This window comes from Oreochromis aureus, linkage group 6, assembly GCF_013358895.1.
Source record: "Oreochromis aureus strain Israel breed Guangdong linkage group 6, ZZ_aureus, whole genome shotgun sequence".
NCBI classification, from domain to species: Eukaryota; Metazoa; Chordata; class Actinopteri; order Cichliformes; family Cichlidae; genus Oreochromis; species Oreochromis aureus.
Genome location: NC_052947.1, coordinates 38,053,439 through 38,493,284, shown reverse-complemented (window position 1 = coordinate 38,493,284; position 439,846 = coordinate 38,053,439). Strand labels below are relative to the sequence as shown.

The following is a 439,846-nucleotide window of genomic DNA, read 5'->3' as shown; positions in this document are numbered from 1 at the left end:
GACCGTGACAGAAAACTGGAGACTGGTTTTACCCGTTATTTAACGTTATGTCATTCTGAAGGTTTGTTAGCAGTAGACTGAAGACAGTTATTCCACAAGTGATTGAGACTTCACGTGAAGCATTTTACATCCCCTCCTCTTCTTCTTCCAAGCTCTCATCTCACTATGTGGTGTACACGCACTCTGCCACTGTAAGTGGCAGGAAACAGTGAGTACGACCTTAAATAAGGGGCTGGACTCTGTGGGCTTGGCAGAACCCGCTGCCTCCCCTCAGTGATGCAGTGAATCTGCGCTGCGTTTGTCCGCTATATAAGCCGCACACAGCAGCACGAGTCTCACAGCTTCAGTGGACAGCTCCGTGGTGCTGAAATCTCGGAGACACCACTCTCTCTCACACTCAATCTCTGACACATGACTGGAACCATGGAGGGATTCTCGTGGAAACTTTTTCTACTTTCCTGCCTGGTTGTTGTGGAGAGCCTCGGGCAAGACTTCGGACAGACGCAGTTTATTTGCACGTCAGTGCCCAAGGATATGGACTTGTGCACAGCTACCATGCAAAACAGCGGCCCGGCGGAAGACCTGAAGAGCACTATCATACAGCTGCGGGAGACGGTGCTGCAGCAAAAGGAGACCATTGTGAACCAAAAGGAGACAATCAGGGAACTAACGTCCAAGTTGAGCCGCTGCGAGAGCCAGAGCCTCCCTGCGGCCGCAGGACCTGGCGGTCGGCGGCCGGGGTCGAAGAACACGATGGGGGATGTATCTCGGGGCACTACGGATACTCTGGCCCAGCTGGGACAGACTTTACAGACGCTCAAACAGAGACTGGAGAATCTAGAGGTAGGAGAGCAGAGCGAGTGAAGCGCTGACAAGGTCAAAAGTTAATTAAATAGCCTCCACAGTTAATTAGATTAAAGGATAATACTCTTTAACTCGTTGATTGTGTGTTGCTGTGGCTTTCTGCAGCTTGTACTTGGAGCCACATGTGTTTTCTAACATATTTATCTGTTTGTTGGAGAGAAGCTCCGTGTAAAGTGAAATGTTCCGCAGTCTATAAAATCAAGCGAATAGCACGGTTAAGATAAAGCTTTGCGCTTGGCAGTGAGTAAACAGCTTCTAGGGACTTTAAAGAAAAATAAGTCTTCCCTGTCACTTCTTTAACCCCCTCTCTGTCTCATTCTGTCCGATGCAGCAGTACAGCCGAGGGAATAACACCGTGCAAGCAAACAGCCTGAAAGACCTGCTGCAAAACAAGATAGATGACATGGAGAAGCAAGTTCTGTCCCGAGTCAACACGTTAGAGGAGACAAAAGCCGGATCGAGGAATGACACCGAGCAGCGGAACAGAGTGGAGTCCACGCTCACCTCTCTGCACCACCGGATAACAGACCTGGAGAAAGGTGCGTTTGGATTTCAACGGGCACGGGACTTTAAAACTGTTCGACCCCGTGTTGCTTTCACGGCATTAAAACGAACCACGGAAATTTAAAAGATGATTAGATGCAATTTAATTGTGTTTCACGCTCAAGGACGTAACATCCCTTAGACCCCCCCCCCCAAACAGGTAGCAGCGGCAATCTGAAACCTTTTTACCGCAACCATCACAGTGCGCACGGATATATGAGGGTGGTGAGGGGAGCTGCATTGCTTTGCATATCTCAGGCTCTGTTTGCACTTTTGCTTTGCTGAGTTTTTGTTTTTCAAATTCAGAATCTGAATATCCAGTTTGTATATGAGCCTCTGCAAAGGGGATTAGTGAAACTTTGCGTCGCGCGCCTCGCACCGGCGCGTTTTGGAGCAAATATCCAAGGTCGGTTCAAATTCCAACACGTGCAAACGCGCGTGCGTATGTTAGACCGAAGGAGGAGGAGACAGAGCCATCTTACACGAAATATCACGGGATCGCAATGGTGCAAAGAACCATGATGAAAAAGATTGTATGAAACTACTGTCAGCCTTCAGCTTCCTTTTGCTTTTCAAAGACACTCTCCTCATAAAGAAACAGACTCATGTACCATAGTTTTACAAAATGTATGTAGGCGTATGGATGTTCAGCTTTCCTGTAATTTATCTCTTGACATATGAATAAAATGCTCACTATTAGTGCTTTAACTAACAGTAATCTCATCAACAGGCAAAGACACCCGGCCAACAGATAAGTTCCAGATCACTTTCCCTCTGAGAACCAACTATATGTACGCCAAAGCAAAGAAGAGCCTTCCTGAGATGTACTCCTTCACCGTGTGTCTGTGGATCAAGTCCAATGCTTCGCCTGGGGTGGGCACCCCCTTCTCCTATGCAGTTCCAGGACAGGCCAATGAACTCGTGCTGATTGAGTGGGGGAACAACCCCATGGAGATTCTCATCAATGACAAGGTAATGAAAAAGCTATTATCCTGGAAGCAAAGTGAATTCACACGTTTCTCACCTTTGCAGGAAGTGCATGTAACACATCAAAATAGTAATTTACAGTTGGGGAAAGCTGCAATACTTTCTGCTTGGATGAGTCAGGGTAATCTGACAGCTTCTCTGTAACACAACAGGAGGTTGAGTTAAAATAGGTGCTGTTTGAAACAGAAGCAACCTTTTTATAGAAGAGGAGAAGATATGTGATATGGGGGAAGTGATTCAGCAGGAAGGCAACACGATGTGCCGAGTCTGTCTTACCAAAGTGTGGAAGACATATTGAACAATAGAACTTACGAAATGTCTTTGCTCCAGGTTGCAAAACTGCCGTTCCTCATCAACGATGGAAAATGGCATCACCTCTGCATCACGTGGACCACCCGTGACGGGATGTGGGAAGCCTTCCAGGATGGAGTGAAGCGGGGCAGCGGGGAAAATCTGGCGCCATACCACCCTATCAAACCAGAGGGTGTGCTGGTCCTGGGACAAGAGCAGGTGGATATTCATTTTTAGACATTTAATCCCACACCTATTTGGAAATAATTCTCAACCAATTATGTGATTAAATTTGGACAAAGATTAAAAGTGGCGATATTTATGAAATGAGACCATGGGGGCACTGCAGAGGTGGTCAATTAATGCTTTCCAGTGTGTGCAAGGCCTGAATTTTGATAGAGAAGCATCATTTGAGACCTATTTTACAGAGTAAACTAAGCAAGATGTATCCTCCATATTGCAATCATATTCTTAAATGAAATCCAGCTAAATCTTAAAGAAAACACAGTTTTTTCAAAGTGATTGTTGGCTTTCTACCTGGATCAAGTGTTTGCAGGAGTATGGAAGATAAAAAATGTCAAGAATTTGTAGAATAGGAGGCATTATTTAATTCCTAAAATGGGACAAAATGATATTTCTATTTTAATTGTTTTAATTTTCTCTTTAGCTTGAATTAATTCCTTTTTTAAACTTTGTTTCCCATTTTCCCCATTTTATTCATTAATGTTACTGTAATTTTCTCTTGTGTGTGAGCCTGCCAGTGATCAACTACATGGCAAAACTTGCCAAGCCCTCAGCCTCTTATTTGCATAATTTGACATAAGTGACAGAAATAAACTGAAACAAACTTATATAATTAATTATAAAAAAGTTAAAAACATTTATTTATTTTTAAGATTACATTTGATCAAGTTTCTCTTTTTCTTTTTGGATCCTGGCACTTTTTGTCCTCCACAAAGAGGATCCCACTTTAAACCAGAGTGTGATCCTTGTACAAATTAAAGGCCCGAGTTTTTCATCTTGTAAACCTGACCTTGTCTGGATAACCTTGCAACTGTCCTGTGAAAACCCCCAAGTGAAATGCTTAACACTCCCTTTGTTTCACAGGACACGCTGGGAGGAGGCTTTGATGCCACACAAGCCTTTGTTGGTGAGCTGGCAAACTTAAATATCTGGAATAGGAAACTTTCTATCACCGAGATCTATAACTTGGCAACCTGCAATAGCAAAGCATCGACTGGCGATGTGTTCTCCTGGACAGAGAGCAACATTGAAGTGTTTGGCGGAGCGACCAAATGGACCTTCGAGCCTTGCCGTTCAGCCAACTGAACTGCATCTCACCGCTGAAGAAAGGCCTATCTGTATTTCTGAGCTTTTGTCGTTCTTGTCTTCATTTGACGTTTGTTAGAGACTCTCTGAGTTATTGGTAAGCTTAAATCTGGGATTTCCACCATTCTTAGGTATCCATGTTGCAAAACAACGCTTTTCATCTTGAGGAAAAAAAAAAGAATCTATTTCATCTTGGAAACCTCAGTGAGAAAGTATTGCTGTTATCCTTTTTCTTTCTTGGACATTCAGTTGAAAGCACATCTAAGCTTTTCGTTTGGCTTATTTCGTCTTGGACTGGCAGCTGGCAATCTGCGCCTTATGTTTGGACAATTCACAATCCAAGTGAGGAATTACATAACCACTCTCTCCCCCCCCTTCCTTCAGGAGAGTGGGAGATTACGCTGTCCGTCCAATTCTTGTCAGTGTTTGGCGCTGTAAAGTGATGTCTGATGCGGTACAGCTCCCCGTGACCCCTCCCTTCCTCCCATGCCTCCCCGCCGCCCTCCCTCCTCCTCCACTTTGCCCCGCCCCTCCGGAACTTGCACTGTGACTGATGAAGAGGAATGCCAGGAGAGGAGGGTACGTTGAAGGACACTGCAAAGTCAAACTGTGGTACAAGTCGATTTGTAATCATCGTTCGCTTCAAGTGTTTCTGTAAGAATGTCGTTAACTTGCCAACATTGCTAGAAGCCTGGGTGCCTTGGGCTGGTACAAATATTCAGCACATTCGGTATGTTTTCAGTTGCAAATTCAATGTTTACTGGTTTCTGTTTTTCTTTTTTCCCCTCTGAGCTGGGTTGAGTTTCTTGTTCTTCTGGTAAACGTGATTTAATTACAGTTTGTTATCTGACATGACGTGTTTTGGCAGGTGTTTGTACTACTCTGTATTAGGAATGTTACAGTAACTGTATAGTAACAGCATGAATGACAGAGTGCTGTGAAAGCATTGTTGAAATCTGCTTTACTATCTTCTCCGGGTCTGGGTTTTTTACTGTATTGTTATATGCTCCAAGCATGGCAAAACTGAGAGATGAAGAATTTAATTTTTGTAATAAAATTGTGATACTTAATGTCAGAGTGCATTCCTGGCTTTATGTGAACATTTCTATAGTAACAAACAGCAGTAAGTGGAGTTTTTTTAACCAGATAGGTGAAAAGGAAGCGATAGTGACGGTCACAAAGCAGAAAACAAAAAGAAACTGCATGGAGTGCAGTGCAGATCTTAAGGTGACTGGATAAGAAAATAAGCCCTTATTGCCACGTTTATTGTTTGTGGTGTGAGGTGCGGCGCCTGCACTACGGCAGTCAGAGGGGGGAAAAAGTGCCTTGTCATAACAGCCTTTTGGTGTCCCAGTTCAAATAAATTCAGCCTGAACTCAAACTTCAACACTTTAAACGTTCTTTGTCAGTTCACTCACATTACCTGTTATTATAGCACCAAGTGTTTCCACTGACAGTGTGTCGCCGTTAATGCTTCCTGAATTTAAATCAGACACTTAGTCTGAGGCTCAAGCATCAAATGGTGAAAGCAATTTGTTCAACCACAGGTAGACCATCCTGGGAAATTTTACCCAAAGACATTTGAGAAATATTCTTCAGTGTGGGCAGCTGTTGTATTTGTTTCTCACCAAGCATTTTCTTCATTAAGAAATCTTATCAGGGCCTTAAATATTCATCATGCCATGTGGTGCTGAATAATTTCTGCTGGGGTACAATTTGTTGATTAATTAAACTGCATTTTAATCTAAACAAGCTAAAAAGAATAAACCAAAACTTGACTAAAACATTATTGGAGGAAAAAACAAAACAGCTTTAGGCTTTTTGTTCTGTTTTCCACAATAATTATTCATTACATCTTTGGCTTGACCTTGGAGTGAATGTTCTTCAGACCACTCTGAGTGGTCATCAGCTGCTTACATTACTCACATTAAAGTGGAGTCTTTTAAAACTCCCATGAGGACATCAGCTTAGCTAAATAATGGAACAGTATTTTTTTTAAATTGACATTTTAATATTTTTCATTTTAAAGTGAAAACCAGAATAAAAGACACATAAAGGAAAGAAATCCCTAGTCTCAATCAAGATCAGCATTAAATAGTTTAAAGCACAAAGTACAACCTGCATTAAAAATTCTTCTGTCACAGGATTTTCACACTTCCTGAGTGTGAAGGATTCAAGTGAAATTGTTTGTCTCATTCAGTCTGTAACATTTGGTTTGTGAGGTTTGCCTCCTAAAATAAAGCTAACAGCTTTTGGGGTTTAAACAGAAAGGTTTCATTAGGAGCATTTGTATTACGATTGTGTTCTCCTATAACACAGGCAGGAATAGTTACAACCACTTGATAACTTTGGATTTCTAATGGGATTTCACTTCAAAAATATTTCCACATATTCTCAAATTTTTCCACGAGACACAACCAGTCAGTGTTACTTTAGCCTATGTTTGGTTGCTTTTCATTATTATTTGACAGAATGTACATATGTTCACATGTAAGTAACCACTCTGTTAATCTGGGGCTTGAGTGGCAACACAAGCTCATTTCCAGTTTCGGCTTTCGGCTGAATCTTTGTTCCACACATTTAGCTAATGATGTAAACTCTGATAACCAGGCTGCAAATAGACATGATTAAACAATCCTCTCTCGGTGCTTTAATTATATTTAAATAATTCTTTGGCATTTTAGGCCTTTATTGACAGCAATAAACTGGTGCTTGTGGGGATTTCAACTCATTTTTGCAGTGAAATGTCACTTACCTGTCAGATGCTTTGAGCATTTGACAGTTCAGCTAAAGCGCACTAAAAATTCATCTGGCTCTGCCGCACATTCAAACAAAAATGTAAAGTTCAGCTGCAGGCACAGGAAAATAGACCTATAATCTTTAGAACATTTGCATTTGTTCCCTCCAGTAAAAACATAAAAAAGGTACAGGTCTTATTATTTTTCTATCATCACTCAGGGAGCAATGCTGCCAACACCGGTGTGTGTTTTTTCTTCAGTGATGGTTCATTTTTACTCCTAAAATATAAAATGAGTTAGTATAAAACTGACTTTTAGGGTAGACATTAATAAGTTGAGTTAGCATCTGTATTGTCTTTTCTCTGGCACAGCAGAACCAGAAGGACTAAAGACGATCTGACATTTAATGAACCAACAGAATTTAAAAAGAAATCTAAACGGGAGGCCAAAGCAATATGGGGAACATGAGAGAGACTTGACATACAATAGAAATCACAACAGACAAAGACAGCAGGGAAAACGGGGCTGGGTATACACAAGGGAACTGATTAGGAACGAGAAACAGTTGGTTAACAAGACACAGGTGAAAGTGCTTAGCATCAGGGGAAGGTAATGAGGGTGGGGAAGGAAATCACAAACCAGTGCAACACAAGCATGAAGTAAAACCCCAAAATGAGAAAACTAATCTTCACAGTAAAGAAAGGAAAAAAGTTCTGTCACCGCGGGATGAACACTACACACATTATAAAGACATGAGGACACACGAAGGAAAAGAACCTAAGAGGAAAACAAGACTAACCAATACAAAACAACAATAATTAGTGAACGGAGAGATATGTGATGTTTTTAATGTGGAGAGAGTTTTGAGTACGAGCAGATCTTGCTGAAATGCATCTGAGCTTCAGACACAAAAGTAGCCTGATGTCATACAGATCAAGACCCATGGAAGCGTGGACGTGGACACATTTGGGGGACCGTAAATGCTTCTTAAAGCTGGTTTTGCTCGCTGTCCGCTCCAGTCCAGCGACTGCCCGTCTGCCTGCATGGAGCTCTGTTGCCAGATGGAGGCGGTGCACAACATATGTGATCCAACTGATCGCTGGGGCACTCTTGCTTTTGTTGGTCCTTCAGTTGTGGAGGAGAGTGAAACAGACTGCTGCTGTCACTGCAGCCGCTGTCTTTGCTTTTGATACTGTGTTTTTTGACCTTTAAATTTCCTTTGCTGTTCTCCCTGCTCTGTTCCAGCTCACATGGATCAGGATCTTGGGGAACTGTACAGGAACTTGTTAAAAACATGGAATCGTGGAATCATTTACGCATTTGCAGGACTATAAAACCAGCTCAGTGATTCCTTCAAGTTCCTTTCACACCGATCTTACTCTTAGATTCATTCAACTGCTGTCACATTTTAGATACACAACTGACTGATATTTCAACACTTACAGTGAACACACTTCAAAATTCTTTATTTCTTTTTATATATAGCTCACCTGACATCTCTGCTGCTTTAATCCTCTTTGAATGACAGTTACTCTACTTTCATCACTCATTGGAATTTCTTTATTCTTCACACATAAACTGACATTTCACCTGCTGGCACTGGCTCACACACTGAAGCTAAACTTTTAAAAGTCAAGTTTTAGAGCTGGATTCATATTCAGCTAACATTTCAATGATGTCTGCCGCCTGAAGTACAACTGACACTGCAGCTCCTTTCATTGTCTGCACAAACTGACAAATCACCTACAGATATATCAACACTGTTCACTTTTTTAAACAGTTCAAGCATTTCTGAGCTTCAAATTCAACCAGCACCTGAACTCCTTTCATTTTTTTTCACTGTAAACATGAAATTTTTAAAGAATTTTAATCATTTTCTTGCACTTGAACGTGTGTTTTTAATTTAAAAGTGTTTCTTTTTCTAGTTGACACACTGTGTTTTGTTTCACTCCTCTATTAGCTTATGAATAAATTCATCAGGCCTTGACTTAAACATCATTTGGCAAAAACAAAGTTGTCCTAACAGGCATTTCTGCTAAGTAGATTTTTGTGAAAAACTTTGAACTTGCAATGGATTTTTTTTTCTTTTTAGCAAAGAGAAATTTTGTGGCTAACTTTAATCTCCCATGATGCTCAGCAGACAGCAGCCAGGGTCAAGAGCCTTTGATAAGAATGACAAGGCACTAATACAAAGCAAATTCCTGTAAGAGTGTTGGGTGCCCACACACACACACACACACACACACACACACACACACACACACACACACACACACACACACACACACACACACTCATTTTGATATCTTAGTGAGGACATCTAATTGACATAATGCTTTTCCTAGCCGCTACCCTAACCCTAACCATCAAAAGTGAATGCCTAACTCTAACCCTTAGCCTAAACCTAACCAGAACCTAATTGTAACCCTGACACTAAAATCACAGCCTCAAAAATGCCTTCAAACTGCTGGATGGGCATTTTGTCCCCATAAGTGACTGTTGGTCCCCACAAGTATAGTAACATTCCAATTTTTAGTCCCCACAAAGATGTCTAAACAGGAACACACATAAACACATAAAGGGCAGGAAAATATTTCCTCTACCACTCCGTAGATGGATCCCAAACTACTCATCAAATTATACTTTTGTACATTAGGATACCTGAAGTTAAGAGAATTCAGCCCTTCTACAATATAAAACAATCCCCCTATTATGATATAAATAACAGGGGGGACCACAAATTATCCTACAGCTATCTGAGGAAATACTGGCTCTCACAGAGCCACAAAAGCCCACTTCACATTTTGACGCCACCACACACCCATCAAAGAGCACATAGTCATAATCACTAGGTCTGCTTACTACACACACCTAATACCCTGCCGGGGTAATGCTGATAAGCCTTTACTGAATATATTGCTGCAGTGCAATAGCATTTTGTGCTTTGTGCAGAATTTAAAGCGGACAGACGAAAATAGATCAGCGCAGACTAAAGGGTGATGTTGCACTTTGTATACATAAGACACAAAGCCACCTCTTACGTGAGCAATCTCGACTGATAACTCGACATGACGTAACAGCGGGAGTTACACTCGCCTTTGCGTCAATTGATTATAATGAAATTGCTCTGTAAAGCCTTGACATAAGCAGCTACAGGCTGAAGGACAATAAGTACACAGATACTTTTGGAAGGTCGTTAGCAATTTTCTGCTTCTAAGGTACAAGATATTACATGATGTTATGCTTGCAAAGCACATATTCTAGGGCACCTCCTCAGCTGGCAATGCAAACCAATGTAAGATGCTTTTTTTAAAGATGTTTGTACTTTATGTAAGGAGAAGATGTCCTACTTGTTTTCAGACATCACATGCTATTTATTTAGGCAAAGTTTTTATCAAGACTTTTAGCCACGTAGCAGCATTTTAGCCGAACAGCTAATTGTGTTACTTTTTAAGTGATGCTGTACTTTTTTTTTTTTTAACCTTTTCTACCTATTTTGCATTAAAAGCAACCTACAACATTTTCTCTATCCATTTATTTACTTAAGGTCCCACATACACAGGCCTAGAAACTGGTCAGTGACTCTCTGGCAACCACCAGTCACTGGGAAAAAAAATGGTGAGTTGATGCTAGAGGTTACTGACTTCGCTGTGTGAAACTGGTAGCAAAGAAGGAGCTGTACCAAAAAACCCCATTGTGATTGCTGTGGTCATTAGCACATTAGGTCACTGTTGGGGTTGCCGGTAGATTGCATGGAAGACATCGACTTTTCTGCAAACACAAAAATGAACTTTTCTCTTGCCAACTACTCACCGTCAGAAAAACCTGAAAATGTGCTGCACAATGACTGCACAATTCAGCAATGACTGGTGAAAATGGTGTTTGCAAAAAAAATCTCCACTGCAAGCACCTGCATGGATCAGCTATGATTCCCTAGTGTGCTGCAACAATCTAGACCTGCATGCATGAGGCCCCAGATCCAAAGAGTGGCACATAGGTGGTTTCCAAAGTGTGCAGCATATCCCCTAGGGGGGGCGCAGAGCTTTGCAGGGGGCGCGCATGAAAAGGAAAAAAACTTTGCAACCTCCACCTGCAAGCAAACCAACTGCTTCCAAGCTGGACTAGAAAATATGGTGATGCATTATTCCCTAGTGTGCAGTCTCCCTGCAGAATTAGTTTTCCATCGGGACCCATTTTGTAGGGGTTTTTTTGAAAATGTATTGCCAATCTTGAACATTATTACACAGAAAAAAACAACTGCATGCATGAGGCCTCTGCCTTTCTAAATGCAGGGACAGTAATGGCCTACCTGATCCTGAAGATAGTCAGATTAAGTATTTTGTCTGCCATCTGCAATCATCTCATGTAAACAATAACGTGGCGCACAGTGTGACGTGAAAAAGGCACATCCTATATTGCAAGACTAGTAAATCAGGTTTTCAACCTACATAAAAAATGCGGCTTGTGCCGAAACGGCTGCGCGTTCAAAAATACCCGTGTAGGTGCGGACGGAGCTGTTAATAAAGCCAATTGAATGAAACCTTAATTGTTTAATAAATGTTTGATGTGAAATATGAAAATCAAAAATCAAATGTATTTGTGCGTGTGCGTGCGCGCGTGCACGCGCGCGGGGTTTATAATTCTGACAAACCAAGACTAGTAAAATAATAAAGCCAAGAATCCAAACTTTCAAATATATTTTACCCCAAACTGTCATAACAAAACAGAAGTATTATTAAGGTGAAGCCCCCCCAGAGTCAAGACAGACAAGATTCATGAGCCTAGGTTATATTAATTCCTCTGGGTTTTTGTTTTTTTGTTGGTGGAGAGAGAGATTGAGTGGATAAAGACGTGACATCTTTGCTGACATCTCATTAATTCATAAGCAGTCCCTGGTGGCAGAGGGAAGACAGGAATAATGCTTCAGTTCAGAGCTGCAGCATTTACTGTTGTTAACTTTGGGCGACAAAGCAGCACCATGTAATGAGACTTATGGTTGTGCCATGCTCAACAAATAACACTGAGAAGAATGTCTGCTGAGAGAGTGTCAAATATCAGCACATAATGAGGCCTTGGACTATTGACAACCTGTTTATTTCTGCCAGTGGATCCGTTTCATGTCGAGCTAAAGGACTTGAAACGGTCAAAGAGATTTAACTCAGAGCAGATGCTTGAAAGTGAACTGCCAACATCAATCTTTCCTCTTAAAAAAGACAGAGAAAGAGAGCTTCATCTTCCTCCTCTGCTCTCTTTTTCCCTTCTCCCTTCTCCTCCCATGGTGAGAGCTCCAGGTGACAGCGGGGAGTGAAACTTGTGGCATTTACTGATCAGCAGAGGCTTCCAGGAAGGATGGCGGGAGGATAATGAGGCTTCCTGGGCAGCCTGGGATCAAGGTGGATCCATGCCTCCCTTTCTTAGCCAGTCATTTCGGACAAGTGAGGCGTAATCCCTCTTTATATAAAATCTGATTATCACACAAATCTCACCGGGCTTCTTTGGCCCAGAACAGCAGCTGTGAAATAAGCTGAGCACTGGACTGAAGAGGAGCTGAAGGTGGTAACGGGTATACAGTGATATACCTTTATGTATTCTAGCTTTGCACAATAACATTTACAGCATTTTTAAAATTGCAGTAAAGTATTTTCTGCCTACAGTATCGACACATTAGCATCTCTTAAGTTGAGCAAACAGCTCCCTGTTGATATGTCAAGCAGCTATGGCACAATATTATTCTTCCCTTTGAAGTTGTGCTGTGAGTTATGCTGGATTTGATTTCAAGACTCTATTTGCTGCAAGATAATTAGCCTGAGTTGCATCAGTAGACTTCATTAATGCATTCTCATGCATTATCGTTGAAGGAGAGACTGCATCGCGTAACAGTGCTACACTTATTATTTCCTTAAACCTCTCATCACAATCTTTGAAGTGTAATGCTAATGCTAACAAACAGATTGTGTAGAAGTGGGGCGAAAGAGCCAGATTTAGGAGCTCCTAAAAGTCAGAGATTTATCTGAAATTGCTTATTCATTGCACAAAGAATTACATCACCTGAGAGTTTGTGCATTATTACCTAACTTTGTGACCTAGATTTATAGAGAAACTATGTGCAAATTGAATTCTTCACAGTGCATTTTCATAAATAAAATTATGCCGATCAGCTAAATGAACCTGACTTATTAATAATGCACAGAGGAACTCAGAGTCAGGACCCAAATTGAACTTTTTTTCTCAGGACCCACTTCAAATGTATCTGAAATGAAGTATGCATTAAAATATTAAAAACACAATTAAGGGATTAATAACAAAAATCAAATGAAATAAAGTAAACACAGTTAAAAGTTTTAGCATAGTTATAACACTAACAGCAGAAAGGTTTGAGGGGAGCCTGGCATCACACAAAGAGCTGAGCCCTCTCATGTTTACAATGACAGATGAGCTCAGGTAGGAGTCTGTGGACTATAATGTTTATTTAAAAAAAGGGTCCCCTAGGAGCAGGTTGAAGAGAACCTGTAGAGGTAGAGGTATGCTTTGGAAGGAAGGAATGAAATTCAGCAGGAGAAAGAAAGACAGTGGACTTGTTAAAGATATTCACATTTAGAAACAGGGGGAGAAAGAGAAACGAAGACGAGAGCGCGCCGGCAAATGGCGAAGACCCGAAAAAACAGCAGCGCTTACTGCATACACATTCGGCAGAAGCCATACAAGCAATAACACTGAGCTTTCTGTCAACACACGGAAGTCAGTATTAAAATAAATTTACACAATGGAGAAAATAACTTTTTAGCTGACACTGGAAAATCTGCAATTCCAAGAAAAATGGTTATAGGAGTGGGACGGCTAAGGCAGCTACAGTAAGGGAGCACAGGAGGAGAAGACAAAGTGAGTATTTGGGTGATAGATATAAAGACAGAGCTGCCAGGCAAAAGAGGAGCTGAAGAGGAAGGCCAAAGAGTAATAAAAGAAGAAAAGTATATAAAGACAGAAGGGCTGAGCAGAGGAAACCATTCAAAAGCACATGAAAAGAAATGTTCAGTTTAGGTTTAAATGTGGTGCAACATGAGGCACGCTCAGGACCATCAGGACGATCAGTCTGTGTGCGGGATGGAAGCTGCACACAGACTCAGTGAGTTTGCTTTTAGGCTGCAACTGTAATTTGTAATTGATCTAATCTCACAGCTTTAGTTGAACCCTTTTCTATCATCAAACTGACTAAGTATTTGCACATTAACACTGATCCAGCTGCCTGGGGGGTAGCTTTCTCTCTCACTTAATAATACAAAAGCAATTTCTGAAAGTGAAACAAAACCTTCTTTGAGATTCAGAATCTCTGCGAGCTTGTCTGCATCCCAAACGAGTCTGGACAGTCCTGACAATTCAGGCTTCTTCTCCAAGATGCAGAAGCTTTTTGAAGTGTGCGTTTGATGTGAAACCCTGCTGAGTTATAACCCACCTCTCTGCAGATGGAGGCTCTCACCTCCAGCTTGGAGCTCTAAGGTATTTCCTCTCTCTGTTCATGAAGGGTTTTCTCCAGGTGATTCCCGGGCACTTCCTGGTTACTGGGCCTTTATGTTGCATGTATTTTCAAGAACTCATTATCAATTTCATTAAATTATTCAGAAATGTAAATATGTTTTTTTTAACTACAATTTAAAATAAAGGTTATTAACTGTGGTGTAAAGTTTCACTTCAGGCAAAGAGAAAAGCAAAAACAAAAGCCGCTGCAGTAACTTCCTGCGATGCTTCAAATCTTCTATGATTTATTAATGCGCTTGGCCCTAACCTATTGCCACTTACCCCTCACTGAATCCTCAATGAAATATGTATGGGTGACGCACAACAACAGGATGTGAGAGAGGAAGATGAAGGAATACTGGGGAAGGTGAAGGGGAGGAGTCATTGTCACCAGGAGTCCTGATCTCATTTAAAAAGCCGGCTTTTGTGTCTCCACAGTGGAAATGAGGGAGACGAGGAGGAGATGAGATAACAAGAAAATCACAGTTCTCCCAAATCAGAGAAAATTACATCATGAGAAACTTAAGAACTGCGCCACACAGCAGCGAGTAAATGTAAAGTAAATTAAAAAAACTGGACATATGCTGATCATTTCAAGCTCTATATTTTTATTCTTGAACAGGTAAGTTTATACCTTTTAGCCAACTTGCTTCTTATTGGTTACCCTTCACAAACAAAAGGTTTCAGCAGCAGGTGGGAGGGGCTACCTGAGAAGTTTTATTAATAAATTTCATAACGATGGCTATTTAAAAGTGTTTAAAGTGAGTTTAGTACTAAAAATATGATACTCTGAACATTGATTGTTAATCACAGAATGGATGACGTTCGTACATTTTTTTGTATGATTGACTATCAATAAATGCCTTCAGATTTATATATTCATTTTACTTTACTGTTCTTTATTTAGAAATGAATATTTCATGTTAGAAAAACAATTTTCCCAGAGGTTTTAAAAGCTTATAATTGACCTTTAAATGATTAATTAATCCATACTAAAGCAATTAGTTTCAACCTATAAAGCATTCATGAGTGCTGGTCATACAGGAACTCCTTATAAGAAAATGACATAATCGAACAACACGATGCTTTGGGTTTCTCCAAATGATCCTCGCCACTGTGTTCTGTGTTGTCAGATTTCATAAGCCCTCCTCCCATCTTTATTTTCTCCCTCCATTCTGCTCCTCCTCCTCCCCTCCTTCATTCCTCACAAATCCTTTTTACTCCCTCTTATGTTCCCTCTCTGTCGTCCTCTCTGGGGAGGCAGGGTGGGCGACTCACATTGGTCAGCTACATTTAGAGAATCTACAAGAAGAAAAAGGGTGTGAAAAGAAGATTACCAACGAGAGGATAAAAAAAGACAAGACACGAAGAAAAAAAAGGCACCTGCTGAAGACAAGCAGGTCAAAAGGTTTGAGATGACAATATGGGCCAAATATAAGTCTGGGATTTGTATTTCAGTCCCTCTCCTCAGTACTCACAGGAGCTACTGAAGTGCAGGGTGAACTGTAAATGGGATGATGTAACCTCCATGGGGGTTAAGTACACGAAGTAGCTCAAGGTCAGGCAGGACGAAGGCTATGAAGTGTCCTCGGATTTAGCTTGGTCAAGACAAACGCCTGGTTTTCCCCTGAGTTTTGAGGGCTCTAATGGCAGGACTCTCCCTGTAAGGAGTGGACAGAGTACATAAAACATGGATGTAGTGGCCTTGACTTCACCCACTGGTTAATGAAGTCCTGCTGTGAAGCCTCGAGCTGTCAAAATCTGACTGTAAAACTGGGGCCTGCTCTATGTGCTCTTCTTCATGTGCTTTCCAAGTCGGAATATGAAACCAAAAAGATGTTACAAAGACGATGCACTGCAGCAATTGTTTGGCTGCTGGCTTTTTGACTTTTTAACTGAAAGAGAAAGCCAATGAGAAAGTGCCAAAACCTGCAGTCCCTCTAATGGCCACTTGACTCTAAAAACAAGTCAGTCCCATTAGACACTTGTGCAGCCGCTTAACTTTTCATAAGTCATCGTGAAGTTATATTAGTAAGGCTTATAGATACATGCTACCATTCAGTGTGCTCTGTATTCTGGACCCAATATGCAGGAAATGGGAGACAGGAGTCAAACTTGAATGTAGCTTTATCGCTGCTTCACAAGAACCACAATACAGAATACAAAGGCACTTAAGCTGGACAGAAAGTAGGAACTTATTAACTTGAAAATTATATCAGAAACATGAAACTCACAGGGTGAGTAAGAAAGGAAGAGGAAACAGGTGGGGAAACAGCTAATGCTAATCACAGGGGAGGAGACAAGGGAATTTAAGCTGAATATAACACACACGAGACAAGGGACTATCAAAGTAAAACAGGAAACTAACACTGTGAAAGAGACATGACCGACTGAGGAGATGAGATGAACTACAGAGACCGGACATGGACCAGACAGACACAACTGAGCAACCCTCAACTTAGAGGAGAAGACAGGGGGAACATGGGAAGACAAAAGGGCAAAAGGAAACGAGACTGAGACGACAAGGAACACAGCCGGGAACAAATCAGAAATGATGAGACAATGGGAGTAAAACTAGATACAAATGCACAGGAGACATAATACCGCTAAAGTACAAGTGGAAGTAACGAAACATGGACTCACAAACAGACAGAAACTTGACAAAGCAAGAGGCTAAACACTGAGTAATCAACACTAAACTGACACAAAGGGATGTGAGACAAAGCACAGAAATGGGATTAGACCCGACACAGGAACATAAGGGAGACAAGAATACAGAACGGACTCGAGGGAGACAAAATAAACAAAAACCCAGAGCAGGACTGAGAAACAAAACCTCAGAATATGAATATACAGAAAATAACAGGAAAGTAAACAAAACTGAACACACTGAGTCCTAAAGCCAGTTACCGAACACAGTGTTTATTATTGTGGTTCTTTTTTGAGCCTTTTAATTAATTTAATGAATAACATAATGATTTACTTAATTTACTGACATATAACCAGTTTGTGCTTCAGTGTTGGTGAGTGAAATTATTTTGTTTTGGTTTCTTAATTAGCATTAATTAGTGGCTGTGTCTGCATAAACCAAAACTTTGAAATCTGGATTCATCACTCAGACAAACCTATTCTCATTACCTCATCATTTTATACTTGTTTCCTTTCCTTAGGAGTGGCTTCTTGACAGCCAGCCTTCCTCCATTTCTGATAAGACTTGAGTGAGCAGTAGATGGATCAGTGTCTCAGGTCCTGTGTCACGTCTTTGCTGCATTTTTCATGATTCTTAAGGGTGCAACTTTCTGATACAGTGGCTATAGGTTAGTATTTTAAGCCTGCCACTTATTTTGTTCTCCATTTGTCAAATTTCCTAAAATGTTTGGAAATCACAAATGAAGAGTGGCTCAAGACATTTGCATACAGTCTACATCTGCAACTGGAAGAGTTGCCCCATGCTTGGCCTTACAAAGTAATGTCACTTTTACATTGGCTTCACTTTTGAAGCCAGAAACTATGTCCATGTAGTGAAATTGGTCTATAGGACAAAGCTATGGCATCATACAATCAGAGAGGGTGAAAAGAGGGACCGGTATGTAAAGTAAACAGAGAGCAGCAGCAGCAGAGAAGAGGAAAAATTAGAAGGTATGAAGGAGAAAGATCAAATGTAGCAACAAAAAGGCTGACAAAAGACAGAGGGACAGAAATTCAGAAGCAGAAACAAAGAGATGGTTGAGTTTCTGAGAGGCAGGCGCAGCAGGGCAGGGCTGACGACAGTGAAACCGTGGAGATGCTGCCACTGGCTACATACATATTCCATCTGTAATGCCGCGTGTCTTAGAAAACTCCGTCCTCTTTCTCCACTCTCTCTCTTTCTGCCTCTCCTCTATCGCTGCTTCTTCCATCCCTCCCTCTCTTTCTCTCACTCTCTGTGCCAGAGCACCGCAATAGCAGTATGAATAATTGAACAAGCCTGAAACGGGATTGAGCATTTCTGTTGCGGTTGTGTCTTCTGGTGAGGCGGAGAGGCTGGCATTCATGACAAAAACAAAATAAAAACACACAAACACATTTCCTGACTGCCCCGTCTGCATCACTATAAATGTGAGAGTAACCTTGAATGCGCATTAACACACACACAGATACACACAGATGCACTTCCATGGCTTGCAGAGTAAGTCGCCTGTGTTACATTCTCACTGTTGGGATTTGAGTAAAGGAGAATATTCGGCTACACATGTACTGGAGCCTTTAGCAGCTTTGTATGACATTGAGCTCATGTTCAGAGTCAAGGTCTGAGAGGGAGAACAGGCAATGTTTGATTTGAATATTCCCAAGCAGATTGCCACAGGAGGGGAATCTGCAGGATCGGATCAATCAGCTTTCCCTGTGGAAAAGAGGGGGGAGGGAACATATAAAGGGCACAAGTTGGAAGTGTACTGCAGCAAATATGTGTGTTGCAAGAGGAAAGAAGAGACAAGATTACTGCAGTGTGTGTGTGTGTGTGACGGAGGGAGGGACAAAAGTGTGCAGTATCTATGTGTGTGTGTTTATGTGGATAAAACAGGCTGAGTACCTGCTTAAGTGCCTGTGAGATGTGGAACAGAAGGGAAATGTGTTTGTGTGTGTGCACGGACAGACAGGAGGGTGTATCCCCAGGGTGTTGTCAGGCCAGGCCAGGCCTGTGCTCCAGCTACAGCTGCAGCGTGTGTGTGTGAGAATTTGTGTATGCATGCTCCAGTTCCGGCTTAATTGGCCCAAATCTGCCATTCAGCGAGGCCGGTTCCTCGCCCCGCCATGTGGCCTCCTGGGAACGAGAGAGCATAAGTGACACATTAAACTAGCACTCTCTCCCTTACACACCTGCCCACTTGCCTTTCCTCTATCTGGGAACAGAGCCAAGGGATGTGCAAAGTAATTAGGTCAACTGTGAATTGACGATTGCATATTAACAGGTATACAGTACACACACACACACACACACACACACACACACACACACACACACACACACACACACACACACACACACACACACACAGAAACAAGCTTAAAACAGAACATAAACCACAAACTTCTTGCTGGCAAACATTTGGCTTATGCCACTAATCTCTAACCTCAGACTTCATCACACTATAAAACAGGACAGTTGACTGTGGGTGTCCAATTTTGCGATGTTTGGGGTGTAAAATATCAACTCTAAGACTTTTTGGGAACCCTGTGATAAGAATATTAGGGTCATATCACATCACAGCCAAGCAGTAAAAACGAGTTTCATACAGTAAAGGTGAAACAGGCCGGCTGAGCAGCCGGTTTAAAGCACAGCTTGGTGCACCAGTGTGGTGTTTGGCAACCTACTTTGCTGTCATGTCCCTCCTCATCAATCTTGAAGGATGGCAGAAGTTTATAGAAATGTTACAAGATTTACAGTTATCCTGCCATAAATACCGGAAAAGGACAAATGACAAGTTTGAGGCTCACAGAGACCTTTAGGATTCATACTCTGGGATTTATGAATGTCTCTTAAATTCTTTCTTTATTGAATTATTTTATTGAACTGTTGATTCCTTTTAGGCCCAATACATTCTCCTCTAAGGGCAAAAAAATAAAAAATAAAAAAATACTGCTGCTCCGTGAGGTGCTGCTGGCATTGCAGAGATAGGCGAATGGTGTCCTCTGGCATCCCCGCTGGCTTTGGCAATACTTTACTGGGATTGTTGGGAGTTAATGGTCCCGTCATAAATTTGTCAGCCAGGAGATGGGTTTGTGTGCAGTTTGGGACCTTTGTTTTGTTTTGTTGGGTTTTGAGTTGAGATGAGTTGAGCTGGTGACCAGTTTAGTTTTCAAAGTTTTACTTTGTCTTTTATTTCTGGTTAGGTTTAGGCACCAAATATGTCTTAATTAGTTTAAGGTAATAGAAATTCCTTGATTAGATTTAGGAACAGACTGTGATTTTGGTCAAAATATGTGTATTCACAAGCGTACATGTGTGATGAACTGGACCTGTGTTTCTTTGCACCGGTGCCAGAGTACAGCTTACATGAACCTGCGAGATGCCGGCAGCTATTAGATGTCCTGGGAAAGAGAAAAGTTGTGAACTGAGAAAACTGATCACACACTGCAAACTTCAAAGCCACAATGTAACTAAAACAATGGTGCAAAATAATAAATAAACACTCAAGCAGTACACTGCACAGTATGGTTGCATATTTTCATGCTGTTTCCCATGTTGTTGGCTTGTATCCGTAGTTTGTAGAAGCAGTTACATTTTCAATCAGTCCTGTCACTGAAGTAATTTTGTCTCCGATGCAACAGAGAGGACAACTTTTACGTTTTCAAACCTGATGTTTCGCAAAATGGCTTCTTTTAGCTGGGACCTCCTTGCACACTTTGGAGAATAACTTTTGAAATGAGTTTCCCTGGATTTGAAAGCAGACCTCCTGTTTTCTTCCCTGAAGCACAAGCTAAGATATCTTGATAACACCACAAGGGTTATTTTTCTACTTATTCATGTAGAAGTGAGCTTCTAAAGGGAATCCAGTTGAATCATATGGCTCCAGGTGTAAATCTAAATGAGACATCTGTTCTGTGTAAATAGGAAGATCCAAGAATTATGGGACATAAAAGTAACATTTCTACAACTGAATGAAGTTTGGTAATTTGCTCAGTGTATGTTAGCAAGTGAAACCAAGTTCACAAAGACAGTTAGAGTGTATTGCTTAATGAATGCGTCATGGTAATAACACCGTTGTTCACTAGTCGTGACGACTGCTCGATTCAGTGTGATTCATTTCTGCATAAAGCTTCACTGGCACGGATATTGTTCTGAGTGTTGCTGCTGCAGCAAAAATAAAAAAAAATATTACATAATATAACATATAAATAAGTTGGAATTACATAAGCAAGTGCAGAGAAGCAGCAACTTTTTCTTGGATCAGCGGCTGGGGATTGAGAGCTGGCAGATGATGGAGGGAAACAGTCAGAAAGAACCGAATCAAAGCGATGATTCAGCAGTGGAGTGAAAGCCAAACAGAAGGCATGTGGCCGCAAAGTTCGCAGTGACACAGGACTGAGAGAGAGAAGACACTTCAAATGCAACCCGGAGGAAAGGAGCTCTCCTCAGAAAGACGAGAGAACGCAGCGTGGAACAATCTCTTCTGATGTGTTTCTAATAAGCGCGTTCACCTCGGCATGCATACTACTGTACTGTGTAAACACGTTAATGTAGCTGTGACATGGGTGATAAGTTGATTTAAGCTAAGAGAGGTGCCATGAGAACTTTCAGTGCTGTGATGGCGAGGGGAATAGTTAAAGGATTATATACAGAGTTCTCTGAATTCCCTTTATGTCACTGTAGCGACAGCATTGTTTTTGGGTTGTGTCCATCAGTTATATACTCAATGCTATTCCTGCATCTTCCAAACATTTCAGAGAAATGTTGATATCTCCCACTGTCCTCAGAGTAAATAAAGCAGCAGCACTTTTAAACTGAATGTGAACATCACGTTTGATTTCCTGCTTATTGTCTAGAATCCCACAAGACGACCAGGATAACAGTAAATATATCCTGCTAATAAAAAACAGAGGGATATTACAGAGCAGTAGTCTGGTGACGAGGTAAATCATGTCCTGCCTGCCTTATGGGACCATAATTTATTTCCAGTAAGACATGAAAGTTGTGGCTGAAGTTATAAGCTCATCAGAGAAGTGTTTACTAAGGTCACAGACAAATGAGCCAGGGGGCATTTTATGATAGACTGATGGCGTGCTGTCTTTCTCTGTCTTTCTCTTGCTCTCAGGTGTGATAGAGTATGCCGGAGGTTTTATATTTCTCTGTTAAATCTAAGCTGTACAACTTCTGAAACCCTATGATGTAGCCTACACTGTCACCTGATGTGCACCTCCCTAGAATTGTAACTAAATGTTGCGTCTATGCAGCCTGCAACTATTATGAGTTGCCTATTATTTAGCAGCACTTCCTCCTGTGCATTTTAGCTGCTTATTTTTTGAAGTTTTTCAATAGATGAGTGCAAGAACAACAAAAATCGCCTCGATATAAGGACTCGCAGATATCAGCAAACTCTCCCTTGGTTCCCTGTATCCTGTCTTCTGAACTCTACCTGACTTCACAATAAGGAAACTGTGTTGGACCAGCGGATTCCCTACACTCCTGCCCAATTCCCCATTTACCTTGCAGTATATATTTTTGAGATGTCACTGTTCATTAAACTGTAAACCCGTCCTTGCATTATGCATTGGAGTCTTTTAGAGGAATCTTAAGAAAGTATAGCTTTCTAGCCCACTCAGAGAAACCATGCTCCACTGGTGCCTTTGTAGTGTGGTGGGAAAAGTGTCCATGTGGTCACAACTAATTCCAGAGGACACCTGAACACAGCCTTGTGTACACCCTCCTACCACCGCCTACTACTGTAAGAACCAACCGGAATAGAAATGTGTCACTGTAGGATAAAGGTGATGTCTTGGAACAACTAAAGCATTGGTTCTCAAACTCTTTGTTGGTTGTATTTATTTATTTTTTTGTAGTTCAATCCTCAGATCCTGTAGTCTGCACGTCAGAGTGTGCTTGGGAAAGATACTGAACCCCAAAGTGCATCTGTGCAAGTGTGTGCAGGATAGTTTGAATATAGTGTGAACAGATTGTGGGGATTAGAGTGCTCAGTTAGAAAAAAGTAGGACATTAGTTTCACTTCATACTGTTTGCATGGCCTGCAGTGGCTTTGTGCCCACAGTTTGAGAACCACTTCTCTAAGTTGACACTAAGGTGGAATAAAAAATCTCCTGCAGTATAACAAACACTGTCACTTTCAACTCATCCCAGCCTAACACATTACCTGGAACCTCACCTTGTCATATTTTAATGTTAAGGCTGTCTTCTCTGGGGTAATATTCTGATGAGGAAAAAGAAAACCTCCCGCTCTCCAGTTTAGAAGATGAAGGGCGTGTGTTACAGTCTGTCAGACCTCCCTGCATGGTGAAAAATGCGAGATTTAACGCAGGGTTTGGCTAATGCTTTTTCAATGTGACGTCAACAGGTCCTGATCAAATCTTACTCTGTTACTACTCAGGAGAGAGAATGGGGTGAATGGTTGTTCTGGTATTGAAAATCCATAATCTCAAATACTATGCAGTTTAATAATATACCTTACTATTTTTATATAGACTATCCCAGAAGTCTGTGCACCTGTTTTGGTGAGTGAAATTCTAGCCCTTTATAGTCTGTAATTTCACCTTATTTAGCAGGTATACAGTATTTGTTTGTTCATTGCACTAATATAGTTTATAGTCCAAGCATGCTAGCTACCGTTAACTGATAACTAAACCCTTTTCATCCAAAAACTGTCACATTTTACTTTGGACAAACAGCATAGTGGTGGGCAAAACAAAACAACCACAGCCACTGTGGAACACTAGCTATCTGGTAAGTGTCACCAGTTTGAGTCACTGAACAGAGGCCTGTACTACAAAGCAAGTTCACCATGTCCAGCATATTTTTCCTTTGGCTGACTTCATTTACGCTAACAAGGTGTTTATTAAGTGTATAAGTTAACTCAGGGTTTATCAGTCTAGTTATGAGCAGCTTACATGAACAGCAGGGTGCATCTGCATGTGACCATAGACAGGCCCACTGGCAGGAGAGCAGCTGATGTTGGAAAGGAAGCTAAAACTACAATGTTAGAAAAATGTGAAGAGGTTAAACACAAAATACAGGTTGAGACCAACAAAGCTGCTGCGTACAAATCAGCAGTTTAAAAAGAAATCTAAAGAAGGATGTCGGGGCGTCGCGGTGTGGGTAGAAGGAAGAGAGGACCCAAACGCAGGACTCGTGGGTTGGTGAAGGATGAGGATGGTGTTTATTATATAGGCAGGATGAACAGAACATAACAGAATGACTGACGCTGACTGACTGAATGGCTGGCTAACCGAACTGAAAAACACATTCGTGGAATTGACGATGAGAAGACCCTGAACTGAGGGAAACTGAGGGATTAAATGATGACAGGAAACCTGTGAGTACACAGCTGAAGTTAAGCTAACTAGTCACACACAGGAAGTGGAACAGAACAAAATGCACACACATCGATGTAAACATAATAAAACAGGAAACATGAACATGTGGAAAATAAACAAAACACGAACAAACTGAAAACACTGGATCAGCGACCCAGGAACCCTGACAAAGGAATGCCATAGACAGGGCAGAGAAGTCTAAAAAAGGCAATCTAATTGGTCGGTTTTACTTTTTTATGGGATTTGCTGAAATGAAAAAAAAAAATTAGAAATGTTAATTTCATTAAACACAGTTTGGGTTGTTCTACGTTTGGACACCAAAATGCAATCAACAATCTCGGTTACTTAAGTGCATCACATCATTTAATTAAACCCACTTCTGGTAATACTTTATGCACAACCAAAAGCACTATGCTCTATAAAATGAAAACCACAATGGCCTTACAGTAACTTAGCTTCTTTATGATCTTAGTTCATCCTATGTAGCACGAAGCACAGTATTTAATAAAGTCATGTTAAATCTACTTACAATGATGTAAATGGATCATGGAGTTTCCATAACTCAGTTTTATCCCCAGTCTTGAGTGACATAAGCAAACATACATATTTGCAAAGAACATCTGCTTTTGGATGAAAACTGTTTGAGGGAATCTGATGGTCTCCTAAGGCCATCACAGGAAGAGGTCCTGATAAACAACCCCAAAAACATTTCTTCAGTCAAAGGCGCAGAGTCTAATATTAATGTTCTGCTGCAACTTTACCCCAAACAACTGTCAGCATCTTCTCCACAGCAACATACTGTACTAACATTTGTTAGTAACGCATGGATTGAATTTAGATTAAAATCAAAGAGGATAGAATCATAAAAATGAACATAAGTTTCTGCTTATGTAGCAATCATGCTAAATGAAATGTTTTTGATGCTGTGCATCTTCATATGACTAGAGGCAGCTGAACATAAGGCCAGCCAGCTTTTCCAATCCTCCCTCATCAATGACTTCACTGCTGACCCAAAGACAGCTTAAATCCTGTGCCTGTTTCTCCTGTTAGCTACATACAGGTAGCTCAAAGACTCATTAAAAATCTTTCTCCTGGTCTTGTGTTGTACCCAAATCCCAAAGGAATGTCTGGAAATCTCTTGCGATTCCACTTAACTGTCTCAGACTGACCTTCACACAGAAAAACAAGCAAATAAGCCTCCATGTATGAATAACATTATTTATTTTAACCTAAACCATCCATCTTTTTTCCTAACGATGGGATTTTTTGTCTGTACTCCTAACCCAGCAGTACGTTAAGTACATAAACTGAAAAGTAAGTGAAAACAAACAAAACTAAACGGAAAACACAAACCTCCCAAATACAGAATGAGAAATGTGGTCCACTGGTTGACACGCTTGTAATTTAGGTCACCATAACTCACCCCTACAGCCTCTTTATGCAGACTTTGTCACTCTTGCAAACAGGACTTGTTTTCTCCCAGTTCCTAATACAGCTGTTACACCAACAAAGTTTGTCTGCTACTGGCCTTGGCAGCGAAAAGATTTTTGACAGCTGAGTGCACTCATTTGGAGAAATGAGTCGAGCTTTGGCTGAAACTTATTACACTCATCACCGAGAAAGAGTTATAGTATTAAAAAGTAATGCATCAAGTAAGGGAGGAATGAAATAACTGAAGGGAGGTTTTTAAATATTAAACCTGGACAAAAATAATTTGAATCAAACTGTAATATGTCAGTAAAATCCTGCCCTGCTCTTTGCTTCTGCCCAAAAAGCATCTGTTACACAGCTTATAAACATTTTGCCATGTCAAAGCAGGAAAATCCAATTTGTCATCAATAAAACTAATGAGTACTGCTTTAAATTTAGGTGAGTCAATATCCAGAATCCTGGTATTGTCCATGCTCACTTAATGAAGAGACATGTTGCTGAGACATGGGTGGTTAAGCGTTTTCTTTTTCTGCTGGTAGACAAAATAGAGAAGAGCTCTACAGGTCACAAATTTACTTTCGGATCCACTTTCACAACTGAAACCTCTACAGCCAAACCAGGCTGCTATGAACAAACCCACAGTGTAAACACAACACAATAAACATCACAGATAGAGGGAGTAAAGCAGAAGGAGTCAGATGTTTCCCATCTGAGTTGATGGGGCTGAAAACAAAGTAAAAAACAGAGAGTGGAAAATACAATATGTCAGAAATGTGCTTTTACATTCATTAATAGTGTTAAATTGTGCAGTTTTTGCAACATGTTTAACTGATCATCTTAAAAGGAATTCAGGCGATCAACATCTCGTTTTTGTTGGTTTGTTTTGGGTTCTTTTGGGAGCCGATAGTGACCATTTTTAGGTGAAAAGGTTGAGTACTAAGTTACCAGCTAATTCAAGCAAAGTGGATCCATATACTGTAGTGGTGAAACCTTAGTTTCCCGGATGTTTACTGGGGTACATCACAGCGTAATCATCAGTTTTCTTGAAAACATCACCAGCATTCCTTGAAGATCCCTCGGACCTCGAGTGGATGGACTATAGAAGGATTTAAGGTCTAACGGTGTGTTAAGTCTTTATACTTCTGGGTCTTATCTCAAATTTTCATGTAGACCAAGTGTCTGTTTGAACTGTATTTTGATATTTATTATTTACTTGCTCTCAGAGTGTTAAACACCATCAGTAAGTGCAACTGACAGCATAAAAACTACAACTGTCTTTGCAGATCTAAATCAGATTCCCCCGACTCTAAATGAGTGTTATACTCTGTTGCTGACCTTTCTGCTTTCAAACAGGCTAAACTTTATTAATAAAGGAGTTCTTTTCCTGTCTTACAGTGCACACACATTCATGTAGTGCTTTTAAAACTGAACTACTGTACCCTGTTTTCCTGTTACTGCTGATTTGTTACACTCAGCCTGTATTGTGTGTTTAACCTCTTGACATTTTTCTAACATTGCAATTTTATTATCCTTCGCAAAATCAGCTGCTCGACTGCCAGTAGGCCTCTCTTCAGTGACTTAAGCTGATGACACTTTTTGTGGCAGTTTTTGGCATTTTCTGACATTTTCTTTAGCCCTGGAAGTCAGACAGGACTTCACAAACCAGTGGATGATACCGCAGTGACCATTAGAGAAACTGCAGGCTCTGGTATTTAGGAGTCGGCTTCATTGTTCAACCTCAGAGGTTGCCACTTGGTTCAGATTCATTACAAGGATACTGCTTCCCTTACACATGTTTATATCCTGTAGTAGATATAAACATTCGTGTAATTGGAGGTAGCTGGAAAAATGTTGACTGCAGCGTTGGATTAGAAAATGCTCAAAAGACTCACGATGTGTTGTGACAAGTGATGCATTTTGGTGTTTTGATATCCAAGCTAGTGTTGGGATTTATACCTGTTAATGTCACATCAGACGGAGGTAAGCAGACTCAGAGGCAGTGCTCGCTGTAGATGTTTAGAATGTTTATTTACAGGCAAGAGATAACCACAGGGCACACAGATGAACAGGGTTAATCTGGGGGAAGATCCAGGTTACAGCGAGTCCAAACATCCAATCCTCAAGATCCACTCACACCCTCACGGTTTGAGGGGAAACTCTCTCTCTCACCACACTCCAGGGACACAACGAAGGGGACACCTGCACACAAGGAAAAACGAACAGTCACTGAGGGAAGCCGCAAGGAAAAGCAGGAGAAGTCAACTAGAGAGGAGCCAGGGTTTCACTAACGATGTAGGTCAACGTTCCAGCGATGAATGGTTGTCCACCCCGGCCTTAAAAAGGGCCGTGATTGTTCATCTGCTGCAGGTGGGTGATGAGCCACATGTGAGTAGACTCAGGAAGAGTCTAGCCCACGATCAACACTTCACACATCAACATTGGGTGGAGAAACAAGAAGAATCCACGGGGAGATCCAGGGCCATGACAATTAAGAAAAGATCTCCCTCCTCTTCTGGAAATTAGATATAATTTCAGCACATTGATTTCTGATTCTGGATTGTCCTTGAAAACTTTGAGGATATTTTTCTTTGACTCACAGATTGAACCCTCACATTACACTTAAAGAGGTTAACAGTGGGACAGTTCTGCAGAGAGGACACAGAGAGGACACAGAGCTGGACGAATGTAGATAGAGCTCTTTAGTTTCCAGTAAAGAATTCCTGCACATCACTCTAATGCAGACACATTCTCATCTGCTTGAACACACGGTGTTTCCCTCAACCAGGAAGGCGCAGGAGGTGTGTTCTTTATGTTCATCTTTTGTGCAGCTCTGTATATGATTTCTGTCTTGGCCTCTTTTATCTCCATCCAGCTGAAAAGCACCACAAGGTGCAGGTATACAGTAGCTGCTCCAGGAGGGAGACATAGACAGTTAATATTTAATGGCTGTAGACTTTCAGCTCATGAAGAGCTGGGGACCACATGAAACACCGTTTGATGGTTAAACCGAGTAGTGAGAAATCAGCTGGGTGAAACCCTCGGGATAAAAGCGACTGGAAGCAATTCATCTCTTCCTTCTGTTGGAAGTCGTTCATCTGAAGGAATTAAATATTGTTTTGGATCACAAAAATAGTTGTTTCCCATTTCTGTGATTCTGCACAAAGTATCAGTGACAGTGTGATGCTTACACAGACACCAGCATATCAAGGAATACCTCTCAGTGAAACAAAGGAAAACAAGGGAGTCTTATTCATCTACACATGATAAAAGGTCTGGATGTTAAGCCTTGTACTACACAGAGGTGACTGTGTGAGACTCGGATTTCAGTCGCTGATGATCAGCTGTATAAAACTTCTGTTGATACACTTGTGCTGGTGTTCGAATTGGCCAATAGTGGCTAGATTAAAGCAGGAGGCTTGAGGCAAAGAGGTGCACACCAACCAAATGTTTTGTTGCCAACATGAACATGAAATGAAAAACTAGAAAATCTCACCCACTGATGGCACCCGGCAGCCTTTAACAGACGAGCACTGATTGACCTACAAGTGATTCATTTGTGAAGAGCAGGCTGATCAATAAGAATAACCAGATTACATATATTAGACTAAATTTTAGCAAAATCCTTTATAAATCAGTCACCTAATTTAAATAAGATAAACACGCAGCCTATTATTTCAGCAGAAATTTCAAACACATGTTTACATCTCCATCTTCATTTGGTGCATTAATACTTTGTGTACAATTATTCCTGTGCTATCCTAATACTTTGTTATCATAATATTTCCAAAATTGCCAGTGTGTGAATCTATGATTTGCTTCATTGAGAGAAAAATGAAGAGGACCTTCACATTATTTTGAAATTTTTCTAATGATTTCACAAACAAGGCTATTTCTATGAAAAATGAAACAAATGACAGAGGCATTTATTAAAAACTCGTTATAAAAACAAAACGCAGAAACAAAGACAAGTTTCAGTTCTGGCAGTTTTACAGTTTAAAAAAAGACACAAACAGTCAGACATGACCTCGATTTTGACAATAAAAGGCCATTCTGCATTCATAAAAGCAGCATTCACCCTGAAATAATGAGGCACTGTTATATAAGACTTTTTGAAGGATGTTACCTCTCTCTGTTGATTTGTTGTTCTAACTAGCTGCATGTACAGTATTTTTTAAGAGATTGTTCTAGGAAATGTTTAAAGAAACACACATGTAGTCACTGAAATGAATATCTGTGAAAAAGAAAATGTCATTAAATGCAATATACCGTCTGTATTTCACATTCTGGTGGATTTTATTTTCTTCACAGCTGTAAAGAAACTCATCAGCCTGCTGCAGACTTCACCGCAGACACTCGCTTTCTATCTCAGACGACTCCACACAAAGGAGAGCTGAACTTTTCTCTTTCAGAAGACCACAGCCTTCACCTCCATCTCATTTTTGTTTGGCTTTGCTGCAGTTCTGCTGAAATGCTGCAGCAAAGCCTGTACTCATTTATCCTGGTCGTGCCTTCAACAGTTTGACTCTTTAGGACTTCCTTTTATTCTTGTTCCAGGCTTTTAAAGACAGTTTCTCCTTTTGCTGTGTAGGCTTGAAAAAGAGAGGAACTCCTCTCTCCACTGATGATTATGGTCCATTGCTTTATCGCCTGTATTTTCTCCTGACCTCAGTGGTTGGAAAATGAAACCAGTGTGGATGTACCAAAACCTCCAGTTCCTCTAATGGCCACTTGAGTCTGCCTGCAAAAAAGAGGGTCAAATCCCGTAGACTCCTAAAATGAAACATGTTTACAGCCTGTTACGAAAATAGGTTTAGTCTGTATGCATCAGTGGTATTCACTCCTTCCTCGCTGAAAAATTATAAAATATGATTACTTCTTTATTAATCATAAAAATACCATTAGCTGACAACGATGAGTGTAGACGATTTTCTCTTTGAATTATTCCTTAGTAAAAGTATTAAAACACCTCACCAAACTTAAAACATTATTATTATTATTATAGTATCAAGTATAAAAGTAAAAGTTAAACAGAAAATTGTTCCCCTCCAGTGTTATATGGGTCAATGTTGATGCTGTAGATGGTTCAGGTTTGATACACAGTAATGCATCATGTTTGATAAAATCATGGTTGTAGTGTGTCTTTCCTGATAACTATGTATTTCTAAAAAAAAAAATGCTTTTAATGAAAAATACCTAAATATCAAAGTATGTTTAATAATGTAAGTATGTATTAGCAAAAATGCAGGTGACCTCTTAAATCTTCTGCATCACTCATGATGGCCAAGATGGTCAGTCAAAGAAAAATTATTGGTTAATAGAATAAATCAGAGAAACTGATTTACTTGCTAATGCTAGGCATATAATTTGGACATATAAGGCTTCAGGAAGGGGTGATTCAGACTGACTGAGTAGAGTGCCATCACATTTTACAGGGAGTGCAGAATTATTAGGCAAATGAGTATTTTGTCCACATCATCCTCTTCATGCATGTTGTCTTACTCCAAGCTGTATAGGCTCGAAAGCCTACTACCAATTAAGCATATTAGGTGATGTGCATCTCTGTAATGAGAAGGGTGTGGTCTAATGACATCAACACCCTATATCAGGTGTGCATAATTATTAGGCAACTTCCTTTCCTTTGGCAAAATGGGTCAAAAGAAGGACTTGACAGGCTCAGAAAAGTCAAAAATAGTGAGATATCTTGCAGAGGGATGCAGCAGTCTTAAAATTGCAAAGCTTCTGAAGCGTGATCATCGAACAATCAAGCGTTTCATTCAAAATAATCAACAGGGTCGCAAGAAGCGTGTGGAAAAACCAAGGCGCAAAATAACTGCCCATGAACTGAGAAAAGTCAAGCGTGCAGCTGCCAAGATGCCACTTGCCACCAGTTTGGCCATATTTCAGAGCTGCAACATCACTGGAGTGCCCAAAAGCACAAGGTGTGCAATACTCAGAGACATGGCCAAGGTAAGAAAGGCTGAAAGACGACCACCACTGAACAAGACACACAAGCTGAAACGTCAAGACTGGGCCAAGAAATATCTCAAGACTGATTTTTCTAAGGTTTTATGGACTGATGAAATGAGAGTGAGTCTTGATGGGCCAGATGGATGGGCCAGATGGATGGGCCCGTGGCTGGATTGGTAAAGGGCAGAGAGCTCCAGTCCGACTCAGACACCAGCAAGGTGGAGGTGGAGTACTGGTTTGGGCTGGTATCATCAAAGATGAGCTTGTGGGACCTTTTCGGGTTGAGGATGGAGTCAAGCTCAACTCCCAGTCCTACTGCCAGTTTCTGGAAGACACCTTCAAGCAGTGGTACAGGAAGAAGTCTGCATCCTTCAAGAAAAACATGATTTTCATGCAGGACAATGCTCCATCACACGCGTCCAAGTACTCCACAGCGTGGCTGGCAAGAAAGGGTATAAAAGAAGAAAAACTAATGACATGGCCTCCTTGTTCACCTGATCTGAACCCCATTGAGAACCTGTGGTCCATCATCAAATGTGAGATTTACAAGGAGGGAAAACAGTACACCTCTCTGAACAGTGTCTGGGAGGCTGTGGTTGCTGCTGCACGCAATGTTGATGGTGAACAGATCAAAACACTGACAGAATCCATGGATGGCAGGCTTTTGAGTGTCCTTGCAAAGAAAGGTGGCTATATTGGTCGCTGATTTGTTTTTGTTTTGTTTTTGAATGTCAGAAATGTATATTTGTGAATGTGGAGATGTTATATTGGTTTCACTGGTAAAATAAATAATTGAAATGGGTATATATTTGTTTTTGTTAAGTTGCCTAATAATTATGCACAGTAATAGTCACCTGCACACACAGATATCCCCCTAAATAGCTAAAACTAAAAACAAACTAAAAACTACTTCCAAAAACATTCAGCTTTGATATTGATGAGTTTTTTGGGTTCATTGAGAACATGGTTGTTGTTCAATAATAAAATTATTCCTCAAAAATACAACTTGCCTAATAATTCTGCACTCCCTGTAGTCTTCATTGTCTGCTCCTCTCTGCTGTGTTTGAGCTGCTTTTCAGAACATTTTCAATTTAATTATATAAATAATAATATGGCTGTCTGTGTAGTACATCCAGTTTTGTGCTTTTTGTGAAAAGCTTGTATTTTATTCATCTGCTTAGCACTGAATAGCAGGTATGTATATATATATGTGCATTGTAACCATAGAACCATATGAATAAAGTCTATTTTTTCTTTGAAATTTGATCAAATCTTGCTTCAAAAAATCAAAAAATGCCATACAATTTTATTTATGTAGCACTAAATGACAACAACAGTTGCATCAAGGTGCTTTATGTTGTAAGTTAAATGTCCTACAATAAGAAAACCAGAGAAAACCCCAACAATCAGACGACCCCTTGGCAACAGTGGAAAGGAAAAACTCCCTTTCAACAGGAAGCTCCCAGCAGACCAGGCCGATTGTGGCGTAACATTCTACTTTAAAATGTCCTTGGAATCAAAAGTACAGATTCCTCCCAGCGTTACTCGAATCCAGAGTAATGCCATTGAGAGTAAGCATCTAGCTAGATACCGCACAGGTACTAAGACTTTTAGGGCCAAGTTCAATAACTTCAGTTTAATCTATTTAAAAGCAGGAAATTACAGGTCACCCAAGTTCTTTATGTCTTTAAGACATTCCTGCATTACGGCAAGTAAAATCTGCATTTAAAAAGCAGTGTGTGACATCATGTTGGTGACGTACGGCATATCAAATAATGGTTAAGACTGAGCTTAAAAACTAAGTGTAATAAATTAACCCATTGCATTTTACTGTTATAAAAAACAACATAGAAGTGAGAAAGTCATATGGAGCAAGATATGCAACGCTGGAGAAGAGGCCAATACGAGAACTGTATAAAGATGGGAAAAAAACAAGCCAAAAAAATTCATAGTTTATGCTCAGCCGAACAACTTGTTTCTTTAAAAACAACAGGGAAAATGGAGAAGACAGAAATGCTGCAGAGAGAACAATAGCAGAGCTGTCAGAACAGGACTGCAGGATCACTGTCCTCTGTCAGAGTCCTCGGGCGCTAAATAACGAAAAAGCAAAGATGCCCGCCTGCTCAGTGCCTCTGAAACACAGCGACCGAGAGGGGAGATGGAGGAGAAGATGGAGTGATTGCAGATGGGAAAACTGTGAAGCAAACAAAGAACTGCAGAAGAAGCTGTCAGATTCTGTCTCTGAGTGTCAGCTCCTCCCTGACCAGTGAAGCTGAATGATCCAGTAACAACAATTTACTAAAGACAAAATATATCGCAAAGAAAAATCCAGTAGCATTTACACCGCTAAAGCCTTACCTTCACACAATTTATGGAAGATTGTATTCACACATTAAAATATGACCAGGTGAGGGGCACAAGTAGGAATTTATGTGTTAAAGGTAATGCTCAGGTGCCTCAAACCACCATTTTTGTAAAGTTCAGGATGAACTTTGGTTGAAATTTCTATCGAAGTTTAAGAGAATATTAATCTACTTCCTAAGCACACATTTTCCTGATGGATTTAATTGCTAGTTGAGCAGCTGAGCTATCAACTAGATCCCCTGTACCCAAGCATTTAGTTAGGGTGTGCTGGGAACTTCTGTCAGACACTCTAGTCCACAAGAACTCCAATTCCTTCCTCCAGCACAGCTTCAGTTGTATTCATGAGGGAGGTTAGGGACTTTGAGTTGAAGAACGAGTCCTGTAAAGGGTTGGTTAGCCTGTGAGACACCAGAGGCTCCGGAGGCAGAGTGTTTTAGGCATGTCCTACTACAACGTGGCCCTAGAGCAGACCCAGGACTTGCTGGAGAGATTGTGTCTCTCAGTTGGCTCGGGAACGCCCTGGTTAATTTGGAAGAGATGACTGAAACTCGCACCTGGATAAGCAGCAGAAAATGGTTGGATGTTTACATGTACAGAAACCTTTTAGTAGCAGCAAAACACCTTTCAGACCTCCTAGTTTCTCTGTTTTAAAAAGTTCACGATGAGAATGCAATTTCAATGTATTTTTTTATAGACAGGGCTTTTGAATTCCCTGAGATCCCTGATCTCATCAGCGATCACTCCGGCAATTTTTAAGCAATATCAATGAGAGCAAACATTGTTAGTTTGTAATCAGTCATCAAGGATATCATATCGCAATCTGTTCACTGTGTATCTACAGTATAGTATTTGTCCAGTGTTATAAGATACATACTTCACTCTGTCCAGTCTGCGGTTTTCATCAGCTGATCTTCCGACCCCTCCTGCTGATCAATACTGCCCCATCTGACCACTTCTATTCCTGGCCACATCCCTGCAGAGTCAGCCCCCTTCCCCCCCCCGCCCTTTTCCGCTTGCCTCGCTGGGACCAGGCTGGCACAGCGGTGCAGGTTGCCAAGTCCAACTCATTTAAAGAGAGCCACTCAGCGACAACACGTACAGGATATGGCCAAAGTGATGTTTGTGTGCGGTTACCACATGCAGCCATTATAGCTCACCACATAATTCAACATGAATATTACACACATATTAACAGCTGACAAGCACTCTGCAGATCAAGGACATTTATGATTTATTTACAAGGTTCCCAGAGTAAAAAACTGAGTGACCCAAAAACGTAATGAGAACAGTACATAAAAAGAGCCATGCTGACCCATATCCAATTTAAATATGGGGCAAGTACATAAAAAGATACAATTAATCTGACAGTGTCTTTTTGGCAGAGAGTAAAACAGCTTCGCTTTTAAAAATTACTGCGCGCACACACACACACACACACGCACACGCACACGCACACGCACACGCACACGCACACGCACACGCACACACACACACACTGATGGACTTTTAAGGTGTCTTCTGTACTTGCTGGCTTTTATCGCTGACATCCTTCTCTGCATCATTTGCAACCTGGCACAAGAGAAAGAAAGACAAAGAGCAAACCATTTAACCAAAGACACGTAATACAAAATCTATTTTACTGAGTCAACAGTATTAAAGACCAAAAAAGAACAATGTTAAAAAACCTGTAAGTCAGCGTAACTGATGGTCACATTAAAATAAAAGTCATTTAGCATTCAGTAGCTGCTGTCACCTCAGACTGCTAAAAAACACTTGAGCTTTTGTCTATTAAGCATTTCAGAATCACTCGTATTGAAAATTAACCTCAAACTTAAAAACACTCATACTAAGTGGGATGTGAGAAGTATTCATTATGTGTCGTACTCAGCTGGAAGACTGCGTAACATTGCTCTTTTACGCTGCACAGGAGTAGAGACTTTGATCACATGTTGGTTTCTCTTACAGCTCTGGCTTTAAATATTAGTAGTAAAATGTGACATGCAGAAAATATTAGCACTTTATTATGTGTAAATTTTATATATATATCAGTTAATATGCAAAAACAGGTATGAACCGATTTATCAACCAAACACTGACGGTTGAGATTCACCTTTTTGAACATATTACAGTGGCTGGTGTTAGTTTGTGGCTCTTGCATCCAGGATTCACTTTCATAAACTTTTTTTCATGATTCAGTGATTTGTGACTGAATGCTTTTGGCAATATAGTGCATGTTCTTCTTCTTTGGCACCAAGTGTGAACAAGAAAAACAAAGAAATGAGCTAACATCATTGAAACAAACTGTTACTGTAAACAGTATCTGCCCTGAAATTCTTAACTGGTGCATCCCAGGACTGTAAGCTAGTAGACGATAATAATATGATGATATTAACATATGCAAACAGAAGCGCTCTGCTGTCTTAGGAAAATGTCAACTATTGAGTAAATGTATTACATGACTGTTTTTAATTAAGTTGTAGAGTGCTCATACCGAGATGCCCAGCTGTGTGAACAGTTTGATTTATGAATCATCCACTTGAACAGTCATCACTTTTTTAAAAGCTTCTCTATTTTACCTTTATTAGACGGGCACGTAAACAGGAAGAGAGGAAACATGGAGATGGACCATTTTTTTAACCTCTAGAGTGAATCTGCATAGCTGTCCTCCTCTACTCCTCAATAATGTTTTGCCACCATTGTCTTACAATAAACTTATAATTGCAGAGATACATTTGGAGTGATTTGGGTTTTTTTTGTTTGTTTGTTTGTTTGTTTTTTTTACATTTAGTCAAAATTCGGACTGAAGGTGGACCAACAAAGACAAAAACATCTAAAACTGAAGTAAAAGTGAATTTTATTAAAAAGCTGATAAAGTCCAACAAACAATGGCAAGAAAAGTGAAAACCACAAACTGGTAAACTGGTATCAGAACCAGAATCAGCTTTATTGACCAAATGTGCACACATGTCACAGTCTGGCTGCAAAGCTGTGTGGAGTGAGGAGGTGGACCCATGAGCAACACGTGAAGAGACAAAACAAAACTTGAGCGTGACAAAAACGAGCCGTTTATTAAGGCTGGCAAACAAAAGTACAAAACGAAAGGCAAAGATGAAACTAAACAATAACCTAAACTGGGTGAACTAAGATTAAAACATGAAAAAAACCTTGAATGTGGGACTTGGCATGGATACATGGAAAAACCTGGAAACATGACGTGAACTTAGCAGACGACCTGACGACAAATGACTGGAAACACACAGACTAAATGCACACATGAGGTGATCAGGTGAAGTGGAAACGCAGGGGAAAAACAGCTGATATGAATGAAAATAACGACGTCACAGGGGGAGAGTAAAACTAAACACACCGAACATAGAACCACAAGACCTCTTCAAAATAAAACAGGAAACATAATGAGACACAGACATGACAACAAGAACTTGACAACAGAAGACATGCAGACATGAAACACATGAAGGGCAAAGGAGACTTAACACAAGTCAAATCTAATAAACTAAGAACTATAACGGCAACCTAGGCCTGGTAGAAATGAACTTAGAAAACCTTAGAAAAGGACTTAAACATCAAAATAAACTAAAACTCAAAACGCCGGGTCAAAAGACCCAGGATTGTGACAACACATAAAAGGAACTGGACTCCAAATCCAGAATCAGAATCAGAATCAGAAAGACTTAACTTATCCCCAAGGGGCAATTAAGAGATGAGGTAGAAGGCACCGGAGACTCATGGGAGGGAAAACAGATAATCTGACAAAGTGAAAGTCAAGTCTATACACACACACACACACACACACACACACACACACACACACACGTATATATATATATATAGATATAGATATTCATACATAAAGAGCTGACTATAAAATGCGACACAGATGGAAACAATCAGACAAAGCTAAAATAAATGATTGTGGAGCAAACAAAATTAGGAAGTAAAACCAAAACAAGTGAGAAAAACCTTAAAGCAGAGGTCCCCAACTCCAGGCCTTGAGGGCCGGTGTCCTGCAGGTTTTAGATCGCACCCTGGGTCTACACACCAGAATCCAATGATTAGTTCATTACCAGGCCTCTGGAGAACTGGAAGACATGTTGAGGAGGTCATTTAGCCATTTGAATCAGCTGTGTTGGATCACGGACACATCTAAAAACTGCAGGAGGCCTCGAGGCCTGGAGTTGGGGACCCCTGCCTTAAAGTAAAACAGGAAGCAACCACAAGAAGCCAAAGGCTCTCATGAAAAGCAGCAGTAAACCTTATGACAGACAGAGTAATACAGAAGGCATGGGAAGAAAATAACAGAACAACTTAAAACTAAACCCGTATAGAAACCATACTAACCATAACTTAGCTATGTCACAACGAGAATTTTCAACCACAGTAATCTCCCGCTGATCAATACGAACCCCAATCTCTTCCTGGGAAAGTATCCTGATGGTGGAGAAGTGATTTTACTTAAAGGGCAGTTTTCCGCCAGGGGGATTCATCATATATTACTGCTCATATTATAGCATCCTACCACAGCTCTGTGCTGCAGCAGCAAAAACTGGAACCTAACAACGAGGCCCATTAGCAGCCCGTGTCATTATTTTTCCCCCTCACTGCAGAGGCCGAGCTTGCAACTCAAGTCCAGTTAGTTTGGGCCCTATAGCAACACTACACAAAGCAATTTGCTCCCAATGGCCACCCAGGATATTTCCAGTGCATTACAGAGTCAATCAGTATCAGCAAGTTAACTGGAAGGAGAGCAACACAGAGACAAAAGCGAGAGCCAGATGGAGAAGGAGATGGAGAACTGTCATCGCTCTACAGGTGACTACCGTGCTGGTCAAGGTGCTGAATGGGTAATAAAAGGGCATCGTAATGGAGTGGTAATGGCAATGTGGTCATTACACGAGGCTGAACCAGGGTCTCAGTTGGAGGAAAGAAGATGAGCCCACGCTGTGTCTGCATCAGTGAGTGACGGCCCCCACTGGAAGTGATGTTAATATACTACCGGATATATTAGCTATTAGATATGGACACATTATGTCATGGCTGGTAATTATGGAGAGGTATTATTAGTTCTGTTGGTGGTCATATTGCTTCCTGGAAAATTACCTCTGTAGGTGGAGCTCTGTTAAATTAACATAGCACCCTTGAGTCTGTCCTGGGAGAATAGCACAACATCAACTATAAGAAATTATTTTTCTCTCTTATTTTAAATTGTAACTTTATAGACAAAAGTATTCCAGTTCACTGAAAACTGGTCTGTCACAGCTGAGCCATTTTTAGCCTGCTTTATTAATCAAATGTTTTATAACTTGACCTGTTTAGCTGACTTACTTATGTCTACTGATTATGGACTTGGGTGGGCTAGATCATTCTTACTGTATATGAATGTTAACTGTGATGAGGTGACACATTAAACACATTGACATTAAACTGCTCCATCCCTCCCTCCCTCTGAGCTGCTAAGTGGACGGGGTTAACACTTTTTCTAGCAGAAGCCTTTAATTTACTTTATTACTGGCACTTTTTCCATGCAATCCTACTTTCAGTATCAGGATTAAATGATATTTCCAGTGTAGTGCAACTTGTCCATAATTTCTGTCAGTAACAAAGATAGTGTACCTATCAAGAGATACCACACGGAAGGCAGATGGGCAACAAATACAAGCTGCCAAATATTAGACATACCCATGATAGTATGGCATTATTTCTGTATTATGAGTTTTAGGTACCTGTGGATCCCTCTGGGATAGCTTTGTGTGTAATGAGCTGCAGGTGAGCTTCTCTAATTGGCTGACTGAATAACTGTGTTAATGAATATATTCATAATTTTCCATCTTGTGACCAAAGCCCTGTAGACGAGCAAAAATGGGTAACAGTTTCAAGCCAAAAATTGTACAGTCCATTTTTTTATGTTTCAAATTACAAGTATATAGATTATTATTCAAAAGAAAAAAAGCACAACACTGCAGAATTCATGTCATCACTCTACGTGTCTTTCTGAAAGTGCTGTAACTAAGTTTAAGGATATAATTCTGCCACTGTTATATTCTTCAATGCAATGTCCCAAAACAATGCAGAGCAGCTACCTAAACTCTAGTTTTACATCTTCGCTGCGTACGACTCTGGATACTGTGGCTCCTCTGAAAAAGAAAGCCTCATATCAGAACTACCTGACTCCCTGGTATAACTCAACTGCGTTGCGATTTGGCGCTGTATAAATAAAATTGAACTGAATAGCACCAAATTACAACAACAGTCATCTCACAGCACTTTATATTGTAGGGTAAAGATCTACAATAATTGAGATAAAATTTCAGAACCCCTTATGAGCAAGCACCTGGTGACAGTGGGAAGGAGAAACTTCCTTCTAACAGGACAGAATCTGTAGCAGACTAGAGTCAGGGAGACGCAGCCGTCTGACACGACTGGTTTGGCATGAGGAAACTGCGTCAATAATATTTTAAAGAGGTTAACACAAATAGTTATGAAAATATAAAATTGTTTGTTCTATAATTATTTACTATTATTATTTTACATCTGTGCCACATTCTATAATCTTGAATGACCCACCATAGCTAACCTTAAGTGCGCTGGAGAAGACGGGTTTGGTGCATTATGGCCACTGTGCTTGAACACCTTTCTAGCAGCTGTGAAAAAGTATCTAGTAGAAAGTCTTCCAATTTAACAGTAGTGATTACCTATGCTGACAGGCCACTGTTAGTCTGTCACGTACTGGTGTGTGGTGAATGGAACAGAGGACCCAAATGCAGGACTGCTGAGAAAGTGCCCGACTTTATTGACTAAACTGAGAGGCTAAACATAAATGACTGAATGACAGGAAACACGAGAGGAGTTGACGACACCGAGACAAGGAAGTGAGAGAAACTGAGTGCTTAAATAACTGGATAATGAAGAGGACTGGAAACAACCGAATCTAATTAATGGAGCTGAGGAAGTAAAATTAAACATAATGTACACTGACAAGAGGCTAACACAATAAAACAGGAAACAGGTATGGGGTCACTAAACAATGGCAAAAGGTCCAAAACTGAAAACACTGAGTGAACAACCCAGGAAGCCTGACACAGACAAATATAAGTTTAGCTTCCTAACCTAAATGCTGACAGCTTAGTAAAGTTTGTTTTCAATATTGTAGAAAACAGCACAAGATTTGAGACAAAGACTTGATGGGCTTTGACAAAGAGTTTAATTGCTTTCAAAAGCTTATTAATAAGTAATGAGATGGATTACTGTTTGCAGTTTTCATTTGCACTTTCAAGACAGTGTGACTGATCTGTATCACACGAAAAGGTGTCATTTTCTGCTTTTTTATTGTTATTTTTTCTGTTTTTTAAACTGTTTATAGCATCTCCATTAAGTTCCACAACCCCAAAATTTGTATGAATGATTAACAACAATAAAAAAAATCCAAGCTGATTTTAAAAAACTGAACAGCTTGATAACATCTGCAACTCCAGCTTAATTTAGTTTAATTTCCCTTCATAAATCAGAAGATTAATTTGAATTCACCTGGATTTTTCACATGTCTCAAAGCACTGGCTCTGTCTCTCACAGTTTGAGGAACAATTTCATGTTTTGTCTTGCTTTTCACGTGTGGCTTTTACCTATAAAAATGTAAAAATGTAAAATAAAAACACAGACAATGTCAGACTGACATAGAATAGTTGAAAAGAGCAAGGTGACCTATTCCCATTTCGTCCTGTATTTCTCTACTGTTTGCTATTATAGACACTAATTAAAGTAAAAATATCCTCGCTGTTGAGTGTGGCCTCAATCTTTTTTTAAACACATGCTTTCAGCAACACATTTTGACATTGCATGTGTTGTCTATTAAAAGGTGATTGTTAATTAAAGACAGTTAATGAGTGTTGGAACTGACAAAGTAGAACTTTGATGGCTGATGGCTCAGATAATTAGTGTTGGAGAGCATTACTCTAATAGGCTATAATGGATCTTTTCTAAATAGATATAAGACATGATAATACATGAGAGGATACTGTAGGGATGCACCACTAATTATGAGTAGGGGCCACTTTAATTGTTTTAAATACACCCAGACTTGATGCATTTACAAACAGAAAACATGAAGTTAGTACTTTTTTTTACTCCTGTGCTGTCTGCATGCAGGTGTCTGGCTGTGTTCAGGTTTAGCCAATAGCCTTGGGTTTCTTTGCTTCAGTCCTCCTTGCTGTGCTGTCAGACACCCCATGAGCTGTGTGTCAAGCAATATTGTACCATTTTTCAAAAAGGAAACCCTGAGGTTCTTTGAAGGATGAAGGAAGAGGAAATCTACTGAGTCCCAAATTATTGATATTGTAGCTACAGGTAACTTTTGAAATAAAATAGAGACTCTGAGTAAACAAAGCTGCTAGGCCTGATTTTCCAGGAAGAGTTGAAATCAATCACAAGTGCCAATGACAAGCAGGGAAAAGTTCTTTCAAATACTGGTTTAACTCAATTTAATGATCAAACTCGGTCACTATTATTCTAATAACGCAGTGTCATTTTAAGTGGGATGCCACAGGGATCCAGATTGGGACCACTTTTGTGCAACCTAACCAATAAATGTATACAAAAAAACCCCAATTTCTTTTTTTAAATGAGACTTTCAGGTGATGTTACGGTGTTCGACATTTGCTGTTACAAGTTACATACCAGAATCATTGTCAGTCGACACTCTGAGCATTTTTTAAACAAAAACCTAAATGTTATTATATTCAGAGATAACAAGGTTCAGATAACAAGTCAGTATAATAATCAACCCATCTACAATGTATTTATATCTCATAACCCTTGGCTACACAAAGTTATATATATTGCTGATGACATAAAATTGTTCATTTCCGTGTCCCTAATGATAAAATTCCACAGACTCTCTTTAGAGGCTGTGTAAGGCTTGTTATAGATGGTAAGCTGCACTTTCATAATCACATTTCTAATTTGTTAATGAAGAAATATCAGAAGCTTCTTAGCCCTAATGTGATTCACAGTGCATTTTACACATAGTTCTTTACTCCATTTCTCTCTTTTTGATTTAAACTAAAAAGCATTCATTGACTGAAGCTAATTGTCCACAGAAATCTGCTCTCTGCTTGTTTCAGTTTTCTGTATTCAAATCAATTAAGCCTCTCCGAGTGTCCAAGACCCTTAATGGCTCTAAACAACATATCAGACCCACTTTCAGCCTAAACCTCTAAGGTCTCAAGGCACTCATATCCTTCAGCATCCTAAAGCTTTAAGCCAAGGGTGTCAAACGTACGGCTTGTGGGCCACATCCGGCCAGGGATAATTTCATATGTCACTTATTAATGGCCCCGTCAGTATGTGGGAGCTGAATCTTCAGCCCTGCTGAGAATCCATGCAGGTGGTGGGACTTTATTTTGATGGGCACACCATGCAGCCAATCACATGCAAAGGCAGACTGGGATGATTATGTGAAAGAAGGAAGGGGGGCAGACGTTCTGAGACAGCAAGTGTAGTGGTACAGGCCAGGTACACAGAGAGACGGGGAAGCTGGATTTAATTGCAAGCATGTCGGAAAAAAGTGACAAAAGGAGCACAAATGCTAAATGAGCAGCATCTGGCTGCACTTTAATGATAGTGGAGACTGCAAAGTGGAGGAAAGAATTTATAAAATTAGGAGCTGGATAAAGGATAAAGTAATACCTGTGAAGGACAAAAACTTTCATACTCATCCAGGCCTTAAATCTCATGTGTGTTCTCCCTCTTACTATTAAGTCCATTTTATGAAAACTAAACAAAATTAAAAAAAAATTCCTTCCTTGAAAAAGATTGAAGTTATAGTTCAGCATTGAATATTACATCCAATAAACTATATAGAAAGTGTCTTTGAATGGCAGAGGTGCAGAAAAGTGTGCATGTAGCACACAGCTCAGTGTCTGCGTCGCTAAATGAGTCTCACAGGCCTCAGCGTGTGCTTGAAGCCATTTAGAATTCTTAAGTTGTCTCATCTGCTGCTCACCACAAACAAGCACAAGCAGAAATTTTGGACTTTTAACTATATTTTCACAAGTTTTACAGCTTCTCATTCTGATAAAAATCTCAGTTATGGCCATTCATACTACACAAAGTAATTAAGCAATAAACAATTAACCTGTTGAACCCCAATATCCCCGCTAACGGGGGTGAGAAGGAGAACATCTGGTTTAACGTGATGTAGCGTCTGATCTGTTATTTAAATACAGACGTGTGGTATCCATAGAAACGTCAGAATCTCAGCTGAAAGCTCACAAACCATTTCAACAACCACCAAACAGCTAATGAAGCAAACGATTAAAGACAGATTCCTCAAAAAGATGTAAACACAAAGCACGGATCTACCCGTTCACCTGACGGCACAGACAAGCCCTCAGGTGCTGAAAGCAGTTTTCGTCTTGCTCTGACCAAAATTCACTGAACCTGCCAAAAAAGGACCTCTGGCAACAAAGCCTCATTTCTGCTATTCAGTACCAAAAAAATTTCAACATTCACAAACATGCCAAATTACAAGAGGCATGCCTCTAATAAAACCCCCAAAACTTCTGCTTTACAGTTTAAAACAAAACAACAACAAAAAACTGGACTGAACTACAGAACCATGTAAAATGAGTTTGAGACCTCTGCTTCAAGCAAATCAGGTTAAAAGATTTTATAAAAATTCTTCAAAAAAACAGCTGATCTGAAACTTGCACAAGACCATATGTCAGTTTGTAACATCCTTTTTGACTGTTTATGGCTTTTAGGATTTAAAGTATAGTATACATGGTTGCTGAATTTGAAGTTTTCTTCAATTAAAACCAACCTATTTATTCATTTTGTTCTCCTTTTCAATATTTTTTTAATATACTTGGAGTAAAAACTCCTGGTCGATTCAATATTGAAGGGCAGTGTTAAACCTGTATAAGAGTGTTTCAGCTGAACTTTAGAGCTATCTTTCACTAAGTGGTTTTACAGAAGGAAGGAAAGAGATAAAAAGGTTGACCTTTGACATTAGCAGCCAGGTGCCATCTCTGCTAACCCGTCCGACCCGTGTGTTTAGTGATCCGCCTGAGTCGGATCTGGTTTCACTGCCCAACCACAGTCTAATTGTATGTCAGACTCACAAGAGTGGACACATAACAGAGAATGAGAGCAGATCAGAGGAAATGAGACAGGATCTCTTAGTGTGTGCCAGTGAAAACTAATGGCAACGGAGCCAAAATGTCTCTGTTGCCATTAGAAAAGCCTGCCGCACATGTCTATGGCAGGTTTTCTTTCACTTTAAACACGTCTACTTTTTATATTTAGTTTTATAATAAATACTGCAACATCACCATTTTAAAAGCATTTTTCTCCCACATTATTTGTCTATGCAAGATAAAAGTATTTTTATAGAACATTTTTTCCAGTCAGCATATTTAAACAAAAACTGCATCCCTATTTTCATAACCTTTAGTGGACAAGTAACAAGAGGAAAACCCATTAACTGCAATCACATTCTACAAAGTTGCACGTTTACATTGTTATCAGCCTTGACAGACAATGCATATCTAAAGGCCGTGACATTTTGTGATAGTTATACCTGCTAAACACCAGTATGTTAGCTTTGCTATTAAATAAGATGCACATGCTTTGCCTCACAGAGCAGCTATTTCAGCTGACAAGTAACACATTGTGATTACTTGTTACAAATCTGATAAATCATACTCCTTTAAAATTTATTGGCAAAATTCAAAGTTATCTGCTCATTATGAGGGGATGCAATTCTGTAGTTGAAAACTATTTCAAACAGAAAGAGGTTAAAAAAAGGAATCGGGCCTCTGCACATCCTTCTTTTGTATGACGTGCATGCAAAAACTGCAAATAACAGCAAGATTATGTAAACGTTAAAGAACAAATACAAGACATTATTAACTCATAGAGATTTTTGAACTGAATGTAGTTGTGTGATATACACTTGAGGCTGGCTTCAAAAGCAAGCCAAACTCCACAGGCCCAATCTTACAGTAAAAAATAAATATGTTTGCAGCATAGTACAAAAATGATTTTGCTCTCTATGCATAATTCTTCCTTCTTAACAGCTTTATGGTGGGTGAATATTTATATAACATCCATCTGGATACTGGAGATAGGGGTATGGCTGACAGACAGGTGTCCTGACACAAGGAGCTGCAGCCAGTTGCTGTTTGTCTCCTTTCCACTAATTTGAGAAACTCAACTGGAACTAAAAGCTCATGTTTGTATTGTTGGTGCCTTTGAGAATCTCTATTAAACATTATGGCATATTGTGAGGTACCAACTGTCCAAGAAGTTTGTGCTTCAGCTTTGCTGAGTAATTAGTCTGCTACTTAATTGGTAACTAAGTAACGGTGATTAGCAGATATGTGTGTCTGTGCATTGCACCCATATAGTTTATAGATGCAGCTTGCTAATTATGCTCACTAGGGTTAGTTGATGACTTAGTACCTCACCCTTTCATCCAAGTACGGTCACTTCTGGCACCAAAAACTCAACATAACCGGAGCCAAATGCTGACATTGAGACTTCAAACTGTGGAGTCCAGAAACAAACAGGAGGATGGTGGTTACATCTTTTATATGTGTTCATAAGGAAGTAATGACACTGACCTTTAATTTACATAACATGAACAAATGGGCATTGATTTATTGTGGAACATTAGTCAGCTTCCCTTTCACTGCCCACCAAGATGAAAATGCAATATAGATTAAAAAAGAAAGAGGAGGAAGAAGAGAAGCACTGCTTATGAAACATACTGTACAGCAGTCAACAACAGCCGGTCTCTGGGTGTTTTTTAATGTACAACAATACATTTACATTTGATAACCCATGGTCTCACACACACACACACACACACACACCCACACCCACATACACCCACACACACACACACACACACACACATACACACACACACACACACACAGTTCTGAAAATGCATCCGTGTGTGTAGAAACATTTGCACATAAAACTCTCTGAAGTCAGCACATTTGTAGATGGTAAACAAGCCTCCGAGCTTCTTTGCCATGCTGGTCAGGCTTCAGGCATTACTAGCGCACACAAGATTTCCTCCACCCACCAACACACACACAAACAACCACACGGCTGTAAACATTAGCAATATTTTCCCATTTCCTCTGCAAGGCAGGCAGGAGAGCAGTAGATCTTCAGCCCTTCACCGGTAATAATCTCCTTTACACTTCACCGTGCCAGGGAGATGAATCGTGGTGGATGGGGTCACAGTGTGTGTGTGTGTGTGTGTGTGAGAGAGAGAGAGAGAGAGAGAGAGAGAGAGAGAGAGAGAGTGCAAGAGAGAGAGAGAGAGAGAGTAAGAAGGGGGCTCTGATGTACCATGCGAAGGCTGCCCTTTATGGTCTTTGCATGTGGGGTGCAGACAGAGGCCAAGGGTCTTACAGATACAGCCTGTGGAGGTGCTGAGCTGTTTTCACTGATGCATATGAGGTCACTGTTTTGTGTAAAGACCTCTAATTTTCCAAACAGCTTTAGGTCACCTTTTATGGCTGATATACATATTGTACTTTCAGTTGATATAGTAGCAATAATGAGCTTCGATTATGCTATGTTTTGCTGTCATAATGTGTTTTCTCGTATCAACAACACACACACCCTTCCTTCCTGTGGACATGCCACAGAAATATCCATCCATCCAAAGAGGCTGATGCCTTCCCGGCTGTGATGGGGGAGAGGCTACAAACAGAGTGGTACCTCTGAGGCTCAATTACTAACATTAACATTACTTCTATAAAATCTCCATACAGTATGCAAAGTATAAGTTGCAGTCTTACACGCCTCTCTGCAGCTTCTCTCCTCCTGCTACCCCCCCAAAAACCCATCTCCATTGAGACTGTGTCAGCTCCCAAACAGACAAAAAACAAACCAAAAACCAGCAAGAAACAACTTAAACATAAAAAATCACAAAGAAAGAACAATACAGTATCCACATCTGAACCAAAGAGTAAAACAGTGAAATGTGGATCATTAAATATTAGGTCTCTCTCCTCCAAGTCTCTGCTAGTACATGACTTAATAGTTGATCAACAAATCGATTTACTCTGCCTTACAGAAACCTGGTTGCAGCAGGATGAGTATGTTAGTTTAAATGAATCAACACCCCCGAGTCATTCTAACTACCAGAAACCTCGAAGCACAGGCCGAGGGGGCGGTGTGGCAGCAATTTTTCACACCAGCCTATTAATTAACGAAAGACCAAGACAGACTTTTAATTCATTTGAAAGCCTGATGCTTAGCCCTGTCCACCCCAGCTGTAAAACTCAGAAACCAGTCTTACTTGTTATCATCTATCGTCCACCTGGGCCTTACACAGAGTTTCTCTCTGATTTCTCAGACTTTTTATCTGATTTAGTGCTCGGCTCAGATAAAATAATTATTGTGGGTGATTTTAACATCCATGTAGATGCTAAAAATGACAGCCTCAACATGGCATTTAATCTGTTATTAGACTCAATTGGCTTCTCTCAAAATGTAAACGAACCCACCCACCACTTTAATCACACTCTAGATCAGGGGTGGGCACCGAGGACCGGTGTCCCTGCAGGTTTTACATGTGTCCTTGAACCAACACAGCTGATTTAAATGGCTAAATTATCTCCTCAACATGTCCTGATGTTCTCCAGAGGCCTGGTAACGAACTAATCATTTGATTCAGGTGTGTTGACCCAAGGTGAGATCTAAAACCTGCAGGGACACCGGTCCTCGGGGCCTGGAATTGCCCACCCCTGCTCTAGATCTTGTTTTAACATATGGCATAGAAACTGAACATTTAACAGTGTTTCTGTTAGGATGCCTGGGTCGTTGACCCAGGGTTTTGAGGTTATTATGTTATTTATCATTTCTAGTCTTTGGTTTCTTAGTTGGAGTTCTGTCTTATGGTTTATGTCTCTGTGTTATGTTTCCTGTTTTACTTTGAAAGTCCGTGTTTCATGTTAGTGTATCTGGTTTTGCTTTCCTTGTCTCGTTAGTTCTGATTTCTCCCAGCTGTGCCCTCCTTCTGTGTCTCATTCCCCTCGTTACTTCCCAGTGTACTTAAAACCTGTGTTTCTTTGAGTCAGTGTCGTGTCGTCCCTCATGCTGTGTGGATCTCCCTGTGTTTCCCGTGAGTTTATGTTGTTTCCCAGTTTGGTTTAGTTTGCTTTGCTTTGTATGCTCGTTTTTCCCCGTGCCAGCAAATAAAGCTGAGTATTTTGAGTTCATCCCTTGAGTCTGAGTCCTGCATTTTGGGTCCACCACTCCTCTTTGCCTGCCTGCCACACAGCCAACCTTAACAGTTTCTTGAAAACCCTCTGCTGTCTGATCATTTCCTGATAACATTCACATTTACAATAATTGATTACACAGCAGTGGAGATTAGACTTTATCACAGTAGATGTCTTTCTGAAAGTGCTGTAACTAAGTTTAAGAATATAATCCACCCACTGTTATCATCTTCATTGCCCTGTACCAACATAGAGCAGAGCAGCTACCTGAACGCTACTCCAACAGAGGTCGATTATCTTGTTAATAATTTTACCTCCTCACTACGTGCGACTCTGGATACTGTAGCTCCTGTGAAAACTAAGGCCTCAAATCCAAGTACCTGACTCCGTGGTATAATTCTCAAACACGTAGCCTAAAGCAGATAACTCGTAAGCTGGAGAGGAAATGGCGTGTCACAAATTTAGAGGATCATCATTTAGCCTGGAGAAATAGTTTGCTGCTTTATAAGAAAGCCCTCCATAAAGCCAGAACATCTTACTATTCATCACTGATTGAAGAAAATAAGAACAACCCCAGGTTTCTCTTCAGCACTGTAGCCAGGCTGACAAACAGTCAGAGCTCTACTGAGCCAACAATCCCTTTAACGTTAACTAGTAATGACTTCATGAACTTCTTCACAAATAAAATTTTTATCATTAGAGAAAAATTACCAATAATCATCCCACAGATGTAATATCATCTACAGCTACCTTTAGTACCATCAATGTTAAGTTAGACTCTTTTTCTCCAATTGATCTTTCTGAGTTAACTTCAATAATTACTTCCTCCAAACCATCAACGTGTCTTTTAGACCCCATTCCTACAAAACTGCTCAAAGAAGTCCTGCCATTAATTAATTCTTCGATCTTAAGTATGATCAACCTATCTCTAATAATCGGCTATGTACCACAGGCCTTCAAGCTGGCTGTAGTTAAACTTACTTAAAAAGCATCTCTAGACCCAGCTGTCTTAGCTAATTATAGGCCAATCTCCAACCTTCCTTTCATATCAAACATCCTTGAAAGAGTAGTTGTCAAACAGCTAACAGATCATCTGCAGAGGAATGGCTTATTTGAAGAGTTTCAGTCAGGTTTCAGAGCTCATCACAGCACAGAAACAGCTTTAGTGAAGGTTACAAATGATCTTCTTATGGCCTCTGACAGTGGACTCATCTCTGTGCTTGTCCTGCTAGACCTCAGTGCTGCGTTCGATACTGTTGACCATAATATCCTATTAGAGCGATTAGAACATGCTGTAGGTATTACAGGTACTGCACTGCAGTGGTTTGTATCATATCTATCTAATAGACTCCAATTTGTACATGTAAATGGAGAGTCCTCTTCACACACTAAGGTCAATTATGGTGTTCCACAGGGTTCAGTGCTAGGACCAATTCTGTTTACATTATACATGCTTCCTTAGGCAACATCATTAGAAGACATAGCATAAATTTTCACTGCTATGCAGATGACACGCAGCTCTATCTATCCATGAAGCCAGGTAACACACACCAATTAGTTAAACTGCAGGAATGTCTTAAAGACATAAAGACCTGGATGGCCGCTAACTTTCTGCTTCTTAATTCAGATAAAACTGAGGTTATTGTACTCGGCCCTGAAAATCTTAGAAATATGGTATCTAAGCAGATTCTTACTCTGGATGGCATTACCTTGGCCTCCAGTAATGCTGTGAGGAACCTTGGAGTCATTTTTGACCAGGACATGTCCTTCAACGCACATATTAAACAAATATGTAAGACTGCTTTCTTCCATTTGCGCAACATCTCTAAAATTAGAAATATCCTGTCTCAGAGTGATGCTGAAAAACTAGTTCATGCATTCATTACTTCCAGGCTGGACTACTGTAATTCTTTATTATCAGGATGTCCTAAAACTCACTGAAAAGCCTTCAGCTGATCCAAAATGCTGCAGCAAGAGTCCTGACAGGGACTAGAAAGAGAGAGCAGATTTCTCCTGTTTTGGCTTCCTTCATTGGCTTCCTGTTAAATCCAGAATTGAATTCAAAATCCTGCTCCTCACATACAAGGTCTTAAATAATCAGGCCCCATCTTATCTTAATGACCTTGTAGTACCATATCACCCCATTAGAGCACTTCGCTCTCACACTGCAGGCCTACTTGTTGTTCCTAGAGTATTTAAAAGTAGAATGGGAGGCAGAGCCTTCAGTTTTCAGGCCCCTCTTCTGTGGAACCAGCTTCCAGTTTGGATTCGGAGACAGACACTATCTCTACTTTCAAGATTAGGCTTAAAACTTTCCTTTTGCTAAAGCATATAGTTAGGGCTGGACCAGGTGACCCTGAATCCTCCCTTAGTTATGCTGCAATAGACATAGGCTGCGGGATTCCCATGATGCATTGAGTTTTACCTTTCCAGTCACCTTTCTCACTCACTATGTGTTAACAGACCTCTCTGCATCGAATCATATCTGTTATTAATCTCTGTCTCTCTTCCACAGCATGTCTTTATCCTGTTTTCCTTCTTTCACCCCAACCGGTCGGAGCAGATGGCCCCGCCCTCCCTGAGCCTGGTTCTGCCGGAGGTTTCTTCCTGTTAAAGGGAGTTTTCCTTCCCACTGTCGCCAAAGTGCTTGCTCATAGGGGCTCATATGATTGTTGGGTTTTTCTCTGTATTTATTATTGTGCTATCTACTGTACAATATAAAGCGCCTTGAGGCGACTTTTGTTGTGATTTGGCGCTATATAAATAAAATTGAATTGAATTGAATTATAAACGTCTTGGTGGATATGGTTACTTCATGCATTTCTCAATATTCTGTGTATTTTTCAATTAATAAAACAAAAATATAAAACAAGTATTTCTTTAATGAGCTGCTGGCTGTAGTTTCCTATTTATTATTTATTTCATACCACGGGCACACTTTCAAACTATTACTTTAAAAAAGTACCAAGAAACCAAAATTATTGATGCATGTGATCAAATGTGTCTCATAAATTAATGAAATAGTCAATTTGCATTGTTGCTACACTGAGAGTTGAATTACTGTTTTTTTTCCTCTTGTTGTATTTTACTATGATTATTTTCAGCTGCGTGGGACAATCATAATGTTAAGTTAGTAAACCAGACATTTGCTTGCTGTATATCAGAGAGAGAAGCTAGACTCACACATAAGATCTTCACCTTGAGCCCTAATCACTAATGCATAAAGGCATCAGACACTTAACCCACGTCATCTGTGTGGGTGTCTGCAGTGTTTGGGTGGTTGAGTTCACAAAGGGCTCTAAAGGCAATAAGAATGAGCGATGTTGACCCACCATCACGACATAAAAAAGCCCCACTTCCAGTGTTTTATTTTGCATCTATTCTGACAGTTTTTACTTTGTTTGGACTTTTCTTGTTAAACCTTTCGCTGGCCTTTCCAAGTAAACATTCTGCTAGGAAAAACAGAACTGAGCAGTTTGATACCACAAATAATTTTTATTTACTCAGAATTCACAAAAGTCCTGCGACAGACAATAAATAACTAAACTGTTTTTTTAACTGAGGAATTTATGTCCTATTTGTTTTGTCTGTGTAACCAGTGTGTTCCTGTGTTGTGTCTGACGATGAAAGGTAAAAAGAAAGAAAGTCCTCCAAGTAATTAACTCACTCCAGCTCCTACAACCAAATACAAACAGTCGGGAAGAGGGTTAGCTCAGTCCAACAAGCTAGCAAGAATTATCCATTCATGCTAGCACTGACGGTGCCTACAACACATATGTGGCACACAAGTACTACACATTTATAGCATGTAGCAAAGACAGGCATACTGATGACAATAACTGAACTAAAAACACACAATCAGAAACATCAGGGTGGCTAAATATACAGTATATGTGTGTTGTACAGTGTTGGAAAAAACCGACACCAACCTCTCCCACAGGGGGGAGGGGAGAGGCCAAAGGGGTACCCCGAATTTATAGGGGTGCACCAAAGAGGAAGAGGAAAAGGATGAGGAGGGGCTCTAACTGATAATGAACATAACTACAGGCTTGGAGGTCCTAAAAGTCAGGTATAAAAGGAACGGTTTGGGGTCTAGAACACATTTTGTGTAATTATAACAATATGTAATTTATGGCCCAGTTACATTTGTACCGTAATGAATTTACAAACCATGAACAATATGAGTGTGTTAAAAATGTTGCTGGATTCATTACATGGACACAGTGTCAGTTTTGTGACTGAAATGTGTACACAGGTTTAGGGGAAGAGAGTAAGCAAATTAATTATACGAAGTGATTTACTAAAATTCATAGCATGCAATTTACTGCAGATTGCATGTGTCTTATACTGGAACTTTCTTGCTTTGCATAAAAATGGCAGTAATTCCTACACAGCTGTGCAGTGTTGTTGTTAAAGGTCTTAAATTAAAGCTCAGTCTGCACCTCATTTACATTCTGATTGTTTTAATTCAATCCATCCAAGGCAAGATTACCCAAGAAAGTGTTACTATCCCAAAACCTCTCCATAACTGTGCCATACCAAAATATGCTTTCTGTATGGTGAAAATGTATTTTCAGTTTTATGAGTAATTTATGACTAAACTAAATTTTGTATCTGTGTTGTTTTAATGAATCCTGAGCTGTCCCTTAAGCAGTATACATGACCTTGGATATGATTCTTGATTATTTTATCTCATGTATCTTTATTCATTCAAGCACATTATGCAAGTGTAAATATTAATATCCCAGTCCAGAGGACATATATGAATGTAGAGCTGTTCAGTTTGTTGATCGCTCCGTCTTTGTGACATTTCAGTGTTTACACATTTAGAAAACATCACAAGAATATGTAAATCTCATGCTCACATTTCATTAAAATGCAAACAGCTTCACAAAAGTGCAATAAATAACTACAAAAGCTGTCATTTACCACATGACAGCGTCTAGCTTGAGCTTTTTTCCCTACACTATCCTATGTTTTGTTTTGTTTTTTGGGGAGTGGCAGTATGACCACATTCACGTGTCACTGACGGGCAAGTCTCTCAGGAAAGTTGGCACATACGGTGAATTACAGAAAGTGTGCGTAGGTATTAAGCACTCCTGCCTATGAATCCTTCACTGTGAAAGCTGAGATTGTGCGATTGAAGTGCAGCAAGGTTGATTTTCATCTGAAGTTTGAATGAGATCAATGTGCACTGTAAAAGTGTTTATGTGCAGATACATGAGTCATGTGTGGAGACATATATTCCATTTAAAACCTTTAAAAATAAAAACATCAAGGTTCAGCCTTTTAGTTTAGGCTCTTTCACTTTAAGAAAAGTCAAGATTTTTTACAGCTTTTCACCTTTGTCAATAGAAAATTGTACTTAGTAGTCAGTATAATCTTTTAATAATATAAGTTTGCATATGATAGAATACTGCATGATGACCTCTTTATAACTCAGACTGTTTTTAATTCACTGTGACCCGTTATCATGCAGGGAAGGAGCAGTACCTGCTAGATAAGAGCTTAATAAGCAGTTTCACTTTGTACCAGGTAGAGGAGCCTCTCCTGACACACGCGCACACACACACACACACACACACACACACACACACACACACACACACACACACACACACACACACACACACACACACACACACACACATATCCGCACATGCTCGTGCATCAATATTCCACTGAACAAACGTAATCACTGTTGTATTACTCTTCTTGTATATAAATAAAGACCAGGGCAGTGGCAGAGTGCGAGTCTCGGAGCCCTCACTCCAAGTGCGGGTGCTCTGTGGTTGCCCTTGCATGCAAGTAAAACTGTGTGTTTCTCCTCTCTGATTCTCAGCTGAAGAAGTGTCTTAGAGTACATCTCTTGACAACCTTTAACTGCTCAGACCTCTTGTATCTATAGTCAGCCTCCCATTCTTAGGGTCAGTGGTTCCCAAGTCAGCCAAGAGTCATAGGGCCAGATCTGGGGATTGTGGGTAATCTCCAAAATAGTGCTGACAGGTGTGATTAGTTTTACAGGTGATTTACAGTTGTACTCTTTACAAACACAGGTGCAGTCAGTTCATTTCAATATCAAGTGCGAAAAATAAGACATGCCTTTTTTTCTGTATGACATTCTGATTCAGTAAAAGGACTAGATGTTACAATCCCTGACCATGCATTGCTTTAAATGGAGAAAATCTTGAGGGATGGCTGTTATGAGGAAAGGCAGCCCAGAAACTTTACCAGGGGGACACATCGTTGTGTGCCTCAACTTTCGGTCTTTTACCCAGGCTAATCTGCCATTTTTTTCCTTTCTTGGTTAGGTTTAGGGATTAGAGATCTGATCTAGATTATCATGTTAAAATTTGGGACACATCGTCAGTAGTGGACCTTGGATTCATCGGGTGTTTCGGCCATTATCAATAGACACCCTCATCTAAGCAGGCCCTGCCAGGGTTGATCAGGCCCTGGAGTGTGTCACTGGTTTATGTTAAATTATTATTTCTCTTCTACTTTCTTCTGTTTAGTTTCTACAGTTTATTTTCTTCTATCTATTCACTGCAACTGAGAAGTAATACTTACCTCTTTAATATTTATGGAGCCTTTATGGAGGTGATAGAGAGAAGTAAGACAAAAGGGACAAGATAGGAGAGAGCAGAGAGGAGAGCCGGAAGGGGGCACCCGATCTGGCATCCCCCACCTCCCTCACACCTCACAAATGTTTATAACTCAGGTTGTGCGCTTGATTTAATTATTCTCTTCACTATATTTTGCATCTTGAGAAACGAAATCCCAGAGTTCCTACATTTTACATGCAATCGTGTCACAGCTTTCTCTTAAGCCAATCTAGCCCATAATCTCCCCAGCATGTCCTGGGTCTGCCCCGGAAGCCTAGACCCCCTCAGCTGGCTCCTGTCAATGTGGAGGAGCAGCTCTTCTCTGAGCTCTTCTCTCTGCCTCCAAGGCTTAGACCTTGAACCCTTTGGAGTGTCAGCTGTCTCTTTATTACAGAGATTTGGTAAAGTGTACTCTCCCCCAATCATGAACAACATCCTGACAAATTCCTCGTCTTGGGGCAGCACCTCTTCTCCAGCACTGTACTCTTTTCTGGCTGCTGGAAAGAGTGCAAGAGTTTTCAGTTTTTTATCTCATATTTATAAAATCATTGGAATAGTCTTACTCTCACTAGTCTGAAATAGGTTCTGTGAAGAAGAAGTCAATTAAAACAAGTATTTACTGGTCACACCCTTGAAGTATCTAGATGAAAGAGAGGAGAGGATGATTGACAGGTATCCCGTGATAATATAGAACTTGGAGTATGTGAGATGATGCACTTTCAGGCCTCAGATCAACACTGTGACGTTAGCAGTAACCTGACTGATAAGGACATGGCAGTGTAACAGAGAATGGGACACCTGGCACTGAGCCGGTCCCCAGGAGATGCTTGCTACCTACGCACAACGCTGACCGACTTATGGAGGGGGGAAGAAAAAATGTAGAAGCACCAAAATTTATGGCTGACATCTGTGGTGTGGTGACAGGCCACAAGTCAAGATCAGAGGCTGAGTTTGTAAGAACTCATGCCTTCATGATTCAAAATGACATCAACAGCACATTAGGAGCTGACACTTTTACCAAATATTTATGACAGAAACTTAGAGCAGCAGACTTTGCACACTGCAAATGCATCAGCTGTGCATAAAACATAATGTTGCAGATTAAACTTCTCATATATAAGTTTATGGTTATCATTAATTGGATTATGTTATACAGAAATAAGTTTTTAATGAAGACGTTTTTACGTGGGGCGATAAAAAGGAGGCTGCACCTACTCCCGGGATAAATAAGGACGCACTGGCCAAGGCAGTAAGATATAAATATAGATATAAATGAGCATGCAGATGATGCAATTCGAATTTCAGCCAATGGTTTAAAGCTAGAATACTGATGCAGTGGTGGAGGCAATGCACAAGGATCCACAGAAATGTGCCGGTGAAAAGCAGCAAAGATGGAGCTCAGAGTGTGAGAGAAACACAGCCTGTGCAGAACACATTTAACTTAATGTCCAAACTGAAACACTGAATCTTTTTGGACTGTTTAACTTGTGGCATTTTTTACCAAATGTGTTTCGTGTCAGTCACAACCATGAGAGAAAAGTAGTTAATGTCACCATTTGATCTCTTTTAGCATTTGTACTTTTTGCACCTAATGTATTTCATGCTTTGAATTTAGTAACACAAAAGTGATTTTGTTACAAATTATTCTCTGGTGCTTTTTCTTCTCTGTGCTCTCGCCTGGTTTTTGTTTATCTTTGCAGTCGATAATGAAACACTGTCAGGATTCCTTTGAAAACAACAGATCCTAATGAGATTATCCTGTACACAATGAAATCGGCTCAACAGTAGTATTAGTAATAGTACAATAGGTGTTATGTTGGTCTACTGCTATTAGCAACATGCAAAGGCATTGTTAGCAGCAGAGACCACAGACTGCTTTTGGCAGTGTTAACATCAACAGCTTGCCTGCTGAAGCCCACTGGCTCCTTTCCAAAAAGAAATTATTTACAAAAAAAAGGAATATTCCCTCCTTTTCAGCCAGTGGAAGAGAGCGAACAGGAACAGAGTACTACTGTGACGGCTAATAAATGCTGACAGTGTGTTTAAATTCTGCTCAGGATTCAATAACTTACATTACATCTCCATACCTAGCCTGACTCATTTGGCTGAACTGTCCCTAGCACATGTGCAGCTTCTTGACTAATCAGTCAAAGAGAATCAGTGAACAGCGAGAAGTTCAGTCACAGTCCTTCATTTGCTGTCCATCTGTCTCTATGGTTTCTGCTCTACAGCAGCTGCTTGCCAATAGCTGACAATCGCTTTGAAGAGATGCTCCTTCATTCTGAATTCTGATTGGGCCGGTGCGATATGATTCACTGCCTTGCCTGACAGCTGTGTACCAGAGTGAGAAGGTGATGGACAGGAGGCAGAGTCATAGAGACGGCTGAAGCTGGAGAAATGAAGAAGAGGAAGGAAAAGATGATAAGGAAAAAAGGAACAAGTCATCTGAACGGTGGACAAAATTGGATGTGGAGAAAAAAGGAGGGAGAAAGAAAAAAATAAGGTAGAAAGGCAGAAGAGGAAAACAAAGTTAGAAAGAAAACGGAGCAATGTTCAGTAGAAAGATAAAGAGACAGAATGTGCAGAGGTGCAGGTGTCACATTAAAAGTCAGGTTTTACCTGCTGAGCCTTGACACTGAATCTAAGATAAGAAGGGGGAGAAAAGATGAAGTATCCATCTGTTACACCCTGTCAGTGAAGAGAACTGACATAACATAACATGCATACTGTGCACCTATAACAATCAGCCCTACTGCCACATAGCTACATGTTCTGTAGCTATGTGGCACAATGTGGCAATCAGACAGCTACAAAATATTATCAGAATGCTGCTGCTTGAAGTTTAACAAACGCTAAAACGATCAAGCACATTACTCCTATTCTCAAACCTCTCTGTGTCCCAAATGATAGATTATAAAATATTTCTACTAGTTTACAAATCACTAAAAGCGCCTAGCTACATTTCAAATCTTCTTTGGCCTTACGAAACATCCTGAACTCTCAGGTCCACAGGAACAGACCCTCTGTGTGTTGCCAGAATTAGAACAAAAGAAAGTGAAGCAGCTTCTAGTTTTGATGGTCCTCACCTGTGGAACAAGCTCCCTGAGATCAGCTAAAACTAAATCTTTATTAGGCTTATCAATAAACCATGCCTGCTCTTAACCTTATATTAATTTCTAATGGGTGTTTTTCTGTGTTCACACACGGTATAAAGATTATTCACTGCCAGAGTAAACAGCTGTCTTTAGAGGACTGGATCCTCCTATAGTTTTACTGCTGTTTTGAAATTGCTTTCACAAAAGTTTTAGTAGTAAAACCAGAGGCCTGTACTACACAACAGGATTCCATCTTAACCAACTTCAGGGTTAACCAAGGTTTTCAATACTACAAAGGAACAAAGGATCACTTCTTTCTAGGGTAAATCACCATGTAATGTAACCTGAACATGACAGTATGTTTATCAATACTTTTATCCATAATTGTGATTGGTTAGAAGCTACCAACGGCACCCTTTCATGAGAGCGTGCAGGAGAAACTTAGGATTTGATAACCAGCTCTGCGTGACCGTTTATCCAGATTGCCAATGTTAAGGTAAATAGATCCTGGGTACAGTATGCTAAACTTGCATGCTGTCTACAGTAGACATTAGAGCACCAGATAAATAGAGATCTGTGAACACTTCTAATTGTTGCTGTTACATTTCTGTCATCATTGCTTGTGCATGCTTTACTTGCATGCACAGTTATACGGTTTATACGGTGTAAATGTCTCTTTGCATTCCTCTTTCTAGCCCTCTGCATTACCCTGTGTCTAAATGATGCTATTCAGATAAATTTGACTTGATTTGACTGTGACAAGCTGTCTTTCATAAATTCATGACCGTAGAGTAGATGATGCTTGCATGCATGTGTGTGACATTTGACTTTGAAATCAAATACCAACATAGCTGATTCACTGCTCATCTCGTCAACAAATCACACTCTTGCCTCTTGCCTGGAGTAAAACACCATATTACTCTGATGCAAATCGGCTGCAGTGGGCGTGATGCATGGAACAGGATCTCTTTAGGAAACTTGCAGGCAATACAAGCCGCCACTACTCATGTTGATCTACTCTGCACCAACAAGCACATTCTGGCTTATGAATGGCCTGTGAGACGGAGCATTACAGTGGGCTGCAGTGAAAGAGGCTGCGGGTTCTTTATAGTGACTAATGTGTGTGTGACTGAGCGAGCGGGGTTAGTGCGTGTGTGTGCATATAAGCTGAAGCTTTTTCCCACGGTGAAGTGTGAGCATGACGGCATATTGCAAAATAAATAAATAGGAAAGCCCATACTCATGAGCTCAAACACATACCTGCAGCGAGAACCTGAGGGGAAATGTGAGCGAAGAGCCACACGTGGGCGAGAGGGGATAATGGCACCATAGCTACCGATGGGATGTCAATATGAGAGGCTGATGCTGCAGATCAGAATCTGATTATTTCAGGGGCTTCAACCTATATTTCCTCAGAGGTTATAATTAGTGTACATGGGCATAAGTGTGTGCTTATGTTATAAGAAGAGTTTAAAGTCAAGTGTGCGTGTATGTGGGCAAATATGACAGAAAGAGTGAAAGGGGACAGAAACACCGGCCTGAAGTCCTACCACTGCAGCACCTCATCATAATGATGACTCACCAACAAAAAGTTTAGTTTTAATACACCTGATTTTCAGCTGTATTTTTATAATAATCGCTTTTTTTTATCTGTAAATATAAAATATAATCTTTGTACTTTTCCGGTGCCTATAATGAGTCAAATTTATACATATAATTACCCTCCTACACTTCATGCCTCCTCACAGGTTAAATAATTTGCTCCATATCACACATATGGACCAATTTTAAGTATATTTATGACAAATTGATGACACAAATTGTACAAATCTGTCCCATCTTACTACATTAAAGAATCATTTAAAAAATAGTGTTAATCCCAATCTGGATTCAGATGAATGTCAAACAATGTATCAACAACAGCTATACACCTGCTAACAGCCCCTAGTGACTTCGAAGTTCTTTATGAACCACAACACTAAATTACTTTTCAATCAATTTATTTATACAGCACAGTTCATATAATGAAAGTTAACAAACTCAATAAAAATCCAAGAATTAAAAGAAAAACACAAAATAGAAGAACTAAACACTTCATTAAAAAATAGAAAAAAAAATTTTATTAGTCCAAAAGAAACTAATAAAGCGAAATAAAAAACTGGTGCACTCATTAAAAGCTAAATTAAAAAGCAAAGGTTTTATGACTTAAATCTGTTTAAATCATCCAAAACTATTTAAAGCTTGAAAAAAACCAAACAAGCCTCAAAGTTTATGCTAAAATGTTGTCATACCCAGGAAACGATGGGTTAAATGGTGTCTCAGCTACTCATTTTTGACCCAACACTGCCTGGAAGGTTTAATTAAGCTACTGTTCTCTGAACGAAAGCACTGAACAGTTGAACTTAAATGGCTGGACTGTTAATTTAACATCCTTATCATGGACCAGCAGACACCTACTGAACACACAACTCAATAGTTTAACACAACAGTTCAATGTTACGCAACAAAGCTAAGGTGGGAATCTCATTAATGCCCAAAACGTCCACGTCGGTGGGAAAGGCTTCTGAGAGAATTAATCCCACTCTTGACGAAGCCGACCATCACTGCTGACTAAAGCACCTTACAAGTGGGAGCGCAGCGGTCTGCCGCCAGCAACGATGGAGCCACTAAGCAGGGGTGGACTTCACATAATAGCCACTCAATGAAAACAAAAGCCTTGGCCCTGTCAGCTGAGCCTCTCTTCCCCTCGCAGGAAAATCAAATAACCGCCGCCCCCAGAATCTCCTCTGCCTCGTCCAAGGCTGATACGTCCTTATTACAATGGATCGTCCTCAATTGATTTGTCTTTAGAAGCTTCAGGGAAAAAAAGGCCCAATTGATTTTATGGTTTACAGGGAGGCCATGTGAGAAGTTTGAACTCATGGTGAAGACACCTGCTTGGGGTAAAAACACACAGGTGTGATGCTGGTGTTGATGGCTGTGTTGGCGCCGAGGCTTCTATTGGATATAAACAAGGCAATTTGTCCGATGCTGCAGCAGAGCACTTGTCGTTATAAGTCAAGAACCAGGCGGTGTCAGCCCCACCGTCTATCAATCACTCACATGTCAGGTTGCCACAACAGAGCAGGAGGCTGCAGATAAAGGTGGAGACACGGTGTGAGGTCAAAGAGACACTGTTTTTCATTTCTGGGAGAATGAATACAAAACAGAACAAAACCCAGACAGTGTTTCTTTTTGGGTTTAGCCTTTCAGAAAGAGAAAAAAAGTGTCATTAAAGGCCGTGTCAAACACACTCTCTGGACATTCATCTTTTACATTTAGATGCTGTGAAAATTCAATTGAAGCCCCTCATCATTAGCCTCTAACACGGCATTGAACATAGGAACGGCATATCCGCATGAAAGGGAGAATAATTTACTGCACAATAAGAACCAAGCAGTTAATCATGGCTAGATTGTTCAGGCTAAAGGCACAGTGATTTATCACTTTGACTCATATGTCTTCAGGAACTAAAATATTCTACAGTTCTCGAACTTACAAAGTTTACTCTAATGATTCAGTAGTATTTGTATATCCAGAGTAAGGAGGAATTTTCCAAGAAAACTTAAAAAAAAAATACCCTTTGGATTATTCGTCTCAGTGCATTTAGAAATTGTCAGGGCTCTGTGTGCAGGCGGATGGAGAGGTGGATCCAATCGCAGGACTCAGACACTGAATTGTAACTTAAACCTCAGCTTTATTGCTGGCACGAAAACAAAACATAAACTGAGCAATGGTAGCGAATACTGAAACACTAACATGGAAACACACAGGCGTAGTCTGATGGTACGACGCGACACCGGGTTGAGGAAAACACAGGGCTTAAATACACAGGGTAGTAATGAGGGAATGGGCAACGGAAGGGAGACACAGCTGGGAGAGATCAGGGCTAACGAGACGGGGGAACCAAGCTGCACACACTAACATAAGACAAAGACTTTCACAATAAAACGGGAAACATGAATTACTGAACAAGCACGCAGACTTAACACTGAGAGACAGAAAATACTACATGGAACTCAAACAATACATGAAACCACAAATCCTAAAGCACGGAATAAACAGAAACATGAACTCTAATAATAACCATCATCACCACCACCACAAGAGAATGAGAAAACAATCCAAAACACCAAGATAACTGAAACACAAAGTACCAGAGAAACATAAAGAATAATCCATGATGCAAAAGTAAACCAAAACATAATAAACTCAAAATACTGGGTCCGACGGACCCAGAACCGTGACAGAAATGTTCCTCAGACATTTTCTACCTGAAGAAAGATTAGTCATTTCTCATAGTTTCAGACTATGGAGCCCAAAGGTAAACTGACCTTACTGTGTTAAATTGTTGGAATTCATCTTTGAGAGAAATAACATTAAATTTCTAACCTTGTATTAAATTTAACTCAAACGCAAATCAGTCAAAACGTGGCAAAATTCAACCCAAATTTAGATCAAATCCACTTCAAGGTTATCTTATTGTGCACCTTTGAGCTTCTATTTCCAGTCTATGGTCTTTTTCACATTTTTCTGGATGTCCTGACAACATGTGACCAGATACTACATTTTCGACATGGACTTATAATAAAGCATATTACAAATAACTCCAGAATGTAACTGACTGTCTTTAATTTGAAGGATCATCACTGATGATGAGAGCTGGGAGTCCGGTTTTGTGAAAAAAAGTCCACACACAGTGCGACAGATCAGGAATGTTGGCAGAAAGCTTGTTGGTTTTTTCTGTTTTATTAAACACTGACAGGGCTGCGCACCTTGGCTTCATCCCTCAGGGTGAGACTGTCAGCACTCTCCTCTCCTGTAACATCATCACACATCTGAGGGAGAACTTTCAGTGCAAACAACCTAAAGTGTGGCTTCCTGCCTCCCTGAAGATAAGTCTTCTCATAACTATATCCTCTTTCCCAAAATGAAATTCCAGTTGACAGATGACTAGATTCAGCACACACCACCGACACAATGAAAATGGAGGATGAGCTGGAAGTGGTGCAGAGATGCACTTGATCTTGCAAGTTGCAGGTCGAGTTGTAAAACTTTATCGCACCTCATGCAAATCAAAAACTTTATTTTAACATCACTGTTAACAAATATTATACCAGAATTAATGGGAATTAATTTATCCATTTAGTAAAACTGTCTCTAGTTATTTGTCCCATAAAACTAACCACAAGTTTAGCAAAAGCACAGCAGTAGTCTTATACAAGTCTTGTTCCCCAATAATCCCTCTCGGTTCCTCTAATTTCTCCAAGTCATAGTTCTTCCTGCATATGGAGAGACAGAGGGGGTGTGATGTATCCCCACATTTTACTCAGAAACAGACAAACAAGATCTTTCCACCCAGTGATTTGTTGGAGCGGTTCATCAGTGCATGAACCTCGATATCAGGCATGACTCCCTCTCACTGACATTATTCACCAGCAGAAAAGGTCAAAGCATGATGGCAGCAGAGAGAAATTGATTAACTTGTCTATGTGTCTTTCCACATCTTTGAGTCACCCAAAGACCTTTCTCCTGCCGAACCGGTGTCCTGCGAACAGAGCAGTATGCGGCAGGAACCTGCGGTGTGACTCAAACCTTCCAACACGACTGCCTGGGTGAATTTTTTTACCGTGACGTGGCTGGAATTGATGGCACTGTTGGGATACGGAAGCAGGCAACAAATATTTATCTTGTCGTGCAGTGACACAGCTTAAATTCACAACTCATCAGCAGCTGAAAAAAAGACCTTAATCCTCTTGTGCCACAGTTTGAAACCTCAACGTCAATGAAATCCTCCTGTAGGTGAAACATTGTGTCATGTGGGGACAGTAGAGCTATTCACATGACCATGTGTGTATATAAAACTGTCTTTTACCTTTAATTTACTAAAAACTACACAAAGAAATTCTGCCATAACATGACGACCATGTTTACCCACAGCATGCGCTGTCAGCCAAAACAGTGCTGTAATGCATACAAATGATACTGTCCTGCATTGTAATGCTGAACAACATGTAAGTATGGAGACCTGATTATACATCAGGATTTGATCATCATTTAAAACTCTCATTGAAAAGTTTGCACACCCTGAAACTTACATGTGTTTTAAATTAATACACCCTGTTTTTTTTTTTAAACACTTGATTTCTGCAACTTTTTCACCTTTATTGGATCATAGTGATCAGCTCCTTAAAAATGCACCTGACCACCACCTCAAGAGGTCAGACACCGTCTACCATTGTGCTTTATATACATTTTATTACTGGCGGTGGATCCCATACATCACTGTTCTCTATTCTGCTATTAAATGTCAGTCTCTGCATATTTTCTGACTTATCTTTGTACATAGATGTGTAAAAATCAGTATGGTCTTTAAACTAACAATATATCACATTTGTCCCCAGGGTCAGAAAAGAGCTAAGCAATAAAAAAATAAATATATGTCACCATTCTTTCCTGAAATAAGCAACGGAAAGATGTAAAATCAGAACTGGCAACTGTGGGGGAGATTAAGTCCAGTTTAAAGGACGGAGGAAAGATTTATCTTGGTCAGTGTCTTGAAGTTGTTTTTCATATGTTTTTGCAAATGATTAGTTAGACTTTAGAGATGGACTCAAATGCAGGAGGCAAAAGAAAAAAAAGGGGGCAAGGAAAAAAAACAAGCAGTTGATTGCACATCAAGAAAATCCACAGAAGTTCCACACCTTCACAGAGTAGGGAGGACCGGACTATATGCTAACTGAGGGCTGATTGGGGATTAGACTCAGCTGTAGAACGAGGTGCATGTGCAGGTAACTGACACAGGTGAAGACCATCAGACGAGGAGGACGCAAAACCCAAAGCAGCAAACAAGAGGAAACATGTAAACCAGGACATGAATAATCACCATACTGAAACAAGGAGACCCTCAAAAATCAAAGATTAATAATAATCAGAAATGAACTCATTCATGAGGGAACACAGAACATTAAGGAAGTAAAACTAACACAGGACTTCAAAACAAAAGAGGAAATGACTTAAAGGCTACCAACATAGACATAAAAATGGAGGCTTAACAAACACAGGGAGAACTAAGGCATTATTACAGAGATGAGACAAAATGAGAAACAAACAGGGAAAAGCCGAGGGAACTAAAAACACGAGAGATAAACTCAGAAAAGGAACTGAAGCTAAATAGAGAACAAGAACTCTAAACGAACACGAGAACAGTAAAAACATATTCAAATATTACAGTCAAACTAAAGCTTACGGTAAAGATGTCAAAACAGGAATCCAGTATATCCAATATATATTCAATGTAAAAATCAGAACTCCAAACACAAAGTTGTTACAATTTGCTGACAAATGTGTTTCACACATGAAAAATGATGCCCAAAGCATGTTAAACTAAAACTAAATTAATGTTTGCAGCTGTGTTTTCATTTCTCTGCCCCCTTCCTAGAACACACCTACTTATCCACCTCTCCTTTTGTCCTTCCCCTCTATCTCCTCATCTCTGATTCCTGGGGTTCAGCGATTGTTCTTGTTATTGCTGAGGAGCATACAGGGGTTTTGTGTCAGTGTGTTTGACGATGAGACGGCTGCGGTGAAAAATGAGGTGGGTGGTGGCAATTTATCAACACTTGAGCGGCATCCTGGCAGAGGTAGGCAAGGCGGCACAAAATGCGATGCCGAGGGTTTTACTGTGTGCGGCCATGGTGGAATTAATGCAGTTTCTCCTCCAATGCATCAGACAGACGGGAGGGAGGATAAATAAAAAGAAGAAAAAGACAGAGAGGGGAGGGTCGTTTCTCTATCTGCAGAATTCCACATAAAGCATCGGCTTTTCTCCTTTAGAAACTCCCTCGACATCTTACTCCTCTCCTCTTTCTCCTCCTCCTCTGCTTATCCCAGGGAGTCAGTCTTTAAGTGCAACGTGTCCTTTTTACTTTCCCCTCTCTTCTGTTTTCTATGCAATTTGTATCTCTGCTGACGTGGAAACTGATGACAGAATGCCGATAGAAACGGGAAATATACAAGGAGAGAAACTCTTTCACAGTCCAATGATGCCAACTCTTCCTCTCGCCTCCTCCCAGCTTTTAGGTTTCAAATCATCTCGTTATTCGTCTCCTTCCCCATCATCTCTGCTCACAACCTCCTAAATCTGATCACGCAAACCCCTGGCCATCCTTGCACTGCCCGACCCTTTTGCAATTTGTCTTCTTACTTATCACCCCATCAATGCATAAACACAGAAATGCACACTCATCGTATACACACTCTTCACTGTTACTGTACTATGTCAGCCTCAGGCTAGCTGTGCAACTCTCTCCACTGGGAAGGGTGCAGGAAGGGAAACACACATCAAGGCAACCCAGAGTCAAGCACTAACAAGTAGAGAAGAAAAGGAAAGAAAACATGGATTTAAAAAAATCTTGGCTGAAGGTTGCCCTTCACTAATTCAAAATTACTAATGACTCCATCTGCTAATATCTCAACACAGAGTAGAATGTGCCAGTGATTGCATCTGACTGCCAGATAAAGGAGGAGTCACAGAGCGGATTAGAGGGAGCTAAATATATACAAAGCACAAATAAATTTTGATGAAGCTGAGCCAGTGAAACTTGAACAAGTGAGTGGGGACTGTGAAATGAGGCCTAATAAGAAAAGGAAACGGGAGAAGTACCGAAGGGAGTCCTCGGGGATTCAGACAAAAATGGCCTCGTCATAATTCCAGCTTCAATTTCAACATTAAATTCAACAGGGAGCATTTTCTGTTTTTTGTTGCATGCACACACAAAAAACAGAGACAAAGAAAAAGTACAAAGCAGAAACAGAGAAAGAAACAGCCCAACAAACAGTAATAATGCGGTGACATTACTCTGCACTCCGCGCCGACAGGATGTGATAAAGCATATTTGGATTTGGGGATGTTAGAGATAAAGAGAGATTGTAAATACACGCTGGGCTGCTTGAATGCAGTTCATCGGGCACTTAAAAACAGGGATTCCATATATTTGATTATGAACAGAAGAAATATGAAAACTCTGACACTACTGATGGCCAAATGTTTGGATTTGCAGTTATTGTGAACGCCTACAAAAAAAACAAGCTTCGAGAACACACTGCACGCTTTAAAATGCAGGTTTAAGGCAGCATTAATCAGTGTTTTTTGCTGCTTGGGGCAGAATCACACAGAGGAGGCTGTAACCCAACCCTACTGCAGCGTTAACAGATGACACTGGTTTTTGTTATTTGTGTGTGTTATGTACTCATCAAAGTAACACATCTGAGAAAGCATCGAGAACAAAGCAATGAAATCTCACCCAACAGAAGTGAGCAGAGAATCAGACCGGCTGTTAAAAAGCCAATTGTTCAGCTAGACTATCTATGTCACTTTAGTTGGAGCTAGAAAATGAGCACAGCCAAAATGTCAATAGATTTTATTGCACGGGAAAAACCGTGTTTATGTTTCCATTTTCTCTTTCCAATTTGTATGTTTAGCCTTTTGGTTTACTGTTTAACCCTCTATCTGCTCGTGTAAATCAATGGCTCACAAATGATATTGGCGTACTCACTAACAATCATCTCTAACTGTACTCCTTCACATTAACTTAAATTGTGAATTGATGGTGTATGCGTGCAGCAAAGAGAATGAAAATGAGGAACAAATGAACACAGAGAGTAATAGGAAAAAACTATCATTACAGCTTTGTGCCCCTTATTCACCTGAACATGTTTTATTTACTGTCCCTCAGAAGCAGAGTTGGCGTAAGAAGTGTTTGTTCCACAGTCTGGGTCAGTCTGGGCCGAGCGCCCTCCACACACAGCCGGAGGCTACAGTCCTGCAGGACACACTGAGCCGCGGCGCCCTCCACACACAATGATGAAGCAAACTTTGGGATATTGTGTCGGGCCGAAATCTAACAATGATACTCAATTTGAACTTAAGGCAAGACTTTTGATCTAAAATAATCTCTCTGTCACAAATGACATGTTTCATAACTAATAAAATCCCTGCTTGATTCAATGGACTCGAGGTTTTTGATGCTACAGTTCAAAGTAACTGAAGTTAGCTAACACTAGGAAACTCCTCTACCTGTGCTACTGTTTCTCAGCCCCTTTAACTTATTGGTAAATTTGGAGTTTATGTACTTCTAGTGAGTTATCTGTAGTTTTTGTCCACATACAGAGCAGTTTAACTCTGCATATTGTTTCATTTCATAATTTTCATTGCGTTTTCTAGGGCTTGTGTAGCCAACAGTAGTGTTTAGCAAGATTTAGTTATTAATAGGCCACCTTAATTGAGACTAGAAACAGAGGAGAGGTTTCTGACACAACTTCAGCCACCCCACGGTCCACAGAGAAGATGATAAGCTGTGATGGGACATGATGATGTGAAGTGGTTAAAGTTCCAGTAAAGCTTACAGGATCAATGTGAAAAACAAGCAGTTGCATGAACATATACATCTGCCACCGCAGCACCAACAAGGATGGGCTGGTCATGTAAACACATGGTTTAGAGTCAGGCAATGGGGAGTGTCCAGTGAAACAAATCTGGGTGGTTACAGCGCCATAAGGTGTTAAGATGCATCTGAGCAATGGCGCTTTAAGTTTTGCCAAAGTCATACAAATCCACTTAACTCATTTACTTATGTTCTTTAAAATGTTGTACAGGTATTCTTAGCTTTCTAAGACAAACATTTCGGCCATTTACACTAATATTTTCTTACTTTAATTTGCTAAAGAGAAATTAGAGCTAATTTACTTTGCTAAAGTATTAAGTTCATGTAATGTATCTTTTTTAAGTACGGCACATTAAAAATTAGTATATTTCTACAAACATATTTGTGTGAAGAAGCATAAAAAATCTCTCCTCATACGTGCCAGACTCAAAAAAAGATGTTAGCTTAACTCCAATATAACGCAGCCTGGGCACAAACACACATCTTCGCTCATGACGGCCCAATTAATCAGTCCAAAGTGAGCTGAGACTGAGTGATTGTGTTTAAAAAATGTCAGACTGACAGCCGGTGATAGACGGTGGTACCTGTGTTTCTGAGATGGAAGAATAGAAACACCAAATGCCTCTGCAGCTCCGTCCTCCAGCTAATACTCATGCTGAATACTACTTCCAGCAACAAGCTGTGTCCTTGTACTGCTATAAGTTTTTAATGAGTGCGGCTGCTCCCAACAGAGCTCATCGGCCCAACCTTGGGCCCGACTTGTTCTCCAACATTTTCCTTGACATTTTAGAAATGTTTTTGTAAAGGGCAGTAAAATTTGTATAACAGCAGGATGTAGATTGAACTGATCTCAATAACTCAAACTGAATAGTTTGCAGATGGCTTATTGAAAGTTTGTGACAATGCTACAACGGGGCTATTAGGATATGAAACAACAGAACCTGGACATACTGTAACTCACAAATACTAGCACTCAACCTGTTCAGCCTGTGGCTCATCAGCTTCTTCCCTCTGTCATTTTCTCTCCTATGGAGATGCACATCCTTTCCAGCTCAATCTTCCTTCCTAGCCAAAAGTCCTTTTCTCCTTCCTTAGTGTCCAGCCTCACATGCTTCTCCCTCTGTCCAGAGGATACAACAAACACATTCATTGCAGTTTCTTTCACCACATCAGCTGTACTTTCACAGCTATCTGGTAACTCCTTCCTACCACTCAGAGCTTGTCTCAAGTCCTTCCTGGACTCTGCACAACATTCTTCCTTCTTCAGCTTCCACCATTTAATCCTTAACATCTGCCTTCACTTGCTTCCTCTTCTTGATTTCCGAAGCCATCCTACAGACTATCATTAAATGTTGCCTAGCTACAGTCTTCCCTTTACACCACTGTGGAGTCTCCTTTTTCAGAATGCACCTTCTGCATAAGCTGTAGCCCACCTGTGTGCACCTCCCTCCTCACTTATATGTCACCCTATGTTCCTCCCGCTTCTTGAACTAATCAAAAGATCAAACTAATCTATATTAATCTTATACTGGGACTTGGGGAATCCATATAGTTCATCATTTTTCTGAAACAAGCTATGCTTTCCCTGCTCCCTTAAACCTTACTTACTAAACTTTGTAGTTTTCTCTCTGTCTTGTTTTAATCGACAACTTTGTCATGGAGAATAAAAAATATATGCTCACCAGAAACTTTATTAGCAGGGGTGCACATAAGTGGTCCGCAGGTGCGCATTCGTTGTCAAAATAAAAGACGCGCACCAGATAAGAAGTTGCAACACGCGTTTGCGAACATAAGATTTTCTGGAGGAGGACAGACATTTGTTTAGGACTCTTAAAGATGTTGAAGAAGCAAGCTCCTTTAAACAATTACTTTGGTGTTCCTCCACCTCCAAAGAAATGTCAGAAGGAGTCAGAACCACAAAAAAAGTGCGTATTCTCAGAAAAGTGGTTGCAGGAGGTGAGCTGGCTTCAAACAAATGATGAACGCACAGAGATTTGGTGCAGAATATGCCATGAAAATCCCACCCTAGAGGACAAAAACAGTGCCTTTTATATGTACGCAAACGCGCGTTGCAACTTCTTATGTGCACTTATGTGCACCCCTGCTTATTAGCTATAGTCTAACCTAATTTTCTGGGTGATCCAAAGACATGCATGGGGTTAGGTTATCTGGTGATTCTAAATTGGCCATAGGCATGAATGTGAGTGTTAATGGCTGTCTGTCTCTGTATTAGCCCTGTGACAGACTGGTAACCTGTCCAGAGTGTACTCTGCCTCTCGCCCTATGGCAGCTGGAATAGACTAAATCCAGACTTGGATTTTTACAGTAATTCCCATGTAAAATACACAGCACCAAGTAGACCACTGAGCCCATTCAGCCCATAGACGAAGGGTTACATCAAAGCAAACTGTCATGCAGAGTAAATCACAACAGGTAAGCACATCCAGCATATCTCTCCATCACTCACATTACTGATAAGCTTTTATCGTCTTGCCTTGACTCCTTTCCTTTTCTGTCTTACACAGCCATTGATTTGTTTTTCCACACTCTTGCTCTGTCTCTCTCCTTCTGCAGCTCCTGTTGTATCCATCCTTTATTGGATCTCCTCATCTCCTCTCCTGCTGCTCCGTCTTTCATGTGTCTCTCCTCTTTCTGACAGACACAGAGACTATTTCTCTTCCTCTGCCACCCAGGGACAGAGTCTTCACAAGGTTAGATATTTTAAATCAGGTAGACTAGCACTGCCGGAGTAGTAAGTGTCCAAAACGTGTCAAAATTAGAGACCTCTTTTAAATGATGTTGAACAGAACTACCTCACATTTCTAAAAGTCTAAAGCTTCAAACACACTTGGGAAAGTAGCTCATAAATCATTGGAGTCACGCAAAAATAAAAAATAATAAGAATAAAAAACAAAATTGGATGATGAAATATTTTAGGCTTATGTTATGTTCACATTACGTCTAATCCACCACAAATAGAAAGAGAAGAGAAACAAAACAAAAACAAAACAGAAGAAAATGCATGGATGGATGAGCAAACAGTACAAAGCATTTAGTTAATTAAAAACTGGTATCAAAAAGAACCTATTATGCTCTTGAAAAATATGTATTATTAGCTTTAAATTTTAAATCAGCACTCTTTCAATTGGCTGGCCCTAAAAAACAAAGCGATGGAAACCTGCAGATCCTGGAGTAAAAAAGTTGTCAGAAATCGAGCACTGAAGTCAGTCTGATGCTCAGACAGACAATCAGGAAAGCATAGTGGATCCACTTAAGTGTTGTGGTAGTGGGGTGTGGTTTGTGGCTCAGCTGTGGGAGGAGAGAGGGGGCGGGTGATTCAGGGTGTAGTGCTAGGGGAGGCTCCGTGGAACACCTGTTACATAACGTCCAATCAGCCTCCCCTATTCATGCAGTAGCATGTTGGGACCGGGTGGAGGAGCTACAGTGTGGAGGAGAGTTGACGGCAGCTGAAAATTCAGTATCGAGGTGCACAACGCCCAATCCGAGCACGGTGCAACAAATAAAGAGCACAGCAACTATTGTGTCCGTGTGTGGCGTTGGGAAGGTGGTTCTCACCTGTTCCTATGCAGCATCCCTTTTTTCTGATAGAAAAACATTTCAAAGTAGCAATTTCCTACAAAACGGTCAGCACGCATACAAATCATATAGTCTTGCTATTCTTTAAATGAAGCAATTACCTGCCTAAAGTGTGTACTTCAGCTCAAACCACTAAGGTACAGTGCATCTGATCAAATGTGCCTGCAGTGAGTGAGAGAGTGAGAGGGTAAAGCTGGGTTAAGGCCTGGAGGAACCCGCTGTAGCCCTGCCTACTCAGCACAAAGCCTCTCTCGCTGTCTCAGTCTCTTTGTAGAGAGGGTGATCAAAGTGTGGAGCGCGCTCAGAGGATTCACAAAGTCAGGGAGCTTCTGAGCGGATGAACACGGACGTCCCATTATGTTTCCAAGTAGGGTATCAAGGGACGTGAGGGTGCACACATCCTCAAGCGCGTGAGTGTGAGCTCGCTCGAGCATCTGCACTCCGGACCCAAAGGTTTGATTCTGTGCACGATTAAAAATACTCGGGAAAATGAAAGATGATTGCGTTTTCGAAGCATCTGAGTGTGCTAACTGTCTGCAGCTTTGATCAGTAATGAGGAAGGTAGGGTAAGATTCGGCAGCGCTGCCTGTTATTTCAGATGAGAATCAGAGGATCAAAGGCTTTTTCTCTCCTCATCCTTCCCTCTCTCTGACTGCCTGTGTGTCTCTGCTTAACCTGAAGTGTCCTTGGTTCACCTCTGGCCTGTCCACACCCCCCTGAAAATGCAGAGAACCCGTCAAAGGCTCTTCAACATAAACTTTTCCACTCTTCTGTGGCAGGATGGAGTTGTTTACTGTCACAGAAGACAAGCTGTAGGACTGCTGCTTCACAAATACTGTAGATGACCTCTGACCTCCCTGAGGATGAAGGATAAAGCTCAAATATCTTCTTACAGACATCGGCATTTGTGCCGTGGAGTCCATAAATATTTGGAGCAGTTTTACGGGTTCTTTCCTGCCGCTCTCCCTTCAATGCTTGAACTAATAAGCAGTAAGAAAACTGACTCTGAGACAATTTCAGTTTTCTGAACACAACGCTATCTTCTGTTTATTCATCTACATAATAGATTTGCTTAATTCCGGCAGCAAATTAGATGAGAATGATGAGGCTTTGTACCAACAATCTGGGCTTTACTTTTGGATTTGGGGAATTTCCTTTGAGTCACTGGCTTTAAAGCTTTTTTTAAGACTGTAAATTACTTTAGCGATGAAGTCACTACACATACTTCGGAGTGTGTATGTGTGAGCGTGTACACCGAAGTGTGAGACCCACACGTGTAAGATTTTGACGCTTACCTCATTCTCTGAATCACGTATCTGCAGCTGGGAAGTGTATGCGAAGGTATTCTCTGGAGCGACAGTCGGCCTGCGGAGGAGGAGGGGGAGGGGGAGGTGGGGGAGGGGGAGGATGAGGATGAAGTGAGAAAAAATGAGATTCCACATTTAACACATTGTCCCAAAATGTGTTCAGCAGCGGAGCTGCGATCCGAGGTGAGCAGGAACGCCCTTACACCCCGAAGTCATTCCTCAGAAGTTTGAAGTTAAAATTAAGTGCCTTGATGCTGACTTTGTACAAATCTCTTCTGTTTGCTACCAAATCTGACAAACAAACTAAATGATACAGCAACTGTTTGCACATACGTTTCTGAGGCAGCATTCTCAAACATCATTAGATTTCAGAAATTTAGCTTTGGGTGAATTAAAATCTCCAATTCTTAAATTGCAGCTCTGACTAATCTAACAGAAGAGACAACACGTGCAATATGATCAAGGGGCCAAAAACTTCCCCAGTTTGTTACTTTGTTACAATTTTTCTAATCTGATAGCTTATATTTAAATATGTAAATGAGACATGATCTACTATCTCACACCACAAAAGCTTTTCTTCATTGTCCTTCAAAGTGCTTCCTTCCTTCCTTTCCTTTGGAATCAGCTCAGAGTTTGGGTTTAGGATACAAACACTACCTACTTGGAAAACCAGGCTTGGTTAACGCTTCTATTTTCTGTCATTTACTTGTGTCTACTCTCCTGTACGGTCTGTTTTTTATTCATGGCCTTTCTTTGCTCCTCTTTTCTGTCTTCTCTTTCCTCTCCCTGCGCCTGGTTCTGCCAGAGGTCTCTTCCTTTTAAACGGGAGTTCTTCCTCGCTTTCATGACCAAGTGCTTGCTCAGATGGGATCAGGAGATCGTTGGGTTTTTCTCTTTAATATTGTAGATTCTTTACTGCTTACATTATAGAATACCTTGAGATGACTGGTAAGGGGGAACTGGTGCTACAAATCTACACAAACATGTCCTTGACACATTTTTCTCTAATAGTCTGCAGGAAAACATGTTATTTAAGAACAGCCACAGTCTCAATGTGAGACAATACCAAAACAAAATATGTAACAGGTGAAAATGAGTTTTTTTAAACCTGTATATTTCTTGCATCTTGGTATATTCATCTGATTATTGGTTTATTGCATACATTTCTGTCTAAAAACTGACTTGAACATACCTTTTTTAAATTTGTGTGTTTTGTGGATATACAAATAAATCAATCCCACACTGGAAGAATGGCACTGTCACCTGACATAACAGCAAAAACTACAAAAATAAATAAATAAAAGATTAAAAAAAATAAACCTCAGTTTGATCGTTTTTGGTTAATTTGTGTCTTCTTTCCAACACATCAAACAGAAGTTACATTCACCAGCGTTTGATCAACGCTTTGATTCAGTGAGGCTGTTTCAGTTCATTACGCCACACTGATGTGAAATACTTGCAAGAAAGCAGTGGAGTGTGGGTGTGTTGAGGGAGACGAGCACTTTTAAATCAATAAAAGTGAAGCTGCAGTGTGAGACAAACGAAATAAAAAATAAAATAAATACACTTGACAAAAAGTAAATCATTATGTTTCTCCCAGTGCAACATGCTTACCATAAAGCTGGGATTTTCTTAAGACTGGAAAACTAATAATTGAATCACCTCTATCACTCTGCTGAATACTTCTCATGCTGCCTAAGGCTACACTTAAAGGCATTTTAGCCATCGGCACTCTCATCTAATCTGAATGTGGCGACGTCACATTTCCAAGCTGAACTGTGGATCTGTTGCTTCCCTTTTATGGTGCTCGTTGTGCTGAGACGAAAAAAGTTCTCACAAAGTCATCCAGCCACTCTGACGGAGCCAGGTAGCTGTGTGTTCAGACTGTGGTTGGAAAAGAAGGAGCTGATCACATTGGTGGACCGGTAGCACTACTGAGCCACTACTTCTGCACTACTGGGCTCCAGTTTCATCTGCTAGGTTCCTGTAGGACACTCCCACAAAAGACATTCTTTTTCTCAAGTGTTAGATAAAGATAACCCTTTGTATGTGAACAGACACCGAGTGCAGCTCATGTTAACAGCTCACAGATGGTTTATTAGCATGGATGTACGCAGCTTCCAGCTGTGAAAAGTGAAGCCAATGAGGAAGCGCTTTAAACCTGCAACTTAGAACTTTATTTATTGTCATTGTACAGTTGCCTGCACAACAAAATTAGGTAGCAAAACCACAAAGGTGCAAGAAAGTGACAAATTTCAAAACAACAATATAAAAACACTATATACACAATATACAATATATATACATTTTATACAATGTATAAGTTACAAAAAAAATGTATAAGTTACCAAAGAAAAATGGGATTATTGCACATTTGCCAAGATATTGCACAGAATGACTGTATGAGAGAGGTCTGCTCACACGTGCACACCCACATCCACCCACGCTGACATACACACACTCAGGTTACCATAAGTTCAAAGGGGAAGACTGCAGGTTTGTCAGTGTTCTGGTGCATTGAGAGTTCTGACAGCCCAAAGGTAGAAGCTGTTTTTAGTCTGTTGGTTGGATCTGTCACTGGTGGCACCCTCATTTGAGAGACATGATAAAGGAGAAAGCCAGAACGTGTCTAATCTGCGGGGCACACAATCCAAAGCCAGCGGTGAAGCCAGAAGCAGGTAAGTTCCTCATGCCAGAGAGGCCAGGAGAAGAAATTGTGATTGACTTCACCGACATGATCAATCCAGGACCGGGAGGAGTCAGGTATTTGTTGGTGTGTGTGGATGCTCTGACCGGCTGGCCAGAGGCATGGGCGACCAAACGAGAGGACACGAAAAGTGTTATTAAGTGTCTGATCAACCACTACAAACCAAGGCATGGGTTTCCCAAGAGAATTCGATCAGATAATGGAACCCATTTCAGGAATCAAGACCTGGCAGAGGTGGAGAAAATGTTGGGAGTCCAGCATAAGTTCGGGACAATGTATCATCCTCAGTCCCAAGGGAAAGTAGAAAGAATGAACCTAAATTTGAAGAACAAATTGGCCAAAATCTGCGCGCAGACGGGGTTAAATTGGCTTGCAGCCCTGCCAATTGCTTTAATGACCATAAGAAGTTCTGTTAACCAGTCCACAGGTTTCACCCCCTACGAGCTGCTGACAGGGAGACCGTTTCCGGCACCCTGGACAGTGGTTCCGGTGGAGCAGCCCAGGCCGGCTGTTGTGCAACCAGCGTACCACATGGAGATGGCGTGCACCAGCACATTGTGGCTCAATAGAAGAACAGTAGTAGGTCAGTCTGCAGCCTGTGCCATCTCAGAACCCTCAAACAAAGAAGGTGCTGCTGGGCGTTCTTCACTAAGGCGGTTTGTAGTGTTTGTAGTCCAAGATAGGTCCTAGGAAATGTGGGTCCTGAAGAACTTAGAACTTAAAGGAAGACACCCTCTCCACATAGGTCCATGACCACTTGTTTGGTTTTCCTGGTGTTGAGGGTTAGGTTATTGTAGTCAAGCCACATCTCTGTAGGCGGTGTCATCATCGTTAGTGATGAGCCTTATCAGAGTGGTATCTGTGAATTTGATGATAATGTTGCAGGGATGCATGGGGATGCAGTCGCTGGTGTAGATGGTGTACACGAGAGGACTGTGCTGAGTGACAGGGTGGATGATCTTTGGTTGCCAACCTTGACAGATTGTGATCAATCAGTAAGAAAGTTTTTGATCCATGCACATGTAGCAGAGGGGGGAGTCCAAGTTAACCAGCTTGGCTATGAGGATGTCTGGGATAATGGTATTAAATGGTGATGATGCTACTGATAACCAGCAGGGGTCGACTCCTTGGGTTGCACAAAGACGTGTGGTTGTATAGAAGTTTGTGGAATAACAGCCTTTTGCACTGTTGATCTATGTGCCACGTCATGGTTGGCTACACCAAAAACTCAGCTAAAGGCTACAGAAGGACACTACACTGAAGAATGGGTAACATCGTGATGGCATTACTTGCTGTATATGATTAGCAGCAAAATGCTAGTTACACTGAGAAAAAGTCACCTGAAACAAATGCGCAATGTTATACAGTTTTGGTCGTGTGATTAACAATTTTCAATGGCTTTTAAATATATATTCAATATTTAATCATTTAACCTTGACTATTAAATACACTTCGGAAAGTTTTCTCAGAGTCTTCTTACTTTCACAGCATTTGAGCCCTCTGATTTTTTTTCTCTCATGCAATCAGCAAGCAAATGTGTTTCAAGGAGCATCCCTAACTTTTATAAACCCAGCATTTCCTGCTCTACGTATGATTATCACAGTGCACCTGTTTGATCAACAGAAAACGGCAGTAAAAATGCAGAGAAGACTTTGTTTAAAACCAGTTTGCTCTGGCCACAGCTCTGCCAAGGTGGGAGCTCAAGAGGTGAACAGATGTGCACCGTTGGCTCTCTACAGGGGCTTTCGATACATTCAGGCCACACATATACAAACACTCACACAAGAAGAGCAAAGGCTCTGGTCCAGTGGCCCAGGGCAGGTCTTTATCCTCCAACTCCCCCAAAGGCCCTTAAGCCCTGCAGCTCTGCCTGCATGCTCTGCTCTGTCTTCCCTTGAAATCCATCCTTCTTTTACCAATTCATTCTCCCTCTACCTGGAATTCACCTCTCATCACTTTCTTTTTTCAAGCCAAATCCTTTTTATCACTCTACTCAAACTTTTTCCTCCAAACCTCAACCTTTCTCCCCCACGCCTCTCTCATGTCCACCCCAGGGCTTCCTCTTATGCTTCTTTCCAACTCTCCTCCAGTTTCTGTCTATGAAGGTCCACAGTCCAGTGACTGCAGCACCAGAATGTCAGACAGCCATATATTAACATTTAGACAGCCTCGGGGCCTGAAGGGGAGCTCCAGTTTAAAACAGTCACATCCTCTCAGCACATTCAGAAAAGTTGCACAGTCCGACTGCTACAGCTGGCACCGGTGGAGCTCTGCTGTCAATCTTCACCAATGTTTTATCCTGTCAGCTGTTCGACGTGACTGTTTTACGGCTGTGTAGCCTTCTCGTTCGCTGAGTTTCTCCTCACAGGCATGTCTCTTTTCTCTTCAAATTCCACTAAAGACATCGTGCTGTGATGCTATCATTATCAAGTCAATGAGATGCTGCTCCACAGAGAATCTGGTTTTTAAAGCAGAACAAATGAGGAGATTCATGCTTGGACTATGAAGTTATTTACTTCGATTAATCTGTCAGGTTGTGTTATTTTTTTTAAATTGAGCCATAAAGTGTCTAAACAAAAAATACACAACCCATTATAAACTGGCAGAGCAAACTGAAATATGTTCAATTTTCAAAGAAAGGAAGGAAGATTAACCATCTGAGTCTAAGTCACTGTCAGACTGCCAAACAGCTGGTTTACCATCTTAGTCCAGACTAAACTATCGTGAATTGTATGCTTGAAAAACTGTGTTGATCTCCTAATTGAGCTAAATGGAAATAATGAACAGATGAACTAAAAAAGTATTATGTCTGCTATCTACCACAAACCCTGCCTGAGAATAGTTTAATGTTTGCACAAAACTTAAGCTTTACCGTGCACGACAGCCCTTCAGATACACGTGCAGAGACACGCTGTGTGGTAGAAAACATACTTTCTAACCAGGAGCGTGGGTTTCACGATGAATCACATTTGTCTGCATTTTTGTTAAACATTTGCATCTTCTAGAATCATTTGATCACACACGCTTAAAGCACCTAAACACTAAACAATACCACAACATGTGTAATGGTAAAGCAGCGGTCATAGTGTGCGTCATGTCAATTACAGACTGTATATAAAAGATGGACTTAGCTATCGCTGGACATTGCCACCACAACGCCACCCACTGCCTTCTGGATTCTGCATTTTGAAGAGTCGTCTTTATCATTTTTGTAGTGGTTAACACATTTGCCTCATATGCATAAGATCAAAACCAGAAAGAGACAAAAACCCAGTTGCAGGATAAACGGGAGGTTGTGTCAGGAAGGGCATCCCCAAAATCTGTGCCAAATTAAGCATGTGGATCAATCTGTTGTGGAGTATCCAAAAAGTATCTTTTTATCATTGTTGGTCACTGTCGTGTTTTTGTTTGTTTGTCTGGTTTTTTGGGGAGGTGTTTGGAGCGGGAAGTGCCCATATTTAATGTGCAGTGAAAAAGCATCATTACTTGCATAAATACACTTTGTAAGTGAAATGCAGAGGCAAGTGTATCTGCTAATTAGTTGTAAGTAACAAACTAATAAAATACTAGAATTTCATTTACTAAACTTGAGCGCCACCAAACACCAAACAAACAGTTTTATTTGTTAGATAATTCGATAAAAAATGTTCCAAAAGGTCAAGTTTAGTGACGTGATTTAGGGAAGGTGAGGCGTCGCGAACAGCGATTGGCTGAGGTAGCCTGTGCAGCACACCTGTCAATCAAAGCAGCCACGCCCCTAACAACAAGACCTAGCAGCATCCAAAGAGATTGTTTTTGATTTTAAATGCACCCCCCGGACACGTTTGTCTGTGTAATGCTTTCCTGAATAAGATGTAATAAACTTCTTGGTATACAGTTAGTTTGTTAGGAAGTGACTAACTGCTGGATGATTTCTTGATTTGAGAGTTATGTATTTTTCCGTGAAGTTCGTGGAAAACATTTTGGATACTGGACCCTTACTCCATGAATACTTTCACTATTACAGCATTATCATGTGAGGTCTATGTTGCCCCTTCAGGATGTGCTGAAAAGAAAACCGGTGATTGAAACTTTAGATGAATCCCTCGATGATTCCTGACATCCACAGGATGCAGTGAAGTCTGGGGCATTTTATGTGCTCAAATATTTTAGTGTTGCCTACAAATTCAAAACTGGCCTTTAAATAATATGTAAATGTGTTGCTTTATTCAGCAGATTTTACACTTAGCTTAATGATAGATTCTTGATCTCAATGGGACTAATGAAGACAAATAATGATTACATTTATAAAACCAAAGCCTGGCTTGTAATGACTTCTAAATTTATTCCAGAAACTGCCTAAAACCCAAAAGTCAGCACATGCACGAAAACAAGTAGAAGTAAAGGGAAATCCATGTGAGCAAAAGCAGGCACTGAAAGTTTCAGAGTTTTTCCTTTCCCCACAAATTACTCAACACTCCAACTTTCTGTAACTTTCGAAGACAGAGAAAAGTGAGACATATTATTATTCAGCGCTGGGACAGCAGGGCAGAGACGGGGTGGAGCACGGTGATGATGTGAAATCCCTGTAAGTACGACTCTTCTTAGTTAGCGAGTCTCAGCGGTCTTACAGAGTCTGGTTCTTTGCTGTCTGCATCGTTTGTGAGGATTGGCACGCACGGGTGTGCTGGCATAGTCATGTGTGTACGTGCATGCACGCGTACGGGTGTATTTGTGTTACTGTTGAGGTGACAACAACCAAAAATACACTAGCTCTGCAGGCCTGAATTATTCAGAGAGTGGAGACAGAGCTGCGGGTGGCGGGGGGTGGAGGTAGATGGATGGATGAGAGATGGTGGCGGGAGAAGAAAAAAAACAAGTACAGCAAAGACGAACAAAGTCAAGAAGAGCAAGAAGCGAGAAAGCTGAGAAAGTGGGCACTCGTCAAAAGCAAAAAACACACATGCCATGTACAGAAAAACAGATTTTGTTACAGTCGGCAGAGGGTGTAGAATAAATTCATGCATCTGTAGTCTTAAAAAAACAAAATATAAAGCTATATATCTGTACTTCTTGCACAAAATGTTTCTGGGTTTCAATAACTGCACACAAACCATGCATCAGCAATATCTCTCAAGCACATGCATACCTCCTCCTTCTCTTCCTCTATCTCTTTTATTCTATGCATGCAGGCTCCCATTGCCAATCACTCACATTGAAATTCCATCTGTTTTTGCAATCTGGGAGCACAGCTGTCAAACATTTCTGTCTCCCTGCCCGACACCGGGGGATATATCGAACCCAAAAGGGAAACTGGAGCGTGGAGTCACATATATCGCCTCTTAGCATGGGAAACGTGTGCATCTTACATCCAAAGAGGAGTATAGGACTGCCAGGGAAGATGTTATTAGCATGGCTGACTTTGCAGGAAGGTTGTTCAGATGTAGTGTAAATAAATTTATATTGTATGAGGAAAAGAAAAAATAATCCAAACTTTATGGTGCCTTTTAAGAATGTTATATGTGTTAACTAATTTTTATAGAAGCACACAGCAAGTCAGATGTTTACAGGTAACATCTGTAGGAGGAGCAGGAACATAATTAGCTACTTGTGTTTTGTAAAGCATCCAGGAAAGGAGAGGTCTGGAAACCCGCTGTTACCGTACATCTCAGCCAAATCCACAGAGTCCTGTTACCAGTGGATGTCTTCCCGTTAGTGTGTGGAGGAGGAAAGTCTGCATAATAATGGATTTCAATCCCTCAAGTAGGCTTTGTTTTTCTTTTTTTTTTAAATTTCTGCCTAAAAATTATCCTCCAAATCTGTCAGTTATGGCTACACAACCATACGGCCAAAATGAAAGATACGGGGCTGGATAACCTTGGATAATGTTGGAAGTCTCGCCATAGTGGGATTTGAAGTAGTCCAACAATTACTTAGCAAAAAATTCAAGAAAACAACATATACCATTGCTTCAGTGATGTGCTTGAAAAATTCAGTTGCAGCTCCACCAAATTAGATGCAATAGAGGCAAAGCACCACCATCACCACCAGCTGAAGTGATGACAGCTTTATATCTTACAGTACTTGATCTATTCTCTCCGTGAATACTTGAATAGGTGATAAGATTAAGATTTCAAACATCACAATGTTCATTTACAATTTCAGAATAAGGCAAAGTTTGCTCATTGGCTAACAGCTTGTGATTAACAAATTTTGTAGTTGTAATACTACTAGTCTGTACTACTGACAGTAGTACAAAAAGTAGTAACAGTTGTACCAAAATAAGAAGGAAGCATCAGAGAGGCCAGTTACATCCGAGTGAAGCAGTCTGACAGGATATAAGTATGTTTGTCAAGGAGCATTAGCACAATTAGGTTTCACTGTTGTCCATTAGCGCTTTTAACTGACTGCTGAAGAAAAGGGTGGAGGCGGAGGAGATCGACTTGTTGTGCATGCGTATGTGCACTGGATGTGTGTGTCCATGTATGTTTAGTGTCTGTATACAGTACGTCTGAGCGAAGACATCAGCAGTGTGAGCGTCTAACCAGAAGACAGATGCATTAGGAAAAAGTCGCTCTTGTTGTTGTATTTTTTATTAATGGATTTCCTAATAGATTTTTATATGATATTTCAGTTTGATTTTAACTGGAACATACTTAGTGAAGCTAAATACTAAAGCTACTTATATTATTTTGGATGCAAACACAATTGCTGGTTCACAGAGAAATGTCCTTACAGTTATATTCTCTCTGGGGAGCATGACTTGAATAAAAGTCAAAAGAAAATATTAGAAGTGGTAATTATTTATCAAGCTCAACTGGTGAATGAAGCATCATAAAAGATGAAAGATAAAAGAGCATGAAAAGGTATATTTTCTTAAAACATAATATATGACACTAAAAAGAGTGAAAAAGCACAAAACATCACCTCAGACAAGAATATTCATAAAATGAAGTCTGCCAAAACTCACAGTTTCAGAAATCATTAGGTCGGTGGTAATTAATGTTTCTCATTTATCATTTAATAAATGCAATCCATTATTGCACCTCCCAGTTATTGTCTCCATTCATCATTTCATCCATAACATGTCAAAAAATCTGAAAAAAGGTCCACTATAGCACCCAGGCTCTACATTATGGTATTTTTGGTCTAGCTTTCTTAAAACAGCAGTCCAAAACTGAAACATATTCAGCTTTAATTATATAAAAGAAGCAAACAAAGCTGCAACTAATTAGAGAAACAGGAACTAAATCACTTGGCGGGTAGAGGTGGCTGTGGCTCAGGAGTAGAGCAGGTCATCTACTAATCGGAAGGTTAGCCGTTTCATCCGTGCTCCGGTCTGCATGCCAAAGTATCCTTGGGCAAGAACTGAACCCAGAGTTGCTCCCGATGTGTTCACTGGAGTGTGAATACGTGTAAACAGAAAAACACTTTGATATGTTTGGGAAGTGCACAAAGTTACCGTCGAGATTGTTTTGGTTGGTTAAAGAAAGTCTTTTAAATGGGCTTTGTTCCAAAACGTGATGCAAATGCCACAGCTGAGGTTCCTGTTGAATGTTCTCCCTCATTGTGTTACAGTAAAACTCAGCCTGTCTTGTCTGGTAGCTTTTGCAATCAGAATTCGAGTCTTAATCCAGTGTTGTGCCACACACGTGCTGTAGGGTCTTGCCCGAACACAAAGAAGCACATGGAGTGGCCTAGCCAGTCTCTAGACCTCAATCCTATAGAAAATATGTGAAGGAAGCTGAAGCTTCGAGTTGCCAAGCGTCAGCCAAGAAACCTAAGACCAAAACCCTCCTTAGATGTGTGAAAACCTGGTGACCAACTACAAGAAACGTCTTACCCCTGTGCTTGCCGAGGGTTTCTCCACCAAGTATTAGGTCATGTTTTGCTTCAGAATCAAACACTTACTTCACTGACACGCACGTTAATTGATGACTTTTATGTACTGGATTTTTCCTGGATTTTTGGTATTTCTGATATGATATGATAGATGATATATGATTTTTGATATTCTGTCTCTCGACTAAAATGAAACTACCATAAAAATTATAGACTGTTCATGTCTTTGTAAGTGAGCAGAAATCAAATTGAGCCGGGGATAAAATAATTATTTCCCCCGCTGTATATGAAGCTATACATCTTAACAATGCTGCAATCTCTGCGAATTAGAGTGAGCTGCACCTCAGATGACGACAATGAAATCTCTAGAGATCCACGAGATACAGTGAAGTTCTCTACGAGACAACAAACGAAACCCAGAAAAGCTTTTACACGGATTAGATTTATGTTTTTTGATCTGCAACATCCCTCTGATGTGTTAGCCTCCTTTATCTGCCCTCTGCTTGCTATGCTCTTGATGTCATGGGGACCGCAGGGGATAAGCTGAGGCAGGTGTCTGCTGGTCTTTTACCTCCATCACATGTTGAGGCGTGGGATACCAAAGGACTGTGAGAATTTAATGGAGTGAGGGAGCACAACTGAGCTGAGGCGTGAATTAGCTCTGTGTGTGTGCGTGTTTAAGGCTTTCCACGCTAACATTCTGCTGCAGTGCATTCACACATGAGCCTTCACTGCAGAATCCAACCATGATGTCATCTTTCCCTTTCAACTTTTTTCTTTGTGAATCTCTAAAGCTGCTGAAGGCGGGGTTTATTTCAGTCGTGATGCAAGGTGAGAGGATTTTTGTCAGGCGCGGGAGAGAAGAACAGAGAAGAACACAAGAATTATAGAACACAGGATTCAGATGCACTTGTGTTTAGTTTGAAGACGTAAAAAAATCCAAGGTCATTTTACAGACTTATAACCAACGTAATGGGGAAAAAGCCCCACAGATATTAAAATCGTCTCTCCTTTAGTTTCAGAAATAAGAACATTTGCTGCCTCTTTCCATCACTGTATGCTAAAAAAATAAATAAAAATAAAATCCAGCTCCCAAAAGAAAAGTTCAGTTTAACGTTTTTAAAAATAAAGGGCCATTTTTGTCATGATGGAGTTTATCAGTCTTTCAGTTTGATATTATTCATGTTAAAGTTTGGTTCTTGTTTCCTTTTATTTGTAAGCCTTCCTGTGTGTCCTCTGTATATCTTACTCTATCACCTGAATTTTTACTTTAGAATATCTTTATGTTTAGTTCTCTCTGTTTTTCCTGGTATTAGTTTAGTATTTCAGTTGTCGGCATTCTCCCTCTGTTAAGTTCTCATTTCTCTGTTGATATTGAACACTTCCTGTTTTACATCGATAATGAGTTTCTTCTGTTTAACTCTGTTTAATCTGACTTTCTCCTGTCTCAGTGTTTTGTTTGTCATCACCTGTTTCTTGCTCCCCAACTGTTTCCATTTTCCTTGTCAGCCCTCAGTAGTTCTTGTATAAGTAGCCATATCTTTCAGTGGCTCATTGTCCAGTCGTACCGTTCGTACCGTTCCCCCAGGTGCTTGTTTCCCTGTTTCCCTTATTAAAGGCTTTGGATTCTTATCAGACAAAATAAATGGTTTGTCCTTCAAAATTCTACCTCAGTTCTTGCATTCAGGTCCTAAACCTCCACATTGCATGACTTCATAGTCAGAAGTGCAAAACTTTCTTTTTTTTTGGTTTAGTTTTACATAACTTGAGTTCTGAATTAAATGATTCGATGTGAAAATAAAAATCAGTTGATCATCTAATTCAGAGAAAACAGAAAAAACCAGACTGAATCACATTATTTCAAAATGGGAATAATAGTAATAGAGTTATTTTTAAAAGGTACACAAATAAGATAAAAATATGAAAGAAAATTTCAATGTTGTTAGGCACAATTTCAGCTAAGACATGATTATAAAAAAATACGATTCAAATAATAGGAGCATAAATGAATTACATTTTTAATGGGAGCATGATAAATTATATCAACATCTATGGATCATTAATGATTAAATAGCACAAAATCTGTGATATTTAGAATATTGAATAGCACAAAATAATATATCAGTGATTAAACAAAATATGCAGAGCAACTATTCAAACCATTAATTGCCAGACATGCCAACAAGAATTTAATTAAAGTAAAGAAACTAGTTAGATTCAGGTTAACAATATTAGAAAAAACAGCAGCTATGTGGTGACAATCTTAATAATGGCTTTTTTTTTCTTTTTTCTGCAACATGTTTGTGGATAGACTGATCAGCGCCTGTATGTGGCTTTATGAATTACAAATACACAACAGTGCCTTAACAGATTTACACTTTGGGCCTCTGCAAATGGAAATTGGAAATCCGAGTTGAGGGTTACGTTCCACATGTAACTATATATGTTTTTTTTTTAATATATGTTTGTTTACACATATATGCACTGATGAGCACAACTTGCCAAATGGTTGTCAACAGGTTATAGTCCGATTAAAAAAAATAAATAAGATGATTCATTAAATAAGACATTTTTTGCAGTTAAATCACCATTCTGCAGCAACTATATCACTATTTGTGAACGTATTTCTAAATTTTTGCTTCAAGTTAATGAAGCTGTAACTAGATTCTGAATTTAAGTGACTAATATGAATTTCTGTGCACGTAGACAGCAACTGATTTGTAACAGACAACAAGTTTGCACTTTATTACTGTTTGTCACAAACAAATTTGATGTAATTGCTGTTTTCCCTAGCATGACTTTAACATAAAGGCTGTGCTCTCTGATTACTGATTTGTAAGCAATTAAATAACTGGTTATTTGTATAGAACAATCAACACATTACTTTTTCCATTGCAACAAAAAAACAATTTGAATACTCTAATGTGGTTCTTTGTAATCACTTACATTGGAGGGAAAAAACTGAAGTCTGACAGTGAAGATAGAGTTGCTAAACTGGGGACACAAAATGAAAGAAATATGTAGGACCAGCCCTTCTTCCTGAAGCCAAGGAGCACATCCTCTTAACCTCTAAATCATGAATTATCTCACATTTCTAGTTTTCATGGATCAGACTGAAATCAGTAATTAGGTTTCTCATTTGTCTCTCCATGCCTCTTTGGCACTGTACAACACCATCTATTCTTCACCCGTTCTCTTCATCTAATTATTCATATTCCTACCCTGTGCTTAATTTGTAGATCAGCTGCCAGAACAAAGAGAGGGAGATACTCCAGCGGGTCAGAGGAGAGATAAAATGTCACAGAACCCATCAAACAAATTCACAGAGCTCGGAGCACATCAGAGCTAGTCAGCTCTAACACTGCCTGATATATGTGATTCATGTAACCAATGGCACAATCTACACAGCTTTAACAAAGCTCACACCAAATAAAAGGAAGCCTGAATGCAAATCTTCATATATATATAAAAAAGCACTTAGATGCTAAACTGACTTTCTGTGCACAAACTATGAACATCAAGGGTTTTTTTTACATTTTATCACAATGACCTCAAAAGAGAAAGTTCAACCACTTCAACTGAACGAGGTGCACACTCCTTTAAGAATAAATTACAGTTATGCAAAAAACATACCAAGTTCTAGGAACATAATACCAAAAATAAAGTTAGTTTTAATGTTTCTGTACATCCCAGCTTAAAAATAGAGGAGATCTGAGTTTGTCTGTTTTTGCACCACAGGGTCAGCCACTCAAGGGGACCTTCAGTACCTTATGCTCATTTCCAGCTTCATTTTTTATTGCTGAACTCTCATAGAGCAACTTTGAACGACTAACAGTTTAAAATCATCCATATTTATCTCATACTGGTCCAGTTTGCTCCTCTCCTTTCACTCTAAGACGCTTTTTCACTGATTAAACGGCGCTCACAAGCAGAACATTTGAACAGATCTGACCGTATCAGGGCTCTCACTGACAAGCAAAGGACTCACAGTACTTGCACATGCATTGACCTCATTACTTGGGAACCTTTGCCATGTTTAATATGATCACTCACCATTTTAACATATTTGATTATAAATAAAGAAAAGCACAACAGGTCCCCCTTAAAAGCCCTGTCAAAATGAGACCAGTGAAGGATGTGTCATGTTTCGGCTGTGTGCAGGCAGGAGAAGGACCCAAACGCAAAACTCACCACGCAGGAATTAAACTCAAAAAGCTGCTTTATTGCAGAATGGCATGAAAACCATAACAAAACTAAACTGAGACATAGATAAACTGACACACAGGAAAACACAGCCATGAGGGAGACTACGACACTGACAAAGAGAAACACAGGGCTTAAATACACAGAGGGATAACGAGGGAATGAGACACAGAAGGAGAGCACAGCTGGGAGTAATCAGGCTGGACGAGACAAGGGAAGCAAAACTAGAATCACTCACATGAGACACGGACCTTCAAAGTACAACAGGAAACACACTAACTGAACTCTAGACATGCAAACTTAACAGCAACTGAGGAGACAGAACATAGGAACCTGAAACATGGGACAGAAAGGCACAGTAGACACAACATGGACACAACAACGCCACAGGGAAAGAGTAAAACAAAACACAGAACCTCTTAGAAAATAAAATAGGAAACATAATGAAACGCAGACATGACTACATGAACTCAACATAACAGACACATGAAGGGCAAGGGAGACTTAACAGGGGTTGGAAGACACAAGGGGAATCTAATAACAAGGAACTAGAAAAACTCATGAGCTTAATCATATAAACATCCAAATAAACTAAACTCAAAACACTGGGTCATAAGACCCAGGATCGTGACAGGATGTTTTTCATCAAGTCCTCCTTCGGAATTTCTTTCTCACTTATTGCACACACTTGTAATGGAGGTCGTGTTATAAATATATAATCTCAAGGCCCAGTCAGTAATAAAAATGTAAGTGCAGTATCAGGGACAAACTAAGGAAGGAATCTCTTTACTTAATATTAAACATGTTCCGTCTGGTTCAGCTCCCCTCTCTTTTTGCTACATACAGATTGGTAAAGGCAGAAGAGCCAAAACAACTCTTGAATACATGCTAAACCTTGATATATTCCCAACCAAGCCAAAGAAATAGGAATGAAAAGCAAGCTCTCCGGAATACACTTGCAAGCAAAATATAACAAATGCGGATGCTTCCATGTTCAGTGAACAGTTTGAGGATGATGTGAATCATAGTTTTTGACCTTTAGCCACCAGACGGCAAGCAAGGACCTGCAGAAGATACCGAGCAGTCCAGTTCCATCACATGAGCTCCAAATGAGCCAACGTCTTTTCGAAAAATTCCCTATATATTTTCAGAAAAGTTTAAAAAAGACCTGGAGAAACATAAAGAGGCGCTAAAGTTACTAAACAGGAGGCTCACAATGGAAACATCAGCTTACTGACCTTTGCTTTATTGCCTCTCCTGGCACAAATATTAAGGACTGTAAAAATCTTGCCTTCCTTTCACAATAATGCCCTGGCTGATCTTATTACTGACATTTTAACACTCGTGCAGCACCTGTTCAGGAAGAGTGTCACACGTGTCACCCCAGGCTATCATAAACTCTGTGTTTTGAAAACAGGACAGCCACAGTTATGACGGCGCACTAACTTAAAATCTGTTTGTGTGTATAACTCGTTGTAGGTTGCAGCTTATTCGGGAACTGCTCGTCCAAACAACACAAGAGACTGAAATCATTTGTGACAGCAAAGACAAAAAAATAAATACAATGAAAGGCAAACGTGTCAACCTATCTTTCTGAGAACCTGTTTTTGGCCATGATGCAGTTTTCTAAATGCTAGAACTTTTTGGCAGGCACTCATTAATATTTTACACCTTTCAGTCTCTTTAAGCGTTAAGGTGCGAGAGACTTGGAAAACTTGGACTCGTGTCAGTGAATATCCCCTGAGGCCTGTGTGTTTATGTTTGTCCTTCCCCTTACATACTGAGTGGAGACAGCACGTCTCACTCTAAAGGGAAAAACAGGTTATAGAGGACAACTTTTAGCCAAATTATGAGAAGTCCTTATCTAAATAACATCAAACTCAGCACAGCAGTTCCCAGCAACACACAGTGCATCGGATGAACTGTTGCTAAGCTACAAGAAGAAAAGACAGGTGGACAGAGAGGGATTTCTTGAATTATTCGTAACATCCAACGACCAGTTTTTCACTCCAACCATCTCACATGGTCATGACATCTGGGTATGACCAGTTAATGTCACAAACATTTGTGTGTCACAAGCTTTAAAGTAACAGGTTACTGCAATCACCATTTTTAGTGATGCAATAATGTAAATGCAAATATAAAAATCTGTAATCACACTACAGTTACAATTATTATTACTTGTATAACAAGGGTTTATTAGTTATCTGCACAATGGGAGGATAGGACAAAAAACACGCCTTTTTCTTCCTGGTAGGGGGAGGAAAATGGTGAAGCAGTTTATGATTTGAGGACTGGAGTTGTGGACATGACTTTTATTTTTATTACACAAAAAGGAAAAGAGTCTAATGGTAAAGTGCAAACTGTGTCAAGGATGGAAACAACTGCTCTATGCTTGCAAAGAGCCGACAGCATCGGCTCTTTGCAAGCATCTGTACAAACAGCATGCTAACACAAAGCTAGCCAAGATCCCAGAATGATGTTAAACCTGAGTGTATGCTGAACCCAGCCCAGCAGCCAGAGCCTGAACCTTAACAGGTAGCAAAGGCAGCGATGAGCAGTCGACAGTAGACATAGTACATATGTAAACAATAAAGAAAGGTTGTATGTGTGCCCTCATTAGAACACTGGTTTGTGTCGGTGTGCAGGATGTAGCATAATGGTTATACTGTTAACTAGTAACTATCTGATGGTGTGTTTCAGGTCATGTTATGGAGTAACATCAAAATAATGCAATAAGTAGTGTAACAATTTACTTTCTCAGGTGAATTATTAAGCAACGTAATGCAAACCTTTTGAGAAAAGTAACAAGTAATGTGTAATATATTTTGAATACAACCGGCTGAGATGAGTTTTGTCTGTAGGATAGCAGGGCTCAGCCTTACAGATGAGGAGCTCAAACATCCACAGAGAGCTCAGAGTAGAGCTGTTACTCCTTTTGTGTTAAAAGGAGCCAAGTGAGACGGTTCAGTATCTGATCGGGATGCCTCCAGGGCACCTCCATTTGGAGGTTTTGTTGGGCACTTTGAAGACCCAGAAGAAGATGTGGAACCCACTGGAGAGATTATATTGTTGGGACCTCTCATGCAAACCCATGCTGGGGAGAAGGACATCTGGAATACCCTGTTTAAACTGCTGTTACAGCAACCCGACTTCAGATGAGCAGAAGATAATGGATGACGAATGGTTTAAATGTCTGGCCCAGTACATTAAAGATAACATTTCAGTCAGGCTGAACCATCAAAGGATCAGATCTTCACTTCCTCCCACTTTGCCTTGAAAATCAAGGCACAAATATCTGTATGTTGTTTGTTGATTTCAACCCAGCAGCACAATCTGACATTAGATGTTGGACGTCCTCAGACAGGAGCGTCACACCACAAACCTCCAGGGTTGAGTGTTCAGCCTCATCCTGTTCACACTATTCTCCCATGATTGCATTCAGAGACGCAGAGAGAACTCTATCGTGAAATCTGCAGAGAGCGCAACCGTTCTGGTGAGATTATAAACACTGATGAGAGGAAGAGAGGATTTATATCTAGAGGAAATCAATAATCTTACAGCATGGTACACAGAGAATAACCCACTGCTCAACATCAGCAAAGGTAGAGAGACAAGGAAGCAAAAACACGCTCGCTGGAGCTGAGGTGGAGCCGATGCAGAACAAGAGGCTGACTAGATGGTCAGCCAAGCAACCTTTGGATGTAAAGTCCTACCAAGTATGTGCAAGTGTGGGACTGACACACAATCTGTTTAAGTGTGGGTAGTTATATATATTTGGATGTTTTTAGTTTGTCCATGATGGACATTTGCACACAAAAACCTGTTTTCATTTTCTATTGTCAAACATATTCAGTTATTCAGTCTTCCTGTCAGGTTGATATCTTTTTGATTTTGCTTTTTTCACGAGATGTGACTGTGATTTCAAAAGCCTGAGAGATGAAAATTTGCCTGCCAGCGAGAGCAAACAGAACTCTGGACGTAACATCGCAGCTGGATCTATGAAGGAGAAAGTACCTGTGGCAGAAGCCGGGAGAGAACACAAGGGCAATACTGGGAGACACAGAAGGCAAGGTGGATGTCAGAGACTGAAAGCAGAGCAGTTGGGCAAAGAAAGGACGATGAAGAGGGAGGCACCGGTGACTGGACAGAGGAAGGTAAGATTGTTCCTGCTTCTCTCTGATGTCCACATTCAGTCCCTGCTGCTGCCGGCTGCCCCTCTTCCCACCAGCTAAAACACATCACACTTTGATGAAATAAACACACACACACAGGAGGAGGTGAGTTAGCCGCTGCTACTGCAGCTCCCCTGGCGAAAAAACTGATAAAACTGATTTTGAGTGTGTGTGTGTATGTGTGTTTACAGTGCAGTCAGGTGGCTTGCAGTAATCATATGCTGCACTGCAGAAGCACAGCACAGCCTAGTGGCAGAAAGAAAAAGGTGAGGTGAAGCTTGTTCCTCCTCTTCCTCAGGAGAACATTTAGTGGTTGTTTTTGCTATTTTATGTAGTGACTAAAACTTTTAAGATATTTAAAAAAGCACTTAACTTTCTATCCCAACTTACCCTGTTAACAGTGCCAGCATGCACAGGGCAGGAGGCAGAGTACGATATAGCTGAGCAACACGAGAAAAAGGACACTAAAAAATTCATAGTGAACTTAATCGCCACCACTGGGCAACAATTCAGCTCACTTTACTGGGTTGTCTTAAATTTTTGCAGGCTGCAGTTAAACAAAAGGAATCAACAGCACATTGAGTGTCATGCATAAATATTTTTTATCTGTGGCATTTTTAAAACCAAAACCAATCAGTGCAGAGGGCTCATGGGAAATCAGTAATCTCTATCAGAAAAGAAAAAACAGTTGAAATCAGGTAAAAAAGTGTTGACTGTGGACACACCTCCAGCCTCTGTAAGCATTTAATCAAAGGTTTGGTTGCTTCATGACAGTGTGACAGCTCAACTGAAACACTGAGAAGAGCTAACAAAATGCACTCTGGCTTAAACTGTATTTATGTTTCACTTTAAGGAGTGATGGTAGCACAAAAACAACGTCTCACCTTTGCAAAGTAAAGAAGGAAGGAAATTTTGACTAATGATACATTTTATACAAATGTACTCGCAAAGTATTTCAACCTATCAATAACAATAATAATAATAATAATAATGATGAAAATGAAAATGTTCTCTCCTAATAAAGCACACTGTTTATATATTTAAATGAATAAATATTTAAAATTTCGATTAAAAAAATTGAGTGCATATTTTGATCTATGCAGGCTTACTTTGTAAGCACAATGCACTCTGTGTCAGTGTGGTGAACTGGTGGCACTACAGAGCTGTCATTATGAAAGCTGATTTTAGGTTACATGGCTCTTAGTCGACTAAAAAGAGCTTTTACTTGTTGATGGTCACAGGGAACGTCTAAAGTAAGTAAAACATTATTGGTCTAAGTAAAAAAGTTCACTCTGTTCATCATCCATTCATTTCTGTGCATCTCAAATATAATAGCAAAGTATGAACCATATACTTTCCAACTTTGCAAAGATCCTGTCTGCCTTGCAGTTAAAAATATCTTCAGTGTCACACTATAGCTTTGTTGCACTTGTGTCTGACAGCCGGCATCATCTTATCGTTTGAAACTGTCTGCACAGTTTTCTGCGCCGGGGCTGGAATTCATATAAAAATACAGCCAAAATTGGAACATCCCTAATTTGGCTGCATATATTCTTCTTCTCTCCATTTTTACATGTCTCCCAGGCCCTGCTGCCAATAAAGCACTGCATAGCATGATGCTCACACCTCCTCGCTTCACAGCAGGACACTGTTACACAAGTGGTGAGCACTGCTCGCTCCCTGAAACAGTGTTCTGCTTCTAAGATGAGAAGTTCAACTTTTGTTTCTACTGTTCACAAAAAAGGCTTCTAGCGTTCCTGCAGCTGCTCTGCTCAACACTCCTGATGGCTTTACAGTGTGTGTGTGTGTGTGTGCGAGTGTGCACGTAGGCCCACCTGTCTGATTGGCTCAGGGACCCGGTAGCGGCAGCATGCGTGTGTGAGGCGGACAGCTGTGTCCAGGCTGATCTTGTGGCCCACAGACACGTACACTGGCTTCGAGCTCTTGTCAGAGCTTCGCAGTGCCTGAATTCAAAGACAGAAGTCTGCTGTAACTTTTCAGCATTCGTCTCACTCTCCAGTTGTGATCATCATAAAAAATTTGTTGCGTTTGACTTTCAGCAGGGAGGGTTTTCTTTGAAGTCAGCAGCAACAAGACAACACCTTTGTCAGAGGTATTTGTTTCTATTTTCTGTGCATCTGTCCTTTGCCGCACCTTTCCGAGCACTTTGCCTGAGGCGCCTATGAGTGGGAAGCTGTCTCCTCCTCTTTGCAGAGTAGCTATCTGTGGAGGCAAAGAAACAAAAATCAAAGTCAAAAGAGATGTACAGCTTGCCAAAACAAATAGCAGCAAGCTGAAACAAAGTATTAACCTCCTGCAGAGGCTTCACACTCGCGTCACTTTGTCTCTAACCTCTGCGTGACCCCACTTTCATGTCTAAAACCGGACCAAATCTTTATTCTACTGAAAGGACGGCGGGTTATGACTTTGAAAAAGAAAATCTGGCACAAAAGCGTACAATAATAAAACTCCTGATACAGATTAGAACAATTAAATAAACTGTATTTTGAAAAAATGTTTTTTCAAAAATAGAAACTTTTTTAATCTAATTTTTCACAAGTAAATAAATAAAATTAGGAATGAATTCATTTAAAAATGAAGGCAAAGATTTTATTTGGACTTTGTCTCTTTGGAAAAATGTCAAAATCTTTTTTCTAAAACTGTGTAAAAACAGAGTTTTGTCTCAACAAATTCAAATTCGTGACATTTTTTAATATTCCTTATTTTCAGTTAACCACCACATATCTAAAGTAGTCTGCCGACTGAGTTTGAGTAGACTAGAGGCCTAAGACCATATTTCAAGTTGTGTTTGAGTTTTGTGAAACGAAAGCATGTGATCGTGCAAAAATATAATTATTATGTATGAGATTCAGAGAGAGAGATTTTGACTCAGCTAGTTACCAATATGTCACTCACCACCAATTGCTAGGAGACGGTCTTCTGTCAGAATCACTTGGGTATGCCATCTGTGCAAGCTGTTAAATACAACCTGAAGCAGGACCGTGCAACAGATCGAATTTAGATTTCAACTGCAATGTTGTCTGCCATCAATTATTAAAATAAGATAATCAAGATAAAATGGTTATTGTGCCACATTCTGCTCATTCTTTTCTGTCAGCGCTCCAGCTTTCATTTCCTTCTGCCGCCCGCCTGCCACTTTGATGGAATATAGTTTCTTTGTTCTCAGTTTGTTTGCTGTCTAAGTTTTGGTTTTCTTTATTCCGGGTTATATTTTAGTTTAAGTTACTGTTTGTATTTATAGAGGTTATGTTTTTTGTATTTTCCTCTATGTGTTCCCCTCCCCTGCTCATTCATGTCTCTCTGCTTCCCTGTTCAGTTACTGAGTTATTATTAGTTATTTGTGTCCTGTGCCTTGCTTATAGTTTCACTTCCTTCCCATCCTTTCCTGATTGCCGTCACCTGTCTCTCCTAACCCAGCTGTTTCCATTGCCTGCACTGATCTTTCACAAATAATATCACTGCCACACTGTGCCATGTTCACTTTACTTATCAATTCTTTTTAAGCAAATGTTCTATTAAAAAGACAAGTTTTTGTCTTTTGTTTTTTAAGTTTGGTGACTCAAATATTATTTTACAAGGTCTCTGAGTAATAGTGTTATATAATCACGACTCAGTAGTGGCTAAAATATTTGTGATGAGAACATTTGTCCTAACCTAATCTATGTTATAAAGTTTGGACTTAATATTTTAGACACATTAGACAGCAAAAGCAAACATTTGATGTGATCATTCAGGCGTTAGACTTGAAGTGTCACTGAGATATAATGAAATAGCCAGACAGGACATAGAAACAGTCCTTGAGTCTGAAAAACCTTTAAATGTATATTTTTTTCCAATTAAGATAGTTTTAAATCTAAAAAAAGAGCTAACTCTAATAAAAGACTAGAAAATTATCGATGTACTAACTGGCTCATCTTTGACGTCTCATGAGAGCCCATCTGCAGGACGCTGGACTCAAAGAAAGATTTTAAACGACCCCTCTCTTGATTTCTGTTAGAGCTAAAGTTTTGTTCTCACAGTCAAAGAGACGGAGCAAAGTCAGATGCAGTGATGCGGGCTGCTGTTGACAGGTGTGCTCTGGGTTATGGGCCAGAGCGATGAAGGGAGTTTAGCCTCCATGATGGATGGAGTGTCTGCTCTACTATGACTGATTACAGCAAGCAGCCAGCAGGGAGACAGGAGGGGCCGCACGGGGCATCCAATCCCGGCTGGGATGAGGCCAATAGTGTGTGTGTGTGTGTGTGTGTCTGTGAAAGAGAGGGTTCGATTCAAGAATAGGACTGAAGCCAGCGCACCAGAAGTCAGAAACACGGGGTAAGTCATCAATAACACACTAGTTTGAGTTACAGCCAGGCTATCAGCGAGAGAAGAGACAAAGAGAGACAAACAGGGAGAAGGAGATGAAAGCGAGAAAGGGGATAGAGTATGAGAGGAGGACCGATAAACTGGAGGTTAAGGGAGAGAGGAAAAAAGAGAGGAGAGGCGACGAAAACCTGAAGGACTCTGAGCAACACAAAACTTCAACAGAGATACAATTTTCCAAAAGTGTACTGAGGACAAAAAGGAGGGAAAGAAACATTTTCTAGCCTCTTTCATCCTGTCTCTTTTGTCTAAAGCTCGGCTCAGACAAAGGCCCACTGCATCACTTCCAGCACAGGGACATCATGTTCAGCTTCAAATAAAAAACAGCGAGCAGAGAGAGAAGGACTTTCATGTTCATGGACACTTCAAGGGGACGCATGCATGTGCTCTAATGATGACAGAAGGCAGGCAATACAACCTAATGATTCTCCATCTTAACAAGTTATCCGGTTCTTATTCACTGCTAAACATGAAGAAACAGCTGTCTGTTTTCAAGGCCTGTGTCACTTTGCTTTACTGACTATTACTGTATATAAAAGATGAACTTAATCATAGTCACACATTGTATGTGGACTAATATTTTAAATCCTCGCATCTGGCATTCTGCCCATTGTTTTCTTGTTTTCTGGAGTCAGCAGTGACACACTTTTGACAAGAGGCTGGAGGTCTAAACATCAGCTGATGCTTACTTGTTTGCTTTATTAGCAAAGTGAATCTATAAGTGCAGCGCTGCTCATAACACTGGAGTTTCACTCTCCAAGCTGGAGTTTAGACAGTGTGTTAGTACAAGCCATATTAAGCAGATAAGTGCACAAACACGACTGGGATTGAAATTAGATGAGGTGAAGCACAGCGTCAGTTTTAGCAGTGAGGCCCCTAAAAATGCTATTTTTATACCTAAAATACAATTTAAATAGGTGAGTTACAGAAAATAACCCACTCTATGTGGAATAAAGCTGCAAATATAAAGTTGGCATTTTAACCATATACTGTAGGCAGGTGTAGCTTTCTGAGTGAAGCCACTGCATGCTTAAGTATGCTGAAGCTGTTTTCTTTTTTCATGGCTGCAGAGGGTGACTCCTCCGGTTTAAAGTCTGACTGTATAAAACTGTGAAATTCCCTCCTGCTCACATCTATGACTTCAGTAAACACTGATGGGTTTAAGATGTCTTTGATGTAAATTATGGTCGTCATTGGACTCAAAAAGGATGATAAAGCAAGTTGAGCTTTCGGAAGGTATACCTTGTGATTAACAGCCATCAGTATTGGCTGGGACGTTACTAACTAATCGCTGATGTCATGTTGGCCATTCCTAACTTTACCATATGATTTTAAGACTTCAGCCTTAAGCGGCCATTTGATGAACTGCAGTTTTTGGCACTTCCGTGTTTCCTTTTTCAGTCGTGGAGGCTGACATTCGTTTACAGGCTCTTTTCCTTGAATTTTTTAAACTGATTTAAATCACTCTTACAAAACAGTTAATTTTTTTCCCCCCCAAGTGATAAATCAGAAGATTAATAACTCATTTAAAAGTTTCATCAAAGCAGAATTCATATAATTTTATGCATCTCTATTAAAGGCAACCAAACCCTGAACAAGTTACATTTAAGTAAGAAAATGGTGAAAATGTTTTGACCTACATACAGGTGTAATACATGTGTGATCTTTTACATTTTGTACCTGACAAACTTTGGGTGACACCAAGACCACTAATTGCTATCAAGCCCAAAATAAACAGATAAAATTAGAGCGACATTAATACTTTCTTCTTCAGTCACCTTTCTCACTCACTATGTGTTAATAGACCTCTCCGCATTGAATCATCCTTGTTATTAATCTCTGTCTCTCTTCCACAGCATGTCTTTATCCTGTTTTCCTTCTCTCACCCCAACCGGTCGCGGCAGATGGCCCCGCCCCTCCCTGAGCCTGGTTCTGCCGGAGGTTTCTTCCTGTTAAAAGGGAGTTTTTCCTTCCCACTGTCGCCAAAGCACTTGCTCATAGGGGGTCATATGATTGTTGGGTTTTTCTCTGTATGTATTATTGTAGGGTCTACCTTACAATATAAAGCACCTTGAGGCGACTGTTGTTGTGATTTGGTGCTATATAAATAAAACTGAATTGAATTGAACTGAATAGAGGTCTACTGTTTCTTAATGAAACTGAAATCTCCATGCAAAAATTAACTTGTTTTACAGTGTCTCTTTAACATTTATGTACATTATAGTTTCTCTGAGCACAGGCTCATCCTGCAACATATTATGTGCATTCATACATTAACACAATCCCTGTGCTTTACAGTGTTTCATTTTCACCTTTTCAAGGAGCCTCCATCTGATAAAAACACACATACACACCTTTACTTTCGAGGTTTGCACATTTAATTGTTGCAACTAAGAGAAAGTTCTGTAACCTTGAGAGACACTTCTCAGACTGCATATTGGCTTTCAGAAACTCTGTTTGCTGGAAATGTTGAAAGAAACTCTGACATCTGATCTAATCGAGTATGGCAGCGTATCGCTCGTCAGTGGTACGTGGCGGTGTGCTCGTAGCTCCAGTAATGGCTAATCTTGTTTCAAAAGAGCTAATTTTCTGAAATTTGGTAGGAAGCCTGATATGGCTTGTGTTTCACAGATTACTTCACAGCTAATTTCCCACCAAGCGCTCAAGCGCCAAAGCTGGTGTTCCCTTGAAGCGTCGCAATCGTGTGCGTGCCTGTAGACAAATTAGACAGAGCCCCAGAGAGTGACAATTACATCAATATGGGCGGGAAGGGACTTCTAAAATTTCATGCTGATCCAAAGCTAATAGCTTGAGCCAAACACGCAGCATGGCCATGTAATGCCTGTGCTACCTGATCCTGAAAGTAAACGAGCCACATGTATTTGGACACACATTGTTTCAGTAGATAAGTGTGACTGGATCCTCGGGGGTGACCATGATAGGTGTAAACAAAGATCAGATTCCCCCCAGGGGGAAGAGACGGGCGTAATTTTTCTGACGCCAAAGCCACTAACACTAATTCATGAGATGGATACATTGCAGAGAATTGAATTAGCATCTTACACGACTACACGAAGATTGCCGGGGTTGTAATCACACTATGTATCTGATGCTAATTGAGAAGTGGATCGGATGTCTGTCCACTCCTCTCCGAAACTTTGGAGGACCACTCAGCATTAAAATGCTCATAACTGCAGACCTTTAGATTCTATTTAGAATTTGCATAATGGCTTTTCATAAGTGACCACACTTAAGCTCAGCTAATTCACTGTCAACTCAGACAAGAAGGCCACAGGGTTCGAGCTTTTTCTGTGAGGAATCTGGAAGTTTCCGAGGAAGATGAAGTCTTAAATAACCTCCTGGAGCTGCATGAGCATGTGAATGTGTGAAGTTCATGTAGGATTCAGATTTATTGATCCTTCTGCTCCTCCCGCCTCAAAAAGGAAATAGCTTTCACAGTTTTCACAGGACTGTGCAGTTCTCTGAAAAACGAAATAAACTCCATGATTCAGTACCAATAACCTTCTATAATTTCTGTGAACGGAGTGAAGGTGTACTTACACAGATTCCTGTAAAAACCTCTGACTATATAAGTTGTTTTACTCAGTTTGCGCTGGTTTTGTTGCAGTTCCTTAGTCTATGCCACATGTAGTTTTCGGTTCATTCCTATTCATTAGTTGCATCAGGTTTGACTTGATGTGGTTTCCTCCTTATTACATTAAAAAGAGGGAACAGTTTTTTAAATATTTTCCTATGGCTTTACTGGTCTGTCCCTCTTCAGTTCAGTTTGGCCTGAAGTGAAATGAAAGTGACGCACCTGCTCGGTTCATCAGGTAGATTTAACTTTAAAGAGTTTTGTTTTTTTTCCTCAGCAGGTCACTGAGCTGCAGACTGAAACAAAGGGAGCATTTGCATATTAATGAAAACCAGGTTTTGCTGTCCCACAGGTATACTTTGACCAGTACGCATTTGTTGCAGCTTGATTTGTATTCAAAAAGTCACATTAGCGTTAGCTACACAGCAAGGCCTTGGCTCGCAATAAAAGTCACAGTGAGAACAGAATACACACAAACAAAGCGCACTCTCACACACACACACACACACACATATACAATGAGAAGTTGTGAGTTTACATGCACACAGAGTCACACACTGAAAAACAACTGAAGACTCTGTCCTTTGCTTCGTCCCTCTCTGACATTTCTTTGCTTTTCTTTTTACATGCAGCGAGCAGAGAAAGCGATTACACTTTGAAAACTTCAATAATTCATCCAGTGACTCCTGTCAACACTGGGAGCTCTTAAACAAGAGAAACATGTGTACACAACTACAAGAAACATTAAATATGAAGCAGGTTTTCTGAAGGCCAAACCGCAGAGTGACGAGGCTCTGCAGCTCGGTGGGATAAACAGACGTTCAAGTCTTAGACTCGTCATTTTAAAATGGCCTTCTTATAACACTGAAAACCACAATGGATACAACAATGTTGTATGACTGGAGACCTGAGCATAACAAAGTCCACACATTGGCTCATTAAACCTACAGAATCTAAGTTTAAAACAAAGAAGATCTTAAATTAAATTAAAAAAACAGGTGATGTTTTCTCACTTGTGACTGATGCTCCTCACTCTTGTTGACTCCTTGCACCTGCAACAGGTTTTTGGCCACGCCCACACAGGGCAGCCCTGACAGCACTCCCAGGTGACAGGCCAAACCAAACTCTGCAACGATCCAAACAGCGACAATCAAGTCACATCCAGAATTAAACAGCGGAGAGTAAACGTGCTTCACTGAACTGTGTGATGCAAAAAAACGTTACAACAGAGCACTTCACGGTGATTCACTCAGGACTGATTTTGTCAGGTGTTACACCTAAAAGTCCCTTTGGTGAAAACCAAAGTTTATACAGCTCATCCTCAAACCTCGCTAGACTCACCTTGAACTCTTAGTTAGTATTTTTAACAAGCTCGAGTGGAGCTGAATGCAAATCTCTGAAATAATGATCAGTGAAAATCAGACTGAAATTTTTAGCGGTCTCTTTTTTTGAAGATGCGCTGCTGACGAGCGTCATGCTACGACCCAGAGACCGAACAGCAGCATCGGCGTGCACGTCATTTTTTCCATTTTCCTTTCAGAAGGTTATTAATGTCTTTTACAGTAATGAGTGTACTCTAACATGCCGAGCCGGCTCATGGAAAACAATCAGTGGAAATCCTGAGCCTAGGTTATGTGTCACTTCTTTGGCCACACAGACACACAATCACTGGTCACTACCTGCCCCGCTCGACCGATCTGAATCCCTACAGCTGTCTCTTATTCCACAAAATTATGTTCGAGCTGAAGGGATGCTGCGTTGATATAACAGAGGATCAAACCAGAATTTTATCATGGGGTGGCAAAAGCAGAGTTTCCAGCATCAAATATAGGTTACTTGAAAAATATGGTAAAGAGGAGAAAATAAACAGAATTATATACCTAGTTAATTTCCTGCTAATGAATTTGAAAATATGTACATATGAAAACCAAATAAGATTTTAAAATCCAACCATCCCTTCAAACATTCTTCCTCACTCTTGTGCTCACGTTTATTAAAATTATTACCAACACAGAGGCGGCCACTGGGGGGCGGGCAGCAAATTTTGAGGGGTGGCCAGTGCCCCTCCGGCCCCCCTTTGGTGGTGCCTTTGAATCCGACGTGAATCACTAAGGCCCAGATGGACAAGAAGATGACCTTGAGGGAAAACTGGACGATGATTGTACAGGTACAGAGAAACTAACAAACACATTATTCATTAAATGTGTGTTTTGTTTAGATTTTTGTTGTTTGTTTGATTTTTTACAGTGAACTGTTAATATTGTATCAGTGTTATTAAAAGTTTATTACATTATGTTATCTTTAAAGTAAAAACAGAAAATCTAAAATCCTTTCTTCGGTCAGTCGCCTCACCTCTGTAATGAAAGAGACCATTCCCATCCACAAACACCACCTGTACAGAGAACACACCTGACATGAGTTTGACTTCAGGAAGCTCGACATTACTCTATATTTCGCTTTTTCCACAGCAGACTTTTCCACGTGTCTGAGGATTAAAAGCACAGGTGAAATAATAAACAGGGCTACTTCATCAACAGAGGCATTATTAATCTTTTGCTTCTACCTGTGCTATGAATGACATGATCAACTAAAATGTCCAGAGTGAAAGATTTTTGTTGTTATCTATTGTGTCTATAACCCTGGGATGGCAGAAGATCCTCAAAAGCCGAAGTTAGAAAGAGCTCCTCAAACTGATATTGGAGCGCTGCCAGCTCCAACACAACGATGAATTTTTGAAGCCAAAGGTGACTCCACAGACATGTTTCTGCTGTGAATCATAAGTCACCAGCAACACTCACTTCAAAGGTTGCAGATAAAGGGAGCAGTGACTGCATCTGTCCAGAGCTAAATGTCACTGGAAGTAAATCTGAGTTTGTGTGTGTGTGTGTGTGTGTGTGTGTGTGTGTGTGTGTGTGTGTGTGTGTGTGTGTGTGTGCGCGTGTGTGTGCATGAATTTCTAAGTGTGAATGTGTGCGTTTCTGCACACCTGCGTGCACGAGGACGACAGAGGGACAGAGTGGGAGGCGTGTGGGCTGCGACAAACAGAAGCGAGTGGGTGAAGATGAACAAGAGGCGTCGCTTTAGAAAAACAAAAAACCGAGAGGACAAACAGAGGAGCTTCATCGTCGGAGCTGCACTTAATGTGCATGAAACGTGACGCGAGGTTTTAAAGCACTTGTCCAAATCCAGTAATGTTAGCAGGTTGTCGGTCTTGTTGGATTCATAAGTAACTTTTTCCACCTTGGAGGATTTATCGGTTATTAAAACATTTCCAGCTCACTGTGGCCTGGAGATGGGAATTATATCACTTCTTCTAGTACTACTACCATAAATATAATAATAATAGTAATCACAATAATAACACTCAGGTCTTACTGAAGAAATTTTAATTACTTAGTTTGCCCAAAATTCTCAGGCTCAAGGTTTCTAACCTTATCTGTAGGAATTATGCCAAAACTGCAGACCAAGGCTAACAAGCACAGACGAAAACATTTTCTTTTCACTCTATTCTGAATATGAACCATCAACATCAACAAAATAATGAAAAAAGAGTTTGTTTTACTTCCTGGTCAAATAAAAATGCAAAAAATATATATATATTTTCCTTTTCTGTGTAGCTTTGAGTAGTTAATCTGACAGAAACAAGTCAGATACAACAAATACAGTTATGATGACATTAAAAAAGTGAACAGAACCCATTTCAGTAGTCACTAAAACAGGGGTGGGCAACTCCAGGCCTCGAGGGCCGGTGTCCTGCAGGTTTTAGATATCATATTGGGTCAACACACCTTAATCACATGATTAGTTCGTTACCAGGCCTCTGGAGAACTTCGGGACATGTTGAGGAGGTAATTTAGCCATTTGAATCAGCTGTGTTGGCTCAAGGACACATCTAAAACCTGCAGGACACCGGCCCTCGAGTCCTGGAGTTGCCCCCCCTGCACTAAGAGGTCATTATTCAAGTTCTAGCACATCCAGACCTGAGGAAGGAGTGTGGGCTGGTTCTTCTTCAGCCTCTGCAGAGCCTCCAGGAGGAAAGGAGTTTCTCTGAATGCCAGAAAGCCAGCTATGTAGGGAGCCGTCAGGGTCACCATCTGACTGTCTTCATACAGCACCTGGCAGGAGGGAGCAGAGACGGCTTCATTTCTTCTGACTGAATTTTACTAAAACCTTTTTTTTTTAATAACCCATCTTTTTAAAATTTTGTTAGGGGCATGGCTGCTTTGATTGAGGGTGGGCTGACACAGGCCAGTATCTGCCAGGTGTCACTTCTGCTGACCTAACAAGTGTGTTACTGTTATTAACCTGGATCATTGTGCAGGACGTCCTGAGTTCAGTCAGTCAGATGACCTCAGCTACACAGAGAAGTTCATGTTAGACTCAGTGACTGCGGAGTGCCCAGGTCCTGTGGCTGCACAACAAGCACAATCATCACCCCTCCACCACCGTGCTTACAGTTGTTATGAGGTGTTTGTGCTGATATGTTGTCTTTGTTTTTTTCCAGATGTGGTGCTGTGCATTATAATCAAACATCTCCACTTTGGTTCTGCAACTCTTGTGGTTTGTTCAGATGCAACTTTGGGCTTTTTTGGAGAGCAGAAGAATTCTCTCGACAACCATTTGAAAAAAACTATCTTTTTTTTTTTTCTTTTAACATAACGTTTGCATGCTAATTGAGGCCTGGAGAATCTCAGATGGAGCTCTTGGGCTTTTGCAGCTTCTCTGACGATTGCATGGCCTTGGGGTGAATTTGCTGTGACATCCACACCTGGGATGTTTATGGCATTGTGTTAACACACACCTGAATCCTGCAGACCAGCAAACTGCCCAAACTTCTGCTTTAACAGAGGTGCTCACAATCGCTGATTAATCAAGTGCATTTGATTAGAAGCATTGGCTGCTTCTCAGCCTTTTATGTTCTAAGGAAGCAGTAAGTCTGTACTCAGCTTTTCACAGCACTGCACAGAGTCCTGTGAAAACTTACATTATTGCATGACTGTACATAAATGAGTCAATCAGGGACACTGTCAGGGTGCTTTGGACAAATGTGTCCACCCTACTGTATATGTAAGGGTGAGTCCAAAGGCACAGACAAGCTGTACAAGATAATCACCAACATCGCCCATCTGGTACAAAATGAAACATCTGCTCCCAGTTGACTAAAGGTTGTGAGTATATTCTGAACATCTGACAATTTATTTCATTTAAGTGACCTGCTGAATTAAGTGGACACAGTTACAGTTTAACTGTATAAACTGTTAAAATTATTATTTTTATGCCTATTTTGGTGTACATCTAATCTCATCCTCGGGAGGCCTGTAGTGCAGAGCAAGTTCAACAGCAGGAGATCTACTCGTTGTCAGACTACCTTAACATCAGTGTGGTTACTGATGTTAAGGTAGTCTGACAACCACAAGAGGCCACATGAACTTGTAATGAGTCAGCCCACATTTTCTAAATCCCGTTCAAATTAAACCGGTGATCACCAATCATGAACATGGAGAGGTCTAGAGCCACAAATTTCTCAGAAGAATACACTATAAGGCTCAACACACACGAGCCAAGCTAAAGCAACAACATTGTTTCTCCATGCTCCATGAAAGTTAGCTTAAAGGAAGAGGATCTAAACTAGTTTTTAAGAGGAGACTGAACTCAAGGGCTTCACCGGCATAAGATAAATGAGGGTTATTTTGAACTGTGAATCATACAAAGATACTTTTGTGTCCATGAATACAAATGTGGAGCAGAAAAGGGCCCTTTCGTTTATGTAAAACACCATCAGTATTGCCTAATTAACAGTCTTTGTATTGCCATGCAGACTACATTTTGAATAGAACCACAGCAGGTTGTAAAATCAGCACAATATATACTGTAAACAGCCTTTCCCAAGTTGGCAGGATCCATGTATTTCTGTACCTCTCTCGCTGTCCTGTCTATTTTAAGCAGCATCGCCGCAGGTAAACATGTCTGCCATGATCTCCTTCCGAGTATCCTGTGAGGTATCAGCAGGGTCCAGGAGACCCTCTGAGACCATATGCAGATTACAGGTGCACAAGCTGTCGCAACTTTCTGACCAGTATAAAAAATCCTGTTCTCCTCACAGCAAAGAGATGTGCTAACATCTCGAATGATGTAACATCTAACAGCATCACGTGTTATCAAAGCTGTTATCGGGCAGGAGCTACAAACAAAACACACAAAAGCTGTCCGCTGAGTCGAGCTCGCAGAGCCTCAGAGCAGAAACCTTTCTGAATACCTGCCTTGTTATCTGGCTTTAGAAATGCCAAACACCTTTCAGGATATGTCATTGTCATATTGTTGGCTGCCGTGACCTTCATCTACTCCTGAAAAACAAGCACTGATACATCGCCGCGTGTGACGCAAGACAGTATTGTTAAAAAGTATACTGAAGGCATATTTATTCAGCGAGAAACAATAAAATTATGAAACTTTTGCCTTTTTTCTGTGTAACTTGCAGCAGCATTGAGCACACTGTGGAACCTGTAACTAGCATTCTTTTGAGCCCCAAATAGCCTCAGGTGGCAATGTTGGAGTAAATTGAAAACAAGCAGAGAACATAATCACATTATTGAACAACATTTCTGAACACATTTCATTAGTCTCACTGGGTCCATGTATCAACAATGTATGGTGACATATGTCATTAATTATAATTGGAAGGTGCCAGCAGGCCGTGTTAATGCACAGATAAATAACTGCGAGGAGCAGTGCTGGTGAAAGGCTGTGGGGAAAGTAAATGAAATGAAAAGCCGGACTGGGAAGGTCACTTTGAGGAGCTCTATTGCATATTAACACGTTCACTGCCAGACTGCTGTTTAGAATTTATGTGGATATTTTAAAAAGCAGGAAATTACATTAGGGACACAGGATGCATACAGGATGGCGTTCAGGCACAGCTTTCCTGTGCGTGAATTCTATTTTACTTTAAATGAGATCATAATTTACAAAATTAGAGAACACGCTGCACTGAAGAAAAATTAAAACCAGCGGCTGAGTGCATGAACTCATCAGGAAAGATTTTATCCAGGTTATAAATGAAGTGAAACAAAGAGTCTTTTTCTTCTTCTATACAACTGGATCAGAAGGTATATCTATGCATGAAGTTTAATTATATTTAATACTGTAATTACTTGACATAAACGTATATATTTATCAAAATGTGGAAAGCCAACAGAAGAAAGCACCACCTCTGAGGAAAACAAATATGTGCTCCTCGGGTTTGCATTCTAATATGCCTAAAATAACATTGTTGGCATATGACTGTTCATAAGCCCCACAGGCAGAAGCTCACAGGAGAAGTTATCAAAAGGTGAGGGTAAAACATTTAAAATCACTTCAGTGGCTCCCTAGAACAGCCCGACAGCCCCGGTGAGAGCAAGAATAATTTCTTCCTCATGCCGCCAGCTTTCAGGAGTCATAAAAAAAGCTGTGACTTCAAGGCGAGGAAGTAAGAGGAGAAAAACACCCATAAGGACTTTGTATTCAGTGCCCAAACAAAGTAAATGCGACTACTTTAAAGGTTAACAGCTGGCCTTGCACAATATTCCAGCTGCACGTATTACAAAGCCTTCAAAGGCCAAGCATTTTTTTTAAGGATAGCATTTTGTATCGTCATGTGTTTCCTTTTCATTAAAGGTGTCACTGGTGAAAAAAAATGCAGCCTGTGGAATTCAATTTCTGATCCTCAGCCTTCTCCTCGAAGCACTGCTGCTGTTCCCACCTGTCACCACTAGAGGTCAGAAAAGCTTAGAAAACCTGAAGGGTTAAATAATTTCCAGAAAATTCAGATGTTTTTAACTAAAGTGTTTATTGAACTGTCTCACAAATTAAAAAATAGAAATTAAATTTTAATTTACATATATGAGTTTTAATCTGTAATCTTTTATTTATCTTAAACAAACAAAAAACATAAAAGGGGTTAGGGTTATAAAATAACACTAATGTTGTATGAAATATGATATATTTGGCATTACAGGGTTATTTTATCTGTGTTTACTGGATGTAGCGCCCAGGTAGCTCACCTGCAGATCTGGGTAGCTGAGTACCACGAGCTGGGCGCAGGCATTGACGTCATCCCCTTTGATGAAGGAGAGGTCCACCCCACCAACTCGCTCCAGACCTGAAAAGTCTGGGCTCCCCTGCCAGTCCTCTGTGTCCTCCTCCAGCACCTGCTGCCTCAGACGTGCCTGCTCACTGCATCAGGAAACAAATATATAAACACACTCGCTGGCAATTAGTTCATGTCAAAATATGAGGCCGGCATGTAAAGTCTATAGCAGACAAAAGGGCCGTTAACAGCAACAAATCTGAAAATCTCACGGCAACTTGATGAACCCAGGTGGCTCGACTCCTGCTGTGGTTTGTAGAGCTGCAACTAATTTAATTATTCAAAACAAGGGCTTATCTGGACAGCTTTCAAAACCAGTGACATTCACATCATGAATGTTTAATAATGTCTAAAAGAAGAATCAGTCAGCTGATAATATTGTACTGTTGAAATGTAAATATATGAAAATGCTGTAATGGTGTCTCTCTGCAGGACTGCAGGAGCTCCACATGCTCACATTAATCAGAGACATCAGGACATGATATAGACTAACATGATGATATCACTGGTCTTGTCTTTACAAACAAGTAAATCAATGAAAGGCTGATGAGGTGTGAAGGTGGCTCAGCTCCAAGAGCTACCTGTGTCGTGCCAAAGTAGTTGGCCCTGACAGAAGTTGCATCCCCAGCACAGCAGCATCTGTCAGCACAGTCGCTGCTTTTTTACTAACAAATGACATTTTTACAAACTGTAAGACACGTAAGACAAACATTTACTGTGAAACAATTACTGCTGCTCTAATGTAGGGTGAATAAAAACAGAGTCCTTACTGATACAGAGATACGCAGAGAAAAGAAGAATATAAACAGGAAAATAATACAATCATGATGAAATTAAATAATATGGTAATGAAAATACTAAAAAAATATATTTTTAAAGAATAGAGATCTCTGGTATTTTTATATATCATCATTCTTGAAGTTGAATTTTTGTCATTTTAGGATCCCAAAATATGGTCGTTATAACTGTATCCTTGCGTTAAACGATTATAAGTAAAGCATAATATGATTAAACTCTTCGGCACTGGTGCTGTTTTGGTATTTCACCATCCACTGAAGCTGACTTCTTCTGGATGGGACACTTTGGAAAACTTTGAAGATAAAGAATCAGCAGCGTTTGGAGCAAAATGCGTCTAATGGACTTAACAGCAGAATAAAAACTGGGTCGTATTTAAGGTGTGCTGTGAGAAGCTGAGGCAGAACAGCACTCTGACCTTTCCCACTGCTGGAGCAGATCTTCTGCGGGAGGAGCGGACATCTGTCAGCCTGCAAATGAAGACACGACCAGCTGTGAAATTACTGTTTTTAAGAAAAGAAAACACCAACTGACAGCAGCAGGGAGCAGGCTGTTTACTTCCGTACTGCCTACGTCGCATTGAGGGCGGGGTCACTGGGACTATCCGGGTAAATGCTGCCATCCAGCGGTTTAAACTGTGAACTACAACAGGTTTCTGCTCACTGCATGCAGCAGGATGAGTTAAGGTCCGAAATATTGCTCCTCATGTGGCAGTTCCCCATGTTCCGCCGTTCAGAGGATCCCTGTTCAGCTGTTTTCTGGTACCTTCTCCACACACTTGAGACAGCAGGTTAGCAGGTGGACTCGCAATGGCTTCTGTTTCCTAACTGAACAGATTAATATCCCTGAAGTTAAAAGTGATTTTGCCTTTTACAACCTCAGACGCCATGCAGGATGGTCATGCACTGAGGTTATTACAGTTAACTGCAATTAAAATAGAAACTAAAATCAGCTGAAACTAAAAACAAACATCATAGTTAACTGAAATAAAATTAAAGGATTCATGCCATATATCACATTAATATATTAATTTTTGAGTCCTCGCAAAAACTTACAAAAGTGACTGAAATGAACAAATAAACCAACAATATAAAATAAAAGGTTTTAAAAGTTTTAAAAATTTCAATACAATCAGCTTTTTAAAAGAATCTAAACTGGGATGACCACATGACATGTTCATGTCCTCCACAAAGTGTGGTATTTGAAAATTTCCTCTAGTTACTACGTGAAACTGAACTTAAAAAAAAAATTACAGGACAAAAACTAAAATATAAAACTAAATTACTTTAGCCAGGTGAGAATATGGAGCAAATCTAGAATGACTGACTGTAATTTTTCAGTACAAACATTTTATTAATCATTGATGAGAAAAATACGGGCTCCTGAGTGAGGAGTGAAATAAAAAGCACTGGAAGGAACGGTCAGTGCAAATCATTACACAGTGATCATGTTGGACCACCTTTGTTCTTGATGAAACACCTGGATCCGGATGGGAGTCATCTCCCGCCACAGCACAGCAAGGGTCACTGAATAGTTTGAGGATAAAATGATGTGAATCATCTGCTACGGCCTTCGCAGTCCCCAGATCTAAGCTCATCTACAGAAATGTCTCCAACCCCAGTGTGTCAGTAAATAAGAGGATATCTTCTGAAAGTATGGTGTGTAGTGGCTCCAGCAGAGATGCAGACTTAGAGAATAATTGTTAAAGAGCACTTACGTTATTTAAGACCTTATTTAAACAATTTATGTTTTTGGAGACGTCCAAGAGTTAAGGGATAAATTGAATAGAAGATATTTAATCAGCATTGTTTTGATAACCTTGTAAAAAAAAATTCCATTTTTTATCCAGACAGGTTCTGACATATGAAAAGCTACAGTCTTTGTTTTACAGTGAAAAGCTACACAAACAAACAAGAAATAATACATCAGTGTGGAGCTGCCATGAAATCAAAGTCAAACTTCACGATCCAAGGAAATAATCAGCCAGACCTTCAAGACAGACTCAATACAATGCATGTTTTTTTTCTTATTTAATTTAATCACAAATCCTTACCAGTAGAGTAAAACATATTCAGCGTGTGTTCTGCATTAGTAGAAGTACCAACACAGATTTATTTACAGTCTACATAAAAGTCTGTGAGCGAGCCTTTCGTCTCTGTGGCAGCGACGCCTCCACAGGTTCACTCCTTGAACTTCCACTCCTGCCGGCACATGGGGCACTGCTGCTGGACCTGCTGTGAGTTCAGCCACTTCAGGATACAGTGCATGTGGAAACAGTGGGAGCACTGACCCCAGACCAGCGGGCAGTCATCCCCAGGCACTTTGCCTGCAAAACAAACAAACAAACACATTAGAGATACTGGGCAGGATTTTGCATTCAGTTGCTGATTAGCAGATACTTGTATCCTCTTGTAATACTAAAAGAGGATAACAAGTGTTTCCCCACACAGACCACTTAAGTATATTTAAGAACTCATTTCATCCATTTGTGTGAGCAGCGCCATCCCCAATCAATTTAGGCATTTGCTCTTATTTTGAAAGTTGAGTTGCTGCTAACTAGCTACCCGTGACCTTTCCCGTGTTGCCTTTTCTCCAGTGAGTGGCTCACAGACCTAGCTGCTGTTGTGGCGGTCTTCAATATCAACCTAAAGAACCTACGGACGATACTACAAGATACTGCAGCTGGAGTTGATCTCCAAGATGGTTCACTGGAGCAGCCATCCATCCATTTTCCATCGCAACTTATCTGTGATAAGTGGTGGTGGAAGCTCTTTATCCTAACTCGGGGCCTCCTCCCAGTTGGACATGCCTGAAACACCACCAGAACAACCTCAAGTGTCTCCTTTCGATCTAGAGGAGCTGAGGTTCTGCTTTGAGCGTCTCCTGACTAAAGTGCTCATCCTGTCTGTAAGGCTGAGCCCAGACAAGCTTCACAAGAAGTTAATCTCTCCCACAAATATCCCAAATTAATATCTTTCAGACGCCTCTCACAGCGACACCTTTTCCTTCATGCTACCGTGTCAACAGCGTCTGTGCTGTTAACAACCAGGAAGGTTCCTCTCCTCTTTAGTCCAGAGGATGTGGTGACCCAGTACAATTTCAAATTTCAATTCATCTGACCTAAGAACAGTTTTTCTACTTTGCCTCGGTCCATTTTGAATGAGCCCAGAGGAGATGTTGATCATGTTCACATACAGTTTGCTCTTTGGATGACACAAACCTGGATTTGTGGATATTTGTGGTAAAACTGTCTTCACTGAGTGATTTCTGGAAATGTTATTGAGCCCTTGCAGTGATTTCCATGACAAAATCGCGTCTGTTTTAAATGCAGTACAGCCCTAAGATCACAGGTATCCTATTGATTTTTGCCCTTAACCCCTTCACACAGATATTATGTGCTGTAGACGACGCGATATTCTGAGGCTTTACAATTTTATTTTGAGGAACATTTTTCTAAGATTGTTCCACAGCTTGTAGAAAAGTTTTTTTGTAGAGTGGTGATTTTTTTCCCGTCTCTTCCATCGTTCTCACTACTTAGTTTGTACAAGCGGGAGGGGCAGGATAAATTTGGCATATTGTCGATCGGATAATACGTAAAGCGTTATATGTTTTAGAAGCAAAACCACCAAAATAATAATCTTGTTTTGTTATGTTTGCATCTTTAATGCGGACACTCGTTACTTAATGCTATGTTATTAGCTCTGATACTCACAGTCAGGACAGCAGCCGTTGAAGGCCATCCTGCAGATCCCACAGTTGTCATCGTTGGCCACCCAGAGCCAGGAGGCAACCCCGTTCCACTGTTTGATTTTCACCTTCATCCTGCGGATCTGACAGGAGCACAAACGCATCACACCGGAGCAGCTAACGCTAGCACGAAAGCTAATGTTGACACACGATTTCTGAATATTAATGTTCAGCAACACGTTCTTACTTACAAGGCAGCGACCACCGTCTCCTTCAGGTATCTCACACTCGTTAGGTTAGTCCGTTTCTTAGCAAAAAACAAATCATTTAGAGCTTGTTTGACTGAAGTCTACAACATAAAAGTGATGTTTTAGCAACCCGGGCAAAAATCGTCTCTTCTTCTTCTGTTGAAAGACTGCCAGGTTATATCCCGGGATGGCGCATGCTGCCCTCTACAGTCGATTTGGGGGGAAACCTCAAAATTAAAGAGCACCAAAGATCTGATTTTAAAGAAAACAATCCTGACATCATCAGGTTAGTAACACAAAGGAGCTCCTGCCAGATGTTTCACGAGCTCTGTAACGATTTTGAAAAGGTGATGCTGTCATTCTAATGTTTACACTTGCTTATTTTTTGACAAACATACTTATTTTAATGAACCTTTATTCTATCATTGACCATTTGAGGCAATCTCATTCATTTGGACCTACCTGATATTTTCTATAATATAAGAAATAATAACAATGATTTTTTAAGGGGCTAAACAGAATTGAAATTGAAAGATTTGCAGGATGGACACTTGTAAAACAATAAATCTGTAATGTGCACATAAAAGCAGCACATTTGGAAATTAATAAATAAATCCTTATTGTTAATGTTTAAAACAACTAGTTTTCGCAGCAACATCAAAACAGACAAGAGCATGAATATGAAAATAAAAAGATACAAACAGCGAGGTAGTATATGCAAAATAATAGTGCATGATGATTATAATATACAGTGCAAAAAATGAAGAATGAGGGGGACAGGGGTTAATTCACTTGTAGTTCTTGGGGTAGGGGTTTATTGCAGTAGAATAGGAGAAGAACTGGGGGGATGTATTTGACTTGCCTGTGGGAAGAAGCTGTTTTGTAATCTATTGTAATCTGTTAGAGATCAATCAGAAGCAGAACCATTTCCAGAGGACTGTGGCATTGCTTCAGGTGATGTTGAGGATGTATCCATTAAACTTAGTTGTTTTTTTTTGCACTCATCCTGCGTAAATCTCACTCAGGGATGGTAGTATCACACGTCTGGAACGACCCAAGCAGGTCTTTTCCGTTTTTGATGAACCACACCGTGCAGCAATAGATGATGAGGCCCGCTATTGTTGACTGAGAGAAGCTGGTCAGCAGGTGATGAGAGAGGATCTTTAACTTCCTAAGGATATAAAGGCTTTCCCCACCCGATGGGAAATGTGTGGTATGGGTGAGATCGACCAGGATGTCCACACCAAGGAACTTAAAGCTCTCCACTTCCTCCACCTGTACGCCTGGAGCAGAGTGCTCGGTATGCTTCAGGTTTCTTAAGTCTACATTGCTTCTCTGATTTTTGCTGTGTTTACGTCCAGATTATTGTGACATCATACAGTCAGAGGCTGAACTCATCACCTGCCATCATCAGCAAATTTGACAGTGGTGTTGGTATGGTGTATGTGCAGTCATGGGCTAAGAGCGAGCTGAGGACAAATATGCGCACATACATGAAAACCTTGACACGTCTCCATTTCGTTTTGTTTTCTTTACAAGCAATTGTAATGCTAGATGTCCACTAGATGTAGTTGGTCTGCAATCCAGTGTGCTGAGGTAATGCTCACACTTCCAGCACTGGAAGCACATCTGGTCTTCCTTCTCCAGGACATTTGTGTACACTTTCTATTCCTGCATCTTGTTAAAATTTTATGTATCCGTTTCTATTTTTTCTAACATTATTTTTACATTAAGGGAAACAAGCACCACGTGATGACATTAATTTTCCACTTTACAGAATCTGAGATGATCAACTTTCAGTGATGAAATGCAGGTCACTCAGTGCAGAGAACCTTTGATCATTAGTGGAGTTGGAGATGCAGCATGAGGCCCGTATTTGTAACTTCACAGATCACCATGTCACTAACAGATGACTGCAAGGAATGTAAAAGCAATTTTTAGTTCTAGGCAATAAAAACATTTTAATACAGGACTTAAATAACCGTGACAGGAGTCTGCAGTTTCTTATAATTCAAGTTTAATGCTGAAAAATGTAAAGCCACCATTTTCTCATTAATCCAAACACATCCTTTTTACACAATATCTCACACAAAGGTAAAGAGAAGATATGCAAAGATGAACAGGGAGCAGAGAGACTGATGAATGTGATGAACAGTCACGACAGACAGTTATAGCCCTCATTTTTCAGTGAGATGTTGGTGAGAGGTGCTCACCCTCCAACAGCTAAAGTCAGAGGCAGGTGAAATTTCTGGTGTTCAAGAGAATGAACTGAAATGGAAATGAAAACCCATCGCATCTGAGCACACTTATTTATGCCTACGGCTTCAATTCAAAAAAGGTCCACTCTGCTTTCTAAGATCTACACACAAAACTGGAGTGTGAAAGTGTGAGAACAGTAAAAGGAATATAAAGCAGTAGTCAGGTTTGAACTGTTGCCTCATCAGTCGAACCTGTGAGAAGATGAAGATCAAATCGGCTGAAGGAATAACCAGGTGAAGTCAAGTGTGCCGTCTTAGAGCAGGAAGAGAGAAGAGTGGAGAAACACATTTTACAGGCATCTTCCTCCCCCCACTGTAATTAACATTCACCCCTTTACCCCATCACACACCCATAGCCCTCATCACGAAGAGGGCCACTCAGTAAAACAATTCATGTTATTGCAGTTAATGACATGTAGATACCACAAGTTAACCAGTAACTATTAAAGAAAAAAAAAAAAAGCAGTTTTGTGTATCAAAAACAGGCAGGGTCCTTATTTTTTTTTTTTTTTCGTAGGAGGGAAAACAAATATGAACACACAGATGCCACAGCTGTCTTGCTCACGAGGTCTGAGCATTTCCTGTCATCCAGTCCTATAAATAACGCCAAATTTTTGTGCTTCTTTTTGATGTTTCAGTGAAAGAAATGCTAAAACCAACTTTCCACAGTTGTTTTACCGTTACGAATGTCTTTAATTTGGTATACCAAAAAGTAGTCCCGACTGTCTTATATCAGCTAAAGGAGATTCATATTTTATTTATCATTAAATATTTGATCTGATATTCGGTCCAAGTGCTCCAACATGCTCTAGAAAGACTTAAGTCATGTGAGCTACAGAAACCTACAGAGCTGCTTTCAGGGGGACTTGTTTTGGTTAAAGAGTCCCACAGAATAAAGACCGACTGCAGGAGTGAGAGAAAGACCAACACTGGCTCATCTGCAGCTCTCTTTTCAAGTCAAACTTTGACGGGACAATAAACACGTTAAAGTGATGCAGTAATCCTGTTGCTTTTTACAGCAGAGTATCACAAAGAAGCAGCTGCCGGACTGTAACATTCGATTAAGCATTATAACTGTTTCAGCACATGTATCATAAACAAAGTTTTAACGTTTGTAACCCAAACTGCTCGAAAATCTGTTGAAAATTCAGCGAGGTACAATGATCCGTGATCGTGTGCAGATGTGCGCTGCCCGAGGAACATGGCGCTGCGTGAAGTCATTACAGTGAAGAGCAACAACCAGTGTGGCATCTGTGTGCATATATGTATGAGGAAACCCCCCCCCTCTTATTTTTTTGCCGTTGTTGTCAGCTGCACTGTGTAACCATGGCAACAGCACCCAATGACTCTTGGCAAAGCTGAACATTTCTGCCCTCGACGGGGAGTCTGATCTGTGCGAAGTCATCAATGCTTATCAACCAAACAGAACACGTTTTAAAAAAGAAAATGAAATGTTCGACTCACGATCGCTTGTCTATTACAGTGGTGACTAAGTGATGCTTACAAAGGCTAAAATGGTATTATTTATTGACACATGGCTCTTAAAATGGCTATATCTTAAATCTTAAATAAGAGATCCGTAAACCCAATCACCGCGTGAGCATGCGGCAGGCCGCCATGCCACTTCACCCATCAAGTGTCTCCAAAACACAAACAAACCAACACTAGCACTTGTACAGTATCGATGTGGTCTACTGGCGCGCTGTCAAATGATAAATCACAAAGAAACATTCACCCCTAAAGCACACTGAAATCTACATCACTCTGGAAAAGTAACGATGGCAGTTCCACCCAATTGACCACAACCGTCCAAATTCAGGCATTTCATTGGTTAGCAAGCGCCAGCCAATCAGTAGCACATTCACCAATCAGTGACAAGGCATTTCCTTGACTGCTTCATTTAACTTGAGTTCCTCAAATGTGCAGACGCTTGACAGAAAGCAAAGTAACTGCAGCCGTTCCACGTTAAGATTATTTTTTTATATATATTTTCAAAGCATGAGGTAGGGATGCACCGATGAATCAGCCAAGTATCAGCTGATAAGATGGCGTTACTGACTTTTGCGCTGGCTAAATGTTCAAAAACTGTTCCATGAAGAGCTAAAACATGCATTTTTTTTAAATAGTTTTTTTTTTCTTTTCATTTCACCTAGAACAAAAACAAAATAAAGACTGAAAAAAAAATGTCAGTATCAGTGCTGGATTACGGCCTAGTATTTCACAGTCAGTGCATCCCTTACTACGAGGACAGAACACGTGTCGAGGAGAAAATCTGGCAAATTATTTTTGTTTCTCTCCTGACAAAATGTCTGTAGACAAGAAACGGTGGTGCCACAGAATTCAGCCGTTTACCGACTCGAGTTTGCCCGTCTGTCTGCCTGTACACAAGAAAAAGTTCATCTGCAATCAGCACCCGTGATGACGGTGGCCCAGCGGTGCAGCGCAGACATAAAAAGAAAAAGACAACATTTCACTGCAGAGGAAGAGGTAATGACATTGTTGTTTTTGAAATACCAGAACCAAAGTCAAAGGACAAGCATGATGTACTTTTTGACACGACTTTAAAATGTCCTTTCAAACCCCGAAAGCACACCGAGATAACAGGGCGGTGTGTGCATGCTGGTTAGGACTGTAGCCAGAGTGTAAACATTTCTTAAGTAAAGTACGGCCTCTGTTGTATAACCAAAGATAAAAAGGCAGCAGTCGCACAAGACTTCAGGAATAAGTCACCTTTACCAATCATGTCAAACATGACTCAAGTTTGGTCACATGACAGGAATGACTGTTGGATCTGTCAACTTATGCCTGAAGTATTGTGAGTGCTGCCTTTTTATCTTTGGTTATTCAACACTGGGCCCACGTCACTTTGATAGTTCAAGTCTTTGACTCTCATAATACTCCTTTCTAAATGTTCTCTATCAACTTTCTTCTTCCATCCTTTCAAACTTTAAATTCATGTCAAACCTCTGAAAGTATTACAGAAACAGGAAATGACATCACCCTAACATCAGGTACTTTGGTTCTGCCAATTCAAAAACAAAAATGCATGAAATGTCCCATTTTCAGAAATGTTACTGGTATAAGTTTTGTCATCTTGTTTTCTGAAATGTGGCATTTCTACTTTAGTTACTGCGTTTTGCACCTTGGGGCCACCGTAAATGATCCTCCTCATACATTTTCACGTTAAATAGAAATATTTCACACAGTAGAAAGTCAAACTCGTGTTATTGCTTCTAGTGGATTTACTTCGCTAAGCGTCAGATCTGGGTCAAATATTCAAAAGATGTGAAGCAACCTGTACAGCAATGCAATGAGTGTCAGAAAGCTCAACTCAGCCACAGGAGCACGCTGGGAAGATTATACCTGTCAACTGCCAAAGTTACTGACACCTGTACTGTCGTGATACAGAGAGCTGATCTTATTTGACCCAGATCTATTAAAAGATGTTCACCCCACCCACATTTGACCTATAAACAGCTCACCAGAGACATAAACCCTCCAGTAACAACATGGCAAACACTGTCAACTTTTTGCATGTCAAACGTTCTCGTGTGCGTTTGTGCCCGAGTGGCGTTTGTATGTAACAGCTCATCCAGTCTTTATCAGCAGACGCACGTGAATGAGGTATGCGTCGCCTCGGTACTGTGTATATGTGTGCATGTGTAAATGCATATATGTAACAGCGCCTCCAGTGTCGTCATCCCGTTCCGTAGCTCCTAGGATGAGAATATTGCTTCTTTCTTTCAGCTTCTGGTGCCTGAAAGGCGCCACTCCTCACCTCCTGACCTTTAGCCGCTCCATCGTGCACAAAACATTCTGCTGAGGGTCTTATTCAAACTGCTGCCCAGCTGAGATGCCAGGCATGAAAAATATACGACCCTTTGTGCAAAAATCAGCCCTTTAAATTGTACATTTAGTTTCTTTTTGCCTCAGAATTTTTAAATTCTTTGTCTTCCGTTTGTGCAAGCATGCATCAGTTCCACAGAGACTGGCTGTGCAATAGGAACAGAATCCAAAGATGACGGTTTAAGAGTATGGGGATAGGAAAAGTTGGTGTCCGTGTTGACGGTATGGGCAGTGGAGGGGGGATGTGGGTTTTGGGAAGTGTAGTCCTCTGACACCAGTTTCTACCTGGAGATCATGGAGCTGGACTGGGATTGGTTGGAGTTGGTGGTGGCAGCACTGAGCTGAGAGAAGCCGCTGTGGCTCGACTCCAAGCTGGTCATCGATCCCCTGAGAGAAGAAACAAACATGCGGTGAACACGCGAATGTGGTGAAAACTCACACTTCAGCTAATTTCATTTGTACGTGACACCTGTGCAGCCTTAAGACTGCTTGGCACTAACTGAACGCACTATACGTGCATGACCCGTGCTCATGATGCAGAACCATGCAGTCAGAGCAAACCTAAAGGAGGGAGAATCACTCTGAACCCTACAACATTCAGACCCTGCCACAGGCTGCAACAACTCAGGGAACGGTTTTACACCAGCCACTGTTTTTAATTTTAGAATGAAAAAAAACCCCCCAAACAAAAACAAACAAAAAAAACAGCCAAAGTTCAGGCCGTAAAGGGGATCCATTGTCCTTTTATCATTTCCCGTCATATCTGTATTAAGAAAAGTTTTGTGGTGGATGTTCATGTTAAATATGGCAAAATTTTCCAATAAGGGAGGTCCATATAACAATCCCTGGGAGCTCGAGACACTGTAATGTTAGCCGTCATCTCAGGCACAGAAGCCACACCCACATGCTGTTCAAACTGTCTGTTTACAAAAGGCACCAATCAGAACAAAGCTGCATGAAATTGGGAGGAGCAGCAAGGCCCAGTATAAGGTAAACAAAACTGTAGAAAGCTACTCTAACGAAATCTAAAAATAAAATATGCAGCTGGAAGTGAGCAAAACCGGCCCACTTTAATGAGGCTTCCTGTGGCAAAGCATGGGGCACCATTTTTCTTCTATTACTTTTGAATGAATAAAAGAAACCTTAGGTATCAATTCCCATGTAGTAGGTAGACTGGTTTTGCATTTATATGGATGCAATATAAGATTACCATGTGCACTGATAAAACCCATGTCTGTCATGTTTTCATATATGCCTGAATAAATTCAAAAGGTTGGCTTGTATTAAGCCAAATTAAAATAATTTACAAAGTATGACATATGGCAGTTTTATTAACCTCATCCATTTTTTATGAAGTTATTAAATCCTCCATAAAAATGGTTATGGATGATTATGAGCCGCAATACCTCAACTTGTATAAATGTTGTTCATTTTTGATTCCTTTTAACTGTTAACTGTAATAACCCATCCTAAGTAATTGGAACCGACCTAGATAAGTCTGAGGGACTCACCAGAGAATTAAAAATGAATAAAAAGAGCAGCTTTAAAGAGGATGACTTTAGTTCACAGGAACCTTTTAACTCCCAACTCTAGAGTATAAGGAGCCATAAAAGGGTAATAGAGAATTACTGTTGTGGCATGTATTATACATTACAGACATGGGAAAAAATATTGCCTATATTGAAATAAATTCTACATTTACTTGATGCAAGAAGGCATTTCACATAAGTAAATGTCAACCTTTAGCAAAACAGCTTGTTAAAAACTACTAGTATGAGTTAGATGATCACGCCAAGTCTGTTTTTGAAGATAAAATAAACTGAAGCAGCATGTGCACTGAAAGCAAAGTAAGACTGAGCTGGTAGTGCAATGTGATGAGTGAAGAAAAGCAAATACAAGTCAGAAAATGACAGTGTGTTTGCGTGTCAGTTGGGCGGCTGTTTGCTGAAGTTAACCAAATCAAGTAATCCTGAGAGTTTTAGTTATGCAAGCAGGGTGATTAATGCCAGCAGGTTGCACCCGATTCTTTCACCAGTGTGAAGAAAGCAACAACATCCTGTTAGCCAACACTAACAAAAGTCACAAGCAAGAACAGATGCAAATTAGCATCTCTTTGCAGCATCAGAAGCAAGACTGCCATGGAGGGAGGGAGGGGAGGGGAGGGGCACTCAGATTAGCAGCCAAAAGCAGCGATGATGATGAGCTAGTGCTAAAGAAAAAGGGGCAAACACCGAGCCACTTACAAACTTTGCACATCACAGCAAGCCGTTCTTCACAGGAAGAAGACAGAGCAGGAGGAGGGGGTTGTGAGCGACAGAACAGGAGTGGATTGGAAAGAAAAAGCTGGATTAAAGTAGACTTCAAGGAAGGGAACAGTATCCTCATCTCAAAACTGTGGGCCTGGAAAACTCATTATAGTCCAAAGGCAATTCAGAAAGTAATCTTAGCAACATTACAGATTTCATTCATTCAAGTATCAAATGTCATACGTGGCACTATGTGGAGGATTGTAGAGAGGGAAAACTGAAAGAAGACAGGAGTGAAAAATGAGCAGTAATAAATGGATGATGTCTAAAATAAAAACCTTAACATCACAAACAGCAAAAATATGAACACATGACATATTTACACATCACAGATGCATATAAACGTCTCCATCTTCCACCCACACACTAACCTGAAGTCCTCAGAGCCCAACACCTCAGTGTAGTACATGACTTTACACTTATGTGAGGAGACCTGGAGGGTGGCCAGCACGTCATCCACTCTGGGCAGGTTGGTGGCCGAGCAGGCCGCCATGTTGTGGAACTTCCACTGTAGGATGTAGAAACCCGGCCATCTCGTTATGTGGGAACCCTGAGGAAAGGAGGGATTCAAAGTGCAAACAAGCAAAAATGAGGATCTGTAGAAGTAACAATGATCCAAGAAGACATCAAAAGTTCACGACCATAAACCAACCTGCACACTCTCGCCCTCCTTGCAGGTGAGCGGAGACTCGACCATGCTGTAATCCTGACCCAGCGTCCAGGACTTGTCAATGAGCTGCACGTTGTTGCCTCCTGGGGAGGTGATGCCGTGGGCTCCCAGGGTATCTTTGCGCGGTACTTGCGGAGCTCGCTTTGAGTGGTAGATGTTGAAAACAATGTCGCCTTTGCACACATCGAAATCCCAGGTAATGACTGAGGAGGCATCGATGATCTCGATCACAATCTGATGGGGTGGAAGAAATTAAGCGGGTTAAGTAAAGTGCATGGACTGTATAAGATGATGTTTTTGGAATTAAAAGTTAACCGACTGACTGCAAAAAGAAGTACGGCTGTGAAGATGTGTGGGAAAATAACTCTCTCTTCTTCTTTCTCTTCACTTTTGATGATCTAAGCCAGAGGTGTCCAACTCAAGGGCCGGTGTCCTGCATGTTTTAGATGTGTCTTTGATCCAACACAACTGATTTAAATGGTTAAATTAACTCCTCAACATGTCTTGAAGTTCTCCAGAGGCCTGGTAATGAACTAATCATTCGATTCCAGTGTGCTGACCCAATGTGATATCTAAAACACCAGCCCTTGATGCCTGGAGTTGGACACCTTGATCTAAGCACTAGTTTTGATGCTGTTAGCTCTGGTCACATATGTAAAATATGTATGTCCTCAAATATGTGGGAAAAATGGTATAACTTCAAGAGGGGAAAGAGAAGTATCTAAAACATAAGACCAGCGATGCAGTTTTTAGACCTGGTGACTGCTGAAATTAAGCTCAAACTTGCTACTAGGAGGAAACTGGCTTGTAGTCTAAAAGCAACTTGAAACATCAAGCTCAGAAAAATAACAATCCTTCTGAGAACCAAGAAAACAAAACTGTTTTTGTGATTTGTGTGTCCACTACAGAGGACATAAATGAATAGTCTGGGTCTCAGAAGGCTATAAATGCCAAATCCTTTCCATATACAAGCTTCAGGTAAACAGCAAACTAGAGAACTCAGTTAGCAAAAGCAGTGAGATAAAACGGTTGATTTGCATGTGACGGTCTGAGACCATTAAGATAAAAAGCAAAACCATTTCCAGATGGGTGATTATGTTTGACGGTGTTCCTTTGGTATAAATCATGCAACATGAGGTTACGCCACATCACTGCAGGCAGATTATATTTCAAAGTCACGCTACGTGTGTTCCACATCTGAATTCAGAATCTACCTAAGATGCATTTAACAAGTTACAACCACTAGGTGGCAGAAAGTTTCACAACACCTCCATCAGAGGCACTGTGCAGTTCTCTGTTGTCCTGACCTACATATTAATATCAGAGCGACACAGGCCTTCCATCCTTTTCTTTTACTTTCCGTGCATTCAGCCTCACCTCATGTGGAGCTCCTTTGAAGATGCTGGCGCTTTGATAGATCATCTCAGTCCACAGACGGATGTCCTCGTTCTCGACCTCCTCAGCTGTGCGGTACATGGACTTGGGAACCAGGCCACCCTCCGGTACCTCACACTGCAAAGGAAAAAGCACACGTGTACACTGGGTCAGTAAAGGAAATCTCGATGTGGGTGGTGTCATGTCCTAGGATCAGATTTTACTCTCAGAGTTTAAATCTTACAGTGACACTCACCATGCACTCTCCTCCCAGGAAATCAGGAATGATCTCCTTGTCTATGTAGTCCACGAGACCTCCAGCACCCTGATAGTCATTGCCTGCATAGATCAGGAACTTCTTGCGGGTGTTTTCATCAATAAATGGGCTCACCTGAGGGAGAAGGCAGATATCAAATGCATGACCTGACTGCAGTAACATGAGGAAATGCTGGTGCAGCATATGAAACTTGTGTTTGATAACAATCCACATTCCTTTCCCACCCTAAAACTTATAAATACTAAAACAAGGAAGTTGTTTAATCAGTTTCTCGGTTAATATATTTAAGCAAATAATGTAATAATGCAATAATATGCAACAATTCTACCTTTAAATAACCAGTCAAACCCATGTTTAAAATACATTGACTTAATTATGTGTGACCCTAAAGTCAGGAAGGTAAACACTATAAAACAAACTAAAGTCTTTTGTGACGTGCTTTTTGCATGAGCAGTCAAGAGGCAGCAGAGCTAGGTGACCAGGTGTCCTATTTTATGTGTGACTGCACAGCATTTTTATCCCTTGTCCCTCATTCTACATATTGAGTCAGTGCTCTACATTTAAAAAGCCTTTACTTTTTCAAAGTCAACACTGCAGGACAAAGCCTGGCTCTTTTCCAAAGACTGTAAAGAAAGCAGGAAAGTTATCATCGTGCATCAAGCGCAGGCTAACCTGTAACCTATCTTCTGCCGCCTACGCAATGTGTAACAGGGAAAACTGTGAATCCTGCCAATTCAAATTCACAACTAGACACGTTTTGTCACAATATGATGGAAAACCAATAAAGAAAATACAGGTCGAACAGCTGGAAGGTGATTCTTAGAGACAGCTCTTCATTTTTGCCAGAGTAAAGCGATCCTTCACATGCCAAACCTGTAACATTATCAGATACAACCATACTCTGTTTGCTGTGATCTTGTCACCTTAACTACAACCTGGCAGAACTTCCGGGACTCAAAAGCTCTTATTTCCATTTGGGGCCAATAATGCTGCTGTTGCCACTGCTTAGCAAATACTACACATTTGTGAATACTGGCAACTTCTGCATGTATCAAAATAAGGGTATGAAACAGACTGAAAATTCACTGTGTGCATAATCTGGTCCTGTAACAGGATGACCCCACAGGGGCTGAGTCTCTTATCCTGGGTCTCACCAGTGTCCAAAGGACTGGGAAGACTCTTGGAGCTCTCAATATAAGCAGCCGTCCTAGAGTCTCAGGGTAGTTAGCCTCCACGACCTCGATGATCCTCAGCAGCGCCTTGACTCCTGGTCGCCATAGGTGACGCATGTTCAGCCCCTCCAGATCTACTAGACATGTCCAACAGCTAGAGAAGAGGAAGTGAGAGGATTAGTGATACGTGTGTATAAGGACATGCCACAAACCCATAACTGGGCTACAGCCTCTTTTTGGCCACTTAGCACTTGTCACTCTGAAGTGAAGCTTAAGTGGTGAAGGCAATGCTTGCTAATTCTGGATCCCTCCAACCCTTGCAGGACATTCTTCCTTTCCTTCTATCTGTCCTGGCAGAGTGCTGTGACGTGACAGCCTCTCATAGTTCACATGCCTTCCTGCGCAGCTCTTATCCCAGCCATCTCCTCCTCTTGCTGCTGCTTCAGAGAGCTGACAGATGACAGATACCATCTCTGTTCCCTCCCTCTCACTCTGTCAGTTGCCATCTGAATGAGTCCCCTGAAAGGCGAGCCTCATGTGCACTTTCCATTTTGGGGGAGATAAATTCTGCGCTGGACTCACTCATAGTGTGTATTTGTGTGTGTACCTGTGCCCAGTTCTGACTGCTGAACCGAATCAAAAACGGCTTGCAGGTTTTTAAGCTGCTTTTAACCTGCATTTATATTCATCTACGACCACATTCAAAGCAGTTTTACACTAGCACTGGACTAGAGCTGCCACTGATGCTGATTATTTTTCTTTGTCAACACTGACACTGTGACATTAGTTCATATTAACTGTCTAGATCACAGACAGTATGGTGAATTCTGTCTTCATACTCTCAACCGCTATGGAGGCTTCTTTAAAAAAACCAAACATCTAAATTCATTTAGACTGACACAATGTATAAAAACAGCAAAAAAACAAAAAAACCCCAAAAACAACAAAAAAACAAAACAAAACATGTAAACCTGCAAGTTCTGAAACTCCAGAAGCTGGAAATAAAGTATGCTGAAATGGTTCCTTCATATGCAACAAATAACTGATTAGCAAAAATTACTACTTTTTTTTTAAACAGGTATTAGATACATGTAAGTAAAAACAAAAGAAAAAAAAAATCCATCTTAACAACACAGAAATAATACAAAAAAATAATAATTTTCAGAATTAAATTGAGGGTGATGACATGTAAATGTTACCTTTTAAAATGTTCTAATAAATTATTTTTCGGTAGTACATTACTTTTCTAAAGCAGCAAAATAACTGAGACCAGTTTTTCTAAGGTCAGTGTGAATAAAAGGTGCAGCCTCTGTCATACTGTCGTGTGATATGAGACCAAGTACTGTGTTTAAAAGTAACCAGAGAGCAGAGATAACAGTTTTTGAAATGGAGCCTTTTAAGTCAACGTCACACAGTGCTACTCCCTTGTTTGTTATGGAGGACTATCAAACTCTTGTATGATGTAACAACAAGCGAGAAAAGTATCACTTGTGATGAAGCACAGAACAGTTTAACAAATAGATGTTTCATATTTATATAAATCACAATAAGCAAGCACAGACAAAACAGGAAATTGTACAACGGTGTTATGAGTAATAGAAGAAAAACTGATTTGTTTCTGTATATAGTACACATATATATACACATATATATATATATATATATATATCTATATATATCTATATATACCCAATATCTTATATAATATATATATAACCGCCCGTATATATATATATATATATATATATATATATATATATATATATTATATATATATATATATATATATATATATATATATATATATATATATATATATATATATATATATCTATATCTTTATCTTCATATTTTCTTGAGTTGTTCCACATAGGAACAACTTATATATATATCTTTATCTTCAGTTTTCTTGAGTTGTTCCACAAGGAACAACTTGTGAATCTTGCATCCAGTCAAAGGCCTGTTTGAATATGTGATGCATTTCCATTTTACTCTTTTCTTCAACTAAACTCAAAGGCAGTCTGTAGATTTAAAGCAAGTACCAGTGGAATATAACATAGTATCACCTTTGAGAGGGAGAGATATATTGGTTTACATATATGATGAATAACAGAGGTCCAAGATTTTTTTAAAGATCTAACATATTGACAGGTTCTAAAGGTTTACCTGATTGGCCGACCAAACACCTTTGTGTTCTCCTCACAGCGTCTCAGACCCTCCTCATTGATAGAAAGCACCTGCAGTGACATGAATTGTACATTTGACACACTTGGCTACCAGACTCCACTCCACAGTGACTGCAGCATTATAAATGAGCACCATTTACACAGCCTGTGTTCTGTATATAGCCTGGTGTTAATTTACCTGTCAGGAAATGCCACCGGACATTAATTCCCTAACCCTGTAATCCAAAACCGACCTGACCCAGGGCTTCCACCCGTGTATTACAAACCCAGCGGCCTGCCTGGACTAAATTGCCCACTTTTTCTCTCTCTTGCACCAACCGTGTGTGTAGAAATGCAACTAATAGAACAAAGCATCAGGTTGAGAACATGGGTAAATTAATTGAGTGGGTCATCAAATTCTCCCGTGCAGGTCAAAGCAGCAGGAGTTAACAAATATTGCGGCAGAAACCCTGTCTGACCTATAAACTCATCAACCTGCACTACTGCATTACAGTGTGTGTTACATACATGTCTGAGCAGAGACTCCTCCCCGAGAGCGCGCACCAGTCCTTTGGTGTCCATCTGGCCGAGCCTTAGGATGTACAAAGGACGGCCGTCTGAAAAATTACAAATTAAACAAATGTTTACATGATATATCACATGATTTACATTCCACAAAGACTACAAGCTAAGTGGAAAGGTCTGCATTGCTGGCCATCTGCTCTTGTTACATAAGACAAGTTATTGTGTACACTGAGGAATGCTTTCATGTTTTGTCCCTGTTGATTCAAGGCTAATACTTGTGGAAAAATTTTAAATGAGAAGATTAAATTGGCTCTGATGTGGCAACATAAAAGCTTTGTTTGACTTATACGTTCATTCTTTTCCCAAATAAGGAATCCAAGGCATCTACTCCAAAGAAGACTGTCACTGTGAGTGTGCGTGTACTATTTGGGTAACCAAGTAGCACCAACAAGCTGGATCATTTTTATTTTACACACTTGGCTGAGAGCTGCGGGTTGCTAAGAATGGTTGAGATCTGTTTACACTGTAAAGTCACTTAAGAACATTCAAAAACATTAGGTTGAAAAACTGCAAACACGACTGCATGATTGTGTAAGTGGAGTCTCCTCTACGGAACAGTGCAAGTTTAGCTCTGACATAACCTACACAAGTCATAAGATTGTGTGTGTTTCCATACTGATGCACATGCAAGATTTCAGCATGCCTAATAAAACTATCTTTAGGTGTGGCTGTAAATACCAACCCACCTTTGTCGTGGTGGTGCCAGCCGCCGGTGTAGTAGTCCTGAAGAACCTGTGGAGAGCTCCAGGTTTCCAGCAGGTAGTCCACCTGGTGCTGCTTCCTCCAGGTCAGAGACTGGCACAAGATCTCCCGTGCTTTATCCATGTTGAAATCTCTGGCCCGCAAGAAACGAAGGATGTGCTCATCTTTAGGGATCTGGACAGAGGGAGAAGACATTATAAAGCTAATTTGTAAACAGGTAATGTAAAATACAACATTATCAGTAGCCTAGTTAAAATAGAGTAGTAGTGCTAAATATTACTTTTAGCAATAACTAACTCAAATGTATCAAAAAGTATTAATAATGTATCCAGTCATATTTTGTTATTATTCCTTTTTAGAAACAGTGCAGTACCTTTCCCTTGTGTGTCTCCTGAAGCCACTTGCGTAGTCTGATCAGACAACTCTCCTGCAGGGGTGTCAGGTCACCCAGGTAACGTTTGATATAGTCTGCATCCAGCTTGTCTGCAACATAGAAACACAAAAAGTTAGACTGCTGGATAGTGAATTAATGTGTAGTAAACTTTTACTGAAATATAACACCCATAAATCACAAATTCTAATTAAATTTCTTAGATTCTGTAAACCAGGCCTTGCCCTAGCTGTCAATAGATATGTAATTGGATGTCACGATTCACAATAAGAAATGTGTTTTTCAGAAATTACATTCATAACTGTAAACAACTTTTCAAGATGCTGAATTCCATTCTCACACTCATCCCCATTCTTGAGCAACTACTTTTCCTCAGTTATTTAAATTATTCACCAAAGTTGTCTAACTGTTTTTTTCCCAACGATGCTTGCAGATGACAAACTGTTGTGGCAGCAGTTTAAACCAAATAAAATGTCCCTCCAAGTTCAGTTACACAAAATGATTTCAATTTCAGCCATTTTTTGCAGAATATAATTATATACACAATTATAAAATAAGCTTCTAGGATCCATTTTCTGAATCTTCAGGTACAGACCTTCCGGTGTCCCCGCCAGAATCTCTGCAAGGCTGTCGTTCTGAAGCATGTTGCTGTCCTGCTTTGCATCCTGTGAGGTTCCATCCTTGGCATCTGCAGACAGTGGGACTGAATCGGCGGGCACGATTCCAAGCTCAGGTTGGTTCGTTGAGAGGCTGGTAGGGCTGGAGAGAGGCAGGGAATGAGAGGAGGGACTCCAGCGGGGCACATGAGTGATCCCGTCATCATCTAGCTCCTTTAGGTAGTATTCTATGATTTCTTTTCCCTGTTAGAAGGAAGAAAAACAAGTGTGAGAATACCGAAAAACATGATCTACATGTGTTTTTATTCAACCAAGAAAGGCCCTGTAGCGTTTAGCATTTTCCAAATCAAGTGTCATTTCAAGCTGAAGCATCAGTTAATGAAAACAGAAGGAAAAAATAAAAGGACTGTATTCAACATTGTTCATTAATGAAGGTGGATGACTCACTGGGTCCACAACAGAAGAGCCCTGTCCAGTCTAACAGATTACACAAGCTTATTTATGCAGTTACAGTGTGAGATGGACTGAGTCATGTTCCAGAAACATCTAACCTCGTAGGACAGATTGATCTCTGAATAATTTATAAAGCAGTCGTCATGTTGTTTAATGTTACTGTGCATCGGTACATTCACACATAAATGACAGGATGAAACAATAAGCACACACAAACACACCTTTTTGATACTGCTGGCATACTGCTTCATAGCAATCTTTTCCACGGTGCTCTCAAAGCCGAAGAAGGACTTAATGTCCAGACTGGCGGTTTGCTCAAAACACGTCCAGTCTTCATTCTCCGGGTGGACCTGGACATACACACACACACACTTTATATTAAAGCTGTAAACAACACAGAACCGCATAACCATGTTACTATGGTAACCATACACCCAGCTTCATTACATGATGACACACAAAGAAAGCAATTTTCACACTGAGCACTGTGAGTGGGAGTCTGTGTGTCAGTCTGTCCATGTTAAAATTAGCCAGTATTTCACACATGAACAGTCATGAAGCCATGTCATGAAATACACACATTTCCCTCAGTGCTGTGTGAAGGTCATCTTTGGCAATAGCAAAAGTCATTCTACAATCATGCTCGGTAGCTGGAATTTATTTCTTTTTTAAGTTATGGCTTTTTGAAGTTATTAAAATGAATGGGAGGGAAACTCAACATTAGTTTCTGTGGGTCAGGGACATAAAACCTGCATAAACAAACTCACCAAATTCAGTGACTTGAATAATTTCATATTTGTCCGTTAGACTTTTATGCACAATCCTTAAAGTGTTGTTTTCAGGCCAAACTGCAGTAGTAAGGACTGGCTGGCCAGTATATAGCACTGTACACTGCACATATTTTAGATCTATGATGGTTCTAGAAGGATATGTGAGGATGACGCTTATGACAAAAATCATTCTTAAATGTATTTTAACAAAAATGTCATTTTGATTCAAGCTACAATATCAGTAAATGAAGAGGTACACACTTCTAAAGCCATAATGATGGTAACTTGTTCACCCTTGACTACCAAAATATTTCATCTTTAGCCCGGTCCATTAGCTCAGTCTAACAGCACTGTCCATCCTGGTTACTGTTATCACAGCATGTTAAAGTACACAGTATAAGCCTCTGTTTGGCCTTAGACCTAAAATTAGCACTCCAGTTGGTTGGAGGCTAACACAATGTGCTTGACCTCATTAACTCAGCACACATGGATTCATAAATAAGTTCATCTGGAGTCACAGTTTTGAATGCATAGTGCAGAAAGAATGTGAAGACATGCTGGTTTCATTTCAGTATTTTGTGAGTGACCAAGCAGAATGCAGACGACTAAATAATTCACAAGGAAAGATGGGCCGAGATAAACAGAAGCCGGCTCAGTGGTAGTCCAAACATGGATGCAGGGAAGAGATTAAAGGAGGCACAAACATCAACATGGCTGCGCTGGTGGCAGCTTGCCATGCAGCAGGTGAACAACAGCGTTACAGAACATGTCAGTGTTTGCTCATTTGTCTGTATGCACAAGTCAGCCTAAATAGCCAAACGGGTTGAGCGTGTCACACTGCCAGGATCTGGGTTTTAGTTTGCCTCTGTAAAACCTGCCTCAGGAATACACACTTTCATGTTACAGCCTGCTTTCTATAATTTATACACACTTCTCCCGCCTTAAAACGAATATGTTACTTCAAACCAGGAACTGGGAATGTAAATTGGTTGTAATGTACCTTGGCTGTACAAGACCAACAAAATAAGTGGACACAAGGTTCTGGTACAGGTGGATTAAAGAAACCTTGCAGTCATTTGTAGATCACTCTCTGGAAGTCCCATATTGATCACCTGTACAAACCTCAAACGTCTGTTTTCTGAACTACTCGGAGTTTGTGGTAAGGATCATTACTGGTGATGAAAGCCCTTGTTGAGCATTTTTCCAGCAGTTTCAGTGAAAGGGTTGAGTTTCTATGCCAGAAGTCAGCATGCTAGGTGTAGAGCAAAACCAGCGGAGTGGATTCTACTTAAAGAGCTAAAAACAGCAGCTGCACCGAAACAGTTTAGAGGTGCGTGAGAAATGACTTTCATTAAAATTAGTGAGGATTTTTAACAGTTTGTTTTTTGCTTGAAATGTCTATTGCTGGTAGTATGCTACATACCGAATAGCAGCATGTCTCGTGGACGACAACCCTGTTGGAGAAGGTCTCATTATGGGACTCAATGTGCAGAGTCCTCTCCTTTCGGTTCAGCGTGTTTTTCTGGATGAAGTAGACATAGTCTACGCCTGCAATCTGTAAACCGCAATAGAACTTGTGTTATAAATGCAACTGGCATGAAACACAGACACTGAAAATAAAATTACAGATAAACTACCTTTGCAAAAATTAACACTTTTATTAGCTAATACATTCTGTAAAAGGCGAGTACTGAAATGTATTGTTCTCAAAACAATATTAAACGTCATTAGAAAAGCATTAAAGCTATATTTATGATACTCAATTGCTGGAAATCTAAAAGTACAACAAACCCTTTTGAGAAGGCGTGGGGCATCCACATCCAGGGCACAGCGGCGCTCAATCTTCTGGGTGGAACCATCCTCGCTGGTCTCCTCATTCACGATGTCACTCGCCACAAACATGGGGATGAGGTGACAAGTGGGGAAGCGGCGCTCATAAGCCTGAGAAAGAGAAGAGGAAATGCATAGCCTGTTAACACCAGAGCTTTTAAGCTGGAAACACATTTTTAGATTTCAAGGATAATTCCAGTCTGCTGACTTAGACTGGCTAATTTTCAGCAAGGGTTTTTCCTCTGTTGTTCTCCAAACCGACATCTAGACATGATTAGTCAACAGAAGCCTGACTATAAATAGAAAACTCGAAGGGCCAAAACTCTTATCTCTTGCCTACAGATTTGATATATTCATATGCCGACACGTTTAGAGATTAAGGTTCACTAGTCGACAGTGCCTGACATTTATTATAGCGCTCGTGGTATATCAAAATCTGTTGAATAGTTTTTTCATCTTACCTAGAAATATTTTAACTGGCTCAGAAATTTAAAACACAGCAAAAGTTTGGAAAGAGAAAAGCTCTAATGCTTGTTAACTGAGGCTCAGGAAAACTTCAGCAACAATGGCACCAGCCAGTTTACATAAACTCCATTAGAAAACACTTCATGTATTCTAAAAGGGAGGAATTTGAATAGGTGGGACGGACAGAGCAGAGGTGAGAGGCTAAATAAAGCTCCTTCAACTTTGTACACTTTCCAACTTCTTACTTGAGCTGAACCACAGTGGCATCAAATAAAGCAATTTTTAATTGTTTTACAACAAAGGGTTGAACACACAATAGCAGTTTTTGTACTTGAACACAACACCGGCTCCATAATGCGTTTACTCATAAATGCAAAACACAGGCAAATTCAGCTCTATAGCAGAGGCCAGCCAGCTGTTATACAACTGGGTCTGCTGGCACACAGTGCAGGAGCATTACTTCATGTTCTATCATCAACATTCATCCATCTTAGATATGATTACTGTGGTTGCGCAAGCAGCAAGTCCAAACAGAGGACTGGAAAGGCAAGTCTAAAATAAAAACAGTGATCTTCCAGATAACTTGTGCTGGAGATAGTCCAAGTTTATCATAACATTGCAGTAGCCTGAAACTCCCTTGTCACGTATCCTACTAACGTGATATTTCCTCTTTTGTACTTTTGTACTGTCTGAAACTCGATCCTGAAATTTAATTCCCCAAAATATGAATGGAAGCATTTATCTATGACTCAAAGCACACACACACACACACACACACACACACACACACACACACACACACACACACAGAAAACACACACAACACACAAAGGGAAAACACAATGTCACACACACACAGAAAACAAAGGAATGTGGTGGTGCAATCCTATCCACAGCATGTTTACCATTTCATAAACACATGGCCCGTATGTTTCAAAATATCCACGCATAGAGTGAAATTAAAATCTATGGACAAACTTTACAAGATCAACTGGAAGAACAACTGCTGCTCACAAGACTTTTGAGGTTGGTGGAGTTGGATGTCAGCTGAATCTCTGACAAAAGGAGCTTTATTTTGTGGAGCAAAGGACAACCAGTAACCCTGAGGTCCTTTGAAAACCACAAGAACAGCAAATTGGTGTGAAATAAGCTTCAAATTCATCAAAACTCAAGTTTAACATTCTTATAACACTGAGCCATTTGCTTTCGAAAGTCACTATTAAAATATTTGTCTTTTCTACATTTAAAAATATCAAAAATACAAAAGAGGAGGTTTCGAATGTTTAGTATGCCAAGTAACAGCAGTTTTGTGTTGGAGGAGGCTGTCAGTGGGGTTCAGGAGCTCCTGGCATTCCTGTGAGGAGCTGCCCACCGTCCACTGACTGCATGAATGCTGAGCTCTGTTTTTCAGCCCCGATGCTCTGGAACACTGGGGGTTTGGTTTTTGTCCTGCCGTCAGCACAACATCACTGACTGTAAACGTCAATTTCATCCCTTTAAAAAAAAAAAAAAAAAAAAAAAAAAAAAAAAAAAAAAAAAAAAATCATATGTCAACAAAGTCAACCACAAATGTCACATCTTCATAAACAGCACTAGGTTTCATTCCAACAACAGGCTTAGATACTGTATGGTTCAGGTCATACAGCAAACCATGAAGAGGAATAAGCTTTCTTCAGAGCTTTCACTTCATGCGGAAACAAAGCAGCTTTTAACTGCTTTGTGTTCCCAAAATAGCCAGGCTGTTGTACTATTAAAAACAGGAAACAGAAGGGTCGTTATTCTAGGTTATTCCTGAAAACATTTTTTCTTTTTTCCTTCTGGGTAAGTCGGGGCTTTTCAAACCTCAAGGCACGTCAAGGGACATTCAGGTCTGTATTTATTTGTGAAAAAACTGGACATCTGGATATTGCATGTGAGCATAGACAGTACAAAAGTCAAAATAAAAGAGACCAACCACTTTGGCTCCAAAAAGATTGGATAGGCTTATAAAGAAAACCTGATCTCAGACTCGCTTTGTGACGTCAATAAATACATCACTGATTAGTTGTTAATTTCGGGTTATGAAATAAATCATGAAGTTTGTTTTATAAATTAATATTATTATTAGAGTCAGAAGAAAAGATTACCCAGGTATGCATACTGACCAATCACAAGTTGTCATTCAACGAGTGTACGGCGACCTCTGTCTCAGTCATATCCACCGTTCGCTCATCAAGTCCAGTTTCAAACACCATGATGACAAATATGAAGGTTTCAAAAACAGATCAGCCAGCTGTCTATTATGGCAACTCCGTCCATCTTTTCTACTGCCTATATGTAAAAGCACTTCAGCTCACCTAGCATATAGCTCCATATCACACTTTAACATGGTCCAACAAAGGCTCTAGCTGCATCTTATTCGAATCCAGGACTCTTCAATTTGGCCAACTTTCTCTCCGAAGACATCAAATTCTAAATACCTCTTTAGCTTGTTTGGAACCATCATTGCATCTTAGCTCAAGCTGAGGGTTCTTGACTGTGTATAGGAATTTCTTTTACTTATGTACTAATCACATTATTTTATTGTATAATGCCTTGGTGCCACTGGATTTTAACATGTCTGACACCCATACTGTAAGACAAATAGTGGGGGTCTATTTAGGAAGTTGGGGGAAGCAGACAACTCCACAGGAAGGAATCTTTTGTCTCTTCGAGGACTCTGGGAGGTAGCAAGGGAGTGTGAACCTTAAGGTGTGAAACAGCTGTGTACTGCCTTTTGTTCCTGGAGAAGGTATTTAACTGAGAGCCATGCTAGGCTCAGTGAGACTCTGCTGACCTGCCCCGTGATCATGCAGGCTCTCCACCAAGCTTGGTTTTCTGTTCTGTGTGTTTTGATTAAAGAATGTTAGCTACCGCTCACCGCTCATCTGCAGGCTTTATTTAATGGAAAACTTCCACAACAGCTGCTAAAAGCATGATACAACGGGGCTTCTTTTCTTTTGGTTGTTAGCCATTTGCTGCACAGAAGAAAGCGATTCCACTAATGTGAGTAAATTGATTTGCGTGCACAGTTATACATTGCAATAATAATGTGTGGCTAACGCAAAAAACAACAACAAAAAACAAAGAACAAAAAAAAAATTTAAAAAAAAAAAAAAATCACAAGGTAAATTTTGACACGAGGTAAATCATTATGGAATCACTGGATTCTCTTATACTTAAACAGAAAGTCAGTACTACACTTGATATTTTGAACAATGGTGCAACCTAACTATAATTAAAGATTTACCATGACCAATGAGATGCAGGACTGAAAACAAAAGCTTTAGGCGAAGACCAAAACATCTTTCAGAACCATTGCCTGAGGTTATCAAACACTAGAGCTTATCTAGGACCTGCCAATGCACCACAAGAGGATCGAAACCTTCCTTTAATGATGTGTCGAAAAATCTTTTGCCAGTGACGCATCATGTTACGAATGGCTCTGCACACATGACTCAAATGACAGCTAAATGCATATTTGTGCCAGCATGAAGTAAACATTCAGGCTATTTGGCATTTATCCTGATGATTACTCAGTTCTATATTAACCTACAAATCGAAAGTTGACAAATAGTTTGGCATCTGTTATTCCATTAAAGGGGACTGAAAAAGCTTTTCTATATTTTTGCCACACTGTTATAGCAGTGGACAATTATATTACACACAGTTAAAGTTTTGGTTAAAGTAGTTTCAGTGTATGTACTTGTAATCCCTGAGACAAAAGATTGGGCTCCTCTTGTCCAATGCTACGGTAAAAATGGACACCAATAACTGAAAGATAAGAGGCTTTCCTAGAAGTTTCAATTGAGTGTATTAAACAAGTAATGTATAACCATCAACATGATGCGTGTTTTATTAAAGCTGACACCTGCAGCACTTGAAATCCAAACCCAGAAGTTTTCTGTAAGAAAACAAACCAGCCGGAACAAGACAAACATTTGTCCGCCCTCTATTGAGTCACTGGAATAAAAAGCAGGCACTGATGACACATCAAGCCAAACATACATGGTAACCAAACTCCACCACTGTAAATATTCATTTGCCCTTTGACAATACTCTTTCCTGGAACATAACAGAACAAAATATTTCCAAGTTTCCAGACTCCAGGTATTTTAAAGAACAAGTTTAAGGACACCCTCCACCCCTCCTCCACCAGCTTCCATGGTTTAGGGATTCAGACATACCTCAAGTGGCCAAACAATGAGTAATGGTTCCTGGATTTGTTTGTTCTTTCCAGGAGTGAATGAGAGAAAATGTATAACAATATACTGTTACTTACATCCTTCCTGCATACACACAAAACAGTTTCTCCATTGGAGAAAAACAGCAGTGTTGATTAAGGCACGGGTCTGGAAAATAAAGCTAACCCTGCACAGGAAGGGAGATTCAGGAAGTTCCAAGAGTTCTGGGGAGTACACAATCAACTTTAAGACTACAAAGGACCACATAGTGCGTGTGTGTGTAATATAATACCAGGCAAGACGTAGTAGTTCTGGCAGATAGCCCAGCTATTATCTGGCCTTTAATGGTGGGATATAGAAAAAAAGAAAAAGAAAAAAAAAGACAACAAAAAAACTTAAATATAGCTGCAAATCCAATCCAAACAAATTCAGGAAAAAAGTCAAGTAGTTAACCACCTGACTAATATGCCTTTTTTTGTCATCTTATTTCTTTTATCTGGCTCCAGTTCCTCAAACAATTTTATCAATTTCTGGCACATAAACATCAGGAAAAAAAAAAAAAATCCCAAAATATCTTCAACAATTGAATTACAAGCAACTGTGCAGAAGCACTGCAGAGGTGTTTTGACATCTGACCCAGTTTATGCCCAGTGTGCAAAGTCTGGGACGGAGTATACTGAAAATGAATAGCTAACTTACTACATCTTTACCTCGCACTGGCAGGTCGATTGGAGATGTAAGATTAAAACAATACTGCTAAACAGAATCATGTTATATCTTGTTACAGTATGTTGTTAACATCAGGAACAATTTAATAAATTCAAGCCTGAAAGTTTTGCTGCAGATAAATCCTTTATTTTCTGCACAAATTGACTACTGCCTCTGACTGTTTAAGACCGTTCTGATGCATTTACACCAGAGAAAAGAGATTCACTTTCTCCTCTTATCAGCAGTGCGATCTCTACCTACACAGATCTGCTGTTCAATCTGTGCCACACAGAATGTACATGCAGCAGGTGGATAGTGCCATGTTAAATCTCCCGACCCCCACATAATAAAAGCTGCTGAGTTTAACAACTTTTCTAGCAGAAACCACGCGTGAGTAAGTATCAAGGATGGCAGAAAATGACCTAGTTTTGCTCTTAAGATTTGAGAAGAAACACAGCTGGGAACATTTAGTGCAAAAACATCAGCGCTATCACTTTATCTGCCAGCTAAAGCACAGGTGCAGACTAGAGGACATCTAGTCACGTTCTTAGCCACAACATAAGAAAAATGCTTGGTACTGAACTGGATGAAAAGACACAGTAACCAACCGGCTATTTTTTTATTTTATTTTTTAATAGCTCTGACACGATGTTTCTACCTACTTAGATCTGTAATTTTAAATAAATAAATAAATAAATGTAAATTACAGATGATAGCAAGCATGAGCTAATTTCCTCTTAAATGTTTTAGTGTGTCGGATTTTACAGAGCTTTCAGGGTTTAGCGACCAGTTTTTGGTTGACACCATTCTCTTTTAGCTGCCAGAGTTTACATGGCTTAATCCCACGTCTTGGGTGTGCTGCGTCTTAGATAAAAACGGCACCTTGTCAATCCTGAGAGACACTAGGGTCAATCTGCTAAAGACTAAGTCGAAAATGCTTGGCCTGTAGGTCTCTGGGGATTAACGCTAATCAGAGAACACTTCCAGCTTCCTCTGCAGTCGTGTCACATCTCTGGAGCTTATGAAAATGGTTGTGTAATACAGACGACAGTTGCCCAAGGGTCAGACTCGGCTATTTTTAATAGCTGTCTGGGAAAATGGGAACATTTTGGTTGAGGTGGTGGGGCACGATGGGGGGTTGCATTATTAAGATTAAGATACTTGATTACGACGGCTTAGAGACGATGTCAAAACAAACCAGCACACACAGCACACAAAAGCTGACATACAGCAGCTAATCTGGCTGCGCTGCCTCAGAGGAAATTCACAAGAACCACTTTAATGTTTTATTCACAGGGCCATTCAAGTGTACACACAGTAAACTGTGGCTTTTTTCCTCTTCAGTTACAATGACTAACACAGTTTTTTCTTCTGTCATTTCTGTGTATTTAAGTCATGCTTATAATGAGGCCCACTCTCAAAAGGTTTCCTCTTAAAAGACCCAATACATATTGCATAACAAATACCACCCTTGACGTAAGACAAACAAAACCTGGTTTTGTGTGAGGGCCGCTGGCACGGGTGTGACGTTAGTTAGCCTGTATTTGGTGGCAAAAATCATTAGGAGTTCCCTCCCACCACCTCAGGCTATCCAAGGTTTGACCCGTTATGGACGTCATTATATAGCAGTGGGCATCTCATCCTAGCCCAGAACCATGTTTTTTAACTTTTGTTTGACATTGCCCACCACATCCATATATATTTAAATTGGGGTAGTCGGGTTACGTTTGCCGCTCCTTGCAAAGAGGATGCCACAAACCATTTGAATGAAAGCCATTAAGGATGCAGATGAGTGTTAAAGTTGTGGCTATTACTGGGCACCGACGAAATGCCAGTGCTGCCAAATGACAGATAACGTCATGTTCATTCATGAGACAAGTTTTCAATGAAACCCAAAACCTGCCCCTGAAAATAATGGCCCTGACGCACAAGACCAAATTACATAGACTTGCGTTTATATAATTTGAGGTGACGGAGAATGAAGTAAGAAGGATGGAAAATGGAGACGGGGGGGAAAAAAAGAAAAGTCCTGATTTTACTTCAGAGAGCAAAGCTTAAGCTAAAACTAGGTCATTACCAAAGAGGAAAGTTACGAAGGAGGCAGCCTGAAAATTGTGGGTTTCTTCTAGCAAACTCAAAAGACACAGGGGATGCTGGGATTGGAGACACAAATCAATGTTAAATATATTTAAATATCATTTTCTGTGATAAATACTTTACATCCAACAAATCAGGGGGTGCATTAGGGATGCACAGATTAGGGATAATAGCTAATAGAACCTTAATTGTTTTGTAGTAAAACCTAGGGCTGTGCGATATATGACCAAAATCTCATATCCTGATATAAGACATCTGTCATCCCGATAACGATATAAATCACAAACTTTTAACATTTTCTGTAAATTCTGTGAATCTCGGGCAGCTCGACTTGCGTGAAGTGTTTCCAGCTGGGCGTCGTATACCTGGAGTCGAGTGTTTTAACAGATGCATGAAACGATACATTTTTAGTCATAAGTTGTAACGGCCGACGTTTTCTTTGTGAGTATTTATTACACATTGTGCTGCGGGGAAAAGCCTGTTCTAACGTTTGAGTCTAAGGTTTATTTTTTAGCACCTGGCGGCTTTTTTTTTTGCTTCTCATCCGTAAACACTCTGCATACGCTTTCACGTGATTCAGTTTATTTTGAAAAGTCTCAACAGGATCTTGAGCTTTATTGTGAAAGGTTTATGTGGAAAATAAACAAGCGGACACGCGATGGTTTTACCGTTGTTGTTGTTAACAACAATGCATAAAAACAAGCGCTTGTCCGTCCGTAGTGTGGTTATATTAAATATAAGAGAAAGAGAGAACTTTAAGAAATTAATATAGCCACTACAGTGACCATCAAAATGATGGAAAAAAATATTGCCGTAAACAGTTTATTTTGCGACACCACGAAACAAACGATAGCGTAAAATGAAACTATAGACGTTTTTATATCGTCATCCGATATATATCGTTATATCGAACAGCCCTAGTAAAACCAAGGTGAGAAATCTCGTTCATGTCTGTAATGTCATTTGTTTTAAATCTTTCAGTTTATTTAGAAACATCCAAGTACAGAAAGCTCAGAAAGAAAGAAAAAGAAAGAAAGAAAGAGAAAAAAAGATTATGATTAGTTATATATGGAATTTAGAGTCTAGATTTCACTTTCACTTTAGAGAGTTTATACCATTTTATCTAACATGTAAATATGCCGAAAGGCATCACTCCAGTCACATTCTCACTTTTAAAATGTGATGCATGCAATAAGAAGATTTTTGGAAGCATTTTTGATCTTACTTTAAAACCACAGGGATTTAGGTTTTAGTCTGGACTGACACAAATTGAGACTAACGAAAACAATAACAGCCATGTTTCCTACTTGATGGGGTCTTATAAGTCAACAGGTGCCTCTTTCTTGATCATGAGACAGCGATTCTGTGCATGTGAGTAATAGCTTAGATGTACAGAAGATATGCCCAGTGTATATCAATGGCATTCAAGCATTAGCATAGTTTGATTTAAAATATACTAAGTACAAGTGCGGATTTAGCCGAAAACTATGACAGTCTAAAGAGAAGCAAATTTTAGAGCTTTATTTAAACTGTGACATCAGCTATTTCCATAGCACAGCCCAAGGAAATCAGACATTTAAATAAACAAAGCAATATACGTGAACCCTAAATTAAGGAAAATACATTGCTGAAAAGCACAGGAGGAAAAAAATGAAAAAGCAAAAAAGATTTTATTTATTTTTTATTATTATTTAGTAAAACATTTTTTAAAGGCCCAAACCAGTTTGGCGAAACAGCTTTCAGTGAGACTGGTTTAAATATGACTCACATTACCATTTGAATGTAAATGTACAGATGGAGCATTTGAATAGTTTGTAAGAGGTCAAGTAAGTGAAAGCATTTTTGGAAAATTATCCTGCAGTTTCTTAAGGCCTTCCATGAGTTCAGTCTCCGATGCAAGGCCAGCTAGTTTAACAGCTTTAAACCAATCACCCTACAGGAATGCTGTGCCTCCAGCCTTCAATGTATATCTCTGTGCTTACACAGTGCTAATACTGCAAAGAATTTATATATACAAGATGCACGTTATTCTTCAATGGGAAAGATGAATGTGTAGTGCAAATGGCCAATCGTGGCACTATACAAAGACGGTGATTATGATGAAGATTTTGTTTACCTTATTTTATTGCCAGGTTAAAAGTCTGAGCCTAGGTATAGTCTTATGAGGGGCAGGAGCAACAACAAGCTGTTGACTGAAAACACAATAGAGCCTTTGGTCCGTGCATGCCATACCACCCACTTCTCTCCTTGCAGTGATCTCACTGTGTGCATTGTAATGGCAGAACCGCCTGGAACTAGCAACTCGGAGGGAGGAGGGGAAATCTGCCAAGTACACAGACCTTACATAAAGCTCCTAAATTTTTGCTGGCCTGAATAATATGCTAAACTGTAATGCCAGGGTGTGCATGCATGGCTTGTTAAATGCGTGCACGAGGGAAGAGGAATCAGCAGATGGCCATCTGTCTGCAATCAAAAACTCATCACAGTAAAAAACAAAAAACAAAAAAACAAAAAGCTCAGCTATAGGCATATTCTGCTTGTGTAAGAGTTACTGAGACACAAATCTGTCAAGTAAGCTTCAACACTGTCAACTCACAGAGATACAAAAAAAAAAAAAAAAAAGTGCTGAAACAATTATGTGTCAAATTATGAAAACCCCTTACTAAGACTCTTTTTTTGTGAAATGTATTATCATTTCACCACAATGTATTCCTGTGTTTAGTCTACACTGAACATTATGAGTAGAGTATTACTTATACAAAAACAATAACAGTTCCCCTGACCAAAAAAGAAATGATTTCCTACACCCATTTCTGCAAGTTGCAATTAACTAAAGACCATCCTAAAATTTAAACTTGGTGTAAAAAACATTTTCTTTGACTACATTGATTTACAAAACTACGACTCAAGTCCAATTTAGTTTTATTCTTTCATAATTTGGTCAAATTTGCCAACACAAACACTATGAGGATGATTTGGTACAAAGCTGATGGTGTATTTGTGTACACTGTCAACATGACTATGAGGAAAGTGCTGTGTTCATATTATAATTCCCATTCTGAAGAAAGAAACTCCCATTGTATAATAAAACCATAATACCAATAAAATGGTAGCTTACTGAGTCACTGGCCATAAAAACAACAAATTGGATGTTGACCTTGAGCAGTTTGGGTGAAGACACATTAGGTGATCAGTGTGTTCAAGTCTGATTAAATTCTATGAGTATCTTTTAATTCGAGGAGCAGCAATTGCTGCAAATTGTTGGACGGGTGGACGGATATAGATAGATTTCTGGAAGCCAAATTTGATACATCAACTTTTATTTGATGAGAAATTAAATTAAAAATTCTAGTAAAACTGACTGGCCCTACATTAAAAGTAAATGGTAAATGGAGTGCTTCTTATATAGCACTTTTCTGCTCTACCCGAGAACTCAAATTGCTTAACACAACTTGTCTTATTCACCCATTCATACAAGCACTTTTTCTATGCGCAAGTGCTTTAACACTCCTATGGACGCATCAGAGAGCATCCTGGGATTAATATCTTGGCCAAATGATATCTGGCAGACCAACTTCTGATTAGTAGATGGCCTGCTCTACCTCCTGGGCCAAAGATACCCCTATCATAATATGAAGCACACATATTATTTCTCTCACACACACACACACACACACACACACACACACACACACACACACACACACACACACACACACACACACACACACACACACACACACACACACACACACACACACACACACACACACACACACACACACACACACACACACACACACACACACACACACACACACACACACACACACACACACACACACACCAATTTACAAGCAGCTGATTCTAAAATGAAGAGTGAAAAGATGATGAAATCTGCCTCTACCTGTGCCAACATGCTCACCATCCGACTATTTGAAGTAGAAAGCATTGCATAAAGGCTTATGAGAATTCATTATTAAAACTGGGTTACAGGAAACTGAAGCTTTATTAACATCCCACTTTACAGTAAAAGAAAGAAGTGCTGGCACTTTATATTTATTGCTGCCATTGCTCATTCTCCTATCATGGGTGCAAGATTCAAATTAACATTTATTAGGCAATTTCTGTAAATGCTGAAAAAGCATCAGTGATTTATTTTAGACATGGCTGAAATAACTGCAGTGCATGTAAAGAAAGCTAAAGGGCATTCACAGGAAGACTTCTTGGATTATTTGTCTGTAATTTCACTGGGGGCGGGAGTACTAAACATTAAAATTATGTAATTTCCAAGTGAGAGGGAGCTTTAACCAGTCCCTAAAATTATAAGGAAACATGGCAGTGAACACAAACATACTAAAAATTTTATAATATACTGTACAAATACTCCTAATGTCACATCTCTGCCACAGAAATCCGAGTCACAATTTCTTGCCATACTGCAGGATGACTGCATTTTTAACAGGCAAAAGGGTCATTGTACAAGAGCATGAGTGAGCGCGTTCATCTAGCAAAGGAGAGCAGGGTGGGGGAGGGAAGCTACAGGGGCAGCATCTCGACCTTGCAGCAGGAAAGAGGGTGAATGAGTGTCTTGCTGATCAGTGAATGAAATCAGCTGCAGAGTTTTCTCATTGGCTCACACAGTCACATGGTGGTGTCTGATGGTCCTCGATTAATGCCGTTTGAAGCAGCACACCGGACGATAAGAGCCTCTGCCCAGCGGAGGCCATAACTCTTCACTGTTTCTGGCAAACATCATCTAGTCGAGTAAGTGAATTACACACTGCAGGAGTGGATGAAATACTGAATCAGAAGAGCAATGCTGGGAAAAGCTAATGATAAAAGCATTTTTAAATAGCTCAATAATCAAACATTTCACTAGAGCAGGCTAAATTCTGTTCTGATGCATCTCCCTTGAGGTACTCTGTCTAAATTGCCGACATGAATGAATTAACTGTGCTCTCATTTTCAACAGAAATATGTCATGTGAGAAAAAATAAAGAAAGAAAAGAAGTGAATTAATAAAAATGACCCAATTCCTCTGTTGTATGACATAAAGGAAGGGCTTTGGTTATATAAGTAGATTTCTTTATATGTGAGACCATTAAGTGATACACGCCATAGTCAATCCTATGGCTCAAACAAGGATTAAAACAATAGACTAAAGCTCAGGATGCTTCTGCAAAAAAGAAGTGGGGTGAAAAATCCTTTAACCAGACCTGGTCGTAAATGGGTCAGAACATGGTAGGACAGGACACCACCCTGGCAGAGCTGCCCCGCAACGAGCCAGGCTAGTCGGAGAGAAGGGGGACAGTAGGATGAGCCAAGTTTAGAAACATTGGCGAGGAAGCAAACACTCACTAAACAGTGTGTTGGCAAGTCTGGAAAAACGTGTTAGGAATGACCTACATCCAGACTGTGAGAGGAAGCACAAGATGCTCAAAGAATAAATCACCTGTTTGCAGGGAATTAAAAGCTATAACATTTCATTAACAACGCCTGCTTTGTTCACACTCTGCAGCACTGTTATCTCAAACGTGGGTTTGGTGGTGTTATGTAACCATCAGTGGACACACGTACATCCTTGAATAAAACGTTTTTATTTCCAATTTGCATGAGGGAAGAAGAGACTGACTGAACTATTTCCTACATCGAATTTGAAAGCTCATCTCATGTGCCCTGTTGGCAAAGGTTTCATGAACCAGTTTTTGAGAAAGGCCCTAAAAAAAAACAAAACAAAACAAAAAAAAAAAAAACAAAACAAAAAAAAAACCCACACAAAACAGTAAAAGGAGAGATGGCGAGAAGGAAGAAAAGCAAGAATATGTGACACTGAAAGGAAAATGAATATGTATTCGACTTGCACAGAGCTACTCTGGTTTTTCTTTGGGTGCACAACAATTCTTTGCATTTACTTGACACTTTTGCCCATTTGATAAACAAAATGTATGTATAGGCTTGAGTTAATTATGAGCCACTGTATACAAAATGCCCAAGTGTGCATTAAAAAATAAATAACATCGCACCACTCATGTCTGTGAAGGTTCTCAGTCATCCAGGTCATCATAGTATAAGGTCCTTAGATCGCACCGCTCAGCACGTGAGAGGGGGTACTCATTTCATTAGCAGGTTTCTGTTTAAATGTCATGTGTGTCACACTGCTGGCTCTAACCCATATATAACAAACACCAAAGAGCTAGATAAACAGCACTATCGGGCATACACAAAGAGCCTCATTAAGGAGCATTAGGTACGAGTTTCACACACAACAAACACCAGGTACCTTTGTGTTGTGTGTACCAGTAAAGCAAGTGTGCAATACATGCTTTCACTCTCCAACCTCAACCTTCAACTCTAACAGTGTTCGTCCCACAGAGAGAAAGAAAAAAACAAAAAAAACAAACAAAAAAAAAACAAAACACACAAACTGAAATTCAGAGAATCGGAAGTCACGCTGCTGTAGCCCTAGGTGACTGTATTTGTAGGTCAAGTTCAGTCTAGTAAGTAGTTAACACCATCCGGGCCCCTCGTTTTTCTCTTCAATCCCCTCCGCCGTTTCTTGTGGCGTCCTTTAAGACCCACAAGTTTAGTTTACCCTGCTACATTTCCTCTTGTCATTTGTATCGTCCGTTTACAAAACTTTCTGTAATGCATTTATGCCATTTTGACAATTTTAAAATGTTTTGTTCATATTATGATCATCTTTAAGGCAATCCAATTTCATTCTGAAGCTCACCGTGAAAACAATTATCTAAAAGTATACTGTATCTTTTTGTTGCTCTAACTGATAAGGAGGGTTAAGTCACTAAGAAGCAAGTGTCCCCCGTCGTTGCTGCCTGTAATTCCAGCAGGTATTGTACCAACATGGAACATCCTGTTTTTTTCCTCCACAGAAACTCTGCTGGGATTGGAGAACAGGACCAGAGCACTTTGTCTTTGTGGATTAGCCACAGACGCATACGTTTCCATGGAGCAGGTTAAGCTAACGAAGGGCTTTCATTCGCTTAATACCCTCTCTCCCTCTGTAGCATGAGTATTAATCTGGGAGCTGAGGGACTTTAGGGATAGTTATTGTCCTTTAAGCTTAACTATGACAGCATGGACTTAGTGGATAATAACTACTCCAGGGTCAGCCAAATTTTTATTTCTCCTATGGCTGTTGAAGTCATTCTTCATCTGTGGATGTGTTCTAGAAACAACCCTCCCTGCGGGCATAAAACAGCAGCAAGGGGTGTATTGCGTTGTGTTTTGGACATTCCACTGTGACTCCCTGAGGATAAACTAGAGGCTCTGAGACTGGACTGGTGCGATAACAGCAGCAACAACTACATTTCCTGTTATTGAGATGTGGACAGAGAAACAAGGGATTGCTGTGGCCAAGGGAAATTTAAAAAAAAATGCTGATATATTTCCTTACTTCAGTAATAGAGAAACAGACCAACTTTGTGGAGAGATAAGAAGGTTATCAAGGTCAATACTAATGCACATCAGTGTTTGTGTACTTTTAGACAGCTCAAACAAACCCAGTAGGCAATTGCTGATACAAAGCCACCAACTGAGCTGTGCTTTCCAACGGACAAGAGGTTTTGTGATTGAGTTACCTACAAAAGAAGCTCATTATGTTTTATTAGGATGCATACTGAACATTTCTCACCAGTGACTCACAATTTCTTAAAAATCAGGGAGGAGAATACAGCTGAAGCTTTTGTTACCTGCCATGTGTAGTTCTGACAAGTGCATTTGGATAATCTTTGGCAATTACACTGCAATGTGCTTCACGGTGCCAACAAAACAAATCAAAACAGGTATAGCACCACTCTACGATACACAATATTCCCTTAACAGTTACTTTCAAATGACTTTCAAAGGACTGATTTAATGTCAGATTTGAACAACAACAAGCAGAGTTGGGCATGACTGCACATTTAAAGTCAACTGCATCACATTCCAGCTCCAAAGCAGCTGCAGGAGCTGATACGTGTAATACCAGAGACACTGCAACACAAGTCACCAACACTGGGAATACTGAGAATCCATGTTCAGAAGAAGGCGCAGTAAACACTGCAGAACAAAAACAGCTAAAGGGCATCTGAGAGTCGAGCTTCATTTATGCACAATGAAGCCACAGGAGTGTTAGCTAGATGTTGGAAACACTCTGATAGCACCTGTCAGCGAGCCGAGTGGCTTCTCAGGGTTAAGAGAAGAGAGGCTGTATTTCATCTTGACAAAAAGAATGTTAGTGTGTGGCTTTCAGAGGAGAACATGGAGCCTTAGTTTTAAGCTCAGTAAAAGGGTTTTTTCAAAGCACCAACAGCACCCAAACAACAGAATCAAGTGGACAGAAAGCACCAAATTCCTCAAAGCTAAGTGTCAAATATAATCCCCTACCAGACAAGAAGAACAAGCTATTACTGGCAAATATTTCAGAAGCCTCTGGCAAAAGGAACCCTAAGAACGAATAGCACGGTCAACACAGTGCTATTCATTTGGCATTTATTTGGAAATACCCTGTGTAATGCCATGTATGTAAAGCATGGGTGTAGAACTCATTTTAATCTGCGTGCCACAGAAATCTCAATTTGATTTTGAGTGGGCCACACACTACATCTATTGCATAATAACCAATAAAAAGCCCTCTAAGCTGATTCCCTTTCTGTTAGGGTAAATATGTTAAAGTACATACAGAAAAACACTAACATTTCTTTAGCTTTATAAACCTGATGAGCAGTCTGAGATATCTTAAGTTACATATGTCCCAGTTTTTCCACACTGCAAAAAATACAACTGAATGGAAGCAAAAAAAATCTGTTAGAATGGCTCCCACACTTTGTTTGACACCACGGACGTAAACCAAAAATGAAAGTGGTCCTCACACAAAGAACCTGGTCTGTGTTGGTACAGTGCATCAGAAGTAGACATCGGTGTTCATGTTGGCTTCCCACAAGCCCAGGATGTTGTTATTGCTGTAAAACTGTACAGCTGTGGTGACAAACCTACTACTATTGCGGAAGTGAGAGGAGAGGTTTCACAGGGTTTTCAAAAAAAAAAAAAAAAAAAAAAAAAAAAAAAAAAAAGAGCCACCAAGGGTTGTGACGCACCATTAAGTCTGCTCTGCAGTGTCTGCAAAAACACTCACTGCAGAGAAAAGTCACAAGGAGGGGAAAAGAGTCCAAATGCAAACTCAGCTTCAAACTGACTGCAATGTCCATTTTACCCCAGCAATAATTCAAATTACCAACACCATATTGTGCATGAGTCATAATGTCATATATTACAAAATTAAAAGCTAAAGAGGTCCGCCTTCTGTTGCTGGCCTAGTTTAAAAACATCCAGGGGTTACTCCATTAGTTTTGTCCGTTCTTCAAAAAGCACACGGGGTGGGTTATCTGGGGCTTACAAATCATACAAGTCAGTTTCACTATTATTACCGTTTCCCCCCTTTGGCTGCGTGTGTACAACCAGGTGTGGGTATGGGCGTTCTATTTATAGCCATCTCTTTGCCTGCTGCTCAGTCCAGCCTGTGCTAAGGAGATTTAGTGTTCCTGCATCCTGGTTCTTGTCTGTGTCGAAAGCCGATTTCCATTTAAAGAAAACTGCACCTGCAGCACAGACAGAGTGCTGAAGGGAGTTAAACTACAAACCAACTTCCTGCAGGAATTTAAATAGATAATTAAGAAAAATGTACATATTGCTGACGTTATCAGAACAGTAGGGCTGTTTGTCTAAAACTGGTGGTTGTATAATCAGAGCGAGTGCCTGCAAACGTGTACTGATACCACATTACTGACAAGCAGCAGCTGAGGTCAAAGCACTGCTGAGCAAAGCATCCATTGGGCTTGTTTTTACAGAGCAGTTTGCCTCATTCTTTTCTCCATGTAAAAGGAAAAAGGTCTCACTTAAATGACAGACCATTGCTATGACAAGTGAATCTGATTCATGTTACAGACCCAGAGTTGTCATGACACCACAGCAGGAAAAGACATTACACCATAGGGGTTTAGTCAGTTCTGTTTTCCTGTGAACATACGCTTACATCAACCAATCTCCTGGCCCGCAGCTCTCTAGCAAGGAGAGATTAGTGGATATGTGAGGAAGGCTAAATGCCAAAAAAGGGTAACAGAACAAGTCTAAATTTGAGGTATGGAGAACACAAATGGCACTAGGAACGCTTCTAAGACACCCATTTAGAAAAGTGCAAAAAGAAGAGAGGAACAAGCAAATCCATTCTGTGCACTTGACACAGGCACTCATGGCTGACAGTGTACAAAAACACACTAAAAGCAAAGCAGGGCAGTGAATTTTTTATGCTGCAAGCAGACTACCGGCACAAAGACTGGTGGGACTTTCAGTTTGCCATATAAGCACAGTCTTGTTGTACATTCAGCCACCAACAAGTGTGCGCAGTGGTTCTACATCTCACTGAACAAATGAACAGATCTTAAACCACAAGATGACAAGCCACATGAGGCAGTCAGTTGTTCCAGGGGGCTGCATGGCCCATTAGTGTGAGTGTTCCTTGCATGGGTTTGACCGCCTAATTATCTACCAAATCTAAAGCTGAGTGGGAGGCATCCTTTACTGCCTTTTATCCGTCTCTTCAGAGGATTACTTTGAAACGACCAAGCCTACGTCTGTAAAAGCCTTGCGGAGTGGTCTACAAAACTACCAAATAGGCCATTGAGGATGTTCTCTTCTAGCTATCCTACAGTTTATCATTCCAGTTAATTGCTGGCTTCTTCAAGACAGTAACACAAAACAAACTGCATGTATTTCCAGTCTCTGAGCTACTCACATGCAGGGTGCATAATTCAATGACTAACACCTAACCTTTGAAGAAAACACCTGTGTTCATTGCATAACTGCATCTACTGCTTACAAAATACATGTGGACAGGTGGTGTACCACAAGTAAAGATAACACTTACCGTCATCACCAGCTCAAAGGGATGCTTGTACACCCGCACAGGTGACTGGTATTTCTGCACCATGATGGGGATTACGCCAACAATCTGAACAGAAGAACATAAGATCAAAATCAATCAGCAGTGATTACAGACATTTGGGGAAGAAATCTAAGAAGCAGGGCTGTATCCGAGTCATTCTTAAGAATAACCACTTGCTAAGTGCTAAAATTACAGCATTATAGCTGCATCTGGTCCTTCAACGAGAGGCTTGGTGTGCAATTAGGAAGAACTGTGTTTTGGCTGACTGATGGCGTGATGCCGAGTGAAGCCAGGTGCTGCTCTGTGTGTGTGTGTGTGTGTGTGTGTGTGTGTGTGTGTGTGTGTGTGTGTGTGTGTGTGTGTGTGTGTGTGTGTGTGTGTGCGTGTGCGCGTGTCTAGCAGTCCAAAGAGACAGGAAACTTTGTATAGCGATGGACTGCAGAAGGGAACTCTCCTAAGCTTTGCCCAAGGACGTCGCTGATCAATGGATGCAGCAGTTCTTACTACTTTATCACATAAGCAGTGCCGCTGCAATGGCTACCGGGGTATAACTATGCTAACATCAGCTGCAGAAGCTTGGATCAAAGCTGCAAATGACAGGACTCAAACAGGGTTTTTCCTACCCGTCAAAGAATTTTGTGCACAACAGAGAAGCTTTGGGGTTCCAAAGGAAAATCACCTAATGGATTTTTTTTTTTTTTTTTAGGTAAATACAGGAAAAACTGCAAAGGCTTTTCCTTATCTGAAGACCAATCGTGGTTATGTCCATAGATACCCCCAAATGCCTGTTTTAGTCCAGGAAAAAATTCTGTCTATTTAAATATAAAACAGCAAGGTAAGGTAAACAATTAGAGCAGCGGTGCATCAAATATGCAGCACAGGGTATTTCCACTTCTTTCAACTGTAACTTAGCTGTGACATGAGGAAAACCAGAGATTTCTCCCATTGTCTAAAAAAAATTGCTTAAAAATAGGATTTAACAAGTAAGAACTAATGATAGCTGGCATTTGTTTTTCTGGGGAGTGGGGTAAGAGGTCTTTCACTTGGGCTTATAGTTGTAGCTTTTTAAAAAAGTTTGAATCTGACCCAGGAGTTGTGTTGTGTTATTTGTCAGGCCCATTTGACACCCACAAACTGGGTGTGACACTCCTGACCTAGAACACTAAGAACACAGAGACAACAGCATGAGAGTAAATTAAAAAAAAAAAAAAAAAAACTTGAATAACCTAAAATAAAAAGACAAAAACATGGGCCAAATCCCTTTACTCAAGTTAATTTTGCGCAAGTACAGAGCAGCCCCTTGGATTTCATGTGCTTCTGCTCAGCGTGCTGCTACATGTCTGTAACTCCTGCTATGCTTTGATGGGTATATGTCTGCAAGGAGGGGTGTGAGCCAACGTCCCTGCACTACTTAATAAAGGGATCAGGGCGGGCAGACTAATAATAACCAGTCTAGGTCACACAGGATACATACTGCTACAGTATCCCTTTGCTAAACACCACATGTCTTGACGATTGCTACTGCAGTACATAATTACCGTCATGCTTCAGGATCTGTTGGCAACTTCAAAGACACAAACAAGACAATTACTTCAGAATGTGCTAATTAGGAGACTTCAGTGACAGAGATGCCCGTTTAGTACCCAACCATCTTTACTGATCGCTTCCCACTGTTTTTAGCACCCTCTTCTCACGGGTTACTCGTTTTTGGTTTTTGTTCTAGCTTGTTTTGGTCTTCTGCTTTCAGGAACTATTTGTAACGCCACAGTTTAACTAATCCAAAACTGACTTTTTTGCCCTCAATTTTCAACACTTTTAAATAATATTAAACAATTCTTTAAAACGAAAAAAGGTTAAAAAAAAAAAAAAAAAAAAAAAAAAAAAAAAAAAAGATGGGGACTTCGGTACTGACTCATAGTGGTTAACAGCATTTGAAACGACGGTTTGCTAGCTGCCACACAAACAGCGCTCGCTGAGACTAGCCGCGTAACTAGCGCTAACTTTATAAATCGAGATTATCTTGACACACATCAAATTAACGGATCTTACCTGTGATTTAGAAAGATAAAGAAATGTTGAACAGGTTGATTCTTGTCAGTGTTCGTTTCTTCTGTGAGGGCTATCCGAGGGAACTCATGCTATTCCCCTCTTCGGCTCTTCACTTCTCCGGCTACACCGGCTAACAGCAGTTAGCTTTGTTATGCTAGCTGGCCATTAAGCCGGAATATTTAGCAAACCCTTTGGCGAGTCCTTTTCAGAGCCTCACAGCGACCAGCATCCCAAGATCAATAAACTGAATATCCCTGATAGCTCGCTGTTAAATCACGCCTATAAGTAGATGATGTTTGGACACAGGAGACGGTCTCCCTCCCTCGCTGTCATGCCTGTGGTACCGTCGCTCCTCCCCGTTTTCTAAGCTCAGTTTTTTTCCACCTCTTTCATAAAACCCGCAGCGTGCCCGACCTCTTCTGTTCAAGTGAAGGACACACAGCAGAGGACAGCCAGTATTATCGTTGCAATTCTGAAAACATCAAATAAAAAAATTAAAAAATGTTTCTCTGCTTTTACGTTTTACATTTTAGTTCTAAATATTGGGAGTTTTACGGTACAGCAGGGGAAACAAGCTGTGTTAATCTGACAGATGCTGCTGCCCTGGTTGCATAACCTGTGCATGCCCCTTATGGGCTGTGCAATGTAGTTCATGTTCTCTGCAATAAAATGATAATTCAGTTGACATGAGGACGTTTTTATTATTATTTTGACTTTATTCTTAATTTAAGGTTTACGTAGATCGGGGCAATTAAAGGATTTTCAAAAGGGTTTGTGTGGGGGGTAGAGGGGCACAAGAAATTTGAATATTTGATCATTCACTGACATAGAAAACAGATGCAGATGACAGATGACCTTGTTTTCTCTAACTGCCTATTTGGCTGTCACTCTGCCATAGAGGCCAAATATAAATAAGTATGAATGATTATTAGGAGGATGTAAAGAAAGAAAGGACAAAAAGGAGGAACTTATGTGATAAAAAGGGGGCTACCACTTTATCTGTCCAGATTGGTGGTGTTTCTGTTATTAGTTAGATCATGTTAATTTGTGAGTGCAAACAGTGTCCATACGTATTTTAAGTTGCTTATATAACTTAAATTTTAGAGTTTTTGAGTTTAATTACTTTTACTTAGTTGTCTACACTTTCTGGCAACATCCTGAGAAGTTTACCCTACAAACAAAAGTCTGGTGCTGGTCTCTTACAGCTGCTTTACGTGTGTAGTACTAACAGCAATGTGTAATACTAACATAAAGACGTAAGATCAGGCACTGTCTCAGCGACGCTGCAAAATAATGTTGTGAATACATTACAGTTATTTTCCAAAAAGTCATTTTTCACCAGCCCAGCATCAAAGTCATTTCTAATCACCTGAGTTGGCTCAGGTGATTAGAAATGAATACATCTGAGGGACAGCTCAGGTTGAGCGGTTTGAAAAAAAAAGTATGAGAGGTACGTTTCAGATCATTTGGACATATGTTAAATATGGAACTGCTAGGAAATAGAAAGAGGAAGACAGAGAAGATTTGTGGATGCTATGAGAGAGGACATGCAGAAGGTTGATGTGACAGAGGAGGATGCAAGGGATGGGGTGAGATGGAGGTCACATCTAAAGGGAGCAGGTGGAAAAAGAAGAACTCAATTAGTTGTTTAACACATTAGTTAATGAAGATAAAATTAAGTCGAGACAAATCAAGTGGCTATATAGTCATTTCAGCCGTGTACAGTGGTACAGTACACAGTGAAACAAGACAGCGTTCCTCCAAGACAATGGTGCTACATATAATAGACAGTCCACACAGAATTACATGAAGTGCAAGTGTTCAAACATTGAATGATAGAGACACACAACAGTGCAGCAGAAAAGTGCAACAATGGGTCCTGCAAAAAGACTGAGCATTGTGCAAAAAGTACTTGAGGTAATGGGATGTATGAATGTGTGCATGTGTGTGTGTGTGTGTGTGTGTGTGTGTGTGTGTGTGTGTGTGTGTGTGTGTGTGTGTGTGTGTGTGTGTGTGTGCGTGCGTGCGTGTGCGCGCGCGCATGTGTGCGTGCGTGCGTGTGTGTGTGTGATTATGCTGATAAGTTTTTGAGGCAGTGACATGTATGAAGGTATGTGTGTTTGTGTCAGTCCAGAACCTGAGTGTTAATGTGTCTGACGGTTTGTGGGAAGGAACTGATGGAGCGGGTGTTGCAAGTGTCTGTGATAGAGGGAAGAAAGGTGAGAATGGGTGATGGGAGATGGGCTTTTCTCAGCTTTCGCAGGAAGTAGAGACGCTGTTGGGCTTTCGTAGCTATTGAGCTGTTTGGGGGGGACCAGGACAGGTTCTCTGCTTTGGTGTTCATAGAGGTTCTCTGTGAACACCAAGGAATTTGGTGCTGTCAATGAGCTCCACAGAGGATCCATCGATGTTAAGTGGACAGTGATATCTCTGTGCTCTCCTGAAGTCAACAATTATCTCTTTTGTTCTGTCCACATTCAGAGACAAGTTGTTGACTCTACACCAGTCCAATAGCTGTTGCACCTCCTCTCTGTATGCTGACTCGTCTTTCTTGCTGATGAGACCCACCACAGTCATGTCATGAGCAGACTTGATGATGTGGTTCAAACTGTGCATTGCTGCACAATCGTGAGTCAGCAGAGTGAACAGCAGTGGGCTGAGCACATAGCCCTGAGGGGCTCCAGTGCTCAGTATGGTGGTGTTGGAGATGCTGTTACTGATCCGGACTGTCTGAGGTCTCTCCGTCAGAAAGTCCAGGATCCAGTTGCAGAGGGCGGTGTGCAGGACCAGCAGGCTCAGTTTTCCAATCAGGTGCTGAGGAATGATTGTGTTGAATGCTGAACTGAAATCTATGAACAGCATTTGTACATATGTCTTTATTGTCCAGGTGGGTGAGGCGACATGTAGGTTGGTGGTAATTGCATCCGGACCGGTTGGGGCAATAGTGGAGTGGCAGCAGGGTCTTAATGAGCCTCAGGATGAGCCTCTTGAAGCACTTCATCATGATGGGTGTGAGTGCAACGGGAAGGTAGTCACTGAGGCAGGACACAGAGGACTTCTTTGGCACAGGAACGATGATGGTGGCCTTGATGCACATTGGGGCGACAGCAGTACTCAGGGAGTATAATACTGTCACTAGTTTATGAGTAGTAGAAATGCAAAGAATCATGTCATGATATACTGTATTTTGCAGACAAAGAGTTACAGGACTCTCTCCCAGACCACAGCAGGAACCTCACACACTGGCTCATACTCATAATACAAGTCAGAGCTTTACATTAAAAATGTTAAGTGTGTTTTCAAAATTGGAGTTTATAGTTGGTTTGGTTGGCAGTTCATGTTTTGCCATAGCTATAATTAAATATTTATACTTCCAATAGCATTAACATACTACGCAGATCATGAAAAAGACTTTTGTAATTTTCATTGTAAGTGGGGTAAATAACTTAATTAAAACCATTCTAACAGAAATGTAAATGCTTTAATTTGAATCTTTTAATAAACCATGTAACTTGGATGGATGCGATGCTGGCGTGACCACAGTGCACATGTCTGATGTTGCTCACAGTGGTCCTGTCACAGTGTGGGGAAAGTAGGACCCAAATGCAGGACTTTCTGAATGGAGATGGTGCGTTTATTTACAATGAAAAGAAACTATAAAACAGTGCCAACAATCCACAGTGCGTGGGTTCTCTGTGCGCTCGTTCCCAATCCCCGCGCCATGATCCGTGGTAAGTGTTTAGTCCTCCTCGGTGCCTATGTACAACAGTGTGCTGCTCCCGCCACACGTTTCCACAATCCACCTGGAAACGAGAGAGTCCACAGTGAGTACCGTCCCATCCACCGGCCAACAAAGACACTTTAACCATTCCAACAGGAAAAGTTCAGAGAACACGGTAAACAGAGCAAGAGCACTGACAATGTTCCTGGTTTAACAATCCCGTGCTGGCTGCCGCTCCGATCCTGTCTTGAGTAGTGTTTCCTTGACAATCGGCAACAGATGGCTGATTACACCCGGTGTGGCTGGCTCAAGGCTCAAAGACTCTCCAGGACCTTGTATGGCAGCAAAACTCACACACCGCAACACACACACCCTAACACGTAGACAGGGAAACAAGGGACCAGGAGCAGATCACACCAACAAACAACAATAAACAATCCACAGAGTCAAACCGAACTTATAATATTCACTAAACCCAAGAATAATGCATGAGCCCTGAGTCCCCAGACCCAGGCCCATGACAGGTCCATGGGACCGCTCAGGGAGTTTGTGTGTTTGCTCAGACACATGAAAAATTAGAGGGAACACTGTCTGCAGGAAGAGGTGTATTAGACATTCTTATTATCAGAACTGCTGTCTGAACTCCTGTCATACCATCATCTTCATCACAGCTTTGGCACGGGTCCCTGGAGTTTGGAAGATCCTGAGGTATTCCTCTTTGACAGCCTTCAGTGGCAGTTACATAAAGTACATTATATCTTAATGGCATAAATATTGTTCATAATGGGCTGATTGTCATTTTGATATTAAGAAACATTGTTGAAAAATGTCAAATTCTGTAAATGATTAAAGGTTGCCCAGCCTTAGCCACCTTGCTGTCTTCTTTTCCAAAACTCACTGCAAAACTTTAAAGTTGTTTAGACTCTAATCAAACCGTGTTTTAGTTAACAAATAAATGTGAAGGTTTGTAGTATTAAATTTCATTTACTTTTATAAAACCAGTGTCTGACATGAAGTTCAGTTTGTGTGAATCCAAATGTTTGTCTCCATCTAGTGTTTAGTTAGAATCATTACAAAGCTGTGTGACTAAACCGTGTCGTCTTTTACTATTAAAAAAGCCTTTTAAAGCAATTCTCGACCCAAAAAATCTGTCTGTAGTCTCAAAACATATTTTAGCCTGATATGTTTGTATGTTCCCTATTTCCTCCAAGACCAGCGACCCAATCTTGATGAAACTTTACCTAAACAATGCCTAGGCCACTGTGAGTGCCAACCTTTACAAGTTATACATAAATATTTTTATATAAATTCCCCAATCATGTACCACTGACAGTTCAGCTGAGCACCAAAGACAATGTCATAGTATAGGATGGAATGTCAGATTACAATGGTGTCTCACAATGTATCACAACATAATAGCATTGTAACTATGTATGTGTGTTTATGTTTCTATAAAAAAACTGGGGTAGTTGAAGACTTCTGCACAATACTGCTATAACTGTTAGCTTATTATTTACTTTTTTAATTAATAACAAACAGAATAATTGTGAAATGGTGAAAAAAACGTCTACAAGCATGTTTGAGTGGCGCTGAGCACACTGCATCTCCACTCAAATCAGAGCCTATTCACAGTAATTAAAACATGCAGCAGCCTAAAAGCTTTAAAATAGTCAGAGAAAAAAAAACAACAGATCCACGTTTTTTTCAGTTGTTTTTGTCTTTTATTTTCCAGTTGTTTTTTGTTTTTAAATTTGGAATTTCCAATAGGAGAATCTGGAGAAAGCCAGGAACACAGGGTGAACACCAGAGAGAGCGGCTGAGGGAGCAAAATACTCCAAAACCTTCCTCTGGTGAACACCCACAGAACCACTATGGTGCTTAGAATTCAGTGCGATGTTATAGAGATATAGCACCATAGGCAAAGACCCTACAAAAACCCTCCAACAATCAGATGATCCCCTATGAACAAGCACGTGGCGACAGTGGGAAGGAAAAACTCCCTTTAACAGGAAGAAACCTTCGGCAGAACCAGGTTCAGGGAGGCGGCCATCTGTCATGACCGGTTGGGGGTGATGGAAAAGAGAACCTTCTTTCCAAAAAGTTGGTACACTCATTCAGATGACAAAAGTATTCTGGACACTAGTTTAAACAAGCTGAGCTAATTTAGGATGGACACAGTCAGATATGAACAACTGGCCAGTGACAGACAGATGGTTAGTGTACTCTTGTCTTACCTTGTGTTTTTGAAGAAAGCAAATTAGTATTTTTTAATTATCCAATGTATTACATTTAACATTACAGCTTATGTGTCCAATAATCATTATCTGTGCACTATTTTTAAATAGTTGCACATGTCCCAACTTTTGAAAAGAGGATTGTTTGTAGGTCTTTTAAAATTCCAGATCTCCTTTGTCAACTTAACTTTCTAAAGGTATTTTAACAAGCCCTACATTGCATTTATTTTTATCTTGAGAAATGAGCCTCAGATCAGCTTTCAAGATAAAAATTACAGAACAGGGTTTGTCCAGATGGGTGGGTTTGTCACTGTATAGTCAAGTCTGTGACTGTCACTGTCCAGGGCTCTATTGAGCGTGTTGAACAGACGAGAAAACCAGCCAGTACTCTTCTTGAGAGTACTGGCCGGTGATGTGTTTGAAGGCAGGGGTATTTTTGGTTCATTACTTTCTTCAGTGGGGACTCTGGTGTTGGAATCTCACGCACTGGAGAAAGTTTACCATCCTTGACAACTCTCCATATGGTCCCAGAATTCTTTGACCTTACTAAAGATTTCTGGAGCTGTGACACTAAAAACCTCTGAAACAGCAATCTCAAATGCTTCGTCACCAGATTCCATGGCAGCCTGCAACAAGTATTTGGATCCAAACACCTTGCACAGCTTTTTATAGATGGAGATGTGCAGGTTTTCAACACTTGGTGGGGGAATGGAAACCAGTTCTTTTTCAGCCCTCATTGTTACACCACCCAATAATGCAACCAGGTCCACGTTTAGTATGGATGTTCTGGTTTTTGATGCAATATGGTCGACTAACTTAGCAAGAAGCACAGTAAGAAAGGTCATGTTGACTGGACAGTCAGGAGACTCCAGACTTGGTGAAGAATTCTCCTGGTAGGCTAAAATCAATGCTGAAGGGACAAATGTTTCTGAATACTTAGGGAGCTCTGGAGTTGGAGGAGGACTCAGATTATCCATGCACAGTGAATTCTCTAAGGAACAGTCACTTATTTGTGGGATTTCTGCATCTTCCTCCTCCTCCACATCTAGACAGCAAATCTGCTTGCAATTAGAGTCTGAGCATGTCATGCTGTCAGATGCCCTGTCTGTGATTTTTTTCGGCTGATATTCAAGATGCATTCAAAATCTCAGTCACATTATACACCATTTGTATAATGCTCATACCTGTCACTGAGTCATGAGTTTTTAGGGGTGGGAGCTGGCCCTGTGATACGAGCCAGCGACGTGTTGACTTTTTAGTAATTTCTGCTGAAAACAGCTTTACTAATATATCCGAGTTGTAGGACTTACCTTGTGCCATGGATAGGGCTTCACCAAAACAGTGATGAAGGGTGTTTCTGAAGCTGGCTTGAATATTATTTTCTGTTACTCTGCAGCAGCTGCACCCATCCTGCAAACTTACCTTATCTCCACTTGCATGATTGTGCCCCTTGGCAAGAACCTGAGGTTCTACAACCTCCAGGACCAAGGCGCTTATTTCTTCTATAACCGCATGGCACATGCTGGACAAGAGAATGACAACTTTTGATCCAGGGTCACCATCGGCTAAAGACGCCCACTGACTAAAAGATGAAAAACAAAGATAAACAGTTGAGCAAAACAAACCTTTAACCAGAGTATATGTGTGTATTAGTGATCATTTTTGCTGCTTGTAAGCTTGATGGCTTTAAATGTGTGACTTACTCCTGTGAAACATCTTTCACATAGGGGGTGATGACTTTTCCAAGATTTTCCAGGGTCAGAAGAGGCAGTTTCAAATGCCTGCAATCCAGTGTTCCCATTTCCTCCAACATCTAGAAAGAAAAGGCAGTCAGGTTTTTAGGAATCTTTGACACAATAACAAAATGTTCTGCAATGGGATTTAAAACTGTCACTGTTAAATGCTTTGCACTACAGTTCACTAATGAAATCCAACAACTGATAACACAAAAATATATGTGTGATATGTCACACTAACAATATACAGTATATTAACAATTTGACATCACACATTATTTTATATAGCAATGTACTGAAGGTTTTTTTTTATCAGGAATAAAAGTAATTTATACAAAAATGCTAAAGTTAAGTGGACAATGGCAAAACCACCAAAGATAGTGATTATCATTTTCTCTGCAGATTGTTCTTCTTTCTTTCTTTCGTTCTTGTTTTTTTCTTTTGCTTTGTTTTGGGGTTTTTTTTACCTTATCCGGTTGAAGCAACGAAACGTTTTCCACAGATTTCCCTCTGTTCACTGAATTAAATTCTGTCATGTCTTTACCGTTTAGCACAATTTCAAACTGCACGTTGTTCAAATTATTTCCGAGTATCTGATTATGAAGCTCCTTCACGCCGAAAGTCTGTCTACAGTTTGAACTGTCAGTTACGTCATAAAGCTGACATCACAAAGCTGACATTCGATGAGTGCGCGCGAACGTGCACGTGCTGCGCACACTCATCGAATGTGAGCCCCCCCCCCAAAAGATTGTACATTAACATATGTTATTGTGAAAACTGGAACCATACTGAATTTAACCAGTTTAAATTTTTTATATAGTGGGAGAGAGAGCGAGAGAGAGAGAGAGAGAGAAAGAGAGAGAGAGAATGCAAATGGCTAACAAACAGCCATTATATCTCATCATACATTGAGAATAGCAGAGAAATCAACAATACACGTGTCACAGTCCTGGGTCAGTGACCCAGTGTTTTTTGTATTATTGTTGTTATTCTATGATTTCTTCTTTGTATATAACTTCTAGTGTTCTGAGTTGTTTTGTATCCTAGTTTCGAGGTTTAGTTCTGTGCCCAGTCTTTTTCCTGTTTTGCTTTAAAGGTCAATGTATTCTGTTTTGCTTCCTCCCCACCTCTTCTAATTAAGAGGTGGGGACACTGCTGAGGCGGCCGAGGTCGTTTGGAGTCCGGTGAGCGCTTTTAAAGACCTTGTATGACTCTGTGGTGGCATCTGTCATTTTTTTACAGTGTGGTATGTTGGAGCAGCAGTTTATCAGCAGCTGAGAGGAAGAGGATGGGTAAACTCATCAGGAAGGCCAGCTCTGTTCTGGGATGCACCCTGGATCCAGTGCAGGTGGTGGGAGACAGAAGGACTCTGGCCAAAATAACATCTCTGATGGACAGAGTCTCCCACCCCATGCATGTAAATGTTGCTGAACTGCAGAGCCCCTTCAGTGACAGACTGCTGATCCTCGATGCATGAAGGAGCGCTTCCGCTGGTCCTTCCTCCCTGCAGCTGTCAGACTGTACAATCAAAACTGCTCCCAACAAACATAGATGTTTACATCAGTGCTGTAACTTGCACTATTTTATCAACCGATTCACACTACAACCTGAGTTTGCCTCTTATCTGTATTTAATTTTATTTAGTTTAATAACGGTACAGTACTCAACTTTTGGTAACCATTGTCCTTGATATAAATATGTAAAAACTGTGTATGTTTCTGTTCTGTGTCTTGTGTACTGTTTGTTTGTATATGTGTCTTTCTTGCTGCTGTTACACCCAAATTTCCCCTTGTGGGACAATTAAAGGATTATTCTATTCTATTCTATTCTATTCTATTCTATTCTATGCTAATCGTAATCGTAGTGTCAGCCTGTTTCCCAGGTGTTTGCTCTCTGGCCTGTTCCCCACCTGTATTTAGTGTCTGCGTGTGTTCGTCCCTCATAGCCTGTGTGTTCTGTTTCAACTTCTGTTTTCCAGCTTTCCAGTTTGGTTTCTGTTTTCCTTTTTGCCAGCAATAAAGCTGAGGTTCTTTGAGTTTCCGCCTCCGTGAGTCTGCGTATTGGGTCCGTTTCCTGCCCGGCTGCACACAGACCATGACAACACCTCTTCCAATTAATGGCTAATTAATATTGTGCTGAACACAGTCCAAAAGATTCAATGAGACACATCAGTGTCTACTGTCTGTCCACTGTTTACTATCATAGCCAAGTGGCTAACAAAGGTAAACAGAAGTTTTCCCAGTCCCTGCTAATGCATTATCTTGTTTCAGGATACATAATACCTGCCATTATCCAAAGACACATCTGCTTACCTGTATCTTTTGTTCGTTTCTCGTTCTTCTTTTCTCCTGATGGCTTTGACCTTTTCTTGTTCATCTTCCATCAGTAATTTTGCACTCCAGTATTAACACCCAACCCCACAACATAGACTAATAGAACTACACCTTGTATAAAGTTTTTTTTTCACACAACCCAGGAAAATAATACATAATGGGCTTGGATGGACAATATTATGAAAGAAATGTGCACTATTTGGAAGCAGCCCGCCCCTCCACTTTCGACAGGTTGTGTGACTTCAGCATAGCATCAGCAGCAAGCAGGCGCACCGAGGGCCCTCGCGCTCACTTTTTGGGTATATGTATATGATAAATGATGTGTGTATATGATGTGTGTAATAGAATTTAGAAAACACATCGGTGCAAATTATAAGTCTATATCATGATGTCTTCAGTTTTTGTGCTTGTTGTCGGGCTGTCAACATTAATGTGTAATGGACAAACTGCCTGAAATGCGTTGACAAAGACATTTGAGGGATTTTGAGTTAAAAAAATTTCATAGCATTAATTGTGATGACGGCTTTAAAGTTGACAGCCCTAGTTTGTTGGTTTGTTTTTATTTACTTTTATTTTGCGAGCTGGTTATTAGATGCTGCTCCAGCCATCCAGAGAATCCCCCGCCGCCCGATCGGTGCCCATGCAATCGCCAAAATGCGCTGGCATGATGTCGGGCAGCATGGGTGCGAGCAACTTTTTTTTTTTTTGCCGATGCCCATAATGCCGCACCCAGCACGATGGCCCCCTGGCCAGCCGCCCATGTCGCCCATATCAAAAACCGCCACTGTCTATACCACATTTTTCTAGTTAAGGTAAAAGGTTAAACTGTTCTGCAGTAAATCAATCGACCACTAGATGAAGACAAACACTGTGACCTCCACAAATGAATCTAAACACTTTCCGATTTTGTGAAAATAGATTAATTTTAAATATAAATGACTTATTCTATACTTAATTAAGTATACAGTAGGGTATTTACACCGTTACCCCTTTATCTTTATTATTTTTCAAATGTTATAGCTGTTTTTGGCTTGAATTGTAAACAGAACAAGCACTTCCTGCAGCATTCATCATTTTTGCCAACATTTTGAGGAGCTGTATATACATGCTGCTTTGTGAAATACTTCTTTTGTTGTGCTTTAAGAATACTTCTGAACCAGCAAAGATTCATTTTACTGTTAATGTTTAACTTCAAATCCTGTTGTGATCAGTATTCATGGTTTGCAGGGTTTTTGTGGCCAAGAACAGTGTTAAAGTGTACAGAGCAACCTTGACTAGGACTCTGTGTTGTGACTGAGTCCAGATCAGTGCCCTTGTTGTTCAAATGTTAACAAAATCAGTGTTCTTGTAACTGCACAGTGATAAACCTGAGATTAGTGCCTCTTATCACATAATGTAAATATTCAGCTTTTAGCCTGTTAAATAAAATAAAGTGCATTCATACATAAATGGTTTTAGTTTATTTACCACAAAATGCTCCAAAATAACATTATAAAACATCCTGTCATGTAAAATTAAATGGACCCCTTCTAATCTAAACTAGTGTCAGGTTAAAGGTTGATTATAGTTCTAAAAGACAGCACATGCATTATAAACACTGTCAAACTTCAGTTACAGTTTTTCTTTTAATTAATTAAATTTAATTTTAATTTATTTGTTTTATGTTGAGACAGTCAGTTTTCATTGATTACGTTTCAAATTTGACAGCATAGAGTCACAGCATATTTTTGATACCAAATGCCCCCGGCCACCAGAGGGCCTGGACTAAACAAGACAAAAAATGTAACTTGGTGTTTTCACACACTCAGCTCTTTATAGAAACACAGATATAAGCATGCTGATAGTGTATCACTGTTACTGTGTTTAACGTGTTATTTAATAGCTTAAAGAACTAGAGAAGTGAACTAGAGAAATGTTCCCAATGAAAAATCTAAAAATCCTGCTGTACTCCACCATTGCTATCCATCATTTGGGAGACAACATCTGACTATATTGCTGGCAGTTCACCCCACTGGCACACAGAAATACCCTGCAGGTGTGTACGAGCAAAGAGCAGCATGAGAGCAGGAAGTGGTTTTCATAGTCTGTTTCCTGTAGCTTTGACAGGAAACTGACTCTTAACTGTCAACAGCTTGTAAACTCTCAGGTAGCTGATACCACATGGATACTGATGTTTATTTCTCACAGATATCAATTTAGTGGTCTTACTAAAAAAGTAAGACTGGGTCCAGAGCCTTCTATACAATATTTTTCACGTATATTTGACAAGAAAGATGTTGTCCTTGGTGGTTTATTTCATTCAAGTTACCAAGAAAATGAATCTCATTAACTGTATAGGGACTGGTGATTTATTAGATTCATCCATTCATTAAATATCTTCACATTATACATCTTGCCTAATATTGTCTCACGATGGATTTCTATTACATTGTAACATGCTAAACCACATTTCCCTTGCTCATAATGTGACAGACTGAATCTGACAAGCAGGCTTCTTTTGAGGTCAAGGTGGACAACCTAAAACACACATTTTATTATAACATCTGTGGACATTTCTTTGAGTTTCACACAAATCGAATGCAGATTTGTTTTATTTTTTTAGACAGAACAGGAAGAACAGATGACGGGAAGTATTAAATGAAAACACTGAACTTCTCTGTGTCATTTCATGAGGAAGCAAACAGCCCAGAGAGATGGGAGTAGTGCTGCAGCACAGCAACCACAGGCAGAGCAGCTACGTCGCATGTTGTTGATCAACGTTTTTGCAAGACAGGAAATGAGAAACAGACAGTTAGAGGAGATACAGACTACGTTGTCTTCCTTTCGCACACGCAGCAATCTCCAAGGCGGCGGTAAATTAGGAGGGAGACAGGTGAATTCTCCTGTGAAGGTTTTTGATGCAACCTTGAAAACAGAGAGAACTTTAGTTACAGCCTAAAAGTGTGAAATGGGCACTGAGGAGAAAGATCCAGAGCCTGCAGCTCAGCCAGCATCAAAGGAGCAGGGATCACCTGAGAAGGAAAATGAGCCTCCACAAACATCTGAGACCAGCGACCCTCTCAACACATACAAGTGGCATACTGGCTCCAAGGGAACCCTCAATGAGCAGAAAGAAGAGGGAGAAGGAACGCCAGCATCCTCCACATCCACGATGGAAAAAATTCAGAAGGCCTCTAGCAACAAGTGGAGCAAGATGCAAAACTGGCGTAAGGCCTTGAGTGAGGACCCCGGAGAAAAGAATTCGACCAATGGGAAAAGCAGCGATGCAGCCAAGCCTGAAAAAGCCTCCGGAGGAACAAGAAAGAACCCCTTCAGGAGGGCCCTGTCCGAGCCTCCTGGGTCTCTGTTTGCGGCCCTCTCCCCTGCCAACTCGGCTCACGCAGCTTCATCCTCCGCTGCAGCCACTTCTGCTGGCACAGAAGCCTCGGGGGCTGCCTCCAGTGACCCCTCACAGAAAGGGGGCGGAGGGGCACTTTTTAAAAAATATCTTCGGACTGTGTCCCAGAAGCTCAAGAAGCCAAAGCTACAGCCCCGCAACAGCACGCCATCCCTGGCAGGTAATACCACTACAATAAAAGTACAGCGTACACACAAAACGCTGCGCATTAAGTTCATTACTCAATTCAAATATTATGTGAAATATCAGAAAGTGTTTCCTATTCCCTATCTATTGCACACAATTTGTGATTTCCTGTTAAGTAGGTAGGACCATTTAATAACACTCATCAGTATGAGTGGTATGTGTGACCTCTGTCAAAAGTGCATCTGGAAATTTCATCTGCAATGTTACTATTAAGAGTATTTTAGCATCTGGCTCAGTATTAAACACATGTAGAAATAAATAAAGAGAGAAGCTGAGAATTTAAATAGGCTTACATTATTTTAAAATACATTATAAATATAAATCATTTATAAACCACAAGTAAAAGAGTGGATCTCAGAAGAGTTACAGGTTATGAAAGTGATGAAAGAGTTAAATACAGCCAAACATCGCTGAATGACTTTGACACTTCCAAAATTATCTTAAACATCAGCAAACAAATTAAACAAAATATTGTAAAGATATTGAGTTGTTTCTGGGCCATTACCCAGTAAGCTAAATGATAGCGTGATCTCGGATATTGTGACAAATCTGATGTCTATTGATGGCTATTTAAAGTCCTCTAACCTCAAGAAATCTCTTTTAGAAGATTTGCAGATGCAACATTTACATCCTCAAATAAACAGTAAAAAGTTATCAGTACAAAGACAAAAGGAAAGTCTGTAACTGTTGGAATATTTTCTAAACAAACAGTAGTATTATAGGCCGAGATTATAAACATTAGTAGTAGCAGCAGTAGTAGTGGTAGTAGTAGTAAATCTGTGAGGCAAGTGTGGAGTCATTGGACAAGCTTAAAATCTAAGCCCTGTGCCCATCAAGTCTATGTTTAAGGGCTCTCTCCTTGTAGATAACAGATTTCTCTCTCCTTCTAAAAAGCAGAACCCAGACAATCGTCATCATCTCTTTCAGATTTGAATCATTGTGAGACCAAAACCGCCAAAACAGCAGAGAAATGACCCAGAAATTCAAAGTAACTGAAGAACTGCAAACCAGCACCCACACTTAACTAGATTCACTAACCAAGTTCCCCAGCGCTGAGAAACAAATGCATACTAAGAGATAGATGGCTAAAAAATGTACAGCAACATAATGTGTTGTTGTGACTCAGAAGTTTCTCTGTCCCTTATACGAAAATGGTAGGCAAATCCAACCAGAAGCCTACCTGCTGTTAAGATACAAAATATAAACTCTAGTCAGATTTGCACGCATTCCCCTACTTGTGCAGAAACTAAAAAGGAGTGCCCTCAGACAGCTAATACAAATGATGTCTGAACATTTGTCTAATGACATCAGAAACCTCAATCCACCTCAGGACAGAGTTATACCTATACTGAAGTTCTCTAGACGTCTTTCATCTCAGCTGACAGGAAATGAGAGAAACATCTGCAACACACACAGACAGATCATGCAGGTGTGAGCCAAATGAGGCATGGCTGCATGGAGAAGATACCACATTTTATTATTAAAAAGAACAAGAAGAAAATATAATTGCCTTCAAAAAAACATTACTTTCCTGCCACCTTCTGCTCTCCTGGGCTTTTATGCATGTTTTAGTGATGCAATATTATCTTTATCTTCTGCTGGCGTTTCAAGAACAGCATATATCTCTTGATATTAATGTAAACATTAAGACACAATGGATGTTGACATCGAGTAAAAAAAAAAGACACAAAAAAACCTAACGACAGCCCACAGGATGTGCGCAGGCCTACGTGGCGTGTAATAAAAAAGAGAGAGCGATAGCGTCAGTAGCCAGGGCAACACCTCAAATGGGAGTGGCCAAACGCTGTGTGAGATAAGTGTCATTACCAAAAATCTAAAACGAACCAGCCCGGCAGCATACGCCTCCAGTTAAGCAGTATCTGTCCATCATAAACAATTTACTGTCAGTTCTTCAAAGTGAGAGAAATCAGCACATATTTAGCATATGATTACACGCGTATACTGACCTTACATCACTGATCAGTATCAAAATGTGTTTGTCTGTGCAATGTTTACTTGAATTGCAGGTTTGAATGAGGTTGTCCCGACACCAGCCGGTGCCTCCGAACTCTCAAGACTGCAATGGGTCCCGCCTCAGGAGGTCCCCTTATGGGACATCAGCAACTGTTGCCTGGAAGATGGGCAGATTCTCATTTCTCCAGAGGAAGAGGTACCCACAGATAACAGCATGTTATTTACACTGATTTCAAATCATGTTGTCATAACCACGGAGAGTGAAAATGCCCATTTTTGTGTGTCCGTCTTAGCCAACAATGTGGACTCGAAACCGTGTCAGCAGCTGCTTGTCCAACCTCAGCATGCAGAACCTTGTAGACATTGACACAGGTCCGTATACACACGTAAAGCAAACAAAATGACGCGCAGATTAAAATGCAATGAAGAAAAATCATCAAACACCCCCACCTTAACTGTTACTGACATCAGCGATGACTATTGCACTATTTCCGCAGAAGACACAGAGGAAATAGCTAAATGTTTGTTCGTGGCAATGTCTGTAAGATCACTTCCTCTGCTTCCTCTGTGTTTTTTTTCCTCTGGGGAAGATAGCATCAAGACAGTGTTTTAGCAGTCCAATGAAAACTTGCAGAAAGACAGAGCGAGATGATATAGTCAGTATCTTCCATCCATGCAGTTTAGATATTTTGCTTAGAAGAGGTTCAGAGACTGCACTGTGGAGGTGTTCGATCCTGCACCGACTGGCTGGGTGACTCAATCAGCTCTTTTGAGGACGACAGAAAGGAAATGATAAAGACACCAAGACGGAAGTAACAGGACTTTTGCACAAACCTCTGGACTAAATGATAGGATTTAAACGCTGGATTGTTTGTGGTGGGAATTTGGGTAAGCAGAGAAAAGAAAATCGGACACCTGTGTAATCTTGTAATGAAACACATTGATATCGCTGACTATAGATAAGCAATAGAGGATATCATAATCTCTAGTTGGAGATATCAGTCTTCTGACTGAAGGGTTAAAAAGTTCACACAAAACAGGAAAAATCAAAATGGGAACATTTGAGTTTGTTCTCTGTAAAGCTACAGTAAACTACGTGTTATTTAGTGATAAATGCGCAATTAGTTGACTTTACTCAGATAGGTCTAGCTATCAGATTACAGCTATAAACCACATCCTGAACTGCCTCATCTGAAGCCATCTGGAAATATTAAAATATTTTGCTTGATGTTTTTGAGAGTCTTCAGTAGAAGTTGTTTGTGTTAGATGAGTGAAAAAACAGAATTTTGCTTGAAAACTATTCATAAAATGGTGTGCATAACCACTGATTTTACTGCTTCGTTTTCAGGTGCTCTCATATTACCTGGAAGTCACTTACCGTAATGGAATTTAGCCCATTTTAATTGTATTAATATTCGTGCTATTCCTGCTTCACCAGCACAGAATATCTGCTCTAAAGTTAGCTTGCCAACCATTTGATTTGATGCCTGTAAACAACTGACTCATAAAAGGGAAGAAATATGTAGAAGTACTGACCACAAACTCTAAAAGGAAAGAATGAGTACTGCCTATAATTTCATTTAGTTAAGCTAACTTGTCCTGCCAACACTAATGAAAAACACTGACAGAGAATTTCATTTTCATCCCAATCCCTAGAATGCAGCCCAGACCACGGAGGCCAGCTTGGTCCTCGACCAAAGACTCAAGATGGCGGTGTGAGGGTGAGTGCAGTATGCGCCAGAGACAATCTTTGCGCTAGTTTTCCTTTTCCTGTTGATACAACACATAATTGCCCAAATGCACTGTGTTTGCATTCTTCACCCGCAGGGACTGATCAAGCGACGTCTTGAGAACAAAGCCAAGAGGAATAGCAACACCCAGCTAAACCAACAGGGTCTTAACAAAGGACGCAGGTAAAGTGCATGGCTGTGTTTTTCAAAGCAGATGTACTCCATATCCACCTGTAGACTAAAGTAACTTCTCTCGTTGTCTTTCATAATTTAATGCCAAACTCTTATCTTGAAAAAACCCTGCTTATAATCCATCTATCATCTTCTTAATCACTTCTTCAACAATAGACTCTAAGCGATCAGTTTCATAGTAAACCTCACTAAAGGTCTAAGAAGCTTGCAAAGAAAGCGACTGGACTTCTTTAAGTTTCAGAAACTTAAACAAGTTCCGCATGACCTGGTTGTCAACCATGGATGACCTGGTTGAGGGAGAACCTACACACACATAAAACCTCACTAAAGAGTAATTAAAACATGTGGGCTAAAAATTTTGGGAAAATAAGACTTTGCAAGATGTTCTTTTTAAAAACAACCACAGTGTTAATCTAATGTCTCGATGGTAAAACAACCTGCAGGTAATGAAAGTGTACATTGTGAGTACCTTTGACAAAGCTCCATCTCCTTTTTTTGACTGAATTCTTCCACTGTGTTTAATTTTAAGGCTCTATGAATCCCGAGAGTCTGTGTCAATTCCAGTCAGTCCAGTGGGGACACTAGATCTGAGTGCAGACACCAGCACCGTCATCAGACCCGTCCACAGCTCCATTCTGGGGGAGAAGTACTGCTTTGAGGTAGACTTTAAAGGGCACTCCTATAGATTCATTAAGGAGTACCACAAAGTATTCCAGTACCATTAACTGTTAGTTTCAATCTGCTATAGGTGATAAACTCTGAGAACACCCACTGCTTCGGCTGCTCGTCGGCTGCTGAACGTGACCGCTGGATTGAAGATCTGAGACGAGCTGCCCAGCCCAACAAGGTGAGTTTTCAGACACCGGTCCCACCGGTCATGCAATATTCAAATTGTATTGTGCTAATAAAAACATTCAATGTTTTCACAGGACAACATCGAGCGCACAGAGAACTCTCTGTGTCTGTGGGTCAATGAAGCTAAGGATCTGCCACCCAAAAAGCGTTATTACTGTGAGGTACACCTGGATGGGACCTTATTCGCCCGCACCACCAGCAGAGCTGTTGGCAAGCTGCCGAACCGTTCCAGCCTGGCAGGAGATGGCTCCGCTGGGTCTTCGGGAGGCCTGGGGGCCAGTGGAGGTGCGACTGGAGGGTGCCAACTCTTCTGGGGTGAATTCTTTGAGCTCGACAACCTGCCTTGTATCTCCCAAATCAGCCTGCACCTCTTCCGGGAAGAAGACCCCAAGAAAAAGCGTCATTCCCGAGATGACTCCAGCCTACACCCTCTGGGAAGCGTGACCATACCTCTAGCTGACATTCGAGGGAGGACCTATCAGGAGAAGTGGTACCCCATCACTCCATACAAGGTGTCAGGTTCAGCAGGGAACAAAGAACCTCTGGGTCCGCAGGCTTCACTCCGCATCAAGGCCCGTTTCCAGAACTTGCAAGTTCTGCCGATGGAGAAATACAAAGAGTTTGCCGAGTATGTGACTGTGGATTATGTAGAAATGTGCAGAAACTTGGAGCCACTTCTGAATGTGAAGGAGAAAGAAGAGTTGGCAGGAGCTCTGGTCCACGTACTCCAGAGCATCGGCAAAGCCAAGGTGGAGAATGAGCATAAATTTTTAAAAATTTTAATGCAATTTACGAATCAAACATTATTTTTTTCACAATATGTATTAAAAATACAACAGAAAGCATAATCAGAAGTATGTTTGTATTCCTTAGGAATTCCTCATTGATTTGGGCAACGATGAGGTGGAGCGTCTTGGAGAAAAAGAAGCAATGATCTTCAGAGAGAACACACTGGCCACTAAAGCTATAGATGAATATATGAAGTTAGTTGGTCAGAAGTACCTAATTGACACACTAGGTATGGCAGATCAGTCGTATAGGTGGCTGCTTATATTTGACTGTATTGGGGTTTCCTGAACTCTATCCTTTCTTTTCAATGCAGGGGAATTTATCAACCGTCTATATGCATCGACTGAGAACTGTGAAGTTGACCCTCGTAAATGTCCTGCGGCTGAACTGTCAAGCAACCAGAAGCACTTGAGGGAAACCTGTGAGGAGGTGGTGCAGAAGATCATTGAGCTCCATGGGTGAGAGAAATCAGCTTAACATACAATACAATTGGGCATCTCTCACATTCAGAGATCTCATACTTGACATGCTTCTTTCCTCTAGGCCTTTTCCTGAAGAGTTAAACAGGATCTTCTCCAGCTGGGTGGAGGTGTGTGAAGACCAGGGCAAACCGGAGATTGGCCATCGGCTTATCTCTGCTTCCCTCTTCCTTCGTTTCTTGTGTCCTGCTATCCTCAGTCCTTCCCTTTTTGGTCTGACGCAACCGTACCCGGAGCCAAACACCCTGCGCACCCTTACGTTGACAGCCAAAGTCATCCAGAATCTGGCCAACTTCACCTTGTGAGTGGGTTATGTCGCATTTGTGCATTTGTTCCTGAGCAGATTGTTTACTGTTTGTTTGTTTGTTTGTTTTGGCATACTGAAAGACATAATCTGGGAATATGCATAAAGATATTTTTTTGTTCCACATGTACAATGACAATAAAGGGCCTAAAATAAATACCTAAAGTAAATTAAATTTGTTGTTCTTACTTAGGTTCGGGGAAAAGGAGGAGTACATGCTCTTCATGAATGAATTCCTGGAGCAGCACTGGGATGGAATGAGAGGCTTCCTACAAACAGTGTCGAGTGGAGACACTGAGATTGCAATGACATCCTTTGATGGCTATGTGGATTTGCCTCTGCGTTTGGCTGTGCTCCATGGACTGCTGGTGGACATCATCTACCAGAAGGACCAGGTAGGCAGGCAAACATGAGTCCAGTTTGGTAGTTAGTTTTAAAGGTTTGTGTAACTCTTGCATTGCATGGCTCCACTAGCTAGCTTAACCACAGTGGAAGACAATTTATAAGCAGCTATCGGGGGGATACTTATAATTATAGAATTTATATGAAGATAACTTCAGTTCCAATTATCAGTTATACATGGTGAAATGCACTAATTCTCACCTCTAAGACTGTGATGACAAGATGGAGGCTGTACAGGACTGTTTCCAAAAGCGTTTCCTGTGGCCCCCAAGTGGACTATGGGGATACTGCAGATGAAGTCACAAGAATTACATAAATAGAAGGATATTATTAGAAGATATTATTTTTATGTTTCTGACCCCTCTTTTTTAAATCCTGAATTTAGTAAGAGTACAAAAAAAAGGCAGTGACTGTCAGGTGACCTAAGTAAAACTATTAATAGTGAACTACAGATACAGAAGGAAATAATCTTAAAGAAGTTAAAGGCCTTGTAGAAAAAATGTGGTATGTGTGATATGCATTGCTGTGATGTTTGGTCATAGATGTAGTTTTTCTCTCAAGTTTACCAGAAGCAATTATGCATCCGTTCACTATATAAACATACTTATTTCATGCTTTGTGTATAAATGAATGTTAACATGTTACTTGTTTCTCCCTCAGGAAACAGTTGACAAGCTGCACCCTCTGCCTTCAATTCTGAACCAAATAACAGAGTCACTAGGCCCTGAAGCACCTCGGATAGATATTAACAGGTATGTTGATTTGCGTGATTTGTCCATTATATTAGTTCTGCTGCGTGTTACTAAAACAGTGCTATTCCTGCAGCCAAACAGGACACATCAAGCCAGCGTATATTCCTCCTAAGGACTTGAGCAAGTACAGCCCTCTCCAGTCGTCTCTCCAGCATATTCCTCAGGAATCCAAGAGCACACGTGACAACAGGTATGATGTCTGTATGTCTAAGGCAAACTGTGACAGCTCCCATTTTTTCTGTATTGATGATGAATGATTATATATTGACACAATTTAAAGCACAGCACAAGATGTGATGTCGGAAGCTGTTATAAGATCCCCAAAACTTTGTGTCAACAAGAAGAGGTTCAGAGACTGACCACATTTCAACACTAGCTAATTACTGTATAATTCTGGTGTAAAGGTTGGGTTGTCAGTTTCAAAGGGGCACAGTGGAGGTCGGACACAGCTCCTCCCAATGTCAGTGTGGAGGAAGGACTTTCTGAAGCTATTCAATTAGAAATGAAGTTTTCCTCAGATACATTTGTTTTTTTTATTCAATTTAGGATCTTTTATCTGTACATTTTAAACATGGGGTAATGTGTTCAGTGGCATTTAAATAATTAACACTGATCCGTTTATTCACCGTGGATATCAGGAGTCAAAGGAGGAAACCGATCGCCAGAACTCAGAGTGCCCCACACAGACGTCCGGCACAAGTAAAACGTGAGATGAAGAGGCAGACGAGCTCCGAGGCTCTGCCAACGTCTGACCATGAACAGGAGGCGGAGCCCAACCAACCACTTATCTCACCACCAAATACTGTGAGTATAAACAGGAACTGTGAACTGCCTATAATAGCAACTGAGCTGTGCAGCTCATGTTCTCGTGTTTATGTAAAAAGGACTTCAGCTTTTCATACAGGAGGCTATAGTTCATACTCAAAATCCTTTAAACAATAAACAACCTTGGCCACTTTTAATGACCAAGCATGACCTCATTAGATTTTATACAGAAATACTATGAATCTGTTTTTCTTTATCATATCTCTACTGTATCTTTTGTCTGTGAAAGAAATGTTGTAATATAATTACAACATTAAGTGTTTAAAGACACAAATTACAAAGCATTACATGTATCTTCTTAAGTCTTGCAAAACAACTTTACTTTATTGTAATAAAAGTAGAAAAAAATTAATAAAGTTAAATCTGAGTCAGTTTATATCCTACAGTGTGCAAATGTCAGTGTAACAGCAAAATACAGATAAATTTGTGACTCTGTAATATTCTAATCAACAACAAAGTACGATTTTGTTATCACAGTCAGGCTGGTTTTTCATCCGTTGTTACTTCCTTTCTTTTGTTCAAGTTAAATCTGGATCAGATTGTTTCTAGATGTGTAATATTTAAATATTTTATGCAGAAGCACTCAAAATATTCAGATTAATAGAATTCCTGAGAGCCGTACATTATTGCAGAACATTACATTGCATTGATTGGAAGTGGACAAACACTTATCCTTGCCACACTTAATGGCCAGTTCCAAGTTTTATGAGTAGTGGATAAAAAAAATCATCATAGGAAACATTTTTATGTCTAGGAATATCACAACAGCATACATAAACACAGTTTAAGTAGCACCTTTCAGTCACGCTCCTGCAAGCGCACACATATTGTTTCCAAGTTTCACTGAGAGGAATAACGCAGGGAATTTCTGCTGATGTTTTCCCAGAGCGTCTCTGTCAAGCGTGCACCTGCACCGGTTCCCTGGATTAAACCCGGGGACCCCAACCCACCAGGCAGCCACACCCGACAGCCGAGCGAGATCAAGACTGAGAATGAGCAATTCAGCTTACTGGATAAGGTATGTCAAGCCTCCTACATATTACAGTGACAGTGTAAAGTGCATGCTTCCAATGCTACAGTTTATATGATGTCCACGTGTAATTACAGCATGCTCAGGAGCTGTCAGAGCTTCGTCTGGGCATAGAGCAGGTGACGGAGCGCGAGCTGGACATGGCTAAGCGCCTGGAGGACTTCATCATCCAAAGTCAGGACCAGAATGCAATACTGCAGGAAGAGGTCAACGAGCTCAGGAATGTGCTGGCTATGCGTGAGGAGCAGCTTGCCAGCGCCACCTTCAGGTTAGTCTGTGCATTAATGTGTGAGTGTTCCATTTGAAAGTAAACACAAGCTGTGACTAAAGAAATTGAAAAAATCTTTATCCATTTTAAATTTGGAGGATCTCATGCTTAAAACCAGAAGGTCGTGCATCTCTGGACTGTGTTGAGAGCACCTACTATTTTAGATCTCTCAGTGAAAGTCATGTTCGATCAGCTTGCACTCGTGCAGTGGGATCTCCCCCCATGTGTCAAAATCTTCTGACCTCTGATTCCTCTTTCTCACACTACACAAAAAGCTGCACACCTGTAAATCATGCTCATGTACCACTACAACTGCTCCAGATCAATGGCACCAAGGCATCATCTGCAGCTAAATTCTACAGCAACCTAAAATTTGATCCCACAACAAACCGATCAGTGTTGAGCACACACATTTAAAAGCACACTTCATCTGAGCTCGTAAACTGTGGACAGCTAAAACTGCTCAGTTACAACTGGACGCCCAGCTTTCATCAGCATTGATTATTCTCCACATTTAATTCATGTCAGTTTTAAAAAATGTTTGCTCTCTAGAAAGGTCAAGATCCGAGGTGACCACACGCAGAAGATGAGCCAAATTGAAATCAGGAAAGAGTTTTTAGATTTGAGTTTTTTATCAACCAGTTCTCAGAAGGTTTTGATCACACCTCATATAATCTGTTTATAAAGCATGCTTTTTGTTTGCGCTTTATCCTGTTCAATCTGCAAACTCAGTGTTTCTCACTTAACAGCATGTCTTCTTATCTTTGTGTGTTGCAGGCTGGGTGTGATTGAAGAGGAAAGGGAGGAAGATGAGAGGAAGCTGAGTGTTGCCATTGCAGCAGCCGAGAGAGTGAATGTGCTGGTAAGTGAGATGAAGATGAAGATGAAGTCCACTGTCAAAGAGGAGTGCTTTTATATAGTTCACTTCAGGATCCACATTTTATTTTCCTGAACTCCACAGAGCAGTGTGCGCTGGTGCTCCCTGGTGGGCTGTGATGGTACTGCAGGTCACCTGCATTTGTTATTCCTCGTTTCTGCCTTCATTTGATCCAGAAAGTATCCAGTATTTTGTCAGTCACCATGAAGGAAGTCCTTATTCTTAGCCTGATGAGTTTATCAGAGATGAGGTTTAAGGTTCCAGTGGGACGTAAAAGATTTTCACATTTTAAGGTGAGATAGAAAAAAAGAACCAAAATAGTCTGAGTGTGCACTTTATTTCTATATACAGGCTAGATTTAACCTTTCAGACCAAGGCCTGGCATTTTTACCCCACAGAGAGACATACTGACGTAGATTAGACACATTAGACAGATGGTGCAGATGGTGCTAAATTATTTGAAATTTGAGAGAAATGGCACCACTGATTTTTAAAAGTTTCAGAAATCAAAAACTTTCTGGTAGAACAATTTGTGTCCATAGAGAGAACGCTAACATAAAGCAGTTCACTTAAATTATTAAGTATTAACATTTAGTATTTTTTTTATATTGATATAAATTTGGTGGTTTTATTTTCTGTTCTGTTCTGACCTAGTTAGACTATTCTGACGTGTGCAGCTACCCCAGGGTTTGGAAATTAGCCTACAAATACTTTATTAAGCTTTATGTGCAATTTAATTTAATTTATGAGCAATATAACTGCAAGATATTTATAAACCAGTACCAGTAGAGGTGGTCACCTCTCTTTGCAAGCCCATTACATCATTTTGATGTTAAAATTCAATCTTGAGCCATCAGCTGTGATCTGTAAGGTCTATTACTTTATCAGGATTTCTCTTGCATCTATCAGTGGAGGAGTGAAGACAGCCAGAACTGGCTCAGAGCATCTCAGTCCAGCCACAGAGGTCCTTAAATTAAAACTTAGCAAACTAAAAGGCAGAAATATATTCATTAATCTCTTAAAAACTGTAATGGAATCTGCTATTTAATAACAGAGAGTGCAGGTTATGTTTACTATGCAGGCAAACACAGTCTGCCTCAAATAGTAGAAGCAGCCTGTGTTACCTTATTCTCAGCAGTCATTGACTTCCCTGATATCTGTGATCATTTCATAAACAACCGTATATTTTATGCCTGATTAAATTAAACCCTCAAAATATTTAATACAATGCCGGTGACTTTCCTTTAGGGGAATGCCAAAACCTCATGCAGGAAAAAGCCCGGATCACAGCTGATAGACAAACATCCTCTGCATATTTCAAACACTATTGTTATCAGTAGGCTAAAAGATTACAGTTTCATATGCTGTAGACCCATAAAAACGCAATATTTAAAAGCAGTTAAATGCAACTATGCTGATTAAGTTTTATAAGAAATGATCTGAGAGTGGTTTACGTGCATTTGATGCCCTTTAAACAAGCTAATTTGTATTTCTTAACCAAATATGTTCCCTTTAAGGTACTGGGTTAGAGTTTAGCGACAGTGGTTGATTTCAGCATATTAACAGCTGTTTTTAATGTCCTCACACAGGAGGAGCAGTTTGCGGGTTTGCTAAGGGACCTTCAACAGCTCAGCGAGGCGTACAAGAGCAGCCAAAACAACACGCAGCATCCTGAAAAACCACTCAACACCACCTGAACCCTGACAGAGAAAAAGGGTTACGCTTTGGGCTTCACAGTTTTTATACACACACACACACACACAGCCTGATGCCACAATCATGAATTCCTGGTTAGATATAAGTTTATTTTATAAAGATATCCATAATGAACTCCAGCTGAGGTGAACATGAAGGCTGTAGGATTTGTTTGCATTTCCTTTTTCACTGTATCTCTGCTTGTAAACCTTTTTTTTTAAATAAAAAAAGCTGCTGCCTAATGTTTTTCTATTTAAGGAGTCTATTTTGCATTTGTCACGGTACGTGGTCTATTTTGTGTCTATTTTAATCAAGAATAATCACTGCAAGTTGATTATGATTATGAATTTTTAGGGACAGGTAACCCCAAAATCTATAGTTTTTCTTGCCTGTAGTCATAGACTGTATAAAAAAAGCAGAGCCACTATGATGTTACCCATTGGCTAGTGAAACTGTCAAGCTTCAGAGTGTTTTCTCTGTCACCATCTCGGTGTATTAAAACTGTGTGGAAAAATCCACCACAAAGCAGGCCAAAAAACCAAACAGAAAACTAATACAATTCTAACAGAAAATAAAAATTAAATAAGAAAAATTTAGAAAAACACTTTAAAATTGGTTTGTAAAGATTTTAATGTGCAAGGACGTCCTGCCTCCAGAAAGCTGCATTAGTAAACTTTGCTGTCCTATAACTAAATCGTATGGTCAGATAACAATGACAAAATATAGCCTGGTAAAAACTACAGTATACATATTGAATTTAGTAGTGGGTGGTAGTGTAGAGCAAGTGGCAAGGAATGTGATAAGTAGACAGCATCAGCAGACAGGTCAAATTTCTTTTAAGTGTACTTTATTTCCTTGCATCTCCATTCTACCATTTTAAAACAACCCAAAATCTCACTTGTTTTATACAGAATTTTACAAACATCTCAATTTCATTATTCTCTACCATTAAGAAATAGGTTAGACCAAACAAGACAATCGAAACAAAGAAACAGGAATAAAATTATTCATCCAATTGACAGACTTATTTACACAGCTAAATGATTTGAAAAGTAATAATAATAATAATAATGGATTGCATTTATATAGCGCTTTTCGAGACCCTCGTAGCGCTTTACAATTCCACTATTCATTCACTCTCACTTCACACACTGGTGGAGGCAAGCTACAGTTGTAGCCACAGCTGCCCTGGGGCAGACTGACAGAAGCGAGGCTGCCATATCGCATGTGATACAGTACAACTCAAAAGGTTACTTTAAAGAAAATAAACAATACTATCAAAAGGAAAAACCCTTCATTTGGTTGTACCCAGTGAATCGATCAGTGACCTCATGACCCTATATAAACAGGAAGTGCTGGGTCGGCCCCTCCCACACACCTGTTTTGGATATATTACCAGAACAAAGGGACAAACAAAGGTAAGTATAACCAAAGCAACACAAGCAAACATAATTTACCAGAAATTTTCCTGTCAACAGAAGAAAGTTCAAATCACCTGATGATTAAGTAGTATTTGCTTTAAAAGAATATGCGTGGATGTAAATGGTAACATAATGCTACCACAAACAAACCCGGGATAGTATGTAGAGCAAAGTTACACCAGCAATATCGAAACTAAAGCATTATGGCCAACTGTAAAATAACATGGGATAAATAATTAATATGTTTAAGGAACAAGAGGTAAATAAGTTCTACCACTTTGTCACAAGTGGAGGTTAAAAAAAAACCTTTAGTCCTTCTTTCAAACCATTTATAAGTCCATATTTCCATTTATAATATGATGGTATTTTGAACTAAATGGAATTTATTAACTGTGTAAAGTAGCTTTTCAAACTAATACCATTAATGCTGCCGTCTGTTAACGGAACACTGATTCTGATAATTAGGGGTGCCGCCACATTTGTTGTTTATTCCTGCTTAAAACAGATTATATTTGGTTTAAAAATCTTATTTGGTTTTCATATGTGCCTATTTTCAGTGATTACCTGGTGGACCACCACCAGGTGGCTCCACTCACACCCAGTGTTAGGGGAAGTGAGAGGGCGAGGTTTGGGGGCTTTGTGTGAAGTTGTGTGAAGCTGTGATTAAAGTTGGAGTAAAATATTCGGATCTCTCGTGTTGTGTTTACATACCTCCACATTGGTGACCTCTGAGGGGAACATGCTAAGATCCGAAGAAGAAGCCACCTCCAGCCTGGAAGCATCGTTGGCTGCGGGACGTCCACCTCCGCCTACAGCTGCGTTTGCTGTGGTGGTTAAGGTGCCGGATTTTTGGCTTCACAACCCCCCTTCATGGTTCGTGCACATCGAAGTTCAGTTTGCTCTTCATGGCATTTCATTCTAATGACCCGAAATACCATCATGTGATGGCACTGCTGAATCCGCTGTCCACCCAGCGTGTGATGACCCTACTACAGGATTGCCCCCGCCCAAGGGAAATCCACACCACTGCTTCTGCGGCGCTGGTTCTGCAGCACTGCTCCCTCTCCAGTGAAGAGAAACTCGTCTCTCGCGCGCGCCTGGGTGATGGTACCGCTCTTGAGCTCATGGAGAGCATGCTGTCCTTGCTAGGAGCAAATTACGGAGGATTCCTCTTCACCCACCTCTTCTTCTGACAGCTGACAGCTCCAGTGCGACCTGGCCTTGCCAACTCCCTGCTGCTGGCCGCAAAGGATTACCACTTGTGACTATGGACCGCCTGGGCATTGTGCAGTGCCTGGGCTTCCCCGTTACACATGGTGGCCAAATCTGGCGGTCGGTGGCGGCTTGTGAGGATTTTCGCCGTATTAATAATGTCACAGAAAACAATCGCTATCCCATTCCCCACATCCAGGATTTTTCCGCCCATCTTGACGGGACCTCTATTTTTTTCTAAGATTGGTTTAGTACGTGGGTATCACCAGGTTCCCATGCTCGCTGAGGATGTCCCCAAAACCGCCGTAGTTACTGTGTTTGGCCTTTTTGAGTTTTTGTGCATGCCTTTCAGCCTGAAAGGTGCCGTCCAAACTTTCCAGCGTTTGATGGACTCGATCTTGCGCAGGCTGTCTTTCCTTTTTGTATATCTAGATAATATCCTGGTGGCCAGCAGTTAGAAGAGACAGCACATGTCCCATCTGCGTCGGGTTTTTCAGCGCTTGGCGGCATGTGGCCTAATCATTAATCCGTCTAAATGCCAGTTTGGGTTGCCGGCTCTAGACTTCCTGGGGCACTGTATTTCCGCTGAGGGTGCGGTTCCACTGCCAGAGAAAGTCTGGGCTGTTTAAGACTTTCCACTTCCGACATCTATTAAAGCACTGCAGGACTTTTTGGGGATGGAGAATCTTTACAACCATTTTCTCCCCAGAGTGGCACACCTGCTGCAGCTGCTATATGGCGCATTGCTGGCCCAGGTGGCTCCACTCACACCCAGTGTTAGGGGAAGCGAGAAGGTGAGGTTTTGGTGCTTTGAATGTTCAGTTGTGTGAAGCCGTGATTAAAGTTGGAGTAAAATATTGGGATCTCTCGTGTCGTCTTTACATACCTCCTCAATATCAACTTTTATAGCAGAAAATTAACTATGCTTAAAATTCCTTTCTTTTTCTATTTTTTGACATATTTTTCAAGCATACAGTATAATAAAACTGGAAACTGGTTTTTGGTGTGCCACCCCAATATTTTTAGTGGGCCCCATATGGCCACCCCTATGGAAAAAATTCTGGAGACGCCCCTGCTACCCGACAGGGCTGGACTGGTAATCTGGTATACCGGCCATTTTCGGGTGGTCGACGCACTTTGTGGCCGATGGACTGTCCTGAAGTGCCTCTGCGCACCGTACACGCAGATAGTACCCCATTCTTTCGTTTTCATTACTGACACTAGATTGCCCAATCATATCTCTTAAAAGCGACTGGCCCCTCCCCTCCCTTCGCTGTTCGCTAGTGCACCGTGTAAAAAATGTTAAGCATGAAAGTGGCCAAAAGGTGGAGTTGAAGTCTGAGAGAAAACAATATAAAGAAACCAAAAATAAATGCAGCAGATGTGTAAAATTAAGGACTGCTGCTGCATCAGCTTGTTGCATGACTAACCCAACAAAAACTGTACCAACCTGATTTAAACCTCTTTCAATACCAGTTATTTGGCCGCCTCGACCAAAAATGCCAGGGCCGATTTTCTTTTTGTCTCAGTCCAGCCCTGATGCCCGGAACACCTCACTCAGTAGGCATCCTTGTTAGATGACTTCTGTTGTCAGATGAGTCAAATCAGAACGATTTCTTTAAACAGCCATAATAAATAAACCACACAAATTCTATTTTATACATATTCTGTACATTGTTACCTGAACTTCGGCTGCTTATGTTTATAGGACTACCTTGTGTCTTTCTTTTATATTTTATTTTCCCTTGCTGTAAGAGCTCTGTAACACCGAAATTTCTCATCCGTGGGATAATAAAGGTTTATTCTATTCTAAAAGCACCGCAAGTGTAGCAGTTATTCAATTAACTTAGTTTGAGGTAAAAACTGAATCCATTTTTGCACAAAATGACTTTGTGGATAAACCGGATCACTGATGGTGTTGACACAGCGAATGCTACTAAAAGTCTAAACAATGATGACTGTACACAAAAACAGCGAGAAGGTTTCCTTCTTTCGTTCTTTTGTCATTCTCCCTCTTTGCGTGTGACCTGTCACGCGCTTCCCTCAGGTGTGTGTTCCAAACTTGTTCTTTAAGAGTACGGTGCTCAACAGAGGCTGAAAAATCCCTGTGGTGGACTTCAGCAAAGCATTTTTTTTTTTCACATACAAGGTTCACACACATCTCTCTTACCTGTTTGGTTTCAGGTAAGAGAGATTATGTTTGTTATTGGTGTCTTTGGATGCTCTGTCTGTGGTCTAGATGCATCAGTTTGACTGTTTTTGTTAGTTTCCGTGGTGATCTGCACGTGATTTATTGCTCAGGAATGTAAGGAAGGTGCAGGGTGTAACCTGCACTCCCGCTCACAATGAGACCTACTGCGTGTGCTCGTGTGCGCTTTTGAGCCATACGTACAGGGTGGGAGGAGCAGTGTTGCCAACTTAGCGACTTTGTCGCTATATTTAGCGAGTTTTCAGACCCCCGAGTTTTCAGACCCCCTAGCGACTTTTTTTCTTTAAAAAGTCTTTTTTTTCTTTAAAAAGTCGCTAAAAAAAGACGTGAAAGCGCGTATCGCTTTTACTCTCAACAAGCAGCGGGTGCTGTAACACAGTCAGTTCTTCTTTTACTCTTTTACTCTTCTGTTTTGTGGATCACAAGGTTTAAAACTACTTATAAACACACACACACACACAAAGTAACTCCACCAGAGTGCCTATTTCGGATCACTTTTGCCAGTCCAAGCCCGGGTGAAGGAGCAGGGTTGGAATTGTGACATTAAAAAAACAATAATTGCTAAAAGAAATTTAATTTGTAGTTCTAAATAAACTCTAAATGCATTTAGGACGTTTTTTACTCACTTTGTCTCTTCCACGATGTTATTTCTCTCTCCAACAACATAGGTTACAATTATATTAGCATGACCAATTATGCAAATTAGGTGATGACGTCATTTAGCGACTTCTAGCGACTTTTAGGACAACCAATAGCGATTTTCCTTACTGAGGAGTTCGCAACACTGGGGAGGAGTGACTTCAGCAGGAACTGTGAACTGCGTACAACACGGCAGCTTAAAGTCCGGAGTTGTTCATTCATTTGGACTGCGTTCATTCTGCAGGCAGGCTGCTGCACACCCAAACCAATCCAGGTAATGACGGATAGTCCGAATATATTTAAACGACTTTAATTTTGTCATTTATGTAAAAGCGTGTCGCGCTTTATATTCAAATATATTATAGCAGGGTGGTTTATATGTTACATGAGCGGATTTTTATTGTTTTAAAAACAAAATTCACCGACGGTATCGAATATTAGGTTCAAGAAATAACGCGAAAAATTTTACTTTCGTTTTCCGCCTCCTGACGTAAGTTTCGTTTCTGCCTCACAGGCTCACTCACATCAGTCGCGTCATGGCCGAAGTGGACGAGTCTCAGTTTTCTATCATGAGTCTGGAGGATGAGCTGACCTGCAGCATCTGTCTGAGCACCTTTGACTGTCCGGTCACCATCCCCTGCGGACACAACTTCTGCCAGGACTGCCTGCTCGCCACATGGAAGGAGTCGTACAGCTGCCCTCAGTGTCGGACCCTGTTCGCCACCAGACCCGAGCTGAAGAAAAACACGGTCCTCACCGCCGTCGTGGAGACCTTTAAAGTGAGATCGAGCAAGAGCGAACCCAACCTGGCTGCAGAGGAGAGCCAAGTGAAGAAAAAGGAGATCATCCGCTGTGATAGCTGCATGGAAGCAGAGGCGTCGAAGACCTGCCTCACCTGCATGGCGTCTTACTGTGAGGAGCACCTGCGGCCTCACCGGGAAAATCCCATTTTCCGTCTGCACAGCCTGAGCGAGCCTGTCGGGGACCTGTTGGATCGCATCTGCCCCGACCACCACAAGCTGATGGAGCTCTTCTGCAGCCAGCATGATCGGCCAATCTGCAGCTTCTGCCTCCAGCAGGTCCACAAAGGATGCTCCTTCACGACCCCTGATGAACAAAGGAGCCGGAAAGAGGTGTGTGTTTGTCAATATTCACCTGAGAAGCCACATCTAAACAAAGATAGGTTTATTTTCCTTTTAAAACATAATTATCTCTTAGGCTAGCCATCCTGATGAAAATACAGAAACTGAGTTTCACTTAATTGAGGAAAGTGGTAGATGCCATGGATGAGTAGTTGGTTCCGTTATACTTTTTGTCCAGTATCTGGATACAGTCTATGGATGTAGCTATCATGACATCTCCCACTATTTAGAGGAGTCCTGTAAAGCCTCAAGCTGTGTAGTTTTCCAGATATCACAGATCTAGATAAGAAACTGAAACACGGATCATTATTGAATAACATATGCTTAGCCTGCTTCATCCTCCTTTCTGACAGTAAATAGGACCATAATTCACAACATGAGCATCATATTTTATTCATTAAGAGCTGAAATTAGCGATTTAGACCAGTGACCAGTAAAATGTGTACTGAGGTGAAGTAAGCTTCAGCTTGGTACTCAGTTGTAATGGAAAACGACTGAAATCAGTCGTTGTGATTTGGCGCTATATAAATAAAATTGAATTGAAAATTGAATTGAGTAAAGGTGCTAATGGAAAAGAGATATTAGACATGGCCTTTACTTTTCAGACATGGAAGCTACGTCCATCTTTTATACTCAGTTGTAGCAGTGCCTTGTGGACAACTCAGCACAGATCTTTGCATTCACCCACACAGATCCTCAAATAGTATAGGGCCTACAAACCGCACACTACAACCTGATGAGGTCGAGTAGTCATTCCTACATTTTGAATGTCCGTTTGGAGGCTCAGAAGGATCCATGCACAATTGCTACATCATAGCGTGGCGTTTCACAGAAACACAGGTCTTTGCACAGAGCCTTATGTTTACCTTTATGTTTATTCTGTTATTATTTTTCCATATTGGTTATGCTGTCGTTAAAATATCTGAATTATGAAAAGAGACTTGATAACCTGAGTATAACCATAGCATCCATTTAGGAGGTGACCCTCATTGTGAAGCCAGAAAGCCAAGATTACGGCCAAAGTTATCAATTATACCAACAAACTTTTTTTTCAAAGAGATAAGGCTAATGTAAGTGACCGTATCATGTTTCCCTGTTTGCAGTCTGACCTGAGGAGCAAGTTGGGTTTGCTGGATGGGAAGATTGTGAAAAATGAGACCATCATATTTGAAATGAAGGACATGCAGAACAAGCTAAAGGTAAGACTTCTCATTTAAGATACATAAGCAAAAACAAAGACGAGGCTAAAGGAACGTTTTGTATTATTTTGAATCATCTCTTTGCTGATCTAGTTATGAATGTCTTCTCACTCCTGTCCTCCAGGACTTGGCGACCAGCAGGAAGAGAGCTCTGACAGCTGAGTATCAGCAGATGAGGGAGATGTTGGTCCAAGATGAGCGCGATGCTCTGAACGCAGTGGACCGAGAGGTGGAAACTGGTCAGACCAAACTCAGAGTTCTTATGAAGAAGTTTGGTGACAACATTGACAACATGACGAAAGCTAAAGAAGAAATCCACAGCCTGCTGAGTCGCTCTCAAACCCAGGCCTTCCTGCAGGTGGGACGTCTGTGATTGTTAGTTCATACAGCCGCTAGTAATGATAACATACTAATGCATGATAAAAAGTGTGTAATGGTTCTAAAACAGAGACTTAAATCACGATAAAAGCAGCCGCACCCTCATGTTGCCTTTCCCCTTCCTGACTGCAGTGTGAGCCATAATTTACAAAGTGAGCAGCATGTTCATTTGCTTGGCAAAGTATAAGAATATCAACTTGACCCATTCAAACGTAGACTGATATCCTCTACTAGTTAAATGTTCTGTGTGGAAAATTGCTGGAAGAATTTCAAACACACCACTTACTTTGATGACGAATGGCTTTTGTTTCCAAGGAACAGAGGGGGTAATGAATAAGGTCCATGTTGATGTTAGACAAGAATTTCATAGTCGGCGTGTCTCAAATCTAAAATGACAAGCAAACCACATTTCTTGGACTTTGATGTTTGAGTTTTATTGCTTGAAAATGGGTGAAATGTATCAAATGGGAATTTTTAAAAAGTTGACTGTTTCCCTATGACCACAAAAAATAGCAAAGGAATTCTTTGAATTTTTGCTATCTTGACTCTAATCACTTCTCCTCTGTTTTGGAGAACCAACAAATGCCTTTATTATGAAAAGCTTTGATAGTTTGTTTTTTTTTCTAAACATGTTAGAATATTTCAGGTTCCTTGAGCTCCCTAAACGACTCTTAAGAATCCCATTGTTGGTTGGGGTTGGACACCACACCCAACCTGTTGAAGGTCAGGTTAAACTGTTGGGTCACATGTAACTGAGTTTCGTAAGCTAGGTTTGGGTACAAAACCCTAGCCGACTGGGCTTAGGTTCAGAGTCGGCAGCAGACCATTTAAACTTGAAGGGCAACTAACTTTAAACAGGAGAATATTTGGCTTACGTCTCTTTGCTGTTCCTACCAAAAGCAACCATATACACCTAATATACTCATAGAGAAATGTCGCCACCCTAAATGATAAAAGCCCCAACCAGTCAGGGCACATAGTTGCCCATCCTTGAGCCTGCTTCTGGCGTAGGTTCTTCCTGTTAACAGTCAGTTTTACTTTCCCACAGTCACCGAGTTGTTGGAGTTTTCTCTGCTTTATTTTAGTGTCTTAACCTTACAATGTAAATCAAATTGAGGCAAATGTTTTTGTGATTTGGTGCTATATAAATAAAACACTCCCTATATATGTTTTATTCAGCGAGACTCGAAACTAGCAAATGAGGTCATACAATCATCAGTAAAGCATTTAGAACCAAACTTTTTTTAAAGTCAGAGGAGTCTCTGCTTGCTAGGTATTGTCAGCAATGTCTAATCAATATATTGTATGTAAATGGTATTGTTTGGGGACGATGGCCGCCCCTACCTGAGTCTGGTTCGGCTGGAGGTTTCTTCCTGTTAAAAGGGAGTTTTTCCTTCCCACTGTCACCACCTGCTCATAGGGGGTCGTTTGATTGTTGTGGGTTTCTCTGTATTATTGTAGGGTCTTTTTGTTGCAGCATAAAGCCCCATGAGGCAACTGTATTTGGGATTTGGTGCATATAAGTAAAATATAATTGAATTCTAAACAATTATAGTTCTATCTACATAGAAATCTGTAACAGAGATGTGATTTCTGATTTTATGATCGTGTGTTAGAGGGATATTTTAACACAACCATTACAAAAAAACCCACACATGTACACATAGATTTGTTTGTTTATTATAAATGTATTACATCACATAGTAATTCATTACATTTTGTAAAAGGGGATATAATTATCTTCACTGAGCAGACAACATTGTGTTCCTCTCTTCTCAGGCACCATTTAACCTCCCCCAAGCTATTAACTTTGAGCCTTACTCCCCTAAAATCAGCCTGGACTCCAAGAAGGTTTTGGCATCACAGGCCTTTGCTGCTGCCCTGAAGCAGCATCTGACAGAGCTCTTCAAACAGCCCGTCGAGAGCCGACTACCGTTAAATACACCAGGTGAGTGCATGGACACATTTTTTTAAGTCTGATGTTTTAAAGTTTAAGGTTCATTGAGAAAGTTTAGTGAAGATAGTGTCCAATTTTGTTGCAGAAGTTAACCCTGATATTTTGGCAGCTGGTGAGTTGTTTCATGTGGGGACCAATGAAAACAGGATTCCAATCAAACTGCTCAAAAAATTAAGGGAACACTTAAATCGTGTATCGGATCTTGAAGGAAAAATTCAAGTTGAACATCTTTGCTGAGGGCAGGATGAAAATCACACCAACTATCAAGTCAGTTAAGATTGTTCAAGTGTTCCCTTAATTTTTTTTGAGCAGTGTATTTTGAAAATACTCAAATTGATACCGCATTTTGTGGTCAAGGGTTGAATACATTAAGTGTTGATAAAGAGTGAGTGCTGTAATGACGCCATGTTCATGCTTTCATTGAAAAATCAGGTTCAGCCGCGGGGTCTACACTGAGCTCTGGAAATTTATTGGAATATGGTAAGTCAATTCATCTGTCCAGTACCAGGTTTATAAAACAAGATTTTTATAACAGGTCAAGCATAAATGTCTGTTCTTTTATTTACTGCTTCTTCAGAGGTGGAGTCCAGTCCAGGTCGCCCTAAACTCCCCAGGTCTCACAGTCCAGGTCCTCAGGCCAAAACAGGCCAGAAGAAAAAGACTCCAAGTATGAAACAGCTTTAATTTTTGTTTTGTGTTGCCCTGTGTCGTGGTTCAACTGTATTGTCGACACTGAGCACATAACGATATGTTTGTGGAGATTTTTCATTATTTTAGTTGTATGGTCATTCAGTTTTTTTAATGAACTACAGTTATACAGGAAATCACTTTAGCCTCTGCATTTACTGATGTGACTTTTACAATACCACCATTAATAATGATAAATCATTCAGACATTTTATATTCACGGATTATTTGTAATTTAACTCATAGTTCAAAGAATTTAGTTAATTCACTTCATGAAATCAGTCCAGATTCGTAGTGTTCGATAAGGAAAAATGTAATCTTTCATTTAATTGGCACAGCAACTCACTGAGAAACAAGCAAAATGTTTATAAATGTATTTAATATTTAATAGGACTAAAAATAGATTTTATTGTAATCCTAAACTCTTTTATAATTTGTTTTGACTTCTGTGATTTGCAGTCAGCACAGAGGACTGTGAAAGTCTCTTATTGTGAAAGGCAATGACAGGAAGAAGCACTTTTATTGCACAGAAATGGGTTTCTGGTATGGGTCAGGCAATGGCCATTAAAGAAGTATTCCTCTACATCAGTGATTCCCAGAGTGTGGGCTGCAAGAAAATGTAATCCCATTACATTAGAAAATGTAATCCCATTACATTAGAAAATGTAATAAGTGACCCAGTGGCACTTGGATTGCACATTGACCTTTACACTTTGCGTCTGACTGCGTGGCATTATCAATTTATAGCCAACAGCCTGTGTTGTTTATGGTTATTGGGGGTTTTTTAATAACATTTTTTAGTAAATACATCTCTTGATCTATATTTAGCATTATCTTATCTTGGGGCAGGACGGTGGCACGGTGGTTAGCACTGTTGCCGCACAGCAAGAAGGTCCTGAGTTAGGCTGGGGTCTTTCTGTGTAGAGTTTAGACTTGTAGTCAAGACCGCCTAATCCGAGACCAAGACAAGACCAAGACCAGAGGGTATCAAGACCAAGACAAAGACCAAGACCAGAGGGTATCGAGACCAAGACAAGACCAAGACCAAGACCAAGTTGAGACGAGACCAAGACCGAGACCGAGTCGAGACGAGACCAAGACCAAAACCAAGACTGAGACAAAAAAGTCTTTAAACTGCAGCCAGATGCTGCTTCGTTTACAGGTGTCAGGCATATTTATGTGTTTTTGCTTTCACACAGCCCTCCTCACTGCTGTCTACTGTCTCACTCACTTACTGAGAGGACAGACGCACGCTCCACCTGACTGTCGCGTCTCTCACCCTCTCTGTTTTTCACATAATGATATTATCCTATATCCTCGCATGTGATTGGCAACAATATGGAGGGATTGGAGCATAACTGAGCCACTGTGTGAGAGCTGAGCAGCGAAAAGGAATTAAGTGAGGGTAGAAATGACTGAAAGATTATTAGGCTCTGTTTTGAGTTTTGTTCAAAAAAGAATGACTTCATATAGGAAAAAAAATAAATATCACATATGCAGGACACCTTAAACTAGTTTTTTAATTAAGCAGCAAGGCAGAACAAAGTCGGGCCTGTATCAAGACACAGGGACTAAACCCCAATTCAACCAGACCCAGAACTGATCTGGAATTAAAACAGGACTACAACAGTTCAAAATCAGGACTACTTAGGACTTAACCAAGACGGAACCAGAATCAGAACTAGATGATAGTAGCACTGAAAATCATCATAGACCTGCACTACACTTATTTTTTTAATTCTACCAAAGTACACTGTTTAGATTCAGAAAAGTTTATATAATTATTTAGCCTTGTTGTGCAAACAAGCCTGCATAACTTAATAAATATAGAATTTGAAAAGTAACAAATGGTATCTAAAAAGAAACAGCTACTAGATACATGTTCTGATGAGTTTTGGCAAACAACCATTTGACTGACATGTGTGTCTCACCTGCTCTTGTTCCACCTCTGTTCTGCCCTCATTCTCCTCTCTCTCTCCCTCTCTGCTCCTCTCTCTCCCTCTGTGTGCTGACAATCAAGCCAAACACCAACATCATCAAATATGCAGTTGAAACCAGATATTTACATACTCTTCAGATAAAAACACAAACACTTTTTTAATTGTAACATCAAATCAGACTAAATGTTTATTTTTTTTAGATTGATAAATATAAAAAAACATATTTGTTAACTTTAAGAGTAAAGAGAAAAACTATATGTATTTCTTAATTGCAAATGGCACCAAATTGTATTCAAAATTGAGCCACACTTATGGAGCTCCACAATTCTGTTCCTGGTGTTTTGGTTGACATCTCTTGATTTTCACATGTCACAGAAACAGGCTCTGTGTTTTGCCTTATATGCATCCACAGCTGTGCCACCAATTTACTCACATGGACTCTACTAACCTATCAGAAGCTTCTTAAGCTCAGAATGGAATCGTCTGGAGTTTTTCTTATTAATTAACAATAAACTTAGTGTATATGTTCTCCTAAATTTGATGAAAGGGATAAAAATAGACAGCTCTGTCTCTTTTTATTCTGTCATTAAACTAATTCAAAAGATATTTCAACATTTATTTATCTAAAACAAAAGTTTACTCTAAATTAATGTTTAACAGTAAAAAATAGTTTTTATGTTTTCTCCCTAAAGTGTATGTAAATATCTGGTTTCATCTGTGAATATACTGCTGTGTATTGAAATTTCTCTTGTTTTGCATAGATATACTGAACAACATACAAAACATAATATATAAAATAACATCTACCTGAGTTTTTCTTTGAAAGAAGCTTCTTATGTCCATTGTTGTGTTCATCAGTACACAATTGAAACCGATTTAGAGAGTTTGTTTAGCCGTGGAGGGTAACAACTGAAAATGTGAAATGTAAGCTAAGACTCTCTAAAAATCAGCATTGTTGTTCGGCTTTTTATTTATCCATTTGTTGATTCACTCAAGAGCAAGTAACGCAAACCAACTGATCAGTTTGATATCAATCTTTTGTGATACACTGTCATATTTACATTATTAGTTCAGTACGAATGATTTGCTTTGGTACCTGGTCAAACTTAAGCTCTCCTCTGTCTGCAGCAAACTCGCAGGCAGCAGCTTCTCCCCCCTCGCTCACATGCGTGTTGTGCTCAGTCGCCCAGTGCCTGAGCTCGGATCATACCAAAATTAGGGGAATTTACGACGGTGCCCCATGCTTCTGAAAAAAAATGACCCGGCTTAAGCCCAGTAAGCCACCCCCGCTCCGCTGATGGTTGACTCCAAATCTCCCGAACACTATGTCGATTTGAGAACGGAAGACCGAAACAGCGAGACCAAGACCGAGACAAGACAAAAGTCCGTCGAGACCAAGACAAGACCAAGACAAAAGTCCGTCGACCAAGACCGACCAAGACAAAAGTCCGCGAGACCAAGACCAAGACCACGTAAAAGTGGTCTCGAGACCAAGACCGGTCTCGAGACATCCAACTCTAGTAGAGTTTGCATGTTCTCGCCGTGTTTGCGTGGTACTCCGGCTTCCTTCCACCGTCAAAGACATGCAGTTTGTGGGGATAGGTTAATTGATTCATCTAAATTGCCCATAGGTGTGAATGTCGGAGTGATTGTGAGCGCGAATGGTTGTCTGTCTCTGTGTGTTAGCCCTGCGACAGACTGGCGACCTGTCCAGGGTGTACCCCGCCTCTCACCCTATGAAAGCTGGGATAGGCTCCAGCGCCCCTGAAAGGGATAAGCAAAGGATGGATGGATGGATCTCTTTATCTTGTATTTTGATCAGAGTGAAGATTTAGATTGGGTGGGCCCGATGGGATTTTCTTGTTTTTAAGTTGGCTGCAGAACTGTTGACTTGGGACGTGGGACTGGCAGTTCTACATGTTTGCTTCACATGTGTATTTCATTTGAAGCTCCTCTCTAAATGAATGGGAACAGTTCAATACTGTAAAGTTCTTGGTCAACAGGATAAAAAAACAACAAAAAACTCCCACATATTTGAAATGATCACTCATTTCTGATTAAAAACCATTTAAAATATTTATACTTGTAATTTAATATTTGTACTTTGTACTGTGCACATGCAGCTGTCTGCAGCTTCATTAGTGGCTCATTTCAGAATGCTGATATGTCTGACTCACCCACTGAGCACACAGAAAGCTGAGGCAAAATATGCTTTCCTATATCATTACTACAATAAAAAGCAGATATGCCTGATATCACTGTTTACATGGGTGAAAGAGCACAAATGGCTCACCTGCTTCCTGGTTCGACTCTTGAATGAGGGCAGACAAAAGACCATCGTTGCTGTTACTCCCACATATTTGAGGTCCATGCCTCTCTTTTGTTTAAGAGTTTGTCTCTTAAATCTGATATATGCACATTTAATTTTATAAATACTTCACTTGTTTTTCTAGAACCCAAACCAAAAAATCCTCAGACCACTGGGGACGGTATGGGAGATAAAACTACTGACCGTTCGATGGAAAACCTGTTGGAGTTTGGAGGGAAACCCAGAGGCCGTACTCCTGCAGCTGAACCTAAACAGAAACCAGGTAAACATCAGATTTTTGCATCTTATGCAAAACGTTGCTGAAAGCTCAGAAATGGACTAGAAGTGGAGCCTGTTCCTGTTGTTTTAAAACTCCTGTTTGAGATCTAATCGTGTTTATTTGTCTTTAATTGTAGAAACTACAGATATTCCCCCGGACATAAGCACAGCTGAAAAGAGATGTGAACTACTGAAATGTAAGTGTAGCAGGCGTCTTTTCATCATGTGGTAACAGCAGATGTGGCAGTTATGAAATAAGCGTTTTTTTGTCCCTTCCAGATGGCACAGTACTCACCTTCAATCCAAGGACCGCCCATAAACGCATCGCGCTGACTGAGAACTTCACTAAGGCCTCCGTGTCAGACGAGCACATAAACTACCCCGACTGCCCCGAACGCTTTGCTGTCTGCTCCCAGGTGCTCGCCTCCAAGGGTTTCTCTACAGGGCGCCATTACTGGGAAGTGCGACTGAGCAGCAGTAACTTCGTTGGCATAGGCTTGGCTTACAACAGCATCGACCGCAAAGGCCCCACCAGTCGACTGGGCCGCAACGCCCAGTCCTGGTGCGTCGAGTGGTTTAATGTCAAGTTGTCAGTCTGGCATAACAGCAGCGAGACCGTGCTTGTTAATCCAAATCCAAAGCGCGTAGGTGTGCTGTTGGATTGTGAGGCCGGCACAGCTACGTTCTACAACGTGGCTGACAGGGCATATCCCTTCCACTCCTTCATGTTCCCCTTCGCTCAGGCTGTCTATCCAGCATTCTGGATTTTCTCAAGTGGCTCCTCCATTACTTTGTGCAAGCTGCAGTAATGAGTTTGCAGTCAGCCAGTCGGCTCTTTGTTAAAGGTGCCCGGTGGAGTATTCTTGTAAACACGTAACTGTTATTGTCACTTTGTAACTATACGTAACTGTAGAATATTCATCAAATTTTTTGAGGTCCAAAGGTCTAAAAGTGCAGGAAAAAAGTGTTGCAAAGCTAATTTATTAAAATTGATTACTTAATTAACAAGGTAATTATTATGGTTAACAACCTGCTTTCTACTTAACTGCATCTGTAGGTGTTGGTTGCTGCATTTGTTGGCTTTTTGGATTCATGAACTGGTTCAGTAAATAACCGTGAAACTAAACTGAGGTATCATAAATCTTATGCATCAGTGCTGACAGTAGTTAGAAGCTCCACAGGGCACCTTTAATCAATCACTCTTTATTACAGAGTTAATCTACATAAAATTATATAAAATTATTTCAATGGAGGAACAAAAAAAGATTGATTAGAAAAAGTAATTAAAAGTAGTAGTCTTTGTTGACGTTTGATCAGGATAAATATCACTGTCTCATAGAAGAGATTTCTGTTACTGCTTTTCATGTACATCAGGGGTGTCAAACATGAGGCCTGTGGGCTAGGATTGGCCAAACAAAGATTCCAAACTGGCCCACTGGGCAGCTTTGGAAAATGTGAAGAAGGGCAAACATTTTGGACTCGTAACTGTATTTTCATAGGTTTTACAGCTTTGGCTGCAGATATGGACATTCCCCGTGCCGATTCATGCTACATTAAAGTAACTGATACACAAAAAAATGTTACGGTCTACCACAGAAATTTAATTCTTTTTACAATGGGTCCACATAAAAATTGCATTTTCTGTGAATTAACAAAAATATTCTGTTTTATAATTACAGTCTGGGCAGTGAGCTATGAGAGCCTTCCTGTAATTATACACATTTATTAATTTTCATTTTAAGCCCAGAGTCATGCTGACAGATTTCTGTCGTTTAATACAGCAGGACTTCCTTATGATGTAGAAAAAGAGATGTGCTTTTGAAACTTGTATTAAGCTATTTTAGGGAGTTAACATCTTTATACTGACAGAACTGGGAGTTTCATTGGTCCAGCCCAAAAGATCAAAGTGGTCTGTATGTGGCCCACAGTGGGAAATGAGTTTGACATTCCTGATGTACGATAAGCAGAACTGTTGCTCTAGCTGCCAAATCTTGGGGCTATTTCCAACTTTTTGAACCTCTGACCGCCCACATAACCATCCACCCATTTATAATAACGATGACTCCAAACTATGCGACAGCACGTAATGTCAATACCTAAGTTAGGCAGCAAAGCATTGTTGTTGCAATCAGTGCTGTTAATGCACTGTCCTGCTACTGAGTGAAAATATCTTGGTGGTATTTGAGGGTAATAAAACATTCAGCTACACATGTGCATCCAAATACTTGCTGTGCACCGCGTGTAGCTGTACTTACCAATCTCAAAATGGCAAGTGGGAGAACAGAAATGCTCGATTTGAGACACAGAATGTGAATGTCCTGATTAGTAGTGCTTTCTGCTAATAACGTCTGTAAGATCTGAGGAATATATGACGGCGGTTTCTCTGTCCTGTCTGACAGTACTAGTAGACAGAGTTACGCAAACAACCGAAGTGGATATCAAGAGTTAATGCCATGTCATATCTGATGTTATTAACTTTTGTTATGTGTGCTGGATGCGATAAACAGCAGCTGAATTCATTAAAATGAAGCTGTCGTAAAACGCAGGTAATGCACTATATCCTGTTTTCTAGTGACTGTGAAGCAAATATGTGTTCTAGTCACTTTATGAAAAGTATTTAAAAACAAAGTTTGCTTTTAAAACAGCATCAAGTCAAAATGAAATGTCTTGGTGTCAAGAGAAAGCAGGATAGAAAAACAACATCAGGCCTACTCATTGCTTCATTCACCCCCCTTCTCAAGAGAAGATAAAAACCATACATATGTTGTTGTTGGGTGTTTTTTCATGTATACGATAATTTCACTTTCAGTGGTGGCAGGGTTTCCTTGTGGTGGTTTATTTTTCAGAGATTTGATTTATTTCCTGCTTTTTCTGCAGTTCTTGCAGAACACACACACATACAGTGTGTGTCCTGTGCAGGTTTTGTATCGTGCACTGTAGAACAGATGTGACTACAGCTGGATCAAGAAGTGAGTCTACCTGTGAAGCACATGTTTACGTAGTGTTTCGATATCAATTCTACATTTGGAAACTTTGTTTTGGAGTGTGGGAACTGAGGTTCTAAGACTGAGTGATGCAGCGGTTTTTCATGATATGAACAATGTGTGGTGACCTTTAAAATTTCCCTCAGCGTTGTGTTGCAAACTGCAAAAATGCTAAATGTAAATACCTGACATCTGAAGATTGATATGAAGCTAGAGTGACTTCCATTTGTCAGTTTCTAAAATATGTTTCTGCGATATGATTGGCTGCTTAATGTGCACAAGCACCGCACATGTCATGGCAATGTTATCAGCGTAAGTGAATCTATGCTGTAGCTTGTATCACCCAGCTCTAAATGCTCACTTCTTTCAACTGATGGGAACAGAAGCCATGTTTCCTCTGTTTTCATCATGTTCTGAAAGTCTCTCTCCTCTCTTTTGTATTTGGGTTGTTTTTATGGCATTTTGGCCTAAATGATGGTGTTTGAGTCAGGAAATAACGGAAAAAGAGTCACTGATTATCTGCAGCTGATCAGATCCTGGGCTGGATTTGATCCTGGGATATCATGTTTGCATGGGATGCCCCATAGAAGTAAAATGCTATACACGTTTTCCTATGGTAGGCATATTAAACTAACAAGCCATCAGAAAACCTTGTTGGCTTGTAAAAAGGTGGAGGAAATGTAGTAAAACATACAGTTTCATAGGGGTAAATTATTTGTTTTAGCAAAGTTTACTCCGGCCTGTAAGAACAGTGACTCGCTTCCTGATGTGGCACGCTCCAGTCCACCAGGTGTTAAAGTGTTTAATATAGTGATCACTTTAAGAGTCAGACGTGCATCTTATAGAAATGAGACTGCAAGTGTTAAACATCTTCAGTGTGCTTTAACAGTGAAGTTTGCGGTTCAATCACAGCTCCTCTAACTTGGTTCTTTTTGACAAAGTTAAACAAACTTTACTATATTTAAAAGATTCAGAAGACTCTTTTGTTCCGACTGACTGATAAGCAAGGAAAGGTTCACACGTAAACAGCGTGCATCCATAAACTAAGTATAATTTCAGGTTGTACACTGATATTGGTGTACTGCATCTGAACCTGTGGTGAAATGAGCTATCACAGTGGAGAAAGCACGGAAGGGTTTAAGAAACTATCAATACCTTTCCTGAACCATGGTGACACTTGTGTACTCTTACTACCTTAAGTTGAAATCACATAATAATGGTGTGTACAATTAATCAAAATATTTTACTTCCTGTAGCTTCTGTTTTTGCTCTTAAAATGTTTCCGAGTTTAAGCAGACTCCAGGACTGTGATTTGTTCTGTGTAAATTAGTGAATGTCAGCTTAACTGTAGTCTTTGCATCACACGGAAGTGTAGCAGTATGTGTGTTTCTGTAACGCTTTAATGGTTAACTATTTTGTGCCCTCACTGTCTTTGAAAAAGTGCTCGTTAGTACATTATATTTAAGGTGTTCATGCTGTATTCTGTTTAATTGCTATATTGCATAATTAAAAACTGCATTACCAATCAACCAGTGAATATTGCTAATAAAGTGTTTTTCTGATTCTGAAATGACTCTTTGTTTCTTTTAAAGACCCTTCCAGTGGAATAAGATGCAGGTCAAAGAATTTTGCTCTTTTGCTGCCACATATCGACATCACCCGCCCACATCTCATGTCTAGTTCGGATGTAAGACCTGAGGCTGCCAGGAAGAGCAGCTGATTAATGCTGCCTTAGCCCTGTAATGGATGCCAGGCTGTGGAGTATATGACGCTGATTAAGGCCAAGTTCTGACAACAGCTGCTTTTTTGCACAATGTATAAAAATGCAAATTTTTAAAATTTAAAATCATTTAGACAGAATTATCTTTAATTTGGATATTTGTTTTTGCATAACACAATCTTTCCCTTTCCTGTCATTATTTTCATAACTAACCTTTATAAATATTATTAAATACTATTATTTGTCTATTGTCACCTTGAATCCTCCTCAAATGTATTTAAGCTGCTGTTAAATTGTTATTCATTATTACATATTCTTTGCTTGCCTGGTAGCTCCATATCCAGCATCCTTTGTCCAACATATCCACTACTCCTCTGACACACATCCAGACCATCTCAGCCTTATCGCTCTAGCTTTGACTGCAAAATGCTCAGCCTCAGCTGTCTCTCTGATGTATTCATTACTAATCCTTCACAGTAAAATTCACTGAGTAAATTTTACTCAAACTGAATAAAATTTTACTCTAAGAAAGACAGTATTTGGTCCCAGTCTAAATGGAGTAAAATCTACTCTTATGGCAGAGTCATACTTTCAGAGTTAAATATACTCTATTTAGTGCAAATATTTTACTCTACATGATGATAATTTACTCAGTTTAGTATAAAATAAAAACAACTCCACCCTAATTTCTTTCTAAATAGAACAGAATTTTACTCTGAATAGAATTATAAATAGAAGAAAAATTAACTTTATTTCACTCACTATGTAACTGTATTACAATCATTCACTGCAAGGTTTTAAAGGTACAATAAATAAACCAGAGAAAATATTTTTTGGTTTTAGCAGCCACCTTTATTGTTCAGAGGAAACAGTTTGGTACAATATAAAAACTGGAATCACCATGACTGTATGACACCTGTAAATCAAATGCTTTACAACAGAAAAGCTCTTTGGCATGAATTACATGAGGTCCGTCTCTTTTACACAGAACTTGAAAATCATTGAAACTGGCATTTCACAATGGACTTTTATACAAACAACTAAATCTGCACGATAAATATTTCCATGGTGTTTTGCCCATCTAACATTTAACACCTTGGTGTTGATTGGTAGCTGAAGAGTCTCTGCCATCTCACAGCCCCAGTCCAATGCATTTCAAGAAAGCATGTTACTTGGTCCAGTGGTCAGTCTCTTGGGGTCAAATGTCTGCCAACTGAAAGCAATAGGACTTTGATGTTTTGTTGCCAACGTTTTAATTACATTTCTGAAACTTTTCAATTGTTTTTTTTTAAAGAAGCTGTGTTTTGCTTCATTGCGTATGCACCAGCTATGCAAAAGTGGTCGTGTTTTAAGTATACATGTAGGATAATGCATCACGAAATGATGCTTTGGTAGCAGCTTCTTGTGTGGAAATAAACCCTTGGATAACCTGTGGCGTTTGGCGATCAGGTGTTTCAAGGAAATAGTGATACCTTTTGATAACACTGCTGAAAATATTCACTATTTGAAACAACAGCAGTAGCAAATACCAGTGCTGATCGTTTGGACAAACTAAGTCTCCAAAGATGAGTGGTAGATGCCGATGTAAACACCAGGACTGGATGGCATTTAACTCCAAGTCATTTGAGTCCTCTCCCAACTTCACTGTAGGTGGTTTGTTGTTTTGTTCCATTTAGCCACAGTTTAAGCTCTTAATTCTCATGTCCACTTCCTTTGATGTTGTATACTGATCTATTGCATGTAACACAATCAGTTTCATTTCATATTGTGCGACTCCCTCCAAGATATCGTGCATAATATCAACAGAGAAATTTTCACATGTATTGAAGTACTGCAATGAGTTTAGAATCCAAGACTGTTTAACACCCATCACATAAGGCAGTCTGGGATTTGCCTCCATTTTTTGGCAATGTTCAGTGTGAAGTGCTTGAGTTCGCATGATTATCTTGGGTGAATCCTCTGTAAACTCTTTCTGAAAGTCCTCTTTCTCAGCAAGACAAAAGTTGCAACAATATCTGGCACTAAATGACTCTAGAAAACCAAACAGACAGTGAAGACCAAAGTTGTCAGTAGTAACTTGGACAATAGTTCCATGTACTGGGTCATCATGCAGGGCAATTGTAATTCCATCCCCTCCAGGATTTTCATATCCTTCACAATTGGATCAAGTATCTTAGAGAAGTCATATGTTCAGGATGTTGAACTTCTTGGCAACTGTGAACATAATAAAATTGCATTATACATTTGAAATAAACACCAGAACAAGGGAAAGAAAGTGAAATTAAATAAATTGAGCAAAATAAACCTAAACAGTTGGTATAGCAGCTATTATAACATCATCCCCAAAGCTTGACTGATTCACACTATGAAACATGCAGGAAATGTTGACGTTTTTTACTCACCGCATTCCAAAAATGATCTGTAGGTCAGTTGGCCCTCAAAACTGATGTACTTCTGTTGTTCTCTGCACTTCACACGCACAGCTTGCATCCTTCATGATATGAAAAGGATATTTTTAAATAATTAGATTTACTACAAATACTTACAAAATTGAACAAAACACAGGCACACACAAAACACATAGGGCTTAAGAAACATCTAAAACTGCACACTTGTGCAGACTGCAACCATGTATACGTTTCCATTCAGTAGCGGTTTTAGATACGGGCGACACGGGCGGTTGCCCGGGGCGGCATCGTGGTGGGGGGCGGCATCACGGGCATCGGCAAAAAAAAAAAAAATTGCTCGTACTCATGCTGCCCCGACATCATGCCAGTGCATATTGGGAATGGCATAGGTACCGATCGGTTTTCCATCGCCCATTTGCTGGGAGTAAGGGCGCCCTCCGTTTGCGAGGTGCGCCTGCTGCTTGCGGCACAGGGAGGAGAGGGCGGGGCGGCGGGGGATTCTCTGGCTGGCTGGAGCAGCAAAAATTACCAACTCGCAAAATAAAACAAAATAAAAACAAAACAACAAACACGAAAACACCAGACATTATGATACAGACTTATAATTTGCACCGATGTTTTTTCAAAATTCTATACACGAAAAGTGAGCGCGAGAGCCCTCGGTGCGCCTGCTCGCTGCTGAAGTCAAAGTAAACTTTATTGTCATCTCCGCTACATACAGTCCAGTATATAGAGAGACGAGACGACGAGGCTCCAGTTACAGCAGTGCAAGTAAACGAACAATAAATATTTAAGAGTAAAAAAAAATATACACTTTAGGACTCGGGGTAAAGGGATCAATAACAATTTAAAATGTATATTTTATATTTTGTTGATTTAAAGTCTCACACACAACCCGTTTTTAAAGTTTAAAAAGAGAAAGAAGAGGAGTGTAGCGACTTCCACAGTCGCTAGAGGCCGGAGACTGAGCCTGCCTATTTGCCTGACGCGTTGTCAACTTTACGCAATAATGCGAGAGGTGGAATTGCTTGCTTGTTTATTAAAGTGCTTGAAAAGTTTACAGAGCAATGTGATCGGCTCGCGATTCAAACGCTTAAACCATCACAGGCTCTAATGCAACAAGGGGAAACTCGTTGTGCTGCGGTCAACAAAAACTACGGCTACCCAGCCCTCCTCTTTGTCAAAATCAAACCAGTGAACGACAGACTGACAACGCCCTCTTAATGTCACCGCTAGCACCCACGTGACTCCCGTTACACATCACCATAGCAACCAAACAAATGAAAACCCAGTGATCATTAAAATTCAATACATTTAATTATGGCTCCTACAAGGAGAAACGAGCAAAAGATACAGGTAAGCAGATGTGTCATTGGATAATGGCAGGTCATCCTGAAACAATCAGAATTCAAGATCAGAATACTTTCTTAATCCCTAAGGAAATTATCTGGGTTATGTTCCTCCAAGAAGAAATGGTAAAATAGTAACAGTAACAGACTAAACTCCAAACAATACATTATGTTACAGATTTTAATATTAATTAGTCAGTGTCAATTGTTGATTTTTCCTGTTCTCATTGCATGACGAATTATGTCTGTTTAGTAGACGTTTGCATACTATGCATACTCTCTCTCTCATATGTGTGTGTGTGTGTGTGTGTGTGTGTGTGGGGGGGCCGCTGGAGGGGTGTTCGCCCAGGGCGCCAAACAGGCTAGGACCGCCACTGTTTCCATTCGAGTAAAACACACGTGCTTGCCAAACTAACAGCAGTACACATACAAGATTCACTCCATTAAACACACATGCTCCTAACCAAAGATCAGGCAAAAACAGTCGTGTATGTGACTCAATTCAGAGCAAACCACACGTGCTTTCTAACTGAACAGGTGAAACATCCACAAACGTAAATCCTCGATAAAACACACATATTACTAACAGAACATCAGGTAAAAAAGTCAATTTTCATGACTCAGTTTGGAGTAAAACACATGTGCTCACCGACCTTTTTTGGATAAAACATTGGTGCACTGGATTTGCTAAAAACACACTACCCTGGTCAATTATACTGCCTAAAGCAGCTATTGAGCAATGCTAAACGTAGTTTAGTGATATATACCTTAATGCTGTCTGTGAGTAGTCTAACGACATTAATTTAGCAGAAGCTAATGTAAGCATCAACCTTGCCAATTATGCAGCATGTAAGACCCACAAACTCTCAAGCTGTAATGTTACTTACAGACCTTTCAGATAAACAGAAATTCCCCATTTATCCTAAATTCAATCATTATTGAGCACTTTACTCACTTACCTGGCTCACCACTGACAGCTGTCTCTGTTGCACTGCGGGATAGTGGGCGTGGTCATGCCATATTACTCCAATGGAATTTCCTCTGTTCTTTTGCGCCAACTCTGGAGGCCAATCGAAATGATTACAATCCAAAATGAATAAAAATGACTCTTTTAGAGGAAAATAATGTTAACTCTGGAAAAATTACTCTCTCCATTTTCCTGTGTTCTTTTGTGCTCACGCCCAATTAAAATCTTAGCATCTTCACCTCTGCCACCTTCAGCTCGTCTTTTTTGTCAGTGCCACCGTTTCCAGCCCATACCCATCACCGCAGGGCTCACTACCAGCTTTAAAACATTTTTTTCCAGTTTTTTTCCAAGATTGTTTAAATGACTATAGAGATCATTAGTTATAGTCATTCAAACTTTAAAAATAAAAACAAAGTTCTTTCTGCTTATGGGGTTATTATCACAGCAGTATTCTAGAAGTTTTTAAATATGTAGGGGTAAAAACTGCATAAATAAAGATATAAAAGAGCTGGAGATTCATCAGTTAAAACTCCGCTGGCTGTCTTTTAGCGTGTGAGCCTCTGATGCAGGGTCGGTGTCCTGCAGGATTTACATGCGTCCTTGATCCAACACAGCTGATTTAAATGGCTAAATTACTTCCTCAAACTGTCTTAAAGTTCTCCAGAGGCCTGGTAATGAACTAATCATTACATTCAGGTGTGTTGACCCAGGGTGAGATCTAAAACCTGCAGTTGGAGTTCCCCACCCCTGCATGTATTCATAACCTCTTTCTTGTATTAAAAAAGGTAGTGTTTATACATTAAATTAAATCATGCAATTTTCAATGAAATGTTAAAAATTATTAAACATAAAGATCTTTGATTCTCTTTCCTAATGTTTAATTTCTTTCACAGTGCCCTAAAACAAAATCAAATAAGTTCAAATATCCCTCTATTCATTTATTCATTATTCAGGGTGAATCTGCGTTCATGAAAAAAATAAAAATCCAGGCACAAGTTGGTGACTTCCTCATAAGTCCTGTTACATAAGCAACTTTTCGAGAGCGAGACAGAGAGAGAGAGAGAGAGAGAGAGAGAGAGGGATATAAGCCTACAAATGTATAAGCCAACAACTTTGAGTTAACTAACTTGCATCACACGGGGTTTGGCCAATTATTAACCACAGAGGTTTCGTTTGTGCCTCGCAGCTTCATTCGCATCAGTCCCGTCATGGCCGAAGTGGACGAGTCTCAGTTTTCTATCATGAGTCTGGAGGATGAGCTGACCTGCAGCATCTGTCTGAGCACCTTTGACTGTCCGGTCACCATCCCCTGCGGACACAACTTCTGCCAGGACTGCCTGCTCGCCACATGGAAGGAGTCGTACAGCTGCCCTCAGTGTCGGACCCTGTTCGCCACCAGACCCGAGCTGAAGAAAAACACGGTCCTCACCGCCGTCGTGGAGACCTTTAAAGTGAGATCGAGCAAGAGCGAACCCAACCTGGCTGCAGAGGAGAGCCAAGTGAAGAAAAAGGAGATCATCCGCTGTGATACCTGCATGGAAGCAGAGGCGTCGAAGACCTGCTTCACCTGCATGGCGTCTTACTGTATGGAGCACCTGCGGCCTCACCGGGAAAATCCCATTTTCCGTCCCCACCAGCTGAGCGAGCCTGTCGGAGACCTGTTGGAGCGCATCTGCTCCGACCACCACAAGCTGAAGGAGTTTTTCTGCAGCCAGCATGACCGTCTGATCTGCAGCTTTTGCCTTCAACAGGTCCACAAAGGATGCTCCTTCATAAGTCCGGAGGAGCAGAGGAACCTGAAAGAGGTGCGTTTGTTAGTATTCACCTGACAGTTCCTTATATTCAGGATAATACTAGAGTTTTATGTATAGTTTGTGGTCACAATGAATGAAAATCGGAACTACCCTTTTGTTTGGAAAAGTGGTTAATTCTAAAATGTGTCCAAATGCTAGCAGCCAGTAAATTTAGGTTAGACTGGAGATAGATTAACACCTGTTTCATGACTTTGTACTGTTAAGTATTATTTTCTTTTTACTGTCACATATTGTCAAGACTGTATAGTTTCTTCTAGTATTACTTTTGGCAACACAGTGAAAGATTTTTTCTTGTGTCAGTATTTGTTGTCCTTTCCAGCCGTCTCCCACCTAATATTAGAAATCCACCTGCTTGGGAGCTTATAGAAGCTGGATACCTCTTAAGATAGCTCTCTGTCTCCCAGCATGCCTTATTAACAAGTTACAGTCTATGTTTAACACCATGCTTGGGCTGTTGACCAGGGTGAGCTCAGAGATCCTGTGCCAGGATGTAAAAAGAACTGGTCATATAACTTGTACGTCATATTAAAAGAGGGGCCTGTCTTTTGCAATGGCTCAATGGCTTTAATCAACATTCCAATGCCATAAATTACCTTATATGATATTTTATTATCCTTCCTACAGCTCCTGTTAAAACCTATTGGAAGTTGTAGCAGACTGACACAGCCGTCTGATATAAGGTCAAAGCATGCAATAGACATGCCGGTCGACCGTTTATAATTTGCGCGTTAGCTCTCCAAAGAGTGAAATGGACATGGTGTTTGTTACACTTTACAATGATACTGGTTTACACACCTCTGATGGGAAACATTATTATTATTATTATTATTATTTATGGTCAAAATATGACAATCTTGCATATGAAGCTGGGGCTAGAGAATGAGCAATCAACCTTAGCAGCATTATTCTAAGACACAATACTACACAACACAGAGGTTGAAATGAGAAATACAAATAACATTGGACATAATGAGAAAGACGGCACGTTGACATCACAGGTGCAGTTAAGTTGCTCAGATAAGATCCTCAATAACTGGTCTTTCATACCTTGTAGGGTTTACATTTGTCACGATTGGGGACAGACAGATAAGACATATCAGAGAATGAATGATTTAGTTGTTGCATAATCCCCACAGGTAAGTCAGTTTATCATGCCTTACTGCTAAGAGCTGACAACGAGTTCAAAGTGCAAGCAGGGCTCTATCACAGTAGCACCCCTCCCTGATGTAGTGTTCAGTGGAGTAGAGCGCTATTCTTCTTTCCATCTGCTCTTGTTGGTTGTCAGCTTAACGGGATGTTCAGTCACGTGCTTCACCTGTCTGTAATTTGACATAATAGAAGAAAATGTCAGAAAATAACAGAAAATGAAAATGTCACTGTCACACACCGCTTCTCTCACAATAGCAGTTTTTATACATTAAACAGGTTCAAGCCTGTAGTGGTTAGCTGCACAACTGTTTTCCGACTAGGACAAGCTTATTATAGTAAATTCATCCATTTCTAAATTCATCCTTGCAGCTCTGTTTATCAAGGTCAAGTTTATTTATATAGCACATTACTAACAGTCCGTGCTGCACAAAGTGCTTAACAATGTAAAATGCCACTAAAATAAATAAAATGCACAACAATGATGCAGTAAAATATAAAAAAATAAATAAAGAAATAAAATAAGTCAATAAAAACAACTAAAACAACAACAACTAAGGCTGTTAAAACCAGAATGTTTAGGTACCATAAAAATGTGTCTTTAGTAACGATTTAAGAAGTTCGAGCATTTGTGCAGGTCTAATATTAAAGGGAAGGATATTTCAGCGTCTAGGGCCTGCCACAGAGAAGGCTCTGTTGCTAGATTTAAGTTTACACCGGGGAGTAGTTAAGGTTAGTTTTGACCTGGACCTCATGGTTCTTTCTGGAGCATAAATAAATAGGAGCTCAGACAGGTAAGAAGGGGCTCGACTGTTAAGGGATTTAAGAACACAAAGTAATATTTTAAATTGGATCCTATAAGGAACAGGAAGCCAGTGTAGAGAGGCCCAAACTGGGGTAATATGCTCCTTACGTTTAGGGCCAGTTAGCAGACGAGTAGCAGTGTTTTGGACAAACTGGAGACAATAAAGAGACGCCTTGTCCAAACCAAAGTACAGAGAATTGCAGTAGTCCAATCTGCAAGTAATGAAGAGATGAATAACACATTCAAAGACATTAGCTGGAAGGTATGGCTTTACTTTGGCTAGCTGTCTCAAATGAAAAAAGCTGGATTGGACTACTGCGCTCACCTGCCTACACAGTTTAAAGGAACCATCAAGATACACATCGAGGTTTTTTACATTTGACTTACAATAGGAAGATAAGGGGCCCAGAGCACTGTCAGTGTGGTTTTTCATGAAGTTACCAAAAATGACAACTTCTGTTACGTTTAAATTAAACATAACAGAAGTTGTTTAATGTCGTCAAGGCAGCGTAATAATAGCTGAAGTGAGTCTGTATCTGCTTTTAAAGGCAGATAGATCTGCAAGTCATCTGCAAAACAGTGAAATCAAAGGTTGTACTGTGAGAAAATAGACCCCAGTGGCAACATGTACAGTGCAAACAAGGCAGGACCCAAAATAGAGCCTTGAGGTACACCATTTGTACATCCATGTACATTTTCTTGTCTTCTACAAAAGTAGTTCACTTATGTAACCAGCTGGTAGTCTCCACTAATAAGACCATAACAATTTCTCAGGGCCAAAAAGTGTGTCAGAGTTTAAACCTTTCAAGTTTAACTACTGCTACTACTACTACTACTAGGCCTTCAGGGGTCTAAATAAATCTGAACTCGACCAACAGATTAAATCGTTAACTCATCAATCATAATTTTTATTTGGCAACAGGCAAATAACAGGCATGAGTTATTTGCCAGCCTCATTTTAGGTTAGACAGCCTCATTTGGTCTCAAGTGAGCCCAACCAGAAAAACATGATTACCTATAGAGCAATAAGCTCAAACTTGTGTAAGGAAGCACCAAAAATGATGAACAGTCCACTTCTTCTTTTGACTGCTCTCTTTAGGGGATGCCCAGCAGATCATCTTCCTCCATCTCACCCTATCTCTAGCGTCCTCTTCTGTCACACCAACCCTCTGCATGTCCTCCTTCACTATATCAATGAATCTTCTTTTTGGTTTTTCTCTTTTTTTCCTGGCCAGCATCTCCATATTTACCATCCTTTGTCCAATATGTCCACTATCCCTCCTCTGCACATGTCCAAACCATTTCAGCCTTATCTTTCTTATCTTTCAGCCTTATCTTTCCGACTTTGACTACTTGACCTGAGCTGTCTCTCCGATGTACTCAATACTAATCCCGTCCATTCTAGTCACTCCTGAAAAAAATCTTTATATCTCCAAGCCTGCAACCTCCAGCTCAGCCTCTTGCCTTCTTGTCAGTTCAAACCTTCTCTAAACAATACATCATAGCAGGTCTCACTACCTTTTATCACAAATACACTCCTGACTCTCCTCTTCAACCACTCCACCCTTCATGCACTCACTTCTTCACCTCACTTGTGCACTGTCCATTGCATTGGATGGTTGATCCCAGGTATTTAACCTCATCAACCTTCATTATCTCCTTATCTTCATTGTCCTTGCATCTTCAAGCATATCTTGGCACGGCTCCTTGGATTTATTGTTTTCTCTTAGTGTAGTATTGCAAGCCATGGGTCTTTATCAGTAAGATCGCTGTAAAACTGACCATAATTTAGACGTGTGGCTAAGATTGAGAGTTTAAGCAATGACTATTATGACATGGGATGGCAAAGGGTTCCCTGCTGAGAAAACGGTAAAAAGGAACAATTGTTTTACTTCTCGGTAGCTTTTACACTTTGCAAATCCATCCACCAGTCAGAATGGATCCTGTTACAGCAGACACGACAACCCACTATCTCTGGAATGTGGTTCAGTCCCGTCCCCGTGTAATAATATCCGATCAGAGACATGAGATGATGTCACAGTATCGCAGAACTTTATTTATCGCTGCCACGCATTAAGCACACAACCTGGCTGGCGAGTAGAAATGTGGTTCTGAAACTGATGCAAGTAGGAAATAATATAAACATCTCTTTGAATAATTCAGCATCTTTCACATTAAGTATTACAGTGAAACCACAATAAAATATAATGTTAACCAAGGGATAGAAGCAGATAAGAGCAGCACAGACACAGAATCAGAGCTAAATTGTATTAAATCTCTTGTTTGTGGATCAGCAGGACCCTAGTGGACCCAGGAATTCACTCAAGTGCCGCTCAGAAACATAGAGCTTGTCAGCATGTACAGGTGCACATGTTACCACACTAAATTACAACAGATGAGACTTTCTTGTAAACACTAACTTTACACAATAACAACAATCAGCTTATTCATAGAAATATAGCCTGTGAAGCATTGCTATCACACAAACCAGCGTTATGGAGGGTCTCAAGTACCAAAATGAATTAAATAAATAATTCATTAAATGTGTCATTAACGATTTAAAATAGTAAATAATTCATTAAATATATACGTAATTAATTCAATGTTCAATTCATTTCATTTAATAAATTATTCCAATATTAATTAGTTAATGAAACAATTAATTACTTAATGATTTATTTAATTAGATTATTTTGGCACTCAACACCCTCGTACTATAGGTGAACACTGATTGACTGCAGGATCGTTTCTATTGGACCCTGTGGGGATCATGCTCCTCCCATGCAGGTAAGGTGTGGGCTGTCAGGAGAGCTTCTTAACAGATTCTTTGAAGGGCTAGTTCAGTCCTCAGGTTGTATTATTGATGCTCCTAGTTTAGGGTAATGGATCTTTCTTCCCCTCAGCATCTAAACACACATCTTTATTCAAGGCAGCACTATCTACAGATAACACTGAACTCATTGTAAATTAAGTTTGACGAGTATGTAAGCATTGCTTGCAATCTTCTGCAGCCCCACTGAGCAGTGTCTGTATGAAAGTTGTCCGCTGAAGTTGTTCTGTGTCTGTTCTTATAGTCTGACCTCAGAGACAAGTTGGTTTTGCTGAATGAGAAAATGGAGAAGACTGAAACTGTTGTGTTTCAAATAAATACCATGCAGAGCAAGCTGAAGGTAATTTCCATAGATTACTTGTCATACAATTTAATCACAGACAAATGTGTAAATGTGCTGATAAAACCTCATTATTTTCATATTTTATTGTGTCCGTATTTATTCTGCTCCAGGATGGAGCAAACAAAAGAAAGACTGCACTCGCAGCTGTCTATCAGCAGATGAGGGACATCTTGGCTCAAGATGAACGTGAGGCCCAAAATGAGGTGGACCGTGAGCTTGAGCTCGGTCAGATGAAACTTCGGGATCTCATGAAGAAGCTGGATGAAAACTATAATAAGATGGGGAAAGCCAGAGAACATATCAACAAGCTGCTGAGTCAATCACAATCCATGGCTTTTCTGCAGGTGAGGCAAAGATTATCACAGAAATGTGAAGCAGGAAAGAAGAAAAGGGTGGAAAACTTAAACTGAAGAATAAGACACAGCATGTATGGTACTACATAAATAATTAGGGATTAAAAAACATGTCACAATAAACAGCGTTCCCTGTCTCTTGTTCCTCACAGGCTTCAGTTGAATTGCCCAAAGTTGTAAAGATTGAGCCTCAAATGCCTCCAATCAATCTGGACTCAAAGAAGATGATAGCGATGCAGAGCTTTGCTGCAGCCCTGAGGGAGACTCTGATGGAGATGCTTAAACAGCCCACTGAGGCCAGATTACAATTATTTAAACCGGTCATGTGTGCAGGTACATGTTAGCAGAAGATTTTGTTCAAATTTTGTTGCAGAAATTAACACTTACACTGGCGCAATTTGGTGAGTTTGTGTCATGTTTAAAATGTTGGGAATCAAAGGGGGCTTTGTGGTAAAGGGTTATAAAATGATTTTTTTTTTCTTGGCCATGCCATGCTTTAAATGTGGGGCTGTCCATCAGGTCGAACTTTTAAACCTCTTGTTTCTTTGTGTCCCCGAGGGATGTGGAAGGGCTCACTCCTTTCCCCTTTTCAGTATGCACTAAGTTTCTGTTCGTTATTTGGGTGTAGAAGTTAGTCTGTTAGTTTTGATTGGTTGTTTGTGTTCCAGTCATCTCTTCCTTAACCAGGAAGGCTGTGTAGACAGAAGTGTAAGCCTAAGAGGAAAGAAGAAGTGATAGTTAGCTGTGAGGCTGCGTTTTTGTTTGATTGTATTTTAGTTTCTTTTTATTTGAATTCAATTTTTCTTTCATGTTGTTAATGCCATCCATCCATTTTCCTCCGCTTGTCCAGGTTCAGGCTGCAGGGGCAGCAGCCTAAGTCTAGTCCTCCCTCTCCTAAGTCACCTCCTCCAGCTAATCAAGGCGACGCAGACATTCCCAGGCCAGCCAAGAGATGTAATCTCCTCAGCATGTCCTGGGTCTACCCCGGGGCCTACCTCTGGTGGGACGTGCCCAAAACACCTCACCCAAGAGGCATCCTTGCCAAATACTATGGAGGTGCAAAACATGGTCCATTCAGGACAAACATGGTTCAAACATGGTGTTCGTTATGGACAAACTATGGTTTGGACAGAAGTCCAATAACAGAACACTACTCAGGTTCAGGAGGGCGATCCCATGTAGCTTTTTGGGCTGCACCTGGCCAGGCCCAATGGGCTAAGGCCCAGCCAGCAGCCGCTCTCTGTCAAGCTGCCTCTCAGGGCTGCCTCCTGGGTGGGGCCCCAGTAACCATACACTGGGCAGGGTACACTGGTCCCTCAAACAAGAAGTAAAGTACTGTTTAAATGCAACCGTTTACCCTCCACAGGTCAAACTGCAGCTGTCTCAGGACCAGCAAGAACCAAAAGTACCGGAGCTCAGCCAGAGTTGGGTATGTTGTTCTCAGGAAAGAAAATCATTTAAATCCAGTAACACATGCAACAAATGTCTGAAAACATCTGCATAAATATTTGCTTATTTTTAAATAATATTTGTGTGTGTACTTATTTATTTATTGCAGATGTGCAAAACATATTTGTGCAATATACTGAAGGTGCCACAGCCCATCCTATAAACATTACTAATATGCATAACTATGTATCTTTTAAAAAATAATTGCATAAAAATAATATTTTAATAAATAAAAATCACATGTTACGACTCTAAAGTGCACTATTTGGTACTTTATTATTGCAGTGAAAATACGATGTGTTTTTGTTCCATTTAAAATATCAGAAATTATTCTCAAGGGAGGGATGATTGGTTCCATTTGTTTGTCTGTTTGTTAGCAGTCTAGCATCCACAGTTTTCAAGATATCATTTTCAAATTTTATTTGATGGTCAATCTCAATAACATCTCAAGCTGATTTAATTTTGGTGAAAATCTGGTCAAGATCAAGGTCGGGCCATTCAGAGGTAGTTGCGAATTGGAGGAAAAATCTTTATCTTTTTAGCATGTTTAGGCCCAGATTGAAACACAGTAGCTGTAAAGGTCTGCAGGCCACTTTGAGTCCTGCCTATGTTTGTATAAATGACCCAAATTAAATTTATTACCCAGGCGGTGGCTGGAAAACAGTTTACTGGCTGTAGGTCAGGAGGTAGAACAGCTCTTCTAGTGAAGTCTGCATGCATTAGCATGATACTAATCCCAAATTGTTGTCTGATGCAGGTGTTTAAACAAATGCAGGAGGCCCGTTGGGAAATATTTTTTTCTACACACTATTTATTTTGTAATAATAGTACATTATCATTATAACCACATAAATACTTTTTGGAGATGTTTGTGTTGCTCTGCATATATCTTGCACACCGCCTATGACTGTTGCAGATGGGGAGACCATTCAGTAAACTAAAAATTTTTATTGATAAGTGAAAATTGATTTCCAAAGGATTATTTAATTTATTTTACCAATATTTAGTATTACAAATAACAAATTCCACCTGGTCACACATAGGAGTACCTCCCTGTCTCCCACCGTGGGCCAGGGTTAAAGAATAAAATGCCTCTAATTTTTAAAATGTTTTTTCAGAAGTGGAGTGCTGTCCTGGTCAGTCCAGACTCCCCGAGTCCGACAGTCCAGGTCCTCAAGCCCAAACAGCCAAAAAGAAAAGAACTCGAAGTAAGTAATATGTGATTTATTTTTTATTTTTTTTAATGAACCAATAGAGAGTACAAAGTCCCTCGACAGTTTGTTTGCAGGACTTCTAATAGAAGATGACGCCATATACAGAATCCAAGTCAAACGTTTTGGTGGTGGTCGGTTTTAGAAGCAAGTCTATTTTAAAGCCCTGCACAAAATAAAGTGGGAGAGATCCATAACTGTAATTTTAATGTCATCAGGACATAAAGACTGCATAAACCCAAAGAAAGGTTTAAAAAGCTTTTTTCTTCTGCTTGTGCAGCTGTGTGCAAACATCTGTTATGATGATGTGAAGGATTGTTTCAGTGCCATATCTTTTCCTTAAAACGTCTGTGTCAATTCTTACTGGTAATGAACTCTGTTTTTCCACACACACTCCTGAAGACTAAATATGGAGGATGTCGGGTCTTCCCTGCCAGTGTTTAGATCTAATTTATGCATATTCAGTGTTATAAATACTCGGCTGTCTTTCTCTACTTTCTAGAAACCAAAACAAAGCCTAATGAGTCCACTGGGGACATTATGAGAATTAAGAAAAACGCCCGTTCAATGGAAAACCTGCTGGAGTATGGAGTGAAAGAGAAACCCAGAGACTGTTCTCCTGCAGCTGAACCTAAACAGAAACCAGGTAGACAGACATCAGATTTGAGCATTGTATGCTGAGTTGCTAATGTAGTCCCAGCACCACAACATAGACTTTAGAACAGTTGGCATTCGTCTTCTGTTATCTCTGAGCTCGATGACAAAGTTGGTCTATGTCTTTATTTCACTTATTACAACTCTGACAGCTGTGTGGAAAGCAAACAAAATCACCAAATCATCACTATCACCATGTAAATACACCCCAACTTGGCACAAGCTACAATTCCAGTTTTACAGTAACCATGTCCACTTTCCAATATAACAACACAAAGGATGTACTTTTTTGTCTTTAATTGTAGAAGCTCCAGATATTCCCCCGGACATAAGCATAGCTGAAAAGAGAAGTGAACTTCTGAAATGTAAGTGTAGCAGGCATCATCCCCTCATACAGCAACAGCAGCCGTGTCTGTTTTGGTTTTTTTATGACCTTTCCTTTTATCCCTTTCAGATGGCACAGAACTCACTTTCGATCCAAGGACCGCCCATAAACGCATCGTGCTGACTGAGAACTTAACTAAGGCCTCCGTGTCAGATGTGCACATAAACTACCCCGACTGCCCCGAGCGCTTTGCTGTCTGCTCCCAGGTGCTCGCCTCCAAGGGTTTCTCTACAGGGCGCCATTACTGGGAAGTGCGACTGACCAACATTAACTTCGTTGGCATAGGCTTGGCTTACAACAGCATCGACCGCAAAGGCCCCACCAGTCGACTGGGCCGCAACGCCCAGTCCTGGTCCGTCGAGTGGTTTGATGTCGGCCTGTCAGTCTGGCATAACAGCAGCGAGACCGTGCTTGTTAATCCAAATCCAAAGCGCGTAGGCGTGCTGTTGGATTGCGAGGCCGGCACGGCTACGTTCTATCGCGTGGCAGAGAGGGTGTATCCCTTCCACACTATCAAGTTCCCTTACCCTGCCTTTTTAGAGGCTATCTATCCAGCCTTCTGGATTTTCTCAAATGGCTCCTCCATTACCTTTTGCAAGATGCAACCATGAATACCATACACAGTCAGCTGGTGCGATTGTTGCTATAATTAAAGGTGTCCTGTGGTGTTTACTAAGCAACCAAAACCTATAGTAGCCATATTCATCAAATTTTCCTCCTGAAGTAAAATAATAATAATAATGATAATTTATTTTAATAATCCAATTTATTAAAAAAAAAACTATATTAACTGCTTTGTGGATAATTTATATCTGTATTGTTACCAAACAGCCTTCTTATTCGCTGTTTGTCCAGGTGCAGGTCTTGGCTGCCACATTTGTTGGCTCCATTAACTGTATCAGTGGAAAACCATGAAACCTTATAGATCACATGCAGAACATATAGTACTGTGCTAATATTGGCCAAAATCTCCTGCTTTTTAAGCACTGGTCATCGATTCTGCATCAGATTAAGATCTGGTCTTGAATCCAAAATAGTGATTTGATCACTTTGAACCACTCATGACTTTTGGTTTGTGACATGGTGAGCCATCATGAACAGGTCATCACCAAATTGCTCCGAGATCTATGGAGTCACCGAGGATGTTTTATCGTATGGTCAGTGAATGTGTAACACTATAAGTACTGACTTGTTGTATAAATTTGACTTCTTTTCCAATAAAACTCTTTAAAATGCTTATGATTGTTCCTCACTGTATAATAGAAACATGTCAAATAATAAATAAACAAACAATGTGAATAAAGACTGAAGCAGCAGGGGTTTTGTGTTTTGTGTAAATTCATTATTCTTTCTTTTGCATTAGGAAGATGATTTGAGTTTTAGTTTTGTACAGTTTGGTCTTGAGCTTAGTTCTTTCAGGTCTCTGAGTATTTTTACTTCATGGTGTCTTGTTTGATATTAGGTTTCTTTCATGGCTTTGTCTCGTCCCCGTGTTTTGTCCCTCACTCCCCTCCTCTCTTTGTCTCAGTCATGTCTCTGTCTTCAGTCTGCCTCACCCGTTTCCATTTTCTTTGTGTTTCATCCTTTGTCTCCCCAGTCTGTCATGTGCTTCCATGTCTGTTTATCCCCTTTCCTAATGTCAAGCTTACGTGTCCTTGTCTGGGTCTCAATGTGCGAGTTACTTCCTGTTTTATCTTGACGGTTAGTCGAACCTGCAGTTTTGCTTCCCCTGTTCTGTTAGTCAGATCTAGCTGTGTTTCCACTTGTTGCTCATCCTCTCGCTATCCTGGGTATTTAACTCCTCAGTCTTTTTCTGGTTCTGTGTCACGTCGTTGTCTCCCTGGCTGTGCATGCTCCTTGTGTCTTAGTGTTCCCAAGTGTTCACTGGTGTTTCCAGATCACCATGTTTCTTGGTTTCTGTTCTGTCAGAGTTTCAGCTTTAGTGCAAAGGTTTAAAAAAAAAAAAAATGGTATTAACTGTTTAGGAATTAGACCTATTTTTATACATTAAAACCCATTTTTAGAGGCTCTGAGATAACTGGACAAACTAACATAATTTTGACTATAAGGATTGCTTTTTTTGTTTGGAAGAAAATCATTTGCAGTCAGTGCCTGCCAGTAGTCAGATAGGCATAACCAATTGTTGCTTTTCCCATATGTTTTGGGTCATTATTTATTTGCAGTGTGAAGCGTCCACTCAGTTTTGCAACATTTGGCTGAATCTGAGTAGAGAGTATAACCCCGTATACCTCACAATTAATCCTGTGGCTCCTATCACCAGTCATATTATTAACAGCGAGCCAGTTCCACTGACAGTCGTACACGCCCGTGCCATAACGCTGCCTCCACCCTGTTTGACGGATGATGTCATCTGTTTCAGATCATGAGCTGTTTCTCTCCTTCTTCATACTTTTCCTAACCTGTTGTTCTAGTTTCTTAGTGTAACCAGTGGTTTTCGTCTTGTTCTAAACCCTCTGGATTTACATTTATGAAGGCAGACCTTGACAGTGATACAATCAAGAGTGTTCTTGGTTTGGCTGGATGCTCTAAAGAGCTTTTGTTAACCAAGTTAATTATCCAGGGACTTTTGAGTCTCTGAACATGGAGGACTATGTATAAAAATGACTGCAATTTCTAAACAGATAATGTAATATTCTGATTAACCCCCTGAATTTAACCTGAAATTCAAAACTTCAGTCACAGCTTGATTTTTTTTTTCACTTAAAATCCACTATAGTTGTATACAGCGGTAAAGTCACACAACCTGTGTAACTGTCCAAATACTTGTGGACCAGAGTGTAAGTAAGTATATTTGGTAAATTATTGCTACAGTTCATTTATTCTAATGTAAAAAGCTGTATTCTGAATTAACCAGTGATTATTACAAGTAAAAAAAGACAAGAAAAAAAGATCTCTTTCTTTTTAGAAGGACAGGTGGCATAAGGATCAGGTACAATACATTTTTACTACAACACGTATTTACTGTCACACACTGAAGACAGCATTTTAGGTTAAGGCGGGCACACGACTCTCTTCCAACAGACTTTTTCAATGTTTTTCATTAAAAAAAAATGTTTTGAATGTGTAAAATGGGATGAGAAATAACTCATTTATTTCTCACAGCGAAAATCGGAATGTGTTCATAAAAACATGATTTGGCCCTGACGTGCACTCGGAGGGTGGTAACTGTATCACGAGTCCTGTTACGCAAGCAGGAAGGACTGTTTTTTTATAGCCAGAAGAAGCTCTAGTTTTCATCACGCGCAGCAGAGGCCTGTGAGTATAAAGCGATCTGCAGTGTTTTGTTTTGCAGACAGCAGCTCCGCGTGGATTCTTTATTGGTTATTTATGTGCAACGTCAAGAACTTTACTACAGTAAAATGACTGTTATGAGTTTTGGTGTGAGTGCGTTTGCTGTTGTTTAACTACCAGAGGGTTTGGCCTTCGTTGATTATCTGTTGTAATGATAAGTTCCGTTTGTGCCTCGCAGCTTCATTCGTATCAGTCCCGTCATGGCCGAAGTGGACGAGTCTCAGTTTTCTTTCATGAGTCTGGAGGATGAGCTGACCTGCAGCATCTGTCTGAGCACCTTTGACTGTCCGGTCACTATCCCCTGCGGACACAACTTCTGCCAGGACTGCCTGCTCGCCAGCTGGGAGGACTCGTACAGCTGCCCTCAGTGTCGGACCGTGTTCGACACCAAACCCGAGCTGAAGAAAAACACGGTCCTCATCGCCGTCGTGGAGACCTTTAAATTGAGATCGAGCAAGAGCGAAGACAACCTGAATGAAGAGGAGAGCGAAGAGGAGAGAGGAGAGGAGAGAGGAGAGGAGAGCGAAGAGGAGAGAGGAGAGGAGAGCGAAGAAGCGAGCGAAGGGGAGAGCGAAGAAGAGAGCGAAGAGGGGAGCGAAGAAGTGAGTGAAGAGGAGAGCGAAGAAGAGAGAGAAGAAGAGAGCGAAGCGGAGAAAGACGATGTCATCCGCTGTGATACCTGCATGGAAGCAGAAGCATCGAAGACCTGCCTCACCTGCATGGCGTCTTACTGTGAGGAGCACCTGCGCCCTCACCGGGAAAACCCCGTCTTCCATCTCCACGAGCTGAGCGAGCCTGTCGGGGACCTGTCGGAGCGCATCTGCTCCGACCACCACAAGCTGATGGAGTTCTTCTGCAGCCAGCATGACCGTCTGATTTGCAGCTTCTGCCTCCAGCATATCCACAAAGGATGCTCCTTCCTAACTCCGGAGGAGCAGAGGAACCTGAAAGAGGTGTGTTTGCATTCACATTGACAATTATACTGTATCAAACATTGACATATGTACAGAGTTAACTGTCTCTCGTTAATTCATACATATTTTAACTTATTTAATCGGTAATATTATAAATTAATATGGTGGTGTGCATATCTTTAAACAAAGATGGCAGTCAGCTGACTTCCTGGATAGGAAACATTTATCAGACTGTATATAAAAGATGGAAGTGAGTTCATACCTGAAAAGGGAACCTTGTGTTCAACTGTTTGTAAATGACAGCCAAGTTCAAGTCTTCCTCTCTCGGTTTAACAAGTTTTTCTTAGTGTGGTATGCCAGGCTTTGAGCTGTGTCTGTTTTGATCTCAGGCTGTATATTTAACATCACTGCTTTAGGCTGATGGATCAGGTTGTATTACACTTCTTTTTCCACAATATCTGATTCATGACTTTGGCCCACACATCTCTAGTCAAGGCAACACTAGAAACAAATAACAATGACCTCATTGTAAATGCAGTTTAACAATATAAAACTTCTGCATGTAAGATGTAGTGGAAAAATGAAATAATGGAATAATGCAGATGGTGGACATGCAGTAAAAGCGTTACTTGCAAAGTTCTCCAGGCCCACTGAGCAGTGTCTGTATGAAATTTGTGCACTTAAGCTGTTCTGTGTCTGTTCTTATAGTCTGACCTCAGAGACAAGTTGGGTTTGCTGAACGAGAAAATGGAGAAGACTGAAAATGTTGTGTTTCAAATGAACAACATGCAGAGCATGCTGAAGGTAATTTCCACATGTCATACAGCAATTTAACCAGAGACAAAGTAAATGTGCTGGCAGTAGCTATGAAAAACTCACTGTTGCCATATCTTATCTTATCTTATCTTATCTTATTGTCACTGTTCCAGGATGGAGCAAACAAAAGAAAGATGGCACTCGCAGCTGTTTATCAGCAGATGAGGGACATCTTGGCTCAAGATGAACGCGAGGCCCAAACTGAGGTGGACCGTGAGCTTGAGCTCGGTCAGATGAAACTTCGGGATCTCACAAAGAAGTTCGATGAAAACTATAATAGGATGGGAAAAGCCAGAGACGATATCAACAAGCTGCTGAGTCAATCCCAAACCTCGGCTTTTCTACAGGTGAGACGAACACCCGTGGAAAACTTAAACTAAAGAATAAGATAGAATGGGCATGGTATAAGTTAAATAATTAGGAAGTTAAAAAAAAAAACCTTTCTTTTGCCCCCCACAGGCTTCAGTTGTGTTGCCCAAAGTTGTAAAGTTTGAGCCTCACGTGCCTCGAATCACCCTGGACTCCAAGAAGGTGATAGCGACGCAGAGCTTTGCTGCAGCTCTGAGGGAGACTCTGATGGAGATGCTTAAAGAGCCAGTTGAGGCCAGATTACCATTCTTTAAAGCAGGTCTGTGTGCAGGCATGCATTAGCAGAAAATCTAAATTTGGATTAATATTCTAAAAGATTAACGAAGCAAATCATTCTCACGTTCTGATGCAGATCTTAACGCTGGCACTGGTGCATTTGGGGATTCTGGTGAGTTTATGTCTTGTGGAAAATACTGTTCAGGATTTTCTGTTAAATACTCAAGAATGTATTCTTCTTCAGTGGTGACTGTTTCTTGGGAAGTATTTGGGAAGTACTCTTTAAATATAACCCTTTGTTTTTAACAGGTGAGAGAGCAGCTCCTGTCTCCAGACCAGAAAGAGCTGGAGGTACTGAATCCCAGGCAAATTCTGGTAAGTTCATATCAGCGAGGAGTTGTTATAGGATAATATTTGAATACAATAACATGTGAACTGAAAGAGTATCTGAAAACATCTCCCAATTTGACAATCTCCTAGTGTGATGCAGGTATTCACTGTAACTATAACTGTAACTGTAACGTCTTGTTGTACAGCTATAATTACTGACTACACCTCCCTGCACTTGTTATTTGAGGGTATTTGCAAGAGACAAGCACACAGTGTAAGAAAAAAAAGTATATTACATTTTGATTTAAAATACTGCAAATCATATTGTAATATTGTTAATTTCCTTCCTCAAGCACGTACGTGAAAACTATTAAAAAAATTACAAGCACTTTGTGACACATGATTCTTTACAGTGTGATAAAGCTGTTCAGAGTGCTTTCTCATTTCACTGTTTCATTACTCAGCAGCGCCTCAGCAGACAAGCAACCCCACGTTCCAAAGTCCACTGAGCAGTCCACCCATCCAGCCATACTACCAGCCGGTTCCTATCCCTGTTTTTATTAGACCACAGCAAAGATGGAATCCACCCCATTATCCACAGGCCCAACCTCGATTGCAACATTTTGGGCAACCTCGATTTTATCCCCAACAAAAGACAAGTAAGATAAAATCTAAAAACTCTCTCTCTCACACACACACACGTCTGTAATGACAAAAATCATATACTGTATGTCTGTGTAAACAGCTTAGTCTCCAATCACCACAAACAGGACAATGTGTTAATTAATTGGTGCCCTAACAGCTAATTAAAAATTCAATGACATAATACTCCGTACAACATAATACCTACCCTTTGCAAGCCAGCTTATAAATGATGAAAGACAGAAGCAAGATGTCTTTCATCATGTTTTAATAAACAGTATAAGAGTTGACCAGGATATGACTTGTTACACACATTGATCCAACCTGAAGGAACACCTTTGTTTTATTTCAGCCTGATATGAAATCACATCCACTAAAAGTCAGTGTGCTTAAGGCAAACTAGATCAGTCTGACAGTGCATTTAGTGTTTTAACAACTTACCACTGGGCATGTCTCTGTTCTGAAAGACAACCATGATCGCGCAGTCAGTTAAACATGTGAAGAAGGTGTGTGAAGACCTAGACAGGGATTGGTTCTAAAATGACCTTACTTCATCGCCCACACTCACCCAGAAGCTTAAAGAAATTTGTAGATGTCCTTCATGGATTGGCAGTAATTGTATGCAGCTAGGCACTTTTAGAAGCTATTAGGCAAGAAGCACTGTGAGGCTGAGTCCTCCCATAACCAGTAAACCCATCATAAATTATTTAAACTTTTAAAGTATAAAAGACACATGTCAAAACGAGCCTTGTGCCAAAGTGTTGTCTTCATTCCTGGCAGTCATTATTAAAATTGAGGTCATAAACTGATCAACCGTAACATTAAAGCCACCTGTCCAGTATTATGTAGATCCTCATTGTGGTGCAAAAGCAGCTCTGTGACACATTTGTGTTTCTCGTGGCGTCTGAAAGGATTCAGCTTGTTCTTGTGCATCTTGCAGATGCTCAGCTGGATTTTGGTCTGTGGAGTTTGGAGTTTAAGTCGATGGGCTGAACTTTATTATGTTCTTCAAGCTGCTCCTAAGCAGTTTTAAAGGTGTGGCAAATCTTCCTGGTGGGGGAGACCACTGCTGATGGGGAGTGCTGTTGCCATGATGAGGTGTGCTTACTCTGAAATGTTTAGGTTGGTTGTGCATGTCAAAATAATATCCAAATGAATGTTTGGCGTTTAAGAACACTCAATTGATTAACTGCAATAAAAAGCACACCCAGTGATAACAGTGACAGGTCCTCATACACAGACAGCAGTGAAGATGGAAAACAGCATCTCACACTTGTCATAAAACACAAAGCAGCCACGATATTAAAACCACTGAGAGTGAACTATCTGCATTATCTATTTACCTTGAAGGTGGACATGTAGAACACAATGTTATTCTTGGAAGTTTTCCAAGTAAGCACTGGCTGAGGAAGATTTTGACAAGTTACATATTAACTAGTTTGACTTATCACCAAAGTCAATAAGAGGCAACTTTTAACTGCACTGCAGATATTATGAATTCTAAGAGTCAGGCACAATGTTTTACTTTGGACAGACCGAATGGCACACAGAGCTACACGGCAGCTATTAATCGCATATTTGGATTTCCCAAGATGAGAAGACAATGAATTGTTAACCTGTGTTTTCTTTTGCACACTTGGGTTTTATTTCCCTAATAGGTTGGTTGTTGCCAATCTCCTTCATGGTTTTCTTTGATTCTAGAATTGAAAAAAGTGAAAATTTTTCCTCATGCAAACCGATTTCACTTTAAGATGCCACTTCAGTTCAGTGTACCGTGCGTGTCTGTAGCGGTCCTCAACAGTGAAGTTAACAGCAGCAGGAACCAAAGTTCTGGGGCCTTTCCAATAAAAACAGTTTCTCATTGACCAGATGTTGTATGTTGGGTTTGTAAATGTGGCTTCAAAAACAACTTCACAAATGAAACATTTATAGCAATTCTAGCATTCACACCGTTCGTTTTAAACCTGACAAAATGTAATTCAGTATGCCTGTGTACAGTTCAGATTAGTGGGCGCGTTGCACATCTCCTGTATTAAAGACAACCGACTAACTGTGGAAGACTTTTTGCATATTTTCCTTTAGCTCAAGACAGAAAGCCGCACAGTGCTCCTGGAGGAGGTAAACCAGCCGGGAAAGGATCTGATTTCACCAAGAAAGATAAACCCAAAGGCTATGCTCCTTCTGAGAAATCAAGTATGAAGCACTCACATCCTTATGTGTCATAAAAAATGTCAGACTGCCAGCCAGATGATCAATAACAACACTATTCCACTGATTAAATGAACAGTACACATATAACAAGAAGCCCTCTGAGTGCAAACCTCACTCTCTGGGTGGTGTTTACTTTTGAGGGATTATTCCATTTTGTACTTAAGAACTATGTAGGAGGAGGTAATGGCTAATATGTATTCATTTGTAAATAACTGGCCATGTAAAACTTATATAATTGTATACCACAGCATATTTCCAGCTAAACCGTCAGCTCATTCTATTTCTCTTGACGGTATTATTAAAAAAAAAATAAAGTTATAGCACATTTTGTGGTCAACTTGAAAGGAAGGCAGATGTGAAATGTAGAGGTGAGGTGAGAGGTCAAATGTGACAAACTATGTGCAAACTATATTGTGATATTTAAAATAAAATGCTTCCAGAAAAGGTTCCAGCTCTGATCTGACCATGGGTTTCTCTACTTTTTGATATTTAATAAATTTAATTCAGATTAGTTTAGCAAATTTGATAGAAACAAATTGTCCTTAAATTTAAATAAAACAAAATTTATGTTATTCGGAAACTATAAGAAAAACATTAACAGTGAAATTTGTGTTGATAATGTATATCTAGAAAGGGTTAATACCATAAATTTTCTTGGGGTGATCACTGATCATAAGGCCTGTTGGAAATCACACATCACTTATGTGAGGGGAAAGTTAGCTCGGGGCATTGCTGTCTTGGGGGAAAGTAAAACAATTTCTGGATAGGAAAACATTGTATATGTTATATTGTGCTTTACTATTACCATACATGAGTTATTGTGTAGAGGTTTGGGGAAATACATATAAAAGTAATATTCAGACTATAATCATAATGCAGAAAAGGGCTATTAGACTAATAAATCAGGAGGGGTATAAGGCTCACACAAACGCACTCTTTATTAAGACGCAAGCTATAAAATTCCAGGATCTGGTGAAGTTTAAAACAGTGCAAATAATATATAAGGCAAGGAAAGGGATGCTCCCAATCGAAATAAGTAAATGGTTCTTAGAAAGACAACGGAGGTATAATTTTAGAGGGAAGTGGAATTTAAAATTACAAAGAGTAAGAACAACATTGAAAAGGATGTCTATTTCAATAGCGGGAGTTAAATTCTGGAATGAGTTAAAAGAAGAAATAAAGGTCAATAGTGATATAAACCAGTTTAAAATAAAACTCAAAAAAGAAATTTTAAATAAGTATAAGAATGAAGAAAATGCAATTAACCCAAGACAGCAGTCAAAGTGATGTTTATTTTTTCCTGCAAATTAGCAAATCTAAATATATGTCATGATCCGGAGTCCGTGACTCCGTGTTTATGTTTTAGTTTATTATTATTCTGTGGTTTTGGTTATCTTGGGTGTTTGTACTCTTCTGTTTCATGGTTCATGTTCCTATGTTCTGTGTCCCCCAGTCTGTGTTAAGTTGGTGTGTTATGTCATTACGTGTATGTGTTTCCTGTTTTACTTTGAAGGTCCGTGTCTGTTTTCAGTGTGTTCAGTTTACTTTTCCCCTGTCTGGTCAGGTCTGATTACTTCCAGCTGTGCCCTCCTTTTGTGTCTCATTCCCTCGTTATCCTTCTGTGTATTTTAACCTCGTGTCTGCCTCTGTTAGTTGCTGGTTCGTCTGCGTCGTTACCCTCCATGTTCTCGTGTGTTCTCCCTGCATCGCCGTTTCATGTTTCAGGTTTGTTTTTGCATAGCTTTTCCCAGTTTAGTTTACTCTTAGGTTTTGGATTTTTGTCCACCTTATCTCCGTTTGTGTCACTCTTTGGTTAATAAAGCTCGCTCACCACTTAGCAGTCTGCATCTTGGGTCCATTTATATTTACACACGGCCTGCCTCGGCACCCCGTGACAATATAGTTTTAGTTGAACATGAGAAAATATTTTTTTGTGATGTTATGTTCTAAGTTGAAGGCATTGTATACTTTTTTTGTTGTTCAAATTTAGATGATGAGGATGTAAACCTGAGGGGTAGGGCTAAATAAGTATATACTTCTGCCTACTCCTTTTCAAACAACTGCATGGAAAGATTTTATGAAATGTTGGTGAATGTATATGTTTGAAATAAAACTGAACTGAACAAGTGGTGCTCATCCTACATTAAAAACAAATGACTAACTACTATGTTTTCCTTCAGATCCAGACAGGAGGCCGCACAGCGCTGCTGGAGGGCACAAGCCTTCAGGATCTGGGAAAGGATCTGATTTCACCAAGAAAGATAAATCTAAAGATAAGCCCAAAGGCCATCCTTCTTCTGAGAAATCAAGTATGAAGCACTCACATCCTTATGTCATAAAAAAATGTCAGACTGCCAGCCAGATGATCAATAACAACACTATTCCACTGATTAAATGAACAGTACACATATAACAAGAAGCCCTCTGAGTGCAAACCTCACTCTCTGGGTGGTGTTTACTTTTGAGGGATTATTCCATTTTGTACTTAAGAACTATGTAGGAGGAGGTAATGGCTAATATGTATTCATTTGTGAATAACTGGCCATGTAAAACTTATATAATTGTATACCACAGCATATTTCCAGCTAAATCGTCAGCTCATTCTATTTCTCTTGACGGTATTTTTTTAAAAAAAAAAAAAAAGTTATAGCACATTTTGTGGTCAACTTGAAAGGAAGGCAGATGTGAAATGTAGAGGTGAGGTGAGAGGTCAAATGTGACAAACTATGTGCAAACTATATTGTGATATTTAAAATAAAATGCTTCCAGAAAAGGTTCCAGCTCTGATCTGACCATGGGTTTCTCTACTTTTGATATTTAATAAATTTAATTCAGATTAGTTTAGCAAATTTGATAGAAACAAATTGTCCTTAAATTTAAATAAAACAAAATTTATGTTATTCGAAACTATAAGAAAAAACATTAACAGTGAAATTTGTGTTGATAATGTATATCTAGAAAGGGTTAATACCATAAGATTTCTTGGGGTGATCACTGATCATAAGGCCTGTTGGAAATCACACATCACTTATGTGAGGGGAAAGTTAGCTCGGAGCATTGCTGTCTTGGGGAAAGTAAAACAATTTCTGGATAGGAAAACATTGTATATGTTATATTGTGCTTTACTATTACCATACATGAGTTATTGTGTAGAGGTTTGGGGAAATGCATATAAAAGTAATATTCAGACTATAATCATAATGCAGAAAAGGGCTATTAGACTAATAAATCAGGAGGGGTATAAGGCTCACACAAACGCACTCTTTATTAAGACGCAAGCTATAAAATTCCAGGATCTGGTGAAGTTTAAAACAGTGCAAATAATATATAAGGCAAGGAAAGGGATGCTCCCAATCGAAATAAGTAAATGGTTCTTAGAAAGACAACGGAGGTATAATTTTAGAGGGAAGTGGAATTTAAAATTACAAAGAGTAAGAACAACATTGAAAAGGATGTCTATTTCAATAGCGGGAGTTAAATTCTGGAATGAGTTAAAAGAAGAAATAAAGGTCAATAGTGATATAAACCAGTTTAAAATAAAACTCAAAAAGAAATTTTAAATAAGTATAAGAATGAAGAAAATGCAATTAACCCAAGACAGCAGTCAAAGTGATGTTTATTTTTCCTGCAAATTAGCAAATCTAAATATATATTACGTCATGATCCGTGTCTGTCCAGTGTGTGACTCCTCGTGTTTATGTTTTAGTTTATTATTATTCTGTGGTTTTGGTTATCTTGGGTGTTTGTACTCTTCTGTTTCATGGTTCATGTTCCTATGTTCTGTGTCCCCCAGTCTGTGTTAAGTTGGTGTGTTATGTCATTACGTGTATGTGTGTTTCCTGTTTTACTTTGAAGGTCCGTGTCTGTTTTCAGTGTGTTCAGTTTACTTTTCCCTGTCTCAGTTTGTACAGGTCTGATTACTTCCAGCTGTGCCCTCCTTTGTGTCTCATTCCCTCGTTATCCTTCTGTGTATTTTAACCTCGTGTCTGCCTCTGTTAGTTGCTGGTTGCTGTCAAACAAACAGATTATTTCGGGTCGTTACCCTCCATGTTCTCGTGTGTTCTCCTTTTACTGCAGCTCCTGTTGTTTCATGTTTCAGGTTTGTTTTTTGCTTAGCTTTTCCCAGTTTAGTTTACTCTTAGGTTTTGGTTTTTACTGTCCACCTTATCTCCGTTTGTGTCACTCTTTGGTTAATAAAGCTCGCTCACCACTTAGCAGTCTGCATCTTGGGTCCATTTATATTTACACCCTCGTTATCGGCCTGCCTCGGCACCCGTGACAATATAGTTTTAGTTGAACATGAGAAAATATTTTTTGTGATGTTATGTTCTAAGTTGAAGGCATTGTATACTTTTTTTTTTTTTTGTTGTTCAAATTTAGATGATGAGGATGTAAACCTGAGGGGGTAGGGCTAAATAAGTATATACTTCTGCCTACTCCTTTTCAAACAACTGCATGGAAAGATTTTATGAAATGTTGGTGAATGTATATGTTTGAAATAAAACTGAACAAGTGGTGCTCATCCTACATTAAAAACAAATGACTAACTACTATGTTTTCCTTCAGATCCAGACAGGAGGCCGCACAGCGCTGCTGGAGGGCACAAGCCTTCAGGATCTGGGAAAGGATCTGATTTCACCAAGAAAGATAAACCCAAAGGCCATGCTTCTTCAGGCACACAACACTCACGTCCGCATAAAAATCAGAAGTAGAACCAATATTTGATTTTAATCTGAAGCATGAGGGCATTATGAGATTTGTGTATCTATCTATCGGATTCTAATTAAAAATTTTATTAACAACATTTAAGGTCTAGAGAGCCAGTTTCTTTCCTGTATTAGATAAGATAGTTGGCACACAACTCCACTCATACTTGACTAATAATAATCTGTATGAACAGTTCCAGTCTGATTTTCGCCCCTCCCATAACACTGAAACAGCACTTATAAAAATAACCAGTTATCTTCTTACTGCAGCTGACTCTGGTTTACTTTCCTTTCTTATTCTCCTCGATCTGATTGCTGCTTTCGACACTCTCTCACTCCATTCTCTTCAGTAGGTTAGTCTCCGTCGGTCTCTCCCATACTCCAAATCATATTTGTCTGATCGCACTCAGTTTATTTGACTTAAATCCTTTACTTCTCAGCCCTTTCCTCTGGTCATTGGTGTGCCCCAGGGATCTGTCCTGGGGCCCCTTCTTTTCATTATGTGTGCCTATGCCAAGAGGCACACACATTACTGCCGATCGACCGGTGTTTGCTAACGCGGAGGTCAATCGTGGATCAGGGAAAGCGAAGGCAGGAGCGTGAGGTGAACTGAATTTTAGGTAAGAAGTTATGACCTGCACTCTATTTGGGTCAGATATAAACCGAAGTTTAGGTGTAGTTTATTTTCGTTGTGCTGACTTTTTCAATCACTTACAATAACTCGTACTGCGTGCTAGCTAGCACGACGGAGTTTCTATACAGCTGTGTGCGCTAAGTTACCGATGTTACCGATGTTGAACTTTATGACAGCCTCCCTGTCATTCTCTCGCCTGTTGAAACTTCAGTCATGAAACTGATCAATGATCGGCTTTTCTCTCTTGTTTATCGCGCTAAACAACAGCAGCACGTTTAAGCTTGATCAGCTGTTGTTAGAATTCATTTGCTTTTAATTTCTAGTATCAGCTGATGTTTGCTGCAGCCACAGCTGTAAAACGGCTGTTCCAAACCAGATGTCCTTACTGAATCATCAGAGCTGAACTGGTGATGGAGAAACAGGTTTACCCTTAGGTGACATGAATGAGTTGAAGGAAGTTATGAACTGTTTCTGACAGACAAATATACACCAAGCTCCAAGCTTTTTTTTTTTTTTTTTTTTTTTTTTTTTTTGTGTAGCTGGTAACTGTGCAGGGGCGGATCTAGCAAAGCTTTTGCCAGGGGGCCAGGTAGGGCATTAACAGAGAAAGGTGGACACAAAGATATACTTTTCTTTCTTACTCTCATATAAAATATTTAGCTTTTATTAAATAGTTATCTGAATCTTACAACCAAAGTTTGTATAATAATACACAAGATTGGCTGTAGACCATTGTTCATCATTCAGAACACTGTGTAAAAATAACAAAAAACTAAAAGTGAATGCAAAAGTGCATAAATATTTATTTTACGTGTTTGATGTGTGTGGCGGGCGTGGTCTGCAGTGCCGCTGCAGGGGAGGTGGACCCACCTGAGCGGCACCTGCAATCACGCCTCTCGGGCGTAGTCTGTGCTCTCGGCTGTTTTTTTTTTGGGTGTGTGTCGGGCTGTGAGTTGAAAAGCTACAGCCGGCTGTGTGGGTACACCAACCATGTGTGAAAAGTGGTCCATAACGTAATGCTTCAAAGCGTGTTCATACAAACATTGTCGGGTCTGCCGTGGTACAATGGGACTTCTGCTCATGAACCTGTGTGCACAGCGTCTGCAAATCGGCGCTGTACGAAGTAACTTCATCTTTACACAAAACTGTAAGTTATCTGTGAAGCGTGAGCGGTGTTTGTTTTTACCATAGTTCATGGTGGAGAATGGCTGCTCTTCTGAGTTTTGCTCTCTGTAGCTGTATGAATGGCAAACTACACTGAATAGCAGCGGCATAGGCACACTTAAAATTTCTTCTGAAATTTTCGCTTTCTAGTTATCTACCTTCTTCTGCTTGTACACATTTTTCATAAATATAGTATTCAGTGTCATGCTGATGATGCCCAGCTTTATCTGTCCACTAAACCTGATTCTGCTCTTCCCCCATCCTCCCTCACCCTCTGCTTAGCTGAACATGGTTCTCATCTAACTTAAACTCAACAGCAACAAATCAGAGCTTCTTTTGGTCGGCTCTAAATCAACATTATCCAGAACTAATAGTTTTTCTATTAATATCAATAACTCGCTAGTACTTCATCTTTTAATTCACACATCAATAATGTCACTCAGTCTGTATATTTCCAACTGTGCAACATTAACCTGCTGAGACCTTATTGGAGTAGTTAGCTTCCGATTGTCGGGTCAGGGTGTTTGAACTGTTCCACACCGCTCTTTTAAGTCCAGCGGTGATCAGACTTTTGAGAATGTAGCTCCTAAACTTTAGAACAGACTTTAACTCTGTCTTTAAAAGTGCTGTGCAATCATCATCGTCATCGTCGTCGTATTATTATTACAGCTTTTTTTTAATCTTGGATGATGTGTGATTAACACTTGATCTTGTACTCGGCCTTGGTGGAGCCCATCAGTTTTTTTTCTTAAAAAGAGTTTGGGATCCTCTCCCTTTAGATCAGAACCTTAAAAATTACACCCAATATGTTTCCTTTTAAATAATGATTTGATGATTAAAAGGAATCCAATTTGAATATTACGTTAATAAAGGTCAGCACAAAACACAGTGTAAGTGTTGTAGCTGCTGCTTCAAACTGTCTCTTTATCAGTGTTTGCAAAACTGGTGAATGATTAATGAATTCAAACATCATGATGTGTCATGTTTGTTGTGTGTGTGTAGCTGCTGTTGTAATCTTTGACCAGAGATCATAGCAGCTGTTTTTCAGGTGTTTTAATATAAAAGTGAATAAAGACACAAACACAGTTGGTTTATATATGAAAATATTTATGGGAATGTCATCAAATTCAAAAGATCGCTTCATTACATTCATTTCAATCAAAATGAGTTTCTCTCACCTGTAGTAACCCATCGAACCCTCGCTACTATTCTTTTTGTAAACAACTTTGTTTGACATGATTGTTTGATAAAAGCTTTTTCCCCCCAGATGGCGTTTCTGTGTTTAGCAGAGGACATTTAAGTTTTTCTACTGGAGTCATCTTGTAATAAAAATGTATGTGATTTTTGTGTTTTCTGCAGATGTCTCTCAGTCTTTATAATTATTATAATTTTACCGATGTCAAAAAGAATTAGGTATATTCAAATATGCAATAACGAAGTAATATGAACAGCATTTTTGTACACACAACACAGTGAAATGTATCAACTGAATTTCAAATGCAAAAGCAGAGCTCTAGTAATCTAATCCCAGTGAGGGACAGCTGCACAGCTTCACTCAATTTGCCTTAGACTCTAAATAAATACTGTTCTGTGTCTTCATAAATAATAAACTATAAGCTATGACTTGGCAGAATTCAAAACAACCATTAATGTCACAGTCATACCTCCCAAACAAGTTCATTAGCCACGCTAGCATCACAGGGAGTGATTGTTATTACGGATACATGCGACCAAGTGCCAAAAGCTGCAGGTCCTTGAATGACCACTTGAGGCTCTATTCAAACGAGAGTGCCGTGTTCGAGTGTCCAGCTTTACCGCAGAAGTAAACACGTTCACAGCTTGATAGAAAAAACGGTATTGCCTCCGTGGAGGGTTTCATAACAGCTGTGCAGCGGGTGAATTTTATTAAGGCTTATAGTTTGCTTTGTTAGAGCTGCAACAGGTGGATGTCAACACAGACCTCCAGACCACCACCTCAGATAATCGGATTAATGCGATGGAAAATGTAGTTACACTGAGCATGTAATCTTTTCACTGCAGTTATCTTACATATAACTTGGCTTGCTGCTACAGTCCATCCAAGAAGGTTGTGCTTAACTTTTTATAACTTAATTATATGTTTTAAATTTGTAAACAAATAACTGTAAATTTTAAAAAAAAAAAAAAAGCATGTCATAATAAGGGCTGTTCTTTGCATATTGCACTCATATTTAATTAATAATTTAATTCAGTTTTATTTATGTAGAACCAAATCTAGATAGCGGTCGCTTCAAAGCAAAGCACTATATATTCAACAGTAAAGACCCTACAGTGTACAGAGAAAACTGAGTCGACCCCCTATGAGCAAGCACTTGACAACAGTGGGAAGGAAAAACTCCCTTTTAACAGGAAGAAACCTGCAGCGACCAGCTAGGTGTACGGGGGGAAAGACAGGTAAAATAACTGCTGTGGAAGAGAGCAAAAGAATGATAATAATAATAATTAATGATTAAATGTAACAGTCTTTACACACATAACTTGGTAATCAAGCTAAAAATGTGCCATTCTGTCATACAAATATGGTGACTTCTGGCTCAAAATAACCAAAAAGTCAAAATGCAAAAATTTAGGTGACATGACAGAACCAACGTCCATATTTTATACGTTTGGTAAGATTCAGCTACAGGTGCATAAAAGCTGGTGGAATCAGCAGTCTAATTCAAGTTTCATATTATTAAATTTTATTTGAAAATATGTGTATGTGATGCAGCCATGACACCCACTGCAGCTGTATTCAGCTCCAAGCAAGGATGTTGGCATGTTGTTCCTGCCATGTTAATTACGCTAATTCTCTATATACCAAAGCATATATAGAATTAGCATCATGCTAAAACTGTAGCTGAGCCTGAGACAGAAATTTAGTTTTTCTGTTTTGAGTATCACATCATGATCTGAAGTGCTCTAAATAAACCAAACATTAGGATTCATTCTTTGGAGATGGCTTTCTCTACAAAACTGTAGTGACTCCTACAGAAATCAGGGTGTTTTCTCTATAAATATACTAGAAGCATGATGCTGGCGTGGCTAAGGACCTAGTGGCTTTAAAACCCTGTCACATTTAAACAGAATTCAGTGCAACACAGACAGCTCTGGTAAGCATGGATGACAAGGTAAAAGTTCAAGCAGGTGTCCTTGAGCGACAACGTTCGCCAAACAAATAGAGGGTGATGAAACCATGCGGTTTGGTTAACTGCCAGGGAGGTGCATATTTCGAAAGCAGTAGGCATCGCGCGGCAAGACTCGTATCCCTGTTCAGCCTTCGGAGCAGCAGGGCAGCTCCAGGTTCAAAACAAAGCACAAACTAACACGCTACAGACTTTCCTGATGTGGCTCCGAGCAGCGGACCACCTCAAACGGCAAAACACAGAAACACAAAAGTCCTCCTGCACAAATTCTGCTGAGTACAGAATAAACAGGAATTAGTATTTCACCTGAACTTTACACGGACACGTACATGCATGTGATGATCCTAATATATATGAAGACCACTCTATTGTCCTGTCTACAGAAATACTGTGGGCCACCTTGTGGTGACTTTTGGGAGCATAATCTCAACAGCAGTTATTACGACGGCAGTAACATCAAAGGTCAACATCCTGGGCAGTGTAAGGTACTTATCAGTGTAAACGCCAAAAAAGTGCAACACAAAATATGTAAACAGGAGCGAAACAGAGGAAAAACAATGGTTCAAAATGAAGGCAAAATGGACCCACTAACTACGTCTACTTGGCAGTACTTTCCAAACAAGCCTCAGCAACTCTGGCTGTTTCCTGTAGCTCATACAGGAGTGTTAAACATAGTTTATACACTTTAACTTAGTGTAATTTAACAGTTTGGCAAACGGCAGTGCACTCTAACGTAAACACTGATGTCTGCTGATTGACAACACGCTGCGGTTTTATCAGAGTCCATGCCCCATCGAGACCACACATTTCAAAGCCTGTGTGACTAAAAACCTGCCAGCAGTGTGACGATGAGGATCCTCAAAGATGATAACACATTTGACACATGAGCCACTGGGGCCTGCCGGCACACCGAGCCTCAAAGCAAGTCTTTCACTTTTTGTGCTTTTTGTGGAATACAAAATTTGTGGGAAATAAAGCATCAACCAGACAGCGCAACCTGCTGTTCTCTCAACAAACACAACGTCATCACCTGCTGTTGATTTAAACATGGCTTTTAGGGGTCGATTAAACCTGGGCAACCTGTTAGAATGGCTCACTGATACCTGCAGGGCAGCACGGAGAATTCAATCGTAAATACAGAGTAATAAATACAGTATTGTTGTCTATAGGTTATCTATGGCACGGAGGATCAGTGCAATTAAAGAGCAATCTCTCGGGGGAGACACTGCTTGAGCTCTGAGTTAGAAGGGGAGTGTGTAGATAAAACACCGAAGAAACAATTCACGCCAGCTCAGTAACAAACTGATCTTTCCCCGTCTGTGAGCTCTCTGAAAAGATTCTAAATTAAAACGTCTGTTCTAATCATCACGATGTGACTACAAAGACCTCAGAGGAGGAAGACTAATGCAAAGGAGGGAATAATGCAAACTCGGCAGAAATAAGTAACGAGGATAACAAGAGCTTCACGTCACACGATGTTTGTGGCGGGTCACGCTCGAGCAGACGCCGGCCCCGGCGCCCTGGGTGAGTCGTGAGGAGTTGGGCTCTCCGTCTCAGAGGCGCTGGTTTCATCGTCATCATCGTCCGTCTGCTCTGCGCTGTGGTACAGCATCAGGGCCTGGGTCTTATGGGTGATGGTGATGGTGCAGGGGCCCTGCGCCCACGGCTCTCCATCCACCTGCATGGGCATGGTGGAGCTCTTCAGAACCAGCTGGAGAAGGAAGAGCAGCGCGCAATGAAAAAATGTTAGCTAAATCACACATATTAGCCTTGAGGTTAGCTTAGGCCAATCATTCACAGTCTAAATAGCGATCTATTACACATACTGGTACAACAGTGGGTGCTCATATTAAATATGACCAAATTCTTAAATCTATGTACATAAAAGTAAACACTGTTTCAGTTTTTTTTCTACTATTGGCTCTGTAGATGTGCACAAAGACACACAGCTCAACGTGAGACTAAAATCAGTCACTTTTATCTATGTTCTGTTTTTTTTGTTGTGGGTTTTTTTCCTTTAACAACTTTATTTCATATTTATTTCAGATCAGATTGTCAACACTCCAGTTTAAAGCTTTCCCTGCCATTAACAGCCTGTTTTTTAATCAGTATTTGTTTTTTATATGAAAGATTTTATATGTATTCTCTTATTTTTATTTTTTTTGTAAGGTATGTGTAAGTGCCATCCTAAAGTACCTTCAGAGCCCACCAGGGGGCTTCAGAGCAAGCTTTGGCAAACACTGGATTCGGGAATTAATAGCAGATATTTAAGCTTCATTTCTAATTCTTCTGATTGAAGCCAGAGCAAACAAAACGAGAAAAACAAATGGCACTGCCTTAGATTATGTTTCTTCTCATCTATAACTCTGTTCCTCCATTACCTACACCCTCAGTTAGCAGCAATGCTTTTAGTATGTATTTAGTTAAATATTTGAGGTATTCAAATACCAGTAAAATGAGCTTGTTGTTGTGGGTACGCTCTGGCAGCGAAGTCAAATACACACGCAGGTGCGCCTTTACAGTTTTTACAAAATGATGTTTGAAAGTGGCTGCTTTAATCTTTGGGTTATTTACATGGTTTATTTTTAGGTTAATTGCTTATTTTTTTGTTTTGAATCTTTGTAAGTCAGCCAGTAAGAACTGTAAGGCCATTTTCTGTAAGTAAAGGGACTGGTATAGGACCAGCATGCACTGGGGTGGGCCTATTCTTTTTTACCAGAGGTGGAGAAGCAGCAGGAAACAACAGGAAATGGATCTTTGTTTGTTGCTTGCCAAACTGGATAACTTTCAAGTTTTGGACATTGGACTTTTTTTGCCTGCGTACAAAATATCACCACAGTTACAATATTTATGTATTTAAATATGTGAGGTATTCAAATACCAGTAAAATGAGTTTGTTGTTGTGGGTACGCTCTGGCAGCAAAGACAAATCCACACGCAGGTGTGTGCATTTATAGTTTTTACAAAATGATGTTTGAAAGTGGCTGCTGTAATCTTATGGCTTTACACAGCAGGCGTTTAAAATCTGTGTGAATATTTCCTGTGTTACAAAAAACGCACAAAATAAAATTATTCTCAACTCACTCGCTGATATCCTGAAATATGTTCAAAATCATGCATCAGGATATCTATTCTGCAAAAACGCATCGCTTTTTCACTACATGCTTGGTGTGTGATGGCCTTAATTAACAGTGAATTTTTTTAATGAACGCTCTTTATGTCACAATGTAAAAGGAGAATGAATGAAGGTGAAAGCAATCGAGGGTAAATGAACACATGCAGGAGCTCAGTAACAAAAGCCTAATCAGATTAGTTACAATTAGATTGGATTGAGGCGAATGGCAGTGAAAAGTAATTACTGTCATTCTGCGTGGCCAGTAAATGAGGTAAACAGGAAGCCTTACTCTGACAGTGTGAGCCTGTCCCAGCCGTACAGGGTTGGCCAGCTTGACCTGGATCTGCGCACAGTGGAAGGAGCCAAACACACCCACCACCTCCAACAGGCCATCATCCAGCCTGCAGAGACAGGAAATAACGTGTTTACTTTCCATAATAACCTGAAGCAGTCGGTGCCAGATGGACAGTTTTTTTATTTTCCTGACCAATATGCTCTTAAATGACCTACCGGGTAGGGGGGCACGGTTCATCTCCCATACCCTCCCACAGCCTGCAGCCTCCACCCCAGTAGCCGATGTTACAGACTATGATGCCCTCCAAACTGGGAAGCTCCACCCTTTCCCCATCCAATTCCAGCTGTGGCAGGAACACATGCAAACACACATGAATGTTTTGCGTATTTTTATCTGTTATAAAAACATTTTTTCAATAAGGATCTCTCTTAAAATGTCTTATATTACACAGCTGTAACTACGATACACACTGATCGAGACATTTGTCAGTAAAATAACCTCAAAATGGGCAAATATGTCTGAAAATGTTGATCAAAACATAGAAAACATCAACCGGGTAAGAAAAATAAGACAGTGCAGACTATAAAATATCTAATTTGTTTTTACACATTAAATAAATAAATTAATTAGCTTAGCATTAATACTGGCAGCACTGGAAACAAGGCTCTTACTAAAGTTAAAATAAACATCTTCAGCACCTGCAAAGCTGAGTAATTAACACTTCTTGATTCCTAAATGTTGAAACCTATAATTGAAAAGCTGTCAGGTTGTTTTTTTTAACCTTTGTATTTCTGTTAAAGTGTAATCAAGAAAAGTGTGATTTTTCATTAAAGCTTGGCTACATAACAGCACCAAAAAAATCTAAACCCCCATTCAGCACACGGATCTGATAAAGAACTGGATTCCTGCACAGCGTCTTTGGGCTCTGTGACAGGAGACTCTGACCAATCACAAGTGAGCAGAGGACTCTCAGCTGTGACAGAAGGGTTCAAATCCTGTGTGAAGATAATCATTTCTAAAGTAAATTCACGTTTGTATTTTGGAACTGTGTACTTTCTTTTCATGTCTCATCAGAAGCTTTTGGACCGACTTGGCAATCACTGGGCAGCAGTAGGCTTATATACCGTATTTTCCGCACTGTAAGGTGCACTTAAAATCCTTTAATTTTCTCATAAATTGACAGTGCACCTTATGTATGAATTCTAGTTGTGCTTACTGACTTCGAACCGATTTTATGTGGTACACGGCGCTCACAAATCTGTCAAAAATGTTTTAGTACGACTTTAGTAAGCTAGCCACACCGCTTGATGTATTGTCGGAGCATTACGGCTACCGTAGTCAGGAGCCTGGCAGAGTCATCTGGGTCCAAAACTCCGTCCTTCAGGTCCGAAAGTCAAATGAACACTGCGGCATTGCTGGGAGTTAAAAACTGTCTAAATTCTTTCATCTTTAATAAAATGATCAGCGTTGCTGCTTTACCAGGTGTAACAATTAAGTTTAACATCCAGGCATCCATGAAAACTGAATTTATTCAATTTAACGGAGTTAGAAGTTAGCAGGAAGTTAGCTCGCTAGCTTCCACCTAAACATGATATAGCATGTTCTGATTGAGATCTAGGGTTAATGAAGTTGGACTAGCTGGAATATAATGATGTGCTACGTGATCGCTAGCTACACAGCTATGTTAGCATAGCATAAACACAGTGAAGCTGGAGGATAAACGCTAATTTTTTTCCACTCGACAAAAGTTAACGTGAGGGTTCCTGATGGTTAGAGACAAATGCAATCGCATGGTAGGATGCTGTTTTGTTTCGCTTAATGTACCTTATAATCTGGTGCGCCTTATGGTACATAAGCTGTTTACAGTCAAAAAGAGCACTGAAAAGTTTAAAAGATAGTCTTATTTTCTTTGGACTGCAGTTTCTGTGGGTAATACATTTTCTGTGTCTGGACCTTTCAAGAGATTTGCTGCACAATATAATAAATAACTGATGAGACACTGGTTTCTCTGGCCCCGCGATGCCTGCTGAAGTCACAGGACAACAAATTCACATTTATAGAGAAAGCTTGATATGGAAGTGACTTAGAGTGACTCTGATTCTCTCTATGAGCTTAAAACAAAATTTGCACAATGCTTCATCACGTGCACAAGTCAACCGTACCTCGATCCTCTTATCCAGATCTTTACATTCCTGCACTAAACAATCTCTGGTGCCATACAAGAAGTAGACAGCCTATGGGAAGAGGAAAGTATTCATTAGTACAAAAAGAAACTGCTTCTTTATGTCTCTACAAAAAAAACAACAAAAATAACAAAGACAGTTACAGGATTACGAGGCTTTTGCATTCATATTTAAACCCTGAACCTGCTTTGTTTATTCAAATTACGGACCTTGTTGATGATGCGGCTGGAGAAGAAGGAGGGCGTTTTCTCACGGTGTGCATGGAAACTGAGCGCCATCAGAGCGTCGGGCCCCACAGAGAAGTAGTTGTTCATGGACAGAACCTGAGGAGGAAATCCAGCGTCTGCTTTATAATACAGCTGAGTGCTTCCGCGGGTCAGCCGTCAACATGTCACAAAAGACACTGAAGCTGTTCATCGATCAGCACAGAGAGAAAAAACTCACCTTTGGTTTGCGAAAGTAGACGCCTTTTGATGCCACCTGGACTTTCCATCTGAAAATAATCATGAAGGTGGTTAGTGGAATGAAAACAAACACAAACGGGTCAAAACTTTGGATTTCAGGAATCCAAGTTTTATTTCTATTTGGACTATTTATATTTCCTCACATCTCGGTACTCACGCTGACTGTAATAACATTACATGAGCCTCTACATAGCTTTAATTTGTTAAGCGTAAATGATAAAATGTAAATGTCCTTTTCATTTGTAATTCACATGCTTTCGGAAGTGCAGCTTGTGACATCAGATCACAAGTGCAAAGCATTAAATCCAGTGTAAACAACCATGAGGACACAATGTGACCCAGCCACTCAAACCACTTCTCGAGGTCAAGTGAGACGCATTTGACCACATCTGATTTGCAGTGTAAATGACTATGCGCCCACACCACTGACTGAACATGAGCTACAGCCACCTGATGATGACCCTATGGAAGGCCCCAAGCTTAAACATGTTATCCAATAAAGTTTTTTCATATTCAGCAAGTGTTGCTGGAGTTCTGACCTTTTCGTACTTTACCCTCTCACCCAAGCACCTTTGGAAGGAGGCTAAATTGTGCCAGAAACCGAGATAAAGTTTTCTGGCACAATTTAGCCTGCTCGGTAAAGAGAAGTCTATGAGAATAACAAACGCTGTACCCATTGATCTATGACCTCAGTAAATACTTTCCTGATGAGTTCATGATTATGGATCCTATTCAACTCAGAAATGACAACAAAGTAGGGTACATCTTAGGGGTAGCTAGTGGATGATCATGATGTTGGGGATCGACAATGGTCAAAGTGACTCACCAATTAATTTCCTAATATAGAAAGAAAATCTAAACACTAGCTGTCAACTAGAAGACACATCTGACTGCTTTTGTGATATAGCCCCGAAGACGCGGGAGACCCTTCTGGATGGGGGTGTTTTAATTCCCTATATACCTAAGGGACAACAGTTTTATAAAGACTAGTGAAAATGATTAGTCTGTTCAGGAATTTCAGACTGACCCTGAGAAGTACCTGTCATCAGTATCAACACCGCTCACCTGTCCATTTTCACCACTTCAGCATCAAGAATGTTACGGAGAACCTGCTCCACTGGGATCTCTCCAGCATAGCCAGCTCCCCAGCCTAAAGTGTTAGAGAGGTCATTTCCCGTCCCCAGAGGCAGGATGGTCACCCTGGGGATGAACTGGTCCTGGCCCTGACAAAAGAAAGAAAAGTTTCAAAGAGAAGAAGTGATGTGTAAAAGAAAGAACTCTCTCTTTTCTTGAGCGCAGAGGCATCTCACCTTTAGCTTCATAGCATCAATGGCATCGAGCACCCATCCCACTGTGCCGTCACCTCCACACACCAGCACCTGGACACTGCCAGGGGGAAGGAGGGTGCACAGCTGGAGGGCTTTGGAAGGAGTCAGCTGAGATAAGTCAAACACCTGGAGGTGGAGCAGAAAACAAGATTAGTTCCAGGATCTGAAAAAGAGCAATGACAAAGTTTGTTCTCACTGAGACAAAAGATGGAGAAGCCGCAAACTGACCTGCACCGGGTTGAGGAGGGTGCGAAACTCCCCCAGCAGCACCTCCCCCATGTTGTTCCCACTACGCGTGTTAGCCAAGACCAACACTGGAGTCCAGCCGCTGCCACAGGAAGAGCCGAGCTACAAGATACAAGCAGAAAAACATTTTTTAAAAATCTCTGGAGTACCTGACATAGGAGCACCACGACAAGGCCAGTCCTGACTTCAACACCTTGCTGTACTCGTCGGGGTGCCTGCGGCGCAGCTTGTTGACACGGTAGAGGTAGTGAGGGGGGATGATGAGGCTGTGGAACTCGCCCAAGTCGCACACGTCTCCATCCGTCAAGCTCTCCATGCAGTCATCGTGCACTGTGGTCTGGCACCACACACACCTGAAGGAGGAGCATGGGAAGCGAAACTATAAGAAAGGTGAGGAAGCACATAAAAAGAAATGCTGCCAATGAAGGGAAGACCCTGAACTGCTCACAAAGCGGGGTATGAGTGTCATACTAAGGTGGGATCTTTTAAGATTGAAATTTCTTATGTTGAACAGCAGCAGGAACCCATTAGAGGCGGTTCCTTTATTACACTAAACCCTAAAGTCATGTTGAGTCGTGAGAAAACCCAGATTTAAAATTCTAAAGAAGAATGTATCGATGTGATTAAAAACCAATCTACAAATATAAAAAAGACTAAATAACCACAGTAAAGAGTGAGGGCTTTTATCATCCAGCTCTAACTCAGGAAACTTGATCTATTATTTTTTAACTCGTGGTGTAAAAAGAGGCTTTTGACCGCAGAAACACGGCTGCACATCTGTTGCATCCCTTTAGCGGTCCTCGTCCACCTACGCTACCTGAAGTCGCAGAGCTTCGGCTGGGTCCCACACTGCTGCTTGCATACGGCACAGTAACTGGCCAGAGGTACATTTCCGCGAACCCAGCGATGCTCCATGGCTCCTTCGGGGCTGGAGGGGGCCATGATCTCCTTGCAGGGCAGGCTGCGGTCGGCCCTGCGCAGGCACTGCTCGTCGGCGCACACGCCGCAGCAGTCGCAGAAAGCGCCTTGCAGGATGTGCTGGGAGCACACGCAGCAGTAGGTGGGCTTGTTGAACAGGTCGGTGTAGTGCCAGCCGTGCTTGCTCTTGCGAAAGAAATCCTTCATGTGAGTTTTCCTCTTGGAGCGTTGTGCGCTGCACCACAGCGTGATGATGACCGGGACCACGACGGCCACGGATGTCCAGAACAGCAGCGTCCACTCCTCCCGGGAGCCGCAGTCGTCCTGCGCCTCTTCACCCTCTCCGCACATCGCTGCGGGACCGTGAGACGGAGCGGAAATCAGTAGAAGGCAGATAAACGGCACCTAAAGGAGACCGGACACGCTCCACAGCTCCACGCGACGCTCATGATCACAAACACCAGCCGGAAGCTCGTTCTGAATCCAGCTAAAATATATTTTCACGTATAGGGAGCTGTAAACAAGAGGACAGAGATATGACGTTAAAACCACGAGTCACCTCCTGATAGAACATCAGCAGAGAGTTTTCACAAGACAAGATGATCAACCCACGGAGGAAAAAACGTCATGACTTACATACTGCTGGGTAATTTCAGTAACAACAATACAGCAAACTAAACGCTTATAATAGATGACACGAAGCACAATGTAGGCCTACAATACTTGTAAAATATTAAAGTTATATATTATAGAAGTACATATCATATATAAGGAAGCAGGATGGTTTTCGTGGTCAGCACTGTTGCAAGAAGGTGCTGGGTTTGAATCCAGCATCTCTGTGTGGAGTTCTCCCCGTGTCTGTGTGGGTTCTCTCCGGCTTCCCCCCACAGTCCAAAGACATGCAGTTAGTGGGGTTAGGTTCACTGGTGGTTCTAAAATTGGTCGTAGGTGTGAAGGTGAGTGTTAGTGGTCTGTCTCTCTGTGTTTGCCCTGCGAGGCTGATAACCTGTCCGCTCACCCTACGATCGCTCCAGGATCCCCGTGACCCTGAATCGGAAGCAGAAGAGAATAGAATAGCTTTTTTTAATTGTCACTGTTACAAGAACAGTGAAAGGCAGTTTGGCATCTCTCCATGTGTGTGAAGTACACAATAGCGTAAGTATTTACACAATGACAAATTTACATTTACACAAGAAAGATATGTACAAGTTATACATACACCTGCAAACATACACGCACATACGTATATGTATATATACATATTTGCATCCGTACATGCATACACACACATATTTCCACATACACGCTTACATCTATATACATACACATACATGCCATCTAACTAGCAGGTGCATTGGATTTATTTAATTTCACCACTGACCATCCTCATGCTCTCAGTCAGCTGTGTTTGGCATTATAAGGTTAACAGTACTGTAACAGGAACTGAGGTCGCTGAGAGGTGAGACTACTTTTCCGTTTCCGTTAGAATGTGAGCGAACACGGAAGTAACTGAAAGTCAACATCTCACAATTTAAATTTCATCTTTGATTCAGCTGCCCAGGCTTGCTAGCAGCTGGTTCACAGCACGCATGCGCCTTGCGAGCGCAGAGCGTGTTAGATAATCGCGTCTAGAGAACAGAAAGCTCTCTGGGTCCCGGGAATTAATCAGAGCAGGGACATTATGAGGCCGTAATAAGTCCACGTGGTTATTAGGACACGTGCATTAAGTTAAACGTGTAAAGGGAGTCGCGAGGAAATGGTAACAATGACGCACGATGACGTATTCCATCGAACGTCACCGGAGGCACTCCTGTACAGCAGCTAAATAAACAATAAGGGTTAAATTAGGATGACCAGACTTCAGCAAACTAAATGTATGCAGGGGAGAGAGTGTGTGGGACACTTCACCCGTGATGCTCAGAGATATTTGAAACTAACGCTAAAGTTGGTTTTGGGGGACAGAATCGATTTATTTTTGTCTCAAAATAACGTTAAACATTGTTCATATCTGTATTTTAGCTGCTGATTTATTGAGTTTCGTTAGGATCCATCTGTTTGTATGCTACGGGCGCACTCGTGAAACTCAAATAACTGATTTAACAAAAAAAGAAAAGAAAATAGGAAATCCCATAACTTTGCGAGAATCACCTTCAATCGGCTCCATCAGTTTCTAGAGATTTCCCATCTTTGCTTTAATTGCACTTCCTTTTCTTTGTGGCAGTTTTTTAAATCGAATTAAAAAAAAACAAACAAAAAAACTCTGTTAACTTTGCTGTGAATCAGATTTTTTATTTGGCGCAGACATCGTGAAAGGTTAAGCTGCAGGTAACTTCAAAACATGGAACACTGTCCGAATGTGTGTGACAAAGGATAATGAATAACAATCCTGCTGATAGACTGCTACTTCACTTTAATTAGTGACTATTCATTCATATCACTGGCGTTTTGAAAAATAAAAATCTGAAATGCAAAATGGAAAAACAAGAAAAAGCCAGAACATCCCGGCTGGTCTCTAAATGGGTTAGACGGTAGAAACAGCGGATCCTACACTTCCCATGATGCCGTCTTTCGCATGTCCGGTCATCGTGGTTATTTCCTCTAACACCCCTGCTGCGCCACACAGTACAGACCAAATGGTACAGACTCTATTCACAAGTCAAGCAAAGTGACGTTTCAGTGTACGTTGTGTGGAATATCCTTTTAAATTCGTTAACCGCTTTTATTTAATAATGTAAATAAACGCAGAAAAAGGCAGAAAGAAAGGGGAAGAAATAAAATGTAGTTAACAGACGGATAAATGTAAATATTACATTGTGAATGGGGTGTACAGCTGGTATGACATAAAAATATAAGAGCATCTAAAAACAGGACTATAACTAAGCATATGTCTATGCTTGCAGCACCATCTAGTGGACAGACTTACACCTGCAACCTTATTATAGAGACCTACGTTTAATACATTGAAATAGACTTATTCTGCTTTTCCTTGTTTTTATATCTTTGCTGTTCCTAGGACTACGCTCTTCTGGACAGAGATCTCGGATGTTGTTCCTGGGAACTGCTGGAGCCACTAGCCCAGCTTGGGGGTCACTGCACCGAGCACTCTGATTACCACTGGGACCACTGTTGCCTTCACTCTCCACATCTTCTCCAGCTCTCTCTCTACCCTTGGTACTTCTCCAGCTTCTCATGTTCCTTCTTCTTGATGTTGTTGTCATTCGGTATAGCTACATCTACTACTATGGTCATCTTCCTCTGCTTGTCCACCACTACTATGTCCGGTTGGTTAGCCATCACCAGTTTGTCTGTATCTGTATCTGTGAGGTAGACCCCAACCTCTATGGACCTTGTGCTCAGAGCTTGTTCCTGTGCTGCCATGATTAGTGCCTTTGTGCTGTCTTTCAGTCCAGCTTTGTCCAGCCACTGGTAGGATTGTTTTGATTTTGTTTATTTGAATTTATTTATTTAAAAGGGACAGTGCAGTTTAACATAGTTCAAGTGCAAGACATGAGACTGATGTACCGCACATAGGTTTATAGCTACTGCTAATTTTCAACAATTGTCCCTTGTTGGGCTTACAGTCTAAATAAATACATATTACAATAAAACATACATTTTAAAAAACCAAATTACATCATAAATACAATTACAATTAATAAACAATAATTTAAAATAAAATTAAAATCATCAGATAAAATGACTACAACTTTGGTTTCCCTTTAACCACACTTTAACCTTCAATGTAAAGGATCTAATGTCTGTAATCAGTTTGATATCGGTTGGAAGTGTGTTCCACAGATGGCAGGCCTTTATAGAAAAAGCTGACTGACCGAATGTAGATCTGCGATATAATATCTTGCAGTTGCCGTTCACCTTACTCCTAGTAACACGATTACTGTCTTGTCTGGCTTGCCTGGATTTTGTTTTTCCCACTCAGCTGACTTGCCTTACTCTCTGTAGGTGTTTGATGGTTTAAGACTGCTCTGAATGCGTGGTTTCAGACAGCTTTTTCTACTTTTTGCTCTATATGATGTCACTGAACAGAAGCTCCGCCCAGCTGCTGTGCAAATCTTCTGTTTACATGGATCAACTGATCATAACAAGTTTGTCTTAAGTGGGGGGGGGGGGATCTAAAGCAGCTTGTTTCAGAAAGAGGAGGAACTGATGGGGTCCACAAAAAGCTCAGCATAAGATAATATGGATAATTTTTAACACTCAGTCATGCACAGCTACACTGTTAGGGTACAAGAATAAAAATAAGCAGCTGTAAATGAGCAGAAAATGTTCCCTTAGATGCCATTAGTTAGTTATTCACAGGAACTGTTCACGTTTAAAGCATTAATCGATAAACTATATATGTGCTAATGTGTCACTAATATTTACGGTTTATTTGGAACCTTGGTAGTCTGAGGCAGTGTGTTGTGGCCAGAGTCAAGGAGGAAGCGCAGGAGGAGGAGAATCTCCTCTTTTCACCTCCTCTGGACTCTGGTCAAGACCTCAGAGCTGAGAGGGCTCAGGCAGGAAAAGGGCGGAAAAGAAAAAGATGAAGAAGCTGGTGGTGTTTTTGCTTTGCGCGGTCCTGCTGACCATTTACACAGGTAGGAAATTCTCAGGGAATTGACCCAAGCAGGACAGCGACCTGTCACATCAGAACACCTTTTCAGGTGCTCTGCGTCTTGTTTTTTGCAATTGTGAGGGAGCTGGTGTAGTTATATTCTTAGACGTTGAAGAGTAATGCATGCCATTGTGGTAAGAATAGGTTATTTTAAGGGTAGTTTGCTGCACCTTCCTTTTGTTGTTGTAGAAATATTTAGATAGATTTACAGAAGATCTTTATTTGTATTTTTAGCCCAATCGTTTTGAACCACTGTTGTATTTTATAGCAACTGACTTTTGGCCTGATTTAAGCCAGAAGACTTACATGTCATCAGGGTGGTTTATTTTTGTGGCAATCCACAGTCTGTCTTAATGAGCTAGGTGGACGTACACCGTGAGTATTTTTGCCACGTTGCTGTGAGGCTCCAGGCAGCACCAGCAACTCAGGCCTTGTGTTGACAGAGTTTCACAGCAGCTCCCTGTGGCAGCAGAGGAACAGAAAGCCTGCTGGGGTCATGTGCTGCATGGGCTCGACTCCCTGGGGAGTAAGGGGGCTGAATGGGCACTTTGTTACCTTCCACCAAATACCCTGCTTCCTAATGCAGGCCTGGGCTTAGAGAGAGGGAGACAGAGAGCCCTCACTCTGCACAAACTGGTGTGTGTGTGTGTGTGTGTGTGTGTGTGTGTGTGTGTGTGTGTGTGTGTGTGTGTGTGTGTGTGTGTGTGTGTGTGTGTGTGTGTGTGTGTGTGTGTGTGTGTGTGTGTGTGTGTGTGTGCGTGCGTGCATGTGCGTGTGTGCCACAGGGGAATAAACAGCCACACATAGACACTGGTTAAATAGATCAGGCCAGCGACAGCAAATAGTGTGAGAGGTTTATTTATGGGCCTAGTACAGCTTTCAGTGAGAGGAATGCTATTCTTATTAACCAAAACTTAACTGCCAAGAAAACAGATGTCACAAACAAAATATCTCAGGCAGAGGTTAAATTCAAAGCAGGCAGTTTTAGTTCCTGAGTCTAAGAATAAGTCAAAACAGAGGAAGCTGCCAAAACACAAACACTGACTCACGTCTACAAGGCAAGAGCAAAACAGTCTTATCCTAACCTGCTAAACCTTCTTTTTCAGCACCAAAAGAAGTCAACGTAAGTAAACATTTGTTTCCAAACTCTTATCTTTTCATTTTTTTCCCCTTCAGATGCAAACCCCATAATCAAGGAGAGCGTAGCTAAGCAGCTGCTCCGTACCAAGAGGCAGGACCGGCCAATGAAGGCTGGCTACCCCGATGAGCCAATGAGGGTAAGGTCCACTCAGAGCAAAGAGCACAATTAGTATATTGAAAAAAAAGCACAGATTTAACCAAGAGTATTGAACCTATTCAGTTCTGTTGCAACAGTTTGTGCTGTCCTGTTTGTCAGCAGGATAAAAACCAAACAGAGTGTAAGTGCTGCAAGCATGACAGAGATGTTTAAAGTAATTTAAATTTTGTTTTTTGTGGGAAATTGTCACTCGTCCATATAATGAATTCATTGTGTGTGTTTTAAAGCTTTTACTTATAGTGTTTAATCACATTTATGCGGGTTAAAACAGTTTTAAGTTGAAGATATAAAAGAATAAAATCAGTCATATCACTTTGTGTTTCCAGACCAGTCAGCATTGACTCAGGTGAGCAGCTTTGCAAATGCAGTATTTTTAAAACATTCATAGATCTTCAGAGAACATTTAAAGCGTGTTACAATATTTTATAAAACATTTATTATTATTATGTATTGTCTGCTAAGAGATGGTAAGTGTTAAAGCTTTGTGAGTGTTTTTATGAATTAATTTTAGAATTTTTGTACATTGCAAATACTTTTGATTTCACCTCATTTTATTAGTCTTTGTTTGTTTAGTGTAATTTAGACTCTTCCTGTGTTAAATCACACGCAAAATTAAAATAAGGTCAAAAAAAGGTCAAGTGGCACGAGAAAAATATTTTAAAAAATTAATTAAATAAGGTAAAAAATACATTAAAAACAAATGAAAATTAAATATAATAACAAATACATACAATATAATTTTTAACATAATTATTAGATTTTTTTTTTAAATTCCATCTATTGTATAATTAAAGGGAATTTTACCTAGGATCATTTTTTCAGAATATATTCTATGTGTGCATTTATAATAAACTGTGTCATTACATATTATTTAATTAGTCACATATGGTACCTGTAAAAGAAAAAACAACAAAAACCTTTGACCCTTTCTCTGTGGGACAAAGAGAGCACGGACACAAAGGTCTGAGTCACCTAATCTAATTTACAGGTTAAGAAATGACAGCTGAGACTCTGAGCTTGTCAGTTCCTGTCAGTACCTGAGCCTCTTAAAGTAATCTCTCTGAAAGCACGTGCACTGCACTGCTTTTATTACATCCCCCAGCTCTGTACAGGACACGTGATATCGCCCTCGGTTTACTCATCTCTGTCATTTTATGTTGTGCTGTGTTTCAGTTTGCAAAACGAGCTCCAGCATTTTTCTTTCGTTGTTTCTTTCAGTGTGCACTCATCTGTCCTTTGGTTCACCTTATTCATTAACGCAATCTTCTCCCTGCAGGAGCATCTGCTCCACATGCAGGCTCTGGATCTGAGGGCCCGGGAGACCAACTTGGAGCACTGGCTGAACCCTCACTGCTACCCACGCTGCGACAGAAACTATGGACACCCGGTTTAAAAGGTGGCAAAAGTTGCCCAGTCTCAACTTTCACTTCTAACCCCAACTGCAAACTATTCATGAGTGACTGCGGCACAGCGCACCCACACAGCAACACAACCCTCAGTTTTCATCTCAGTCACCTTTTTACACACCTTTTATTCCCTGATGGCTAAAGGCCTTGTCTCTTTTGAACTGAATGACTTGTTTCTGTATTGGAAGTTTGTCTCTGCTGTTGTGTTAGTGCTCTTCCTGTTTTTTGCGATTTTATCAAGACTGTTTGGCACAACAGGAAACCTCAGAAACCTATGAGAAAATAACTCACAGCCGGGGCTCTTTTCTTTGAACACTATTAGTTTTCTTGCTTAACTCATTTCAAAAGTCAAACTGGCTCACTATCAGTGTTTCAGAGTTCAGAAATCAGGCTAATTCGCCAGTTCAGAGTTAAATTGTGATAACGCCAAAGTGTCACTTTGACATGAAAGAGGATCAGAGTTCCCTGTGATAAAGTTTCAGTTAAGGGTGAAGTGATGTCCAGGTGGTTTGGTCATAGAGATAGTAAACCAAGTTTGGTGGCCTGCTTGAATCTAAACTATACCTGAATATTAGATGTTAATATGAATATTAAGACTGATTTGTGCCTCACTTCACAGTACACATGGATTTAAGGGGATATAGAATAATTTTTTTTTAACTACACTGACAAACTTTTTTTTTATCTGAACTTTTTTTCTCTCTCTGCAGTAAAAGGCCTGCTGTGACTGACTGACTGACCGTGGACTGAAGCTGGAGTCTCTTTTCTCATTATCTTTCAATCTAATGACCAAAATATGCATGTGTTGTATTATTTCTAGAGTTAATTCTTTGTAATTTGCTCCTTTACTCCTTTATTTCTGTAGCTGCACAGACTGAAATTTGTTAATGAATAAAATAAAAAAATAAAAAAAAAATCATAAGCTCCAATAAAGTTGTATTTATTTGTTTGAATAAGAGCGAGACTGCAGCTTACGCGTTTCCTTTTTTCTGAAGACAGTCGACTGGATTCTGGTTTCAGTGACATAAAAGTTTTAGCGCCTCAAATCATTTGCATATTAGATGGCGTTTTTTTCTCTGCTTAACACCTTGAAGCGGAGGCAGGCCAGAATGTTTTTTCCTTAGCCGTGTTTGTGCGTCTGAACGCCCCTTTCACACACCTTTCCCCCCGTCCTCACGCTTTCCTTTATAAAAGCTCTCAGAAACATTTTATTTCGTTTTAGGGGACATGAAACAAACACGAAGGAGTTTGCTGCTCTGATAAAGTATATTTGTGTGTTAATTATCGGATTTCAAACTTGGATAAACTGGCTGGCCGGATGCATAAAACTAAATGTGGGACAAAACGTGCACGCGCACGACGGCAGTCCAGACTTTTAGCTGACAGAAAATTGAACACAAGCAAACGTTGAAGATGCGCCATCGTTCACCTGTCCAGCTGACGCAGGGCGAAGGGAGGCGCACGCCGTGAACAGGTCACCACTGTGACACCTCAGAATGACCAGTTAACCTAACGCGCATGTCCCCGGGCTTTGAGAGCACACAAACTCCACAGACAGTCGTGCAGGAAGTTTGAACCCACATCGGCCACTGCACCACCCGCATCAAGTGGAGGACAAATACAGGCCTGTTGTATTCGCCCCCCAGTCTGTCTACGTGCAGAAATTACTAATGAAGCTAAAGAGGGTTTGCTTTTGTCATATTTTTTTATAGGCGACATTTGTATGTTTTATTATTATTATTTTATTCTAAAAACTGACAAAACCGATTGTTAATGACTCCACCAGTTTTCCCGTCTGACCGCGTCGCTCCTGATTTTACGCCACACACGTGCGGTTATTGAAGCGCTCAAATCTGTAAAGTATGAACGCCGTAGAACCCGCGATCGGTCCACATATGAGTGGGCCTGTGTCGCGGATGAATAAAGCAGACCCGCGCTGCATAGAGCTGTGAAATGTGTGCACCTGCCTGCGGAACATTTTACCCGTTTCTCATTTTTCACCTCACTCTGAGGCTGCTGTCTGAGGCCTGTCCTGGCGCAACTGCACACACAGAAAATATCATTACATCAATCAAAACATTAAAAATGTGTTTGCTTTTAAATATAACCTCAATAAAAATGGAATAATTATTGGAATGACTGGCTGCATTTGGTCATTTCAATCGCTTTCTTTTTCTTTTTAATAAAATTAAGCGGGCATGCACCCATGTAGAGTCACGACGCATATAAAAATTAAACAATGAAAGCAGATTCACAGACTTTTCCACAGACATTTATAGACCAAAGGGGGGAGAAATTTATGTTGTTGTAACTCTGGAGGGAGAATAATGTAGGCCTCCCGCAGGACTGTGTGAGCCGGGCTGGGTAATGAGCCTGAGGCCTTTAACTTTTGGCGCAACTTAGCAGAAATTTCAATAAATAAATAAATATTAAGCAACGCGTTGAAATCGAGAGATATTATTATATGTAGGGAATATAAAACTTAGCCCGGCGGTTAAATAGTTTGTCGGATCTAATTGATGGATCTAAGCGGAACCCGGAAGGCTGACGATGGTTTAGAAACAACACAAAGAAATGAGAAATTCAAATGATTTATTGAAAAGCGTCTAAAAAGCAGTTTGACAACAACCTCTTTTTTTGTCAGTTACAACAAAGCTGTATGATCGTTTTTCTATGAAAATGTAAAATATAGTAACTATGTTAATGGAAAAATGTTATATTAACTTCGGGAAAACTTTAGTGTGTGTTGAATTTGTTAATTTAGTTTAGGTTTTAGAAAACTCCGAGGCAAACTCGGTCTTTGAAGACAACATAAAGTTTTTTTTCTAATACTTTTAAATTCAAAGTGCTTGAGTTAATTTTTAAATATCATTCCAGGATTTGAAATCAAGCAAAACTTTTCAGTCAAATCAGTTCAAATAAAGAGAATTATTCAGACCATAGACTGAATTAAATATCCTCGCTGCAAAGCTCAGGTGGGAAGAAACGTGTGGAAAAAATACATTCTTGTTAGTTATAAATGCAAAATAGTAAAAGTCACAAGCTCTGTACAGAAAGTAGCCACTCGCTGCAAAGGAAACATGCAACTCATGTTAACCATTGCACAATGTGAAAGGGACTTCATTTGATTTGGTCAATACATTAAATAGATGTCCAGCTTTATATTATATACACATATGCACATTATGTTATTTGCCTTTTTACATTACATACAAAATCTGCTTTGCTTGATAATCCCACCATGTCCTATAAACTTCAGAGTACATCTGCTGAAAGTCAGAAAACAGAGCGTCAGTCAGTCATCTTTTGTCCTTGAAGAAGCCTTTAGAAGTGCTGCTCTCCTTGATGGTGACCGTCAGGAAGTTGGCGGTCACGTCTGTCACCAGAACTTTCTCCACGTTGCCGAGAGACGGCCTCCACGTCACTTCATCCAAGTCATCATCGAGCCGCGTTGGTGATGGCCTGTCCAGAAAATAAGGCTTTTCCATTTGGGGGAGCTCAGCGGGGCGACTCAGACTCATTTTGGAGTGGTGCTTGAAGTGTGCAGGTACCAGGTAGCCGGAGCCATCCTTCATCCTGTGAGTGTCCATGTCTGTTCTGTGAGGATGCAGGCCACGGTCTGAGTACAGCTGTTTGTAGGAGCTCTCCCCAGAGCGCTGTGTGTGGTGATGGTGGTGGTGATGGTGGTGGTAATGATGTTTATGGCTGTGGCCGTGGTTCTCTGGATGTCTGTGGGCCAGTTTGACCAGCCTCATGTCTTCGCCCCCCTGGAGCTTAGCCAGTTTGTGAGGGCCATGGCTCTCCTGCTCCTCTGCTCTCCTCTTATGGTGCTCAGAGAAGCCATCATTAAACCGTGGCTTAGGCTTGGGACCTCTCTTTTTAGGTATGTGGATGAGTTCTTCTGAATTAGTTTGATGAAGCAAAGACTGATGGTGCTCACGGGGGCTCAGTTCAGGTGGTCGGACGCGTACGCTTTCTCCACGGTTGACGGTACTCGGTGGAAAGATGGTGGGCACGACAGCTCTCAGGCCCTCTCTGGCCCTGGGGGTGGCGACTGGTTCTGGGGTCGGGTAGGTGATGCGCATTCCTCGGACTGCTTCGCTCCTGAAGTCATAGGACTTGGACTTCACCTTTGCCTGAGCCTATCAGAAAATTTTCAAAATTAGTATTTTAAGAAAATGACACCATTTTTCATAGCGAGCCTCAAACTGAATCAGTTAAAAAGGGATTCATTCATTCTTTTATCAAACATCAACATGTTTATTACTCAACTTCCACCAATCCCCTTTAAACGAGCCCTGTCAGTGGAGACTCTGGCATTTTGTTCAAGACAAACTGCCGCTCATTAAGCAATTTTCACGGTTCGCCGCTCTGAATAGATGAAGCATCAGGCCGTGATGTTTTCCTCGGCTCATGGGAAAGTAACATTTAATAATAAAATTTAAATTAAATAATTTATTTCAGACACATATATCAATTTCAGTATAAAAACTACTTGTTTTATATTTTTTAAATATATTTATAAATTACACAACAGGGACAACAAATGCATAAATGGAATGTGTTCAAGAAACAAAGAAAAACACCTTGTGTCATTTAGAGCAGAGTAGCTTTGTAGTTCTTACAACTACATTTTTAGAGGCAAATAAATTTGTACATTAAAATTCAAGTGAGAAATTTTATTATTGATCTACAAAATTAGAGAACTTAAACATTTCTGAATTCTAATTTATTACATGCCACCTGCAGCTTTTCCATTTTTACTTTAAAAGTGGATTTAATAAAGAGACAACAGACCCAGAGCGTGTAAAAGAAGAAGAAGAAGAAGAAACAACAGCCTGGCTGTTTATTAAACACATTTTATTTAACAGGGCACAAACAGTCCTTATGTAAGCTAGTCCATTAAAACACCTGCATAACAACTGGTTTTTCTCTTCATTTAGAGAAGCGGAAATAACCAGATACATGCCAAACTCTCTGGCTCAACCCATTTGTCAGGACCTAGAAATAATTTTATCATATATATTCTAATGCCTGGCATCACCACAAAATTAACAGTTCAATTTCCCCAGTTGAAAAACCCCCTGATGGATTCCCTGATGGGACACCTTTTGCGATGTGCTTCTGGCCCCAGGGGCCGCTTGTTTGACACCCTTGTTTTAAGGTATTCAAAGGCCGTTTTAGCATGTCAATACATCCCCATTAGGCAATAAACAAACTGAATACACTCCCATTCATGGGCAGGCTGTCCTAATTATGCATAATTAGCATATTTAACCTGCTCATTCACTAATGCATGCAAAGAAAAAAAATTAAGAAGCCACAATCTACAAAAGTGGAGAGAGCGCAGGAAGGGTTTGTACGGGCTTTATTAGACTCAAGCAATAAAAAATAAAAAAATAAACCAAGCTGCCAGCTTTACCTTAAGCAGAAACGTCTTGGGTTTTGGTCCTCTCTTTTTGGGCCCGTAGAGCTCCCTTTCACGCTCCCTGTGAAAAAGCAGACACCCATTTTGAGTGTCACGGGAGCAAAGTGCACCGAGGACAGCGTACAGTTACCGAACACTCACTGGCTCTGCCCAGAAAGGCCACACAGACATCTTACCTCTGCTCAAAAGCGGCGAACAGGCGGGAGTCCAGAATATTTTCCTCCGGTTCCCAAGTGCTGTATCTGCGAATTAAAAACGCGGAGTTAGACAGAGGGAGCGGAGACTGACACACGGCGCTAGCCTGCGAGCTAAAAATCTCCACCGTGCTCAGTTTTAATCCCGCTGTCTCGCTAGCTGTGGCGTGCTAACGACAGCCACAGCCGAGACAGTGCGGGCAGGGCAGCCGCGGGCTGAAAACATGATGAGGCTCAGTGTAGCGGGACTTACTTGGGAGACCACCCCTTCCATTTCACGAGGTATTCAATGCGACCCTGCATGCCATCAGAAACAAACAGACAGGACTTGGTTAGCTCGCAAGGGTTAACAGTAGTATGAGAGTGCGGTGGTGGTGCTCTTATTCAGCATTCTGGGAGAAAAGAGCACGTTACATCTCCCGCCTACCTTCCTGATTCTGCGTTTGATGATAGACTCGGCAGCGAACACCCTCTCCCCGACGGCAGAAAGCTCCATGTTTACCCCAGTGCTACCTCCCGTTAGCTGGGTGGACGCTAACGCTAGCAGAGCAGATATTTTTCTCCAGTCCCAGCCACTCTGAATTCCCGACAGACCATAATACTCCCGAACAGAATGGACGTCAGCGCAGTTTTTTCACAGCGTTGCTAAGGAACCGCAGTCGGTGGAACCTTTAGGCGAGCACCCATTGGTCGAACCGTTGCTACGTGCTCTGGTTGCTAAGTGGAGAGGAGGAGCTTGCGCCTCAGCGAATTCTTCGGGGAGGGGGAAATGGTGGCTTCTTTCCCCGCGCGGCGAGTGAATCATTTCGCGCAAGTTATGTGCGCAAAAATGCACGCGGCATCAAAGCGGTCTCGTTATGCGGACACGCCAGCGTTATCCGGCAAATAGAGAGAAAGTAGGAAATAACGAGGGCGCCCGAATTGCGCGCCAGCGCGTGGGTAGTTTCCCTCATTTGCGTTTGGTAGCTACAGCAGCGCGTTCATCAGCTGATGAAGCGGAGGTTATTTTTTGTTGGTCCATAAACACCAAACGATCGCCTCCACGTCCTGCCTGCGTCAGGCCAAGTGCTACATATCTGTCCGGTCCGTTCACGTGATTTTATCTAATTATTCTCTGCGCGTTCACCTTAAAGGGAAAATATTGTAATTATATCCAGCCGTCTGATTTACCGCATATTACACGCCGGCGCTCTGTTGTTTAAAATAAATGCAGAGTGGGTGATACATTTAAATCAAATACACGCCCTTAATGTTATAAAATAAATGTGTGGTTTGGTAAGAGGTCAGTCCACTGGATCTCAGTGATTAAACTGAACCTTTCAGTGACACTGATTCATCAAACGTTAGGAAAACAGCTGTCATGGCCCAAAGATAAGCAGTAATAAGACGAATTTTCCAGGAAGAGATCTGGGAAAGCTTCTCGCTGTCTGAGGTTTAAAGGCATCTGATTGGTCTCTTCAATGAAACGGGGGGTTGTGATTTGTTTCTTTGAATTATGAAACACAACCAGCTTTGAGTTATTATTTACTTTTTTCCCGATAATGAGATTTCTCAGCCAAGATAATCGGAAATTATGGACGAGCTCCTGCGAGGCCCCTCGTTTTTAACGCACATCAAACAGAAAAAGGTCAGAGTTAAACCCCAGTTTTCACTTTTCCTTTTTCACAGCGAGGCGCCCTTCCGCTCATAAATCAGATCCCTGTTTTTCCATACAGTGACACATTTATGTTACCCGCAAAAAAATAATATCAAATTAAATAAATTCGATTATTTATGCATTTACTTTGGTATCAGTGTAATAATAAAAAATAATAAAATAAAAAATAATTTAAAAACATTATTATTATTATCATCATCATTATTATTATTATTATTATTATTATTATGCATTCGACTATTTTTATATTTATAATTTTTTACTTGCTCATTTTTTAGATTCGATTTTATTAGGTTGAAATAACAAGAATAACTACGTTTGTATATATATTATTTATTTATATGAAAAGATCTGTTTAACAAACGTTTATTTGCTTGATGTGTCTGTTTAGCGCGGACGGCAACGGCTGAGTCAGCATAAAGAGCGGTTAGTCTCGGCTGAATCATTTGAACATCTTTGCTGAGATTGGCTGATCTTTCTTCGTCACTTAAAAATGAGATGAAATGAATTCCAACACAAGAACAGCGGCGATAAAGGGAAGGGTAAGTAAGTAAAAAAAAAAAAAAAAAAAAAAAAGAAAAGAAAAGCTGGCCATACAATCAAAGGGGTTATTTGGTTATTAATTATGCATTTAATTCCTCTTCGGTTGGAACATTTTTAAATAAATAAAAAAATTTCAAAAATGCCTCAGACTCATGACTCATCATTTAAATCTATTACATCTAGGCAGCAGGTCAGGTTAAACTTAACTGTGATCATTTACTGTTAAATATGTTCAAGCACAAAACTGATGTAACAAACTCAACTTTTAAATTATTTCATATACTTTTATTTTTTCTATCTCCAATTATTTTAATTTTTTTTTTTTTTTTTCGTCCTTGAGCACCACTCCCAAATATTCTTTTAGGAGTCATTTGTGTAACGCTAGGGTAACCACAAGAGAGATATGATTTTCGAAGACAGAGAAGCTTGAAAAGATAATCATCGAGAAAAGGTTTCAGAAACGTAACATTACATCTATCCATTCAAACTCTGGCGGTGGTGAGCTTGAAGAAGAGGATGAAACTGACCTCTAACCCCTTCCAAAATAAGCCTGCCCCAGGACCCCGCTCAGCGGCACACCGCGGGACCGGCCAATCAGCAGCCAGCCAATCAGCAGCCAGCAAGGGATAAAATACGGATCTGAAGAAAATGGTCTCCCTGCACCAAAGAAAGAAACACCCCGCGGAGCTGACAGTGTAAAAATGCAGCGGGCACCGATGGGATTTACTCGCGTGCTGAATTTGCAGTCTTCCTTTTAACTTTTTCTGGCTGTGCCTGATGACGTCATTAAATCATTCTGCGGTACATTGATTTAGAGGGAAGAAGCGTTTTTAGAGAGGGGTGAGAGAGATGGCCCAAATCCACTCACATGCACTTCTTGCTGGGGTTTCGGATTCTAACTGGAGTCCACAGAATTCCTCTGGGACGAGCATTGGTGCCATTTATCAGGAAGCTCTGCAGCGCTGCTTGTGATGCTGCGTCATCAAATGCATTTAAATGCAACTTTCGTCTGTTTACAGGGAAATAATGCAATATGCAATAGCGTTTTTATGTCACACAAACTGTGATCGGAGCCTCTAAAGAGGAAGCAGACAAAGGTGGACGGTCCTGAAAAACGGCCCAGACACAAATCTTTCAGCTCTTCCAGGTGTGCGTTCACCTCCTAGGTGTCCTACAGAAAAAAAAAAAAAACGGAGAAAAATCTAAGGGTGTGAGAGTGTTTGAGCAGGAACATCAAATACCAGAAGTCATCATGGATCATAATCCCACAGAGGGACGGCTGGACGACATGGGCAAGCTGGTGACTGGCTACAGCTGGAAAATGGGAACCCTAGGCTATACTTGTGATATGTTTCAACATCTTAGATATCCCAGCGTGAAATGCTTTTATCATCTGGTTATATCCAAACCCACACTGAAACACAGGAAAGCTCCAGAGCAAAGGATTTTCTCGAGGAGCCTGGCAAGGCCCTGGTGCAAACTTCAAATGCGGAGAAGACAAATTCAAGAACAAGAGCTTCTGCAACCTCCGTGAGGAGCAGGAGACCTCCAGCTTCAAACTGTATTACCCTTCAAGGACCTGCAGTTCAAAAAGTGCCCCTCATCTGATTGGTCACATTTGTGATTGACATGACAGGAGGATGCAAATCTTTTTACGCACTACAAATTCTTTTTTATATACAAATCTTTTTTACTCACATACAAATCTTTTTACACACACAAATCATCACACAACTAAATCTGTGTGTATGTACTGTATTACCCTTCAAGGTGTGTGTATGTACGTGTGTGTGTGAGTGTGAGAGAGAAATCCATAGTTTAACTTCTGATATTCTCAATGAATAAGATGCTCTAACTAATTCATCTTAAGTAAGCTGCAGTTAGTTTTTCTGAGGCAACAAGTTTGCATACGTTTTTTAAGTTCTGAGAAGTAATTACATTTTACAGTACAGGTCTCTGCCACACACACACACACACACACACACACACACACACACACACACACACACACACACACACACACGCACGCACAGAAAAGAGAGAGTAAAGCCGTCCCTCTTCTGAAGTTGTGCAAAGTGATGAATGTTGTTTGTTTGTTTTGTTTAGACCGACATAATGTGTTCAATTTAATAAAATTCCTCGTTTATATTTATTAAAAATAAAACACGCTTTTGCTTCTTCTTTTTCACGTTTCATCACTTCAAAATATAAACACTATCATGTAAAGCTAAATATGTAGCTACATGGTAAATAATATATGCTGCCTTTATTGCTTGTAAGTGTAATAAAACAAACAGCTGAGGTTGGTTTAAAATCTCAATCATGCGCGCGGGTCCAGCAGGCCCACGATCACTGACTGAGGAACAAAAACATGAAAACCACACGGGGGTGAAGAGGCCTCACATCGGGATAATTAAGAGCAGAGATTGACTGACCACCAGCAATTTCTGGAATATTTAAAACTATCCAGAGCATTTGTCGTTTTAAATTCCTAAACTGTTGTTAATAAAAAGGTGTGACTACAGGCTGAGCGAAGATGCCACGACGCATTAAAATTCCCCAAATTTCTAATAAACCAAATTAAAACATTTTTTCTGTTCTTCTCTGTTTTTGAGCGAAAGAATCTTCAAATAAAAGTCATTAAAACCGGCTCAAAATCACCTGAAAGAGCCAGAACGGAAAGTGACTCGCAGTAATTTGGTGTTGCGCGCAGAGAGGGAAATATTTACCATATATGTAAGGTAATTTTCCCCGGAGGTGAAACCCAAAGGGAATGGCCGAACACCCGCCCCAAACCAAATATTTGAAAGATGCCCAAATCTCCAAAGCACTGCTTTGGATCTGTGGCGCTGCAGTGAGTGACATATCGGAACCTCTTAAAGGAAGCAAAGCTCGGATTAAGCCTTCAGCTGGCCCGGTGATTATTCCAGGCTACAGGTTCCGATCCATGCTTCGGCTTTTTTTTCTTCTGAGCGCAGACAGAAAGAGAAGATGGGCGCACCTCAGAGTCTGGATGCGATTGGTCTCGGCGCGCCTGCAGTGCAGCAGTGCCGCCGCCATTAAAACACCATTGGTTGGCTTGTATCCGGGCAAGACGTGTGTTCCCGGTGTGCGCACAAAACAGGAATCCCCGGCCACAGCACAAAGGGACTAATACGAAAAACAGCGCAATAATAAACAGACATTTCAGACATCCCATTGATCAAGTTCAGCCCGTTCTGTGAGGCTTAAGCATTGAAGGAATCCTGCCCCAATTAAAGGCTTTCCCCCATTTTTTTCACTTCTCTGGGGATCTAAACGTTTACATTAGACCCAATTTTTAGCCTTTATTAATTTCATTTATTCATAGGCAATCGCACTAATGGGCAGGTGAAGAAGAAATTTAGTTCAATCAGGTCTCATGGCAGGTAGTCAACATTCTTCATGGTTCTCTTCATTTTTAAGCTGAATTCCTTTCACGGATTCCCGTCATGTCTCATAAAAACTTGATTTCCGTGCAGGCTCAACCGGTTTCAAACCCACCGGACTCGTACAGCCTGCAGGGTGAAAATGATCAGAGAACAGAGAATAGACCGAAATCAGAGGCGCGAGGCTCCAATTCACTACTTAGGGAAAACACTGTGGATAATCATGTTACGTTGACACGAAAAAACAAAACAAAACAAAAAACAAAAAACACCACCCGAGTCTTCATGAGTTCACAGTCTTCGTGAGGGCTGAGCTCATCTGCCAGTTACCGCTGGATGACTGGAGCTTTAGTCACTTTGTTCATTGGAAAAGTCAGGGAGATCCCAGCAGGCTGCCTGCGTAAATGAAACTATTAGGCTCTGATGTTTTTATGTGTAATTTACACTCCAGTTTCTATTCCCACCCGTTTCCCCTTCAAACAACTTTTTTTTCTGTGTAAAAACGACACAAAGACTCCTTTATGTGAGCAGCTTTAAAGGGTTTCAGAGGAATATTTGTACCAGGCTCATTGGTGGGTTTGGGACAGAACCTGAGATGATTTTTCCCCCATTTACATACGGAACTAATGTTCACATCATAAAGAGCTCAAACAGTCGGGTTCAATCAGTAATTTTGTCACGCGTGGAAATTTCTGTCCAGTTCACGGCATTTGAACCGGATCTAAATTTAAAAAGGGCAGACGGGTCAAGAGGTTTGTAACTGCGCTGATGTGTGGCGCAGTCCAAAATCTGCACTTAAGGATGTGTGCGGATCTCCGTGCGGAGAAAGTGCAGGCCCACTCGAGACTCCTGTTGGAATAAAAGTTTGGCACTTCAAAAAGCACGTGTCTTCTGTTAAACGAGCCCCTGAATCTGTTCAACACGCACACGCAAAATCAGCTCAACCTGACAGAAATCAGGAAGAGGAACAGCGCAAATCCTCAGTGCAGCATTTTATGCAATTCTTGTTTAGAAGATTGCAGTAAGAAACCAACTTGTTTGGTGTCTGTCACGTTTTATTTTATTTTTTACACGAATAAACGCAAACAGCCATTAGAAAGGAAGTAACTTCGTCTTGAATCCTGCAGGGAATTTCCCGCTGTAGCTTCTCAGCTGGAACATCGCGGTAATAATTTGCGGGCTGCAGCTGCTGCTCAGCGTTTCGGAGAGACGCGAGAGAAGAGCGCGCATGGAGGAGGAGAGGACAGCCATTTTCTCTGTCGACGCTCATATTAATGCGCACAGAAAGCAGTTTTATTGGCGGGTTGGAGCAGAGGAAATGGTCGAGAGCTGCCATCTCTGTCATTGCGGTCGTCGAAATGTCAGATTTCACCGCTTTTCTAAAGCTTCTTTATGCACACACATTGTCGGAAAACGCGGATATCGCGCATTTCCCCTCACAGCAGATGGGTAGATGATGCATTCATGTGGCAAGACAAAAATGTTTCGGGCAGCTTTAGGACTGAGCTCACCTGCACGAACCAGCCCCTTCACTATATGCATGCATTAAACAAGAAACGTGAAAATAATACCCCGCCTCGTACCATTAATGCTGAACCTGTAGGTAAAGCGAAGAAATCGGTTGCCTCCTGTTGAGTCTCCCAGCATGGCAGCAGGATTTATCGAAGAAACACCTGGCACGAACAGCTGTTCAGGTCAAAATTATGAGCTTTAAATTACAAAAGTACTTCTTTACCATTCATTTCAGCACAAAACATACGCTTTCTTTGTTTTTCAGTCAAAGAATTCAGCCATTTAGTACCGCAAATGCTACTGAATATTTAAGGTCTTTCTTTTACTGTTGCATAATTCAGGCCTGTGATCGTTTTACTTTAAACTGCTGATATAGGACAGAATTAAACTGAAAACTGCTGTAAAAAGTTGTTTTTATGTGAGTAAAAAAATTTGCACATACACAAGTGAAAAGGCCTGACTTTGAGCTCCAGTATGGCACACATGCTGGTCCAAAACAGCCTGTGGGATTGTAGGATGCTCATCTGAAAATACACCCCGGCTCTGTAATCCTTGTGGCCTGCAGCCCACACGCACGCACACACACATAGACAGAGCCAAGATCAGATTTAGCTTCTTCTGAGGTAACCGTTTAAGACTATAGCAGCCGTCCTCTTCCTGCTAAAACATTCAGCTCTCTGAGGGAAGCCGAGGTCACACACGTGATTAAGGGTACCAGTCATGAGGTTTTTTCCCCCGCTTTTCTTTAGGAGCATGGAGAATAAACACATCAAACACATTCAGTTGCAAACAATTTTATTATTGCAAATTATGATTCATCATAAGAAGCCTTTATTTTTTCCTCTGCACACAAAAGCACACGGTGCTCCACGTTCTCACAGAGCAGCTCAATCCACCTCCAGCAGCGCAGGAAGAGACACAGGGGATCAGAAGTGATTATGAAAAGTGCTTTTACACACTTCTAATTGCAGCTCCACTGCAAACTATGTCAAGAGAAGCCTCTGGGATCCCATACATAATAACTGCGCTGCCTTCACTGAACACGTCAGGGTGCCAAAGAACAGAGACATGAAAAAGTTGAATCCAGAGAACCCAGCTGGTGGTATTAGTCTGTAAGATTAGACAGCTCAACTAGCAGATTTGTGACTGATGTCATTCAAATGAAAGAAAAAGAAGCCACGTTCAGTCAGTGTGCTGCTGCAAAACATAAATTATCAGAGTCACAGGCGACTGGTGCTCGGCTTCAGATCTAGAGAGGCATGGCTTAAAAAACAGAACAGAAGCAAACATCAAGCTTGAATAATCTTCCATTTAAAAGCCTTTTTAACAATGCAAATCATATTTATTGACAAAAAGGCGCTTCATTTTTCTTTATTTGCTTGTTTAAGCATGCCTAATGGCATAATCTGTCCAAGTAGCACGCATCCTTTAAATCTGTCCATCTGTTCGCACACACACACACACACACACACACACACACACACACACACACACAGAGACACAGTGTAATTTACCAGGATTCAATATAATTTTCTTCTTAACAAAATTCTCCATATAGCCTACATTTGTTTGACATTATCTGACATGTAGACTGTTGACTGTATAAAACGAATTACATCCATAGAAAAGTGAAGCGTATTTATTTACATGAGTAAGTGCATCTTTAATTAAAGTCCCCATCTAATTTTGCAGTTTAGGTTTCAAGAGGATACTGCATGTTACAAAATCTCCAGAAATAACAACAGGTTGAGCTTATAAGAAGAAATATGCAAATAGACAGTTTCTTGTTGAGCTTATAAGAAGAAATATGCAAATAAAAAGTTTCTCTTTTTATCTGAACTACCAATATACAAAATGAAAACAACAACAAGGGTCCATTTGTACATTCAAGCATCCAAAAATACAAATATATGTCATGTACATTTATACAGATGCACAGCTGGTACCCAGATTGTTACGCTGCTATGTATTCCTTGAACGTAACTGTGAGGCAGTTTGTGGTAATGTCCGTGATGACTATATTCCCAAGGAAAGGTTTGAAGGAGGGAAATGTGTCCTCCTTTTTCTGTTCGTGGTTAGAAACGGACAGTGACTCGGCGTTCTCCTCTTCTGCAGGTTGTTGTGTTTCAAGCTGAGTTTCTGTTTGTGTGTCAGGCTCTGTTTGTCTTTCCTCCTCTGTGCGTGTTAGCGCCTCAGGCTGTGTGTGTGTTTCGGGCTGGGCTGCCGTGGGAACTGCAGCTTTAGGCCTCGACTTGACAATACTCAAGTCAATGGGCTCCACTTGGTCCACATACCCACAATCCTGCAGTCCGGGGTGACCGTGGTGTCCATTTTGGTCGATGGTGATGCTTTGGACAGGTGATGATGCTGTGTTGGGAGCGCTTATGCTCCTGGAGCTCAAAAATCTTTTACTACCCTCATGTTCCTCGCCATCTGTGTCAGAGAGGTGTCGCTTTAGCCCTTGAAACCCACCTTGGCCTTCTCTTTTGTCCTGTGATGAGGGGACTCCCCTGTTCAAAGGCCGGGAGAGCAGATTAGGCTTGGTTGTCAATTGCAAAGGCTGATCCTCTGGAAGCTGGCCCTGACCCCTGACCTCAACATGTTTATCCTGTTCCGTCACAGTTAGCTCCGCTTTCAGTGATGGTTCCTTTTCTTTGGGGCAATTTCCATTAAATCCAGAACTGAGAGATGATGCTTTGTCTACGGGGCTTTTAGCAAATCCATTGATGAGGCCGAGCTTTTTGACGAGCTTCATCTTCTCCAGGTGCTTTTCTGCACCGTTGTCAGAGCCTTGCAGTGGCTTTTCAGCAGCATCACACTCGCCGTTTTTCACTTTAGCTGGTTGCATCCCATTTTCCATGTACTTGCTCATGACAATAACAATCCGGCCATTCTTGTTTTTGTTCTTTACGATCTTTAGTTTGCTGCTGCTGACACCGTTGGGCTGTGGTAAAGCGTCCTCCTTAGGTTTTGGCTTCTCTGGCTCTTTGTGTCCGTTGAAGTTTGCTGGAAGCTTCTTCAGCTCCATGGTGATATCCTTCACTTTGGTCAGACAGCCCGAGTCTTTGTCCCGAACCCACTTTTGCTGCAGCACCGGAGGAAGGTTATACTCTTTGTTAGCCAGCTCAGGAGCTTGGACGTCTTGCTTGGGTTTAGCAAATATGGGCTCGTGGACCTTGATGTCTGGCTGGTAGTGATGATGCTTCTTGCTGTTGAGCTGATAATAGAACTTCTTGCCGTTAGCCTGCTGCTCAGCCTCACGCTCCCTGCATAGCGGCTGGTACTGGTGGTGCTTCTTACTGTTCAGCTGGTAATGCTGGGGCTGCGGACGAAGCATCTGGATGGGGCTGGCGTTCTGACAGCTGTCCTCATCCAAGGACGCCTCTTGTAGGTCAGCCAGGATACTGGACCTCCTGGCAAAGGAAGGCACCTGCGAGCAAACACAGTAATCAGCATTATTAAAAACGCCCAAGCCCCATCGATAAAGAATTAAATGATTTGTGTTGTTTTAATGAGCATTTAAAATAAAGGGCATCCCTCTGAGCTGGGAATTTGATTAATGATTAACAGTCTCCAGTTTCTATACATGTGTTTTTGGTCGGGTACAAAAAAGCTTTCATTGGGCCCACGAGCTGCAATGAAGACACTGTGCTTGGAATGTGTGACGGGGCTCCAAACGAGCACAAGGTTTATTTCAGGGGCCTTGGGTCCATGTTGACACAGCCCTCCTACAGATCCCTCGCAGCTCTCTGAGCCACCAGCCCGGCCATCACAGTGACATTTCAAAGTGTCTCCCATGGCTGTGACCTCAGCTTGGAGGAATGTCACTGGCTGCTTTGTGTCCCGGCATTGACTTTATCCCATGTGTTACCACCAACACCCTCCTGAGAGGAACAAAAACATGCCTCCGAGGGGATCCCTTAGCCCTTTGGGCCAGTGATTGATGCATTAATTGTACAATCGCAGTCACCTAACTGCAACTGTTAGGTCAGGAAAACAGATTCCTATAGAATTTAATGAAGATAACGTCCCTCGCTCATTCAAATTTTCACTCCGTAAGTAAGCCAACACCTACATTTTTACAAATGAAGCTTGGTTATTTCATCATACAGGTAAAACAAAACCCTGTGGAGTAAACCATGATGGGTCATCTCAGTTTAAAATAGGGAATACTATATCTGTAACGACTCTTATCAGCCTTGTTGACTGATACCCAAATACATTTACAGATGTCTGTGGCCAATATTAATCTGCCGTGTCACATGACTTTTACGTTAAAAAGATCATGTGTAGTGGGTTAAAGATGAAGATGCTTTTATTCATATTTAAATAACAACAAGAACAAAAACAAAACAGAAAAATATATTATCCACATATTTACTTGGAACATCTGCATCTAGCACAGCTTTCATAATCACAGTTTGAAAGCCACAAAATTTGAGTGTGAAGCCCAAATGTTTAACAGGCAGGGTCTAACAAAAGGAGCTTTGAGTTGCATTGTGGGTAATGTAGGCTTTAATGGTACCAAAAGCTTTAGCCATGTTAGAGACGAAAACTTGTTGTTTTTTTAGTATCACAACTTTCATGTCATGTTTCATCATTTTCACATGATGAAACATGACATATTTCACATTTTCTTTAATACTTTCTGAAATTTCCTGACCTTAGAGAGGGAAGTACATATAAAAATGAAACTTAAGCATCATTCATCATCACTGATGATCAAGATTAGTATTTAGAATCCCATTTTGAGGTATATTTCAGTGTGAGAGTGTGCTGTGTGTAAACAATGCTATTTGAGCTGCTGCCTTTTTGATGTTCTGGTTAATAAAAAACTGAAAAACTGAAGTCCTGTTTCCTCGTTATATTTTTTTTTTCTTACCTGGACCAGAAGATGTTTTGGCTTGGGCCCTCTCTTGCGATATCCCATCATCTGCTCTTGACGTTCCCTGCGGGAGAGGAAGACAGCAGCCAATCAGTGAACCATGACACAGAGAAGAGTTGCAGTTGCATGGCAACACGACGTCATGGGTGTCCTCCTCATGCTCAGTTAGAATACGCTGAGCATGCGTTACACTTCCTGATGTAAGGTGAGCATACATTTTTATTTGTTTATCATATATTTACCTGTCCTCACCTTTGTTTAAACGGGATCAAATGTACATTTATCCTCAGCTGCTACAAAAACTAAACAGTCAGTTTATACTAACACTCAGAATCCAGTAAACAAACTCTATCCACGGTGGAAGATAAGGGCCAACCCCTCTCTGACTTTCCTCAGTCTCCATCCAAGTCCCTCCAAGACAGTAATTCAATACCGCAGACAGGAGTGATGTCAGATTCCTCCCCCACCCTCCCCCCTCACATCTAATTACAATGACGACTCAGTGTATTTTCATAGCCTGGCATTCAGACGATTTGGCTCCCCCGAGAGGCACGCAATTAGTTTCAATAAAATCCCTCCTCTTTGGAGCGAGCGAGAGATAATTGCGAAAACAGCCGTAGAGTGAAGTCGATGTTTTGCCTTAACGTGTGACCTGCGCCTGAAAGGTTGCTGTAGGCAAAAGCTAAAGGAGACTGAGAGAGAAGCCAGTGACAGTTTAACACAGCATGCATTTAGGAAATTCAATTACACTGCCCTTCACATGGAGCAGCCTGGTCAGCCACTCAGCAGAGTATTTAGTATTTGCCAAACAGCTGAAGTCACCAAGCTAGCCAACGTTAAAGGGTAATATTTGAATTTTTCTGATATATAACGTTTACTAAGATACTATGTAGTTCCTTCAATCTTGCTTTGCATTTGCACCGTCATCACATCATGAGCCCATTACGTAAAGATGTGAACCATAATGTAAACTTCCCCTCGACTCCAAAATACACTTTGCTTCATGTTCCTTCAGACAGATATTTAAACTCTACCATGCACAATGATGTAATGTGCAGAATGTGACTCTAAATTATTTTCACATTCGTCTGCTGAGGTTTCTTTGTGCCATCAGAAAGTCTGACTTTAACATGTGTGCAGGCAAGCTGGATTTATAGCACTAGAAACTGTGTAAATGCAAATCCATAAGCAATTTAAGCAATGTGAAAGATGCAGATACTTTAAATAAGCAGTACACCTATACTACTAAAGAAGTATAATCTGACATAACTCTGTCTCGTAGATGTGGACTGATCCTAGTACTAGACTTTATTGATTTTTAATGGAGATCTTTTAGTTGAATATTAAATGTAATTCATCTCTGAAAACTGCTGGTATGTGTCTCATGTCCTCAGTATCTGTGTTCTTTTCTTTGGGGCAATTTCCAAAAACGGTGCACATCAGAAAATTCAGGGGAAAAAAATCTAACCCGCAAAAAAGTCAATGGATCAAACAACCTTTGGACAATCATCATTCACTTATACAGTCATGCTGTGGAAAATGACACTGGTCATCTGGTGATTGGATGGCAGGACAGCAGGTAGCACTTTAGCAGGATAACCTGATGCCGACACTCAAATAACTATCAGGTGACAAAAAGTAGATGCGCAACAAAGTGGTTCAGTTTGATCTGATAACCCTAACCTGAGTTTAACCCTAATCCAACTCTGATGACACAGGGTTTAATCTAAAGACAAACATTAAGGCTTTTCTGTTAACCAAACTCTCAACACTTCTAAAATATACAGGGAGAACCTCCTTTACTCTCTGGGGATGGCTGACAGATATTTTATGTGCTGTGACAAAAACTGGAAATACAGTGGATTAAACCTGTTCCATCATGTTTTTCAGCAGCTTGTGCACTGGTGAAGCTTCTTTATCAAACTAAAAACGTACCTGTCTTGAAACGCATCAAGTAGTCTCGGGTCCAGGATGTTCTCCTCTGGTTCCCATGTGTTGTATCTGTCCACAGAGGAGAGACAGAGCAGTGAGTGCATGCTGGCCAGTCAAAAACGGCTCACCATAACAGGCACTGGCTGAAGATACCCAGGTGACAGGACCTAATTCAATCTATTACTTATAAAATCTCCCTGGAGTCATAATTGTGGGCGTACATGTAAACAACATGCTGAGACGCTTGTCCTCCCTGTGGATACACGTGTAATAAATCATGGGTAACTTTTACGCACGGCAACCGGGGGAGGAAACAACGGCCCGGCCTCCACACAAATCTCGATACGTGGCATTTCTTAAACATAGTGTTCAATTATAGACATCTTCCTCTAATTGGCACACTGGGGATTGCATACATTGGAAAACCACATCCATCATCGGGGCCAATAAACGCGCCGAGCGCCAGGAGCAAGAACGCGCAACCCCCCGTACGCGCGCCCACGCACAGAAAAATGCAGACATTTACACTTGCGCACAGTTTCTGTTTTGGATGTGGCGTCCTCGTTGGGTGTATTTCTGTTATCAAGTGCACTCACCTTGGAGACCATCCCCGCCACTTGACCAAATACTCAACCCGTCCCTGTGAAGGAGGAGAAACGGGATAATGAGCGTAACGTTACTTTACTCCGCGCTGCACAGTCAGCTGAAAAATATCGAATAACAATAATAGTAATAATAAAACAACATATGCTCCGCTGGAAGCAGAAGTGAAAAAGAAAAATCAGCCTCCTTTCCAAGTGCATGTGTGCACAAATGTCCTTCGGCGCTCTTGTGACAAACCTTTCTGCTGCGCTTCTTCTCGATGCTCTCCACCGCAAAGACGTGCTCTCCCGCGGCGGGTAGCTCCATTTTCCGATACAAGAGAAGCCGCTCTTCTGCTTTTTTCCCCCCTCTCTGCTTTTGTTATCGGACACCTTATCCTCGCTTTCAGCCCGTTTTTCCTCGCTGCTCCTCTGATGTGAAACACAAGACTCCCCCCTCCTCCTCCTCCTATTTTCACTGCACCGCTTCCCTCGCTTTCCCCCTCAGAGGATCTCGCTCTGCAGCCGAGCTCGAGCTGCAGCCAGAAAACACTTCATGCAAATAGCCGTTGGTGTGACGTTACACGAGGGGGAGGTTATTGGGGGCGGGGGTTGTTCCCGTGCTGCATTCGGAGACTGTGGGAAACATTGTAATCACGACTTCAACGGCGCGTAAACGACATGAAAAAAGCTGTAAGGGGCTGATGTAGAGGATGTCTTTGAGAAATTTGGGGAGGGATGGAAATCAAGGCAAGAACTGGTAGCTGAAATTTTGTTGTGGGCTAATTTATTGTGCCCGGTTATTAAGACCAACCACACATGAATGGCGTTTACTTTTTTTCTGTAGAAAAACAAAAATATGACACTAATTTTGGCTACAAGGGAGTGTGTCTAAGCTTGCACCCCTCCAGCCTGTTGGTTGGAAGTTCTGATATACTTAGGTACTCCATGTCTGACTGTGGGGAGATGCCAGTGTGTGAAATCACCTGCTCTTCTGTTTGTTTGGGTGGAAAATCACCTACAAACTACCATATAGGATGGCTTTACTTCCAAGTGAGAGAAATACAGTGATGACGTTACCATCTTGGATTTGCTTTCTAAATAAATAAATAAACATTTATATTATTACAACGTTTTTTTTCTTAGATTTTGATAAACTGTTGGAACCATGAATAGTGAAATGCTGTGATTTTTTAAATACATATATACATATAAAACTATGTATGAAGGTTTCGCGTTTTTGCGGAGCCTCTGTGATACACCTGTCAGAAGACGCATTGTTGACATTCCACTTATTTTTAAGGTGTAGCCTGATTATTATCTGTTTATGAGCAATGGTCTCTTTATACTGAAACAAAAGTGGGTTATTATCCCACCCTTTTATTGGCCCACGTGAGATCAAATTAGACTGTTTGTGACTAAAGAACTAACGTGAGGGTGACACGCCTATCCGAAAAACAAGTGCACCACACAACGTGACTGAGGTTGTAAAAGTTACGAGCCAAAATAAGAGCCTGAACGCCTCACCTACCCTCCCTTGTCGCTGAACACGAAGCCAGATCTAACTGGAAGAGACTGCTATGAATGGTGAGTGTTTCATCCTGAAACGTGATGGCCCGAATGTGCTGCTCACCAGCCCGAATTCAGCAGCTGGGAAAGGCCTTGCAATTAGTGTTGATTTGCAGTCACAGCACATCGACAGTCCGAGTTTATCCCAGATATTTTTTTCTTATCTTTGCGCCTTCGCACTTAATAGCACCTAAAGCGCTATCAAAAATGTATTTATGAGGGCCACACGATAAGTTGGTTAACCTGAGATTGTATGTTCAAAAGAGGCTCAAAATGAAAACCATTCACCTGAAAATACACAACAGGCCCAACCAAAGTCAAGGCCAGAGCCCATCTGACATTGATTTATCACCGCCACCATAACAAGGCCTTCTCTATTACGGCAAATGCCACTGAAACGGGAAAAACACATTCCCATCCGAAGCCCTGTAGTGTGGATAACGCGATGATAATGCGGCATGAATCGTGACCCTGTGTAAAGTTAAATTGCGAACAGAGCCCCTGCGCTGCTATGCACATTACAATGAATAGATTTCCATATCCTCCCTGAGTCAAGGTCACACAAAGAGATGACATTTCGCATGGCAGCGTGTCGCGGGGATTTTCTGCTGGATTTTCGCGTTGTTAGAAGATAGCTCCTGGTTGAGTGGCAGCCGATGTAGGTCACCCTCTTACTCTAGCCCCCGGTTTTAACTCCGGAGGGGTTATTTCTGACTGAACCCCGACAAGACAGGCACCAGCCGGTTCCATTATTGTCACGGACAGCCTGAACCAGCTCGGGCCTGAAGCTGAGGGGGGCACACGGACCTGCAGCACCAAAGCCGACGGTTTGTGCTAGAAATGGTTGCGCTTATTTGCACCTGAGGGAAGGTTGAGGATTTTGATATAATTAGACGGACACAGAGGGAGGTTACAAATAACATGTGCTGTTCTTTCCCGCTGTTGGCACACGCAGCTCTCTGTTCACTATTATTCTTTACATTTAATCCGAGTCTGAAGGAGGAAGTCATTTCATAAACATCTATTCGAAAACAAAAGCGTAAAAATGTCACTGCAGCCCCGGCCGCACTGTTTCAGACGGCAGAACTAAATAAAATTCAGCAGCGAAAGGGTTAAAGTGCAGAGTTCCCGCAGGCTGCCGCGCTGGGCCTATTGCAGGCAGGCACGGCGGTCTTTCCTTATAAGGCAATGGGCGCAAATCGGCGGTGAATTATCGCCTGAAATGAACGAACGCAGCGCACTCGCACTTCTCTGTTTACCCCCCAAAAAGCTTTTCATATGTACAAAACATTCAATACTCATCAAGTCGGCCCCTCTGTGCTGGGCTGCACAGCAGCCTCGGCGCGCGCACACGTACAGCGCCGCTCGTGCGGTCTGCTAATTCATCTGCGTCACTCCTGAATTAAGGATGAGCAGAAGAGCCGAGGTCGCAAATTAGAATCTGGGGGTGACGGGAAGGTGCCAGTGCCAAAACGTGCTGGTCAGAGAGCTTCTACCAAGCGTCCGCGCGGCCGTGCACGTGTCACCTGTCTGCACTTCAAACCTGATGATGTCAAAACCTGAAATATCTCATCTAGGTATCATATTTGTCTTCGAGCATAAAAAGGCTGCTGGCGCCAAATGTTGATATACGAATATTCTTTTTCTTTTCTTTTCGTTTTTTTTTTTTTTGTCTCGTGTTTGGGGAACATGGGCACGTGCTCCAGGGGTGGGTGTAATGTGATGGCGCACGTGCGTGTTGGTTATTAACGGTGTGTCGGAAACTTTACCTGAGCAGCACCGCGCGGCTGCATTTGCGCTTTTAAAATGCGCCAACGGCAGGAACGAAAACCAGCGCAATCGTCGGCAGTTTAGCGCAAATCAGCCCGTTTCTTTCCAGCTGCACGGGCGCAGTTTAATTAATATTTCGGCGTTAATTCCTCCCACAGTCCGGGCTCCGTTTTATTTTAAAACCACCTGAGAAAAAAAAGTGACGCAGAGAGAGAACAAACAGGTCTCGCGTGATTGGATTCGCTTTTGTCTCGATCTCCTTCTAAACTCATCCTCATGCCAACTTTCTGTTTAAAAAAAATCTAATAAATGCATCAGGACGCTGCAGGAATATGTTGGAAGTTTCTGCCACATTCCCATTAAAAAAAAGAAAGAAAAAACATTTCTGTCTTCCTTGTATGTGTGTGGACAGGAAAGTCCTTTAGATGGAAAAGCCCGACGTGCAGGTGCCAGTCAGATCTGTGAAATCAGTGCTTGTGAGAGGACAGGATGAAGGGAGCGCACTAACAGGAGAAATCCACAGGAAATTACAGAGAAATGAGCTCATTTTGAAAGGAGAACGTTTAAACCCACTCCTGCCCAAACCTTCACTCTTCTCCACCTGTAATGAGCTGCTTGTTTAGTCTTAATAGATGCAAACTTTAAGTAAATCCGCTTGTTTTTATGAGTTAGAAGCAGTACTTCCCCTCTGCTAAAAAACTAAAGCGCATGATTGCAAGTCTTTGTGTCACACAGGGGGTAGTTTGAAGTAAAATAATGAGTGGATTCATTAGTGACAGGGTGAGTGGAGGGGAAGAGGTGACATTACAGTTAGAAGAAGTGAAAAACAAAGAAACAAAAGAAAAAAAAATCTTCCTCATGCATCACATAAGTGTCTTAGATGCGTGATTTATATGAAACCAATGCAAGTTTTCAGCAGGTGGACACGAAAGCTCATGTTCATTTACAAAAATCCTCCGATCCCGAGCATTTGATGACGCTCTTTCTCTGAGTGGGAACATCTGATTAAGATGACATTTCCACGTAGGAAGACATGACGCTCTGCCTGCATCACAGCGCAGTGCTGCAGATCCGATGACAGCAGAGGAAAAACAGGAGATGGAGGGATGAGTTGACATGAAACAAAGTCCAGAAGAAAAGATTTGATTAACGGCAGTGAAGGGAAAGCTGAGATCTAGATGTGTAGTTTCAAATCAACTACTGATTGTTTGACTTCTGAAGAAAGAACATGGAGGGAAAATTCAGATTTTGTGGAGTTTCCATAAATAAGTCATCTGACCTTAACCACAGAGGCATTTAGTAATCTTAAATCAAAATATTTTCTGGTGAAAGGTCAGCCAACTACCACGGCTGACATCCTTTAAGTACATATTAAGCACATAAAGAAAAGTGCTGCCTTGGAACTAAAAGCTTTACAATTATTTAATCAATTGAAAGGTTTCTTTAATGTAGGAGAAAAGCAGCAGACCTCAGACTCTCTGACTGAGACCGGTTATAAAAAAAGTAAGGATGACAGACTTCATTCACCAAATGATTCCAGACTTTTGAATTATGCAGATTTTCACAAAGTTTAAAAATACTGCTGTTTTTTAAACTGTTACCTGAAACTGAACAGTTTAAACCAACACATGTTGAGTATAATGGGATCTGCGTTATTGGTACAAACTGCTGCAGTTTTGTTGTTGCTCACAGCCGAACAGCCCAGTCTGTCATCTCTCTATTTCACTGCATATTTCCTTTTCAGCTGGGATTCACCGCAGCTTCTTTTTTCTCACCACAAAGATCAAATGAGTGAGTCAGCGCTGCACTACAGACAGGTTTTAATGCCATTCTCAGCCTGCGCTCGTGACATGTTTTACTGTCTTTGGTAGGCAGCGACGGCTGGTGGGAGGGAGACAAAGAAAGCGTGATTCATAATGTTTTAACGTGAATGGACACACGGATTGTTCAAATCCCTAAGAAATATAGCGCGTACAATAATGTTAACAAAGATTTCTTCAAGGAGACTTTCACATTTGGTTTGAAGTATAATTTTGTAAATATGGCACATTAACTTTGTATATTTTAAATCACTCTACACATGTCTGACAGTTTCAATTCATTAAACGGCTTACATGTTTGATCTTTGAGCCTGAAGTAATTAATTAATACATTTTGCTGCTTTGGATTTCATGAAATGAAATCATCTAAGAAGTTTAGAGGAGACAGGAATGTTTAGTGGAAATGGTATAAACTCTGGGGAGCCCAACCAGAATATTGTTGGTTTAATGTTTTATTTTAATAACCCATCATGTCTTCTTTTTCAGTCATCTAAAGGTTAAAGGGCTAGTTCAGCCCAAAAAGTCAGATTTACATATATTTCCCTGGAGTTTGTTTATTCACCTTGGTCGTTTTAGTGTGAGTTGCCCAGTTTTGGAGATATCGGATGTAGACATGTCTGCCTTCTATTGAATGTAATAGCTCTAAATGGCTCTCACCCAGTGGTGACCGGGTGCCAGAAGTAGATTTGGAAATTCCAGCTGCCGTGTTTTTACCCAGAAATCACAACTAAAAAATGAAAAAAACTTTGCTCTAATGTTTTTATTTCTTATTTTGTCTGTACTTTTTGGGGGGGGTTGTACTCTGTCATAGCCTTTTATCTTATATCTTATGTTTTAACCTTGTTGTGAAGCACTTTGGTGTTTCTTCAGTTTTAAATGTGCTATATAAATAAAGTTGTATTGTATTGTAAAACAGCAGTTTTTACAAGCAGGAACCCGGGCCCAGATAGTCCTCACTGAAGGCAGCTAAACCTTGACAAAAGCAGTATTGAGGAAGTCTGAAATAATATAAAACAACAACTCTGGTTTGTTTTTTCTTGTTTTTTTTACAGTGATGATGACTTTGTAAATAAAATACTGGCATTCTGGTAATACATGCTGATCGGTAGGTTAATGCCACTGACCTGCACCCTTGATGAGCCCCACTTAGAAATGATAACTAAAGGAGACATTAGAAGTGCAGCTAAATGGCAGCACAAGCTTAAACGTGTTGGTGAAGCTGAGTGCTATCAGCACGCTGCTGCTCACTTCATGCCATAAAAAGTAGCTCATGGTATCTATAATGCTCACAGAAAGAGATTTTACTGAACCCTTCAAAACTAGAAATAGAGCTATATTTATTGTTTTTTCCCCCTTTGAAAATGAACCCTTTAGCCTCATATGGCCCCGTTCATTCATCTCATGAGCGCCCGCCATGAAACCAGAAGTCCAGAGAGTGGGTGTTCTTGAGCATTTTGAAGTTCTTTGCACAAGTGTCTCCAGATGTGTGCATGGACCCTTCCTTCTGCAGCGTGATATAGTTGGTAGGGTGTAGTTTGGAGAAAATAGCTGGTCACAGGAGGATGATTTCTGGAAAGAGGCACTGGTGCTTTGAGTTTTTAAACTAAACTGTCTGCTGGTTGTGTGTTAGCTGGAGAGGCGTAGTCCTTCTCATAATCATTTTCATCTTTCACAAATTTGTCTTTCCAGACATTTCTGATTTCACTGAGGTGTTGTATGGTGCAACAAAAGTATTTGTTGAGAACACTGTTCCAAGCAGAGTTGGATTCTGGATTATCCTTGTCAAAAGAAGGTGGCTTAAGAAAATGTAACATCTCTTATTTTCTGATATATTCAGACAAAGTTACTGCAAAACATAATTTGGTGCAGAAATAAGAAATGAGGTGGTCCTTAATGCCTCTGCGGGATTAAAGCCACGGAAGGCAGATGCTCTTTGGACTAAAATGTGTTGGGCAAACAATAAAGTTGCTCTTTATTGTTTTGCTGGAACCTTATCCTCCTCAGACTTTGTACTCATCTAATATGCACCTTAGAAGTAGCTGAAGTTGTGCCGGAAACCACTGCTCGTTTTAAAGTTTTGAGCACCAAAAAGCGAGTGTCATTCAGTTTCATGATATTCAAGAGAAGGGAAACAACTCTGCAGCAGATATTTCCAAAAGTGCGCAAACCAAACTACCAAAATTGATAAGCAGCACTCCAGGCGAGAGGGAAAACATGACCGTTTGATTTTGGAGTGAACTGTCCCTTTAAAATGAAAATTAATTATAGCTTTTAAAGAAATGTAGCCCAGTAAAAAAAGTACTTTATTTTCCTCTAGAATAAAGTGGAAAAACTCTAATAAAGCGCGTCAAAGCTACTTAATGATGTGCGGTGATGGAAAGATGATTTTATAGATGGAGTGAAACAGCGACCCTGTCATAAACGCCTGTCTTCAGAGATTTGTCTCTGTGGGAGTTACTGTATGAAAGCCAAATGAAATCCTGAGAGCCTCTTCTAAAGAATCTGATTTCCCACCGCGTGTTGGCGTGTGACAAATGTTTTTAACCTGCTGAGGCGACAGAGTCAATTCGACGGGATTCATGGAGTCGCACGTGTTGTCTCTTCTTCTGAGTATAATTCAAAAGGATTCAGAGATGCACAAAGCGAGCCTCGCACATAAATCACTGGCATGTAATTAGAGACTCAAGGCTCCGTCCCGATATGCAAGTTATTTTTATCTGGATTGTAATGACGTGGAAGCTAATAGGTGAGCGTGACTCATGGGTTAAATGAGTCTCTTGAGAGGCTTTGCTCAGGCTTTCTAAAGAGACCTCCTGCTTACGTCAGCAGCGGCAACCTGCCCACGACGCAAGCTGTGAGCCTCTCCTGTGCATTTTAGAGTGGAAGCAGGAAAGATGTGCTCCGGCATCGCAGTGACTCAGCCTCCCATCTAGACGTGTAATTGATAAAGATGTGTGTGTTTGTGCGTCAAAGGCAGGTACCAGTCATGAGCAGTGACCACTGTGCCGAGTGACTCACAGCAGCAAAGTGTACATAATGGATCCTGCGCCGATAGTGACGTGAGCTGAGCCTCCCGCAAACATCACATGGGCGCACACGCACCGAAACTTTTTTATCAAATCTTTAAATTTTCCAGTCGTTCCAGAGTTCATCTTTCATCCTGCCTGACTCACTCAAAAGTCCATAAATGCGAATATTGACTTCAGTGTGCGGTTTATGACTAATCAGCTCCAGTGTACCTCTTTTGGTCCTCATACAACAAATGAAAACAAGAAGCTGCCAAAAAAATAAGAGCAAGTTGAACTGTTAAACTGCCTCCTAGGAGATGTGTAGTAGCATCGTATACCTGCTGGTTCTTTGTCTTTCACACTTCCACCTGATGCCGCTGATGCCAATGGAAAGCGGGATAATTATGTATTTGGCAGGGAGCGGTGGAGCCGACATGTGCGTTGTTGGCGGGGAGGCTGGAGGAGGGACAGGGACAGCAGCTGAGTGCAATCATCTGGAGCCTGGCCTTGTAGTGGACACATGGTTTCGTTTGATGATCTGGTCAGCAGGTCATGAGAGGAGCAGACGTGGGCATGTTTAATACAAACACACATGTGCTTAGTCAGAATGGGGCAGGGAATTTGCTGGACTGGCCTGGCAGGCATCCTGGGAAAATATAAGCATGTGAGGAAGCTACAGTGAAGTGCCAAACAAAACACAGCTAATGCATGCCATAACAAGACGCTGACTAATTTATAGCCTCAAAGTGAGCGTCACGCCTGAGTGAAAGTCTATAAAAACGAGAGATATCAGTTTTCATTGTCTCCCATACCAGTGGATTGTCTGTTTTACTGGTAGTTCTCAGGTATTGTCAATGAATAATAACATTTAATTAGCTTTTTCCATTGTGGGAGGCATGAGTGCTGCCTTTCATCGTCAACATCAACCTGTAGTGTTAGCTTTAACTCTTTTTTATGTTTTTGTTTTTTAAATGGTATTTTAACCTTTATGGTAAATCGAAATCTTCTGTCTGGTGAACTCTTCTCCCAAGCAACACTTTTCAATTTCTGTTGAATGAGGTGCTTTAAGGCAGCGGTCCCCAACCCCTGGGCCACGGACCGGTAGCAGTCCGCGAGTTGTTTGGTACCGGGCCACGAGAGTTGAGGCTCGGGTGTGAAATTTATGGTTTTCAAGGTTTTTATCGTTAACTCAGTTTCCCTGGATCTTTTCCTGTGTTGTAGTTTTGTGTCTTATTTTGAAAGAAATATTTACGTGTCACCATAGCGACCAGAGAGCATTAAGGGGCAGAGAGGAGGATGTTACTCTCAATGTTGTTGGTGCATTTCAGGAGGGCACTGTTAATAAAGTTACACAATTACACAGTGAATTTGCGTTTATTATTATATTTACAAAATACCACTGTTTTTGTCTCGGTCGTATCATTTTATTTTGTTGTATTTATCCGCGACACCTTAAAGGCCGGTCCGTGAAAATATTGTTGGACATTAAACTGGTCTGTGGTGCAAAAAAGGTTGGCGACCGCTGCTTTAAGGTGCTCTCAGGCCAGATGAGATCTTCTCTCCAGTTTGCATGCCTAGATAACCTCCAAAGGTAGGCAGCCAGTCTGACCAGACTCAAACTACCTCAGCTGGCTTCTTTTGGCACCCTTAATGGTGACTCTAGCCACCCAACAGTGGAAACACTCATATCTCATTTCCACAGGTGAGTGTTGGAATGTAGAAGAACTGGCAAATCAAAAGTTTCAACTTCCAACTTAGGCTTTTTTTTTATCACCACAATCAGATACAACAGCCACACCAAACCTGCCTTTCCACCTCATGCTCCACCTTCCCCATCACTTGTGAATAAGATTCCTTGCTTTGAGCTCCCTCGCTTTGGGCCGCCTCTGTACCCCAACCCAAACGGAGTACTTAGGCACATGCACAACATGCTCTTAAAACCTAACCCCACCCCTAAGTGGGTAGTGAGCCAAAATGGACAAATGGTGGGTTTAATTGAATTACGATGTGTACATGTTTTTTTCAGATTCATACTTCATTTAATTCATTTTGTTTCCTTCTTAGCTGGTGACATTTCTTTTAACAAATTTGGAACTAAGAACTAATTACTGAGAAAATATAATCTAATGCACTGTCTCGAAATAGTTTATACGAATAAACATCGAATTGAATTCTGAGGATCTTTTATTCTTTTAGGTTCACCTTTTAAATTATTTATAATGTGAATATTTCTGATCAGGAGTGTTGAAAAACTATGGAGGACAAACGCTGAACAGCAAAAGCAAGGAGTTCTTGTCAGAGAAAGCTCTTCAGGCTTTCAATGTTTGAAAGTTGGAGGCACGACGTAGACTCTACGAGAGGTGAGAGAGACAAACAAATGTGCAACTTTCAGGAAAATGACCTTTGTCTTTGAACCAGAAACAGTTGCAGAGTTTAAGAAACTGTGTCAGAAAAGTAAGGAGGAAAAATAAAGACAAGTTCATCTCCCTGAAGGCCTTTCTTCTCCCAGAGAGGGAGAATGGCAGGTTGAAGGCCAATAATGGAGAAGACTGGAGCTGCATGCCTGCAGAAGATCGATGACAGACTGTAGAATAAAGTGAACAGACTTGAGGAGCTCAAGGTGAAGCAAAAAGACTTGTAGAAGGTATAAAAACTGCTGTAACTTCACAATCTCTGAAAGCTCTGGAAGTCAAAAGGAGAGTGGTTTGAAAAGTTTGTTTGCCTGAAAGATCCTTTCAAAACTCCTTCAAGAAATGTCTCTAGTCAGAAAAAAAACTCAGCAAACCAGGCGATAGGAGACCTGGTTGGTGCGGAGCAATCCAAAGAGGAGCTGGATAACCCAGGTCAGAGATTTGAACAGAAATAGATGAAAAAGGATTCTTGTGGCCAGTTTGCTAATCGGGGTAAGCGCATCCTTGAAAACATCTTGTGATGGGATTTTCCCAGTGTTCATTATGTCTATTAAAGGATAACCAGTGAACTGGCAACAGAGGCATGGCTGCCCAAGGCTCACAGATGAATGCTGGGAGTGACGACTGTCCAGTTCCACAGAAGAGCGATGCCAGAAAACACACAGCACTGCAGCTTCCTGCATACAGCTTCCTGCAGAGCTGCAGACCTTGCGGTGAGTTTTAGAGGTGGATGAAATTCGCATGTGAGAATCAGAACTGGACCATGGAGCAATAGAAGAAGTGAACTCTGTGCCCCGTTTAGCTGGGAAGGAGACTACATCGAGACTGCCAGAGACAGTAGAGTTCTTGAGAACCTTGGTATCTGACATGTGGCTGTTACTCTCAACAGGTACCATCTACATAAATGTTGCAAAACAGTTACACCCTTTCAGGAAAATAATATTCCCAGATGCCTGTTTCCTTTATTAGCATAAAAAAGCATATCAAGTTCTGCTATCTCCCAAACATTGTTCAAAAGTGGTGTGAGGAAAAAAAAAAAGATCTTGCTCTTTTTCCCCAGATCTATGTCAAACTTCTATATACGAGTGAATCTGTAAGTATTACGACGGTGGTGTGAAAGTGTAAAGGAGACCAAATTGTGCCTTTGCATGGGAAAACAATTTTTGATGGTAAATGTACTTTAAGAGCAAAGATTGTTTTTTTCGTTGTTTTCTTTTTAAAGAGTCCTTTGCCTAGACTGCCTCGTAGACTGTAAATAAAAGATTTACATAGCCACTGTGATTTCACACACTTGTTAGTGAGGTCATGTCCTGAAGCTTCTGAGCTGAGCATTTTTGCCATCTTGGTGTTATGAAACCAGACATGATGAGCAAAGAGTGGATCTGAGAAGCTGAGGGACCATAATGAGTTGAGGGAGCCATGAGTTGTTTACCACAGAGCTTTATACAACCAAACTTTTCTGACTATCAGAGAAAATTTAAAGACCTGGAATTTAGGTCAATATACAGTCTGTGGTCGGGCTCTGTATGATGGTCAGGAGTGTTTAGTCACTGCTTCACAGTACAGCGTCCCTCTGGCTGAGTCGATCTAGCACCAGCTCTGTTCAAAGGCGGCTCATGTATCTTCTAGGTGCATTAAGTCTTACCATCACACTGAATTAATGTGCACCACAGCCATTCACCCAGCCGGTCTCCTTTCAATGGGCAGAGCATCATGTTTTCATTGTCTACAACCAGAGCTGTTGGTTTTGGGTGGGGTCTATATTGCGATCTTTCATTTGAATTCAGCATGTTTCTTTTAGAAATCTGATAAACACAGATCATTATTGTCTGAGGAAACTCTTCATCAAGGAACTTCTGTCTGTATCCGATTGATTTGTTCCCGTATGAATGCAGAAAGAACATCTGGTTCTCAATGAGAAAGAATTTCCACATAAACCGATATTTCCTCGTGATGTTTATGGACACATTCAATTTTCGTTGCACTAGATTTATTTAATTATTATGAGGTTACATTTGCCCACATAATAGCTATGACACAGACACTATCAAACCAAAGCTTGTTTTAAAATGATAAAAACTGGGCTAAAATCTGCACTTCTGAGACTCTTAAAATTCATGCCAACCACTGAGGGTGCGTTTCCATGTGTGCGGCTCAAGATGAGTCTGAAAGACTGAAAGCTTGCCTAAGAGGAACCTTGAAGCCGGCCACATGAGAGGATGCTGATATAGGAGCGGCCTCCCTCCCAGCTCCTCTGGCAGCCTCTTCCCCTGTTGGAGCTGCTGGTGAGACAGCTGGAAGCCAGAGCTACTGTGCAGGCTGATGAGGCTCCAGCTTGGAGATAACCGCAGGAAGGCGCAGTGTGAGGAGGCAGTGGAAGAGGAGGAGAAGAAGGAGGAGGACTATCTATCTCAGCCCTCAGGACATAACCACATCTCACTGAATCCATCCAAGGTGACAGTGAGAGAAGTGTTGGTGCGTGGTGGGCCCTGGGCAGAGGCAGAGGGGAGGGGAGAGTGGAGGGTGAGGGAGCCGGTACCTGCAGGATGAGAAAAGAGGAGGAGGAGGGTAGATTTTCTCACTTATTGGCTTGTGTTTATTGCATGTGCGTGTGTGATCATGTGGTGTAAATGTTAAGAGCGGCCTGCAGCCACGCTGACAGTGCACTGCAGGGGGTGATTAGGGCTGTGCCATCCATCTCGCAGGCAGACTACAGCAGCAGCGCAGCAGCAGAAGAAGCAGAGGTGGAGGGAGAGAAGGGGCCCGTGTGGTAGATGGAAAGGGGGAGGATTACTAGCTAACACTGATTAGCTGGCAGCTTAACGACATGCTGTGTTTTCCATCTCATCATCAGCACATGACCTGGGGCTGACTGGGGGGGGAAATGAAATGGTATTTTTGATTATTTGTAGAGAAAAAAGGGAAAGTAGAGAGCTGGGTATGAATATTCAATTCAGGCCATTACAAGATGTCCTACTTGGATTAATAATAAGACGCTGTATTAAATTAAAATTACTATTTTTATGTTATTTCGTACATATTGATTGGTTTGTGAGTTTGGCTTATAAAATTTGTCTCTCAAATTTTACAGCAAAAATTACAATTTATTTTGTTGTTCATAGCATTTTGATTTTATGATTCATTTTTGTCAATACTTGGAGAGTACTGAGGAAAAGCAGCGAGCTACTGTGTAGTCTCAGAGCAAAATACAATATTTTTTCTTTTTGAAATAAGTCAGACTTGACTCTCTGTTGATTCAGTCTGCCCATAAATCATCTGAGCAAAATTATGTTAAATTCCATTGATTTATTTAGCACACAGTCAAAATCAAAATCTAAAACTCAGAGTGATGTTGCAGACACCACTCTGAGTTTCACTCTCACTTCTCAGTCTGAGCATCCCTGATTCCTCTCCTTGTGTCCTCTTCTTGCATCCTCACCACCACAGGAGTCGAAGAAGAGACATGAGTTGAGGCACCAGCATAATAAAATAAAATAAACTCAGACATCCTGGCTTTGGAGCCATCCATTTAAAGCAATTTCAGTAAAGTATGGCACAGCTGCTGCATCATCGGCCCACTATTTTGTTACTGCAGAATTTTATGAGCTCAGATGTCAAATGAGCAAAAGAGTTTTCATGACAACTTTTGAATGTTGCTTTACTTTTTACTTTATTTCACATTTCCTGTATAGATGAACATTTTTGTTTTTATTCATTACACATGCAAATGGTGCAGGATGGAAACTTCATCATGGAAACTTCATCATGCAGTCAATCATCTTGGAACAGAAGGGACTGGGACATAAAAAAAACAAACATCCATCTCGCCCCTGCGGGCGGTTTATCCTTCAAGCTCGGGTCCTCTACCAGAGGCCTGGGAGCTTGAGGGTCTTGCGCAGTATCTTAGCTGTACCCAGGACTGCGCTCTTCTGGACAGAGATCTCCGATGTTGTTCCCGGGATCTGCTGGAGCCACTCGCCTAGCTTGGGAGTCACCGCACCTAGTGCTCCGATTACCACGGGGACCACCGTTACCTTCACCCTCCACATCCTCTCGAGCTCTTCTCTGAGCCCTTGGTATTTCTCCAGCTTCTCGTGTTCCTTCTTCCTGATGTTGCTGTCATTCAGAACCACTACATCGATCACTACAGCCGTCTTCTTCTGTTTGTCTACCACCACTATGTCCGGTTGGTTAGCCACCACCATTTTGTCCGTGTGTATCTGGAAGTCCCACAGGATCTTAGCTCGGTCATTCTCCATCACCCTTGGGGGCATCTCCCATTTTGACCTCGGGACTTCCAGGTTATACTCGGCACAGATGTTCCTGTACACTATGCCGGCCACTTGGTTATGGCGTTCCATGTATGCCTTGCCTGCTAGCATCTTGCACCCTGCTGTTATGTGCTGGATTGTCTCTGGGGCATCTTTACACAGCCTACACCTGGGGTCTTGCCTGGTGTGATAGACCCCAGCCTCTATGGATCTTGTATTCAGAGCTTGTTCTTGTGCTGCCATGATTAGTGCCTCTGTGCTGTCTTTCAGTCCAGCTTTGTCCAGCCACTGGTAGGATTTCTGGGTATCAGCCACCTCTGCTATCTGCCGGTGGTACATACCGTGCAGGGGCCTGTCCTTCCATGATGGTTCCTCGCCTTCCTCCTCTTTCTTGGGTTTCTGCTGCCTGAGGTATTCACTGAGCACTCGGTCAGTTGGGGCCATCTTCCCAATGTATTCTTGGATGTTCCTTGTCTCATCCTGGACTGTGGTGCTGACACTCACCAGTCCCCGGCCCCCTTCCTTCCGCTTAGCGTACAGCCTCAGGGTGCTGGACTTGGGGTGAAACCCTCCATGCATGGTAAGGAGCTTTCTTGTCTTTATGTCAGTGGCTTCTATCTCCTCCTTTGGCCAGCCTATTACCCCAGCAGGGTACCTGATCACGGGCAGGGCGTAGGTGTTGATGGCCCGGATCTTGTTCTTACCGTTCAGCTGACTCCTCAGGACTTGCCTGACCCTCTGCAGGTACTTGGCGGTTGCAGCTTTTCTAGCGGCCTCTTCATGGTTCCCATTCACCTGCTGGATCCCCAGGTACTTGTAACTGTCCTCTATGTCTGCAATGTTGCCTTCTGGTAGTTCAATCCCCTCAGTTCTGACTACCTTCCCTCTCTTTGTTACCATCCGACTACACTTCTCCAGTCCGAACGACATTCCAATGTCATTGCTGTATAGCCTGGTGGTGTGGATCAGTGAATCGATGTCTCGTTCACTCTTGGCATACAGCTTGATGTCATCCATGTACAGGAGGTGGCTGACAACTGCTCCGTTCCGTAGTTGGTATCTGTAGCCAGTCTTGTTAATGATCTCACTGAGGGGGTTCAGGCCTATGCAGAACAGCAGTGGGGACAGAGCATCTCCTTGGTAGATCCCGCACTTGATGGTGACTTGTGCTATGGGCTTGGAGTTGGCCTCTAGTGTTGTACGCCACATCCTCATTGAGTTCCTGATGAAGGCTCTTAGGGTCCTGTTGATCTTGTACAATTCTAGGCATTCCAGTATCCAGCTGTGGGGCATTGAGTCATAGGCCTTCTTGTAATCAATCCAGGCAGTGCACAGGTTGGTCAGTCTGGTCTTGCAGTCTTGGCTGACTGTTCTGTCTACCAGTAGCTGGATATATATCTATATATATATATATATATATATATATATATATATATATATATATATATATACACAGTTGTTCGGACTGGAGAAGTGTATGTATGTATGTATATATATATATATAAAAAAAAAAAAAACACCCATCTCGCCCCTGCGGGCGGTTTATCCTTCAAGCTCGGGTCCTCTACCAGAGGCCTGGGAGCTTGAGGGTCCTGCGCAGTATCTTAGCTGTTCCCAGGACTGCGCTCTTCTGGACAGAGATCTCCGATGTTGTTCCCGGGATCTGCTGGAGCCACTCGCCTAGCTTGGGAGTCACCGCACCTAGTGCTCCGATTACCACGGGACCACCGTCACCTTCACCCTCCACATCCTCTCGAGCTCTTCTCTGAGCCCTTGGTATTTCTCCAGCTTCTCGTGTTCCTTCTTCCTGATATTGCTGTCATTCGGAACCGCTACATCGATCACTACAGCCGTCTTCTCCTGTTTGTCTACCACCACTATGTCCGGTTGGTTAGCCACCACCATTTTGTCCGTCTGCATCTGGAAGTCCCACAGGATCTTAGCTCGGTCATTCTCCACCACCCTTGGGGGCATCTCCCATTTTGACCTCGGGACTTCCAGGTTATACTCGGCACAGATGTTCCTGTACACTATGCCGGCCACTTGGTTATGGCGCTCCATGTATGCCTTGCCTGCTAGCATCTTGCACCCGCGGAAGGGGTTACATGAATAGGATGAGGGACCTATGGATATATGTGTATATGTGTATATATGTATATATATATATATATATATATATACACAGTTGTTCGGACTGGAGAAGTGTAGTCTGATGGTAACAAAGAGAGGGAAGGTACTCAGAACTGAGGGGATCGAACTACCAGAAGGCAACATTGCAGATATAGAGGACAGTTACAAGTACCTGGGGATCCCACAGGCGAATGGGAACCATGAAGAGGCCGCTAGAAAAGCTGCAACCACCAAGTACCTGCAGAGGGTCAGGCAAGTCCTGAGGAGTCAGCTGAACGGTAAGAACAAGATCCGGGCCATCAACACCTACGCCCTGCCCGTGATCAGGTACCCTGCTGGGGTAATAGGCTGGCCAAAGGAGGAGATAGAAGCCACTGACATAAAGACAAGAAAGCTCCTTACCATGCATGGAGGGTTTCACCCCAAGTCCAGCACCCTGAGGCTGTACGCTAAGCGGAAGGAAAGAGGCCGGGGACTGGTGAGTGTCAGCACCACAGTCCAGGATGAGACAAGGAACATCCAAGAATACATTGGGAAGATGGCCCCAACTGACCGAGTGCTCAGTGAATACCTCAGGCAGCAGAAACCCAAGAAAGAGGAGGAAGGCGAGGAACCATCATGGAAGGACAGGCCCCTGCACGGTATGTACCACCGGCAGATAGCGGAGGTGGCTGATATCCAGAAATCCTACCAGTGGCTGGACAAAGCTGGACTGAAAGACAGCACAGAGGCACTAATCATGGCAGCACAAGAACAAGCTCTGAATACAAGATCCATAGAGGCTGGATCACACCAGGCAAGACCCCAGGTGTAGGCTGTGTAAAGATGCCCCAGAGACAATCCAGCACATAACAGCAGGGTGCAAGATGCTAGCAGGCAGGGCATACATGGAGCACCATAACCAAGTGGCCGGCATAGTATACAGAAACATCTGTGCCGAGTATGGCCTGGAAGTTCCGAGGTCAAAATGGGAGACGCCCCCAAGGGTGATGGAGAATGACCGAGCTAAGATCCTGTGGGACTTCCAGATACACACGGACAAAATGGTGGTGGCTAACCAACCGGACATAGTGGTGGTAGACAAACAGAAGAAGATGGCCGTAGTGATCGATGTAGTGGTTCTGAATGACAGCAACATCAGGAAGAAGGAACACGAGAAGCTGGAGAAATACCAAGGGCTCAGAGAAGAGCTCGAGAGGATGTGGAGGGTGAAGGTAACGGTGGTCCCCGTGGTAATCGGAGCACTAGGTCCCAAGCTAGGCGAGTGGCTCCAGCAGATCCCGGGAACAACATCGGAGATCTCTGTCCAGAAGAGCGCAGTCCTGGGAACAGCTAAGATACTGCGCAGGACCCTCAAGCTCCCAGGCCTCTGGTAGAGGACCCGAGCTTGAAGGATAAACCGCCCGCAGGGGCGAGATGGATTTTTTTTTGTTGGTTTTTTATATATATGGTGCTCTTTCAGTCTGGCAGCACGGTGGCACGGTGGTTAGCACTGTTGCCGCACAGCAAGAAGTTCAATTCCACCATCAGGCCGGGGTCTTTCTGTGTGGAGTTTGCATGTTCTCCCCGTGTTTGCGTGGGTTCCCTCCGGGTACTCCGGCTTCCTCCCACCGTCCAAATACATGCAGCTTGTGGGGATAGGTTAATTGGATAATCGAAATTGTCACTAGGTGTGAATGTGCGAGTGAATGTGAGTGTGAATGGTTGTCTGTCCCTGTGTGTTGGCCCTGCGACAGACTGGCGACCTGTCCAGGGTGTACCCCGCCTCTCGCCCTGTGACAGCTGGGATAGGCTCCAGCGCCCCCCGCGACCCTGAAAAGGATAAGCGGAAGCGAATGGATGGATGGATGGATATATGGTGCTTTTTCAGTCTTTTAGACCACAAAGTGCTTTAAACAAGCCACATTTTATTCACATTTTATATGCACAAACACACACACAAACTCTGTATGATTTTATCATTTTATCATCATTGTTTTGGAAGACTTTTGAGCCACTCTTCTCCATAATGTAGCTACAGTTCATTTGGGGTTTGCTGCATTGCATAGATTTGCTGCAGTGCTTGGATTCACGGTCCTGTTACATAACCCACCTTTAGCCAAGTTTTAGCTGTTGGACAGATGGCCTCATATTTGACTCTAGAGTACTTTGGTGTACAGAGGAGTTCATGTTTGGCTCAGTGACTCCATCAAAGGCACCAAATCATCACCCCTCCACCACCATGCTTGACAGTTGGTATGAGGTATTTGTGCTTTGCAAACCTAGGGTGTGCTGCCATGTTCTTTTTAAAGAGAAGGGGCTTTCTCCTGGCAACCCTTCCAGTCAGGCCATGCCTTTTGCAGTTTTTCTGAGCATGGCATGGTCTTACTTTTGGGTTGAATTTGCTGAGATGTTCAATCCTGGATAAACACTGGAAAGACAAAAGGATACAAAGATTATGTCTGTGTGTTACTAAAGACCCAAATGCTCAGGACCTCTGCTATTAAAGTGGTGGCCACATTCAAACACATTTGATTACGTTCTTATCCATGTGAAAGCAGTGAGGGTGTATTTATTTTTTTCATGGTCCCTGTAGAAAACTTTCTTTTTCAGATGACTGAAAAAGCAGTGTCACACTCTTTCATGTGTCACAGGTAACAACACTTCCAAAGAATGCACGTATGCATCATTGATCATAGCAAGCCTCCTCTGTTCTCCCGCCTCTTTTGAGACTTCAGAGTCACAAAAAACAGAGAAATGGAAAAAAAAAAAGCCCAGGATTTCACACCGTGGAGATTTGTGGTAGTATAAATGTTTAAATTCAGATTATTTATTTAGTAGTTTTTTAATGATTAATTACGTGCTGTAATTGTACAGCGTGCCTACTGTAAACCAGAGCATGCATGCATGGAATGATGTACTTATATTACACTAACACAGTAATACACTGTTTATGGAGATTAGGATTAGGAACATTTGCAGTATAGTCATAACAGCTGACGGGATTATATTTTTAATACTTCTGTATTATTCAGTATTATCTGCGCATCCTTTACAGAGTAAATAACTGCCAGTATGATAAGACGGGCACTTCAGCTTCAACTTCATAGTTTATACTTCTTATGTCTATTATACAGGGGATATTTCTATATTAGATCTATTTGTATTAGAGCTATTTACTGTCTTGGAGCTATCGTGACCACATAATTTCCTCTGGAATTAATAAAGTATTCTTTAAAACTATTGTAGTAAATTCACAATTTGCCTGCAGTAAAGTACTGACATAGCCACAGTAGCAGGATAGTTACCAGTACTTTCCTTTATTTTAACATTAAATATTCAGTATATACTAAATGCTTGATTTATAGGTTTAACTGACATAAAAGACATTACTGTCATTTAAGTAAAAAATATGTTTTTAAATGAGTAATGATGTATTTCCTAATTTAATACATGATCATCTTGGCGGCTGTCCAGTGGTCGAACAGGCCGAGCATCATGTAGCGCAGGGTATCAATCCTCCCCTTTATTGTATTAAAATACAAGTAAAAAGCAAATATCTTAAAATGAATGAACCACTGTAGTCATACTACACAATCTCAATTCACTTTTCGGTTATTTTTTATTAAAATGAGTCACTGCATTCAAATGGCCTGTTTTTATAGCACGAGTGTTCTGCCATACATGTTATTAAGCCAGCACTGTTCTCTCAGAGATGAATGTGATTGTGGCACGGTGGTGACTGAGTGTTGTGCTTAGGAGGATGAATGGCAGCGGCGGCTCTGCGTTTTCTGGCTCATTGCTTCGAAATGACTCTCCCAGTGTCATTGTCAACGAGTGCTGGGAGAGGGAGGAGATCTTTATCTTTTCTCTTTCCTGCTCCTCGCCTCTTTTTCTCGCTCTCTGTTTAGTGTGGCAGCAGCTCTGTCTTTTCTCTCTCACATCACCCTCTTGCTCGCTGCCAGCCTTTCTTTCCATGCCTCCCTCTCAGAGCAGCGAGCCCCCACGTCACTGCTTCCCTGGAGCTGTTGGAGTGGGGGATGGGAGCTGAAGAAGGACAGAGGAAGGGAGGGAGGGAGGTAGGGAAGGAAGGAGGAGGGAAGGAAGGGCGAACAGATAGTCTGCCAGGCTCGTGAGGGGGCGGTGGAATTCTGCAGGTTGCCTCGGCGAGCCAGTCGATAGCGCATTGAGCCACTTAGCTGCCGCATGCATGAACCCTTTCTCTGCCCTTCACCTGCTACGCAGAGGAGAAAGACAGGGGAGAGTGTGCTGGTGTTGTGTATCTGTTTACCAGGCCCTGCCTCCTTTCCTTACTGTTGCTATGCTAGCCAAGCTTTCCCCTCTAGCCGAGCACTGCAACAGTGGAAGACTTACCACCAGAAATTCACAATAGCTTATGAAACAATGGGTGCTTGATTTAAGACAAAGGCAAATTGATTCCACTGACTGAAATAGGCTGGCAGATTTGATCAACTGCAGCCAGCATGTTAATTATTGTTAACTCAATGAGATGGTTGTAAATCGTTTTGTCTGATAAACCTGGGCTATTTCATTGCCATAGAAAAAAAAACCTTTTATAAGCATTGTAAAGATGACATTTATGTTTGTCTGTTAGTGAGAACGACCAGCTTAGGTTTAGTAAATGTGCACAGCGTGTCAATCTAACCACACGCAGAATAAAATGGCTGTATTTAATGCTACTGTAGTGCATTACACTGGAGGTCCATACACGGATTACCACATGTTAATGTGCACACCGATTTCAACATTTGTTAAAAATAGTGTATTTAGAAAACTGAATGTTTTGAGAATTAGTCAAATAATTTACATATTATACTGATGCACGCTGTTGGTCAAATGTCAATCTGGCAGAAAGAATAGAGCATCTATGGGAAGGCAAACCAAAATCTCAAATTAAACAGTCACTGGCTGTGTAATTAATACAGTTTGGCCTCCTGCAGAGGGATTCGATGCCATTGTGACAGCAGAGGAGCAGCAGTGCTGGCACTAAGAGATTGGGCACCGAGTGAAGTTGGCTACACTCTTTCACATCTCCTATGCAGGAAAAAGGTCCCTGAGTCAATGTTTGGCTAATGTATACAGTTAAGACTGAATCTTCCTGTAAGCATGTGAAAAGAAATGTCCAGACCGTTCAGGCAGAAGTTTCTGAAAAGCCAGTTATGGGTGTTGTGGTTTTCACTGTGGTCTTTGTTTAGATTAAAGTGTATTTATGACTCTCGAAGACTGACAGTGTACATAGTGTAACAGAGTCGCAGCGCTTTAATGTGTCGGAAAAACAAATACAAGATCGAGGTTAATGCATGGTGTAGTCGTGAGCTGCTTTGTGTTGATGTGTGACCAAACTGTGTGCTCAGGAAGTGTAGATACAGAGCAAGCTCTTTGAATAAGTATGTATCAAATATCCAGCGCCTGTGGTTACATTAATCCATACATGTGCGCATTTAATGGAAAGACTGGCATTTATATAGCACTGCTTAGTGTTACTGAGTACTCAAAGTGCTTTTGTTTACATGCCTCATGTCATAATCATCATCTATTATAGCCGCACATTCGTGCATGGCTTTATTCTTGCTTTAAGCATTTTATCTGCGTCACACATACAGCAAATGTGGAACCACCAGTTAGCTTAACATGCATGTGTTTGAATGGTGGGAGGCCACTGGAGTAGCTGAAAGGCCCCACCTGACCAGGAGATTTAAACCAGGAACTAGAAATTAAACCATGCACTTAAGAAACCTGTGTGTGTGAGCCCCATAATATGTTGATTTTCTGTCCATGGATATACATAGAAGTAATGCTGTGTTACTAGGGATGGGTACCGGTGTCCGGTTCTGACATAAACGGTAGTAACCAGACCGAAAAGCAGCGCACATTTCGGTGCTTTATTTCGGTGCTTTTTTTTTTTTTTCCTGAGCCAATTCTAGCCAATCATTTTACGTTTCCGAGGATAGTAGGCGGGGCCAGGTACGTATGTTCTTTTAGAGCAGAGCTATAGATTAAAAATGCCCAAGGCCCAGCGGTCAAAAGTCTGGCTGTACTTCACAGCAAAAGATGCAAACTCAGCAGCCTGCAACAAGTGCTTTAAGCTGATACTGTGATACTGTGCAAATGAGGTAACTCCTCGAATCCGATGAAACACCTGGCGACGCATAGCGTTTTTTTTTTTAAAGCCGAGAAATGCGCCATGTTTAATAGCTTGCTGCGAGACCTCACACCGAGCACATCTACTGCGGGTGTGGTGCCTGTTATCGGACCCGGACTTAGTAACATCCCCCAAAAACCCGAAGAGTAGAGTCCTGGCCCCTAGCCCTGTCGGTGTAGCAGAAATGATGAGGATGATGATGGCAGCAGCAGCCGTTCTTCTCTGCGTGAGTAGCTTCATGTTGTTCGTGTGTAATTTACGTTGAGTACGCTAACCACATTATTACATTAATGCATGTAAGGTGAACTAGCAAACACCGTCGTAGTTACATGCGGCTGTCTTCTTGTTTGATGGCAGATACTCCCTTCACCCTGGGCAAAAGGCTAAAATGACCAAAGAAAAGTGGAAAACAGTTAAACATGAGAGGTTTTTGGACAAAGTTTGTGTTTTTTTTCCATTGTTTAAGCACTGCTTCCAGCCAAGAGTGATACCATATATGCCCTATAGCTGCAGAAAAGGCTAACATTGTTATCTTTTACAAAAAAACAGCTGAACATGAGAGGTTTTGGACCAATTTTGTGTTCTCCATTCTTTAAGCACCGGTTCGAGCACCGTTTAAGCACCGGCACCGTTTCAAAAGTACCGGTTTGGCACCGGTATCGGATAAAACCTAAACAATACCCATCCCTATGTGTTACTAATGTCATTAGCAAGCTAGTTAGCCAGGCACTCTAACATAAGTGAGGTAAATTTATTGGTTATGTAATTGCATCAAATACACCTTCCTCTGAACTGTTCGAATGCTAACCCAGCTTTACTGAGATTGTGTCAGAAAACAAAACTGCAAAGCTGATATGAGGCAGGTGGCAAAGGGGGTGGTGTGTCCGTGTCCAAGTATGGCCTAGTCAGACTCTCGTACAAACCAAAAAATATTGACTGTATTATTTCCGTGGCCCTGCAACAGACTGGTGACCTGTACCCCTGCCTCTCACTCAGTCACAGCTGGAATGGGCTCCAGCCTCTTCAGCAGCCTTGAAATGAATAAGAAGTTAAGGAGATGGATGGAAGGATGGATGACCACCATGAAAAACAAAAACACAATGTATCTGTTTCTGTTATTTTAATACAACTAGTGTTATATCATTATGACTTTATTATAACTGGGTGCACTGCTATGCTCAGGCCCAGCTTTACTAGTTCATTGTTGAGTGGTCGCCAGGCAACGTGCTGATGTCATAATAGATCGTATATCATAATATTCAAGTTCTGTGGGTTTAAATTCGAATACATTCAAATGTATTAATTTAATAAATGTATTTTTCCCATTAAATGTATAAAATGCTTTTATGAGGTGTTACAGGTGCATAAATGGGTCATAGTCCATTGGTAGGTGGTTGCTAGGCAATGTGATGATGTCATAATATGCGATACAGATAAAACTTAGATGTGCCTGCGTGCCAGGTTTGGTTGTTAAAGTCCTGATCATGAGGGGTCATTTTTGCTTGTTTACTTCTGCGTTTCATGATGTGGCTATTTGTGTGGGTCTTTCCCTTTTACTAAACCATTTATATGACACGCAGCTAGCTCTGTAAGATAAAATGATGTTTGTGGTATGACCATTTCACAATTATAATCCAGACGTGTGGAACGTTAATCGTTGTTTATCTTGTTGATCTCACGTTCATGTTAACTAATCTACTTAGTGCTAGAAAACCTCGAGAAGGACGTCCAGCTGAACTTTATGAAGCAAATCTAGTAGAAATCATCAGACATCAGTTTTTAAACCATGCTCTGTTACAGTGAATACGTACTAAAACAACAGTTCAGCATTCCCAGTGTTTATTGAGGAATATCACCTTTACTTCAGTCTAATGAAGCTTATGCTAAAGCTCAATAAGAAATATCTATATTCACTTGAGTAGAGCGTTCCTGAGCCTTTGGGCTGCTGGTCTATTATTTACATCACACTCAGTCTGTGCAGTATTTTTCAAGCTGCCTTCCGAGAGCTGTTCCCTGTGCTTTAAACCTCAGCGCTCTTCATCCCCATGTTCAGCTGGTCACTCTGAGATCCTCATCAAAGTGCTTCATCTCCAAAAACACCAGCATCCAGACTATGCGGTGGTGTGTCCAGTCCCGCTTCCTACCTACATTATTACTTCATCTTAGTCCAAACCTCAAACAGATCATTGCTCCAACTCTGTACCTCAATAATCAGAATCAGAATACTTTATTAATCCCGAAGGAAATTATAGAAATTATAGAAGGAAATTATAAATGATGTTTAATCCTTTCAAATGATCTCTCCTTTTGTTGGTTAAACTCCACGACACACCTGCTATGCCTAGGTTGGGAAACTCGGTTATGATTGGGCAACTGCTGGTCTGCAGCAGCAAACAGCAAATTAAACAGCACTCATACACAAACTGATAATTTGGAGCGCGCACACTCATGAATAAAACACACAAACACACCAGTCCAAGTTTCCATCCATTATCCACCCACCAGGAGCAGCAGACGGGAGCAGGAGCACATCACGGCTGGAGTAAGTTGGATTAATGTTCTGTGGAAACTTCACATCTATGTGTCAACCTGCCCCTGTTTTTATTGCTTTTTTTCTCTCACCGTGTGCCTGCACTCAGCCTTTGAATATATTTTCCTCTGTTATAGAGTGGAATAGATGTGTGAGGATAATATGCAATTGTATTCGTGGGTGTGTAAGAGAGAGACGGAGAGAGAGCGAGAAAGAGAGAGAGACTATCTGCTTACTTGTCCAATGTCATGCAAATTAAAGCTGCGGGCCTGTGCTCAGGGAACAAGGCCATTGATTGGAGTACCTTGCACTGTTGCTGTGTGCCACTCAGTGATGTCCTGTGGGGGAGCAAATTTGCTTATAGTGATTGAATTTTAATTTTTTTGGAGGGTGCTCCATGGTGTGAGAGGAAAAAAAGACAGATGGGTTAAGAACAAGAAGAGTAATGACACATGGAATGAAAGAATGCAAATGGCTGCCACAACGACGGGGTTTGAAACTGTTTTAAGGAGATGTTGTTCTACATATTTTTGTTTCTGGTTTAAAAAAAAATAATTTTTTTTTGCAATGCAACAGAAAATAAATCTGGTAATATTCTACCATTATTAAACTGTGAAACCAAAACTAGAAAAAATGTATCCAGCTGTGCGGCTAATTATAAGCTTATTCTTTTCTTCCATTCATCTCCATTGCTACCAAAAAAAAATCTATTAAAACCAAATCCTGAGCCAGACTGCAGTACATGCACACATTGGTTCAGTCTGATTAAAATATTCCTGATTTGTGGTCATATGTGTACATGGGATGTGATTTTAATACAGTGTCATGCTACCATGCAGTGAACAGCAGGACATTGCTGAATTGTGCCACGCATTTGTCTTCCTTAATGGCTATGTTATCTCTTTGGCATGTGCTTGATCAGCTTAATAAAGATGGATATCTATCGTCTGTTCTGCATAATCTTTGATTGCTACTCAATCTTTAAGAGTTTGGACTGAAAAAAAAAAAGTAGTTTCTACAGAGAACTGATTCAGCGTGGAAGCATTTTTGGACAGATGTGAGCATCCGTTCGCAAATTTACATCAAGACAGAGGATACGTGAAAAAGAGTACATAGTGTTTGTGAAGAGATTCTTTATTTTGACTGATAAGCTCATATGGAAGATTTTTATTCTGTTTAGGCTTTTAAACTGATAAGAATCTGACTTTTATGCTCCATGTAACCATAGTCCCTGTGGTACGGGTGGTTCTTCATTAGATCTGTGGCGCTAGATTATTATACTGCAGTCCCTGCATATTCCCATATGTACGTCCATTCTGCCGCCATTATTAAAATGACAGTTCATTCCAATATCCCATATGCACATTTTCCTCTGGCCTTTAGTGCTATTTGTTCGACTTTTTTTCTGTGAGTTTCCCAGTTTTAGAGTTACGCACTGCAGAGATGTCTGCCCTTTCCAGATCAACAGGTTCAGGAAGTTTGTTGTCATATACACAACAACACACATGGTTACGCTGAGCAATGAAATTCTTCTTTTAGCGAGTTCCTTTCACCAAAGTTAGATGAAAAAACAAAAATAATAAATAAATAAATAAATGAAGAGAAAAAAAGAAAACAAGTAGTATGTACAGAAGGAAGTGTAGTCAGAATATAAAGTGCAATAAGATATGCATACTGTTACAGTGATAAAACATTCACAATGTATGAGTTTTACTGTATAAATGTCCCACTGTACACTGCATGGTAACACAACACTGTATTAAAATCACATCCCATTTCCTGAATTTTTAGAATTAGAAAAGTGAAAAAAAAATCTGGAAAAAGCTGCTTTGCAGAAATCACGAGTGTCACAAACATCAGTACTATCAATACTATCAATGCTGTATCGTAAACGTCTGTTTAGTTGTGCTTTCTGTACGTTTTCTGTTTCAAGCCTCTTTCCTACCTTTGTGTATTTGTAATTTAAGCTTATCATCATCATTATAGCTATTATTATCTATAGAGCCATTTCAGGGTCATGGGGGTTCGAGCTTATTCCACCTGTAAAAGACTGCGAGGACACTCTGGACAGGTCGCCCATTAGTCTGTTAAATGTTATAGTTCACAATAGCACAATTAGCAAAAGACTGAATAAGTATGGCTTGTTTGAAAGGGTTCCCAGGAGAAGAGCTCTTCTCTCTGATAACACAGCAGCATGGCTTAGCTTTGCAAAGTTGCATCTGAGCAAACAACAGGACTTCGGGATCAATGTCCTTTGGACAGACAAGAGCAAAGTGGAAGTGTTTAGCCACAATGCACAGCACCATGTTTGGAAAAAATAAAACAAAGCACATCAGGACAAACACCTCATACCAACTGTGAGCACGGTGGTGGAGGGGTGATGATCTGGGCTTGTTTTGCAGCCACTGGATCTGCACAGCTTGTTATCATTGAGTCAACCAAAAATCAGAATCAGAAGGGGGGCAATTAAGAAGTCTGAATACCAAAGTATTCTAGTGTCAAATGTGAGGCCATCAGTCTGACAGCTAAGTGGGTCATGCAGCTGGATGATGATCCCAAGCACAGCAGCAAATCTACAACAGACCAGCTGAAAAAGTTAGATATTATTTATATGATGCCAGATCTCAACAACAGTCACCTCAACACGCTTCATATTCAGAGGCAAAGATCCTACAATAATACAGACAACAATCAGTGAGCAAGCACATGGAGACAGTGGAAAGGAAGAAGTCCCTAAATGATTACTTAAATAATGCCACAGTCAGTGGACATATGTCATATGTTGTTGTTCATCTGAGAACCAGATTATTTTGTGTAATGTCCTGATGCAAAAAACCTTGGAACTGAGTAAAGTGTGCTTTATTTTTCAGGTGACTATAGTTTAGTAGACAAAAACAGTCCCTTTATGAATTTGCTCATAGTGTTTTTTGGTTGTTGTATTTTTAATAACAAGGAAATGACTTGTGGAAAGAAATATTAGCGCTGTGTTGCCAAAAAAACCCCCCAAACCATGCAGTACTGGAGAAGAAGCCAAAAGTGGGCATATCATACAAAACACTCTAGACAGATAACGGCACTACAGACAAATGGAAAATATGTAAATTTGATTCAGAGAATAACTGTCCCTCACCAAAATTTGCATTAGTCAACTGGCAAAAATAGTTCAACCAATGATCCAAACCACTATTCCATCCTGGGGTTTTAAACAAGCGAAACTACATTTCGTTGAACTATTTTCAAAGATTTACTGCATTGTCAGCAACAGAGCACTACATATGCATTTACATCCATTTATGAATAATAATTAATAATCAGTGAAAACTTACTATGGTTAAAAACAGACAAAGAGAATTTACACCAAGTTCCACAAACACAAGCTGGTTAAATTTCAGTTTCAGCATCAAAACAACAAATTTAAAAATGGAAGTTGATACATAATAGAGAAGAACAATCAATGGAAATTTCAAAGAGGAAATAAGGGACAAAGCAATTCAGCACTGGTTCCCACTCTGAGTGCCCTTTCAGTGCCACTGCCTCTCTGCTGCTTGTATTAATCACTGTTCTTTGCAGCCCTCATCCCTCTCTCCGCACCCACTGTATTCAACTTGACCTTTTCCTTCTCTTGGCCGCTTCCACTCAAAACCCAGGAGCCTTTTGATATGTGGGAACATTTTCTCCAACCAGACACCTCGCACCCTTGGTTACTCCATGGAGGAGAGAGGAGAAAAAAGGGGGGTAGGTGAGAGATAAAGTGTGAGAGAGACGAAAAAGGGAGCGTGAGATGAAAGACGAGGGCGAGAAAGAGGGATGGACAGAGAGTGGACAACTTATTTAATTTTTTATCAAGGGTTTGGTCATAGAAATGCCAAATTAAAGTAATAAGGTAAATTAAACACAAACGCTTTCACCTGTACTACATTTTCTCCATCTTTTGTCACATAATACTTCAAAAACGCTTGCTCTCAGCATTTTCTTGGATTAGTGAGAGAGTGTGAAAGAGAGAGATCACTAGCGGTAAAATAAAGCATTAGATCTTTTTAAACAGACATTAGTGTGAGAGATGGTGAGAAAAATTAGATTTGATTCAGTGGGAGATTTTAAAATTACACTTGAATTTCATTCTGCAGAGAGATAAGAGAGGGGGAGAAGGCGGAGATCGGATTGAAGCATTAACGCTAAATTAGCAGGAGTGGACCTGGGAGAAATTAGATTTCATTCAGAGGCTAAGGGAGGAAAAATGGGAATTAACCCTCAGATCTGTGGAAAGTGTCGAGCATGGAAGAGCGTGCGAGGAAACGGGAAAGGGAGAAAAAAGGAGGAGGCGGGGGTTGTAAGAAGGAATTTTGAAAAGAGAGAAAAGCTCTTCTGCTTTGGCAGTGACTGCTGAATGAGCCGTCCTCTCCATCCCACTCTCTGCTCACCTCTCAGACACTCCTCTCTGTCCCCTCGCTGTGTAAAAGACCCCATAAATAACCCACAGTCCCATCCGCACACACAGACAAAAGAAAACAGGACCCTCTCTCCTGCTGCTGTCTCACTTCAGTGTTCTCTGCCGTCTGCTGCTATGTGGAGTCAGTAAGAGCTTGAAAAACATCATTAAAAACCAACAGCTTCCTTTTGACGTGCTCGCCATCCTCCGCCCCCGTGCATTGTCGTGCGTTAATCATGTTAAACAACGCAGTGTTTGCCTTCAGCGCATTCTCCATAAGCACAGAACAGGTGGCCTTTAAACGGGGGTCAGGCTCTGTCAGGGATCAAAAGCTTGTTAAGCACAAGATGAGAGTGGGGAAAACAACAGAAAATAAACACTGACTCTCGTGGAACCTTCTGGGGTGGGCAGGGTGATGGACAAAGAATGGTCACCATGTTTAAAGGCTCTTAACAAAGCCAACAACGTCTATCTGTCAATCCCTAACAAGCCAGCCCCTCCTGGGGGTCTTGGAGCAGACGTTTTTAAGATTTATTTTGGAATTTTAAGGCATTTATGTGGGAAATTTCCGGGGTGGACTTGAACCCACTCCACAGTAATGTGGAACTTTGCTAATGTGATCCTTTCTTCAGGGTTTTAGGGGTTTTAGAAAAGATCAAACCCAGTAGTCCAGCCTCCTCTGTAGAGGTCTGACGGTAGCTTCCCAGCAGAGTATGTTTGTGTGGGATGATGTGGGCCACATCATGAAGACCATATTTTATTTGAAGTTGACCTTCCTACCTCCCTCACCGAATAATGAGAGTGAAAGGAAGTTAAGCTTAGTCTTTACATGCTCATCTATTCTGCTTTTTGTCCCATTAACCTTTAAAACTGTTCCTGAAGGTTATTTCAGTGTTTTTTTGCACTGTAATCATTTGGCTTTCATTAGAAATGCATTCATCAACTGTTATATCACTGTTTGACCTACTGGTTCGTCATCAGACTCCCAAATAAGAGAAAAACCTACCTTCATACTATGAATATTATCGAAATCACAGTCTTTTAAAGTACATAAAGGGGCACTGAAATTTAATTTCTATTTAATTCCTGGTATGTTTTTGAGCGTGCCATGAATTAAATACAATTTTTTTTCTAGGGTTTTCAGGGTGCATTTTGGGTAAACTTTCAAAATTCATATAAACATGTGTGATAGGTTGCTGTCTGTAAAGCATTAGAGCATATGAAAGCTCTCCTTTTTACATATATTTTGACAATTCGATACATTGCTTGTGTCTCAAAATAATTTGTAATATGGGACTCAAAGGGCTCAGAAAAGAAATCAAATGTTCAAAGTAAGAAGGGAACATTTTGCTTGGCTTCACTGAATGACACTGAAATTATTAGGTGAAATCTTTTCATTATTCATGGAATGAACCAGTAATAACAGCCGTGTGGTTATTATGATGCTTTGCACACACGCTGATTGTCTTGTCCTTGTATGTAGTTTTGTTTACCTTCTCTCTCCTCTGTGTCATTGTTCATTTTTTATTTTTGTCCAGTTAAAGAAGGCTTTACAACCCAGCAACAGAAGAGATTACACACACGCACACATGAACATGTGAAAACGTGAAAAAACTGCCTTTGCAACATCTAAGTGGCTGCATGAGAAAGAGTGCTGTCTGCAGATTCATAACTTGGAGGCCGTGTGCAAGTCTGCAGATCACAGCGAGTGAAAGAGAGACGGCAGCAAATTTTTACTGGACACGCTCACACAATATCACACTCTCACAGATAAGCATGCACATCCTATGAGAGAGCACACACAAGGGAGTTAACACTCGTAGGCAGTCATAAATATGGACAGACATACTCTGGCTCATTCAGAGTGAGGGAGACAGGGTGGCGTGGAACCAGGAGGTCTTGGCTGTGTGTGCTCCACGTGTCTGAGCTGTCCTTGGGTTTCCGGCCTTCACAGAGATCCTGCTGATTTATAGGACAGATCCCAGTGTGTGTGTGTGTGTGTGTGTGTGTGTGTGTGTGTGTTGATAGTCGTTTAAGCGAAAAGGTATATGGTCCAAATATGCAATACAATAAGGTGTTCCCATATATGCTATTGTTATAACATTCGCAGGAAACATTTTAAGAAGCAGGTCTTGACGTATGATGAGGTGATATGTGTGTGCAGGTTCTTGGTAATCTAAGGACCGTGCAAAGAAAAGCACCTGGACTTCTTTAAATTTCTTGAAGACGTTTCAGCTCTCATTCCAAACTCATTAGAGTACAAGCAGGTGCAAAACCTCATCACAAGAAATTAGTGTGTCTGACAGTTTTTTGTGACTCTATGAAGTCTTGTTGCAATGCACCAGTTATGCATCCATGCACCTTTCAGGTGGACTTCATGCATACTTCAAGGAAGTGTAACAGGACTCACTGCTGTGCACAGTGTCTGCAGGCGTCCATGTTGACAGCATGAGGGTAAAATCCTCCCTCAAGTTCCTTTACTTGTGTCGCTGACCTACATGGATCCTGACACTTACACAGGTTAGGAAGATGTGATCTAGGGACACACCCAAAGAGTGTAAAGAGCTGCAGAATTACCTCTCCTATTTTCTCTTATTGCTTAGCAATGTAAGGACTGAATCATGTAAACCAGGGGCACGCTCACACCAAGGAAATCAAGAGTATGGCTAGTATTCTTCTTCAGGTGATTTTTTTATTTGTTTAATGTAACTCATCCATCTGGAGTTAGTGGATATAAATGCAAGCTGTCTGCTAGGCCTCACCACTGCTGACCCCAGGACTCAGTGGGCTGCAGAACTGAAGAGAAAGTTTAACAACCAACCAATTTAAACACTGATGACATTATATGGTGTCGGTTGCACTGTGCAAACACCATAAACTCAATATCATCTTTAAACCGGATACGTAAGCCTTAAACTTGTTTACCTCAAAGGAGATCTGCACGCAGGTTGGTTTGAATCCTTGTTATACTTGGCTATCGCGGAACGGTCATAGGAAATACTTACATAACACCCTCATTTAACCATAAATTTATTAGATTACATAGTTGTGATTAAAGCGAGCTCTGCATTTTGTCTTAAAGATGGGGACTTGATCATTACAACTTTATTAACTTAACTACTCTATCTTATTTTAGCTTTCTTTCTGCAGTTTTATTAATTACTCATAGGACTCATGTTACACATTGGTATACCCTTCATATCATAGGTAGATACTTTGTTGATGCCACAAGGGAAATTATTGTGCTTCAGCTGGATAAGAAATAAAAATAGCACAATAAATAAACAACATGTTAAAGTAAAAGTACCACATGTTCATAGTGAGGGCATTATACTGTGATATTTTTGAAAGTGCAAAAATTTTACATGCACAACAATGACAAAAAACAAAGAAAACAAAATGTGTTCATGTGTTTAACCTCGTCATGTTTTTGGATTATAGTTTTGCCGTCATTTGTAAAATATGCTGCTCTGTTGCAAGCAGACCTGTCCTTGTTTGTGATTGCTCAGAAGCTACAAACACTGTCTCGGTCATGTGAACACGCTTGATAATCATCTTCATGTGACTGTTTAATCTGGTTGACAGTGTCACAGTAAATGATCCCAGATGACGAAAAAATATCCTGGGTATGCTGAACTTGTTTTCTACAACAAGAGAAACACAAGGGAGGGAGGGAAGCACACACAGGCAATTTATGCAGACAAACCACAGAGACGCAGAGTAAAGCACAGGTAAGCTCAATCAAGACAGTAATGAAAGTGGGAAAAGGAGCAAAGCTGAAACGCTGAGACCCACAGAAGGGATTAAATATTCAACAGCTGGAAGTGAATTGAAAGCGGGACCAAGAATGAACTCGCAGAAATAACATCGAGATATAAACAGGGGAACACAGCAGGCTCAGAATAAAGCAAGGAGTAAAGATTACAACAACAAACAATGATCAACACAAAGGCCATGACAGCGTAATAAAAATATTAATCATTAAATCTCATTTAGCCGTTTCTGACACTCTCGGAGTAGTCCTGGCCTACTCCACCATCACAGCTGCCAGGCATGGGAGGGCAGTCAGCTGATGCAGCTCCCGGGGCCTTCCAGGCTATGAAGCTGGTCCTTCGCTCTGTCACTTTTTAATAAATGTCACCAATTCTAAATGTTTAATAAATGATCTTTTATTTAAGTAATAAATAAATGACATGGACTCCCTCCTTGTCACAGCCAGTTTGCGATTCTGTTTTATGACTTACATTTGGACACCTGAATAAAACACGGCCACTATAAATGTTATTGATAACACAATTTCTTGCTTGTCTGCTGTGAAAAGTCCAGTGCTAATATGTTATGAGTAAATATTTATATTTATTATTATATAAGAGAATTATTCACATTCTGGTAATTTTTTAAAGTGTACTAAATGTATTCTTTAAATGAGCGGCTGGTTTGGAGAGCCTAGACTGTGCTTCACATGCATTTGTCACATGCAGCGTGTGCCAGTGGAACTCTTTCTCCAATTTGCATACAAGGTCATTAAAAATATATTTTCTTTATTGCATACACAATCATTAAAAAGCAACTATTTGCATAAGAGTGCAATGTGTGGTGGGCGCATGTGAATAAGATGTGTGTCTGGAAATGTGTGTGAGTGCGCGTGAAGGCAAGACCATATGTTTGTTCGTATTTTTCCACGAGGGGTTTGTATCTGTATTCAGGTCTCTCTCTCTCTCGCTCTCTCAGACACACACACACACACACACACACACACACACACAGAGGCCTGCAGAGGGAGAAATAGTGGGAGATGAGAGGCAGAGGGGCAGTGAAGCGTAAATTATGGATTTTGAAGGATTTCCCATTGCTGCAGGAGTGTGGATATACTGAGGGAAACAGAGGGGTTAAGCCAGAGAATTAGTGTAAAAAAAAAAGCGCACACAGTGGGGAAGAGGAAAGAAAGCAAATATCTGCACAGGTTGATATAAAAGAAAAGAAAAACTGGAATTAAAAAAACCATCCATGGGAGCTCTTGAGGGCAGGTAAGAGAGAGTGGGGAGGTGAGGGCAGTTCAACAGTTTTTTTTCACAACATGGACTTTCTGTAGCGCCCCCTCCCTCTGTCTTCTCTCCTCGGGCTGCTGTTTGAAACGAAGCAGAGTCAGGTGGTGAATGCTTAACCATGTGTGGCAGTGGATCAAAACAGTTTTTTTCTAAAAGGAAGCGCTTTAACGCAGGCAGTAAAACTCTGGATAGCTGATAACCCGCGCACATGTCGACACACACATCTGTTCACACACACCGGAGGCGTTATCGGTTGCAGATAAGATTTACTGCCATATGTTAACTGCCAATCTAAATACATTCCACTCTTCTCCTTAACTTTTCTCCATTGTTTTCTGTTTTTGTGCTGCTACACCTCCAAAACCTGCAACACAGACACGCACACACAGGCACGAGTCTCTTCTTATGGTCATGCTCAAGGCCTGGCGATGCATCAGTGTCACTGCTACAGGGTGTCTGCTCCACCAGACACACACATGCACACAGAGCCCATGAGGATCCTTTATATCCTTAACAGCTGTCTGCTGGGTTGCTGCATAATTTAATAACAGCGACTGCTGAAGGCCACAGCCTGAGTCAGGTACTAGTCCATTAAATATTTTGGTCTCATTGATGTAATTTCCTGCAAAGTTTAGTATGAAATGAGCGAGTTGAGCGAAGTTAAAGCACATGCGCAGTAACTCACCAATAAAGAGTTTACTGACCCCTCAAATCATTTTATCAAGTTCCACATCCACCTCACATGTGCAGTAAATGTCTAATCTGCAGTAATCACTATAAACATGCAGGAAAACAAATCTTTCCATTTGTAGTCTGTTGGTAGTGTGAGTCTACTGAGCAGGCTTTGTTTGCTTGGAGGTAAACAGTCACTGTGATGGGGAAAAGACTGAGTCTACCAGCTAGTATTCAACTATGATTTACTATTTTATTGGCTTTTTTCAAATTGATCAGGATTCACGAAGAATTACCAGCAAAGAGCACAGGAAGACATTAACCTATCTGGATGGCTGCTAGCTACAATAAAAGCCCCAAAATGCAACCAACAAACACGGTTGAAACGTTGATATTATCCGGTCAAAAAACTGATTGTGGTTTGAGGGTAAAAGCTCCTCCACGGACGGACAGATGTTGATGTTTCCATATTATAGTGTGCTGCATAGTTTCAACATGTAGAAAGTATATTGAAGGTCAAAATAATAATAACTCATATAGAGCTACTTAAAATTATGCTTCTTACTGCCATTGTTTGAACTAACAACATACAGGCATATAGGGATTGACATATGGTATTCTAAATATCATGTTACTTTGGACCTCTGACCTCCTCTTTAAGGTCAAATAAGGTCAAGCATTCATAAAATGTCTGTTATTGTTAAAACTATGTTAAAAATTCTGCTGCCTTTGTTTGTGTTGGCAACGTTTAGGAATTCCACATCGTCTCACATTATAGTTTTTGACTATTAAGTTCACTTGTCATCTCACATCTGCCTTTCTTTCAAGCTGACCTCATTTCATACGTTTAAAGAGAATGAGCTGTCAAGTTAGTTAGAATATACTGCAGTATAATGTTGTATAACAAGCTCAAGTTGTTCGTGTCTACTTATTTACAAATCAGTACCAGTATTATCGATGACCTACTCCTACATAGTCCTTGTGCAATCAAAATAAACATCTGTCATGCTACCATTATCTGATTTTTACTGTACTACAAACTTCAGTATAAAATTAACAAATTAACATGTACAATATATTCCTTGAAAAGTAAGTATTGCCCAGCGACTGAGCTGCAGAGGTTTGTGCTCTTGGGGTGCTTCCTGTTCATGTTGTGTCTTTGTTTCAGTGTTGATGTTTTGGACGGGCATTGGAGGTAAAGGATCATCCAAAATCGCCACTTTGCCTTAAATTTGCTCATATAGCTTGTTAAACACTGATATGTTACTGTATGTCTGAGGAGGACGCCGGCAGCCAATCATGCTGTCTGCCTTTCCAAACATTTGTGAAAGAACAGGTTTTTCTAAAGAACTCAATAAATTCATGCGTGTAAAGAATGACATTTCAACAAGTCAGCGATCAGCCGTAAGAACCAAAGCAGCTCAGCCCCAAAGTGTCAGACCACATAAAGTTACAGAGCAGGATCACCAAGTGCTGAGGCGTGTACAACATTAGCTGACTAAATAACTGTAATTAAAAACCTCTTTGGGCATTAACATCAGCACAAAAGAGAGCTTTTGTGAAAGCTTCATGCCAAGGATTTTTAGGATTACCAGCTCTGGTAAGTGTAACGTGTAGGAGTCCCTGTAATTTGCGTCCATATAGTGTAGTTTCAAAGCATGACGTCAGTAGAAATTTGCAAAACAAATGTAAATGTGCTGAAGATAATTCAGCGCTCACAGTCCAGTATCCTAGCATGTGGTAACTTCATAACAGATTTCTGCATGTAGAGAAAACATCTCTCCCATTCAACTCCTGATTTGCCTCTGCAATCTAAGAAAGACAGTTTTGCATTTTATAACTGTGGCCACGTTTCTCTATGAGCATACACATCCATGCATGCTTGTAACGCATGCATGTGTACTAGTTCATGATGTGGTTTAAAATACCTCCGTTATCCTCTGGGTTAGTATGAACACGCCCTCTCCTTTATGAATTTATTTTAGTTTATTTTTTTATGGCACTGCAAAGTGACCTGAGGCAAATGTCACCTTGTCAAAGCCTTAAACATGCCGTTCATGCTTGAAACATCCCAGTGTGGCTGAACTGAAATAAAGTCTGCACAGAAGAGTGCAGCTGGAATTCCTCCAGTTATTGAAAATGCTCGGTTGCAGTTCTTGCTGCCAAGGGTGGTAGAACCAGTTATTAGGTTTAGGGGAAACTAACTTTTTTGGCATTTCTGTCTGAAATTATTATTAGTTTTTATTATAATTATTTTATTTTACCAGGAAAGACCCACTGAGGTTTAAAATCTCATTTACACCTGGACAAAAACAACAAATTAAAAGAAAAATTTACAAAGGCCTCACACAGTAGATAAAACAACTGTGTGAGGCCTGAAGAGTAGAGTATTGACAATAATGTGTTTATTAATCATTTAAAAGAAAAAGGCTCATGGTAGTGTAATCCCCAGCAGCAGGTGGGCGGGGCTTCTCTGCCCATTGGCAGAGCTGCAAAGATCTGCTCTTGTAGTCTTGACATAATACAGAGTGAAAAACATTTTGGGAGGAAGGCTTTTTAATGAGTCTGAAGCCTGAGTTTCTTGTAAATAGAGGTTGCTTGTAGCAGTAAATAAGGAAAAGCATTAAAGGTTCTCTTAAGTAATATAACAAGTAAAAAAAGCACAGTTTTGTTTTTGAACTGCTGGATAGCAACGTACTGGTTAAGTTTTGCTGTGCACGCGGACAAACTTAAAAATATTCTTAATCAGCAGTTGAAATGTATCATGATAACGTTGTTTTTCACATGACTGTATCACATAACAGCATGAAATCCTGGCATATTGCCTTTCAGTAGCAGTGTCGGTCTGATGTGTTGCCTGTTAGGAGACAGGAAACAGTAACAGAGAGCATGTAAAAATATATTCGTTGATCCCCCAGAGACCCTCACTCATAGCATGTATGTTACAACGGCAGGTGTTGTGTAATTTCTGCCAATGGCATCTTAGTAATGGCTGTACATATCCAACACACACACACACACACACACACACACACACACACACACACACACAGAAATACATAATGTTTGTTCTGTTAACAAAGCTTAACGGACAAAGTGTGTCACCGTTTCCCACCGCTGATCCACTGAGTACACAGACGGTCACATGCACACTCAAACATGAACACTGTTTTGCTGTTTGTCCCACTTAATGAGTACTTAAGGAAGGATGTGACTAAACTATTCCTCATCTTGTGACTGAGGAGCTGTAGTTCCTCTCCATGCCTTTTACCTTCACCTCTTTATGGACAAATAAAACAAAAGTAGAACGTATCACAGATAACGACTCCCACATTACTGAACATTTAGTTCCTGTTATGTGCTCTACTCTTCAACAAGTACTGCTGCTTCAGGCAAAACAAGGACATTTGAGTCAATCGTTTAGTGAAGATTTGCAATGTGAGTCACGTTTAAATCCGCCTAGATTTCTTTTGGGAATAAATGAGAAATGCTCATATGTTTACAGATCTGCATTCACTCCACTGCTATCACTGTTATTTTTGTGAGAGCTGTGTTCTTGTTGAACAGACCTAAAACCAACACCTGAGTTGTAAATACCCCTTTTCCACTGACGCAGTGCTGGTGCCCAATCCAGAAATGATTCCATCCATTTCCTACAAAAAAAGAAAAAAACAAAAGAGAGACTGGCACCAGTAAGCCACAACATTGCTGGTGCCCAAGGTTTGAATCGGTGACTTAATTTGCTGTTGTTGGGGTTACAGCAAGAAATTCATCAATGACTGGCAGATACAGCCAACACACAGTTTATTCTATGATTTTCTTCCTGTGGAAATGAACTGTGTAACGTTTGGTTCTCAAACCGGACACCAAAGGCTCCAAGGAAAAAGTGGCTCAGCAACAGCAACAAAAAACAGGTTAAAAGGTAAGAGCACACCTCACACATACATAAAAGCTCTGAACTATAGGAAATATGGAAAATGCTGACATCTTCTGATGTATTTAGCTGCCATGGAGGAAAGAAAATTACTGTAGGAACCAGGAAGTAAATCATTTGTCCAGCAGATAAAACTAACATAAAAAAGCAATTTGATACCTTAAACCCAGATAATTATCACTTTAATAGGAGCACAAACAATCTAGGTAAACACAAAACATGCCTTTGAATAGATAAGTAACTTTATATGACATACTGTACTAATAATAACACTAATATTGTACTGGTTTTTGATGTTGTAATTTAAAATGAAAAATGATTAGGCCAGAGGTGTTACAAAAATGACAGGAAGAGGAACCAAATGCATGACATCAGGGGACAGAAAAAAAGTCTTACAATTTAAATCTTTTATCGAAAAACAGGCATGAAGGCATAAGCATGAAGGCAAGTGGCATGGCAAGGAGACGGATGACTAATTATGTATGGTATGGTAGAATAAATACAGGTGACACTAATGAAGGTGGGGCAAACAATCACAAACTACGGGAACTACAACAGGAAGTAAAATTAATAGGAATGTACAAAGACCAGAGATAACAAAAAACAGGAAACTCAACATCACGGAAAATTAAAGTAACACCAGAGACTGACTGGCTAGTTGTGGAGTAGAATATAAGATGTGTTGAATGCTTATGATTTCAGTTAAAATTACATCAAAACTCTTGATCATAACCGTAAAAAAAACATGAAAATGAATATATAGATATCCTGCATTAGACATACAGTCCTGTGAAAACATGAGCACACTCTTATTGGTTCCATAACAAGGGCAATTCGTGCTTCTTGAATTTTGGAGTAGACTCAGCACAAGTTGTCCTCTGACTGAGCACAAGATGACGGTGCACTTGTTTGGGGCCACATCCTCACCCAGTTGCGCCATTTTTGCTTTGAGGAAGTGCGCTGAAGATGGACAGTTCAGAGCTGTAGTAGTTCAAACAGTTGTGCAGAATTTTTACAATGATGACTGTCAAGTTTGTCGCTACTGAGGAGGCTGCTGTATCAATGTGTTGGGATGTCTTAGAAATCTGCAATTAACTCCATCCCAAAGTCTGAACTGACAACAGAAATAAAAACCTGGATCATGACAAACTTCCACTCAAGAGGCCCCTTGGGTTCAATGGGTGTGTTGAATCAGACACTTTCAAATTCATATGGATGCTTATGGATCAGTCAGCTACCTTATCCTGCGTAACGCAAGCAATGAAACACAATGTACATTCATGATGGACAGTACGATGGTACTCAAGAGTCTCCAGGATGAAACCATGTGTTTCTGTCCATTTGTGGCCAACAGAGTTTCAGCTACCCTGAAAGGCTCTGGAGAAAACCAGTGGAGACACATCAGCATAGACAGGAAGCCATCTGACTGCGCCTCCAGAGGGCAAAGAGTCGACTAATTAATGAGACCCGCTGTTTCTTGCACTGTTTGTTATGAGGAGATAAAATAGGTGCTTAGCACTTTAAGAACTTGGGGGCAGTTGCAGCAGGGGAACCTGGGTGGTTTAGTGAGTGGAGGGACATGGCTGAGAGGTGAGGAGTCTCACGGAGACACAAGTCCCTTTGGGGTTCAGTAATTACTTCCTCCAAATCATCAAAGTGTCTTTTAGACCCCATTCCTACAAGACTGCTCCTACCATTAATTAATGCTTCAGTCTTAAGTATGATCACCTGTCTCTATTAATGGGCTATGTACCACAGGCCTTCAAGCTAGCACTAGTTAAACCGCTACTTAAAAAGTGTTCACTTGACCCAACTGTCTTAGCTAATTATAGTCCAACCTTCCTTTTACCTTAAAAATTCTTGAAAGACAGTAGTTGTCAAACAGCTAACAGATCATCTACAATGTAACGGTTTATTTACATAGTTTCAGTCAGGTTTCAGAGTTGGTCACAGCACAGAAACAGCTTTAGTGAAGGTTACAAATGATCTCCTTATGGCCTCTGACAGTGGACTCATCTCTGTGCTTGTCCTGCTAGACCTCATGTAACATTTTATTGCCGAGATTAGAGCATGCTGTAGGTATTAAAAGTACTGTGCTGCAGTGGTTTGAATCATATCTAGTCATCTATCTATCTAGATCTAGATTCCTATTTGTTCATGTAAATACAGAGTCCTCTTCACACACTGTGGTTAACTATCACCACAATACAGCAATACTTGTGAGTGGGTCATATATTTCAGTTTTTCTTTTTTAATAAATCTGCAAAGATGTCAACAATTATGTGTTTTTCTGTCAATATGGAGTCCTGTGTGTACATTAATGAGGAAAAACATGAACTTAACCCTAGAACACTATCGCTGGGTGATTTACACCCGAGCAAATACATTTACATGATTTCTCTCTCCGGCAGCTGTTAGTGTGTCGAGGAGCCTGTGCCTTCACCAGGGAAGTCTCAAATGTCCCAGGAATGGGTGGACCAAAGACCAGCTTTCCATGTCATTATTTTGTTTTAGGAGTGTGTTTTTTTTTTCATTTTGTTAGACATGGCACAGTTGAAAGTAAAAGAAGACCACTCTAATTTGTCATGTGTTGTCATATTTTGATATATTTGATTACTTTTTATTGGTTATATTATATCGGGTAAAAATCACCCGGCATTAGTGATTGTGTTAGTATTTATAGCGATAGTGTTCTAGGGTTAAACAATTTTAGCAAATGACTACAATATAACAAAGAGTGAAAAACCTACTGTAGCTCCCAGATAAGTCAAGCCAATGCAGAAATGTTGAACCTGTATTTTTTCTAAAGTCCAGCAGAATGAAGCTTCTGTGGTTGCAAAAAGGCTTCCAGTTAAAAAAAAACAACCCAAAATCTATGGAGCAATGACCCTGCTGCTTCCTTGCTCTTTGAGTCTAGGCAATCATCCCCAGCTGCTGCACTCACACAAAAAGATTCATATGATAACTAATGTCTGACTGTCTTTGACATAAATTTGCTTTCACAGTGGCCATCTTTCTTTTACAGTCTATGGTACAACTATGTGTGTTATTTCCTCACAGGCCAATCAATCAAAGACAGTTGTTTCTGTCATGAGTCATTTAAGTGAACAGCACGCATGTCTGTGCATGTGTGTGTGTGTGTGTGTGCGTGTGTGTGCATGTGTGTGTGTGCGTGTGTGTGCATGTGCGTGTCATGTAACAGGTAGGACAATCAATGGAGCAAACACAGGTCTGGATCAAACTGACCTGAGGCTATGTCAGACTGCACTGAGCACAGCCATCTACCGTCGCTGTCATACTGGATGAGTCCTCAGCCCCACTGAGGCTCTCCAGAGAAGAGTGTGTGTCTGTGTGTGTGTGTGTGTGGTGAGGAATATAATCATAGCCCCTTAGATACACTTCAAACTCAGCCAGACGTGACGTCTCTAAACCACAGAGAGACTTGTGTGTACATATGTGTCGGGTTTTGAGAGTGTGTGTGAGAGTGCCGTTCAACGTCTTTCTGTCAAGTGTCTCTGGGAGAAACAGACTGTACTCACAGCTGGAGAAACTAGGACAGGTGTGTGTGTGTGCATGTATGTACATGGTTGTGCTTGATCCTTATGTGTCCTCCCTCCTTTCTCTCCTTGTTTTGTTTACTTCTCTCTCTGGATTCATCCACAGAGCTGGAGTCACATGACTCTCCCGGTTGGAGTCCACAGTGAGTCAACACAAATTCTTATCACATTCAATCCTTTGTGATAATGGTTTTATCTCAAAGTTACACCACACCTCATCCTTAAGCCAAGAACCAATGTCCTTGCAGTACTTTGTCGGTGTGAGGTGTAAAGGTGGTTTGAAAGCCGAGAGTCAGGTGGCAGGAAAATAGGGCAAGGGTTAAATCAACATTGTGTCATGCCAAATAAAATCTTAAATTGAGCAAAGCAAAGACACGTTTGACCTGCCGTCACGTGTTTTTTACAGAACCACCACACACATCTGTTTTTACATAACCTTTCTCTATATTTGCCCTGTTCACTCATCTACTGCTTTCTGTATATAACACAAACATTTCCTCTACAGTTACAAGAGGTTTCAGACACTCACACTTTTTTCTCTTTAAGCAGTTAAAACATTGATTTGATCGGCCCCGTCAAAACTCTGCAGACTTTTCAATGGAGTTATGTGGTGAAACTGTTGATGAAATTCAGGAACTTGTAGTGAGACAAACTAACTTTAGCAACATGAATGGAGTTGAACTGTTCTCAGCATTGAAGTGCCCAATTTAGGTAATCACCAGTGGGAGTGAAGGATAGCTCTGACTGACACATGAGGAGGTGATAAATGCAGCGTTCTCTACACATCCAGAGCTTGGATATCTGCCAGTTACCAATCAGCTAAAAAGCTACATACCACAAGCAATTCTTTGTGTGATTTTCTGTGGCTGGTCATATTTTCCCGACATCTATCGTTGGCTGACACGTTTTCAAAACAAAAGTTTTGCCAACATCAGAGAACAACCTCGGCTTCACAGCTTCCTGGACTTTGCAGCAAAGGGAAATTTGTGTTGTCGACTGTTTTACATTTTACATTAATAACATGTTTATCAGAAGCAAAATACTGAAAAACTGAAACTAGGAGAGAAAATATAATTTAAGGAAATGAATTTTAAAAAGAGCACTAACATAAATTACATTCAAAAACATTAAATAAAGTTGAAAAAAAAAACAACAGACAAGCAACTTATTATTAGTCTTTGTTGGTGAGGCCTTGGTTTATTTAGATTTGAGTCTACACAAGTGAGTGATAACTGCCTCCAAACTGGGCTGTGTTTGTTTTGTATTATCTGAGAAATCTACGCCTTACATCTGCCCCTAGGCTGTGATAACTTAGCAAGCTGAAGCTGTAGGGGGTGGCTGTAGCTCAGGAGTAGGTCACCTACTGATCGGAAGGTTGGAGGTTCGATCCCAGGCTCCTCCAGTCTCCCCCAGTCTTGGGCAAGATACTAACCCCAAGTTGCTCTCCGATGCATACATCGGAGTATGAATGTGTGTGAATGTAGTTAGAAAGCACTCAGTATAGAGGCATTGCTTGTGTGACTGGGTGAATGTGGCGTGTTGTATAGAGCGCTTTGAGTACTCTGGGAGAGTAGAAAAGCGCTATATAAGAATCAGTCCATTTACCATCTAACACTCAAGCTAATAAATCCTAAAATAAAACTAAACATTTTCAAATAATAAAATAATCTAAAATGAGATCAAACTAGAAAAAAATAAAGCATTCATATTTGGATCTCAGTGCGACACCAACATGCTCATCTATGAACCTGAATTTTACAAGGTGTTTTTCTGACTTTACTACATCATGCTTCCTCAGCAGTGCGCTGGTTGCTAGTGAGAGAGCAAACACAGCACGATCTAACAGCTAATGGCAATGTGCCAGTAGTTTGGAGGTATTTCACACTTCCTGTGCCAGCAGCTTGTTTTCAATTAGAGATGTGCACGACTAACTTTGTCCATTAGATTCTGCAGAGTTTTCAATGTTTTCTGAGAGATTTTGGTCTTTTAGACTAATTGACTAATAGTCTCATTTTTGCTTTCATTTAAGGAAATTATAAATTATTCACCAGCTTCTGTCTTTTATTATGTTTGGCTTAACCACCGCTGGTCAGCTCAATTAATATTATATCACTTCACCTGTTTCTTTTCAGATCCACTCCCAGGTACAGGTGTGACGAGGTACACTCACAGGGAGAGAAGAAGTTAACAAGCCTGTAAATATCAGCAGTGTGCAGTAAAGACTCCCACAATCAGCTGAAATACGACTAGGAAAAACTTCTAAATACAGCTTATTGTTATTTGTGCATTTTGATAGTGTTTGCTCTTTTCTGTTGCAGAAAATAGGAATCATTGTTCTTACACTAATCAGTTTTCTCACCCACACCTAATCCCAACACCTTTCACCCTCGAGTCAATGCACCAATTATCAGCGCAGCTTTAACTCCAGCTTGTTAAGCTCCACCATATCCACCATCTGTCATCTCATCTCTCATTTATTTCTTTGTCTATCTTAATCTGCAAATAAATAAAACACACAAAATGCAGCTGATTTCTGGACATCCTGTCACATCCTGTCTGGACTGTGCTCAGTGATGCTGAGAGTGAAGGGACATCTGGCTAAAGGACAGTCATCCCACTCACTGCAACAGTGCACAAACAAACACACTGTGCGTGCTCAGTGGGAAATCAGACATAAACACACACTCCATACTGCAGCGCAGAATCACATGTGCACATTCACATGCTGCGCTCTTTTCTGACGTGTGTGTGTGTGCGTGTGTGTGTGCGTGGGGGGCTTTGTCACTATTCCCTCCCAGTCCAAATCACATTTCTTCCCCTTCTGTGTGTATCCTTCCATCATTGTTAGTGATGACTCAGAGGAGAGGTGAGTCAAAGCATCTTCCAGGTCTCTCTCTTTCTCTCTCTCTATTTCACACACACACACACACACACACACACACACACACACACACACACACACACACACACACACGCACGCACACGGACAACCTTTACCGTCTGTTTTTCCCTTTACTGGAAGCAGGTTCCCCTTTTCAGACAGAGAAATATTTTTGTTTTCCTTCCGTGGTTCTCTTTGATCCGCTGGACTCTCTGGGGTGTTTTGTATGCCTATGTGGATCTGTGTGTGTGAGCACATGACTGTGTGTGTGAGCACATGTCTGTGTGTGTGAGCACGTCTGTGTGTGTGAGCACATGTCTGTGTGTGCTTGAAGTTAATTAAAGTTGGGAAGAGAGCTTTCGAGGAGAGAGTTAACGGCCAAAGGCTGTTGCATAAAGTAAACATGCATATGCATTGTCACATGCAGACAATGCATGAACACACAAAGACACACACACACATAGTAAAGCCTCTCCATGCTTTAACCCTTATAAGTTCTGTAAGAAGTTGATTTATGGGCCTAAGACAGTTGAGATCAGATATAAAACTGTAAAATATGTGCAGCTTCACTGTGTTTGAAGAAGTTAGGGGCATTTCCCCTTCACTGTGTTGAATACATAAAATTGTCTTTACTACTAGTTTATTATCTGTTTAAACTCATCTTTCGGACTTTATCTTAAACTGTTAGAAATTGTGACCAAGGCTAAAACGAAATAGTTGTCAGTGTCTGTGTGTTTCTCATAATCGTTTTCTACATTTTGATATGTTTACAAAAACTGCTGCTAGTTCCAAAAAGCTCCACAAAATTGCTAAGCCTGTATCTGGCAGGGGATACAGCAAGTCTCAGTTTTTTCCCACAGAACTGATCATGTTCTGCTAGTCATGGTTCACAGATGTTTCATAATGTAGGCTGATTTTCAAAAGGTGCCAAGAAAGAACTGGGTCTGATGGGCATTAGGGGAAAACACAGATAGCCACTATGACATCATCTATTGGTTCTGGACTGAACTAGGCGACACAACAAAGAACAGAAGAAAACTCAGGACTTAAATATACTATTGAGATACGGGCAGAGTGGAGACACCCGAGGAACACAGCTGAACAGAATCCAACTAACGATCCAAGGGAAGCAAAACGTGAACATAATGCTTATGGGACGAGAGACTGTCAAAATAAGACAGGAAACAAGCACAGAGACAGAGACCCAGACTCAAGACAAACAAACCTGACCCAAGGATAAGGTAAATAAACCCAGAGACATCAATGAGGAGACAGGACTCACTACAAAGACCGGGAATGAGGAAACCAGACTGACACAGGGACATGACTGCAGACAGGGACCACTAAAGGAAACTAAAAAAATAGTAAACAAAGCTGGAAGTTAGACACAAACGCACAGAAGAATAAGAGACCAACGTAAATAACTAAACAGGTGAAAGGCCCGTATACACAGCATGAACTTAGCCAGGAGACAGAAATGTAGACTTGACACAGACACAGTAAAGTAAACACTGAGACAAGACTGACTTTAGACATGAGACATGAATGACAAAACACAGATGAGCCTAACAGAGACTGGATACAAAAGGGACCTAACATCATCAAATAAGAAACTAGGAACCAAAAATATAGATACAACTGAGAAGCACTGGGAAATAACACTATACTCAAAAGACTAAACAATATAGAAAGTCAATCACTTTATAACCCCCCCCCCCCCAAAAAAAAATCGTGAACCCACAAAAACCTATGAACCATGACAGTCCAGACCTGTGATGAGGGCATAGCAGAAAACAGCCAGTACAGGTCAATGAAAATAGCCACTCTTCTTATAGTAATACCAAATAAATGAGTACAAAAAAATATTATGAGGAATGTAAAAAAAAAGAATTATTTTTTTAGCTGGCTAAAAAAAATAACAATGTTATTGTATAAAGTTGTTATATAAGCACCAAATTCCTGGGCGTCCACCTGGAGAAGGACCTCGGCTGGTCCCTCAACACCAGCTTCCTGCACAAGAAAGCCCAACAGCGTCTCTTCTTTCTGAGAAGACTGAGAAAGGCCCAGCTTCCACCACCGATCCTGACCACCTTCTATAGAGGAACTATTGAGAGCATCCTGAGCGGCTGTATCACTGCCTGGTTTGGGAACTGTGCCATATCGGACCGCAAGACCCTACAGCGGATAGTGGGAACAGTAGAGAAGATCATCGGGGTCTCTCTCCCCTCTATTAAGGACATCTACACCACACGCTGCATTCGCAAAGCCACCAGCATTGTGGCTGATTGGACACACCCCTCTCACACACTCTTCACACTCCTGCCATCTGGAAAAAGGTACCGAAGCATTCGGGCACACACATCCAGACTGTGCAACAGCTTCTTTCCACAAGCCATCCGTCTCCTCAACAAAAAGGGACTGGACTGATGAACACACACATACACACACACACACACACACACACACACACACACTATCACTCAGCTCAATTCAACTACCTCAAAGCATTGAGACTGGACTTACACATCAACCTGTAAATGCTCTTTTTGCACAATATTTTTATGTTTACTGTTCCTGCACTACCTACATACCAAGTATGTTTACTGTTTCCTTTGCACTACCTACCTAGTTAGATAGTTAGTTTTAGTTAGATAGTTAGTTTTTTGTTAATATATGTTGTAATTTATGTTAGGTCAGTCTGTCCTGTCTCTAGTTAGCTAGTTTAGTGTTTTCTGTTAATTTATGTTGTAAATTTATGTTGCATGTAGCACCTTGGCCCTGGAGGAACGTTGTTTCGCTTCACTGTGTACAAACTGTATATGGTTGAAGTGACAATAAAGCCAACTTGACTTGACTTGACTTATTTTTTATTGTTATTTTTTATATAACAATTTTTTTTTCATGCTGTGAAGTCAGCCAATTCAACATAGGAATCTACAGGACCTACTTTTTGAGTCAGCCTCAAGTCGCCACCAAAAGAATTGCAAATATTTATTAGGGAGGAATAAACCATCACAGGCCAAGCTAGTGAGTGTCATAACACATTTAATGTGTTATTGCATGTTATTGTTATTGTTGTCTGTTTTATTGTAGAGTCTTAACCTTACAATATAAAGCACCTTGAGGCAACTGTTGTTGTGATTTGGCTCTATATAAATAAAATTGAATTGAAAAATACAACATTTAAACATTTATAAGCTGTACACTTTGATACTCCAAAGGTTTGCCACAGATTGAATGGTTTAAAAAACATGGAAGTTTTACACATTATAAAACCTCATCTATGATTCCTATTGCTGCGCTCATGAATGGTGCACACACCAAAAGTTACAGCTTGTTGGGCACCTCATGATTTTTTAAGTTGGTGTGTGCAGTGGTGCTGAGTTACAAGTCAGTGTATGACTCTGTTGTTGTTTTTTTATTTCATATATTCTACAATAACTGGAACAAAGTGAGACATTCTGCAGAAAACTGTTTCAACTGCATATACAGCTGTTCCAGCAGAAGTTCCAGATGAGGTTTATCTCAGTGGCAGCGCCATCCTTCAGGAGAAAATTGCAGCGATTCTCACCGGAATAAATGGTTATGAAGCTATGATGACATCAGAAATGAGAGAGTCATGGTGTTGCAAGAACCCTCAGCTCAAAGCTGAAGGAGAATTTTGCAGCAGCAAAGATGGCGGTGGAGGTGCAACTTCCACAGGTGGGAAAAAGCTTGTGGGAATGACCTTGATGTAGGGCAAAACCATAAAACCTTTTAAAATGACTTTTTAAAACTAGATTTGATTTGTGATTCTATGAATGCTATTTTTTATTAAAATTAATTTAGTATAATTACTGCTGTCACCTGAAGGTGTTTCAACAAAGCTGACAAGCTGAAGGATTTTGGCTGCGCTTCCACCATCTTTGCTGCTGCCAAATCCTTCCATAGATTTCAGTTCAGGGTTAATCGAGTGTCGTGTCTCTTTCTCAAAATTTCACTGTGAGGACATCAAAGTCGGAGTCAAGGAAGTATTGCATAGTTATGGGGCTTTTTTGAAGCACTTGGCATGCACTCGCTGGGTTCATCTCACTGTTCCCACAGAGCCGAATGTTTTCTGCGCCTCTTAAGAACTTTATTAGATCGTAAAGGTGACAGAAGGAACAGATAAGAAATCTAAGCTAACTACAACAAGCTACGTGACTCTCAATACACACACATGCCACGTCAGAAACCTCTTTCCTCCTGTCACCTTGCCACAAACTCAAACGTCACTAAATGCGTCCAATATTTACTTTTCCCTCATCTTGCCTTCTCTGTGTCATCGGCTGGACGCCTGGTTGGATGGGCGGTCATCACAGCGGTCCTGGGAGAGTTTCTGCATTTTGCACAGTGCAGCGACAGTATTGTCGTGCTGTGAGCCATTGGCAATAATTGTTTTTGGAGCACAGCATACACCACATCTTTTGTGAAGGCACCTTTGACTATGGATAATTGCAGGACATGAAAATCAAATGTCCTAAATTTTCAGAGGGGAAGAATTCTGGACTCCTTGTCATATCCACTGTCCAAAGCAATGTCATGCTTATGCTTAAAATACTGCATTCTTTAATAAAATATTACAGCTTTCCCTCCTTTATCTGACTTTATTATAATCAACTTTCTTGATAATAACTAATAATGTCTTGCCCTCTGTAATGCTGACAGACTACTAGTGTAATAACTCAGCTGAGTGGATGTCCTGTATCCGACACGGCTAATGCTGACCCCAGAGCAGCCTCATGCCTTTTTCCTTTTTTTTCCTGCGGGATAGCTTTTCAGAAATCTTCAAGCTTAAAATTTTCCACCATGGAAAATCCATTCTGAAACAGAATAGGGCTCTGTGTTTTTATTAACACACGATGTTGGAAAAACACGAGATAGTTAAAACCCGCTTCCAGCGTTAAATCATTTCAACCATGAACACCAGACAATCGGCCAACGTTCCCTCGAGAGGGGTTCGGTTTGACCACAAACCTCAAAAATGTTGGGGTAATCATAATGTGTAAACCGTTTTAATCAAATGCACCACACCAAACACCCATATATCACACACGTAACCTCAAAATAAATCCTACAGAAAGCAGTCACTTGGTGGGATCGCATTTTTGAACGCAGCACAAAAAAGTCCAACTACAAGTCTTGTCATTTTCATATTTTTTCTTTTGCTCTCTGTGGATAACTTTACAAGGGCTGGGAAGAGGCATCCGTCAAACAAACGATACAACTTCCCATTAATAAATAAAAGTGACATGAAATCTATTTTTTCTGAAGGGATGTTGAAATTCCCCTTCTCGAGTGTCTGTCTCCCTTCTTCTCTCCCTCTCTCGCCCTGCAGGCTTTCAGGTATTTGTTTCAGCTTTGTGTACTTGTCTGCAGAAAGTGGGATACGGTGAGTGAGTGAGTGTATGTGTGTCTGTGTGTGCATGGGGGGTATGGTGAACCACTCGGCTTTCAGTGGGTGGCGTGGGGGGGCAGAGAAGGAGGCTTTAACATGCAAATCCCTCCTTCTGCTTTATCTGCCTCCTCTCATATCATTCATAGCAACACGGATATGGGTCGTAATAAGGAGGACACACAGGTTAACAGCACTGAGCAGTCTCAGTGAGTTCAGTTGACGCAACCTCCACGTGTGCACCTACACACACAAACAGGAGGAGCAGTGTCTTATCAGAGGCAAATCAAGAAAGTGTATGTGTTAGCTTAAAGCCATAAACAGACGGCAGCAGGACAGGATGATTCAGCTGATAAGCTTCGTTGGACTGTTGGCAGCCTGAGACTTTACATGCTCACTTACACACTCACACGCAAAACCTCTCTCCTTCTCTTTTATGTTGACACTGTGAGGCTGATTTCGATTTATGAGCATATTAGTGCCATTACCCCAACACGTGTCAAGCCACTGCTTCACTAAGGAGGCAGAGTGTCACGTTTGACTGCACTTACATATACATGGACACACACACACACACACATAACTGGGTATGGAGAATGACAAAGGGGGATGGTGGGATGTGGTTATTTCCATATTTTTAAGAACTTGTGTAGCTGCAGCCAGAATTGAACTAATTTTGGACCAAGAGCCCGAAGAGGAACGCAGTCCAAGCCTCGAGGCCAGTTTCACTAAAATAGATTTTGGCTACGGCTCAGATGAATCACTCTGCCTTCAGATAGATCTCTAAATTCATCCATTCATCCACACAAAGTTTAGTCATTTACTGTCTTGAGCAGGACTGTGGTACAGTGAAGTCTAGGTAATTTAATGGCAGTCTGGGTGGCAAACTTCTTACTGCTCAGCTCTGTTTACCGTTGCAGAAATCCAACAGCTACAAGGACGTTTTACTCGGAAAATTCAGTGCAACAGCAATAATAATAATTACAAAACCCTGGGATTAAAAAAGAATAAACAAGAGTAAACGGTGTGTAGGAAAATTCCTCCTGAGTCAGTCTCAGTGAAGAGCAGACCTGCAGAGAAGCTGTGGCTTTTTAACGTGGCAGGACAGCTGCAGTTACTGCAGTGTCGAAAAACTCCCGACCTTCTCATTTCTCTCTCCACAACAATGTTAACAGACCACAAATCGTGAGCCACGGTTCCTCTTTGTTTTCTTGATAAGTGCCACTAGTCAAAATAGGTGTCGCTGATTGTTACCATGGGAACATCAGTCTTTGGTGTGTTCACACAAATTAAGGTTTGCCTCCTGTTACTTGTCCGAATACGGCTGCTGAAGCGTTTTTGGAAACCTACCTACAGGAGGAGTGGAGCAAATGATTACAGTAAAACATTTTACTTACTATAAACGGCTTTTCTACTCCAGTTAAACACTCAAAGTCACATTCACCCATTCACAATGATTCATTCTGTGCCTTCAACTGCTTTCTAACCATCACACAAATATTCACACTCCAACAGATGCACTGGAAGCAATTTGAGGTCTGAGTCTTGCCCAAAGATACTTCGACAGACAGGGATCAAACCGTCAACTTTCCAGCCAATAGACGACTAACCTGAAGGTCGCAGCAGAGCTGCATCACATTTTTCCAGCTGTCCAAAAATGGTGACACCTGAGAACACTACCTGGACCTATAGACTGGTCCAGTTCTGGTCTCCACATGAATTCAGAGCAGCTTCAGTGTGCTCTGACATACAATTAAATAACATTCCTACAAAAGACAGGACATCTTAAGGTCATCGGTGACTGTGAAGGCCACAGCATATGATTTACATCATTTTTGCATGCATCAGAATATTCAGGCACACACAGCGATGAAGGCAGTGTGATACCTCCCTGTGCTTGTTTTTGCCCAGCACCTGCTCCTTTTTTTCTGTTGCCTTTCTCTAGTTTTGACAAGTGCAAACAAACCATGCCAGCAAATTACCCCCCAAAGCACAACGAAGCCACCGGATTCCCTCACTGTGGAGGTCTCATTTTTCCTTTAGCTTGTCACCCACGACTCCAAGCACCCGAGTTTTGTTCTTGTTGCTGTGTTACTGAGGCTTTTGTAACATCTCCGCTGCATGTTTTCTTCTGGATACAGTGACTGTCTATATCAGTGGTTCTCAAACTTTTTCTGGCATGTCGAACTTCACACTGCACATTTTTTAGTCCAGTTATTAACAATGAAAAAAAAATCCACGTTTTATTTTCATGAAATAAAAGTCAAAGAAAATCTAATTAGGTCCCAGAACTTAAAATAATCATGCAAACTTGCTGAAGTTGAAAACCTAAGTACAGCTTACTAATATGACTAAGTTCAATTATATTTGTTCAGTTTTTTGCGCCGCTGTTATTAATCATGGCATCAAACTGCTCCCTGTAGACCCAGAGTAGGGGTCAGGATGCTGATCAAGGGTTCAAGTTTTTCTTTCATTGGAATTTTAGTCAGTTCAACCCAAACGTCATCTACAGTCCATTTATATTTTGAAATAACATAATATACAACATTATATATGGAAAACCACTGAACGCCTATGAGGAAGAGACCTCCAACAGAAACAGGTTCATGGGGTGAATAAACCAGAAACTACAGGAGCGAGCAGACGCATCACTCCATCATGTGAAGTTTTCTCTGAGCTGGAAAATACAGGTACTGCTTATTTATAAAAAAAGCATTAATAAGCATTAATGTTATAGGTTTTGCATTTTCTTTGCTATAAAGCATCTTTTTTGTTGTTGTTTTGGACGTTATTATTTAGAGTTAAGTAAGCAAATCCAAACGTCTCATATTTACCTGCAGTTTATGGCATAAAAGAATATAAACAAGAAGTTCATCTCTGCCAGAGAATGAAAAAAGTGATCAATAAAAATTATTGGAAAAAGAAGAAAAAAGAGAGAACACGCATAAACGTTAATTAACCATGAGATAGTTTGATCTGCAATCACAATAATGAAAAGGATTTTCAAATATCCTCCATTAACACTCGAGGGTTAAAATTATGAATTTCTAAGAATTTCAACAGCCCAAAACAAAATGAATGTTTACTGTTATCCTATAGTTTATTCTTGCCTTAAAAAGCATAAAATTTACTTAAATAATTGATTACGTTTTAGGTTTTTTTTTTTTATCACTTTCCAATGTTGTATTAATAACTAGAGTCAGTTTCAAAAACAATGATCCCACATTTAAATAAGACAAGGTTTAAATCAGAGCCATTAATATTTAGATGTTTGTGATTTTTAGTATTTAATCTCTTTGTTTGTTTGTTTTTAGTGCAAATAGTTACATAAGATCAAAGCACCTGAACTGTACAGTCATGACTGTGAAGTGTAAATGAAAGGAAACCTTGTAAAAGCAGAACACACTGCTACAAGATGAACATCCAAAGGTGCTAAATATACTCCTGCAAGTAAACAAAGTGCAAATCATGCACAAGTTAAAACTGAATGTTATGCATTGCTCATGCAAATGTCGCACAGACAATCTTGGCTCCAGTTCAGGGATTTCAGCTGTAGGTGCTCTGCATTTAATCTGTTGAAAAGAAACCTTACTGAACTGTGGAACCTGTACTTATTTAAGGAGAACAGCCAGACTGCTTTTCTTTCATTTTCTTAGCAGCCTTTGGACCCATTAGTGCCTAAGCAGCATTTAAATCTAATAACCTACCAGATGACCTGCTGGCCATGTTCTTCACTTTATCATCACACTGTACCCATCTTCTGATGGCTGCTTCCAGGAGAATAACACTCCATGTCACAAAGCTTTCTTTACCATGACATTATACTTAAATGGCCTCCACAGTCACCAGCTCTCAATCCAACAGAGCAGCTTTGGGATGTGGTGGAACAGCAGGTTCACATCATGGTTGTGCAGCAGCTATCATGTCAACATGGACTTAAATCTCTGAGGAATGTTTCCAGGGGCTTCAAACCAGTACTAGCAAAGTGTAACTAATGAAGTGTCTGGTGAGTGTCTGTGCCCTTGTGGCCCACAAGCACAGTCCAATTATTAGCCTCAAGGCATAAAATTGTGTAGATTGAACCTACAGGGACAGTAACGGACCTTTACTGTCCCATCATTTCTGAAAGAACAGTTTATCTGCTCCATCTCCTTTTAAACATTTGCAGCTTTTTGTAGTGTGCTCTGCAAACTTATGAATAAAATATTAACAAAATAGCATGGCTTTGCTGTGTCTGTGGCAGAGAGGTTTGCCAGAAAAACCTGTCATGTGCTTAAAGTGAAGATAAAAGTTTTAAGGAACTTCAAACATTTAATGAAAAAGATTTGAATTACATCCAAGCTAATCCGTGACTAGGATCTGTTCTATAACAAAAAACAACTAAACCAAATATATAAATATGTATATTACTAAACACTTGCATGACAGTACCACTTTTCACACCTCTGTGCACAAACAAGCCTCCCTAACGATGCTGCCTCCATTGAAACATCAAACATCCAGACACTGACAGGCACACACCAGAGACTCCCCACACACACCCGGACATGCTAAAACAACAGTGTGGCAGCCAGCGACCACCGTGCTGGTAATAATGAGGCTGCAGAGCGGTGCCTCGGGCCGTCCCTCCAGCCTTGAGCGGATGGGAAGGAGGGAAGGAGGGGGTAGAGCGAGGTCTGGCTGTGGATCCCTTGGTGCGTGGGGATGCATCGCTGGAATCATTTAATTCATACCATAAACGTGACAGGGTTAATGAGTGGCAAAGAGAGCCTGGGGACCGAGAGGGGTGCGGGGTGGGAGGGGTGGACCGGTATAATATTTGCGTGTTTGTTGTTGAAATGGCATGAACACGATCGGCCGGGGCCAAGGTTGCTATACCCTGCAGTCATAACTAATGCTTTTTAATTCTGAGTCTGGATGCCACAGCTTAGCCAGAAACTCCTGGAAAATGGCCGAATGGCAGCATTAGAGGTAGGTTTGGTGGTGTGTGTGTGTGTGTGTGTGTGTGTGTGTGTGTGTGTGGAGAGAGAGGCACAGGGAAAGAAAGAGACCGAGGTAGCTCAGGAGTATCAGGTTTAAGGGAAGACAGATGGTGAAGCCTGGCTGGATATTTTTTTTTCTCTGGATGTCATCGGTTCTTATTACCAGCTCAGAATCTAAACACACACACACATGATTACTTTGTTTTATTAAAAAAGAAAACCCTGCTCACAAACAGACTGCATGCAAACAGACACAGGAAAATAAAAACGGCACACACGCAGGCGGAGCTGTCATTCAACGGCCTCTCTGACGGCAGACCCAGCTCAAATTTGGCGATCACACACGAGCGCCGTGGAGAAAGCAGGTGAGGGGGAAAGGAGTGAAAGAGAGGTTAGTACCGAGGACAAAAGGAGAGAAAAATGAGTGAGGACTAAATTGGCTGGGTGGAGTGATGGAAGACGGAGGGGAGCGGGGAGTTAGAGGCGATGGTGATGGATGAGCAAATGGTGGGCGCGTGATGGGGGAGGAAAGGGAGGGGAGGAGGTGATGTGATTTGCGGGTCGGAAGCACCAGAACCCCCACCCCCCACCCCCACTCCCCACCGCCTCAAACCTCCATTAACACACTGCAGCCCGGTAACGCTAGCACTTATTGTGCACGAAGCGTGCAGTTTACACTCTCCTTTGCCCCTGACAATTAAATCTGGCATCAACACAGTGGACTGCTTTCACCGTGTAGGTGCACACGATGCTTTCTCCTCTCTCCTGAAAGAGGTTTCTTTAAAAGCTGGCTTTGTCAGCAGCTGGTGCTTCCCTTCTAAGTTAAAGTCATACCTAAAAGAGAGTTATCTGTGACATGATTCAGTTTTATCTCCTTTTGTACCACAAATGAGTCCTCACAACTCATAAGGGCACATTTTCCAGCTGTTTCTTCAAAGCTCCGGCTGTGGTGACATGAAGGCCTGCACTAGAAAAACAAAGCCCCCTGCAACCCCCTTTTACCCAGCCACCAGCTACCCCCTCCCTCCCTGCCTCCTCAGTCGATCCCTCCCTCTCTCCCTGGGGATGCTATCAGGACATGGAAAGGTCAGGGGTCTGGTAGCAGTAACCGCACACACTCGCTGAGTGTCACACACATCTACCTGCACATACAAAGCACCTGCACACAAACACAATCACTGATTTTAAATTCAGCAGTGTGATCAATGGGAAGGCTCATCAATAAGTCACTCTGAACTCTGTTTTCTTTGAGAAATGGCAAGACGATTACGGATGCTACTGCCATTTTAGAGTATATTTAGTGCCTAAGTTTTAAAAAGATGTGAGTAATTTTTGAAAATAACATATTCAGTTTATTTAAAATTACATTTGGCATGCAAATTAAAAACCTAATCCCAAGAATTTAATGCTTTTTCTGTTCGGTGAAGTGAACCAAACGCCGCGCGCTCAACGCTCAAGTAACCCTTGATTGTTTCACTCATGTATTATTGTCATATTTAAGTCACATGACGAAGCATGCATGTAGAATTATAACATAGAGTGGTCAGACAGACATCAGTGTTAAGGTAATTAGGTAGTTATTAATTAAATGCAGCATCTCAAAGTGCACTGATACTATTGCATGCCTGGTGGGCAAAAAGGGCAAAAGGGGCAAAATTTCACTCAGCTTAAAGTTAAAGCATGGAAATAAATGTCTGGTGTCAATAAATGTGGCAATCAGAGTGTACTGTGAGGCAAGTTCAACATAGCCCAGTCATCTATGTGTTAGCTTGTTCCACAAAACCGAAAAGCCTAGTCAGAAATAACGGGCATCACAATGACGACTTCCTGTTATCTCAGGCTTGAAAGGCCACGTTTGGGGTGTCATGTGACTCTTCTTCTGAACAGAGCTTCCTCTACTACTATCACAGACATTATCACAGAGACAGGTGATAGAGATCTAAAAATTGTGCAAGTAAAATGCAACACTTGTGTTGCCAACGAGACAAAATAGTAATCCTGCAGAAAATCATTCATCTTGTGAATTCACGATCGTCACGAAGACAGAGCAGAGAACATTTATTTGACCTTTAAGTGGAGCTGTTTATTTACAACATGACAGCTGCTCATCAGAGCTCTGAAATTTTAACCTGCATACATTTAAACATTGCAGGTTAGTCACTGCGTTCAGGTGTGACGCCCTGCCGCGTGATAACGGAGGCGTGGAAATCCCTTCGGTCTGTGGCGAGATCAAAGTGAAGTTCATCCTTTGACTGAATGGGTCTTCTTGGTGATAAACAGCATAAAAATGCAACCGATCAGTTTTATAATCTGTGGTTTTACTTGCAGCATCTGCATTTACAAAATACATTCCTTCAGCAAGTAATCTGTACACCACTTAAAGGATAGTGCAAATAAAATCATTTGAAATTGTGGCATTTCCAGACAATTTTAGCCTCCTAGGACCTGCCGTCCACATATGTGGACATCATATTTTGGGTTGTCTTGACCAAAATACTAAATTGTGCTCTACAAGGGCCTGATAGCCACTTACGAGGACATTATACCGCCACTGTTCAATCGAAATTTAATGTGAATGTCCCCATATGCGAATCTCATTTTTCTCAGAAACAAAAATCAGGTAAAAAAAGAAAAAGAAAAAAAATCACGTAATTCTTTGTTTTTACATTCATCAGCTTCCAATAAGCCCAAATAGCAAAGAGAAATTAAAAATGCATGCCATAAAAGAGTTCAGGTCTTAGGAGGTTAAAGTAAAACTCAGAACATAACCTGCTGTGGATGAGTTACCATGGTGACGGTGCCATGTAAAAACAGAGCCACCTTCATGACAATGAAAACTCAGACTGATCGAATTCTCACTAACCCTTTAATCCCACGTCATCGTACACCCCTCAGATCACTACTGCTCAAACAAAGAGTGAGCAGCATGAAATACTTTCAGAACAAAAATGACTAATAAATATCATATTGACATCCCTACACTGGCGGTCAGTCAGTTTTAGAATTGATTTTGAGATTCGATAGTTTGTTGTTGAGATATTTGAACTTTGCACACTCCCATTACATCACTGAGGTCTGCTGTCTCGAGATCCAGATTAAAACACAGAGGAGATGGTGCCTTTGTCACATCAGGACCTCTCCAACATCAGACACTTTCAAAAAGCCACTTTTATTCTAGGTGTACTTTTTTTTACCTGCTTGGCTGATCTTTTGTTATTTTGAGTTCTTAAATCTGTTTTCTTGTTTTATGTATTTTTCTCATCTAGCTGTACAGCACTTTGGTCAAAGCTGCTGTTTTTAAATGTCCGTGTAAATAAACTTGACTGTGGATTTTCTTTCTGTGCAGTCAAACCTTACCTAACAAAATAGGCGTTCAGCATCAAACCTTCTCTTCAGTACCTCAGTTACTCAAGTCATGAGTGTTCAACCTCACAATAAAGGCCCAGAAAACTTCTCTGGCAGTCACAGTCTCTCCTGCACGGTGTTGCCCCAGGGGAAAGAGTGGACATTGAGATGCACTATGAATGAGTGCAAACGCCGAGTCTTAAATCCCAGCAGTAGCTGCTTTTTTCCTTTCTACTTTCCAAAACCATTTCCAGATTTCTAACTTTCAGAAGTGTGGAGAGGAGCCTGGAAAGAGCTGCTCATTGATTTTTTACTGTTTACAATTTATGACGTGCATACAATAAAATCCAGTGAAACGGGAAATTCAGTATTTTAAGATCACTGCTGTGTTTTTTTTTATTTAAAAAAAAATTCTGCTGTTTGGGCAAAATTGTTTTAGCAAATCTCTCTCTGTGGAGCTTTTTGTGAATTTTGCAGACTGATGAATATTTTAAAATCTGTTTTCTGTAGATTTGTATGTGTTATTAATGAAGATAAAAAACCTTTTTCTGTTGTGCGTTAGCTCCAGAGGAACAGCTTCCCCCCTGCCTGATACAGTATCTACTTAAATAACACATCTCATTAAGCCTGCTGACTAATGAGGTGATTAGCCCTGGCTACCAATAACTAGTGTTAGCCTAGTGTAGCCTTAGCGGCTCTCTCCGAGGGTTTAAGCACAGCGATTCAGATGGAATGGCTAATATGGCTGGTGGTCGAGGCTTTTAATTGCCTTAAAGCTATTAGGACTAATGTGCAGATATGTGAAGGACAAATTACTTTAATTAGCCTCTGTTAATGTGTTTGCTCGCCGAAATATCAGCACATAACGTCACCAAGAGGAACAGCCGAGTAGCAAAGAGAAGCTGGGTGCCCTGCTTTGGATAAGGGGTGGAGAGCGTCAGTGAGAAAGTGTGTGTGTGTGTGTGTGTGTGTGTGTGTGCAGTTCTTTGAGAAGGGCAGGGGGGCCGCAGCAGCAGTGAAGTGTGCCACAGCTATTTATAGGCTCAGTTGATTGCAGATTTATTCTCCTGGGAGGGAGACTGGGAATAGTGTGTGTCTGTGGGTGTGTGTGCGGAGGAGAGGGGTGTCTTTGGTAGGTGCAGGTTATGAAGAAGACCCACAGTGGGAGGAACAGCTGTCTGTCAGGAGGAATCTGTCAGTTAATTTCCTTTGGGGAAGAGGCAGAATTGAAAACTGAAGGCTGAGACGAGACATATCTGGCTGGTTGTTTGTCTTATTTCCCAGCAAAGAAAATGTCAGTGTCAAATCACGGCCCAATTTTGTGAAATTGATGACTGATTTTTATGTTATTTTATTTCATTATGTGTTTTGAAGAGAATTTATTGGACAGGGTTGTTCTTACAATCAATTAAAAGCATTTTCTCAACTAAAATCCAGGACAAATATTCAGCCTCGCGAATGTAGAATGTAAAAGCTGTTTTATGATAAAAATTGGATGGTTGAGGTGGTTAGTTTGCACTCAAACAAACCTCAAACCTCTGTGACAAACATAGTGCTTAAGCTCAATTTAAAATACGAGCTTACCATTCTGTACACTGTGTCCTCGCACAGATTTGTGTTTGTCTCCGCCGCGTCCAGAGCTGCATGTGTACGTCGAAGATGAGGAAGAATAAAACAGCAGAGTAAACAAGGAGGTGAGTGAGGCTGGATCGGCTCTGTTTTGACAGGGGGATGGGAAATACTGCGGCTGGCGCTGTGAATTAGATGAATTCCTGACTGCTGGCATTTATGGTGCAGACAGCAGCGTGCAGGGCAGGAGGGAAAAGGAGGGAAAAGTAAAGCTGGTGCTGACACGGTAAATAAGACCAATGTATACACAAACGGGCACAAGCACATGCTCACACCCTATGCTAACGTGACTGTGTTTTTGCGAGAATCCTCTCCATTGTGTTGACACATCCTTCTCTGCTTCCTACTTATTTCTTGGAAACAAAGCAGCCTCACAGTTGCTTGGCTGTTGTCAGAGAGGCTGGAAGACAGCGTTTCAGGGTTAACCCCATCTTCTCCTGGACCCCGCAGACCGAGTTACAGACTGGTGGTGCCAAAAAATGTGAAGAACGCCGGCGAGCTAAGCGCTGGTTTAAATGAGGCCTTCAGAGGAAGGAAGCAGTTAAAGTTAAAGGTCTGAACCTTCATCACAGCGTGATCTGACACAATGCGTTCTTTTGTTGCGGTTTAAAGGACCGATTAAGGTTTTCTTCACTGTTAAATTAAGAGTTTTGGCTTTGATGTAACACAAAGTCTATACAAAATATAAATATCTGCAAAAACTCAGTAAAATGCACCAATGCTCGCTAACAAAGCTGTAAAAATGACTTTTAGAATATTTGTGGAAATGTGGAATGTGGAAGTGATCTGTATACAGTGAAGGTTTGGGTTGCAACAGTAATGAGCACTTTCTGGCCTGTAAAAACACAGCACTGTGGCTTGTGGGAGGACAAAAAGAGAGCTGTTTACAGTGACAATGAGACGACTAACGAACAGGGTTACAGAGTTACACACACACACGCACAAAACATGTGCAGACACACACAAACACTCCCGCTGCTGTCCCGGAGGAGCAGGCCTCTGCACGGGTACGGGATCATTTGTGCTGAGGCCTGCCTGGCATGGATGCGGGTGATGGATAGCGTGAGGCTGGCAGAGACTTCTCAGAGTGGAGCAATACGCCAGCCGACCTGCTGCCAACAAAGGCAGCGTTACAAATACCTCACATTAGGGGAATTATGTCTTTATGCGGCATCCAAACGGGCGCAGGGGCAAAACAATGGTGTGAGGGAGATGCTGCTTCCGTTACAATTAGCTGCATGTTAATCTGTTTTTCCCCATCTTTTTTCTTCTCGCTGTCGCCGTGCCTTGCGGGCATCGGCGCACAAAAACAAGAGCAGTGTGGCACATTGTAGGAGCAAAAAAACAGGAACAAAACACTGTCTGCAGCAATGTGAAAGAACAAAAAGGCTAATCTGCGTTACAGGACGTCTTTAGGAGAGCGATGAGCAGATACTAAGCATCTGTAACATCCTGTGGTATTAGAAATGTCTGGAGATGTTATCTCTCGCACGTCTGAAACTCTGTATTTCGTAACATAACACACGTACACTTGCACACACGTTATTCCCAAACAAACAACAGTACGTGAAGCTTTTCACCCTTCACTTGTGTGCAAGACGGACCTGCTGCCCCTCTAAAATGCAATTTCCTGTAACAAGACACATGGACCAAATTGGGCCGCATGTTTTTTTTTCCTTCCCTGCTCTGCCCACCCATTACTGCTCACGGAGCTCTATGAAAGCCTCGGCCAGGCTTTCTGCAGGCACTTTAGCGAGCGTGAGCATCCACTCTATTTTTCTCGGGTAAGAGGGGTGGGGTGTAGAGGGGGTGGGTGGTGGTGTTTTTTGTCTGTCTGTGTGAGAGAGAAGAAGAAGAGAAAAAGAAAAGAGAAGGAGGGGTTGATAAAGGGGAAGAGCGAGGCAGGTTCAAGAGAAACGAGGACCCCGTGCAGCAGTGTGGGACGCGGAGAGAAAGAAACGTAAACAGCTAATCAATCAGCACAGACAAGAGAGGGAGACACGTGCAGACAGATGGGGATAGGGAGACTTGTTGTTGTCATTCTGCACAGCTGGCTGTGGTCAGTAAGACGCTGGCTACAGGCCTTTTCACTTCTGTTAATACACAGGTGTACTAGATGATGGAGGCATTCCACTAAGGGGAGATCCTTAGTCAGTTTTGCTTGGGAAGGTTTTTAACTGACTGAAGTGACCCCGCGTATCTGCGTGGCATAAGAATAGCTGCAGGAGATTAACAGTGTTTCCTTTATTATCTCCTCTAGTGTAGGGTAAACTGGACCACGCAGGAACGACACAAAAACAATCCATAAATGACGAGTGGCGCACATCATCGTGTAAATAACTGTTGTGCCTTCCCATCATTACAAGCAGATATGTTTGTGTCGGGTTATGTGGGGTGGCAGATTACTAACAGAAGACAAGTCCAAGAAGCAAACAGAAAAACAAAACCAACATCCAAAAGAATCTCAGAGCACAAACTCAAAGAATAAACTAGAGTGCAACAGACTGCAACATAGAATAACAGAGAAGAGTTTACTATTTCTGTATACACACAGAAAGCTGATTAGGGATCAAGCACAGCTTCAGGAATGAGACACAGGCTCAGAGAATCCAGACAATGAACACACAGGAAGCAAAAACCAAATAATGACACAACAGAAAAATGACTGCTATTAAAATAAAACAGGAAATTAACAAACCTCCTGTTCCCCCGCAGACATGAGCCTGGAAATAAATACTAAACATGAATGAAACAACACAGAAGGACCCAACACTAACAGGAAACGGGGAAAACAGGAGCCTGGCATGGTGGCAGTCATTCGAAGGAAAGCTATCAACTGAAAAAAGGAATCAAAGAAGCAGGAATATTACAAGATATATGAATACTACATAAATCACTAGAATAACAAAGAAAACAGAAATCCAAAACTAAACACTGACTAATACTCGAAATTAATCAAACGACAACAAAATCAAGACAGCTTCAAGCACCATGACGGTCTTTAACTTTAAAGTATGTATTAACCTGTAGGCAGATTATGAATGTTGACTGTTATGCAGTTATTTCCTTGTGTGCATTGCTCCAAGAAAAGTGCTAAAAGCGCTCCCATGAATAGAGATGATTAGCGATATTCAAGTGTGAAGTGAAGCGTGTATTGTAGCTCAGTTTGCATTGGTTGTGTCCAAGGGTTTAACCCAGGCTGGACTGATTCCTTCCTGTCACTTTCAATAAATCAGAAATTAGGTCTGACTGGCAGTTTAATGCATGATAATGTCGCAACCCAGTGTTTCTTTCAGCTGACGCAAATGAGAAAAAATAAAAAAAAAAATATATCTGCAGACTCTGCATTTGTCTCTTTTCCTCTTCATACGTGCTGTGCTTTCATGCATGCAGACGCCAGTAATGTTTGAGATATAATATCTCTTGTCAGCATCTACTGTAGCCATAAATTCCCCTACATAAGGGGAATTTCAAATGCAACATTTCAAAAGCTGAACAACACGCAACCTGCACAGTCTGGAACGCCGTCTGTCTGTTAGTTAAAGGTAGAGCTGATGTATTTTCCAGGGGGAAAACACTGATGTATGACAATTTCGCATTGACAGTTGTTTTAATACATGTTTGAACACAAATTCTAGCCATTTCCTTAACCACAGCAAACAGTTTTGCAGCATAATTCAAATCAAACTGCAAGCCCACGCATCCATTTTCTTCCAGGGAAACTATCCCAGCTGTCACAGGGTGAAAGGCAGTGTACACGCTAGACAGGCTAAGACAGAGAGACAGACAAGGCTACAGCCAATTTGGAATCCCCAGTTATCCCAACCCCATGCATGGCTTTGGACTGTATGGAGAAGCAGGAATTCCCAGAGAGAACACGCAAACTCCACACATAAAGGCCCCAGCTGGGCGAAGGATTGAAAGCCAGGATCTTGTTGCTGTGATGCAAGATGCATCTGAAAAGTGAAAATGATATCAAAAACAGAAAGTCAAGTCTGACTTTAAGTTTTGCAGAGGCCACAAACCCCAGTCTCTCAGGTGAGTCTGCTCTTTGCACTGCCTTTATTCTGAGTTGCACTGCATCACCTGGTGTCTGAAAGCCTTTCAGCTTCAAAGTATTTTTGACAGAAAGCCTTTCTTTCCGGAAGCACTGAGGATAAACATTTCCCACTACCACCAGTTTCTCCCCACAGAACAAAGCAATGGCAGCAATGGCAGCAATAGCAGTGATGGACCGGGCACATCATGAATTTTAATGCTGTAGGTGCAACATGAAACACAGAACTATCCGACCTGTCCCACCTACAGTCGTCATAATGTGCAGAGAACCTCTATGCTGGTGAAATTCCCATAATTCTCTCTGTGCAGGCTGAATGAAATCCAGCCTTACTAGCCGCTGTCCGCTCTTCCCTCGGGTGGACTGTCTGTCTGGTCCTTGGTGGGGGATCGAGATGGTGCTGGGACACAAACTCATACATCCTCTGTGTGGTCAGACTTCCTCCTGCTGCCTTTCCGTTCCTTGCAATTTAAACTCCCAGCGATCCAAGTGTGGTTATGTTTTTTGGTGCACTGGGGTTGGGCGGGTGGGGGTCTTAGCGGAAGAGAAAAAATTAACTCCCACTGCAGCTCAGGATCTCCTCACACACTTTCTGTCTCTGATGGTTTTGTCCATAAGATGAGTTTTCTCTCTATATTGCTACATATATGACCTTTAAAGGAAAACCTCTGATGTGATACTCTTTGTTTAGGGGGAATTGGAGAGCTTCCATTCAGACAAGAATGCACGACCTTTAACATGGCTGCATGCTCTCCTGCCGCTCTCAGAGAACACAGTGACTGAAAGCCCAGTGGACTCTCATCGCCTGAAGAGTTTCTATTTTTGCAAGATAAATTAGGAAGCCAAAAATGGCACGAGGGGCTGTATTATTGTCCCATTTCTCCAAAGATAATGTTTCTTCTTTGCCCTTTAAAGTTTGAAAATGTTCTTACACTTCACAGACACAAGGCTGCGTGTATATATTGATATATATTTCTCCTTAATTTCAAAGTGCAGACCTGCTGCTCCTACAGCACATGAAACAGAGCAGACCAAACATTTTTACAACTGGACAGGTTCTCAAAATTCACTGCTCTTGGCCGAACGAGGCGTCTGCTGACTGGGAGATAACGCTGTACAGACTGAAAGAAAAAAGTGTAACCGACACCTCACATGGTGACACGTCCTGGTGACTCAGCAGGAAAATTACTGCACTTCAGGTTAAAATGAATGTGCTGAGAAGTCAGCCAGTCTGTGAGGAAGCAGGCCCATTACACACAGGCAAACAGAACTGCAGACACAATCTTGAAATTGCCAAAGTTCATTTATTTAGACTTTCTATTTTAAGGCAAAACAGGATCAGGGTCACTTTTTTAAAACCTATGTGTAATATGTTTGTGTTTTATTATGAGGGAAATGTTGATAAACCCCCAAATGAAACATAAATGAAACATTTAAAATTTGTGTGGGCAAACTGGACAAGGATTTTTTTTAGGGGTCATTATATACAAATTGTTCACAGCTGTATTAAAACCCTTTTCTACTTTTAGGATTTCTTTAAATATGAGGCCAGAGAAAAAAATAATTCAATATGGACATGAAGGTCTGAAGGATAATAAACTTTCCTTTTCTCCATGTCTAGACCTGAGTGGACTTCAGTCTCCAGTCAGCCAGAGTCTGACATGCATTTCTCCTACTGAAAATGTCTATTGACAAAAGCTTGAATACATGTAAAGTCATGGACGGGAACCCGGTGCTTTGTCCATTAAATGAAACGAGAGGTTAGGGGGACATCACCATAAGCTTTAAGTGCCCGAGTCTATCAGGAGGAGTCATTACTCTGAATAACAAACTGACAAAGATACAGAAAATTAATGCTGTGAATAAATACAGAAACATGGTAGGGGAATGTCTTTATTGTTTAGTTCTTTTTCACAGGGCCTTTTGAGACCATACATTGAAACACAGGCTATTGAATTTACTTTATTTCACGTTTCAAGGACTTGGATATGAATATTCACTATTCTCTTTCGGTAGGCAGAGGTTTAGAGTGACGTTGCTCCCGGACAAGAGTTCATGGTTTACACACTGTTTTATCTGCCACTGCATCACTGTACCAGAGCAGATTTACAACAGGTGCAGCGGTTTTTCTTAACTTGGCGTGTCTCCCGGTCGGGTTCACAGCACATGTGACAGAGCAGAGCGTGGCTGGCTGTCGTCACGTTTCCTCCGTTTTCAATTTGTTCAGTTACGTCGTGGATGGTGTCGCCCTGATGTGCTTCTATGTGAAAATGTGCTATCGTATTGCCCCGTGGCTGTTATAGCCTTTTTCTAATTCAATAATTTACTTGTATGCCTTTGCAGGGGCCACACTTATTCCTGTTTATTTTCCCCGTTTCCCCTCCAGGAGACATTTCATGTGTATCATCTTCTAAATAGGAGAAAGAGGATGTGATTGCCGGCTGCATTTTAGGAGCGGCTCTCATCTGTCATGCAGTGAAAGGACAAAGGGAAGCCCTCGCTGCCTGTCCCATGGTGCTTTCTACTCTGCTGCTATGATGGCATTTACATGTCAGCCACATAAAACAGCCTATTTACATGTGAGCACTGCTGACATAATGCCATGTGGCATCTCTTTGTACACACAGTAGGCAGGCTGGATGATTAACTGACTGCATGCACGAGGCAGTGCATTTGATTCTTTATTTCTTGAAGGTTAAACCAAACACTACTTTATTTTTACCATCTATGAATGCAAATGAAATGACTCTAGTTTTTTAATGTAGCCGTTTGAGTGATTGTCATAAAAAATTCTGTAAAGGACTGCAGCTTTAGATGAAGACTGTTAACCTCCCCTCCACTGCTTCGTTCAGGTAACAATACCACCATCAGTCTTACTATAAATAAGACCAGATCAGGCTGGAAGGAAGGTGTTACGGATGATGGTGAAACAGCCCTCGTCTCATTAACAGCCACCTTCAATTTTCTCAGAAAATTAGCAGGGTGTCAAGCTGCCTGCTAACCCTAAAAAAGGCGACACGGACCTTCTACAGAAACCAGGTAACTGAAACAAAAAGGTGTAAAAATACAGGGAAGTTTTCTGGGAATGCAGCTACAAATAATACAGAAGCCTTCATGTAAACATACTACGAACAGCACCAAACTGAATTTAGGCTAAAACTGAATTTTACAATAATTAACTGTACATGGTAAAACAGCAGATTAGTTCCAATCAAACATCCAAGAGCAGTATGCGCTAAATAATCTAATTAATCTAGAATATTTTCTTTTGATAGTCGAGTTTAAGAAGGACGAAAAACTGAGCAGATGGTTCATCTGTGAGGACAAACAGTTACATTTTACAGTCATCAACTCTTTATAAAACTACTGTTGGGTCATTAAACAGCAGTATAATGAAAAATAACAGCTAACATCATTATACCATAAAAATTATATACCATAAGTGAAAAGCTGTTGCCGTAGATACAGTAGGTATCTTCAGTAGGTTCACTAAAATAATTTAATTTAATTTAATTGGCAAACATGAATGAAGCTTCTTACAGTGTAAGGTGCAGTGTATATTTTCTTTTGATGGCTTATCTTAGTTTAAGAAGAATGTGAGATAAAGACCAAACTATTATTGCAGGGTCTTTGCCTTCCAGTATAAAGTCACCTGAGGCGACTGCTGTTAAATTTGGTGGTACAGAAATAAAACTGAGTTTAATTTGATTTAATCAAACTTTTATAGTAATTAGCACTTTATCCATATTAGAGTTAAATCAATAAAATTACTGTTTTATATAATGCCAAATAAACTCACTGTATTTAACTGTAAAGGTCATATTGTATGTGGAAACTGTTGATCTTGCTAAAATATCAGTTTAATCCAGGAAGATCACGCTTCCAGTACTTTGCTGTAATTTTACAGTACAGTATACTTAGATTACTGGATTACTGGGATGATACAGTTTGGTTACAGTTGGATCAGTAAAATAGCAGTGTACTGGAAGCAAACAGCTGACAGTATTAGACTGTAAGTCTTATAATCTATAAGTTATTGTACTGTTATATTTGAAGAAATTGCTTTTGGAGATTGCAGTAGGCACACTGAAATATCGGTTTAATCCAGGAGAATCAAGCTTCCAGTCCTTTACTGTAATTTAACAGTTTAATTATGTACAGTGTAAATTCACATTGTTCAGTTTTCCTTTGAATTTTTTTTCTATTTATTTCTTTATTTGCACCAATTATGTGCAATGAAAAAACCGCCATAACAGGACAAATACAGCGAGAAAGGGGGGGAAATCGCAGTAATGACACCCTTTGAAAGAATGGATGCAGTTTGTATTGGATTATCTGACAGCTTCAAAGATGACCCCCTCGGTAAATACAGACATTGTTTGTGTTCCCCTTGTGTGCGTTTTTGCATGTGTGTAAGTTGCTTGTCTACAGGGCTGGTGGCAGGCGATCTACACGTCTGAAGCGTGGGATGTGAAGGGAGCAAGAAAATGCATGAGATAAAAAAAAAGATGATGGAAAGGATCAAGATGGGATGGAGAGAAGGGAAGACAGAAAAGGAGAGGGAGGGCTGGTGGCTTTTCTTTTGTCTTGAGCTGCAGCCTGTTTCATTAGCACACCAGCCAGCCCACCCCACTCCTCCTCCTCTTCCACCTCCTCCTCGCTGGCTCCCCAGCCCCAGACGGTAGGCCTGGTTACTGTCCTAATGGCAGCTCTGTATTCATTATCACCTCCACATACGCCTCCACCCCCCAGCCCTGCCCGGGATGGGGGGCTGCCGTAATTGATAATTAAAGAGCAATAACACAGCGGTCAATGCAATCTCACCGCAGGAGCGCCTGAGACCCCCACCTTTCTCTCTCTCTCTTTCACACACACACACACAAGTGCACTGATCACTGTAGTTAACCTACGGACGACCTGCATAAGAAACACACACGGAAAGAAATATGTCATCTCCAGGCACAAACGGGAACAAACGTTCGCTCAAGTTTGCATGTGAATGCAAATAAACACACCCACACACACCCCGATAGCCATATTCATATCCATGATTGTGCACGCACACAGACACACGCACATACAGGAGGAATGAGCAGGAAACAGCAAGGAGCACAAAATAAATATAGAGAAAAACATGCTAATTTAGCAGCACAGTCGGATCAATCCATCAATGAGGAAGCAAGGCCGCAGCATTGTTGATTAACAATGGGTACTATTTTCTCTCCTGTTGGCTGTGCCAGTGCCTGTGTGTCGCATAATAGCATCTCGCAATATTTTCAGCAAAAGAAAATATTGTATAACTGTATTTTTGATCAAATTTAACAGAGTCTAATTCTGTGATTGTGCTGAATGTCTGTGCAGATTTGATGGTGAACGCACGAGTCGGTTTGTGGGTTTGTTTGATCAAGCTGTCATACAAGAACCTCATTCTGTCACACGCACAGTGACAGAGAAACAACAGGGATGAGAGACAGACCGAAATTATTAGGAAGGGTGAGATCCCTCTCTGGATCGCTCTCTATCTCAGTGTCTCCTCTTGAAACTTGTTTAGCAGTGAGGATTCAATCTGCTGCTTGATGCGGTACGAGGAGAAGTAATTACAGAAGGAATGAACAAAGCAAAGCCTCCGCTGATTACAGAGAGAACTAATGATTATGTATGTACTGCATGGGTGTGTGGGAGAAACACAGGTGATATTTCCCCTGCACTATATGAACATTTTGCAGTTCTTTCCGTTGCACAATAAAACATGCTTTGGAAAAGTGGATTGACTGCTGGTTTCATATTTGTGCAGGCTTGTCTTTGGGAATCTGCCTCCTTTCTTTGCGCTAACGACTGTTTTGGAATCAGCTGTATTCTGGATTCTTGATCTCACAGGATTACATCTAAGTTCTCTCAGATACAATAACAGGTACTAACTACATTAACGTTTCAGTTTTAATTTTTGTCAGGTTTGTAGAAAGAAATTGTCAGGGGCTGGGTCCGTGACCTCGCACTTTCATTTGGTTTTTGATCTCTTTTGTTGTATTTTGAAGATAATGTTAAGTTGTAGGTTCATTATTTAGTTGCCTCAAGTTTAATCTAGTTATGTTTCACTTACATCTTCTGGTTAGTCTCACGTATTTCTTGTCTATGATTTCAGGTTGTCAAGTTTGTATTGTCATGTCTGCGTCTCATGTTTTCTGTTTTATTTTGAAGAGGTCTTGTGCTTCTATGTGTGTCTGTGTGTGAGTCTGTGTGTGTTCATTCATTCCTTGTCCGAGCGTCTGTTACCTTACCTCGAAGATTATGAACTCATGCCGCGTTTCTACGTCTATGCCTACGTCCATGTTCCAGGGTTTTGTTATGTTTAGCTCACCCAGTTTAGATTATGATTTAGTTCTGCCTTTTGCTTTGTATTTCTAAGTCCAGCCTTTAATAAACGGCTTGTTTTTCAGTTAATATTAAGTATTGTTATTTTGCGTGTCCGCACTTGGTTCTACCTTCTTCACTCCTTACAGTCTGCCTCAGCCAGACTGTGACAGAAATAAGCCCTCTGAGTGAAGCATCCGAAGATTGAAAATACATAAACATCAAGTCAAACAAAATTGATATTTTGTGGGTTATTGCTCTCGTCAGACAGAGCTGCACATTCTAGATTCAAGTTTGTAATCAGATGGATAATGTCCAATAATGTTTTTTATTGGACATGCTGACTTCTTTTGGACTTTGGATGAGAGTATATTCTCTGAAATTTCAGATTTTTATTAAGATAGTTTTGAGTAGCACTTCTTGTGATGTATTCAAATTAGAGAAACATTTCAGGAAGTGTGAAAAGTCCCCTAAACTAACAAGGTCAAGAGGTCAAATAAAAAAATAAATAAATAAATTGTGAAACTTTAAGTGACAAACATTAGTTTTTTTTAACCTTTAATTAACCAGGAAGTGAAACTCCTAAGATTAACCATCTCTTTGGCAAGAGTGCTGTGGACTGACACGCAACCATGAAACAAATGCAAACTCCGCACAGAGGGGCTCTCCCCGGGTTTGAACACAGGATCCTCTTTCTCTGAGGCAACAGAGTGAAACTCCGATCACTGTGCTTCAACCAACAAATACATGCAAATTATATTTGCTTACATTTTTAATATGGAAGGTCCTAATCATTACCTACCCCCCACAAAGAGTGTCCTAGATCAGTTAGAAATGTTACTTATTAACAGTAATACTGATAACAAATCAGGTAATTGTACACTGAAAACAACTATCAGCATGTTGTTAACTCTGCAGTACAATAATATATAACACAATGTCAATGTTGTTTCATGTGGCACCTTTAAAACACAATTCAATTTGATTTACATAGAGGAAATTCACAATATCAGCCACCTCAAGACAGTTTCTATTTTAAGATAAAGATCCTACAATATTAGAAAGTAACCCAAACAATTACATGACCCCTGATGAAAAAGGACTTGGCAAGAGTGCAAAGGAAAAACTCTTTTTTATAGGAAGGAACCTCCAGGGGAACAAGGAGGAGCAACTATTTTGCTGCAGCTGGTTGGAGGTGATAATGATACAGGACAAAAGACGTGCAACGGAAGTCTGATTCATAAGTACTAATCATTAAAATAGAATAGTGGCTTATAAACACACAGGAAATGAAAAGATGTGAGTAAAGAAGAAATGCGCAGTGCATCAGCAGCGTACGCCAATTGCAGCATAACTAAGGGAGGGTTCAGGGTCACTTGATACAGCCCTAGCTATATGTCTTATCAAGCCCAACCTTAAAAGTAGAGAGTGTCTGTTTCAGAAGTCAACAAAACAAATTCCCAAATTGAGAACTCCAGCCAAGTTCCACAAAGCTCTTTTGTTGCTTTGGCTTTTCTTAGGATTAGAGTTTGAGCACGGTCCTATTAACTCTCCAGTCTCCAGTCTCCTTTTCGTCTGTTTTTGTGAACTACTGGCATTTCTGTTTTTGCATCTTTTTCTGGATCTTCTGAGGCTGATAATATAAATTTTTTTCTTGATTTTTGACAAGGAAACGTGAACGCCTACACCCCAGAGAGCACTCTTGGCACACTGTGCAGTCATAAAGGGAATTTTCTTCATCATCCAAATAACTTAATGCTAATCTTTAAGACGTGCTTTTCAGTCTAACGTGTAATTTTTTTTAACCCAATCCAATCGTCTTGATGTCCTTGACAGATTACTTTTTCATCTTATTATCTGCTTGCATGATCATCATTTTACTCCTCATAATTACAGACAACTCTTCCTCCATCAAAATAGCAACTCTCAATCAATCTCGAGCCATCTGTGAAAAACAAATGAGCAACTGTCCAAATATTGCTTATAATCTGTTCTCTGTTGGTTTCCTGCTTCATTTTTTTAGCAATACAATCTTGAGGTTTTGAAACTTAGTCTAGAATGATTGTTTTCATGAACATCATGTTGTTTCTGTTTTTAGACTGATCTACTGTCATGCACAACTACTCCACTAGATGATTAGTCAGTAACAGAAATTAGTAGATGACTGCCTTGCTAATCTCAACTCCAACAATGCCTAATGTCATTTTGCACAGGTGTGCGGACACAAACCTGGTAGAAAGGAAGGCTGCTAGTGTTAGAACATACTTTCAGCAAAGTTGAAGGTCTTGTCAGACAGCAGACATTAAAATATAATAATTTTAACTATGGGTGTGCATGACTAGGCTTCCTTCGCTCGTCAGTTCCAGAAATACTACTCAGTTACATGTATTATTCTTCTATTTTAATGCACAGTGGCAGTTATCATTTAAAAGATATTATAAAGGCCACTTCTGATTAGAGGTGGCTGTAGCTCAGGAGCTAGGGTAGGTCATGTACTAATTGGAAGTTTTGTTGCTTTGATTCATGCAAGATACAAAAATGATATATGCAAGATACTAACCCCAATTTGCTCTCCAATGTATTCATTGCAGGGTGAATGTTAGATAGAAAGTTTTTCATGCATGAAAGAAGCAAGCTGTATAAAGTGCTTTGAGGCAGTGTTGCCAACTTAGCGACTTTGTCGCTATATTTAGCGAGTTTTCAGACGTTAGCGCCTTTTTTTCTAAAAAGCGACTAGCAACAAATCTGGTGACTTTTTCTGGTGTTATTGGAGACTTATGACGACTTTTTGATGTGAAAGCACGTATCGCTCTTACTCTCAACAAGCAGTGGGTGCTGCCGTGGGCACCTCGCCCATGCCAAAGCGCTCACAGGCGGCATGTAGTCCTCACGCTGCAGTCCCCCCAGCTGATGTCAGAGCAGAAGATATTCACCCCTACATGTACAAACTGCAAATGAATCGCGCATGAGCGAAGCCGCTGCCCTGGTAAATGTACATTTTTATTTGTCTAAAATAAATCAATGCTTTAAAATACATCATTCCCATCATTGCAAACTTAGAAATCAGATGTCCTTGCAGAGCCTTAACTCCATCTTGTATATCTGATTTCGACTGAAGCTGTCTGGTGAGGCTTGCTATGTCCATTTTGATTGTTAATGGTTAAAAATGTTCTTCTTTTACTGTTACTTTTTTATGGATCACAAGGTATAAAACTACTTAAAAAGACACACACAAACACACACACAAAATAACTCTGCCAGAGTGCCTATTTTGCGTCACTTTTGCCAGTCCCAAGTCCGGATAAAGGGGGAGGGTTGGAATTGTAACATAAAAAAACAATAATTTTTAAAATAATTGAATTTTTAGTTCTAAATATATTCTAAATGCTTTTAGGGTGTTTTTTACTCACTTTATGTCTCTTCCACAATGTTATTTCTCTCTCCTACAGCGTCTGTTACAATTACATAGGCATGACCAATTATGCAAATTAGGCGATGACATCATTTAGTGACTTTTAGGACAGCCAATAGCGATTTTCCTTACTGAGGAGTTGGCAACACTGCTTTGAGGGCTCAGGTAGAGAAAAAAGTGCTATATAGGAACCATTTACCAAGCGTTGGAGCCCTGACGGAGCCATGCTAACCACCACTATTCTGCACTACTTTGAGGTATTAAAAAAAAAAAAGGTAAGTGTAGATTTTGTCTGGATGAACTGGAATATATCCAACAAGCTATAGTTAGTTATGTGCAACCAATTTCTACACCAGGGCAGGGACGTGGATGCTAGCATGTGGGAAACCAAGGCTACTTTTGCTAGCACTGTTAAGATTAGCTAAACACTGCATTCAACTAACATCATACATGATGCAAAGTGCATAAGTGTCAGTTTTGTCAAGATAAACTGGAATATATCTAACCAGCTGAAGTGATGTGCAACAAATGTATGTACCAGGGTGTAGACATGGATGCCAGCAGGTAAGAAACCAAGGCTACTTTTACTAGCACTCTGAGGTTAGCTAAGCACCGCCAGCTAATTCAACTATACACCATACATGGTGCAAAGTGCATTTTAACAACATTTAAATACTGTTTGAGAAACAAGGGAGGTGATTAAGTGTTTTCTAGATATCCTTAAATACACATACAATATTTGTTTGGTCAGTGTCTAACTATTTAAAGTGTGCATAGTTTTAAAAGTTTACTTTGGATTTTCTGTCTTTAGACCAGTTTTCTGGTTTCTGGTTTTTATCTTTTTTTCTGTAACCGTTTCTCAAGCAACCACTAACATCCATAATTCTTACTTAAACAAATAATTAATTATGTAAATTCTTTTGCAAAGATCATTTTATCTCTTCTTACAAAATTGGGCTGGAAACGGTGCACACCTTTGATGTTGAGCGAGTAAATCTCCGTTTTACTCGTCCACACCTAAACGCAAAAACAGAGTTTTTGAAAATCTCCACCCTGGCAGGAGTTTTTAAAAATCTCAGTTTTCAGTGACCCAAAACGGCGTGGACGAAAAGGCCCAAACGCATAGAAAAATCTGGGTTTTCAAAAATACCCGTGTACGTGTGGATGTAGCCGAAAGCACCTGGAAAGAGTTCAGGAACAGACATACACGCATACTCTACCATCATCTATATATATAATAATGATTGTCAGGTATATGTGCAAATGTCTCTATGTATCACTTGGCAATTTTGAAAGAAAATTTGCAAGAAGATACAACAACTATTAGCATCAAGTTTCTTTTTGAAAAACATTAATTCTAAATCCCATTTTCCATTTACGCTTGACTTATGTCTAAAAATTCAGCATAATCAGTGGTGGATGCTCAAAGTTTTAAATAATGATATAAATGGAAGTGTAATCCCTGTGAGCCAAAAGCTCAGACCTCAGATTGATCTGAACACGTGGTTTTTTCCCCTCTTGGCTCAATGTGATGTCACAGACAGAGGATAATATTAATATTGTCATCTTAGGCACAAAAGCCTCACAGACCAGCTGTTCAAACCTTCTGTTAACAAGAAGTAGCCAATCACAAGAAAGACGGCTTAAAGAGAGGGGAGCAAAAATGGCTAAGATATAAGTATGAGATAAATAAGGATTATTCTGAAGTCATCACACAAAACTATTCTAGTGAGGCCCAAGAATAAAAAATATTAATGTGGAAAACAGCATAATAGGTGCCCTTTAAAAACTCTGTTTGTTTATGAAATAATTTCATTAGTTTCTGCAACTCATTAAAATACAACCAGATGTCGATGCTAAAAGTCTCAGCATATTAATCCTCTATGTTTCTCAACTGAAACACAAATAATCCCGTGTCACTGAGAAAACCACGATTATCATTTGTAACCCTAATTAAATCCATAATGACTGAGGCCTAAAACATTACTGAATGGGACGTGTGCAGGTACAGTAACTCTCTTTGTCATATGCATCACAGGTTTTAAAGTTTCCACATCAGTTCCCTGTCAGGCAGCCCCTCTGTGCAACATGTTACAGTTTACTGTCAACATATTTCAGCCCTGACACACACACACACACACCAACAGTTGGAGGGATTCACACCTGCCTGGTTTAACACTGTTTTCAACAATTCAAACAGCTCGAGGCTGAATGGAAAAACTTTACAGCCTCTAGCTACATGCTTCACTTGTTTGAAACAAAAGTGGGCAGAGGACTGGAAGAGGTTGACAAATCAAATCAGGTGTGGAGACATGGCATTTCCCAGTGATGGACAGCTCAGGAATCCCTGAAAGACAGCCTGCACAGCCACTCAAAAGGTCAACGAAAACAACAAAAGACAGAAAAGAAAATTTCCCAGCCTGGCTCAGTGGCGACTAAATATTTTATCAGAGTTGGAAGCGAGCCTCCATGTGATTTCCCTTTAGATTTTTTTTAGAAAGACTCAATCCTCCTCTATTTTGTTTCTTCTTCTTCATATTTATCTAATTATAATGCGTCTAATTTGGACAGCCGTTAATTTAATATAGACACGGAGATGGAAGAAATGAACAGAACAAGAAAAGAAAGAGGCGAGCAAACGCATATGGCGGTGCATGTGTGAGCACTTGTGTGGGAGAGCCATATGCTGCAAAATGGCAGCCCAGAGGGGGTGAGAGACTGATAAAGATACAGTGAGAAGTGGAAACAGAGGGAAAGGCATAGAGAAAGAGTGAATCCACGAGAGAAAGAGAGGAAAACAAGTGTAAAGAGAGAGAGAGAGCTAGCATGAGAAAAATAGTTTGGAGACTAGATTGAGAACAGCAGAGCTGTCAGAGAGCTTTGTGTCACACAGGGCAGATGAAACCTGACATACTCTAGCTATCGCCCACTCCTCCCTCCATCACTCTTTCTCTGTGGTGGCGGTGAGAGTCCCTTTCAGCTCTTTTCTGGTGAGTGGTATTGACTGCGTCGGTTCGATGTTGGCTATTTCCATTTTCTCCTGCGGGGAAAGAGGAGACAAAGCAATAGACAGTGGATTTCACTTTCACCGCAGCCGAGGCTCAAACCAGTAACACATCACTCACTGTGACATATGCCGCTTTTTCACTTTCCCCACTTTCCCTCGCTTCTCCACTATGTGTGCATGATTTTAAAAAAATACACACATGAAACAGCTTCCACACAAATACACACCCGACTGAAAAAGAGGCCCAAAGCGCTCAAATTCTGTTTGTAGTTCATTCCCAGGAGGAACCCGGCTTGGAAGAGGGCATAAACAAAGTCAGGTACAGCAGTTCATCTTTACCTCGCATGCACATGTTTACATATGCAAAACATACCAAGCACACCAAACAGACATGTCATTTATGCATTAACACACAGACACACATGCTGACACCGAGGTCTATAGAGGGAACGCATACACGCAAACACACACCCGGGCGCACCTCTGAGCTCAGCTGTGTGGAATGAGGCCACTTTGAAGTGCTTAAAAACGTCCTCCCTCCATCTCCACCGCGATCCGCTCCCTGCGGGATGTCTACTATGGCAACAAACACCACACACTCCTCACTTTTGGTCCACACGCACGCACACATGCATGCATGAGTCCAAACATGCATTACATTAAGATCGTCACTGTCGACAGAACCTTGTTATGGTCGTGTAGCATCTGATAAGAAAACACATAAATAAACACGCAGATCCATTTTCAGACCTGATTTTACAAAGGCAAACATGTGGCGTGAAGCACTGACATGGTTACAGTCTCCATGGTGGAAAAAAATAAACATATATGGAGAAAAGGATGAGAAGAGAGAGAAGATTGGATTTAAGGAAGTAAATTAGTAAAAACGAGAAGATTGCAGAGCTTAATACTCTCCACAACAAACATTTACACCAAGGCAAGGAATCAACAACGTTACACAACAATAAATCATTGAACACAGCAGTGCGTTTGGCATCCACTGCTTCATAGCTCACAGTTAGTTGAATCCAGGCTGTATATTATTTTCACTCGGACAGTGTAACACTACCAATCCGGTACGAAGCAGAAGGTGAGGCCCACATGGAGCTGTGCAGGCCTTGGTGCGTCTTTTCTGACACCCAATGTGCAACAATTGAGCGAAAGAGACAACGACTCTCTGAAACCTCAAATGAAATAAATAAATAAACCTTGCAGCCAATTTTACCACAAGACTTTAGATGTTTATCCTCACTTCACTACTTAAACTGCAAGGCTAGTTAGAATAATTCAAAGTGGTAAAAGAATACAAATAAAGGAAAAAGATGAAGCGATGTAAGTCAGTGTAACAAAGGAAGTGTACAGGATGAGAATGTATTTGGAGTTGTAAATATAATTTGCTTATGTGTTGTCTGTGCTCATTATTTGTGGATCCTGTATTACACAGCAGAGGGTTTCATGAAGAGCAGGATCCTTTGTGGCTGTGTTAGATCCTGCCTGAAGTTCAGCTGGGTATGTACCTGCTTCAAGCCCTCAATGCTTAGATGTCGTTTGAAAATATCTTGTCATCTTACTATAATGATCGTAGCTTAAATATGTGTGAACATCACCTCCAATCTTAACGAAACAAGCGTGAACCGTGTCTCATTTCCAGCGATTATTATCATCCATATTCAACATTTGACAAAAAACTGCCAGTAAGGTTGTGTTAGTTTTCTGTTTGTCGTTAACAACCACTTATTTTTGTACAGTGTGTTTACATTTTGGGTTTCGGGCTTCATGCAGACATGTGGACCGCAATGAAACGCAGACTGTTGTTGAACCTGAGCACAAGACTTTGTTGTTAACCACCTGACCCCTGCAGCTATTTTACTTCAGCTTACAGAGTCTCACTTAAATCGCACAACTCTGGTTTTAATCTGTGCCATTTGCACTGTGATCAACCCTCACGCCCCCGTACACACATTCCTTCCAAACAAGCAGGCAGAGGTCGATACTACATCCTCTAATTCTAGCCCACAGCACAGGCCACACACACCTCAAATCAAATTTTGCCCATGGCTTTTTTTCTGGGGGTGGGGGGGCTCATGTGTCAGAGAAGGCAGGCTAGTTGCCTCTACTTCACAGGTAATCTCTCCTGTATTGACTTAATGGGTTCAGGCTCTGTAATAGAGGTCATTTAGAGCAATGGTTTAGTGCTGTGGAACATTATGGGCGAAAGTGGGGCTTACCAATCCTAATGTTACATTTTAGCTGCAATTTAGGGATATTTACGCCTTTCCTTCAATCCTTGAACCCCTATGGTAAGCCCCTCCCCCCCAAAAAAGCCCTGGAGCAGCACTCAAACAGCCCCTCGAGACCACAGATTTACAGGATCATCTTCCTGTGTGTATGTGAGCGGTTTGTGGATGGCTGAGGGGTATAGATTGATTTGGTTTTGTTAGGCAGAGAGGATTTGCACCTCAGCAACGCTTCAGCTCTTTTAAAGTCTCTCTCTCTCTCTCTGCTGATTTCTCTCCCACTCTCTTCCTCTTTTCAATGGGGACAGGGAAGTAATTAACAGCTACTTAAATTCCCTTGATGGATTTTGCGGACCAGGAAGCGAGGGGACGCAGGCATCATGGTGGAAGCTGAAGCTTAATGCCACCATTTACACAGAGTAATTCTGTGCTCGAGATTTTTTTTTTAAGATTAGTTGAAAAAAGAAATCTATTTCCTGATGTGGCATTATTCAGTAATGAAGCAGAATATTACAAGAAGCTGCTAACGCATTATGAAAACCTCTCTGAATTTATGCAGCTACCACTGATTGCATCAAAATTTCAACCGCCCTCAGTACAGAGCTGCTTCTTATTGTTTACTCTCTAACCGGCTGTCCAATAGAGGCTTATGTGCTGACTCTTTGCATCCTGTTAGAAAGAAAAATCAATCCTTAACACGTTTAATGATTCACACCACAATCAGCTGCCATGTCCCCACTTGTCAACAGGACGCCAATAAAGCCACTTTTTTTAAACAAGTAAAGTCAATCACATGCACATTTAGTTCCCCCTGATCAAACAGCAGTCCCCAGATGGAAACCGCATCACTTCCTGTCACCCAGGTTCACCTTCCTCTCCCTCCAGTTCTAACTGCTGCGTCAAGTGTGTCAGGGCTGCCAGATCAGATGTCCCGTGTCCTGCGTGGATATCAAACTAGACAATGGACCTCCTGCTGCTGGCCGAGAAAATGCCGTCTACCCAGAAAGCATTCATTTCCCGTCTCGGGCTAATCCTCGATCCCAGGAGACACGGGCGGGAGGCTAATGAATACAGACGAGGAAATATGAGTCTGTGTGCGCCACACCGACGAATGCACGCCATCTTTATATACACATACGCACAGAGTTTGGACACATCCATACAAATACTGCACACTAAAACAGCGCTTAGTTTCCCTCGGCTGCTGGTCAGCAGTATAAATATTCATCGCAATGAAAGGGGAAACGCTCGACTGCGCACACACAAACACACAGAGTTTATTTGCTGTGTCAAACTTATCCACGGCGGGATCAGCGGTTAGGTAAGTCTCATTATGAAAGAGAGTGATTATGGAACTAAAGTGGCCTACTTTCCACACAGGTGAATGCGTGTGTCTGTGTGTGTGTGTGTTTAAGTTGCATAACCGTGCCAATGAAATATTCAATGACTGTCAACCTCAGTTAACCCTGCGCTGTTATACAGACACACACTGATTTTCCCACCAAGATACTTTTAATTCTTTCCATCTGAACTCCCCACATCGCTTATTTTTCATTTGCTCAAACACCTTTTTATTCAAAATGTGAAATAAGCATCTTTATTATATTAAGAAAATGTAAATTCTACTTTACTAATATTAAAAGTATAAAACTAAAAGTAAATAAAAACTCAAAGACGTTCTTTTAAATAATCATAGAAATGCCTTTAACCTCAGGTCAAGGCCAAATTTAATCTTAAATGTATTTTTTTTCACTGAAACGGTGCACTGGTGGGCGAAGGGACTTTAAGTATGCCTGTGTGTCAGTTACCCTGTCTGCAGTGACATGCAAGTAGCGGGTATTCAACGCACCACTGTTTGGAAAAAACAAAGTGTTTTGCTGTGTTTTGTGTTGACTGAATGGGCGGCAGATTTCATGGGGACAGCGGCTCTTTTCTGGTGGGTTTCTACCAACGGGAATCCTCACATATGCACTGTGCTTTGACTTACGCTGTGCTGCATTGAGGAAAGCACAGCAGAAGCCGACAAACAGAAATACATAAGCACAGCCCACAGAATCATCCAGGCCATGCAGCACACCAGCTACTCTCCTTGTTACCGTCATTCAGACAGAGGCATATGGCAACACAGAATAACAGATTTTATTATCAAGTCATTCGATTTCTAAACTGCAACACCTGACTAACCACGGTTCACTGTTTCTGGGTTTTGTTGTTGCCTTTCAGTCTGGAACTATTGGCCGTGCACTGCTACAATGTGCAACAGTGTTATTTTACCTGTCACTGGTACTGCTACTTACAACAGTGCAATAATGCTGCATACCACATACCGCCCATCCCATATAGATGTATGAATTTAAGAATGTTTTTTATTTATTTATTGCTTTTATTATCTTATTTTTTCTCTCTCTCATTTTATCATCTTAGTTTTTATACTTGTATTGCTTTATTGTTTTACCTTGTGAAGTTTTCAGATGCTGAGTGCCTGTTTTTTTCTGGTCAAACACGTTTCGTTGTAATGTTGACCCTGAACTTAGGTTTGAAAAATAAACCTGGAAATGGTCACATATAGAACAGATGAAACCGTGAGTGGGCTCTTCCAAGTGGATTCTTGGGACGAGTCAGTCTCTGTAGACTCACCTGTTAAAAATGTACTGCTTTACAGCTTATTTATAGCCTGGCAGAGAAATTAATAGATCAATTCTCCCTTTGTAACAACTCTTTGTGGGTGAATTTTCCAGGATCCTACAGAACGTTCATCTTTTATGCTGTCTATGAGTTTTATAGCTTAATGAAGCTTTAGCATGTGACATAACCACATACATTTTAAACAACAACAATAAAAAATGACATAATTCAATCCAGATAGTATTTTATATGTAAATTTATTTTAACATTTACACAGTTTTTGCTGTTAAGCAGTTAGTCAAAACATTGAACATCATCTCAGGTCCCGTGTCCATGGTCTAAAGTGATGTGGACTTTGTGCATGCAACTGTGCAATACACAGTCTATTTAAGATACAGTGGAAAGGTTAATAAGTAATCACCACATATTTATTCAGCACAGTGACTCTTTTCCAAAAATTCCCCAACATGACACCGCTTGGTTCTTGGATTTTCCTTGAGCCTGCTTTTAACTCATCGCACTATATTTACCCTTTACAGAAAGAAATAAGCTCACACAGGTCTGATGACATCATGGTATTAGCTGTAATGCGAGTTGGCAGAAAAAGGAAAGAGTCTTGATTCTCTAAAAGTGAGGGCTGACACCTTGATAGCTACCTGTCCAACCACAAGCCTGTAATTTGCCTCCATCAGGTGTCTGATACCTCTGGATATAAATACCCACCATTACTGGGAGGTTGCCAGGGGACCGATCGAACCAAGGCTGCGGCTTTGGCCTTCTTTACCACACACACACACATCCAGTGGAGACAAACACTCAAAAAATATCACCTCTTCAACTGGTAATCACAAACAAATGTTCTTAAAATAGAAGTGATAGCTTCTACTTGAAGCCAATATATGGATCTAGTGCTTTCAGGCCCTAAATGAATAGGTGTGTGTGTGGTGTGCATGTGTGAGAAAACCAGGGCCACATCAAGCTGAGGGACAGGTGCCTCCCAACTGCCCTTCAGTGGATCAATAGCCCTCGCTCCAGGTTTTAATTAGCTAATCAGTGGAACATGGGCTTTTAAGCGTGGTGGGAGAACGTGGCTAAAACCTGGCATCAATACCTATTAAAATGGCTGCCTTAAAAACGCGGCTGGCATTGACCCAGAGCCATTACTTTTTGCAGCAGTCACCAGCTTAGTGCTGTAATGAAACTCTGAGAATAAACAGCAGAAAATGGACACAAGCCTGTAGAGAGATATCTGTTCATTAAAGTGTCACAAAACTTCACGAGTTAACATATTATTTCAGTTTTCTAATATTATTATCATCTCCTCCTTGTTCACCTGGTAAAGGTCTCCCTAAGAGTAAAAACACCTTTTCAGGACTAACTCGCCCAAGAGAGCAGCAAATGTTGTTACAACAAAAGACAAATATAACAGCCACACATTAGAAATGAGGGAACACAATATCCAGTTTGTGACCAATAAAAGAGCAACGTTGAAACGTCAAAATGCCATTTTCCAAAACGCCACCTGCGTCTCCACATTATGCACAAGCTGTCCTTTGTCGTCGGAGCCTTGGCGAGCAGGTTATAGCCTATATATAAGTCCAGATGAGAAGGACTGGCGAGACGGTTGTGATGCTAGTCTCAGGTTTATCAGCCCAAACACTGCAGCTCACATCCCTTTGAAACCTTTAGGTTTTCCTTTATTCCTTTTTCTTTTTAATTTGCCCCTTTGCAGCACTAACTTTGCAAGCTAAAAAAGGAAAATACTAAAATCATAATAAACAGCATTAATTTAACATTGATGCTGTCACACTCCCCAAGAGTATTTTCTCTTTCCTTTAAAATCTATTCATATGCTCCCACAGTAACCGGCTCTGACATTTGTAATATTATATTTTATTACAGGAAAAATTGGGAGTGTATTCAAAAACCTTTCTGGAAAATTCTTTTTTAACTCTGGGGACAAACATTTGTAAAATATTTTGAGATTTTGAGGTCATGTGGATTTGGGGTTTTGCACGTGTGCACAAAAATAAAAAGGAGCAATGGAAGCAAGAAAAAAACATCCAGACATACATCTGGCAGCCTGCAGTGAACAGTGGTGTAATAAACTAAAAATAAATGTAAAACAGAAAGCAGCTTCTGCAGGTGTTGATCAGCTGCATTCATGAAGAGCAGCTAAAGGAAAAAGGTCAAACTTTGATGGGATTTATTTTAAAATAAGAAGGTTTTAACATATGATGATAAATTCTGATCAATAATAACACCAAATATTAGAGATGCACAAACATATCAATACGGTTGACTAATATTGACATATTGGCAAATAAGATGACATTTATTAATGTTGTGTTTGATATTTATCTGGCACATTGGATCCATTTCAAATGTTACAAAATACAATAAAAAACTTTTAAACCACACGTGCCAACATTAGTTGGTTGTGGTTTGGGGGAGGGAAATAATTCAAAGGGATGTCTTCCTCCAGCTGATGTCATATTGATGGCACAGTTTAACACTGAAGTTTAGGATGCAGTGAGATCTGCTATGGTGTGAGGAAGACTACAGAGAAGATTCGGGGATGTAGTGAGAGTTGGTGTGACAGAGAAGGATCCTAGAGATGGGGTAAGGCAGATGATAGAGCCAAAAATATATATATAACAGTGAAGTTATACATTTTAAAAAAAAGGGCAAAACCAGATTTTTTCCCCAAAATGAAAATCCGATAATAAACAACAGGAGACCAGTAATCCGTGAAATAATTCTGGTTACACCACGGTGCCTAAATTTTATTTTATTTTTTTAAATATCTCAGTTCTTTCAACATTAAAGACGGTCTCTGCAAGTTCATGTGAGGCTCCCTCTTTCCAGCCATAGAAATAACTGACTGGGATCATTTTGATGAAGACTGCTGAAGCTACAGTTACGACTGGAAAGATATGTTGTTTGCATTTTCATGTTTAAATAACACAGTAGTGCTTCCTGAAGCTCAAATCAATGAAAATCTTTACGACTGCGGATTTCCAATTAGTCAAAAACTTGCCCGTATTTATTTTGGTGTGTGATCTTTACTTTGTCTTCACAGTAAACAATACTAAAAAGGTTAAACAAGAGCTAATAAATTCACCATCAAGCCGGTGTGTGTGCACAGAGATTAGCTGTACACACATACCTTGAGTCAGGTTGCCAGGTTGCACTGATAGTCTGAAACTGTATTTAGAGTGTGGACTGTTTTGTAGACAGTCTTGGGTAGTTGAGTAATATCAGATGAACACACAAAACTTACAGATGTCTCTGTCACTATTACTCAAACAAAGTCATGCAAATTATAGGTGTTTATATGGGAAACAGCAAAATGCGCTGAAATATGTAAATTAACCTATAAAAATAGAAGTTTAAAAATGTCAGCTATTCTTTGAAATAAAGATTCACATTAAAAAAATATACAGATGTAAGAATAATCTGCATGCCAAGTCTTTGCTTATTTTGAAAATATCATTAATTTTGTCTGTGTTTCAACAACATTGAAAGATTTAAAGGGTTTGCACTCCTGAAGGAGGTGAGGAATAGATAATGGTGTCGTCTGCATAGAGAGGAAACACACCATTTGATTAATTACCACAAAGAATATGTACCTCAGTGTGGAACAGGTACAGAGTTCTGAGGCACATCTAATGATGCGACCAGGATGGCGAAAGGAGGCCGAGCAAAGCTGCCCATATGGAAAAGAAACAGTAAAAACTTATAAAAGACTTGCATAAGATGTGGCCTACTTCATATAGTGAATCATATAAGGCTTATATGATTTACTCATGAAAGTGGCCACTTTCTCATTACTTTAATATATTGTTTTAGGAAGTATCCAAAACATACAAGTTTCATTTATATAATTTTTCAAGGGATCTTATATCTGTTTTCACTCTTGTATGCTTTTCATAAAAGTGTCACACAAGACAGATACAAACTTTATAAGATTTATATATATATTTTCCATATGGGTGAGAAGAAGTGCAGAGTCCATCCATCCATTCGCTTCCGCTTATCCTTTTCAGGGTCGCGGGGGGCGCTGGAGCCTATCCCAGCTGTCATAGGGCGAGAGTCGGGGTACACCCTGGACAGGTCGCCAGTCTGTCGCAGGGCCAACACACAGGGACAGACAACCATTCACTCGCACATTCACACCTAGTGACAATTTCGATTATCCAATTAACCTATCCCCACAAGCTGCATGTCTTTGGACGGTGGGAGGAAGCCGGAGTACCCGGAGGGAACCCACGCAAACACGGGGAGAACATGCAAACTCCACACAGAAAGACCCCGGCCTGATGGTGGAATTGAACTCAGGACCTTCTTGCTGTGCGGCAACAGTGCTAACCACCGTGCAGAGTCATTTCTGAGAAAATTTAGACATGGCTGTTCTCTGATTAAGAAACAAACTGTCCTCTTCCATGCCTCTAATGTTAAGCAAAACTTAATCCAAGCATTTTGTGGTATTTTCAATATCACAAATGTGGCTCTGACTAAATCACCAAGAGTGGTGTGTTTTTGCCGAACACGTAATCTGAGCCAGAGTCTCAGTTTCAAATCAACAGTAAAAAGCTCTTCATTGGCCCTAAATTTCTTATTTTCACCTGACACAGTAGTGTGACACGACACGTCAAAAGCCCGGGTTTATCTGAGAGCACACAAAGGCTGCAGCAGAACTGGCTGGTTTAACAAACACAAAAAAAGCAAAATGAAGCAACAGACGGTTTGTTACCCATAAAGGAAACAAAGAAATGCAACTTCATGCGAGGAGTGTGTTTGTTTGTGTAGAGAACAAAAACTAAAAGTCAAAGCCACGCCCAGTGGATCCTGGAGGAATCGCTCAGTGACCGGCTGCTGCATGCGACTGTCACATGCTGTAAATACCAGACGGATTAAGATGACAGAGTGACACACGGCCAAGAGACAGGCCAAGTACTCAGCAGCCACGATAAACTGTTTGGTAAATACGCTGCTGTGTGTATGTGTGCGTCAGAGGTTAGGATGACATGTTTGCTTTGTGTCACAGGGCTCTTGCTCTGTGCATTGTGTAGACGCTCTAATTTATGTGCTTGTCAGAGGACTTACTGTGTGTATGTATTTGTATATGCATATGGACTCTGTGTGTGTGTGTGTGTGTGTTGGCGGGACTCGTGTTTGCCTTGAGCTCAAGCCTGGAGGTGGTGTCTGATTTTGGGTGACAACATGCCGGTGGTTTTCCTGAGCCTCATGGTCACCAGTTAACTTTGCCTGGTTTCAGGACCGAACTGGGGCGCCCCATGAATATGTACTCGCTGCAGGGTTAGAGAAAGAAACTGAGGATTTTACCATGTCAGAAACGTGTTTTGTGGCTGTTGCAAAAGAAATGTTAAAGAACTGCTACGGCCTGAGCAGTTAGGCCCTGCTACCTGTGTAATACTTCCTATTTCCTCTCTGTTTCAACACTAACCACCGAGTATCTGAGGGACAACTCCCTCACAGCCACCAATGGCCTGTAATTAGGACTTTGGTTTGATTCAGCTCCACTGTGATGATATAGCACAGAGTTAGAAAAACACAACTGATGCAACCAAGAGCAACTGTTTAGTCTCTGAGTGTTCAGACAGCATTTGCATTTCCACCGCAGGAAAAAACAGGATAAAACCGACTGACTTTCTTTGTGTTGCTGAATATGCACAAAACCACCGGAGCAGATTTCAAGAAACCTTTACGTGCACTCGTGTGTTTATTTAAGTAAAGAAGAACAAAATTCACCTTATACTGATGAACTGTCTATTTCTTATCAATTGTTCATCTTTCAATAATCGTCCTCAAATTTCCTCTTTAAATAGGTCATCACACATATTTCGGCATGAGGTGCTATCTTCTTTTCTGTTTGTCTGGTTTCAGAAGCAGGAGTCAGAGTGTAACGTCTCTCTGATATTGAATCATTTAAGAAGTCTGTGCACATGTGATTTTTAATAGCTCATGTGTTTCGGCAAGATTTCTGTATGTTCAGAACACATCCCACATGTGAGTTTTTGGTATGATTTTCAGTCATCTCTGCTATGTTCCTGAAGCTGAGTGAAAAGTAAAAGAGCATGAAACATTGTCTACGCATCCTACAACCCACTGAGACAGTGTGTCAGAACTATCAGGTTTTGCAGACATGAGGAATCTTGCAGAGTGACTACTTGTAGGACTACAACTAGATTCCTTTTGAGAACATTATCCTTCATCCTTGTGCTGGTGCAAATTTACAAGAACTGTTGAACAATGAGTCAGAAACACGAGGAGCTTTTGGCCACAGCTGCCTTTGTGTGTGCAATGTTTTTTTATGAAACTATCTAACAAACAAGCTAAAAGAAAAAGAAGAGACACCACAGAATGTGGACACAACACTGGCTAAGCAAAGAAAGCTGAGAAAAAAAAATCTCATGGTATCAAAGTTAAGTCTGTATTATGCCTCCATTATATACAAATGTTTAAAGGGCTTCACAGGGATAAAATATTATAAATTTAAAAAAATACTACAGACATAAGCTACATAAGAACATGTAAAACACAGTCAAAAGCATGAGAGGCAGAGAGAAATAGTCACATGGAGCAATAAGATAAATAACTTCAGCTGTTATATCATTGAAGAAAATCATCTACTAAACGTGAGTGAACCTACTGGTTACTACAATCAGAAGCACCACTGCTCACTCAGATTAGATCCAGTTATTACTATTAAGTGGAATCACTATCTAAATACTAAATTTCAAAAGTCTTATTTTAAGATTTTATACGCAACATTTGTTGGAGACTGGAAGCCAGTAAACAGTAACTTTCTTTAGTTAATAACCTCCCAACAGGTTTGATTGTCATGTTTGATTTTATTGAATGATTAAAAACCAAATGATCAGCTATATGGAAGCATGTCATAACCTTTAGTAAGACTGTTGTGATTTTCTTGTGACACTGAACATTTGTCCATCACAAATCACTTAAAATATTATTTATTTATTGTTATTTATTAACAAACTAGCAACAGCAATTAGAAAAAGCATGACTTCAACCTTTTCACGCACAGTGGTCACCACAGTGGACGGCTATTCAAAGGCTGTTTTCTTGTATTTGTGTCAGTGTTGATGGTATACTTGCACATAAACACAACACACAGTGTATATTATTTATTCGTTTGTCAAATTCATAAGTCAAAACATTTGTTGTTCTCCTAAGCGGACATGTAAAAACTCTTTGAAAAGTACATGTTTAAAAAAAGATGAATGCCTAAAGATGAATAAAAATACTTAAGAAAAAAATGCTGATTGAGGTTGTCATAATTCATGCATGAAAGGGTTAAAAATGCCCTAAATGTTGGATCACTTCCTCCTTTTGCATTTATCAGCTCATACTTCTATTTGAGTGCCTTTGTGGTATTCGGTCTGTCCGGTTATACAGTAAACATTATTTACTGTAGATAGGACAGAACAAACAAAGGACTCTGAAGCAGGAAGCAGCAGACAAAAGTTGAAATACTGGGTTAAATAGTGCAGGTATGTAATGATGAGGAACAGGTGTGTCAAACATGAGCCTTCCAGTAACCAGAACGTAGATAACAAGCACACATATGATCACATTAAATTTTCACCTCGGGGTTTCATGCATTCATATATTTTCATGTTTGAGTGAGCTGTAAACGTTGTAGGAACTCTAAATGTACATTTGGAAAATCAAAAAGGAACTGCAATTAAACAAACAAAGAAACAGCCCTGAGTGATGTTACATCATTTTAAAAATGAGTCGTTAGGCTTTTATTTGGGGGGATAAATGCATGATTTTAAATACTGAACGTCACCCCTGCATCGCACCTGTGTGTGCAACTACGTACAATAACAGCTGTTACTGCTACTGATGAAGATTGCTCTACGTATAACCTCTATAACCTGCTTTTTAAAGGCCCTTGAAAATCACTGCGAATGGTCAAGCTTGCAGTTTTAAAAAGCACCTAAACAGTGTTTAGCATTTTTATCAGGCGCTGTTTAAAGCCATTAAACATTATTGATTTTCCCATCTATGGCATTTTGGATAAACACCAGTACATGAGGTGCAGATTAAGCATCCACAGTGAAGAACACTTTAAAGCGTTGATACACTGAGCCGCATTATTTGATTTTGAGGCATAAAGTGTTTCTTTTTTTTTCTTGCAATGCTGTGAAATGTTTGTACTCGAATGTTTCCCGATAGAGACGTGTTACTATGTGATTACAGCATCAGTGAGAGGTTATCAGTCCATCAGCGGCTGAGGAGATTACCCCGAGTGACATCATTACCATCCAAAGATTTAATTACACTTGCTCTTTTCGTTTCTCAGCTTTCACACTCTCACTTCCTTCCCTCGCTTTCTCTCCTTGTGTTTTGGTCTATCCAATCTGAGGTGCGAGTGGAGGAAGCGAGGAAATCGCAGCAGGAGAGAGGAGTCGAAGCAGCAGGCGCTTAACAAAACTTCCACACCTTTGCTTTGGAGTCTTGTTTTCAAGATATTGATAAAACGTGCATCAATATCTTCTATTATAATTCACAAGGTGGCACGATATGAAAAGAATCCACATATATCACACACTCTTAATTTTCTTTTATCTCACCAACGAATGGGTTCCCAGCAGGAGTTGGATGGGCACAGGTGAACGGACCTCTGTAAGCGATACACCTGCCCAGTAGCGTCTCTCTTCCTCTCCAGATGTCTTTTTGAGACCTTTTGTGATGAGACACTGAGATAAATTTCCAGGTCACAGAACGGAGGATAAAGGAGATGAGAAATAGAGCCACTTAAGATGCCCTGTTTTTATTGAATCCATTCAAACAAAGACAGCACTGTCAAAGATTTGACTCAGAATTGAAACTGTCACAAAAACGCTGTGGTGCGCTCGCTGGACTGACTGGTTTGTGTTTCGTGGCCCAACTCTGCTGAAATATTAACAAAAACTTCACTTACAGCAAGACACCGAAGGCAAAACATGATTTTTTCATGCAGTGGTCAATTTTAGCCTATTTACATGTCTGCATTCAGACTAGTGGAAAAAGAAAATACAAAACACACATTTAGGTGTTTATTTTAAAAACTTTGTGAGCAATTTTTATATTTTTGGCACATTTAGCATAATCCCTAATTTGTAAATACAAGATTTTAAAACAAAAGCAAAAAAAAAAAAAGATTTGTGGTTTAAGCTGTTGATCTTAACGGATTAATTGTATTTTCTAATAAAAATGTATGGACATAATTGCTGCAAAGCCATTTTTTGCTTCTACTCTGAGCCAGAAATCTCTTCTTCAGCAGCACTTATATACAGCAAGCGTTTTTATTTCTATCTATATTTTAAAAGGTGTTTTTTTCTTTTACAAAGAGTTTGTTCATCTATAATTCAAAGGCTAAGTCAAAATAATGTTTTATTCCAGAAAAAGATAGAAAAACTTTTCTGGCTTTATTTTATGATTTTTAAAAATATATAAAAGAATATTCCTATAAAACCCTTTTTCACTCTAATATGTGAAGCGAGTAGAACAGGAGTTTTAAACCTGCTGTTTTGCTCATGACGATTATTTAAATGCATATTTAGATTTAAAAACTCAGAAACAACCGTTTTTAATGTAAGTAATCAACTAGGGAAGATTCTTTGTCATATTTATATGTTAAAAATGTTACCAGTGAGTTGTGTTTTCCAATAAAAATGAGGAGATTTATAGCTTTTAAATGATGTTTTTCTCATACTCAGAGATTTTTTATGCTTCATTTGATCTTACATACCCCCATATTTGGGTGTTTGTTTATACACTATTGAGAGCCTGTTTTATAGATCAATTTAGTCCCAAAAACATGCCAAGAATTTACTTTTTCTTGCTGTTAAAAAACCTTTTACTGCAATATGTCATCTGAAATGAGCAGGAATTTGGAACTTAGACTTGACAAAAGATGTTCTGGAAAATAACACAAAGCAGTTGCATTTTTGAACATAAAAGCTGACAAACCTCCTGCTACAAAAATGAACATTTCTAATGTAAGTAATCACAGGACGATTTAGCCCTGCGCTCACATTTCCCTCTTTAAAATCAATTATCTGAAATTATTTTGCATTCTATGTCTAAAAATACTAGTCACTCCTTTCCAAGTCATTTTACATTCAAAGTAAAATATTTAAATCAAATACCATATCAAAATTTAATTCAATTCCCTGTACTAACACTACATGCTGCAGGCATTCACAGTGTTTGCTCTGCTTCATCATGCACCTGCCGCGGTGCACAAGATCACAGAACATTACCGCTCTACAAATCCACGGCTGCTTTTTATGAGGTGCGGCTGCTTGGCCCTGAGAACTCGATGGAATTCAATATTCTTCCAAAAGGTACAATACACATTGGTATCTGGCAATAAAAGAAAGAACAACAAAAGTGTCCAGAAAAAAAAATAAAAAGCAAAGCATGAAGAAGAAGCAGAGGGAATGGGTCAGGATGGGATGAAGAGGAGGAGGAGTGAGTTTCTATATGTGGGGGAGAGGTCGTGGATATGTGAGGAAGGGGGGTGATAGCTCAGTGCTTTAATATGATGACACCGGCCGGCAGAGGCCATTATCAGCCTTGTAGACTCGTCTGAACACAGACGTGGTGACAGAAAGAGAAGGCACCCCCACTTTAATAAAAGAGGCCCTTTGTTGCGCTCTGATTAGAAATATCATTTCCTGACGCCCGTCTTTCCTCCTCGATTAAATTGGTCGGCGCTGTGCCGGGATAGACTGTATATAATAAGCTGCAGGAGAGGGAGGACTGCAAAATAACCGAGGTGATAGACGGGGAACGGCCACACTGGCTGCTGCCTCAAACAGGCTAAGAGACAGAGTGATCCACACATGCATGTGGCTGCGTAGGTGCACGCACGTCTGCACAGTGTTGTGCTCCTGCCTAACCTGGTGGGGTGCGGGCGCTTTAATCTAAATCGTCTGCCTCTGCTTTGATTTGCTTCCATGAGTTTAATCTCCTGCCTCTTCAGCCTGTCAGAAGCATACAGAAGCATAAATAAAACAGCACACACAGACACACACACACGCATATCCAGGTGACCTGAATGACAAACCTGATGAGCATCATTAGCTGCAAGTATCTCGCGGTAATGTGCTTGTGAGTAAATCACACTAATATTCATGTATTCTCGCTGTTACTAAGACGATAGTCGTGTAAAACGTATTCCAGTGTGGCATCAAGCAGTTTTCTTTCATTGCCTTTGCTGTGATTGTTGCTTTCAATTAGTATCATCATAATTATTCATGAGGCTAATTATCATGTCATTTTTCACATGTGTTTGTTAGCAGTGCTGCCACAGCAACTACATAACGATTACTGTTATTAAATGGTTCATCTCCGTGTGTGTGTGCGTGTACGTCTCTGTATGATTACATTATCGTTCTGAGAAGGAATAGCCATTTTGCAATGAAAGAGACACTCCTTCCGAGCTGAGTGAGGGAGATGGCCTGATAAGTGGGGAGGTAATAAATAGCTTGATCTTCCTGTGAACAGCATACAGACACAAGCACACACACACACGTACACTTTCTCTCTGCCTGTTGGCCCCTGTGGCCAAAAAGGCATCTGCTGCTCATGCTGATGTCATCTGGAGATAATAACCAGACCCAGCGTGGCACCAGGCCACAGCCAGCGCCTCAGATCCCCTCCACACTCCATGGGGTTACCACGATCTGGCAACTTACATGTGGGGGTCTGAGGACCTGGCAACCTACATCTGGGAGTGTTGTGGGATGAATCCAGTGGGGATGCATAGCTGCTGGGCCAGGGTGTACCCACGGAGAAGATTTGACAAGTTACTCCGTGTAGGCTCACGGTCTGGCAATCCACAACTGGAACAGCTGTGGAGTTGCCTTTCCCGCTAAGAGCCCGGCAGGCTCGGTGACTGTACAGCTGACAAAGAGGCACCACCTACAGCTGAGAGGGATATTTTACAAACAGCAGCGACAGTAAATGCCTGGCAACGCCACTGTGTAACCACGGCACTACAGTGAACACAGCCAGGACTGCTGCGCTTGAGTTCAGGATAGGGTTTTGCTGATGGAAGATCATCTTGTAAGTCTACAGTGGTCAGTGATCACCAGTAGCCTCACCTTTTTTATACACTTATAACTTTTTACAGGTCTATTCGACCAGAACGCACTAATTCCAGCAACATGCAGGTTGCTTCCATACAGCATGTTTCCAGCCTGTGATCCAAAAATGAAACTCATTACACTATGTCAAAGCATGGACTTGCAATTCTTAAAAGGCTTCTGGAGAAAGGAAGCTTGCCAGTGAGGCTGTAATTGAGAATGGACAGGTGTATCCTGTTTTTGCCCAGAGACAGGCATACCACAGTAAATATACACTGATCAGGAATACCATTATGACCACTGACAGGTGACGTGAATAACACTGATTATCTCTTCATCGTGGCACCTGTAAGTGGGTGGGATATATTAAGGAGCAAGGGAAAATTGTGTCCTCAAAGTTGACATTAGAAGCAGGAAAAATGGGTGAGTACAAGGATTTGAGTGAGTCTGACAAGGGCCAAATTGTGATGGCTGGATTTCTGGATCAGAGCATCTCCGGAATTGCTGCTCTTGTGAGTCTTTCACTGTCTGCAGTGGTCTGTATCTATCAAAAGTGGTCCAAGGACCGAACAGTGGTGAACAGCGGTGAACCGAGTGACGACGGGCCCGTGTGGATCCAACCCATCCGATCTATCTAGCTCAGGGGTAGGCAACTCCAGGCCTCGAGTGTCGGTGTCCTGCAGGTTTTAGATGTGTCCGTGATTCAACACAGCCGATTCAGATTACTAAATTACCTCCTCAACATGTCTTGAAGTTTTCCATTAGTCTGATAATGAACTAATCATTTGATTCAGGTGTGTTGACCCAGGGTAATATCTGAAACCGGCCTGGAGTTGCCTACCCCTGCTGTATCTCATATTGTTAAAGCTCTGATAGAAAAGTGTCAGAATACATATGGACATGGCTGCATGGCTGCAGATCGGTCAGGGTGCCCATGATGACCACTGGGTGCATGAGCATCAGAACTGGACCACGGAGTAATGAAAGAAAGTGGCCTGATGAATCACATTTGCACAAGCAAAATAATGGCGGCTTTCACAGGTCCTAATATGTAGTAAACACTTAGGGTTTAGGATTAGAGTATTTCATACTTGAATGTGGATATATGAAGCTATATGAGCCATTAAAGCTACTTAATGTCATATTATAAAAAAATACCCTTTTCACCACATTTATAATATACCACTATTACATCTATAAAATTAATATAATTATTCTGAATCTTGTCAGTATCTATCTCCCAAATTCATCCTGATACATTTAATATTTTCCGAAAATGTTTGTGTTTGATGTTTGTGTGATTCCAAAATTAAGTTGTGGTTTTGAATGATGTGGTTTGGCTGACAGTAGACTTACAAAGAGATTTCTCTTATGTTTCAAACAAAATAAGCAAAGTGCAAAGACTGAGCATTTAAAAGCTACAAAATCACTAAAGCACACTCGCGACCCGTTTCCAGTGTGTGTGTGTTACGTTCACGATGTGCATAATGTACAGAACCCACAAACACACACAGCTCCGGCTGACATTATGTTACCACGAGGTCGGACACACCATAATTCACCTTGCCAGAGTCCTCTGTGGGTTAGTAAATCTATCTGTGTACATGATCGCAGCGAGGTAAGAGCACGGTGTCTGCTCACCGCCCTGATGCGCTGAAAAAGGCTGAAACAAGAGACCAGAACCGAGGAATTGAGTTACTTTGGACATGATGGCTCCTTTTCCCACTGCCCACCTAAACTGCGGTCCATTATAAGAGCTATTAAAGCAGCTGAGAAGCATCAATCTGCCCATTTGGACAGCAGTGAGTAGGTGGATTAATAATTAGGTGCCTGTATGGCCTCTGCTATTCGCTCCCACTGACATCCTCAACCTTTTTTTCCTCTCTGGTTTTGTCTTTTTGTTGTTATTCCTATTTTGTGTCAGTGTTAATTACCTCGAAAGCCTCCAACTTGCACCTTTCTTTTCTGTCTTTATCACACCCGACCTTGCTTTGTTTCTCTGTCTGTTTCGGTCTGCATCTTGTACTCTCAGAGTTGCTTGTCTGCCTTTCGTGAGGATCAAACAAGCTCTCTCTCTCTCTCTCTCTCTCTCTGTCTCTGCTGCCTGCATCTGTGGAAGAGAAGGAAGCCTTAAAGAAGAAGAAATCAAATTGTCTCCTAGTGTCTAATTCCCCCCGACATCCACTTCAGCCTAGCTGTCTTTACCCGCATCCTGGAGGGAGGAGAGGGGGGAGGAGGGGGCTGTGGAAGTAGTAGCAGGGGTGAATGTGTTTATATATGTATGGAAGGCAGTGGATGGGGGTGGGGGGCTAGCTGGCTGGAGGCAGACTCTGACTCCCTGTGCTTCTTGTCAGATCAACCATGGATCAACCTGAGGCTCAGACCTCACCTCGGCATGAATTTGCAACACTGAAGCGTGCACACATACACACACATACAGACATTTTCTCATTATAAACAAGCACTGAAAGAAGAAATGCACCCTTCTGCAAAGAGAGCCTTCAGATTAACAGTGTTATTGTCTGCATTTTAAATATGCAAACAAGTCGGATATCACAGAAATATGGATGTAAATATTCCCTAAACCCCCATAAACACCTGATATATTTGATAAGAATGTATTCACATATCTCACAAAACTCAAAATATTCAAAATCCAGTTAAAATTATTTACATACATGTTTAATTATGCTCATTTACAGCATGCTAGTTTCCTAATTCAAAATTTCACTTTATTTAGGGTATACTGGGCTTTAATGAAGATCCACTGTCAGAAACAAACTCCCTTCTTCCCCTCTAATGAGCCCAGTTTAAATGGCCACCATATTGATTTTTTCAAGCCTCAACTGTGACGTCAGCACAGCCTCAAAAGCATTTGGGTGTCGCCACTCTGCATCAGCCCCGGTGCAGGAGCAGCAGAAGTGAAAGGAAATCACAGAGTTATGTTCAAACTGTGGACTGGGAGAATGGGTGATCCTGTGGGAGGTGCTCGGCCGGCCTGGGAATACCTCGGTGTTTCCCCCAGATGAGCTGGAGGAGATGGCTGAGGAGAGGGAGGTCTTCACTTTTCACCTTAGGCTGCAGATAAAAAGTAGATGTGTGAATGCAAGGATCGATGGATATTTTCAAAGTTTTCTCCAGAAAGTCTCATCTTTTGAAGCTCTCTCCTCTGTAATCTGAGAATCTCTGAAAGATGACTGAAATGGAGAGAAACACTGATAAGATTTTGCACTTGCTGCTTAAATCCAGCCGCATGACACGCACCAGATTACCAAAATCGAGATTTGCACAGGAAGCCAAACCAGCAAAAAAGTCCGGCGCACGCAAACAGTTTTGATGTCACTTTCGACACATGCCTCTGTTCACAACAGCAACAACAGTGAGCATAAAGTAGATCTAAGGTAGCTCCATCCTTGCAAACACAAGGTCTGAACATTGGTATGTGGAGTTTCTTTGCTTACAGCTGGAGCTGTGAGCCTGAGGCAAACTTATTAACATATTTCCACTCACTGACATCATCTACAGCCTAGATTAGAAAAACCTGTCTGAAGAATAAGTTTGGCAATTTTTTAAAATCTCTCTCTCTCTCTCTCTCTCTCTCTCTCTACATATATATATATATATATATATATATATATATATATATATATATATATATATATATATATATATATATATATATATATATATATATATATATATATATATATATATATATATATATATATATATATATATATAAATATACATATGACAGCTGCTCGGGTGTACTTACTGTTTGTTATCCATAGAAGAATACATCGATTGATTGACTTTGTCTAATAAATGATTGACCAAGCCGATATTTTTTTTCTTGTACTGGTATTAAAGTTCAACACTTTCCACATGATGTTTTTCTTTTTAAAGGAAAAGCATCAATTCATGTTGACTGCATGTAGCAAAGAGTTGAGACAAAGCCATGAAATGAGGCAATAACAAGTCTTGTCATCATCTATACTTTACTGTGAGTAAATGACATCATTATCGGGAGGTATTGATCGTCTCGTGGCTGTGTGGCAGCAGGTCAGCTAATAGATGGTGGTTGTTCCAGCTGAGGCCAAGTTTATAGACTAGAGACAGAGCGCCAGACCTGAGCATTAGCACTTCAGTGGAGATGGGGAGGAAAGTACAAGATGTGATTATCAAGCAGGACATTAGCATTATGTCTATTTATAAGAACACTTTCTCAACAAAATTGAAGCAGCGCCGCCTGCATCAAAGTCCTGTTCATATACTTTTTTAAGGACCACGACCCATTTGCACATACACGCTACATTTGCACACATCGAGACATTTCCACAAACAGAAAATAATTACGATGAAGTGGGAAACACACACACACACATAGTAAAGGTTTATACTGTACCACCAGTGTTTCTATGTACTTAGACTATCTTGCTTCCATAATAAAATTACACTGTTACACAGAACATAATGATTTTTATTATTGCTAAAAATCTTTTTTCATTTGTTTTGTTTTTTCTTTCTCCTCCATGTTGCTAAGCAAAATGAGTAGAGTTCCACACACACACTTCCTCACGTATCACATGGAAACACTGGCAAAGTTATTACTTCGTTTACACCGATATGTTCTGTGTTTTGTTACCATGTCATGTATGTTTTCATGCCTCTTGTCATTTTTTTAAAATAACATATACAATCAGGAAATTACTTTTAATTTAACAGTGGATTTTAATATGAGGAACTATGGAAATTCATTTAAACTTACTGCTTCTAAAGTAATTTTAAAAAAAACATCCAGAGTGCAGATCTGGCTCCTAAAGTTTAAAAGATGTTGGTGCACTACACAATAAATGTCATCAAACAAATCAATTGTGAAGAAACAACCTTTGCCAGTAGCGTTTATTATCTGCTTCTTGAACCTCCTACAAACAGAGAGACGACTCCTTTCTCCACAGTTAAACACACCAACAAGACAAACCGGACCAAATCAAAACAGCTTTTTACGATTTGGTGCTGCCGGTACTGCCGGTCTAGTTTTCTTTTATGTATGCTGACAATCTGCATGGACACGTCAACCTTTCCACACCCCTTCCCAACTGAAGAACTGTAAAATATTTTTGCTTATATACTCATCATCAAAATATTTACCATTAGCTGTGATGACCAGTGTTGGGTAAGTTACTTTTAAAAAGTAATTAATTACTAATTACTAATTACTTAGTCAATATTGTATTTAAAATACTTATCTAATTACTGTGTCAGAAAAGTAACTTAATTACTAAATAAGTAATTTAACTAAATACTTCTTAAAATCCCTATAAATCTTGAGTGGGCAAACAATAGAAATTAAACTCTTTAAATAATAAATAATTTTTTAAAAGACGGAGACTCTACAGTACGCAGCGGTAGCGTCTCTTCCACAATGTAGCCTGCAATCATTTTTTTAAGCTCACCTTCAGACGCTTTCTGTGCTGCTGAAGTAAAATCAAGTTTTGCCTGCTTAGCAGGAGTTGCCGCGTTGTTATCCATGGATGATGAACAAGGATCACTCAGAAGAGTTCGTCTATGCTCTGTGTCAGGCGCGTCATTACTCGCGCTATTAACAGCGGCCGATAGTTTTTTCTCCCCAGCACATAGCTTACATATTACTGTAATATTCTTGTCTGCTTGTTTCAGAAAAGTGAAGAGACGGGAATATGTCCACTTCATAAAACAGCCACACGCTGCAGCCGAGTCCGACATCTTCCGCTGTAGGATACGACTATGCAGCAAACTGGCGCAAAATGACGTGCAGCTACAGCGATGTTAAAGCGGCAGAGTTTACTTCTACGTTTAGAACAGGGGTGTCAAACTCAAATACACAGTGGGCCAAAATTCAAAACTGGAACAAAGTCGCGGGCCAACATTAATATTTATTGAAAAAAAATCTTCCTCCAGATACAAGAATGAATCTTTTCTTATGGACTCAAACAAGTTTTGCTGAAAAACTGAATATGGAACAAGCAAAGCTTAATACTAAACAATATATATATTAGCTGTATAATACCAGTAGGCCAGCATTAATAGTAATTTGGTATGGCTTCGCGGGCCAAATGTAATTAGGCTGTGGGCCAAATTTGGCCCGCGGGCCAGAGTTTGACACCTATGGTTTAGAAGATAAATTATTGAAATTAAATAATGATATTCAGCGAGTTTAATTATTTTACAATGTAACGCAAGTACATTGTAAGTAACTGTAATTAAAATACCTAAAAATGAACAGTAATTAGTTACTCTACTTTTTCAGTGGAAAAGTAATTTAATTACAGTAACGCGTTACTTTGTAACGCATTACACCCAACACTGGTGATGACACATGTTGGCCAAAGTCATGAGATGATAAATCACAGAGTAACTTACTTGTTTACTTTATGCTACACAAATCTACGCATGTGTATAACCTTCCTCTTGTGTTAGCTTTCTGTTATCATCTCTTATGTTAACGGGTCGGTTTTGACCCGTGAATTAAATCAGCTGTAAAATACACTAAAAACAATAAGTTATCATCCAATTTGTCATGATCCTGAGTCCATGACTCAGTGATTTTGGGTTTGGTGTATTTATTGTTATTATTTGTGGGCTGTTTGGGATGGTTTGTGTTTTGGGATTTTGATACTGGGTTTCTGGGTTTGTGCTCCCTCTGTTGGTCCCTGGTGTGAGTGTTCCCCCTGTCTCGTCAGGTTAACCAGGTCCAGCTGTGTCTCCCACCTGTGTGTGATTTCCCAGTGTCCCTCTGTGTATTTATTGTGTGTGTTTGCCTTTGTTCCTCGTCGCGTCGTCTGTGTTCATTCCCTATGTTTCTCCTCGTCTCCCTGTTCTGCCGTCCTCATCCGCCATCTCTGAGTTTCTCCCGCTGACCTTATGTTCCAGGTTTGTTCGTTAGTTTCACCCAGTTTAGGTTTATGTTCAGTCCTGCCCTCACTTCTGTTATCTTCACTGTAAATAAACCTCCACTCGCATCTCCATCACCGTCTGCATCTTGGGTCCTCATTTATTCATCACACGACTGCTGCCCCAGTTGTGACACAATTTGTTTCTCACCTCTTGATTACCTTGTTAGGCTTCCTCATCCATGAAAATGTTGGTTTTAATACCTTTGGTGTGGGCCTCTGGGTCTTTTTTTGTCACAATGCCCCTCGATTTCAATTAAAAAAAATAGTAAAATTAACCTCAAGTGAATCATATTAATAAATAAAAGGTTTTTGTGTTACCTGACTATTACTGAGGGGTATAGGACACATCTCTTAAATAAATCTGTTTTATAGATTTTTTCATTTTAAGATTAATAACTAAAATGACATCTATGGTGTTACGGGTCAATTTCGACCCATAGATATTTACATCAAGAAAAGACAAAAAAATGTTTTTTTTTTCCAGCAGTAGACCTTTAATATAAACTGAAAAAAAAGAAAAAGTCCACTCCTCCTTTGTTTTAGTTATAGTCGTGGGTAATTGTGGGCTTTTTATCACTTCCCAATGATACAGCTACACTTTTGTGAAGTTTTCTTTGTGAAGTTCTTGTCCGAGGTCATATCTGGTAAAAAATAAAATAAAATAAAATATCACCGCTGATATTGTGACCCTGCAGTCCAGTGGTCATATCAAGGACCACACATTTTCATTGGTTCTTCTCAGGGATGCCACTCGCAGCTTTGACTGTGAAAATCTGTACATTCCAGGCATAGTTGGTTTTTGCATCACAGGCTGCCCAGATTTTTCTGCCGTATTTCCCTGGCTTACTGGGTATGTATTGCCGGAAGGGGCATTTTCCTCGAAAAGTGGACAAGACGTTCATCCACTGTCACCTCTGGGCCTGGGATGAACATCAGCGGAAGAAGCTGCACCCATCTCACCCAGACATCCCTGATGGGAGCAAGCTTGACAGACCTCGGTCTGGTCTCTCTGTTGTCAAATCTGAGGTCTCTTGAATCAAAATGATATCAAATGTGTGAAGTGACATCGTTGCCCAGAAAATATTTCTGCCTGTCGATGCATCCCATAGGCTATCAGTGGCCTCATTGCAGCATCTGTACACTCCAGCAAGAAGAACACATCCAGGTATTCCTCATCAATATCTTTCCACATGTCGCCATGGACTTTTTTTCCTTCAAAGGTTTATCATAGTAATGATGATTCTTTTTTTAGTGACAATGGCATAAATGGCTCAAAACATCTCTTGATGTCACTGACTTTGGTCAGAGCAAACCTTGTGATTCCAGGGGTCATTTTGATGACATTTGCAGCAGCTGCCCTGCTATGTATCATGAGGTACTGAGCTCCAAAAGATATTACCATTTTTGGACTTGAATCTTTCAGCAGGAGTAGCTTCAGCACCAGCGACCTCCACCTCTGATCAGATGTGTCTGTGTCTTCTGGATGATACTCCACATTGCCTTCCTCCTTAGAAACCTGCCCATCTGAATCGCTGTGCTGCTCTGTGTCCTCTTCTTCATTTTCACCAAAAATATGATCCAGAACTTGGCTCACTGTGAATCTTCTTCTCATTTTTGTATGCTGGAAATTGTAAATGTGCAGTCTGGAAGTCAAATGGCCACTCAAATGAGTGAAGTCACCTCACATGTCTTGACATGCCGTCTTTATTTTGTTTTGTTTTTGTGCAGGTGTACTGGAAAAACACGCAAAATAAGAATCCCCTAAAGCTCATATGATTAGGAGAGGAGCTTGCTGTCAGTGTTTTAGCTGACAGTTCACTTATGATTTCAGTTTTGGCTTTAATTATTGCATTATACTCATAATATTATACCTGGGTCGAAACCGACCCTAACAACACAAAGGTCATAATTTCAACTAGGGCATTTTATAATTTAGTGAAAATATTTTTTTTTGTTTTATTTTGTAGAAATAGAGGTTCCTGACAAAGTCAAAAAGCCTCGATACAATAAACAAATGTATGTGATTTTTTTATGCATTTGAAATTTAAAATGGGTCGGTGCCAACCCTAACACAAGAGGAGGGATAATAAAGCACAGATATTAACTGGTGTCGGAGCAGTGAAAGCAGGCCCAAGAGCAGCTTGTCTACTACACTGGTCTACAAATTACCCACATATGCTCATATTTTATTCACAGAAGCATCTCTAAGAAATTTGAATGCTTCTTTTTTTAGGGCTTGCCGCCGTGCTGCCTCTAAACGTGGCTTCACCCTGTCCCCGCCTTTGTCTTGACTGTCATTTCAGGTGGCAGTCATTGTCAACCCCGTCCTAGACAAGTGTGGTATGCAAATTTTATTGGTGCAGGTTTGATTTCATAAAGATTGTATGTCAGATGTCCTTCTTGATACAACCCTCCCCATTTATCTGGGCTTGGAACTGGGACCACAAGTACACTAGCACAGCGGTCGCCAACCTTTTTTGCGCCACGGACCGGTTTATGCCCGACAATATTTTCACGGACCGGCAATAAGGTGTCGCTGCACTAGCATACACCCCACCCCTCCCACACCCAGCTAATACCTAATCATATGTTTCTCTACCTGCAGGATGCCATGATTCACCCAAACCATTTCTATAGATGTTAAATTGCAATAATTGGCAAGTCTGTAATTCACAAACAAACAAGGTGAATCCTTTGTTTCCTGTAACGTGTTTCTCAAGAAGTAAAAAGACACTCAAACAAAACATTTTCGTCTTAATAAAGAAACACTAATTATCTGATTATCAGTTGGTCTCATTTTAGCAGCTCCATGAGGACCAGAGGCTGCCAGTCCGGAAGACTACTAATGGGAAGGTTGACGGTTCAGTCCTCATGTCCAGAGTCCCCAAATTCCCCCTGATGTATGCATCAGTGTGTGTGTGTGTGTGTGTGTGTGTGTGTGTTAGCTCGAGAGCTGTGTGAATGTGTCTTCAAAAAAGTGCTTTAAGTGCTCACTTAGAATAGATCTGACGTCCATTCACCAAGGACACGGTCCTTTTAAAGGCTGGTTTTTTTGTTAAAGAAATTCAAGCAACACATAAAATTCTTATTTTTAGCTGCCCTCCCGTTTATAAGTGTTCCTGTCTCCGTTCCAATATCAAACACATGATGTTTTATCTTTTTTCTTCTTTCTTCACATATTTTTTGTTCTACAAATATTTAAAAGAGAGCTACCTTGAAACTGTGTTTTTGTGTTTTATTGTGCAGAATTTCAGCATATTCTTTCGCTCATATTCCTCTCTCTGTGATTCACTGTGTTCCTGACTGCGGTTCCTCTGGCTCAGTAAGACGTGACTGTCAAGTAGCTGGGCGATCAGAGCAGTGACTCTGACTGTGACACTGTGCCTCTCTGACTTTTCCTGACCTCTGGGCACAATGTCTCCATTCACGGCCCTCGAGCATTCCTCAACCCTTCCTCAACCCTCAGTGTCAGACAGAGAACAGAGGAAAAGAAAGAAACAGGTGACAGAGGGTGGAGGAAGGGAGAGGACTAAAAGGATTCACGTGTGTGCAAAAGTTAAAATGCGAGAAGAGTCGTAGGATTGTTGCTTTTGTTAAATACATATCAAAGTTAAAGTTAAATACTGAAGAGTTGAACATGTTCAACATATCCAGGCTTTGTTTGCTTTATCTGGCTTAACAAAACCTAAAACCCTAGTTAGAGATAACAGGTATCACAACAGTTGTTATCAGCTTACTTTGTTAATGCACACTTTCTGCCTCAGGCTCTGTACATACTCACATAAAAGCGGGTGTTTAACATGTCATCCCACTCATCTTCCTCACAAAGCAGATCAAAATAGATCAATTGAGCTTTGTCAAAGGAACAGGCAACAGAGATCTCTAAAGAATAAAAACCCGTAGAATGCATAAGCTATGCTACAAGTAAGACACGAGAGCAATGCTGCAGAAAATCGTTAATCTTACATTTTGCATAAAACAGTAAATATAAAAAATCAAGTAAATATATTTATATATTCATGTAATTGTGCTCTAGGCACCACTGTTTATTTCTAACATGACAGCTGGATATTCTCAAACTTTAAAATGCATAACGGGGCTCATCTTGAAATGATAACGATATTTAGTACAGAGAAAAACATACTTGGTATTTTATTGATGATTGTAGGTTGAAAAGCTGCTGTCACTGACGACACACTAATTCAAAGTGTGAATCTATTGAAACAAAGTGCCAGCAGTAGCATTATAGTGCAGTAGTATACAGTTTTATATACATGACAACGAGCTGTAAGCACATAACTGCCATATAAATGTTTTCCCTTTAACTCTTTAAATAAAGGTATAATGTAACTTAATTCACCTTTTACTTTAACAGTAATTAAAGTAACTTATTATTTTAACTCTTTGGGAGTTGCACAATATTGTCTCAGAATAAAACTGAAAGTTATTCTCTAACTGGGATTTTATATCTTGGGTCGAGATTTTAACCAGCTACACAAAGCTCTCCGTTTCCAGTGTGTAACCACATCAGTCATTTCTACCCACTGTTCACACTTCCTGTTATATAGAGCTAAATAGCCAGTGCTCCAGTGTCGCACAGTTGAGTCATTTGTTTTTGTTTGGCTAATAGCATCTCCTCCTCATATGCCTCCATAGTCTGGTTGTGTTTTTGCTTCAAGTGCTGAAACACATTTGTTGCTTCCATCTTTAACAGGAATAGTTTTCCTGCATGTTTTGCAAAATATTGTGCTTTCTTTGGAGGTTGTTAAAACGGCTTCCTAAATTCTAATCTAAGGCTGGTACCAGCTCTCACTCTCAGACACGCCTGGGTATGTCTTGCTGTTGTACGTGCCAAAGATAGTAGGGCTATACTATGAAGAGGCTGTGATACATCACCGAGGATGTCTCTTTTCCAACACTAGAGACTTGCAATGTTAAATGCATAATATGTTGCTCCTGAACGGCAATCTTAATGCATAGGTTTGCAATCCTATTGATCTTTTTCTTATTAACTGCAGGCAGTGAAAAATACCAGGCAATTAAACAAAAACTCTCTATAAATGAACATTGCCTATCCAGACCAAACTGTCTCAGCTTCTACATGAAGTATAAATATTTTAAACTCTTTCAATCTGCATGTACAAAACACATTCCTACAGCAGGGAATGTAAATCACTCAAGGCAAACTTTCAATAAGTGAAAACGTGGCACTCCTAGTCTATTCCTTTGTAATAATGAAATCTCTGACTTCAGGTTCAACGGAGCCATATATATATATATACGTAGTCTACTCTGGAATTCACGCGCATGACAAGAATTTAGGGTGATGCACATGCTGCTATGTTTTAGAAATAATGGCACTGTGATGCAAAATAAAAATAAAATCTGTGGGACTGAGCAAGAATGTGTGCAGACAAGTTTGTGGTAAATGAGCCATAGTGAAGAGGAAAAATACATGGGTTTGTCAAAGCAGATCAAAGGTTAGGAGAAAACAATCCTGTGAAGTAAGGCTACGTGACACACTGTGGGTATATCCACCCTGTGGTACACTTCTTTTTCTGTCATATCAGCTGTTATCTCAGGATCAGAAAAATATTTATTGAGGTCACACAAGCAAAGGAGTCTAGACTTGTTTATCCATAGACTTCTGCACAACAAAATTATTTTGCAACGAGAAGAGTCGCCCCCTGTTGGCCAGTAAAAGAATGCAGGGTTAAGGTGCTTGTGCATTGGCTTGACTTCTTTTTGATACTGTCTCTGCACATGGCACACTTTGCTTTGGTAAACAGTAAATGGCCTGTATTTGTATAGCGCTTTACTTAGTCCCTAAGGATTCCTAAGCGCTTTACACATTCAGTCATCCACCCATTCACACACACTGGGCCCTCTGACCACCACCAGTAGGCAACGGGTGAAGTGTCTTGCCCAAGGACACAACGACCGAAACTGTCCGAGCTGGGGCTCGAACCGGCAACCTTCCGATTACAAGACGAACTGCCAACTCTTGAGCCACGATCGCCCCTCGCTTTGCTACATTGGCCTTTAAGAGAAGCATAATGTATCCAAGATCAACAGAAAAAACGTCCAAATCAGGAAGCATCACAAAAACGCATAATTTACATATTTCTCCATAATATGGCCGAGCAATTAAATTAGAGTTTCAACTTTCAGTGATTGTGAAGACAAGTTAACAAGGATAAAAATGTTAACTTAAAAAAAATATATTATTTTCACTATCAAGCTCTTATTGTGTGTTGGTTTTTTTGTTATTATTGTTGTTTTTTCTTGTTTTTGCCAAAAGTCAATCACGGGTTAATTCACCCCAACCCAAGATGACCTGAAGAGAAACTTTTTTTAAGTTCAAGAAAAAATTCATTTTTAGAGTTGTTGATTTAATTAAGAAATACTTTAACAAAAATTATAATTATGAACAAAACAATCAGGATTGTGGTTTTTGCTCAGCTATTAATCTCTCAAGACTTTTGGGGACTGAGATCCTCATCTTGGGGGATATAATGTGTAGATATTGACCTTCACTTGAGTATAAAAGAACCAAAATAATTTTTAAAAAATCTACACACATGGTTGGAAAAGCTCAGCCAAAATGCAACCATTAACCTTATTGTGAGCAATTTCATGTATGAAATATTTTCTTTCTATTGAATTTCATCCACCAACGAAAGCAATGCACAGTTTGGATTTAATAATAACTACAAAGGTGGTAATGAAGGTTATACTATCAGGTATGATAATGTCAACTCACTCACACAGCAGCTTGAAGCACCAGTAGGCCTTTGCTTGTACCAGCAAGCGGACGTTTTACCAGGTTTTTCCATTTAGCAGATCCTTTTCCAGGATGCTGGTACTGTACATACTCGCTCACGGTCATGGCCTGTTAGTAAACTGTAAACAGAATGGCATTTAAACAGCACTTTTCTAGTGTTACTGATGACTCAAAGAACTTTTTGCACTACAACTGAGACACTTAATTAAAAAGCCCAGCATGTTCCCTGACAGAACAAGTCTACATGAAGGTTAGTTTAGAGCTAAAAGATAAAATTTCTTGTTTTCTCTCCTGTCTCATTATAACCTGTAAGTATTTGATGTGTGTTCGGTATTTAGATTATGAGTGCATATCACCTGATCAATATATATCCTCTCTGATAGGTTTATCTTTACATGAGGGCCACATTTTTACATTGATGATAAATGAAGCAGAAACGTTTAGCTCGGTCACGTTCTCTTCGCATCAATACGTCTTTTGCTTTTTTGTATCACATTGACATTTGGTTTTCATGATAAAGGGCAAATATGTTACAATAAACCCTGCAATATTCTGGTGTGTGTCATGAGGTTATGTGCATTTCTTTGGGGTTTAAGCTCAGATAAAAGAACCAGGATTTTTACTGTTGATACTGTTTGTGAGTACTAACAAAGTGTTGACTGAGCCGAGTTCCTGAGAGGATTTAATCCATGCTGGTACGCAGAGAGACAAGGCTGCCCTCAAGGTGAGATATGAGTGTGTGTGTGTGTGTGTGAGTGTGTGTGTGTGTGTGTGTGTGTGTGTGTGAGGCTCAACCGTGGGTTTAACGCCTGTCCTCTGTGGCATGTTTCACACAGGGTCATGTGAGGGTCAGGAAAGAGGTGGAAAGAGACACAGATAGAAAGATATTTCTGTTTTAGCTTTAAATATCCTCTGCAACACCAACAACAAACAAAAGTAAGAGGACACAAAAAACCAGAGGTGCTGTGGGATGTTTCTTTGCAACAAAAGCTTTAAAGCTATGTGCATTTCATTGACATATTTCAAAGTTTGGACTTAATGTTATAAACATGCAGGAAATTAGCGTCAGTCCTACTGTATTAGCAGCTAAAATAGGTCACTTTAGTTTTGCTTTGTGATTAAAATTGACATACTATAAGCTATCTTTACTTCATAAATCAAGCTGTGGTTATTCACCCTGAAATTATTTATTATTAAATTTAATTTTATCAGATTAAATAATAGCTGAAAATATATTTTACCCCATTTTTTTAGAAAAGTATGCTTTCACTGTTGAAACCATTTCTTGTTCCCCTGCTCCTCAAAACACTGCTATGATTGGTCCAAATCATATAATTAGTGTAATAAACCGCATATTGCTTTATAGTAGCGCTAACCGCACTTGAACTAAATTGTTTTCACAGCGCTAATGATAAAAAAAATTAAATGAACTGCATATTACACTGTTAACAAAAACTAAGCCAAATGCAGAAGCGCTGTGTGAAAAACATTTAGGACCCTTACTGCGTAAGTAGCAGCCAGGGGCCGCTAATCAAATACATTTAATTAACTGATCATCATCAGTGTGACCACTGCGATGAAAAAGATGTTTTGGCAGTTTGCTGGTTTGGAGCATTTAGGTGTGTTTTAACATAATGCTGAGGAAGAGGGTAGAGGAAGAAGGACAGTACTTTGGAGTTCATTTTCAAATAATGTCAACTACCTACATAGAAAAGGAGAGATATGATTGTCCCAACAAATTTCCCCCAAGGCCAGAAACTGCAGAAGCCCAAAAGTTACATCTCAGACTATACAGGCCTCAATTAGCATCTTACATTTTCATGTTCATGACAATAATAATTAGGAAAAAGATACATCCACTTCTCTCTAAAACAAACCAATGGCAGCAGGGCTTAGGTTTTAACAAACCACACGACTCCTGGAACAATGTCCTTTGAACAAATCACCAAAGTGGAGATGTTTGGCTATATAACTCCACGTTTGGCAAAAAACAAAAACAAAAAACAAACACCTCACACCAACAGTCAGCACAGTGTTGGACGTATCTTGAGTTGAGGTTGTCTTCAGTCACAGGACCTGGGTAGCTTGCAGCCATTGACTCGACCATGAACACATCTGATTACAAAAGTATTCTAGAGTCAAACATGAGGTCAGTTAAAGCCTGAGCCATGGGAGTACAATGATCCCAAGGACAGCAGCTAATTACAACAGAATGACTGAAAAAGTGAAGAATTAAGGTGTTGCAATGTCCCAGTCAAAGTCCAGACCTCAGTTCTGTGGTGTGCAACAACATCTGTCCACAAATAAGAGTGGGGCAGAATTCTTCGACATCAAGGTGAGAGACTGAGAAAGACCTACAGAGAACAGTTACCTCAAGTTATTGCTGTTAATGGTGAATCTGCAAGCTACTGAGTCATGAGGTGCACTTACTTTTTCTCACACTGTTTTTTTGTTTAACGCTTCTCACACAGGTAAATTAATAATGACATGCTGTAATCAGTCATGTGTTGGGGTTGTGTTTAAATAATCTCACAACCTGGTGTGAAATAGATTTTTTATTACGTTCTGATATTTAACACCTCAGAATTTTTGAAGCTGCCTGGCATTGTGCGTGACAGCTCACTGGCACACTGTCATTACTGGGACACTTGAATAGTCAACATTAGCAACACCTGCGCTTTTCTTATTATTACAAGTCAAAACAGCTGTTATCAAACCCATTCACAAAGAGAACCTTAACTAAGTGGTAGGTAGTAATGAACTAATTAAGTGAACAGGGAGTCATTTCTCGGAATAACAGTGTTCAAGAGACCTTAACTTCCATATTCCTTTTTTCTCGTGCACATAATGAGGGACTGCACTTAATTAACACCTGTTAGTCTTACAGAGCATGACAGGTGTGAGATGCTGTTAAAAATGGTTAGCTGCTTTTCACTGGAAAGGAGGTGCCCAATTATATTCTAGCTATTAGATAATAAAAGTTAATATTTCTGTAATGTTTGTTAAACTAAATATTTTTCCCTCTGGAGCTTCCAGACTTGTCCTAAAACCAATTAAAGGACCCAAAGTATGTCTACATGCAGGCTTTTTTTAAATACTGGGACTGAGGTTTTATTATACTGTGATGTTGCACTGTTAAAATCTATGCAGGCACAGAAGCAGAGCTCACGATGGCCCTGTTGATTTTAATTAATGTGACACTTTTTTCAGCGTGAGGTATTTGGCAGCGAAAGGTGTTTCTGACTCTCGTGTGAGCACATTCACAGTTAAGAGTACTCACAGACAACTCCTGGCAGCAAATCTCTCTCACACACGGACACAGAGACGTGCACACACACACAATCTCATGATTTAGGGTAATTGCAAATAACAAGTCTTTTGCTCCGACATCCAGCCTCTATCAATTAAACATCAAATATTCTCCCCCAACAGTTTTGCTGCCAAACACATTCCTCATTCCTTTAATCCCAAAAGCTGAAACTGAGGAAGAGAAAAGACAGAGAAAGGGAGGAGGGGGTATCAAAGCATGTTAATCAAGCCCCACAGTGCAGTATGTGTTTATAGGGAGACAGTGTGTGAAAGAAAAATGGAGCTGGAGTAGATGTGCATGTAGTATATTTTCTTCTCCATCTCTTTCTTCCACGCAGCTAAGGTTCCTCTCTCATCTCTGCCTCTCTCTTTCTCTCGCTCTCATGTCACCGTCTGTAATGCACTCTGACAACACACAAATCACTGGAGTGGTTTCCCAGCAACAGGAGGGAGGGTTTGGGGTTTCTGGACCCTGATGGAGCCAAAAACGTCTTCCAGGAGAGGAAATTGATTCAGTGGAAGTCTTGGGGAAAAAAAATCCTTCAGATCCAGTCAATAATCACCACCAGATAAAAAGGGGGGGAAGGAGGAGGGTATGGGGCGGGTTGGTTGGGATTGATTATGCTTGTTTGGTGTTGCTCGGTACATGCACGGGCAGTAAAAGCAGGAGCTGGGAAACAGCCAACACAACAGCATGACAGTTTGATGAAAGACAGTGTTGTAGGCTTGTCGTCAGCACCCCCTCCTCTTGCTCTTCCTTCCCCCCTTTTTCTGCTCTTCCTTCTCTCAGCAGGAACCATGTTTTCTATCTTCAACCACTCCCTCCAAGGCCACATTCATGTCTCTTTGCCTCCCCCATCAGACCACTCATGGCAATGGCAGCATTTCTCACCTCGAAACAGCTCAAAGGGTAAGTGAAGTCAAACTGGTGTACAGGTAGGTCCATGTACCACAGGAGATTTTAAATCAAACAGACAAGCTGTAATTTAATTGCAGGCTTTCAGTTTTAATTGAAGGAGTTTAACAAAAGAAAAATGCATTTACAGTTGAGGAATTACATTAAATTTTATACACAGTACCTCACTTTTAGGGGCTCAAATTTAACTGGGTGTGATTCCATGTGTTCACATTTGACATCTTTTCACTGGAATTCTTAAAAAAGAATAATGGATGCACCCAGCTCAGAAACACTTATACACCACAGAAGACAATTAAAGTGGTTCAGTTCAATTCAATTTTATTTATACAGTGCCAAATCACCTCAAGGCGCTTTATATTGCAAGCTATACCCTACAATAATACATACAGAGAAAAACCCAACAGTCATATGAACCCCTATGAGCAAGCACTTTGGCGACAGTGGGAAGGAAAAACTCCCTTTTAACCAGAAGAAACCTCCAGCAGAACCAGGCTCAGGGAGGGGCGGGGCCATCTGCTGCGACTGGTTGGCGTGAGAGAACCATCATTATTATTATTATGTCTCCAGGCAAATGGAAATACAGAGGGCTTATAACAAGGTGTAGAGCACCTAGATGGTTACACTGAAGAACAAGAAGCCCAGATTAGACAAGAAAACAAAAGAACCTTAAAGATCCTGCACCGTTCTAGAAAAAGAAAAAAATGTCATTTAAAAAATACCACACTATTACTGTAAATGCTATGATTAATTAAATATGTTAATCTCTTAAATGTTAAATGGACAACAATAATAAATACTCAATAAATACAGGATTCAGAGTAAAGGACCACTGTAATTACTTTATTATTATCATCATAAATAAAGTACATCCTAGCGTAATAAATATTAAGATATATATATATAGTTCATAATGGGTTGATTTTTATTTCCATATTAAGAAAAATTATATCAAATTCTGTAAATGATTAAAGGTTGCCCAGCCTTAGCCACCTTGCTGTCTTCTTTTCCAAAACTCACTGCAAAACTTTAAAGTTGTTTAGACTCTAATCAAACTGTGTTTTAGTTAACAAATAAATGTGAAGGTTTGCTGTATTAAATTTCATTTACTTTTATAAAACCAGTGTCTGACATGAAGTTCAGTTTGTGTGAATCCAAATGTTTGTCTCCATCTAGTGTTTAGTTAGAATCATTACAAAGCTGTGTGACTAAACCGTGTCGTCTTTTACTATTAAAAAAGCCTTTTAAAGCAATTCTCGACCCAAAAAATCTGTCTGTAGTCTCAAAACATATTTTAGCCTTATATGTTTGTATGTTCCCTATTTCCTCCAAGACCAGCGACCCAATCTTGATGAAACTTCACCTAAACAGTGCCTAGGCCACTGTGAGTGCCAACCTTTACAAGTTATACGCAAATATTTTTATATAAATTCCCCAATCATGTACCACTGACAGTTCAGCTGAGCACCAAAGACAATGTCATAGTATAGGATGGAATGTCAGATTACAATGGTGTCTCACAATGTATCACAACATAATAGCATTGTAACTATGTATGTGTGTTTATGTTTCTATAAAAAAAACTGGGGTAGTTGAAGACTTCTGCACAATACTGCTATAACTGTTAGCTTATTATTTACTTTTTTAATTAATAACAAACAGAATAATTGTGAAATGGTGAAAAAAACGTCTACAAGCATGTTTGAGTGGCGCTGAGCACACTGCATCTCCACTCAAATCAGAGCCTATTCACAGTAATTAAAACATGCAGCAGCCTAAAAGCTTTAAAATAGTCAGAGAAAAAAAAACAACAGATCCACGTTTTTTCAGTTGTTTTTGTCTTTTTATTTTCCAATTGTTTTTTGTTTTTTAAATTTGGAATTTCCAATAGGAGAATCTGGAGGAAAGCCAGGAACACAGGGTGAACACCAGAGAGCGGCTGAGGGAGCAAAATACTCCAAAACCTTCCTCTGGTGAACACCCACAGAACCACTATGGTGCTTAGAATTCAGTACGATGTTATAGAGATATAGCACCATAGGCAAAGACCCTACAAAAACCCTCCAACAATCAGATGATCCCTATGAACAAGCACGTGGCGACAGTGGGAAGGAAAAACTCCCTTTAACAGGAAGAAACCTTCGGCAGAACCAGGTTCAGGAGGGGCGGCCATCTGCATGACCGGTTGGGGGTGATGGAAAAGAGAACCTTCTTTCCAAAAAGTTGGTACACTCATTCAGATGACAAAAGTATTCTGGACACTAGTTTAAACAAGCTGAGCTAATTTAGGATGGACACAGTCAGATATGAACAACTGGCCAGTGACAGACAGATGGTTAGTGTACTCTTGTCTTACCTTGTGTTTTGAAGAAAGCAAATTAGTATTTTTTTAATTATCCAATGTATTACATTTAACATTACAGCTTATGTGTCCAATAATCATTATCTGTGCACTATTTTTAAATAGTTGCACATGTCCCAACTTTTTGAAAAGAGGATTGTTTGTAGGTCTTTTTAAAATTCCAGATCTCCTTTGTCAACTTAACTTTCTAAAAGGTATTTTAACAAGCCCTACATTGCATTTATTTTTATCTTGAGAAATGAGCCTCAGATCAGCTTTCAAGATAAAAATTACAGAACAGGGTTTGTCCAGATGGGTGGGTTTGTCACTGTATAGTCAAGTCTGTGAATGTCACTGTCCAGGGCTCTATTGAGCGTGTTGAACAGACGAGAGAAAACCAGCCAGTACTCTTCTTGAGAGTACTGGCCGGTGATGTGTTTGAAGGCAGGGGTATTTTTGGTTCATTACTTTCTTCAGTGGGGGACTCTGGTGTTGGAATCTCACGCACTGGAGAAAGTTTACCATCCTTGACAACTCTCCATATGGTCCCAGAATTCTTTGACCTTACTAAAGATTTCTGGAGCTGTGACACTAAAACCTCTGAAACAGCAATCTCAAATGCTTCGTCACCAGATTCCATGGCAGCCTGCAACAAGTATTTGGATCCAAACACCTTGCACAGCTTTTTATAGATGGAGATGTGCAGGTTTTCAACACTTGGTGGGGGAATGGAAACCAGTTCTTTTTCAGCCCTCATTGTTACACCACCCAATAATGCAACCAGGTCCACGTTTAGTATGGATGTTCTGGTTTTTGATGCAATATGGTCGACTAACTTAGCAAGAAGCACAGTAAGAAAGGTCATGTTGACTGGACAGTCAGGAGACTCCAGACTTGGTGAAGAATTCTCCTGGTAGGCTAAAATCAATGCTGAAGGGACAAATGTTTCTGAATACTTAGGGAGCTCTGGAGTTGGAGGAGGACTCAGATTATCCATGCACAGTGAATTCTCTAAGGAACAGTCACTTATTTGTGGGATTTCTGCATCTTCCTCCTCCTCCACATCTAGACAGCAAATCTGCTTGCAATTAGAGTCTGAGCATGTCATGCTGTCAGATGCCCTGTCTGTGATTTTTCGCTGATATTCAAGATGCATTCAAAATCTCAGTCACATTATACACCATTTGTATAATGCTCATACCTGTCACTGAGTCATGAGTTTTTGGGGTAGTAGCTGGCCCTGTGATACGAGCCAGCGACGTGTTGACTTTTTTAGTAATTTCTGCTGAAAACAGCTTTACTAATATATCCGAGTTGCAGGACTTACCTTGTGCCATGGATAGGGCTTCACCAAAACAGTGATGAAGGGTGTTTCTGAAGCTGGCTTGAATATTATTTTCTGTTACTCTGCAGCAGCTGCACCCATCCTGCAAACTTACCTTATCTCCACTTGCATGATTGTGTCCCTTGGCAAGAACCTGAGGTTCTACAACCTCCAGGACCAAGGCGCTTATTTCTTCTATAACCGCATGGCACATGCTGGACAAGAGAATGACAACTTTTGATCCAGGGTCACCATCGGCTAAAGACGCCCACTGACTAAAAGATGAAAAAACAACGATAAACAGTTGAGCAAAACAAACCTTTAACCAGAGTATATGTGTGTATTAGTGATCATTTTTGCTGCTTGTAAGCTTGATGGCTTTAAATGTGTGACTTACTCCTGTGAAACATCTTTCACATAGGGGGTGATGACTTTTCCAAGATTTTCCAGGGTCAGAAGAGGCAGTTTCAAATGCCTGCAATCCAGTGTTCCCATTTCCTCCAACATCTAGAAAGAAAAGGCAGTCAGGTTTTTAGGAATCTTTGACACAATAACAAAATGTTCTGCAATGGGATTTAAAATTGTCACTGTTAAATGCTTTGCACTACAGTTCACTAATGAAATCCAGCAACTGATAACACAAAAATATATGTGTGATATGTCACACTAACAATATACAGTATATTAACAATTTGACATCACACATTATTTTATATAGCAATGTACTGAAGGTTTTTTTTTTAAATCAGGAATAAAAGTAATTTATCCAGAAATTCTAAATGCTCAACTGTATTTCTTTCTTGCGTTCTTGTTTTTGTTTTTGTTGTTGTTTGTTTTATTTTTTACCTTATCCGGTTGAAGCAACGAAACGATTTCCACAGATTTCCCTCTGTTCACTGAATTAAATTCTGTCATGTCTTTACCGTTTAGCACAATTGCAAACTGCACGTTGTTCAAATTATTTCCGCGTATCTGATTATCCGCTGAAGCTTCTTCACACCGAAAGTCTGTCTACAGTTTGAACTGTCGGTTGAACTGTTGAACTGTTCTCAATACGTCATAAGGCTGACATCACAAAGCTGACATTCGATGAGTGCGCGCGAACGTCCACGTGCTGCGCGCACTCATCGAATGTGCGCATGTGCGGCAGATTTAGTTTTCTGTTACATTGGCGGAGGGATATAGGGCTTTGGAGCGTGATGTCATAGGGCCACGCCCCCTGCCGCCATGACAGTAGGCCAGACAAAGGAAACAGCTTCAGCTATGGTTCGTACGTGTTGTGTTGTCGGTTGCAACGTTAGATCACACGATCGTGAAGGCAAGAAGCTGGATAATGGGCTCTCTTTTCATCGTTTTCCATCCTGGAGGCAACGTGAGGGATCCCATGTATCTGATATCACTAAACAAAGACGTCAGGCATGGATTGCAGCGGTGACACGAGCGGATATCGAGTTCTCTGCAATCCCCAGCTTTTTGTTGGTTTGCTCGCGGCATTTTCTCTCCGGTGAGTTCTAAATTAATTCATATCACTCTTAAAAGGCTTTTAGTGTTATTTTCAATGTGCTGAGGTCATAGATAATGAGATAAAACATGCTAATGTGTGATGCTGCAGAACCACGTCATGTCGACTGAGTAGCTTATGATTTGGCATTATTGCAGGCAAACCAGCATATGAAATGGATGTAACAAATCCAGACTGGGCACCAACACTGCACATGGGGCACTACGACATACCTGTATCTGACTCGGACCGGCACGCAAGGCGTATGCAACGGAAGCGAAAAAGAGCACCCATCGGAGGTAAACACCCCCCTCCCCTCTCCTCTAAAAACATACTAAATTGCTCTTATTGTACACTAATCCGCACATAACTTCAAGATGAAGCACACACCTGTCATTGGAATATTGGTGTACATTAACCTTATGTGTATGCACTAATTTTATCTTACAGGCTTTCGTTATGCAGCTGCAGAGTCTGAAGGTGTGCCCCGTGCAGAAGTGATCGATGAAGATCTGACAGAAGACCAACAGCAAAATCACCATGTCATGGAGGCAGTGGACAGCAGTTGTGTTGGACAAGTGGAGGTTGAGGTACCTGCTGCAAATGTGGACAGTGTTGATCGGACAGACAGCGTCACGGAAGCTAAAGGGCAGACGAAGGATTGTGTGTGCAATGAACAGGGCAGAGCAGAAATAAACTGGCTGTTGGAGGAGAACAGACTGCTTCGATCGCAGTTGCAAAAGACAGAGCTGAATGAAAATTTCTTAAAGGATGATACCGAAAAAGTAAGATATTACACTGGACTACATTGTTATGCTGTCTTAATGTCCCTCTTCAACACTGTCAAAGATTTCCTGCCAGTATCGAAGAAACTGACAGGTTTCCAAATGCTCTTACTCACACTCATGCGTCTGAGACTTGATCTTCCAGTCCAGCATCTTTGTCATCTATTCCATGTGTCCCACAAAACACTGTCTTCTATCTTTGCCGATACCATTGATGTTTTGTATGCCCGCTTAGGAGCACTGGTGCACTGGCCTGAGAGGCACTGTCTGCAGGCCACAATGCCTCCGCAGTTTACAGAAACTTTTGGAAAACAAGTAGCCATCATTGTCTTGATGCATTCTCAATCATCCAGGAAAGTAAATCTCCAAAAGTTGAATCTGTTCATCTGGACGTAGCGTTTTGTGGGAGAAACGTTTCGTCACTCATCCAAGTGACTTCTTCAGTCTCAGCTGACTGCAGGTTTCCCCAAACCTTATAAACAGTACATTTGCATAATGACTGAAACCAGCCCACTGAAGGAACAATGGGCTGTGAGGTCAGTTTCTTAATCATAATTATGCAAATTCCCATGACCATTGATCAACAATCACTGACCAAAACCCACTGATCAAAGAACACTGATCAATGGCCATGAGTACCATTCACAGAGAGTTGGGGAATGGCTGCAATCACAGCATTGTAAGATGGTGACAGATGTACCCTTAGGCCCCCTCCTCGATTCAGAGATGGTCTTTCCCTTTTCACGTAAATGGCCTCCTTGACTCCGCGCTCAAACCAGCGTTCTTCCCTGTCCAGGATGTGTACATCCTCATCGTTGAATGAGTGTCCACTGGCCTGTAGGTGTAAATAAACTGCAGAGTCCTGGCCTGATGAGGTTGCTCTTCTGTGTTGTGCCATCCGCTTCGCTAGAGGTTGTTTGGTTTCCCCGATGTATAAATCCTGGCAATCCTCCTGGCACTTAACAGCGCACGCTATGTTACTCTGTTTGTGTCGGGGGACCCGATCCTTGGGGTGGACCAGTTTTTGGCGCAGCGTTTTTGGGAGTTTAAAAGCCACAGAGACCCGGTGTTTAGAAAAAATGCGTCTCAACTGTTCCGATACTCCTGACACATACGGGATCACTACAGGTTTTTGCCTGGGCAGCGGTTGTCCTTCTCTCCTGGATCGGCTGGAGCTTTCTTTGGGTGTCTTTCCAGCTTTGACAAAAGTCCAGCTGGGATAATGTTATATTTTATGAAGAAGCAATGTCATTGCCCCCACCCCCACACTCCAAATACACACTCAAGCCGTGAAACACCACTAACAGTTCGCTGACAAATAATGAGTCACCATGTTAGTTACTTATTGACAGCTTCAGAAGTAAGTACAAACAGGACCAACACTTGACTCAAAGATAGAGGAATGCGAGGAACAAAAAGTGCACTAGTTTATTTGTAGTTTCAGCATTTCTTGGCAGAAGAGAACATTCATGCTGATGGACATCATCCAAACTTCTATCATCCAAACTTCTATCATCCGGACTTCTGGGTTAACAGAAAATGCAAATCAAAGCTACTATCAAAATAATCATGCGCCAAGTTAGCAACTGTTTAATGAATAAAATCCACACCTCTTCTGATACCATCTAGATGCCACAAAAGATGTTTGGAGGAAGAGGTGTATTACACATCCTCATTACCAGAACTGCTGTCTGAACTCCTGTCATACCATCATCTTCATCAGAGGTTCGGCACGAGTCCCTGGAGTTTGGAAGATACTGAGGTATTCCTCTTTGATATCCTTCAGTGGCAGTTGTGGTTGCAATGTGATCTTAGTGTTTGTTGACCAGCTTTGTTATTTTCTTTGGTAACTCTGTGTTTGGCTGCCCAGTGCCTGCTACTTGACTCTATATTTTAATGTATTGACCACAAAAAAAAACGGTATTTTAATTGACCTGCCCCATCTTTCCGTCTTTGTTTAGTTAGTTTTCTTTTAATAAGATGGAGGGCATTTTGTTGGGAGGCTAGGCACCTTTAGTGAGGTCCCCTCCCCCACACTTATAGATGTAAGTAAAAACATCGAGAAACAGATATAAAAGACACTGTTTCAGTTTGAATGAGCTCTGCACTGAGGATTGCAGTGAAACACACTGCATTGCAGTGAGTAGTTAGTAGCGTAAATTGATTGTAGATAATTTTGTTTTAGAAATCTTATAATAAATTCATATCTTGAATATCTAATTCTGTGGGTTTTGAGTGGTATTTAATTAACTTTTCTTCTTCTGTTACATCTGCAGTCTTTTTTTTTTTTATTGAATTGGGAAATAAACTAGTCAAACTAATCAGTCACTCCCCTGCCTCACCAGTAGCAGGTCTTTGTGCTTTTATTATCAACTGGTAATATATCAAGGTTTATTAGATTAATATTCAGTGGGGTGGAATTCCCCACGTGCCATTGTGAGCAGATTAACGGCACTGGCAGAGATGTCTTGTACTTGCTTTGTTTTTTGCTTTGTCTTTACGTAGCACAGTCAATTATGTGGTTAGAGTTTATGCAAAGGCAAGACAGCAATTCTGTAAAGACATATGAACTTTCAGTAGTTTCTTTAATAATCTCTTGCTTCTTCATGGATGAGGTACTCACACATCTAAAGAACTTTGTAGTCCATAGAACGGTAGTGAAAATTTGGCATAATCAAAAACTGGAGCAGACACCAACCTAATTTTTACACCTTCAAACTTTTCTTGCACTTTTTCATTCCTGCACCAGATAGACTCTTTCCTGAGGATCTCTTAGTCTTTGTGCTAGCCACTTCGCCAACCAGACAATCTGGTCAGCATGGGAAATCCTTCAATGAATGATGGTTGTCATTTCTGAAACCAAAAAAGGAACACAATTCAAAAAAATCATGGTTAGATCATAGTCACATGGAAAAAACAAAATGTGGACCATTTCGTGTTGGGAAAGAGTAGGAGGAATCAGATCCTTATTATTTAAACCAGAATGGGATAATAAAAAATGATTCACTGCCTTCTTTAATTTGATAATTCTGAGGGTGATTTTAAACCTTTTTAGTCTCAGGGTATCATTTATAGGTACAATAAGAGTGGCTTATCCAGTGGCTTTTTACTACTTTTTAAAAAATTAAAAAATAATAATAAATTAGCCAAATTAACACAGCTATAGGTGTAAAAGGTGCACAAAAAGCTCTTTTGTACAAGCAGGTTATTTTTTATTTCTTTGTAAACAAGCATATCTCTGAAAATGTCCTAAAAGTAATCGTATTAAAATAGCTATGTGCCCACTATCTGGAGATCATCTTGAAGAAGATAGCAGACCACAGTGAAGGTTGTTAATGATATCCGGTCACTTCTCTCAGCTTTAGCTCAGTGAGCTGTCCCGGATAAACACCCGCCCCCAATCACAGAGGAGGGATTCTGTGATTGACATGTGAGCAGGTGGCGAATAAGCCAACATCCTGAGGAGCCTGAACCTCTCCATCCTATTGCTACCCTCTCAGTAAAGGTCTGTTCTGTTTTTCAATGTTTTACTGTTTTAGAGTTTCTTAAGTTCTTATTTCTCTCTGCGCAAAACTCAGGATTTATTTTAGTATAAAAAGTTTTGATTTATTTCTCTTTTTCCCCTAATTGCTAGCTTAGCTTAGCTTAGCTTGTGATAGCTTTGGGTTCAGTTTGGCGCCTGATTTGTTAAAACAAAAGACTTTTCTTTAAAAAACTGCTCTCTCATGTTGTGAAACATGGACAAGAGTTCTTAAACAATTATTTAAAAGTATTGTATGGTAATACATTTTTAATAAGTTCATTGTAGTGTCCATTTTACTGTTTGCAGTTTCTTATTAGCATATTTATAGCAAGTAGAAGCTAGGCACGAATTTTCTTCTTTTGTCTCAAACCATTTTCACACCCATCACCTATTTTATTCACAAATACTAATAATCATTATTTTAAATCTGTCAACGACCAGTTACAGCCTAGTTTTTATAAAAGGTTTCCATCTTTTCATTTCTTAAAACAAGCAAACAAACAAACTGGCAATCCATAGCTCCATATGAAAGGAAAATCATGGTGGGGGCTTAATGAGCCCAGTACATTTTTGGTGCCTGAAAATATCATGGAAACTTTAATAATACAGATTCACCAGCAGCTAATGCATTCCCATAATTCATGAAGAAGTCAAACAGTCAATAAAACCCTGGTTATATTGATTATGTTATGTAAGTAAGTAGGTAGTAGTGTTTTTAGCCTGACGCTTCAATAGGTTAAGATATGTTATACTGAAGGTAAATTATGAAGGTGATTATTACACTGCTGTAAAATGCTTCTTGTGAAGCTTGCCTTACACATAAAACCTTGATGACAAAGATGATGAGCTAGATTAAAATGATCAAAGTAAATGTAAGGTTTACATGTAAGATTATCATTAATGAATTTTAGTTTGATCAGAGACAATAGCAGGAAGTGAAGATATGAGTGGACGTAAGTGTGAGAGGCATTTTATATTTAACTTTAATTAAAACCCTTCATATTAATTTTAAGTTAAAATAAAAAGAACTCACAGGGTGACATATCAGTGATGAGCTTTTTGTAGTAGATCTTCAGGAAAAATTTCACCACATTAACAACGACCACCGCCTTACATTAAGAGGCCCAGTCTAAGTCAGTCGGCTCCTTTCTTTTTGTCAGTCCTCATTATTTATCTGTCACATCTTTCGTTGACCTTGACATTTTCCTTTGTGGTCACAGTAATTAGAAAGAGTCATTTTTGGGGGAGTAACTAATAGTTCTATATACACGCTGTATAACTAAAATGACTTACGGTATCATTTCACAATATTGAATCATCCATTTTTTTTCAGGATTTAATATGTAATGTTCTTTACCTCCAACTTTAAATGAAAGGAGAAACTCATTAAATGATTCAAACCTACATGTTTTTAGTAAAGGTAATGAGACCCTTCAGAGTATTTTAAAAAGAAACTAGACACTAATCATGCTGATATAATTTTTTTCTAATTTCTAAAACACAGTTTAATCAGAAAGTGTTTTATACAGTTTCTTTTTCTCTGTCTGTGAGATCAAGGCTGGACTGTAAAGTGTTGTCAATTTAAATGAAAGGTTCAGGTATCACCACTTATAAACACAGTAACTGAAGTGTACTACAGCCTGCATTTAAAATAAAATGTAATTATAATGTAAAAAGGAGAGAGTAGAATAATATAGTCTGCACCTCTAATAGTAATCTGTAATTACAATTTCACTCATTTCCTCTGAATGCTAATCATATTGTAAAAAAAACTTACATAATTTTACATAACTTTCTTTTAAAATACTCCAAAGATACTCATTAATTAAAAAAATACTTAGATTATCATATGTTTATTCCTTTGTTTGACTGTACCTACCAATATTTTTTTAACAGAAATGTTATGAAATGCAAGAAATGTTAGGAAATTACACAATAAGATGTGAGCTGTAGGAATAATTATACCTTATTGATATAAGACCTTTATTTTTCATAGCCGCAGGGCATGTTAAAAACTGTGAAATATGCATTAATAGCAGATTATATTTGAGACAGGGCATCTGAAAGAAAATGGGTTTCCTTGTCTGACCTGCAGGTGGATCCTAAGTCTGTTTTTTATTTAAAATGAGCTCCAAATGAAGCAGGGGGAAAACTTGTCAACAGGCTGGACCGCATGTCCGTTAGATTAGTTTATAACTCATAATTAGACTAATACTGGAATTAGTGTGTAAACGTGGTTTCCCGCCCCGTGTCCATCTGTCTGGGATTAAAGCTGGATCTATAAACAGAGAGAGTAAAGCTCCCTGCCCATTAAACGCTGCTTATCGGGTGCAAGATGCATCACGGCCCCACAGAGTCTCTGCACAGTAGAGATATCATGTGTGGATTACCCAGAGATTATGGGGTAAGCATTGTTTCTTAACTTTTTCATGAGGGTCGGCGCTTAGAAGCATGTTTTGTTGGATTGCCACTGAGATGAGTTCATTATTTGCCTCTGCATAGAAAACTGGACGTATATTTGTGTTTTATACAAGTATTTGTGATATTAAACCTCACACTGTGATAAGATGAGGTTAAATTTCTCGAATAATCGTGTTTTAATAGTCACATTTGGAGCGTTCTTGTGCCCGTGTAGTGCCATATGTCATTACGTAGATTATCAGGATTAATCTGGATTACCACCCCTTGGCGATAACTGTTGCCCTGTCTGTAGTCTCTGCACTTTGCAGAATGAGTTTAACTTGAGGGGAAGGTAAATGGACTATATACACCATGCAAATAAACTCACTGGGAAACATTAAGGTAAAAGTGTTTTCATCACAGTGTTATTGTAGTCAGTTTTTTAAACAAAAGTATAGAACTGTTTTAAGGAAAAATGGAGTTATCACTAATCTGGTGATGAATGAATTAAGCTGAAATTGATTGTGGGTTTTGTGCAGCTACTATTTGTTTGTATGTAAAATCTAGTATCTAGTTAGTGTAGATGTCACACTGTGGTTCCCTCTCATGCAGTGGTTCTGAAACTGCTGCGACAGGATGAAACTAGGTGGGAGGTTTTTTTAGAGAAAATAAAGCAAATGAGTGAGCCAGTGCTGCCGTGTTTGTGTACATTGAATTAAGTAAAATTCACTGTGGAGTTTCTCAGTTTCAGAAGCACTGCCCTAATGTAATGGGTTAGAAATAGAAAGATAAGTGTGAGTGGTTTTGGTATGTTCAAGTAACTGTTTTGCTGATAACACTGAATAATACCTCCGTCTAGAGCTGGGCGATATAAGATTTTTTCATATCACGATATGTTTTTTTCATTTCAGGCGATAACGATATATATCACGATATAAGCCAAATAACTATATTTGTAAGATTTAAATGTGCTGTTGCTCACAAGTAAAATGTGAAATAATTAGCAGCTTGTTTTAATTAAAATATTTATTTCCCATAATAAGTTCAACAGGGTAGATGTACTTAAGGAACATGAGACTTCAGTTTCAGATAAGTAAAGGCAAATATTGCAAACTACACAAAAGGCAGCCGCTAAAGCGTTTAAGTTTCAAAATAGAACAAACAAAACAGACCACTAAATTGTCAATTCCACTTAGAAACAAAATATTAATTCTAAAAATAAATCTTAGGTCGTTTTACAGAAGAACAGACAAAATTGACTAACTTTTGTCAATATCAAATAAACTGAGAACTAAAAGGAAATTCTCAATCTCTCCTTGTTGTATAGCTTAGCTTTTCAAACAGTTTTAACAGTTACTTTAGTCTGACAAAAGCCGAATGACGAATTAGCGCTTTCAGTCAGAGATTGAGCATGCACCGCTTTAGTGTATTTCCAGACTTGCTTTCGGCACAATTTACAGTGTGCGCTGTTTTTTGTCAGACTTGAAATAGCTGAAATACCTTCACACTACGGAACTTCTGTGGCCCTTCCGTTCGACAAGCTCTCCGGCATTGGAACCATTATCTGTTTTTTTTTTCGGTAACCTTCGCTCACGCTCTCAGTTGATTTTTCTCCAGTCGGCAAACTCATTTCCTTCATTACCCGGGCTGCACGGCTGCAAAAACAAATACACATGTGCGCCTTGGCACTTGTGCTGTACGTAACAAGTCATGTGATGTGACGCTGCGACTGTGATTGGTTCGGCTCTGCGCTACTTAATTTGGATTGGCTGTTCTTTTTTCTTTTTTTAAAGAGGACAAGAGAGATGAGGCCTATCGCAATAGTTTAATTTTTCTATCGAGAAAAAGTTATTTCGCAATACATATCGTTATCGTTCTATTGCCCAGCTCTACCTCCGTCTAAGATATCCCACCCAAATTAGTTTAATTTTAATAGATATGAATGCAGTTCCAGACAGGCTGTGCACCACCTAAGCCAGGTGGATGCTGTCATGGTGTGTGAAGTGACACCAGGGGAGCAGAAGGAACTTTTCAGGCTGAAATATTGTGATGTACCCATGATGTGAGGACTCCTGCCAGACTGAGCGCTCAGGGTCACACTCGCCAAGCCAGAAGGACATGCTTTGTTTCAACCTTCATGATGTTAAACAAACATTTCACATTGCACGATAAATTTCGAGGAACATGCAGGATTTCTATGAGAAAATGTTAACGTTTTCTGTAAGCTTGTTACTGTTGCATTAAAAAATCCACTCAAAACTTAAGTCAACTTTATTTTTTATCATCTTTGGCCTTCAGCTCATAGACTGCCCATGCTCACACAGATGTTGCTCCCTCTTGCACTCGTGATCCTTTCTTGAACAGTTTTTGCTGTATTTGAGGCATGTAAAACTGAAAAAGCTCTACTTATACCTGTTATGTTTTTATTCCATGGTTTAGGAACAAAGATCTGTCTGGAAGTTCTCTTTGACCTTTGTGTGAGCTGGAAAGACGAAGTGAAAAATGCAGGGAACTGTAGCTGGTTACAGCCTGCGCTACTGGCTGACCCTGATCACAGGGTTGCTGGAGTGTCTGTTATTTGCCGGCCTGGTGTTTGGCCATGCCTCCTTGGTGTTTGTGCTGAAGAAAGAGGAATACTTTGGTTGGCTGTGTGTCGACACTAACAGCACCATGGATAGTAAAGGTGAGCACCTCTTGAGTTTAGATTGGACACGACGCTCATCCAGGACACCACAGAAGCAGGTTTCAGATATATTTGTGCGTGTGTGTTTCTGTTTGTTTTTCTTCCAGACTGTAGTGGTCAGGATGAGCAGTTCTCACTGGTTTTTACTGTGGCCTCCTTCCTCAACAACTTCCTCACTCTATTAAATGGCTACATATTTGATCACTGTGGCACACGGATGACCAGACTGCTGGCAATGTAAGTCAGTGCTAAAAAGAAATATGTCTGGGCTGCAGACCCAAATACACATTTGTTAACTATTTCTTGCTGTTGTTAATCAACAATATATTCCAAGTAAACTAAGATACCTTTGTAGGTCAGACCTCCAGCAGAATAAAAAAAACTTGTCTGCCAATTAGTTTCAGCAAAGAAACCAAAAAAATCTGATGCTAGTTAAGATTAGAACATGGTAAAACAAATAATGTAGCTCAGTTGTTTATGGAGTGTCTCACAGAGGCACAGAGATTAGACTCAAACAGAGCCCACCTCATTCAACCCCAAAATATATTTGACAATTTCTAGTGTCAGAACTAATACTTGATGTAATTGGTTTAAATCTGGTTCAGAGTCCAGATCAATAGATAACAATTTATTTATTTTCTTTTTTAGAAACTGAACTTTTTCACTGCACAGGTTACAGTAGAACAAAAATATTTTCAGAACAACTCAGTTATGTTTATACCACTTAATCGCACAATCACATACTGTAGCTGCCCCAAGGCGTGTACTACGAAATCATCTACCTCACAGTATTCAAATGATCCAGCTGCCATGAGAAAACAATTGTTATTCCAAACCTGTTATGTTAATCATTGCTGGAACACTTAGGAATGCAGATTTGCTTTAGAGTTTTGGTGTAACACGATATCACTTTAAGTTTTCTTATTTATTGCAGTGATCAGGAATGTATATGATTATATTGTGATTATTGTGTGGAGAGACGCAGACAAAGTCTGTAACTTTGTGCAAAACATGCGCAACAAGAATTATTACACAGTTTAGGATTTAATGAGTGTTGTTGAGTCACTACTTGATTTTTAAATGAAATAGGTAGTTAATTGTCAGTACCAGATTATATTGTTCTAGTGTTAATGGAAAGTGTGCCAGATTATTTCTTTAGTCAATGTTCATCTGAGGAGAAATTTATTCAGATTACAAAATGTAAGATTTGGTACAAACCAACAAGCCTTTTCAAGGTCAACTTTGGCTACACATACAAAAACTACATACACAAAACTCAGTTGTTTTGTGTATTTATGCTGCTGTTTTTAACTATGCTGCCCCCTGATTGGTACTTGTTTTTCAGAATTAAGCTGCATCTTGACTTTTTTATTGAGTCTTTCACTCTCTTTTCCACGTTTCATCGTCCTGTCGAGAGAGGCTACATGCATGAGATTACGTGGTATCTGGGGGGAGAGTGGACAGTTTCATGAATGGGTTCAGAAAACTTTGCCAGCTCATTTCTGTCAATGCTCAAGGCGACTTCGCTGCAGGCCAAAATCACCCTCGGGCCACCAACCAGTCTCAGTGCGCCCTCATAGGAAGTCTGCTCCTCGTAGCTGGTGGACATCTGATGGTAAAAACAGAAACGTTTATGTGTCCTGATTATATTTTTCCCTCTCCAGAGCCCTTTTTAGTGGTGGTACCTTGCTGGTGGCCCTCTCTAGCCCAGGTAGGTGCACAGGTTACGATTATTAGAAAACATATTTTTATGTAGTTTATGAACGTCAAGTTTTCATTAGATTCACCTTTCACCTCTGTGTCATAATTTCCACCTTTTCCATAATGCTTTCCTTTTTGTGGAATTTCATATTCTGGTCACACTGTGTTGGGTTTATTTGACTACTTGAAAGCTTATTCTGTGTGCTAAAGTGTAAAAATTGAACACCCTAGCTATTATGACAACACTATTTTAGCTAATTAGCAGTTAGTAGTATAACTTGCATGTGCCAGGCAGTGTTGGCCTCACATTTCATATTCTTGGGGACTTTTATAGCACACAAACCTGTGAAAGAACCACCTACTGTTCTTTGTTTTTAAAAAAGAGCAGCTGTGTTGGCTTTCCCATCTTAAGCACAAAGCAGGTTTCTAGCAATCTCCTCAGCTACAGCTCGGTTCATACCAAACACGAATGACAGAAAACAGGTAAAAGTTGTTTTCGCCACACGCCTGATGACTTAGTCACTGTAACACCCCTCATATATGATGAATCCCAGTAAAATAATCACAATCACTGTGAGAAAATCAGGTGACTACACAACGGTGCGTCATTCAGGTCATAATAAACTTGTGTTCTTTATTTTCCAGTATAGCTGTTGGCATTTGATTTCAGTCTCATTTATATCGTATCACAACAGCAGTTATCTTAAGGCGCAATATGGATACTCTACAATATTAGAGAGAAAGCCTAACAAATCAGGCAGTCGCCTGTTTACAGGCAAGCGTTTACAGGCAAGAGTTCCCTTTTAATGGGAAAAGACCTCCGGCAGAAACAGGCTCAGCCTCGATGTTTGTGGAATGGGGGAAAAAAGAAGAGAGAGAGAATGAGGGCACAGAGAGACCACGAACAACAAAACGCCCCATCAGCCTGAGCCTATAGAAAGTTTAAAGGTTCGGGGTCACCAAATCCAGCCCTGACTGTAACCCTTTAGTGCTGCAGGGAAAGCAAAAAGTTTGTTTTCAAACATGATTATTCAGCGTTTTAACTGCTGGTCAGCACTTCTGCTGCTCTGCTGCTCTCTACACCATGACTCTGGAATTTTAACTCTAACTACCTTTAATATTGTGCAACATCACATTCCTAATGTTTGTATTTCTGTGTCTTGTAGAATTTTCACATCTGCTTTACCCCGCCCTGTCTCTTCTTGCTGTGGGTGGAGTCCTGCTGCTCATAACTAACATGCAGGTAACTACACCTGTAGAAATGTTTCTGTGTTCCTAAACAGAAATACATTTGAGCCACTTCTAAACTTTCAAACATATTTTGTCCTGATGATCTGTGTCTCTGTGTGACGGAAAGGTGGGCAACCTGTTTCCTGCTCATCGCTCCACCATCATCACTTTCTACAACGGTGCCTTTGACTCCTCCTCTGCTGTGCTTCTCATCGTTAAGGTGGGAGTGATAATTGCTACACTCATATTTGTCACACACATTAGATGGATAAAACAACGCTGTCCCCACACTAGTACCACTACTACTTTACTGAAGTGCAGTTTTATTCTTATTTGGACAAAAAAAAGGTGGAAACAAGCTGCATCCCATAGCTGTACTGGTGCACCAACAAATATACCTGTGAATTTATGCTAAATACTACATGAATAAAATTTTAGAATTTACATCCCTTCATCCAGTCCTGAATAACCCAGCGCTTCTCCCTATCTCTAAGGGAGAGCCCAGGCTCCTTACCAAAGCAGCTCATCCTGTTCTGTCGGTCATTACCCTCAGCTTATGCCCAAGGTGAGGATAGGAACATAGAGCAGTCAGTATATTGAAAGTTTTGCCTTCACACCCGGCTCTCTTCAGCGTGACAGACTAGCATGGTATCCAGTCACTGCAGACCTTTCACCAGTCTGTCTACCCTAAAGACAGAAGAGAAGAGAAACAGAAGAGATGGTATCCAGATAGCGCCGACTACAAGAATTACTAGAATAGCCATTTTATTGGTCAGAGCCACACGCAGATCAGAGGCCTAGCTTAGTGACTTAAATTAGAGGAGGTGGGAAGATAGCCACCTGTGTCAGCATCCACCTGCCAGGCAATGCAGTCCGAACTTTAAATCATCTCTCTCTCTCTCTCTCTCTCTCTCTCTCTCTCTCTCCATATATATATATATATATTGAAATTGTCATGAAGAGAGAAGTTCGCTGTAGAGACCAAAACCATTTTTGCACCAGGCTGTAAACTAAACATTTATTTAGTTCAGACTTTTATCATGTCACAGTTACTGAGGCTGCTTTGCTTTGGGAAAACAGAATGATCTGTCTGATCTGAGGCTTAATGACCTTTTTTTTCCCCCTGCAGATTCTCTACGAACAGGGAATCTCTCTCCACACCTCTTTCATTTTCCTGACAGTCTGCAGCAGCATTCACGTGGCGAGAACTTTCCTGTTGATGCCGAAAACCCACATCCCCTACACTCTGCCTGAAAACTACACCTACGGGTGAGAGCATGACAGCTTTTTGCCATTCAGGTCATAAAGACAGCGGCCGTCTTTGAAGCACACAAAATCTGTACTTAAACACACATTTCAAGCACAAATTCAGTATTACTAACATGTTTTTGTGTAATTTGTTCTTATTTTGTGAAAAAGTTTAGAACTACCTAAATCAGGGATCAAATACTAAATGTTACTGAGAAAGGTGAAGTCTTTTATCTTTTTAATTTAAAGTGAGCGTAGCATTTGGATGGTGTAGTGGTTGAATTCAGAAGTATATATTTTTCTTATTCTTGTTGTTATTGTTGTTCATGAAAATCAAAACCGCCATTTTTGAAACCCACAACGAGGGAAATGGCTACAAAAACCAACGGTAGGTATATCGTCACCTCAACCTCCACCTTTGTTGTAGTGTTCATGTCGCATACGTCATAATTACGTCATGGGATCTTCGCCTGCGTTGCTGTGACGATGACCACGCACATTAGATGGTATTGGATTGTAATGGAAAACCAGGTCCAAGTCGAGCTGTGGCGGGTCAGTTCAAATAGGTACTAATGGAAAAGGGGCTTTATTGTACCCAAAAGTTTCACCAGTACAAAAACCAAACAAAGACAAGTTTTCCGAGCTGGATGTCACCACACTTTCTTTGCTTTCTCCATATTTCACCACAGATGATGAGCATAAACTTTTTGATTTTTCAATAATTCTGAGTCACCAACAAAAGAACAAAATTGACCAGTTCATTGTTGATTTTGAATGTGCACTCATTTGTGAATCACACTTTATTCTGACGTTCAGGACAAACTGTGGAAAAGGAAACACTGACACTGTGGAGGAGACTGAGATAAAGGAATGTCCGCCGACACAGGAGTCCCCTGAGACGGAGAACACGTCGCTGGCACCCGAGGGTAGGACAGAGGCTCAAAACACAGAAAAAGGTTTTTATACCATCCAAAACTGTTTGTGTCAAGTGTTTCTACTGTTTGACCAACAAAGAAACCACTGCAGGCAAATACATGTACATGTAGTCGATGTATTTTACACCCAGTTTTGTGTGTTCAGTGCAGTCGTTCGGCAGCTGTGTCAAGTCCAGGTTCTTCATATTTCACCTGGTGTGGTTGTCCATCATGCAGCTGAGACACTACTTCTTCATTGGCACGCTCAACTCCATGCTGAACCGGCTGGCTGATGGTGACTCCAACCTGGGTTAGTCATTGTCCGTATTATCATCTTTGATCCAGATATTCTCTAACTGACCTCATTCCCTCGTTTTCTCATCCATCCCTAAATCGTCAGTGAGCCAGTACACCAATGCTTTCGCAATAACTCAGCTGTGTGGCATCCTGTGTGCCCCCTGGAATGGACTCATCATGGACAGACACAAGAAGAAGCCTCTGGCTCCGGGTAAATCAGTGAATGCTGTTAGAACGACATGTTTTCATGTGGAAACTCCTTCTGAATCTCTCTTGTACTGTAGGAGAGGCGGACCTGCGCTCCTCCTACCTGTCCCTGCTCCTGACTGCCCTGCAGTGCCTCCTCTTCTCTGTGTGCACCTCCATTGCTTTTCTCCCGCTTCAGTACTTCACCTTTGTCCTGCAGGTCCTCAATCGCTCCTTCCTTTATGGGGGGAATGCAGCCTTCCTTAGCATCGCGTGAGTTTATATCAAACACACACTGGACAGGCTGGAAAGTAACAGTTTCAAGTTGCATGTATTACATTTAAAACTTGATAATCACACAGAATACATATTGCTAAAGTATCAGTCACTAGTTTGGCTTTTTTGAGTTTCCCCGTCTTCTAAACTTCTCAGGTTCAATTAAAATACAATTTCAGGAGGCAAAATAATTTCAAATTGAGGTAAAAGAGAATTTATTCATCAGTTAGACACAGACACGTTTTAACCCTTTGGTTTTTGCTCTCTCAGCTTTCCAGCCTGTCACTTTGGGAAGCTGTATGGCCTGGTGATGGCTGTGTCCGCTGGAGTCTCTGTGCTGCAGTACCCCCTCGTCTCCGTGGTCAGAGAATACCCCTTTTATGTAGGTTTTTACCCCTCATCTATATAAGCCTGATGAGGTATTATTGCCACCCTGCTAGGCAGGCAGACAGGACACGTGAATGCAATAGCTCAAAAACAGAGCGATGTAGGAGCTTCAAATTGATGTCATACGTGTATCTAATAAAAATCTCGGACCTCAAGGTCAGACATGGATTTTCTGTTTAAAATTTGGACACACCTTCTTATTTAATGGGTTTTCTGTATTTTCATGACTTACTTACTTTCTTACATTGTAGATTTTTACTGAAGGCATCAAAATATGGAATTATTTAGTAAACAAAAAAGTGTGAAATAACATGTGTGGAACATGTTTTATATTTTATAGTCACCCTTTGCTTTTCTGACAGTGCTGCAAACCCTTGGCCTCATGATGCAGTTCCATTATATCGATGCTTAGATTTGCTCATAGAATGATTTTCATATGTGTGAATATGTTTAGGACTCAAAAGTGCTGGAAAAATAAGAAACATTAATAAGTACCAAATTCCCCCACCTCAATGAGGTCCTGTAAATATTTACAACAAAAACTTGAAATTTTGCTTCATTAACCGTCACTATACTTGACTGTGTCACTGATTGATTTAACATTGAAGAACCCAGCAGTGGCTAAATATCAACACAGGTCAATATTTAATACACTTTTCTTGCATTTGCTGTATTCACATGAATGCAAACTTTTGTCTATATCTGTTCCAGGTGGACATCGGTCTTATTTTTCTCACTCTGCTGGCGTTCATCCATCCTACAAACGTCTTCATCCACTGCAGAAAACAAGCCCGCCTCAGGAAGGAGCATCCTGAGACTCGAGCCAGACTGTAGAGAGACGCTGAGACGAGTGTTTCAGCCTGTAGAAGGTTCGCGCTTCAGGTTCTCTTTGTTCCTGTTCACTGATTTAAACTAGAAGCACAAGCATTGATTTTAATGTTTTGTTGATCTTTATTAATTCACTTTTGTGAACTGTTTTTTGTAATAATTCAATAAAATTGTGTTAAACACTTTATGGTTCAGGAGAAATATTACTTGTTTGAGCTGTACTAGGGGCAGTGTGTCTACAAGAGTAACATTAAAACCTTGAAAGACTTTTAATAATTTTCAGTGGGAAACTTATAACCAGCAGAAATTCACAATAAAAAAAACAGAGGTTGCACAGGTAGTCCAGTCCCTCCAGGATGACACATCAATACGTGCCATTGCCTGAAGCTTTGATGTGGCCCTCTAGAGCATGTAAGAAAAGACGTGGCAGACATGGAAGGCTCTGGGAAGCAGTAGAGAATGTTATGCTACATCCTTCACCATGACCAATTTGGTGGTGGTTAGTATGGGGAAGCATAAATGGATGCACAGGCCTCTACAGACTAGGCAAGGGAAACCTGACTATGTATTGGTGTGAAATCCTTGGATCCACAGTCAGACACTATGCTGGTGCAGTGGGTCCCGAGTTCCTCCTGCACCACACTGCCAGCTTGGCACCTAGTCTGTCCAGGTGCTCAGTCATCTCATTAGGATCATGCCTCACATTGTCAGGCATACATACAACCATGTTTGGGGCCATACAAACTACTGATTGCCATTTTAAGTTGCTGCAATTAAATTTTAGCAAAACACACTACCTTTTTTTTTTTTTAATTCAAGCCTCGTAGGTTGATAATTTTACTTTCCATGAATTTCCTAATACATTACCCAGTCAGCCCTATATGTTTTTCTCACATAGAGATCTGGTGTATTTTCAAAGTTTTCCTTTAGCTTCTTTGACCATTGTATTTCTGTAACTGTTAATGGATCAAACACAAAAATGAAAGACCCACAAACAAGCAGAAACTGAAGGTGGTAACAGAATCTTTAGCTTCCTCTTCCTCAAACATTGCCTCATTGTTCAAAAAGGTATGGACCTAACTGCATAAGAAACCCCAGTATGCAATACAGAGCTTGTTTGTTTACTATACATTTATACAACTTATGATGAAAGTAATGAACTGCGCAAACAGCAACATGTTATATATATATTTATTGAACAGTTAGGGCTACAACAGTTACTCAGCATTGATGTGAATATGCAAAGACTGAAGAACACAGCAGTCTGAGGTGAAGTAAACATGGTACTAATGCTGAGCCCATAGCAGGCCTACAGTCAGTATGAGTATAGTGATATCTACTGTTAGGGTTAATGTGCTTTTAATCTACTGTGGGACAGTACTATATAAATGAGGTAAGGCACTGGATGCTACAAGCTAATTTATAGAAACTATAGAGTTTAAAGTAAATCAGTAGTAAAACAGTCCAAACATCTTTCATCTCCAGGTAAATAAAAATGAAAATCATCAAAAATCGCAGTCTTTGGACTTCAGGTTTAAAAGTAGTTGAGAGAGTTCTGAATGAATGCGGGGGCCCTTCTAGATTTTTTTTGCGTGTTGTAGTAAAAGACCTTGCTGTAAAATATCATTGAGGATTAACTCGTGAGCTGACTGTGCTGAAATGCAGCGATTTCTTCGTAACAGGAAACAGGATGGGTCTTCTCAAACAGCTTTCGGTAAAAACGTGGTGGAAAAATTAAAGCATGTAAACCTGCTTCAGCAGAACTGCATAATATAGTGATAAGGCTAAAAATGAGCCTAATGGGAGCCTCCTTAAATCTGCTGCATGCAGTGTTGTGTAAAGCTTTCAGTACAGGAAATGTACTGAGATGGATGTTTCAGCCTCGCAAATGACACACCTGAAAATAAAAACTTTCTAATGTGCACGCCATTGAGTGTGCAGCATCCAACCTGTTGATCATGTGTTTTTAAATGTTGTGCTAGGGCTTTGGTTTCTGTTTAAGGAGTTTGGAATGGCACAGCTGGGGATGTTAAACTTTGCACCTTTATGGGATCTTGTCGTGACTCCGAGCCGTCGTTTGCCCGCTCTCAGTAGTGAGCATGTGGTTGTGATGCAGAAACATGATTGCATCCAAACTTTCTGGAGGAATATTGGATCTCTTTCTGTACGTGGCTCCTCCTCCCTCCTCCACATAGCTCTGTGCGGCATTTCCCACCACTGCAGGGGCAGCCAGGTAGGCCCGTGCCACCGTGGCCAGCAGTGGGAACTGCACCGCCTTCGTCCTCCACCACTGCAGGGGCTCCACGCCCAACGAGGCCCCTTTGTCGGCTCTGAAGACGGACATCTCCATATCGATAGACTCCTCCACAGAGCTCTGTCTGGTACTGGGGGCGGAGCAGAACAGGTCTCCCAGCAGGAACTCCATCCCTGACAGCCCACCCTGAGAGCCCGGGTCTGCTGGCTCGCTGTCCTCCACGTCGCTCTCATCGTCTTCATCATCAAGCTCTTTGAAGTTGATGGGGCGGGACTCTTTGAGGCGTTTACTCCTCCGTAAGAAGTCACTCTCTGACTCTGGTGACCCAGGGGAGGGGCTTCTCTTCCCCTCGACGTGCTTCTTCCCTCGACTCCGCTTCTTGTCCTCCTTTACAATCCTCACGGCCTCTTTCTTCAGCCAATCAAAAGTGTCCGTCCGCTCCTAGAAAACACCAGAAACCATAAATCAAAAAACAATGTAAACAATGAATGTAAACCTCTCTATCGTATCAGAAACTTAATATCATAATGTTTTAACTGAAAATGTGTTATGTTCGAGATAAACCGTGACTCTATATAACCCCCCTGAAACCCTCAAGCTATCCAACTCCAAATCCAAAGAAATGAAAGACCTTTGTGTGGACAGATTTGTGTGCTTCCACTTTTTTCATTTTATGTTTAACTTTTTGGTAAATCCTGTTTATTAAAGTCCATTATTTAATAAATATAAAACATGTTACACATAAAAACAAATTGGAAGTTGGCGGTTGATACACTGCTATACAGCGTGCCTGCTAAATGTCTCATTAAATATCAAAATTAGCCATTCTTGATTTGATTTGTAGAGAGTGGTATAGCTGTTTTACGGCACTCTTTTCCCTGCGTGCCAGCTTTCCGACTCACCTTCTCCTCCATGAAGCCCAGTCCGTGGAACTGGGGGTCGAGGGAGCACGCCACGCTGAGGACTCTGTTCACAGCAGGGCTGTCATAACAGTGTGCCAGGCTCCGCCTCATCATCCTCTTTACCTCCTTCAAGGTGGACCACGAATCGCACGGCCGGGACACGAGGTGCCGTGAGAGCAAGCCGGTGAGGATGGGTTTGATGAGGGACAGTCGGGGGAACGCCTCCTTGGCGAGAGTCCGGCACGCCACGTCCAGAGGTTTAAGGACCGAGCAGAGCTCCTCCAGAACCTTCCATTCAGAGCGCAAAGACGTTACACCTGTAGAGGATGTGTTGGAGGTGGAGTTGGCGTGGTAGCTGCCACTTGAACTGGACTCTGAAGCACAATCTTCTTTGGACAAACCCTCGCCTTTCACTTCTTTAATTACACTACAAAAGAGGCTTTTGTGTCTAATGAGCATGCTCAGTAAAGGGTAAAGGTTATTCCAGGTTGGCTGGCTGTGTGCCCACGATGCAAGTCTGGCATGCTCCTGTTTCGTCAGACCTTTGAGGAGGTTCTGGGTATGAGGCTGGTATGAGCATTTATTCTGAGCAGCTGGTAAGAACAGGGTAGAGAGAAAACCCTGGAACTGGCTGAGAGTTTTGGAGATGACAGGGTGTGACATCACTTCCTCCACACAGTCTTGCACGGCTCTGAAAAAACAAGGAACAGACGGAAGTCCTTCACTACTGTGAGCGTGCTCTGGCTCCTCAGGCGACACAGAGTCTTCCCTCTCTAGGAACGTTGTTGAGTTCGGGTGGGAGGCACTTCCTGCAACCTCTGCCCCCTTCTTGCTCTTTACTGGCTGTGTCCTCATCTTGTTCCTTGTCTCACCTCCCAGCAACATCAAATTAGGCTGGGAGATTCCCCACTCGTGCGCCATCACCTTCGCCTGGGCCTCCACCGCTCGAACGGCGTGCTCCTCCACCCCACTCTCTGTCAGCCGCTGGGTTGCCAAAGCAATGTTCTGAAAGCTAAAGCTACTGTCTATGTAGTGCGCCCAGAGCGTGAGGTACCTCTCAGTGTTTCCCTGCCAGTTGTGGAGCCAAACCTCTACGCTCAATGTCACAAAGTAAGGAACTTCCTTCTGACTGCTGGAAGCTCGCCCACGTCTCCTGTGCTCGAACTCAATGGGAGCAGTGTAGTCCATAACCTCCTCGCTCTCTCCGCTTTCAGTTTTCCTCCTGAGCAGCCGAGCCAGGCTCGCCTTGCCTCGGGCGTGGTGGTCCCTCAGGAGGCTCTCGAGCTGACAGGACAACGGCAGCTCCTTGTAGTTGGGCAGCAGTGTGAGAATCAGCTTTCTGAAGCCTTCGCCTTCCACGAGAGACAGCGGCTGGAGGTCCATGATGAGAAAGTTGGCGATAGCATCGGTTACTTGAGTGGACAGAACCAAGGGGAGAGTGCTGACGAGACTGCTGGTAAGTGTGAGTGGCTGAGAGCGTTGTTGACCTGTTTTTGTGAAAAAGAGCAGCTTTTAGTCAGGAAATTAAAACAGAATTAAATTCCTTTCTGTTCTATAACAAACAATAGTTAAGTAGCTGAAACTGTATATTTGATAAAAGCAGCAGTTTTCTAACTCAAAGATTTTGCACAATAACAAAATACGTTGAGGAAAATTGTCTTTTCTATGAATCCCACTGATTTAGGTGGGATCAAGTCAAAGTGTGGTCAAAATACAATCCCTACAAAATAGATAAGGACATGATTTAATACACCCATTCATCTTTCCAAGATGATGAATCCCCATATCTAAATGCTTTAATAACTTTGGGATGTTTATTAATGAAATTTCCCCCAGAGATTCTGCATCACTTACATCAGACTCTCTCTTTTAACCTAATAACTTCTGGCACTGTGCACTGCAAACAGGAAGTAGAGAGTTACCCAGTGTGAGACTCCGGTCCTTGTTACTGTCTCTCGGCTTGAAGTGGTGTTTGCTGGTCAGGTGGTTTTGGAGATCTGGCACTCCTCCCGCACAGCTCACGTGCTCCATGCACAGCTTGCACACAGCGGTGTTTCGATCCAGAGGCCGACCGGTGGGGTCCGGCTCGAGTCCAAAGAAGTACCACGGGCTGTTCTGGATGGTGTTGGGGTTGCTCAGCAGTTTCTCAGTTCCAGGCAGAAAATCGTACTTTTCTATCGGGTGAGGAGACGGGAAGGAGATGACAGAGGTGGAGACAAAGGAGGAACCAGTGATCATGCTGCCTGGGTCGTTGACGGCATCCGAGTTTGACATTGTCGTCACGTCGCTTATGACAGGCATGGGGCTCTGTGATTGGCTTTGATCTGACCAAAAGGAAGTGCTGCTTGGCTCCGGGAGGGTGACCAACTGAATGTCCTGCAGGAGGCGCAGAGCTGTCTCCTTGTCTCCAACTTCACATTTCACGTTGTCACCTGTACATCGCCGACAAAGACAAAGGTATCAGGCACCTTTACAGAGCCACCTTTCAGTCTCTACTGCATTAAAAACTGGGACAGAGCTCACCCATCCCCAGACCCAGAAGGGTGGCATAATCCTTGCCGATCCAGACCCGGAGCTCTGCTCCCTCTGAGATGGGCTGGGAAACCCTGTAGTAGATACGACGGTAAAACTGGAAAACGTCCAGGTTGTGCTCTTCCTCACTGCTGGTATATCTTACATACCTGAAACACACAACAAATGCGGGCAGTCTGCAACTACATCAGAAGATACAAATAAGCAAAAGGAACCATAAAAACTGCCCACCTCATCCAGTTAGATTTGTTTTCATCAGAAGCGTCCACGTAGATAAAAGCAGCATCGTCTCTGATCTAAGAAACACAAAAAACCCATCTTTGTGTTAACATATGGCCAATAAGGAACAACTCAAAGATTATGGAGCAGAAATAAAACTCATTTTTAAAGGACAAAAAAAGGATTCTTTACATGCAGCTTTTGTCACTGTTGTTGGGCTTTCTCTCATTCATTCTGCTAGAAGAACAACTTCTAGCAAAATAAAATTATATCTAGTTTCCTAGAGCACATTTGTAGAAGTAATTCTTTATTTAAAAACAACAAAATATTTGCTTTATTTAAAGAAAAATACTTTGCTTTCCCTCTCAGTTTTCCCTTCATCGCAACAGACTGATACAGTGTCCAATCACTGACGTCGCACTGATTCACTGATCATCTCCCATTCCATTTTCCGTTATGTAATTTACAGAAACCATCAGTGGTTAAGAGCTGAGGCTATGCTAGAGTCTGTCCATACGGCCTCTTAAATCAACACGGCTTATAATTTATAACAAAAAGACTAAACATCCAAAAATTGTCTGCTGTATGAACAAAAGTAATCGTTTATTTTACTCACAGCCCAGGCGTATTTGAGGTTGGCCGGCATCTGTCCTTTGCACACTTCTCCTGCAAAGGGTCCAAACATAACACCCTGCTGAAGGTGGCACTTGGCGTACACCTTCATCTCTCCAATCTGCTCCTCGCCCAAAGACCCAGAAGCAGATAGTCCAGACCCGAGGTCCCCACACAGGCACAGGCAGGAAGGCAGGGACAGCGCCGCCCGGGAGGGGCCGCTGTGGAGCCACGGGTCTCCGGGCGGCAACACCGCATCTGGGACATAGTTCTGGTTGGAAGCAGGCTGGAGAACGGGAACATCCTCAAAGAACTCTTCATTGTTGAGATCCAAACCTGGAAAAAGAATACAATAGAGAAATAATGAAATAACAGAGATATTACTGAAAATGCAGGGCAGGGATTCATCTTCACGGAGGATAGTTACACTTTCTTGTGTTGTTTTAAGCAACAGAATTCAGAAAGACAGGAAGCTGCTGTATTCAGATGAGGGGAATAATACATTACAATGCAGACAAACTAATGATTTTTCTATGCTTAATTTTCAAACTATGATGGTAAAATCGTGCACACCTGCATTACAAAGGCAAAGGTTAGTGTGTCATAAAATAAATACCTAAAAAATACAGGCAGCCACCAGTGCTACCTCGCAGTCCTGTAGCAGATGCACATATGATATATTTATTATACAAATTTGAAAAGTATGTTAATGTATTGACAAACTTGCGTGTCCACACCATCCACCTGCCCGCCCGCCCAACGGGTGACAGCAACACTCCCAGCCACCAGGAAGAAAACCACTCACCATTAAATCCGTGTGCAGTATGTGAAGTGAGATCTTACCAATAATTTTGCAGATCATGTCTGGAAGAGCCTGATGGCTTTTGTTTAATCTTTCCCCCTCCATGTTAATCACTTTTCATTTTGTTCTCTTTATTTGGATTTGATGATCTTCAGTCAGACTGCATTAAGTGTTTTTTGTCTTGTCTTTTCCCACCAGCCCATCCTGAAGCCTGCAGAGTGAAATAAGCCTGTAAAGGCACTAAAAAAGAAATGCTGTCACTGGCGGCTCTTGTAGCATCAGGGTCGATCATAACAGAAGCTTTAAGTTTAACTTTAGAGGCGGTGTCTACTCAAACTATCATCACTGAAATAATGAATCCACTGCACCGCCGCTGCAAAGAGAGTGTGCTCACATGAACTTCTGACAGCAGTACCTACTTGTCAGGCCCTGCTGGGCTGTCTGAATCGCTCTGTGGTAATATCACGCTCTGCTGCTTACGGCTGCTGAGGAATGGGGTCAGGTGACTTAATAAAATAGTATTTGAGTGATTCCCCAAACCTCGGTGTATCTGTGCACGCTGTGAGCCCGGGGCCACGCAGATGGTGGACAGTGTGACTGCAGTGATTGATTCTGGCTCGCATGATTGATGTTCAGACGTGTAGGCCAACACTGAGCCCATATAATTAAGTCCTGCAGGGAGAGTCTAGCCATAACCTCTGAGCTGATTAACTCTGAGACGGGAGGCTCAGAGTTTCCAGTTGCACAACAGCTGATCGCAGTTCAATAGACTCTGTGCGTGCTCATCCTGAGTTATGAAAGAAAGCCATCATCAGTTGGTAAAGCAACGAGCAAATGAAGAACAGAGCCTCCATTGTAATCCGACAGAGTGAGGATTATGAACAGGACCAGGACAGTTATCTTCAAAAACATGAGAGGCGAAGAGACTCCTATTAGTCAGTGTTATCCAATAAGTCGTCTTTTACCTAGATCATTTTTTTTTAAATAGATAAAACTGACAGGGACAAAATACAGGTAAAGCTGAAGATAACATGTGGATCAAACTGATCTGACACAGTTTCGTCATGCACCTCCAAAGTACTCTGCAGCAGTCTTGAGCCAACAGTTTTTATATTGTGCTTCAAAGGAGGCAGACTGTATAGTGAGTTACACATTCGTCTATCAAGCCAGAGATCCCTGGTTTAAGCACAGGTGGAGACAAATCCCTTTGGGGTTGCATTTGGCATCAAAATCTGCAAACTCGAATACCCAGAGCTACATGCTGTGTCAGTAAGAGGGAAGCTGAGAGGAGCGTTTGGCCAAGAAGAAACAGGTCTGATGAAGTGATGAAACCAAATTCTAAAATTTTAGGATCAAATGTTTTCCCATAGGGCATCTGTAAAACACAATAGAGGCTGCATTTCACCCAGTGATGTCAAAAGAGTACCATCGGATTTTGATCCATCATGCAATACCATCTAAAAAGCATCTGATTGTCATGCTGAAAAATAACGCTGCTGCCAATGATTCCCAAACAAAATGTCAATGCTGTAAAAGTATATCTGGATAGAAAAGAACACAGTGGAACACTAAGTCGTGGATTGGCCTCCCCAGAGCCTGAACCTTAACATTACTGAAACAGTGAGAGAGGTGTGTATTTTTATTATTAGTTTTTCCTCATACGGGAGGTTTTTTTTGTCTTGTTTGTTTTTAGAGGGGGCGGCTTAACCCCTTTTAGAAAAATTGCTTGTGGGCAGTGGGAGTTACACGGAATACAAACCCACTCTTTCTTGGCCTTTAAGCCAACAGTGGTTATGGATACAAGCGGTTTATACCATGGCATCAACTGCGCATGTGTGACTGGATAGCTATTCGTCATTTATTGCAGGACTTCCCGATGTAAAAAACACACCGCTGTGCATAGAGTATGGTACAGTTTATTCAGCGCGTACGGTATATATATAAAAAAAAAAAAAAAAAAGTATAACCTCATCCGGGTGATGATCGATCTGTTGTTTAGAAAAGCTACCAGAGTGAGTGTGCACAGGCGCAGTACTAAACACACCCGGTTTGCAAGTTAACTGTAAATAAGCTGCACAGTAAAGCAGCGTCGGGGCTCAGGGACTATTTTCTGACACTGCACTAAAATGCAACTTTAGAACAACCACAGGTGAGCCCCCTGCAGCCATGTCTGATCGGTTTTACTGGGAACGAGGCATGCAGGGTTCAGACAAATGAGAAAATAATTTAATGCATACTTTAAAATTTCACAACTTTTCAATGAAGACATTATTTTAGGTTAAAAAAAAAAAATCACCTTGAGCGTCAAGTAAAGCTCCTGAGGTCGCGGAGGAAGTGGTCTCAAAGAAATCAGCACGATGTCGCCTTTTCAGGTGGCTTCTTAAATTAGTAGTGTTTCCACCTTTTGCCAGCACTATTTTTCGGCACAGACGACAAACGGCCTCACCGGAGTTCAAAGGTCGCCCCTTTTCATCCGCCTTTAAGCCAAAATAAAGCCACACGATGGACTTGCTTCTGGGTTTGCTGATAAGATCCATGTTTCTGTAGCTCTGCAGCCTGCAGCCCCGCTACCAGATCTGAGATGCATAGACAGGAAAACTGCACCACCTGCTTACATGCAACGCTTTTATACCGCACATATTCGGGTCAATGACGGCGAAAACATTCTTTCTAAAAGTAAAAGCAGCAGATGCAAATCAATATCTAAAAAGTGCCTGGCTGCAGGCTTGTGTAGGACACGTTTCTTTTTTCTTTTTTTAAATAAATCACTTCCCTTCAAAGATGTGAAAAAAATCTCACAGCTCTCAGTTTGGTTTTAAAATGAGTAACAGATCTAAGAGCGTCCACAGCTTTTGATTAAACACACGCAGAACTGCAGCCAGTGGGACCGCGTGGCCTCCTACCTGCTCTATTTCTAGGCTTTTTACGTCTTTCTCTGTGGACTGACGACAGCACACTGCGACGGCCGAGTGTTGCCACATCTTGTTCTCAACACACCTGCAAAAAAAACACCGACTGCCTATAAAGATAAACACAGTCTGATTCACAAACCTCGGAAAAGGTAAGGAGAAAAAACAGTTATCAAAGCCAGCGCAAAGGTAAAATTGTGTGTGTGTGTCTAAAGCGGTACCAAGAACCCAGGAGACCTGAAGACCAGTGCTGCAGATATGTGCTGTGCTCGACCTGACGCTGTCCTGCTACAGGTTTTTTTTTTTACCTGATAATGCCATTGCATGCTACAAATTATCAAATAACTGACACAAATAAAAAAAAATAGAACTATCCATGTAATTTTATTTCATGTATTATGTTAGTACTTGTTAGATTCTGGAGCTTCTAATAAAAGGTAAAAGTTTTATTTATAGTGCCACAACAACAACAGTTGCCTCAAGGCGCTTAATATTGTATGGTTAAGACCCTATAATAATACAGAGGAAACCCCAACAATCAGACGACCACCTATGAGCAAGCACTTTGGTGACAGTGGGAAGGAAAAACTTCCTTTTAACAGGAAGAAACCTCCAGCAGAACCAGGCTCAGGGAGGGGCGGCCATCTGGTTGGGGGTGAGGGGAGGGAGACAGGACAAAAAACATGCTTTGGAAGAGAGCCAGAGATCAATAATAACTCATAATTAAGTGCAGAGTGGTGAGAGTAAAAGATTTCAAAAAAAAAAAAAAAGGTTTGTGCAGAAGAGGAAAAGCCTGAAACATGCACAAAGTTTACGGAGAAAAAGTTTTTCGCAAGATATTTCCTCTCATGCTATATTCTGATGATGATGGTAGGAAGCACCATCACCTTGATTCAAAATCTGCTTTAAAGTGCTCAGCTAAGGTGAGATCTGGCGAAAGCTGTAGCATATGATTGACAGGTTGAAATAAAACTATTGTAGCTTGCCAATGCCTTTATTGAAGCCAGCTTTCTCCTGATTGGCTGATTTGAAAGCGGGTGTGTGGGGTTTCCTGACATGACCGTATTAGGAATATTGAGTGTCGTTGTCATCACACAGAGCTGGGATTAGAAAAAAACACAGAAACTAAGCACTTTGAGAGGTTTGGAGCCTTGTGGATTACAAGGGTCACCTACACTTTTTTAATATGAATACCCATCATGACAACAGATCTATTTATCATCCATCCACCAATTTTCTTCCTCTCTCGCTCTGTGTGTGTGTGTGTGTGTGTGTGTGTGTGTGTGTGTGTGTGTGTGTGTGTGTGTGTGTGTGTGTGTGTGTGTCAGGCCCCATTAGCCATTTAATATTACTCGGGCAAACTAAATGAGAGGCAGCAGAAACTCTACGTGAAACCGTAATATCTGGCAACCCCGGCAGCTGTGGCCGGCCTCCCTGCCTGCGCTGGATGTTAGCTGTGGTCCATCTGCATCTGACTGAACCTAAACATCACCCCCAAAGCGGGTACGCCAGGTAAGCACCATACCCCACTGCTGACAGTTGTAGCGTTTAAATTTTGGGACCGGGGTCACACAGTATTTTTTCTATTCACGTTTCAAACACTGACTTCGCTAAACTTGCTTTGTTTTCCTGGGGTTATTCTCGGGCGGTTAGCACTTAGCTGACTTTTAGCTTCGAGCGTGCTGACGTCACCGAGTTGCCGTAGAGCTAATAGCGATGGGGACGCCGTTGCCCTGGCGACAGCGCTCATAAGTTATCGGCGCTGGCTAGCTGCTGTATGAACTTTAACGTTGCAGAAACAGCTTCAGGTGAAGGTTTTAATTAATAAAATGAATCAAATAAATATCGTGGGTCAAATAGCTTAGGATTTTGAACTCACTCCACCAGCCAGTTTTTAAACGAGTAGCAGACAGTGGGGTAGCTGTTGCCCCGACGACAGCACGCACAAGTCATCCATGCCAGCGAGCATCTGTTTGAAACGCTCCGTATACGGCTCGGAGTGCCGCTAACACGCTCCAGAACGTAGTCACATATGGCTTCCTCACTGGTGCCCGACTTCTCATCGGTTATGGTGGTTCTGGAGCGTTTAAAGGAGCTGGACGAATACCTGAAAGAGGAGGAGGTACCGTTTGCACCTGAGGCCAGCCTCCACCTCATGGAGATAACGGCTGCTGTCAGCGAGCTGGAGGCAGACAGGCGCGCTGCTCGTGAACACTTGGAAGTGGAAAGCATAGAAAACAGCAAACTGAGACACCAGATCAACAACATGCGTGAACGAATGAGTAAGGAGATCATGGCTGATGTAGCAGCGGCGCGAGCATCGAATGTCGAGGAGATCCAGCAACTGTGCAAAGATCTCAGTGCAGTCTCTCAGCTCCAAGAAGAAGCTACGAAAATGCGGGAATCCCTTCTCAGCCAAAACAAGTCCCTGTACCTTGAGCAGGATCAGGCGAAGGCTAACCATGATAGTATCATGGCTACTCTGAATGATCTACTTGCCCTAAAGTACAGCTCACAGATGCAGCTGAACATGACATGGGAGAATATAGAGGAGCTGAAGTCCTGCATTGCCGGCGTCGAGCAGGACAGGTTAACCCTGGAGCAGAACATGAAGCTGGAGAGACAAGCCTCCTCCGTGAAAAGAAATGACCTCTTGGAAGAGGTGAGCCACGCTGAGAAGCAGACAGAGCAGCAAAACTGCCTGATCAGGAGTAGCAGAAGAGAACTGGATAGCATTACCAAGAAGAAAGGCAAAGCCCAGGGACAGCTGGATGAGCTCATGGATGAGTTAGGTAAGGTCGAGAACAACATACACAGACTGAAGGTGTCACAGCACCATCATGAGGAGCAGCTGGAAGGGGAAGTCCAAAAGCAACGGGAGCTGAAGCAACAGAGGGATCTGCTGAAGGAGGAGCTGCATGAATTGGAGGAAGCCTTCAGCCTCACTGTGCAGAACTTGCAAGAGGAAATCGTCGCAATGGACAGTAAAATAAAGGAGGGCAGAGCATCAAAACAGCATTTAGAGGCAGCCCTGACTCAGGTCTGTGAAATTTTCAAGCATCGGCACACTAAAGAGAACTGGGTCAGGGCTGAGCATCAGCAGGTCTCCCAGCAGCTGGAGTGGTCCAGGCTGCAGCTGGAGGAGCGTATTGCCTCCATCATCAAGCATGGCAGGGAGATCAAAGAGATGGAGAAGCAGGTCAAAGAGCTCAAGGAAACTGATGTAATAAACAAGCGTCTCTTTGAGAGGAATCAGGAAGAGCTACGTGGCAACATGGATGCAGGAGAAAAGAATGTGGGCTGTCTTCAGGAGGAGAAAGAGCGACTCCTGCAGCTCCTGGAGAAGGCAAAGAGGAAGCAGGAGGAACATATTGAGAAAATGACATCTGACATCAGTAGTACCCAGAAAAGATATGAGGAGCTGCTTCAAGAAAAAGCAGCGCTCCTGAAGCAGGAGCCCAAGACCACTGATGCCAGCCTCCTGATGAGGCATGTGACCCGATCCAAGGAGGAGTACGAAAGAATCGAGACCAGGCAGCACCAGGAGTTACAGCAGCTCACCACTGACGTCGACAAGGTTGCTCAGAGTGTTAAGGAGAAGCAGAGGGAGGTGGAGGAGAAGGAAAAGATTCTGAAGAAGGTGGAGGCCGAGTGGAGCGATGAGCAGAGCAGGCACCACAGGCTGGAAGTGCTTCTCAATGAGCTGAGGAAGAGGAGGAGTGAGCTGGAGCTTTCAATTCAGGCACTGAAGGAGAAAACCAGTGAACTCCTTCAGCCCAAAGAGGAAATGAAGGCTGAGCTAGAGGAGCTGCAAACATGCCACATCAACACGCTCCACAGACAGGCGTCTGAGCTGAGAGCTGTGGAGGTGAGCATCTACGACTGCAGCGCGAAACTGGAGCAAGTCACCATGGAGAACAGCCGGCTGCAGTTCCATATCAGTCGGATGACGGAGGACATTGAAACAGCCAAACAGGAGACGCACAAATACTGGCAGGAGGCTCAGGAGTTCAGCCAAGACGCAGAGGCATTATGGGAAAGCTTACAGCAAGCCTGGGCGGAGGATTTAATGTTAACCCAGGACCATGAGAGCAGTGAAGGCGTCCTGTTCATGTCGATTAGTTCCCTGCTGGACCATCTGAAGAATCGGAAACAGCAGTTAGGAAACATTAGCACGCTCCTTCACCAACAAATGCTCGACTTCAGCCAACGACTGGGAGACAAGACCACAGCGAAACTATGCGGCTGACTTTATCCACGATGACAAGTGGACTCACTTCAAGATGTCAGCCTGCTGTCTGTGCACAGGCAACGTTTGAGCCTGATATTAACCTGTAATGTGGAAAAAAAAAAGTTTGCTGTGACATGAAGATAATTTGAAAGACTTTTTTGTTGTGGTTGGTTCACTTTGTTTCTTGACACAATTACCTGAAAAATGTTAGCAGAGGTGGTGCTCGGTCCAATTTAAAACTGAACTTATGGAGTCGATGAATTTTTGAAAGTATTTTTTGTTTGCGAGATGGGCATAATTGCACTTCTCATGCACATTCACAAATACTAATCAAACTGAAGCAGGAAGCACTGGGAGAAAATGTCCTGGTGTTTTAAAGGAAGGTCTTAACTAGCTCATAATCTTTACGTGCAGTAGTTTCTCAATCTGGGTTTCCTTGTTTGACAGAAATGTAAAAAAAAATAATGTATTTGTGTGTACAGTGTTTTGGGGTTGTTGTTTTTTTTGGGGGGGGGGGTGTTGTTTGTTTGTTTTTGTTTTTTTTATCGTCCATTTCCTTTAAACCCAATTAGCATAACTAGCAAATTCTGACTAGAACCTGCTTCTGGCTCTTAAACCCGTCTTTATATCGCCTCAATCTGGTATCCTAGATTACAGATGCCTTCACAGACGTATTTCCATTCATCCATTTTCTTCCACTTATCTGGGGCCGAGTCACAGGGGCAGCAGCCTAAGCAGAGATTTATTGATATTTATTCATTTATTTCTTTTTTTTTTTTTTTTTTTTTTTTTTTGATATTTATTCATTTATTTCTCATTCAGCATTTTTCGTGCTATGTGCAGCTCACTCTGGATCCACATGTACTCCCCAAAACCTTGAAACAGAGTTCCCCTCTTAGGTTACACATCATCCCCATTTACACCGTGATGATTGAAGGTGCAAACTGACAGATTAACATCTGAGGATTCTAGTTTAAGCACAGGAGATCTGCACTTAAACTACATTAAGCTGTATTTAAAATAAAAAAAACTGCAACCAAATCAATTTTACACCTACCCAAGTACCAGTTTAAAACACAAACTGAGGTTTTTATTTAGGACTTTTTGTCTTTTTCTAACAAACTTTTGGGGCTCATATTTTTGGCAAATTGCACCAACACTGGTCAGATGTTTTGGGTTAACTTTCAAGGTTCTGATTGCCATGTTGGCTCGCTGGCTGCTCAGAAGGAACTATAAGAAATGAAAGTTCTCCATTTAACCTACATTTCAAATGTCAGGAGAATTTTATAGATGTCATTTTGAGGTGGAGGGGACAGTTATGGATTAGCCCTTAACATACTTGCATGAAGTAAATTCAAACTTGTGGATGCTTTCCTCACTCTGCTGACATGATTTTCTTTTTCTTTTAACATATACACACATCCACTTTTCTCCCTTTCAGGCCTCGCTGTGTGACATTTGGTGAGACTGGTTTCCTGTATGACTCCTACCAGCAGATGGCAGAATAGATCTGGCTTTTCCTCAGCGTGACCTTTCCCTGCAGTTACAGGGTCAAACGCACACCCACTCGTACTTCCTCTCAACAAAAACAGGCACACACATGTATCCAGAGGCACGTACTCAAAGGGCTAAATACTGGTTTACTAAGACAGAACGAAAAACAAGGCTGCAGCTGCCAAAAAGTTGGTTTTAAGAGGAAGCCGTCATTTTATTCCAGTAAAGAAGGTAAGTCTCTAAAAAGCCCAGAAGTAAACTGTACTTTGACCTGAGGTATTTGTAGCTTTATGCTTTGGCTGGACCTTAGTTTATATTTAGACAGTTTTTTTTCATGTTTTTATTATCTTTGGAGTTCTTTGTCTCTAAGTATATCTGCTTATCTCGTGTTCAGGATTCTGTGTGTGGTGTATCTGATGCCAGAATACAAACTGTTCTTTTCTGAGATATTGCTTCACAAACGGTTCATTTCATCACTGCCTCACACTGTTGTCAAAAGTAAATCCTTTTTTAACGGTTGGCTTCAGCTGAAGGACACACGGCTCAGATGTAATGTTATCAGTCATAACAAGATGTACAAAGACACAAATGCTGATGTTCTCATCTTACATTTAAGATATTTTATCTTTGCTAAGGCAGGGGTGCTGAATTCAGTTTCACTAAAGGCCGTGTTTGTTAACATGATTAAATGCATGTTATACCTTTCTCAATGTAATTTGGTCACATTAAACTTCGTTTAACCAAAAGGTTTAAGAAAAGAAAACCAGGGAGCTTACAACAGCTCATAAGATGATCCTGAATTTGACAGACACTCATAGTTCTGCATCCTGATGTAAGAGCAAAGTTATAAATCTCTGGTTTTGTTCTTACCCAGCCTCTTTCATAGGCCAGAACATGCCAGCTCACTAGTTTCATAGAAAGGAAAACAGAGCAAGCTAATAAGAGATCTCTAGTCACGTAGTTTCCCCGTAACTCACAGCCGAGCCTTCTGCCAAAAAAAGCGCTGCAACTCTGAGAATAGAGTCTAGGAAACGCTGTGCTGCAGCTGAAGGTCTCATCTCAATTCAACAAATGTCCAAAGTCTCAATTTCCTGCCTGAACATCTAAATGTTGACACAAGTGGCCCAAATGTAAACAAAAAATGTTTCTGGGTTGTGGCCACACATCTCACTAAAGGCCCTCATGCCACCTCCATGCAGTCTGTTTGTGACAGTTTGACCATAAACATGCACATGAGCTCCGTCTTCTCATCCCTCTGCTGCTAAGCTATTGTCCAACTCTCTCTCTGTGTTACTGCCCGTCTCTTGGCATCTCTTCTGCTGGGAGACTCAGCAAACCTGGTTGTGATGGCATGTGTGGATGTGCCATACCAGGGGAGCTGCAACCCATTCAGATTATCTGTGTAACCTGAATGGATCGGAGTATCGTTTCATGCTATCAGGACATGAAGAGGACAGAGCTGAGGAGAGAGAGAATAATGGATTCATAATAGCTCGTGTTCCCTAACCCTGAAAGTATCCTTGAAGTTTAATTGACTTTATGTTAATTTTTTTTGGAGCACTATAGTTTTCTAGATAATGTAATTTAAAAATGGCCCCTCGTGAAATGATACCTGAAAAATGTATAAAAATATCCATGGGATGAGAGAAAGTTTAAAGCGTAGTGGAGAGTGGCTTAGCATAACACAGAGAGTTAAAAAGAGAGAACAGACGTTTCTCAGCTGGATAGACGTTAAAGCCTGCAGCAAACTATCAAACTGAAACGCTGAGCAGCTGATCTGCATACAGAATGCTTTCGTTTTAGCTTCTTTTTAAGAAGCTCTTGCCGTGTAAGACATACTGCTGGTGGGTGCAGGTGGCTAAAAACATTCTTCTCGTTATATTTAGCTGACCATGCATGTGGTTTTGATGAAGCACTTTTCTGTGATTTTAAGGTAAAAATAATGGGAAAGAACTATTTATTAGTGAGGGACTGTCAGACACGTCCTTCAGTGGAATCCCCATCACTGGCCCAGACAGATCTAACGTGTTTTTATTGGCCCTGGACCGTCAGACTCTCTGTTATGTTGAACCTTTTAAATGTTTCCTAATTTAACTCACAAGCAGCAGTGGCGCTTTGACATCACAAGATCACACACGTAGTTAAAGCTGTTTCAGCTGCTCTAAAAGGCACAAACTCATAAAATCCCACTCACAGAAATCTGACAAGGCAGCTGCCCTCAATATGGAAATGCCAGTACGCCACCAGAGGATCCAGTGACAACTCTCTGGCCCCTCCCTCCTGCCAACGCTCGTGCACTTAGTCACAGTTACACAGATTTACTACAGGTCGTCTACAGGATGTGAGTCATCCTGACCACACAGCGGCGTGCATGTGAATGCTCAGTCATCTTGATGTTCGTGATTCTGCTACTGTTAAAAATGACTTCCTCTTTGTTAAAATCGGCTGTGATAAGCCTATGGTATGAGTTGTGCATGGTCAGCGTGCAGGTATGAGTCATTCCTCTAAAAGTAGATGTTTGTTTTGTTGTTGTTGTTGATAAACTATGGTAAATGTGGTTTTGTGGGCTCACAGAACATCTGATGTGGTGTAGACAGCAACCACCTCGGGGAAATATTTCTACTAGAAAAGAAAACTGATGATTTTTATGTGCACCGAACTCCTGCTTCTTTAAACAGCTGCTCTGTAACAATGCAGCAGCCACACAGTAGCAAAGATTCAACAGCGAAGTAACAGAGTGAATAAAATGTAGTTTGGAAAAATAACAAACAATGAATCAATAATAAGATCAATGAAAGATCCCTACATCCTGTGTTTACAATTTGCAAAGTACAGACTTTAGGTAAAGATAAGAAGTGGACCAAACCACTGTGAGGTAGATGAGGGGGAGTCCATCTCTTAAAATTGAATGAATTGCTTTCCATCTGTTATTTAAACTGAAAGCTTTCTCTGTAGGTAATGTTATTTAATATTATATCATTAAATACTTACAGTGGTGCAAAAAGGTGAACCAGAACTCCTTAATCCCCCTCCCCCCTTTTCATTGATGTGCCATTGTCAACCCCAGCCCTCTCCTTCTACCCCACCCCCGATCACTTGTTACCTTGCAAGGAGTGTCAGAAATATGTGGAGTAGCCGGTAATGTTGGCGACGCCCATTCATGTTTCTGCTTCTTTTGCTCATCCAGCTGATCGCGTCGTACTTAAGTGAAAATGAAGGTTTAAAAGAAACCGTCCGCTGCAGCTGCTCTTTGTGCGTCTCCTGATAGGTCCTGTGTATTTCTCTTTTCCTTTATAAACATATTAACAGTCCCAAGCCTGCAGTGTCGGAGCAAGTCTGCCTATGATGTCCTTTCTTCACTTTCTATGATCACCGTTCGCCCCAACAGAATAGTTTTAAACAGATATTAGTCTTCTTGTTGCACTCGTCCTTTAAGGTGACCCAAGTATAAGATCAGACGTGATCGTAGATATGAGAAATGAATACTGTCCCAGGAGAGTTTTATTTTTCCATGTCCAAAAGGTATTTGAGTATTTGACTGTTTTTGATTTCGAACATGTAAAAATAAATAAAATAGAATACATGGAAAACAGAAAAACAAAGTAAAAAATAAATTGCGTTTCCACAAACATCTCTAGATTCCACACGCTTTACATGCTCGAAAAGAAGTAGGATGAAGTAATAATTTACAAATCAGAGTTCGATATATAATGAGACAGTATATATGTGTACTATGTACTCCACACACATAAAACACTATAAACTTCACAAACAGAACGACTAAATTTTTAGGTTACTATCCCTGCAAATCCCCGTCCTTTATATTATATTTGATTTTAAACTGAGTTATGTTTGGACATGTGTTAATTCCACTCAATTTTACACCACATGTGGATATAGAAACCTCGGCTGGTTATCTGAAACCGTCCATCTTTAGACATGTCCAAGTTCTACAAGATTCAAACTTTTTTTTAAATTTTTGATTATTTAACCTCCTAGGACCTGGCGTCCACATATGTGGACATCACATTTTGGGTTATTTAGACCAAAATACTGAATTTTGCTTTACAAGGGCCTGATACCCACTTACGGGGACATTATACTGCTACTGTTCTATCAAAATTTTAAATGAATATCCTCATATGTGGCTCTTATTTTTCTTAAAAACAAAAATAAGGTAAAAAAAAAATATCTGGTAATTCTTTGTTTTTACATTCATCGGGCCCCAGTGTGACCAAATATCAAAGAGAAATTAAAATTGCATGCTGTGGAAGAGTTCGGGTCTTAGGAGGTTAAAGAGAAAAAAGTGTGTTCATGTGCGCTGAGTATGATTTGGTTCCATGTGTTTACACAGTCATTTTCCAGCACCAGTGTTTATCTGTTTTCCTTTAATTTGAGGTGTTTCAAAATACTAGATCTGCTTCTTCCAGCTAAATTCCCGTCATTCTAATGATTCTGTCGGATTTGTTTTTCCACTTTTCACCTAATTGGCTTTAGATGTTGATATAATCTTAATGCTTTTGCACAGAAATATAAAATATACACCTGCTGTTCTGCATTATAGTTATTACCATCATCTGCCTGCAGACTGGTCATTTTATTAGTTGCAGCTGTCTGATGCAGTCCGGTGCAGATGCACTGCCATAGGTGCAGCTTTTGTGTCTATGCATTTGGCAGGTTGGAAAAATACAGGCTGCCACATGAAAAGTAACTGTGACATAACATTTGTTATGTAACAGTGTTACTAGAGACATTATATAAAGAGAAAACATATGAAACCAGATTTATGTAGCGATAAAAGTTCAGCAGATGCAGGTGAACAGCAGCAAAAATAGATCTACTTTGACTATTGAATATCTAGATGAATGCACATGATACCGCATGATCATGCATTTCTTTATGAAGTGATACTGTGTAATAAATATCACTTGATAAATAATCGTCCGCATCTCATAAATTGAATGAACTATGTATGTCTAAGTGTGCGTAAAGTAATGCAAATCAGTGCAACATCTGTGCTATTTTTGCAAAGTTGATCAAAAAGATGATTATCAGCGTGGAAAAGTACAGCCTGCTACATGAAAAATAACTATGACATAACAGTTGTTTATTTGTAGTGTTACGAGAGACATTATATAAAGAATCGATCTGGCGCTTGGTGAATCAGTCAATCGAAATCTCTGATAAATACCTGAAACACCATGACGGCGGGTGTGTCGCCCTGCACTTACACAGCCCAACAACGATCCATCGTGGTCAGGTGTCTTTCATGTAGAATTGAATAGAATGTCTTTATTGTTACTGTAACATCAAAATACAATACAATACAATTTTATTTATATAGCACATTTAAAAACCACAGGTATGCCAAAGTGCTTCACAGAATGAGTTAAAATAAGTGAACTCTCAACCGTGCAAAGATCACTTAACGGTCACTCCAGATTACTCCATTCTGTCATATTGCACAGAGCACATTCAAATGGACATTGCAGCATTTAGTCCTTGTACAATAACCGCTCACACCGGTGGTGTACAACCTTTTTTACTCCTGATGCATTAAAGCAGCGGTCCTTAAACTCTTATTTAACCTGTTTATAACCAGCAGACTCGATGGAATTAATCATGAGACCGCACTGAGGCCATCATGCAGAACTAATTATTCATTAGATGCACAAATTATTGAATGCATACAGCATGGTCATCCATTTCTATTTAATGTTTGTGGGGGTTTTTATTGGGTATTTTATACTTTTTACTTATTTCCTGCTTCTGCAGGAGGGCTGTTCTGGCCTCAGAATAGCATCCATCAGAGTGTGAATGCATGTGAATGTTAGACAGAAAGCACTTAGAAATAGCATAGAAAAAAGGGGCTTGTGTGAATGGGTGTGAATGAGGCAAGTTGTGTAAAGCGGTCCATTTATAAGAACCAGTTCATTTACCAGATAACCCCATGAATGTTATCTAGTGTAAGATCTCTCCTGGAAATGCTTCAGCAGCCTGTTATTGTTTGTGTCAAAAAAGTTGATTGACAGGTTGGAAAACTACAGCATGTGTGGAAAAAAACTGTCATAGCACTGGTGAATGGTTAATTACAGTCGTGTATGCGTGTGTGCTGCTGTTACAACAGCCAAAATGAGGAAGTTGTTACCACACGTTCACACGCTGTGCTCTCACAGAGTGATTAGAACCTATTAACACGGTGTACTCGGGTGATAGGTGTTATGGTGTATCAGTGAGGATGAGTGCGGGTTATCGTGTTTTTGTGCGCTTCTATATTTAGTCGAGGGCCAAGTCGCTAAAGTAAATCTGTCAGTCATATCAGCCACTCAACAGGTTTGCCCCCCTCCCTCTCTCTCTCTCTCTCTCTCTCTCTCTCTCTCTCTCTCTCTCTCTCTCTCTCTCTCTCTCTCTTGACTTTGTCGCTCTCTCTCTCCTCTCTCTGTCTCTGTTTCTCTCTCTCTGTCTGGCACATGACCTCTAATGCTCCATATGGCCCGCTGACGTCTGCGCTTCCTAATTCCTCTTCCTCTGTCTCTCTGAGGCTTTATATGCAGCAGTGACAAGTCATAGTTATTTCCACACACAGACCGCACATCTGTCACTGTCTCCTGACACACTGCAGAGGTTTGAGCGGACAGGCAGCACATCTGTTAGGTAGCATTAAAAAGAGCCATTAAGGACATTTAACTGAGGAGTACCGTGGACATTGCAGAGGAGCATAATGGAGACTCTGGGTAAGAAGAAGCTTTTTCTTTTGGGTGTTTTGGTCGTCAGTAGCTCTTATTTTAGTTTCGCAAAGTCTTATTAGAGAAGATGGAGTTTTGGGGCATGTGGTTTTTTTGCTACATACAAAAAAAATGTTTAATTTAGTCAGCCTTAATTTAGTCAACAAATTAATTTGTTTGTTTTAAGCATATTTGATAAATTTCTGTTCAGTAAGTAAACGCAGAGTCTTTGCTTTATTTTTCTATGTGAAAAGTTACGTGGTCAGCACTCAAGAAAGACACTGGCCTGGCTGTGTGACTGAATTAAAGCATTATTGTTACATATTAATAATTAATACATTTGACAGAATGAAGATGCTTGTTTAAACGTGCTGCTGTTCTCCGTCTGTTTCACACAAGACTGCACGGATCCTAAACATCCAGGGGTCAAGCCGTATCTAACACCTCCTTTTATAGTCACGTAGTTCTGGTCTCGGAGAGCTGAGAGGAAAAGTTGGATGTCAGAATTTTTGTGTCGGAGCAGAGGTCAATCTGATCTCTGTGCAGCACATTTTTTTGTCCAATTTAAGGAGCTCGGAGTGCGCGTTACAGAGAAGAGCGCATTGCTGTTAATTCTCCTTGGAATGCTGAAGCAGAACAGCTTTTTTTGCTTTGGTCTTGCTGAAAGTCAAAACATCTGGAGATGCAAAATTATTGCTTTTTGTGTTTAGTTTGCACCTCTTTCAGTGTCTCTTGGTACAACATTAGACCAATCTGAGCCACTTTGGTTTCTGAGGTTGTTGCGGATAGATGCTGTTACACACTCGTGGAGCAGCACTGCTTTTTATCAGCAGGGTGTGGCTTCTGCTGCCTGTAATTCATAACTAAAACTTGTTTTCTGTGTTTAACAGTTTTTGGGTGAAGCTTTTATCACTTTTATAAAATTTTTTGTCAACTTGGATATCTTCACTTCAGCTTCTTTGCTCTCTGTGTCACCGATGAAACCCACACAGCTCCTCTGAGAATCTGTCCCCAGCTCCACGTTTGTTTTCTTAGGTTTTCTGCGTGTGAAACACTGAGTGACTGCATTGACTGCTTGTTTTGCTCAAGCATACAAACGTGCTAACAAAGTGCAAAGCCTTCTTTGGAAGGGGTCTTTTACTTTGAGTTTGTTAGCTGACTGTTTAATCCAGCTCAGTCTCTGACAGTCCCTGGGAAGCGCACGTGTTATTTTTAGGTTTAATGAGTTTGGTCACGTGTAAGCCGACAGATGCTGCTGAAGCAGAACAAAAGGCTGAGCTGCAGCTGTCACTTTGGGGGTTTGTTTCATTTGGGCTGCTCCAGCTGTGATGGTTGGGTCCTTACACGACAACCTGAGCTGAAGCTCAACAAACGCTGGGAAAGAACTTCTAACCGCAGATCATTCTTTCCATAAAGTACAGATGTGTGTTACCTTCAGTTTATACGTCAAGTTAGAAAGGTGGATGTTTCTCCATCCTATCACATGCTTCACTGTCGCTCTGATTTTCCTCCTCACCAGTATATCCGATGGGTGGAGGGGCCACGAAGCTGTACAACGCTCTGACTCAGCCCCTCAGCAGCACCACCTCTCTTCTCCCCTTCCCTTCTTCACATCTGAACCCCCAACTACCTGCATTCACAAAGCTGGATCCAGATTTCTGCCCGGTAGGTTTTCTTCTTTTTCTTTTGTCTTCAGACTTTTTATTTTGAATGTTTTCATCTAAATATTAAGTGTCGTCTCTCCTTCCTTCGATGGAGCAGGAGGGGTCCTCTCCATGTCCCCCTGATCCAGAGGAGCTGCTTCGTCAGTGCGAGGAGGCCCTCAGGGACCGACCACCTCGCTTCGACAGGAAATTCGTTCACCTCGGTGATGGAGACGGCGCCCCCAGCAGTGTCATCAGGGTGATGCAATGGAACATCCTGGCTCAAGGTAGAGTGCACTTACTAAGATGGACTGTAGTTTAGGATCCGTCTGCTGACATATTTAGTGAAATAAATAAAGTCCAGAAAGCGAGGATCATATAGATGTTTTTAGTGTGATTTCTGGACCTTTTTAAATTCTTGTAATTTGGGGTGTCGGGTCTCTCCATCACCCAGGGACCCTTCTGAGAAATTTAATATTCACACTTTCTGAGTCTGAGCTGTTTTGGTGGAACACAAAACACATAGTGGATAATGTTGTTACTGAAGTCTGGTCTCCCGCTTCCTTCTGTCCTGCAGCTCTGGGCGAAGGACTCGACAATTTTGTCATGTGTCCTTTGGAGGCCCTCAGCTGGTCCCGCAGGAAGTACCTCATCGTGGAGGAAGTCCTCACCTACCGCCCCCACATCGTGTGCATGCAGGAAGTCGACCACTACTACGACACCTTGCAGCCGGTGCTGGCAGGTTTGGGTTACAGCAGCCACTTCTGCCCCAAACCGTGGTCTCCATGCCTGGGCGTTGAGGGCAACAACGGCCCTGACGGCTGTGCGCTGTTCTACGACGAGTCGCGATTTGAGCTCCTCGACAGCGTCAACATACGACTCTCTGCCATGAGGATTCCAACCAATCAGGTGGGGAAAAAATAATTTTTCTCAGGTGTAGCATTTCTGGAGCTTTAGCCTTTCTGGGAAAAATAAAACTACAACACTCTAACTCGCTGCTCTCTGATTGCAGGTTGCCATAGTGACCACACTGCGCTGTCGGATCACGGGTAAATGCGTGTGCGTGGCCGTGACACATCTGAAGGCTCGTTCTGGCTGGGAGTGGCTCCGCAGCACTCAGGGGTCAGACCTCCTTTGGCATCTCCAGAATGTGGTCCAGAAGCAGCCCGGCGACCCTGCCGCCGACATACCTCTGCTCATATGCGGGGATTTCAACGCAGTCCCAAATGAGGAGGTGTATCGGCGCTTCGCCACATCGTCTTTCGGCTTGGACTCGGCCTACAAGAAACTCAGCCGGGACGGTTTGACGGAGCCGGAGTACACAACGTGGAAGATTCGGCCCACGGGGGAGTGCTGCAGTACTCTGGACTACATCTGGTACACCAAGGACACGCTGAGAGTGGACGCCGTCTTGGACATGCCCACCGAGGAGGAGATCGGGCCAAACAGGCTTCCGTCCTTTAGTTATCCATCCGACCATCTCTCTCTGGTTTGTGACTTCAGCTTTAAGGAGGAGGAGTGAGAAGGAAACAACAAACCGGCGCACCGGAAGTGATGATGCTGTGGAGTCGAGGTTGGCTCTTCCTCCTCGCTTTATCGTGAGCAGACCAGGAGGTCACATGTGAGTGATAAAGACAGTGTGCCAAAACATGGCCAAGACTTTAATGAGACACTGACTGTACCTCTGCAGCACGGGATAGTCCAGCTGCAGGTGTGCTTTACCTGTCGTCAGACTGCACACACGTACTTTAAGAACTCTGAATGTTGTGCTTCATGCTGCTGATGCACTACAGGACAGACGTGGTCGGAGTATCACACACATATGAGGTGGAATCAGGAGGTTTCTCACCTCTTAACATCCTGCAGGCCACTCCGATTTTCAGAAAACCGTGTTTCCAACTCTGGATCTTTCACCAATGACCTGATGGATGTTAAGAGATTAAAATGAGTGAATTTTTCTATTTGTATTAAAAAATAAATAAAAATGGGCACAACACAGTCTGGAAATGCATCGGATATCATCTGCTGTCTTCGTTTCTGGCGACAACACATATCTGTGCCAAGACTTTATGTTCCTGCACCTTTTTCTTTTTCTTTTTTAAATTTTGATGAATGCAGATAAATGAAAAACTAATAAAGATACATGGTTGTTTGGCAGAAGTTGATAGTTTTGTGATTTGATATTGGTTCCTTCTTAAGCTCTCCACACCACAGACAGTAGAAAAGATGGGCGCAGCCACTGTGATGTCACACACTGACCCAGGAGGCGAGCGTCTTTGCAATCACCGTCTTGGCGTTTGGCTGTACAGGCTCCGTATAGCCCTCCATTCTCACTCACAAAATAGACTTCATGCTTTGTTCAGTATTAGTACGTGGCCATTCTGCACTATTGTGTGGTCTGTGATCTTTAGTCATAGTCACCTTCGTATCTGATGTAGATAAGAACCTTTAGGAATCACTGGAAACTGTGTGCCAGTTTTGGTTGCTCAACTCATGATCACATAAGATGAACTGAAACTAGTAGCTTGTCAGCTGAGGGTGTGCTTTTAAAAAAAACAATCATCTGATTTCACAGAGCTTTAGTTCCCACAGCTGTTCGCCGATAACGATCGAGCGGACATACGTTGTGCGTCCAGAGAGGCGCACTGTGAGCATTGGTGAACATTGTAAGTTTTGTATGAAAAACTTACTATTCAGCCATTCATTTTAAAATTTACCACAACTTTCCATGTCCATTACTTTAAAAGCATTTTGAAAACAGATGATTCTTTTTGATCCACCCTCTAATTTTAGAGCCAGAGGCGTCGCCCCCTTTTGACGATATGAAAGAAAACACTTTCCATCTTTTAGATCATCAACAGGGGCTTTAACATTCGGAAGTTAAGTCCATCTTTTCTGTTGTCTGTGGTCCACAGAAACCGTCTACCTCCACATTACCACATTGTTCTCGAGTGTGATTGGTCAATAGTGGCACTTTATTCTACAGGTGGATTACAAACAGAAACCAGGCCTCTCGTCCCCTCCCTGCAAACATCTTTTTATAGACGTTACAGACTAAATAATAAGAAGCTGCTCACACCCCCTCTCATGCCTTTATTGATCTGCTTTGCCTGCAGTGATGAGTCAGCTGTAGTTTGCAGAGATAAAAATTTGGCATGTTAGGAATGCTTTTGTCTGTATTGTTGTCTTCCGGTAGCCCCGTGCAGACTTGGCAGGTAACACCAAATAACTGAACATCTGATGAAATCATTTGTAAAATAAATAGAAATGGAGCCCTTTCTTCACATTAAGGCCAAATTCCTACTGATCCCACCTCTGTGATGATTGCAACTGTGTGAGAAAGTTGTTTTTTCTTATATTAAACTAAAACTAGATGTGCTTTCAGTTGTTTACTTGTGATATGACAATTAAAGAGTTGATTCCAAAAATAAAAGGCCTGTTTCCTCTTCTCTCAGTTTGAGTTTAGTTCCACTTGTAAATACCCTGTGAACCACAAGTAAACCAGCAGTCAGAGTAAAAGTCACAAATAAATGCATGAACTAGTTTTGCAGCATCACACTGAGACAGGAAGTTTCTAATTAGAGATATTGCACAAATGCAAGAAAGCAGAACGTGCTACATATCTGTGTGCGTTGAAGAACATATCCTGGTCACGGTGACTCAAAGACTCCTCAGAGTGCTACTGGAGGACAAGGTGAGGCCATCCAGAGCCAGGGGGCCAATTCTCCCTCTGTGGTGTTTGGCTTTTCTTGGGGAGCTCCGTGTCAAGAGTTTATTTTTAATAAGACATTCTTCAGGCTGAATAAAGACACTCAAACAGTTAGAATGTAATAACATTAACGTGCACGGGTGAGCACTCTGACGAGACTCACGCACGGGTGAGGACTCTGGCGAGACCCACACCCTGAGTGCAGGCACAGTTCTTTATTTATAGGTTACATCGCGTATGCAAATACGTCACATTTCCTCTTTTACAAATTCCTTTAAACCAACAGTTGTATATGTGTGTGTGTGTCTGCTTCTTTCTAAAAGACGTGGCGCTGACTTAATCTTTTGTGGTTAGGGAGTCGCGCATCTGTTTTCCTGTTGTGGTTTAGGTGCCTCATCCGTTTTCTATTGTAGTCTGGGTGACCCGCATCTGTTTCCGCTTAAACTATTTGTATTGCAGAGTTCACTGTCGGGTTGCATGACAATGGAGCAATACATCGAATCTTGTGACATGGGAAGTACAGCAAATTCTGTGAAATATATAAACACTTTACAATATGCTTGAATATTAAAAGATAATAAAACAAAGAATAAAACACATAAAAACATAGAATCTCATAACATTCCCTCCTGTTGTTAATATATTTCACTCATACTTCATAGGCTTCAGTAGACAATCACTTGTTTGCACATTTTCAATTGCTACGTCATGTTAAGTACAAGAAATTCTTACACACAGTCTTCTTCTTCTTCAGTTGCTATGGGACTATAAGCTTGTGCCAGGAAGATTCCGGTTGCAGTGTCTTTAGCAACTTTCTTAATCAAAGCTTTGAAACATGGTACAATACAACAAACAATAATGGCCAACATCACTAGAATACTGCATAAAATGGCTGCTAATACTTTGATTGTGTCTGCCCATCCCCAAACATGTTCTGGAAAGCCTCGTCTAGTCCTGACCATGTTCCTGCGTTTTCCTTCAGTTCAACTTGTAAATCTTGTAACATTTTCATAGTTTGTTCAAAAGAGCCTCCTGGGCTGTATTATTGGGGATGAATGTACAACACATATCTCCAAACATAGCACAGACACCCCACGTTCAGCTAAAAGCATGTCCAGTGCCATTCTATTTTGGACAGTCATGAGTGAGGTGGCAGACAGTTGTTCTCCTAGAAGTTTCAATGCTTGGTTGGTCAGGTTGAGGTGGCGTTGTTGGTTGTAATAAACATAATTTATCCAAGCTACGTTTTTGTTTACTTGGATAATTGGAAGTAGAGAGGCAAACCCTGCGGCCACTTCACTTTGGGCCTTATATTCTCTTGGTATTCCTCTGGGCACTCCTATTGCGTCGATCCATGCCTTATTGCCTGAGTCTTCCACTAGGCTCCGGCGTGGCGCTGGGAAGCGTGGGTATGTGTTTTGGGATTTGGATTAATATTTCCTGGGCTAAGGTTACTATGCCACAGATTCCTGTCCAGTTAGCAGGCAGCCTTTGCTTAAGGGTGCCATTGCACAGCCACAATAGGCCAGGAATTGGTCTCGTCAGTTTTGGCACTAGTATACTTTTTATAGCTCTGCCCCAACGGCTGTCGTTGCGCGTGTTGTTCGGCGCGCGCAGGTAGATAGAAGACCCCTTGTATATCTTTGGACCTAATATTGAACATACGGTTTCGTTTTTACAGTTACGCCAGTTTGAGTATTCATTACCATACCCAACCACGGACCATATTTCACTACAATGTGTTGTGTCAGTATTGAAATGACGTGTCTTATCTGGATAAACAAAAGATACACCCTGCTTTTCTGGGACTCTAAGTCTCCATAGGCAGACCATGGTCATGGATCTGATTCCACAGGATGAGGACACATCTTGAGTGATGGGTTGCTCTTCTGGTTTTGCAGGTTGGACTGATCTTCCTTTACTCTACCGGGCAGGTGGGGCTAGGTCGGGGCTCGGGCTACAATGGGGTTTCTTCAGGTCGACCAAGTTCACCAGATCACCTAGTGTGTCGACTGAAAGCGAGAAGTCAAGAGGGCGGGATGTACCCAATCTGCCCTCTCCTCCACTTACAGATCACTAGATGATAGGTGGACTGGTGTCTGGGCTTGTGTCCCCTTGTACTTTTTTGGTGTGGCTCTGGTGGATCCACGAAGGTCTTTCAGCGATTTTGCACGCTGTTGGCGTTGTTAGCAGGACCTGAAAAGGGCCCTCCCACCTCGGTGAGCTCCAGTTTTTCCTCTGGAGTACCTTGATCAGGATCCAGTCGCCTGGTTTCAACCTGGAAGAGACTGGAAAAGAATCATTCGGCAGTTGGTTGCTCAGAACTATTTCTTTGTTCTCTAGCAGTTTTGTCATCCATTCTGCTAGGGTTGTTTCTCTAACTGATTTGTCTATTGGTTCACTGGTGATGGGCAGAGGAAAAGGTCTACCATGTACAATTTCAAATGGTGTCAGTTTCTGCAAGCATTGGGTTAATCTCATCCACATTTTTACTAGGCCTATACACTCTGGCCACGGTCTTCCTGTTTCTTCCATGCATTTTCTTAGTCTTTGCTTTATTGTGCCATTTGTCCTTTCTACTAGGCCGGCACTTTGAGGATGATAAGCACAGTGATATTTGATGCTGAATCCTAGTGCTTCAGAGACTTTGCTGATTACCTCATTGACAAAGTGTGTCCCATTATCTGATCTTATCAGAGTGGGGATGCCATATGTTGGAATAAAATGGTTACATAAGCATTTTTCTGAAGTTTCGAAATTTAGAGTGTGTTCGAAATTTAGAGTGTGTTTTGGAGATTATATCTCCTATCCCTCCTGTTGACGCATGGAGAGTAACTCCATGTGTCACTAAAACTGCTGTTTTGTGTAGAGATTTTGGAAGTATTGGTTTTCCTTCACAAATCATCAAGTCATCTTTTAGTTTCGCTCCGCATTTCAGCCATTTCTTTTGCTCAGCTGTGGGAGCTGCTTTTTGTTCATCCTTTGTCAGTAAAATTGTTTCCCTTTGTAATTTCATAGTCATTCTTCTGATGTGCTGCACACTTGCAAATTGCTAAATGTCGCATCACATGAGGAGTTTCCTCCCATGTAAACAGATGTGTGCCATGATAAAACCTTCTCCACACACTAGAAACAAAAAACTAATTTCAACCGTTGTTACATCTTATTCACTTATTTTATAACACAGTTATTTTTTCAAATCTAATATCAATCAACTAATTTGCATATCAGTTTATAATGCGCTAAATTGACAGGTCAACAGAAATGCACGTTCAAAAGATTATCACAAAGAGAATTTCCTCCATACAGTAAATTACTTGTGTTGCATCAATCAAGGAGAAAGCATCTCACAATTTATTGTATTACCAACTAAATTTATTGTCTGGTCACTGCTTGGTCATACCAGACTCTCTCTGTGTCTTTATTTTTCCTTCTCTGTTTTCACAAACGTTTCACCTATTGTCCTGCAAGCTGGAGAGTTAAATGTCAGTAGTGGGTAAATTCAGCAGTTGATAACAAAACTATTAAGTTTTTCCTGTTTTAACACCAATGTGAGATATAGAGGCGCACATATAGTGTGTGCTCTAGTGTAAGCTGCTCTTCATTGCATGTATGTGTGTTAGCACGCTTGCATGCAGGGCCTCTGGGCCTGTCTCACCCAAAAGGGCATTTTCTTAACAGTTGCCTTTCACTCGCGTGTGTTAAGAAAGGCAAATGTGCTTGTAGCAGTTGTGAGATTATTATGCTGTCATATATTACATTATACCTGTAATCAAAATGAGTGAATCACGATACTGCTGTAGGCCACATCATACTTCTTAGTTAAAAGAATTTGAAAATCATTAGATTTATTAGATAGGTTTGTATTATCCTATACTGCTGATTTACTGTGAGTGAGTTACACTGTTTCATGACATTTCATACTGCCGAGTTATGAAGAGAATATTGTATTCAGAGAGTAGGGGCCTTTCTCTTTTTTTGTGATAGTAAAGAGCCACGGGAGCGTCACCCCCACCCTTGGTGGAGGCAGAAAAACAGGGAGCCAAGGTCATAACTCAGGTTCACAAAGAGTCAGAAAGAATGTGAATACTTAGTTTTGTGGCTGTGGCGCATTCTGTATAGCTTCTTTTCTTTGTTTAGTAGCTTTCTGCCTTTACCTGAGGGTGTGCCCTAAGCATGTGACTTCAGGTCTCCATAATTGGAGTTTATTTAAAGATAAATAAGATGATTTCATATATTGCTCGCAGATCATGCACTAGACGGTATGTTGCAGTATTAGCCTGCTTCAACACTTAAACAAAACATCACTCTTTGTTCTATTATTATTATTATGATTATTATTATTATCCTGTCTCAAAACAGAAAATGAAATTGTAGTTGTTCTTGGCTGAGAAACACAAAACCTCTCTTTTTTTTTTTTTTTTTCAAACAAGAAACTAAGTTTTAATCTCTCAGCCTTGTCACATAAAACAAAACAGATAACCCAGCTCTCAGCTGGCTCTGGACTTTATCATCATCAAGGACACAAAAGAAAAAGAAAAAGCTGCTGCCAGAAACAAAGCAGAAGTGTGAGGAAAAACTGAGCTCACAGACAGCTGCATGTGTGACCTTTAATATGCAGCTTCTGCTCTAAAAACAAATAAAAATTAAAAAAAATGTGTAACTTGCTCATCAGCTTGGTAGTGTCCACATATTTAATTCATTTTATTCAGCTTCTCAAACCTGTAGCTTTAGCTGTTGTATACAGGGTTTGGCTTATTAGTTGTTAGTATAGGTTTGCTCTTCATCTCAACAAAGTCTCATCTAAGATGACAGGTTTACAAGCAGGTCAAGTGTCTCTATGCACCTGATTAGTGTAGTTATTTCCTTATTTTCTTCATCTCCTATATCATTGTACTGAGTTTGAGCAAACCTTAAGCTTGAATCAGACTACTTTTAACAATCTTCCACCTCGCATCATAACTGACTGAAGTGCCTCTTCCTATTAATAGTATGTCATTATTAATGTTATCATTGTATTGTTTTTCCTTTTTATAACAGCAATAGTATATCACAATACACTACTTTACTACTAATATACAATAGTATATTAGTTTATATTTTATTATGTATCCATCACGGGTCTGTGTGAACCTGCAGCTTCACACCTTCCCAAGCTGGAGACATTTCCTTAACTGAACAATGACACAGCCTTAATATGCCTTATGCATCCCTCTTTTATTTGATATATTTTGTGTGAATTATCTGGTTTCACGCATTCTATTCATTCAGCTTGGTTGTCTTCCCAATTTTGTTTCATTGCTTTAATTTAAGTTAACCTTAATTTAACCTTTTGTTTATTCCACTTCATTCCTCTTTCCATGCTTTAAAATATTACAACTCTTGTGTATGCTTTGATTTCTTTTTAGCTTCCTTTTCAGTATTTATTTCTGCTTGGAAGGTTTCTTATAATTTAGTTAATGCATTTTCCCTCCCACGTGGGACATTTAGGTTTTCTTTGGATTTCTCCATTTATATGCACTAATTTCTCCGGCGCCTGGACATTTCTTTTCTAGCCACTGCTCGTCAGCAGTGAGTTTTGTTGCCTTATTTCCCATTTTGATTTTGTGTTATTAATACTACAAACAGAACTGTGTGACCTTCTCTGGTATTAGAGTTAGGGGAGGTTATTAAGGCAGCCTTCTACCCTTGTCCTAATGTCAAGGGCGGCCTTAATTTTATGCGATGAAGCGCAACCTTTTCCCTTCCTCACCAGTATTTCAGTCGACACAGGAAAACAATAGAAGTGGTGTAGGGTCCTACTGTCCCTCTTCAAATGACACTCACTTCCTCTTTTTAAATACAAACAAATCACATACGCGGCAGTGTAATCCTATTTTAATTGACACTTTCCTTTTCCCATTTACTCCCGGAGTAAATTTTGTCGACTACCAGCTTTTTTTCCATTGCGAAACGAGTCACCTCTGGACTGCCAGTTTCGTCTTACTAAGCGAGTCTTTTAGACTACCAGCTTTTTTTTTTTGCTGCGAAACGAGTCACCTCTGGACTGCCAGTTTCGTCTTACAAGCGAGTCTCTTTTTCAACTGCCAGTCCCTACAGGACGAGTTTTTTCCCTTGGAAAAGTGTCAATCTAAAAGACGATTATTTGCGATGTGTCTTTGAGTGTTAATATTCACCTGGTTATGATGATACAAGTGCCGGTCAGAGATTCCTCCTCGTTCCCCAGGATCGTGGACCTCTTACTAAGAACGCTGGCCAACCCCGAATTCACATAGTTGGTCTTTTCTCTTTCATAGGAAAGAGGCTGTCGACAGACTTCAGCGCGGGCTCTCCACGATGTCAGGAAACGACGAGGTCACTCTGTTGGAGCATAATTCGATGTCCAAAATCCGGCTCGAAGGACCAATTAAATGTCAAGAGTTTATTTTTAATAAGACATTCTTCAGGCTGAATAAAGACACTCAAACAGTTAGAATGTAATAACATTAACGTGCACGGGTGAGCACTCTGACGAGACTCACGCACGGGTGAGGACTCTGGCGAGACCCACACCCTGAGTGCAGGCACAGTTCTTTATTTATAGGTTACATCGCGTATGCAAATACGTCACATTTCCTCTTTTACAAATTCCTTTAAACCAACAGTTGTATATGTGTGTGTGTGTCTGCTTCTTTCTAAAAGACGTGGCGCTGACTTAATCTTTTGTGGTTAGGGAGTCGCGCATCTGTTTTCCTGTTGTGGTTTAGGTGCCTCATCCGTTTTCTATTGTAGTCTGGGTGACCCGCATCTGTTTCCCGCTTAAACTATTT

General features: G+C 40.8%; 17 protein-coding genes and 2 long non-coding RNA genes across 37 annotated transcripts; 9 read left to right on the top strand and 10 right to left on the bottom strand.

Annotated features, from left to right (window-relative positions):
* The first annotated feature begins 328 nt into the window (after nucleotides 1-328).
* On the top strand, nucleotides 329-5,089 carry LOC116331479 (neuronal pentraxin-1-like). The gene is made up of 5 exons (XM_031754174.2): nucleotides 329-843; nucleotides 1,196-1,403; nucleotides 2,138-2,379; nucleotides 2,725-2,904; nucleotides 3,793-5,089. Exons 1-5 carry the CDS (start codon nucleotides 412-414, stop codon nucleotides 4,012-4,014), a joined length of 1,284 nt encoding a protein of 427 aa, XP_031610034.1. The 5' UTR covers nucleotides 329-411; the 3' UTR covers nucleotides 4,015-5,089.
* Nucleotides 5,090-35,263: 30,174 nt separating this feature from the next.
* On the bottom strand, nucleotides 35,264-110,765 carry LOC116331522 (endonuclease V). Of its 4 annotated transcripts, none has more exons than XM_031754243.2 (9): nucleotides 110,626-110,765; nucleotides 109,327-109,498; nucleotides 105,265-105,399; nucleotides 103,637-103,676; nucleotides 102,298-102,410; nucleotides 95,461-95,529; nucleotides 95,142-95,270; nucleotides 74,389-74,458; nucleotides 35,264-35,618 (listed from the first exon to the last, which is right to left on the bottom strand). In XM_031754243.2, exons 1-8 carry the CDS (start codon nucleotides 110,667-110,669, stop codon nucleotides 74,402-74,404), a joined length of 759 nt encoding a protein of 252 aa, XP_031610103.1. In that variant the 5' UTR covers nucleotides 110,670-110,765; the 3' UTR covers nucleotides 35,264-35,618; nucleotides 74,389-74,401. The 4 variants fall into 4 exon arrangements, with proteins under 4 accessions (XP_031610103.1, XP_031610102.1, XP_039469646.1 ...); XM_039613712.1 differs by lacking the exon at nucleotides 35,264-35,618 and adding an exon at nucleotides 46,592-46,610; XM_031754244.2 differs by lacking the exon at nucleotides 35,264-35,618 and adding an exon at nucleotides 61,154-62,143.
* A 1,218-nt stretch (nucleotides 110,766-111,983) lies between these two features.
* On the bottom strand, nucleotides 111,984-114,301 carry anapc11 (APC11 anaphase promoting complex subunit 11 homolog (yeast)). 2 transcript variants are annotated; one of them, XM_031754210.2, is made up of 3 exons: nucleotides 114,146-114,301; nucleotides 113,920-114,037; nucleotides 111,984-112,533 (listed from the first exon to the last, which is right to left on the bottom strand). In XM_031754210.2, exons 2-3 carry the CDS (start codon nucleotides 114,026-114,028, stop codon nucleotides 112,388-112,390), a joined length of 255 nt encoding a protein of 84 aa, XP_031610070.1. In that variant the 5' UTR covers nucleotides 114,029-114,037; nucleotides 114,146-114,301; the 3' UTR covers nucleotides 111,984-112,387. The 2 variants fall into 2 exon arrangements, with proteins under 2 accessions (XP_031610070.1, XP_031610071.1); XM_031754211.2 differs by having other exon boundaries at nucleotides 114,142-114,285.
* Nucleotides 114,302-116,142: 1,841 nt separating this feature from the next.
* si:dkey-237i9.1 (SEC14-like protein 1) lies at nucleotides 116,143-154,379 on the bottom strand. Its single transcript, XM_031754164.2, has 16 exons — nucleotides 154,022-154,379; nucleotides 151,955-152,038; nucleotides 133,520-133,669; nucleotides 133,152-133,283; nucleotides 131,180-131,308; nucleotides 130,484-130,748; nucleotides 129,871-129,980; nucleotides 129,482-129,671; nucleotides 128,739-128,827; nucleotides 128,212-128,282; nucleotides 126,028-126,199; nucleotides 124,853-124,987; nucleotides 124,600-124,734; nucleotides 123,205-123,456; nucleotides 122,924-123,102; nucleotides 116,143-120,633 (listed from the first exon to the last, which is right to left on the bottom strand). Exons 2-16 carry the CDS (start codon nucleotides 152,015-152,017, stop codon nucleotides 120,528-120,530), a joined length of 2,178 nt encoding a protein of 725 aa, XP_031610024.1. The 5' UTR covers nucleotides 152,018-152,038; nucleotides 154,022-154,379; the 3' UTR covers nucleotides 116,143-120,527.
* Nucleotides 154,380-157,637: 3,258 nt separating this feature from the next.
* LOC120440765 lies at nucleotides 157,638-159,003 on the bottom strand. The gene is made up of 2 exons (XR_005613496.1): nucleotides 157,941-159,003; nucleotides 157,638-157,824 (listed from the first exon to the last, which is right to left on the bottom strand). It is a non-coding gene; the product is annotated as an uncharacterized LOC120440765 (long non-coding RNA).
* Nucleotides 159,004-160,473: 1,470 nt separating this feature from the next.
* LOC116331499 lies at nucleotides 160,474-162,328 on the bottom strand. The gene is made up of 4 exons (XM_039613521.1): nucleotides 162,180-162,328; nucleotides 161,680-161,789; nucleotides 161,161-161,558; nucleotides 160,474-160,886 (listed from the first exon to the last, which is right to left on the bottom strand). Exons 1-4 carry the CDS (start codon nucleotides 162,246-162,248, stop codon nucleotides 160,474-160,476), a joined length of 990 nt encoding a protein of 329 aa, XP_039469455.1. The 5' UTR covers nucleotides 162,249-162,328.
* Nucleotides 162,329-166,729: 4,401 nt separating this feature from the next.
* rasal3 (RAS protein activator like 3) lies at nucleotides 166,730-180,042 on the top strand. Of its 2 annotated transcripts, XM_031754187.2 has the most exons (19): nucleotides 166,730-167,602; nucleotides 169,656-169,798; nucleotides 169,896-169,974; nucleotides 171,259-171,323; nucleotides 171,430-171,515; nucleotides 172,054-172,183; nucleotides 172,273-172,371; nucleotides 172,454-173,128; nucleotides 173,253-173,397; nucleotides 173,482-173,626; nucleotides 173,712-173,948; nucleotides 174,145-174,346; nucleotides 175,014-175,105; nucleotides 175,179-175,295; nucleotides 175,744-175,909; nucleotides 176,817-176,948; nucleotides 177,038-177,228; nucleotides 178,006-178,090; nucleotides 179,695-180,042. In XM_031754187.2, the coding sequence occupies exons 1-19, from the start codon at nucleotides 166,993-166,995 to the stop codon at nucleotides 179,800-179,802; spliced, it is 3,507 nt and encodes a 1,168-aa protein (XP_031610047.1). In that variant the 5' UTR covers nucleotides 166,730-166,992; the 3' UTR covers nucleotides 179,803-180,042. The 2 variants fall into 2 exon arrangements, with proteins under 2 accessions (XP_031610047.1, XP_031610048.1); XM_031754188.2 differs by lacking the exons at nucleotides 166,730-167,602; nucleotides 169,656-169,798; nucleotides 169,896-169,974 and adding an exon at nucleotides 170,018-170,490.
* Nucleotides 180,043-185,425: 5,383 nt separating this feature from the next.
* trim25 (tripartite motif containing 25) lies at nucleotides 185,426-199,725 on the top strand. 2 transcript variants are annotated; one of them, XM_031754252.2, is made up of 11 exons: nucleotides 185,426-185,555; nucleotides 185,796-186,414; nucleotides 187,527-187,622; nucleotides 187,747-187,980; nucleotides 189,780-189,948; nucleotides 190,043-190,069; nucleotides 190,390-190,437; nucleotides 190,535-190,624; nucleotides 195,038-195,175; nucleotides 195,309-195,368; nucleotides 195,451-199,725. In XM_031754252.2, exons 2-11 carry the CDS (start codon nucleotides 185,818-185,820, stop codon nucleotides 195,978-195,980), a joined length of 1,989 nt encoding a protein of 662 aa, XP_031610112.2. In that variant the 5' UTR covers nucleotides 185,426-185,555; nucleotides 185,796-185,817; the 3' UTR covers nucleotides 195,981-199,725. The 2 variants fall into 2 exon arrangements, with proteins under 2 accessions (XP_031610112.2, XP_039469548.1); XM_039613614.1 differs by lacking the exons at nucleotides 185,426-185,555; nucleotides 190,043-190,069 and having other exon boundaries at nucleotides 185,818-186,414.
* Nucleotides 199,726-200,704: 979 nt separating this feature from the next.
* Nucleotides 200,705-205,142, bottom strand: LOC120440435. Of its 2 annotated transcripts, none has more exons than XR_005613245.1 (4): nucleotides 204,779-205,142; nucleotides 204,592-204,692; nucleotides 202,278-202,366; nucleotides 200,705-202,089 (listed from the first exon to the last, which is right to left on the bottom strand). It is a non-coding gene; the product is annotated as an uncharacterized LOC120440435 (long non-coding RNA). The 2 variants fall into 2 exon arrangements; XR_005613244.1 differs by having other exon boundaries at nucleotides 204,839-205,142.
* Nucleotides 203,619-216,905, top strand: LOC116331525 (E3 ubiquitin/ISG15 ligase TRIM25-like). Its single transcript, XM_039612900.1, has 10 exons — nucleotides 203,619-203,639; nucleotides 205,786-206,404; nucleotides 211,439-211,534; nucleotides 211,648-211,881; nucleotides 212,043-212,223; nucleotides 213,257-213,319; nucleotides 214,458-214,547; nucleotides 215,053-215,196; nucleotides 215,510-215,569; nucleotides 215,659-216,905. Exons 2-10 carry the CDS (start codon nucleotides 205,808-205,810, stop codon nucleotides 216,198-216,200), a joined length of 2,007 nt encoding a protein of 668 aa, XP_039468834.1. The 5' UTR covers nucleotides 203,619-203,639; nucleotides 205,786-205,807; the 3' UTR covers nucleotides 216,201-216,905.
* Nucleotides 216,906-218,803: 1,898 nt separating this feature from the next.
* LOC116331517 (E3 ubiquitin/ISG15 ligase TRIM25-like) lies at nucleotides 218,804-229,374 on the top strand. Of its 3 annotated transcripts, none has more exons than XM_039614023.1 (12): nucleotides 218,804-218,865; nucleotides 219,080-219,854; nucleotides 220,524-220,619; nucleotides 220,745-220,978; nucleotides 221,091-221,259; nucleotides 221,353-221,388; nucleotides 221,526-221,591; nucleotides 222,014-222,205; nucleotides 224,271-224,381; nucleotides 226,053-226,124; nucleotides 226,580-226,708; nucleotides 228,966-229,374. In XM_039614023.1, exons 2-12 carry the CDS (start codon nucleotides 219,102-219,104, stop codon nucleotides 229,109-229,111), a joined length of 2,004 nt encoding a protein of 667 aa, XP_039469957.1. In that variant the 5' UTR covers nucleotides 218,804-218,865; nucleotides 219,080-219,101; the 3' UTR covers nucleotides 229,112-229,374. The 3 variants fall into 3 exon arrangements, with proteins under 3 accessions (XP_039469957.1, XP_039469956.1, XP_039469958.1); XM_039614022.1 differs by having other exon boundaries at nucleotides 222,011-222,205; XM_039614024.1 differs by lacking the exon at nucleotides 226,053-226,124 and having other exon boundaries at nucleotides 222,011-222,205.
* Nucleotides 229,375-231,993: 2,619 nt separating this feature from the next.
* Nucleotides 231,994-243,194, bottom strand: dgke (diacylglycerol kinase, epsilon). The gene is made up of 11 exons (XM_031754184.2): nucleotides 242,516-243,194; nucleotides 241,892-242,051; nucleotides 241,681-241,800; nucleotides 241,435-241,578; nucleotides 241,190-241,347; nucleotides 240,105-240,153; nucleotides 239,870-239,983; nucleotides 239,640-239,711; nucleotides 237,693-237,820; nucleotides 237,472-237,583; nucleotides 231,994-235,778 (listed from the first exon to the last, which is right to left on the bottom strand). Exons 1-11 carry the CDS (start codon nucleotides 242,965-242,967, stop codon nucleotides 235,557-235,559), a joined length of 1,731 nt encoding a protein of 576 aa, XP_031610044.1. The 5' UTR covers nucleotides 242,968-243,194; the 3' UTR covers nucleotides 231,994-235,556.
* A 3,872-nt stretch (nucleotides 243,195-247,066) lies between these two features.
* c6h17orf67 (chromosome 6 C17orf67 homolog) lies at nucleotides 247,067-250,857 on the top strand. The gene is made up of 4 exons (XM_031754225.2): nucleotides 247,067-247,214; nucleotides 248,408-248,508; nucleotides 249,805-249,924; nucleotides 250,645-250,857. The coding sequence occupies exons 1-3, from the start codon at nucleotides 247,160-247,162 to the stop codon at nucleotides 249,919-249,921; spliced, it is 273 nt and encodes a 90-aa protein (XP_031610085.1). The 5' UTR covers nucleotides 247,067-247,159; the 3' UTR covers nucleotides 249,922-249,924; nucleotides 250,645-250,857.
* Nucleotides 250,858-252,509: 1,652 nt separating this feature from the next.
* cbx8b (chromobox homolog 8b) lies at nucleotides 252,510-256,210 on the bottom strand. Its single transcript, XM_031754209.2, has 5 exons — nucleotides 255,984-256,210; nucleotides 255,810-255,853; nucleotides 255,539-255,604; nucleotides 255,357-255,423; nucleotides 252,510-254,076 (listed from the first exon to the last, which is right to left on the bottom strand). The coding sequence occupies exons 1-5, from the start codon at nucleotides 256,050-256,052 to the stop codon at nucleotides 253,234-253,236; spliced, it is 1,089 nt and encodes a 362-aa protein (XP_031610069.1). The 5' UTR covers nucleotides 256,053-256,210; the 3' UTR covers nucleotides 252,510-253,233.
* A 7,243-nt stretch (nucleotides 256,211-263,453) lies between these two features.
* Nucleotides 263,454-272,339, bottom strand: LOC116331488 (E3 SUMO-protein ligase CBX4). Its single transcript, XM_031754192.2, has 6 exons — nucleotides 271,605-272,339; nucleotides 270,333-270,709; nucleotides 270,089-270,132; nucleotides 269,496-269,561; nucleotides 267,558-267,624; nucleotides 263,454-266,105 (listed from the first exon to the last, which is right to left on the bottom strand). The coding sequence occupies exons 2-6, from the start codon at nucleotides 270,399-270,401 to the stop codon at nucleotides 264,630-264,632; spliced, it is 1,722 nt and encodes a 573-aa protein (XP_031610052.1). The 5' UTR covers nucleotides 270,402-270,709; nucleotides 271,605-272,339; the 3' UTR covers nucleotides 263,454-264,629.
* A 116,860-nt stretch (nucleotides 272,340-389,199) lies between these two features.
* LOC116331508 (solute carrier family 43 member 3-like) lies at nucleotides 389,200-405,207 on the top strand. 3 transcript variants are annotated; one of them, XM_031754222.2, is made up of 15 exons: nucleotides 389,200-389,332; nucleotides 390,962-391,094; nucleotides 392,692-392,837; nucleotides 397,695-397,938; nucleotides 398,046-398,175; nucleotides 399,603-399,649; nucleotides 400,806-400,882; nucleotides 400,997-401,089; nucleotides 401,999-402,138; nucleotides 402,934-403,043; nucleotides 403,198-403,341; nucleotides 403,432-403,539; nucleotides 403,613-403,787; nucleotides 404,061-404,172; nucleotides 404,889-405,207. In XM_031754222.2, the coding sequence occupies exons 4-15, from the start codon at nucleotides 397,758-397,760 to the stop codon at nucleotides 405,009-405,011; spliced, it is 1,440 nt and encodes a 479-aa protein (XP_031610082.1). In that variant the 5' UTR covers nucleotides 389,200-389,332; nucleotides 390,962-391,094; nucleotides 392,692-392,837; nucleotides 397,695-397,757; the 3' UTR covers nucleotides 405,012-405,207. The 3 variants fall into 3 exon arrangements, with proteins under 3 accessions (XP_031610082.1, XP_039468924.1, XP_031610081.1); XM_039612990.1 differs by having other exon boundaries at nucleotides 402,934-403,073; nucleotides 404,889-405,206; XM_031754221.2 differs by lacking the exon at nucleotides 389,200-389,332 and having other exon boundaries at nucleotides 390,433-391,094; nucleotides 402,934-403,073; nucleotides 404,889-405,206.
* A 974-nt stretch (nucleotides 405,208-406,181) lies between these two features.
* Nucleotides 406,182-415,355, bottom strand: LOC116331502. Of its 3 annotated transcripts, XM_031754212.2 has the most exons (8): nucleotides 415,230-415,355; nucleotides 414,623-414,902; nucleotides 411,529-411,860; nucleotides 410,925-410,989; nucleotides 410,685-410,842; nucleotides 410,084-410,593; nucleotides 408,162-409,648; nucleotides 406,183-407,700 (listed from the first exon to the last, which is right to left on the bottom strand). In XM_031754212.2, the coding sequence occupies exons 2-8, from the start codon at nucleotides 414,861-414,863 to the stop codon at nucleotides 407,050-407,052; spliced, it is 3,444 nt and encodes a 1,147-aa protein (XP_031610072.1). In that variant the 5' UTR covers nucleotides 414,864-414,902; nucleotides 415,230-415,355; the 3' UTR covers nucleotides 406,183-407,049. The 3 variants fall into 3 exon arrangements, with proteins under 3 accessions (XP_039468838.1, XP_031610072.1, XP_039468837.1); XM_039612904.1 differs by lacking the exons at nucleotides 414,623-414,902; nucleotides 415,230-415,355 and adding an exon at nucleotides 412,368-412,536 and having other exon boundaries at nucleotides 406,182-407,700; XM_039612903.1 differs by lacking the exon at nucleotides 415,230-415,355 and having other exon boundaries at nucleotides 414,623-415,195.
* Nucleotides 414,452-431,488, top strand: noctb (nocturnin b). Of its 6 annotated transcripts, none has more exons than XM_039612907.1 (7): nucleotides 414,452-414,475; nucleotides 416,564-416,747; nucleotides 420,908-421,191; nucleotides 429,205-429,350; nucleotides 429,447-429,615; nucleotides 429,906-430,237; nucleotides 430,341-431,488. In XM_039612907.1, exons 4-7 carry the CDS (start codon nucleotides 429,213-429,215, stop codon nucleotides 430,848-430,850), a joined length of 1,149 nt encoding a protein of 382 aa, XP_039468841.1. In that variant the 5' UTR covers nucleotides 414,452-414,475; nucleotides 416,564-416,747; nucleotides 420,908-421,191; nucleotides 429,205-429,212; the 3' UTR covers nucleotides 430,851-431,488. The 6 variants fall into 6 exon arrangements, with proteins under 6 accessions (XP_039468841.1, XP_031610076.1, XP_031610077.1 ...); XM_031754216.2 differs by lacking the exon at nucleotides 414,452-414,475 and adding an exon at nucleotides 415,273-415,387; XM_039612906.1 differs by lacking the exon at nucleotides 414,452-414,475 and adding an exon at nucleotides 415,395-415,529.
* Nucleotides 416,943-419,931, top strand: LOC116331503 (golgin subfamily A member 6-like protein 7). Its single transcript, XM_031754213.2, has one exon. It carries the CDS (start codon nucleotides 417,268-417,270, stop codon nucleotides 419,482-419,484), a length of 2,217 nt encoding a protein of 738 aa, XP_031610073.1. The 5' UTR covers nucleotides 416,943-417,267; the 3' UTR covers nucleotides 419,485-419,931.
* Nucleotides 431,489-439,846: the final 8,358 nt, after the last annotated feature.

Excerpts from the sequence above, each read along its gene's own strand:
- trim25 (XM_031754252.2), top strand. The coding sequence starts at position 185,818 with ATGGCCGAAGTGGACGAGTCTCAGTTTTCTATCATGAGTCTGGAGGAT. Across the intron at positions 190,438-190,534 it reads TGGAAATTTATTGGAATATG|AGGTGGAGTCCAGTCCAGGT; the intron begins GTAAGTCAATTC and ends CTGCTTCTTCAG. Across the intron at positions 195,369-195,450 it reads GAGATGTGAACTACTGAAAT|ATGGCACAGTACTCACCTTC; the intron begins GTAAGTGTAGCA and ends TGTCCCTTCCAG.
- LOC116331525 (XM_039612900.1), top strand. The coding sequence starts at position 205,808 with ATGGCCGAAGTGGACGAGTCTCAGTTTTCTATCATGAGTCTGGAGGAT. Across the intron at positions 206,405-211,438 it reads AGCAGAGGAACCTGAAAGAG|TCTGACCTCAGAGACAAGTT; the intron begins GTGCGTTTGTTA and ends CTGTTCTTATAG. Across the intron at positions 213,320-214,457 it reads CGGAGCTCAGCCAGAGTTGG|AAGTGGAGTGCTGTCCTGGT; the intron begins GTATGTTGTTCT and ends ATGTTTTTTCAG.
- LOC116331488 (XM_031754192.2), bottom strand. The coding sequence starts at position 270,401 with ATGGAGCTACCCGCCGCGGGAGAGCACGTCTTTGCGGTGGAGAGCATC. Across the intron at positions 267,625-269,495 it reads CTTGATGCGTTTCAAGACAG|GGAACGTCAAGAGCAGATGA; the intron begins GTACGTTTTTAG and ends CCTCTCCCGCAG. Across the intron at positions 266,106-267,557 it reads CAAAACATCTTCTGGTCCAG|GTGCCTTCCTTTGCCAGGAG; the intron begins GTAAGAAAAAAA and ends GTTTGCTCGCAG.
- c6h17orf67 (XM_031754225.2), top strand. The coding sequence starts at position 247,160 with ATGAAGAAGCTGGTGGTGTTTTTGCTTTGCGCGGTCCTGCTGACCATT. Across the intron at positions 247,215-248,407 it reads CCTGCTGACCATTTACACAG|ATGCAAACCCCATAATCAAG; the intron begins GTAGGAAATTCT and ends TTTCCCCTTCAG. Across the intron at positions 248,509-249,804 it reads ACCCCGATGAGCCAATGAGG|GAGCATCTGCTCCACATGCA; the intron begins GTAAGGTCCACT and ends TTCTCCCTGCAG.
- dgke (XM_031754184.2), bottom strand. The coding sequence starts at position 242,967 with ATGTGCGGAGAGGGTGAAGAGGCGCAGGACGACTGCGGCTCCCGGGAG. Across the intron at positions 240,154-241,189 it reads GAAGTGGTGAAAATGGACAG|ATGGAAAGTCCAGGTGGCAT; the intron begins GTGAGCGGTGTT and ends GATTATTTTCAG. Across the intron at positions 237,584-237,692 it reads GAACCGTGCCCCCCTACCCG|GCTGGATGATGGCCTGTTGG; the intron begins GTAGGTCATTTA and ends CTGTCTCTGCAG.
- si:dkey-237i9.1 (XM_031754164.2), bottom strand. The coding sequence starts at position 152,017 with ATGGTGCAGAAATACCAGTCACCTGTGCGGGTGTACAAGCATCCCTTT. Across the intron at positions 129,981-130,483 it reads TCTGGCGGGGACACCGGAAG|ACAAGCTGGATGCAGACTAT; the intron begins GTCTGTACCTGA and ends TCTATGTTGCAG. Across the intron at positions 128,283-128,738 it reads AGGAGTCTCTGCTCAGACAT|GTGCTTTCTATCAATGAGGA; the intron begins GTATGTAACACA and ends ATGTCACTGCAG.
- cbx8b (XM_031754209.2), bottom strand. The coding sequence starts at position 256,052 with ATGGAGCTTTCTGCCGTCGGGGAGAGGGTGTTCGCTGCCGAGTCTATC. Across the intron at positions 255,605-255,809 it reads TGGAAGGGGTGGTCTCCCAA|ATACAGCACTTGGGAACCGG; the intron begins GTAAGTCCCGCT and ends TTTAATTCGCAG. Across the intron at positions 255,424-255,538 it reads TTCGCCGCTTTTGAGCAGAG|GGAGCGTGAAAGGGAGCTCT; the intron begins GTAAGATGTCTG and ends GCTTTTTCACAG.
- LOC116331503 (XM_031754213.2), top strand. The coding sequence starts at position 417,268 with ATGGCTTCCTCACTGGTGCCCGACTTCTCATCGGTTATGGTGGTTCTG.
- LOC116331479 (XM_031754174.2), top strand. The coding sequence starts at position 412 with ATGACTGGAACCATGGAGGGATTCTCGTGGAAACTTTTTCTACTTTCC. Across the intron at positions 2,380-2,724 it reads AGATTCTCATCAATGACAAG|GTTGCAAAACTGCCGTTCCT; the intron begins GTAATGAAAAAG and ends TCTTTGCTCCAG. Across the intron at positions 2,905-3,792 it reads TGGTCCTGGGACAAGAGCAG|GACACGCTGGGAGGAGGCTT; the intron begins GTGGATATTCAT and ends TTTGTTTCACAG.
- LOC116331499 (XM_039613521.1), bottom strand. The coding sequence starts at position 162,248 with ATGACAGAATTTAATTCAGTGAACAGAGGGAAATCTGTGGAAAACGTT. Across the intron at positions 161,790-162,179 it reads CGTTGCTTCAACCGGATAAG|ATGTTGGAGGAAATGGGAAC; the intron begins GTAAAAAAAACC and ends TTTTCTTTCTAG. Across the intron at positions 160,887-161,160 it reads AACTCATGACTCAGTGACAG|CATTGATTTTAGCCTACCAG; the intron begins GTATGAGCATTA and ends TTGTCCCTTCAG.
- LOC116331508 (XM_039612990.1), top strand. The coding sequence starts at position 397,758 with ATGCAGGGAACTGTAGCTGGTTACAGCCTGCGCTACTGGCTGACCCTG. Across the intron at positions 403,074-403,197 it reads GGCTCAAAACACAGAAAAAG|TGCAGTCGTTCGGCAGCTGT; the intron begins GTTTTTATACCA and ends TTGTGTGTTCAG. Across the intron at positions 403,540-403,612 it reads GAAGAAGCCTCTGGCTCCGG|GAGAGGCGGACCTGCGCTCC; the intron begins GTAAATCAGTGA and ends CTTGTACTGTAG.
- anapc11 (XM_031754210.2), bottom strand. The coding sequence starts at position 114,028 with ATGAAGGTGAAAATCAAACAGTGGAACGGGGTTGCCTCCTGGCTCTGG. Across the intron at positions 112,534-113,919 it reads CAACGGCTGCTGTCCTGACT|GCAAAGTGCCTGGGGATGAC; the intron begins GTGAGTATCAGA and ends TTTGTTTTGCAG.
- LOC116331517 (XM_039614022.1), top strand. The coding sequence starts at position 219,102 with ATGGCCGAAGTGGACGAGTCTCAGTTTTCTTTCATGAGTCTGGAGGAT. Across the intron at positions 221,389-221,525 it reads TGGTGCATTTGGGGATTCTG|GTGAGAGAGCAGCTCCTGTC; the intron begins GTGAGTTTATGT and ends TGTTTTTAACAG. Across the intron at positions 221,592-222,010 it reads TGAATCCCAGGCAAATTCTG|CAGCGCCTCAGCAGACAAGC; the intron begins GTAAGTTCATAT and ends TTCATTACTCAG.
- noctb (XM_031754215.2), top strand. Across the intron at positions 429,351-429,446 it reads TGGATCCAGATTTCTGCCCG|GAGGGGTCCTCTCCATGTCC; the intron begins GTAGGTTTTCTT and ends TCGATGGAGCAG. Across the intron at positions 430,238-430,340 it reads TGAGGATTCCAACCAATCAG|GTTGCCATAGTGACCACACT; the intron begins GTGGGGAAAAAA and ends CTCTGATTGCAG.
- LOC116331502 (XM_031754212.2), bottom strand. The coding sequence starts at position 414,863 with ATGGATCTTATCAGCAAACCCAGAAGCAAGTCCATCGTGTGGCTTTAT. Across the intron at positions 410,594-410,684 it reads CCTTCTGGGTCTGGGGATGG|GTGACAACGTGAAATGTGAA; the intron begins GTGAGCTCTGTC and ends GGCGATGTACAG. Across the intron at positions 407,701-408,161 it reads TGGGCTTCATGGAGGAGAAG|GAGCGGACGGACACTTTTGA; the intron begins GTGAGTCGGAAA and ends GGTGTTTTCTAG.
- LOC116331522 (XM_031754242.2), bottom strand. The coding sequence starts at position 110,669 with ATGTCCGCTCCTCCCGCAGAAGATCTGCTCCAGCAGTGGGAAAG. Across the intron at positions 105,400-109,326 it reads TCAGCTACCCAGATCTGCAG|GTGCTGTATGAAGACAGTCA; the intron begins GTGAGCTACCTG and ends CCCTCCTGCCAG. Across the intron at positions 103,677-105,264 it reads AGCCCACACTCCTTCCTCAG|GTGGTGTTTGTGGATGGGAA; the intron begins GTCTGGATGTGC and ends TTCTCTGTACAG.
- rasal3 (XM_031754187.2), top strand. The coding sequence starts at position 166,993 with ATGGGCACTGAGGAGAAAGATCCAGAGCCTGCAGCTCAGCCAGCATCA. Across the intron at positions 167,603-169,655 it reads CAGCACGCCATCCCTGGCAG|GTTTGAATGAGGTTGTCCCG; the intron begins GTAATACCACTA and ends CTTGAATTGCAG. Across the intron at positions 173,129-173,252 it reads AGAGCATCGGCAAAGCCAAG|GAATTCCTCATTGATTTGGG; the intron begins GTGGAGAATGAG and ends TGTATTCCTTAG.